Source organism: Sebastes umbrosus, chromosome 14, assembly GCF_015220745.1.
Source record: "Sebastes umbrosus isolate fSebUmb1 chromosome 14, fSebUmb1.pri, whole genome shotgun sequence".
Lineage (NCBI taxonomy): Eukaryota > Metazoa > Chordata > Actinopteri > Perciformes > Sebastidae > Sebastes > Sebastes umbrosus.
Window position 1 is genome coordinate 3,954,280 of NC_051282.1, and position 500,536 is coordinate 4,454,815.

Sequence of the window (500,536 nt, forward strand, 5' to 3'; positions counted from 1 at the left end):
AATGCTGATGCTATGGACATCACAGCAACCCTCCATTCCCCTCCCCTCCAATAGGCAAAACCAATGAGGGAGGTGTAAAAGAGAGCAAGAGAAAAGGAAAGGCAATGATGAACAAAGGAGAGAGGTTGGTTCCATGTAGAGATTAAGGAGGTCAGTGGATGTAGTAGTGGGTTTATGTACATCTGAGAGAGGAACACAGGGTAGAGACTGGGGGAACAAGAGAGCTGATCTAAGCAACTTCACTGTTTTTATGGCCCCAAGTGGCAGGAAGAGATAAGTTTGATTTTGGCAAGACTGAAGAAAATTACTCCAAACTTTTCTAAGGTGGTGTCAGTGAAATGGCTTCCATTTATGTCAAAGGAAAAAAAATCAACTACAGAACAGATTGCCAAGGACTTTGGTATGGATGGTCCTAATAGGATGCTTCTGATTACTCCTGACTTATGCTCTTGTGTTACCTTACCACTTGTACAGCAGAAATACACAAATCTGAAAACACTTTGGACTAACGCTTCGTCCACACTGGGAACGTCAGGAGCGTGTGATGGCTGAGTCGCGTAGAGGCAGCGTGATTCACGCGTCTTTTGTTCACACTAGCTGCGTTTCAGCTGCGTGTCTGCTGCGTTTCTGCTGCTGCTGCTGTCAGCCCTTTCTTTCTACATTGAGGTTGCCTTTCATCATGGCCATTTCATTTCATTATAAATATCATTAATATTTCTTCTAGACAGAGAAAGGTTAAGAAACATGTGGTCATTTGTAAATAATAGTAATAATCCATAATTAAAACCCCGTACTATATTCATTCATGGAGCTCTCCAAGTCACTGCATGTTCTACAACACTGTCCGGCACATATTTCAGAATAAAAGCCTTGTGTTGACAAATGAAGGAATTTTGTCCACAGAAAAAAAACTTGAGGGCTTTTATTTTTAAATGAAAGCAGGAAGTGTTGATTTAAACCCTGTACTTTATTCTTTCATGGAACCGTGCAAGTCACTGTATGTTCTACAGCACTGTCCTGCACATATTTCAGAATAAAAGCCTCATGTTAACAAATGAAAGAATTCTGTCCACAGAAAAAAAACTTGAGGGCTTTTATTTTGAAATGAAAGCAGGAAGTGTTTATTTAAAAATAAGTCTTTACTTTTTTTCATGTCCGTGACATATTCTACAGATATACGTCAAAACTGTAGTAATGTTGCTTGTATGATGTACATATACAGTCAATAGATCATTTTCACTGGCTGTTGCTGTGAACCGCGCGGCTCACTTCAAAAATAGGCGTGCGTGAGACATGCGCAGGCAGTGTGGCTGACACGCAGCTGAAACGCAGCTAGTGTGAACACCCGACAAGTGAATCACGCAGCCGTCACACGCCCCCGACGTTCCCAGTGTGGACGAAGCGTAAGTATCGCTCTTACTCCATGCACACCTCTTTGTTGTGTTGAGATATCCAAAGCTCGACAGACCAGAGCTGCATCTAATTTTTTGCCTCCTCGTCTCTTCGATCCTCCAGCTTGTGACCCGGAAATCGATCTCAGCGCTCCATCTTGGAGGACATTCCAATTACTAAAATGCATCTTGAGCATCGAGGAGCGAGGAGGCTTGTCAGAGGAGCCGTAAGCGAGGATACACCGATGTATCCTTTGCGGAAGTCTTTTACCGACCGACACGCCCCCTTATTGGATATCAGTATTGGATATCACTGATTGCAGCCGATTGGACTGATCTGATACATGTCAACATCACAGATTAAAAGTTTTATAGTTTAGTTGTCTTCTGATTCACCATCTGTGTTAATAGTAAGTCCGAATAACAAACGGACCATGTTGATGGTATAGTGTTCCAGAAGGACCTGCGGTATCTCTGCTTCACACACCGCGGCTGAAGGAGCTTTATAAGACATGACAACGAACAAATGTCAAACAACTTTCTTCGATTATTAGAAATATTTTTCTTTTCATGATCTGTTATTTCCCCCATTAACTTTTATTAAGGATACAATTAAAGTCAGAGAGAGAAGGAGGGTCTGTCTTTTACAGCTTTTTACATCATTTATGGTCATTTCCATTCAGTCACATGTGACGCTGATAATTCCTGAGTGTCGGGTTTGATAGGAGTTCCATCATTTCAATTTTCCCTGAAACATTCGGCTTAATAAATCCTTTCTAGTGTTAGAATACCAATAAATACAGACGCTAATAATGAATAAAACATACAAAGGCATTGTGCCCCATTGTGCATTATGCCTGAAATGGTTCCTGGTCCTCTAAGCAGGACACAGTCCACAGTATAAATACAGACAGTTTGTTAAACAGGTAACAGGTTACAGAGAGAAAACACTGCTGCTCTTCCAGTGAGGACTGTGTGTCTTTATTAGCATTAGATCAGTTCAGACATAAACAGCTGTTAAAGCCGATTGACAGCTGATCCAGCTGTGATCAGCTGCTGCTTTCATCAGAAAAGGATGTCTCATGTCTCTAAAAACATATTTCCTCGCCTCCTCTCTCCTCGCGTCTCTTCCTCGCTTCCTCCGCTCGCATCTCCCGCGGGCGGGACTAAGACGCAAGGAGAGGAGAGGAGTCAAGGAGAGGAATTGAGCCGGTACAAACTGGGAAAAGGGAAAGGCCTCCGCAGCGCCGAGTTGCGGTCGCTAAGACACGATCGGACAATCGATGTTCGGAGGAGGGGTTTAGCGAACAGCTGGCTAATGAAGCTATATTTTCCGGGATGCAAATGTTGTGTTAGCTGACTTACTTTATTTCCTCTCTCAGGCTTGTGAAACCGACACTTTCCATTAATGAACTGAATGTGTCTTAATCGTTAGATTAAAGTCTTTTTACAGATCAGTTTACCCTTAGCTTCCATCGCCTTGATCAGGAATGAGTTCGGATAATGTAATACGGTTGTGCTGGTCCGTGGCAGCGGCTGCTGAAGAAGGCTTTTAAGGATTGCGGGCACTTCAGAGTCAACAGCTAATTGTTTCTTCTCTTGTACATTTCAGGCCAACTAATGAGCTGTGAGCAAGAGCAGCTGAGGGTAAGTCCTGCCTGTATGAAGGTGTATTTGTAAGAAAAACACCTACGTATTTCCACATAGTCTTTCACACAGCTACACACTTGATTATACACAAACAAACACCCCTTCTGTGTGCAAGTGCTCATGTGTTTGATACAGAAATGCCTTCATATATATGAGCGAGATTTATTTGCTTGTACTGCGTGTGTTTGTGTGAATATGTATGTGAACAGACTTCAGGAAGCCAGGTATTGTGTTTCAATAAGAGGGAAATAATCAATAAAATCCATTGAAACATCAATCCCACATGGCAAAGATTGCCAGCTCATGCATAGCATATACATTTGACATCAGACCTGTTCAACACCCAAGGAATGAAAAAAACAAGTGCTCTATTTCAGTGTGTGTGTACCGTATTCGCAGCATTGAGAGAGAACGTTTAAAGAGTGACTCAACACCCCCTGAAAATCTTGTTTTTGCCGACCTCCAGCGATTTAACTTCTCACTTTGCCTTCACAATGTACAGCTGTGACATCACTGTTGAGTGTTGTTAAGGGTGCAAAAAAGCACTCTTCTGACTACAGCCAACACAACACATTCTCACTCCTGACTCCTCAAATACCGACGCTTGGTCAGTGGCCCTACGCTTCAAACTATGACTCTCTAGGTACCCCTCTATATATTCAGTTTTGGACATGTCAGGGACGGCGTGTCAGGTTCCGCTCGTTACATACATAGTGTCTTTTCAAAAATAAACTTCCAATGTAGGTTTGCTCTATGTTTACTTATGCAACAAAACTACCTGGTTAAGTTTAGGCAACAAATCTTCTTGATTAGGCATTAAAGGGGCTCTATGTAAGAATCAGAAATTGCTTGTTAACAGCGACACCGTTAAGTTAAGCCGTTAAGTCAACGACAGTCAGCGTCCTGTTGCTCGCGCTTGTGCTCGCTCTACATAGACATGAACGAGCATCGATCAAAACAGTGAGGCGACACACGTCAGCTAAAACCACAATATCACTCTATATTGTATATAGTATATAGTATATAGCCACCTAAAAGAAAAAATTATATGTGTTTAAGTCTAGGCTATATTTAGAATATTTTCCCACGGCGAATTTAACTGAAAGTGAAACCTATCTATATGCTACGGCTTTTGTCAACTGAGCCTGCTGGCTTTGGAGAGAGCATAGAACAGTTTCACTTTCAGTTCAGGTCCCCATCAGAAAGGAGAAGGAAAGGGCTGTCTGACGGCAAGATAAAGTGGTGAAAATATTTTAAATATAGCGTACACTTAAACGGATATGGATTATTTTTGGTTACCCTTTCTTTTTTTTTCTGCCGTCCTCGACCCAATGGGCCATATTTTATTTAGGCAAGTGCAACGACGAGTGCAACGACGAGTGCAACGACGAGTGCAACGACGAATGCAAGGGTTTGGTCTTGGGCGCACGGACAGTCAAGTCAAGTCAAGTCAATTTTATTTGTATAGCCCAAAATCACATCACAAATTTGCCTTTACAATCCGTACAGTATACAACACCCTCTGTCCTTTACAATACGACCCTCTCATCGGATAAGAAAAAACTTAACCAAAAAAAAAACAACTTTTAACAGGGAGAAAAATTGGAAGAAACCTCAGGAAGAGTAACAGAGGAGGGATCTCCCTTCCAGGATGGACAATAAGTACAATAAATGTTGTGTGTACAGAGTAACAATATCATGAAAATACAACATAGATAATCCATATGATGAAAAAATAATACATGTAATGTGAACATATGTGAGAAGGTGGATCCAGGAGGATGTCAAGCAGCTTCCAAGCGTCGCCAAACAGATAGAGCCAGAGCAACACGACCTCCTCTCCACGCCAAACCGATAGAGCCAGAGCAACACGACCTCCTCTCCACACCAGATAGATAGAGCCAGAGCAACACGACCTCCTCTCCACACTAGATAGATAGAGCCAGAGCAACATGACCTCCTCTCCACACCAGATAGATAGAGCCAGAGCAACATGACCTCCTCTCCACACCAGATAGATAGAGCCAGAGCAACACGACCTCCTCTCCACACCAGATAGATAGAGCCAGAGCAACATGACCTCCTCTCCACGCCAAAGCAGTAGAGCCCAAGCAACACGACCTCCTCTCCACGCCAACCAGATAGAGCCTTAGCAACACAACCTCCTCTCCACGTCAGATAGATAGAGCCAGAGCAACACTACCACCTCTCCACACCGCTCCACATTTTTAAAAGATAATGGCGAGACCACCAACATAATTGACATCTATTTAGTTACAAAGTCACAATTGTGAGTTTCCTGTGACTTTTTAAATAAATAACCTATTGATACACTAACATTAACATGCAGTATATTTGACAAGTCTATTAATCTCTGCCCTTCAGGAGTAGTTTATGTGCAGTATGTCATATCCCAGATTGTTCAGATTACAGGCCGTGTAGTCCTCTTTGTAGTTTATGTGTGCATATGTTTCCACGCACGCCTCAGACACTTATGAATGAATGCTTTGATTTAAGCGGTACGTACGAGGCATCTGTATGATGAGCATGTTTTGGTCTCATTACTGACTCGACAAGAGACTGGAGAATAGCAGCGAGCTGGGAGCCTCATTATAAAACTTGTAGATTGAGTAGTGCTAGCTCATATCCACACTTAATGAGTCAGAGCTCTCGCCCTCTTCGCTGTCTTCTTGCCTCATGGGATTTTGAGTCTAGTTCGGTATTTTATTGCTGGGTTAAGCAAAAAGTGTTTTCCAATAACCAACCATAAACCTAAAAAATAAATAAAATGCAGTTACAGCAACAGTGAGTACAGCCCCGTGTTGGCTTTTAATGCCATGCAGCATAACTCTCATTAAGTTGTGGGCACATTTTGAGTCTAAAAATAAACTTCCAGCCATAGTGTTATTATTCATGTCATGGCATCTTATTGCAATCCCCTCTACACACAGCTACCAGCCAATTTCATTTCTTTTTAATTGTCCATAGCCATAAAGAAATGAACAAGTATTTCCTTCAGGATAATGGGGAAATGAGAAGCAAATAGATTACACTCTCAGATTGGATCTGGAATCTGGACTTTTTTTTTTTCTGTTTGGTTATTTGGCCTTTGGGCTATTTTTTTTTTTTTAACACACACACACATGCACACGCACACACACACACACACACACACACACACACACACACACACACACACACAGTTTTGTATCACAGCAGATTCTTCTATCACTTTTCACACCCATACACGCACACGTGAACTATTTCAGTTCAGTATTTCTCATTTTCTTTTTAGGGTCAAGGGGCTGATATGTCATATAATTTCCATAACCCTACGTGACACATGAAACCCATTTAGAAACACGTGATGCCATTTTAGAAAATGTGCTAGACTAATGGATTTTGAAACTATGGCTGTTTTGCAACCCAAACCAGTGCTATTATTTTGGGGTGAAAATTCTTTTTATTCTTTTTTTCCAAACATAGCATAACAAACATAACAAAACATAACACCGGTGCCATAATACAACAAAAAAATGATATCTTACATTTAACATTTAATATGTACATACATATATACACACACAAAAACACATCACTTCCCACTCCCACACAGAGACAGGTCCAGCCTTCTTACGAACCCTAGAGGTAAAGTTACAGAAAAAATAACATGAAAATAATGTTTAAAATAATTTAATTAGTTAGTTAGAATTAAAAGTAATAAGTACTACAGTAATATAATTAATGGTAGTAAGATAGAAACCTTAAATAAATAAATTAATTAATTAATTAAATAAATGTAGAAAAAAAGAAAACAACACATAGAAAATAATAATTAATAATTAAGTAAATACCACAGAAAGGTTAGGTTAAGAAGATTCTATACAAGTGATCTATGGATCCTATATCCTATAGAAAAGCTGTGGGCTACCTCTTATAGCATAGGTTATTTTTTCCAAGGGAGCACATGAATTTACCTCCAAACCAGCGCTATTTTTTAATATAAATGTTTTCTGTGCCGACCTCTGCACAACATCGAACCTACAATATGTTGAACATGAACACACCATAAACCCTAGGATCAAAGCGATTACACTCAGATGTTCTGGAGCTCAAATAACTGTATAACTGCATTTGCCATTAAAGCCAGGCTGATAAAGGAAGTGCAGACTTTACCATTAACCAAAAGGTCGTCTATTGCCTAGGGCCCCCCTAACAAGAAACAAATTCTGCTAGTGTCAGGGAAGCTGAGGGTTGAAGGGAAAAAAGGCTTTCATGCATACAGTGGTGTGATATGGGTTGTTGGTAGGATCGGATGTAGCCGATGGTCATAGCGGTGTTTTCCTCTGCTGCCATGCTGCGTTGCCATGTGTAGGATTGGTAATCACTTTTGTTCTCTTATGCCGGGATCAGACTACACGATATTTTTGACGGTTACGATGGTCACTCTGTCAGATTAGACGATTGACAGTCAGAAATTCTTATCGTAACTTGGCCGCGACACATGACAGACTACACGTTGATTCCCTGTTCTGACAAAACACGCTCTCCTGGCACCGCCGTCTTAATATACAGGCTTACCAGGGCCCACGAGGCTCCAGGAGAAAACAGTAAAAATAGAATTCACAGGGAGAAGCGAAAGCGGGTGCGCAACGGGATGCTCCATGCGCAAAGACGCAACGGCGGTGGAGTTTTTTTACTCCGACACAACCTAGATTGAATATCCTACTGCGAGGTCCAGCAGCAGTTGCGCTGGGAAGGTCCGATGGTATCGTTCTGCATAATAAGTAGCCATGTGCTTCTGTTTACAAAAAAATCAAACATGCTAGACTTTCTGTCGGGACATCGTGAGGCGTCTCAGACGTGGCGTCGGTTGTCGTGTACTACGACATACTACATGAGATAAAACGATCGATTGTCGCACACGACACTCATTTATCGTTCCCGATCCGAGTCGACACCCTACGCCGGCCGCGTCGGGCTATGATCGGGCTGATATCGTGTAGTCTGAACCGGGCATTCAAGTTTGCAGAGTTCTTTTGTTTTCAGTATGTTTCTTTTGCTCACTACGTAGTGTGTTTACTTACAAATACATGCTATGAAATACAAACACTTTCTCACTCCCAACTCATCAAATACTGACGCATGGTCAGTGGTCCTACGCTTCAAACTATGACGCTCTAAGTGCCCCTTAGCATCAGTTTTGGACACGTCTTTTCAAAATAAACTTCAGTGTTCACAGGAAACATACAGTCCTCGTTCGTTACATGCATACAGTCTCTTTTCAAAATAGACTTACAATGTAGGTTTACATAGTTTTTAGGTTTACGTATGCAACAAAACTTAGTTAGGTTTAGGAAAAGATTGTGGTTTGGGTTCAAATAAGTATGTTTGTTCCAAAAAATAAGTATGCGTTTTATGTAACTGACATTCAGTAGGGTATGTAACATATGTAACAAAACTATGTTAAAGAAGTCAACGTTGAGCTGGTTTCACGGGGGTCACGTTGTGCCGTCTCCTGGGTTAAAGTCCTGTGTTTGTTTGACCTGTGCATCCTCACCTCTCACCCACCCTACTCTGACTTTCTCGCTCTTTATTCTACATCAGTTGCTCTGAGCGTCTGATACTGACGCGGATGGGTTTACATTGGAGTTAGATGAAAGCCCGGTGCATCTCATACAGACGCTAAAGGGTGGCCATCAGTACCAGACGCCGAGGGGCACTGACCGAGCGTCAGCATTTGGATGGACCATGACAAATGTGTGAGTTGACTGACAACAGTGATGCATGAACAAAGACATCCACCTCTTTCATTTCATATTATTAGAAACGATGCTGTGCATCTAATAAGCCTTTAAACTCATTGCTGTACTTAATCCACACTTCCTGGATATATCATTGTCTCACCAGTACTTGAAGCAACACAATCCCATTCATCCCCCTGCATTGTTTTAACACACGTCTGTTTTTTTTCTGGTAAAGCTTTACGAGAGTGTTTCCCCGACCTTTTTGGTTCGTGAAATAAAGTCTACTTGTGACCCTTCACCAAGGCACTAGTGTTGATGTGAGCTTTCAAGACTCAAGATTTCATGTTCAGAATTGTGAGCGTTTCAACAAAAAAAGAGTTTTTATTGCTATTTAGACTTTGATTTTAAGGATTTTTACATACCTGAAGAGGTACGATTATTCATTATTTCGCAAGAAAACAGCCAACATGAGAGTAAAGTCAGAAAATGTGTTCAAAAAGTGAAATAGCTCACAGTAGGGTTAGATATTAAGCAAGTGGGAAAACACCCAAAATCTTGAGGTAGAACAAAACACAACAATGTTTTTTTTTTTTTATATTTTCTTCGGTCTCCTAAATATGAAATGGATTCTTGTATAAAAATATTTTACTGCAAAAGTGGTTAAATTGACAGATATTGTGACACACCACATAAATAAAATAAGTGCAAAATAAAGCCAAGCCGAATGGGAGATGGTACACCAAAACTCATGTAATTTAATAAAGCTAGCTCTGATTGATCCCAAATGTGGTGTGCAAGTGGACAGGGGGTGCCTCTACATGTGTGAGGAAACATAATGTGAATATATTGATGCATTTAGAAAATACATTACTACGAACACATAAGTACAATAAGTGGAAAGATCAAATATGAAGGTCTATGATGAATGTATCCATTTACTTTTAGGTAGCTTTGTCAGCCAGTCAGGATTTGCTGGAATGGTATGGTTGTGCTAAATCCAGCAATACATGATATGTAACTGTAGCAGCTAAGGTCAATGCTCTATATTAAGAAATGTATCACATGTTCCAAGCATGAAATGGGGGTAAAGGGCATGTCTGCAGTCGATAGATACTTAAACATACACTTCAATCAGGGAGAAACTGTTACACACCAGTTATTGAAAGTTTTGTATCAACTTTAATTTAAGGAGTAAATAAATGTTCTTGATGCAAAAGTAACAATTTGAACTTAAACTATTAAAGTATGAATATGGAACACGTTCCCTGGTCTATTTTTTTCTTGCTTTTTCCATCTTAGTACTGTATTTCCTCAATGCATCAATATATTCACAATATCTGTCAATTTAACCACTTTTACAGGAAAATAATTTTATACAAGAATCCATTTCATATAAAAAAAACATTGTTAAAGCACTTTTGGGGGTCTTCCCTCTAGCCTATGTTTCTTTATAACCATCGTCCTAAATTTAATTGATTTGGGGTAGTATAGGACATTGCAGCCTCTAACGGTTTGCACACCCAACCCTGTCTATAAATTACATTTATGCAACTATTACGCTACAGGAAATACATTTTGATGGAAACGTGAAGCAGACCGGATTACATTCTATTAATATAATGAGGAAATATTATTTTATTAACATATCTGGCTTGTTTTCCATCAAAAACATCCAGTCTTGCAATACAATATACACAAAAAAGCCAATACAGGCACAAAAAAGCTATTTACAAGAACACTTCTGCTGGGTGTACACTTGCGTGTGTGTGTGTGTGTGTGTGTGTGTGTGCTTGGGGTATCCACCTCTCTCTTCTTCTGTCTCCATCTTTCGCTTTCATTGTGCAGTGGTATGCCGTAGCCTCCTGCTGCATAGAGTAGATTTAGTCATTAGGCTCTCCCTCTTTCTCCCTCACACACACACACACACACTTGCGCATACTGAAGTACACACACTCACTGAGAAGTGGTGGCTAAGCAGGATTTTACACAAAAGGAGCGGGGAGAGGAAGAAAGAGAAGTCAAAGGGAAAATAAAAAAAAAAAAAGGCTCAGAAGCGTCTTCCCCAATCCAAGAAGAGTTGGTCTGATGGTGAGCCCGTGACCGAGGGATACGCAATAGGTTGCACAACTTGTGTTTTAAAGTAAAGGAGGATTCTGTTGCGGCGCTGCAGGGGGAAGGCACTCAGCTGTCTAGTCATCATGATGATGTATCTGTGGGTAAGTTGTATCTGTGTGGAATACTCTGTGTGTGTGTGCGTGCACATTGTTTGTAATGTGTTTTTTGAGTGCTTCCTTTTGTATAGTTCCTCTGTTGTAAATGTGCTTTTTGTTCAATCAGCTGTTTGTGATTATCAGAACTACTTTGCAAGGAGATTGTTGTTTGCTGCATTAAGCAAAAGGAGCAAGCTGAGAGTGTGAACACATTTTAGACAGCAGAGATGTCCACCAGCGGCAGATGCGAACCGAGGTGTTACGTACTATATTTCACTTTCTATGAATTAGGACCTTTTTAGAAAATTAATTAGGGAATCAGAAGTACAGCACGACTAAAATAAAAAATGAAGTAGCACGGTCAGTCAGTCAGACAATCAGAGGTGGTGAACAAATCGGGTTCAGGAGGTAGTAGGGCAGAGGTAGAGCACTAATCACAAGGTTGGTGGTTCAATTCACCTGCTCCTCCAGTCCACGAAGTGTCCATGCATGGGCAAGGCACTGAACTCCAAATTTGCTCCTGATGGTCCAGGAGACTGGATGTTTTCTGATTTCTGATTTCTGAGATGTATTAATGATTTGAAGGATAATTGGTTTTCTTGTTGGACTCATTATTTGAGTTTGTTTATTCTTGATTTAATAGGAAAATTGTGTGTAAAATGTGTTTTGAGTGTGACCCCGATTTTTCATTTGATTACATATTTTTGGGGTTAAATACAATCAGATTGAATTTGATACAAATTAATTGATGGGATGTGTTTTAATTATCTTGTGTCTTTTGTAGGTTTTCAAGGTAATGGGCTGGTAGTTTTCTTTAAAGTGACATGGTAGAAATTCTGATTATTCTCCTGTCTGGTGCCCAAATATTATTTTGGATATCTTGGGGTTATACCTACGTTACAAGGCCAGCATGGTAGCTGTTAGTGGGTGAGTGAGTGTGTGTATGAATGAGTGGCAAATTGTATATCGATTTGGATGAAAGTGCTATATAATTCCAGCTATTTACCAAAAATGAAGTCAAATTAAAGTTTCACCTCCTAACGATTGGTGTCAAGTCTCCCAGTGCAACTGCGCTACGTTACTTTTTAATTAATTTTCCTCACATTACCTATATTAATTTATTAACAGTTATAGCCTAATGTAAATGGTAAGATCAGCCTCTTCTGTTAAGAGACTAATTTGCGGGTTTGTTTATATCCACTCTGATCATCTGTGCATCTTGCCTTGTTATTAGATTAGATTGTTGTAGGGATGACGCTGCATCTGCAATCATGACATGGTCTTTATTTTTACTTGTTTTACTGTAAACCCACAAGCTATGACTTCCTTCTTACTATTGTTTGTGATGGTGTTAAAAAACAATCTGGGAGAGCAATGGGGCTTCTACCCAATCAGATGATGTTTTACCGTGAACTATCAAACTCTACTCTTTAGTAGAATAGTGCTGCCCCGCACATGCAGGCCCATAGCAGAGAGCACTGCAGGATATCAAAACTCTGTCGACAATCACTTAAAGGTCCCATATCATGCTCATTTTCAGGTTCATACTTGTATTTTGTGTTTCTAATAGAACACGTTTACATGCTTTAATGTTAAAAAAAAACACTTTATATTTCTCATTCTGTCTGCTTGAATATACCTGTATTTAACCTCTGTATGAAATGCTCCGTTTTAGTGCATTTCAACAGAATTGCGACAGCATTGCGACAGAATTGCGTTGCGTGGCAACAGTTTGGGTCTATGTTTAAAATGAACTGGGACAGATTTAGAATGTTTACGTTTAAAGTCGTGTAATGGTCTAAATATTGTATATTTGTGACATCACAAATGGACAGAAATCCTAACGGCTTGTTTCAAACGCACAATTTCTGAATACGGGCTGTGTGTATTTCTCTGTATATTGAGCCGTTGATACTTTCACAGTATTTTTAAAGCACTTAACCTGCTTTATAATATAAAAGACATGAAATTTGTACTTTTTACAATATGGGACCTTTAACTTCAGCTGCAGTTTTTCCGAGTAACGGATGATTCAAATATTTTAAGAAACTAACTGGCAGGGTTGTCACTGCCATTATGTGGCTTTTTTTTACGCTGCGCCCAAGCTGTATGAATGTAAAAACAATGTGGAGAGAGCATCTGGACAAGCCGATGCACGAGACGGGGACACGCTAACTGAGTGCCAAATAGCTAGCAAATAAGTACAAGAAGACTGTCGCTTCACTACGATGTCTGTGTTCATTTTTTATGTTAATTTTCCACACGCTGAATCAATAACGTGAGTGTAGGCTACACACTGCTGTCATCGTCATCAGTTCATTGGCACTGAGCAGTGGGAAATGAATCAATAACGCAACAACAACAATAGTTCTTAACATACTACATTATGTTTTGACCACACCTGATGCAACACAGCAGCCCTTACTGTTGGAGCAGGTCTGAGCATTGAGCTTGTTCAGGTGTGCTGGAGCAGAGGACACAGGGTCTCTACGCTATAGGCTTAGTTATTATTACCTCCGCCAAGGCCAAATGCCTTGGAAGGAGCTTTTGTTTTCACCGGCGTTGGTTTGTTAGTTTGTTTGTTTGTTTGTTTGTCTGTTAGCAGGATTACTCCAAATGTTTGTGATGGATTTGAATGAAATTTGTTGGAAGGGTGCAGTGTGGCACAACGAACAATCCATTAGATTTTGGTGGCGATCCGGATCATGATCCGGATTCAGGAATTTTTTTTAAGAATTCCGATCAACCAGAGCATTAAGACCACAGCGTATAACACATGCGCACTGTAACACGGTACCGCCAGCTGTGATCTGTTTTTAAAGTTAGGCACCTTGGCGGAGGTCTGCGCTCTCCGAGTGCCATTCTAGTTATTATTATTATTAGAATTATTATTATTACTGTTGTTATAATTATTATTATTATTATTATCAAAAATCATTAACAAGCAACTTTTTGTAAAATAATTAGTGAACTGTTTGTCAAACTTTAAAAAAAAAAATGAATAAATAAAATGAATGAAACATTAATTAAAAGACCTCTGAATCTGCTCTTTTGATTTACAGAATAAGAATTTACAAACATGTTCAGAAGAATTAAAGGTTAAGACGGAGGCTGTGATATGTGTACATTATAAAATAAAATATTTAACTATAGCAAGGTTTGTCTTTAAGCTTTATGGGCGTTATCTATAGTAATAATAACGGTCCAAAATGATGTGAAATTGTTGCGTTCCTCCCTTTGAAAGATAAATCTGACCTCCCCAGTCTGGATGTGGAAGTCTGTGTGGAGTATGATTAAACCCAGCAGCAATTACTTCCTAGCTAACTTAATTTCTTGCAGTCATAATCGGAAGAAATGCATCATTTAATAATGATACTGTAAATATTGAATTTTGGCCAGGAAACAACAGAGAGCACCAAGCTAATAGAGCTCAGCATGGTGGAAGCTCACCATTGTGTAGGTAGACTACTTGGTCTTTAGTGCTCCCTTCTCTGTCCTAGTCGGCATGTTGATCAAAACATGACGATTAAATGGAGATTTATGAAAATGATGATTTAATGATATCGACAGTCCGGTAGGGAGGGGAAGCGGATGGGTCAGACAACACCCAGACTTTGACCCAGGAGACTACTGTTCATATCCCGTGTGAAACTAGTCAACGTTGACTAATTTTGTCACATCAGTCATTAGTCACATGACTTGTTGTCAGTGACGTCACATGACTCGCTAGTGACTTGTTAGTCATATGAGTCATTAGTCAAGATAACGTCATCCACAATCTTTTCCTAACCCTACCAAAGTGGTTTCTTCCTGTGAAGACGGAAGTTTATTTTGAAAAGACACTATGCATGTAACAAGTGTATATTGACATGCCGTCCCTGACCCGTCCAGAACTGAGGCTACAGAGGTACCTAGAGCATCATTAGTTTGAAGCATAGGGCCAGTGTTGTACATTGAATGAACGCGCTAAAAGAGCATCGCTCATTGAACGTGCTCATGTTTTTGGTGAATGGAATGTATCTGTTTGCAACTAATGAGCATGAACTGTTAACTGTTAACTGTTAACTGTCCCGAGAGTTAACGATGCTCATGCACTGTGTGGCCAGCATGCCAGCATGGCAATGCAATCAAAGAAGCGGAGACAGACGTCAGCCACTGTCTATTCCGTCCTCCAAAGTCTCTACAGTCAACTTGACAAGCGAAAGAGTGTTAAGCTTCGTCCACACAGGGAACGTCAGGAGCGCGTGGCGGCTGCGTGATTTACGCGTCCGGTGTTCACACCTGCTGCGTTTCTGCTGCGTTTCTGCTGCTGCTGCTGTCAGCGCTTTCTTTTTACATAGAGTTTGCCTTTCATAATGTCCATTTCATTATAAATGTCATTTATATTTATTTTAGAAAGACAAAGATTAAGAAATGTGTGCTCATTTGCAAATAATAGTAAAAATCCACCATTAAAGCCCTGTACGTTATTCATTCATGGAGCCCTGATGTTCTACATCACTGTCCTGCAAATATTTCAGAATAAAGCTTTCCGACATCATCGACCCTACCTTTAATTTTGTCGACGAGTTAGTTTTGTAGATCATAGCCTTTATTTTAATGACATTTGATGATTATATTTTCTGCAAAAGCTCTTAAAAAGTCAAATTATGTAAATACATGTCAGTGTTATATGTGGGTTTAAAGGTGAGGTGCCACGACAGTAATGACGGTTTGTCTACAACACAGATTTACTGACTTGAAGCAGGCTGTACATGTTATTACACTTACCCTAACCTGACCTCACACTGGTCTCCAGTGTCAAATTCCTAAGCTTTGTATATCCAACCAACCATCCCCAAGAGCATCACACTTTCTGGATTGGAAAAAAACAAAACATACCATGTTAACATCTATCTATTATAAATAATTCAAATGTATTCAATGAGGCAAATTTGTGTGGTGTATGGTTTAGTCGGGGTCAAAGGTTCACGCTGTTGTCTCTTGGTTGGTTCTGATTGTTTCACATCGCCTTAAATAACATCTTATATATATACTATATCATACCGAAGTCTACCCATCATAAAACCACCCCATAATAATTACATTTTAGAAAGAAAATAATTAATGAAAGTCTCCCCTTCAGATGTCTTATAATTTCTGTGTGCCTGCTGACTCCAGGGCTTTGGCAGAGGGAACATGTTAATTGAGAAATATTAGGCCACCTTTAATGAAAGAAGGCGTGATACTTTTTTTTTTTTTTAGTAAGTCCTATCCTCTATGCAGCAGTACACTTCATTTGAAGAGTTCATATTTAATTGAGATTACAGCCCCGCCATAAAGTAGACTGCTGCCCCAGAGACATCGAAACAAATTTGCAAAAAAAGATTCCCCCACGCTTTAAAAAAGTTCATTGGAATCTGTTTCATGAATGAGGAAGCCAACAAATCTATCACATTACCATTGGATTTCCCAAGGGCTCCGTGTAAAGTTTTCTCGAAATTGAGAATGCGCCACATTTCTCTACGCTTTATTAGGATTCAAAACTCTCGCAGCCCCAAAAGAAGAGATCATTAAAATCAATATTCAATTTGAAGGCTGCTGCTTGTGATGTGGAGCTGCGCTTCATAAAAATGTCAGAAAGATTTAGCTGTGACATACACTGGAGGGACGACTCGCATTTGTTGATATTGATTTGAGGATATTATAGAGAAAATATCCAGAAGAACAGTTTTAGCAGCCGCATAATGACAGAAGAATGAAATGGAGTAGCATTGGAATATAATAAATGGCGTTAAGCAACTCGGTGTAATAAATCAGCTAGTGAAATGTAACAAAAGATTATGCCTAAATGAGAGGTTCCATCCACATCTGCACACGTCTGCAATTTTTTACCTCATAAAGGATAAACAAGTAACAAATAATGTAATAATAATGATATTATGTAAGACAAGGGTCAGCAATTAGGTTCAACTGTTGGATTTTTTTCAGCATTGTTCAATGGAGTTTATTTTATTTTATTAGTATGATATCATCAGTATTATTATTATTATTTAAGAATAAAACAGATTATACAACTTTTTTGTTTTAGGGTTGTACTTTTTTGCGAAAATTGTTTTTATTCCTTTTTTTCCAAACATAGCATAACAAACATAACAAAACATAACACCGGTGCCATAATACAAAAAAAAAATATATCTTACATTTAACATTTAATATGTACATACATATGTGACCTGCTCCATCATTATGAGTCACATTGCCCCCGAAACACATTTTGAGTTATCTATCTGACTGTAAAGAGGAAAGTCTCAGCTTTATGGCAATACCAAGGTTATCTTTCTACGCCAAATATTCAATGAGATATGCTCTTTCAAAGTTCGACTGTCATGAAACATTACTTTTGAGAAAAAGGGCATTAAAGATAAGAATTCATATTCAGACATTTTTTGCATTGATTAAAACACATTTATTAAGACTCAAGTCTAAATGAACACAATATGTTTTGGTCAAAAGTGACACCCAACATTTCATAATGTAGCCTACACATACCTTCATGCATACATGTGCACATAGTCACGAGCACGTGATGTGCACGTGGCCACGTGCACGCGTATGACCACAAGCAGTACAGTAGATAGGGCTAGAAGTCCATGTAGAAAAGAATCCAAAATGTATGGAATAAAATTTATAAAATATAAAAAAATATACTGTACATATGATATAATATATAGTATATATGTTTATTTCAATATAATAATAATTATATGAAGAATACATAATTAAAAATATTAAATATGGAGCCATGTGCACACAGGTACATGCACAAATTTACAAGTCCATATCCAAACAATAAAAAAACATACTAGAAAATGGATAGCATATGAACAAATATTATGTACATATTATGTATGTACAATATTATATAAAATAATACATAATAGAAATATAGATATAATAGAAAGACTATGAAATGTGGCTCCTGTGCTCATTCTGCTGGCTTCTCCTGGAGATCACTGTATCCTTTGACAGGGTCATATGGGAGCTGATCTTCTCAAGGAGATCCAGATGTTTCTCATCTACAAAATGACATAAAGTGAAAAGCATAAAGTGAAAAATCAAGTCATCTCAAAGATTTTAGGCTGGCTAAATCATGTTGAATCATTGTTGAATGAGGCCTGATCATTATCATATTAATACAGCCCTATATTCATTAACATAGCCTATTCACCATGTGATATCAGATTAATATACAATATATCATTTTACTATACGTTAAACTATTTCTTTTGCTATTTAAAATGATATCCTCACCTTTTGTGTCTCTCACAGCAACCCTGTCTGTCCCTGTCCCTGTCTCCTAGAAATGACATTTGTATATTGTTTTCATAAAACCTAGTGTGGTGAGGAGGTAACAGCTGCCTGGATTATGTTCAGATACAACGCTTCTTTCAATGAATTAAACACTTCACAACATTTCCCTTTTAATAATAATAGTTTCTAGGAGACAGGCACCTGAGAGACATACCTGAGACAGACAGACACCTCAGAGACACACCTGAGACACACAGACACCTGAGAGACACACATGAGACAGACAGACACCTGAGAGACACACATGAGACACACAGACACCTCAGAGACACACATGAGACAGACAGACACCTCAGAGACACACATGAGACACACAGACACCTCAGAGACACACATGAGACACACAGATACCTGAGAGACACACATGAGACAGACAGACACCTGAGAGACACACATGAGACACACAGACACCTGAGAGACACACATGAGACACAGAGACACCTTAGAGACACACATGAGAGAGACAGACACCTTAGAGACACACATGAGACAGACAGACACCTCAGAGACACTCATGAGACACACAGACACCTGAGAGACACACATGAGACAGACAGACACCTCAGAGACACACAGACACCTGAGAGACACACATGAGACAGACAGACAGACAGACAGACAGACAAACACCTGAGAGACACACATGAGACACAGAGGCACCTGAGAGACACACCTGAGACAGACAGACACCTCAGAGACACACATGAGACAGACAGACACCTCAGAGACACACATGAGACAGACAGACACCTCAGAGACACACATGAGACAGACAGACACCTATAGACTACACACACTGACACACACATTATTAGCTGCTATTAATGCTTCTTAGCCTGCTCTATAGTGATTTTAAAAGTCTTTAAAACAAACAGATAAAATAAGGATAGTGTAGTTTAACTATAAGAACTTACCATTAGTCATTTCTTTCATCTGGTCGCGTCTTCTCTCCATCTCCTCCGGAGTAGAGAGCGGCGCTGTTTTACAGTTTGCAGCTACACTGGTACTCCCGGCCGGGCGATCTCAGTCTCTTTAACACTGTCCTGATTTAATAACTTTAATCAGAGACATTTCGTGCCATCATCGGCTCAGCCATGAGTGGAATATCTTCCTCCTCGCCTTCCTCCAACTCTCTTTCTCCGTCCTGATCAGCGGATTGAGAGCTAGCCTAGCCTCTAGCGTTTGCCGGGCGTCCGAACCGACCCGGCGCACCCGCTGTCCTCATCACCCGGTGCGGTGAAATAATCTGAATTTAAGTCGGTCCAGTTGTCGTCAGATGTAGCACCTCTAACAGGAATTTAATTTAAAAGTCGAGCGATGTTTTACTCACGTGAATTCATCTTGTCAAGCCCGTTATCTCCTCTGTCAACCACAATCTGTCAATCCACTCTATTGAGCCGCGTCAATACAGCGGACTTCCGGTAAAAACTTTATGACAACGTTATGTTTAAGAGCTTCAAAACTAGACTTATCATTTGAATTTTACATTGATTCTTACTATGTATTAAAGCTGAGACTTTATTTATTCAGAAACGCATAAAAAAACAAAACAACCCAAAACACACTTTTTCATAAAAAAACGTGTTTTTACAAGAATGCGCTGCCGCGACTTACGACTCATTTTGATAGAGCGGGTCACATATATACACACATACACATCGCTTCCCACTCCCACACAGAGACAGGTCCAGAAAATATAACATAAAATATTTTTTTAAATAATTTAATTAGTTAGTTAGAATTAAAAGTAATAAGTACTACAATAATATAATTCATGATAGTAAGATAGAAACCTTAAATAAATACATTAATTCATCAATTCATTAACTAAATAAATGTAGAAAAAAAGAGAAAAAAAGAAAACAGCAAATAGATATTAATAATTAAGTACATACCATAGAAAGGTTAGATTAAGAAGATTCTATATAAGTAGTAGCCAGCAGCACCAGCTCCAGCAGTCCCTAAATCTAGAGAGAAAGTTGCCAAGTCAGCAACACCGACAGTCCGTCCCTTCAGGGCTCCCTCCAAAGACACTCCCCCTAAATTATCATTATGAACATAAACAACGGACATGACTATTGTTAATACTCACAACTGTCAAGCTAGCAGCTGGTGGAAGACTTCAGTGCAGGAAAGTAGTCCGTCCAATCCTTTCATTCAGGCCGAATGAAATAACATACGGGTTTATTACAGTCCTGCAACAGCCACAGGTACCGGACCTTTTTTTTATTTTTTGTCAGAGCATTTGATTTATTGGTTGCTGTCGGGATGTGATGAGAATTTCAACAAATATAACAAAACTTCAAAATGTTTTTGAAGACGAATACATCCGTAGCTTTAAAACACCATTGATCATCCACACTCAATAAACAGTGACTTGCTCCATTGGTTGAATGAAATTACTTTTATTTTTGTCTATTAGACTGCTACCTATTGATGTTTGAGACGCAAATCACTGATTATATGTGTTGTCATGTTTCATGGGATTTACACAAGCCTGTCGTGTACATTGTTATCTACAGTAGATTTATTAAAAAATATATATATACAAATGTTTTGATGCAAACTGTGAAAGGGAAAGCTTCATCAGGGGGCAAAATCTTTTTGTCGCAGGGCTGGATTTGGCCCACGGGCCGCTATTACGCCCGGGACACACAGGGAATGTCAGGAGTGCGTGGCGGCTGCGTGGTGGCTGCGTGGCGTAGTGGCTGCGTGATTCACGTGTCGGATGGTCTTTCACTGTGAAATATATCACAGTACAGAAGCTAAAGACATTATCTTCTGTTTCAGTGTGACTTTAAGGTTAAGGAAACATTGCGGTTTGGGTCAAAATGACTCCTTTTAGAAGGAACGCCTTGTGCGAATTTCTTCAAATTTGGCACAAATGTCCACTTGGACTCAAGGATGAAGTGATCATATTTTGCTGGTCAATGGTCAAGGTCTCTGTGACCTGACATAACACGTTTTTGGCAAGGCGTTGTTCTCGTTTATGATCTGATTTGGCAATAATTCTTAGGACTCTCCTTGTAGTTTGTAAAACTGGATTTGTATGGGTTTCATGGGCTCTGAAGGAAATGTACAATGAACATTCTGATACTTAACTTTGTACAATAATGCACTTGATTTTGGTCCTTTTGATTTTACATAATGAATATGCATTTTCTAAATATAATGAAGTACTCCAACATGTTGTTTCAGATGCTCTTTCCATTTTGATAATGTTTATTTGTATTTTAAAATCCGTAACAAACTGAAATAATATACTTAAAACCATTTAGACACGTTGCAGAGGTCATTCATATACAAAATAATCCATTTTGCACTGAACCCTGAGGAACACCGTGCCTTACTCTCAATCATTCTCTTTGCAGACCATCCTAGATGCATTATTCTACATGTTGAGCCATGTTGCTTTAATGAAACAATAAGGTCGCACAGAACTTCCACCGACACATCAACACATTCATATCAAACATCACTCTGCTATGACTTTGTACGGGCAGTAAAACGTATAGTGAGAGTAAATTGGGGCTTCGTGGTTGTGCTCAGAGAGCTACCGGTGCAGAACACAAATGACGTTTCCTGTTTTGTAGTAAATTATGCAGGGCTTCCTGAGTGCTGGCTGAAGAGGCACTCCATATATTCCAGTAGAAATATGATGTGGGAGCGAGCCTGGCTGACGGGTATTAATGGCAGGCACTGCAGCAAGGTGAACAGAGTGCTGTGCCGATACTGGCGGGGGAAAGAAAGAAAGACAGTTTGGATACACTGGGAGTTTTTCAGAGGAGGAGAAATCAGTGCAGAGCATTTTTACAATAAATGGAGCCAGAGCGTTTGATTCAGGGTTTTTTTTTCTTTTTGAAGAGGCCTAGTCAATGACCTGCAACTTCCACTTCTACAAGGAGCTTACATTGTGTGTGTGCACTGTGCATGAGTGTGTGGATCACTGCATGTATCGAAAGGAAAGAAACATCTGTTTTGTGTTTACATTCAAAATAATAAACTGGAGAGTTTACATAGACTTGGTACGAACACCTCTTGGTAGGACCAGATTTTTTCTTTACAACCTAAGTCTTATTTTTTTGTAGTGTTGGCCATAATATGTATCATTCATTTAAGACAATAAATATTGCTTCAGTTTAAGTTGAAAAATATTATTAAACATTTTAATAATGGCAAAAGAGTGACATACGCCTTTTTGGCACAAACTTTTCCCCCAATAGATTAATGCAGAATATTGGCATATGTAAGTAACGTATTGTATTGTGCCAAAAGGGCATATCCCATTTTTAATGTTTAATACATATTTTTCAACTTCTGATATAAGGCCCCTTTGGCTCCAAACCCTGAAATGTATCTAAGATAACAGTTTGTCTATTAACGTACACTAGTATCTGCTTACCTATAGTGTGTTATATGCCATGTGTTAAATGTATATATATATATACATATATATATGCAAGTTACTGGTTACTGTATGAAAGATACATCCGACCCTCATGGCCACTTAAAGTGGCAGTGGGAGGTGTATTTTTGGCATCATTAGGCAACAAATTCCACAATAACCTTTCAGCATATTGTAATTCAAGTGTTCTGAGAGATAACTAGACTTCTAACTTCTGCTCCTCCTCATGGCTCTGTTTTCAGGCCTCAGAAAATCTAGCCTGTGACGGGAGACTTTGACCAATCACAGGTCATTTCTTTGAGAGAGCGTTCCTATTGGCTGTGCTCCGGTCATGTGAACGGAAGTCGGCGTTCCTTCACCAGATTTCACAATGGCGGCGGCGTCACAAACTTTCTCATTTTACAGCTAAACCGTGCACTACAAGATGATTCTGAAAACATTTGAGGAGATGAATAGACATTACAGTAACATAATATTGATTCATATTTGATCAGCGTTGCCTAGTTTGACCGTTTGGTCGGAGTTCGTGAGTGATTGACAGCCGGCTCTCATAGACAGCAGATCGACAGCAGACCTCAGATCAGCTCTTACTGCTTGTTTTCCATCGGTCTGTGAAATCTTGCAGATGCCGTTAGGAGCACCGGAGGACACAGAGGAACATGATTTTTTTCAGGTTACCTGTTTCATGTACTACTGTCAGGATATAGCAACCGTTTTATAAAAATAACTTTTTTTAATGATATTTACTCCAATCTGGCCTACTTCAGCTTTAACCGAATGATATGCCAGGTGTGTGGAGGTGTAAACGTGGGGAGGGTTTGAACTTCGCACAACTACTTTGATCACTTTTCATACCAACAACTGAGTGCAACACTATGAATGCCTTCAAGGAGAGACGGTGGTCTCTTGCCTTGAGATAGATTTGGACAACATGTTGTACAAACTACATTTCAAGAAGCTCCTAGGTCCCCTCCTCCCCCTCAACAAAGACATGCAAAAGCTGGAGTTATTGGAGGGAGATCAGGGAGGCAGTGGGATGCAGCCAGGGTGGAGGCTGTGACAGCAGGCGTTACATCCCCTCCTTCAGGTGAGGCCTTTTAGAACAGGTTTGTCTTTAGAAGTGGTTGGACAAGAGGATGTACGATCTAGTTCATAGACATCTGACTTCAACCTGTTTCTTGTGAAAAGACAAAACACACTTTATCATGTGCAGGAATCTGCCACAAGCAAAGTGTTTTTCTTTCATTTGCCGATACACCTGCGTGTCCGACTTGTGCCAGTTTGGCTCGTGCCTTCTTGCCCAGCAGCTGTCTTGATTTTTGACCAAAAGGGCTATTTGTCTCACACAAGTAACCATCACTATTTACCAAATCGTATTTCCGTGCTCACTGGGCTCCGGCGGGGCTCATTCAGCCACATCAGGCCTGTTATCGGCCCTATCATCAAACTCCAAGCGTTTCCACGCTGCGCTTCAGTCAATGGAGCCTGTGAAAAGACAGGCTTCTCTGCCTAACAGCTTGCACCAGGCAATCTGTACTATCACACACACACACACACACACACACACACACATCAAGGCAATCTGTGCTATCTATTAGCTGAGAGCTCAGGGTAGTCTATTCCCCATGCCCCGAACAGTACTCTCCTCCTCAGACATCTCCTCAGATTCAATCAATAGCATCTAGTTCACCAAAGAGAGGGGGCTGTCCGTGCGTGCGCAAGTGGGTGTGTGTGTTCATGTCTGTGTTGTTCACAGGAGAAAAAAACAAAACAACAACAACAAAAAAAACAAAAAAACAGAGGCAGTGGGGATACAGGTAGAGAGATGGAGCGGAGGCTGGATTGAGATGGAGTGATGGTAGAGGCAGAGGATGGGGAATGCTGATGCTGCTGTCTTATCACAGAGGATCTCTAAACCAGAGCACCACTGACTACATCTCTCCCTCTCTCTCTCTCTATCTGACCTGCTCTCTTCCATACCCCTCCTTCTTCCCCCCCACCACCCTTCTGCACTAATACTTTGAATGCTTTTCATTTCAGTGCACAGCTAACCCAGGTCAAAGCTCTCTACACTCTGTGTTTTGTAGAATAAGCACTGCGGTCGCCTTACATACTGGCCTCTCGTTTCAAGACGGTGTGGTGTGGCGGTATGGAGTGGCAGAAAGAGCAGAGCAGGTGGAAATGTCCCGGTATACATATATATATATACATATTAGGGTTTTTTTTCAATACGATTATCGTGGCAAAAAAATTCACGATAACGATATTATCGCGATATCATAACATTATTTGGTCCAAAGTTTGTTTGTTTTCTTTCTAAAACAACGGATAACAGTGTATCTCCTTTTCATTCGTCGTCATTTTGACAGAATCACGAAGACAAGTGGCTGGATTATTTACAAAATATTACTATTATCATGTTTTTAATACCGCGATTACCGCAAAACCGGTATACCGCGACACCCCTAATATATATATATATGGATGTATATTATGATTGGAGGAGAGTATTGCCCATAGAGTCCAGAAGAGGGCAGAGCCTGTGTGAGTTAGAACTTACGTATTTAACTCCACAAGCGTAAGTTAAGTAACAAACGTACTTATTTTAACCCAAACCACAATCTTTACCTAAACCTAACCAAGTATTTTTTTTACCTAAACAGGTTCTGCAATGCAGGTGCTTGCACAGGCACCCTGATAGCTTGTGTTGCTGCACATTCATACGGGAACAAATGGAAAACGAGAAATAATTTAAGATATGATATGAACTGAGTGAATTTCAATATATTTATATCAGGCCAGATGGGATATGTAATCTTCCCAACATCTGGGTCTACTGTGCAGTTCCCTCACAGTTGGATGTGTCTGGAGCACCTCCAAAAGGAGGCATCCGGATCAAATATCCAAACCACCTCATCTTTTGAATGCTACAGTATCTGTACTCTGAGCTCCTTCCAGATGTCTGAGCTCCACACCTTGTGCCTAAACCCCAGTGCACACATATTGATTCAAACAGTGGAGGCGTGACAAAATGCTTTTCATTTCGAATTGAACATCAAAATGATATTGTTGTGCAGCCCACAATGACTCAAGACTCAACTGTTGTGTGCGGGTATAGTGGCGACAAGAGCAGAAAACTGCACAACTGGAGCTTAGTATGTACAACTACTGGCTCAACGTTAAGCACGCCCGCGAGCTTCTGACTATGACTGCTGCCGCGCGACAACTCGCAGCTGAATGTTATCAGTGTTATGAATAGCACCTTTAAAATAACTAAGTAAAATATGTATTTAAACAATGTAACATGAGTACGGAAAACACGTCACTTAACATAACTTCAAAATTAGTCGACAAGACATTTAGTTTCACACGGGACATGAACACCGGTCTCTTGGGTGAAAGTCCTGTATTTGTTTGACCCATCCACCATGAGAAGTCTCTCTCGCTTTTTATATTGCGTTACTTGGTCCTCTTCACTTGCTCTTGCGTTGCTTGTTATTCTATGTCAACGTAGCATATACACGCGGATGGGTTTACATTGCAGTCATTTCGGACAAAATGCATTCTTCAAGGCACTGGTAGGGATGCACCGATACCATTTTTTTTCAGACCGAGTCCAAGTACAAGTACTTACATTTGGGTACTCGCCGATACCGAGTACCGAAACGAGTACTTCTCTGTGCCAAAAGACCCTTGTTAACAGTCAGCTTGAGGGTGTGAGCGACACACGGCAGGCTGAGGACCTCGCCCGGACCTCGCTGCACCGTGGACAAAGGGCTCTCTGCGCCCTCTCTCCCCGCCGGGGACGGCCCCCTGCCGCGTAGTGCTGCCAGATCGGGGCTCGGCCCAAGTAAAAAGGCGCCAGGGTTCTGCAGCGATGTCTGCAACCCACCCGACCCGTCTTGAAACAAGGACCAAAGAGTCTGACAGCAAAACCCCGTGGCACATTGAAGGTGAGGGCCGGGCACACCGCCGTAAAGTGGTATCGGTGCCGTTGTATCTTAGCCGTTGTGCGAGTACGAGTACATGAGCACAGTATCGGACCCGATACCCGATACCTGATGCTGGTATAGGTATCGGAGTATCCCTAGGCACTGGCCACAAAAGTCTTATAGAAAACAGATGAGCTTTTGAATGACCTCTAAGGACTTTAATTTCCTGGAACGAGTTAATGAGATCCTTTTAATATGATTCTTTTGAAATTGCAATAGTAAGCTAAGAAAGTTGCAATGTAGTTTTTGATGGCCACATTGAAGCCGAAGTCAGCTGAATACAGCAGGCAAGCGGCCGCCTCTGCCTCCATATTGAGTCAGTGGCGGACATTTCCCCAGCCGAACACACGCACTGCTTTTACATTATTTTCATAGCTTCAGGTCTCAGCCTTTTGCTGCTGACATTTGAGTTCCACAAGCAGACTGAATGACCGTTGCCGCCGGTGTTCAATTGCCTTACTCCGCCATGCGTGGCAGGTAAAAAAGACCACACAGCCCACAAATGGATGTACACTCACACTGTCAATACACTACAAAACACAGTTACACATATACACGGCCACTCTGAAAGTGCACTGCAGAGGAAAGTCGGTGTCTGTGGCACAAACACGAATAATAAAAAAATACTATGTCAGCATTTCAGCAAAGTAATAAGGACCTCAGAAATAAACCAAGTACTATAAATCCTCCAGTAAAAGCCGGTATTCAAATAATGGTTGGTCTGAATAAATAAAGGCTGAGGAAAAAAAACTAGTTTTATTCACTAACTAACTCCAGTGGTATTGTAGTTTTTAGAATTTCAAAAGCAGACAATGACCTGTGCAGTGCAGTCAGTGATGGAAGTATAAGGACCTTTTACTTAAGTAAAAGTAGCAATCCTACAGTGTAAAAATACCTTGCTACAAGTAAAAGTCCTGCATTCAAAGTCTTATTTAAGGAAAAGTACAAAAATAATAGCATAAAAATCTACTTAAAGGTCCCATATCGTGCTCATTTTCAGGATCATACATGTACTTTGTGTTTCTACTAGAACAAGTTTTCATGCTGTAATGTTCAAAAAAAACTTTATTTTCCTCATACTGTCGGCCTGAATATGCCTGTATTTACCCTCTGTCTTAAACGCTCCGTTTTAGTACATTTCGATGGAATGGCAACAGAATTGTGTTGCTAGGCAACAGCTTGGGTCCATGTGTACTTCCTGTTAGCTGATGACATTAAAATACACTGCAACCAGGAATAAACTGGGACACATTTAGAATGTTTATGTTTAAATCTGTGTAAAGGCTCTAAATATTGTGTATTTGTGACATCACAAATGGACAGAAATCTTAACGGCTTGTTTCAAATGCAAAGTTTCTGAATACGGGCTGTGTGTATTTCCCTGTGGATTGAGCGTTTCGATACTTTCACAGTATTTATATAGGACTTAAGCCTGCTTTGAAATAAAAAAAAAAATGAAAATCTCACTTTTTGATAATATGGAACCTTTAAAGTATCAAAAGTAAAAGTACTCATTATGCAGCATAATATATATTATATTATTACATTATAATTAGTGATGCATGAGTTCATCACTCATTTTAAGTACTTTATATTCTGGTTAACTTAACCTGCGATAATACATCATAATGTATACGTTTTTTTTATTTTTTATTTTCTATTAATAATTTGAATATGAAAAGTAACAAGTAACTAAAGCTGTCGAATAAATGAAGTGAAGTAGAAATTACAATATTTGCTTTCAAAATGGAATGGAGTAAAAGTAAAAAAGTAACTACTTTAGTAAAGTACAAGTACATCATAATTGCACTTAAGTACAGTACTTGAGTAAATGTACTTAGTTACATTCCACAGCTGAGTGCAGTAGATTGTTGGAACTTTCAAAGGGCTTAAACCAAGTAACAAATTGTAAAGCAGTGAAGCAAATAAAAAGACAATCTGCAGGAATCCAGTCCAGTATAGCTGGAGATTCATCAAATAGCCTCCTCAAGTCGCCCCTAGGGGCTGCAGTGTCCATTACACCTCACAATTACATTATTACACACCGTTATATCACTAGATTTTCTTTCTTTTTTTAAAGCCCTAAGAGTGTTCAAGGGTCTTAAAGGGCACATGTTTTTCAGAATGTACACACATTATTTTCCTGAACACAGTTAGACTTTCTGTTCTAGATTAATTTTATACATTTTGCTACCATGGTTATGATTTTGTAACCCTAGGTCAGGGGTCAGCAATCTGCGGCTCCGGAGCCACATGCGGCTCTTTAGCCCCTCTCTTTATCATTGTTGTAGGTCTATGGTACGACGGTAGGACGGAGTATTAGGGCCACATTGAGGAAAAAAATAAATCTGATATTTCGAGAATAAATTCGTAATATTACGAGAATAAAGTCACAAGTTTAAGAGAAAAAAATCGTAGTATTATGAGAATAAAGTCATAATATTATAAAGTATTAATTTTACGTGTTATTTTCTTTTTTTTCTCATAAAGTTATGACTTTATTCTTATAATATTACAACTTTTTTTCTTGCCAAGTTATGACTTTATTCTCGTTATGTTACGACTCTTTTTCTCGTAATATTACAACTTTTTTCTCGTAAAGTTATGACTTTATTCTCGTAATAATACAACTTTTTTTCTCGTTAAGTTATGACTTTATTCTCGTAATGTTATTACTTTTTCTCGTAATATTATGACTTTATTCTGGAAATCTCAGATGTTTTTTCCTTCAATGTGGCCCTAATACTCCGTCGTACATTTACACTTTGGCCCTCACTGCATTAGACTTACTGTATATGCTATATACTTAGACAATAAGATGTGTAACCTTCATCACAATGCTCAAATGTTTTGCGGCTCCAGAGAGATTTTGTTTTGCCTAAAATGACTCTTTTGATAGTAAAGGTTGCTGACCCCTGCCCTAGGTCTGTTAAACACATGTGGAGCCCTCTACCAAGGAGGCCCTTACGCTCCTGCACCACTCGCTGAACAGGGCGTGGGATGATAGACAGCTTATATATTGTGGGGTTCTACAAGTATTTGGGCAAGTACGTCCTGATTGGCATGCTACCCTTATGCAAATTTTCAGTGGGTGCTTGTGATTGGAGGAGAGCATTACCCATAGAATCGAGTAGAGGGCTCCGCCTGTGTTTATAGAACTAGGGTTACAATATTGTAACCTTCGTTTCCTCTGCGTCTTTTAGTCTCCACCCAGCTCTCACAAATTACATCATCAATTGCTTTAACCAGCTTAAATAACAACCAATATTTACCCAATACACACACACACGCACGCACACACACGCCGCTTAGCTCATTACGCGGTGCCGTATTTATTTTGCTGGGAGAGTGCTGCTCCTTTAGTCCGCTTTACAAAGAGAGGGCAGTCCTTATCCCTGCTGCACTGTTGTTTAATTGAAGGAACAGACTCTTTCCCTCCTCTAATTACAGGGAAGGAAGGAGGAAAACCCTGAGATATGGCCACTTTCTCTCTGCACAGACAGCCAATTATGGGAGTAAATTGGAATAGCTGGGTTGAAATGTTTGCTGGCTCGGCACAGTGGGGAGACATTTTTCAGGAAGCTCAGTGTCCCGATGCTTTTCTACTATTTATTTTTGGCTTTCAAAACTCTGATGGGAACATGCGCTACTAGGTGATGCATGAGTTACATTATCTATAAGTTTATTTCCTTCGTAAAGCGTGAAGAGCTGTGTGTATTCTACATGTTAAGCATGTTGAATTATGTTGTTCAGGGATTGATCAGTGAATAAAAAAATACATACAGGCAGTGTTATTTATAAAACCAACAAACATATAGTAATAATAATAGTAATAATAATAATAATAATAAAATACAACACCTCGCATACAACAAATGATAAAAAAAACATTCCAAATAACATTGATATTTAAACTAATACAAGGACAACAAAGAACAACAGATAAGAGAGAGTTTACTAGACCTAGAGCCCTGCAATGCATTATGTCAAAACCATTTTAATGGCCATGTGACAGTGTGTGAGTGAACACATGTTCACAAAATCTTTTAAAGGTCCCATATCATGCTCATTTTCAGGTTCATTCTTGTATTTTGTGTTTCTACTACAACATGTTTACCTGCTTTAATGTTTAAAAAAAACTTTATTTTCCTCATCCTTTCTGCCTGTATATGCCTGTATTTACCCTCTGTCTGAAAAATTCCGTTTTAGTGCATTTCAACAGAATTGCAACGGAATTGCGTTGCTATGCAACAGTTTGGGTCCATGTTTACTTCCTGTCAGCTGATGTTATTTACATACACTGCAACAGGAAATAAACTGGGACACATTGAGAATGTTTACGTTTAAAACCGCTCATGAGTACAGCTGCCAATGACGTGTCATCAGAGCAGTGCTGTCCCATGTCAGAAAAAAAGTGGGAATGGTTTGACATGATTAAGACAATAAAGCAAAAACATACAGTCAAAGGGAAGTGAAAGTCACACAGCTGGACTTTAGAACGTTATACAGCAGGTGATGTAACACTGTCGGGTCAACTGTCACGGCACAGGTAGTGCTGGTAAAATGATTTGTTGTTAGATCTAGGGGATTTGCAACAACATTTTTTTTTTTTTTCAGACATGGTAGAATTTAGCATTTCTGCCAGAAATCTCCCTATGTTTAGGCAACAAAATTACGTAGTTAGGTTTCTGAAAAGATAGACCCTTTCCGACAAAAAGCCCGAGGGCAAAAAATATCGCCACCAGGAAGGTCAGATGAAATCATTCTGCATAATAATTAGCCATGTGCTTCTGTTTGTTGCAGGGAGGGTTTGTATCTTTGGGACAATAGGACTTCAGAACAATGGGTGTTTGTTTTTGGGGTAACGGACTTTTGGACAAATAGGCTTTTGGTCCAATGGTCCAATTTTTGGACTATTGAGGTTCCGTAATAATGGGCTGTCGGAACAATGGTATGCACTCCTGCGACATCCACAGATACCAGATTTTTTTCTTTTTTTAAATCAGAGCATTTGATTTCTTGATTGCTGTCGAAAAGTACAAATTTCAACCAATGTAACTAAAAGGTTTCTAAAATGCATTATCCACCCTAGCTTTAAGAAAAAGAGGAAGGAAGAGGCTACATATACAATATTTAAATAAATCCTTGTTTCCTTCTTTAACTGGTCAGTCAAGTGTAATGAGATTAAGCTGCAGACTTGCTACATTACACAGTATGAATAAAAAGCACGAGACATTATCTGGACCAAAACACTATTGAGGTGTGTTCTCCAAGTAGTTGGTTTGTATGGGCTGATACATTTATTCATTACAGTGAGAGAGTGCTGCAGTCAAAAGAAAGCTGAAAGCTGGCCAATGCATGCAGAGCATTAGTCATCAGGTTAACACTAAACGCACGAGTCAGCTAAACACATGCAGCTCTGCTTAGTGCAAATCATTCGATTTCTGTGAGTGTATGACCAAAGCTTTATGTCCATTACGCCCTAAAAACGTGATGCTTTAGAGATGACATAATACATTCTTGGAGATATGTTTTTAGCCATGCAGCATGGCTCTAGGAATGGCAATGTCGGTCATCCCACCACATTCGTCGGCAGACTTAAATATATAACATGGCATTCATGGTCCCCAGAGGATGATTCTTAATGACTTTAGTCATTGTCTGAATTTTCCTATTAGGGATGTCACGATACCAGAAATCTAGTAGCCGATACCAATGCAAGTGAATATCCACGATACCACAGTAAAAAAGAAAACAAAGGACAATTATGATACTTTATTCCTCAGGTATAGCTCAATGACAGCAAAACAGCAGAGGCTTTACACGCACACACGCACTCTCTCTATATATATATCCTCAGATTGCAAGCAGTAGTTTAAATTCACTGACATGGTGACAGACCATTAAATATTTATTTAAAATGCTAATGTTATATTTTGATCACAATAAAAAAAAAAAAACCTTTTCAGAGATTTAACAATAAACAACAAAAGATAGAAATTCAGTTCAGTTTTTTCCCCCAAACAAATTAATAAAGGATTTCTGAAAAAGTAAACAAACTCAACATCTCGACGCTGTAGCACGGCGCTGTTGTGTGTGCGTCAAACTCCGACACACAGAGAGCAGAGGACAGAAGCCTTCAGAGAGTTACTCGCCAAACGGAAAATCTACCCGCATTTGGTTCTTGTTAATTTCGGACCCTTATTACAGGCATCGTACGGTACCTTCGGTACTGTAGAAAACGAGTAGGCTACTGTCACGTTTTTAGAATTTTGGCACCGACTTTGTACCGAAGTATCGGTTCTCGTGACATCCCTATTTCCTATAGTGCTTGACAAGTTTCAATAAATTTGGGATGGATCGCAATGATGTTCGGTACAGACTTTCATGTTCTACCCAGTATGAACTGTAATAACTTCTGTTAACTTTTCATCTAATAATCTGATCAGAATTTGTATTCATCAAATACTTTGGTTTATGACCAAATACCTGCAAAACTAATGACATCCCCATCAGTCGAATGTTATAAACACAGAGCCGCTAGCATGGCTGTAGACTGTTTGTCTTTTTATCGACTCAGTGAATAAAAACAGTATTTCTGTTCAAATGAGTGAGTGGGGGGCAGCAGAGGGGTGAATATAACATGACTCTGTCGTTGGAATTACTTCTGGTCAGATGTACATAATACTGAATTTATCAAGACAACAGATAAACATGCAGTGTGTTCCAATCCGCGTACTTCTGTACTTACACTTACTACTTTGAGTGCATAAGTGCGTTCACATTGGGAAGTACGGCAAAATGCAGTGCACTCAAAGTACCCGGATGTTGTACTCAAAACGGTCAAATCGTTGAGTGTGGAATGCTGGACACTTTTCGCACTCAACTGTCGCCATCTTGGCTACGTAGCGAAAGGGGCGGGACCACGACCACTATTCAAACATACGTAGATAACAGAATAAAAAAAAACAGTACGTAAACATAGCGGTGCATTTTCAGCCAACAGGAGGAAACATCGTAGGCGTAGGCGACGACGTTGGAAGAGTAATTTCCACTCTGCTTTCATTTGTTTTCAGAAGATATTTTGGCGGGTAGCGAGCCGCGGTCAAATGTTGCGATCGTCATTTCCGGTCAGTGCGCCGCAGAGTATTCGATTTGAGACAACCCTACCCCGCTGAAATTTACGCACTACTGAAGTGTACTTCTGGAAGTACGTGGATTGGAACACACTGATGGAGGAAGAACTGAGTGTGCATTATTAGCAAACAACTGGCCCTCTTTCTGGGGCCGCCCCGACCTTCATCCTACTGGGATATTTTATCCAGGAAGATGGAAGAATCAACCAGCCAAGAATCTTGATGTTACATTTAATCCTACTCTCACTTTTTATCAGCAAGACTGACTTTTCCACCTACAACAACAGCTAAAATCAGGTCTTTTCTGGTCTAATCCTGATCCTGATGCAGAGATCATCATTCACCCCTTTGTTTCATCCAAACTTGATTATTGTAATGTTTTGTTGTCAGGTCTGCCGCGTGCTACTACTAAAAGTCTTCAAATGGTTCAGAACGCTGCAGCTTGAATCTGAAATAAAACTAGAACATTTGACAATATTACACCAGTTTTAGCTTTTAGCTTCCTATCAGAGTCTGACTCGGTTGAGGCCTTCAAATCCAAACTTCATCTTTTCACCGTAACTTTCAGTCGGTTGCTTGTTCTTTGACTACTTCAGGCTTGTACCTGTTACCATTGTCGGCCCAGGTGCGTCAGTCTCAATGAATCTATTAAGCCTGGTTCTTTAGACCATGTTTGTCCTGCAGATGAGGACACTGCAAACTGTCTGAAAACCACTGCATCTCTTTTAACCCTCTGTTTGTTTGTGTCCCACAAGCACATGAGCATCCAAGCTGTGTGTCCCTCTCTCTTTCTCCTCTCTCTAGTTTCTCCTCCTTGTCCTCTCGTTTCACTCAGGCTTCCCTGTGCTGGACGGACCATCGGCCGTCCTGGGACCTTTCTCTCTCTCTCTATCTCTCTCTCTCTCTCTCTCTCTCTCTCTCTCTCTCTCCCATTACTGCCGCTGCCTTATTCCAGATGTTTTCGATCTGGATCTCCGTCCTCTGGGGGAGATTGAGTCTCTCCTCTTATCTTTCTCTCTCCCTTGTGTCCATGTTGTCCTTGTCTCTCTCTCTCGCTCTCTCTCTCTCTCTCTCTCTCTCTCTCTCATTCTCCATGTGTTCATTCTTTTTCTCCTATCTGTGTGAACGGTGGGCTTGAGCTTTGCCTCTTGTGAGTCTGTGTAGTCGGTCCTCTTTCCAGGTCTACATGGTGGAGCGGTCAGTTCAGGAAGTTAGGAAGTTGCTCGATGTTATTCCGGATCCATATTCTTCAAAAATATTCATAATTTTGTCATCCTCCTATGTACGTCTAGTCTGTACTTACAACATGCATGTCCGTCCCTCCTCTGCTGCTCTTCCTTAGGGTTTTTCCTGATCCAAATGGGGGGTCTAAGCCTGAGGACAGAGGGTGGCGTTTGCTGTACAGTATACATTTACTTGACTTGACAAGACATACTTAGAAAAAAAGACCTGTCTCTAGTGTACAGTAAGCTTGTTTCAAATAAAGGCCTAATTGTCTCTGTTGTAATGGAAAACAAAGGCTGGCCTTTATTTGAGAATTTACAATAACTTTAAAGTGGCAGTAGGCAGTATATTTTTTGGCATCATTGCGCAAGAATTCCACAATAACCTTTCAGCATATTGTAATTCAAGTGTTCTGAGAGAAAACTTGACATCTACACCGCCTCATGGCTCTTTTTTCAGGCTTTTAAAAATTCTGTGACGGAGACTTTTACCAATCACAGGTCATTTCAGAGAGAGAGCATTCCTATTGGCTGTGCTCCGGTCATGTCACCAGTACTTGGCGTTCCTACGAGCCATCTCAACCTGATCTCAACATGGCTAACACACAAACTTTCTCATTTTACAGCTAAAACATACACAACAAGATGATTCTGAAACATTTGAGGAGAGAAATTAACGCATTAACGTAACACAATATTGATTCATATTTGATCAGCGCTGCCTAGTTTGACCGCTTAGTCGGAGTTCGCCAGTGATTGACAGCCGGCTCTCATAGATGGCAGCTGGACAGCAGACCTCAGATCAGCTCTTACTGCTTGTTTTCCTCCGGTCTGTGAAATCTTGCAGATGCCGTTAGGAGCACCGAAGGACACCGGAGGACAAAAAAATACAACCAATACCTGTATTCATCATCAGCTACATTTATTAGGGCTATGAGACCATGCATTGACGTAGGAAGCCAAAAACTGCATCCTCTTTCCCGGTAGAAATTCCCCCCTTTACAAGACAGGGCCACAATATTAGGAAACAATGCAGGACCTGGCATTAGTTTTGCAAATTGTAAAACCAATTGGCATGCAGTGAACATGGGACTTGTTGTACAGACTGACTGACAAACAGCCCATCCTTGTAATGTAATATAAGAGAAGTTTATGGATGTTTGGCTGCAGGTCAAGTTTTTTTTCTGTATTAATGTGTGTGAGTTTGCTTTGTGTGTGAACTTTCAGAGTGGACTAACTGAAACTTTTGTAATTGCACAATAAAGGCTTGTTAAAACTCCACTCCAAACTTTATCTAGCTCTATCTGTCTCCCTTTGTTTCCTTCACCTAGGGACTTATTAGCTGACTATTTGCCCCCAAGACATCATACAGGGATAACCCTTTACTGGGCTGCAGCCTTCCAAACACACTCACACTCATACACACACACTTAAACACTCATGTGTAATCACACGCTAGTTACACAGAGAAACACACAATACAATTTCCATCCATCACTGTCAGCTCCAACAGGGAAATGAGCTGTCACAAAACATGGTGCCTCAGAAGTGATGGCGCGATTATACTTGAACTTCAGATGCAGATACTGCAGGAGGAGGAGGAAGACAGATGCACTGTATCACCAGAGATACCGTTTACACTTTCAGTCTTTTGTCTTTGCATTTATATCACACACTACAGTCACACTAGTCTCGCATAGCCAGACCTATCTCCACAGCACTGTGTCAGCGCTAAAGAAAGGTCTGGCTCTTATCATTCAGCTTTAGGGGAAAAAAACTCTCTGGCTTGTTCGTATTTCTTTAAACCAACCACAATCTTCTTGGGTGGGGCTAAGCACAGAATGCAGCGACGGTGCCCTCGCAAAATAGAATGCTGCGTGAAAAACACAGGCAATGGTAGGCTTATACCCACAGTCTACATCCGGTGAGTGACACTATAGTCACACATGCTAAATTACAAATTAAGGCAGTGTTTTCGGTGCTGTGATCTCTCTTTGTAGCACAACATTTCCAATGTTGTACGAAAAAAAAATGGATTGGTCCAATGGTCAAATATGAGCGTTTCCTAAATTGCAAATGAAAAGCTTGGACTCTGGCTGGCTCAGGAGTCTCCACGTAACCAAAATACGAACTTTCGGTCATATGATGAGAAATTGTCAAATATGGGGCGGGTGGCATGTCTTTGGTCTCTGGTGTTGGATTATGAATGTCCTTCATTTTGGACTCTTTTCGGCTGTCCACTGAATGCTGGACGATGAACTTTGACGTCTTCCCAGTGGATGCTATGAGAGATTTTGCTCTGATTAATGCAACAAAGTAGTTGTTTTTTTTTGCGTATGTGTACTTTTTGGAGAATCAAAACCAGTAATTGTGCTTATACTTAATGAGGTACTGCCTCCTGCAGAAGAAGGATATGGGGTTTGACTGAGAGAGCCTTTGTTGGCAGCATTCATGGATGTCTCCGGTGTGATCATCAAATGTTATTGTCTGGGATGATGCCGAGGTACTTAAAGCTCTCCACCATCTCCACTGCTTGGCTGTTGATGGAAGTGTGGCAATGAAGGGTGGTGAGTTTATTGCTGGTGTCAAAGATGATCTCCTTCGTCTTGGTGCTATTGAAGAGGAGGCGACTGTCTATGTACCACCAGCGTAACATAATTGTGATTGTCCGCGATGCAACTTTTTTTCTTGGGTCTCACCCCAAACACAAGCGCAAACGTGCATGGACACACATGCATGGACCCACACATCCACTCGAGACAATTGCAAAGCGGACAATTGCAATGCCACCATGGAGAGGATCACCATGCAACTCCAAGCCTGGGACACACAGGGAACATCAGCAGCGCGTGGCAGTTGCCTCACTGAACTGCTGCTGCGTATCCCATGCATGGGTTGTCCAAACTGGCAGCGTTTCTGCTGCTGCCAGCCCTTTCTCTCTACTTAGAGTTTGCCTTTCATAATGGCCATTTCACTTTCACTGTCTGTGACATATTCTACAGATGCAAACATCAAAACTGTAGTAATGTTGCCGGTATGATGTCAATATACTGTCAAACGTTCTGTTGTTGCTGTGAACTGTGCGGCTTGCGGTAAAAATAGGCGAGACATTGAATCTCTAGAAGAGACACGTAAGTTGTGACTGGTTGAGTCCCTGTCTGTCAGGAGGGCCAGTAGTATTTTGTAATGGAAGAGAGGCTAAGACAGTCATTGGTATAGATTGGTATAGAAAGGGGACTCAGATCACAGCCTTGGGGGGCTCCAGTGTTGACAATAACAATGCAACAACACATCTACTTTAATTAATCACTGATTTAATGCACCACTTGGCAAGCACGCTAGACCCAGCGTGCACCAACAGGTGTGAGTTCACAGCTTATATTTTGCATTGAGAATGAACGAGCAAAGTTGAACTTAGAGGAGATAGTGGAGGACTTTGCTGTGCACAAGGCTCACAGAATGCTTTTCAGACAGGTGAGTATAATAACAAACTCACTGATGGATGTAACTCCAAAGGAGAACATCAACAACCACTGTGTTGGCTAGCAACAGTGTGCAAGAACTGTGCAGGTTCTCTTTTTGTTTTAATGTATGTGTATGTGGGCTGTAGCTGCTGTCAAACTCATACGGTTTATACTTCTCGGTGCCTTGGCGATGCTTTATTCTGCTATTAAAATGGCAGCTTATTTGATTCATGTAGCTTAATAATGCATGTTGCACCCGCCGCATTATCCACGGCTGTTTTTTTTTTAATTGTTAGTTTAATTTGCAGATTTGTTGTCCTCCTTTCTGGTTAAATCTAGTAAAGCTATGAAGAGGAAAACACGTTATCTCATAATCATTTGTATGCACAGGCAGCAAAGTGCCGTCTATAGAAAAGGAGTTATTGTTAGTTTGGATATAAGGGTTTCGATAGTGCGTTGTGATATTGTTCCGCTTGTGTAGACATTGTAGGCATATTAATGCAGTTTATACCTTTTAAATAAAAAGAACCATTTGACTTTTTGAGCATTATTTTGAAAGTGACTTTTTTGAGAGTACTTTTACTTGTTTAGTACTCTTTCAGTTCCTGGTTTCTGGTGTTCATTCAGTCTCATAATGACGTCATACACCGGCGACCACCAGTGTTGACTCCTTGTGACTTGAAAACTCTGGTTAGATGTGTAAGCATTCCAATGGGATGGTTATGGTCCTAGCTGAAGTAGCAATACCTATCCTGGTCTTAAGATGGTCAGGGGTTTTTAACCATGCACTCTTTGTACCTGTCCGGAATGCCCCAGAGAAACATGTCGTCCTTCTGTGCTCTGTGTAGGAGGGCCCACAGCCCTGATCGTTGATATTGTACTGTCAGTGGCACTTAGAACTGAAATGGAGGTACTGATCTGAATGGGTGTAGAGTGCACAATGGTCTTAATACTCTTGACACACATCACATGAACACACCGTGCGAGTAGCAGCAGTTTACCACCATGCTCCTGCTTAAAAGTAAACCTGATGTGTGTGTTAATACAGTTGGTGTCTTTAGTGACATTTACAGCTTGGAGACATTGGTTAAACTCATTTTGATGTGTGTGAAGCTATAGCTACGTAAGTAAAATTAATGCACATTTTTTGATTTGTAGTATTTGATTGGATTTGATATGATTGTCAGTAGTTCCATTAAGACAGGCAGACACTGTTCAGATTAAAGGTCCCATATTGTAAAAAGCGAGATTTTTATGTATTGTATATTATAAAGCAGGTTTAAGTGCTATATAAATACTGTTAAACTATCAAAACGCTCAATATATGGAGAAATACACACAGTTCGTATTCAGAAATTGTGCGTTTGAAACAAACCGTTAGGATTTCTGTCCATTTGTGATGTCACAAATATACAATATTTAGACCATTACACGGTTTTAAACATAAACATTCTAAATGTCTCCCAGTTTATTTCCTGTTGCAGTGTATGTAAATAACATCAGCTGACAGGAAGTAAACACGGACCCAAGCTGTTGCCTAGCAACGCAATTCCATTGAAATGCACTAAAATGGAGTGTTCAGATAGAGGGTGAATACAGGCATATTCAGGCAAACAGTGTGCGGTAGATAAAGTTTTTTTTTAACATTACAGCATGTAAACATGTTCTAGTAGAAACACAAAATACAAGTATGAACCTGAAAATGAGCACGATATGGGACCTTTAAGACATTTTTACCCTGAGCTGGTCGCCCTCGACTCATTTTTAGAATCTCTTCCAGATTGGTTGATTTTCTGAATGATTCATTTCAATTAAATTTATGTTTATACAGCGTCAAATCATAACAGAAGTTATTCTCGAGACGGTTATCTTCCAGCCATCTGCGGCTCCATTTCTTTTTCATCTTACTTTACGTTCATAGTAGAATCGTACCAAATCACACCAGCTTCCCCTCTTTTCATCAACATTGACGAGGACGCCGTTGTCTTGCTTAGTAAAAGTAAACTTTGTTGTAATCGTCAATGAACAAAACCGTGTTTACGTTCAGTGTGAGCAGAGCTGTATTGTAGGTTCTGGCTGCGTGATACGGATGAAAAACGTGAGTTAACACAGCATTCATAACATTGTATTTTGCATATATTTTGCATGTTTTTATCCTTGTCACTACAACGGAAATGTTATCTACATTACTGCTGAGCACTTGCTAAAAGAGACCATTGCCAGCAGTTAATGTTTGGACAGTATGATCCTTTTTTTGATCTTGTTTATTTTTTAAATAATATTTTGGATGAGAGATGGCAGGAAATGAGGGGGGGGACGATGTGAACCAGAAACCTTGCAGCTCATAGTTGGAACCTTAACCCAGTATCATCCTTTAATACATCATGATTGATAATTATATGTAAATTATGATTTAGATGAATAGTGTGACAGACACATGCCTAAGGGGTTGCGGGGGGTTATGAAATCCACACTAAAAAATGTCAATCGTGTGAAATGTTCACTGGCAATTTTACAAAATACATTGTAATTGCATAACAGAATGAGTCACTGACCCCAGGCCGGAAGTTGTTATAGTGTTTTCTTGTAGCTGCAGCACTTTGTTGTTGTTGTTGTTGGTGTGGAAGTTACATGACAATACATCAACTTCTGGTTTCACACGGGATACAAACACTGGTCTCCTGGGCGAAAGTCTGGTGTTTTTTGACCCACCCATCCACCCCAAACTCCTCCCTGTGCAGCGTTCGTCACTACTTATACTTCCCGGTTCACAATTACGTGGATTACATAAGAATTGATTTTGTACTGACCATCCTGAAAAAAAATTGAAATTCGTGTCTATATACACAAATCAATACATTAATTTCCGTGACTATTTTACAAACTTCTGTGTGACTGGGCTGCATATCAGTACATAACAATGCACAGATCCATTCACACTGTGACAGCTGCGGCGGCGGCGGCGGCGGCGGCGGCGGCGGCGGCGGCGGCGGCGGCGGCGGCGGCGGTGGCGGCTGTGGCGGCTGTGTGATTCACGCGTCTGGTGCTTAGACCAGCTGCGTGTCATCTGCATTTCTGCTGCTGCTGTAAGCCCTTTCTTTCTACATAGAATTTGCCTTTCATAATAGCCATTTCATTACATCATAAATATAATTTATATTTATTGTAGACAGAGAAAGGTTAAGAAACGTGTGGTAATTTGTAAATAATAGTAATAATCCACAATTAAAACCCAGTACTATATTCATTCATAGAGCTCTCCAAGTCACTGCATGTTCTACAACACTGTACGGCACATATTTCAGAATAAAAGCCTCATGTTAACAAATGAAGGAATTCTGTCCACAGACAAAACGCTTGACGGCTTTTATTTTTTAAATGAAAGCAGGAAGTGTTGATTTAAAAATAAATCTTTACTTTTTTTCATCTCCGTAACATATTCTACAGATAGAAACATTAAAACTGTAGTAATGTTGCTGATATGATGTCTATATACAGTCAATAGATCACCTTCACTGTCTGTTGTTACAGAGAACCGCGCGGCTCACGTCAAAAATAGACGAGACCTCGAATCTCTAGAAGAGACGCAGCTGAGACGCGCGTGAGACAGCAGTGTGGCTGCTCTAACCTGTTAACACGGACGCCGAAATAAAAAATAACAGGTAACACAGCTGCCACGCGCTCATGACGTTCCCAGTGTGGATGAGGCTTAAAGATTACAATTGGGAATTTTAAAACTAAACTAAATGCCCGTCCCACAGTTTCATTTATATTATTTGTGCACACTAAGGTAATATTATGATCAAATACTGAGCTAAAAGGCATGCAGACATTACATAACTAAAATGGCAATACCATCTGACACACAAATGCTTAAACCATAGACTGTCAATTTAACATAATTGTGTTTGTGTTTGTGTGTGTGTGTGTGTGTGTGTGTGTGTGTGTGTGTGTGTGTGTGTGCATGCATCCTCATGCCATCAGGTTGTATCCATTTCCTCATTTGCTACTAAACAAAGACAAAATACCAGCTGTGCCCTGTGGAGCAATCTAGTCATTTATCAGAGACATTGTTTTTCTTGTTCATTTCTCTTTTTAACATGCAATCATTTTTTTTCTGTTAGCAAACCATTACAGTTTTGAATATGAGTTTTGTAATCATCTACCATAGCGAGCCATTAGTGCAACATTTCAAAGAGCAATAAATGCATAATTTAATGTTACCACAAGGAGTTTTTACTGGTTATGAAACAGCCTCAGTTTAATCTTGATGCCTCTATATGACCTACATAAGCAAAATGAGACCATCAGCGAGAAGATCGGCTATTTCTAAACAGATATTATTAATGCTGCAGCGACCAGCCCACCGCGGACAGACCCTAAAATCCAGCTTCGCTGCCGCCTTCGACCTGCAGTTGGAGCTCTGGCGGGAAGTGGAGTTGGAGCTCCATGCCTGGCAGCAGCAGCGTCTCCTCCTCCGCCGGCCAGGAGCAGAGCTTCGACTCACTGCTCCCGCTGGGAGCACCAACACCAACACCAACACCACGCTGCTGGAGCCCTGTGCATTGCTGGGCCCACTGGAGGATATACGGAGGCACGGGAGAACCAGAACCAAGACTGAGCAGGGCAGCCTGTCAGACCTTGCTGAAGTAAAATGAGAAGTGTTCTAAAGGGACTCTGGTGAAGATTTTTTTTGTCACTTTTGGTTTAATTTTAGGAGATATTAGAAGATTACCATTATCGAGATCAGACGAGATCAGGCGAAGCTGTTTTTTTTTTTTAAAGGGATCATGCCCACAATGGGCCAGCCCTCTCCTATAAGGGTCTGGGGGCGGCCCAATGCTGCGTCATTCAGTCAAAAAATAAAGAAAGAAAGAAAAATTAAATAAAATAGAATAGATTCACAAATACAACTTCAAATCAATAAGTACAATATGAAACAATAACCTAACTGTAAACAATTGCTGTTAATTTACAGCAGGATTTCAACAGTATTAACCTGTTATTGCTAAAAAACAGTGCTTTACTGTTAATACAAAAGAAAACCTGTTAAATTACGCTCATAGGCCGTTTTTTAACTGAACTATAATGCATTCTTAATAAACAGCACTTTACTGCTAATCAACTGTCTAAAGTATCATCAGTAACAGTTTCATGCAGTATTTTTTTTAATTCTGGGACCTGATCTGCACATGTGAGGCTTGTACATTGTACATGTTTTTAAAAATCAGTGAATTAGCTTTACTGTTCTTCACTCACATGTTGTTCTGGTTTGCATTCTGTGCTTGTAGCCAGCTATAGACAGACATTTTGGGAAAAGTGTCAACAAGTCTATTATAGCCTTTTTCCTAACAAGCCTTTAAAAGTATTTAATGTGACTATTCCTATGTCTGTAACCTGCTAAGTCTATTCATCTAGGCAAAAAATAATGTTAATTAAAATGTATGTAAAAAATAAATAGTGCATTAAAACAAATCAGTAAGATAATGTAAAATAAAGGTGAAAAACAGCTATATAATATATCTTTAAACAGTAATTTAACTGTAAAATACTGTGAAGTATTTTTCATTAACAGTACAAAGCTGTAAATTTCAGCGACAGTATAATAATGTTAATTTTACAGTAACATAAAGGCAACCCTGCTGCCAGTTCTTTACTGTTATTTTACTGGGAAATTCTTAACAGTGCTGGTTGACCCTGCCGAACTGATCCTGCTGACCTGCTCTGGAGGTCCCTGACGGTGCCCCTGTTGTGCCTCGCTGCCGGTGCCCCCCCCCGCCCTCCCCCCACTCTATCGTTGTTATAACTGTTAGTTTAATATAATAATTAGTCTAATTATTATTAGAATAATTTATGTTCCTTGCTTATTTATTTAGTTATTTCCTTCCCTATGCTTCCCCTTAGTTAGCCTAAGTTAACTAATTACTATTGTTTTTGTTAATTTGTTTATTTATTTATGTATGTACTGTATGTGTATGTATATATATAAATATATATACATATAATATAATATGCAAAATACATATTTATATATACAGTATATAAAAAAAATGTTAAACTCTCCTCTCTCCATATATCCACCCTGTAGACCCCATCCCAAAGCACATGCTCGTACGCACGCTCACACACGCACACACACACACACACACACACACACACGCTCACATGCACACACCACTTGGTTCTCTCATCCTACGGCAAAAATGTGTTAACTGGCCTGTACTCACTGTTCTTGTCGTCCTCTTGTTGTTGTGTTAATGTATTGTCTTTTGTCTTGCAATAAAATAAAAAATAAAGAAGATTACCATTTTACAGGTAGAATTAAATCTCTCTAAATTCTCAAATAGTGGCCTTTACAACAGAGAGAACCAGGCCTTTGTTTGAAACAGGCTTACATAACTGACACACTTATATTTATAATATTGTCACAATGCTTCCAGTCATATACAATTTTTGCAATTTTTTGACAGCTGTTTCACTGTTAAAGTCGTTCCCATTTTTGTTAGGCTTTTAATTTGAAACATCTGTAGGACGTGTTGACCTTCATTGACAGTAACTTAACAGCAATAAAAAAGAAACCCAACAAAGTAGAAGTGATTACATTAGTGAATGAAAACCTATATCTGTTGAAAGGAGAGACTCCGGAGCAGCAGAGTGCTGAATGTGACTGCATATGTCTGTGTGGATAAGAGCTCTGCCAATTGCTTGGCTAAGAAGTAGAGAAAAGGGAGCGTGTCTTTAGTCGAACGAATGGATAAAAGGCAGCTCCTAGCCTGCAGCCATGCAGTTGCTGTGTTCTGCTTCATCCCATAATATACTCGTTATTGCCTTTATGTTCCCCCCTCTCTCTGTCTCTCTCTGTCTCTCTCTGTCTCTCTCTCGCTCTCACCCAAATGACAATGCCTATTTTTCTCACGATATAGAGGGTATGGCGACGCAAATCCAGCGATGCACACTCCGCCGCCCGCTTGCTCAGAGCAGGTCAAACAGCTCAGCTCACCTGTGTTCCATCATATTGTGGTCACTTTATTTGGTGGAGACACCCACATGAGGTGGTGCAGCGGTTAGCCTCACAGCGAGAAGTTTCTGGTGTTGGGGACGCAGATAGGAGCTTAAAATATGAAAGAGAATTATTTATATCGATTCAAATTAATATCAATAAATTATCCATATATATTAATAATAATGGGGCACCAAATTATGTTGGTGATAGGCTCAAAAGACATTAAAATTGCTAATGGCAAAAGTAATTAATAATGATCCAAAATAATTATTAATTATATATAATATTATGATTTAATTTACATTAAATCAGCCTCGGGGCACCATTCTTTGAAACAAAGAGAAAATGATAGCTATTTAATGTAGTCTCATAAAGAATACCAAACTATCAATTTGGAACTCTGATTAATAATTAAATTAATAACTATAACCATAAATCACCATATCAATAGCTAGTGACGGTTGAAGGATTTTGTAGTTCTTGACATCGAAGAGGTTGGCATTATTCACTTTTATGCAACAAATAAAGAGAACAGCATGTATATTCCACAGACATTTATTTACAAGATAATAATGCTTTCTTGTCTCAAGCTGGTGACTGAGTCTGCATGACCCACAAACAATATATAGCCACAAACAATATATAGCCACTGCAGCTCTAGCTAACGGATGAATGGACGGACACTGACATAAACCTCTCTATAATCACACGGACATCTTTAGTTATGTTTTGCACATCTTTCCCATGGTGGACGTACAGTAGGGTGCAGCAGGCACTGACGATATGCGCTGATATGCTCGGCGAGTGCAGCTCAAACTGCGAGCAGCTCGCTTCCCCTCAAAAAAAAGACATTTGGCGTAGCTGTATTGTCGTCCGGGAGGAGGAAGTAGAGCTTATACACGCCGTACAGTGCCAGAAATAGGTTGAGATCATGAAAAGTAAAAAAAAAAAAAAAGTGTGAACATTTGTCATAAATCGGGAGAAATGAGGGAGAATTGTGACCCTGAAAGGAAACTGGGAGTTGGCAAGTATGGTCAGAACACAGGGATAGAACAGGCTGGAGCAGTTTAACTACAGATGTAGCCACCTTGAATTTCCCCTCCCTCTATACTGGGGACCAGGTTGATCCATGACGGGTCCGTGCTGGGACCTTGGTTGAAAGAAAATGTAGCGAACGCGGGGCAGACTCGTAACGCCACTACGTGGAAACCAGGTGCAACGATGTATCTGTCCACCAGGTGGAGCGGTGATTATCAAACCTGAAGCGGTTGTAGCCTACTGCACCTGAAATCAGCTGTACATCTGAGGAATTGTACTGTATTTCCCACACACAGAGCATACTTTTAATGATCATTATCATATCATGACGATCAGGTCGTGAAGATATTATGCTGAAGCTTTTTGTAAAACATCGATACAGAGACGGCTGATGGAGACACGTCTCTAGTTACTGATTATACCGTCTATTCTGTCCATGAAAGCTCTAAGAGATGCGTTATTTAAACGAATTAACCTACATGAAAATGAAAGCAATAGCCTACGGGAGGGAAATGAATAATACAGAAATACATAAATGCGTGTGCGGCACTCATCTGAGCAGCTGATTTATCTGCAGTGGTACCGTCACAGGCCAAAGAAAGAAATAACTTAATGTCGGCCAGAAAAACACGGCCTACATTTGCTCAATTTACAACAAGGCATGAATAATCACAAATTTATTTAGACAGCGTTACACAAAGTATATGAAGTTTCTCCTAACTTGATTTTTAAGGAAATCTATGGATTTCCTTCCCGGGTGACAAAGGATCAAATTGGTTGCGGTTTAAACGGCAACAAATATGGATTCAAACCGAATATTTCGTTAAATAAAAACATGCTGTGAAGTTTGGAAATGATCAATCTTTTTTCAATACATTTAGACTTTTCGACGCTCTTGAGTTATTGGATTGGTTCATTTCCCGTCAAAGCGGGGAAAAGCAACACCTCTGCTTGTGTTCGGATGATCACTAAGCTTAACGGTGTTCCGTACAGGTGACCAACGGTGTTCCGTACAGGTGACCAACGGTGTTCCATACAGGTGACCAACGGTGTTCCGTACAAAGCGATTTCAATGGCGATTATTGAAAATTTTAGATGTTGTAAAAAATTACTCGATTGATATAATAAACGTTAACTTTTTTGACCTTTTCTTAAAAAACACTGCTGTCACATCAATATTGGGCGCAGGATTACGTGCAAACAGCGTTGACAGAGTTGCTGCTGCAGCGCCAAGCAGTCAGAGCGCACCATTGATGTTAAAAATGCCCATTTGACAGCATTTATTCAACAACGGGTAATATATTGAACAACTTGTGATAACATAATAATCATTTCATACAACATAAATTAAAGGGACTGTTTGTAACTTCTTACACTCTTATAAATCATTGCGTGTCGGTGTCCCACGCGCGCTCGCGTGTGGCTACGCTGTTCCAACACAAACTACACGGAAGCACCAAAACCGCAAAGATATATCTAGTGAAGCCCATCTCTTAAACAGTGTCAACTCTTCCTGCTCCAGCTCCCCCGACCACGGCCAGGAGACACAGGGGAGACCGTAGCTTTGGTCTCCAGGGCCGGAGTCTCTGCTGTACCCTGCTCCTCTGCCTGCCTTCACTCACACAACGCACTCTTTCTCACTTCCTATCTCGCTCCACCTCTCACGTGCATGCGCGCACACTACACACTGCAGAAGAGTTAGTTTAGCTCTGAGAATATCTAGTGAACGTACAGTGGACGTTTGTGCAGAAATAACTGCTGCAGCTCCTCCAGACCAACAGAGGTTTCCCGTGTCTTGTGAAGTGACGGGGCTCCGCAGCGAGAAACTTTATCATCTCCGACAAAAACTCCGGTGTCTCCCCTGTTCCCTCCGGCCGCGGTCAGGAGGCTGAAGCAGGAAAACACAGTATCAGCATCAATTCATGGAGAGACCTTCGTCTGGTCAGCTAACATTACTGCCAAGCAGCTGAAATATAGAGTGATATTGTGGTTTTAGCTGACGTGTGTCGCCTCACTGTTTTGAGCGATGCTCGTTCATGTCTTTGTAGAGCGAGCACAAGCGAGAGCAAAAGGACGCTGACTTTCGCCACAGGTGTCGCAGTTAACAAGCAATTTCTGATTCTTGCATAGAGTCTCTTTAAGTTGAAATGTACATTTTCGCTGCTCCAGTCGTCTCCCCTCTCAAGCTGCAGTCGGTACTGGAGCTTCCCCTCCGGGCGCTGTGGGCACACCGCACAAACTGGCTGAAATCTCACAGGAACAAAGGGTGGAGGTCTCTTGCTTGGTCGGGAATGAAAGAGGCGTGACTGGAGATGACACACATAATTTTATGCATGACCTGGAAGTATTTATTCATTGATTGGCGGATAAAAAGTCTGTATGGCACATCGGTGGTGTACAGAATAGTTAGTGTACGTGCAGGGTTTTGGGTGGTCTCTTGAAGTTTAGGTTTCTCAGCCACATTTTTCTGGATTCCTCGTCTGTAGGTCGGCGATGAAAACTGTACAGTTGGTCACAAAACAATCCCTTTTTGTTTTGGGTGAATCACACTGTTGTTGAAGCCACACATTTAGCTTTGTCTGGTTGTTAGTACATTTTAGAAATCACAAATTTAACGTTAGTTAAGTATCTGTTCAAAAATAAAGCAGGATTTACTAAATTAAAGGCGAATTACTCTTCAAAAGAAGCGCTGTTGGCGGTTAGCCACTATGGTTAGCCTATGGGACTAACTAGCTTATCCGCTACCTCACCGGAGGATACGCCCATAATCATTTCTACAGTATCGCCCCCCCCAGAGAATAAGGTGGACAGAAATAGCCTCTCGCCAGCTTCTAGCTGATGGTCGCTTTACTTCTGTAGGTCACATAGGGGCATCAGTGTTATATATTGAGACTGTTTCATAACCAGTTAAAAACTCCTTGTAGTAACTTTAAGCAGGTGGTGCAGTACTAAATCACTGGAGAGTACCTTTAAGTACATCATATCATCACTTTAATAGCTCTGAATAAGGGGCTCCGGGGTATACCGGAGCTGAGGAGCAACTCATCCTGTTTGCTTTAAAGCAGATATCAAAACCATGTTTTCACTGTTAGGCATATTATCATTAATGTGTGCATTTCTTTTTTTTTCCATTTCTATTGAAAAATAAAGCTGCTAATGCTAAGTTAATGAATAAAAATGGCATGTTTGAATGCCATGAATGTTTAAAAAAAAAAAAAAAGTAATACTGCACCATTTCTACTAAATGTGGGCTAACACAACCCTCTGGAGTCTCTTCATTTTTTTTTCAATTCCTATTTTTTTTTATAGTAACACAAAGTGTGTGTGTGTGTTTTTTCTTTTACAGTCAGGTATTTTGCATGACTCAAAAGTTTTGCCAGCAAATGATGGCACTTCAGAGAGAGAGAGAGAGAGAGAGAGAGGGAGAGAGAGAGAGAGAGAGAGAGAGGCTTCTATTGTGGCTGCAGTCAGCATCCTCGATCGCCTCCAGTAACACATGTCAGAGAACTTCAATTCATCAAGAGGAGAGAGAGAGAGGGAGAGAGAGAGAGAAAGAGAGAGGGAGAGAGAGATCAGCATTTTGTGCAAGAAACAAAGCACATGCACCTACACACAGCTGGACTCTTTCTCTTTCTGTCACACACACACACGCATACACGCACGCACTCGCACGTGCGCGCACGCCACATTAAAACACACACAGACAATTTTCTGCCTCCCTCACGCTCCAGCGATCGCAGTCACACTGACTGCCGGCTTGCCTCCCTCCACACATACACACACACACATACACACACACACACACACACACAAACACACACACGCAGTCAGACTCACACACACTCTGAGTCACACACACTGCAGCAGAGCGCTCTCTCACTCTCCCTCTCTTTCTCTCTCTTTCTCTCTCTCTCTCTCTCTGCGCGCGCTCATCCCGCCTTCTTGCGAGCAGAAAGCACTCGGGTCTCCATCGTACGGGACCGGCTGCTGCTTCCTTTTGAAGCTCCATCTCTCTGCTCACTCTCTACCAATCATATTTTTTTTCTATTTTTTTTTTTTTTTGCTTTTCTCTCTCTCTCTCTCTCTCTCTCTCTCTCTCTCTCTCTCTCTCTCTGCTCATCCTGCCGCTCTCTCCACCTTCGCCACTCAGAATCAGAACCAGGGTTGTGTATTGTCGGGTGGTTTTGTGTGTGTTGTGTCAGCTCTAGAGGAGGGAACATGCAGCATCCTGGAGGAACATGCGTGGCGTTACCCAACGTGGACGCCTGTCCTCAGTTGTCCTGCGCAGCCCTCACCTTCATGTATTTACAGCAGGTGAGTGAGTGAGTGTAGTTTTGTCTCCATGGATCTTCATCTTGTGTGTATACATACATGCCATGTCTGCTGCTGATGCTGATGCTGCTGCTGCTGCTGGACATGGGAAGTGGAGTGGAACAGGATGACTGCGTGCTCGTATACTTGCAGGGCAAAATATATAAGAGAAACACAAAGAGTGTTTTGGATATGTATAGCCTATTGTAAATGCTGTCAGTTTTTGAGAGGCATCATCAGTCCCTTCCTTGTCCTGCCATGGTGCTGAACTGTGTATACAGCTGGTATATACTGAGGCAGGCAGAGGGGGAAGTCCATGAAAGGTTCAGTGATGTTGACGTCTGTGGGAGAGACCATGGATGAATGGATCAGGACCTCCTTCCTCCTGCTCTAGATTCTTAGTTTGTTTCTATTCTATAAAATACTTAATGTTTACTAGCACGTTAAACAGTGTGTGCCAGGGGAAAAAGACTTCAAATATTCCTTTTTTTTGGATAATTTGTCTTCAATTTACTACATTAATTAGATGGTTGCTGGGTTCAGAACTCCCAGTTCATTGTGTTTTTGTTTCAGTTGTGGCTGTAATAATGTGACTCTAATCACAAGCAGAATATATTTTTAGTTAACAGTGAAATAAGTTTTTTTGTTGGGCTGAAGTCTAGGGCAACTTTTAATAACATTAAGGATTTTTATCTTTAAGACTTTTGTGAAGTTTTTTTTTTCTAAAGACTTTAGTAATTTTTTTTTGGTAAAATAATTTATAATTTATATTATATATATTATTATTATAATATATATATATAGTAATTTATTATCATTGTTTTTATTATGACAATAATAACTATTATTTTTGTTGTTGTGTATATTATTGACCATATACTTTTATTTGAGGTCTATGTCAGTTTAATATTGTTATTTAGTTTTTCTCACCCGATCATAATTGTAAATATCAGTCAGTTTTACTGCAGTGTTTATGATGTAGACAAACCTTTAATAGCATGAGGGAACAGAACTGTTGTCCAATCAGATTGGGGAGTGTAGTGTCCAGTCAGTGGTTGGAGGTTTGGCACTGGGTGGTCTTTGAACTGGACATATTTTTTAGCTACTTTATGATGAAAATTAAATAAAGATGTACATTTTTTGTTATCATTTTCAAGAAGGTTAATTTCATAATCACTGGACTGTGGCATATGTCTCAGAATAGATCTGAAATAATAATAATAATAATAATAATAATAATAATCCTAAAATATGTAAATTGGTTTTTACTATTTTTATTTTGTCATACAGCATATGCACACAAATGGTAAAATACGTTTAAAATATACATTATTTGCCTTTATTCATGTATAGTTTTTTTTTTACAAATTATTTTACTTATATATAGTAATGCACACATTATGTAATAATATTGTTGTAGTGTATTTTTTTTATCAATGCATTTATTTGTTAATTTATTGCTATTGCATTGTATCTTACTTTACTCCAGTATATCACTATGTATTGTATTATATGCTATTATAATACATCACTATCCCACTATCCTCAGGAGTATGACACAACTGCACTATTGGTTGAAATATTAATTTTTTTCACAAATATTACACAAATGCACATACTAACATTTATGTGAACAGTAACTAAGGGCATTGCAGCTTTTATAAAGAAATATACATTTCAATAAATACATTTCAATGCATTGTATAGTTTTTCGTTTTTTACAGTCGTAACAGTTGTGCTTACGTTTTTGGTCTATAAGAAATGTCAAATTGTACTGTCGTCCACCTTAACGCTCTTTATCCTTTTCACATTTTATTTTGACACTTTGGTGATTCCACAATTGTCACAGGGAAAGTTAGATGTATAAAACTATATATAAAAACACCAATTTCCACTCATAGTGTTTTACAAAGGCATGATTTTAATCTTTAGTTAGTTTAATTATATAATTAAACGTGTGTTCAAACATTATGCAAAATACCCACTTATACCTAAAATAAAGTTTAATAAAATTTATTTTTTTCCGACACGAGAGGGCGGAGTTAAGCACAGCCGAATGCTGAATAATATACGTAACACTTTTAGGCGACCAAACTGTTACAGTTAACTGTAACATCATGCTGTATTGAAGAAGACTTGAAACCAGCGATTGAGACCATAAACTCATGTTTACAATGTTCACTGAGGTAATAAATCAAGTGAGAAGTAGACTCATTTTCTCATAGACTTCTATACAATCAGACTTCTTTTTGCAACTAGAGGAGTCGCCCCCTGCTGGCTGTTAGAAAGAATGCAAGTTTAAGGCACTTCCGCATTGGCTTCGCTTTTCAGAACCGTGAGTTTTTCCGCCTGGTCATACCCCATATATCTCCCACGGGGTCAGAGACCGTGTCTCAGCCTTCATTTAATGGCCTTGTAGGGGGGGAAGGAAGTGGGAAATGAGCCATTGCCCCCCCCCCCCCCCCCCCCCCCCCCTCCCGAACCCCCCTACTTTACACCCCTGGCCCGATTTGGTGTCGCAGCTGGTGTGATCGCCATCGCAAGATGGTCTGTAGTTGATCTCGTTGATGATGTAGGGGGTCTCAGAAACTCATGTGTCAAATATGATGGTGCTGTATGGTGAATGATTTCATTTTAATATTGGCAATCATGAACTTCCATACGGTCCATGCTGTTCTGCGTTTTCATATATGTGTTGATCAAAACATTGCACTGTTTTAATGTAAGCATGCATTTTCCTGTCAGATCAGGCTTGTTCTAACCCTATTATTTTCCAAGAGCATCTTAATTATCACATAAGTGGAAAATGGTTCAAATACTGTTGCAGAGAGACTATTTTTACATGTTGTGAACTAGTGCCAAGCTGTTAAAGACAGGATTCACTCCACTGCTACACAGGACTGGCCTACTGTATTTATTAACATGTGATGAGTTATTAAGGCTCGAACATAACAGAGTAGGCTGTAGAACTTGCTCTGTACTGAGTGGATTTTTTAAAAATAATGCTGTTGTTTGCTCAGAGAATGACGATCAGAACTCTATATTTTTTATTTATTGTCTCTCCGACTATACAAGGTTTATGTGTGTGTATGTGTGTGTGTGTAATAAGGAATGCAGCATTTCTCTGAATAAAGAAGCTGTGGAACGGAAACACGATCATGTTTGTGGGAGCAGTGTTTACACCCTGCAGGCTGCTGCTGCTGCCGTACACTGTCCTCATGTTCCTCGATCATTACACAACCCACAGATCAATCATCAGCTGTGATGAGTCCCAGTAGATGGCGCTACACTGTTACACATCCATCACTGTGTGTTCCATTTGGTATCAGACTGTTAGCGGGGGGGACTCTGTCCTATAGTACTGAACATAAAAAAAAAAAAAAAAAAAACCTGCGCAAAATGAGCTCGTTTGCAATCTGCAGAGCTCGGGCAGGGAGGGAGGACAGCCAGAACAATAACACAATATATTTAATAGAAATTTGACAATCATTTGGTCATTTTATTTGTCCTGAAAGGAGTTATTGGATGCACTGCAGTGAAACAAAAACCAAAGCACTTGTTTGTTCATTTATGTAGTGTAAATACAAAAAATCTAAATGCGCCAAATACAAGCCAAATTCTGAGTAAAAATATAAAGAAACATTTAATACATATATCTTGGGCTTATGTTACCTTTCCCTCACAGAGTTTATATATATATATATAAAAAAAATAATATAAAATTTAATAAAAATGATACATTTTAAATGTAGTCAAAAATACTTTACAAAATGAATAGAGAGCAGAAAAACATATAATTTTAGTGTGCTGGGAGGATCGGGGTCTTGAATGTGGGAATGTGGGATGGTAGAGTTCCAGAGAGAGGGAGCAGCAGCCGGGAAAGCCCAGGTTTGACACTAGGTCCTGGGGATCTGTAAGAGCCTGGTGTTCCCTGAACTGAGAGAGCCTTGTCGGTGGTGAGGAGGATTGTGTAGTTGATATGGCAGTTGTTGTTGTTGCAGAAACGGAGCCTAGACGTGATACAATGTGGAATGAAGGACGAGGCTGTTTTAGTGATCAGATTTAATTACAGCTCACCATAAAGACTTGCAATCGTAATATATAATTTAGTCATTGTAGATGAAATAATTCAAGTTTTTAAAAGCTGATAATAAAACATGTAACATATATTTAGCAGTTAACATAACATTTTTTACAAAAGCAGTTATGGTGGTCTTAAAGCATAATATTTTTTAAATGTTTATGTTCCTCTTTTATTATTATATTACTTCCTATTTCTTTATTTACTTGTTTCATTATTTCCTTTCTTTAGGGCCTTAACGTGTACACCAACACGTGCACATGAAGCAGGTGGTATGTGTGTTTATTACACAGCTTTGTTGAATACTCAATTCTGATTGGTCGATCACTGCCCACTACGGTCTGTTATTACCTCCGCCAAGGCTGAAGGGTTGTGTTTTCAGCAGCGTTGGTTTGTTGGTTTGTCCGTTAGCAGAATAACTTCAAGAGTCTGTGATGGATTTGAATGGAATTTTTTTGAAGGGGTGGGGTGTGGCACAATGAACACTCCATTAGATTTTGGTGGCGATCTGGATCATGATCTGGCTTTGGGAATTTGAACTCCGCTCAGCCTGTGCATTAACACCCCAGGCTTTAAGACATGCGCAGTGTAACTGATGACGCGTTCATGACACGTCACCCTGCCTCTTTCCTTCTGCCAGCAGAGAGAGGGACAGAGAGAGAGCGGGGGGTGGAGGGAGGGGCAACTGTAGATTTGGCTTTTTTTCACATTAAATTCGATGAAATTACAGTAGAGTGGGACTAAAGCACACTTGGTGATTGTTGGAAAGAGTAACGACGACGGTTTAGGTGAGTTTTATTTTGTTTCTGTCCAGTTTGAATGAAGTGTTTTACGATGCTCCGCTGCGTAAAGCAGGAAAGAAAGTGGTGGTGTCGGGCCCTCTTATATCAATTTAATGATATTTAAGATGGATATTCAATTTAATTTTTTTTTTTCATGCTAATCTGTTGTTGGCCAAAACAAGGATGTCCTCCCTTGGATCATTACCAAACAACAACCAGAATACAATGTTGACATCGTGTTGTTCCAATGATGGTTTCCAAATTTCATCTTCAACTCTCTACCGCTGCATGTATGTGAGTGTGAGGAACTGGCAGTAAAGCGATAGATGAATGCAATAGCATAGAAATGATAAAGTTTTAAACTAAATTACATTCTATTTAGGCATTTCCTACAGAGTCCAAATTTCCTTTTTCCGATTTATGTCTCCCTTTTTTTAATCAAGCAGTAGCTAGCTAATAAAACATAAGCTGTAATGTTAAAAAAAACTTTATTTTCCTCATACTGTCTGCCTGAATATACCTGTATTTAACTTTCTGCCTGAAACACTCCGTTTTAGTGCATTTCAACAGAATTGCGTTGCTAGGCAACAGTTTACCATGTTTACTTCCTGTCAGCTGATGTTATTTACATACACTGCAACAGGAAATAAACTGGGACACATTTAGAATCGTGTAATGGTCTAAATATTGTATATTTGTGACATCACAAATGGACAGAAATCCTAACAGCTTGTTTCAGACACGCAATTTCTGAATATGGGCTGTGTGTTGCTCCGTATATTGAGCGTTTTGATAGTTTATCAGTATATTTATAACACTTAAACCTGCTTTATCATGTAGAAAACCTGGCAATCTCACTTTTTACAGTTAGTGACCTTTAAGGGATGATAAAGAATGAAGAAACCTGAACAACATCATCATTATTATGATGGGGAGAGCATATATATTTAAAGCTACAAAAAGACAGCATTTAAACCCTGAATGTTTCGAAAATGTTTTTGAAACATCAGCGGGTTCTTGCGAAAGATGTTAATAGGAATAAAGAACGGAATATAATTTTTGAACGTGGGTGGGGCACTTTGAGTCAGGGTGAAGATTGGAATTAAACAAAAATTAATAAACAAATAATGTCGATAAAGGTCAACTAAATGGATGTAAATATGTTCTTCTTTTGGCTGTATAATAGAGTAGATAATTGTGTCAGAGAATGTGCCTAAGTGGATATGTATAGGAATGCGTGTGTAGATATGGATATACAGTGTGTATATGTATCTATATATGAGGTTGGTTGTATGTATATGAATATATGACCTTACCTCTTGACACTGCACTATTACAACAGGTAGCAGCTTTTTTTTTTACATGTTGTTGCTGTTGTCTTTATGTCCCTTAACAAGTATGTGTATGTATTCATTTACAACCTTAAATTAAAAACAAGTGAAGGTACCTTACAGTAACACTTTATAATAACCATCATTTATAAATGGTAAATTGATAGTAAATTAAACTTTGTCAATCAATATTTGACTAATAACGAACAATTAAATGATAATTAATAATGTTTACTAATTATTAGTAATGCTTTAGTTTGTTATTTCAACAGTTTATTGTTGCACACATTCATACTGTATATATATATATATTTTTATATATATATATATATATATATATATTATAAAATTGCAACTGATGATTATGATACCTTGTTAATAAATACTTTGTAAAGCATCTATAAACATTATTTAAATAGATAGTTGATAATTGTCAATTCATTAATAATTGGTTTCTGATCCATCTTTCTATGTAATGTTTATAGATGTTTTACAAATGATTTCTTAAAGGTTTACAAATCATTTGGTCATTATTAACAAATACTTCATATAGTATATATAATCTTGTAATGTGTACAACAATAAATAAATACTTTACTAGTGTAATCAGAATGTAATCGTTATTGTCTCTTATCAGCTATGATACATATATATAATTTCTAAACAAATGTTTTCATATTACACAAAATAAAATAACAGAAACTATAGGACTACTAATAATTAGCAAACATGATTAATCATCATTTCATTGTTTGTTAACAGTAAAATAACTATGAACTAAGTTTAATTAATTATTAATTTCCCATATATAAATCATGGTTATTATTATAAAGTGTTACCTTTTATTGGCTTGTGTTAACATCACAATTGCTTCCAGCTTGCAGTGAATCTATATTTCTATTATACAGTGTTTGCAGTCAGAATGTATGGAGTCGGTGTTTTTTTATGACCCATTTTTTGAGCACATCGGCATTGTGGGCCTTCTGCTGCCGCGTCTGGAAGCAGAGAGAGAGAGAGAGAGAGAGAAAAGAAAATGCAAGGGAGCGAGTAAGAAGAAAATGAAAGTGTGACCGAGCAAAAGCCTCGAAGCAGAGGAATATTTTAACGCCGCTCCGGGATGAAAGAGCTAAATGACGAGCAGAGAAAATGGCTTCTGCAATCTGACAATTTGTCATTAAGCAACTTTCCTCCATTAGTCTCATTCCTTTATCCAGCTCTTTCATCCCTCGCTACATGCTGTGAGAGCGTGCGCGTGTGCGAGAGAGAGAGAGAGAGAGAGAGAGAGAGAGCTTTTGTTTTCAGATTGCAATGTTCGAGTATTCCAGATTGTGCTAATTTGTTGGCGTGTGATGCCAGAGCATTGTGTGTGTGTGTGTGTGTGTGTGTGTGTGCGCGCCTTGCCTACATAGGGAATCTGGGTCTTTGAAGCTATATATAGTCGAGCCATGTAAGACATTTTGAATACATCTGAAGGCCTTCGGGGATTCTGTGTGTTGCGGATATATATGTTCAGACGGCACCGCGCGTTAATTATTTTTTCATGTACATTTTGAGTCACCCCTTCGATGATTTCTCAATTTATTTCAACACATTACATTTCATGTTTTTCCATCTTTCAAACGAGCTCAATAGTCTATATCACAGAAACCGAGTGGATTCATTATACACACAGTCGATGCAGTCAATCTTTAATCATGTACACATCATGGTCCCGTGCTCATGTGTGTGTGAGTATGGAAATCAATTGTGCTCTCAGCCAAGAGCTGCACAAAATTCCATGAGCAAAACAACTGTGACTTTTCTGAAATATTAGTGACGGTGCCATACGAGTAACTGTGCTGTATTGTAGCTGTTACCGTCCGTCCATCATTATGTTTGTAAGACTTGTGAAAAGGACGCTCTCTTTTGAACATAAATGATGCTTTCCTTCACTAAGTATTTGCAGTCATTCCATATTAAGCTATTGTCCATGATCCCTGACATTTCCTGCTGAGGTTTCACATTAAGAGCCTACATGGGAAGGTGGTGGAGTATTTGCCCTGAGCTGCTGGAAGGCTTTTAATGTGGATATTTCACAATATATTTTTTGGTGGGGGGGGATCTAGAATCTTTTTTCCAACTACAAAAACAGCTTATTATTAACCACATGATTTTATTCATCTGCCAGTCTGCCGCCACCACCACCTATTTGTTAGCTATTTGATAGCTTAATGCTGAAGTAGGCGAGATCGGAGCAAATATGATTAAAATTTTGTTTTATAAAAACGGTCGCTATATCCTGACAGTAGTACATGAAACAGGTAACCTGAAAAAAAATCATGTTCCTCTGTGCTCCTAACGGCATCTGCAAGATTTCACAGACCAGAGGAAAACAAGCAGTAAGAGCTGATCTGAGGTCTGCTGTCCATCTGCCGTCTATGAGAGCCGGCTGTCAATCACTCGCGAACTCCGATCAAACGGTCAAACTAGGCAGCGCTGATCAAATATGAATCAATATTATGTTACGTTAATGCGTTAATTTCTCTCCTCAAATGTTTCAGAAACATCTTGTAGTGTACGGTTTAGCTGTCACATGACCGGAGCACAGCCAATAGGAACGCTCTCTCAATGAAATGACCTGTGATTGGTCAAAGTCTTCCGTCACTAGATTTTCTAAAGCGTGAAAACAGAGCCATGAGGAGGAGTAGAAGTCTATTTATCTCTCAGAACACTTGAATTACAATATGCTGAAAGGTTATTATGGAATTATTGCCCAATGATGCCAAAAAATATAGTGCCTACTGCCACTCTAAGTCTGGCCCACACTAAAAAGATCTTAACAGATTTTTAAAAATGTGAGAGAGCCCACACATAAAAACATGTTATGTTAAATTTAACAATTTTGTTCCTATAGTGTGTGGTGAGCAACGATTTGGCTGAAACAGCACACCACACACTAACATTCATTCATGAACAACAAGAAAAAAAACAAAAAACGGAAATCTCGCGACATCTTTCGTGATCAAATGGGACTTTATGTAAACAAATGTGGCGGAAGATGGGCGGAAAGAATTAGCAATGTTGCACTACTTTGTTCTGAAAACTCATGAAGGATAGATGGATAAAATCATGGAGACACGTTGAATAAACACACGCATTGTTGCCACAAATTAACAGGTTGGTCCTCCATTTCTGAGGTCCATCTCACTACTACTTTATGCTTCACGTTTAGCATTAGCTCATGCATTATCCTCGGCCACCGTGACGGCAGTTGTTAACCACGATAACACAAAATCATAGTTTTCCCATTTTGTAGGCTGATGACATAATAAAATATGACAAAGCTTTATTCGAAAACCTCAACAGAAGCTTTGAATGTAAAAAAACAAACAGACATTGGGTGTACAGGCCTCGTGTGTCACTCATCGCTGACTGACAGAGAGATCTGAATTCATTTTGACAGGCTGTTGTGTTAACAAGGACTATCTCACATTCAAACACATTACGGGTTTTGTCGTCGAGCTTCACATTGGCTTACCTTTAAAATTATATTCGGGACAACGCTCAAAACATTCAGGATTAAGCCTCGACAAAACGACTATGGTGACACCGATGCCCTGTAACCATAGCAACTCACACATGAGGGGGGAGAGAGGAGAGGAGAGACGCCGCTGACTGAGTTTACTCTGAGCAGCGAGTTACTAAAAGGGTCTGACAAGTCGCTAAGTCCAGTGAAAAAGTCTCCAAGTTGGCAACACTGTGTGTGTGTGTGTACCACAATAAAACATGATATGACGCAGCGTGACGACTGCAACCCCGTGACGGATTCATGTGACCGAACGGACGCTACTGCGAATGTTCCACGTGCCCAAGATCCGCCAAGATCCGGGTACTTTTCCAGACGGAAGTCGAGCCATTTTGGCTTTATGCGCCACTGAGCAACTCTCATAGGAATGAACGGGGCCCCACCTCCAACGCTGTATCCAGTTCTCTTAAAGGTCCCATATAATAAAAAAGTAAGATTTTCATGTCTTTTATATCATAAAGCAGGTTTAAGTGCTATATAAATACTGGGAAAGTATCGAAACGCTCAATATACGGAGAAATACACACAACTCGTTTTCAGAAATTATGCGTTTGAAACAAGCCGTCAGGATTTTCTGTCTATTTGTGATGTCACAAATATACAATATTTAGACTATTACACAGTTTTAAACGTAAACTTTCTAAATGTGTCCCAGTTTATTTCCTGACCCAAGCTGTTGCTTAACAATGCAATTCCCTTGAAATGCACTAAACGGAGTGTTTCAGACGGAGGATAAACACATGTATATTCAGACAGACAGAATGAGGAAAATAATTTTTTTTTTTTAACATTACAGCATGTAAACATGTTCTAGTAGAAACACAAAATACAAGTATGAACCTGAAAATGAGCACGATATGGGACCTTTAATACATCAGGTTCGGGTATGGCCAGGGACCTTTGTGTCGTTTCTCTCTCTCCCTTGTTTCCTTTCATCGCTCCACTAGTTTGCTCTCTAACCCAGGTAGTTTAATTTATAGGCTGCTGTTTTCATAATATTGTGATATGTAGCATTCTCTAACTGAAGGGCTTTTCCATTGTGTTTCTTTTTTTTTTTTTTTCCTCCTTCAGCTATTCTAACACAGCCAGCCGGTTCAGGAACAAGTGGCTTTTCAACCACTCTCTTCACTGCAAGTGGGCTGTGTATGCTTTTCACAGAGCCCGCGTGTTGTTGTAGGAGAAAGTGAGCCCTTGTTGAGAGGCAGCTCTTGTTCAAAGAGCAGATTAAAAGTACTATCGTCAGACCTGTAGAGAGACGGAGCGGGAGTGCGGGGGTAAGAGACGGGAAGATAGTGTCTGTTGCAATTTGCAGCAAAACTACAAAAGAGGCTCCGTACACCTCTCTCGCTTTCTTTTTTTTTTTTTAGGATTTCTTCTCTTCGGCTGAATTTCCAACCATTTGTCCATTTGTCAGTCATACTGTTAGTTCAATTCTTTAGTGGAGAGGAGAGACAACACAGAGTAGGGGCTGAGAAATACGAGCATGTTCTCTCTTCTTTTTGTGTGTGTGTGTAACCGATAGCGTTAATCGGTTAAAATGCTTAATGTTGGTTAACGGTTAAACGGTTAATTATTAACATCCCTAAAAGATACACTTAAAGGGAAGATTTGCCACTTTTTATGTGAATTTCCAATCAGTGGGAAAGCTGATGGGAAATGTAGTCCACTGAAGAAATAAATCCCCCCAGTGCTGCTATATTGACCGAGAAAGCTGGTTTCTCCTTCCGCAGGAACCGTACCGGTTCAAGGATGCATTGCGCGCGAGCAGCAAGTTCGCTACGTCTGGTAAATAAACAAAATACACTCACGAAATGTCAACGAAGGAATATTCTTACCTAAACAGAAAAAAATACAACCATACCTTCGGATTTAAAGTTTCTCTATTACACTGAACGGAGACTTAAGGCTTAATTGCCTTGTTAACTCATTGTAAAACACACGTCATTCAAACTGGACAGAAACAAAATAAAAGTCACCAAACACGTCTTAGTTAGTCTTTCCACTGTTCCAACAGCCACAGCTCTGGCTGTATCTCTCCGGCGTGCCAGATGAGCAGCGGCTCGTTGGCGGCTCTCACTCCTTCAGAGGCAGACCATTAAATTAGCAAAATCCGATGACAAAAAACGCCCCAAAATCACCCTTTTCCAGTTTATCTTCAGGAACTTGGAAGAAGGCCTCCAGCACACCTGTGTCGTCAGCTGATTTGACATCCAAATAAAAAAGTGGCAAATTCCTCTTTTAATGGATATACACCTCTCAAATTCAATACCTTCCATATATACAAAGTGCAAAAAAGTCGAATGCGTCATATAAGGTTATAGTATAATATAAGTACAGATGACCAGATTCTCTAACCTGATCTCATGGGAAAATATTATGGTGTCCACCAGCGCTCCATGTGCTCCTATAGGGTTGCAGCCTGTGCCAGGTAAAAACGGTTTATTTAGCACATTCTGGAATATTCACAATTTTGTTACCTCGGCCATATTTCTGGCAATTGGTAATTTAAATTCCATTAACATTTAAATTATGGTTTCACCATCTTGTCAGGAAAACTAATATTGAGAATATGGGCAGGTTTAGATCGGTATTTTCTTTTAAGAATAGTTTTTTGTTTTTTTTGTACATGAAATTAAATAATTTTTCTAAAATTTAATTAGGGATAAATTCCTCCGAATGAAATCGTGGAGCAATTACCGCATGTGTGTCACTGATGTGGCTGAATGAGGGTGTATTTCCAGTTCTGAGGTGCCGTGTCATTAGCTGAATATTGCACATGCCCATTTCATCTCTCCCTCTCTCTCTCTCTCTCTCTCTCTCTCTCTCTCACACACACACACACACATGCACACGCACGCACACACACACACACACCCACACAGTCCATGGTCGTGTTCATGTAACAACATGCCAGCGCTGCACGGATGAATAGAGTGGAAGATGGAAAGAGAGAGAGAGAGAGAGAGATGAAAGGAAAGGATGAAGAAAGGGGATTAGAAAAAGAGAGAGGATAGAGAAGTAGGCCAAAGGCAACCAACTTCAGTCTTCTCTGTTCAGAAATACATTTCGACACAGTGTTTAAAAAGGCAGGTAGAGGAGCTGTGGAGAGGAACATGCAGGAGGTTTGCTTCCTGTTGGATGCTGCTGTCAACAAAGACACTCTATGTTACAAATTCACATTTTACAATTAGTTGCACACATTTCTGTATTTTTTTTATCACCATTTCAAAACTCTTCACACGGTTTCTCTTTATCAACACGCAGCTCAGCACAAGAGAAAACACTTGATACGCATCAGAACCTCCGAAATGATCAGTGAATCGAAGAAGAATTGGCTCTCTGATCGTTTCATTTTATTGTTCTCCCTGTACCTTGGATTTTTTTTTTTTAGCCCCTGATCAAGGCTTTCCTCAAGGATATGGAGTAGCCAGCCGGTGGGAAACAGTAGCCAGTTTTAGGGCGTTTTCACATTAGGTACGAGTACGATTCCCCCCCCCCCTCTCCGTTCAGCTTTCACATTAGTAAAGTTGTTCCGTACCCGAGTACACTTCATCCACGTGTATTTGTTTATGTTGAGATCAGCTGTTTTTAGTGGCGGAGCATCGTAAAACACAAACTCGACAGAAAGAAAATTAAAATTAAACCGTCGTCGTTAGTCTCTCCAACAATCACCAACTCTGGTTTGGTCAAAATAAACTCTTATTTCACTGAGTTTGATGTGAAAATATGTCGACTCTACATGTTGTCTCCCTCCGCTGTCTCTCACTCTCTCTCTCTCTCTCTCTCTCTCTCTCTCTCTCTCTCTCTCTCTGCCCGCTGAGCAGCTGAACGTCTCTCGTTCTTCAGCGGTAGACCATTAAACTAGCTAAATAAAATAACAAACATCGCTCGACCCAATCACCTACTATTGTCTATATTTTTAAGGAACCTCTCTCCGGCCTTCCTGCTTTATCACCCACGGCCGTGCAGTTCAGAGGATGTGCGCATATATACAGATTTCGGAGGAGACCGGCGGCGTTGAAAAAAGCCTGTCCTTTCCAAACTACTCGCTGACTGCTAACGTTACTCGCGTTTAATAGCGGTCCACTTCCGTGTTTCGGTACGGTTGGCTTTCACACATGATGCAAACCGTACCCGAGTAGACACGATCCGTACTCCAGACCACCTTTTCAAGTGGACTCGGGCAAGGACCGACGAACCACGGCCGAGTTTGGTACGGAGCGTTCACACTAATCAATCGAACTGGCCTTTGGGTGTGTCAAGTGTACTCGGATTCGGGTCCGGGTCCCTAATATAAAAGCACCCTTAGAAAAAAATAAAATCTAGAAGCCCAAATTTGGTTCCTCTGGCACATTCTAATGCTACTGTTCCATCATATACACTGATCTTAATTATTTTTATGAGTTTGCCTGCCTGATTGTAAACATTTAGTGTATCGGGCTCCTAGCGTGTTTTATTCCACACAGTCTGGAAATAGCTATTAATATTTAAAACCACATCTATTCCTGACTGACCAGAATGTTTTTAATTAAAAATCATTAGACCTTATTTATTCATTGACACCTTCATTGTAAGTTTTATCAAGACATGACGGTTAATCTATAAATGCTCTCTTAGTCAATGGGAATAAACACGGTTACTTTAAGGGTCCCAGGTCTTATCTAGCATATGTATTGATATATTCAATTATTTATTAAATAAAACTGAAATAACAAAACATGTGGATGTGAATCTAGTTAATCAACTAATTTGTTGTCATCTTCACTTTCATCATACTTTATCATATACAGTAGAAAGTTCCATTACATCGTAATTATATTTACGATTTGGGACATCTAAATCCCTGTATAAGTCCTCCGACCTGCTAGAGGTAACGTTGTTTCTCATCGATCAGCTCGAGGGCCGCGGATCAGGCTCCAGTGTTTCCTGTTAATTACGCCCGCCACTGTTTCATAATGAACTGACAATATTTTTACACTTCTCAACGGGTGGGGTCGGAGATTCAACTCGGCCGCTTGGACCTCTCCAAGCTCATTTCCTCCGTGCGGTGCTCACCCTTCGCGTGGACATTGCCGCGTCCCAGGTTGGGTTTCGACCGCACCATTTTCACAAGATCAGCGGGGTTGGGACTATCAGATGATAAGTTAAAAGGTGTTTTAACGATAATAATTAAATGTATTTATCATGTAAATACATTTAACTTGTACTGTCAGTGATATAGGTCAGTAAATAAATTGTTGTACTTGATCCCATTTAAGGGTCAACCATAGACCTTTGCATGGGTCCCCCTGGGCCTTTGACCACAAACAAAAATGATTCACTGTTTCAGTGTTGTTTTTTAAAATCTCTCTCCATGGTCGGGAAGCAGGGGGAGACTTTGTTTTTGTCTCCGGTCTCTGAATTGGCCGCCTCAGACTGACATTTTGGACTGGAGTTCCGGCCAAATGAATAACCTGATTCAAGGCGTAGCAACAGCCGTAGGCCGTGTGATGTCTCTAGCCGCGGGACTCCGCATTTGCACACATGCCGTGGCCAAAAAAAAGCTGCTTTCCGCCGCTCCGTCCTATCCCTCCCTTATTGGGAAGAGCGAGGAGGGAGCAGTTGTCGGTCATACTGGTAGCCCCAGGTCACTGCTCAGCGCCGTGGTATGCACAACTGACTCAGATGATGGCGGCCCAGAACCAGGACCATCCCCCAGGCTCTGTCTCCTGACGCGGTGGACGATAGGTGCACTGTCCACTCTAGGCTTGGCTCCTGAGAGGGACAGGCTGAAGAGGACTGGACTATCTGTAGAGATTGTGCAGACCAATCCAGGCGGCAAGAACGGGATCCACCACTGCCTGTTGGAGGGCAAAGTGGTTCGGGTTCCAATGTGCGAGGAAAAGAGACTAGACCCCCCTGTCCTGTGCAGTCGGGCCTTCTCGCTCGTTTTTACAGTGTCTGATGGATAGACGGCTGTCTCATGCCACTGTTAAAGTGTATGCAGCAGCCATTTCTTCCTGCCTTGAGGGGTTTGGCGACAGACCGGTCTTTGGACATCCTCTCATGAAGCGGTTTCTGCAACGACCAGTGATGCGTGGCTCTTCCCCCGCGGTGGGAACTGCCATTGGTGCTCGAGGCTTTGGTGAAGGACCTTTTTTAGCCTCGAGAGCGTTCCTCTTTGAAGCCATTCAAAGCATCTTTGCCGCTTGCATTGACCTCAGCTAAGAGAGTATGTGAACTGACCGTCATACAACTGGATGCTTTTTATCCTCTACCCCACGCGGGAGACAGGGAGGCAAGATCACATCTGCTATGCCGTGTTATGTTGAATGCACGCCCTCCCCCCCCCCGCCCCCCCAACCCCTCGGGAGCACTGTACAGATGTTTGTGTGCTTCGGTGATGGTGTGGCTGGTAAAGCCCTATCCAAGAAAACACCCGGCGGCATGGCTTTGTGAGTACATCTCCCAAGCCGATAGGCAGGAGGGAAGAAACCCTCCCACTGCGGTTCACACGCAGCGCTGCGGTGTCAGCGGCCTTGTTCGGTGGGGTGAGTGTCGAGCACACATGTACGGCGGTGTCATCGTCGATGCGTCGTCCATTCACACTGTTCTTTGACATGTCGGGATCCTTTTCAGGGTCCCCCCTCTGGGCGTGATACACCTACATGATCCTGTGCTCCTTGATGACACGGGGAATGTGGTGTGCAGGGTGTCTACTGTTTGTCTCTTGACCCCCTGCACAGTTAGGTCATGGCTTTAATCAGATCAGTTGTGTATTATCTGAGGTGTCTATATAGGAGCCCCTTACTTCTCCGCTGTGGCGGCCTAGGTTATAAAGAAGTAGGCGGGCTGAGGTGTCTAATCCTTAGCCAGTCTGGATCAGTGTGGTTAGGTCGATGTGGTGTCGCGGCAGAACGTACTGTACATCCACCGGGCTCCACCCACTGTTCCCATAGAGTCCGGTAGAGGGCGGAGCCTGGGTGAGTTAGAACGAAGGTTACAATATTGTAACCCTAGTTCTACTGTATAAGCACAGGCGGAGCCTGCTACCTCTACCTGACGCTCCTGTGCCGCTTCCTGAAGAGGGCGTGGGATACCAGGTGGCGAGGGACACTGCTTTATACCGTGGGGTCCGCACGTATTCGGGTAGGCACGTCCTGATTGGCCGGCTACGTTTATGCAAAATTCAGTGGGCAAAGGCATGCGCCTGATTGGAGGAGAGTATTACCCATATAATGCAGCTCCGCCTTTGCTTATAGAGCTAGGGTTACAATATTGTAACCTTTTTTTCTCTCTCTCTCTCTCTATCTTTCTCTGTGTGTGTGTGTGTGTGTGTCTGTGTGTTTGTGTGTGTCTGTGTGTTCGACTGTATTATTTTTGGTTGAATGCATAAAATCCAGCTACCTGCATTTTTAAAATATGATGCCTGCACATCCCCCAGCCTCCTCTGTGGTCTGCTAATATGTGGGTCAGAGTTAAAAAGCATATACAGACACACACACACACACACACACACACACACACACACACACACACACACACACACACACGAGGAGGTTTGGATCTGGCAAAACTGTTAAAAGAAAAGTGTGTGTGCGCGCGCGTCTGTGCGTTTACATGCAAGGGGCTTTTCCTCCAGATGTGTCAGAACATCTCACGTTGACTGCAGTGTGTGTGTGTGTGTGTGTGTTTGCGTGTGTATGTGTCTGTGTGTACACCCTGTTACATTGCTGCGTTTCCTCTCACAACCGACGGCTAAACAGATTAGACGTGAATTGAAACAGACATTGAGAAAATGAAATGCTGTTTTGTAACACGTCCATTACTGTTTTTTTAATTTTGTACTTTACTTTCTGTATTATGCATTATAAAGTATGGAATTAAAATGTATTACTGTATGTTCTTATGGAGTTAGATCAGTCTCAATATTAATGAATGCACACAGAAGGATTCACAAATGTATTTTGTGATCTATATATAAATATAAATGACTCAAAACAAAACAAAAATAATTTTTCAATGCACACAAAAATAGTTATGGTTGTATATAAATGTAAAAAAATCAACATATAAAAAATAAGGTTCACAAATTAATTTCTGATTCTTGTTTTAGAAATCCACAAATATATGAATTTAAAAGTATTATATTGTATTATTATTTGGATGTTGTTACAGTTATATACAAACTGTTGTTTGTCATGTGTCAACTTTTTTTTGATTTCCCTGATGTCGCCCGATCCACACATACATTTTTTCTCAACAGGGAATTATCTGTAGCCAATCAGATGCCTTTTCAGCCAATCATATGAGCGAAGACCCGCCCCTAATCTGCCTCTGATTGGCTACTAGCTTCTAAAGGCTAACGGGAGGACTTGCGGAGCTTCTAAACTCTGAAACTCTTTCGATTCGCCATCAATTTTCATAAAACTGCCATCAAAATCTACACAGTTGATTTATCGCCTCAGACATTCCTAGAAGTGAATTTAATGATGAAAAAACAAACCGTTGTTTGGACCGCGTAAACTACCTGCGGACTGCAGGAACAAAAGAACTCCTTCCGGGCTCGTTGGAAGATCCGGTTAGCATCATAGCTACCTACCTTAGCCTTTAGAAGCCAGTAGCCAATCAGAGGCAGAGTAGGTACGGGTCCTCCCGCAAGTCATACATACCCTCGTGGGGGCACGCCCATGTGATTGGCTGAAAAGGAGGGAGACATCTGATTGGCTACAGTTAATTCTCCGTTGAAAAAAATGCAGTGAAGTTCACACACGACACGCAGTTTGTAAATGCAGGTTCAATAGTTTGTATATAAATGTAACAACATCCAAATATGTTTTTTGATGAAAATTGCAAATAAACATGTATTTATGAATTTATATTACATGTATTTAAAACAGGAAATATTTGTGTGTGCATCAGAAATATATTTGTGAACCTTATTCTTTTTATATGTGGATTTTTTTTTACATTTATATACAACGATAACTATTATTGTGTGCGTTGAACATATTTTTGCGGAGAGAGTCATTTATCTATAAATCACAAAATATATTTATGAATCCTTTTGTGTAAATCCATTAATATTGAGACTGATTTGACTCCACAATTACTACAATGATGCAATAATTTAATAAAGTGTACATTTTAGGCAAGTCCTGTGCAACATGTACAGTCAGTGATGTGAAGTTATCTCTGCTGGCGGATCATATATTTCACAAAAATTGGTTTTATAATTTGTTTCCTGATTCATATTCACAGCATCATTTGAGGTTTTTTTTTTAGCAGCAAGCTTTAAAGGCTGAGATGGGTAATTCGCTCTAAAAGCACACATTTTTAAACTTCTCTTTGTACAGATTATACATGTTAATGAGTGATCTTAAAGGGGAACTATGTCCATTTTCAAAATTCATCATACGTTATTCCTATGGTCTAAGACAGTCCAAAAATATATTAGTAAACATGAACAACTCTCTCCCAAATCCCAAAACTAGAGCGCTAAAACTCAAACTTGTGATGTCATCAAGTATCAAGTGTGGAACTGAGATATTCTAGATGAAACAAGCCGGTTCTCATTCCCAGGGCGTCAAATACCACCAGTAGTGGAGCGGATAACATCGATTTTTCAATAAATTTTTAACTGCAATATGGGGGCCAGTTTTAAAGATGGCTTTCAAATTTACTCGCAGAGAATGTTTTTCTTAAGGAAATGCATGTACTTGGTCAATTTGAATGTGTGATGTATAGAGTTATATGTTTTCTGGTATGCTTGATCTAATTTTTACAGCGTTAACATCCTCCAATAATCGTTTCTTACCTTCTGGCTGTCCGCTGAGTCTTTGCTTTGTGGGTTTTTGCGGCTTGAGAGTCCACAGTTCCAGTTCTAGCACCTAGTGTTGGATATGGAGCTTTGTCATATTCTTGCTCATCTGGTCTTTCAGGGAAGGAAACTTTGGACTACCGATCCCCTACTCGACCAAGTAGATGAATTTCTATGAGATAAATCATTATCGGCATGTCAATTTGGCCGCCATCTTGGATTATCAAGTGGCCAATCGTTCATATTTGCTAAGCGTCCCCTCGGGAATCATCATGCCAAATTTGGTGCTTGTATCACAAGATATCACATGATTCTTCCACTATCCGCTCCACTAGTGTTAGTGCTTAGCAGCACCTGGAATTGGCTTGATGTAGTGTAATTGTACGATTGCTATTTATGTCTACTCTTTATATATGACATCAACCATATTGTATGTCTAATCTTTTCTTTGTTGGTCTCTCCCTTTTTTCCCCGTTAAAGGTTTTTTTTTGCTATCCAAATCGAGGCTCCAAGGATTTAGATTTTGGGCTATGTAGATGAAATTGCCCTGCTTAACTACAACCATGCATTCTTCCAGCAGGAAGAAAAATATATAGCCTTATGTCGTTAGCAAAACTAAAATAAAGGCCTACTTAATGAGTATTTGATTCTCTGCTTCAGTCGTATCACGCTGTGAGCCACTAATGGTTTGCTAGAACACATAATTAAGCAGGAGGCATATGGGAAACAGAAAAGCAAAAGCATGTGACAAACAACAGTTACTGTATATTGCTGCTCTATGGTCTTGTGTTGGTGTGCTGAACGGACAGCTCCTGTAAACTGACCTGATACAGAATGCATCTTTTCTTCTGCTGCAGCGCTCATTACTACTGGCACTGTTGAGTGTTTTCCTCATCTCAATTATTACTGTAATACTGACCAAAAGCTGTTTAATATTTAATTGCTGTTTAATCTATCTATCTATCTATCTATCTATCTATCTGTCTATCTATCTGTCTGTCTTTCACCCCGCCATAGTCTCCCTCTGTGTATATCTGATATAACAGTGCTGTATCCTTATTATTCCAAGATTTCAGACAGGGTTGTGACAGTGTGCAGTCTGCAGTGATAAATCAGCTGTAATGGGTACATTTCCACTCCTTCTTGCCATGTTTTGGGCTCAAATAAAAACACTTTAAAATAAATCCCGCAAAAACAGAGCTTAAAGGACTTTTTTGGTATTTTTCAGCCTGTACTCTTATTTTCCATGTTTTGGTGTATAAGTGACTAATGGGGACAACACTTTTTAAAATTGGTCCAGTATTGAGGGAGAACGCTGCAGCCGCCAGCCGCTAAATCAGCTGTAATGTAATCCTTTGGGGCAACCTGGTACCGTCAGTTTACGTCCATTAAAAGTGTTTGTTTTTGCTGTTTTTGAGCGGCGGCTCCTCCTCCAGCCAGGACGAACACCGACAACACGCTGCTGGAGGCCCAGGCTGTATTGCTGGTTCCGCTGGAGGCAGGGGGGAGGCGGGACCAGAACCAGGACTGAGCGGGGCAGAATGTCAAAGCCCGATGCAGTAAAATGAGACGTTTTCTAGAGGGACCCTAGTGCTCAGAAACACTACTGCTGTTGTCCACAGGGACCACCAAAAGCAACACAAAATGAAAGTTCCTCGTAGTAGCTTTAATAACAGAGATCCTGCGTTAAACACTGGAGACATGGAGGAAGATGTGGATATTTCCCATGCAGAGCATTGATGTATAAAGAGAACTGGATACAGCATTGTAGGCGGGCCGCTGTTCATTCCTATGAAAGTTGCTCAGTGGCGAATGAAGCCAAAATGGCTCGAATGAGGAGTGATCTTTCACATCCATTGGGCCCATAGAGCAGGCGCAGTAGCGTTTCCTTTAACCCCGTCTCCCAAACCCCCGCTGGGTCTCATTCACATGAACGAAGGAAGGGAATTAACTCTGGATTCAGCTATTAGTGCATTTTACAACTTTAAGGACCTAATGATTTAAATAAGGACTATTGTGTTCGTACTGGGGGGTTGATTTACCTAAAAAAAAATCCCCCCTGTATCTTTCCAATTTAAGTCTACGGGAGAAAGTCTTTTTGGGCTCAATGGTGTCACGTGACACACAGAAGTTGCAGACCAAGTACAGACCAACAGAAATATGTTCCTGGTTGCATTATGGGAAATGTAGGATAAACCAGTTTTGGAGCTTGACTCATACTGGGGACTAAAAGTCCGGATATCTTTGTCTATGCTGCTTCGATTTTGACCAATCTGTTTTTCATCCGTCTCCCCCAACTCTTTATACAAGTGCAATACTGAATCACCGGAGCACTCCTCTCCTGTAATAGACGATAAACAATGGAGCTCTGCGGCACAGAGGAATAAGATATATCAGGCTTTGGATACACACTTATTTTTTTTTAGTAGGAGACATTCGTTGTTAGTTTGGGTCTGCACATCATGGGATTTGTTTAAAATAAGAAAAATATATCACAAAACGTAGACTTTGACACCACCTGCTATACAGAAAGAGGAAACGCATGAAGAAGAAGAGAGTTGGGAAAGAGAGAGCGGGGGAGTGGAGTGGGGTAGAGATGAAAAAAAGGGGGTGTGGGGGGCGGTAGACTCCACAACCTCATTACGTCTGTTGGCATTTTAACTCCTTTTGATGATTTAGTAAGAAGAGGGGATGGAGGAGAGGGAGGGTGGAGGGGAGAGCGGAGGAGGAGGAGGAGGAGATGTGTTCTCTCCTCTGTCCATGACACCATTTTCAATCCCTCCCTGCCCTCCCCATGACGGAGAAGAGAGAGAAGAAAGAGAAGTGAGTGTCTTTAATTTAGAGGGATCCCGAATGCGTGAAATCCTTTATGCTATCTGGGTCACAGTGTGCCTTACAGGCTGAAGAAACACACACACACACACACACACACACACACACACACACACACACACACACAGACTCTGCCAGCCTGCTGGTTTCTTCGTTCATTCATTTTGTGAGCATCTCTCTGTGTTACGTGCGGTGCTGAGGGAGGTTATGGTATGCATTGTGTAGGCAGTATAGTACCCGTCCAGCACTACAGCTACAGTTAGAGTTAAAGCGAGCTCTCGGTGTCAACCCCCTTAAACATTCCGTTTTCCCCTTTAAGCAGCTTTACATCATCTTACTGTCTGTCGGTATCACATACAGTACGTGGCCCAAAAGCGTGCGAAACACCAGAAGAGAAAGTACGTGGACACCCGAATGCTATACGCCCACGCTCGTTGAACATGTCATTCCAGAACCAGGAGCATTACTCTGCTGCTGGAACAGCCTCCACTCAGCTGGGAGGGCTTTCCACGAGATGTGGGCTTTGATTTCTGGCTGCAGGGATTTTTTTTCTTTCCCAAACCAAATTCAGACAGAAATGTTTGATTTTATGTACATGGCAACCACGGTATGGTCAAGGTTTAGGGGAAAGATTGCCATCGTGGCTAATGAAAAGGGCAATTGTTAATTGCGTCTATGGTTCCACACATGCACTAGACAACAAGATGGCTCCCTCACAGCAGCAAGAAGGAGAGCTCCTTTGTTTTGTTCTATTTGGCTAAACGACAAGAAAAACAGTCAGAAAAAGAAAATGTTGTGTGTATCCACTTAATGAGATTAGGCTCAACTGGGAATACGTACAGTACACAAAACGAGCGTCCATTTTGCTTTTGGCGCACACGTGATGTCGGGGTGCTTGTAGCACGTACAGTCCGCATGGTCATAGACTTTGGGATGCGCACAGACATCCGCATCGGGGGCTGCGTGGACCTGTGCAGACCGGTGGTGACTGGTTACTCAAAACATTTGTGAGGACAGGAGGGAAACCAACACACGGCATCATGTTATTTGACTGTGTTTTTCCATGGAAAAATAAAAATCTGGTTATTTTTTGTCCTCAAAGCAACATCACAGGAACTCTAAACTGGGCAATGCCCCCCCCCCATCAAGACATGTCTTACATAAGCTACCCCCCAACGCTGGAAAAGAGGGAAAGAGAAAGTAAAAGAAACAAGATACTTCTTAGACCTCTGCTAATGGAAAGAAAATTGAATTAGTCAGGCTCTCTCTCTCTTTCTGACTTTTTCTGTTTCACTCTCTTACACACACTCAGAAGGGTAGAAAGTCATCTCCAGTCTCATTGATCACATTAGTTTCGCAGTGGTCACATCATGTAAAACTGCTTTATATTATGATAAACTTGTACAGTTTACATCACTGTGACTCAAACAACTACTGAAGCTTTTTAATCTGTAAAAGCTCCAAAATGTCAGTTTCATATATACAGTATAATGGGCAGACTGGTGCTCCGGTCTACTGGCAGCCGCAAAGTTTAGTCAAGTAGCGCCCTGATTAGGGATGCACCGATACCACTTTTTTTCAGACCGAGTACAAGTACAAGTACTTACATTTGGATACTTGCCGATACCGAGTACCGATACGAGTACTTCTCTGTGTCAAAAGATCCTCGTTAACAGCCAGCTGGAGGGTGTGAGCGACACATGGCAGGCTGAAGAGTTCCGCATACGAGGTGGTGCTCCGCGACCGCGTCTAGGTTGGCTTGGAAAGGCTTGGGGCGAAGGTGGCTCGCGGCTGCAGCTTTACAGCGCTCCCCGCCCAGACCTCGCCGCACCGTGGACAAACTGCTCGCTGCACCCTCTCACCCAGCCGGGGAGGGACTGGGTCCCCTGCTCCCAGTGCGACTGTCGACCGGGGCGGACTGTCCTCAGTGCGCCCCAACCGCGTTGTGCCCCCAGGGCGGGGTTCGGCCCATGTAAAAGGCACTAGGGGTCTGCGGTGATGTAGGCAACCCACCCGACCCGTCTTTAAACACGGACCAAGGAGTCTAACGCACGCGCGAGTCAGAGGGTGCAAGCAAAACCCCGTGGCGCAATGAAAGTGAGGGCTGGTGTGTGCCGGCTCATGTGGGATCCCGACCCAGCGGGGTCGGGCGCACCACCGGCCCGTCTCGCCCACACCGTCGGGGAGGTGGAGCGTGAGGACCCGAAAGATGGTGACGAGAGATAAACGTCACGCTGCCGTAAAGTGGTATACGTGCCGTTGTATTGGAGCCGTTTTGCGAGTACGAGTACATGAGCACGATGATGTTGGCATTTTCCTGATTTTTCGAGAGGTACTTCATGTGTTTTTGTATTTCCATGCTCATCGCATAAAAAGTGAAAAGTGAAAATAAATGATATCTGTCAAATATTTAGAAAGCAAACCAAACAACAATCTGGCCATTTTACATGCACTTTTGAGAACTTCAACTCCTCAGGTCACATACGATTAGACCATGAGGTTAAAAATAGTGCAACATCAGTCAAGTTTTATCCTGCACTGTATGACAAATCTCATTAAATTGGATGAAGAGTTATTGATGAGTAACCTTGCGACTGCCTGAATGTTGAACTTTAAAGTATCTACACCTCTGGGATTTCTTTAGCCTAACAGCACAAGCCATGGCCAGCACAAACAACAGCTTTTTCATGGTAAATTCAGCAAAATGTACATTTCCACAGCACTAATTCCATCAATATAACAGTCATGTCATACTTGCCACGCTTTCACTTTAAGTGTACACTACATTTAGAATATTTTCACCACTTTAACTTGTCGCCAGACGGCCTTTCTGACATGGAAATGAAGCCGTTATATGTCATCTATTCTCTCTTCAAATTTACCAGACTCCATTTTGGTGAATCCCAACTAAAACACCAAAGTCATGCAATAAAACAAATAAACAAGCCGCCGATGTAGCTGTAGAGCAGCAACTCCTGTGTTCTGAAAGGTAAAATTACTATTTTTGTCAAAAGGAGTCTGGTGGCTTTGAAGAGAGAATAGAAAACGGCTTCAGTTCCCCCGTAAGAAAGGGCTGTCTGTCGGCAAAGTAAAGCATACCTCATACAACCCTACTTCAAAACACCCGAACTATCCCTTTAAGAGCGTACTCACAAAGGAGTGTTGAGTTTCACTGACAGAAGCTTAACATAGGACGGGAAAAACAAATGGACTGGAATTCATTGGTGATTCGAGAAAGTGAAAGCAGCAGAGTGGCATGACTGTTGTTGTGCTGATGGGATTAGTGCTGTGGACAGCTACATCAGTAAGATGTCAGTTTAAAGGTCCCATATCATGCTCATTTTCAGGTTCATCCTTGTATTTTGTGTTTCTACTAGAACATGTTTACATGCTGTAATGTTAAAAAAAACTTTATTTTCCTTACACTGTCTGTCTCCATATACCTGTATCTACCCTCTGTCTGAAACGCTCCGTTTTAGTGCATTTCAACGGAATTGTGTTGCTAGGCAACAGTTCGGGTCCATGTTTACTTCCTGTCAGCTGATGTTATTTACATACACTGCAACAGGAAATAAACTGGGACACATTTAGAATGTTTATGTTTAAAACCATGTAATGGTCTATATATTTTGTATTTGTGACATCACAAATGGACAGAAATCCTAACGGCTTGTTTCAAAGGCACAATTACTGAATACAGGCTGTGTGTATTTCTCCATATGTTGAGCATTTTGATAATTTAACAGTATTTATATAACACTTAAGCCTGCTTTATGATATAAAAGACATGAGAATCTCACTTTTTACAATATGGGACCTTTGAAGAAAGCAAAAAAAAAAAAAAAAACTAGAATGGCACACTTCCGCCAAGATGCGTGACTTTAAAAACAGATCACAGCTCACAGCTGGTGGTACCGTGAGGTGGTCGGCTTATTATTAACACGGTGTGTTTCCGTGTAACGTATCGGCGGAAGCCTCTCTCATTCAGCAGCCTTGTTATAGCTGTATAACGTTACACTACGTCGTCTCTCATCCCGTCATCTACCGCTTTTTTCTCTCTCACCGCGGACGGCCAGTCGCAAACTTTTGGAGTAATCCTGCTAACTGACGGACAGACAGACAAACCAACGCCGGTGAAAACATAACCTCCTTCCAAGGCCTTTGGACTGGACAAATTAATGGTTGGAGCACATTAGCTAATCAAACAGTATCACAGTATTGGGTTGAAACGCATCTTTAGCGAAGGTCCTCTGTTGTGTTGGCTAAGGGTGCTGTTTGGAAAGCTCAGTTTGACCTTTGACCTCCCTGTGAAGAGAGAAAAAAAAAAATCAATGCAGCATCACATCATTTCTTGATATAATTTAAAGGAATTCAGAGCTCTGGAGCATGCTTTCAATTGAATTCCTGTGTTCCACAATCGATCAACGCACAGATAGAGTTCCACTCATCCCTCTTTACACACACACACACACACACACATACTCTCTCTCTACAGCAGGGTGCACACAGATTGTGTGCGTGTGTGTGTCGGGTGACACTCGATACTTGACATTCAGTGATGGAAGAGCACTTAAAGCAATAATTGGAAATGTTCTTAGAGACGGAGCAGAGTATTTTAATGTGATTTGAGGGTATGGTGTGTGTGTGTGTGTGTGCGTGTGCGTGTGTGTGTGTGCGCAGCTCCATACAAGAGAGAGAGAGACAGTGATATCTATAGAGTGAGAATTCTGAGTGAGCTGATACACACACACACACTAGAGGAAATCACAGAGACGGATGACCCTCATGGGTGTATTGACATCTCTCACGGCTGAACAAATGGCGCAGTTGAGTTGCGTTCACCGACATCGATCTGAAAACTGTTTAACATTCCATCTGCGGCCTCACCTGGGTTAGCCGTAGAGCACGGGGATATTATCTCTCTCTCTCTCTCTCGCACACACACGCACACACACACTTTGTGGTTTATTACATTACAGCAGTTAAACTCTACTGCCGCAACTACTGATGATGTTTTTGTTGACAATCTTTTTTCGTGATGTTGATGACAGCGGCAGCGATGAGACCGAGTTGTTAATGTTTCGTTGATGATGTTTACGTTAAGATGATAATGATAATGCTGATCTCTCTCTAGGTGTTTTCTGAAGACGGCGACGGTGCCGGTGATTAGGCAGTCTGTCAGACAGGGGCGGTGTTACACCGATCCTCCTACAAGGGGTGGGAAGTTGAGATTGTGGCTTGTCAAGTATTGTGTGCATTTCCAAAACCCTGATATATCTTCTCCCTCTGTGCCATAGGGCTCCCCCTTGTTGTCCAGATACTATTAAAAACACATCAATGAGCCTCGCTGTGTCACCGGGTGACATGTTCCTAAATCACCCACTCACTGCCACTCAATCCGCTGGCGAAAATAGTCCCCAAAAAAAGCACTATTTCCTCCTGTTTGAGTAACGTTTGATAAAAAACTACAAAAAAATCCAGAATGACACTTTTGAATACTGTAGGCCAGTGGTTCTCAAACTATGGTACACGTACCAATGGTGGTACGCGTGCTCTCTCTAGTGGTACGCGGAGGAATCTCTGACTATCGATTCCTCTTATTGATGCTTTCCCACAGTTACGCATGCACAATGGATGCATACGCACGCTGTATCATGTTTCAGTTTGTTTGGGACCGGAGACACGGTGAAGAGAAAAAAAAGCGCTTAACAGCGTGGCACGACTCAACCTGAGGGATGCACCCTATTTTTCCTGATAAAGCGACACTGTGAACAATAAATCTGTGTTGAACTCAGCAGGAGGAGAGTTAGTAACGTTAGCTGTTAGCTGTTAGCAGCCGGTGGACAGCGCAGTATTGACTGGCTAAATACCGGAGATACGAACGTTAACGGAGGTGCCATTGAGTCATTGTTATGAGGCGTTCAAAGTCGGATCAGGAAAAATGACTATTGGGCGAAGGTAAATTACAACGTTATCATGATGTGTTCAAATGTAATCTCGTAAAATGTAGTTTTGGCAAGAAACTTGAATAAATCCAGTAGTTTGAAGGAGATGTTTTCACATCAATATAAGAGCCATTACTACCCAAAACAGTCAGTCCTGTACAATTCAAAAACTCCTGCATATAATGTAATAATAATAATATGCTGTTTTGAGTGATTTTCAGTATAATAAATGCTGAAAAACAAGTGCGCAGGATGTTTTCTATAAATTAATGTAGTGATAAAATAGAGGTTACGTCTGACAGAATTTGTTTGGCCCCCGGCAACAATCTGGGTTTCTCATGTGGCCCCACAGGAAAAATAATAGCCCACCCCTCGTCATAATAGTGGTACTTGGAGAGTCACATATTTTCTGAGGTGGTACGTGGTGTAAAATGGTTGAACCACTGCTGTAGGCTATATTTGTCCAATGCTTTAGTTTATGACTAAATACCTGCAAAACTAATGACATTCCCAGCAGCCCCAGCTTTACTATGTGTTCAGCAAATGTTAGCATGCTAACAAGCTAAAATAAGATGGTGAACATGGTAAACATTATACCTGCCAAGCATCAGCATGCTAGCATTATAACTGTGAGCATGTTAGCATGCTGACATTAGCATTCAGCTCAGGGCACCTACTGTAAGTGCAACCTACAGAGCTACTTTTTAGATATACCTCTGATGTATTCTGGTATTTACTTATAAGCTATTGGTTTGAATTTATATCCCATAATTTTATCCAGCTTTATTTCAGTTAACATTTTTCATATAGTAACATAGTTGTAAGTAATAGTAATGGTTATTACCTCCGCCAAGGCCTAGGGCCTTGGAAGGAGTTATTGTTATCACCGGCGTTGGTTTGTTTGTTTGTCCATCCGTTTGTCTGTTAGCAGGATTACTCCAAAACTTCGTGATGGATTTAAATGAAATTTTTTGGAGGGGTGGGGTGTAGCACAATGAACAATCCATTAGATTCAGGAATTTTTTTAAGGATTCCGATCAGCCAGAGCATTAAGACCACAGGGTATAACACATACGTAGTGTAACTGATGATGCGTTGATGACGCATGACCAAGCCTCCTTCCTACACTCTGAGAGCAGAAAGATACGTGTGTGGATGTTGGCCAACCTGTGACACCCTCCTTTCAAGCAGCTCACAACAAGAGCATGCTCAGACTTGCCAACAGTATCTGTTCGACGATTTAGAGTCCCTCCATTTAATCACATCAGGCTGAAGAACGCTTTTGTTCATCAGTCCATCTTGTTGCTAAATAATAATTAATGTGCTGCTAAGGAGATGTAAATCCAGAGGACAGATGGTAATTTTTTTAATGGGTTATGTCTGGTTAATTGTGATGTATTTTGGTTTTTGTCTGATGGGTCTTACTTGTCTGTTTGTTTATGGTAACAGTATGCCTATTATATGTGTAGTTCCTCTCAAATTGAGTTATCGATGCAATATAAATTTCAGTGCAAACTGACAATAAAGTTGTTGAATCCGAGGTGCGGGAGCTGCTGGCCATGAGAAAGAACAAAGCGGTAGATGACGGGACTGCTGAATGAGAGAGGCATCCGCCGATACGTTACGCGGAAAACACACCGTGTTAATAATAAGCCAACCACCTTGCGGTACCGCCAGCTGTGAGCTGTGATCTGTTTTTAAAGTCACGCACCTTGGCGGAGGTCTGCGCTCTCCGAGTGCCATTTTAGTTTTATCTGATATTAGTATACCATATAGGGTCTATACGTCCGTGTGTGTGCGTCCAGTATCTCCAGATAACAGGAACAAGAAGGTAGAATATTTACAACCCACACTGTTACCGGCAGTTTCCACTAGTTTACTGCCGGGAAGCTCGAGGCCGGTGTTTTTGTGTTTGTAATCAAACTGAACGGTAGGACCTGGAAGCAACATTTGATAAGAACAAGATTCAATAAACAGAATTGTAGTCGGAATCACTGGAATCTAAAAGAAGTATATTCAGCTCACCATCAGTTGTTAGCAGCATTTTCTCACATGCACACACACTTCAGCTGTAATTTTAAGTCAAAATACCGCATGAGGAAGGTGGAGGCTTATAGCTCCAAGGTCAACAAATATCTTTTACCCCCATTCATGTGCCTTTGTCTTTTCCCTCTCTTTGTCTCTCACACACACACAAACACACCAAACACCAGCAGGCAATTACCAATATCTGCCAAATCTGCTGACATGACAAAATGCAAATTTATGTTATGGTCTTTTAATAATGATTCCGAGGCTTCCGTACGTCCTCTGCTGCTTTCCTACAGCTTTCTTTGATTTTACTTCAGTTCCATCTTTACCTGACCCTTTCTGTTCTTTCCTGTTTTTATTTTCATCTTGGCATTTCCTCTTTCGTTGTATTTTGTTTCTTTTCCTTTCCGTTATTTTCCCTTCTTTTTGTTTTATTTTTTTCTTCTCCCCTCATTGTCTTTATTTTTCTTTCCATACCTTACCTTTGCTTTCTTTTCCCTGCCCAGATAGTCCTTAAAGGTCCCATATTATAAAAAAGTGAGATTTTCATGTTTCTTTTATTATAAAGCAGTCCTATATAATACTGTGAAAGTATCAAAACGCTCAATCCACGGGGAAATACACACAGCCCATATTCAGAAACTCTACATTTGAAACAAGCTGTCAGGATTTCTGTCCATTTGTGATGTCACAAATATACAATATTTAGACCATTTACACAGACTTAAACGTAAACATTCTAAATGTGTCCCAGTTTATTCCTGGTTGCAGTGTATGTGAATGTTATCAGCTGACAGGAAGTACACATGGACCCAAGCTGTTGCCTAGCAACGCTCTGTCGCAATTCCGCCGAAATGCGCTAAAACGGAGCGTTTCAGACAGAGGGTAAATACAGGCATATTCAAGCCGACAGTATGAGGCAAATACATTTTTTTTGCAACATTGCAGAATGTAAACATGTTGTAGTAGAAACACAAAATACAATATGAACCTGAAAATGAGCATGATATGGGACCTTTAACAAAGATGTAAAGAAAAGACTATTTGAACAGATAACATTTAAATGTTTAAAATCCAAGACGTCTCTCTCTCTCTCTCTCTCTCTCTCTCTCTTTGTTTCTCTTTTTTTTCTTGATGGAGGGATCAGGATGTCTCTGTCTACTTTCTGACACTGTGTCAAAGCCCATCGATCTTGACATACTCCTTAACCTAATCATGTGGTGGATTAACACAAACACACACACACACACACACACATGCTACAGATGACAGATCTATGTGCCCTAGCAGGTACTGAATTAGGTAAATGGGAATTTGTATTTCATGTTATGCTAATGTGCATCATACTTAATACCAAAGTTAATAGGTTTTAGTGTAACAGGAGAGTCGGAGCACAGCAGGTCGACTGAACATGTAAAACTAGGCTCGTTCGAGATGAGCCAGGCCTGCGCAGAATCAGTCACCTGCGTTTGCCGCCCACTTGATGCCGACTTGCTCTGATGTCATGCACAAATGGTAACGTAATAATAATAATTATAATAATCAAGCTTATTTATTTAGCACTTGTCATGTAACGAGTGCTCATTACAAAGTGCTTTACAAGACATCAAAATAATAAAGGATAGAATCCAATGCCAGATGCACGACGCACAGTTCCACATAGATTTACAAAAAAATATAAATAAATCCCAACGTGGTGTGCAAACTACAAGTAGCCGACAGATCGGATCGAACAGGATGTCACTATTCCTGTGACTTCCTGTGAATTCTTCGAAGGCTGTTGGAAACGGTAGGAAACTGTCTGACTTGACTGGCAGCTTTTTGTCACCGCCCCCTGCTGCTGCCGCCGCCCGATCTTGTCTACTTTCCAGGCGAGGCGCGGTTCATCTCGACCGAGCCTACTGTGACATGTGTATATACTGTAGGCAACCATACAGTTCAATTAATTTACAGCTTTAAATGGATCTCTGTTAGATATTCCAGTCAAGAAGATTTTAGCATTCCTCTGAAGGGAATTCCAACAAGTTTATTAAATTACAGAATCTGTAAAATAGTGTTTTTGAACACACACATGGTTACTATTGACCCTTGCTAAGTCCCGCCCCTTTTCGCCATGTGCTCCAATAACAGTTGAGCAAGCTTGTAACCTGGCAGAACCTTCGGTCAACTCTCCCCATTCCTGTTGGGTTATACGTCTGTTTCAAAGGTAACATTAATACGTGAGTCACATTACATTGGTGTCACAGTCTTCAAGGACACATTACATTTTATATAGTCACGGTTACCACGAGGAACATTCATTTTGTGTTGTTTCTGGTGGTTCCATGTGGACAAAAGCGTGAGTGTTTCCGAGTCCGTTTAGAAAACCTCTCATTTTCCTGCGGCAGCACGGTCCTGGTTTTGGTTCCTTTCGTGCCTCCCTTCCCATTGTGAACCCATTTAAAGTTGAACTTTTCCACCATAAATGAAGGACAAGATTTGGAAAGGGGCATCGCTTCGGATTTAGTCCAATTAATACATATATACAGTATATGATTATTATTTACTGAAGTGAACCACTGATTGTGACCTACTTTATTTAAACATGTAATGATGTATAAGGCAGGAATTTCAGCAGCTTGTGATTTTTTTTTTTTATTTTTTTTTTACGTTAAAGACACTTGAGAATTTTTACCTCCATACATGAACAGCTCAGTAACGTATTACTCAGATACATTAAAGGGGACATATTATAAAAAAAAGTGAGATTTTCATGTTTTTTTTTTATTATAAAGCAGGCTTAAGTCCTATATAAATACTGTGAAAGAATCGAAACACTCAATCCACAGGGAAATACACATAGCCACATAGCGTAATCAGAAACTCTGCATTTGAAACAAGCTGTCAGGAGTTCTGTCCATTTGTGATGTCACAAATATACAATATTTAGACCCTTTACACTGTTTTAAACATAAACATCTTAAATGTGTCCCAGTTTCTTCCTGGTTGCAGTGTATGTGGATGTCATCAACTGACAGGAAGTACACATGGACCCAAGCTGTTGCCTAGCAACGCAATCCTGTTGCAATTCCGTCGCAAAATGCGCTAAAACGGAGCGTTTAAGACAGAGGTAAATACAGGCCTATTCAGGCCGACAGTATGAGGAAAATAAAGGTTTTTATGAACATTACAGCATGTAAACATGTTCTAGTAGAAACACAAAATACAAGTATGAACCTGAGCGTGATATGGGACCTTTAAGCTGGACCTGAGTGTGGGAATGTGATGTATTGTCCCACAGTGGTTTAGATCTGTCTAGATCTGTAAATTGCTCTTACTAGATATTACAGCAGCTCTGAAATGTCTTTGAATGAATTGGAAGTCTGACTTACCCTCTGCACAGTGGCAACAGTGGAATTAAACCGTATTATTGCACTTCAGTGAAAATCATGTGAGGCTTAAGGAGGAAGATGGACATTTTCTGGAAAATGTAAGGCTCTGTGATACAAGATATCCCCACAAAAATGTAAATTAGTGGTGAAATTAGAGATTAAAATGATGGCTAGTCTAAACTAAGAATAAGTTGTGCCAGGGTGTAGCTGGATACATGATGGGGCTGGCAGAACACACATTTTCAGTCTTTCTATTGTAAACGTTTAATTTAGAAAAAAAACAACATGCTTGAAAACTTTCCCAGTGAAAGTAAATACGATAGTAATCCCAGCTCTTTAAATTCAATTGGTTGGCTGAGGACATCCAGTATGGCCGCCAGAAGATGGGACGGAAGACGGAGAAAGAGAGACCTTCAGTGGACTCTGTTGCTGAGGAATTAAATAACAATTGATTCAGAGCAATGTTCGGCTTATTACTGTGCAGACAGTGAAGCTGCTCTGACGACAGCTCTCTCTCTCTCTCTCTCTCTCCCTCCCTCACACACTTAGGTTGTAGTTGTAGCAGGCTCAGTTTTAAAGCTAGATTGAAGATTCTGGTATCATATGGTATGTGTTTGTCGTGAAGGAGGCTAAATAACGCTCCAAAACTTGCGCTAAATTTTGATGAGGAAAAACTGTCTGGGACATTTTCAAAGGGCTCCCTTGACCTCTGACCTCAAGATATGTGAATGAAAATGGGTTCTATGTGTACCCACGAGTCTCCCCTTTGCAGACATGCCCACTTTATGATAGTCACATGCAGTTTTGGTGCAAGTCATAGTCAAGTCAGCACACTGACACACTGACAGCTGTTGTTGCCTGTTGGGCTGCAGTTTGCCATGTTGTGATTCGAGCATATTTTTAATGCTAAATGCAGTACCTGTGAGGGTTTCTGGACACTATTTGTCATTGTTTCGGGTTGTTTATTGATTTCCAATAATAAATATATACATCGATTTGCATAAAGCAGCATATTTGCCCACTGCTATATTGATAAGAGTATTAAATACTTGACAAATAGAGATAAAAATACAGATAGAAAAATTGTGTTATTAGTTAAAATCGATTGACAGCTCTAGTTTATATAAATATAAACTGGAAAAACAAAGTTCGGAAACTTGTGTTTGGTCGATTATTTCTCTGTTGTTACAATGCTAATTGGCATTGTATTTTACATCGTTGGAAAGCCTTTTTATTTACCTTCGCAATGATGTCCGACTTGTAAGGATCATGCATTTGTTTGAGATATGGGATCGCCACTGGCTGCAGAATCTCATCCCGATATCTCCCTGCATTGAGATGGCCTTCAATGATGACAAGCCTTGTTTTGCCAGTGAGGGAGATGCCGCCCCACACCATGACACTGCCCCCACCAAAAGCTGTTACTCCATCGGTGCAACAATCAGCACAGCGTTCTCCACGTCGTCTCCATACTTTGACCCTGCCATCCAACTTTCGCAGACAGAACCTGGACTCATCACTGAACATGACATTCCCCCACATGTTCAGGTTCCATTGTCTGTGTTGTCGACACCAGCGCAAACGGGCCTGACGGTGAAGGGCAGTCATTGCAGGCTTCCTGGTAGCCTTATGAGAATACACTGTTTACCATTGGCAGAGCATTTTGGCAAATTTTTCTTGGGCGCTCCCCACATAATCAGCTGTGCTGCTCATCCCACAAATGCATGATCCTTACAAGTTGGATATCATTGCGAAAGTAAATAAACAGGCTTTCCAACGATGTAAAATACAATGCCAATTAGCATTGTAACAACAGAGAAATAATCGACCAAACACAAGTTTCCGAACTTTGTCTTTCCAGTATATATATATATATATATATGTATAAAATACAAAAACACACTGCCACAATTACAATGCAGTAACCATACAATAATTACAACCGTGCAACCAGATGGCTCATGCCCTGTACTTGTTTATACAATTAGTGAAGAATTTAGGATGTGGATTGCTTCGGGATAAGTGCACAGAACTTTACATTGTCATTAACATTTGTCCCTCGTCCATCTGCGAGTACGTTTCGTCTGTAGAGCGCGCGTCTCTCTGTGTGTGTGTTGGGCAGCTGGGACAGACAACGGTGTTGCCAACGACCTCCATGTGGCTCCTCCAGTAGCTGCCCATATGGCTTTAGATGTGCTAAAATTCAACTTACCCCCATTTGTCTGGCTGAAATATGGAATATTCACCTCTCACTGGACACAGACGCCCTCTCTAGGGCTGTGTGTGTGTGTGTGTGTGTGTGTGTGTGTGTGTGTGTGTGTGCATGCGGGTGTGTGTGTGTGTCTCTGTGTGTTCAAAGGCGACTGAGGTGAAGACAGATGGGGAGCAGAACCGAGCCACTCCAGCTCTTTCATCCCTCATCAAACTATTAATTCATCCTCACTCAGCCACACACACACACACACACACAGAGAGAGAAAGAGAGAGAGAGTTCCAGATGAATATTAATTGGGATTGTGCTGGATCTACACATTCTCCTTACCCACTAACTTGCTACATGGCTGAGCCTGATTAAAGCCAATCATTTACATAATTAACATATGGTTCTGGCCCTTCCTTTAATGTGCTGATCATCCTGCCTACACACACACACACACACACACACACACGAGGGGAAAGAGAGAGAAGTCGTGTAGTATCCAGCCGACAGCAGTGTTCTCACTCTGTCTTATTACTTACTGTAATATTACCAGTTATAACCAATTATCACTGAACTATCGGCACTATATCATGTCTAACATTCTGCTGCTATTGTGCACATTTGTAAAACAATATTCCCGTCTAAAAGATTCAGTGTGTGTGAGCTAGAGACGTCAAATAAAAAGTGAGACAGACTGCTGATGGTGGGCGGGCGGGGAGGGGGAGGTGGATGGGTCCAACAAACACAGGACTTTAACCAGAAGACCCATGTTCCTATCCCAAGATGTTGTTTTGCGTTATTTTGGAGTACGTTTGTGATGTTTGCGCCGTCTTTTCTGCTCTTATTTTACATTGTTTATGTACGTGTTGTAAACCCCAAAATGATATTTTTCCGAAACTTTACTAAGTAGTTTTGTTGCCTAAACACAACCGTGAGCATTTCATAGTAACAACGTGGCGTATAAATGACACGTGGGAAAGCCATTTAACAACGTTAAGTCATCGGCATATAAACGACACGCGGCAAAATGTGTTATCATGACACACGGAAATGTATCACGTGCTGACAGCTGTGACAAAGACTCTGTATTTGACGCCCTGGGAATGACAACGGGCTGAATTTACATAATCAAATCTCATCGGTTTGTGACATCACAAATGGACAGAAATCCTAACGGCTTGTTTCAAACACGCAATTTCTGAATACGGGCTGTGTGTATTTCTCTGTATATTGAACGTTCCAATACTTTCACAATATTTATATGGCACTTAAACCTGCTTTATACTATAACAGATATGACAATCTCACTTTTTACAATATGGGACCTTTAAATGTTTATTTTGAGTAGCACCTTTAACAAATGCAGTGAATTACAGAGATCACAGAGACATTTCTCAGATTATCTGCAGTGACATTGCAATCATCCTCACATTACAAGATCAGGAAGTAACAATGATGATCTGTTATCATTTATTAGCTCTGCTAGCTTTCCCTCTCCCACACACGTATCTCTCTCTCTCTCTGTCTCTATTTCTATGTTATGAAACGTCAGAGAAACCATCACATTTACCAGAGATTCTATGTCGAACATCATTACTAACCGAGGCCCAGCAGATTTCCCTCTCGTTTGATGGAAGGAGAGAATTGTGGGTAAATATCCCTGGTCTTCCTGCAGTCTGATCCCGGCCTCAGAGCAAAAATCAGGCTGGGATACACACAAAGGTTTCTGGTGGCTTTTTTTTGCAAGAGCCAGATATTCTGATGTTTCTGAGCCTGAAAAAAATGCACTGAAATTAAATAACAATGACTTGTGAAAGGTGGTAATTGTATTGAATAAGCAGAATTTAAAGGTCCCATATTATAAAAAAGTGAGATTTTCATGTTTTTTTTTATTGTAAAGCAGGCTTAAGTCCAATATAAATACTGTGAAAGTATCGAAACGCTCAATCCACAGGAAAATACACACAAGCTGTCAGGATTTCTGTCCATTTGTGATGTCACACAATGTCACACAAATATAAAATATTTAGACCCTTCACACAGATTTAAATGTAAACATTATAAATGTGTTGCAGTTTATTTCCTGTTGCAGTGTATGTGAATGTCATCAGCTGACAGGAATTACACACAGACCCGAGCTGTTGCCTAGCAACGCAATTCTGTTGCAATTTCGTCGCAATTCTGTCGAAATGCGCCAAAATGGAGCGTTTAAGACAGGGTAAATACAGGCATATTCAGGCCGACAGTATGAGTAAAATAAATGTTTTTTTGAACATTACAGCATGTAAACATGTTTTAGTAGAAACACAAAATACAAGTATTATCCTGAAAATGAGCATGATATGGGACCTTTAAGAAACACCCTGACACACCACAGCCTCTGCACCCTGTATATCCTTGTCACAGCGGGTGGCGTGAGGTCTCACAGAGGCTGTCGTGTGTTACAGCCACCGAACATCTTCATAAAAAACTAAATGGCCATTCGTAAAAACACAATTCTAATAAATCTGACACAGATGCTTGATCTATTGCCCCGCCACAGTACACATCTGAGACCCAGTGGAATGGTCCATGGACTAAAATGCATTATAGAGTCAGTGAGATGAGTGCACGATCATCCTCCTAGCAACACAGGTCTCCGTATAGTATCCTTTTTATTTCCATACAGAACATATAGTAACAGTCCATCATAGTGATTCAAAATGTCCTATATTTGAATTCAGTTCAAACAATAACTAACCTGTTTGTAGTCATGTACTTCTGTATTTTAATTTCAAGGCTCAAGTATCACAAAAAACAGCATTTTATCATCTGAAGAATATCTCCAAAGTGAGGCCATTTCTCTCTCTGAGCAACACAGAGAGACTTGATGCACGCTTTTATAACTAGCAGGCTGGACAATTGTAACGCTCTCCTTTCTGGTCTACCAAAGAATACAATGAATCAGCTACAATCTATTCAAAATTTTGCTGCACAAGTGCTGACTTAAACCAAAAGGAGAGCACACATTACGCCTATTTTAAAGGACCCATATTGTAAAAAAAAAAATATATACACTATATAGATCATAACAAGGTTTTAAACATAAACATTCTAAATCTGTCCCAGTTTATTTCCTGTTGCAGTGTTTGTAAATAACATCAGCTGACAGGAAGTAAACATGGATCCAAACTGTTGCCTGGCAACGCAATTCCGTTGAAATGCACTTAAACGGAGCGTTTCAGACAGAGGGTGAATACAGGTGTATTCAGGCAGACAGTATGAGGAAAATAAAGGTTTTTTTTAACATTACAGTATGTAAACTTGTTCTAGTAGAAACACAAAATACAAGTATGGACCTGAAAATGAGCACAATATGGGACCTTTAAAGTCTTTACACTGGTTACCTGTTAGTATTCGTATTGATTTTAAAAATGATTTTATTAGTTAATAAGGCACTTTGTGGCCTTGCACCAGACTACCTTGCATAAATGTTTTTGGTTTATGAACCAGGGAGGCCCCTCAGATCCTCCAGTTCTTCTCTTTTAGTTTGGTGATGCTGCTTTCAGCCGCTGGAACAACCTTCCAGAGGAACGGAGAGGAGCTGAAAATATTGATATTTTTAAATGTAAACTAAAAAAAACATTTATTTAGTCTGGCTTTTATATATTTTTTTATATTTTTTTTATAATTTTATGGTTTTATTGTTTATACTTATTTTATTTATCATCATCATTTTAGTGTTTATTTTACTCTATTTTGTTTAATCAACATTTTATTGCTGATCATTATTATCTCTTTTATTCGATTTTATTTTATTAAAATATCATTATTTGAATACCATCTGCTTATTTTGTGTAGTTTCTTAATTTTTATTTAATAATTTTTATTGTTATTTTTATTTCCTTGTATTTAATTTATCTTTTATTATCTTAAATACCCATCTCTTATTGCTTTATTTATCATTGAACTTTTTATCTTGGTTGTTTTGGTGTGCATTAGTCTCTAAATCCATTTTTAACATTCTAGATTTTTATCAATCGTCTGTACAGCACTTTGAATTGCATTCGACTTGTTTGAAAGGTGCTATATAAATACAGTTTAATTGATTGATTGACTTGAACTATTTGTTTTGAGCTCTGTGAGAGGAGACTGGGAGCCTCTGTCCATGGTGCTGACCTGGGTTACTGTTTTTTTATAGTGTAAGAGGCAGTTCAGTGGACCTCGATGTGTTATCTGATCAGTCGTACGGTGTAGTGCACACGTGCGCCGCTGTGTTCTGTACTGTCTCTGTACGCTCCAGTTGTATAACTGTACTCAAAAATGTTGCTTCACATTGCATAATACAACTGAAGTGCATTTGCTGTGGAGTGAACTCAGCAGAGGGGTTTTCTCTCGGTGTGAGCAGAGAGTGAGCGAGGAACATAAAAAGAAGAAAAAAAAAACAGCACAGCGATAACTGCATTTCTGACTTTATCATTTCACAAAAACACATTGATGCACCAGTAGTTTTAGTTTGTCTTTGAAGATAAGAAGCTGTGATGACACTATAGGGGTATTCTCTGTAGACCATCTAATTTGGGAAGGACACAAAGAGCTTTCAGTCCTCAAAAAGGCTGCACCTTCTGACGTGAGCCACAGATTGTGGTTCCATTTACACTGCCAGCAAATATTGACACAATTCAAACAATTATTGGTATATTTCATGATTTATTTTTTGCAATCACTGAGGAATTTATTGCTTCAATAGACTGCATTTACCATCAGCATTAATTGGACAATCCACATAAAATGTGGTGAATTCTCCAACTAAAGTGTGTGCAGGACTTTTTTTTTTTTTTAAACTTTATTTTTTCCCATTTTTCGAGGTTGTTTTCATATATGCAATTTAGAGTTCATAATTACAATAGTTTAAAAACATTTTTTTTAAGTAGTTCAGCTTAGAGACAAACACAATAAGTACACTAGGGAAAACAACTTCAGCATTCGAAATTGAAATAAAATTAAGAAAAAAATAAAAATAAATAATAATAATAATAATAATAATAATAATAATAAAAGAATATAATAATATATTAAAAAAATATTAATACAAAGAAAAGGAAGTAATAATAATAAATTAAATAAACAAATAAGTTAATAGAAAAAAGGAGGGTTACTGACATTTATATCAGTTGTGTTGCAGCAGTTGCGGCCATCATAGTGTGTGGGTGTTTGCACACGGTGATCATTTTTCTGCAGTTGAATATTGACTGTCTCATAAGGATCTCTGTGTGTGTGTGTGTGTGTGTGTGTGTGTGATGCTGTTGCAAAAGTGCTTGCATCGGCAGGTTCATCCTGAGAGCCTCTCAAATCAAATGACCAAGAATAATGTGGAGAAAAATGCTGAGCTCAGCAAGACTACCTACACACACACACACACACACACACGCACACACACACACACACACACACACACAGTCATGCAGTTTCACAACTAGGCCTGTTTGTATATCTATATGAATGTATTTCAGTCATTTTGTCGTCTCTCCTTTGTTCCTACTCTTTTCATCCTTTCTTTATTTCTTTCCCTTTCCATTTCGCCTCCCTCTTTCTCCGCAGCCTTACTCTCTCCGTCCCTGCAGTGTCTGCAGTACATAATCCCCCATCTCTCTCTGTAAGATCTACTTATCGACTCATTCATTTAACCATGAAATCTATCCGTGCACCTCAGCGTGTACTCCGGTATCACTCGCTGGTGTTTATGAAAATGAAATGTATAGATTTGGAAACACAATTTCATATATATTAAAAAAAAAAGCAATTTTCTGCATTTTACTCTCCACGTTTACATCCAGTCAGAAAGAGTTTATGATATTTCAGCAAAATTGATGGGCAATATGCAAACATGTTTTTCTTTTATATAATACTTTTATTTTGACACACATGGCACGTAACATAATTTTTTTATTTACAATAATTCATATTTTATTTTCTCCTTTGTGCAAAATAACATGAAATAAGATTAGAGATATCAGGGTTTGAAATTGGTTATCATATTGTCCCATATTGTGAATCTCTTCATGACCTTAATTCAGTCCCTATCACATTTTCTTTTAGAATAAATAAATATATCTGAATCCCATAAACTGAGAATAACAAAAAACAACCAATGACATCTAATCAGAGGTCCAACCAACCAATCAGCCCAAATTCCAGCCTAGATGTTCAGGATTTTGGCTTGATTAAAACGGACAAACATAAAAAATTAAACCAATATGAAAAAGGAACGTTTGTAGCTCAATGTGTCAGTTTATCATGATATAGATTTGAGATCATAGATATCATGCAGCTATAGTCATTGATTTTTGGCGGTTTCAAGTTCTGCTATTTCCAGCACTTGAAGTGGAAATAAATAACTTCCGATACTCCCCCTTATTCCCATGTTGGCGTGTGTATCGGACGGTACCAGCAGTCTCTTGCGACTTATTCCTATTTATTCATTATTTCTTTAAAGGTCCCATATTATAAAAAAGTGAGATTTTCATGTTTTTTTATTATAAAGCAGGTTTAAGTGCTATATAAATACTGTGAAAGTATCAAAACGCTCAATATACGGAGAATTACACACAGCCCGTATTCAGGATTTCTGTCCATTTGTGATGTCACAAATATACAATATTTAGACCATTTACACAGATTTAAGCGTAAACATTCTAAATGTGTCCAAGTTTATTCCTGTTGCAGTGGATGTGAATGTCATCAGCTGACAGGAAGTACACATGGACCCAAGCTGTTGCCTTGCAACACAATTCTGTTGCAATTTCGTCGCAATTCCGTCAAAATGCGTTAAAACGTAGCGTTTAAGACAGAGGGTAAATACAGGCATATTCAGGCAGACAGTATGAGGAAAATAAAGTTTTTTTTTAACATTACAGCATGTAAACATACAAGTATGAACCTGGAAATGAGCATATTATGGGACCTTTAAGCATGTTACACTGTGTCATAATCAGCTGTGATTTTATTGCTATTATTATACTTGGCCTATATGCATCTTCTATAGTTGGCTTATAATACTCAAATCATATTCCAACTGGAGCGTTATAGGGTTAAGGTGGTGTGTTTGTATATAGTGTTAATACTTAAAGTGCTTTCCTGTCTTGTTTGTAGTATCGCTCTATTTATTATAGGACGTCCATAGGCTGGAATCAACAGCAGCCAGTCAGACAAACAGGCAGGTATGCATGCAGAGCTGAGGGATGTGAACTCGTCATTCAGGGTTTTGGAGCAGTGTCCCAGTCAGGATGCTCCTACATTATTATACAGAGACACTACCTGAATTTTGACAGTGAATAAAATATACTAAGAGATATTGGGTTTTTGGGGGTTGTCCCTCAAGAAAATTTGAAGGTTTTTGACTTAAAACTACTAATCCATACTAGGGATGCACCGATACCGATGCCAGTATCGGGTATCGGGTCCGATACTGTGCTCATGTACTCGTACTCGCAAAACGGCTCTGATACAACGGCACCGATACCACTTTACGGCAGCGTGACGTTAACCTCCCGTCACAATCTTTCGGGTCGCTCCCGCTCACCTTCGCCCCGAGCCTTTCCCAGCCAACCTAGAGCCGGTTGCAGCGCACCGCCTCGTATGCGTGACTCCCCAGCCTGCCGTGTGTCGCTCACACCCTCCAGCTGGCTGCTAACGAGGGTCTTTTGACACAGAGAAGTACTCATGTCGGTACTTGGTATCGGAGAGTACCCAAATGTAAGTACTTGTACTCGGTCTAAAAAAAAAGTGGTATCGGTGCATCCCTAATCCATATTTGAATCTTTGTGCAAAAACATCCTCTTTTAAACAAGTTTTAATGCAATTATACTGTGTGTTTACACCTCTAGGGGTTTGTTGCACGTGTGTGCGTGTGTGTGTGTGCGTATGTTGCTCGTGGGAGTGTGTGTGTGTATTTTCCTTTGCCAGTGAATACCACAGTCCAGCATTGTGGAAGCAGTATGACAAATAGGACCTGTCAGCTCATAGGGGAGAGAGAGAGAGAGAGAGAGAGAGCACTGATGATTGATTACTACAGTGAAGAGAGAGAGAGAGAGAGAGAGAGAGAGAGAGAGAGAGAGAGACCCTCACAGCGAGCAGAGGAGCTGATGTTAACGCTCTGTCCCACCAGACCGAAGTGTTTTTGGATGCAGGATGCTGGATGTCCTCGGCGTGCGGAGGAAGAATAATTAGAGGCAGCTAACGGCAACACATTAGCCCGCAGACACACACAAACAGGTGCGATAAAGAATGGGAGAAACAAAGAAAGAGAGAGAGAGAGAAATCAAGGAGACATAGTGAAAGGGAAGGAAACAAGGGCAGAGAGCCGAGCAGAGGTTGTTCCAACACGTGTTTTTTTTCTCAAAACGTCTACTTCAAACAAGTCAAACTATTTTGTTTGAGCTGTTCAAGCTTCATGTATCTATTGAAAATTAGCAAAAAACAATTCTTGGCCAAGATACACGAGACTACCGCGGGTGCGGCGCTGTCTATAGTATTGAAACGGAGCAGAGGAGATCGATAGACTTTGTTGTATGTACTGCAGATAACTGGCCAAACACAATCCAGCACAGCTACAGTGAAGCACTTTCCATACATCAACAGAAAAACACCAGGTGTTAAGGTCAGCCCTTTAGTACCAAAGAGATACCATTTCACACCACCACCAGAGAGAGAGAGAGAGAGAGAGAGAGAGAGAGAGATACAGTGTCGAAGAGGCACTTTGGTACAGTTTATTTTACCTTACAACAGCTCGCAAAGGTTTTTTGCCACAACTACTATCATGGCCTCCGGAGCAAGAAACCTCTCCACCTACAGGCCAGACTGCCATGAAATAGCTATTGATTGTATTCATAGCAGGCTGCTGTCAGGCTAATACTTGTTCACACTGGGTCTGCAGCTAATTACAAGCACATAACTGCTGGACCGAAGAGTCGTACCGCAACGAATATACTTATATCTGCTAAAAAATCCATGCAGAAATGTTATTTGAGTAGGATAACATTTGCTGACAATATCTACCGCAGGGTTAGAGTGGGATTCTGTAATGGCTCACATGGTTAATTCATCGTAATGATTTCCACAGCCCTGATTTCATCAGTTTAATAACAACTGAGTCAGAAACTATGAGCACCGCTTTGCTGCTTTGAGTTTCTCTTTTTCTCAAATTGACTTAACCCAGGGGTCAGCAACCTTTACTATCAAAAGAGACATTTTAGGCAAAAAAATCTCTCTGGAGCCTCAAAACATTTGAGCATTGTGATGAAGGTAACACAGTTTATAGTCTAAGTATATAATATATATATATATATATATATATAAGTCTAATGCAGTGAGGACCAAAGTGCAAATGTACTACGGAGTATTAGGGCCACATTGAGGGAAAAAACATCCGAGATTTAGAGAATAAAGTCGTAATATTATGAGAAAAAAGTCATAATATAATAAGAAGAAAGTCATAACTTTACAAGAAAAAAAGTCATAATATTACGAGAATAAAGTCAGAACTTTACGAGAAAAAAATTAAATAACACATAAAATTACTACTTTATAATATTATGACTTTAGTATCATAATACTACTACTTTATTCTCGAAATCTCAGATTTTTTCCTCAATGTGGCCCTAATACTCCGTTGTACCGTCGTACCATAGACCTACAACAATGATATATAAAAATAAAATGTAAACCAAAAAAAAGTTATTAATTTCCACTCATTTTTTTTATAAATCCACAGGGAGCCACTGGAGAGGAGCTAAAGAGCCGCATGTGGCTCTGAAGCTGCAGGTTGCAGACCCCTGACTCAACCCTATAGAGCCTAATCACACCTGAGAGTCCGAACCAAGCATTTGCGCATTTGTTACATCGTGCATATTTGATACGGTTAGTTTTGGTTTGGATCAAACTGAAAAGTCCAAAAGTCCGGACCAGACGAAGTAGGTGCGAAAGGTGATGCATTCTGGCATCTGTATGCACATCTGTAAACGCATCCGTCTCTCAAAGAAATACATAAACCTACACCTCTCAAGTTTAACTACATCAGTAAGCAGCTGTAGCAGAAGTAACCATCTCCCCCCCTACACTGAAATTAGTCATCACTGCATACCAAAAACCATCAAGGGGTAAAATTTACCCGCTAATAGAAAGCATTGGTTTTCAAGGAAAAGGGTGCATTTATTTATCATTCTATAATCATAGTCATCAGTTACACTGCGCATGTGTTATACCCTGTGGTCGTATTGCACAGGCTGATCGGAATCCTTAAAAAAATTCCTGAATCCGGATCATGATCCGGATCGCCATCAAAATTGTTCATTATGCTACACTCCACCCTTTCAAAAAATTTCATTCAAATCCATTGTGGACTTTTGGAGTTATCCTGCTAACAAACAAACCAACACCAGTGAAAACATAACCTCCTTCCTAGGCCCTTGGCTTTGGCAGAGGTAATTATATATCTATATATATATAGATATATGTATATCTATATATATATACAGTACATATGTTGGTGAAACACAACACAAAGAATCAGTAAATAAGCAGGAGTATGAAATAAATGTGTGAAAATATATGAAATGAAGATAAATGTTGACAATGCAGCGGTCCAAATAGGAGATGGAGCATCTGCAGCAGGGAATGCCACGCCCAGCTGATTAGCTGATTAGTTCTGACTCTGTATGCAAATTATTATGTACTAATTTACACGGGTGCATGGCAGATGGGGGGGAAAAAAGTAAATATTACCAGAGCAAATAGTTGGAATCTGTATCTGCATTGTATCTCCTTTCATTTTTTTTACATTTATTTTACACCACAGCTTGTGTCAAGAAACAGTGTTTTTTTTGCTGCCTTGTGTGGGTGTGTAAGTGTGTGTTCTCCTGTGTGTTTTAGTAATGTATTGGACAAGGAAGGGTTGGCTTTGAACAAGCCACTCAATCAAACTGAAGAAAGTAAATGCACACACACACACACACACACACACACACGCACACACACACGCACACACACACACGCACACTTGATGAGAGAAATCAATCAGTGAAGGAGATAGTCCGAGTCTGTCACTCTCTCTCTCTCTTTATGTGTGTATCTCTGTCTCTCGCTCTCTGCTCACTGTGATAAGTGGGTTAAGCTCCTCTGGGTTAATTAGACTGTTTCAGATGTGACTAATTTGCTGGCTGCAGGCACCACAATATGCTAAATACCCTGCGTGTGTGTATGTATGTGTATGTGTGTGTGTGTGGGGAGGGGGGGGGGGGTCACTTGACATGTGTATATAAGATAACACTTTATTAAGCTGTAAGCTCTACATTGTTAAATGTTCAGTATGTCTGTGTCCTCATCCATCTTATTTGTGTTTATTATTGTGTCTTATCGTTTTGAGTTGCAAAGGAACAATTTTACAATTTCTTTAATTCGTTTTCAACCTGTGGAGTTCACTCCATCAATCCATCAATTGTCCCACTGTGTGGATAAAATAAATGATGGAATGTAAGGATTCAACCTCAACCATTTTACTATGAAGTAAACAACGCAAACCTTAAAGGTCCCATATTGTAAAAACCTAGATTTTCATGTCTTTTATATTATAAACCAGGTTTAAGTGCTATATATATAAATACTGTTAATCTATCAAAATGCTCAATATACAGAGAAACACACGCAGCCCCTATTCAGAAATTTAGTGTTTGAAACAAGCCGCTGGGATTTCTGTCCATTTGTGATGTCACAAATATACAATATTTAGACCATTATGCGGTTTTAAACATAAACATTCTAAATGTGTCCCAGTTTATTTCCTGTTGCAGTGTATGTAAATAACATCAGCTGACAGGAAGTAAACATGGACCCAAGCTGTTGCCTAGCAACGCAATTCCGTTGCAATTCCATTGAAATGCAGTAAAACGGAGCATTTCAGACAGAGGGTAAATACAGGCATATTCAGGCAGACAGTACGAGGAAAATAAAGTGATTTTTGAACATTGCGGCATGTAAATATGTTCTAATAGAAACACAAAATACAAGTATGAACCTGAAAATGAGCACAATATGGGTCCTTTAAAGGTGCTAAATGTAAGATTTGGAGCATTTCTATTGCCTCCGCACGGCTCTCAACATGGGATTGGCTGGGTAGGCGGCAGCCGTAAGCTAGCTAGTGTGGCACGCTCAACATGCACTAAAAGCATGTGCTAGGCTATCTCAACAAAGCACAGAGAAGCTCTGGTTACAACACACACAGAGGGAGAGTGACTTCATTCTCTGCTCAGGTAGACATTACTCCTCTATATCTTTACATAGACAATAGTTGTTTGCTGCCTTTTTTCTCTCTCTCTCTGGTTGAGTGCCAGTCAAGGCGGCTGAGGTTAACAGTCTTTTGAGCAATGCATGCAATCGATCATGTGTCATTCTGAAGGCTCACACACACACACACAGACACACGTGCATGCAGAGGTGGGGTTTTGAGTCAGGGCGTGATCACACAGCAGTAGATTTAGTATGACAGGGTCACTGCATCACTCAGGACATTACTATACACTGACAGAGAAAGAGAGGGACTGAGAGCCCTTACATACAGTAACGTTAGACTGATCCACTTCATCCTATCAAATAAAGATAAAAAACAAATAAATATCTACTGTATAACTCGATGGTCCTTTTCTAAATTCAATAAACACATGTTTCAGCCAGGTTAGAGGATAAATCTGGTGAAATTGTTCTTCTAGTCTTAACCAAAAGCCATTACCATGGACACACAGATTGTAGTGTTCATTCTGACTCAGTCCGACATACACCGTCCTCCTGCCACAAATACTCGCAAGAGCACCAAATGTGGATTATAAAAAATAGTCTAATAGTGTTATTGTTTATGTTTGTTTAAGTTACGTTATATTGTTGCTTCATATTGTGTTACCGTGCATTCACACCAAGAGCGAAACAAATTTTCGCCTCGCTTTCCTCCATTTCTTCCATCAGCCATGGAAGAAATAACCACTGTTGCTGCTTTGTATATGTTGTGGAAGTTCCGGATATGAAAGAAAACCAAACGCCGTCGTGTCTGCGTTCATAACGTTACCCGGCGGCGAGCTGTATTCACACACAGCGCCATTGTACTGACTGTATCTAGCAAGCCACGTGTCGCTACTGCGGTATGAACCCCAAAAAATAATAATAATAAAACGATAAATGGATCAAAATGATGCCGAAATAACGACATTATGATGTTGATTTGTAAAAAGACCGATATCATGCTTTCTCAAGTCTGTCCGCAAGACGCCAAGCAAACAACTTTTAAAATGCTTGTTTTCTGAACAGAGTTCGGATCGATCAGTGCCAGGCTATGCTAACATTGTAGCTGCTCCATCAACACTCAACATAACGTCGTCTAGGCATGAATACGGCAGCGACATTGTTGTAAACGGAACAAAAGTGTGCCGAAATAACTATATAAGGATGCTGATTAGTAAAAAGTCTGAATTCGTGCTTTGTCAGGTCTCTCCGCAAGACGACAAGCAAACAACTTTTAAAATGCTTGTTTTCTGAATGAAGTTCGGATCGATCAGTGCCAGGCTATGCTAACATTGTAGCTGCTCCATTAACACTCCATATAGGAATAAATACGGCAGCGGGAATATCTCAACGCTGATATACTTTCGCAAAGTATGTATATACTGAACACCACTTATATGATGAATGCTTTTGATACACATGCTTTAATAAAAACCTGAAATACTTTTAACCTTGCATACTGTATGTCATGCTAATACCTTTTCACCTTGTATAAAATGTATGACTAGTAAATGATACCATTTACTATTATTGAATGTCATTTGATTCATTATAAGTTGTCTTTCAATCAAACATTAAGATATAAGTGGACAAAAACTTTTCACAAAACATTATAGACATGACCACTGACTATTTGTGTAACAATTTAGCCACAAATTCACATAGTGACCATATACGGTCCAGCCGTATACTCGGTTTTGACCAAGTCTTGTTTTCATTGGAGATTTCCATGTTTAGTAGGTAGCTGAGAGCCACAGGGTAAGGAGGGTAGACAGTATTGACACACAGAACACATTGTTGGATGGATCTTTTCATGGGATTTGATGAGCCTTGTCCTTTAAGTGAATTACTAAAAACAATTTAAAAAAAATTCTGCCTGGTCCCTTAATGCCCTGACTGTCCACAGCAACCTCAAAGAAGTAGCAGACTGGAAATAGTGTAGTTTAGCTCAAACACTGAAAGGAAATTGCTAACCAACAATACATCTTTGAAAAAAGGTTTTGTTCCGGTGAAGCTAACATTATCCACTCGTTGTGCAGCTCTTTCCTGTTTTTAAAACCCCATCTCATGTGTGTTTTTGTGCTTTGACATTCACATCATCGACATGCAAAAAAAAGTGGAAAAGAGAATGACTATGAAAGCTTAAAGACTAATGCTTTGTCTATTTGTTTTCTCCCTGCTGGACGCATTTTACTTGATAAAGGTAAGACCAAAAACATTATACTTGCCATTTCCCGCTGTCTGTCTGTCTGGCATCATGTCACCACTGGGCTTTTATTTTGTCTGACAACTGACTTATTGATTGGCTGACTGGTTAATGATGCTATTATAGTGGTAGCAGGCTGCTTCGATGGCAGATGGTGAACTGATATACTATCAGACTGATTGATTTGTTGCAGAGATGTAGCTGGGCTTGAAGTTAGAAAATGCCCGATGCGAACGATAAACTCTGACGCCCCCCTTCTCTTCATTTGTTATTGTGTGTGTGTGTTTTAAATATAGTAAATATGTGAAACAAAATGTGGGATAGCAGAGAATTACCATACAGAGGTGACCTTCTGACAGAAAAGTTGCAGGTTTGAGGACCAGCGGGATCAATCCCCACTGTTGAAGTACCCTTGAGCAAGAACCTTTACCCCTAAAGTCTCCAGCCTCCAGATGTGATATGTAGGAAACGCAACACACTTGAATTACATTTTCTATCGACATAATGAGGGACAACAACATATTTAATTTGTTTTCCTTCAATATCCACTCAACTACACCAACATTAATCTGTTTCATGGTTATGTTTAGGCACTCACAGCAACAGTTTAGGAATTGATCATGGTCTTGGTTTAAAGGTCCCATATTGTAATAAGTGAGATTCTCAGGTCTTTTACATTATAAAGCAGGTTTAAGTGCTATATAAATACTGTTAAACTATGAAAACGCTCAATATACGGAGAAATACACACAGCCCGTATTCAGAAATTGTGCGTTTGAAACAAGCCTTTAGGATTTCTGTACATTTTTGATGTCACAAATATACAATATTTAGACCATTACACGGTTTTAAACGTAAACATTCTAAATGTGTCCCAGTTTATTTCCTGTTGCAGTGGATGTAAAGAGTATCAGCTGACAGGAAGTAAACATGGACCAAAACCTGTTGCCTGGCAACAAAACTCCATTGCAATTCCGTTGAAATGCACTAAAACGGAGCGTTTCAGACAGAGGGTGAATACAGATATATTCAGGCAGACAGTATGAGGAAAATAAAGTTTTTTTTTTAACATTACAGCATGTAAACATGTTCTAGTAGAAACACAAAATACAAGTATGAACCTGAAAATGAGCATGATATGGGACCTTTAATACAGAAAAAGTCTGCAGTCATGTTTTCTGTATAACCATTAAATCAAAACAGCAATCTTTCCCTGTGCTTTGTAAATCCTCCATCCATGCCAACCACTCCTCTCTCCTCCTGTATCATACAAACATGTGAAAAACATTGTCTGTGAAAATAATCCAGGCATGACTAGGGTAGGGAAGTAGGGAAAACAAGTTAGGAGGTCAGTTTAACTTGTTTTTTTCCAGTCATTTATTATCTCCTTATGTTTTCACCGGTGTTGGTTTGTTTGTTCATTTGTCTGTCTGTTAGTAGGATTACTCCAAAAGTTTGTGATGGATTTGAAAGACATTTTTTGAGGGGTGGAGTGTGGTAAAATTAACAATCCATTAGATTTTGGTGGCGATCCGGATCGTGATCCGGATCTGGGAATATTTTTAAGGATTCCGATCAGCCTGAGCATTAAGACCACAGGGTATAACACTAGCGCAGTGTACCTGATGACGCGTTGATGATGCATGACAAAAATGTATTTTCAAACACTCTTTCAATTTCTACATCATTAATCAGTTACTTCAGAATTAATTTTATGATTTCTATAAACAATGAATATTGTTATATTTAAGAGTTATTTTATTATTATTTACTTATTTTTTCGCGATTAATCCGCAGGTCAATATATTTTTTTGAACTGTTGTTTTTGTCATGAGTACTTTCGCACAGAATATCACACGACGAAAAAGTGGCAGCGTTATTTTCGGAACAAAGTCATTTTTCATTCATCCAAGAGGCCGCTGTTCGTGTCCCGCACGTTAAGTTTCACTTACGTTACAATCAGCTGTTCATTCGTGTCCACAACGTTCAGTTTCATTTTCACTTTACAAACGTAGTAATTTTAAGCCTAACCATGTTGTTTTCCTAAACATAACTAAGTGTTTTTGTTTTTTTTGCCTAAACCTAAGCAAGTGTTTTGGTTTAATTCACAACATTAAGCAAGTGTTTACTGCAACCTAAAAGTGACGCCGAGGGGTCTGACAGAGCATCAGTATGTGATAAACTGGGATGACATTGTGTTGGAATAAAGGCATCAACCTATCACGTTGTTGAGTTGCGCCTATATTTATTAGGATTATAAAACAACACGGAGGCTCCATAGTCCGAACCAAGACGGCATGACAAAGGTAGCCTATTGGAACCTATGGTGAAAGAGTGAGCATAAGACAACTGTGTCTGTCTAGAATGAACCAAAAAAAGCAAAGATTTTGGTAAAAAATTGAATTATTATAGCTCCAAGAGAACAAATCATGCTTTCAATCATGAAGATAATCTCATAATTGAGCATTTAGGCCCGGGTTTGAGCCTGAAGTACACCACGAGTGCCGGAATCGGCCCAGATTTGGCTCATTACCAGTTCCAGCGTTGGGCCAGAATCATTTATTTTGTTAATCCCCTCCCTGCCAACCCTTCCCTGATACAAAGAACAGGATATAATAATATATATGTACACATGACTGCTCTTGTATTAAATCACACAAACTTACACAACAACATGCAACAACATTAATAGAGCAACACACATTTCCTATAAATAATCTATCTAATAATAACTGCTTTTCATACAAGCAACATTTCTCTTTAAACACTTAATTCCAATGTATGACGAGTAAATAGTCGAATCATGAATGTTTGTTAGTAACTGGGAATTGGCAGGTAAATTACTAATAAATTCAAATCACAAAACATTCACAAGTATACAGTACATTCATTTGAAAGCGATTTTGATTAAATAAAAGTCTTAAAGGGAAATGTCACATGCGTTCTTCCAGTGCCCAAGGACAGTGAAGTCAGCATCTGTAATCGTTTGCATTATACTCTTTAATTGAACCTCTGCATTAAGAGCTACTGAGTGCAAATGATGAATACAGCTTAAAAACATACCCTGGAAGTATAGACTTGTTTGTCTTGCTTTCATCGCTCTTACTTTCAGCCAATGGAGGGAAATAAATGTTTTTATGGCCTCACAACATCAGAGCCCCATTGTTATAGAGCAAACACACATTTTAATGTTCTCCATTTGGTTTCTAACTTTGGGGGAGAGTGCTGCTGCCGCTGAATGTTCACAAACACTGACCAAACTAGGGCACAGGAATTACACATTCATGAAAAGGATTGGATTCTCCTTTAAAGCTGAAGTAGATGAGATTGGAGCAAATATGATTAAAAAAAGTTATTTTTATGAAACAGTCGCTATATCGTGACAGTAGTACATGAAACAGGTAACCTGAAAAAAAATCATGTTCCTCAGTGTTTTCCGGTGCTCCTAACGGCATCTGCAAGATTTCACAGACCGGGGGAAAACAAGCAGTAAGAACTGATCTGAGGTCTGCTGTCCATCTGCTGTCTATGAGAGCAGACTGTCAATCACTCACGAACTCCGACCAAATGGTCAAACTAGGTAGCGCTGATCAAATATGAATCAATATAATGTTACGTTAATGCCTATTTCTCTCCCTCAAAGGTTTTCAGAATCATCTTGTAGGGCACAGTTTAGCTGTAAAATAAAGTAAAGTGCTAGCGGGCTCCAGTCTCTGTGCTATATGGACCTGGTTCCAGGTTTTCTGTGTAGTATTTTGATTAAACGCAAATTAATTTAGGAATGTCCCTCTTCAAGACAGGACCCCAAGATCAGCTAATAAAGCCACCTTAAGGCCCTTATCATGTCAGGTGATCTATGCATTAGTGCAGAGGGTTTTCAATTAAAATTGATGTTACTAACTTGAATGGAATTCCATTCTCATGCACACGTGTAGGTGCTCATTGGTTTTAATAATGTTCATAGCGGAGAAAGCTGACTCACAGCTGTCAAGCTTCCAGGGCCAGACTGCCTGCGTAAGCAGTGTGTGGTGGCTGCCTCGCTGAACCGCTGTGTATCTCACGCGTGTGGCGTCCAAACTGACAGCGTTTCTGCTGCTGCTGCCAGCCCCTTTCTTTCTACATAGAGTTTGACTTTCATAATGTCCATTTCATTTCATTATAAATGTCAATTATATTTATTTTAGACAGAAAAAGGTTAAGAAGCGTGTGCAAGTCGCTGCATTTCCTACAACACTGTCCTGCTAATATTTCAGAATAAAAGCCTTGTGTTAACAAATGAAGGAATTCTGTCAACAGAAAAAAACACTTGAGGGCTTTTATTTTTAAATGAAAGCAGGAAGTGTTGATTCAAAAACATATTCTACAGATGTGTAGTCATTGAAACTGTAGTGATGTTGCTGGTATGATGTTAATATACAATCAAACGATTATTTTCCCTGTCTGTTTTTGCTGTGAACCGCGTGCCGCTCGCTCTAAAAATAGGCGAGACCTCGATCTCTAGAAGAGACGCAGCTGACACGCAGCCGAGCGGCGTTTCTAACGCGGGCTGTTTGGCTGCTCTAACCTGTTAAGATGGACGCCGAAATAAAAACAACAGGTAACGCAGCCGACACGCACCGCTACTATTCCCTGTGTTGCCCAAGCTTTAGTCGATCCAGACATGGTCGAGGTGTGTAGTGCTACTTTGGTTGGACCAGGGAGAACAATTCTGAGACGGTCTGTAGCAAGAAAGTAGCAGGTCAGTTGCTTCATACTCCATGCTGTCATCTCTCACATCACTCTCCACACTGGGAACGTCAGGAGCGTGTGGCGGCTGCGTTACCTGTTTTTTTTTTTATTTTGGCATCCGTGCTAACAGGTTAGAGCAGCCACACTGCCCGCATGACATCATACCAGCAAGATTACTACAGTTTCAATGTCTATCTGTAGAATATGTTACGGAGATGGAAAAAAGTAAAGACTTATTTTTAAATCAACACTTCCTACTTTAATTTCAAAATAAAAGACCTCAGGTGTTTTTTTCTGTGGACAGAATTCCTTAATTTGTTAACATGAGGCTTTTATTCTGAAATATGTGCAGGACAGTGTTGTAAAACATGCAGTGACTTTGAGAGCTCAATGAATGAATAAAGTACAGGGTTTAAATCAACACTTCCTGCTTTCATTTCAAAATAAAAGCCCTCAAGCATTTTTTTTCTGTGGACAGAATTCTTTCATTTGTTAACATGAGGCTTTTATTCTGACATATGTGCCGGACAGTGTTGTAGAACATGCAGTGACTTGCAGAGCTCCATGAATGAATACAGTACGGGGTTTTAATTGTGGATTATTAATATTATTTACAAATTACCACACGTTTCTCAACCCTTCTCTGTCTAAAATAAATATAAATAAACATTTATAATGAAATGAAATGGCCATTATGAAAGGCAAACTCTACGTAGAAAGAAAAGGCTGACAGCAGCAGTTGCAGCAGCAGAAACACAGCAGACACGCAGCTGAAATGCAACTGGTGTGAACACCCGACGCATGAATTACGCAGCCGCCATGTGACGCAGCCGCCATGTGACGCTGCCACCATGCGCTCCTGACATTCCCAGTGTGGATGAGGCGTCACACTGTTATTCTCTCTTTACTGTCTATGCACGGTAAACAATTGATTTGATTGGCTTAATTCAGTGAAGAAACATGCATTGCTGTATTAACTGGATTAGCTGTGACCGCGGTCTATGGCCACGACGTCTGCTTTGAAAATGTGACAGTTTGCTGCTTCTCCCCTTTACGTTTGTGTGTGTGTGTGTGTGTGTGTGTGTGTGTGTGTGTGTGCGTGTGTGCGTGTGTGTGTGTGTGTGTGTGTGTGTGCGTGCGTGTGCATGTGTGTTTGTGAGGCTGATTGCATGGGGACGCTGGACTTAATGACAGCTAATTGGAGCAGCCGGAGAGTTCTTGTTGTTGCTGATTTTGGCCGCTTGCTTGCATTGATGACTGGCTCTAATGATGATAATGACATTTGCATTGTAAATGTGCCTCTTCAGCAAACAACAACAGCACGGAAATCATGGGCCTAATTGGTATAGTTTTACTAATATGATGGTGTTATTTAGCCTGCTGGAGTAAATAGACTGCACGTCACACATTGGTTATTGGTTGACTTCATTCTGTGATACATTACATAGGTTTTAAAGACGTTAAAGCACAGTACAGTGGAAACCACTTATAAAGATCACGGTTGCAGTGATCAACCTTTTATATGGATCAAAAAGCTCGAGACAGAATCATTCCTATACAAATGTTGTTTTAAATAATTTGCTCATAGTAATTAAGTAGTCCGCTTACAGTGATCATTTTGGGTGTTTTCATATATGACGACATATGGAAATTATGTTAAAACTTCGGTAATTCTATTTATTTATATTCTATTATATATTCCAGTATATATTTTGTACTTTATTCACTTGATACTTCACCCAAAACGTCTTATTCATGCTTCTAAACCCAGTTATTGTGTAAAGGTAAACTGGCCAACCCCACCAAAATGAAAAGTTGTTTTGTCATCATGTAAGCCGGACTGGTCAACCCTGGTTTCTAATATGCAAATCTCTGTTTTGTTGACACTTACTACTTACTATAATATACCAGAATGTAAGTTTTGTCCAGCTGAATGCTGTTGTGTATTGCACAGAGCTTTTTAGATTCCGATTTCAACAGTAGGTCAGCGTTTACTGGGAAAAATCAAGATATGAACATGTGTTTTTATACTGTAAATGTATTTGTGTAGCAATGTCTTACATGTATTATTGTATAAATAGAAAATTATCCTTTGAGCTTTCTTGTAAAGTCAGACACAGTGAAAAATGTTACTGAGATTTGGTAATGGTTAGTTACCTCATATGCCTCTATGGACCAGCCTCCTCTGGTTTAGATACTATGAACTGGAAAAACACACTGCTGATCGAACCATGTTTATGCTGCATGCTCTTCTGTTTTCTCCTGCTTTGTTTGAAAAGGTCCACTGCAGGCAGCTTTGTGTGGTGTAGCTGATGAACAGCTGCATTTTAAAAAGAAGATATAGTGCCAAAGTCTGAGCCTTTTAGCTTGTGGATGTTATGTTCGGCGGCTGAAACTGGAATTTTAGATTTCCAGATATTCATACCAGTACATGAACGCACCGCAAACACCCAGCGCCCCCCTTTTTGAGTAAGACTGCATTCCCTGCTCTGGAGCTTCCAGACGCAGAACTGAACCCAAGTATGACTTACTTTGCTCAGGGCTGCTAACCTGCTGCATATTTGTAGAATATTAAAACTTTCATACGGACTCTTATACTTGTCTTCTTAGTTTTTAGCTGTAAATTTTGTTTTGCATGTTTGTGCATCCAGTTTATTTCCTGTAGAGAGAATGTGTGCTGACTGGCATGAGTTTCGCAAGACTTTATATTATATTATATTATTTTATTATAATATTATATATTAAAGCTGAAGTAGGCGAGATTGGAGCAAGTATGATTAAAAAAAAATATTTTTATAAAACGGTCACCATATCACGACATAAGTACAAACCCCAGCGCCGAGGTTCACAGTGGGCTGGTCTAACCTTTGTAACCGCAGTAACATAAAGTTTGCTGATCCGGTAGGGAGTCCGGGCGGTTCAGGATCAGAACCCTGGCGCTGGGGTTTGCGCTGGCTGAATTAAAGTTAACAAAGCCGCTAACTGAAGGTCCGTCTCCAGAGCTGCCATCCGTCCTCCTCCTGGTGAAGTAGTCCCCTAGCGATGGGGTGCGTAATGGTCTAAATATTGTATATTTGTGACATCACAAATGGACATTTCTCCGTATATTGAGCGTTTTGATAGATTATCAGTATTTATACAGCACTTAAACCTGCTTTATAATATAAAAGACCTGAAAATCTCACTTTTTACAATATGGGACTTTAATTCTTGTCTACTTTGTGGTGTGATAAACAGTAAATTCACCAAATTCAGTGTCGCTATTTTCCAAACTACTAGAACATTTTGCTAGAGAATGCAAAGGTTTTGGGAGAACGCAAAAGTCTTTATCTTCTTTTTTTTGGTTCACCCATCAATTTGTTTTATTCTTCCCCATGTCCCCTTATGGGCCCCCTAACATTTGAATGGTGGAGATTTGACGAGTAGAAAATAACGTTTGCCTGGGGTCTGCCTGCAAGAGAGGCTGCCAGAACATTCTACACACATTCTCCAAATCTGTTTGAAGAACCGTATCCTAAATTATATGGTTTTGTTTCCAAGACGACTCATTTTTTAAAAAAGCAGGGCGGCTGTGTGTTTGTGTGTGTGTGTGTGTGTGCGTGCGTGTGTGTGTGTGTGCATTCTTTCCCTGACATGCATTATTTACAGCCTGCCTGCGCTGCTTGGGAACCCTGCTATTTTCCGTGGGTGTTAAGCGTACAGCGCAGCTCGAGCTCGGCTCTGTTCATCACAGCCGTTGCATAACGTTTCCCAGTCCTGTGTGACTTCAGGGCTGTGGCTGTGTGTGGAGCTAACACTGCTGGCTCTCTGCTGCAACACAAATCCTCCTGATGTCTGACTCCGCTGATGCGTCGTGGCTGTGTATGCAGTGTGTGTGTGTTGTTATTTAAAGCGGCATTTTGCAAGATTTAATTGTAAGACCACGGTGGCGGAGTGGTGAAGTCTTAAGTAGTGCTTTGTCAAATGGCCACTAGATGCTGGGATACAAAGTTTTTTGGTTTTTTTGCAAAGCAAGCTGTGTTCATAATAGTTTATGTCTTTGGTGGAGATTTAATCATGACTGTAGAGTGTGTTTCCTTGTACTGCCACAGCTCCACCTGTCAGCCAGGCTTCACCACATTTACCCAGATTTAGATATTCTGGCTCCAAAATGGCAGAGCAGAAATCTGGTGGTGGCGTCACAGACAATACGTCTTGTTATTCTACAGTGCACATTTCAGGGGTTTTGCATAGCAAAAGATTAGATTTAGCAGTAAATCATGTAATCATTTAGGTTCAGCAATTATTTCTTGTCAAAAGGACCGCAAAGAAAATCCAACCTACAAAACGTCCGAAGTGTTCATTTTTAATGGATAAAAATGTTGCCTTGGCTGTACAGATCTTGTTAATTTTGTCCTTCTTCTAGTGCAGGGGTCAGCAACCTGCAGCTCTTTAGCCCCTCTCCATTGGCTCCCTGGGGATTTTTAAAAATGGAAATGAATAACTGTTTTTTGTTTACATTTTAATTTTTCTTTATCATTGTTGTAGGTCTATGGTACAACGGAATATTAGGGCCACATTGAGGGAAAAAAAATAAATCTGAGATTTCAAGAATAAAGTCATAGTATTACGAGAATAAAGTCATAGTATTATAAAGTAGTAATTTTATGTGTTATTTTCTTTTCTTCTTGTAAAGTTATGACTTTATTCTCATAATATTACGACTTTTCTTTTCCTCGTTAAGTTATGACTTTATTCTCGTAATATTATGACTTTTTTCTGTAAATCTCCGATTTTTTTCCCTCAATGTGGCCCTTATACTCCGTTGTACATTTGCACTTTGGCCCTCACTGCATTAGACTTATATACTATATACTTAGACTATAAACTGTGTTACCTTCATTACAATGCTCAAATGTTTTGCGGCTCCAGACATAGTTTTTTTTTGTTGCCTAAAATGGCTCTTTTGATATTAAAGGTTGCTGACCCCTCGTCTAGTGTAATAAACCAATTTAAACCTATAAGCCCTGTTCAGACCTGGCATTAACACAGAGTCCTGGGTGATCCGATCACAAGTGGACAGCTCTAAGTACAGGTGTGAACGCACTCGAGATGCATTGAGGACGCATTTAGATCTGGCCGCTCAGACCACATTCAGGGGTGGTCGGGGCCTCATATGGCCACACGCAACACGTCTGGGCCTCATATGGCCACACGCAACACGTTCTCATCCCAACTTGTCACTTTATTTTTTGGCATTAAAACCACAAAAATGACCCTTGGCGTCACTTTAGGATTAGGCAAAAAAAACAAACACTATAGTTAGGTTTAGGAAAGAACTACACGGTTGGGTTTAAAATTTCTACATTTGCAAAGTTAAAATGAAACTAAACGTTGTGACGCACGGTACAAGAACAGTGGTCTCCGGGATGAAAGCTTCAGTTTTGTTGGACCCATTCACCTCCCCTCCCACCCGCTTGGTGTGTCTCTTTCACATGACATTATACTTCCATCCCTGGAAATGAGATTGGCGCTGTTGTACGCAAATGTGTCCTGGGCAACATTAATTGACCAATCTTCTATTGGATCAGACAACACAGGCCAGTCTTCGCTCCCCATGTGCATCAATGAACCTCGGGTCTGACCCTGTCGCCGGTTCACCGGTTTGCCTTCCTTGGACCACTTTTGGTAGGTCCTGACCACTGCAGACCGGGAACATCCCACAAGAGCTGCAGTTCTGGAGATGCTCTGACCCAGTCGTCTAGCCAGCACTATTTGACCCTTGTCAAAGTCGCTCACATCCTTACGCTTGCACATTTTTCCACACACACACACACACATATATATATATATATATATCTGGAAGAGCATTATTATCATACTGCCTGTGTTTTTGTTCCAGTGCTCTGCACTGACGCCTGCCCGCTCTGATCCCCGGCTCTCTGACGCTGCTGTTTCCTGGCAAAGGCGGCGGTGTCGGGGGACCGCCGGTAGACGATAACCTTATATTTTTACGTTCATAAAATGTACCCGAATTCACAAATATGTAGGATATTACTGACATTCCTTCAATGTTTTGTCGCAACGTCTGCTGTAGCCATGTTTACTACGTTTGCATATAGAGCGGGGAAGTGAGATCCAGTCACAAGCGGTCACTGGAGACGCATGTGGAGACGCATTTTAATTCCAGGTGTGAACTGCTGTACTTAGAGCTGTTCAATTGTGATTGGATCACCCAAGGCGCATGTTGATAAGTGAAATGCCTTGCATGAAGTCCCGCCTTTTCTTCCGTAAGGTAGTGATGTCACTAAGTAACACATTTGGATAACAGCTAGTTTGGCACGCCCTCAAAACAAAGCTAGCTAGTTAGAGAGGAGCTAAGTAGGGTCCAAAGAGTTTGGTTCACTTGACCAATCACAGCAGTGGGCCAGCTGACCAATCAGAGCAGACTGGGCTTTTCGGAAGGGGGGGGTGGAAGCATTTCAGACAGAGTGTGAAAAGAGGTGCTGCAGTACAGCCGCTATGAGACAAGTAAAGCGTCTTTTGAACATTAAAGCTTGTAAACATCTTCTAGAGGAAGCCCAATATACAAGTATGCACATGAAAATAAGCATGAGACGTCCTCTTTAACACGGCCTTAGTTTAGGTTCAGCTATAATTCGTTGTCATAATGTACACATTACCATATGCCTTGTTTGCTTTGGACGTTTTTTTTAAGATTATGCTTAATTCAATGGTGATAATTCCAATCCCAGTTTGACTAAAACTAGACTAAAAATCCTTGTGTACTCGAAACACACATGTCTACTGTACATAAAAAAAAGACATAGAATTATAATAATATGAATTGTTTCTGTCTGCTGATTTTTGTAAAGAGCATATTTTTCTCTTAATTGTAAAAAAATTCGGTCGCCTAAAAATGTCTTGGTTCAGTGCACTTAGCTCCACCCTCTCGTGTCACTACTGGTTCCAAATAAACCAAGATGGCGACGGCCAATATGTCGAATTTGAGGCTTCAAAACGGCAGTCCACAAACCAATGGCTGACATCACAGTGACTATGTCCACTTCTTAAATACAGTCTATTCATGGGACACACTTGCCTACTACCTCACATGAGCAAACACTTAAGTGCTCAACACCGCAAGTGTGGGTACAAACCGAGAGAATACCTGACGAACACACGCGCACACACACACACACAGACTTGGGGTTTACATACACACTGTTCAAGTGAGGGAATATCCCTCGTTTGCACGGGGGAGCTGCTGCGGTGGAGAGAAAAGACTGTTTGTAGATTATGGAAATGATTTCATGGAGATGAAGTCTGTGTGTGTGTGTGAGAGAGTGTGCGTGTGTGCGTGTGCGTGTGTGTGCTATTGCTGCAGACAAGCTGTGGTGTGTTGACAAAGCAGTTCCCAATGAACCAAGTCCCTGGTTACACAGTGGCTAGCTGACTGTGTGCCAGAATGTCATCTTTCTTTGTGTATTTATTTTAGCACAAAAAGCCTGAGTGTGTGTCTGTGCATGTAGTGCACTAATGCATATGTTCCTCGTTGCTTGCATATGTATCTTCGCCTTGTTTGTATCTACTGTATGTGAACATTGTGTGTGTGTGTGGTGTTAAGACAATAAAAACAGCAGATCAAGGAAGGTGGAATGGCAAGATAAAGCAATACAGACTGTGTGTGTGCGTGTGCGTGTGTGTATGTGTGTGAAGGAGAAAAATGCAAATCATGCAATTACAAGCCCCAAAGCCAAGTATTAGAATTAATGCCTGCAGCAGATGTGATGGAAATGAAGTAAATTTCTGATGTGGAATTAGCATACTGTGCTGTAGGACAACCCCTAACACAAACACACAAACACACAAACACACACACACACACATTAAGAGGGCGTATTGTCCCTTTATCACATTTATTATTTTACAGTTATGTGTTGATAAATTATAGGCCTTTGCTTTTTGATGTGTGCGTGTTTGCGTGTGTGTGTAAGTCAGAGGAAGTAGCACCAACGAGTACTGTGTATGTATTAACAATGTGTTAAAAATGATCTCGATATTTGATGGTTTGAATCCCTGCCAGCAGCCCCCTAAAAGATTACAGTGTTTACTACACAACACACTGCTGAAATGTCAGAGGAACCAGGCTGTATAGTGGGACTTAAAAAATATTGGAATTTATCCTGAAGGTGGCAGTAAAGGGAAAGCAAAGTGGTCATTACAATGAAAAAGGTTAACTTATAATAAGTCATCTTTGGTGCTTGAGGACAGAGTACAGGTCACCAAAATGATTGGGATTCATCCTCTGGGGTTCAAGACTACACACAGAAAAATTGGTATATCAACCTTGGGGGACTAGCATGAAACAAACAAACAAATACATACATAAATACATTTAATATTATTATTATTATTATTATTATTATTATTATTGTTAATAATAATAATAACAATAATAAAAACACTAATAATAATAGCATCCTTTATACAAAGTAGCTCAAAGTGCTATTCATCCTTTTAAACATTTAAACAAACCAAAGAAAGATGCCAAACATAACATTAAAATACAATACATCAGGGTAGAAAAAATTACAACAAAGATTTTAATGAAATTAAAGGTACTGTTTGTAACCTCTTACACTTACACTCTTATAACTCATTGCGGGTCGGTGTCCCATGGGCGCTCGCGTGTGGCTACGCTGTTCCTACACAAACTACACGGAAGCACCAAAACCGCAAAGTTATATCTAGTGAAGCTCGTCCTGCAAAACAGTGTTAACTCTTCCTACTCATTCATGTCTATGTAGAGCGAGCACAAGCGCGAGCAACAGGACGCTGACTTTCGCTGACTTAACGGCCACAGGTGTCGCTGCTAACAAGCAATTTCTGATTCTTACACAGAGTCCCTTTAAATGAAAAATCTAATTATTTGACTAGATATAACTTTGCATCCTCAAGCATCCTGCAAGTAGTGTATGACGTCAGCTGGTGACATTCAGCAGCTTTTGGAGCTAGTGCTAGCTACTTTCATTGGAAAAGAGTTTGCAACACTGTTGGTCTGAGAGCTTGGAGACACAGGATATTATTTTTAGGGATGGAAAAGTCGATCAGGCCGACATATCGGTCCAGACCGAAATATCTCTCCAAATATTTGATGCACATGCGACCGAAAATCTCTCAAGTGTGACTAACCATTTTCATTGGTGGCACTGGTGCGCCTATCATTTAGTAGGTCCTTCTCAAGCGACATCACAACCAAAAAACATACCAGTAATTCAAAACAAAGAGAACTAGAACCTATTGATTGTTTTTACATCAAGAAAAATGTCGCGTTGCCCGTCAACACCTTTCCCCGGCCCTGAACGGCCATCCGCAAACTCCCCCGTGTCACCTGTCCCCGGTAAGATGCCTTATCCTGACTAGAGGCATCAAATTCCATTTCAGACATGGGGAGGAGGGTTTGTGGTTGTGAGATTCCTCTGGTGGCCTTGTGTGACATGTTTTGTGTGTTGTCATAGCAACTTACACCACATGGCTTTTGTTGTTTATGCAATCTTCTTGATTTAATTTGCATTTAATTGAAACGTCCATACAATCCATGGTGTTTGGACTTCTGCAAAAAAAGTCGGAAGAATCTGGTTATTAGCTGTTAGTTGAGTTCTTTTTTTTTTCTGTAACACATACATGTATACCTATTTGAAAACAAAAGAAATACAATAAACGGATCAAGTTTGCCGTTTACCTCCCAGTATTTCAGTAGCAAAGAAGTGATGCTTTTTGTTCCGCTCCATGTAAAGACATAGATCTAGATCTGTCAGATACTAATTAGCAGCTTTAACAAACTTGACACAGGTTTGTTTGCTCATTATACTAAGTCATTTCTGTTTTATGTTTTATTGATATAGTTTTGTTTAAGTAATTGAATTGTCTAGTTTAGGGCCCTCATGCCACTATTACCTTTTTTTTTTTTTTTTCTACTTATAGCTCATCTTAAACATTGAACACTTCCCAATTAATTTTTTCCGAGGTTTAAGTAGCGGTCAGTCATTATAATAACACTTTTTAATTAGCAATTAGCAATTTTAAACGTAAAGATTAATCACAATAAAAGTAGGTCATACCTGAACAACATGAAAGCGTTAATACGGAGGAATGATCTTTTTTTTCAGAATCCAAACTAGCTATTAGTAGGATATTTAGTGGGTTTACATTAAGGAGAATGTACTGCCATATAAAGTAGCAATGGCTTAATTTTCAGTGTTTCTTTGTGCTGTGAGTTATGTGGGATGGATAAAGAATTGTCTGTTCTGTTTTCCCTCTGAAAAGGATCTAATGCGATGGACATGTGAAGCAAATATATATAAATACAGTCAGCTGTGTTCCTGTAAACGGGCCCATCTGTAGAATTCTCTCAAATTCCCTGATTTCCCCCCATTGTTTAATAGATTTGATGATCTTCCAGGAATTCATTAAAGTACATGCAGCAATTCCTTCTGCTCAACTCCTTCTCTCATAGTGATTTGATTTGTCTATTTTTATTCCTGCTCGCTCTCTCTCTCTCTCTCTCTCTCTCTCTCTCACACACACAAGTATTGGGTTTTGGATCAGTTTAAAGCGTTGGCCATGATGCTTTTTAAGCAAAGCGGGTGGAAGCTTATCTTCATGTTGCCTTGGAAACGTTGTAGGAAGAAAATGTTTGATATGTCCTTGGAGGATCTGTAATGCATGTGTGTGTGTTTGTGTGTAGAGGAGTGAGGTGAGGCATATTTGTAGTTGTATACAGTAGATTTACTGTTACGTATTTCTGCTCATCCATAATACACCACGGCTATTAGTCTATAGTTTATGATAAATCACAGACTAACCCCAGTGAGGTCCTGCATCTCTGAACAGTCGAACCTTGAAGTCCAACATCTGCTTCAATTGCATGTTTGTTTGTTTGTTTGTTTTCACTACAGTTTACGGATCCGCTTTTCAGTTAGATATCCTGACGAGAGAAATGTATATTCTTTTTTTTTTCTTTTTAAGATTCTTTTTTGGGCTAGAGAGAGTGTGGGTGTGGGGGAGGAGCGAGAGGAGGCGAGAGGCGGACCACGCAAGCGATTAAAAAAGTTATTTTTATAAAACGGTCGCTATATTGTGGCAGTAGTACATGAAACAGGTAACCTGAAAAAAATCATGTGCCTCTGTGTCCTCTGGTGCTCCTAACGGCATCTGCAAGATTTCAAAGACCAGAGGAAAACAAGCAGTAAGAGCTGATCTGAGGTCTGCTGTCCAGCTGCCGTCTATGAGAGCCAGCTGTCAATCACTCACGAACTCCGACCAAACGGTCAAACTAGGCAGCACTGATCAAATATGAATCAATATTCTGTTACTGTGATGCCTATTTCTCTCCTCAAATGTTTTCAGAATCATCTTGTAGTGCACGGTTTAGCTGTAAAATGAGAAAGTTTGTGACGCCGCCGCCATTGTGAAATCTGGTGAAGAAACGCCAAGTTCTGGTCACATGACCGGAGCACAGCCAATAGGAATGCTGTCTCTCTGAAATGACCTGTGATTGGTCAATGTCTCAAGTCAAAGATTTTCTAAAGCCTGAAAACAGAGTCATGAGGAGGAGCAGAAGTCTAGTTTTCTCTCAGAACACTTGAATTACAATACGCTGAAAGGTTATTATGGAATTTTTGCCCAATGATGCCAAAAATATACTGCCTACTGCCACTTTAAGGTGTGTTCCAGTATGTTGATTGGTTTGATTGGATTCTCCATATGGCAGCGGAGGGAAAGCAGCCAGAGTCGACTGGGTTGAAAGAAAAATAACTCCTTGAAGAACGGGGTCCGTTTATTCCTTCTAGAGGTAGTTAAGATCATTGACTGCACAGAGATCTTTCACAGAGGGATCCAAAATGTTCGTAACACAAAACAGTTGCTTAACTCGTCCAGCAAGATTGGGAACTGTACTTATACGGTAATTAAAGTTGCAACTTTTGGGTACCTCCTATGGCAAACTGGGTTGCAGTGGAAAGGGGAGGTCCGAAGCCGTGCGCTCTCGCTTATATACTCTGTGACATTATGGGCCTTTAACAGGAAACTTCTCCAAAGTTCCCTGTGGACCTCGTCCAATGGGAGACCAGGATCGGAATTCAAATTAATTCACACACTCGGGTGAGATATCAGAGATTTGGCAGTTTAGTCTTTGTTCCCTTTGTCTAGGCCAGGGGTCAGCAACCTTTACTATCAAAAGAGCCATTTTAGGCAAAGAGAGAAAAAAAATCTGTCTGGAGCCGCAAAACATTTGAGCATTGTGATGAAGGTAACACAGTTTATAGTCTAAGTATATAGTATATAAGTCTAATGCAGTGAGGGCCCAAGTGCAAATATACTACAGAGTATTAGGGCCACAGTGAGGGAAAAAACATCTGAGATTTACAGAGTAAAGTCATAATATTACGAGAAAAAAAGTCGTAACATTACGAGAATAAAGTCATAACTTTACGAGAAAAGAAGTCGTAATATTACGAGAATAAAGTCATAACTTTACGAAAAAAAAAGTCGTAATATTACGAGAATAAAGTCAGAACTTTACGAGAAAAAAAGAAAATAACACGTAAAATTAGTACTTTATGATATTATGACTTTATTCTCATAATACTACGACTTTTTTTCTCGTAAACCTGTGACTTTACTCTCGTAATATTATGACTTTATATGATTTTTTCCTCAAAGTGGCCCTAATACTCCGTCTTCATTCTACATTAGACCTACAACAATGATAAATAAAATTGAAAATGTAAACGAAAAACAGTTATTCATTTCCACTGATGTTTTAAAAATTCCACAGGGAGCCACTGGAGAGGGGTTATGTGGCTCCGGAGCCGCAGGTTGTAGACCCCTGGTCTAGGCTTTTCCTTTCCCATGTAGGCCTCTGTTAAAGCTTCCGACCTTACAGGCCGCTCTTTGTTCATTTCACACGGTGAGGTCTCAACATAAGTTGCAATTAGCCGTGCAAGTTTGTTTACATGCCCCTGCCGGCTGAGTTGTCAATCAAACACACACACACACACACACATACAGAAATACCCACTCAGAGGCTTGGGGATTAAAGGAGCATTTCTGGGTAAAAAAAAAAAAATGACAATGAATTAAAAAAGTCTCTATGACATCAGTTTGACTGCAATTAAGAATGACAAACTGCGATTTGCGGTCGGACTTTAATGACATGCAGTACACACTCGCTCACTCTCACACAGAGTGACAGTATGATGTCCCCAGTAGGGTCTGTCTGTGTGACTGGAGAATGAATGAGTGAATAGATGAAGAATACTTGGTGGGTGACATACCTCAAATAACCCCAGCAAAATACACCACAGGCATTCAGTCTCAAACACACGTACAACACAGCCCGGAGAGCCTATTGTGCAAAGTGTGTGCGTGGGCGTGTTCAGGGCTCATCTGCATGGCGGTTGTTGCAGTCAGCCAAGGTCACGTCACAGTTTATGGCAGGGCTGCTCTGTCAGAAATCAAATTCTAAACGGGTGAAATGAACCTTGAAAACACAGCCCACACATTCTGAACGGACTGAGATCAACTTGAGCCACGTCCTGAGGTATGAGAGGAAAACATGTCAGCCACCGAGTGGACAAAACTGACTGACTTGTTATGCAGTATTATTAATATTGTACTACGGGAATGGCTCTATATACAAACATATCTATCATATATTGCATTTCCATTCGGCTAGCCTTGCAAAACTTGTGTAACATTTCCGGTAACAGGGCAGCACGACCGAACGTTACATCACTATATTGTATTTTCTCTTGCAGGAGAAAAAAAAAAACGAGTCGGTTCTCTACCACATTCTTCACCGTCACCCCTCCGTCGGCTGATTCAGGAGAGAAAGGCTGGTTTGATGAAATGGAGCAGAAAGAGAGCCACTGCATCCTGCCAACATGATCTCATGGGAAGGTGTATAAATAGCACATCATTTTAAGACATTCCGCGTGTCATGATAACGCACTTTTAGGCTTTTCGCTTGTCATTTAGTGCCACGTCGCTACCGTGAAACGATAGCGGCTATGTTAAAGGTCCCATATTGTAAAAAGTGACATTTTCATGTCTTTTATATTATAAAGCAGGTTTAAGTTCAATATAAATACTGTAAAAGTATCAAAACGCTTAATCCACAGAGAAATACACATAGCCCGTATTTGGAAAATGAGCTTTTGAAACAAGCCGTTAGGATTTCTGTCCATTTGTGATGTCACAAATCTACAATGTTTAGACCATTTCAAAGTTTTAAATGTAAACATTCTAAATGTGTCCCAGTTTATTTCCTGTCGCAGTGGATGTGAATGACGTCAGCTGACAGGATGTAAACATGGACCTAAGCTGTTTCCTAGCAACGCAATTCTGTTACAATTCCATTGAAATGTACTAAAACGGAGCGTTTCAGACAGAGGGTAAATACAGGTATATTCAAACAGACAGCATGAGGAAAATAAAGGTTTTTTTAAACATTAGAGTAGGTAAACATGTTCTAGTAGAAACCCAAAATACAAGTAAGAACCTGAAAATGAGCATGATATGGGACCTTTAAGGCAACAAAATCACTTAGTTAGGTTTAGGAAAACATCATGTTTGGAAAATAAGTACGTAAACTAGGTAAAATATGTACGTAAACAATGTAACGTATGTACGGAAAAGACATCACAAATGTAACTTCATCCACCTCCACTCCACTCCCGCCCACCTTCAGCAGTCTCTCTCACTTTTTATTCTACATCACTAGCTCTGAGCATAGAGTATTCACGTTGATGTGGTTACATTGCAGTCAGTGCAAATTACATGGCATACACATGACACGCCAAAAAGCAAGAACGCCGTTGTTATTACACGCAAAATGACTGACAAATTGCTGTGTCATTCATACGCCATTTGGTGAGACCAGGCTTATCCTGTGGGGCGGGAACTTGTCCCTGAGGGATGCAGCCGGCTTTGGAGAGCTGGTCAGCGGTGTGTGGGAGCTGGTCTGGTGCCTTTTTGTTCCATTCTGTCAACCTCCTGCTACTGGTGGGACTCCTCTGTTTATTTAGTTCTACTGATGTTTAAAAGTCATCACATGTAAATGTAAAATAACTCTATATTAGTGCCCCTTGTTCCTTTTCCACTGCACTACCAAAGAGCAAATACAAATGACGTATGTATATATATTTAAAAAGGCTATTAACCATTTTGTCTAAAGGTTGTTATATGAACCTTTGAAACAAAATTGGATTTTCTCCAGTTTGTTGAAACAAATCTCTATCTTGAATCCACTTAGAGGAAGTGAAAGGCGGAGGAGATTTCCAATAAAGTACAATTCTATGACATACTATAATTAATATAATTGTATAAACTGAAATGTGATTTTGTGGAACACAAAAAAAATAGCAATTATTGGACGCAGTTTCAGGAAAATCCTGCGAATCTTAGAGTACGTTTTAATGAATATTTCTCGTGAGGTGGTTGGCTTGTTATTAACACGGTGTGTTTCCGTGTAGCGTATCGGCGGATGCCTCTCTCATTAAGCAGCCTTGTTATGTCTGTACGACATTACACTACGTTGTCTCTCATCCCGTCATCTACCGCTTTTAAGTGTCGCCACACATCCACACACGTATCTTTCTGCTCTCAGAAGGAAGAAGTCGGGGTCACGCGTCATCAACGCATCATCAACGCGTCATCACTGCGTATGTGTTGTACCCTGTGGTTTTAATGCTCAGGCTGATCGGAATCCTTAAAAACATTCCTGAATCCGAATCATGATCCGCATCGCCACCAAAATCTAATGCATTGTTCATTGTGCTACACCCCACCCCTCCAAAAACTTTCATTCAAATCCATCGCAAACTTTTGGAGTAATCCTGCTAACAGACGGACGGACAGACAGACAAACCAACGCCGGTGAAAACATAATCTCTTGGCCTTGACGGTGGTAAAAAGATAAAACTGAAGTTGCAAGGCAAGTTGTGTCATTGACATATGATTTTGATTCAGTGAGATGTACCCAGCTAAATACTCATATCTTTTGATTTGGAAGGCAATGACAAGCATTGTCATTTAGACACGAGTCTATAAACCTCTGAATGATGTAGTGTTTTTAAAATCATGATTCACTGAATCTTAAAAGAGTTGTGAAATGTTATATCCTTTGGCCATAACATATACATACATAAAAGACTATTACATGACATGATTTATCAGGACTGTTCACAGTTTTGTGTGTGAGATAAAACACCTCTCTCCCAATGACAACAGCCTAACAGATGGGTCTATATTACCGAGCCATCATCTGTGTTTTCACTACCACTCGCTCTCTCTCAGCTCGCTGTATGTGCCAGTGTAATGGCTTCCAGTTACTACAAAGTGCAAACATTGATCCTGACAACAAAACAACATCTGTACGCTTGTTAGGCAAATGAACAAGCGTTAACACACCAGAATCGAGAAGCTGCTGTTAACGGTGACATATGCCAGTCCTCAAAAGTTACAAAGACACACACACATACAAGTACAAAGCAATATATGTGCAAGTTAAGAATCACACACGTTCTTCTTCTGACACACCTCACACAAACACTCTCATTACGCCTTAATTATAGCCTGCAGTTCTTGTAGAAAACTTAACTGGATTAATAAAGAGTGACAGTGTGGCAGATGGGGATTTGTCATCGATGGAAACTTAATTCCAAATGTCATTTCATTTATAACCTGGAACAAGGAAAACTTAAACACACCTACCATTACCACCAGTAACCACGGGTTACAAATCAACAGGACTGAAATCTGATGGATATATTTAAAGGTCCCCTATTGTGCTAATTTTCAGTTTCATTCTTGTATTTTACATTTAAACTAAAACATGTTTACATGCTGTAATGTTAAAAAAAAAACTTTATTTTCCTCATACTGTCTGCCTGAATATGCCTGTATTTACCCTCTGTCTGAAACGCTCCATTTTAGGACATTTCAACGGAATGCAAAGGAATTGCGTTGCTAGGCAACAGCTCGGGTCCATGTTTACTTCCTGTCAGCTGATGTCTTTCACATACACTGCAACCGGAAATAAACTGGGATACATTTAGAATGTTTACATTTAGAACTGTGAAATGGTCGAAATATTGTATATTTGTGACATCACAAATGGACAGAAATCCTGACAGCTTGTTTCAAACTCACAGTTTCTGAATACAGGCTGTGTGTATTTCTCCATGGTTTGAGTATTTTGATACTTTCACAGTAATTATGTAGCACTTCAACCGGCTTTATAATATAAAAGACGTGAAAATCTCACTTTTTACAATATGGGACCTTTTAATGGTGTTTAATTATGAAAATTGTAGTATCATATGTATCATATTTTGGGCAAATAAACATGTAGGTGTCACTTCAGAATATTGGTTAACATTTCCATCCACTACTGGATGTCTGGGGCATGAGCAGACAGCTGGTGGCGGTGTCCAGTCCAGTGCCATTAAACCATTGCTACGAGATGTCGTAACTAAAAGTAAAAGCTCAAACGATAGAAAACCATGTGGAATTTCTGTTTGTTTCATGAATTAATTTGAGGAAGGTTACAGTCTCATCTCTCCACACAGATCTGATGTTTTTGTCTTCCGCCATTTTTCATCCATCCAGTGGAGCAGAAGCTTCTGCTGACGTTTAAGTCACATGCTTCATGTATGTTATGATTTATTCGTTTCTGTTTTACCGATACACCAACTTTTCCACCCCATCCAAGTGTCCAAACTTTTTTTTACAATATTGTTTTTCATATACTTTTTTTTTCTAATTTCTGGCGTTCCCACTCAGGTTTGTTATGTGCAATATGAAAATGCATATATGAACTGGTGGATGTGGTGTTAATGCACAGGCTGAGTGGAGATATTAAAAAAAGAAATTGAAGCTGGATCATGATCCGGTTCGCCACCAAAATGTAATGGGTGGTGCATTGTGCCACACCCCACCCCTCCAAAACATTTCATTCAAATCCATTGCGGACTTTTGGAGAATTCCTGCTAACAGACAAACAAACAAACAAACACACCAACAAACCAACGCCAGTGAAAACATAACCTCCTTCCTAGGTGTTTGGCCCTGGCGGAGGTAACAATGGCGAAATTTCCACCCAGTAAAAACATCTGTGAGACATTGTGAGAGACTCGTGTCATTTTTTCACATTAGGTGTTCCGTTACTCCCCGAGCCTGCCAAAGACAGTGTACCCCTGGTTATGATTCATGAATTGACTTTACAGTGGCGCCTGCTCTCTGTAAATATATGCCAACCAAAAATATACAATGGAACTTGAAATGCAAATATCTGATGGGTAGACCTTAAAAATAGTTTTCACTGTGGGATTCAGTACACAACAATCTATATAAATACATGTTGTGACTGGTGGTGGGAGCCTGGCCGACTCACGACTGAGATGAAATTCTGTCTCAATAAATGAATGAACGAACAGCCGAATGAGTGTCTGGCATCGAGTCCTGACTGACGACTGGACCAGCCAGCCCAGCGGTGTTGTGGTTGTGTGTGTGCATTTTTCAGTGTGTGTATGTGTGTGTGTGCTCATCCTGCCTGGTGTTGCTATGGTCACACCCTGCCTCACATCCCAAACCATCTGTCAACTACATGACCAGGACACACACACACACACACACTCACACACACCTGGCCGGAACTCGTCCGTCCACATCTCGCCAGCTTGTCCTTCCTCGCGCTCCCTGTCTCTCTCTGTGTGCCTGGGCGATCAAACAGTTGGAAGGCCGTGTGTGTGTGTGTGTGTGTGTGTGTGTGTGTGTGTGCGTGCGTGTGTGTGTGTGTGTGTGTCTCATTTCTTTCTTTCTTTCTCTGTTCTGTGATTCATAGTTGACTGATAGGCCTTTCTATGAAAGCCACAGAACCACAGAAAGGCTTAGACTGATGTATTATCTCAGAAAGAGAGGGGCATTACATAAGAGGGCTGGAGGCCATGGACCAGCCACTAAAATGATTATCATTGTCAATAGGGCACAGAAAATAAAGCATGAGTTTATTTGATGAGAAAAGTAAAGTGGGGTTCTCTTTGCTGCTTGATTTTGGCAAGAATAGATGTTTTATAATCTGAATATGTGGCAAGTTATTTGTGTTGGGAAATAAGAAAAAGAACAAAAAAATAAACCGGTATAGTTTTGTGAATAACATTCTTTTCTTTTCTTTTTCTTAAAACTGGAATAGACAGTGGCTGATGTCTCTCTCTCTCTCACTCTATTTTTTTTTGTTTGTTTTCTGAGGTGCCTGTTATTGAAAGACCATTTACTCAATATAAACTGGGAAAAAAAAGTTTGGAAACTTGTGTTTGGTTGATTATTTCTCTGTTGTTACAATACTAATGGTCATTGTTTGGCAAATTTTTCTTGGGCGCTACCCACATAATCAGCTGTGCTGCTCATCCCACAAATGCGTGATCCTTACAAGTTGGACATCATTGTGAAGGTAAATAAACAGGCTTTCCAACGATGTAAAATACAATGCCAATTAGCATTGCAACAACAGAGAAATAATCCACCAAACACAAGTTTCCAAACTCTTTTTTCCCAGTTTATTATTTACAAATCACCACACGTTTCTTAACCTTTCTCTGTCTAAAATAAATATAAATGACATTTATAATGAAATGAAATTGCCATTATGAAAGGCAAACTCTATGTAGAAAGAAAGAGCTGACAGCAGCAGCTGGTGTGAACACCACGACGCGTGAATCAAGCAGCCGCCACGTGACGCACGCGCTCCTGACGTTCCCAGTGTGGATGAGGCCTAAGAGCTTAACCATGCTTTTATACTTCACTTGTGTGAGGCATGTGGCAAAGTTTAGGAAGGCGCTGTTAACTTTTCTAACTTCAAATATTTAGCTGGCTAAGAGTATTGTAGTGCATACAGAAAACAAGATCAATACCGTCAAACTATATCATAATGCAATCTCTCAAAGATGTTAACTTAGTGTAAGACTTAGGCCTACTTGCTCCGACATGACGGCCCTTGTGAAAGTGGTTGTTATCTCAGGCAACTGCCCGTCTTGGACTCTGTCAGTGATCAAACCAAACAGACGATCAAACGTCATGGTCAGTGTTCAAAGAAACCAATCAAAGGAGCGGAGACATCAGCCATCGTCTATTCCATCCCCGCCTTCAAAGTCTCAAAAGTCAACTTGACGAGTGAGCGAGCGTTGAGCAGTTGCGAGTGCGTTGGTAGGGTCAAGCTAGTCGCTGTTTTGTGCGCTCAGAGAGCAGAAATGCTCCCTCGCAAGAATTGATTTATGTGTGCTCGTAGCATGTGCACGTGCCAGGTTTTTTTGTGCGCAGGTTTTGAGACTAATTGAACTTATCGATGCACTGATGTTGGGTGGTAAGGCCTGACTCAACCATCGGCCTCATGCAAGAAGCGATATACGAACAAATTTACTCTTATTTTTGTTCGTATCCACGATTTGCTATCTATCTATCTATCTATCTATCTATCTGGTCGATGGTTATGGTTAAGTTTGGTCAAGGCCTATGGAAAGGAGGCTGGGTCACGGGCGGACATGGGTCTTTGGGTATGGGGTATAACGCGGTCGGGCGTTGCTATTGGCTCAATTTCGGCGAGTGCAGGCCAGATTTTACTGCGCATGTGTTGTACCCCCAAAGATATGACGCGTTGATGACGCGTGTCCCAGCCTCCTTTCCATAGGCCTTGGGTTTGGTGCATCCGGAGTTGACTTCTCTTATTTTTGTCTCTTAAAAGTAATTTACTGTTTATCTCGATCACTTTGGCTCATTTTTCGAAACAGTCTTAACATTTTCGAAACTGTAAGTGCAACTGTCACAACTGTTCCATGTGGACATCACAACTCTATTGCATGTCTAAAAAAAGGTAGTTACTCACCCAAAAGATCTCATTCATGCTTCTAAACCGAGTTATTGTGTCAGTTAACTGGCCAGCGCCACCAAAATGAAAAGTTGTTTTGTCATGGTGTGAGCCGTACTAGTCAAAATGTTTAGATGTTTTTTCACCATGACAGTCAACCCTGGACATGTTTCTTATATGCAAATCTCTGTTTTATTGACACTGACTGCTTACTGTACTATACAAGAATGTTAGTTTTGTCCAGCTGAATGCTGAATGTGTATTGCACAGAGCTTTGTACATTCCCATTTAAACAGTGGGTCCAAGTTTACTGGGAAAAGTCAATTCTTTACAATACTGTAGTACACAAAAACGGGACATGTACAGTATATGTGTGTTTATACAATAAGTATATTTGTGTAGCAATGTTTTACATGTTTTATAAATAGAAAATTCACTTTTGAGCTTTCATGTGAAGTCATATACAGTGAACAGAGAATTTCCACAAAATGATGCCAAAAAACAAACCCTGCTGTAGCCCAGGGAAAGAACAACTGATTGTACCTCCTCACGGTACGCAATACCATGTCATAGATATTTATGGAATACACATGTATGCATGACATATTTTTATAATTGAATGGATCATTTTTGCATGTGGCGGATCAAACGATGAAAGGATGTTTAGAAGTTGTGAAGAGTATGACAGTTTAAATTTTATTTTCAAAAAATAATTCTCATTTGAGTCAGAGAAAATATAAGAGAAATTGAAGAGAATGTTGCTGCATGAGGCCCAATTACGTTCCCATACAACTAAACTGAATTGAATTACTTTTTCGAGGGAAATTATTTTTCTCTCAGACTACAATCGGAGTTTTAAATCTAATATTAACGTTGTGAACTGGAACAAGACAAAACAAAAATGCAACACAACTACTTGGTTTAATAAAACATCGTGGTTAGGTTGAAAATAAGTTAACTACATACGTAACATTAAAGCTGAAGTAAGCGAGATTGGAGCAAATATGATTAAAAATGGATTAAAACAGAAAATATAACAGGTAAACTGAAAAAAATCATGTTCCTCTGTGTCCTCTGGTGCTCCTAACAGCATCTGTAAGATTTCACAGACCGGAGGAAAACAAGCAGTAAGAGCTGATCTGAGGTCTGCTGTCCAGCTGCCGTCTATGAGAGCCGGCTGTCAATCACTCGCGAACTCCGACCAAACGGTCAAACTAGGCAGCGCTGATCAAATATGAATCAATATTCTGTTACGTTAATGCCTATTTCTCTCCTCAGATGTTTTCAGAATCATCTTGTAGTGTACTGTTTAGCTGTAAAATGAGAAAGTTTGTGACGCCGCCGCCATTGTGAAATCTGGTGAAGGAACGCCAAGTTCCAATCACATGACCGGAGCACAGCCAATAGGAACGCTCTCTCTCTGAAATGACCTGTGATTGGTCAAAGTCTCCTGTCAGATTTAGACTTTTTAAAGCCTGAAAACAGAGCCATGAGGAGGAGCAGAAGTCTAGTTATCTCTCAGAACACTTGAATTACAATATGCTGAAAGGTTATTATGGAATTTTTTGCCCAATGATGCCAAAAATATACTGCCTACTGTCACTTTAAACGTTTAATGTAACGTTAAAATAAGTCAACATTGACTTGTGGTTTTGACATGGGATATGAACTGCGGTCTCCTTGGTGAAAGTCCTGTGTTGACCCACACAGTCCACCCCTAGAGAGAACAGGGGGGACAAACGGTACAAACTGAGCAGAGGGGAAGGATTGTGAGAGAGAAGAGCGTGGTGAAAAGATTTTTGGGGAATGCTACTTTCATTCACAGTGGCACCTCCTCCTCCTCCTCCTCCTCCTCCTTCTGCTCATTCCCCCACTACACACACACACACACACACACACACACACACACACACACAAAGCCATCCATAATTGATGCTAGCTGTAGGCAGTCACTGGCGGGCTGGACTTTACAGCGCAGCTGGATGTGCACGGAGGAAGGCAAAGGCAAGATGGTAGAGCAGGTACTTCTGAGAATACACTCTGTTTTTCCTCCATCTCTCTCTGTCTCTCTCCTCATTGTCGCTCTCTGCACTGGCTCTCTCGCTCCACACTTGTGCTGTGACTGCAGAAGGCAGCATGCTGCATGCTCCTTTTGTGTACTGTCTGTGTGCTTATGACTGTGTGTGTGTGTGCGTGTATACAGTATGCGGTACATGTGGGTTGTCAGGGCTACGTGCTCTGCTTATGTGCGTGTCTCCTTCTTTCTACCTCATTTTTCTTTCATCCTCATCTATGGTAGATGATGGAAACAGTCGATGAATTTACGCATTAGAGAGAGTGAGAGAGAGAGAGAGAGATAGAGAGAGAGAGAGGGAGAGAGAGAGAGAGAGAGGAGCTGCAGCTTTGTTTTGGAAAAGAAACCAAGAAACCCTGCGAGCTGAAAAAAGGTTTGTTGTTTGTTCAGCAGCGAAAGGAAAAGGGAGAAATCCAATATGAAGGAAGGAGGAAGACAAATATTACTATTTTTTTTTTATTTAATTTGTAAGGGAGCATGTACAAAATTAAACATACATGTTGTCATTTGGTATATTGTATTGTATTGTGTGAGTTAGCTTAAGAAATAGGTTCAGATTTTTGAAAGTGTCTCATTACAATACTCAAATGTATGTACGTGGAGAGAGTTATATTGCTGAAATCGTTACACCTGTCCATATCGGCCACGAGGGGATCCATTCCTTCCTAGCTAGACTCCATTGTAAAAGACGGGAGACAGCCGATGTGAAACTGGAACGTCCAGGTTCTGTTCCAGAAGTAAGAAAAAAATGAATTTAAAATCCCATTGGCATACGCTAAGAACAAAAATACAGCCTTGGAACAGAGCGTGTGACTTGATTCATATACTTAACAATCTTTTTTTTTGTGGCCTTTTAAAGGAGCAGTGTGTAGGATTTAGGCAGCCCTGTCCCCTAAAAATTACATTCCCCGTACAACCAAACGTCATTGTGAATTCGGTTATGAGGGTATTTTGTTGCAGATTATGTTTGTTTTTGACATATCACAAATAGGCTATATAAGTTACGTATGTATGTTTGTAATGATAGTCCCGTGTAGGGAGGAAGTCAGGATAGTGGATGTGTCAAACAAACTCCAGACTTTGCCCAGTAGAACGCTGTTCATGTCCCGTGTGAAACTAAAAGTCAATGTTCACTTATTTTAATCATTGTTTTTTTTTTTTTACTACAGCTAACCAAATAGTTTTGTTGTGTTTTGTTTCAATTTCATAGTTATTTTAAGCCCATGTAATGGATTTTTTACTTAAGTTGTATGGGAACATAATTTTGTAGGAGACAGGATTGTATTTAGGGGGAATCTATGTACAGAAATGGAATAGTATAGTGTTCACACCTATGTTTTCATCAGTGTATAATAACCTGGGGAGGTAGAGCTGGTCGCCCACTGATCGGAAGGTCGGTGGTTCGATCCCCAGTCCGCATGTCGAAGTGTCCTTGAGCGAGATGCTGAACCCCAAATTGCTCCCGAAGGCTGTGCCATCGGTGTGTGAATGAGTACCCTGAATGAGTACCGTGTGTGAATCACGCCTTGAATCGGCAGCCTATGCCATCAGTGCCTGAATGAAAGTGTAAATGGGTGAATGCTGACGTGTAGCGTAAAGCGCTTTGAGTGGTTGGACGACTATGAAGGTGCTATATAAATGCAAGTTTATTTTACCATTAACCCTAAACTAAGAATTGTTGTGTTTCTGTTAGCTTAGAATGAGCCCTTCATATCTACATAGAGGGCGGGTCCTCTTCATGGAGTCAGCCATGTTGCACCTCCATGTTACGACAGTAGCCCAGAACGGACAAACCAAACACTTGCTCTAGAGTGAGCAAAAAGCTGAATGAGAGATTGTATTGAGTTACAGAAGCTAGTGGAACAGAGGCTGGACAGGAAGCAACCTCTTGACTGGACAGCTCTCTATATGAGGCTTCAGAAGTTAGACAAATCAAGTGGGTATCGTCCAATGTTACAGTTGTTATCGTAAGAAATTCCCTCTCTGTATTTCCCTCAGACAGAGCCCTCGCTGACCTGCGGTATGGTTTGTTACCTCCGCCAAGGCCGAAGGCCTAGGAAGGAGGTTATGTTTTCACCGGCGTTGGTTTGTTTGTTGGTTTGTTGGTTTGTCTGTTAGCAGGATTACTCCAAAAGACCACTATGGATTTTAATGAAATTTTTTGGAGGGGTAGGGTATGGCACAATGAACAATCCATTAGATTTTGATGGCGATCCGGACCGTGATCCGGAGAGAGAGCGGGAGGTGTGGGGTGGACTGTAGATCCGGCGTTTTTTCACATTAACCTCTGTGAAATTACAGTTGAGTTCGACCAAAGCACACTCGGCGATTGTCGGAAAGAGTAAAACGACGGTTTAGGTGAGTTTTATTTTGTTTCTGTCCAGTTTGAATGGAGTGTTTTACGATGCTCCACTACGTACAGCTGATCTCAACATAAACAAAAATACACGTGGATGATGGTCTGCGCTCTCCGAGTGCCATTCTAGTTACTGTTGTTATGATAAAGTCTGTTTCTTCATTGATTTGTTTTTCCCCCTTACCTTAACCTGAACCCAATAAGCTCCAATACCAACCATTTATTTCTGAAACTTCTAACCACAACCTAACCTCAACCCTAACCCAGAGTTCTACAGGAAACACTATTAGTTGGGAAAACAGACTTTGACACCCAGAAAAGACTTACAAAAGTCTGCCAGGATGACTTGATTTGGCTCATATTATCTTGAGACTGCCCTCCCAAGAAAAACAACAGCATCAGCATCCATTTACCTGAGAATGACCTCTAAAGCCCTATGAATTATGATGCTTGTTGGACAGGAAAACAGGTAGAAGTGGTGTCAGAGCCACAAAACCATGTAGAGAGGAGGTCAAATGGGAGTGCCGTTGCTCTTTAATCTACGGTATTACCCCGCTATTCGATTCCTAACCTTCAGCAGGTAGTTCTTCTTTTAACCATGACAACAAACGTTCTCTGACCTTTAAAAGTGCTCATTTTAACCTGAACCCAGTAGAGATGTTTACTGAACTCTAACCAAGCCAGAAAGCTCTGAGAAACAATGTTGTCGAACAGATTGAAGAAAAAACCTTTCTATTGTTTATGAAGGGAATTCCAACATCTATTTTGTTGTTTAGTTTGAAGGACCTTTTGACCAGCTTCTGCTGATCTTTAAATGTTGACATTTGATGTATTGCACCAGAGTTAGGTATGAGTGCAACTTAGGTGCAATTAAAGAAGTGAATATATTCAAATAAAGTGAAACATTTCGGTTTTGTTCTACTGTATGTACAGGCTGTTTTTTCCCCCCTGCTTCTAGTCATTATGCTAACCTATGTTTATGTCTATGTATTTCCCCCCCAAAATTCTATTATTTTTTTTAAAACAAATGTTTATCTGCAATCCCTTCATTTCACAATTTAAACATACACAATGACGAACAACACTAAACAAACAGAACAAGACATATACAATACAAAATTATGGATTGTAGTACATCACATTATATAAACAAGAACAGCAGTGGCTATAGCTTTTAGCCAGTTTTTTAAACTTTGCCCGAGAGGAAAGCTACAGTTCGTAACAAGTCAGGTTTTACATTGTAGGCCTACTCAACAAAGTGATCGCTGAGATCTGGGAGGACGACAACATCGCTTAAAATAGGTCAGGCAGAGGAAGAAACACGAGCAATCAGACTGGTCGGAGACAAACAGCCAGACATTCAAAGAAAGACAATGGCAAAATCATTATCATTGCAGTCTGTCTGAGGTGAATTACTGTATCGCTGTAAACTACTGTAAGCTATTTTATTGAGTTTTCTTTTAGCAAAATGCTGCGAGTGACTTTGCCTCTGGTTAACAGTTACGCAGTGTATACTGTAGGTCTTAGGCTTTTATTGTGAAAGGTAAGAACGGAAGGGAGTGGATCTGGTCTGTGCTGCCTTTGTTAAGGTTGAAAGAAGTAATAAAGTTCACCGTCTTGGTTCGGACTACGGAACCTCCATGTTGTTGTACACTAAAGTGTACGTATTGAATATGTCTGTTCCCCACAATGTGATTGGTTGATGCCTTTAATAACGCTGCGAAAGCTCAGAAAAATCCACCTTGTTCTGAAAAACAATTACATTGCCTTTTCGCCACGTAATATTTGTGTTCTGTATGAAAGTACGCATGACAAAAACAACAGTTTGAAAAAAATAGACGTGCAAATTAATCGCAGCACGTAACCCCCCCGGTGTGTAAAGGCCTTTACTGTGCAAAGAGGGATTATTAACAACATTTCAGGTCAGATAAACGGTTTGTTTATGAACTGTCGGATCATCTAACTGCTTGTGTTTCTTGGCCATTTGGACCTATTTTTTTGTGATGTTGTAGATCTCAACAATCACATCGATAACTGCAATATTATCCTAACTGATGGAGCTGATTGCCCCGGCGATGAAAATAAAGCCCAAATTATGCTAAACTGCAGCTCTTTGTGTCATCTTTTAGTCGGCGTGCCGCTGAATTTCACAAGAGAATGCTGACTGAACAAAAGCAGTGCGACAAAAGGCTACAGTACAATATGTTACGGGAGTCAAATCACCATTGGATTTTATCAGAAGTACGATACACTGTAGAGCAGGGGGCCAAGGCATTTGAAATTTAAAACACAAGACACAAATATTTGAGTAGAATAGACAATTGTTTTTTTCGAGAAATAATGACATAATTCCAGAGTGACACACAGGGAAGCATACCGAGTGACGATTTTTACTCTGAAGTAGAGAAATTCCTTTCCTCTATGTGTGCTTATTCTGAATTTTAATTGTATTCCTTCAGCTGCCTGTGTGTGTGTGTGTGTGTGTGTGTGTGTGTGTGTGCAGTGCTCTGCCACGTAAAGCATATTTCAGCCTTCTAAATGTGGTTCTCATTACATAGCAGAGCATTTAGCCAAGACTCACTGTCTGCATCCCTTTCTCTCCTTCTCTCTGTCTCTCGCTCACTCTCTTTCTTTTTCCTACATATGGCTGCACCTCTCTCTCTCTCTCTTTCTCTCTCTTTCTCTCTCTCTCTCTCTCTCTCACTATAATGGCTGAGATATAAATATCCCACAGGAGTAACCTCGCTCACACACACTCTCGCACATACACCACACTCTAAGTGTTTTTTTAGGGCAAGTTGACTTTCTTTCCTTCCATGTCTTCTCTATTTTTTTGTGAATCACAGCTACAGCCGGCTGAAACCACGTTTGTAAAGCTCATAATTTGCACTAAGACTTTTTTTTTTTTGTCAGATTTGAGTCACAGTCATTGCTGAGGTATTTTATAGTTTGTGTCTGGTCGTAACAACTCGCCATCGTTGGTGTTGATTGTTAAAAAGCTGCAGTAGGTCACTTTGAGCTAATATGATAAAAAAGTTATGGACACTATGTCCTAACAGTAGTGCATGAGACAGATAATCTGTGAAAAACATCATGTTCCAACATTACATTACACAGATATTCAGCATGTCATGACTACGCATTTTAGCCTTTTCCTCGTGTCATTTGTACGCCATGCAACTAAACTACGGTAACGTCCGCAGTTAGGTTCAGGCAACAAAACCACTTAGTTAGGTTAAGGAAAAAACATCATGGTTGGGCTTAACATAAGTACGTAAATGTGAAAGACGCATGGAGACAACATAACACAACTACAGAAAACAACTCACAAACGTCACTAAATCACGTGACAAACATCAGTAATGTAACTTACAAAACAAATCACCACTCAACAACGGTCTCGAACATCGGTCTCCTGGTTAAGAGTCCGGTGTTTGTTGGGCCCATCCACCTTCCCACGTACCCTTTATAGTCACTAACTCATACCGTAGCATTTATACGCAGATGCGTTTACATTGGAGTCAGTACAGGATGCATGGCGTACAAATGACACGCGGAAATCAAGAAAGGCGTACTTAATGCACGCTAATGCCTCGTGCATTATCTTGGCATTCACATGCCTTTTCGTGCCAACGGGCTGCTAGTTTGACAGTTTGATCAGAGTTCACGAGCTTCAAGAGCAGTGATTGACAGCTGCTACAGAGACTCCTTGGCTTTGATTGTTTTCCTTCAGCACTGTGAAATCTTGCAAATGCCATTAGGAGCACTAGGAGGACACGGGGGAACATGAATTTCTTTCAGATTACCTGTCTCATGCACTACTGACAGGATATGGGGACCGTTGAATGAAAATACATTTTTATCATATTTGCTCAAAGTTACTAACTTCAGATTTAAGGTTGAGGACCGGGTACATCCGCTTACTACAAATACTGTAAGAGGTTACTGGAATACTGGATATTATACTGGCTTAATTTCCCCTACTATATGTTGGTGAATTCCTTCCTTTCAACGCATTCGCACGCCCAACTTGTCAAATAACGCGCTTGGTCGGCGGCCCTACGCTTCTAACTTTGACGCTTTTGGGACTCCTCCAGTTTTGGACACGTCAGGGACGGTGACAGTTTCTGCTCATTACGTGCATAGTGTCTTTTCAAAATAAACTTCCAACTTAGGTTTACTTAGTTTTTTGGTTTACTTCCTTAGTTTACTTATAAAACTACTTGGTTAGGCTTAGGAAAATATCATGGTTTAGGCTCAATAAGTATGTAAAGTATCGAAATCGCATAACAAAACAACAGTAAAATAAGTCAACATTGACATGGCTTCACAGTGGAAGAGGAGTGAGAACAGGTTGTTGCTTTAGTTCAGGGAGTTTGTATCTAAGAAGAGCAACTACACACTACATCTGGCGCAGAGGAAAGTCACCAGTGTTAACTTGCAATGTATGTCTGGTTAATGACATCTAATCACAGGTCTGTGCATTTACACACATGACCCAGGTGAAAGAAAGTGATGCTGCTGTGTGGGCTCTACTCATATTTAAAGGAAGGGCTTATTTGTAGCGTTTTCATTGGCAGCGGGAGGACTTTTCTACTTGTTTTTAGGGATTGTTTTCCGAAGACTGTAACTGTACAGAGTCATTTAACACCTGGTGGAGATCAGACCACAATCCAATCCAGACCACTTTCAGGAAACCATTTCCACCTAATATCTATATTGAATTTGTATTTGGATAATGACATCTGATCATTGGGCTTTGGCATTTAACATGTATGCCAACCAACATGGGACTGCTATAACATGAAAGGCAGGGGTCACATGTCTGACAAAGATAGCTGAAGCATCCATAGACTACTTTTAAAGGTCCCATATTATGCTAATTTTAAGGTTCATACTTGTATTTTGTGTTTCTACTAGAACATGTTTACATGCTGTAATGTTCAAAAAAAAATTTGTTTTCCTCATACTGTCTGCCTGAATATACCTGTATTCACCCTCCTTTCTGAAACGCTCCGTTTTAGTGCATTTCAACGGAATTGCAACGGAATTGCGTTGCTAGGCAACAGTTTGGGTCTATGCATTTCTGTCAGTGGATATTATTTACATACACTGCAACAGGAAATAAACTGGGAAACATTTAGAATGTTTACGTTTAAAACCGTGTAATGATCTATGTATTTTATATTTGTGACATCACAAATGGACAGAAATCCTAACGGCTTGTTTCAAACGCACAATTACTGAATACGAGCTGTGTTTATTTTCCCGTATATTGAGCGTTTTGATAGTTTAACAGTATTTATAGAGCACTTAAACCTGCTTTATAATATAAAAAGATATGAAAATCTCACTTTTTACAATATGGGACCTTTAACTTACTTACTAGGCTAGCTTTGTCTCAGGTCCCTCGTGAGTCTCCTGATGCCACTTTTCCTTTGCAGAGGGAGAGTTAGATGATCTTTCAACTTGCTGGGTGGATATTTTTCTTAAGAAGGTGGTCAAACTGTACAGATTCAAACCTGGCTGAGAGCAGGTTAAAATGTGAGCCAGACCACTTCCAGATGTGGTCCATCTTCCATATCCAGAAAAGTCATCCCAACAAATCTACAGACTATATCACAATATAATTACTAATTAGTTTCTAAATCAACCCATATGACTCATGTGGCGTGGAACCACTTTTTTTTTGTTTTTTGTTGCTATTTTACTTTCAAATGCATATGTACAAATCTATCATAAATTAATCATAGTTTGGCCTGGACATAGTTCAACAAAAAGTATTTATTGTACATTAGCAGCTAGCCATGCTAATGTTCTTGGACAGCTTGAGGGTTCTCCTCTGTGTGCACAGTAAACACAGTGTTCACCTGTGCGTCGTTCTGTCGGTGTGTCTGCGATGTAGAGTGCCCTCTATAATTGGGTGGATAACCTTGCTCTCTCAACGACGGATAAATTGGCTCTTATTAGACAGCACAGCTCTCCAAGTATGTTTCCTCTACATGGAAGAGTAGACTAAGTGTCTATGTGCATGTGTGTGCTGGCAGTGAGGCATTGGAGTGGAGTTGTAACTGAGACCAATCCAACTGAGTGTCATTACTCAGAAGTAGAGGGCTTTGATTTGAAGAATGGACAATCTCTGTCAACTACACAAAAATCAAATCTGGACTTTAAATGTGCGACACAGAATACAACAAAACTATTTTCAGTTACAATAAACGTAGTAAATATACAGTCTGGTTGATGTTACCATCTATAGCGGTGTGATTAAAACAACATCTGGTTGCCCATCATCTTTGTTGTAGTTTGAAAAAGTCAAGGATTGAGAAGTAAAATGATTCATCTTGGGACCATTTATGAAAATGAAAATTTTGGCCTGGTGGTGGCACTAAAAGACTATCATCTGGAGATCAATAATATTCCTACCAAATTCCATTGCAATCTAACCAATAGGATATCTATTTTGATCCTAGACAAAGTTCTGGATAGACAGACCAACCAACATCAACCTGTGTAGGCCTGCAGCTTGTGAGGCAAAGACATTAAGAGAAAAGCCAACAGCTCTGTGAAGCTGTACAGTATGTTAACATGCTGATGTTCAGTAGATAATGTTTGCCCTGTTCACCATCTTAGTTTGGCATGTTAGCATGCTAGCACAAAACAAAAGCTGTCATTAGATTTGCAGGTATTTGCTCATAAACCAAAGTAGTGAAAAAATTTAAATTATGACCTTAACTTTACGAGGAAAAAAGTTGTAATATAACAAGAATAGAGTCGTAATATTACGAGAAAAAAGTCGGAATGTTATGAGAATAAAGTCATAAGTTTACGGGAAAAAAAGAAAATGACACGTAAAATTACTACTTTATAATATTATGACTTTATTCTCGAAATCTCCGATTTTTTTTTTTCCTCAATGTGGCCCTAATACTCCGTCGTACCGTCGTACCATAGAACTACAACAATGATAAATCAAAATGAAAACAGTTATTCATTTCCACTAATTTTTTTTAAAAATCCTCAGGGGGCCACTGGAGAGGAGCTAAAGAGCCACATGTGGCTCCGGAGCCGCAGGTTGCAGACCCCTGATCTAGGACTAATGAATGTCTATCGTACCAAATTTCATTGCAGTCCATCCCACAGTTGTCGAGACGTTTCAATCAGAATGAAAAAAAAATGCCAACTAGCTATGAAAAGTCAGAGGATCACCAAGATCACTATGTTTCATCCTCTGGGAATGACAAATGTCTGGTAATGTGGTATCCGTCCAAACATTGTGGTGATATTTCAGTCTGGACCAAAGTGGCCGACTGACCGACATTGCCGTGCTTATAATAGAGTTTTTGAAACATTTTTTTAAAAAAATCTCCAAAGATGAAATGTTGAAATGGTCCTCTAAATTAAAAAGTGAATCTTTTTGTCTGCAGGGTAACCAGGACACACCGGCACCCCCGGACCCATCCATGGCCCAGGCTTACCCGTCGGCCCAGTTTGCCCCCCCTCCCCAGAACGGCATTCCAGCTGAGTTCACAGCTTCACACCCCCATCCACATCCACACTCCCACCCACATCCGCACCAGCACCCGGCAGCACCGCAGGACTACACCGGCGTCCAGGCCTCCGTCAGCGAGCATCCACTCAACATGTACCAGTCCTCGCAGAGCCACAACGAGCAGAGCGGGTCAGACTCCGGCAGTCAGACGGTCACCGGCACAGCCACAGTAAGGCATCATGGGAGAAGCTAGTGTTTAAGTTGGCGGTAGCGAGGTTTCAGAGTGCTGCACTATGTTTTTAGTTATTTTTTATTTTAAAGAATTAAATCCTGTCCTATACACATGTTGTAATTTGTTTATTTAACACATCAAAAAGGGAAATGCAAAACTGAGACATTGTGGTTTTAGAACATTTTGTACTATTTCTTTTTTGTTTTTCTTTTATTGTAGTTTTGCATACCAAGGTAGGTTCAAAATTAAACAGGATAATTGACCTGTACACCATCTTTCAAATAAAATAGATATCAAAAGGCCGCCCACTGAACAACAGAGGTTACAAAAACAAAGTCCAAACTTGTGCTTCGTCCACACTGGGAACGTCAGGAGCGCGTGGCGGCTGCGTGATTCACGCATCAGGTGTTCACGCCAGCTGCGTTTCTGCTTCTGCTGCTGTCAGCCCTTTCTTTCTACATAGAGTTGTCCTTTCATAATGTCCATTTCATTTCATTATAAATATAATTTATATTTATTATAGACAGAGAAAGGTTAAGAAACATGTGGTAATTTGTAAATAATAGTAATAATCCACAATTAAAACCCAGACCTATATTCATTCATGGAGCTCTCCAAGTCACTACATGTTCTACAACAATGTCCGTCACATATTTCAGAATAAAAGCCTTGTGTTGACAAATGAAGGAATTCTGTCCAAAGAAAAAACGCTTGAGGGCTTTTATTTCTAAATGAAAGCAGGAAGTGTTGATTTAAACCCTGTCCTTTATTCATTCATGGAGCTCTGCAAGTCACTGCATGTTCCACAGGACTGTCTGCACATATTTCAGAATAAAAGCCCCGTGTTAACAAATGAAGGAATTCTGTCCACAGAAAAAAACGCTTGAGGGCTTTTATTTTGAAATGAAAGCAGGAAGTGTTGATTTAAAAACAAGTCTTTACTTCTTTTTATCTCCGCAACATATTCTACAGATAGACACTGAAACTGTAGTAATGTTGCTGGTATGATGTTAATACACAGTCAATAGATCACTCTCACTGTCTGTTGTTGCTGTGAACCGTGTGGCTCAAAAATAGGCGAGACCTCGGATCTCTAGAAGAGACGCAGCCGAGATATACAAGACTTTTCCCAGCATGCCTCTGATTCAATGCAGTAGCAACTTGCTATAGCTGAAGGATGCAGAGGTGCAGTTTGGCGAGATTTTATAAATCTTTATAAAATAAATTAAATTTTCAAATTTCAATGATGGTAAAAGTTTTAACGCAGCGACAAGTTATGGCACTATCATAATTTTATTATTGTTGACTAAAAATGTTATTCAATTGAAGATGTCAAACCTTATGACATTGTGTATTATAGTTGACACTATTAACACTAGGACGCCAGGCCAAAGAGCATCTGTATCCTTTTGTTGGCGCTGATGGGCCATTAGAGCCCCATCAATCTCCATCTCTATAGCACATTGTGACAACTCAGCCCCTCACAGACATCAGTCAATACGCAGCCCCCCTACATTCAGTTAGAACCTACATAAAACTGATTTATTCTTAGAAAGTGTAAAATGTGTTGTTTTCATGAGATATCTTTTTTTAGAAAAATATTTTCACGCTGCCAACCGGTGCGATGCAGTAATAGTCCATGGCGAAGCAAAAGTACCTTAGAATATGGACCAAAAACTTAGATAAGTGCTATTTTGGTAAATTAGTTGGACAAAAAGTGATTATTTTTGCTTTCATTTCTGATATTTTACACAGGGTGAATACTGTGGGTACGTCCCTTAGTGTGATTATAAGTAAACATGAGTGAATATTGACATGCAAATTAGTTTATATGTCCAATTCATTGTCTCAATGCGGCCATTAGGCAAATGCAAATTATTTTTGTGTGTTTGAGACAGAGAGATATGATGAATACTGTGGGCATGCATACCTTGTGTGTTATTACAAGTGATGTTAAGTGCATGGGAATGAATATTGGTGTGCAAATTTGTTTCTATGTCCCGTTCATTGTCTCAATGCACTATGGACATTATGCAAATGTGCATCAATTTGGCTGCCGGAGGAGAGTCGGAGGAAAGTACCAATGTTAATCGGTGCTACTCCTGGCGACTAAAGTGGGCTTTTGTCATAAAAAAATACCAACCAAAAAAACATTTATTTCGTTTTCTAAATGTTATTCGATCAATATGACAATGCAGGCATGTGCAGAATAGGTATTTAGGAAAAGTCGGAGGGAAACACATTATACACAATGACGGAATAATTCAAATTTTGGAAACACAACGTTAAATGGCTTGGGCTATGCCGGTCCTGGCGTTAAAGTTTGGTCACAATGAGGTGCTGTTTCGTTATCTGAGGAGTGGCTTCAAGCCACATCAGTCTCCTTTAACCTTTGACCTACCAGGCCTCCTCAGTGAATGGTTTGGAGTCTCATGAGCTTGGAGTGTGGTTGGAGCAGAATTTATTTGAAATAGTGGAGAGGATATGGCAGCATTTAGCGAGCTACTTTTCATTTCAATAATAATATTAAAGCTGCAAGCAGCGATGAACGGGCCCTCCCAATTCGGGGTGCAGGCGGGGATGCCGGTTGTGCGGCCGTGCAGTTCCGTAACCATTGAACACTGCGCGCAAGAGTTAGACATTATTCCCTGCATGGAGTGCGTGGTGCAATTTTTGCACCATTTTCTCCGTCCATTATGTGGCCCCAAAAGGGGGGTTTAAGTATGAGTCAATATTGTCATTTAGATGTCCTGGAGTCTGGAGTGCTATGAGGAAGGTAATGTTTGGGGCACATTGGACCAAGTACAGTCGAGTTACAACAGCTTGTTGTTTAATAGCGAATCATGTAAATTCCTGTCACGCCAATGCCGTTTTATGAAAGCTCAAACTTTTAATAACTTTTCATCGCAAAGGTCTTCAGATTGTACTGACCAAATTTGAAGTTGATTGTGTTAAATCTGTCGGAGGAGTTCGTTAAAGTACAGAGTTTGGAAATGACCAAAAATACACAAAAAATTCATACAAAAATTAAAAATGGCCGACTTCCTGTTGGGTTTAGAGCATGGCCCCAAGAGATTTTTAATGCTTGTGCCAAGTTTCATTCATTTGCAAGCATCTCTAGCCCTTCAAAAATAACTTCCTGTTTCATGGCGAATTATGCGTCACCACGGCATTCAATGAAACCTCAAAAGCTTTGCCATCTTAACATCACGCTGACCAAATTTGAGGTGGATCTGCTAAACCTACTAAGAGTAGTATGCCAAAATATAGCGACTGCAACTTCCTGTTGCCAGTAGGTGGCGCTATGAGTATTATTTCAAATTGGCCTGTAGATGTCTTCAGGCCTGGACTCCCATCAAATGTGTGTAATGTGGAAAAGATCTGACAATCTGGTTACAACACTTTATTTTTTCATGGTGAGTCATTGAAATTGCCGTTCAACGACGACTCACAATCTTCGCAAGGAAGCATCAACAAGTTCTTAAGGCTTTTCTGACCAATTTTGAGATGGATCTGATTAATCTGGGGGGGGGGTTCATAAAAGTAGACTACCTGTAACTTCCTGTTGCCAGTAGTTGGCGCTGACCATGAAACAAAATTTGCATACGTAAATCCTCATGCCAAGACTCTTATCACGCATGAGAAATTTGGAGCAGATTGGTTAATGTATGCTGAAGTTACAACAACTTCCCTGGTTTTTGGAGAAAGGTACCACAGCGACATATTTCCATAACTTTTCATTCTTTTAATAACATTTCATCGCAAAGGTCTTAAGATTGTACTGACCAAATTTGAAGTAAATCGGGTTAAATCTCTAGGAGTAGTTCATTAAAGTACAGAGCCTGGAAATGGCAATCACCATCAAATTACACAGTTAATTCAAAATGGCTGTCTTCTTGTTGGGTTTAGGATATACCTCCAAGAAGCTTTTTGTACGCCTGGACATGATAAATATGCCTACCAAATTTCATACATTCACATGAAATTTAAAGGAGGGGGCTTTGACTTTGAAAACTGTTAGGGGGGCGTTATCGAACGAATATTGCCACCCCCGAGCACGAGACCCATATCAGATATCTATGGAAAATCACTTCTCCAGCTCTCCTTTTCATCTTTCAAAAGGTTCATAAGCTGCTTTATCAGATATGCAGGTTTTGTGTAAGTGCTGGGTGCTGAGAGTGCTGTGTGATGATTTTTTTTTGCCACAACCCCCCCAAGCTATTCTACCAGAGGAAAGAGTGAGAGAAAGGAAGCATGTTGGCAGCAACAAGACGGCATAGCCTACTGTACATCTGGAAGTCTCATCGCTTCTCCCACTTCGTCGGTCTGTCTGCTGCATTCCTCCCTCTGACTGCTTGATTCCTCTCTTCTGTTCCTCATCTTTTCAGCCACATCTACTCTGTGTGTCTCTCTGTGTCTGGGACTTTCTCGTATCTCAGTCCTGCATGTTTCAGCTGTTTATCCCAACAGTGAATCCCCAAATTACCATGAAAGCAAAAATAACATGAGATATTGAGATCTTATGTACAACATATATATTTGGCATCTACATGGCACACTTTTCAATTTATTATATGCTTACACCACATTAAAGGACAGTCATCACAATAAGGAGAAAGGGCTAAAGAGCAAGGGTAAGCATAAGGCCGAACAACAAGACGAACATATCTATTTGCAATTTTTCCTATGAAATAAACTCCGGACCTGTACGGTATTAAATTTAATTAGTGGTATATACTTTAAATGACTTAATAGTTTTCAAATATTATCATGGCATTAAAAATTGGCCTTATATCAATGTCTTAATATCTGACTGACAACTCCTTTTACTATACATGTAGATGACAGCTCTTCACTTGCTGCTGGAGTTAGCGTTAGCTCCACAGACTGCATTAGCTTGACAGACTGAAACCCCAAATACCCAATCCAAAAAAAAGGTCCTGAGTCTGAGCTTGTTAAGGTGATGATCTTAAAATGATGATATGATGTGCTTAAAGGTAACTGGAAGACTCTGACAAATTAGATTTTCTAACTAAAATCTCTCTAGACGTACTGTCGAGTTCTTACAGTGCGCCCACAGCAATGAGCTTGACGAGTGGGAGTTAGTGGTGCACCCCAAACATTTTTGCCCTGGGTTTTGCGTCACGTTTTAGTGTCCCCCTGGAAACTGTCCGTTATCACGTATATAGCGCTACTTGCAGAGCATTTCTGTATTTGGTTGTGTTGTCTGTATGTGCGGCGATGTGTTGTCAAATTGGTGAAGATGTTTTCTCAATTTGCTTGTGTTTTGTATGTAATTTATTATACCAGGATAAACCCCTTGGGATGCATCTCGTTTTCAAGGGGGACCCAACAAACGCTCACTCACTCAAAAACAAATGGAGAACAGAACAGTACAAGACACAATGTTATATAACACAAAAGCGACCAAGCGATATTTATAGTCATATGTTAGTCATACGATAATCATAGACATATGACTAAATATCTAAGGGAAAAATAAGTAAATAAATAATAATACTTAAATAATAATAATAAAATTGAAAGGCAAAAAGGAATGAAAAGAGTTCAACCTTATGCTAAGTAGACACAGTCAAACGAACAATGATCAATCTTTAAATAGAGAGGGGGACAGTGATGGCATTACTGAAAGCATTGGCTGTCTGTTTTAAGATGAAAAAACAAAACATTTTCAAATAAGTAAAATGATGACAGAGAAGAAATATTTAAAGGTAACTTGCCTGAAACATAAATCCAACTTCTTTGGATACAAAGGGGACCATAAAGAGGATCTGATCAGAGCATCTTAGTGAATAATTTGATGTGTAAAGAACAACAAATTGCTTTAGGCAATAGGGATAGCTAAAGTTAATACATTTAAAAATAAATTGATACCAGTGAAATTGACGTCTTATATCTAGAGGGAGTCACCCAAGTCTGTCTAACATTGTGCAATGGTGTGTAAAAAAAGAACAACCTAGTGTAAAGTCAAACAGGCTTTCTGGGAAACAGAGTCAGCGTAGTCCATTATTGGTAGTACAAGTTGTGAAACAAGTCTCTTTTCTAACATTAAATGTAAAACAATGTCTGGAACGATACAGAACACCAAAACTTACTTTTTTCATGACATGATCAATATGTGGTTTCTGAAGCGATCTGCCGTCATTACAAGTTAGAACCAACGAGTTGGATTTGGAGTTGAGGATCTGTCTCACACCAACAAGTTCTGAATTGTTTTGTTTTGTTTTATTGAGCAGTAATTTGTTAGCTGACAACCAAGTTTGTGGACTATTAAAATCAGATTGCAGGGCCTCTTGAATGTGTGCTATTGAAGCTTTTGATGAATATATAATAGTATCATCTGCATATAGTTGTGCGCAACAATCAAGAAAATAAGTGGTCCTTAGGTAGAGTCTTGCGGCACACTAGCATAAAGATACAGACATGCTAAAAGTGTAATTTTACAGTTTGGCCAACTCACAGAATCATCAAGTACAGCAGAGTAAATTTCTCATTTGAGTCAGCTCTTTCAGCTTGTTAAGACACTGATAATAACTTGAATTACGACGATGTAAAATCATAGATCTTGTAATTTAAATATCGCACTCTTACAATGATTCTTTCAGCCATAACTTAACAACATGCTAATGTACATCCACTTTATTTTACTTTACTTCATTTCATGATTTAATTTACTTCATCACTGAAAAGTACACAAAGCAAAATAATACTGGATACAAAAATTCCAACAATTGTGAGAGTGTAATTAGCTGGCAGGGCGATGATTTAATATTTTCTTTTTAGTGGAATCATATTGTAATAATATGATCATATTATGCTATCATTTTACAAATTTCTGTTGGCAGCTTTTTCTTTACAATCCATTTACATATTTAACTTATTCTATTATTTATGCTAGAATTATACTGATTCATCTGCAACAAATTGAGATTTGTTGCATCTGGGACTCCATAACTGTAACAGTTTCTAAAAAGCATTTCGAAATCTCCATAGTGGATCAGGGAGTGGCAGGGGGCGGCTGTGGCTCAGAGGTATAGAGCGAGTAGATCCAATTGATCCCCGGCTCCTCGGTCCACACGTCCAATTGTCCTTGAGCAAGATACTTAACCCCAGATTGCTCCTGCTGGGCCATCGGTGTGTGAATGAGTATTTAGATTAGATCCTGATGGGCAGGTTGGCACCTCGTAAGGGTGAATGCTGACATGTAGTGTAAAGCGCTTTGAGCGGTCGAAGTCTAGAAAGGCTATATGAATGCAAGTTCACTTACCATTTACCATAGGGTGCTGTAGGTATGTATGGATGTGGTGGTTGATTTTGAACGAGACTCACTGGCTTCAAAAATGTTGCACACCAAGCTCATTTTGTCGTCAAAGTAATGAAAGAAATAGAATACCACCATGCATGCCGCCTTACAAATGTCTAGAAAAAGTGAACCTAATATCGGAAGAAGCTTATGACAAATTGTAAAAAACCTGTAAATGGATGGACTTATTTGCATAATGTTTTGTGGCTATAGGTGGAAATGGGCATCTCTCTGCCTCTCTCTCTCTCTCTCTCTTGCTCTCTCTCTCAGTAGTGTGAGTGTGTAAGCATCCAGGAAGAATGACCTCATCAGGTCGGAGTGTTTATAGAGCAACGTTAACATCCTCTCCCTTCACGGCGAGCCCCACATGTGTGCAGTGAAAGAGAGAGGGGGGGGTAGGAGAGAAAGAAACTGCATTTTTATAAAATCGCAATCAATTATTTATATTTATATTTTTTTATTTATATATTTCCATCAAGACATTCTGTTTTGCCAATTTTTGGAAACAGAAGTGAAGTGAGTGTGTGTGTGTGTGTGTGTGGGGGGGGGGGGTTATGAGAAACTTGTCTTATTCTTTGTTGACGACTGAAATTCTCCATAGCAAAATGCACGTCTGCCCTTCCTGCTGTTAGGATACATCTGCATAATTCCACTTATAAGAGAATCCAATGGCTGATTGTCATTGGATGCGATTGCTAATCTGCTGAACACGTTCATGCTCCCCAAACGATGAGCCCTTTCCATTTTGGAGTCAAAAATGTTCACTTCTCACACAAGATCCATCATGATTTAATGATTAACATGATCTCACGGATCGACGTGCACAAATTGCTCCCCAGGTTGTCTGCGAGAGGACCTCGAGAAGGAATAATGTTCAGCTCAGTTTGATCCGGGGGGCAGATAGTACTCCCATGTCTGTTTTTCCCTCATCTAGGGAGCTATAGCATGATACCGCTGTGTATTTTGTGGCTGCATGCACGGCCAAGTCAGAGATGACGCGTTCACGGACCTCATCCCGGGCTCGGTCATTTCAGTTTTCTTCCTTCCCGGTCTCCACAAGAGAGATGGGAGGAATGGAACACAGTGACGTGACATCCATCATCACGAGCGAACCGGTGGTGCGTTTAAAGGCCCCAGTGCCGTCTCAGCCCTTTCCGTGTCGGCCCCTCTTGGGCCAGTCCTCCGTTTATTGGAAGCCTTGCAGCAAAGCGGCCATTTAGCCTTTCAAAAACAACATTTTGTTCCATATGCTGTGGTACTTTTGGATCGCCGTGGACTATTACTGCATCGCGTGGCAGCATGAAAATAGTTTTTCTAAAAATATATATCATGTGAAAATAGCACGTTACACTGTTAAGAGTATACCAGTTTTACGTAGGTTGTAACTGTTAGATAATCTATCCGGCTGTGTATGGTGTGTGGGGGCTGTGTATTGACTGATGTCATTGCTGCGCTATGGAAACACAGCCTGAGTCGTCACAATGTGCTAAAGAGATGGAGACTAATGAGGCCTTAATGGCCCATCAGCACAAACAAACTCATACAGACGCTCTTTGGCCTGGGATTTGGAGAAAAAAGTACCCCTAAAGAGCCTGGGGTCCTGGTGTTAAGGTGTGAATAAACATCTTTAGTGCCACTAGTGGTGAGGCTGTAGTGATGGGATTGTCCTTTGGTCAGTCACCACTTTTGTCCAGACTGAAATGTTAAATGATTTGCCATGTTTTGTACAGACATTCATGGTCATCAGAAGATAAATCCTTATGATTTTGGCGGTGTTCTGACTTTTTTTCTAGCACCTCTAACGGTTCAAAATTTCAATTTGTTCAATACTTATGACCAAATACTTTGACCAAATAACTGTTTAATTAATGACATTTCCACCAGCCACAGCTGTGCCTTTTGTTCAGTATGAATTAGCAAAATTTTAGCAGGGAAATGCGAAAGTAAATTGGTGACCATTGTAAACATGGCCTGGTGAACATCACGCTTAGTTCGGCCTCACAGCTGCCAGCGCTGTTGCAGGCTCCTCTCACAATTTAATGGTCAGATTGCCATGAAATGTGTTGAAAACATTCATGTTCCTAATGGGATGAACCGTTTTGATTTTCATGATTTTATGAACCTCAGGGCTGTAGCTGTTTTGGGAGGTATTACTTGTAGCAAATGTATTAATTAATAATTAATAATATCAAAATATGTAATGATACATAATATCTAAAAAAAGATCTAAAAAATATAAATATCAAACCCATGAATTGTTGTAAAGGGTTGAGGAAAGTGATGGCTCTCAGCTTCAGCTATCATACACAATTAGTTCAAGTAGCAGAATTTAACATTACATTCAGTTTAGCACGCCACCCAATTTTGGAAAAAAAGGGGAAACTTCCAAAATGTATATTAATCACTTTAGTCTCACAATCTCAGAGTCTATCTCTGAGTTATTGTCATAGTGTACAGTGATTTAATTTGTTTCATACACACAAATACAAATCATTAAGTTCTTTATAAATTAAATGTTTATTTAACTAACTACATAACTAAACTACTAAACAGAAAATATATGATAGAACAAAATTAACAAAATGAATAGAAATGAGTAAAGGACAAATCAGTGAATAAAGGCTGAATAGATGAATACAGTGAATACAACAATGAACCGTTTATGAATGGAAACGGTTTATGTTTATCAATTAAATTTAGTTCAAAATATGAATGCACCGTTCAGCAGTTGAGAGTTTCAGAAACACCAGGGAAGATTGTGAAGCAATTTCATATTATGTCTAAATTAAAGGGAGATTTAGGTCTAAAGCTTAGAGGTTAACACATTTCAACAATTTCAACATTTCAACACAACAACATTTCTTAATTAGTCTAGCATCTAGCCTCTAACATCAACTTCTTGAACTAATATTACTTTATTTACTAACATTACCTATTAACTGACATCAAATTTATTTAGGCCCAGTAACATCAAATTCATTCACATCGAAAATGTAGGATTTTCACCTGATGGCACCATAAAGGATCTTTCCAAATTATGAAATTATGAAATTATTATAAAAAAAATATAAAAGAATACTTCGATCAAACGGCTTCGATCTACAGCCTTTGGTCAGTGTAAATTTGTTTTGGTTTAATTGGTTATTGTTTCACCAACAACTTATGATTATGTATTTATTAGCTTAAGTATTTGAACTATATGAATTGAAAATGACTGAAATAGATAAACTGAACTAAAGTAGACCAGTATCACAGATGTGGATTTTTATCCCTTCAAAAGAATGCAGGAAAAGATCAGCAGGAAGAAAGGACTGTTCTGTTTCTTTAACAACAGGTTCTACAGATAAAAAACACATTTTGTTTTTAACAGGCTTTCTTTTCACTTCATTTTTATTCCAGGTTGTAATTCATCGTCTCTTCTCTGAGAACCTGATGTTAAGAAATCATCTCTTGTTTGATTTCTCCCATATGTCTGAAACCACGCTATATTCAGCCTGGCCTCCGCCTCACATATCAAATTCTGATGCCAAAAGGGATGAGATGAGATGCTTTGTCTCGGCGTTGTGTTTGTATTGTTTCACCGCGAGTGTAGGCGGACGTTCGCCACCGCCGACGAGGAGCTCTGCTCACAGATGGCAATCGCTGCTGTGTGTGTGTACACTCCTTTCCATATGTGCCGGTATATACCTAGGCGTTGCATGGAAGACTTGCAGTCTGCTGGCCTTATGCTGCTTCTTTTTAAGCTCACACACCCACACAATTACACACACACACACACAAACATACATACGCAGTCTGTATTTCTAGCTGGCTTGAAGCCTAGGACTGTTTGTGAGCAAAAGAAAGAGAGAGGAGGACTGTGAACCGTTGACTTTTATGTAGGATCAGGGTTTTAGTATGTTACACGTGGGTATGGCAGCAGTCTCCATGTTCAGTACATTTATTATTCAACCTAAGAACCATGGAAACATGATCACTAGAACCACCCCCACCCCCTCAACCTCCAAATAATGCCACATTTACGTCATACACTTTGTATAATCAACACCTTTTTGCCAGCGAGGTGTCGCTTCATTGAAATTGTTTTTTTATTTTTTAGGCCAGTTTTGGATGCTTTTTATTGGATTGCATTATCTAATATATTATCCTCCCCTGTCTCTATATGGATGTATTAATTTATGAACAATACTTGTTCATAAATAGATTAGCTCTGAAGCCAGCAAAGAGACACACCAACAGCTTTTGTAACGCACTCAGTGTAACAGAGACTGTGAAGTCCTCTCCTGTGTTTAACAGCCATTGATCTCACTCACACTGAGAGCTAAAGGACAAACACAGACTGCTGCTGCTACTCTGTGTATGTGTGCACGAGCATCTATTGTGTCTCTGTGTTTGCATATTTAACTCTTTCCACTTTTCGTCTCGTGCACCATTTATAACTTTCATTAGCTCTAAGGATCCGTGACCTGAGGTCTGAAACTGTGTCCTCACAATAATACGAGTTATTAATGTAAGAACTAATCTGACATTAAAGAGCAACTCAACAGCTAATTTTTTTGCTTGAATATGCTCTCTTCACATATTGACATAATGCATTCAAATCCAGAGTGTGCATTCAAATCTCCCCTTCTTTTCAAATTACAACTCAGAATGAGAGTTAACGTATGTGAGTACGCTCCATTAATGAGATAGTATGTAATACTTGGATTTTTGTTGTCTGTGGCAGTCAGGAAGAATTAAATAGAACTCTGTCTGTGCACCACATTTGCCCACATCGGACTAAACGTAACAATGTATTGTTCTTCAGTGGGGGTGTACAAGGCAATGTCACAGATTTTCCACAGATTATTTGGGATCTAGCTTTCAAAGATGGTTCCGTAACACTTCATGTTGGGTTCTGGAACCCTCTGAAAGTTTTTATGAAGTTGTACCTTCATAAAAGGTTCTACCAGGAACCAAAAAGGGTTCTCCTATGGGGACAAGCCAAAGAACCCTATATGATTCTAGTTAGCAACTTTTATTCCTAGGCCTACATGAACAATTAAAAGGCGGGAAACCACTGAGAAACCTGTCAGAGGGTTCTAGAACCCAATATAGAGGGTTATGGAACCATCTTTGAAAGGTTCCACCCATAATCCCGTATGAGAGGTTCTACGGAGGACCCTTCTATGGTGTGTTTCTACCCAGAAACCCTCTCTGGAGGTTCTTTCCAGAACCTTTCCACCTTCTAAGTGTGCTAACAAGAACCTGCCCAGGGGGCTCTACTGAGAATCATTTATATTCCAAGGCTTCCATCTAGAACCCACTCAGGGTTCTTCATCAGGCTCCTAAAGGGCCAGGGCTGATCACAATAACAGTTTTTAGGTAGTGTGGCTGGGAGGATCTTTTAACACCCATGTTTTCAACAATCCTTGAAGAACTGTTTCTTCCAAAAAAGTTTCCTTTGGCTACAAAGGGTTCTTAATGTAACCCTTAGTCTTACAAAGAACAATTGAAAAACCTTAAAAAAAAGGGTTCTTCAGAAGCAAATGGTTCTGGATAGAACCTCAGTCCTTCAGGAAGAACCCTTTTGCAACCCTTATTTCTTTGAGACACTTGCATGGTTACAACACCACACTTGTGGTGTAAGTGTCTTTTTAAAATGAATTTTCAAAAAACGTATTGACCTCATGCGGCCTGCCCATTCTTTCATTTGTTTTAATTCCAGTTTTGTCTCCTAACTTCCGGATGCTATTTGCTGGCTAAAGTAACTACAGGTAAAAAAGTTGCGGTCCTGATCAGTTCGCACACCCTACAAAACATCTAGGCTAGGCTGGATCGGATCCCAGCTGACATTGGGTGAAGGCGGGGTACACCCTGGACAGGTTGCCAGACTATCACAGGGCTGACACACATAGAGAAAGACAACCAATCACACTCAACAAGTCAACAATGAACCTAACCCACATGTCTTCGGACTGTGGGAGGAAACCTGAGAACCCAGAGAAAACCCACGCTAACATGGGGAGGACATGCAAACTCCTGAAGTTCCATATGTATTTTAAATAATGACAGATTTACATAAATTATACATATTATTTTGTTGTCAAACAGACTTCATAGTTTTATGTTACAGAATATCAATGATCTTGTAAAATTGCATTAATAGATGCTGGAAATGCCATTATACATCTTTCATTTGTTTCAGTGATCTGTTATTCTGTGTTTTCCAGCAGACAGATGATGCCGCCCAGACGGACAGTCAGCCACCATCACAGAGTGTACCTGAAAGCACAGACAGCAAGGCCCAACCCAAGAGACTTCATGTCTCCAACATCCCTTTCAGGTTTAGAGACCCAGACCTCAGGCAAATGTTCGGCGTAAGTACAACAATATCTGACGTACATTAGATTTCTGAAATTTGAGACACCCCAGGTCGCTGTTTTACAAGATATTCTGATTAACAAAAAGTAGAAGTAAAAATCCTTACATTTTCTGTTGAGTTGATTGAGTTGAGTTGAGAAAGAAAAAATTAATCACTGAGCGTTTCCTCTTTTGTTTGTCTTTACAGCAATTTGGCAAAATCTTAGACGTGGAAATCATCTTCAACGAGCGCGGCTCTAAGGTATATGGTGTTTTTTTTCTAAGCGTGTCTTTAAATTTGTTTTATTTTTTTTATTTTTGTAGTAACTGTTTCAGACTTGTCTATTCCAGAAGAATTGATCAGCACACATGTTTTAAATTAAGGGAACACAGTTGGTTCTGCTTCTTTGTGTTTGATGGAACGTTGCCCTATAGCCTATAGAGCATTCTTGCTCATATCACCAGCTCAGTTAGGCTCAGGTCAATACATTTCAACATAACTGTACAGCTGTTATAATCACTGTAGTGTATGGTGTCAGTAAAACCAAAGTTAATAACGTACACCACACTTCATCTAGAAGGCCAGCTACTGCAACAACCTACCGGCCTTGCCCTGCTTCAACCCTGTCTCCTACAAAATTACGTTCCCATAAACTGCATTCTCAATTACATATCAAGGGAAATGTATTTCCTCCCAGATTACAGTCACAGTTTTAAACAGTTTTAAACACGGGTTATTAACGTTGTAAATTGAAACAAAACAAAACAAGAAAACGCAACAACAATACCTAGGTTTAGGCAACAAAACTACTGGGTTCGGCGTAGTAAAAAAACATCATGGACTATGTAAGAAAGTCCTGTGTTTGTTTGACACCACTCCCGCCCTCCCGTAATTGGACTTTCTCACTTGTTATACTCGTTATTATACTAGGTAACTTTCAGTGACATTATTAATCCACGTAACGTAATGTAATGGAGAATGCAGTTTAGTTGTATGGGCATTTACTTCTCTGAAAACAACGGAGCAAGGGTTTGAGGCATTCTCGTAGGCATACTTTTGATAAATAGACTAATCTAAATGGTTAATTTAATCACCTAAAATATCTAAATTGAATTTAGGGACATAATAACATTTGCAAAAAATTACAACATTTGTGTATTTTGATAATCTCCACCATGTACGGTAACCAGGATACTTATCCACCCAAAGTTTACACAAGTTATGTCTCAAAGCTTGATCGAAAAACAAGAACATTTTACGGCATCTGGACCATAAATGGCTAAATGCAGATTTTGAACACTGTCCAAACCAGAGTCATGGCTGATCAGTACTGGTATATTAAAACGCCCTCCTTAGAACAATATCTTTCTTGTATACTGAGCCAGACTATTGTCTATCAAAGATGAAGTTCCTTTTGAAGTCCTTAAGCTCCTTTGAGGTTTTTAGAAAAAAAAAGATACTTTGCTGTTTTTGTGTTGTTCATTTTGGCTGATGTGCATAAAAGGATATAGTCTTTTTTTTCTTATTGCTAATGTAATGCCATAAAGAAGTTAATTTTCTCTTCATTCTTTTGGTAGATTTAATTTACTCTTTTATGACTTCATCAGAGGAATGCATTCACCATACCGCCTTGCAATATCTGAATATGGCAGTAAACGATTTACGTCTAACTGCATTCTATGTAATTGTCATAAACCCCTGCTATAAAAGCAGGCATTTATTATTGAGGTACGTTATTAACCCTCGAGACCTGACTTTACTGGGACAGTGTAGGTAACGAATGGGATAAAAGTGTGAGGAGCTTCAATTCCAATAATGAACAGCGAATACAATGTCTTACAGTATTACATTATTGCAGTTGTTTCATTGTTCACATTAAAAACCTTACTGACTTTAGTTAATTGATGTTCTGTATGAATTCAGATGACCGTTCACTAAACCCTTCCCCCAAAACAGTGATTTTCCAATCATTGCTTAGCAACCGTAACAAGGGGCAACGGACCTGTCAAGCTTTTCTGAATATGACAAAGCGTATGTGTACATGGGGCTCTAGTGAGGGCGATACTAAGCATCCAAAGAGTTTGGAGGGTTGTATCTTTTATTCACCTTTCAAAACTAGAAAACTAAAGAGTAAAACAGAAGGAATGGAATAAATAGGGTCTTTGTCTGTCCCATTATAAACCACTAACATTATCATGTCTGGCTAATTAGCTTACTGTCTGCAGTATGCAATGCAACGTTAGTCTTACTTACCAAGGAGCACATAATTAGCTACCTATATTGCTTAGTGTGGTTTCAGGTCATGTGAATAAAACCCCCGTTCAGGACTGGAACATCCATTGCATGGTAACATGGTCCTGGAGTCTGCCATATCAGAGTACAGACTAATTTTAGGAGCTCTGTCCTGCTGCTGAAAATGAAACTGCCTGGAAAATGCAGCTTTAGCCTCGGTCTTAGCATCCTTAACTTAGCATCCAATCATGTATGTGGCCCTTAAAGAACAATTAGCAGGGTTCCAATTTCAAAAGGAGTCTGTCAAAGACTCAAAGAGTTTTCAACCAACTCTCAAAGTAAATTTTTTTGGCCAACAAAATCAGTGTTCACAGAATAAGAATGAAAAACATGATTTTGTTTACCTCTGCCTGAAATCAGCCTAAGCAGACACCCGGTGCAGTATAAACAGAACTGTGCATGCAACCATGTAGTCCATTTTGGAGGGTATATTGCCCTTAAAGGTCCCATATCATGCTAATTTTCAGGTTCATAGTTGTATTTTGTGTTTCTAATAGAACATGTTTACATGCTGTAATGTTAAAAAAAACATATACTTTTCCTCACACTGTCTGCCTGAATATACCTGTATTCACCCTCTGTCTGAAACGCTAAGTTTTAGTGCATTTCAATGGAATTGCAATGGAATTGCGTTGCTAGGCAACAGTCTGGGTCCATGTTTACTTCCTGTCAGCTGATGTTATTTACATACACCGCAACAGGAAATAAACTGGGACACATTTAGAATGTTTACGTTTAAAACTGTGTAATGGTATAAATATTGTATGTTTGTGACATCACAAATGGACAGAAATCCTAGCGGCTTGTTTCAAACAAGCGTATATTGAGTGTTTTGATAGTTTAACAGTAATTTTAAAGCACTTAAACCTGCTTTATAATATAAAAGACCTGGAAATCTCACTTTTTACAATATGGGACCTTTAAATTGCAACTGAATATGTGCCATGCTAGAAAGGAAAGCTTGACAGGCATAGTAACAGTACCTAAGAGGGCAAGGCTTTGCGAAGGGTCAGTTTCCTCTCATCAAATAATTAGCTTCTTTTTTTTGTGTTATATCATTGGATATTGGTTAATATGGGATACTGAAGTAGAAAATTGTGTTATTTACTGTGCTCCTATTGACACAAGCAGTTTTTCCACTGTATTGTTGAGTATAAATTTGTAAAAAATAATGTGCATGTTGTTCTTGCCTCTTTCCGTCCTGCATGCAGGGTTTTGGGTTCGTAACGTTCGAGCATAGCGTGGACGCCGACAGGGCCAGAGAGAAATTACACGGCACCGTGGTAGAAGGCCGTAAAATAGAGGTGCATGTTCTCAAATACTTCTTCCTTCTCCCTGTCCTCCTTTTTCCTCTTTGTGTGTGTTGGTGTGCGTTTGTGTGTGTGTGTGTGTGTTTGACAATCTTCCGCCACATCCCACTTTGCCATCTTTCTCATGACATCAAACTGTCAAGTAATCCAAGCCTCATCATTTCCCTTTCCTTGTGCAGTTCCATTAACCCAAACTCAAATAAATGTTGACATGTTTACTAGTACACATTATTGTATGTGAAAGACTTTGCTTATTTTATTTTTTGTTTGTTTACTTTTGGTTTTGTTCCTTTTTCCTGTTTTCTTGATTTTGTACTGTCAAGGCAATTGGCCTTACCCAAGGTTTAGAAATGACACACTTCCCAGCATTATAAATAGGCATATTTGTGTTTAAGAAGGTGCAAAGATTGCTTTGGAGCTTGGCCATAAATGTTCCAAAGCAAATATGTTCTTATATACAGTATGTTAAATGAAGGAAGAAGCTTTCCCCCCTGAAAAGTACTCAAATCTTGCTTATCCATAGACAGAGGAAGTACTTGGGAATTTGAGAGACACCTGGAGAGCGAAATGCAGGGTTCACAACTAACCTGATTCAGTAGCATGACAATACTTAAATGCTATTTCAATGTCTTGTGTCCACTCAAGAGAAACAAGAGCTAGACACCGCTAGCCTTGAAGCATAACTCTGTCCATTTATCACATCACAGTTGCAGTCTTCCATTGCCAATCATTCATACCAGGCAATGTGTACACCTGTTGTACCTAGAGATATAAAATCATTCATCTCTATGGTTTTACCAAAGGCTATACTACCCTGGCACCACAGCAAGTCTCCTCCAGCCATCAGTCCACTTTCAGTCGCTTATCTGGTGGCCCAGATGCCACATCCTCCAGCTTCCTTTTGGGGGATGCAGATGGGATTTGTATCCCTCCGGTGTGTTCTGGGTCTTCCTTAGGGTCTCCTCCCTGTAGCCCTCCCTACACAGGAAGGAAGGAAGGCCAGGAGGAATCCTAATCAGAACCCCGGAACCACCTCAACTAGCTCCTTTTGATGCAACGGTGAAACCGTTCTACTCTGAAATCCCTGTCGTAAAATAGAGGTACATGTTCTCAGGTGAGCAAAGGGTGAGCCCATGCCACCCTGCAAAGGAAACCCATTCGTTTGTAGATTGAGTGGTAAATGGAGAGCTTTTCCTTCACGCTAAGCTTCCTTTTCACCGCGATGGTCTGGTACAGCGTCTGCATTTTGCAGATGCAGCATCAATCCTAAAAGTTTATTTTTTTATATCGTTCCATTTGACATTCACTTGTTAACAAGAGCGTGCGATATTTGAAATCCCTCACTTGAGGTAGTGACTCAATCCAATTTATTGCCATCCAACCTCAGATCAAAAAATCACAATAGTCTAACATGCTGCAAGAGCCTGGATGGTAGCTCATCTGGAATCCTTTAATACCTCTTTCACACCAATGACCAGGGTCAGATCAGGGTTATTTGACCCATGTTCAACCCTTCCTTTTGTCAATTCAAACCAAGTCAGTCAACACGGGTTAATCCCTGGTCATGACAATTCAGATACGACCTCTGACACAACCCGGGAACAATGCATACCAATTAGCGTCTGGAAGATGATACAGAGGGGATGTTAGTGGCATCATTAATGTGTGCAAAAACACAAAATATCACAGAATGATGCATGTTTTGGGGATAATATGGTGTAAATATAGTACATACATCATTTTTATCTTTGTAAAATGTTAAACTATGTTATATGTTATGTGCAGCTGTGATGTATGCAAAAACATATAGACAACATACAGATTTACAGTATCTATCAATCAACACTCATGAACCTACAGAGATAGACAGAGTTCCTTCTGTCTATCTACAGTACCCATTTATCATATATCAGACTACATTGTAGTATCTAATATGATAATAAAGGCAACATTTACAAAAGGATTAGACACTGCTGAAGACTGAAATGTATATATTTCACTCACTCTTACCATCCCAGCAAAGATTTGCTACATATAGTAGCCTACTAAAGTTTTTCAGCTGGGCATGTGGCAACTGTTGGATAATGTAAGAGCTTGTCCAAATGATCATCTACCGATTCATTTCTCCCTCACCACGGATGGCCAGGAGCTCCCGCACTTCAAAGTCTCGCCACATATCCACGTTGTTCAAATTGTCCGTCGTTCACCTCCAACGTAATTGAAAACATTCCTGCTGCCGTCGCACCGTTTGTTTGAGCTACACGCCGACCAGTGACAATTGGCCCGTCCTGGTTGTTAGCGACCTGGGTCCAACCCACCTCTCGACCTGGGTCGCGTAGCCGAGTCAGTCAGTCGACGTGGGTTAACCCTTTCAGACACACAATCAACACCGGTTCAACCCTGGTTGAGCCCTCGGTGTGAAAGGGGTGTTAAGACATTAAAGTCAGATTCATCAAATTTCACACAGCTTCCAAATCTTTGATTCTCACATTTCCAGGTTAACCCAAATATCATATTATAATGTCTCAAGGCGCTTTACAGGTACCACAGTAGTACTGGTTCCAGACTTCTAGACTCTCTAAGAACACTGCGTCATCATCAGCCTTTTCAAGGCCACAAACAGCCACGTGGGCGCATACAGGGACAATTATTGCATCTTTCACCACATCACAACGTAGACTGTACAAATACTGCGTTCTCATTACAGAGTAATCTACCAGGAATCTGCACTTGCATGTATTTAATTGGCTACTGCAGCACCTTGCCGGATGATATTGCATTGAGGTCCTGCAAAACTTGAGTTAGGTTCAACTGTTTTGCCGGACATCCCTACGTTTAGTGAATCTTCATGAATGTCTGAATTGATAAAATGATCCGACAGCAACAGTACTCTACATTAATGTATGTAGCAGTGAAGTATAGTAGTGTGTCCGTGACAAAGAAGTGCTAAAGCAATGGCCCAGGTAACATCAAAACGTCATAAGATGTACAGGATTTTTAGATGACATTCATTTCCATAAGCCAATATGTATATATCTCTGTAGTGGAAGCATATTAGACGTTTTTTGGTCAAATCAATCAGTTTGACGGATGAAGACAAAATGGATCGGAGTTATGCTTTAAGAAACCAGCTGACTGCTTGTATAGAGATAGCTGAAAAGAGAGCGTTTGTGCAGTGGAATGATTGCAAAGTTTTCTTGGCCACCTGAGTAAGATGCTGCTTATTCCTTTCTCATCCCCCTCCTCCCCCACCATCCTTCCAACGGTAGCTTGTTTAGGGCCCCATCCAACACAGTTACAACGGTAACAGTACACAAACAAGTATGCGGGGCCAAGAGGTTTGGGAATGGTAAGTGTGGGCGAACGTGCCATTCTGCCAGCATTTCCTCTCTCTCTTCCTCTCTCTTTGGAACGTTTGCAACGCTAAAACTCACGTGACATTTCTTTTTGAATTGTGGTTGAGTTGATGCTGTATATGGACATACATATATGCGTGTCGGCGTGCGTGCCCATTCACTAAGTGTTCTCCTGGAGCTGCGTGTGCGAACGATACTGACTGAGATTTGAATTCGTTTTGCACATCTATCTGAGATTGTTGGAAACCCATTTATTAATTTTATTTTTATTTTACTTTGGAAGACAATGCACCCTTATTTTGATTTCCCCCGTTAGCTGTTGTTTGAATTTGGAATGATTTGATTGGTTGATTGATTGACTTGGTTGGTTTATTTGAGTACATCTATTTTCTTTGGTTGTTTTTCGATCTCAATAATTATTCTTGCGATGAATTTAGAGAGACTGTTGTCTGAGTGTGAATGCTTTGTGTTGCTTTTGTCACAACAGTTCCTCTCACGTTTTTAAGGTTGACTGGATGTTGCATAATGCTCCCAACATATTGTCTTCTCCCCATCCCCCTAATGACATTTTCTTTGTCTGATTTTTTCTCCTTCTCCTCCTTCTCCCCCACCTCCCCACCCCCTCGCCACCGCATGCATCTATACATTTACAAAACGTCATTTGCCAAGTGCATCTGTTGTTTCTTTACTTTTGTCTGTATGTAATTGAAATGTCATTATAATTGGGGAGAGCATGCCGGGAAAAAAAAACGTCAGAAGATAGAAAATATGCAAATGAGAAAGAAAACAGATTTGTCTTGTATGTTTTTTTAAGTGTTTCTGAATGCAATTCCGAAAACACACAAATGACATGGGTGTTTGCTGTGTTACAGTGTACTGCTCTCTTTGTTTACAACATCAGGAAACTATGCATGCAGATTTTTACTCTAACAAGTATAGCACTTACTATACTAACGTGTAAGTATCATAACTCATGGACCTCTCTTTATTTGCTGTAGGTCAACAATGCAACAGCACGAGTAATGACAAATAAGAAGACTGTCAACCCATATGCAAATGGTAAGGCCAAGTCAATGTTTACTACGCTATAAAAAGTATTCACCCTATTGTTAATTTTTCATGTTTCATTGTTTTGCAAAAGTGAATCAACATAGGACATAAACTTGAACCTGTTGCATCTCATTTGTTTGGATACCTGTATCTCTGACATTCAAAACAGTTCACCCCCCCCCCGCGGAAAATACAGCCTGTGTTGTCCCAGATTTCTTCAGTAATTCAAAAAGCTCTAGTGTTGTGCTCATTGACGGCTACATCATCTTTCTGTGCCAGAATCAGATAAATAGTGACGGAAAGAAATGGCCACAAGGCAACAAGAATTGGTCAGGTGGACAACTATGTCAGACTGGATGATAAAGCGGAGAACAAATCAAGGCAGGCAGTCCAGGCTGATTGTCACACACCAACGTTTTTGGGCAAATAGGAAGAAGAAGAGGAAGGAGTTGAGGAAATAGGCAGCTAGCATGTTTTATTGGAGCCTAACGTTTAGGCTATAGTCCTGCCTGCTTGTCATTTTTATCACTAGTCACTGCTGGCTCGGCATTGACTGAGTAGTTACCTGTCAGATAAATGAGCAACACATGCTTAAACAAGTTGGTACCCTTGTATTTCATTTGTAACTCCAACTGAAATATTAAAACACAAGAGGAAATGTAATGATGCCCACATTATGTCCTCTTAGAAAGTTTTATTCCAGTGCAGGTAGTGTGACATTCTTATACGTCTTTGACACCAGATCCAGCAGTTTAAATAGGCTACTGTCTGATGCTTCAAGTTAGTAATGCCTTTGTCTGATGATGTTATCAGAATTTTCTCAGTTCTCACAGACAAATTTATGACAGAAAGCTTGATTTGCAGACTGGGGGACATGGAGTTTGAAAGCCTATTTAACCAGTCAAGCGAGGCCCTGACAAAAGATTTAATTGAGTTGCATTGTGGGAAGTGAAGGGGTCTTAGCTATGCTGGTGGTGTGGCTCCATGGATGACAATGTCAATCTTTTGCTTAGTCCACTACTTTTGTCTAGACTAGGGATGCTAATTTTGAAAAAAAAAAAATTAACCGATAACTGACTCTCGTTAACCGACAAGATTAGTGCGTCTCGTGCAGCGGTGCGCCAGCTGCAGTGTATGAGCACAACAGACAACTGAGTCCCCAGTTCACCCGTCCGGGAGCGTTAATAGCTGCGGTGCTGTGTGTATTATCAGACACATTCAGCCACTTTTACACAGTAAAAGTCCGCCACCACCATCACCACCTTTTGGTTTAGGTTAGCAGGTTGTCAGCTGTGTGTCTGCCCAGCGTAACGTTACTTTATCAGCGCAGCAAAACTTACGCAAGTTTCCGACAGACCCAGGTGTGTGTGACGTTCTAGCTGTGAACGTAGCTGTAGCAGACAGTGAGTGTACAGTTTATTTGTCGGTGAATAAATGCTAGGAGGCTACAACTCCTCGGCTCTGTGCTCCGCTCAAGACCTGGGTCGACTTCCTGTATCTGTCACTCCGGCTCAGACTCTCTTAAGGTGGGCTGTTAAAGTGGCAGTAGGCAGTATATTTTTGGCATCATTGGGCAAAAATTCCATAATAACCTTTCAGCATATTGTAATTCAAGTGTTCTGAGAGATAACTAGACTTCTGCACCTCCTCATGGATCTGTTTTCAGGCTTTACAAAATCGAGCCCGTGACGGGAGACTTTGACCAATCACAGGTCATTTCATTGAGAGAGCATTCCTATTGGCTGTGTTCTGGTCATGTGACCAGAACTTGGCGTTTTTTACAGCTAAACAGTACACTACAAGATGTTTCTGAAAAGAGCAATAGGCATTAACGTAACAGAATATTGATTCATATTTGATCAGCGCTGCCTAGTTTGACCGTTTGGTCGGAGTTCGCTAGTGATTGACAGTCGGCTCTCATAGACGGCAGCTGGACAGCAGACCTCAGATCAGCTCTTACTGCTTGTTTTCCTCCGGTATGTGAAATCTTACAGATGCTGTTAAGAGCACCGGAGGACACAGAGGAACATGATGTTTTTTCAGGTTACCTGTTTCATGTACTACTGTCACGATATAGTGACCGTTTTATAAAAATAACATTTTTTAATCATATTTGCTCCAATCTCGCCTACTTCAGCTTTAAGGTGGACCAGATTTTCTCCTTAAACTGACGAGTCGCTCCTCTGAGTTTTGCTCAGCTTCTTAATTAATTCTTAATATATATATTTTTAACCATTTAACTGACAGCGTTTATCGGTTAAAATTCTTAATGTCGGTTAACAGTTAAACGGTTAATTACTAACATCCCTAGTCTAGACTGAAATATCTCAACAACTATTGGACGGATTGCCATGAAATTGGGTCCCCTCAAAATGAATTGTAATCAACCCTTTAACGTTTGATCCAACACCATCATGGGCGTCACAATTTGAATGTGTTCACTACTTTGTTTGTGACCTTGTCCAGTCAAAACCAAGCACCGCCCACCGGCCGGAGCAAAACTTTCTCATTTTACAGCTAAACAGTACTCTACAAGATGTTTCTGAAAACATTTGAGGTTTGATTCAACACACTGTTCCCTGTTCTGCCTCTTTCTCTTCCTGTTTCTTTGTCTTGCTGTCTGTCTTATTTCAGGCTGGAAGTTAAATCCAGTGGTCAGCGCTGTCTACAGCCCCGAATTCTATGCAGGTAAGAGGACATGCCCTTCTCCATCTGTCACCATCTCCTTTGTCGTTATCTTCCCCCCTCCTCTTTCCTTTTGTTCTACAGTTTCTTCGACATCTTCATTTTGTCCTCCCATGCCATCCCCAAACCCTCTTCATTTTAACCTTCATCACCTTCCAAGCAACCAGTAAAAAGTCTGTTTATAGCCTGAGAACTACGCTGACTCGCACAAACGCAACAACAGGCTGTCATCTCCGCTGCAAAAACAAACGCACATTCTGCAACCCGCAAGCCATCTTCAATCTTGACCATCCCAGCCTTCACCTCCCCCAACCCTTTACCCACCACCCAACCCCCCACCACCATCACCATGTCATTAACCAGGGCCATTAAGGTGAAAAATACCTGGATTTTGTGATAAGAGGAAGAGAGACAGATAAACGAGTGTGGCAGAGGAGAGGAGGAGGAGTGAAGGAAGGCAAAGGACAAGAGAGAAGGAAATCTAATTGTCCATTTTGTGCAAGGGCATTAAAAGGTGTGAAATATATTTTGTAAATTAAAATCAATACTTTCAATTTCTCCAGACAGTCGTTTGCCTAATTCACCCCCACGTTCTTTTAATTACAAAATGGCTTTGTATTGATTTACCTTTGTTTCACCTTTCGAGTACCCAAAATGCCATTGGGGCATGTGTATGTGTGTGTGTGTGTGATGTGCATGGATGTGCACATCTGTGAGGTGTGTATGAGCTTTTTTCAGGCTCCTTATGTATTAGTAATTTGTGCTATTATGTTATTAATTGGTTATTATTTCAGCCGTCCAAGATAGAGGCCAGGACCTGTTCTCGTGGTTAATTGGTTCAGATGTTTTGATAGCAGAACAGCTTACGATTCACAAGGCAGTGTTGAAGACTCGCCGAATTACCACAGCCAAATCTCTTTGTCAACTGTCTCAGAATGAAAATAAATAAAACAAAATGTTAGTTTTGATTTGCTTTTATAAACCCTATCCTGGGAGCTGTGATCTGTTTTTTAAAAGTCACGCACCTTAGCGGAGGTCTGCGCTCTCCGAGTGCCTTTCTAGTTATTGGTATTATTTTCTAGAAACAGTTGAAAGAAACTTGGGCTGAGATGGGATGTGAACAGTGGTCTCTAGTGTCAAAGTTAGACAATCATTAAACCTCACAATTCTCCTGAGAAAGGATTTTTTTGCTCAATGACAAGAGATCGCTTGGCAGGAAAACATAAACGGATCATTTTAAAGGTCTCAGCATGCTTCAGATGTGAAGTGAAGTCCGAACGTGTCTAAAGCTGTTCTGAACAGCCACACTCGAATCCGTCACAGAAAGGGCAAGAGGCGATGAACTATAGAAATGCGGATGACGGCGCACACATTCAGTCTCTCCTCAACTTCATGGTGTAGCACTCCACGTGATAAGAGACAAAAGCAGTTGTGTGAAGAATGATAGAAGAGGGCTTAAGGAAGAAGTTCAAACCCTAACTACCTTGACTTGCAATTTGCTTATGAAGCCTTGTGACTTCCTCCCTGTCAACCTGTCATCCCCTATAGCAGAGAGACTGCAAGGGCAGAGAGGTAGTCTAGTCCAGCTATTCTCAACCACTGGGCCGGGGCCCACTGGTGGGCCTCAGAGCACCACCTAGTGGGCCGCGGAGGTACTGACAAATGGTTGAATTAACCTCTTCAAAATCCAATGGCATCTATTCTGTTTTTCAGAGGTTGTAGCGGGCGGGTTTTAAAGCTAGAGGAAGGATACTGGAATGATATGAAACTAAAAACCCTAAGAAATCCATTGGTCCCAACCATGCCATGCTAGCTTTTCGGGAAGGAGGCTAAATAACACTAGTCAAAGTTACACTAAATTTTGGCGAGGAAAAACTGGCATGGCCATTTTCAAAGGGGTCCCTTGACTTCTGACCTCAAGATATGTGAATGTAAATGGGTTCTATGGGTACCCACGAGTCTCCCCTTTACAGACGTATATGTCTCGGATGCATTGACACAAATTGGAGGGTTTTTTGAAAAGCAAAGTGATGTTGGAGACAACCCTGCACCAGTAAAAGCTCTAAAGCGTGTGGTGAGGAAATATGACCCTGAATAGTTTGGATTCATAATGGCAGGCAGTGATGTGTGAGGGTAGGCTGAATATTTATGTGGGTCATTACACCTGATGGTGGCATAACACATATTTATAGCCCAGTTTGTCATTTATTTGGGAAGGTAGTCCTCGGAATTATTTTACCAATCAGAAGTGGGCGTCAAGTCACAAAAGGTTGAGAACCTCTGGTCTAGTTCGCCTGACTCATTGACTCTTTATCTGACTGAGATTACTGCAAGTTAGAATCTATGGCCCTGACCACGGCTCTGAAATATCAATACCTTACAGTAACTGTGTTGTGTATTGATAAATCCACGGCACTGTCCGTGGTACTGAAGTAGCAGACAGTAATTTGTAAACGTTGTCAATGAGTTTGCAGTATTTCCTCAGTATTCTTAGTTTTCTTTCTATCTGCATATTATGCCAAGCACTCCTCCTCCTTTTCATTCAGGCCGTATCACCAGCAGTAGCATTGGGGAAGTGTCATCAGCGTTGACTTTAAGGGCTAGCCAGGCCACTCGGTCCCTAAAATCAAGGTGACAAAAGATGAATAGGAACAATTACCAGCCTCACACCCTCTCCTTGTCTCTCTTTGAGAAACTCTTATCCTTTGGCTCAAACCCTTCCATTTTTCATCAAGTCAATGAATGATTCACCGTTTCTATTAGCATTTTATTAGATCTCCTTTTTTGAAGAGATGTATAATTAGGGTTGGATACGGCACCTCGATCTCCTTCTCAACCTTCACTCACCCCCAGCTCTCAAATTAAGCTTTGTGTCAGTCGTCCCCAATTAAGATTAATGATAAGTTAATAACAATACCACTGCAGTAGCTCCACTCCACTGCCGCTATCTCTTTATTTCTTTCTTCCGCTTACCTTTTTATTTCCACAACTGGAAAATGGGAGAACACTTTCACACATTTTCTCCATAATTCAAAAGCTAATGTACAGGTGTAAAGATCTTTGTGCTATAATAATGCCTTACGCAGACAGCAGGGAAGGTGTGCATCATGTTCTGTTCTCTGTCTCCAGTACCAGGTTTTCCCTACCCAACAGCCAGTGCAGCAGCAGCATACAGAGGAGCCCACCTAAGAGGTCGAGGACGGACCGTGTACAACACATTCAGGGCGGCCGCTCCGCCTCCCCACATTCCAGCTTACGGAGGGTGAGCATTCTTCCTCGCTCTTCATGTCCTGTTGTCATTTCTTCCCTTTTTTTTTTAAGTCTCTCCTTCTCTCTTTCCTTTATCCAATGGCAAGTCCTGAATCTCAGTGTGCTCAGAGTCAGCGAAGCGGTGCATGCCAGCCTCGCCTCACAGCGATAACACACTTCCACAGCATGCTGAATTCAACCAACAGGCATGCTCCCGAGACATGTGCCTTTGCACGGACTCACACTGTGGTGTCATTGAGAGAGGCTGTGAGAGAGGCTATGTTCATGGTGGGAGGTCCTCCACTTTTGTGACCACTTTTTGGAGTTTACCCAGTTGCTGCAAAAAAAAAAATAAAGTAGAAAGAAAAGAAGAAAAAAAAAGCATCTTCCCAGCCCCCAGCAGCAGCAGCTCTGGCTGACCCTCCATGGCTAAAATGCTCTGGAGATGAGCCAAGCGGAGCTGTGTATTGTGGGCAGTCAGATCTGATTTGCCATTATTCTGTTGGTTCTTTTTTATTTATCTTGCTCTTTATGGCTGCAAGCAAACACTAAGGAGGCTGGCTGGGAGTCTTTTAAAAGGATGGGAGCAGATTTTTTTGTTTTTTCTCTCCTGCTAACATTAGTCAGATTTCCATCCAAATGTAGTTCTAATTTCCCCAAAAATGAAAAATAAAATCTGATTTAATGAGAGTTTTCATCAACTATTGTGAATATTAGGGGTTGGTTCCTGGAGATAAACAGTTGGTGGAGATAATTCTCCAGTCAGTGCCCTTAAATCATTGCAGAAGGAGAGGGCACAACGAGATAACATACTTAAAAATAGGGATGCACCGATACCACTTCTTTTTCAGACTGAGTACAAGTACAAGTACTTACATTTGGGTACTCGCCGATACCGAGTACCGATACGAGTACTTCTCTGTGCCAAAAGACCCTCGTTAACAGCCAGCTGGAGGGTGTGAGCGACACACGGCAGGCTGGGGAGTCCCGCATACGAGGCGGTGCACCGCGACCGGCTCTAGGTCGGCTTGGAAAGGTTCGGGGCGAAGGTGCTTCAGAGGGCCGTGGACAAAGTGCTCGCTGCACCCTCTCTCCCTGCCGGGGAAGGACGGGGTCCCTGCCGATGCAAATGTCGACCGGGGCGGAATGTCCCTAACCACGTCGTGCGTTGAGTGACGTTTAAAGGTCCAGTGACAGCATCTGGCGACATCCAGCGTGAGGTTGCAAGCGTGTAGAACGACTATGGTGGCCGATGTGAAAACACCCTATCTAGAGCCAGTGAGGAGCGTGAAGGTCATTTGGAGAAGAGCAGAGCCAGTGTGTGTACATGGGAAGTGAGTGGTGAAGCAAGAGAGAGCGAGAGCGGCGGCAAATGTGTGTGAGCGAACAAGTGAGCTGACGGAGCAGAAGACAGAGTTAGTTTAGCTCTGAGAATATCGGTGAATGTACAGTAGATGTTTCAGTTTGCGCAGAAATAAATGCTGCAGCTCCTCAAGACCAGCAGAGGTTTCCCGTGTCTTGTTTCCCCGAGTAACGTTATCGACTCCTGCACAAGCAGAAAAAGCTCATAGAAATAGGTCGCTGGAAACACATGTACTGTTAGTGACTGAGGACAATAGCTCAAAGTGACCAATAAGCATCACATTTCTCATCGGTAAACAACACAAAGTTTGGCAGCAAATGGAAATTAATACTATTGTTTCAGTTCGTTTAACTGAAGTTACTATTTTATTTTGATATTTAATTAATTTAAAAATGTTACTTTTCCCTCAACACCTACATGTGCTTTTTGTTTTGTTGTTCTAAGAAAAACAACATATTCAAACTGAAAGGAAAGTATATTATTGTTTTAGTTTAATTATTTTACTCATAAAGTAAGAACTATAAATTAATCTTATATTTCACAATCACTGGTTCACAAATATGAACTTTTCTTATAAAACAGCAGGGAAATTGGAAATAAAGGCCCGTCTCTAATGTAAGCCTGTTTCAAATAAAGGCTTCTCCAGTCGGTAGAGGCTGCTATTTGAGAATATATGGTATTTTATTTATTAGTTTATGAAATGGAAATAATATACAATACAAAATCCACCAACACAGATGTGCGGGTTATCCAAAGGCTTTCTGTTGGAGGAATGAACTGCACCTTCGCCCACAACAACACTGTGTCACTGTGAGCCGTAGAGGAGCCATCACATAGGATGAGGCAGACGGGTGTTTGGGTGAAGAATCGGGCACGGTCTCGATAAAGAGATATGTGCTACAGATTGTACTTTCATTAACGCTGCTGCACCACTTAATTGCCCCGGTGGCAGTCGGGTGGTGAATTATTAATGTGGACCGTGATGTATTTTTATTAAAACTGTCTTGAGTGGCGACGAGCCGACTCCAAATAAATCAGCTAGGAAACCGAGTTTGCTTTGCTGTGTGTGTGTGTGTGTGTGTGTGTGTGTGTGTGTGTGTGTGTGTGTGTTCGTGTCTTTAAGGGGGGCCTGATATAACAGTCTATAGTAACAATAAGCCAATATGAGCATGTAACTGTGCTGCAATCCAACCAGAATACATTTTTAATGAGTGAAGCTGCTCTCCGGGCCACCTTGACATTTGAGAAGTTATTGATTATCAGAGATAGCACTAACGGTGTGAGAGCAGTCTATTGGCTGGTGAAATTACAAGTTTGGTCCTCTGAGAAGATCTTCTTGTTCAGTGGAACGCTATCATAATGCGGTGCTGACGGTGGTGTCGTGCTCGTCTTATTGGAGGCTATATGAGGAATGCTTTCTTTCTTTCTCACACATACACGCACACATAAAGTTGCGTACACTGCACATAGAGGGAGGTTTTTAATCTCAGCACTAATGGTCATCCAGTGATTTAATATCATTAGACGAGGGATTCTACTGCAGATCAGGACACAAAAATGGAAAATGTCAAGAGAATTTTAAAGGGACTGTTTGTAACTTCTTACACGTATAAATCATTGCGGGTCGGTGTCCCATGCGCGCTCACGTGTCGCTACGCTGTTCTATCTAGTGAAGCCCGTCTTGCAGAACAGTGTCGGCCGCGGTCGGAGGACGCGGGGGAGACCGTAGCTTTGGTCTCCAGGACCGGAGTCTCTGCTCCTCTGCCTGCTTGCCTTCACTCACACACCGCGCTCGGTCTCGCTGTTTCGCTCCACCTCTACATGTGCATGCGCGCACACTCCGCACTGCAGAAGAGTTAGTTTAGCTCTGAGAATATCTAGTGAATGTACAGTGGACGTTTGTGCAGAAATAACTGCTGCAGCTCCTCCAGACCAACAGAGGTTTCCCGTGTCTTGTGAAGTGACGGGGCTCCGCAGCGAGTAACGTTATCGTATCTCCGACCAAAACTCCGGTGTCTCCCCTGTTCCCTCCGGCCGCGGTCGGGAGGCTGAGGCAGGAAAAGCCAACACTACTATCAGCATTGATTCATGGAGAGACCTTCGTCTAGTCAGCTAACATTACTGCCAAGCAGGTGAAGTATAGAGTGATATTGTGCTTTTAGCTGACGTGTGTCGCCTCACTGTGTTGAGCGATGCTCGTTCATGTCTATGTAGAGCGAGCACAAGCGCGAGCAACAGGGCGCTGACTTTCGTTGACTTAACAGCCACAGGTGTCGCTGTTAACAAGCAATTTCTGATTCTTACAAACAGTCCCTTTAAGCAAAAATGTTGCAAAAAAAAGGAAATGAGTATTAGGCGCGTTTCCATCAACTGGTTTTATTAAATATATATCTGGGAAGACGCAGACAGCAGAAAATAGCTGATCAGTCATATGAGTTAAATGTTCGCTGTGTCAAAAATGTATTTGGCATAGGTTTTTCCAGAACACATTTAGCTCACCAACTCTTTTTCGACGAAGGCAAAAAAACACCGCAAGTGTAAAAAAGCCTGCAATTTGTTCGCAATTGAGGAAGATTTATCGAATTTTGCCGTTTCCACACAGCTTTCTAATGCATAAAAGTATGTGAATGGAAACACAGCTACTGTACAGTACAGTTCAATTCAGTTCATTACACTTTAGAATGGCTATTTTTGCATTTCCATTAGCAAAAGTTGTGGATAGCACCTGGTAACTGGTACTTTTTTTTTAGTACCACCTCGGTCAAAGTTCTAAGCGAGCTAAGCCGATAATCGAAGGTGGAATTCATAGAACAATACAATATATAAGAATCAATAACGCATAGTAAAAACATAAGTGGCAAGAAGATTAGTCAGACTGGCCTCAATGTAGTCCTTTAGACTGGCCTCAGTGCAGTCCTTTAAACTGGCCTCAATGCAGTCCCTCAGACTGGCAATGCTTGGCACTTTCAATAGAATTTCAAACTTGTTCAGAGATCTTTTTGTGCCATTTTTGCAACAAATATATATTTGAGATTCTTTAGCTGATAATTTGCAGCCTGAGAAAGACCATGTCCTCTTGACCAAACAGACAAAGTCCTGCTTTAAATTAACTCCTCCGCTTGTGTCATGTAAAATTAGAAGGTTCCTCTGCTTTAAGAAGACAAGGAGAGTACTCTTTTTTTAAATGTATTACATTATGCGCTGAGTTTATTACATTATTCAATATTTGTTTGCTAAGTTTATGATGTAATAATATTCTCATAATGTAATAACTGATTACGTTATGCGCTCCCGGTTTTATTACATTATGAGCTTTTAATACATCTAAATTATTATATTATGCGCAGTTATTACGTTATGTGCAGGTATTACGTTATGAGTTGCTTCAAGGACACACAATTTACTTTTATGTCAGATTCCTGTGTCTTATGTAGAGAACTGTGAATTGCAAATTGCGTGCAAAGCCGAAAATTTGTTTAAGAGTTTTGGAGACTGAGGTTTATGCTCTCTGAGTGACAGTTTCAATAATTGTTCAATATTATATATCATATTAGTGTGTTAGCAGGTGGAAAAACTGTAATGACCTGTTAACACAGTTGAAAAAAGAATTCAGTAAACAGTCACGACAACTGCGTCCTACATCGACTTGAATACTGCATGTATTATAATTGAACTTTTCCACACATAAATACAAATGAATAAACACATATGAATGAAAACAATCAGAGGCAGTGTGGTGTTAGATATTACATTTTATTGTAAATATACATTACATTGAGGATAACTACTGTGTTATAACCACCTGAGCCCTGAGGCCTGTATCATGAACTAAGAGTGGGTCTTTGGGTTACCTGCTTCACTTAGCCTAACATTGGTGATCCTCAATGGTATCACGCAGCTGGTTATAAACTGGCTCTGCTTACTCTGCGTTCTCCAATCCAGCCATGAGCACAATCACATGACAGAGGCACGTGTGAACGACAATCAGCATCATCCTCCGAACCATGACATGTGATGAAATGGTGATACCTGCGGGGATATTTGGTTATAGCAACAGCAAAAAAAACTAAAACAAGGTAGAAACACGAGAACGAAATTCCAAATATACAAAGTAAGGCTATAACTATGTGTTGGAATTATATGTCTGTAGTATAGAGCGAGTATGTTTTGCTTTTTTTTTGTCTAATGATGAACAAACTATTATTAATATGTGACGCACATAAGAAACATGAAAATAATTAATTACTAATTTTATTTTCAAATGACTCGTGAGATTGTTTCTGCTGCCAAAGCAGAGAAGGAAAGTGGTTCATGTTTTGATGAGGTCTGTCTGACTGAAATGTTCATGTGGGTGGATTATTTTTTTTCTAATAAAAGACAACAGATAGTTTTTATTTCCAATTATCTTCACAAAGTCGCCTCCTTTGTTAGAAGCTCTGTGTTAAAACCGGAGTGGGAATGGAAAGCCTTGAACGGCAAATTGATTCTACTGACTCATGCACATATCTATTGCTCTCTATTACTTATCACTTTACTTTAAAATCAGTGCTGAAGTCCCCATCGGGATCCTGTTGGAACGATGACTGATGAGTCATGCAGGTTAGCCTACGGCACAGGTTACCATGGCGATCTACCATGGGTAAAAGTGAGCCAGCTTTGTGATACCGGAAAACCTGAGTTAAGCCCAAAGAAAGCCGGCTAACTCACTAATCTGGATTCATGGTCTAGGTCAACGTATCCTCATACAACGGTTGTACAAAAAGTAAATTTGTTATTTTTTGTACATTTTCCTACAAATGTCCGGCAACATGAGCGATCGGTGCGCCTGTTCAAGCCCCTGCAGTGTTTAGGCAACAAAACTACTTGATTAGGTTTAGGAAAAGATGGTGGGTCGTGTTAAAATAACTAAGTGGTGTTACTTAAAGGTAGGGTCGACGATGCTGGATAGCTAGCATAATTTGAAATTAGCATTGCCTCTGGGGCTCCGTCTAAACCACCCTCCACCCCCCACCCCCCCCCCCCACTCCCCCTCCTCGCACTCACACACATGCACGAGCACCGCCGCATCGTACCTACGTCACAGACACAGAGCGGAGAGAGGACCTCAACTCAACAACGCTACCTCATGACAAGTAACTGCATTAGTGCTACTGCAGGGCTGAGCTTTCTCTTCCATTCTCCAGGAAACGTACGGCGGAGACATGCTTTGAGTTCAGGCTGGTTCACGCTAAGGGTAGAGTACGAGCAGGGAGACATCTGATTGGTTCTTTCCAAGCAGACCGCGAGGCAGTAATCGGTAGACGTTTTTTACAGGATTACAGCAGCTACAGATGACGGCTCTTTTCCGGTCCTTTTTCAGAGCTATTGAGTAATGGATCTCTGTCTGGGTGTAAAGACCATTTCTACCAATATAACAAATATACTGGATAACATCGTCAACCCCGCCTTTAAGTACAGAAGTTACTCATATAAGTACCTTCTCCCTACGTGGAATTTCTTTACGTCACCTGTCCTGGCTCACTATTACGTATTACTTTACGTAGGTATAGCTACCAACAGTGTATGACTGTTCTCCCAATTGCAAAATTTGTGTGCTGAATCCTCTTGACCTTGAACGTTTGGATTCCATAATTAAACTAACCCAGTTCAAACTCCCAATAACACAATAAGTTCAGACTTTGCGTATTCTGCGTTAAGAAAGGCCAATGCTCCTTTACATACTTTATAATCCTCAAAATATGTTACGTTAACTAGAACTGTACTCGGAGTTACTCTTTCCAACAAGTGTGCTTTTGTCGAACTCAACTGTCATTTCACAGAGTTTAATGTGAAAAAAACGCCAAATCTACAGGTGTTCCTCCCTCCCTCCACCCCCCGCTCTCTCTCTGTCCCTTTCTCTGCCGGCAGAAGGAAAGAGGCAGGGTGACGCGTCATGAACGCGTCATCAGTTACACTGCGCATGTCTTAAAGCCTGTGGCATTGATGCACAGGCTGAGCGGAGTTATTAAAAAAAAATCCTGAAGCCTGATCATGATCTGGATCACCACCAAAATCGAATGGATCGTTCATTGTGCCACACCCCACCCCTCCAAAAAATGTAATTAAAATCCATCGCGGGCTTTTGGAGTAATCCTCCAAACGGAAAAACTAACAAACCAACGCCGGTGAAAACATAACCTCGTTCCTTGGCCTTCCAAAGCCATACGTTTTTGCAGATGAGTTATTAAAACAAAATATGATATATACATTTCTATACGGCAAGGACATTTTTTTTTTTTACTATTTCTCACCAGTGGCTTGCATTACGTCATCATACTAGAAAAATCATGATATACTGTACATTTTTTTTTAGATATACACCTCTTAGTTTAAATGTGATGCTACTGATTGGACTCCTTGTTGTTAAATATGACCTAGTGAGAGTGTTTTTGGATCTTCCCAGCCTCCTTACCCAGCCATTAGAGAAGGGTGCCTGCTGTATTCCCCCCCCCTTTTGCCTCTGCTCCTCTTATGTCTTTATTTGTTTGAGTTGTTTTTTGGATTGTGGAGATGGGGGGTTGGTTGGTAGCTAGCCCTCTGCCTGCATGTCAACATGCACTAATATGGATGTTTTTGTTTTATTGTGTGTTTGTTTGTCTGTTTGTTTGTGTTTTTTTGCATCCTCTGCAGTGTTGTTTACCAGGATGGATTTTATGGTGCAGATATTTATGTAAGTATTATTTATTGGTATGACATTGCATGCTACACCGCCATCTCCGTGGTTTTCTGCCCTCTGTTGCTACGCACATGCAAGCCTCCAACCCCTCCATGCTCGTAGATGGCTTCACCTTCGACCGGGGGGAGCAGATAGCTGGTCGTGTCACAGTGCCTGCAGTTCAGATTATGGCCCCAGCAAAGAGATACAAACATACAAACAGGCACTGGGAGCAAGGCGCAACCTGCGCTCTGACCACAAATAAAGCCATCTGTTACAGGTCGCAAGAACGCTGCAGCTACAAACACAGGGGGGAGAAAATGAAGAGACTTTAAAAGTGGAAAAAATGACTTCTTTAGGAGTCTCACAATTTGATTTGATTTAGATTCTTGGTGTCATGATTTGATTATGAATCAATTCTTGATTCAATAAATAGAAAGAAGCACTTTATTTTCAGTGCTCTGTGTGCCAAACCATTCACTCATGTTGTTAGTCCACTGAATTGTAATATTGAATGTAACTGGCACTGAAGCTAACTGGTCTTGATGTCTGACCGAACACATAAAGAAAGTATGTCAATAAATGCATTCATTTTATTTGAAAAAGTTGAACCATGTGTTGCAGTATCCTCCCTGCATAACGTTGATGAAATGATATGAATGTTTAATCGCATCAATGTAGCTTTTAGACTACAATGCATCCTTTGTAACATCTCCTCATAAAGAAATACAAAAGTAAGTCACACAAAAGTAGAAAAACTGGGAGCAGCCTTTTCTATATCCAAGCAACAAAATAAATATAACTAAAATATAGCTGCATAGATGAAAATGGATAATGTCCCATTTAGGATCGTTATTGCATAAATACATAAATACATCCATTTAATAGCTTTACTAGCTAGTGAATGCCAGATGCATAGTCTGGAACCCGGATTTACCAACCTTTACAGTTTGTTAATCAGTGTATATATAATTTAATAATCTGTGAACGTATAGTTCATTAATCTGTGTGCTTGGATTTACAAACTGTGTTATAATAAACCACATACTAAACTGAGGTTTGGTATATGGTACATGGTTTTGCTGGACATGGCTTATCACACTAGTATTTTTTTCCCCTAGTATTTGACTCCCTATTGGTATTTTAGTCCAAAATTGACAAGGTTTATTAATTCAAAAATCTAGTCATATGCTGGTCCTGACAATGTTTCAAGGCTATATATAATAATAATACTACTACTAATAATAATAATAATAACCTGCTCCTGACCAGGTCTGACTAAGTTACCACAGTCAATTAGGTGTCATAAAACAGGAATAAGCCAAATTTACCAAAATGAATTTTCGCTGAGGTTACATTGAGTTGACGTTGTGAAACACTCATCATGTTCTGTGCAATGGATCGCCTCCTTAATGTTCATTTTTCAAACCAATGCTGCCTGGAAGGTTAAAGTAGTGAGAAATCACAGTATGATTTAAAAATTCTAAAAACAGCATTATGGGGCATTCACACCAAACGCGTGAACTTTTCCCGTGGCATGATTACATACAAAGTCAACGCTAAGAGGCGTATAGACGCCAATGGACGCAAGCTTGTGCCGGGTGACACGAACAGTGCAATGGACGCAAATTTGCATCGTCCGTGTATTGAAATATTTCAACTCGAGCAAGAACTTTGTGTGGCGTTTTGTCACAAAAGCCTATTGGCGTTGAAATCTACGTGAAGTAGTTACGATGTTACTTCCTGCCGTCACTGACGTCCTGACGTTGTTGAATCAGAAATGAAGGAAAGATTATTTTAACTATCTGTGGTCACCCAGAGCTATGACAGTACATCATATTTGTACAGAGACCGGACCAAACTTGGTGTATAAATTAAATAAATATGCCTGGATGATGTTATGTTGAGTGTTGATGGAGCAGCTACAATGTTAGCATAGCCTGGCACTGATCGATCAGAACTCCGTTCAGTAAACAAGTGTTTTTTAAAGTTTTTTGCTTGTCGTCTTATTTCGGGATTCTTTTGATCCATCTATTGCAATTAAATCATGGCACAATCTGTTTATTTTGATTCATACCGCTGTAGCGACATGTGGCTTGCTAGATACGGTAAATACAGTTCGGTGAAATTCGCAGAGTGTCGCCGGATGATGTTACGAACCCAGACATGACGGTTTCCAAGGTTTTCAAGCACTAATACTTAGAACAATAGAACCATGAGCACAGACATGGTGGTGACAGGGAGGTAACGGACTAATGGTGCATTGTGTTTTTGTGTGTGTCTCTACTTGTGAGGACCGATGTGAGTTTTTAGACCGTCAGAGCGAGGACATTTTTGGAAAGTGAAGACATTGCGGTCGGTCTTTACCACTTCAAAGGCCTGTTTGAGAGTTCAGACCTGGTTTTAAGGTTCAGGTTTGAAAAAAAGGTTAGAGTTATGGTTAGGGTTGGGGTCAGGCATTTAATTGTTATGGTTAAGGTTGGTAAGGAGCTAGGGAATGCATTATGTCAATGAGTGTCTTCACAAAGATAGAAGGACAGGGATGTGTGTGTATGCGTGTGTGCGTGTGTGTGTGTGTGTGTGTGTGTGTGTGTGTGTGTGTGTGTGAGTGTGAGAGTGAGGAGGAAGTTCTTAGATAGCTCCCATAACATTCAACCTCCTTGCCTACCCATTAGCCTCCCATGACCCTGCCACAAGGACTGATTGCCATGCTGCAATCAGAACATTTAATATCCATTAGCGAAGGGATCCCTGATTCTGTGTTTGTGTTTATTGAAAAAGTGGTACTTTAGAAGTGCGTTCAGTCAATTTAAATAGCAGTTTAGATAAGATAGAAAAAGAACTCAGCCATACTAGAGAGGTTCACACCACTGTAAAATGTGGATTAAAAAAGGAAATACTGTAATAGTGGCCAAGGCTGGTATCTGAAAAAGGCTTACATTGGAGACAGACTTTTATTTCTAACTTGTAAACAGTGAAAGGTCTGCAGGAAATGTGAAGTTTTGTTGATGTTAGCTTAAAAAAAAAAAGAAGCTGTAGGAAATAAAATGCATTTGTAAATGAATTAACAAATAGAGTTAGTGGTGCAGATCTTCAATAAAAATCAGTCTACACAACATGGTCGAGACACATTGAGCGCAACTGGCCAATCAATCAGTTTTAAAACGTTACAGAGAGGAATAGTGCAAGAAATGAGCTGTTAGTTTTAAGCTGCAAACCAACACACCTTGACATAACTTTAAAAGGTAACGATTGCTCAACGCTCAGCTCAGCACAGGTACCCCCTGTAAAAAGTCATATGACATGACTCTGTTGTCTTACTGATGGAATTAGTGCTACTTTACAATTAGAAGGCCTTTATCATCTATTGACATGGTTGATTAATTAATTAATTTACCGTATTAGTTATTATAGGACAGGTAATACAGCCGCTTTGGATGTTATCAGCTTTTATCGGCCTCATAGAAAAGGGTTAGAAGGGGCCTGCTACACCTATTAGTAGGTTCAGAAGGCCTTTATCATCTATTGACATGGTTGATCACCAATACAAATACAAGAAGACGATGCCGACCTCTAGTTGCCGTAGTAATTATGACGGGAGCAAAGGAGGAAGTCAGCTGACATAGTATGTTGTATGGATGTTATCAGCCTTTATCGGCCTCATAGAAAAGGGTTAGAAGGGGCCTGCTACACCTATTCGTAGGTTCGGAAGGCCTTTATCATCTATTCACATGGTTGATCACCAATACAAATACAAGAAGACAATGCCGACTTCTAGTGGCTGTAGTAATTATGACGGGAGCAAAGGAGGAAGTCAGCTGACATAGTATAAAGAGTGATAAAGTCTGTTTGGGGTGGCGGTCAGGAGCAATGGAAACAGGACTTTCACTTGGGAGACCACTGTTTGCGTCCGGCGGTGTGAAACCAAAAAATCAATGACTTATTTTTACTGCAGTTTTGTTACGTAACTTATGTAGGACTTATTTCAACTCAAACCACAATCTTTTCCTAAACCTAACCAAGTAGTTTTGTTGCCTAAAACTAAAGTTGTATTGTTTCAATCCACAACGTTAATTTTCCCTTTCTCAATGTGGTATAGGTACAGTTTGACCCATGAAGTATTAGAATGGTTTAGCGATAACAGCCGACAATGTTCATTCAATCGGCTGATAACATTTGAAACGGGTGGGTTATGTCACTCAGTATTTCCCAATGCTTTTACCTAGCTTTTGTAGGAACAGAACTTACTTTGTCCCTGGCGGCCACACGACTCAGCCATTATTTCAATAGCGGCTTTTATTTGAGATTTGACTATTATCAAGACAAATGTGAACAGAGTAGGTTAATGTTGGGAATGTTATTTTGTAGCCATTGAGGATGTTCATTTTGTGCAATTAGTTGCATGAAGTCAGTGCCCCAGAATCATTGCCAGAAATACTGAAAGTCAGTGAAAATGGATGGACATACAGGAGGAGTCCTGCCTGGCCCTACACTCTAAGAAAAGTTTGTAAAAATAATTTTTAAATACGCATTGCATTGTGGGAACAAGAACCTCCACTAGCACAAAAGTCGGAAGAGGCAGAGACCATCACGCAAAGTTTAGTTCAAATTTGGAATTTGGAAAAACCTCTTACATTTCTGTGGTAAGAAAATCAACAATTAATGTGTAACCAGAGGGATTTATGTTTAGGACTTAACATTAGCTCAGTGTCCTGGTAATTTTCTACCAGGACATAATCTGTTTTTCTATAGATTTTTTTCTTAGAGAGTACCTCCTTTCAGAACCAGCAAATGAGATGATAACCTTGACCATATGTACAGACACACACACACCAACTATTAGTCTCCTTTCCAAACACAATCTAGACACACACACACACACATGCCTGCACACAGAGCTGTAGGGTAGCCATCAGTCACTCAGTCAGGAGTGACAGTCCACGGTGGCTGGTGACTAACACAGGCCAACCTGTTCATCTTCCTGCCACGGCCCATCATCACGTGCACTAAGTGTCGTTTACTCGCCTCCACAGTTTGTCGTGGTAATAATGCATTGCCCATGTCAGGACGGACACACCGTCTCAGTCGTAGAGCACGGAAGGGTGGAAGGTGAAATGATGTGAGAAGTGCTGGAGTTGTCACTGAGACTGGAAGAGAGAAAAATGGCTTTTGTTTTATGATAAATTAAGGCAGCGGTCCTCAGCCGTGTGTCATTTTACAGCCAACAGTCTGCTGCTGGCTTCCAGTGGAAACAGAAAGACTAGCAAGCTGTGATATAACTGCTTACAAGAGTAAAACAAGACCAAAACTACACAAAATAAACAGATGTAGCTCTTCTTTAAAAGTCCCATATTGTAAAAATTTTGATTTTTATGTCTTTTATATTATAAAACAGGTTTAAGTGCTATATATATATATACTGTTAAACTATCAAAACGCTCAATATATGAAGAAATACACACAGCCCGTATTCAGAAATTGTGCATTTGAAACAAGTCGTCCATTTGTGATGTCACAAATATACAATATTTAGACCATTACACGGTTTTAAACATAAACATTCTAAATGTGTCCCGGTTTATATCCTGTAGTAGCGTATGTAAATAACATCAGCTGACAGTAAGTAAACATGGACCCAATTCCGTTGCAATTCCATTGAAATGCACTAAAACGGAGCGTTTCAGACAGAGGGTGAATACAGGTATATTCAGGCAGACAGTATAAGGAAAATAATGTGTTTTTTTTACATTACAGCATGTAAACATGTTCTAGTAGAAACACAAAATACAAGTAGGAACCTGAAAATGAGCACGATATGGGACCTTTAAGTCTTACCCGTGGTTGCAGAGATCTACTTAGTGTACTGCAAAGTCTGAACATGTAAGCAAGGAGCCAAAATACATTCATCAATTAGAGAACATATATACAGCATAAAGATACACAAAAAGAAACACACCGCAGATAGGAACCGCCCATTCTAACTCCCAACTCCTCAAATTCAGCAGCTTGGTCAGTGGCTCTATGCGTCAAGCTATGACACTCTACGTTGCCGTAGCTATGGTGATAGTAAAGGAGGAAGTCAGGTTACGTAGTATAAAGCACAACAAATTCCACTTGGGGTGGCAGTCGGGGGGGCGATGGAGGGGTCAAACAAACACAGGACTTTCACCCAGTCAACCAGTCAACCAAAAGTCAACGTTGACTTATTTTAAGTTGCGTAACATTATAGTTTGGCGCGTGGGGCCACTAACCAAGCTGCCTATTTGACGAGTTGGGAGTGAGAACATGTCGATAGGAATATATGAAGTACGGAAACGCTGCAGTTGTACAAAGCAAAACCAACCTTTTTTATAGGACACTAAAATCCAGAAGTGGGACAAAGTCATTGTTTTGCTATTAACAATTAAGCCCCAAGTCAAGACAAACAAGCGCCAAGTCAAATTCAAGTCCGAAACATGTCATTATAGAGTTAGATAACATTTAGTATATTACATTTACCATCAATTGTATCTCAAATTAACTTTACATTTAAAAGCAAAATGATCCAGTTTGTCTCAAGTTTCATGTTCAAGTCAAAATCTTGTAGTACACACTTCTTTTAAAAACTGATTATTAGTAGAAGGCTAACACCAGGTGTACAACCAATATTCCCATTAGTAATCGATTCTTGGATTTGGAATCTTAGAATAAAAATGACTAGAGCGCCATGATGACCAAGGGGTTTATGGCTCTGACTATGTAAGGACAATGAGATGGGACCTTTGTCGCACGGCTTGGCTTTCCCCCAACGTTCTCTCTCTCATTTCCTGTCTGCCTCTACTTTCTCTACTCAATAAATGCTAAAATGCCCCAAAAGCACATCTTGTGTGATGTGTGTGTCTGACTTGCAGCATTTCTGCATTTGCTTGTTTCCTTTATTTGCACTGCGTTTCTGTATGTCACATACAGTATTGAATGTATTTGTATTGCTTTATTTATTTGCTCGCTTTTGCCCAGCAGCACATTGAGAGCTGTCACACTCACCAGCAATATGGCAAAAACAGAAAAATGTATTGTCTTGAATTGAAACATGTGTGATGGCTAGAGGCTCCTGTTACACTTCTATTATCCCTGATATTAAAGCTGCATAGGCCGCCGCTAGGGGTGCAGTGTGAAGAGGTCACAGTGCTGACGCCTATGTATCGTGTCGCAGAAATAGCTAGTGAAATGAGCATGCTGACCAGCTAGCCTCGGCCCGTCCTGTCTGGTAATACCACTTGTACCTCGCGAGGCGATAGCGTGTCACTGTAGCGTCCAGTCCGCCCTCAGTCCAGGGAAGGAAGAAGGAGAGCTGCACCGAGGGCTTGTCAATAATACAGCCGTGGTCTGTGTGTGTGTTTTATAGTTTGTGTATTGGATTAAATTCAAAGTGGCAGAAACGAGAAAACGTTCTCCCCGCTGCCAGGAGGCTGCTTGGTTGCGAGTATGGCATGTAGCGGCTCCGGAAGACGCCTGGAGCGTCCGTTAGCAGTTAGCTCGAACTGAGCCACGTTTATTTATTTATTTATTTATTTATTTTTATTTTTTTATTTTTTTATTTATGCTGAAAATTTGCTTTAACATGGAACTACTGTGTGTGATCACCAGAGGCATGTAGCTACTACAATGCAGAATTTGGCGTTAGCGAGGTAACTTCAGGGTTAACCCTTCATGGTTTTCCGTTCTGCGAAGGTGGTTCACTTCTTACCGAGGTAGATCGCCATGGTAACTGATGCTGAACAGCTAACCTGCTCCGCAGTAGGTTATGTGTTCCAGATAAGAGATCAGCTCGTATGAAAGCGCTCTGTGTGCTTATCGTATGATAATATTACTCAAATACAGAGAAGTTACGGTCATAATCCAGGCTAAAAGCAACACAGTTTAAACTGACAAATGCAGGAAGGACAGCTGGATTTATGATGTGGGTGTTTACCACTTTGAATTATGTTTTTATATTTATTTTTTGACTTGCTCTTGAGTCCGTTTCACACCGCCGGAGACGAGGACGCAGCTGAAAGAAGGTTGAAATAGTCATACAAGCCACAAGTTAGCCACAAGTTAGCCACAGGATATAAAGAAGTGTAATCCATTCATCCATTACACTCCTAAAAGCTATTTATATCTAGACAACTATATCTGACTTTTGAGTGTTCCGTTAAATGAACAAGTCTGTTAATTTACACATTCACACATCGGGAGTTTTTTTTCTTTTGCCAGCTGTTCTTCCTGCAATTGGCAGCTTCAACTGTGTTACTATTAGTCTGGATTATGTGTTTAATTTCTTCGTATGTGTCTATTATAGTTTACTCTTCCTTTGTAAAATATGCCCCTCTGACTGTCTGTCTGCAAGTCTTTGGACTTGTCCATGTCCGTTATTGGTCATATGCTGCAGACACCGCCCCGTTCATGTGAACGCGCTCACAGCCAGACGGAGAAACCCTGGGTTGATTTACCGAGTTGATAACCACCGTCGTAGGACCGTTTAGTGTGATCTCGTTTGTTAGGGTTAGTGAAGCCAGATAACAAGAACATACTCTGGGTATGTTGAACTCGCTTCGTAATACAGGCCTCAGTGCTGGCATGTCACATGTGTGTGTACGTGTCTACGCAAATTGGTGTGTATTCATTTGTACTTGTGATGTGTAGAGGAGGGAACTGATCCGGCAGGTCTGGAGACAGTGCAGGATTCACTGAGTATATTAGATGACACTGTGATGCTGACACTAAACAATACCGTCGTGCACTATTCAGCACTATGTCAGCACTGCAGTGTGACATAGTGCTGACAAACACTACTACAGATAGCTTCCCAGTTACACCACGTACACTAAAAGAAAACTGGCATCAATAAGACTTACACAGAACGCTTCATGAATTGATAATAAGCAAGGAATAATTACATTTCAGTTAGCTCTCGAAAGCATGTGCAGTTTAACATACTATAAGGTAAATATGGCGGTGGAGCGGGGGTGGAGGGGCAAAGCCCACTTAACTTTTAGAGTCTGATATAATAGCATTAATTGTGTTTTTTTCTCAAAACATCTACTTTGAGCGAGCCAACCAATGTTGTTTAAGCTGTTACGCCTTTATGTATCTATAGAAAAATAGCAAAAACAACAGAACAAAAACAAAAATGATTGACTGAGGCACGTTTTGCTGTTGTTTCGGAACCATGGACAGGGTTGTTTGTTGCGTAAGGGCCGGGGGATGCAGCGCTGTCCGTACTGCTGAAACAGAGCGGAGGAGATAGATTGACAGACAGAACACATCACTTAGACCCTGTTCAGACCTGGTATTAACATGCGACCTGAGTGATCCAAACACAAGTGGACAGCTTTAAGTACGTCTGTTCACACCTGGCATTAGGATGCGTCTCCGGTGACCACTTGTGATCCGATCTCACTTCCCCGCTCTCTATATACAAATAAACACGTAGTAAACACACGGCTAACACAGCTGCCTTTGCGAGACACCAGCGGGGTACAGAGCTTCAAAGAGCCGGGGAGGAGAGCGAGCGGGCGGGCAGGCGTCAACTCTGTTCAAAGCAAAAATAGCAACACATGTCGACAGTATGCAGACAGTATGATAATAATGCACTTCCTGTGCCTAATCTGATAGTCTGTAGACATGTAGCCTATAGATAGGATATATGTTAATAAAATACAGATGTACCGACAGGATACAGTAGAGCACAGAGGCCGTTTCCATGCTGCGAGGCAGACAAGTGCTCGCTCCCTGTCTATTCAATAATCAATCAATCAACATGTATTTGTATAGCCCTTTACAATAACCAAAAGGTACCCAAAGTGCTTCACATTAACATCAAGAAATAACAGGAATAAAAAACATAACATATCATAAAATCATAAAAAGGTACATAAAAAGCATAAGGAAAATGTCACAGTGCTACTAGGTATTAAAAGCCAATCTAAATAAAAAGGTCTTGAGCTTAGATTTAAAAAGTACTAGGTCAGTGATAGTTCATATATCAGGGGGTAACTTGTTCCATAGTTTAGGAGTAGCGACAGCAAAAGCACGATCACTCCACAGCTTATACCTTGACTCAGGATTTTAAAAAAAAGTTGACCAGATGACGACAAAGCCCTGTTCTCGCACAAATAAGGCGGGGCGAGGCCGTTAATGGCTCTAAAAACAAACATCAAGAGCTTAAAATCAATTCTAAAGCGAACTAGAAGCCAATGGAGTGAGTAAAGTACGGGGGATAATGTGTTCTCGTCTGAAAGTGTTCGTTAAATAGCGAGCAGCAGCATTTTGCATAAGTTGGAGGCGCGCGAGGGAAGACTGGTTGAGACCCTCATACAGTGCATTACAATAATCAAGTCTCGAGCTAATAAAGGCGTGAATTGCCTTCTCAAGAACGTGCCGATTGAAGAAGGGCTTTACTTTAGTCAGAAGAGGAAGCTGGAAAAAGCTAATTTGAACAACAGAGTTAATCTGTTTATCAAATTTCAAACAGCTGTCAAATGTCACCCCCAGGACATGAGGAGCGCAGTGAGACCCCTCAGATCCCAGCGGGACGTCAGTTGAGTAGGCAATCCTTAATGTGGCCCAGGACACATTCACTACACACTGCTAAAAGAATGTGGTCATATGTGGCCCAGACCACCTCTGAATGTGGTCTAAAAGACCCGATCTCAATGCGTCCTCAATGCGTCTTGAGTGCGTTCACACCTGCACTTAGAGCTGTCCACTTGTGATCCGATCACTCAGGACGCATCTTAATACCAGGTCTGAACATGGCCTTAGTTTTTTTTTTTTGCTTGCTTCCTGCTTTGTGGTTGTAAAGAGAGAAAGAGAGAAAGAGCAGCAAGCCACAAACAGCTGTTTCTGTGCGACTCCCTCCGCTCCGCTGTTCATAAATTCAAAACATATTTAGCGCTCTGATAGTGCTGCGTTCTTATGTGGATGCTCCGATTAATAAATGGACTATTTGATGTTGAAACAGTAGCCTTATGATGTTGTTGTTGTTGTTGTTGTTATTTAGCCTTTCTGAGGCTATGGTGTGGTTAAATCAGCTAATTTTTTTCTAGGAAAAAAATTGACCTCACAATTTTTATCAGCTCCTTCAGTCACTTCACCCTGGCACCTGGCCTTGAAATTAATTATGAGTTCCCCCATCATATTTGCTCAAACTGAAATTGAAATTGTCATAATTAGCATATTAAGTCTTGAGTCATTACGTGTTTTGTGAGGTCACAGTGACCTTTCACCTTTGACAACCAAATTATAAATCAGTTCATTCTCAAGTCCAAGTGGACATTTGTGCCAAATTTGAAGAAATTCCCTCCAGGCGTTCATGAGCTATCACGTCCGTACAGACAACCCGAAAACATAATGCCTCCAGTCACAACTGTTGCCAGTGCAGAGGCATAAAAATCAGGTGCCTCTATGTCTTCCTGGTGCTCCTAACGGCATTTGCAAAGATTCCAAGGAAAACAACCAATCAGAGCCGATGAGTCTCTAACGCAGCTGTCAATCACTGCGGGTGAACGCCGATCAAACTGTCAAACTAGGCAGCGCCGATGAAATATGAATCAACATTCTGTTACTGTAATGCCTATTTCTCTCCTCAGATGTTTTCAGAAACATCTTGTAGTGTACTGTTTAGCTGTAAAATGAGAAAGTTCGCCCCGGGCCGGTGGGCGGTGCTTGGTTTCGGCTCGACTGTTTTCAACATGGCGGCCGGGTCACAAACTTTGTCCTTTTGCAGCTTAACGATACTCTAGAATATGTTTCTGAAAACATTTGAGAAGAAAAATAGGCGTTGCAGTGACACATTGATTCTTATTTCATCAGCGCTGCCTAGTTTGACCGTTAGAGACTGCTCTTCTCTGATTGGTTATTTTCCTTTGGATGTGGTGGAATCTTGCAAATGTCAATAGGAGCACTAGGGAAAACTAATTTTTCACAGATCATCTGTCTCATATACTACTGTTAGGATATAGTGATTGAGCAAATATGATAAAAGGGTTTTTTTTTGTGCTGATATATCTGTCTCATTGTGTCAGTGTCGGTGGCATTAAGTAGAATAGAAAACTGTTTGACAGAAGAATATTCAGAACTGAATTCACAATCTTTCTCTTTTTGTCTGTATTCTGCGTGTGTGTGTGTGTGTGTGTGTGTGTGTGTGTGTGTGTGTGTGTGTTTCCAGGGTGGTTACGCTGCCTACAGATATGCCCAGCCTACTGCTGCCACAGCTGCTGCATACAGTGACAGGTAAGATATTAACTCACTGATACATGAGGATATATTCATTATTATTATGCTTTAAAGGTCCCATATTGTAAAAAGTGAGATTTTCACGTCATTTATATGATAAAGCAGGTTTTAGTGCTTTATAAATACTGTTAAACTATCAAAACACTCAATATACGGAGAAATACACACAGCCCGTATTCAGAAATTGTGCGTTTGAAACAAGCCGTTGGATGGATTTCTGTCCATATGTGATGTCACAAATATATAATATTTAGACCATTACACGGTTTCAAACATAAACATTCTAAATGTGTCCCAGTTTATATCCGGTTGCAGTGGATGTTAATGACATCAGCTGACAGGAAGTAAACATGGACCCAAACTGTTGCTTAGCAACGCAATTCCGTTGAAATGCACTAAGACGGAGCATTTCAGACAGAGTGTAAATATAGGCATATTCAGGCAGACAGCACGAGGAAAATAAAGTTTTTGGTTTTTTTAACATTACAGCATGTAAACATGTTCTAGTAGAAACAAAAAATACAAGTATGAACCTGAAAATGAGCACAATATGGGACCTTTAACTTCAATATGCTGGCTTTATTTACACGGCAGTAACTTTTGGACCGTATTCACAGGACAATCGGGCAAAGTGTGTTTAAACTGAAGGCCCTTTCTGATTCATGCATGCCTTTTTATAGAGATGTATAGAACTTATGTTACTTCATTTAAAAGTCAAGAAATAAGACAGCTTGACATTCCGTACTCCAGCTTTAAAATCCAAACAAGTTGTGAAATAGACTGAAATTTTACTTAATCTCTATAAAATCAATCTCTAAAAAGACATTAGCGCTGTGTTCTGCTACACAATAGCTCTTTAAATATAATAAAGCTCTTTAGCTAAGCGTCACAATTAACCAAACATCTGTATCGTAGGTGTCCAGTTCATCCATATATTCCCCAAACCTTAACCAAGCATTGTAATTGCCTAATCATACATTTATAATCTCAACTATACTGCAGTTGCCATGTGCAGAAGTTGCAGAGAGAAGTAGTTGAAACCAGCTGAAACCAATATCAATGTGTTTTTTTCCTGGTGATGGGGGTTGGCTCCAACACTGGTTATTCAGATCCCTACTCATACTAGACCCCACACCCCCTCCCCATATAACAGTAGTGTACATTGCAACAGCACCATAATGTGCACGTTCAAAAGTTATGGAGACCTTGGGGTTGAATTGTTGAATCAATAGAGTGCTCCAGGGATGACCTATTTTTGTAGGCCAACCAGGAAGTTAGCATCGCCATTGGTTCCCTCGACAAAAAGCCATTGGGATTGTTCCATTGGGTTTTGGATTATTGCAGAAAATAAGCTCTGTGGCAAACAAACGTTTATGATACTTATACAGGTTTTGTTCAGCAAGATAATCTCCACAAATGAACACCACTTTTATGATTCTTGAAGTGTGATAGCAATCGCCAGAAGTGAAAAGCTAACGTGAGGCTATAAACGAACTACACCACGGTCGCATGAGCACAAGTATACACAAGGAGGCTGAAACGAGTCAGCGTGATGACGTCTAGTAGTCTCATTTAGCCTTTTTTAAGCCACATAAAGGCTTCAAAATTCACCAGTGGGATATTTACCAACGTATTTTATATCGTAGAACAAAATGTTAAAATCTCTTCAGCTTGCGTTAACCACAGACCTTATTTCAGCCATATAACTAAAAACCCATTCAACAAACCCAATTGACCCATTGACTTCCAGACAAAAGAACTAAAATGCTAACTCATTTCCAGGTTTTAGGACTCCTTCCTGTAGCACTCTATACCTCCCTGAAAAACTCTCAACAAAAACAGAACATTGGAAGCTTCACCAAGTTTTTTATAGGGCCATTTAATTGGATTGCACTGCAGGATTTCCTTTCTCTAAAACTTCACAGTGTAGACGATAGAAATACAACGTAGAGTCATAGCTGTGGTTAGTGAAAATATGCTCCATTTGGAAAGGGCTTGGAGTTGAAATAGTTGTTTCTGGGGCTGAAATGCTATTTGAGGGTGTTTATCTCCCATATGTCCCTCCCCACTTTACTAATAATAGATATATTCATAACACAATGAATAATTTGTGTTAAATTACTAAGCACTGCTGTGAAATTTCAGTTTATAATTGCATGAAACATTCATTATTCATCTTCCGCCTCACTTTTCCCCAACTTCATTTTTTATTATGAGCTTGGTTTGAATGAACAATCTTGGATGGCAGAAATACGAGTCCATCTAATTCACGGGCATGATGTAAAATTATTATAGAGAGAGGGCTTTGGCTCTAGACAATAGAGCAGCTAATATTTTAGCAGATGAAGTAGGTACACAGTAGTTTCACTTGAAAAGAAGCTATTATGCTTATAAGTGATGACACTGGCTATAGCCAAGGGAGACATAAGAGAGAGCCAAGATTTGAAGTGGAGAAGATTTATTCCACTGCCTCGGAACTTTTGGAAAACTGATACATGGGCAAAAGAAAAGGAGGTTATACCGGTGGTCCATCTCTTCTTAAAACCTTTTATGTCGCACACTCATGGACACACAACTGGAGAAGCATTTTTTGGAGAAAATGTGTAAGCCTTTATGCTGATTGATTCATGTATTTATGATTCAATGAAAATTCAAAACGCACTGCGTCGACTGTACTGACCGTGTGTCCGTGCACCTTGACATTACAGTTAGGTTGTGGCTACAACTGCAACAGGGCTCACCTCTGACCACATCCATCGGTGCTACTTCAGCAATGTATCAAACGACTATGTGTAATGTCTTGTGTAAGAAGTTGCTTGTAGTCACAAACACAGTTGGCAGTTCCTCTCGGCTCTACGGAGCTGTAAATAGCTCATTCTTTTACTAACTCTGCTGGTTTTAGAGAAGAAGCTCTGATAAACCCACTGTACAATACATGCCCTGCATCAAACAGCAGATAGATAAAGTTAGAGACTAACTAGTGAGCAAAGTGGAGCATTTTTAGCTTAAAAAACAGACATTTCTCTCAGGAGATGGTGGAGACCAAAACAGAGCTAAAACTAGAAGAGCGCAGACCTCACCTTGTCCCCCTCTGCTCTCCCTCTGTCTCTCTCTCTGAAGGAAAGAGGCGGGGTCATGCGTCATCAACGCGTCATCAGTTACACCGCACATATGTTATACCCAGAGGTCTTGATGTTCTGGCTGATCGTAATGCTTAAAAATATTCATGAAACTGGATCATGATCCGGATCGCCACCAAAATCGTATGGATTGTTCATTGTGCCACACCCCACCCCTCCAAAAAATTTCATTCAAATCCATCGCGGAATTTTTGGAGTTATCCTCCAAATGGACAAACCAACAAACAAACCAACGCCGGTGAAAACATAACCTCCTTCCTAGGCTTTCGGCCTTGGCGGAAGTAATGAATGGCACTGTTGCTCCGTGTCTGCTGGTTGTGTATATAAGCAATGGGTTACTAACACATTATAAGTTGATAATATATCAGATTTGTTGTTTTTTCCAGTTTGTTCTGCTGCTCCCAAGTGGCCAAACAATCAATTAACGGAGCTTTAAACAAGCCCCGGGCACTGTTTTGATGTTCCACCTAGGTCTGGTGTGGCATTGAGGGGCTTGCTCTTGTACCTCTGTGGCTTTGATGTACCCATCTGTGTGGGGACACAACTGGCACCATGTTGGTCATGTTCATGCCACAAGGGTCACAGATGGGAAGCACCAACAGCTGTATGAGGCCCTGGCCAGACACAGTCTGGTTCATGTGGCACACAAACCAATGCAAATGCAATGCAGTCACTCATGCAGATATGCTCATGCAAGCACATTGTGAGCATTCAGAATTACCACACACATGCACATGGGCTAGAACAAACTTGTTAGCCCTTTACCAGAGCAGGGATTTTTCCAGAATCCTGGAATTAAGTACTACATGCATGTCAACATTTTTTTTTTTGTAATAAGGTCATTTGTTTGGTCACCTCAATTAAAGTTGCTTTTAAAAGGAATGCCCTCGCAAGTATCTTAGTGTTCTTTCTCAAGGCATAGTTCTTAAACAGCAGAGAAACAACTGACCTTAGAAGCAATGAACAATCAAGTGGCAAAAAAAGCAAGAACTACTGGCGATGTCTTACAATCCATGAGTTTTAGTCTCACATGCCATCATTGACGGAGAATCTTTTCATTCCAAAATAGGCCTCATTAGTCACCAACAAACTCACAGTTAAGCAAACTAAATGGCTTGATTGTGGTCTTCAAGCACATTTTTAGCCATGGTAGGCTCTCGGGATGACAATATCCAACGGAAATATCTCAGCTATTGGACGGATAGCCAATAAATTCAGTACATTCATTCACGGTGCTCAGAGGATGCATCCTAATGACTTAGATGATCCCCTGACTTTTCCCTCTAGCACCACCATCACAAGGCTGATTTTTCTGGTTCAGAGTGAAATGTCTCAACAACTATTGGTGACACATTCATGTTCCGTGAATTTGTTTCAACATTGGTGATGCCTTAACTTTCCATCTAGCCCCATCATCAGGTCAAAACTTCAATTGTCCCAATTGTTTGGCAAATTTCCCGTCAGCCTCAGCTGTACTTTGTATTTTTCGTCATGCTGATTTAGCATTTAGCTCAAAGCACCGCTGTGCCAACGTACAAGCTTCATCCACAATGGGAACGCCAGGAGCGCGTGGCGGCTGCGTTACCTGTTGTTTTTTATATCAGCGTCCGTGCTAACAGGTTTGAGCAGCCACACTGCCCGTGCATCTCAAGCACGTCTCTGGGCTGCGTCTGTTCTAGAGATTCGAGGTCTCGCCTATTTTTTACGCGAGCCGCGCGGTTCACAGCAACAACAGACAGTGAAAGTGATCTATCGACTGTATATTAACATCATATCAGCAACATTGCTACAGTTTCAATGTCTAAATCAGTAGAAAATGTTACAGAGATGAAAAAAAGTAAGGATTTATTTTCAAATCAACACTTCCTGCTTTCATTTCGAAATAAAAGCCGTTTTTTCTGTGGACAGAATTCCTTCATTTATTAAAACAAGGCTTTTATTCTGAAATTTGTGCCTGACAGGGTTGTAGAACATGCAGTGACTTGGAGAGCTCCATGAATGAATATAGTACGGGGTTTTAATTGTGGATTATTATTATTATTTACAAACTACCACACGTTTCTTAACCTTTCTCCATATAAAATAAATATAAATGACATTTATAATTAAATGAAATGGCCATTATGAAAGGCAAACTATGTAGAAAGAAAGGGCTGACAGCAGCAGCTGACACGCAGCTGAAACACAGCTGATGTGAACACCTGACCCGTCAATCACGCAGCCGCCACGCCACGCCACGCCACGCCACGCCACGCCACGCAGCCGCTACGCCACGCGCTCCTGACGTTCCCCGTATGGACGAAGCGTAAGTCTCACAGAGCTGCTAATGCTTCTTACGCAACCCACAGACACGAGTGATCTTCCCATTTTTCTCTCAGACAGAAAGCGCTTGCTGCTTATTTAAAATGGAAATCCCCTTCAAAATAAGAACAAAATAGGTCATTATTCTGCAAAATGACCAGGAAAACTACACTTTTAGGTCATCTAGTCCGCAGTACTGTAGCTGGTTAATAGACCATATTATGGTTGCATAACTGTGCACATTTTTGGAAAGATTTCTTTTTTCGCTCTATCCAAAAAACCTTGTGCATTTGACCAGGCTCCCAACCGTTTTGTAGAGCTGTTGAAAATGTTGTTTCCATGTTTATCTTTTCACCTCAGGGTCATTTTAAAAAATGCATTTGACTCAAATTGCATTTGAATTTGTGTTGTACTTGCAGCTTACCACACACTCTCTCACATACACACTGTCACACACACACACTGATGATGGGTTAGGGCTCTGCGCTGTGAGATAAGATAGGTCAAATGCAGTGCTGGGCTGAGTGTGGGTGTTGGGGGGGCTGCATAGTGAATAGCAATGTCCAAAACTAATCGGGATTAACTTCTAATCGCTTCAACCACTGGGCCGCTATGCAAATCAGCTCAATTATGGGCACAGGCCCTGGCCCCTGATTGGCCCTTATCATGACTGGGCTAGGACACAGAGGGGAGGAAGGGGAGAAGGGGGTGGACTGGTTGGCCACAGCACGGCTGCTCACTTGGAATAAACACTGCTGCTGTCTATTTCTTTCTAAAAATAGAAAACTCACTGATTCTCTATTCTTTGATTGTTTATATATTTAATCTATTTTCATGAGGCTTTGTGGCTTTGATTTCTTTCTCTGTATCATGTGAACTCCGTCTCTTTCTTGGCTAATTTCCTCTGACTGTTTCCCAGACTTAATCACAGCCATTGGGATTATTACATTTAATGTGTATGTATAAAGGAGGTACACAAAATCACAAGTAAAATGTTGCTCCAGTCAAAACACTTGTCCACACTATGTCCACAACCACTGGCCAGACTGCCATAGAGTTTCCTTTGGATAATGGACTTGGACTTGCATTTATATAGCGTCTTTCTAGTCTTCCATCCACTCAAAGCGCTTTACACTACATGTACATGTCATGTACATATCTAATCTAAATACTCCTTCACACACCGATGGCTCAGCCTTCAGGAGCAGTTTGGGGTTCAGTATCTTGCTCAAGGACACTTCGACATGTGGACTGGAGGAGCTGGGGATCGAACCACCGACCTTCCGATTGGTGGTCGATCAGCTACTCTGAGCCACAGCGGCTCCATAATGTTTCTGAGAGGATTATTTTAATGATGGTTGAAATAAACCATTACAAATTCTCAGTATCATTTATAAAATATTTTTCTTTCTACTTTGGAAAATATCCATGATTCAAATCCGGATTAAAATGCATCAACAGCGACGCCTGTAGGGCAGAGGGGACAGGGTAGCCTGTGTGTGTGAAGGCACCGTGGGGGGTAGAGGAGGTCAAGCACCCTCCGTCCTCCCTCTCCTATCAATTCAATGCATTTCATTTTTTTCATGCTTATCTGTGATTGGCCAAAACACGTCTAACAGCTAACGTTAACTGGCTCTCCTCCTGCCGATTTCAACACATATTTGTTGTTCACAACGTAGCATTATCAGGGATTAGCATCTAGAACGCATTAACGCAATCTCCCGATTGCATATTTTAACTTAATATCGGATATCAGGATACCACTAGTTGGCAGGGACAGATATAGAACTTAATTTCTAAATTTTTGAATTTAGGAAAAAATAGAGACGGCCCTCCCGAGTAATAAAAACAAGAGATTCAGTCGTTTCAGCAAATGCCCCAGCAAAATAGAAATCTATACCCAAATTACAATTTTTCCCGAACCCTACCCAAGGATTTTTTGTGCTTAAACCTAACCAGACCATCGTTTTTTTTTTTTTTTGTTTGTTTTTTAAAGTGATTGGATTTTGGATGCTTATATGTGCTGTTCCGGAGGGCAATGACAAAATATGTTGGCATTTAATATGGAGGACTTGTTGAAGAAGTCTGAATTTTCACTTTGTAATTCACAATTATTAGGGATGAGTTACTATCTCATCATTTGAGGTAGTCAGAATTCTCACTTATTGATACAATTAATATTAATTTCTGCTAGTGAGGCTTCATCATGAGCCTCATATGTTATATGTTGAACAATGATGTAATGAACAATGATGTAAAATAGCCTATAAAGCTTCATATAGCTGCACACTTGGTTGATAATTCTCAGTGACTTTGGAAACTATCATTATGCATTTCATATTCATAAATCCTAGTGACTTTTTGTTGACATGATAGTTAAATATTAACATTACTCTGTGCAAATAAAGTGTAACTCACCTTTATATTTATATTTAATCCCACTGTATATCACAAATAATTGGTAAGCAAATCAAGGAAGAACTAATGAGTTAGTTATTTGGAGTCTCAGCTCAACTGCCAGGATTTGATTTAACCATCCCTCTGTTATCTCATGTATTTCTACAGTTACGGACGAGTATATGCTGCCGACCCCTACAACCACACACTCACTCCAGCAGCCACATACAGCGTTGGTGCCATGGTAAGACTATTATGCCTGCCACACATTTCTGTTTTACATGGTCCTCTTCTCATCATGCATCATCCCACATCTAACTTTTTTTTACTTTTCCATCTCCAAAAATGTGTTTCCAAAATCATAAAATGCACATTAAAATTGAGCTTGCGTGTCGTGCATGTCACCTATACTTGTATTGACATTGTTTAGAGCTGCATTTGGTGTACAGGCTTGAGTGGAGTGAGACTAACTGACCAAACATTGCATTTGGTGTTGTTGAGTAGGGCAATGTCAACATAAGCCTAATAATTTACTATTGGTGGCCATATATGTATAATAAAACATCAAAAAGCTTACAAAGATATATGATCAAAGTACGTAAAGGTAGCCCTATCATATGCCAAGGTAACCAGCATATTTTTAGAACTAAATTAATGTTTTACCTTAATACAGTACTATTAGATGCTTCACCTTGGTACTGTAGGCATTGTAGGCCTTAAACGTACAGTGTGTAGGATTTGATGGCATTTAGGGGTGCGGTTGCAGATTGCAACCGACTGAGTACCCCTCTGCTCACTCCTCCCTTTCCAAGACTGTGGTAACGTGAGCCGCCAAGTGCAAAACTGTGGTAACGTTGTTCGCCTTGCTCAGAGGCCATCCATACCATAATAACACTACTTTAGCAGCAACGGAAGTCAGACGGCGGCTGGCGGTCACTATTGTTTTGGTCACTACTCAAAGAAGATAGGTGAGATTTGGATTGGCAGTAATTGTGTTCCATTTTACCCTCATTCGTGGTAAAGAATCCGAGATAGTAAGTCCTTCACTAGGCTCTCCGCCAGAGTTTGTGGACTGATGAAGTCATCAGAACTATATTATCTGGAAAGAGCGGAGATCCAATCCTGAGGTTAATCATTTCGGACACTCTCTGTCCATGAAAATCTCAAACAGAATCGGTACAACCCTGACAGAGCCCAATGGCCATGGGGAACGTGCTTGATTTTCTTTTGAGAATATGGGCACAGCGTTATACAAGGCACTTAGCATTGACCCTGGCAACCCATACTCCTACATCTCAGCTTCAGCCTTCTTGAAGGATACAAAGCACAGGTGGACTGGACAAGGTGAATTTCCCTCCGGTATCCTTACAAGTAAAGAGCTGGTCCACTGTTCCATGACCAGGATGGGATTAACATCACTTTTTCTGATCCAAATATGGGACAGTGTTTTCCAGTAATCTTTGTGATATCCTCATAATTGGAGCACAATCTCTAAGCACATTGTACTACTTTCAACTGAGCTCTTTGACTTTCCAAAAAGGAAATGACCCCTTGGCCCATTGGCCTGTGCCCGGAAGGCATGTTTTATTAATCCATCCTTTAGGGTCCAATTGCAGTATTGAACCTGCTTATCAAAACCAGAATCCCTCTAACATTTGCAAGTTATAGATAACTAAAAGATGTGCAATCACTTGGTGTTGAGCTGAGAAGGCAAAAATGGTATTGAGTAGCAGCCAAACTGATATTCACAACCTGCAGCAGGTGCACAGCACAAGATATGAAATGTTTATTAAAGATACATTTACTCTTTATAGAGACAAATGTAAACTTAAGAAGAGAAATGTTAACTAAACAACTGTGCTGCATCCAAAGAAACCTGAACCTCTTACCTAAAGTTACCAGCTGCAGAGGGATTTGGTTTATGAATAACACCTTTCAGGGTTTCTGGGAAATTCATCCTTTCAAAAATTAAAACAGCCATCTCTTGATTTCACAGGTGATTCTTGCCACTACCTGTGTGGTTTGCATTAATTAAAATGTAGGTTTACATATGTATGGCAGTAAAACATCGTTGCACTTTCTCTCGTAGATTTGAGAGACACTGCATTACCACTTTTTTGTTAATGTGGACCAAAGACACATTGCATGTTGACACTTTTATGCTAATACTTCCAATTGTTACTTCCCCCCTTTGCTGGTTTAAGAGACCAGATCTTTATTTATCTTTGTTGCATTAACAGTTGACACATAGTGTACACTAACACAATGATAGCTTGTTCTCTGTTTTGGTTCATAGTCATGACTCATGCTTGGAGTCAAGTTAGGATTCTTACATGACATACTGTATGTACATTGAAAGACTTTTTGGTTGCTGTAATTATTCCTGCATTCTTGCTGTGAGGTAATCCCTTCCCAGAGCAACACTGATGTAAGTTAGTGTAATGTAATGTAAATGCATTCAGCCTAAACTGATATGACACTTTAACAGTCTAGATAGCCAAGTCAAGTAGTTATCTCATTCATGTCATCGTCGTCTTTATTTTTCTAGATCTGGGCACAAAAAGGATCGATTGCAAGTGTCGTTTGACTGGATAAGTTTTGATCCTACTTGGTACTGGATTATTTTGGTCCGATACCCAGCCCTTTTGGTCTTTTTTAGCAATATTTGGTATATTCTGTTGGTTTAAAACGGCACCTGGACATCACGAGATGACGAGAAGCCTCTCTAAGTCATTCACACCGACAATCAAGACCACAACAAGACACATTTTAAAAGCAATTTTAAAATGCTTCACTACCTTTAAGACTGACTGTAGTACCGTGTACCTGTATTATGTAGCAGGGCTCAACAAACAGGTTTGCCAGGTTTCCAGGTTGCCATTGGCAACCATTTTGAGAAATTGGTAACCAATTCTTGGCCTTTGGTTGCATCCAATGTCAACCACTTTTTAAAAGTAGGGACAGCAAACAACAAAATGTACAGCCCAGAATAAATGCATTTTGAATATGTGTTGCAATATGTTGTTCCTTGGCCTAGTGCTCTGATCTTTGACCCTCTTTTTAAGAGAACATTGACTGTGGATAGAAGTATTACGAGAGACAAAGTTGTCAGCACATTTTCAGCTCTGAGTAGTGTCTGCAGGTGCTCCTTTCAGGTTGCATACAGCCCAGACAAAACCTTTACCAATAAGATAGGGCAGCCTTTATGTCGCCATCACTATGATCATTAGAACTATCACTAATTGTGATTGTGAAAACACTTTCCAAAGGTAGCTCACTAAGCATGACATCAATCAGCATTATAGATGAAAGAATTAGAAGCAATTCATATTTTGCTGCCATTTGGATGTCTTTGACAAAGGTGGAGCGGACTTGAGCACTTGACGATTGAGGACTTGACAATGTATACAAGTATATCCAATCAATAGGCCTTCGCTGATGTCATTTAAAAAAAAAAAAAAAAAAAAAAGTAAAAAAGAAGTAGTCTTTGGGTTCATATACACAAGGAGCAATTGCAATGTTAGCTATATATATAATTCCACCAACTGCACTCCACAATCTCCACCCACGCTTCATCGCCTCCATACTGTTCCCCCCTCCCCCCTCCCTCCACACCATTCTCCTCTTCAGTTGCCGTGCATAAGCTTTTTCTGCAACGCTGACATCTCCTCACTTAAACTTAATTGAATTTGTCTGTGCTGCTAACGGCAGTCCAAATGACACATTAATCCCGCCTGTAAAAGGTGATGAATGTCTCCATGCTTTGGCAGCCCAGTCCATGTTAGTTATTATATTTTTAATTTGGTGGATACCACCTCACCCCGTACTCCCTGGTAATGAAATAATTAGTCATTTTGATAATTAAATCCCTTGTGACGCTGCAGGCAGGAGGCAAGGGAGGAAAGAAGTGAACAAGGAAGCTGGGGGGGGGGGGCGGACTGGAGGGAAAGATTGTCGAAAAATGAGTGGTCAGTGCAAACAGCACCCTCAAAAACTGAACAGCTCAGCGTGTTGGCAAACAAAAGAAAATGGCTTCAAACAACGTTTAGTGTCAGTCAAGTGTTAATACAATACAGCAGTAAGTCTTGTTAAAGGCTTCTTATCGCTGCCATTTGCTGCTGCTACAAGCTAAAAGTTTTATTTCAACTTAGATTTGGCCAGTATTACTATGGTTATGATATTATATATGGCTACATTGCTATAACATATCAATGCGTAACATACCACAAATTTGGTGAGCCTTTCTATGGAAGCCCATTACTAATGTTTAAAGGTCCCATATTGTAAAACGTGTGATTTTCATTTATTTTATATTATAAAGCAGGTGATTATATAAATACTGTGAAAGTATCAAAACGCTCAATATACGGAGAAATGCACACAGCCCGTATTCAGAAATTGTGCATTTGAAACAAGCCGTTAGGATTTTTTGTCCATTTGTGATGTCACAAATATACAATATATAGATCATTACACAGTTTTAAATATAAACATTCTAAATGTATTCCACTTTATTTCATGTTGCAGTGTATGTAAATGACATCAGCTGACAGGAGGTAAACATGGACCCAAACTGTTGCCCAGCAACGCAATTCCGTTGCAATTCTGTAGAAATGCAAAAAAAACGGAGCGTTTCAGACACAGGGTAAATATGGGTATATTCAAGCAGACAGTATGAGGAAATAAAGTTTTTTTTTAACATTACATCATGTAAACATGTTCTAGTAGAAACCCAAAATACAAGAATTAACCTGAAAACGAGCACGATATTGGACCTTTAAATTATGTTTAAGCTGTCATTAGGCCCAGCTGTAGTAAGCTTTCCCAATTCCTTCATTTGATTGCTCCCCGCTCCTTGTTTGACCTGAAAATAGTTCCAGTTCAACATAATAAATGAAGGATGTTCCAATTCTCTGATCTCTGAGGAGACATGAACAAGGATACATGGGATCCCTCTTTGTGGAAGTCTTTTAGCAGACCAACACGCCCCTTTATTAGATATCTGTTAGTGAGTGGACATTGCAGCCGATCAGGATGCTGCACAACATCACTTCAGTTTTCTACCAACGTGAACAGACAAACAAAAGAATCAACTAGATTTTATTTACTTTCTGCTTTAAGCTGAAGTAGGCGAGATTGGAGCAAATATGATTAAAAAAACGTTATTTTTATAAAACGATCGCTATATCCTGTACATATCCAGTACATGAAACAGGTAACCTGAAAAAAAAATCATGTGCCCCTGTGTCCTCTGGTGTCCTCCGGTGTCCTCCAGTGTCCTCCGGTGCTTGGCAGATGCCGTATATGCCGCAATATTTCACATACCGGAGGAAAACAAGCAGTAAGAGCTGATCTGAGGTCCGCTGTCCAGCTAGAGCCGGCTGTCAATCACATCGCGAACTCCGATCAAACAGTCAAACTAGGCAGCGCTGATCAAATATGAATCAATATTATGTTTCATTAATGCCTATTTCTCTCCTCAAATGTTTTCAGAATCATCTTGTAGTGCACGGTTTAGCTGTAAAATGAGAAAGTTTGTGACGCCGCCGCCATTGTGAAATCTAGTGAAGGAACGCCAACTTCCGGTCACATGACCGGAGCACAGCCAATAGGAACGCTCTCTCATTGAAATGACCTGTGATTGGTCAAAGTCTCCAGTCACAGGCTAGATTTTTTACAGCCTGAAAACAGAGCCATGAGGAGGAGCAGAAGTCTAGTTATCTCTCAGAACACTTGAATTACAATATACTGAAAGGTTATTATGGAATTTTTGCCCAATGAAGCCAAAAATATACTGCCTACTGCCACTTTAACCATGTAGTTAAAAAATTAGACGGCAAAATGTGTTTCCTTGTTTCTTCTCTCATCTTTTCCTTCATGTCTTCAGGGGGAGGGAAGATGCAGAGACAAGACGAAGGGAAACCTGAACGCCATTAAGGGAATTGGGATGTACCCTATGTTTTACAAATAGACACTATTTAGCCTACCCTTCTGGTATGAGAATCTTTTCCACACCATTCTTTGACCTTATGCACTTTTTTACCTGCCCTTGAATCCAACCCAAAGAGCAGATATCAACCAGACTGTACTGTATATCTACATTGCAACTACTAGCCCAACTGGCTAGATGAGAAGTTTCTGAATGCCACGGCCCACTCAGTAGTCTATAGCCACCATCACTTTTAATCTAGTTATACTAAAATAAACTAATTAGCAACCCCTGTGGTATCAGACACTTTTTCCCATGAATCATGTCCCCTGACCTGTGTTAACAAAGAAAAAAGCATGGTTTCAATAAGAATTTGTGCGTGAGTGTAAAGGCCTTTGCACACCAAGTCTGTATTTTCCATTTGAAAGTGCCGCACAGTTGAAAATAAATTCAACCTCACATTGATTTCGTCCGTCATTATTGTTTTCAGAGTGGTTTGACCACTCAGAGCCATCCAAAATGGCATCTGATAAGCAGATTGTTCATTTGTCTCCCAGCACAAAGCAGTTTACGAAAAAACAGAGCAAAGAATACAGAGATGCGGAATTTAAAGATAGATCGTGGCGGGTGATTGCAGAACAGCTTGGAATCGGGGACGGTCTCAGAACAAGATATACAAAAGATTAGACAGTTGTGAGTTGTGTTCTAGGCTGCTAAACAATAGCTTCTTGCTATAATGTCATTCATTCATTAGCCATTTGGGACAAGCGCTAGCCATCGCACCCACGTAATTAATTCAGTTTTGTCTCGTATTGTGAATCTTTGCAACAGACAGAATAATAAAAACGCATCAGACTCGGTGTGTAAGGTTTCCGTACTTCATGATTTTTATCCAAAAAAACGCATGCGAAAAATATGCGTGCATGCATACGTGAAATACGTACTTGGTGTGCAAAGGCCTTAAAGTGCAGGAAAGCCTACAGTGTCATCAAGTGGGCACTAACTGATGGTTCGTTGAGTTGGGTTCTCGACACAGAGATGCCTCGACAGTGTGTTCAAGCGGGAAAGAGGCAGAAAAAAAGCAGCAGAGAAAACAAATAAAAGTCTTTAAATTTAGTCATTAATTGATTGATAAAATGTGACATAAATTGATATTTCTGTTTTTATTTGCTTTGTTATTTTTTTTTTTTATTAATTCTTTGATTTAATTGTCCCTTGTATTTATTGATGTATTTACTTTTATTCAATTTTAAATGTATTTATTTATTTTTGCATTAATTGTTTTTATTTATTTTTCGCACGGGATTAAGATCGCAAATGACCTCCGCAATTATTACAAATGACTAAAGGTCCCCAGGTAATACTAGTCCCGTGTGAATAGGGCTTAAGTCTAATCACAGAAGCAAACACATATCACTGAGAATGTTTGGCCAGTTAGAATGTCACTCCTACTCTGAAAAAGCTTGATGAATAGCTGGGTAAAACGATTCATAAATGCAGTTTCATCTGCACACACGCAGAGGAAACTGTTATCAGCATTCTCTTTCAACTGTGAATTTCACAGAAACAAAGCGCATTTCATAATATCTCTAAAAATGACTGTTGCTTAAAGCTGCAAACTGCCTCAGAATCTCCATCGGCTCCATCCGGTGAAAACCAGCATGATCAATCCACAAGATTTAGCCCATCCTGGCTCACATTCTGCTTAAAAAAAAAAAATCACCTTTTGACTTGATTTCTTTGATTCATCTTTTATACTCCACTTGTTCATGGTTGTATTGACTGGATTTCTTTCACGTATAGCAGTTGGCATGTACCCCTGGCATGAAGCGTCTCGCTGTGCTTGCTGCATGACGGTTGCTCCGGTCATTGGTCTTTTCATCACCCCATGGGTTTGCACTGGAATGACGGTAAAGTAATGTTAAAAATCTAGTTGTAGTTTGTGCAGGACAAAGGGGGGCTAATGAGGGTTTATGTGTGTGTGTGTGTGTGTGTGTGTGTGTGTGTTTCTATGAATTTGTGCATTCTCTCGTGGGTGTGTGTGTGTTGGTTCGCGTGTGTTTGTGCGTGTATGTGTGTTTCAGAACGCGTTCACCCCATTGACAGATGCGAAAACTCGGAGCCACGCCGACGACGTGGGGCTAGTGCTGTCCTCTCTCCAGGCTAGTATATACCGGGGAGGCTACAGCCGCTTCGCACCCTATTAGCGACACCTCCAAAACCTATTCTCAACCTTCCAACAGGACAGAAAGAAAGTGTGTGTGTGCGTGAGTGTGTGAGCAAATGAAAACAACAAGAGAGAACGAGTTATCAGAGGAGAGACGTTACTGAGGCCTGGGTATTGCAATACATGCAGTTTGTGCATCATTTCAGCATCTCCTAAGAGAGAAGTATACAAAAAAAAAAAAAAATGAATAAAATGACAGCTGATATTTTTCATCTTATACCTCAGATATTTTGTGCTGTGTATTTTGATATTGTGGGGTTTTTAATTTCTAAAGATTTAAACCTAGATTATCAGCTGTAGAGGTTTTTTTCCATGGTACTGATAGAGAGCTGCTGGAGTAACGATTAGGACACAAATTAGATATTTATCAGATTCAAATTGTTAGGGTTTGTATAGAACTCCAACCCTGTAAGATATAGGTCGTAGTCACACTTTGGGGTTTTTATGTTTTGTAAGAGTGTTAAAGTGACTATGCTAGTCAAGTGTTGTTTTTTTCTTGTCTCAGCTTCCTTTGGCACTTCCTCTAACAGTTTAGCAATGCTAGCTTTTTTTTCATCCTTCTCTGAATCTTTGAGGGCAGGTTTGGGTATGTAAGAGAAGCTGAGAACAGCCATTGTTGCTATTTTCAGTCCATCACCTTTTTATCTCTACTTTTTTCTTGTTACCTTGAACAAGCTGTTTGTTTGCGACTGCAACTTTTACAATCATATGCTCATAGTTATTTTGCCAATCCGCGATAATAATCCTTTCCCGAGACAAAATCCTATGCAGTAGTCTGCATAGTCACGAAAACTGCATGTATTGTAGCCCGATTCCATTGAGTGCAACATGAGGTGTTTGTTTTGTAACATACAGAATTGCATTGCATTCAAAAAGAAAGTTTGACTTTGTATCTAAATAATTACAAAATCCCATCTGTTATTTCAAACATAAGCATTATCCACCAAACATCCAATGTCCACAGACATCTTTTTTTGGGCCATATCAGATTTGCCTGTCGTGCATGTTGTTTAAGCCTGAAAGTAGATGTTGAGAAAATTTGGCTATGATTAGTCTGTCTGATTCGGTCTGATTTGAGGAGCAACAGATGGCAGCATGTAAGTGTAGCATCTCATCTTATGACTTGTGTAAAAAAAATTGCGGTGATAGACCGATATATTTCTTTAAAGTGGCAGCTTTTCAACTCCCCAACTCAACACATTTTACAGTAGGCTTTGTTGCATGTCGTTTACAACACGTCATTACAGTGAAACGGTCGCGGTTATGTTTAAGCAACACAACTACTTAGTTAGGTTTAGGAAAAACATCATGGTTGGGCTTAAAATTAAGTACGTAAACTAAGTAAAATACGTATGTAAACAACGTGGCATAAGTACGGAAAACACGTCACACTAACATCACCAACGTAACTTCAACATAACTCGACAACACTTTGGGACACGAACACCGGTGTCCTGGTCGAAAGTCCTGTGTTTGTTGGACCCATCCACCTCCACTCCCGCCCACCATCAACAGTCTTTTTCACTATTTATTCTGCGTAACTAGCTCTGAGCGTAGCATATTCACGCAGATGCGTTTACATCACAGTCAATACAGACTACACGACTTGCACATGATATTGTGGCTGCTAAATCAATTACTTTAAGCTACTGAGGGGATTAACCCCGGACTGACGCGCTTTCGCTGTTGATGTTACCTTTTGCTGCGTGTCGCGCTGAACAAAACCGATCTTCAGGCCCGCTCCTTGGTTTCGGAATAGCAGTCCATTTATTGACAGTGCAATAAAGAAGAAAATCCGGTTTCCACAAAAACAAGCAAAACAACACAACACGGCAAACAATTGTCATCATCACTGCGGTCAAAAAAAACCTTTGCCCTTCCGGGGCTAAAATCCAGACGCCAACTAAACACTTCCTGGCTGGGTCAGGCAATTAACACAGCGACACCCAGTGTTCATATGAGTGAATTACGCCACAACCTCAGTATGTGTCAGCATCATTTTTGGCTCCTACACATGACATGACAAAAGTAATAAAGGCGTTGTTATTGCACGCAAAATGACTTGCAGATTACTGTCATTTATATGCCATTTGGTGAAACCGGGCTGATACTATAGTCATTAGCCTACATTGTGCCATTTACATTTATTTTATAATGATAAGTTAAAGCAAAAAAAAATGTATTGTCTATTGCCACTTTAACATCTCACTGTCAAAATATAACGCTCAATACCAGAACATTTACCGTACAACCGTTTATGCAAAAACTCAATGAATGAATCAATGACCAGATTACCACAACAACTCACATCATCAGTTCCTATGTCTACATTGATTAGACAATTAACAATAAGTACTCAAAATTACAAGGTAATCATCTCGTAATTATAAGATACCAAGTCATAACTACAAGATGAGGTCTCCAGTTCTTTATTTTTTTTTTCCTTCGGTGAATGCAGTGCATTTCCTTTCTGTGATGTTTCTATGGTTATAATGAGAAAAATGCAACAAATTTCAAGTTTCTCTAAGAGGGCATTTCTGCTTTTTCACAAGTTCTTTTGAGATAACGGGATAATTAAAAAAAAAAAGTACAACAAGTATTAGCAGTCACAGCTGCTCTCAGCCTCCAGAGATAGTCAAAAGTGTAGTTTAGTTTACTTCATCGGGAGAGAATGGTGTGAGTCAGCATGCTATTCAGCCTGTAGATTTACTGACTGAATACTGTGGTTATTTCTTACATCACTTCAAAGCCAAAGGTTTCTGATGGACATATCTAGCGTGTTTATGTGTATAGTGAAGATTTTACATAGATATGAATTATGAGATGAGGAAAAAAAATCAAAATAATTGCCATGGCAACTAAACTGTTCAACCATTTGATTGCTTAGTCCACATGCTGTGATATGAAAACGAATTAGGTCCACATGAAAAAAAAAGATTTGATAAAAGAAATTAGATTATATGCAGCATTCTAAGGAAAAAGTCAGGATCCTGGGGATCAAACTTTAATCACAGAATTCTGACTTTGAATTTGAAGATTTTGTGGCACTAATCCTCTTCCGTACTGAGTAGTGTTTGCCATCCAGACGTAAATGTTTTTGTATAAACTTCCAATATATTCATTGGTATAATTGATGATTTTTATATTATAAGAGAGATTTAAAAAATATATATATATAGCAGTGGCCAAAGCCACTATGTCTATTTTATCTCTTTGTTAATTTTCTTTTGTCTTGTTTTTTTTTCTTCTTTCATTATTAAAATTTAAGGGGGGGGTAAAGTACAGTATAATAATCCAACAATGTATTATATTTGAACTGTGCAGTGAAGATGTTCTCTTATATGAAATACACAATGGTATAATGTTTTAGATTTAGAAGAGTAGATCAATTGTTAGGGCGAGCTATCTCATTTTCTATCAAATCATATTCTGATTTTTATTAACTCTTTACAACTAATGTAATCACAATGTAGATACTCTCATTCAATTTTTTTTTTTTTTTGGTCGACCGTACCTTTTTTGCACATGCAACTTGTCATTTTCAGATAAACCTGAGACATATCAGTGCTGTAGTTGTAATTTTCTTTTCTGTTTTTATCAGTTCTGTAATTTTCTGATTCTGTCTCTTTCCTCTCATGTCCTTCTTAATGTGGCATCCTTTCTGTTATTTTCTAGAACTCAAACTTTACTCTTTGAAAAATTAACTGTTTGAATATTATAATACTCAATAAATATGAGAAATAAATGATTTGTGAACAGGCTAATCTACAGTATGATGTAAATAGAAGTTAATGGAATAAAAATCGATAGTGTATTTGAAAAGCACTACATGGGCAACGGGAGCTCTGCTACGGCTGCATTGCAAGCCAGCCTACGGGCCGCTTCCTGTGCCACATTCTGTTTACAACTATCCCCAATTAGTGGTGTTGTTACATATCTCCCCTTTTTTTATATGTATAACAAATTAGATAGGACAAACTCTCAGAAGCATCACATTATAAAAAAAGGCAGCAGTAAGGGGCCGCGTGGCTCCGCTGGTTCAAACCTTCGTCTGTGTCGATCAGAAACTGGACAACTTGTAGTCCTCACTATGCTGAATGTCTGACTCCGCAACAACTTTATACAAGCTCTGCTTCCAGTAGGTGTTGTGGTTCAAAAACAAGGCTTCCTACCCAGTCATTGTATGTGCATGTACTATGGTTCTTCCACTAATCAATAACCATCAATAAAGTTTTGTTTTCTCAACATGTTCTCATCTGTTTCCTCTATTCAAGTCAAGTCAAGTCAATTTCTATTCGTACAGACCAAAATCACAAATCACAAATTTGTCTCGGGGGGCTTTATAATTTGTACAGGATATGACACCTTCTGTCCTTTACAGTACCTCTCATCGGATAAGGAAAAACGTAACCACAAAAAACCCTTTTAACAGGGAGAAAAATGGAAGAAACCTCAGGAAAAGCAACAGAAGAGGGATCCCCCTTCCAGGATGGACAGACATACAATAGATGTCACGCCAGATAGGTAGAGCCAGAGCAGCAAGACCTCCTCTCCACGACAGATAGATAGAGCCAGAGCAACACAACCTCCTCTCCATACCAACCGGATAGAGCCCGAGCAACACGACCTCCTCTCCATGTCAGATAGGTAGAGTCAGAGCAACATAACCTCCTCTCCACGCCAGATAGGTAGAGCTAGAGCAACACGAACCTCCTCTCCACGCCAGATAGATACAGCCCGAGCAACACGACCTCCTCTCCATGCCAGATAGGTAGAGCCAAAGCAACACAACCTCCTCTCCATGCCAGATAGATACAGCCCGAGCAACACAACCTCCTCTCCACGCCAGATAGGTAGAGCATGAGCAACACTACCTCCTCTCCATGCCAGATAGGAAGAGCCAGAGCAACACGACCTCCTCTCCCCGCCAGATAGATAGAGCCTGAGCAACACAACCTCCTCTCCACGCCAGATAGGTAGAGCCAGAGCAACATGACCTCCTCTCCACGCCAGCTAGATAGAGCCCGAGCAACACAACCTCCTCTCCATGCCAGAAAGGTAGAGCCAGAGCAACACTACCTCCTCTCCACGCCAGATAGGTAGAGACAGAGCAACACGACCTCCTCCTATTTAAAGCTTTTGAGTGAAGAGAAGCACAAACAAAGATTAGCATGCTAGCAACATTGCATTTATTCTGATAGGAGACAGGAAGTACGGGTATACACCATTACACAAATTGCACCACTAACCCATGTCCTAAATTGGACTAAAAGCATTCATGTTTTCTTCCGAGATTTTAATTACTTAGCTATCTAACACACAACATGTACATTGTGTTTAGAGTGCATGGAGAAATTAAAAGTCACCTGGAAGAAAACAGAAATGCGTTTAGTCCTATGGCCAATATGAGTACTACAACAACAAACATTTTTTTTGTTTTTATGTCACCTGCCACATTTTTCACCTGTGACCCTGGCATTTTTTTTTCATCTGGCAAAACATTTTTTGTTTGCACCTGTTACATAGATGACAAATAAACATTTCAGGAACTTCTTTTTCGCCTGTTCCTAACTCATAAAACACAGGAGAGAAAACAATTTAGTTCAGACTACGAAAATGCCTCCAAGGGCTTCCCTATATATGCTTTAATGTAACTGCTAATTCAAAGACAAAAACATGTTTGTTTAATGTCAGCATTCGGTGCCTTTTGAGGAAATAGTCTGACTTTCATAAGTATGAAAGTACAGGTGGTGGATGGTTAAGAAAATTCTTCACCAGCATATTTAACCTTAACCAAATAATCTTTGTATCCTAGCTGAGCCACACCTTACATACAGAGCCGTATAGCTACCGGTGAGGACTGGACGTCAGTCATGTCCTCAGTATTTTTGCCAGGAATGTTTCTTTTTTTAAGACATTTGTTGGAGTCTAACCTGGGGTGTGCTTTTCTTCTATAGAGGATGTAGAAAATTGCATGAACTATAAATTAATTTTCTTTTTTTCTAAGTCACATGCTGAGTTTTTTTTTTTTTTTTTTAAATTGCTAAAACACAATTTCTGAAACTAAGACCTTCTTTGTCAAAACTCTACACACAAAAAAACAAACAAAAAAAAACATTCACAAAATATCTTACATCTCTTGCAAAAGCAAACACTTCATTCAAAACTATATAAACCTTTCTAAAAATAGTATTTTTGCATCCCAACTTTACACACAAGCACCAAAATATAGACTATGACCACAAATGCAAAGTGTTTATTCTCAGTACTCATAACAGTATCAGACACAACGGCTTTAACTGAAGATGACATGAACACACTTACTCTATTGTGCTGTAAACAAGTATATTGCAATTAGAGTTACCTCCATCTCTCTCTCTCTCTCTCTCTCTCTCTCTCTCTCTCTCCAAAATTGTCCTCCATTGTTGTGCCCACCAAGGATCACATCTGCATCCTATTTATAGTGTTCAAGCTTTGATTTCAAATTCATCTAATTGGTTTACGGGTGTTTTCACAGGTGCATTCTGGGTGCAGGTGATAGATAATTGAGTGTGGTGTTTTGATGGTGGTGTTTAGCAATCAACACACACAGGCTTTTAGTTTTGAATGATGTGTCTATTGTAGATAACCGTGTGTAGTTATTTGTAAAAAAAAAAAAAAGTGTGATTTTGAATTTCAAACTTAGTATTTTAGATGTGTTTCATAAATAAATGTATATCCATGTAGCTGTGCTTGTTAATACATTTAAATTGAGCAAACGCACTCCCAACCCGCAGTACACTGTCAGACAAAAACGAAGGAGGAACACAAGCCATTATTCATCATTTCACCTCGTTAGAAGCGAAGTACTTTGGGATCAAGTGAAATATGCATGTCATCCCTGCTTTCTAATTGAAGCAAAGAGAAGAATTACTCTCCGACGGAATTTGATTAGTGTCATTAGAAAAAATTTTGCCAGGGGGTTAGGCAGAAAGATAAGCAATATAAATGTTTAAATTTGATGAAGGGTTGACATTACAGATGGTAATTATGTCTCGCTAGCGTAGAAACAGGTGATCAATAATTAATGCATAGCAGGTCATGTGATGGAGATATAATTTAAACTGCTCATTAATTCTGCAATTCGGGATAAAATGTTGAGAGAGAAAGAGAATTTTATTCAGTTCCTCCTCTCTGATAAGAGACGCAGACACTGAACTTCTCTGGGATTTAACTTTATTATAGTTTCTCATATGTACACACTACATCGACTTTATTGTGTGTGTGTGTGTGTGTGTGTGTGTGTGTGTGTGTGTAAATTATATATATATGTATATATATATATATATAGCCTCTACCCTAACCCTAACCCTACATAACAAACAGTTATTTTACATAACAAACATATTTTTTAACCCAAACCACAATCTTTTCCTAAACCTAACCAAGTAGTTTTGTTGCATAAACGCTGCAGGGGCCTACGCAGTCGCACTAGTCGCTGGTTTTGCTCAGAAGTTTGCCTTGACTTTCCCTATAATTAGTAGTAAATTGTATATTATTTCCAGGAAACTTCAAAGGAATTTACTAGAAAGTTAAATCCTATAAAAATAACTGCTTCACCAAATACATTTTCATTGTAGGCTACACGCTTGTGACACAGATTTGTCATCAAGATCATTTAGAAAAATGTTATAGCTTACAATTGTTATTACCTTTGTTCCATCTTCATGCCATTATGCTATGATGTTTATGCCTTCATGCTGTAGGCATGCAGAGGCTGGTTCAGCATTCAGGGCCAGTGTTCAGATAGAGAGCCTCATGGTTGAAACTGTCTGTACAAGCAGGTTGTGGTATTCTGTGTTGTAGCTCCATCCAGTGGTTAATCAGGCTCATTACAAATGCTGACCCTTAAACTACAACATTTCGGTCAAGTGAAGTATTATGTAACACCTTGACGTTGGATTAAATCCTCTAAAATTGTTCTGTTGCACCAGATTCGACTGTTATCAGGCCATTAAATAGGCGTTATCAGTCGATATAAGCACCATAATTGTGGGTCATTAGGGGCCTACTACGCCTACTACGTTGTAAAAGTGAAAGTGAAAGCTAAAAGCAACACGTTCTAACATGTTGTAAAACTGAACAAACAACAACAAACAACAAGGCTTCTTTAGGTTTAGGCAACAACACTACAACTTCAGGTTAAGGCAAAAAAAACCCAGTTAGGTTTAGGGAATAAAACTACAACTTCTTTAGGTTAAGGCAACAACACTACAACTTCTTCAGGTTTAGGCAAAAAAAAAAAAAAACCTACAACTTCCCTTCTTGAGGTTTAGGCAACAAAACTACAACTTCTTTAGGTTTAGGCAAAAAAAAAAATTACAACTTCCCTTCTTTAGGTTTAGGCAACAACACTACAACTTCTTCAGGTTTAGGCAAAAAAAAAAAACCTACAACTTACCTTCTTGAGGTTTAGGCAACAAAACTACAACTTCTTTAGGTTTAGGCAAAAAAAACAACTGTTAAGTTTAGGGAAAAACATTGTGTTTTGTGTTAAAATAACTACGAACACAAAGATAACTACACATGGTTTGTTTCACTTGTGACGCAAACTCCGGTCTCCTGGGTGATAGTCCTGTGTTTTGTGTCCCATCCATAGACACCAACCTCCACCCGTGATGGAGTTTCACACTGTCTATAGTACAGCGCCTGACTTCCACATCTGCTCCTGTCATAATCACTACGGTCACTAGAGGCCGCTGTCGTGTTCTTTCGGTGATCTGCCATGTGAATAGATGATAAAACCTTCAAGTGGGCGTTGTAGGCCCCTATTGACCCACTTCTATGGGGCTTTTAGCGACTGACAACGCCTATTTGATAGCCTGACAACAGTCTGTTTTCACTAGTCTGTCTCTACTGGTCTGTCTTGTTTAGAGGTAAAGTGTAGATTCAGGCTATCATATTTATAACATATCATTCTTGGGCCTGAGATTGCTTTTCAAAGCAATACATGCATCCAGTGTTCCTGTGCAGAGGACTGTCTTTAGTTGGTTCTTGTGCACCATCTTGTGGATGCAGAACTACATCACATGAGAAGTGATTTGTCTCTCATGGACCTCCAATCTGGCAAGAGATTAGACATGCCTAGTGTCACACTGAAGCCTCCAAATTTTTGAAGTTCAATGTATCAGATGAATACACACAGACAGCCAGGACCGCAGAAGGGAAAATAGCTTCTCTGTATATTTTCTCTGCAGATGAAGGTCGACATTTTCTTTAAATTAATCTGGATGTGAAGTAATCAAGCGTAGACCCTACCAGGGATCACTGTAAAACCACAAAATGAAAGTTCAAACTCACTGAAGCGTTACTCCAGAGTGAGGCTAAATCATATTTTGTTGTGTAGAGTTGGCATTTTGATTTGAGTGTGCTACTACAGGAAAGATCATGGGAGTGTCCAAAATGAAGAGTTAGTCCGTAGGGAGCATGGGTGTACTACTTGTAAACACCATAGCAAATGTTATGCCCGTTAGATTTAGCTGTTTCAAGAGTTTATTCATTCAAAATAATCATCAGAAATCATCACCTGGGAAAACAAAAACAAATATCCAAAGCAAATTTCATGGAAATCTTGAAGAAATTTGGAGATACTTTGTCATCAGCAAAGTGTTAACCAAACTGTGACACTAATAGTCAATAGGAATCATCCTGTGGTGACCATGCATATCTCCAGAAAATGTTATAATACAGTAATATACTCAGGTTTCCATATATCACTCTTGAGAATTGGACAGGCCGAGTAACAGATATCTTTATGTCTGTCTGTTATCACTTTCTGCATGGACTGTGCTTTGTTGGTCAGTAGGCGATTCTCACTGTAAGTCTAAACCAGACAAGGAAACTCCAGCACACACTACATATGGCTGGAAATTTAGTTTTTGTTTGTTTCCAATCTTTTTTGCTAACCAAACCTGGTGTTTTAGTTGCCTAACCTTAGCCATTCATTTCCATTACAATGACATTCCTTAACCTTAATTGTCCTGTTGTCATTTGCAGATAATGCAGAAAGAAAGGATTTTTAAAACATTGTCATTGAACATAATCTGTGGTTTCAGAATCCTCCAACACTGCACATTCCTTCTGGTGACAGGGTTTCTGATCCACAGTCAATGCAAAGTCTGCACAAAACTGACAAGAAACCTCGTAAATCTGCATTTTACACCTAGTGACCATTAAATGGGCGTCCCATTGGACACTTCATTGCATGCATTTGAACAACCCCCATACATACATACATACATACATACATACTGTCACGGGTTAGCCCGTGCCCTATAAAGTAAGATGCAACGCACACACACTGTAACGACACCTCCATCATATATTAAATCAAGCCAGCTTGGAGGTGTCGATGTTAAGTGTTACCGTAGCATCAGTACTTCTCAAATGTCGGGAGGCCCGCCGACAAAGTAATACATTTCTTAAATGGGGGTCATAGCGTTACAAAGCATAAATGTATTAATGAATTACACACAGGCATAGGTATTGATATTGAACAATTCCATTTATTGTAAAATGTATATTCATTAAATTGTTTGTCACCCTTTCTTCTCTGCTGTAGATGCGCTCCTTGGTTTAGACCTGGACTGCCGAAACCGAACAGGAGCGTACCAATAGCTTATGTAGGGGGGGGTTCCCAGAGAAGGTACCAAGTACGGTAGAGTTGGAGGGGTATTTTGGGGGGTTGACAATAGGTAATGTAATTTTAATTAGTTTGAATAATTACGTGCCTCAAAATGTTATATTAAATGTTTTATAATTTAACTATAAATTATGTCCTATTTTTTGGACTAGATATTATTATGCTGTTGTTTGATTGATTATTACTTATTATCAAGATTACTTAGTAGGATCCAGCTTCATAAAAGAGGAGGCTGGAATACCTGGAGGTTTTTGAGTGGAGAGCAAACCTTTGATGAGAGACAAGCCAAATTGGAGAGCTGCAAGGGCCCAAAATTTAAAGGGGCATAGCCTATGCTGTGTCTTTATATATTTTTGTCATTTTGCTTATTATTTTTCATTATTTTTGAAAAACCTGTTTCTTGGATGCCAGGCCTGCACTGTACATATTTTTGCACTGGATTGTTGGTTTCCACTATTGTTAATAAATACACCTGGACTGCTTAACTGGAATTTTTCTCAGTTTTTACGCCTTAGCCACTCGGCCAACCTTACACATACATACAAACAGACACCCAAAATAAGCATGAGACCATATGCTAATAGCCTAGACCTATCTATATCTATTTCCTCAGTTTGAAAATGGCAGACAGTAAATTGTGAACTCGTGATATTTTGTATGGTCAGTCTGCATTAGCGTAAAATACATTAAACATACAAAAAAACAGGAAACTTAGGCAGATTGATTCATCATTTCATTTATTTGAAATAAAAACAAACAAACTTTGAAACACGATTGTTTTTAGTAAAAATGCATATTAAGATTTAAAACACCCCTCAGACATATTCTACACAGTTTCCTATAATTTCCCCTCATTCATATCTGTTCTGCTTGATTGTTCAGTTGGCTAATGGCTGATTCAAGTGGCATATTTAGAATGAACATTTCCAAAGAGTGACTGTGGTCAGGCTACTAATCTCGCTTGCTCTGCCATTTAGCAGTTGCTGCTTGATTTGCAACAACCTGTACCCCCACAGCATTTCACACATAGCGCTGTGGTATATTAAAGTCCGTACCACGCGTCACCACACCCAATTGGGATGATGTGTGTGTGGTCAGAGATGCAACAGACTTGAACTGTTTATCCTCCAGATGTCACCAGGAGAACACAGGCCGAGTCAAGCAGTAGACACAGGCCGAGTCAAGCAACAGTGCTTCAGTTTGTCATGTGCTGGCATGAACACATCTGCTGCAGTACAATATTTGAATATCACCTGCCATTGGCAATTTGAGTTAGCATCTTTACTGTGACACGGAAGACAGCTAGCAGTCCACAAGCTTTAAACTGACCACCAGTCCATTGCAGGACCGTGATATGCAGTAATGGTAATGGCTCGGGACGACAGTAACTAGCCATGTGCTTCCTAAATGTCTGAATGCACAGATTTGAGGACTTCACAAATAGAAAAAACACATAACATCAGAAAAAACAAAGCCTAGAAGTTCTCCACTTACAACGTCAGTTCTGTTTTCAGGTAGTTTTTTTTGCAATTCTTCATTTTATTTGTATTTTAATCAAAATATGAAGCTTGCCTGTTCCACAAAGTTTCGACTTTAAATCGGTCATAGCATTCATCTTTCCACATTATCCAACTTCACATGTTAATTCTTCTAAATTGAGTTTACTGCGTCATCCCATTCTTGCAAATTTGATCTCCCAAGAACATAAATTTGAACTTGGCATACTCTGAGACAGACCTCTGCTCAGATACTTGACAAGTTCTCAGCCCACACCCAAGGCATCCTTTAGGGCTGCCCCCCTGAGTCCTCGTTGGTGACCCTGAGCCGTCGTTGTTGTTTATTTTCAGAGGCTAGATCTATGAAGAACTGAAGAGACACCTTTACCCCCGGCCTTTCCGAGCTGTCCCAGAGCCAGTCATGGCTCACCGCCACGGATATGTGCCAGGCGAGGGTCAGCCAGCGCCGGGGAGAGGTCCCACAAGAGGATCCTCTCACACACCGAGCGGCCGACTCTGACCTGCTGAGTTGAATCCCCCCCGGGCAGACGCGGACCCCACCGGTTGAGAAGTGTAAAAATGTTTTCGGTTCATTATGAAACTGTGGCGGATCACATTTGACTAGATTAATGTGGTCGAAATCATCACTGAAAGTCACACCAATGGGTTTTCTGATTGCCAGATACTGTATGTCTGTATGAAAAACAGGAACAAATAATCAGATATTTGTATTAAACAGCCAAATTCAATTCAGATATTAAGAAGATTCAGATTAAGAAACCTGGATCTCAAAAAGCCTCCCAATCAACAGAAGTTGCTGAGCTGTGCTTTTTCGTCTCACATGCCGAGCCCTCGTCCCCTGAGCTATCTTTGTTACAGTTTGTTCACTTCCTGCTAAACAAGTCAACAAGCAGGCACAAAATGATTATCATCACAAGAGAAATCTCTTTGGCATTCATCTCTCCCTCTGTTTCTTGTTCATTACTTTACATATCATACCATCATTGCATCCATTTTTTTTTAAAAATCTGTCTGGAGCCGCAAAACATTTGAGCATTGTGAGGAAGGTAACACAGTTTATAGTCTAAGTATATAGTATATTAGTCTAATGCAGTGAGGGACAAAGTGCAAATGTACTACAGAGTATTAGGACCACATTGAGGGAAAAAAATCTGAGATTTCCAGAAAAAAGTCATAATATTACGAGAATAAAGTCATAACTTTACGAGAAAAAAAGAAAATAGCACGTAAAATTAGTACTTTATAATATTATGATTTGATTCTCATAATACTACGACTTTTTTCTCGTAAACCTTTGACTTTATTCTCATAATATTACGACTTTTTTTCTCGTAATATTATGACTTTATTCTCGAAATCTCAGATTTATTTATTTTTCCTCAATGTGGCCCTAATACTCCGTCATACCATCATACCATAGACCTACAACAATGATGAATAAAAATGAAAATGTAAACAAAAAACAAACGTTATTCATTTCCATTTTTAAAAAAGCCACATGTGGCTCCGGAGCTGCAGGTTGCAGACCCCTGGTGTAGGTGATTTAATATAAAATGTAATCATCACATTGTATAGTTTACAGTGCTATATATTATACAGAAGTTTCATTTCCATATGAAACCAATATTCTTTATTAATCGTAGGCTATGTAGTGCATGGTGATGATATTGCAAATTGAGTTGAGTTGTCATTATCTTCAAATATCATTATCTGGTTCAATTCATGATCATATTTTTTTTTCTTGAATTATTGTTTTACCAGCAGAAAAACTTGCTTCTTAATAAACAGAATGAACATGGGGGGAGGTGGGGGGCACTATTGGTCACATTTCCTCCCCTGAAACGTCTTTTTCCCTCCATTTAACTTCACCTTCTCCTCCCAGCAGTGCCCCTGCTGTTCAAATACCACACAAACACACAGTCATATGTAGTGTACGATTAAAAAAAAAGAACATTCATTATGATGATGTAGTGGTGGTGAAGACACGGTACAAATAGGGCTGTGCCAATTTTTTGCTTGCTTTTCAGATGCCAATAACGACTCCAATTCCTTGTCATTCAGGTAGAAATAGTGAGGTACATATTCATAAGAGCTGTTTACCCTGCATTTCTGAGTACTGGATCAACCTAAACCCCAGAAGACCAAGGGCCTTTTGACACTGCAGGAATTCAATTAAATGTAACATTTATGTTTATCCATTGTCACAGGTTCTACTTGTGTTTCTACCGTCCTCTGCCCATTTCGGGGACGAAGTTTGGGAAACTAAATTTGGGCTCTGCTCAGGAAGTGATACTTAATCCAAGTTCAGGTATTTTCAGTGGTTGGCTGCAGTGCTGTTGACCGCTATTAATCAAGCAAATGTACAGTATATCCAGGCCCATATTACTTATTTGGGAGAGGAGTCCATTCAGAGGGAGCTGTTAGAAAACAAGAGGTGGAGCAGAAGATTTATAAGCAATCTGGCAAAGACACAACAAAACGAAACGGCGAGGGGGTGGTTAAAACGAGAAGATATGTAGGAAAATGAATGATCACAATGCATGCAGTGGAGCCAAACAAACAACTTTGAAGTGGTTTAACGTACCGGACGCCTACAGACCTGTTGCATTTTTAATAACATGCAGTACTTCTGAAATATTCTGGTCTGTAAGTGAAAATGCGAGCAAGAAGCTAGAACCAAAAGCTCCTGCAGTGAAAGCTTGCAGCTCGTAAGTCTCAGTTTAAGGTTACACTCCTGTCCAGGTTTACCATCACAGCTCATCCCATTTCAACCTAGTATTTTTGTAGATAGGGTGGGTTTAATTAGCTCTTCGCTAAATCAAACATTCTCACTAACCGACTGAAAGTGCCAGACGTACAGGGTTAATAACAGTACTGTGAAAGCTCATGAATTTACTCACTTCTCTCCAACACATACTGTACTACACAGCTCTATGATATCAGTGAAAGGTGGCACTCTGTGCTTACAGAGAACCTGCTGTTTTTTTTTCCAACTTGGGTTTTTTATTCTAGTAGCTCTGTCCATCAGTTCTATTGCTGAGATCTGGGAACGCGGGAACATCACTAAAAACGAGTGCAATGGGGGATACAAAGGTGAGCAATCAGACGATACTAACGGTTTAATACAATGAAGCAACCGTTTTGCCAGATTATTTGTGTTTCTTGCGCCATCGAACCTGCAGTATTTTTTAAGTGATGTTGCCATGTTCCCGGAGCTCAGAAATTACTTTCAGTTATGCTATCATAAACAAAAGAACCAATGTCCTGAGCTAAGAAAATAAAACGTCCAATTTACCATTAGTGTGGAAGATTTAAAGGGGACATATCATGAAAAACTAATTTTTTATCAGTGCTTGTGCACATACATTTGGGCATCTGGAGAGCCTATCAACCCAAAAAACTGTAAAAAAGTATGAAAAAAATAATGTGTTTTTTGAACATTAAAGCATGTAAACATCTTCTAGTAGAAACCTAAATTACAACCTGAAAATGAGCATATGTCCCCTTTAAGATGCCGAAATTAAAAAAAAAATCCAACAAAGAAGTAAAGTAAAACACAATTTACATTGTTATATGTATTTCATTTTTATGTGTCCATTTAACGTCTGTGAAAAGCATAATTATTTGCCCTTTTCTCTTTGATAAATTGTAATGAATTGTGACATGATTTGTCCATGCTACGTTTAAATAATGATTGTCCTTCAATGTTTTAATTTAATTATGGCAAAGTTAATGCGTATGACGCTGTATTTATATTTGTTTTATTTATTTTTTTAATTTAGGCATTTTAAATCTTCCGTAGGTTTGGATAGTCTGTGCAAGCAGGAATAAATGTATACCAAAACAGTTGAAAATAACAAAATTTAATGATGTTTAGAGTCAGGAACAGTATAGCTGTGGTAGATTCCCCTCAGCAATTGATAAGTCATCGTAGTTGTGCTTTCTTAACATTGCAGGCAACGGCTGCTGTTGTTCGTATTGCAACCAAAAAACAGCAGCCTTGTACAAGCACAGCTTCCCCCTGGTGCACAAAGCATTTTTTGCCCCAACTGTCCACAATGTCCACATTCCAACTAGGTAGAAAAGGTACTGCACGCCAATCAGAGACTGAATATTAATGCTGTGTTCCATTTGAACTGGGAAGTCAGAATTTCCGTACACACAGTACTGTCCGACTTCTATCTGTGGACACCCTGCTACGGTGTTGTATGCACAAAATACCGGAGTAATGCATTGTTAACAACTGGGATTTGCTAACATTAGCTAACAAAGGCTGACCATGCTGGAGCAAACGCCATGAAGTTTTTCGACTTGTTGTACTGAAATGCGATCGACTCTGACGTGACATCATTCCCAGCTATGACTTCCGATTTCCAAGGTAAATGGAACTCAGCATTAATTCACGATGCTGTGAGCAAGCAGCAAGTATTACTGTGTCATATTAGAGCTTGCAGCCCCAACCCCTCTACTGACAGTGACAGATACAATTATCGGCAAATTTCTATGATCTGCCCACCCTAGTACAAAAGTCATTACTGTACGTGTAAGCACAGTGCAAGTACCATTGTGAATTTACTCTGCAGTGTCCACGGCACCCACAAAGTTGTGTACGAGCTGATCAGAGAGATCAAAGTGGTCCATTCCCGCTGGAGATGTGAGGGTCTAACTGGGCATGACTGGAAAATGACGGGATTCGTAGTCTGATGCCGAAGATGCCAAAAGGATTCCATTTCCTGTGGACATTTGAACAGAATATCCACTTGGTGAAAATGAGGCTGGGACATGGTGGGGTTTTTAGTCCAGTTCCTCGCTGAGGTTTTTCCAAACGGCCGGTGTAATTCAAATTGTCTCGTAAAAACCCGGATGTCTTTTTTTTTTTTTCTCAGTATGTAAAGGTGAAGAATATTTCAATGAGTACACAATACTACCATGCAACAACCACACATGGACACCCTGGGACATGTGCACTGTTCAAATACACAGAGGAGACATCTAAAAGACAGCAGCTAAAGGCTGGGATACACGGGTAGCATTTGGTAGCAATGGGGACGAAACCTGTTCCCGTTAAATGCCGCTTGTTTTGCAAAGCAAAGACCTCGGAGTTGTTCCTTGTTTTCATAGTGAAGGTTTTTGTGATGTCAGTAAAACATTTGGTTAAACTGGGAGTTATAGTTAAAGGTCCCATATCGTGCTCATTTTCAGGTTCATACTTGTATTTTGTGTTATACTAGAACATGTTCACATGCTGTAATGTTCAAAAAACACTTTATTTTCCTCATACTGTCTGCCTGAATATACCTATATTTACCCTCTGTCTGAAACGCTCCGTTTTAGTGCATTTAAACGGAATTGCAACGGAATTGCGTTGCTAGGCAACAGCTTGGGTCCAAGTTTACTTCCTGTCAGCTGATTTTATTTACATACACTGCAACAGGAAATAAACTGGGACACATTTAGAATGTTTACGTTTAAAACCGTGTAATAGTCTAAATATTGTATATTTGTGACATCACAAATGGACAGAAATTCTAACGGCTTGTTTCAAACGCACAATTTCTTAATACGGGCTGTGTGTGTGTTTCTCCATATATTGAGCGTTTTGATAGTTTAACAGTATTTTTAGAGCACTTAAACCTGCTTTATAATATAAAAGACCTGAAAATCATTTTTCATATTTTTACAATATGGGACCTTTAACTATAGCGCAATGGAACTTCTTACTGACTAATATGGGTGTTTCACATGAGGTATCCACATGTGGGGAGAAATAGAAAAAAATCTAAAAGTACAACAGGCATGACGTCACACTTTTAATGTCTTAACGTTTCAGCAAATTCAAACAGATGATTAAACATTTGGTAAGGATTATCAGCTGAGTTTGGTTAAGCTCTTCCTGCTTGCCCCGCATGTCCCAAACTGTAATGCGTTCTTGTTCTAATTTGATTGCTTCAAAAAGGTACCCGTGTAACAATGCCTCCAAACTTCATACGTCCCCCTCCCCACACTTCCACCCCACAGTAAAACATTATAACAAAGTTACATATTTCATTTACAGCAACAATAAACCTCTTTTTAATAAGCAACCTCTTTCGATAGTTCTTGATTGCCAAATGGGATTTTTTTTTTTCCTCCACCCTTTTGGAAAGGGCTGATTCCCTTTGTGATTAAAAACTCCAATCTCTTTCTTCTTCCTCCATCCATTCCTCTCCAGTCTTTCTTCCTGTGATTTGATCATTCTCTCGTTTCCTTTCAGCATTTCTGTTTCATTCTCCTGCAACAAAAAAAAACAGCAAACATTCTCAAGCACGATCATCAACTAAACTGGATTAAAAAAGATTAGAAGAAATATAAAATATCTGCGTTAGCTGGGTTTCCACCAAAAGTTCCTGAGACTTTTAGTCCTTGGAACTAATTTCCAAGGAACTAAAAGGTTCCATCAGCCCACTGTTGTCTGCATTTCCACCAGGGTCTAAAGACCTGCAAAGATTAGGCAAATTAGTCTGCTGACGTATGAAAAAAATTACATCGAAAAAATAAACGTCACTGCGACAGCGATATAATAATATATCATCTGTTGAGTGTTTGATGGTTATTTATATGTGCTATCTCTTTTTTCTCTTTGTCTTTTTTAAAATGAGTTGGAAACAGCAGAGCCTAACTTTATGTTAAATTTATCAAACAAAGAGAAATGCTCTGTCCTCGTCCTAAAATGGTCCTAAATGGATACTAGAGTAGTTCCTTGTTTATGAATTGAATTGAATTGAAGTGGTACATGAGTTGAGGCTAATGAAGTTGCGGTGCTGTGTGTGTGTTTTACCAATCAGCGACGATCATCCCTTCAAATTCCACCTCAACAGTTCCGGTACTTTCAGAAAGTACTACCTAATATATGTCTTTCCCAGTCATCCAGATCATAGGATGTCTTGTGGTGAGTGCTGGGTCAAAGGCACCTTGGTTTTGCTTTAGATTTCTTGAGGACAATTTCTTCACCTTTCATCGAAAAAGCAGTTCTGACTGACTTGTGAGTCCCAGACATTTATCCTCTGTAGGGTGGCTCACACATTGGGAGTGGTTGAGGTCACATATGGGTCATCAGGCCACATGTCTGTTATAAGTGTTGTTAGTGTCACATGAGAGTCATACAGAGGTTAAGTCCTTTGGACTCCCCATCAGTCAGTCAGTCAGTCAGAGCTGAAAGGGCTTTTCTGATGAGAGGATATACGTGAATATACAGCTTGCCTTTGACTCGGCACTTTGAGATAAGCCTGAACGTTGACACAAGAGGAAATGAACTATAGTGTTGCCAATTTCCAGAAGATGGTTAAGATAGGTATCTCTCACAGCAGCATAACATTACTGCAATGTTTTGACAAGGACAACCATTTAAAATCATGGAAACATGATGATTACTCTAATCTTACTCAGCCAGAGGCCAGATATTTTAAAGATAAAAAACACATAAGGACACTCCAGCAATACAGCGGGTGTCCACATGCTCCACTGCAACTGTAAAAACATCTCTATACGCACTGTGGAAAATACATGGAAGCCCCAAACACGGTTGCTCACACCTTATATGAAGATGGCAATTCTCACAATCCTGGATTATGGCGACTTAATTTATATATTCGCCAACAAAAATCTCCTCAATAAACTGGACGTCATCTACCATACTGCCGTTGGTTTTGTGACCCGGTGTCCCTCTCAACGCTCATCACTGTAAGCTGTATTCTCTAATCGACTGGCCATCACTCCATATCAGGCGTCAGATCCATTGGTATCATCCATCCATTATCCGTAACCGTTTATCCCATTCGGGGTCACAGGGGCGGGGGTGCTGGAGCCAATTGTGGCTGACATTGGGTGAAGGCGGGGTACACCCTGGACAGGTCTCCAGACTATCACAGGGCTGACAGATAGAGACAGACAACCATTCACGCTCACATTCACACCTACGGGGCAATTTAGAGTCAACAATGAACCTAACCTGCATGTCTTTGGACTGTGAGAGGAAGCCAGAGAACCCGGAGCAAACCCACGCTAACACGGGGAGAACATTCAAACTCCACACAGAAGGGCCCGAAGCCGGATTCGTACCTGGGACCCTCTAGCTGTGAGGCGACAGTGCTAACCATCCACTGCACCACCGTGCAGCCCTATCCATGGATATCAGTTCATTTATAAAACTATCATTGGCAAAAACCCTCCATATCTCCACTCACTACTATATATCTCCAACAGTAACCGCAATTTACGTTCTAGCAAATTCATGGTCGTTCCTAAAGTCCGCACCTCCTTTGGTCGTCACTCATTCCAGTTTGCTGCTCCTAGTGACTGGAACGAGTTACAAAAGACGCTAAAACTCCACACCCTCATCCCGTTACCCTCCTTTAATAACTCATGACAAGAGATCACTGCACTTGCTACTGAATTTTTCCTCTCTGGAACACAAAACATATACTGTATATGTCTATTGTTGTATATATTGTATATATATTTTGATGTTTTGATGATAATTTTGTTTGTAATGTTTTATTGCACTAATCGTTGCACTTATGTTCTATGTTCTAATATCTTGTATGGCCTTGCCTTCTGTCGCTGCCTCTTGAACCAGGTCGTCATTGTAAATGAGAATTGGTTCTCAATTGACTTATCTGGTTAATTAAAGGTAAAATATAAATAAAGAAATAAAGAAACAAAGAATACCAGACGTCATGCCCAAGCTTGCCTCCAGAAGCTATCCCTCAACCCGCAGAGCCTCCTGATGAAGCTAACAAGGCTCATACACCTTCCGCTGAGAAAAGCTTAACTACAAACGAACAACTTACCCACCTCTCAAACTTTCCAGCGCTGCAAAGGAAGGACAAGTAAAGGGAGAAACTGCCAGTATTGGATATGGAAGCTATGAGAAGAGAAATAGAACAACTTAAAGGTCTCATCTTGAATCTGGGGGAAATTGTGCAGGCTCTTGGGGAGTAAGGTCGAGATGATTGCTCCCCGGGACCTTGTGGACATCACAATCCTCTCCCTATAGTCAAAGAACTGCATGACAAGTTATGGGAGCATAACTATCCTATGAGTCATCGTGACTTTAATCTTTCTTCGCCACCTGCACCTTCCAGGTGCTGTGTACGATCACTGCTGCTGGTCGGCGTGCTAGAACTGAACTGCAATGAACGCTCGGTGTTGCCGATTGATTGTTTGATAGATCTTTTGCAGTCATTGGAGAGTTGTGTTCGTGTTAAAGTATTGTGTGTAATCAACTCCAGCTGGCATAACGGTTAGCGCTGCTCCCAATGCGATTAGCACTGCTCCTGCTAACATCGTTATTAGCATTGCTTCCGCTAGCCTTATGATACAAAACTCCCATAGAGAAACGTCCCAAGTATTTTGGTTTTTGTCTTTCTTTTGTAAATTACTAACGGCGTTATTTTCAGTTGTATAAGCTTAAATTAAAGTTAAATTAAATTACAGTCTTTGATTGTGTATGTGTGTGCGTGTGTGTGTGTGTGTGTGTGTTTACCTGTTAGAGTGGTTCAGGGTAGGCCTGTCTTGGGTCGTAGGTCATGTCAGGGATGTAGGGCTCGTGGAGGTCAGCGTCTAGCTGCATGCTGTCCAGAGGCATATCAGAGTAGCCATAGGGAGGGTAAGAGGCGTCTAACTCTGAGACACAGACAGAGGGGAACAGAGAATAAAAAGTAGAGCAGGCTGTTGCACCAGGTATATTATGTAAGGTCAAATGTGTAGCATACAACTTAAGGCGCAATGTTAAAATAAAACCTCAAAGTTACATCTCCAAGCAGGTGGAGGTCATTCCTCATCAACTGTTGCCAAGGCAGAATTATTGGAAGATGGGATGGACTAAGAGGAACATTTCCCTTGATATTTGTGACAAACACATCCCTTTACATTTATGATGACACTGACAAATACACACACTATTGTTATGTGGTTACTGTTACTTGGATTAGACGAGGGCACAGTGTGTGTTTGTGATTTTATGCTGCGTTCAATAGAGATGTGAATTATTGCTGTCACCACGTTTCTTGTGACAGAAACTTGCTTGTAACTGTTATAGTGTTGATTTAAGCACATACAGACATCCTTACCTTTGCAAAAAAACAAAAGTACAACTTAAGTGATCAATAAATATAGCTGAGATATTAGTAATGTACTGGACAAACATGCATTAGGTTATATGATACCTAGTTTGCACTTGATAGCCTACATTACTTTCTCTTTTTAGATAAAATAGCCACCATTGGCAGGGCTCCAGACTGCGACCAAAAGGGCCACATATGCAATCATTCCAAGGGTGCATCTCAATTCTCTTATTTGTCGTTTCCTCGCTCCTCGCTCCTCGCTTGAACCAGAAGTTGTTCTGGTGCGCCATCTTGAAGAACATCCCAAAGCTCTTATTTCTGCACGGAGGAGTGAAGATCGAGGAGAGATCTCTGAGGAGCGATGAGCGAGGATACATGAGAGCAGCCTTCACGGAAGTCTTTTACCGACCAACACGCCCCCTTATTGGATATCAGTTACTGATTGGACGCTGCTGCCGACCGGAATGATCTGATAACTTTACCTCCCAACATCACTGGAGTTTCATACCGGAGTGAAGACAGATCACAGATTAAAAGTTTCATGGTTTCGTTGTCTTCTGATTCACCATCTAGTTATAATCTGTGTTAACTGTAGGTATGAACAGCAGCAGAAGAACCTGCAGTATCTCTCCTTCACACACCGCGAGTGAAGCAGCCTGACACTGAAAGGGCTTTATAAAACCCGACAAACAGATCTAGAACATCTTTCTGCATTTATTAGAAATATTTATCCTTTCATGATCTTTTATTTCCCCGTTAACTTTTATCAAGGACACAGTTAAAGTCAATGAGAGCAGTAGAGTCTGTCTGTCAGCAATAAACACCTTTTACATCATTTATCCTCATTTCCTTTCAGTCACACGTGAGGCTGATAATTCCTGAGCGTTGGGTTTGATATGAGTTACATCATTTACATTTTCCCTGAAACATTCAGCCTAATAAATAATGTCCAGTGTTCAAAAGACACAACGATACTATTCTGGGTTATTAAATAATGAATTCTCAATCAGAATATCAATAAATACAGTCTCAAATAATGAATAAGTAATAAAAGATATTGTGCCAGTAGAGATGGTTCCTGGCCCCCCAGGCTGTTATTCATGTGCAGGTGTTTGTTAAACAGGTAAAAGGCTACAGAGAGAAAACACTGCTGCTCTGCCACTGATAATAACTGTGTATCTTTATTAGTATTAGTACAGTTCAGACATAAACTCCTCTCATAAAGTCTCTACAGCTGGTAAAGCCGACTGACAGCTGATGCAGCTGTGATCAGCTGCTGCTGTCAGAAACGGACGTTCAGAAGAAAAGACGTCTCATGTCTCTAAAAAACATATTTCCTTGTTTCCTCTGTCCTCGCATGGTTTCCTGGTGGGAGGGACTAAGTTGCAAGAAAGAGACGCAAGTGAGGGAAACGTGGATGCAAATTAAGAGAGTTGGGATGTACCCCAAGTCTTAAAAGTCGACTTTATGAGCGAGCTAGTGTTGAGGATTTGCGGGAGCGTAAGGCGGGCCGAGCTCGCGCTCGTCATAACCCTGTGCTTGTGGGACCGCATCTGTGCATGTGGTGCAGAAATGCACCCTCATGGATGGTTTTCCACTTGTAAGGATGCTGTTCTGTGCACTTGCCTGATTTTCATGTGTGCAAGTTTTAGAGATTAAAGTGCCCTATCATTTACTATCACTACTATCATTGCTAGTTTCAGACCGATGCTGTTGTCATTTTCACGCCCAGCGCCCACGTTGTGAAAGTAACAAATGTATTTGCGCCCATCTGGGCGATCCCGACCGACATTACTGTTTTTAAGGCCATAGCTGGCTCAGAGTGAAGATCATATGAAACTATAAAAAACCTAAGGAATCCATTCGTATGCTATAGCTTGTCGGGAAGGAGGCTAAATTATGCTCCATAGTTAGGCTAAATTTTGGTGAGGGGAAAACTGGCATGGGTTCTATGGGTACCCACGAGTCTTCCCTGTACCGACATAACCACTTTATGATAATCACATGCAGTTTGGGGCAAAAACCAAGCAGTTTTACATGCAGTACAAAAATGTGTCTATTTTCGCCTATTCTAAAATGGTGTGTTTGAATATTTCTGCATACTGGGATCCCTAAACAGACTCGGATTTAAATACATTTGGGTATCACTGTAAAGCTGAGACTCCTGTGGATCCAATGATCCCAATTGTATTCATGTGTGATGATGTTAGTCCCCATAGTAGCCATTTCATTTTAATAAGATGAAACTTGACCTCACTGTATAAAGTGACCTGTGGTGACCTCTAGGATAATCACAGCCTCATGAAACTTTACAGCCACAAACTTTAGACCTAGAGCATTTAGAGGATGGATGGCTTTCCTTGCTAGATTGACAATAAGAGGGTTTCTGAGCATTTTATACAACAGAAGTGCTCGCCATTCAATCGCCAAAAAATGTAATTCTTGCAAAAATCTCCAAAATGTCAGAAATGTTTCATGCCAAATCACAGCATGGCTGTTTCTAAGGTGTTCCTCAAGGTCCTGGTGTCTTAATGTGGTATGTTGGAGGGATTATTGATTATTATGACACAGCTGTGTTGAATACTCGATTCTGATTGGTCAATCACGGCATTATGCGGTCTGTAATTTCTCTATAACAGACCGTTGCTATGTATAACAAACCGTTGCTACGGGCGCAGCTCTGATGTCGGACTCTGGCGGACCGTTTTTGTGTCAAAATATTGATTTCTTCAGTAAGTAGCCATGTAATAAGCGGGATAATGTACAGCTAGTGGGTCATTGTTGTGAAAGAATCCCCTTCAGGGTGATGAGAGGGGTGCAACATCGCCCTGTCAGGGATTCTTTCACAACAATGGCCGGCATGCTGTACATTATCCCTTACTTAAAGGTCCCATATTATGCTCATTTTCAGGTTCATACTTGTATTTTGTGTTTCTACTAGAACATGTTTACATGCTGTAATGTTAAAGAAAAAACTTTATTTTCCACATACTGTCGGCCTGAATATACCTATATTTACCCTCTGTCTTAAACGCTCTGTTTTAGCGCATTTCGACGGAATGGCAACAGAATTGTGTTGCTAGGCAACAGCTTGGGTCCATGTGTACTTCCTGTCAGCTGATGTCATTCACATACACTGCAACCAGGAATAACCTGGGACACATTTAGAATGTTTATCTTTAAATCTATGTAAAGGGTCTCAATATTGTAAATTTGTGACATCACAGACAGAAATCCAGACAGCTTGTTTCAAATGCAGAGTTTCTGAATACGGGCTGTGTGTATTTCCTTGTGGATTGAGCATTACGATACTTTCAGAGTATTTATTTTATTATAAAGCAGGACTTAAGCCTGCTATATAATAAAGAAACATAAAAATCTCACTTTTTTATAATATGGGACCTTTTAATTCTCAAGTGGTAATAATGTTTAAATTTAGCACAAATGGTATTAAACCCCAAAATTGCTGCAAGAACTCATGAGACATTATAGAGCATGGGAATAATTTAATTGGTGGAGCATTATGCTCCTGCCATACCTCCCAGGAGAGTAAAGAGTGGAGTTCCTGTGGACGCTGGTGACAACAATGTCAATGTTGTCATTATGACATGACAGCTTCAATGGGAGAAATGGATATATGAAATAAACATGTTTTCTGATATTGATTTCTCTCTTTGTCAGTTAGACAGCTAACCATCCATCCCTTCCGCTTCCATTCCATAACACCCTTCATCCTTCTGTCTTTGCTCCAGATGATATCACACACACATGCACGTACACGCATGCACGAGCACACGCACACACAGACACACACACACATTATGGTGCATAAGCTTTATGGCCCAAGTATATTCTGTCCACAGCAGGGAGCCTACCTGCATGATTGACTCATGAAGTGTCGTGTGTGTGTGTGTGTGCATGCGTGTGTGCGTGTGTGAACAGTCCTGGCCCTGCTGTTGAGGAGGTATATGACAGGAATACTAATATGATCTCTCTGTATGTGTGCAGGCTGGGTGTTGTGCACGTCGATGTCCAGCTTTATTTCAACAGAGTGTTATTTTGTTTGTTGTGTCTTTCGTGTTCGCTGCCGTGTTGACAACTCAGCGTCCCCCCCTGGGACTCCGGTCTAATGAGCCAGCGTGGTTTGTCTGAGGCTTTCTCCACCTACTGTGAAGTTTTGAGAGGTGTGAGGAAAGGAAGATGCGGGGGGGCCAGGGGGGAACTTGTATTTGATGGAAAACACAAATGACTAATTTTCGCTGCGTCGTTGCACTCGACTCGGCTCACTTTTGGTACCTATGGCAAGTCGCTTTAAAGGTCCCATATCGTGCTCATTTTCAGGTTCATACTTGTATTTTATGTTTCTACTAGAACATGTTTACATACTTAAATGATAAAAAAAAAAAAAATATTTTCCTCATACTGTCTGTCTGAATATACCTGTATTCACTCTCTGAATTTCAACGGAATTGTGTTGCCAGGCAACAGTTTGGGTTCATGTTTACTTCCTGTCAGCTGATGTCATTCACATACACTGCAACAGGAAATAAACTGGGACACATTTAGAACGCTTACGTTTAAAACTTAGTAAAGGTCTGAACATTGTAGATTTGTGACATCACAAATGGACATAAATCCCGACAGCTTGTTTCAAAGGCACAGTTTCTGAATGCGGGCTGTGTGTATTTCTCCAATTGTTAAGCGTTTTGATAGTTTAACAGAATTTATATAGCACTTAAACCTGCTTTATAACATAAAAGACATGAAAATCTCACTTCTTACAATATGGGACCCTTTAACATTTAATAGCTAAGCTTGACTATACAGAATTAACATTGGAGATATCTACAACGGCACTTTTGACTAGTCGTAATTACGTTGTGACTAGTCAGAATTCTTATTCCAGATATCTATAACGTCATTCTGACTAGTCACAGTTAGAGATGTCTGTAATTCAGTTCTGACTATCCTAAATAACAGTTACAGATATCTCAATCCTCATTATGACTAGTCAGAGTTGTTGTGCATGACGTTGCTCATGCAAGGCTTCCCATTGGATATCGGCCAAACAAAGTAAAGTTGGAAAGATATTGACAGATTCAAACTTCCCGGATCAATAACTCATAAGGGAAACATAGTTAAAACACCAACGAGGGCTCTTTCTAACCGTAGTGAGGTAGACAACGAGCTACAACCTAATTTTAATCAAAACGAGCCGTCCTCACAGCAGCACACATAACATCAGTCTCTATGTGAAGCCGTCTGTGAGACGAGCGGTCAGGGACCGCTGTGGAACAGATAGTTAGAAAATGACATGAAATAGAAAGAGCAGGGGTCTCATTTATAAAACAGTGCGTAGGATCCATACTAAAAATGTACATGCGCACAAAAGCCGAAAATGGCGGGCGCCAAAAAAAAAAATCTGACTTATAAAACTGTGTAAATCACAGTGCACCTGAAACGTGGATCAGCCTCATATCCCGCCCTCGACACGCACACATTCAGCCATAAATGATCAATGCAAAGCACCTCATGAATGTTTCTATATATAAATGAGCCTGTTGATCAGTGTATCTTTACGGTGAATCACGGCGACTACCGAGAGGAAGACCAAGAAAAATACATTTCTGACACAGAGATGGAGGTGCTTATGGGTGGGGTGCTCACTGAACCTTTGTTCCCCCCTAATTCTTTCATTCACGTAATCCTCGCGGTGCCAGTGCATCCATCATGCAGCATGTTACGAGTGTTATACATGTAGGTTTACAGCAATCAGACTGATCGATTCACTCGTCAAAATGATCGCGACAATCAGTCAAAAGTCTAATTCTAGATATCCGTAATTACATTTTGACTATCCGTAACTCCAGTTGGAGATATTTACAACGTCATTCTGACTAGTCAAAATTTAATTTTAGATATCTAAAAAGGACAATGTAGATATCTCATCTAAGATGCTTAAACAACCCAAAAAATGTTAAATATGTGTATTTGTAGTTGCATTTAAACAGTGTTTTGGAAGTATTCCCTTGTAAATCACAGTACGTACCATCAGCTAGGTATGTGTGCTCCAGAGGAACGGCAGTATGGGCCTGCATGGAGAGAAACAGAGACAGAGATGAAGAAAATAATCAATGATTTTGTATCACAACTATGGCAACACTGTTTCTGTCTGAAGCAGACAGGTCAATAAAGTATTTATCACAGGGGAGACGGTGAAGGCAGACACACACACAGGGAAACCTCGCCAACCATACTGACCAAATAGAACAATTCTTACAAAGAGCAAACATCAGTCCACTGAACTGTAATTGCTCACATAGGAAAACACAGGTGGATGAAAAAGTGAACTTGGGGACAGTTTATAACTTTGAAAATGCTAAATCACAGCTAAATAAATAAACTGTTTCTTATTAGACCAAACTTAAAAGAAAGAAACTGATAAAAACTCAACAGCTAGAGAGAGAAATGGGACTGTTTTGTGATGGGTGAGGCAGTATGTAGAGTGTGTGTGTGTGTGTGTGTGTGTGTGTGTGTGTGTGTGTGCGTGTGCGTGTGTGTGTGTGTGTGTGTGTGTGTGTGTGTGTGTGTGTGTGTGTGTGTGTGTGTGCGTGCGTGCGTGTGTGCATGCGTGTGCGTGTGTGTGTGTGTGTGTGTGTGTGCTACGTATGTGAAGAGAACAAGAGAGAAAGAACCTATACGGAGTAGGACAAAGATACAGGGAGAGACATGAAAGTGTGTGTGATGTGCTTTGAGAGGCAGAGAATAGTGTGTTCTTTACATAAAGGGCCAGTGTGTGTGAGGACATCGGGAGTATCTAGCGGTGTCATTGCAGATTGCAACCAACTGAAACTTCTCCCGTGTGCCGAGCTTGTAGGCGAACTATGGTGACTGGTTTGTCCGTTCTGGGCTATTATATACACTAATCAGCCATAACATTATGACCACTGACAGGGCCGGGTCACGCAAGCAGCGGGCTAAGCAGGGAATTCCAGACGTCCCTCTCCACAGCAACGTTCTTCAGCTCTTCTCGGGGGACCCAGAGGTTTTTCCCAGGCCAGACTAGATATATAACCTCTCCAGCGTGTTCTGGGTCTACCCCGGGGCCTCTAACCAGATGGATGTGACCAGAAAACCTCCAAAGGGAGGCGTCCAGGAGGCATCCTGATCAGATGCCCAAACCAACTCAGTTGGCCGCTTTCGACGCGAAGGAGCAGCGGCTCTACTCCGAGCTCCCTCCACATGTCTGAGCTCCTCACCCCATCTATAAGGCCGACCCCAGATACCCTACCCATATGTCTTTATTTCAAAGAAAGCTGTTTTTCGATTCATGTGATTCTGAGATTATACAGCTTTCACCAGAGCAGTTTCAGTGTAACGCATGGCTCTGGAACCAGACTGGAACTTCTGAAATAAAGCATCTTGTTTAAGTAGTTTGTCAACTGCACATGGACTAGGTTTTCTGGGATATAAGGAATAGCAGGTTGTAAATTGGTGTGTAGCCAAGAACAAGTTACACTTTTTTAAAGAGTGAGTGCACTCGTGCATTATGGTGTCAATCACTTTCTTCTTAGTGTGGTGTTAATGTTAAACTTTTGTGTCACGACAACATCCCTACATCCACACACACAGGGTTCTTACCATTTCCCAGGCAGCAGGGTCGTGTTTGAAGAGCGAGTGTGTGAGCTCCACGGACACCCTCTTCCTGTAGTCTGAACTCTTGTCCTCCGAAATTCGGAACAGCACTGCGGCGGCGTAGGTGGCTGCAGGGAGATGGCAACAATGGTCATCTATAAACAGGTTAAAGGGGAAAAAAGCCAGGAACTCATTTGTCCTATCTGATGCACTAAAACACTCTGAAGCACTCATTTCACCAAAAACATGAACATTTATTTCCTCCAAGAATTTGCAACCGTGTGATCATAAGAATTAACACACATTTAACTAATCATCATAATATGCTTTTTTCAAATTTCAAATTCACACACGCACACACCCATACACACATTCCACATTTGGAATAAAGATTGATTGATGGAGTTAACGCCAGGTCCATGTGCATTCTTACTGATGCTCCACAGTGATCAATCAACATTTTTGCAACATCTTTGCGTAGAACAAGCCACACTGGGCAATAAAGTATCTAGTTGTTGGTTGAGATGTGCCTCTGAAGTAGGAAAGGAGAGAGAGAGAGACGTACCGATTCCCTCGTTGTTGGAGTGCAGCAGCTCCATGAGCGGTGCTGACGCTCCCTCTGCGTCGATGAGCTCTGCAGACTGTTTGTCCAGGGCCAGCTCGCACAGGACGCCCGCCGATACTCGCTTGACATTCTCCACATATGAGTACAGCAGCTGGAAACGCGCACACACACACGCGCGCACACACACACACACACACACACACACACACACACACACAGGTTACTTGCGAACTGATTGCTTTTCTGTCACAAAAATTTGGTACCAATAGTCTTCCTCTTCATTTTTAGATTTGTCTGTCTGTTGTGTTCTGAATATTGTTTACAGATCAGCAACCTGGAGACTTTAAATAGTCTGTCTGTCCACACGAAGGCACAAGGTGTAAAGCCTGCTGTGATAAGCTGGCTGTAAATCTCATTAATTCTTAATTTTTACCTGCAAGGTCAGCTGCTTTATTACTTGCAGTCTGTAGTAAAACCCGTAGGTGTATTTGGGTATGGACAGTACTGACATGCACCTACCAATATCAAAGTGCTGCTGATTTGTTCCTACCAATATTCTTACTGATATCAAACGATCTTGTCATTTAAACTCCACCGATAAGACCTGCATGCCAGGTGCAAAAAGTGGACTATTTTTATGAAGAGCAAAAAGCAAGATATGGGGAATAAATGACGATCTGGCAACCCGTCGGCTAGCTGCAGCTCTGGCAACAGTAGTAGTGTCTGAACCAGCGCCACTAAACAAAGTCTCCGTTGCTGCTTTGGCGTTCTTTGTCAGTTTGGTAAAGAGAGACTGTTGTCTTTTCAGCCCCTTTACCTTCTCTGTCTGTAGATTGCTACCAGCCAGAAAGTCCTGTGAAAACTTGCTGTGGAGTTTTGGTGAGGTGGCACGCAACATCACTTTTACCGACTGACACGATCTCCCCGGAAAAGAGACACACACATTTGTCATTAATTTTAGTGAAAAAAAAACAACCTCTTTGTTACCCATTCCTCATGAAAATATATATTTTTTTATGTTTTGCCTTTTATTAGCCTGGCTATGTTCTGTGGTCCAATCTGGTGTGCACTTGCTAGCATCGCTCTAATGTTACGCCGTCACTGATGTAACCAAATAGCAGCATTTAATTGACAGCTAAATGGAAAATAATGATTGTGTGTCCAAAGGGGGCGACATGTCTGTGAATTTGATGGGATATAAATTTAGGTGGCATAAGGTGTTTGCTAAATTGTGATCATTGCTTAGACATGTCGATTCAAACATTTATCTTTTTTATCAACTCTGCAAATTGGTCATCTAGCAACTGTTCCTACCAAAGTTAAAACCAAACCTACGCCCTCGGTAAAAATAACGCATGTGGACGTAGATTTCCACCAACAAGAGACAAATGTCTATCTCTCCTCCATCCCTCAAACAACATCCACTGCAAACTGTTGAGGACACACATGAAAGAAGGTATAGAAACAACCTTCGGGTCCTCGGGTTCATGATGCCGATATCATGTTGACTGCTTCTGTAGTTTGTGCAGCCTGATATCTTCATGTCATGTGCATGTTGTAGCGTGCGTGTGAGTGTATACCTGTACAAACAGTGGTATGGTCTGCATGCTGGCAATCTCTCCTCTGTTTATGGGGTCTCTGGCCAGAATGTGAAGCGCTCCTGTGCAGCCCTCGACTATTTCCTCCATACGAACACCATCCTGATAACAGAGACAGACAGAAAGACGGAGGCTGAGAGACGTCAAAAGATACTGTATAAGGAAGGAAACTTGCCCCCCACCCCCAAACGGAGCGGAACAGGTAGCCTTATATAGCAATTTGGGGGCATGGATTATGCTAATGATGAACAGGTGGCATACATCAAGATCAAATGAGCAATTTAAGACAACTTTGAGTAGTTAAGACGGTTAGCTGAATCTAACTCGGAATACTAACAATATGAAATCACAAATTGTTATCTCAGATCGCAGCTGCATATGAAAAGGCCTTATTACAATAAATACGGATCCTTTCTTCATTGTGTTAAAGCTCAAAGATATGTTCATAGCTCAATCTGTTGTCATTTTAAAGCGTATAGTTCTATACAGTTTAAGTGTTATACAACATAATGTGTCAATTTGCCATTAGATTTTTATTGTTTTTGGTTCTAATTTATCTTCGCCAGGAGATTATGTATTGTGTGTATGTGTATGTGTGAATGCATCTCTGTGTCTGTCTGTCTGTCCACGGCTAATCTTGCATACCGCTTAACCCATCGGCCTAATATTTTTTGTGCTCATTTATGAATGTATGCTCAAGGACGTCTTGTTGTTGCAGTGATTCAAACTTTTCGAAAACATATTTTATAGACAACATTTTATTGATTATTCACTACTCTTAACTGACCGGAAGGGGCCGGAACTGATCAACGACTGCTTCAGTTTGGACTCAGGGAAAACTGTTTTTTTGTATTCATTCAACCAAACATTACAGCAGAGGTCGTTGCAGACACACCTGGTGGAGATCTGCACTCCACCGAGTGCACTTTTCTAGTTCAGTTCGTTGCTGGTTTAAGCTATGGCCTATACAAGCACTGTGTATAAGGTTAATAGCACATAGTAATGCTCTCCAGACCATTACTGAGCTACTGATTAAGACTGAAGTTGTGTTTAAGATCTGTTTGTGCGCATACTGAGTACTTGTAACTAGTACAGTTCAGGCACACAGCAAATCTGTGTGTGTGTTTGTGTGTGTGCGTGTGCGTGTGCGTGTGCGTGTGCGTGTGTGTGTGTGTGCGTGTGTGGTCCAGACCTGGTATGTCTGCTGTGCGGAGGAGGCATGTCTCTGTGTGTCCTGGTGAGACTTCAGCAGCAGGTTGACCAATCGTGGAATAGCACCTGCCTCCCTCAGCGGCGCCTGATTGGCCGGGCACAGCGCCAGGTTCCGGATCAGACCAACCGTAGCCTGCGGAGAGGACAGAGATCAAAAGACCTGTCTCAACAGGACGTTCCAGGCTCTATTTGGGTCAGCTTTAAAGGCAACTTTTACACGTGGTGCCTCCAAATGGCAGAGCCAGTTACCGTTCGGAAACGTCAGCGAACTGCACTGCACTCATGTCAACCAGTGTGTGATGCATCAAGAGCTCAGTGCTGTCTCACTGCTACCCCAGAGAAGCTCTGATTTTTACTTTTAAAGCACTACATAAACAGCCTGTAACCCTGTGAAGAAGTTCCCCATAAATGTAAACACATTACTAATGCAGGGATGTTTAGAAAGCACAGGGAGGAGATATTTATGCGAAGGTTTTCGAGAATGTTTCTGGTCCACAACCCTGTTTTTCAACCCTGTAAACATTCCCATCATCTGCATATCAAATGACCCCACATACAGATCCCAACAAGTACTGGTACTAACAGATATGTGTGTGTAACACCAAGTATCATGTATCACTGTTTAGTACTGAAAGATGGCATCAAATGTCAGGACAGATTCCTAATCTTTTTTACTTCTGTTTAGTCTTAATTAGTTTTACATACACTTAGATCAGATAGTTTATGATTCAAATTACAACTTTTCTTCCATTTTAAAACATTTTTTTTAGATAAAATCCTTGTCCATTCTTAGATAACACTGAACATGTGATAGCTCTTGGCTTTATTTGTTAAATTAAAAAAAAAGTTATTGTCACTGTGTTATGTTTAATCATGCAAACATCCAACACCCTATAGGTGCAACAACAACGTTGGTGTACGTTGCAAATGCAACACATAAAGTGAAGTTCCACATTGTGACAGACAGGTTTCCCCTCAACTCGTGTCTCGCATTTTCATAGGCTGTAGGTCCCCGATAGACTCCCCGACAGGTCCAGATATTTAGCATGCTTGATATCTTCTTTTCCCCCACCTCTCTCTCTCTCTCTCTCTCTCTCTTTCTCTCTCTCTCTCTCTCTCTCTGCCTCTCACCAACTCCGGCTCTGTAAAGCTTCCTCATAAGTTGCATTGTTCCATTTCTCCATTCCACATCATTAAACTCCAACGCCTCAGTTCATTAATATAATCCGCCTGAGTTGGCAGGGCTGTCCGACTGAGAGAGAGAAGAGCAAGTGAGAGAGGGACAAATGGAAGAGCCCATTTCACTCAATAGTCAATAGAGAGCAGACGTAAAAACAAGGGTGCTAGTACAATTTTGATACAGTGTTTATGCATAGATCTTTTTTTAAATAATGCATTCTGAACCCCACCAACCATAGACATATATATACATAGACACCGCATTGACTCCTGGATCGTACGTCAACGTGGGCGCCATATTGGACAGGGCGAGACTGGACCGTAAACACATACAAGTGAACTTTTTCTGGATAAAAAGCACTATAACGTCTACATTTCTCAACCGATTTCAACGAGTTGTTTTATATTCAATTGTTTATGATCTACGAGGAGTAACCTTAAGTTAATGTTACGATCTTTTTTTTCTTTTCCCAAAGATTTTGGTGAAAAACTGTTAACTGTCTGTCCTTCGACATGGTGGGATTCAATCAATTAGTAGGTCATTATTAAAAACTAGTACTATCATATCACATTTTCCTTTAAGTATTTTTCACATTATTAACTGTTCAAGTTAACATTATGTCTTCAGAAGACGGTTGCTTCTGTAACATCAGATAAGAGCTAGCTAACGTTCGTAATTGTAAGCTAATCGATATAAGCTGATGTTAGCTTATTGATGTTCATATCAAACATAATATCGTATTTTAAACATGAAATGTGCGATATGTATGGAAAATGATACGTGTCTAATATTGCAAACAATGAAACTGATGGCATGTCTTCGGTTTTGGGACAGTAACGTAGACTCTCAGCAATATTTGGCTAACTCCTTTTATATGACGCTATCTTCAGTTACTTTAGATGCGCCGACGTAATACAGAGATTAACTAGCAGCTGACGTTACACAAGTTAGAGTTAGAGTTGCAAGGTAACATGAATGTCTTTAAAAAATGACAATTCATCTCATAGTTGTTGAGACATTTCCCGCTGCAACAAAAATGTCAACCTCATGGTGGCACTTGAGGAAAAGTCAGAGGATTACCAAAGTCCACTCTCGTCTGGGAACCATAAATGTCTGTATGACCTTGAGTAGATATCAAGCTATTTCACTTGACAAGTGAAAACTTTGATCTGCTGGTGGTGCTAGATGAAAAGTAGGATGATCACCGAAGTCATTAGACTTTATATGCTCGGCACCATTAAATATGTCACAAATTTCACTGCACTTATCAAGATATTTCACTCTTGACAAATAGCATTTGTCTGTACAAAATGTATTAGCAATCCACTCAAGAGTTGTTGAGATATGTAAGTCTGGACCAAAGTGGTGGACAGACCAACCGACCAACACTGCCATCCCTAAAGCCACGCCGCTGGAAATTGCTAAAAACAGGGCTCTTGCACTGACAGTGCAAACTGACTTACATTATACCAGATCCCTTTATTCTCAGAGCTGAATCTGGAGGCTGATATTTTTTGCCCACCAAATGTTTTTAGTTTGTTCTCAACATGATGATGATTTGTTACAGTAAAGTCACAAACAGAATCCATCTTCAATGGCAGCACAAGCAGTATCCTTCAACCATTGACTGTGCTCAGAAAAGTACTAGTCAAAGTTTCACAAGTTCAAAGCACACCTCATACATCAACGCAGGATGGCTGCAACACACCACATCCACAATAATGAACATGTGCATGTGCATGTGCAAGCAAATATGGTCAAAACGACTGTTGGCTTTGGTCTTTTCATGGCACTTTGTTTCAAACAAAATACCTGTAAGATCCTCAAACTGCATCTGAGCCCAGCAGGGGGCAGCAATGCACAGAGCAGACGAAGTGTGAAAGTTGACATTTTAACTAAAACATGAAGTTTAATTTGCACATTTGAATGCCAAAATCTGAGTCATGCTAGACTGAGAGTGGAGAGGCTTTTAGTGTCTTCTGGATCAGCAGATCTGAAACTGACACACACACACACGCACACACATATGCTTACAAAGTGAAGTGTTCTAATGCAACTGGAATATTTTTAGGCAATAAGAGAAAATCAGGTCGCATGTGTGTGTGTGTGTGTGTGTGTGTGTGTGTGTGTGTGTGTGTGTGTCCAGAGACTGGGTGGAGGAGTCATCCAAGAGAAAATGTCTAGTGCCTGATTTAGCTGCAAGAACAGTTTCACTCTGCACTCAGCTGACACTTTGGAAAAGATACACATCAGGGGGTATGGGGCATGTGTTTGTACCCAGGCCAGGACTTGCTATTGGTGAAAACATAGGACATAGGAAGAGCGCCAGTCGTTGATGGCAATTTTCGTAGTGTCCAAACGGTGCTAATACAACTTCTGTGTCCGTCACGTGATGCCATCGGGCCCAAACAGACTTTTTCATGTAGACTTACATTGGGAAAGAGACGTCAACTTCCCAGTACGAACTAAAAGCTGTAAAATGCGCTAATAGCTGAATCAAAGAGTTATTTCCCTTCCTCCGTTCATGTGAATGAGACCCAGACCGAGTGTGGAGCGAGGGCCGGGGGGCGGAGTTAGCAAGCCGTGACGACAGCGTGACGGCTGTGATCCCGTTGACAGAGCCATGTGACCGAGTGGACGCTACTGCGCCAACTCCATGGGCCCGATGGATGCGGAAGATCGCCGGAAGATCCGGGGTACTTTTCCACTCGGAAGTCGAGCCATTTTGGCATCGTGCGCCACTGAGCAGCTTTCATAGGAATAAACCTCCGCCTCCAACGCTGTATCCAGTTCTCTTAATACATCCATGGTGTGCACGCCCCTAATGTAGGCCGATAGCTACATGTTGCAAAATGACTTTTGCTCTACCACGAAAGATTCATCACTTGACATGACCACTCGACTATAAAATATGCAGGTTGTGTAACAAACTGCCAACCATTTGTTTTGAGGGGAATGCAATGGAACGGAGGAGGGAGAATGTGGCATCTAATGGCTGAATGTTATCAATATTATCATTTAATATTGAAGCGTATCTGTTGTGTCAGATGTGTGTGGAATGGACAGCTGAAAAATGCGACAGAAACATGCATTCAATTATTATAATACAAATGTAATTATAGCAGTTTTGTCAAGGGAGGGAAGGGAGAGAGGGAGCAGCGATGGTCGAGCGAGCTATAGAGTGACTGGACAGAGAGAGAGGCGTCAGTGAGAACAAAGCAGCAAATCAGAGAAATAAAACGTTATTTTCTGATTGATTTGACCACCTGAACGGGGCTGCGCACCCTGAGTGCTGTCATTGGCTGGAGGTTACACCCCCACGTGGAGCCTAAAGGCTGTTGGCTGAAGGCCAGCAGCGTCGTGAGTAAAGCAACATCAGAAGAAAAGAGAAAATAAAAGGCAGAGGGCTGCAGGTTCTCTGCAGAAACAGACACCGCCACACACTTGGAGATTGGAGCAAATATGATTTAAAAAAGTATTTTTTTTAAACCTATATCGTGGCAGTAGTGCATGAAACAGGTAACCTGAAAAAAATCATGTGTCTCTGTGTCATAAGGTGCTCCTAACGGCATCTGCAAGATTTCACAGACCGCAGGTAAACAAGCAGTCAGAGCTGATCTGAGGTCTGCTGTCCAGCTGCCGTCTATGAGAGCCGGCTGTCAATCACTCGCGAACTCTGATCAAACGGTCAAACTAGGCAGCGCTGAACAAATATGAATCAATATTCTGTTATGTTAATGCTTATTTCTCACCTCAAATGTTTTCAGAATCATCTTGTAGTGCAAGGTTTAGCTGTAAAATGAGAACGTTTGTGCCACTGTGAAATCTGTTTGAAGGTACGGCAAGTTCCGATCACATGACCGGAGCACATCCAATAGGAACGCTCTCTCTCGCTCTGAACTGACCTGTGTTTGGTGGGCCACCCGCTCTACTTCTGAGCCACAGCCGTAATTGGAATGTCCATTCTACTCCTATTCTATTTCTATGGTTGGCACACTCCAGGCTCTAGAAATAGCTATATTGTCAGTGTGTTGGTCATTACCTCCAACACTTGTTTTGTACATTAATGAACCTCTAGGGGCTGCTTGCAGGGCTATAGACCGTATGTTTTGTTTATCATACTTAGGTTGAAACCCAGCTACTGTCAGTGCTCTCTCTCTCTCTCTCTCTCTCTCTCTCTCTGTCTCTCTCTCTCTCTTGCTTTCTGTGTTGCTCGGTCTCAGTATCTCTTCCACACTGTGAAACAAAACAACCAGCTTTGTCTCTGGAGCTCCCAGTGTCTCTCTCTCTCTCTCTCTCTCTCTCTCTCTCGCTCTCTCTATCTGTCTGTCTGTCTCTCTAGGGACACAGCGCCAGCGGGTGTTGTCACAGCTGAAGTGTTTTGGAAGTGAAGCATGATGGGAGATGTGTGTCATAGTGTGTGCCTTTGCTCGTCTATGAGTGCTGTTCTGGGTGTTCTTTCTATAGTTGTGTGTATTACTGTCTCAGTGCAGCAGCGTTGAAGCACTGTCTCCTGTATTATCGCCTCCCGTCAGACAAGATGACACTTAAAACACCATCAATGCTATTAACTATCATCCTTTCCCCTTCCCTTTAATTTAATTTCCTTTCCATACATTATATATCTCGCTGAGGCTGATTCAGTTACCCTTTCCATTGCACGGCAATAGTTTATTATAACCCACTGCCTCCCATCACCTTTACTACAGGCCAGTAGTGCGGCTGCCCCAGCAACTTGACGACAGCCGGGACACCGTAGTGCAGCCGCACGGCATTCTGGGCCAGCTCGGCGTCCTGGTGGCGAGAGGTGAGGTGACGCAGGGCACAGACTGCCGGTTCAGCAACGTCCTCCTTTTCCCCAGCACGAAGCACCGCGTGGATCAACGCCTCCACACCGCCATACTGCGTCACCAGAGTCTGAGGGGATAACAGGTGGAAGAAAAGAGAATAGAATTGCTCATCTGCAATGCAGGTGTGCCGAGAAGCGTCATTTATGGCATGAAAGCCACTGAGTACAACATGGAGTAGAGAGAAAACGATAAATAAATGGCATTTGTATATATATATAACAAATATATGTGTGTGTGTGTGTGTGTGTGTGAGAGTGTGCATCCATGCCTGAAAGCAATGTAAATATGAATAAGATAAGTTGCTCTTGTAAATTGATTTTCCTCAGGTGTCCATCAGAGTGCAGATTGTTGAGCGTATGCAGAAACTGAATTCTTTCATTAACTTTCTTTTCATTAACTGTTTGTGCTACTGTAGCATAAACAGTAAAGTGCCGCATTATTGACCTGCTGTCAGAATTTGTCAATAAATGGGTCACCTGTCCATTCATAGGACTTAATGTATTAAAAAAAGGTAGTATAAACACGAAGAGCTATATCAATCGGCTACATTTATTATTAACTCCGCCAAGGCCAAGGGCCTTGAAGGCGGCATTGGTTTGTCTGTCTGTCTGTCTGTTTGCCTGTTAGCGGGTTTACTCCAAAGGTTTGTGATGGATTTGAATGGAAATTCTTTGTAGCGGTGGGGTGTGACACGATCATGATCCGGATTCCGATCAGCCTGAGCATTAAAGGTCCCATATCGTGCTCATTTTCAGGTTCATACTTGTATTTTATGTTTCTACTAGAACATGTTTACATGCTGCAACGTTCAAAAAACCCTTTATTTTCCTCACACTGTCTGCCTGAATATGTCTGTATTTACCCTCTGTCTGAAACGCTCCGTTTTAGTGCATTTCGACGGAATTGCAACGGAATTGCGTTGCTAGGCAACAGCTTGGGTCCATGTGTACTTCCTGTCAGCTGATGACATTCACATACACTGCAACCAGGAATAAACTGAGACACATTTAGAATGTTTACGTTTAAATCTGTGTAAAAGGTCTAAATATTGTATATTTGTGACATCACAAATGGACAGAAATTCTGACAGCTTGTTTCAAATGCAGAGTTTCTGAATACGGGCTGTGTGTATTACCCTGTGGATTGAGTATTTCGATACTTTCACAGTATTTATATAGGACTTAAGCCTGCTTTATAATAAAAAAACATTGATAGACCTTTACGACCACAGGGTATAACACATGCGCAGAGTAACTGATGCAGGGAGATACGTGTGTGGATGTGTGGCGAGACATCGAGGTGTGGCGAGAGCTGCTGTCCGTCCACGGTGAGAACGAAAAAAAAGCGGTAGATGACGGGATGAGAGACAATGTAGTGTAACGTTATACAGACATAACAAGGCTGCTGAATGAGAGAGGCATCCGCCGATACGTTACACGGAAACACACCATGTTAATAACAAGCCGACCACCTCACGGTACCGCCAGCTGTGAGCTGTGATCTGTTTTTAAAGTCAGACACCTTGGCGGAGGTCTGCGCTCTCCGAGTGCCATTCTAGTTAGTATTAATATAATTATTATTAGTTAGTTTTCCTTGGTCCAGACCAAATGAATGACCTGCAGTTGTGAAAGAGATCTAAAACATACTGGAGGTCACGAAAGTAGTGGTGGGTAGAGTGTGTTGGATGTTGTTTTTTTTTCCTTCACCTTAATCAAATTGGGGTGTGGACTGAAAATACAATAAAAAGAATTAGGAACTCTAAAAATAATAAATCATGAATGTATCATAAGTCGGACTCAGTGGGCAAGCATATGGTTCATTAGCCTATAAAAAATATGTTCACATAATCATGGCTTAGACAGTAAAAATCTTTACATAGTATCTCATACTGATGACTGTACTTTAGGTAATACATTATGATTCAAACTGACACAGAATAGTTGGGGCTGTTATGGCAGCAGATTAATACCCTTGGTTTTTGAATCACATGGTCAACTATCACATACAACAGAAATGTTCCATTTCATAATGGTTACCTTGTTGCGTGAGTTATTACAGGTGAGGTTGGACAGGATGCCGGTTGCGCACGTCAACATGTTGACATCATCTGAGCCTAGCTGGGTGACCAATATCTGCAGCAGACCGTCTAGTCCATCCTACGGAAAGAGACCAGTGGAGACAGACAGACAGAGAGAGAACAAATAAACAAATCATAGCAGTGATGGCTTGGCTTTAAAGCACAGCCACAGCAGGGTTAAGCTTCAAGTTATACTTTCCGCAAGGACGGTCACACGGACATGAGCTGACGTGGAGTTGTGACGAGGAAAACGTTTGAACCTTGTATAGGCCGTGAGGGTTTGTCCTCGAGGCAAATCAACATTCTCAAAGTTCTCCATTTTCGCTACCCATCTGCCTCTGCGTAGTTGGGTATATTTGGATGTGCAAATTGTGTTAAGTCATATCCACAAAAATACATTGCGATTTACAAATACACATGTAAAGACGCATTTTAATTCCACTTATAAATGTTATAGGTTTTTACATGTAAAGAGATGTAAACGCATTTGTGCATCCATTTGTACAAGTGGAATGATATTTGCACATTTGTGGATGGCTTCCTGTGAGTTTGTGGGCCATGTGATATTTGTGGATCATGGTACATATTTGTGGATCATGGTATATATTTTTGGATTGTCTTCTGTGGACTACAACTATTGAAGTCCAATAAAAACTTCCATACAGGGCGACCTGTACATCAACTTCAGCGGGAAGTTCCACTGCATGTGCTAGCGGTCAGAGAGAAGCTTCAGCGGGGCACAGCACTGTCTCCTAGAAAAATTACATTCCCATACAACTAAACTGCATCCTCAATTACGTTTGGAAGGAAATGTATTTTTGGCGCGGATTACGTTCGTCTTTGCAGACTAACAAATGTGGTATGTCAGACGGCCACAGCTAGTAACGTAGTACGACGAGCAGAGCAGGTGAGGTAGTATATCGAGCAACAGTTAATGAAAGTTACATGGAATAATGAAGTTATTAAAAGTTACTTGGTATAATAATGAGTATAAGAAGCAAGAAAGTCAACTACAGGAGGGCGAGAGGGGTGTTGGATGGGTCAAACAAACACAGGACTTTTCCCCAGAAGACGCTGTTTGTGTCCTATGTGAAATGTAGTCATTTTAAGCCAAACCATGATGTTTTTTTACTAAACCTAACCCAGTAGTTTTGTTGCCTAAACCTAATTAAGTAGTGTTGTTGCATTTTTTATTTTTTTTGTTTCAAATGACAACGTTAACCACGTGTTTAAATTTGTCCAAAACTGCGAGCGTAATCCGGGAGAAAATATGTTTCCCTCAAAACGTAATTGAGAATGCGGTTTAGTTGTATGGAAACATAATTTTGTGGGGTTGCGTGCCAGCAGGGTCCGCCTGCGGCTGCAGGATCTGGAGCTCACCACCCGCCTACTGGGAGCCAATACCGACAACACGCTGCTGGAGGTCCAGGCCGTACTACCCGGCCCGCTGGAGGGAAAGAAGGCACGGGAAAACCAGAACCAGAACTGAGCGGGGCAGACGCTCAGACCCTGCTGCAGTAAAATGAGACGTTTTCTAAAGTCAGTCTGGCAGCTGCAGATCTTTACGACACAAGGCGGTGGTGTTCATGGATAAACTACCGCTTTTGTCCACACGGGCCACCAAAATCGACACAAAATGAAGTTCCTTGTAGTACAAGTGAAAAAAAACAGCTTTACATAATGTGAACTTTTAAGAAAGGAGGCATTTGTTCGGAAACCACAATGTTTTGGATCTCCATTAATGGTGTGACCGGGCTAAATGTCGTCATATGTTTTTGGTAGGCATCCAACAATGCAATAAATGTGGCTCTTCATTTTCTCTCACGTTTTGAAGGGCCCCCATAACACAGTAAGAGGATGACAGAATGAAGCAGATTGAATGAGACGGGCACCAGACCAGCTCCTTCCCTGCTGACCAGCTCACCAGAGCTGGCTGCCTGTCCTGCGCTCTCTCTCTCTCTGCTCTGTACTGTCAAACCAGCCAGCTGCTCGATTCTCTCCTGAATCAGAAGGCAGGTGAAAAATCTGGACAGACTGCAAGAGTGCAGTGCAATTACTTCTAAACTTTTTTTTTTCCCTTCATGACAGAAATACTGCAATATCATAGATGCATGACTGGCATTTGGTTGAACGGCCTCACTACTTAAAGTAGTCGAAAAAGCTTTAAGTCCTACTTAAAACATCGCCTCCGTCTAAACCCCCCCTCCTCCTCCTCTCGGGGCTCCTTCCAAGGCAACGCCCCCCCCTCCACACACACACACACACACATGCACGAGCACCGCCGCATCGTAACTACTTCACAGACACAGAGCAGAGAGAGGACCTCAACTCAACAACGCTACCTCATGACAAGTAACCGCGGCAGTGCTACTGCAGGGCTGAGATTTCTCTTCCATTCTCCAGTAATCTTGCGGCGGTGACACGCTTTGAGTTCAGGCTGGTGCACGCCAAGGGCAGAGTACGAGCAGGGAGGCATCTGATTGGTTCTTTCCGAGCGGACCTCGAGGCAGTGATTGGTAGACGTTTTTTACAGGATTACAGCAGCTACAGATGACGGCTCTTTTCCGGTCCTTTTTCAGAAAGTAATGGATCGCTGTCAAGGTGTAAAGACCATTTCAACTAATATAGCAAATAGCGTATACTGGATAACATCGTCAACCCTGCCTTTAATGGAAAAATTAGTTCCCTTCTAGAAAAGTTACATGTTTTTGAATATACCTATGTAATAAAAACTAGTACTGCATTACCCATCAATGTGCACACAAGTCCTGCATTAATATTTGCCATGTTTGCCGTGTTGCAAATTCCATTCTATCCCCCCAGAGTACCAGGAGCCGGTTGCACAAAACACTTTAAGTTAAGATTATCCTTAACGTCCAAGTTAAGGTTTCCGTAAAATTAAATTAGGTACACAAAACACCCTTAAGTCTTCTCCTTAAGGTTTCCTTAAAATGTTCACTTAAGTATTTAAGATTTTCTCCTTTTCTTGGTCTTATACTTATGAATCACTTGAAGTTAGTTAAACCATTTCACAAAAGACCTTAGCAACCTAAGTAAAGAAAAGGTAACTTTGACTCTTATCTTAAGCGCAACATGGCCGAGTTTATGGCAATAAATGAAGAAAATGAAAGCATCCCGAGAAGAGTGTTCTGCGACCGGGAGAACCCAATGGACACCCTCGATGAGCAATTGATTTATAGATTTGACCGCCAGTCAATTCATGATTTGTCCGACCATCTACAGTTGGATCACTCTACTTTCCACAGCTGTGCTCTTCCAGCCCCTTTGCTTTAATTCATGATTGCTCTACGGTTTTATGCTAAAGGATCTGTCCAGACAGTAATTGGCAAAATATACCTTGAATTACTTTTCGTTGCAATTTCCTCCCACCTTCGTTATTTTCTGTTAGCTGTTATTTGAGGATCAAATTTACTTGATTTACTTAATTTGTTTTTCTTGTCTTCTGTTATTCTGCCATTGTTTTACTTTGTTATAGGCCAATGTTGTGCGGCAATAACAGGTATATGTGACCTGCTCCATCATTATGAGTCACGTTGACCCCGAAACACATTTTGAGTTATCTATCTGACTGTAAAGAGGAAAGTCTCAGCTTTATGGCAATACCAAGATTATCTTTCTACGCCAAATATTCAATGAGATATGCTCTTTCAAAGTTCGACTGTCATGAAACATTACTTTTGAGAAAAAGGGCATTAAAGATAAGAATTCATATTCAGCCATTTTTTGCATTGATTAAAACACATTTATTGAGACTCAAGTCTAAATGAACACAATATGTTTTGGTCAAAAGTGACACCCAACATTTCATAATTTAGCCTACACATACCTTCATGTATACATGTGCACATAGTCACGAGCATGTGACGTGCACGTGGCCACGTGCACGCGTATGACCACAAGTAGTACAGTAGATAGGGCTAGAAGTCCATGTAGAAAATAATCCAAAATGTATGGAATAAAATTGATAAAATCTAAAAAAAAATATACTGTACATATGATATAATATATAGTATATATGTTTATTTCAATATAATAATAATTATATGAAGAATACATAATTAAAAATATTAAATATGGAGCCATGTGCACACAGGTACATGCACAAACTTACAAGTCCATATCCAAACAATAAAAAAAAACATACTAGAAAATGGATAGCATATGAACAAATATTATGTACATATTATGTATGTACAATATTATATAATATAATATATAATAGAAATATAGATATAATAGAAAGACTATGAAATGTGGCTCCTGCGCTCATTCTGCTGGCTTCTCCTGGAGCTCACTGTATCCTTTCACAGGGTCATGTGGGAGCTGATCTTCTCAAGGAGATCCAGATGTTTCTCATCTACAAAATGACATAAAGTGAAAAGCATAAAGTGAAAAATCAAGTCATCTCAAAGATTTTAGGCTGGCTAAATCATGTTGAATCATTGTTGAATGAGGCCTGATCATTATCATATTAATACAGCCCTATATTCATTAACATAGCCTATTCACCATGTGATATCAGATTAATATACAACATATCATTTTACTATATGTTAAGCTATTTCTTTTGCTATTTAAAATGATATCCTCACCTTTTGTGTCTCTCACAGCAACCCTGTCTGTCCCTGTCCCTGTCTCCTAGAAATGACGTTTGTATATTGTTTTCATAAAACCTGGTGTGGTGAGGAGGTAACAGCTGCCTGGATTATGTTCAGATACAGTACTTCTTTGAATGAATTAAACACTTCACAACATTTCCTCATTAATAATAATAATTTATAGGAGACAGGCACCTGAGAGACACACATGAGACAGACAGACACCTATAGACTACACACACTGACACACACATTAGTAGCTGCTATTAATGCTTCTTAGCCTGCTCTATAGTGATTTTAGTGATTTAAAAGTCTTTAAAACAAACAGATAAAATAAGGATAGTGTAGTTTAACTATAAAAACTTACCATTAGTCATTTCTTTCATCTGGTCGCGTCTTCTCTCCATCTCCTCCGGTGTAGAGAGCGGCGCTGTTGTACAGTTTGCAGCTACACTGGTACTCCCGGCCAGGCGATCTCAGTCTCTTTAACACTGTCCTGATTTAATAACTTTAATCAGAGACATTGTGTGTCATCATCGGCTCAGCCATGAGTGGAATATCTTCTTCCTCCAACTCTCTTTCTCCGTCCTGATCAGCGGATTGAGAGCTAGCCTAGCCTCTAGCGTTTGCCGGGCGTCCGAACCGACCCGGCGCACCCGCTGTCCTCATCACCCGGTGCGGTGAAATAATCTGAATTTAAGTCGGTCCAGTTGTCGTCAGATGTAGCACCTCTAACAGGAATTTAATTTAAAAGTCGAGCGATGTTTTCCTCACGTGATTTCATCTTGTCAAGCCCGTTATCTCCTCTGTCAACCACAATCTGTCAATCCACTCTATTGAGCCGAGTCAATACAGCGGACTTCCGGTAAAAACTTTACGACAACGTTATGTTAAAGAGCTTCAAAACTAGACTTATCATTTGAATTTTACATTGATTCTTACTTTTTATGAAAGCTGAGACTTTATTTATTCATAAACGCATAAAAAAAAACAAAAAAAAAAACACACTTTTTCATAAAAAAACGTGTTTTTACAAGAATGCGCTGCCGCGACTTACGACTCATTTTGATAGAGCGGGTCACATATACCATGAGTGCAGGCAAACAAACGGTCTCCATGGAAACTGTAGAATTTTACCACTGTAAAAATCTCTTTCAATGCAGTAAATGCTTTGAAATATTTTGTTCAACACCCTTAAGTAAGTCCCTACTACTTGTGGTAGTACTAGTATTAGTGGTAGTAGCATTATTAGTATCCAGTAGTAGTAGTAGTAGTAGTGGGTGAATCTGTACGTACCTGTTTGGTTGCAGCATCTGACAGATTGCGGAGCGTCCACAGACAGTTCTGGATCAGACGCTGACTGGAACCTGTAAGATGTTGGCCCAAAGCCTGCATACCACCTGGACACAAACGTATACAGACATCTACACTGAATGCTCTACAGTCATGTTCAGTGATGCCAACACATTCTCACTCCCAACTCAACAAATACCGACGCTTGGTCAGTGGCCCTATACGTTTAAAACTATGACTCTCTAGGTACCCATCTAGCGTCAGTTTGGGACGTGTCAGGGATGGCGTGTCAGGGACGGCGTGTCAGGGACGGCGTGTCAGTTCCCGCTCGTTACACGCATACAGTCTCTTTTCAAAATAAGCTTCCAACGTAGGTTTACTTAGTTTTTTGGTTTACTTGCGCAACAAGTATGTGTGTTACATAAAATAATTATGTCTATTTACGTAACTGGTGTTAATAACAGCGGTCTCCTCGGTGAAACACTGTGTTGGTTTAACTCAGGGGTCAGCAACCTTTACTATCAAATGAGCCATTTTAAGCAAAAAAAGAAAAATCTGTCTGGAGCCGCAAAACATTTGAGCATTGTGATGAAGATAACTCATCTAATAGTCTAAGTATATAGAATATAGGTCTAATGCAGTGAGGGCCAAAGTGCAAATGTACGACAGAGTATTGGGAGATTTCCAGAATAAAGTCATAACTTTACGAGAAAAAAAGCCATAACATTACGAGAATAAAGTCATAACTTTACGAGAGAAAAAGTCGTAATATTACAAGAATAAAGTCATAACTTTACGAGAGAAAAATAAAATAGCACGTAAAATTACTACTTTATAATTTTATTTTGATAATACTACAACTTTTTTCTCCTAAATTTATGACTTTATTCTCATAATATTCTGATTATCATAATATTACGACTTTTTTTCCTGTAAACCTATGACTTTATTCTCGTAATATTATGACTTTATTCTCGAAATCTCAGATTTATTTTATTTTTCCTCAATGTGGCCCTAATACTCCGCCGTATCGTCGTACCATAGACCTACAACAATGATAAATAAAAATGAAGATGTAAACAAAAAAACTGTTATTCATTTCCATTTTTAAAAATCCACAGGGAGCCACTGGAGAGGAGCTAAAGAGCCACAGGTCTCTGACCCCTGGTTTAACCCAACCATCCTCTCCGACTCCCACCATCCATAAATGATGTGGATGGGTTTACATTGGAGTTAGGTGAACGCCTGGTGCGTCTCATACAGACGATAAAGAGTGGCCCCCGTGCGTCGGTATCAGACACCGAGGGGATTAAAGGAGTTGGGAGTGATACGGGCCGTGATGTAGACATACCAGCCTCTACTATCGCTGGCTTGTTGCTGGGACAGACGGACAGCACTTTGAGTACACGACTGGTGGTCCACAGCAGCTTCTCATAGTTGTAGTTCCTGGTGATGAACACCAGACCGTCTGGGCCCCCATTGGCTAGGATGATCAGCTGACGAGAAACAGGAAGTAGAAGGTGTAATTCTGTAACAAATAAGTGGACACAACAAAAGATCTCCTTCCCAATGTCAAGGTCCTCCCCTCACCTTGCTCTCCTGGTTGCCGTAGGACAGGAGCTGCAGGCAGTCCGTGGTGATGGCCAGGAACTTGGGGTTACTCTTTTTCAGTAAGGGAACCATCCTCTGCAGGCCATCGGCAAGACGCACCGCCATCTTGGCCCCCTCTTGGTGCAGCAGCAGGTTGTGGAGGGTGGTGATGGCATAAAATAAGACTGATTCTACTGGTGAACTGCATGAGGAAACACAGGAAGAAAGAGTGGAAATCATATGGAGAGATTTCATAAAATTAACTAATTTCAAGGGGCATAAAGTAATCTATGACCTTTACTGACCTCTATCAGCCACCAATATCTCATTCTACACAAGGTCATGGGGTGAAAAAGCTTTTGAGCAGTTGAAAAAGCAACTGTGTGTGTGTGTGTGTGTGTTCTCTATTGAAAAACTTCACCTTGTGAAGCAGTAGTAGGTGGGTCTTCAGTTAAGATTATTTTGTCAGACTGCTATTCACAAGACCACAAATGAACTTTCAAGGTGAACAAAGTATAGTTTTTATTGTCTAGAGTGCAACACACATCAGCAGCATCACAGGTAGGTGTTCTGGAAGTAAAGAAGTAATGACAAAATAATCTTGATTTAACCCATTTAATCCCAATTTTTTTGCCAGACATGAAAATATCCAAATCATGTGTCAATAAGTAATTTGAAATAATATTTTTTGACATTTTCATGGAAAAGTAGGTAAAAAAAAAAGTGTGTTTTTATGGTCGGTCACAGTAATAATTTGTAGACATTTATCGACTGAATTGACATATTTCTCCTATGCAGTCATCCACATTCATATTTATCCCAACCCAGTTAACAGGAGGAGGTTACAGAGGGTGACTGGCAAAGAACAAAACCAAACCTCCTGGAAAAAATAACAGCAAGAGTGGGAGAGTGTGTATTAACAGGAAGAGGTGAAGAGGAACAGAGAAGGAAAAGGGCTATTTGTGAAGCTCTTTCAGTTTGGATTTTTCTTTTTTTAAATTCAATTTTCTTTCATTTTTTTGTATGAATTAAGCTCCCGAATCAATTATGAGTGTGAATTATCCTCCCCTGTTAAGCCTCAGTGTAAGGGATTAACTCTGCAGTCCTGCTTGTGAGCTGGAAAGGTCCGAATTTGGTGCTAAAATTGAAGGCTAGCCTATCAGCCTCATTTATCAGCGGATCTCTGGTTGCCAAATTGGAGGTGGAAAGCTTCAAATAACTCACCTCCTGGCAATCTGAACAACATTAAATGTCACCCCACTTTGAGCCTCTGCTAAACTTTGGTCACATTGAGTTCCACAGTGTAGTTTGCAGAGAGGGTTTCATTCATCTGTCTTTTTACAGCATGACGATAAAATGTTGATTATTTGCAAAGTGTCTTTTTTCTTTTCTTCCTTTGTTACGGTGGCTTTAATAAATACTTCGACAACAATGCATCAAATGAAAATGTGAAAACGATGTGTCACTCGTAGTGATGAACCTACAAAATGATCACCTGAATCTGCAGCTCCTCTCGGCTTTATGGAGCTTTATTTCATTTATTTATTTATTCGTTTATTTTTACAGGGATAATACATAGGCATTGTTACACTTAATTAAAGTGCAACCGATGCAATTTATAGGACTTCTAGCCATAGCTAATTTGCAGACTTTGTCCTTGGTTAGGCTTTTAAGAAGAATAAAATAAATAAAAAAATACAGAATAGCACATCATACATAAAATCACATAATACAACATCGTATTTTCGGCCACAACAGGCAGCTGTTTTTAGCGAAAAAGCCCTAAAAACTCACTGTACACTACCTACTCAGAACTAGTGGAGCAGCTAAAGAGCCACATATTTCTTTTAGGAGTCGGTAGAGACCAAAAACAGAGCTAAAAGAGCGTGAAAGGACTTCCACCACTCTCATCAGGTGGCCAAAAAATGACGGTTTGAAAACAAGTTTGCCATATCAACTTAAAAGGTGATGATATGTCAATCTGTTCATATTGTGTTTTTGCTGCCCCTATGTGGTCAAAAATCCGCTGTTAAAGGTTTAAAAGGACCCGTCTCAACGGGCTTCCACTCATTGTTCACCATGAACACCACTGAGATTGATCTATGTCACAGTCTGGGTCTGTGTCCAGACGCCCTCAGACTCTTTCTGTGAAGACTGGACTGAGTTGTTTTCTGGGTTTTGGGTTTTTCCCTCCTGCTGTGCTGCCTTCTCCTCCTCCGCCCATCTACACACCTGCTGTGAGCCTCGTCAGTCCTTCCCTGCTCCCAGAGTTTTTCCCCAGCCAATCAGCTCCCTCCCTGCTGGCTCACCTGCATCATCACCTCATTCCCCCTCACCTGAGCTTCTCCTCCATCCATCTCTCCACCTACTGCACTTCATCCCCTCGTCAGATTAGTTTGTATTAAGTTCTGGGCTGTGGTCTAACAGTAAAAAAATGTCTTTTCTTAACCACTTCTCCTTGACCTTAAAGGGAAACGTCACAAGGTCAAAGGTAACCCATGACTCGTGAACTCGTGTTTACAACATGGGAAGTCGTGCACACGATATGCATGGCGTTCAAATGGTTAAGTCGTGAGAACACCGCTGCTAAGCAATATTAACATATACTGTCGGCATCTAGAAGCCACAGAGGCTAACAATTTAGCAAGCTAGCAAGCGGGTAACATAATGCAGTAAATGTAAAGGCATAATGACAGAGGAAGAAAGCGTCTTTGAGATCACTAAGAAGCGCTATATAAATCTAATATAATAATATATTAAGAAGATGAGGTCTTCGGGAATATCGACATTTTCATCAGACATATTATAAAATTACCAAGAAAAACAATATACAACTTAAATAACAATATATTTATATATTTTTAACAATATTTTCCATTCCTCACAACATCAACAAACACGTCACAACTCGTGAACTCGGGAGTTTTCAGAAACTTTAAACTCATGAGGTTGTGAATACCACAAGAGGGGGGCGTTCATACGGGCCCAACTCGTAAACGCGGTAAACACGACCCCATTTGAAGGCACCAGTAGTTACAACATATCGCTATTTTATAGATATGAATGGTTTGAAAACCTGAGGTCTTCGGCTTTCATAATCCGTAAACCAACTGTATGTAGTCCAAACTATGTCTTATTACGAATTAGTTAACAATAAAGTCGTATATAAACTTCATAAATATAAGAACAAGTTGCGATCAAAAGATCCATGATGATTTTCTCATCAGTCTACAATAACATGCTTGGTATCACTGGAAACGATAAATTCCAAGCTTTCTAATGCACCTGAACGTACCTTGACTCGAAATGCACAGTCTATACGCGATAAACGGGGAAACAAAACAGTAAAACTTCTCATTTTACAGTCACACTGACATAAATCTATATGTTCTTGTCAAAGTTTTGAACCAAAAGCACGTGTTACTTTCACCCAAAACAGCAGATTTTAGTTACTGACATGTCTGCGGTGATTATGAATCACCAGAGAGCCACAGAGATAGGGGGGGATAAGAGCCAGGTGCTATTTTGGCTCGAACTTCACTTCCACTTTCAGCCCGCTGTTAGCGCTTCGATACAGCCACCAGATGGACGGACAGACTCCAACGAGCCTGATATCATTCTGTTTGTCTTATTTAGACGAATAAAGCACTGAGGGCCCTTCCATTCTCCATTTATCTGCTATATGGAGCTCTTCAGTCATATATGAATATTATATATGAATATGGTGTTTATTACTCTGTCAACGTTTTAGGGAGCTTTGTGTTATTTGTAAAATGTCGATATGGAAATTAATAGTTTTTTGTGGTAACATTCTCAGTAAACAGTCAATATGTGATCAATAAACACATGGCGAGCGCCTGAGTGTATCTTAATAAATCATAAATGTTGCATTTTAGTGTATTTTTTTATATCAAATTCATAGTTACAGTTACAGTCAAAGTGTAAGAGAAGAGTTGCATCTATGAGATCTTGGTTGTAATGGTAATATTGCCTTTTGAAAGTTAGATTTTATACTAGGCAAGCATGAAAATCGTATTTCTTTTCCTTCATTGCATGTCATTTTCTCTGGAATGGTAATATAGTGTACTTTACTTACAATGGAAATTCATGAGCTTATTACCTCTAAAGAGACTAGATATATGCATATCTGCCTTATGGTTGAGGAGCTATTCCTGATTCATTTTGGGTATGTTATTTTAGGCGTTTTTTACCAAGAGATAGGGCTTCTAGAGTGCAACAGCGGATGTTATTGGCCTAATGGTGCATCAATTCAAATGGAGCAGCACAAGGTATTGGCGGCATTATCTCCTTTCCTTTGGTAAAGGATGGTCCAGTGTTCACTATACTAAAGGAGATAAGAAAAGAATTATTGAAGCACCTTTCCTTAGCATTCAGAGAATTCGACCAGCTCTTATCATGGCTGCCACTTAGATACCTCCGGGTTATTTCACTCAGTTAGGAATCTCCCTAAGCAAGAAAGAAGATTCGACCACAGCTCTGGTTTTCAGTTCAGTCTTTGTTGGATTATAGTTCCTGTTGCCTGCAGTCTCCTGTGTTTGGATCCACCTGCTCCACTCTTCACGGCAGATTGCTATTAAGTTTACTAAGATATATATTTATACTCCCAAGAGCATGAACAACTGTTTTTAATTTAATAACATCATGTTTAGACTCTGGTAAGACAAAATCATCATTATTTTTATACCTTAGCATGCGGACCAGTGCTGGTATCCCTCCAGACTTGAATATGGCCAGCAGTCCCTCCCTCTGATGCGACAGGCTGTGCAGCACGCTGGCCGCGCAACGGGCCGTCTCCATGTCGGCCGCCGTCGTCATGGCGCGCACCACGGCGCCCACCATCGCCGGAGACTGCACCAGCACCCGACGACTGGCTTCCTTACGGGTCAGCTGGTTGACTATCATGGCCGCCTTGTTCACCACAACCTAAAAAAAGAGCAGAGGAAATAACGGTGTAAAAATGGAACGCTCAGCAAATTCTTAGTAATTCAGTTTGAAAATACGACATACCGGATCTTCGTCCCCCAGCAGCTTGGTGAGCTCCGGTACCGCCCTGGTAGCCAGCTCGGCGTCGTCCTGGTAGTTTATGAGGTGGACTATGGCCGTCTTTAGCAGCTGGGAGGGTTCAGCCAGACGTTGCACGTTGCTCTGCTGTGAAGGATCTGATTGGACGGGCATGGCCGCCTCCCCCTCCACCAGGGTCTCTGGGAACATGGCGGCCCTGACGCGCTGAGCCCGGGTTAGTGAGAACTGAGCGTCTAAATCTGTCACAGGGAGATAGAGAACATGAGATTGCTAGTGTGTGAGTGAGTTTACACAAACAAAAACCTCCGAACTGTTGAAAATAAAAACAAAAAAGAGCAGTAGAACCCGAGTCATGCGGCATGTGTGTGCGCCAATGTGCGTGTGTGAGTGTGAAAGCAAGAGAGATGAAGCAAAGAAGACACCACAACTAGATTGAATGAAATGGTCAAATAATGCTTATTAAATGTGTAATTAAAGTCGGGAGATGAAGTTTGATTCAACATTTAGCTAGCATGATAATGAGTGTTATCTCAAATGTATTGTTGTGTCCAATTTAAATTAAGTCTTTTGCATTAGTTCCTCAAAGGACAAATATTGAGTTGGATTGGGCCACATTAAATGTGATCTAATTTCACTAAATATGGCTCAATCTGATTTAATCCAAAAACATTCTCATCCCAACTCTTCACATAAGGCGTCACTTTATTTTTGGCATCAAAACCAAAATAGTTGGGTTTAGAACAGAAAGAACAACATGGTTTGGCTTAAAACTACTACTTTTGTAAATCGAAAATGACGCTGAACGTTGCGAACATGGGGCACGAACGAACAGCTGCCCTACCGCCCGCTCGTCGTGTGTCTTTTCACTCTTTAAACTACGTCACTTTCTTGGAGCGTTTACTGTTGGATGGGTTTACATTGCAGTTAATGGAACGCCCGGTGCGTTTCATACCGCTGCTCAAGGCTGCCTTGTGCCATACTGAACACCGACAGGCCGTGACATAGCCTTGGCATTTGATGCCCTGGGAATGACCCAGGAATGAGTGGGCTGATTAAAATTTGGCTCAGGACCAGCAACATATACACAGTGACACACTGGTTTACAATTCAAATATTAGTTTAACCTGACACGCCAGATGGTTTGTTACATCGAACCATCTGAGAAGCCGTCATTAGAAACTGTTTGGAAAAGGGCGGACACTTTCAAAAAAATACGTGGCAGGTGATTGGATGAACCATCTGACAATCAAACTCTTGCCGAAGCCAGTCGGGAGAAGAGCGAAAAAAATATCTTTTCCATCTAGAAAAGCCTTCAGTGTCGTTCTTTGCTCTTCTTCTAAAGAAGAAATACTCTCCAGTTCTGATAGAACTGATGCTATTGTAGCATCTACATTAACCGCTTCAAGAGCAGCCATTGTTGTTGAGAATGAACAGTCGCCTCTCCGTGTCGTCTCACATTCCTAAACCACGCCTGTAGCTGCCAGTAGCTGCTCACAGGACGCTCATTGGTCTGTGATCTGGCTTGCCGGCCACGAACACATTACTCGAAGCCTGAGAAGATGGATTTTTGTGTGATATGTGATCCCGCAATTCTCGCATGATCTTGTGAGATTGCGAGTACCCAGCTGCCCTGCAAGGTAAATACTAGTAATAACTACAATGGCACTCGGAGAGCGCAGACCTCCGCCCCCCTCTGAATGAAATGTTTTGGAGGGCTGGAGTGTGGCACAATGAACCATCCATTCGATTTTGGTGGCAATCCGGATCATGATCCGGCTTCGGGATTTTTTTTAAGGATTCCGATCAGCCAGAACATTAAGACCTCTGGGTATAACACGTGCAGTGTAACTGATGACGCGTTAATGACACATGACCCTGCCTCTTTCCTTCAGACAGAGAGAGATCGGGGCGTGTGGGGGGGCAACTGTACATTTGGCGTTTTTTCACATTAAACTCGGTGAAATTACAGTTGAGTTGGACCAAACGTACTTTGATGATTGTTGGAAAAGAGTAACGACGACGGTTTAGGTGAGTTTTATTTTGTTTCTGTCCAGTTTGAATGAAGTGTTTTACGATGCTCCGCTACGTACAGCTGATCTCAACATAAACAAAAATACACGTGGATGATGGAGCAAGCTGCACGGAGAGGGGGGCGGAGGGGGCAATCGTACTCGGGCAGCTTGGCGGAGGTCTGCGCATTCTAGTTACCAATGGATTCCCAAGGCTTTGTAGTTTCATGATATCCATGTGATACCTTCAGTCTAGTTATAAAATTGAACCTGCTACAGCCTCTGAACTTCCACAGTGGCTTTGAGCTAAATGCTAATGTCAGGATGCTCCATAATATGCTCAGCATAAAATATTAATATGCTTAGTTCATTGTCTTAGCATGGTAACATTTGCTAATTGGCAATAAACATAAAGTACAGCTGAGGCTGATGGGGATGGTAATCCATCCAATGATAGATATACTTTACTTAGAACCTCAGGGTAGCACGACATTCAGAGGATCATTGATGGCAATCTATTTCATCTTTGTGTAGACATTTCAGCTGACAGACATTGCCACGCTGCACTTTTTCCAGTGCCATTTCAAGATAAATATTTGAGGAGTGTTCTTCTGAAACCCCACTCCTCACTCACATGATGATACTATTTGGTCCCAAACAGTATTTGAACCTTTTCAAATGCAGAACTTGATGTAGCTAATTAGGGTGATAAGTATGCATTTATGTATTTAAGATTTACAACATGAAGCAGTGGAATAATTGCCAAGATTAACTGAGCAGAATATAACCATCTGCTGTTGAACCTGAAGGATGATTTTTTTTATATACACTAACTGGGTGGTAAAACCATATTTCTTGTTGAGCCTCAGGTGCTATCATCATTAAAGACATTTTGTAATCATGCCTAAGGAGGAATAATTGCTGGGTAGATAATTTAATAATCTCAGAGCTGATCACTTGTGAATTCAACTTTATTAGTCTCAGCCTTTAGAGGGTGATTATACTTTTACAATGATATTCACTCATAAAATAAGATATCTGACAGTATGCTCAAAAAAGGTGTTTGGCTTCAAACATACAATGTCACCACGGGACCTGAAGCATCCGTTGCAGACAGCACTGGAGAAACTGATGTCTTGGAATAATCCTTTCCTCAGGGGGGAAACTATGATTACAAAGTGTCTGGAAGCAAAAGAAAATAGTCTCCTCGGTCTGGACCGGGAACACGACAAGCTCAACTGTGACCTTACAGTTTATAATAACCTGTTTTTTTATGTTGCCTCACCCACAAGTGTTTTGGAGGCACGGCAGAGCCTTGTTATCATGGATAATCCCACCAGGAATTTGGTTTATCTCCAAACTTGTATGGGAATTTATTCAGTTCCCAGTGGAAGGAAATATTCCTTGTCTTTACAACACTATTTCTAATGGTGTTACACATTCAAATATTGCATAGAAAATCATGTGGTTGGCCAGATAAAACATCCAAACGTCTGTTAGGACAGAACCTGCTTCTTCACTTCAATACCCCCTTTCACACCAGGGTTCAACGTGTGTCTAAAAGGGTTAACCCATGTTGACTGTCTCGGCTTCGCGACCCAGGTTAGGAGGCGAGTCGGACCAGGGTCGATTTCAGTGTGAACGGCACGCACGAGGGTCGCTGATTGTACGTGTCCACCGGGATGTTTTTTTATTGCGAGGGCACGCGCTGCTTCCCAGCATTTGACGCCTGGTAGGATGCCACTAGACACAACACACTCGGCACCTGATTGGACGAACACTTTCCCTCCGTGGGCTGCTGCTGCTCCCAGCTTTCAAACCGGAAACAATATGGAGGCTCGTTTGGAAACTTTCTTCTCTTATATCACGAAATAGTTCACCGAAATGTGTTTCTGAAAACATTTGAGGCGAGAAATAAGCCGTGCAGTTGCTAAATTTGTCTTCATTTTGGATCGACAACATTTATTTTAAAAGATTTTCAGGAGTTTCAAGGGGCGGCGAGTCGCGTCGGACAGCCGTGATTTGCATAAAGTAGACCAGACCTCAACTTAATGCAAATGAGGAACGGCCATCGTGATGCTTGTTTTCTCAACTCGCGCTGCAACGCTACCAGAATGCATTGCACGGCTGCTTACATAGACAATGAATGGAAAGCGTGGAAAGGACGGATACTGTGGACACGTACCATGACAACTGGGACGGGACAAATGTATTTGGTTGCAAACGGGGACACACGGCCGTGACGCAATTGTCACAGGTTCACCACAGCTCAAACAAACGGTGCAGGAATGTTTTCAGATACAACGGTGCACATTGAACACATTGAACCACACGGACATGTGGCAAGACTTTGAGGTGTGTATAATACATCATTTGGTTATGGTGGAAAGTAAAATGGCTTGGCATGGCTGCCACGATGCGTTTTTTGTGATGGCTCCATATCTGAAAATGTTCAGTTTGTTGCCCCAAACTGTTCAAGTGTACCAAGTTTCATTAGGGTGTGAAAAAGTGATCATCATTTTCACATTTCACCTGGACTATAACCCATTGCTACTGAATCGGGGCCTCATCAGTTGTAACATGTTTGTATTGACAATGAAGTAAGAGTGGGAAAATATAAAATAATGGATAGAGAATACATTTCTCAGGAAAGTTTTTTGAAATTTTGTATTATTTTGTGTTTCCGCTGCTTAGAAAGCCATTTACAAACTGCCCCAATAACAGAATCCAATGCAAAGCTCTGAACATTCTATCAGATACAAACTGCACAAAGTTACGTTTATTCTGATAAGAAATGTTGTTATTGTTGTTATTCATGTAATACATAATTTTATGCTCGAACTATCTATGTGCACAGCAGATCAATATGAAGGTAGATATAAGGGCATTTGGAGTGGCATTCAGAATTTGTCTCATTGCAGCATTACAGGTCAAAGGTTAAATTCTCTTGACATCAGTGTCATGACAATGCAACCGATGGATAGATTATAGTCTAAGCTTTACAACGATATATGACTTCATGATATTGTGTCTTGGTTACCCTCTTTTATATTGGATCTATGTGTAAAATGGTAAAAAAAAAAAAGATGGAAAAATTTGAATGATGGATGGTGATAGTACATAGAAAGCTACCATCGCTGCAATGCTATCATGGATTTTCCAACACTAGGGACATAGACCTTTAAAAAAATCCCTATGAGACTTGGTCCCTCCAAAGTGGCACGACGGCTACATTTTGGGGGTCAGGCTCATGGATTAGTGGGAGCTCCTGGCCGTCCACGGTGAGGAATAAATTAAGTGGTAGATGACCGGGAAGGTGAAGGACAATGTGTGTATACAAACATAACAAGGCTGCTTAACGAGAGAGGCATCCGCCGCCTTAGACAGAAACAGAAACACACCATGTAAGCCGACCACCTCTCGGTACAGCCAGCTGTGAGTGCATCTGTTTTTAAAGCACGTTTTCTATCTGTAATGTTACCTTCTTTTCTGTCGCCTGTTTCATGTCTTACATAAAGTACCAAACCCAGTTCTAGTCTATATTTTTAAAGTGTCAAACAGCTTGGAATTACTGTCCTACTGGCTGACAAAGACGTTTCAAACACAAGGGAGGAAAAAGGGTGACAATCAAGCCCAACACAGCATGTCTTGTTGTGGGATTATCATCGGTTATTTTCTTTGGGTGTTGGGTAACTGACATGGAAATGCTCATTTCATTGCAAGGAGAAGAGGATTAAAAGACTGTTTCTTCATGTTTACTGTACACTGGCAGTATGTAGACATGATCAGGGGGAATGGAGAGAGGGGAGGAATATAGTGAGGCAGCTAAGAACAAACTTTGGTACAAGCTTCAAATTTCGCACAGGGACTCATCAAGTTCGTTGAAATAATGTTAGCCACTTGAAAATCAATCTGTAATGGTAATTATATGAATGAATGTCATGGCACTGGTTTCCCAAATGATGATCTAATTAGCCCGCTGTCAGATATCCGCACCTGAATTGATAGGATCTGGAAGTGAGGGATGCACTTTACAATACCGATACCTGGGCTCTGGGTTATCAGCCGAAACCGGGTACTGATCTGATACCAGCGTTTCATTAATCAGCTACATGCACCACTGTGTGGAAGTGACTGGGATCATTCTTTTATGTGTAAGGCGACACCAGGCTTGAATAAAAAAATCGCTTTCCTGACTTTGTAAAACAAAATGTAACAAATACATAGATATAAAATTTAAAGGGACTGTTTGTAACTTCTTACACGTTTAAATCAATCCGGGTCGGTGTCCCATGCGCGCTCTCGTGTGACTACGTTGTTCAGACTCAGACTCCAACACAAACTACACGGAAGCACCAAAACCGCAAAGTTCTATCTAGTAAAGTCCGTCTTGCAAAACAGTGTTGGCCGCGGTCGGAGGACGTGGGAAAGACCGTAGCTTTGGTCTCCAGGGCCGGAGTCTCTGCTGTACTCTGCTCCTCTGCTCGCCTTCACTCAGCTCGCTCCACCTCACATGCATGCGCGCACACTCCACACTGCAGAAGAGTTAGTTTAGCTCTGAGAATATCTAGTGAATGTTCAGTGGAAGTTTGTGCAGGAATAAATGCTGCAGCTCCTCCAGACCAACAGAGGTTTCTCGTGTCTTGTGAAGTGACGGGGCTCCGCAACGAGAAATGTTATCGTCTCCGACCGAAACTCCGGTGTCTCCCCTGTTCCCTCCGGCCGCGGTCGGGAGGCTGAAGCAGGAAGAGCCAACACTAGGATCAGCAGTGATTCATGGAGAGACCTTCGTCTGGTCAGCTAACATTACTGCCAAGCAGCTGAAATATAGAGTGATATTGTAGTTTTAGCTGACGTGTGTCGCCTCACTGTTTTGATGGATATCGCTCACATTCAGGTAGCACGTGCACATGGGTGAGCGCGAGCAACAGGACGCTGACTTTCGTTGACTTAACGGCCACAGGTGTCGCTGTTACAACCAATTTCTGATTCTTACAAACAGTCCCTTTAATGATTGTTATTTATTATTAAGATAATAAATCGTACACCAGCAACTTGGTAGGAATTACAACTCAAGTGTAAACATACTTTAATGCAGCAACATATAGGTACAAATATGGAGTTAATATTCCAGTCTATAATGTATATAGTTTATAAACACAGAATTGAATGGATCGGCCTCGTTGCCACCGATACACGATCCAGCTATTTGAGTCAGTATCGGTCCGATACTCGATATCGGTATAACCCTAGATGTGCCAGCGTGGGAGAGCTGAGCCAAGAATGATGGAGCTTTAGTTATACAGACGATGTACACAGGACTTGAAAAACATGATGGCCTTCCAGGAAGGATGTGTATGTAGTCAGGCATCTGTATGTAGGTCACAGTACCTGAATCCTAGTGACTGGAGGTGGACAAAGCATGGCGAGGGATTTGCTGGATGACTCTGCAAAGTGTTGCCAATAGCTGACGAAATGCAGATGTATTGTAAGACCGAATGGCATGGAAGATGCAAATGCTATCTGAGTATCCCAGTTCGAAGGTTTGATAAATACATGATGCATCCAGAGGCCTATATTTACCACGAAAACTGAATCATCAAGTCAAATATTAGGCAACTGAGACATAAAATGTCTTAAACTGTGAATAAATCCATCCTACAAAACCCAGATGTTGTGAAAATAGAATATCCATGTTTCAAAACATAGGAATCGATAATTCAAATATTAATTTTGTTTTGGACAATTTTTGTTAATTGATATTTTGTTGAGTGATATGAAGATAATTGCATCCAGCATCTACCTTCTCTTCCACTAGCTTTGGTAACTCAGTGCAATCAGCATTTCTTTCATCAGTCTTTCTGAAAAAAAAAATGAATGTGTTCCCAGAGTGTACTATTCATAAATCAGTACTTACTACAGCACTTTATAATAGAATTGAACCCTACGTCATTTGAAAAATGATACATGAATAATGTATTAACATATAAAAAACTGCATCTCCCATGAAGTTTTACTAATGCGGCATTGAGCACAACACATTATTTCAACTGTTGGGTTTCTCTCTTAAAGGGTTGATGTAAAACTGATGCGAACACGGACGACAGATATGCATGTGGTTCTGTCTGTACTACATCGGTGTCTGCGTACACAGATGTGCTCGCACGTTTGTTGACAGGTATGGTCCACACGTACAGATCTGGGCTCTCCCATGTCCCAGAGGGGCTGTAGCTGTAATCTCTTATGTTTAATACGGGTAAATCGCCAGCGATCCCGACCTACAGTACATTACTGCCTTTAATGGTCCAGACACAAAAAAACGACATCAGAGAACTAACGTAGGCCCGTTGTGTCGCCTCACGTCGACTCTGTTGTGGCTAAAAAGTTGCATTCAAACACACCGCAAAGACTACAGCCAATTGCCAGCTCCACACCAGCAGGTGGCGGTAGTCGGTATGTATCTTCTTGTGCACTGATTTGCTTACGGGTGCTTTCACATTAGAGTGTAGAGTCGGCCTATTTTCACATCAAACTTGGTGAAATAAGAGTTTATTTCGGCCAAACCAGAGTTGGTGATTGTTAGAAAGACCAACGATGACGGTTTTGGTGAGTTATATTTAGTTTCTATCCAGTTTGAATGAAGTGTTTTACGATGCTCCGCCACTTGAACAACTGATCTCAACATAAACAAATACACGTGGATGATGACGCAAGTGTACTCGGGTACGGAACAACTTCACCAATGTGAAGGCTGAGCGGAGAGGGGGGGCAATCATACTCGGGCACAGTACGGATCAATCGTACCTAATGTGAAAAAGCCCTAAGATGAACAGCAAATCAGAGTGATTTCTCTCACCAAAGGGCTCCGCCGCCGATTCAACATGCTTAATCGGCGGCGGAGCCCTTTGGTAACAGATGGGCCCTTTGGTAACACCACCTAGGGCAACAGATGGTCACCGACGGCCCTAAACTGGCAGCCTATCGGCTTGATGTGTCAGGACCTTAAGAGACATTGGCATGTTAGCTTGTTGGAAAAGGGTGCTAAATAACGCTCCAAAGTTAGGCTTCATTCAACTGGCACCTTCATTTTCAAAGGAGTCCCTTGACCTCTGACCTCAAGATAAGTGAATGAAAATGGGTTCTATGGGTACCATCGACCATTTTTTATCAATTCTTGAGTGGTAAAAAGTTGAGGACTATTTTCAGTGGCGTATTAATCCACCTTTGGTCTTCTAGCAAGTACTTGGAGCAACAAGACGGTGTATGTGGGATTGAGTCTAAATAAATGACGGTGTGTAACTGAATTATGTACAGCGTTGATATTTGGCGTCTAGGCTCTGACCTTGTCAATGCTCAGCACATACAGCAGTGGGGAGTGACAATACTGACTCCTCGGTGTTGTAGGCTCAAAACCTCCAGGTGGATGCTGGGGTGAAACAGGCTTATGAACAGCAGCAGCAAGAGCCGGCAGCATTGGTATCGTAATAGTTTGTATGTTGCACTAAATTATGAATGGGGCATTATAAATTCATCTAGTATAGATATTTCATTTGAAAGGTACACATTAACACTTCTGGTGTGACATTTTCCTACTTTTCCTAACTGATGTGTTGTTAATATATTTACATGGGAGTAGACATGTTGTAATTTTGTAAATTTGTACACTTTCCTGTAAAAGGTAATGTTTACCTTGTTTTTAACAAGTAGTTTAGAACTTGTTTTATTTTAAGAACCAAACTATAAAGTATGTGTTGAACTTCCACAAGCTTTTCCTCCTCTTTTCCTTCTTTACTCAACTAAGGCACACACGTTATTTCCTGTTTATTTTCCATGCTTTGCTACATGTGACGCTAAGTTACTTTAAAGCTGAAGTAGGCGAGATTGGAGCAAATATGATTTTAAAAAGTTATTTTTTTAAAACGGCATAAAATATATCCTAATGGCATCTGCAAGATTTCACATACTGGAGGAAAACAAGCATTAAGAGCTGATCTGAGGTCTGCTGTCCAGCTGCCGTCTCTGAGAGCCGGCTGTCAATCACTCGCAAACTCCGACCAAACGGTCAAACTAGACAGTGCTGATCAAATATGAATCAATATTATGTTACATTAATGCCTATTTCTCTCCTCAGATGTTTTCAGAATCATCCTGTAGTGCACGGTTTAGCTGTAAAATGACAAAGTTTGTGACGCCGCCACCATTGTGAAATCTGGTGAAGAAACGCCAAGTACCGGTCACGTGACCGTAATGCTCTCTCAGTGAAAGAATAGATTTTCTAAAGCCTGAAAACAGAGCCATGAGGAGGTGCAGAAGTCTAGTTTTCTCTCAGAACACTTGAATTTCAATATGCAATATTTATTTCCATGCATAAATCAGAGGAAAAGCTTGTGGTTATTTATTTCTTTAGCAATCATTTGATTTATCTTTTTGTAATATTGGTGTTCATTATGCTTTCTCTTTTTATTCTGGACTTTTCCTTGTGAAGGCACAGAGAGCATTTTTGCAAGACAGACCCTGTGAATTTGTATTTTTTTTCTCTCTCTCTCTCTAAAGTTGCAGGGATGCTGTTGCCATGTTTGGTACCTTGCAATCAAGTGCTGAAAGAAAGTACTAGGATGTGTGGTCCTTTTCCACTATACAGCAAGAACTGTCAGGTGTGTGTGTGTGTGAGTGAGTGAGTGAGTGAGTGAGTGAGTGAGTGAGTGAGTGAGTGAGTGAGTGAGTGAATGAGTGACTGAGTGAGTGACTGAGTGAGTGACTGAGTGAGTGAGCAGAGCACTGACGGGAAAAATACCAATTTAGCATTGCACTTCTCTATTGTCAGACTCATGGTGGACAGATTAAAAGAAGCTATTAAAATTGATGCAACAGAACCAGAGATGTTGTATTTTTTCATTCCACTCACTCTTCTTCCTCGTCAAAACCTGGCACCTATATTACTCATGATGCGAGTGGACTGCCGATAGTTTGGTCAGAGATTCGGTATACTAGTAACGACTAATGTAGCCTCAAGCAGAGATGAGCAGTGGGCTACAGAGGTCTGGGAAACTCATTTCTTTCTTACTCCAAACCTCCAGATTTGTAGTTTTCAGACTCACCCGACGCTGACTCAAGTGACAACACATTTATCAGACTTCACATAGCTCCCTCTGGAGTTACAAAAGGCTTTATACAACTTTTTTTTCGACGTATGCAGTAGTTAATCCCCGACACCTGGAAACTGATTTTATGGGTAAAATATTTGGAGTTCCCCTTTAAGTACAAAGTACAAGCATATTCTCACTATCATGAACAGAGTTATTAACCTGTGTGTCAAGGAATGGTAGCCAAGGAAGAGGAATTATTCTGTTTGAATATTTGGATTGATGAATAATACCATCATTACACATGTGTTCAAACCTTTAATTTCATCTAATTTAAAGTGGCAGTAGGCAGTATATTTTTGGCATCATTGGGCAAAAATTCCATAATAACCTTTCAGTATATTGTAATTCAAGTGTTCTGAGAGATAACTAGACTTCTGCTCCTCCTCATGGCTCTGTTTTCAGGCCTCAGAAAATCTAGCCCGTGACGGGAGGCTTTGACCAATCACAGATCATTTCATTGAGAGAGCGTTCCTATTGGCTGTGCTCTGGTCATGTGACCGAAACTTGGCGTTCCTTCACTGGATTTCACAATGGTGGCGGCGTCACAAACTTTCTCATTTTACAGCTAAACCGTGCACTACAAGATGATTCTGAAAACATCTGAGGAGAGAAATAGACATTAACGTAACAGAATATTGATTCATATTTGATCAGCGCTGTCTAGTTTGACTTTTTGGTCGGAGTTCGCGAGTGATTGACAGTCGGCTCTCATAGACGGCAGATGGACAGCAGACCTCAGATCAGCTCTTACTGCTTGTTTTCCTCCGATATTTGAAATCTTGCAGATGCCGTTAGGAGCACCGGAGGACACAAAGGCGCTTTATTTTTTTTCAGGTTATCTGTCACATGTTCTACTGTCACGATATAGCGACCGTTTTATAAAAATAACTTTTTTTTAATCATATTTGCTCCAACCTCACCTACTGCAGCTTTAACTTCACTTGTTTATTTGTGTGCAATGCACATCGATGTGGAATTCAAGAGAATCACAATAGTCAATCTTGAGTCCAACCTTCATTGCAAAGCGTGACTAATAGACTTGAAACTAATGGAGGAGCTAGCTGCAGGTATAGCGATTAAAAGCATTCATTACATGTTTCTTCAGGTGTGAAGTTCCCACCATATCATTCCAAAGGAAGGATATTAAGAACATTTCAGCTTAGTATTGACTTAAGCTATAACCAACTATTGCTTTTTTTCTCAACTGTGGCATATCACCCATTCAGATCAGTTTCATTGACCTGTTTTGACTTTACAGGAGTCAAATCTCCAGCCCTTCAGAGAAACTTATTGATGTGTAGAAGCCGATTAAGGAAAGTTAAAGTGTTTATTAATTTAAGTACTGAATGTACGTGTGAGTAATAAGAGACTTACATTGTGGGATAATCCCTTCTGAGAATAAGAGGAGCCCAACCAGCACCCAACACGTTCCCATACTTTGGCTGCTTATCTGCTATTGTGCATTCACTTATACCCATTCATTTTGAAATGCACATGTGCAGGCAGCAAAGAAATGTTCTTCAAAAATATAGGCTTTGATTCCGTAATGCTTAAGGCTTTGATGTCAGTGTGCAGTGTTACAATAAAACTACAAGTATTTTAGGCTCAGCTGCATCATGTGTCCCCTATGGGTACATATCAATGCCCTTTTAACTCTCATCAGCTCATTTTAGCATCAGATTTTGAGACTAGCCAGTCAGACATTAACAAACATGGGAAACATGCACAAGGTTGTATACTAAATTGGATGTGTACATATTATGTGGACATGTCCACATGTGCAGATAAAGCGTACAGTCTGCAGGCTCAACAGAGAGTCTGTGAACCTTTACATATTTACCAGACCCACAGGGCAGCATGGATGCAATATCGTTTGAGCTTAAAGTATAAGGCTAGAAATATTCTATATTTGTTGTATTGTCAACAAATCTCATGTAAACCAAAAGATGTGGAGAGCAGTAGTGAAAGAAGTAGACAGATTGTTTACTAAAGTACAAGTAAGATATCACGGTGTAAAAACACTCCGTTACAATTAAAAGCCCTGCATTCAAAATATCTCCAAATATTCTCCAAATGCTAAGGAAAGGAGCTTCAATGCTTCCTTTATTATCTCCTTTAGCAGAGGATACACTGAACCATCCTTTACCAAAGGAAAAGAGAGAATAACATCCCACAATTCCTTGCGGCCGCAACTTTTAAAGCAACGCACCATTCGGCCGTTCATAATAACAAGCGATATGCTTATCTTTATTATTATTTTCATACGCTCATACACTAATTGGGATTCATTTTTAATATGAGTGGACAGTGACAACCATTTCGTTTCACTTTATTTTTAATTAATTAGTTATTTTGAACATGTAACAAATACCTCAGTAAAAAACAAAACAAGAATAACAAATAAAATGAACAGTAAATAATCAATTAACAAATAAGCAACATAAATAAATAGTACATGTCTGAAAAGAAGTTGGAAGAAGTATATGGTCCTACACCTTCTCCATAACTCGAACAATGAACTCAATATTTATCATATATTCCTTTGTTTATTTCAATTCTAACCTTAATTAAAGCTGCAAGCAGCGATGAACGGGCCCTCGCCCCTTGCGCGTCGAGGATGCTGGCGGGACGCCGACCGACGCGGCCGGGCACCGTGAAGCCGAAACTCTGACGAGCGCCACGACGCCTGCCGCAAGGCTCTACGACAGGCACTCTCTGCTGAGCGATATAACACCTCCCACAAGACTCTACGACAAACGGATCACGAGTTATGAAAGGGGGCGTGGCTAATGTGTAGGGGGCGGGCATAACTTTCACCAATGAAACAGGCACTCTCTGCTGAGTGATATGACACCCCCCACAAGACTCTACTACAAACGGATCATGAGTTATGAAAGGGGGCGGGGCTAATGTGTAGGGGGCGGGGCTAACCATCCCCAATGAAACAGGCACTCTCTGCTGAGTGATATGACACCTCCCGCAAGACTCTACTATAAACGGTTCATGAGATATGAAAGGGGGCGGGGCTAACGTCTTGGGGCGGGGCTATGAGTATAATTTTTCATATACATGTCATCAGTACTGGACCACCATCATACCTGAGAGATTTGGGGCAGATCGGACTATGTACAGTTGAGTTACAATAACTGCCTGTTTCATGGCGAATGGCTCAAAATGGACGCCACGCCACGTTCCGCTCGTTAAGTGAAAACTCACGATTTTAATAACTTTTCATCTTCAAGGTCTTAAGATGGTCCTGACCAAATTTCAAATCGATCTGATTAAATCTGTAGGAGGAGTTCGTTAAAGTACGCGGCCTATAAAATGCTAAAAGTGACATGAAATCCAATATGGCCGACTTCCGGGTGGGCGGAGCTAATGAAACCCAATGAGGAATATGTTTCAAATGATGAGTGGGATATGCATACCAAATTTCATGATTATCGGATCAACTTTGACAAAGTTAAAATTTCAACGCGTTAGGGGGCGCTATAGAGCCGGCTAAACACACTGAGCCTAATGGCTATATATTTAAATAAAGTTCACAGGTGTCTATCATCTTGCCAAATTTCATGAGTTTTCGAGTACCTAAAGGTATGTTCAAAATCTGAAAGACATAAGGGGGCGCTAGAGAGCCAACATGCCACGCCCAAGCAAAATTTCACCACTAAAATGAAGTAATTACTAGTTTGGATGTGTGTGTAAAGTTTCATAAATTTTTGTGCATCCTAAAGTCTTCAAATATGCGTTCGTAAATTCTAAAATCACGCAGGAAGTCCAACATGGCTGACTTCCTGTTTGCCGAAGAAATCTCAAAATCATTTAATCCAGGTATGAGGGCGTGAGCAATGACATACTTGAATTTCGTGAAGATCGAAGAAACTTTCTCTGAAAAACTGCGTACGTTAGGGGGCGCTATGGAGCCCTCTGGAGACACCCGAGCCCAGTCACTCCAGAACATTGAATTTCCCACCAGTTCTGACGCATACTCCACTTTTCGTGAGTTTTGGGGATGGCTAAGGTCGTCAAAAACGCGATCTTGCAGCGGAAAAAGAATAATAATTAAAGCTGCAAGCAGCGATGAACGGGCCCTCGCCCCTTGCGCGTCGAGGATGCTGGCGGGACGCCGACCGACGCGGCCGGGCACCGTGAAGCCGAAACTCTGACGAGCGCCACGACGCCTGCCGCAAGGCTCTACGACAGGCACTCTCTGCTGAGCGATATAACACCTCCCACAAGACTCTACGACAAACGGATCACGAGTTATGAAAGGGGGCGTGGCTAATGTGTAGGGGGCGGGCATAACTGTCACCAATGAAACAGGCACTCTCTGCTGAGTGATATGACACCCCCCACAAGACTCTACTACAAACGGATCATGAGTTATGAAAGGGGGCGGGGCTAATGTGTAGGGGGCGGGGCTAACCATCCCCAATGAAACAGGCACTCTCTGCTGAGTGATATGACACCTCCCGCACGACTCTACTATAAACGGTTCATGAGATAGGAACGGGGGCGGGGCTAACGTCTTGGGGCGGGGCTATGAGTATAATTTTTCATATACATGTCATCAGTACTGGACCACCATCATACCTGAGAGATTTGGGGCAGATCGGACTATGTACAGTTGAGTTACAATAACTGCCTGTTTCATGGCGAATGGCTCAAAATGTACGCCACGCCACGTTCCGCTCGTTAAGTGAAAACTCACGATTTTAATAACTTTTCATCTTCAAGGTCTTAAGATGGTCCTGACCAAATTTCAAATCGATCTGATTAAATCTGTAGGAGGAGTTCGTTAAAGTACGCGGCCTATAAAATGCTAAAAGTGACATGAAATCCAATATGGCCGACTTCCGGGTGGGCGGAGCTAATGAAACCCAATGAGGAATATGTTTCAAATGATGAGTGGGATATGCATACCAAATTTCATGATTATCGGATCAACTTTGACAAAGTTAAAATTTCAACGCGTTAGGGGGCGCTATAGAGCCGGCTAAACACACTGAGCCTAATGGCTATATATTTAAATAAAGTTCACAGGTGTCTATCATCTTGCCAAATTTCATGAGTTTTCGAGTACCTAAAGGTATGTTCAAAATCTGAAAGACATAAGGGGGCGCTAGAGAGCCAACATGCCACGCCCAAGCAAAATTTCACCACTAAAATGAAGTAATTACTAGTTTGGATGTGTGTGTAAAGTTTCATAAATTTTTGTGCATCCTAAAGTCTTCAAATATGCGTTCGTAAATTCTAAAATCACGCAGGAAGTCCAACATGGCTGACTTCCTGTTTGCCGAAGAAATCTCAAAATCATTTAATCCAGGTATGAGGGCGTGAGCAATGACATACTTGAATTTCGTGAAGATCGAAGAAACTTTCTCTGAAAAACTGCGTACGTTAGGGGGCGCTATGGAGCCCTCTGGAGACACCCGAGCCCAGTCACTCCAGAACATTGAATTTCCCACCAGTTCTGACGCATACTCCACTTTTCGTGAGTTTTGGGGATGGCTAAGGTCGTCAAAAACGCGATCTCGCAGCGGAAAAAGAATAATAATAATAATCCCCAGAAAAACAATAGGTTCCTTGCACTTCGTGCCAGGACACCGTTGGGTCCTGGCACTTTCGTGCTCGGGCCCTAATTAAAGCTGCAAGCAGCGATGAACGGGCCCTCGCCCCTTGCGCGTCGAGGATGCTGGCGGGACGCCGACCGACGCGGCCGGGCACCGTGAAGCCGAAACTCTGACGAGCGCCACGACGCCTGCCGCAAGGCTCTACGACAGGCACTCTCTGCTGAGCGATATAACACCTCCCACAAGACTCTACGACAAACGGATCACGAGTTATGAAAGGGGGCGTGGCTAATGTGTAGGGGGCGGGCATAACTTTCACCAATGAAACAGGCACTCTCTGCTGAGTGATATGACACCCCCCACAAGACTCTACTACAAACGGATCATGAGTTATGAAAGGGGGCGGGGCTAATGTGTAGGGGGCGGGGCTAACCATCCCCAATGAAACAGGCACTCTCTGCTGAGTGATATGACACCTCCCGCAAGACTCTACTATAAACGGTTCATGAGATATGAAAGGGGGCGGGGCTAACGTCTTGGGGCGGGGCTATGAGTATAATTTTTCATATACATGTCATCAGTACTGGACCACCATCATACCTGAGAGATTTGGGGCAGATCGGACTATGTACAGTTGAGTTACAATAACTGCCTGTTTCATGGCGAATGGCTCAAAATGGACGCCACGCCACGTTCCGCTCGTTAAGTGAAAACTCACGATTTTAATAACTTTTCATCTTCAAGGTCTTAAGATGGTCCTGACCAAATTTCAAATCGATCTGATTAAATCTGTAGGAGGAGTTCGTTAAAGTACGCGGCCTATAAAATGCTAAAAGTGACATGAAATCCAATATGGCCGACTTCCGGGTGGGCGGAGCTAATGAAACCCAATGAGGAATATGTTTCAAATGATGAGTGGGATATGCATACCAAATTTCATGATTATCGGATCAACTTTGACAAAGTTAAAATTTCAACGCGTTAGGGGGCGCTATAGAGCCGGCTAAACACACTGAGCCTAATGGCTATATATTTAAATAAAGTTCACAGGTGTCTATCATCTTGCCAAATTTCATGAGTTTTCGAGTACCTAAAGGTATGTTCAAAATCTGAAAGACATAAGGGGGCGCTAGAGAGCCAACATGCCACGCCCAAGCAAAATTTCACCACTAAAATGAAATAATTACTAGTTTGGATGTGTGTGTAAAGTTTCATACATTTTTGTGCATCCTAAAGTCTTCAAATATGCGTTCGTAAATTCTAAAATCACGCAGGAAGTCCAACATGGCTGACTTCCTGTTTGCCGAAGAAATCTCAAAATCATTTAATCCAGGTATGAGGGCGTGAGCAATGACATACTTGAATTTCGTGAAGATCGAAGAAACTTTCTCTGAAAAACTGCGTACGTTAGGGGGCGCTATGGAGCCCTCTGGAGACACCCGAGCCCAGTCACTCCAGAACATTGAATTTCCCACCAGTTCTGACGCATACTCCACTTTTCGTGAGTTTTGGGGATGGCTAAGGTCGTCAAAAACGCGATCTTGCAGCGGAAAAAGAATAATAATAATAATCCCCAGAAAAACAATAGGTTCCTTGCACTTCGTGCCAGGACACCGTTGGGTCCTGGCACTTTCGTGCTCGGGCCCTAATTAAAGCTGCAAGCAGCGATGAACGGGCCCTCGCCCCTTGCGCGTCGGGGATGCTGGCGGGACGCCGACCGACGCGGCCGGGCACCGTGAAGCCGAAACTCTGACGAGTGCCACGACGCCTGCCGCAAGGCTCTACGACAAGCGGTTCACAAGTTATGAAGGGGGGCGTGGCTAATGTGTAGGGGGCGGGCATAACCTTCACCAATGAAACAGGCACTCTCTGCTGAGCGATATAACACCTCCCACAAGACTCTACGACAAACGGATCATGAGTAATGAAAGGGGGCGTGGCTAATGTGTAGGGGGCGGGCATAACCTTCACCAATGAAACAGGCACTCTCTGCTGAGTGATATGACACCTCCCACAAGACTCTACGACAAACGGATCATGAGTTATGAAAGGGGGCGGGGCTAATGTGTAGGGGGCGGGGATAACCTTCACCAATGAAACAGGCACTCTCTGCTGAGTGATATGACACCTCCCACAAGACTCTACGACAAACGGATCATGAGTTATGAAAGGGGGCGGGGCTAATGTGTAGGGGGCGGGGCTAACCATCCCCAATGAAACAGGCACTCTCTGCTGAGTGATATGACACCTCCCGCAAGACTCTACTATAAACGGTTCATGAGATATGAAAGGGGGCGGGGCTAACGTCTTGGGGCGGGGCTATGAGTATAATTTTTCATATACATGTCATCAGTACTGGACCACCATCATACCTGAGAGATTTGGGGCAGATCGGACTATGTACAGTTGAGTTACAATAACTGCCTGTTTCATGGCGAATGGCTCAAAATGGACGCCACGCCACGTTCCGCTCGTTAATTGAAAACTCACGATTTTAATAACTTTTCATCTTCAAGGTCTTAAGATGGTCCTGACCAAATTTCAAATCGATCTGATTAAATCTGTAGGAGGAGTTCGTTAAAGTACGCGGCCTATAAAATGCTAAAAGTGACATGAAATCCAATATGGCCGACTTCCGGGTGGGCGGAGCTAATGAAACCCAATGAGGAATATGTTTCAAATGATGAGTGGGATATGCATACCAAATTTCATGAATATCGGATCAACTTTGACAAAGTTAAAATTTCAACGCGTTAGGGGGCGCTATAGAGCCGGCTAAACACACTGAGCCTAATGGCTATACAGTTACATAAAGTTCACAGGTGTCTATCATCTTGCCAAATTTCATGAGTTTTCGAGTACCTAAAGGTATGTTCAAAATCTGAAAGACATAAGGGGGCGCTAGAGAGCCAACATGCCACGCCCAAGCAAAATTTCACCACTAAAATGAAGTAATTACTAGTTTGGATGTGTGTGTAAAGTTTCATAAATTTTTGTGCATCCTAAAGTCTTCAAATATGCGTTCGTAAATTCTAAAATCACGCAGGAAGTCCAACATGGCTGACTTCCTGTTTGCCGAAGAAATCTCAAAATCATTTAATCCAGGTATGAGGGCGTGAGCAATGACATACTTGAATTTCGTGAAGATCGAAGAAACTTTCTCTGAAAAACTGCGTACGTTAGGGGGCGCTATGGAGCCCTCTGGAGACACCCGAGCCCAGTCACTCCAGAACATTGAATTTCCCACCAGTTCTGACGCATACTCCACTTTTCGTGAGTTTTGGGGATGGCTAAGGTCGTCAAAAACGCGATCTTGCAGCGGAAAAAGAATAATAATTAAAGCTGCAAGCAGCGATGAACGGGCCCTCGCCCCTTGCGCGTCGAGGATGCTGGCGGGACGCCGACCGACGCGGCCGGGCACCGTGAAGCCGAAACTCTGACGAGCGCCACGACGCCTGCCGCAAGGCTCTACGACAAGCGGTTAACAAGTTATGAAGGGGGGCGTGGCTAATGTGTAGGGGGCGGGCATAACCTTCACCAATGAAACAGGCACTCTCTGCTGAGCGATATAACACCTCCCACAAGACTCTACGACAAACGGATCATGAGTAATGAAAGGGGGCGTGGCTAATGTGTAGGGGGCGGGCATAACCTTCACCAATGAAACAGGCACTCTCTGCTGAGTGATATGACACCTCCCACAAGACTCTACGACAAACGGATCATGAGTTATGAAAGGGGGCGGGGCTAATGTGTAGGGGGCGGGGATAACCTTCACCAATGAAACAGGCACTCTCTGCTGAGTGATATGACACCTCCCACAAGACTCTACGACAAACGGATCATGAGTTATGAAAGGGGGCGGGGCTAATGTGTAGGGGCCGTGGCTATGACTATATTTTTGCATTTACATATAATCAGGACTGGACCCTTATCATACCTGAGAAATTTGGGGCAGATCGGACTATGTACAGTTGAGTTAGGGTTAACCCACTCTCTGCTGAGTGATATGACACATCCCCCAAGACTCTACTATAAACGGTTCATGAGTTATGAAAGGGGGCGGGGCTAACGTCTTAGGGCGGGGCTATGAGTATAATTTTTCATATACATGTCATCAGTACTGGAGCACCATCATACCTGAGAGATTTGGGGCAGATCGGACTATGTACAGTTGAGTTACAATAACTGGCGAATGGCTCAAAATGGCCGCCACGCTACGGTCCGATCGTTAAGTGGACACTCATCATTTTAATAACTTTTCATCTTCAAGGTCTTAAGATGGTCCTGACCAAATTTCAACTCCATCTGATCAAATCTGTAGGAGGAGTTCGTTAAAGTACGCGGCCAATAAAACTCAAAAATTGGGAAAATCGTACATAAAATCCAATATGGCCGACTTCTGGGTGGGCGGGGCTTATGAAACCCAATGAGGAATATGTTTCAAATGATGAGTGGGATATGCATACCAAATTTCATGAATATCGGATCAACTTTGACAAAGTTAAAATTTCAACGCGTTAGGGGGCGCTATAGAGCCGGCTAAACACACTGAGCCTAATGGCTATACAGTTACATAAAGTTCACAGGTGTCTATCATTTTGCCAAATTTTATGAGATTCCGAGTACCTAAAGGTATGTTCAAAATCTGAAAGACATAAGGGGGCGCTAGAGAGCCAACATGCCACGCCCAAGCAAAATTTCACCACTAAAATGAAGTAATTACTAGTTTGGATGTGTGTGTAAAGTTTCATAAATTTTTGTGCATCCTAAAGTCTTCAAATATGCGTTCGTAAATTCTAAAATCACGCAGGAAGTCCAACATGGCTGACTTCCTGTTTGCCGAAGAAATCTCAAAATCATTTAATCCAGGTATGAGGGCGTGAGCAATGACATACTTGAATTTCGTGAAGATCGAAGAAACTTTCTCTGAAAAACTGCGTACGTTAGGGGGCGCTATGGAGCCCTCTGGAGACACCCGAGCCCAGTCACTCCAGAACATTGAATTTCCCACCAGTTCTGACGCATACTCCACTTTTCGTGAGTTTTGGGGATGGCTAAGGTCGTCAAAAACGCGATCTTGCAGCGGAAAAAGAATAATAATAATAATAATAATAATAATCCCCAGAAAAACAATAGGTTCCTTGCACTTCGTGCCAGGACACCGTTGGGTCCTGGCACTTTCGTGCTCGGGCCCTAATAATAATCCCCAGAAAAACAATAGGTTCCTTGCACTTCGTGCCAGGACACCGTTGGGTCCTGGCACTTTCGTGCTCGGGCCCTAATTAAAGCTGCAAGCAGCGATGAACGGGCCCTCGCCCCTTGCGCGTCGAGGATGCTGGCGGGACGCCGACCGACGCGGCCGGGCACCGTGAAGCCGAAACTCTGACGAGCGCCACGACGCCTGCCGCAAGGCTCTACGACAGGCACTCTCTGCTGAGCGATATAACACCTCCCACAAGACTCTACGACAAACGGATCACGAGTTATGAAAGGGGGCGTGGCTAATGTGTAGGGGGCGGGCATAACTTTCACCAATGAAACAGGCACTCTCTGCTGAGTGATATGACACCCCCCACAAGACTCTACTACAAACGGATCATGAGTTATGAAAGGGGGCGGGGCTAATGTGTAGGGGGCGGGGCTAACCATCCCCAATGAAACAGGCACTCTCTGCTGAGTGATATGACACCTCCCGCAAGACTCTACTATAAACGGTTCATGAGATATGAAAGGGGGCGGGGCTAACGTCTTGGGGCGGGGCTATGAGTATAATTTTTCATATACATGTCATCAGTACTGGACCACCATCATACCTGAGAGATTTGGGGCAGATCGGACTATGTACAGTTGAGTTACAATAACTGCCTGTTTCATGGCGAATGGCTCAAAATGGACGCCACGCCACGTTCCGCTCGTTAAGTGAAAACTCACGATTTTAATAACTTTTCATCTTCAAGGTCTTAAGATGGTCCTGACCAAATTTCAAATCGATCTGATTAAATCTGTAGGAGGAGTTCGTTAAAGTACGCGGCCTATAAAATGCTAAAAGTGACATGAAATCCAATATGGCCGACTTCCGGGTGGGCGGAGCTAATGAAACCCAATGAGGAATATGTTTCAAATGATGAGTGGGATATGCATACCAAATTTCATGATTATCGGATCAACTTTGACAAAGTTAAAATTTCAACGCTTTAGGGGGCGCTATAGAGCCGGCTAAACACACTGAGCCTAATGGCTATATATTTAAATAAAGTTCACAGGTGTGTATCATCTTGCCAAATTTCATGAGTTTTCGAGTACCTAAAGGTATGTTCAAAATCTGAAAGACATAAGGGGGCGCTAGAGAGCCAACATGCCACGCCCAAGCAAAATTTCACCACTAAAATGAAGTAATTACTAGTTTGGATGTGTGTGTAAAGTTTCATAAATTTTTGTGCATCCTAAAGTCTTCAAATATGCGTTCGTAAATTCTAAAATCACGCAGGAAGTCCAACATGGCTGACTTCCTGTTTGCCGAAGAAATCTCAAAATCATTTAATCCAGGTATGAGGGCGTGAGCAATGACATACTTGAATTTCGTGAAGATCGAAGAAACTTTCTCTGAAAAACTGCGTACGTTAGGGGGCGCTATGGAGCCCTCTGGAGACACCCGAGCCCAGTCACTCCAGAACATTGAATTTCCCACCAGTTCTGACGCATACTCCACTTTTCGTGAGTTTTGGGGATGGCTAAGGTCGTCAAAAACGCGATCTACCAGCGGAAAAAGAATAATAATTAAAGCTGCAAGCAGCGATGAACGGGCCCTCGCCCCTTGCGCGTCAAGGATGCTGGCGGGACGCCGACCGACGCGGCCGGGCACCGTGAAGCCGAAACTCTGACGAGCGCCACGACGCCTGCCGCAAGGCTCTACGACAGGCACTCTCTGCTGAGCGATATAACACCTCCCACAAGACTCTACGACAAACGGATCACGAGTTATGAAAGGGGGCGTGGCTAATGTGTAGGGGGCGGGCATAACTTTCACCAATGAAACAGGCACTCTCTGCTGAGTGATATGACACCCCCCACAAGACTCTACTACAAACGGATCATGAGTTATGAAAGGGGGCGGGGCTAATGTGTAGGGGGCGGGGCTAACCATCCCCAATGAAACAGGCACTCTCTGCTGAGTGATATGACACCTCCCGCAAGACTCTACTATAAACGGTTCATGAGATATGAAAGGGGGCGGGGCTAACGTCTTGGGGCGGGGCTATGAGTATAATTTTTCATATACATGTCATCAGTACTGGACCACCATCATACCTGAGAGATTTGGGGCAGATCGGACTATGTACAGTTGAGTTACAATAACTGCCTGTTTCATGGCGAATGGCTCAAAATGGACGCCACGCCACGTTCCGCTCGTTAAGTGAAAACTCACGATTTTAATAACTTTTCATCTTCAAGGTCTTAAGATGGTCCTGACCAAATTTCAAATCGATCTGATTAAATCTGTAGGAGGAGTTCGTTAAAGTACGCGGCCTATAAAATGCTAAAAGTGACATGAAATCCAATATGGCCGACTTCCGGGTGGGCGGAGCTAATGAAACCCAATGAGGAATATGTTTCAAATGATGAGTGGGATATGCATACCAAATTTCATGATTATCGGATCAACTTTGACAAAGTTAAAATTTCAACGCGTTAGGGGGCGCTATAGAGCCGGCTAAACACACTGAGCCTAATGGCTATATATTTAAATAAAGTTCACAGGTGTCTATCATCTTGCCAAATTTCATGAGTTTTCGAGTACCTAAAGGTATGTTCAAAATCTGAAAGACATAAGGGGGCGCTAGAGAGCCAACATGCCACGCCCAAGCAAAATTTCACCACTAAAATGAAGTAATTACTAGTTTGGATGTGTGTGTAAAGTTTCATAAATTTTTGTGCATCCTAAAGTCTTCAAATATGCGTTCGTAAATTCTAAAATCACGCAGGAAGTCCAACATGGCTGACTTCCTGTTTGCCGAAGAAATCTCAAAATCATTTAATCCAGGTATGAGGGCGTGAGCAATGACATACTTGAATTTCGTGAAGATCGAAGAAACTTTCTCTGAAAAACTGCGTACGTTAGGGGGCGCTATGGAGCCCTCTGGAGACACCCGAGCCCAGTCACTCCAGAACATTGAATTTCCCACCAGTTCTGACGCATACTCCACTTTTCGTGAGTTTTGGGGATGGCTAAGGTCGTCAAAAACGCGATCTTGCAGCGGAAAAAGAATAATAATAATAATCCCCAGAAAAACAATAGGTTCCTTGCACTTCGTGCCAGGACACCGTTGGGTCCTGGCACTTTCGTGCTCGGGCCCTAATTAAAGCTGCAAGCAGCGATGAACGGGCCCTCGCCCCTTGCGCGTCGAGGATGCTGGCGGGACGCCGACCGACGCGGCCGGGCACCGTGAAGCCGAAACTCTGACGAGCGCCACGACGCCTGCCGCAAGGCTCTACGACAGGCACTCTCTGCTGAGCGATATAACACCTCCCACAAGACTCTACGACAAACGGATCACGAGTTATGAAAGGGGGCGTGGCTAATGTGTAGGGGGCGGGCATAACTTTCACCAATGAAACAGGCACTCTCTGCTGAGTGATATGACACCCCCCACAAGACTCTACTACAAACGGATCATGTGTTATGAAAGGGGGCGGGGCTAATGTGTAGGGGGCGGGGCTAACCATCCCCAATGAAACAGGCACTCTCTGCTGAGTGATATGACACCTCCCGCAAGACTCTACTATAAACGGTTCATGAGATATGAAAGGGGGCGGGGCTAACGTCGTGGGAGGGGCTATGAGTATAATTTTTCATATACATGTCATCAGTACTGGACCACCATCATACCTGAGAGATTTGGGGCAGATCGGACTATGTACAGTTGAGTTACAATAACTGCCTGTTTCATGGCGAATGGCTCAAAATGGACGCCACGCCACGTTCCGCTCGTTAAGTGAAAACTCACGATTTTAATAACTTTTCATCTTCAAGGTCTTAAGATGGTCCTGACCAAATTTCAAATCGATCTGATTAAATCTGTAGGAGGAGTTCGTTAAAGTACGCGGCCTATAAAATGCTAAAAGTGACATGAAATCCAATATGGCCGACTTCCGGGTGGGCGGAGCTAATGAAACCCAATGAGGAATATGTTTCAAATGATGAGTGGGATATGCATACCAAATTTCATGATTATCGGATCAACTTTGACAAAGTTAAAATTTCAACGCGTTAGGGGGCGCTATAGAGCCGGCTAAACACACTGAGCCTAATGGCTATATATTTAAATAAAGTTCACAGGTGTCTATCATCTTGCCAAATTTCATGAGTTTTCGAGTACCTAAAGGTATGTTCAAAATCTGAAAGACATAAGGGGGCGCTAGAGAGCCAACATGCCACGCCCAAGCAAAATTTCACCACTAAAATGAAGTAATTACTAGTTTGGATGTGTGTGTAAAGTTTCATAAATTTTTGTGCATCCTAAAGTCTTCAAATATGCGTTCGTAAATTCTAAAATCACGCAGGAAGTCCAACATGGCTGACTTCCTGTTTGCCGAAGAAATCTCAAAATCATTTAATCCAGGTATGAGGGCGTGAGCAATGACATACTTGAATTTCGTGAAGATCGAAGAAACTTTCTCTGAAGAACTGCGTACGTTAGGGGGCGCTATGGAGCCCTCTGGAGACACCCGAGCCCAGTCACTCCAGAACATTGAATTTCCCACCAGTTCTGACGCATACTCCACTTTTCGTGAGTTTTGGGGATGGCTAAGGTCGTCAAAAACGCGATCTACCAGCGGAAAAAGAATAATAATAATAATAATCCCCAGAAAAACAATAGGTTCCTTGCACTTCGTGCCAGGACACCGTTGGGTCCTGGCACTTTCGTGCTCGGGCCCTAATTAAAGCTGCAAGCAGCGATGAACGGGCCCTCGCCCCTTGCGCGTCGAGGATGCTGGCGGGACGCCGACCGACGCGGCCGGGCACCGTGAAGCCGAAACTCTGACGAGCGCCACGACGCCTGCCGCAAGGCTCTACGACAGGCACTCTCTGCTGAGCGATATAACACCTCCCACAAGACTCTACGACAAACGGATCACGAGTTATGAAAGGGGGCGTGGCTAATGTGTAGGGGGCGGGCATAACTTTCACCAATGAAACAGGCACTCTCTGCTGAGTGATATGACACCCCCCACAAGACTCTACTACAAACGGATCATGAGTTATGAAAGGGGGCGGGGCTAATGTGTAGGGGGCGGGGCTAACCATCCCCAATGAAACTGGCACTCTCTGCTGAGTGATATGACACCTCCCGCAAGACTCTACTATAACCGGTTCATGAGATATGAAAGGGGGCGGGGCTAACTTCTTGGGGCGGGGCTATGAGTATAATTTTTCATATACATGTCATCAGTACTGGACCACCATCATACCTGAGAGATTTGGGGCAGATCGGACTATGTACAGTTGAGTTACAATAACTGCCTGTTTCATGGTGAATGGCTCAAAATGGACGCCACGCCACGTTCCGCTCGTTAAGTGAAAACTCACGATTTTAATAACTTTTCATCTTCAAGGTCTTAAGATGGTCCTGACCAAATTTCAAATCGATCTGATTAAATCTGTAGGAGGAGTTCGTTAAAGTACGCGGCCTATAAAATGCTAAAAGTGACATGAAATCCAATATGGCCGACTTCCGGGTGGGCGGAGCTAATGAAACCCAATGAGGAATATGTTTCAAATGATGAGTGGGATATGCATACCAAATTTCATGATTATCGGATCAACTTTGACAAAGTTAAAATTTCAACGCGTTAGGGGGCGCTATAGAGCCGGCTAAACACACTGAGCCTAATGGCTATATATTTAAATAAAGTTCACAGGTGTCTATCATCTTGCCAAATTTCATGAGTTTTCGAGTACCTAAAGGTATGTTCAAAATCTGAAAGACATAAGGGGGCGCTAGAGAGCCAACATGCCACGCCCAAGCAAAATTTCACCACTAAAATGAAGTAATTACTAGTTTGGATGTGTGTGTAAAGTTTCATAAATTTTTGTGCATCCTAAAGTCTTCAAATATGCGTTCGTAAATTCTAAAATCACGCAGGAAGTCCAACATGGCTGACTTCCTGTTTGCCGAAGAAATCTCAAAATCATTTAATCCAGGTATGAGGGCGTGAGCAATGACATACTTGAATTTCGTGAAGATCGAAGAAACTTTCTCTGAAAAACTGCGTACGTTAGGGGGCGCTATGGAGCCCTCTGGAGACACCCGAGCCCAGTCACTCCAGAACATTGAATTTCCCACCAGTTCTGACGCATACTCCACTTTTCGTGAGTTTTGGGGATGGCTAAGGTCGTCAAAAACGCGATCTTGCAGCGGAAAAAGAATAATAATTAAAGCTGCAAGCAGCGATGAACGGGCCCTCGCCCCTTGCGCGTCGAGGATGCTGGCGGGACGCTGACCGACGCGGCCGGGCACCGTGAAGCCGAAACTCTGACGAGCGCCACGACGCCTGCCGCAAGGCTCTACGACAGGCACTCTCTGCTGAGCGATATAACACCTCCCACAAGACTCTACGACAAACGGATCACGAGTTATGAAAGGGGGCGTGGCTAATGTGTAGGGGGCGGGCATAACTTTCACCAATGAAACAGGCACTCTCTGCTGAGTGATATGACACCCCCCACAAGACTCTACTACAAACGGATCATGAGTTATGAAAGGGGGCGGGGCTAATGTGTAGGGGGCGGGGCTAACCATCCCCAATGAAACAGGCACTCTCTGCTGAGTGATATGACATCTCCCGCAAGACTCTACTATAAACGGTTCATGAGATATGAAAGGGGGCGGGGCTAACGTCTTGGGGCGGGGCTATGAGTATAATTTTTCATATACATGTCATCAGTACTGGACCACCATCATACCTGAGAGATTTGGGGCAGATCGGACTATGTACAGTTGAGTTACAATAACTGCCTGTTTCATGGCGAATGGCTCAAAATGGACGCCACGCCACGTTCCGCTCGTTAAGTGAAAACTCACGATTTTAATAACTTTTCATCTTCAAGGTCTTAAGATGGTCCTGACCAAATTTCAAATCGATCTGATTAAATCTGTAGGAGGAGTTCGTTAAAGTACGCGGCCTATAAAATGCTAAAAGTGACATGAAATCCAATATGGCCGACTTCCGGGTGGGCGGAGCTAATGAAACCCAATGAGGAATATGTTTCAAATGATGAGTGGGATATGCATACCAAATTTCATGATTATCGGATCAACTTTGACAAAGTTAAAATTTCAACGCGTTAGGGGGCGCTATAGAGCCGGCTAAACACACTGAGCCTAATGGCTATATATTTAAATAAAGTTCACAGGTGTCTATCATCTTGCCAAATTTCATGAGTTTTCGAGTACCTAAAGGTATGTTCAAAATCTGAAAGACATAAGGGGGCGCTAGAGAGCCAACATGCCACGCCCAAGCAAAATTTCACCACTAAAATGAAGTAATTACTAGTTTGGATGTGTGTGTAAAGTTTCATAAATTTTTGTGCATCCTAAAGTCTTCAAATATGCGTTCGTAAATTCTAAAATCACGCAGGAAGTCCAACATGGCTGACTTCCTGTTTGCCGAAGAAATCTCAAAATCATTTAATCCAGGTATGAGGGCGTGAGCAATGACATACTTGAATTTCGTGAAGATCGAAGAAACTTTCTCTGAAAAACTGCGTACGTTAGGGGGCGCTATGGAGCCCTCTGGAGACACCCGAGCCCAGTCACTCCAGAACATTGAATTTCCCACCAGTTCTGACGCATACTCCACTTTTCGTGAGTTTTGGGGATGGCTAAGGTCGTCAAAAACGCGATCTTGCAGCGGAAAAAGAATAATAATTAAAGCTGCAAGCAGCGATGAACGGGCCCTCGCCCCTACTTGCGCGTCGGGGATGCTGGCGGGACGCCGACCGACGCGGCCGGGCACCGTGAAGCCGAAACTCTGACGAGCACCACGACACCTGCCGCAAGGCTCTACGACAAGCGGTTCACGAGTTATGAAGGGGGGCGTGGCTAATGTGTAGGAGGCGGGGATAACAACACCAACTTAACAGGCACTCTCTGCTGAGTGATATAACACCTCCCACAAGACTTTACGACAAACAGATCATGAGTTATGAAAGGGGGCGTGGCTAATGTGTAGGGGGCGGGCATAACTTTCACCAATGAAACAGGCACTCTCTGCTGAGTGATATGACACCTCCCACAAGACTCTACTATAAACGGTTCATGAGATATGAAAGGGGGCGGGGCTAATGTATAGGGAGCGGGGATAACAATACCAACTTAACAGGCACTCTCTGCTGAGTGATATGACACCTCCCACAAGACTCTACGACAAACGGTTCATGAGTTATGAAAGGGGGCGGTGCTATGTGTAGGGGGCGGGGCTAACCTTAACCAATAAAACAGGAACTCTCTGCTGAGTGATATGACACCTCCCATAAGCCTGTACGACAAACGGTTCATGAGTTATGAAAGGGGGCGGGGCTATGACTATATTTTTGCATTTACATATAATCAGGACTGGACCCTTATCATACCTGAGAAATTTGGGGCAGATCGAACTATGTACAGTTGAGTTAGGGTTAACCCACTCTCTGCTGAGTGATATGAGACATCCCACAAGACTCTACGACAAACGGATCATGAGTTATGAAAGGGGGCGTGGCTAATGTGTAGGGGGCGGGGATAACCTTCACCAATGAAACAGGCACTCTCTGCTGAGTGATATGACACCTCCCGCAAGACTCTACGACAAACGGTTCATGAGATATGAAAGGGGGCGGGGCTAACGTCTTGGGGCGGGGCTATGAGTATAATTTTTCATATACATGTCATCAGTACTGGAGCACCATCATACCTGAGAGATTTGGGGCAGATCGGACTATGTACAGTTGAGTTACAATAACTGCCTGTTTCATGGCGAATGGCTCAAAATGGCCGCCACGCCACGGTCCGCTCGTTAAGTGAAAACTCACGATTTTAATAACTTTTCATCCTCAAGGTCTTAAGATGGTCCTGACCAAATTTCAACTCGATCTGATTAAATCTGTAGGAGGAGTTCGTTAAAGTACGCGGCCTATAAAACGCTAAAAGTGACATGAAATCCAATATGGCCGACTTCCGGGTGGGCGGAGCTAATGAAATCCAATGAGGAATATGTTTCAAATGATGAGTGGGATATGCATACCAAATTTCATGAATATCGGATCAACTTTGACAAAGTTAAAATTTCAACGCGTTAGGGGGCGCTATAGAGCCGGCTAAACACACTGAGCCTAATGGCTATACATTTAAATAAAGTTCACAGGTGTCTATCATTTTGCCAAATTTCATGAGTTTTCGAGTACCTAAAGGTATGTTCAAAATCTGAAAGACATAAGGGGGCGCTAGAGAGCCAACATGCGACGCCCAAGCAAAATTTCACCACTAAAATAAACTAATTACGAGTTTGGATGTGCGTGTAAAGTTTCATTATTTTTTGTGCATCCTAAAGTCTTCAAATATGCGTTCGTAAATTCTAAAATCACGCAGGAAGTCCAACATGGCTGACTTCCTGTTGGCCGAAGAAATCTCAAAATCATTTAATCCAGGTATGAGGGCGTGAGCAATGACATACTTGAATTTCGTGAAGATCGAAGAAACTTTCTCGGAAAAACTGCGTACGTTAGGGGGCGCTATGGAGCCCCCTGGAGAAACCCGAGCCCAGTCACTCCAGAACATTGAATTTCCCACCAGTTCTGACGCATACTCCACTTTTCGTGAGTTTTGGGGATGGCTAAGGTCGTCAAAAACGCGATCTACCAGCGGAAAAAGAATAATAATAATAATCCCCAGAAAAACAATAGGTTCCTTGCACTTCGTGCCAGGACACCGTTGGGTCCTGGCACTTTCGTGCTCGGGCCCTAATTAAAGCTGCAAGCAGCGATGAACGGGCCCTCGCCCCTTGCGCGTCGAGGATGCTGGCGGGACGCCGACCGACGCGGCCGGGCACCGTGAAGCCGAAACTCTGACGAGCGCCACGACGCCTGCCGCAAGGCTCTACGACAGGCACTCTCTGCTGAGCGATATAACACCTCCCACAAGACTCTACGACAAACGGATCACGAGTTATGAAAGGGGGCGTGGCTAATGTGTAGGGGGCGGGCATAACTTTCACCAATGAAACAGGCACTCTCTGCTGAGTGATATGACACCCCCCACAAGACTCTACTACAAACGGATCATGAGTTATGAAAGGGGGCGGGGCTAATGTGTAGGGGGCGGGGCTAACCATCCCCAATGAAACAGGCACTCTCTGCTGAGTGATATGACACCTCCCGCAAGACTCTACTATAAACGGTTCATGAGATATGAAAGGGGGCGGGGCTAACGTCTTGGGGCGGGGCTATGAGTATAATTTTTCATATACATGTCATCAGTACTGGACCACCATCATACCTGAGAGATTTGGGGCAGATCGGACTATGTACAGTTGAGTTACAATAACTGCCTGTTTCATGGCGAATGGCTCAAAATGGACGCCACGCCACGTTCCGCTCGTTAAGTGAAAACTCACGATTTTAATAACTTTTCATCTTCAAGGTCTTAAGATGGTCCTGACCAAATTTCAAATCGATCTGATTAAATCTGTAGGAGGAGTTCGTTAAAGTACGCGGCCTATAAAATGCTAAAAGTGACATGAAATCCAATATGGCCGACTTCCGGGTGGGCGGAGCTAATGAAACCCAATGAGGAATATGTTTCAAATGATGAGTGGGATATGCATACCAAATTTCATGATTATCGGATCAACTTTGACAAAGTTAAAATTTCAACGCGTTAGGGGGCGCTATAGAGCCGGCTAAACACACTGAGCCTAATGGCTATATATTTAAATAAAGTTCACAGGTGTGTATCATCTTGCCAAATTTCATGAGTTTTCGAGTACCTAAAGGTATGTTCAAAATCTGAAAGACATAAGGGGGCGCTAGAGAGCCAACATGCCACGCCCAAGCAAAATTTCACCACTAAAATGAAGTAATTACTAGTTTGGATGTGTGTGTAAAGTTTCATAAATTTTTGTGCATCCTAAAGTCTTCAAATATGCGTTCGTAAATTCTAAAATCACGCAGGAAGTCCAACATGGCTGACTTCCTGTTTGCCGAAGAAATCTCAAAATCATTTAATCCAGGTATGAGGGCGTGAGCAATGACATACTTGAATTTCGTGAAGATCGAAGAAACTTTCTCTGAAAAACTGCGTACGTTAGGGGGCGCTATGGAGCCCTCTGGAGACACCCGAGCCCAGTCACTCCAGAACATTGAATTTCCCACCAGTTCTGACGCATACTCCACTTTTCGTGAGTTTTGGGGATGGCTAAGGTCGTCAAAAACGCGATCTACCAGCGGAAAAAGAATAATAATAATAATCCCAGAAAAACAATAGGTTCCTTGCACTTCGTGCCAGGACACCGTTGGGTCCTGGCACTTTCGTGCTCGGGCCCTAATTAAAGCTGCAAGCAGCGATGAACGGGCCCTCGCCCCGTGCGCGTCGGGGATGCTGGCGGGACGCCGACCGACGCGGCCGGGCACCGTGAAGCCGAAACTCTGACGAGCGCCACGACGCCTGCCGCAAGGCTCTACGACAGGCACTCTCTGCTGAGCGATATAACACCTCCCACAAGACTCTACGACAAACGGATCACGAGTTATGAAAGGGGGCGTGGCTAATGTGTAGGGGGCGGGCATAACTTTCACCAATGAAACAGGCACTCTCTGCTGAGTGATATGACACCCCCCACAAGACTCTACTACAAACGGATCATGAGTTATGAAAGGGGGCGGGGCTAATGTGTAGGGGGCGGGGCTAACCATCCCCAATGAAACAGGCACTCTCTGCTGAGTGATATGACACCTCCCGCAAGACTCTACTATAAACGGTTCATGAGATATGAATGGGGGCGGGGCTAACGTCTTGGGGCGGGGCTATGAGTATAATTTTTCATATACATGTCATCAGTACTGGACCACCATCATACCTGAGAGATTTGGGGCAGATCGGACTATGTACAGTTGAGTTACAATAACTGCCTGTTTCATGGCGAATGGCTCAAAATGGACGCCACGCCACGTTCCGCTCGTTAAGTGAAAACTCACGATTTTAATAACTTTTCATCTTCAAGGTCTTAAGATGGTCCTGACCAAATTTCAAATCGATCTGATTAAATCTGTAGGAGGAGTTCGTTAAAGTACGCGGCCTATAAAATGCTAAAAGTGACATGAAATCCAATATGGCCGACTTCCGGGTGGGCGGAGCTAATGAAACCCAATGAGGAATATGTTTCAAATGATGAGTGGGATATGCATACCAAATTTCATGATTATCGGATCAACTTTGACAAAGTTAAAATTTCAACGCGTTAGGGGGCGCTATAGAGCCGGCTAAACACACTGAGCCTAATGGCTATATATTTAAATAAAGTTCACAGGTGTCTATCATCTTGCCAAATTTCATGAGTTTTCGAGTACCTAAAGGTATGTTCAAAATCTGAAAGACATAAGGGGGCGCTAGAGAGCCAACATGCCACGCCCAAGCAAAATTTCACCACTAAAATGAAGTAATTACTAGTTTGGATGTGTGTGTAAAGTTTCATAAATTTTTGTGCATCCTAAAGTCTTCAAATATGCGTTCGTAAATTCTAAAATCACGCAGGAAGTCCAACATGGCTGACTTCCTGTTTGCCGAAGAAATCTCAAAATCATTTAATCCAGGTATGAGGGCGTGAGCAATGACATACTTGAATTTCGTGAAGATCGAAGAAACTTTCTCTGAAAAACTGCGTACGTTAGGGGGCGCTATGGAGCCCTCTGGAGACACCCGAGCCCAGTCACTCCAGAACATTGAATTTCCCACCAGTTCTGACGCATACTCCACTTTTCGTGAGTTTTGGGGATGGCTAAGGTCGTCAAAAACGCGATCTCGCAGCGGAAAAATAATAATAATAATAATCCCCAGAAAAACAATAGGTTCCTTGCACTTCGTGCCAGGACACCGTTGGGTCCTGGCACTTTCGTGCTCGGGCCCTAATAATAATAATAATCCCCAGAAAAACAATAGGTTCCTTGCACTTCGTGCCAGGACACCGTTGGGTCCTGGCACTTTCGTGCTCGGGCCCTAATTAAAGCTGCAAGCAGCGATGAACGGGCCCTCGCCCCTTGCGCGTCGGGGATGCTGGCGGGACGCCGACCGACGCGGCCGGGCACCGTGAAGCCGAAACTCTGACGAGCGCCACGACGCCTGCCGCAAGGCTCTACGACAAGCGGTTCACAAGTTATGAAGGGGGGCGTGGCTAATGTGTAGGGGGCGGGCATAACCTTCACCAATGAAACAGGCACTCTCTGCTGAGCGATATAACACCTCCCACAAGACTCTACGACAAACGGATCATGAGTAATGAAAGGGGGCGTGGCTAATGTGTAGGGGGCGGGCATAACCTTCACCAATGAAACAGGCACTCTCTGCTGAGTGATATGACACCTCCCACAAGACTCTACGACAAACGGATCATGAGTTATGAAAGGGGGCGGGGCTAATGTGTAGGGGGCGGGGATAACCTTCACCAATGAAACAGGCACTCTCTGCTGAGTGATATGACACCTCCCACAAGACTCTACGACAAACGGATCATGAGTTATGAAAGGGGGCGGGGCTAATGTGTAGGGGCCGTGGCTATGACTATATTTTTGCATTTACATATAATCAGGACTGGACCCTTATCATACCTGAGAAATGTGGGGCAGATCGGACTATGTACAGTTGAGTTAGGGTTAACCCACTCTCTGCTGAGTGATATGACACATCCCACAAGACTCTACTATAAACGGTTCATGAGTTATGAAAGGGGGCGGGGCTAACGTCTTAGGGCGGGGCTATGAGTATAATTTTTCATATACATGTCATCAGTACTGGAGCACCATCATACCTGAGAGATTTGGGGCAGATCGGACTATGTACAGTTGAGTTACAATAACTGGCGAATGGCTCAAAATGGCCGCCACGCTACGGTCCGATCGTTAAGTGGACACTCATCATTTTAATAACTTTTCATCTTCAAGGTCTTAAGATGGTCCTGACCAAATTTCAACTCCATCTGATCAAATCTGTAGGAGGAGTTCGTTAAAGTACGCGGCCAATAAAACTCAAAAATTGGGAAAATCGTACATAAAATCCAATATGGCCGACTTCTGGGTGGGCGGGGCTTATGAAACCCAATGAGGAATATGTTTCAAATGATGAGTGGGATATGCATACCAAATTTCATGATTATCGGATCAACTTTGACAAAGTTAAAATTTCAACGCGTTAGGGGGCGCTATAGAGCCGGCTAAACACACTGAGCCTAATGGCTATATATTTAAATAAAGTTCACAGGTGTCTATCATCTTGCCAAATTTCATGAGTTTTCGAGTACCTAAAGGTATGTTCAAAATCTGAAAGACATAAGGGGGCGCTAGAGAGCCAACATGCCACGCCCAAGCAAAATTTCACCACTAAAATTAAGTAATTACTAGTTTGGATGTGCGTGTAAAGTTTCATAAATTTTTGTGCATCCTAAAGTCTTCAAATATGCGTTCGTAAATTCTAAAATCACGCAGGAAGTCCAACATGGCTGACTTCCTGTTTGCCGAAGAAATCTCAAAATCATTTAATCCAGGTATGAGGGCGTGAGCAATGACATACTTGAATTTCGTGAAGATCGAAGAAACTTTCTCTGAAAAACTGCGTACGTTAGGGGGCGCTATGGAGCCCTCTGGAGACACCCGAGCCCAGTCACTCCAGAACATTGAATTTCCCACCAGTTCTGACGCATACTCCACTTTTCGTGAGTTTTGGGGATGGCTAAGGTCGTCAAAAACGCGATCTTGCAGCGGAAAAAGAATAATTAAAGCTGCAAGCAGCGATGAACGGGCCCTCGCCCCTTGCGCGTCGAGGATGCTGGCGGGACGCCGACCGACACGGCCGGGCACCGTGAAGCCGAAACTCTGACGAGCGCCACGACGCCTGCCGCAAGGCTCTACGACAGGCACTCTCTGCTGAGCGATATAACACCTCCCACAAGACTCTACGACAAACGGATCACGAGTTATGAAAGGGGGCGTGGCTAATGTGTAGGGGGCGGGCATAACTTTCACCAATGAAACAGGCACTCTCTGCTGAGTGATATGACACCCCCCACAAGACTCTACTACAAACGGATCATGAGTTATGAAAGGGGGCGGGGCTAATGTGTAGGGGGCGGGGCTAACCATCCCCAATGAAACAGGCACTCTCTGCTGAGTGATATGACACCTCCCGCAAGACTCTACTATAAACGGTTCATGAGATATGAAAGGGGGCGGGGCTAACGTCTTGGGGCGGGGCTATGAGTATAATTTTTCATATACATGTCATCAGTACTGGACCACCATCATACCTGAGAGATTTGGGGCAGATCGGACTATGTACAGTTGAGTTACAATAACTGCCTGTTTCATGGCGAATGGCTCAAAATGGACGCCACGCCACGTTCCGCTCGTTAAGTGAAAACTCACGATTTTAATAACTTTTCATCTTCAAGGTCTTAAGATGGTCCTGACCAAATTTCAAATCGATCTGATTAAATCTGTAGGAGGAGTTCGTTAAAGTACGCGGCCTATAAAATGCTAAAAGTGACATGAAATCCAATATGGCCGACTTCCGGGTGGGCGGAGCTAATGAAACCCAATGAGGAATATGTTTCAAATGATGAGTGGGATATGCATACCAAATTTCATGATTATCGGATCAACTTTGACAAAGTTAAAATTTCAACGCGTTAGGGGGCGCTATAGAGCCGGCTAAACACACTGAGCCTAATGGCTATATATTTAAATAAAGTTCACAGGTGTCTATCATCTTGCCAAATTTCATGAGTTTTCGAGTACCTAAAGGTATGTTCAAAATCTGAAAGACATAAGGGGGCGCTAGAGAGCCAACATGCCACGCCCAAGCAAAATTTCACCACTAAAATGAAGTAATTACTAGTTTGGATGTGTGTGTAAAGTTTCATAAATTTTTGTGCATCCTAAAGTCTTCAAATATGCGTTCGTAAATTCTAAAATCACGCAGGAAGTCCAACATGGCTGACTTCCTGTTTGCCGAAGAAATCTCAAAATCATTTAATCCAGGTATGAGGGCGTGAGCAATGACATACTTGAATTTCGTGAAGATCGAAGAAACTTTCTCTGAAAAACTGCGTACGTTAGGGGGCGCTATGGAGCCCTCTGGAGACACCCGAGCCCAGTCACTCCAGAACATTGAATTTCCCACCAGTTCTGACGCATACTCCACTTTTCGTGAGTTTTGGGGATGGCTAAGGTCGTCAAAAACGCGATCTTGCAGCGGAAAAAGAATAATAATTAAAGCTGCAAGCAGCGATGAACGGGCCCTCGCCCCTTGCGCGTCAAGGATGCTGGCGGGACGCCGACCGACGCGGCCGGGCACCGTGAAGCCGAAACTCTGACGAGCGCCACGACGCCTGCCGCAAGGCTCTACGACAGGCACTCTCTGCTGAGCGATATAACACCTCCCACAAGACTCTACGACAAACGGATCACGAGTTATGAAAGGGGGCGTGGCTAATGTGTAGGGGGCGGGCATAACTTTCACCAATGAAACAGGCACTCTCTGCTGAGTGATATGACACCCCCCACAAGACTCTACTACAAACGGATCATGAGTTATGAAAGGGGGCGGGGCTAATGTGTAGGGGGCGGGGCTAACCATCCCCAATGAAACAGGCACTCTCTGCTGAGTGATATGACACCTCCCGCAAGACTCTACTATAAACGGTTCATGAGATATGAAAGGGGGCGGGGCTAACGTCTTGGGGCGGGGCTATGAGTATAATTTTTCATATACATGTCATCAGTACTGGACCACCATCATACCTGAGAGATTTGGGGCAGATCGGACTATGTACAGTTGAGTTACAATAACTGCCTGTTTCATGGCGAATGGCTCAAAATGGACGCCACGCCACGTTCCGCTCGTTAAGTGAAAACTCACGATTTTAATAACTTTTCATCTTCAAGGTCTTAAGATGGTCCTGACCAAATTTCAAATCGATCTGATTAAATCTGTAGGAGGAGTTCGTTAAAGTACGCGGCCTATAAAATGCTAAAAGTGACATGAAATCCAATATGGCCGACTTCCGGGTGGGCGGAGCTAATGAAACCCAATGAGGAATATGTTTCAAATGATGAGTGGGATATGCATACCAAATTTCATGATTATCGGATCAACTTTGACAAAGTTAAAATTTCAACGCGTTAGGGGGCGCTATAGAGCCGGCTAAACACACTGAGCCTAATGGCTATATATTTAAATAAAGTTCACAGGTGTCTATCATCTTGCCAAATTTCATGAGTTTTCGAGTACCTAAAGGTATGTTCAAAATCTGAAAGACATAAGGGGGCGCTAGAGAGCCAACATGCCACGCCCAAGCAAAATTTCACCACTAAAATGAAGTAATTACTAGTTTGGATGTGTGTGTAAAGTTTCATAAATTTTTGTGCATCCTAAAGTCTTCAAATATGCGTTCGTAAATTCTAAAATCACGCAGGAAGTCCAACATGGCTGACTTCCTGTTTGCCGAAGAAATCTCAAAATCATTTAATCCAGGTATGAGGGCGTGAGCAATGACATACTTGAATTTCGTGAAGATCGAAGAAACTTTCTCTGAAAAACTGCGTACGTTAGGGGGCGCTATGGAGCCCTCTGGAGACACCCGAGCCCAGTCACTCCAGAACATTGAATTTCCCACCAGTTCTGACGCATACTCCACTTTTCGTGAGTTTTGGGGATGGCTAAGGTCGTCAAAAACGCGATCTCGCAGCGGAAAAAGAATAATAATTAAAGCTGCAAGCAGCGATGAACGGGCCCTCGCCCCTTGCGCGTCGAAGATGCTGGCGGGACGCCGACCGACGCGGCCGGGCACCGTGAAGCCGAAACTCTGACGAGCGCCACGACGCCTGCCGCAAGGCTCTACGACAGGCACTCTCTGCTGAGCGATATAACACCTCCCACAAGACTCTACGACAAACGGATCACGAGTTATGAAAGGGGGCGTGGCTAATGTGTAGGGGGCGGGCATAACTTTCACCAATGAAACAGGCACTCTCTGCTGAGTGATATGACACCCCCCACAAGACTCTACTACAAACGGATCATGAGTTATGAAAGGGGGCGGGGCTAATGTGTAGGGGGCGGGGCTAACCATCCCCAATGAAACAGGCACTCTCTGCTGAGTGATATGACACCTCCCGCAAGACTCTACTATAAACGGTTCATGAGATATGAAAGGGGGCGGGGCTAACGTCTTGGGGCGGGGCTATGAGTATAATTTTTCATATACATGTCATCAGTACTGGACCACCATCATACCTGAGAGATTTGGGGCAGATCGGACTATGTACAGTTGAGTTACAATAACTGCCTGTTTCATGGCGAATGGCTCAAAATGGACGCCACGCCACGTTCCGCTCGTTAAGTGAAAACTCACGATTTTAATAACTTTTCATCTTCAAGGTCTTAAGATGGTCCTGACCAAATTTCAAATCGATCTGATTAAATCTGTAGGAGGAGTTCGTTAAAGTACGCGGCCTATAAAATGCTAAAAGTGACATGAAATCCAATATGGCCGACTTCCGGGTGGGCGGAGCTAATGAAACCCAATGAGGAATATGTTTCAAATGATGAGTGGGATATGCATACCAAATTTCATGATTATCGGATCAACTTTGACAAAGTTAAAATTTCAACGCGTTAGGGGGCGCTATAGAGCCGGCTAAACACACTGAGCCTAATGGCTATATATTTAAATAAAGTTCACAGGTGTCTATCATCTTGCCAAATTTCATGAGTTTTCGAGTACCTAAAGGTATGTTCAAAATCTGAAAGACATAAGGGGGCGCTAGAGAGCCAACATGCCACGCCCAAGCAAAATTTCACCACTAAAATGAAGTAATTACTAGTTTGGATGTGTGTGTAAAGTTTCATAAATTTTTGTGCATCCTAAAGTCTTCAAATATGCGTTCGTAAATTCTAAAATCACGCAGGAAGTCCAACATGGCTGACTTCCTGTTTGCCGAAGAAATCTCAAAATCATTTAATCCAGGTATGAGGGCGTGAGCAATGACATACTTGAATTTCGTGAAGATCGAAGAAACTTTCTCTGAAAAACTGCGTACGTTAGGGGGCGCTATGGAGCCCTCTGGAGACACCCGAGCCCAGTCACTCCAGAACATTGAATTTCCCACCAGTTCTGACGCATACTCCACTTTTCGTGAGTTTTGGGGATGGCTAAGGTCGTCAAAAACGCGATCTTGCAGCGGAAAAAGAATAATAATAATCCCCAGAAAAACAATAGGTTCCTTGCACTTCGTGCCAGGACACCGTTGGGTCCTGGCACTTTCGTGCTCGGGCCCTAATAATAATCCCCAGAAAAACAATAGGTTCCTTGCACTTCGTGCCAGGACACCGTTGGGTCCTGGCACTTTCGTGCTCGGGCCCTAATAATAATCCCCAGAAAAACAATAGGTTCCTTGCACTTCGTGCCAGGACACCGTTGGGTCCTGGCACTTTCGTGCTCGGGCCCTAATAATTAAAGCTGCAAGCAGCGATGAACGGGCCCTCGCCCCTTGCGCGTCGAGGATGCTGGCGGGACGCCGACCGACGCGGCCGGGCACCGTGAAGCCGAAACTCTGACGAGCGCCACGACGCCTGCCGCAAGGCTCTACGACAGGCACTCTCTGCTGAGCGATATAACACCTCCCACAAGACTCTACGACAAACGGATCACGAGTTATGAAAGGGGGCGTGGCTAATGTGTAGGGGGCGGGCATAACTTTCACCAATGAAACAGGCACTCTCTGCTGAGTGATATGACACCCCCCACAAGACTCTACTACAACCGGATCATGAGTTATGAACGGGGGCGGGGCTAATGTGTAGGGGGCGGGGCTAACCATCCCCAATGAAACAGGCACTCTCTGCTGAGTGATATGACACCTCCCGCAAGACTCTACTATAAACGGTTCATGAGATATGAAAGGGGGCGGGGCTAACGTCTTGGGGCGGGGCTATGAGTATAATTTTTCATATACATGTCATCAGTACTGGACCACCATCATACCTGAGAGATTTGGGGCAGATCGGACTATGTACAGTTGAGTTACAATAACTGCCTGTTTCATGGCGAATGGCTCAAAATGGACGCCACGCCACGTTCCGCTCGTTAAGTGAAAACTCACGATTTTAATAACTTTTCATCTTCAAGGTCTTAAGATGGTCCTGACCAAATTTCAAATCGATCTGATTAAATCTGTAGGAGGAGTTCGTTAAAGTACGCGGCCTATAAAATGCTAAAAGTGACATGAAATCCAATATGGCCGACTTCCGGGTGGGCGGAGCTAATGAAACCCAATGAGGAATATGTTTCAAATGATGAGTGGGATATGCATACCAAATTTCATGATTATCGGATCAACTTTGACAAAGTTAAAATTTCAACGCGTTAGGGGGCGCTATAGAGCCGGCTAAACACACTGAGCCTAATGGCTATATATTTAAATAAAGTTCACAGGTGTCTATCATCTTGCCAAATTTCATGAGTTTTCGAGTACCTAAAGGTATGTTCAAAATCTGAAAGACATAAGGGGGCGCTAGAGAGCCAACATGCCACGCCCAAGCAAAATTTCACCACTAAAATGAAGTAATTACTAGTTTGGATGTGTGTGTAAAGTTTCATAAATTTTTGTGCATCCTAAAGTCTTCAAATATGCGTTCGTAAATTCTAAAATCACGCAGGAAGTCCAACATGGCTGACTTCCTGTTTGCCGAAGAAATCTCAAAATCATTTAATCCAGGTATGAGGGCGTGAGCAATGACATACTTGAATTTCGTGAAGATCGAAGAAACTTTCTCGGAAAAACTGCGTACGTTAGGGGGCGCTATGGAGCCCTCTGGAGACACCCGAGCCCAGTCACTCCAGAACATTGAATTTCCCACCAGTTCTGACGCATACTCCACTTTTCGTGAGTTTTGGGGATGGCTAAGGTCGTCAAAAACGCGATCTTGCAGCGGAAAAAGAATAATAATTAAAGCTGCGAGCAGCGATGAACGGGCCCTCGCCCCTTGCGCGTCGGGGATGCTGGCGGGACGCCGACCGACGCGGCCGGGCACCGTGAAACCGAAACTCTGACGAGCGCCACGACGCCTGCCGCAAGGCTCTACGACAAGCGGTTCACAAGTTATGAAGGGGGGCGTGGCTAATGTGTAGGGGGCGGGCATAACCTTCACCAATGAAACAGGCACTCTCTGCTGAGCGATATAACACCTCCCACAAGACTCTACGACAAACGGATCATGAGTAATGAAAGGGGGCGTGGCTAATGTGTAGGGGGCGGGCATAACCTTCACCAATGAAACAGGCACTCTCTGCTGAGTGATATGACACCTCCCACAAGACTCTACGACAAACGGATCATGAGTTATGAAAGGGGGCGGGGCTAATGTGTAGGGGGCGGGGATAACCTTCACCAATGAAACAGGCACTCTCTGCTGAGTGATATGACACCTCCCACAAGACTCTACGACAAACGGATCATGAGTTATGAAAGGGGGCGGGGCTAATGTGTAGGGGCCGTGGCTATGACTATATTTTTGCATTTACATATAATCAGGACTGGACCCTTATCATACCTGAGAAATTTGGGGCAGATCGGACTATGTACAGTTGAGTTAGGGTTAACCCACTCTCTGCTGAGTGATATGACACATCCCACAAGACTCTACTATAAACGGTTCATGAGTTATGAAAGGGGGCGGGGCTAACGTCTTAGGGCGGGGCTATGAGTATAATTTTTCATATACATGTCATCAGTACTGGAGCACCATCATACCTGAGAGATTTGGGGCAGATCGGACTATGTACAGTTGAGTTACAATAACTGGCGAATGGCTCAAAATGGCCGCCACGCTACGGTCCGATCGTTAAGTGGACACTCATCATTTTAATAACTTTTCATCTTCAAGGTCTTAAGATGGTCCTGACCAAATTTCAACTCCATCTGATCAAATCTGTAGGAGGAGTTCGTTAAAGTACGCGGCCAATAAAACTCAAAAATTGGGAAAATCGTACATAAAATCCAATATGGCCGACTTCTGGGTGGGCGGGGCTTATGAAACCCAATGAGGAATATGTTTCAAATGATGAGTGGGATATGCATACCAAATTTCATGAATATCGGATCAACTTTGACAAAGTTAAAATTTCAACGCGTTAGGGGGCGCTATAGAGCCGGCTAAACACACTGAGCCTAATGGCTATACAGTTACATAAAGTTCACAGGTGTCTATCATTTTGCCAAATTTTATGAGATTCCGAGTACCTAAAGGTATGTTCAAAATCTGAAAGACATAAGGGGGCGCTAGAGAGCCAACATGCCACGCCCAAGCAAAATTTCACCACTAAAATGAAGTAATTACTAGTTTGGATGTGTGTGTAAAGTTTCATAAATTTTTGTGCATCCTAAAGTCTTCAAATATGCGTTCGTAAATTCTAAAATCACGCAGGAAGTCCAACATGGCTGACTTCCTGTTTGCCGAAGAAATCTCAAAATCATTTAATCCAGGTATGAGGGCGTGAGCAATGACATACTTGAATTTCGTGAAGATCGAAGAAACTTTCTCTGAAAAACTGCGTACGTTAGGGGGCGCTATGGAGCCCTCTGGAGACACCCGAGCCCAGTCACTCCAGAACATTGAATTTCCCACCAGTTCTGACGCATACTCCACTTTTCGTGAGTTTTGGGGATGGCTAAGGTCGTCAAAAACGCGATCTTGCAGCGGAAAAAGAATAATAATTAAAGCTGCAAGCAGCGATGAACGGGCCCTCGCCCCTTGCGCGTCGAGGATGCTGGCGGGACGCCGACCGACGCGGCCGGGCACCGTGAAGCCGAAACTCTGACGAGCGCCACGACGCCTGCCGCAAGGCTCTACGACAGGCACTCTCTGCTGAGCGATATAACACCTCCCACAAGACTCTACGACAAACGGATCACGAGTTATGAAAGGGGGCGTGGCTAATATGTAGGGGGCGGGCATAACTTTCACCAATGAAACAGGCACTCTCTGCTGAGTGATATGACACCCCCCACAAGACTCTACTACAAACGGATCATGAGTTATGAAAGGGGGCGGGGCTAATGTGTAGGGGGCGGGGCTAACCATCCCCAATGAAACAGGCACTCTCGGCTGAGTGATATGACACCCCCCGCAAGACTCTACTATAAACGGTTCATGAGATATGAAAGGGGGCGGGGCTAACGTCTTGGGGCGGGGCTATGAGTATAATTTTTCATATACATGTCATCAGTACTGGACCACCATCATACCTGAGAGATTTGGGGCAGATCGGACTATGTACAGTTGAGTTACAATAACTGCCTGTTTCATGGCGAATGGCTCAAAATGGACGCCACGCCACGTTCCGCTCGTTAAGTGAAAACTCACGATTTTAATAACTTTTCATCTTCAAGGTCTTAAGATGGTCCTGACCAAATTTCAAATCGATCTGATTAAATCTGTAGGAGGAGTTCGTTAAAGTACGCGGCCTATAAAATGCTAAAAGTGACATGAAATCCAATATGGCCGACTTCCGGGTGGGCGGAGCTAATGAAACCCAATGAGGAATATGTTTCAAATGATGAGTGGGATATGCATACCAAATTTCATGATTATCGGATCAACTTTGACAAAGTTAAAATTTCAACGCGTTAGGGGGCGCTATAGAGCCGGCTAAACACACTGAGCCTAATGGCTATATATTTAAATAAAGTTCACAGGTGTCTATCATCTTGCCAAATTTCATGAGTTTTCGAGTACCTAAAGGTATGTTCAAAATCTGAAAGACATAAGGGGGGCGCTAGAGAGCCAACATGCCACGCCCAAGCAAAATTTCACCACTAAAATGAAGTAATTACTAGTTTGGATGTGTGTGTAAAGTTTCATAAATTTTTGTGCATCCTAAAGTCTTCAAATATGCGTTCGTAAATTCTAAAATCACGCAGGAAGTCCAACATGGCTGACTTCCTGTTTGCCGAAGAAATCTCAAAATCATTTAATCCAGGTATGAGGGCGTGAGCAATGACATACTTGAATTTCGTGAAGATCGAAGAAACTTTCTCTGAAAAACTGCGTACGTTAGGGGGCGCTATGGAGCCCTCTGGAGACACCCGAGCCCAGTCACTCCAGAACATTGAATTTCCCACCAGTTCTGACGCATACTCCACTTTTCGTGAGTTTTGGGGATGGCTAAGGTCGTCAAAAACGCGATCTCGCAGCGGAAAAAGAATAATAATAATAATCCCCAGAAAAACAATAGGTTCCTTGCACTTCGTGCCAGGACACCGTTGGGTCCTGGCACTTTCGTGCTCGGGCCCTAATTAAAGCTGCAAGCAGCGATGAACGGGCCCTCGCCCCTTGCGCGTCGAGGATGCTGGCGGGACGCCGACCGACGCGGCCGGGCACCGTGAAGCCGAAACTCTGACGAGCGCCACGACGCCTGCCGCAAGGCTCTACGACAGGCACTCTCTGCTGAGCGATATAACACCTCCCACAAGACTCTACGACAAACGGATCACGAGTTATGAAAGGGGGCGTGGCTAATGTGTAGGGGGCGGGCATAACTTTCACCAATGAAACAGGCACTCTCTGCTGAGTGATATGACACCCCCCACAAGACTCTACTACAAACGGATCATGAGTTATGAAAGGGGGCGGGGCTAATGTGTAGGGGGCGGGGCTAACCATCCCCAATGAAACAGGCACTCTCTGCTGAGTGATATGACACCTCCCGCAAGACTCTACTATAAACGGTTCATGAGATATGAAAGGGGGCGGGGCTAACGTCTTGGGGCGGGGCTATGAGTATAATTTTTCATATACATGTCATCAGTACTGGACCACCATCATACCTGAGAGATTTGGGGCAGATCGGACTATGTACAGTTGAGTTACAATAACTGCCTGTTTCATGGCGAATGGCTCAAAATGGACGCCACGCCACGTTCCGCTCGTTAAGTGAAAACTCACGATTTTAATAACTTTTCATCTTCAAGGTCTTAAGATGGTCCTGACCAAATTTCAAATCGATCTGATTAAATCTGTAGGAGGAGTTCGTTAAAGTACGCGGCCTATAAAATGCTAAAAGTGACATGAAATCCAATATGGCCGACTTCCGGGTGGGCGGAGCTAATGAAACCCAATGAGGAATATGTTTCAAATGATGAGTGGGATATGCATACCAAATTTCATGATTATCGGATCAACTTTGACAAAGTTAAAATTTCAACGCGTTAGGGGGCGCTATAGAGCCGGCTAAACACACTGAGCCTAATGGCTATATATTTAAATAAAGTTCACAGGTGTCTATCATCTTGCCAAATTTCATGAGTTTTCGAGTACCTAAAGGTATGTTCAAAATCTGAAAGACATAAGGGGGCGCTAGAGAGCCAACATGCCACGCCCAAGCAAAATTTCACCACTAAAATTAAGTAATTACTAGTTTGGATGTGTGTGTAAAGTTTCATAAATTTTTGTGCATCCTAAAGTCTTCAAATATGCGTTCGTAAATTCTAAAATCACGCAGGAAGTCCAACATGGCTGACTTCCTGTTTGCCGAAGAAATCTCAAAATCATTTAATCCAGGTATGAGGGCGTGAGCAATGACATACTTGAATTTCGTGAAGATCGAAGAAACTTTCTCTGAAAAACTGCGTACGTTAGGGGGCGCTATGGAGCCCTCTGGAGACACCCGAGCCCAGTCACTCCAGAACATTGAATTTCCCACCAGTTCTGACGCATACTCCACTTTTCGTGAGTTTTGGGGATGGCTAAGGTCGTCAAAAACGCGATCTACCAGCGGAAAAAGAATAATAATAATAATAATAATTAAAGCTGCGAGCAGCGATGAACGGGCCCTCGCCCCTTGCGCGTCGGGGATGCTGGCGGGACGCCGACCGACGCGGCCGGGCACCGTGAAACCGAAACTCTGACGAGCGCCACGACGCCTGCCGCAAGGCTCTACGACAAGCGGTTCACAAGTTATGAAGGGGGGCGTGGCTAATGTGTAGGGAGCGGGCATAACCTTCACCAATGAAACAGGCACTCTCTGCTGAGCGATATAACACCTCCCACAAGACTCTACGACAAACGGATCATGAGTAATGAAAGGGGGCGTGGCTAATGTGTAGGGGGCGGGCATAACCTTCACCAATGAAACAGGCACTCTCTGCTGAGTGATATGACACCTCCCACAAGACTCTACGACAAACGGATCATGAGTTATGAAAGGGGGCGGGGCTAATGTGTAGGGGGCGGGGATAACCTTCACCAATGAAACAGGCACTCTCTGCTGAGTGATATGACACCTCCCACAAGACTCTACGACAAACGGATCATGAGTTATGAAAGGGGGCGTGGCTAATGTGTAGGGGGCGGGCATAACTTTCACCAATGAAACAGGCACTCTCTGCTGAGTGATATGACACCCCCCACAAGACTCTACTACAAACGGATCATGAGTTATGAAAGGGGGCGGGGCTAATGTGTAGGGGGCGGGGCTAACCATCCCCAATGAAACAGGCACTCTCTGCTGAGTGATATGACACCTCCCGCAAGACTCTACTATAAACGGTTCATGAGATATGAAAGGGGGCGGGGCTAACGTCTTGGGGCGGGGCTATGAGTATAATTTTTCATATACATGTCATCAGTACTGGACCACCATCATACCTGAGAGATTTGGGGCAGATCGGGCTATGTACAGTTGAGTTACAATAACTGCCTGTTTCATGGCGAATGGCTCAAAATGGACGCCACGCCACGTTCCGCTCGTTAAGTGAAAACTCACGATTTTAATAACTTTTCATCTTCAAGGTCTTAAGATGGTCCTGACCAAATTTCAAATCGATCTGATTAAATCTGTAGGAGGAGTTCGTTAAAGTACGCGGCCTATAAAATGCTAAAAGTGACATGAAATCCAATATGGCCGACTTCCGGGTGGGCGGAGCTAATGAAACCCAATGAGGAATATGTTTCAAATGATGAGTGGGATATGCATACCAAATTTCATGATTATCGGATCAACTTTGACAAAGTTAAAATTTCAACGCGTTAGGGGGCGCTATAGAGCCGGCTAAACACACTGAGCCTAATGGCTATATATTTAAATAAAGTTCACAGGTGTCTATCATCTTGCCAAATTTCATGAGTTTTCGAGTACCTAAAGGTATGTTCAAAATCTGAAAGACATAAGGGGGCGCTAGAGAGCCAACATGCCACGCCCAAGCAAAATTTCACCACTAAAATGAAGTAATTACTAGTTTGGATGTGTGTGTAAAGTTTCATAAATTTTTGTGCATCCTAAAGTCTTCAAATATGCGTTCGTAAATTCTAAAATCACGCAGGAAGTCCAACATGGCTGACTTCCTGTTTGCCGAAGAAATCTCAAAATCATTTAATCCAGGTATGAGGGCGTGAGCAATGACATACTTGAATTTCGTGAAGATCGAAGAAACTTTCTCTGAAAAACTGCGTACGTTAGGGGGCGCTATGGAGCCCTCTGGAGACACCCGAGCCCAGTCACTCCAGAACATTGAATTTCCCACCAGTTCTGACGCATACTCCACTTTTCGTGAGTTTTGGGGATGGCTAAGGTCGTCAAAAACGCGATCTTGCAGCGGAAAAAGAATAATAATAATAATCCCCAGAAAAACAATAGGTTCCTTGCACTTCGTGCCAGGACACCGTTGGGTCCTGGCACTTTCGTGCTCGGGCCCTAATAATCCCCAGAAAAACAATAGGTTCCTTGCACTTCGTGCCAGGACACCGTTGGGTCCTGGCACTTTCGTGCTCGGGCCCTAATAATAATCCCCAGAAAAACAATAGGTTCCTTGCACTTCGTGCCAGGACACCGTTGGGTCCTGGCACTTTCGTGCTCGGGCCCTAATAATAATCCCCAGAAAAACAATAGGTTCCTTGCACTTCGTGCCAGGACACCGTTGGGTCCTGGCACTTTCGTGCTCGGGCCCTAATAATAATTAAAGCTGCAAGCAGCGATGAACGGGCCCTCGCCCCTTGCGCGTCGAGGATGCTGGCGGGACGCCGACCGACGCGGCCGGGCACCGTGAAGCCGAAACTCTGACGAGCGCCACGACGCCTGCCGCAAGGCTCTACGACAGGCACTCTCTGCTGAGCGATATAACACCTCCCACAAGACTCTACGACAAACGGATCACGAGTTATGAAAGGGGGCGTGGCTAATGTGTAGGGGGCGGGCATAACTTTCACCAATGAAACAGGCACTCTCTGCTGAGTGATATGACACCCCCCACAAGACTCTACTACAAACGGATCATGAGTTATGAAAGGGGGCGGGGCTAATGTGTAGGGGGCGGGGCTAACCATCCCCAATGAAACAGGCACTCTCTGCTGAGTGATATGACACCTCCCGCAAGACTCTACTATAAACGGTTCATGAGATATGAAAGGGGGCGGGGCTAACGTCTTGGGGCGGGGCTATGAGTATAATTTTTCATATACATGTCATCAGTACTGGACCACCATCATACCTGAGAGATTTGGGGCAGATCGGACTATGTACAGTTGAGTTACAATAACTGCCTGTTTCATGGCGAATGGCTCAAAATGGACGCCACGCCACGTTCCGCTCGTTAAGTGAAAACTCACGATTTTAATAACTTTTCATCTTCAAGGTCTTAAGATGGTCCTGACCAAATTTCAAATCGATCTGATTAAATCTGTAGGAGGAGTTCGTTAAAGTACGCGGCCTATAAAATGCTAAAAGTGACATGAAATCCAATATGGCCGACTTCCGGGTGGGCGGAGCTAATGAAACCCAATGAGGAATATGTTTCAAATGATGAGTGGGATATGCATACCAAATTTCATGATTATCGGATCAACTTTGACAAAGTTAAAATTTCAACGCGTTAGGGGGCGCTATAGAGCCGGCTAAACACACTGAGCCTAATGGCTATATATTTAAATAAAGTTCACAGGTGTCTATCATCTTGCCAAATTTCATGAGTTTTCGAGTACCTAAAGGTATGTTCAAAATCTGAAAGACATAAGGGGGCGCTAGAGAGCCAACATGCCACGCCCAAGCAAAATTTCACCACTAAAATTAAGTAATTACTAGTTTGGATGTGTGTGTAAAGTTTCATAAATTTTTGTGCATCCTAAAGTCTTCAAATATGCGTTCGTAAATTCTAAAATCACGCAGGAAGTCCAACATGGCTGACTTCCTGTTTGCCGAAGAAATCTCAAAATCATTTAATCCAGGTACGAGGGCGTGAGCAATGACATACTTGAATTTCGTGAAGATCGAAGAAACTTTCTCTGAAAAACTGCGTACGTTAGGGGGCGCTATGGAGCCCTCTGGAGACACCCGAGCCCAGTCACTCCAGAACATTGAATTTCCCACCAGTTCTGACGCATACTCCACTTTTCGTGAGTTTTGGGGATGGCTAAGGTCGTCAAAAACGCGATCTTGCAGCGGAAAAAGAATAATAATTAAAGCTGCAAGCAGCGATGAACGGGCCCTCGCCCCTTGCGCGTCGAGGATGCTGGCGGGACGCCGACCGACGCGGCCGGGCACCGTGAAGCCGAAACTCTGACGAGCGCCACGACGCCTGCCGCAAGGCTCTACGACAGGCACTCTCTGCTGAGCGATATAACACCTCCCACAAGACTCTACGACAAACGGATCACGAGTTATGAAAGGGGGCGTGGCTAATGTGTAGGGGGCGGGCATAACTTTCACCAATGAAACAGGCACTCTCTGCTGAGTGATATGACACCCCCCACAAGACTCTACTACAAACGGATCATGAGTTATGAAAGGGGGCGGGGCTAATGTGTAGGGGGCGGGGCTAACCATCCCCAATGAAACAGGCACTCTCTGCTGAGTGATATGACACCTCCCGCAAGACTCTACTATAAACGGTTCATGAGATATGAAAGGGGGCGGGGCTAACGTCTTGGGGCGGGGCTATGAGTATAATTTTTCATATACATGTCATCAGTACTGGACCACCATCATACCTGAGAGATTTGGGGCAGATCGGACTATGTACAGTTGAGTTACAATAACTGCCTGTTTCATGGCGAATGGCTCAAAATGGACGCCACGCCACGTTCCGCTCGTTAAGTGAAAACTCACGATTTTAATAACTTTTCATCTTCAAGGTCTTAAGATGGTCCTGACCAAATTTCAAATCGATCTGATTAAATCTGTAGGAGGAGTTCGTTAAAGTACGCGGCCTATAAAATGCTAAAAGTGACATGAAATCCAATATGGCCGACTTCCGGGTGGGCGGAGCTAATGAAACCCAATGAGGAATATGTTTCAAATGATGAGTGGGATATGCATACCAAATTTCATGATTATCGGATCAACTTTGACAAAGTTAAAATTTCAACGCGTTAGGGGGCGCTATAGAGCCGGCTAAACACACTGAGCCTAATGGCTATATATTTAAATAAAGTTCACAGGTGTCTATCATCTTGCCAAATTTCATGAGTTTTCGAGTACCTAAAGGTATGTTCAAAATCTGAAAGACATAAGGGGGCGCTAGAGAGCCAACATGCCACGCCCAAGCAAAATTTCACCACTAAAATGAAGTAATTACTAGTTTGGATGTGTGTGTAAAGTTTCATAAATTTTTGTGCATCCTAAAGTCTTCAAATATGCGTTCGTAAATTCTAAAATCACGCAGGAAGTCCAACATGGCTGACTTCCTGTTTGCCGAAGAAATCTCAAAATCATTTAATCCAGGTATGAGGGCGTGAGCAATGACATACTTGAATTTCGTGAAGATCGAAGAAACTTTCTCTGAAAAAACTGCGTACGTTAGGGGGCGCTATGGAGCCCTCTGGAGACACCCGAGCCCAGTCACTCCAGAACATTGAATTTCCCACCAGTTCTGACGCATACTCCACTTTTCGTGAGTTTTGGGGATGGCTAAGGTCGTCAAAAACGCGATCTCGCAGCGGAAAAAGAATAATAATAATAATCCCCAGAAAAAACAATAGGTTCCTTGCACTTCGTGCCAGGACACCGTTGGGTCCTGGCACTTTCGTGCTCGGGCCCTAATAATAATCCCCAGAAAAACAATAGGTTCCTTGCACTTCGTGCCAGGACACCGTTGGGTCCTGGCACTTTCGTGCTCGGGCCCTAATTAAAGCTGCAAGCAGCGATGAACGGGCCCTCGCCCCTTGCGCGTCGAGGATGCTGGCGGGACGCCGACCGACGCGGCCGGGCACCGTGAAGCCGAAACTCTGACGAGCGCCACGACGCCTGCCGCAAGGCTCTACGACAGGCACTCTCTGCTGAGCGATATAACACCTCCCACAAGACTCTACTACAAACGGATCACGAGTTATGAAAGGGGGCGTGGCTAATGTGTAGGGGGCGGGCATAACTTTCACCAATGAAACAGGCACTCTCTGCTGAGTGATATGACACCCCCCACAAGACTCTACTACAAACGGATCATGAGTTATGAAAGGGGGCGGGGCTAATGTGTAGGGGGCGGGGCTAACCATCCCCAATGAAACAGGCACTCTCTGCTGAGTGATATGACACCTCCCGCAAGACTCTACTATAAACGGTTCATGAGATATGAAAGGGGGCGGGGCTAACGTCTTGGGGCGGGGCTATGAGTATAATTTTTCATATACATGTCATCAGTACTGGACCACCATCATACCTGAGAGATTTGGGGCAGATCGGACTATGTACAGTTGAGTTACAATAACTGCCTGTTTCATGGCGAATGGCTCAAAATGGACGCCACGCCACGTTCCGCTCGTTAAGTGAAAACTCACGATTTTAATAACTTTTCATCTTCAAGGTCTTAAGATGGTCCTGACCAAATTTCAAATCGATCTGATTAAATCTGTAGGAGGAGTTCGTTAAAGTACGCGGCCTATAAAATGCTAAAAGTGACATGAAATCCAATATGGCCGACTTCCGGGTGGGCGGAGCTAATGAAACCCAATGAGGAATATGTTTCAAATGATGAGTGGGATATGCATACCAAATTTCATGATTATCGGATCAACTTTGACAAAGTTAAAATTTCAACGCGTTAGGGGGCGCTATAGAGCCGGCTAAACACACTGAGCCTAATGGCTATATATTTAAATAAAGTTCACAGGTGTCTATCATCTTGCCAAATTTCATGAGTTTTCGAGTACCTAAAGGTATGTTCAAAATCTGAAAGACATAAGGGGGCGCTAGAGAGCCAACATGCCACGCCCAAGCAAAATTTCACCACTAAAATTAAGTAATTACTAGTTTGGATGTGCGTGTAAAGTTTCATAAATTTTTGTGCATCCTAAAGTCTTCAAATATGCGTTCGTAAATTCTAAAATCACGCAGGAAGTCCAACATGGCTGACTTCCTGTTTGCCGAAGAAATCTCAAAATCATTTAATCCAGGTATGAGGGCGTGAGCAATGACATACTTGAATTTCGTGAAGATCGAAGAAACTTTCTCTGAAAAACTGCGTACGTTAGGGGGCGCTATGGAGCCCTCTGGAGACACCCGAGCCCAGTCACTCCAGAACATTGAATTTCCCACCAGTTCTGACGCATACTCCACTTTTCGTGAGTTTTGGGGATGGCTAAGGTCGTCAAAAACGCGATCTTGCAGCGGAAAAAGAATAATAATTAAAGCTGCAAGCAGCGATGAACGGGCCCTCGCCCCTTGCGCGTCGAGGATGCTGGCGGGACGCCGACCGACGCGGCCGGGCACCGTGAAGCCGAAACTCTGACGAGCGCCACGACGCCTGCCGCAAGGCTCTACGACAGGCACTCTCTGCTGAGCGATATAACACCTCCCACAAGACTCTACGACAAACGGATCACGAGTTATGAAAGGGGGCGTGGCTAATGTGTAGGGGGCGGGCATAACTTTCACCAATGAAACAGGCACTCTCTGCTGAGTGATATGACACCCCCCACAAGACTCTACTACAAACGGATCATGAGTTATGAAAGGGGGCGGGGCTAATGTGTAGGGGGCGGGGCTAACCATCCCCAATGAAACAGGCACTCTCTGCTGAGTGATATGACCCCCCCCGCAAGACTCTACTATAAACGGTTCATGAGATATGAAAGGGGGCGGGGCTAACGTCTTGGGGCGGGGCTATGAGTATAATTTTTCATATACATGTCATCAGTACTGGACCACCATCATACCTGAGAGATTTGGGGCAGATCGGACTATGTACAGTTGAGTTACAATAACTGCCTGTTTCATGGCGAATGGCTCAAAATGGACGCCACGCCACGTTCCGCTCGTTAAGTGAAAACTCACGATTTTAATAACTTTTCATCTTCAAGGTCTTAAGATGGTCCTGACCAAATTTCAAATCGATCTGATTAAATCTGTAGGAGGAGTTCGTTAAAGTACGCGGCCTATAAAATGCTAAAAGTGACATGAAATCCAATATGGCCGACTTCCGGGTGGGCGGAGCTAATGAAACCCAATGAGGAATATGTTTCAAATGATGAGTGGGATATGCATACCAAATTTCATGATTATCGGATCAACTTTGACAAAGTTAAAATTTCAACGCGTTAGGGGGCGCTATAGAGCCGGCTAAACACACTGAGCCTAATGGCTATATATTTAAATAAAGTTCACAGGTGTCTATCATCTTGCCAAATTTCATGAGTTTTCGAGTACCTAAAGGTATGTTCAAAATCTGAAAGACATAAGGGGGCGCTAGAGAGCCAACATGCCACGCCCAAGCAAAATTTCACCACTAAAATTAAGTAATTACTAGTTTGGATGTGTGTGTAAAGTTTCATAAATTTTTGTGCATCCTAAAGTCTTCAAATATGCGTTCGTAAATTCTAAAATCACGCAGGAAGTCCAACATGGCTGACTTCCTGTTTGCCGAAGAAATCTCAAAATCATTTAATCCAGGTATGAGGGCGTGAGCAATGACATACTTGAATTTCGTGAAGATCGAAGAAACTTTCTCTGAAAAACTGCGTACGTTAGGGGGCGCTATGGAGCCCTCTGGAGACACCCGAGCCCAGTCACTCCAGAACATTGAATTTCCCACCAGTTCTGACGCATACTCCACTTTTCGTGAGTTTTGGGGATGGCTAAGGTCGTCAAAAAACGCGATCTCGCAGCGGAAAAAGAATAATAATAATAATCCCCAGAAAAACAATAGGTTCCTTGCACTTCGTGCCAGGACACCGTTGGGTCCTGGCACTTTCGTGCTCGGGCCCTAATTAAAGCTGCAAGCAGCGATGAACGGGCCCTCGCCCCTTGCGCGTCGAGGATGCTGGCGGGACGCCGACCGACGCGGCCGGGCACCGTGAAGCCGAAACTCTGACGAGCGCCACGACGCCTGCCGCAAGGCTCTACGACAGGCACTCTCTGCTGAGCGATATAACACCTCCCACAAGACTCTACGACAAACGGATCACGAGTTATGAAAGGGGGCGTGGCTAATGTGTAGGGGGCGGGCATAACTTTCACCAATGAAACAGGCACTCTCTGCTGAGTGATATGACACCCCCCACAAGACTCTACTACAAACTGATCATGATTTATGAAAGGGGGCGGGGCTAATGTGTAGGGGGCGGGGCTAACCATCCCCAATGAAACAGGCACTCTCTGCTGAGTGATATGACACCTCCCGCAAGACTCTACTATAAACGGTTCATGAGATATGAAAGGGGGCGGGGCTAACGTCTTGGGGCGGGGCTATGAGTATAATTTTTCATATACATGTCATCAGTACTGGACCACCATCATACCTGAGAGATTTGGGGCAGATCGGACTATGTACAGTTGAGTTACAATAACTGCCTGTTTCATGGCGAATGGCTCAAAATGGACGCCACGCCACGTTCCGCTCGTTAAGTGAAAACTCACGATTTTAATAACTTTTCATCTTCAAGGTCTTAAGATGGTCCTGACCAAATTTCAAATCGATCTGATTAAATCTGTAGGAGGAGTTCGTTAAAGTACGCGGCCTATAAAATGCTAAAAGTGACATGAAATCCAATATGGCCGACTTCCGGGTGGGCGGAGCTAATGAAACCCAATGAGGAATATGTTTCAAATGATGAGTGGGATATGCATACCAAATTTCATGATTATCGGATCAACTTTGACAAAGTTAAAATTTCAACGCGTTAGGGGGCGCTATAGAGCCGGCTAAACACACTGAGCCTAATGGCTATATATTTAAATAAAGTTCACAGGTGTCTATCATCTTGCCAAATTTCATGAGTTTTCGAGTACCTAAAGGTATGTTCAAAATCTGAAAGACATAAGGGGGCGCTAGAGAGCCAACATGCCACGCCCAAGCAAAATTTCACCACTAAAATGAAGTAATTACTAGTTTGGATGTGTGTGTAAAGTTTCATAAATTTTTGTGCATCCTAAAGTCTTCAAATATGCGTTCGTAAATTCTAAAATCACGCAGGAAGTCCAACATGGCTGACTTCCTGTTTGCCGAAGAAATCTCAAAATCATTTAATCCAGGTATGAGGGCGTGAGCAATGACATACTTGAATTTCGTGAAGATCGAAGAAACTTTCTCTGAAAAACTGCGTACGTTAGGGGGCGCTATGGAGCCCTCTGGAGACACCCGAGCCCAGTCACTCCAGAACATTGAATTTCCCACCAGTTCTGACGCATACTCCACTTTTCGTGAGTTTTGGGGATGGCTAAGGTCGTCAAAAACGCGATCTTGCAGCGGAAAAAGAATAATAATAATAATCCCCAGAAAAACAATAGGTTCCTTGCACTTCGTGCCAGGACACCGTTGGGTCCTGGCACTTTCGTGCTCGGGCCCTAATTAAAGCTGCAAGCAGCGATGAACGGGCCCTCGCCCCTGCGCGTCGAGGATGCTGGCGGGACGCCGACCGACGCGGCCGGGCACCGTGAAGCCGAAACTCTGACGAGCGCCACGACGCCTGCCGCAAGGCTCTACGACAGGCACTCTCTGCTGAGCGATATAACACCTCCCACAAGACTCTACGACAAACGGATCACGAGTTATGAAAGGGGGCGTGGCTAATGTGTAGGGGGCGGGCATAACTTTCACCAATGAAACAGGCACTCTCTGCTGAGTGATATGACACCCCCCACAAGACTCTACTACAAACGGATCATGAGTTATGAATGGGGGCGGGGCTAATGTGTAGGGGGCGGGGCTAACCATCCCCAATGAAACAGGCACTCTCTGCTGAGTGATATGACACCTCCCGCAAGACTCTACTATAAACGGTTCATGAGATATGAAAGGGGGCGGGGCTAACGTCTTGGGGCGGGGCTATGAGTATAATTTTCATATACATGTCATCAGTACTGGACCACCATCATACCTGAGAGATTTGGGGCAGATCGGACTATGTACAGTTGAGTTACAATAACTGCCTGTTTCATGGCGAATGGCTCAAAATGGACGCCACGCCACGTTCCGCTCGTTAAGTGAAAACTCACGATTTTAATAACTTTTCATCTTCAAGGTCTTAAGATGGTCCTGACCAAATTTCAAATCGATCTGATTAAATCTGTAGGAGGAGTTCGTTAAAGTACGCGGCCTATAAAATGCTAAAAGTGACATGAAATCCAATATGGCCGACTTCCGGGTGGGCGGAGCTAATGAAACCCAATGAGGAATATGTTTCAAATGATGAGTGGGATATGCATACCAAATTTCATGATTATCGGATCAACTTTGACAAAGTTAAAATTTCAACGCGTTAGGGGGCGCTATAGAGCCGGCTAAACACACTGAGCCTAATGGCTATATATTTAAATAAAGTTCACAGGTGTCTATCATCTTGCCAAATTTCATGAGTTTTCGAGTACCTAAAGGTATGTTCAAAATCTGAAAGACATAAGGGGGCGCTAGAGAGCCAACATGCCACGCCCAAGCAAAATTTCACCACTAAAATGAAGTAATTACTAGTTTGGATGTGTGTGTAAAGTTTCATAAATTTTTGTGCATCCTAAAGTCTTCAAATATGCGTTCGTAAATTCTAAAATCACGCAGGAAGTCCAACATGGCTGACTTCCTGTTTGCCGAAGAAATCTCAAAATCATTTAATCCAGGTATGAGGGCGTGAGCAATGACATACTTGAATTTCGTGAAGATCGAAGAAACTTTCTCTGAAAAACTGCGTACGTTAGGGGGCGCTATGGAGCCCTCTGGAGACACCCGAGCCCAGTCACTCCAGAACATTGAATTTCCCACCAGTTCTGACGCATACTCCACTTTTCGTGAGTTTTGGGGATGGCTAAGGTCGTCAAAAACGCGATCTCGCAGCGGAAAAAGAATAATAATAATAATCCCCAGAAAAACAATAGGTTCCTTGCACTTCGTGCCAGGACACCGTTGGGTCCTGGCACTTTCGTGCTCGGGCCCTAATAATCCCCAGAAAAACAATAGGTTCCTTGCACTTCGTGCCAGGACACCGTTGGGTCCTGGCACTTTCGTGCTCGGGCCCTAATTAAAGCTGCAAGCAGCGATGAACGGGCCCTCGCCCCTTGCGCGTCGAGGATGCTGGCGGGACGCCGACCGACGCGGCCGGGCACCGTGAAGCCGAAACTCTGACGAGCGCCACGACGCCTGCCGCAAGGCTCTACGACAGGCACTCTCTGCTGAGCGATATAACACCTCCCACAAGACTCTACGACAAACGGATCACGAGTTATGAAAGGGGGCGTGGCTAATGTGTAGGGGGCGGGCATAACTTTCACCAATGAAACAGGCACTCTCTGCTGAGTGATATGACACCCCCCACAAGACTCTACTACAAACGGATCATGAGTTATGAAAGGGGGCGGGGCTAATGTGTAGGGGGCGGGGCTAACCATCCCCAATGAAACAGGCACTCTCTGCTGAGTGATATGACACCTCCCGCAAGACTCTACTATAAACGGTTCATGAGATATGAAAGGGGGCGGGGCTAACGTCTTGGGGCGGGGCTATGAGTATAATTTTTCATATACATGTCATCAGTACTGGACCACCATCATACCTGAGAGATTTGGGGCAGATCGGACTATGTACAGTTGAGTTACAATAACTGCCTGTTTCATGGCGAATGGCTCAAAATGGACGCCACGCCACGTTCCGCTCGTTAAGTGAAAACTCACGATTTTAATAACTTTTCATCTTCAAGGTCTTAAGATGGTCCTGACCAAATTTCAAATCGATCTGATTAAATCTGTAGGAGGAGTTCGTTAAAGTACGCGGCCTATAAAATGCTAAAAGTGACATGAAATCCAATATGGCCGACTTCCGGGTGGGCGGAGCTAATGAAACCCAATGAGGAATATGTTTCAAATGATGAGTGGGATATGCATACCAAATTTCATGATTATCGGATCAACTTTGACAAAGTTAAAATTTCAACGCGTTAGGGGGCGCTATAGAGCCGGCTAAACACACTGAGCCTAATGGCTATATATTTAAATAAAGTTCACAGGTGTCTATCATCTTGCCAAATTTCATGAGTTTTCGAGTACCTAAAGGTATGTTCAAAATCTGAAAGACATAAGGGGGCGCTAGAGAGCCAACATGCCACGCCCAAGCAAAATTTCACCACTAAAATTAAGTAATTACTAGTTTGGATGTGTGTGTAAAGTTTCATAAATTTTTGTGCATCCTAAAGTCTTCAAATATGCGTTCGTAAATTCTAAAATCACGCAGGAAGTCCAACATGGCTGACTTCCTGTTTGCCGAAGAAATCTCAAAATCATTTAATCCAGGTATGAGGGCGTGAGCAATGACATACTTGAATTTCGTGAAGATCGAAGAAACTTTCTCTGAAAAACTGCGTACGTTAGGGGGCGCTATGGAGCCCTCTGGAGACACCCGAGCCCAGTCACTCCAGAACATTGAATTTCCCACCAGTTCTGACGCATACTCCACTTTTCGTGAGTTTTGGGGATGGCTAAGGTCGTCAAAAACGCGATCTTGCAGCGGAAAAAGAATAATAATAATCCCCAGAAAAACAATAGGTTCCTTGCACTTCGTGCCAGGACACCGTTGGGTCCTGGCACTTTCGTGCTCGGGCCCTAATTAAAGCTGCAAGCAGCGATGAACGGGCCCTCGCCCCTTGCGCGTCGAGGATGCTGGCGGGACGCCGACCGACGCGGCCGGGCACCGTGAAGCCGAAACTCTGACGAGCGCCACGACGCCTGCCGCAAGGCTCTACGACAGGCACTCTCTGCTGAGCGATATAACACCTCCCACAAGGACTCTACGACAAACGGATCACGAGTTATGAAAGGGGGCGTGGCTAATGTGTAGGGGGCGGGCATAACTTTCACCAATGAAACAGGCACTCTCTGCTGAGTGATATGACACCCCCCACAAGACTCTACTACAAACGGATCATGAGTTATGAAAGGGGGCGGGGCTAATGTGTAGGGGGCGGGGCTAACCATCCCCAATGAAACAGGCACTCTCTGCTGAGTGATATGACACCTCCCGCAAGACTCTACTATAAACGGTTCATGAGATATGAAAGGGGGCGGGGCTAACGTCTTGGGGCGGGGCTATGAGTATAATTTTTCATATACATGTCATCAGTACTGGACCACCATCATACCTGAGAGATTTGGGGCAGATCGGACTATGTACAGTTGAGTTACAATAACTGCCTGTTTCATGGCGAATGGCTCAAAATGGACGCCACGCCACGTTCCGCTCGTTAAGTGAAAACTCACGATTTTAATAACTTTTTATCTTCAAGGTCTTAAGATGGTCCTGACCAAATTTCAAATCGATCTGATTAAATCTGTAGGAGGAGTTCGTTAAAGTACGCGGCCTATAAAATGCTAAAAGTGACATGAAATCCAATATGGCCGACTTCCGGGTGGGCGGAGCTAATGAAACCCAATGAGGAATATGTTTCAAATGATGAGTGGGATATGCATACCAAATTTCATGATTATCGGATCAACTTTGACAAAGTTAAAATTTCAACGCGTTAGGGGGCGCTATAGAGCCGGCTAAACACACTGAGCCTAATGGCTATATATTTAAATAAAGTTCACAGGTGTCTATCATCTTGCCAAATTTCATGAGTTTTCGAGTACCTAAAGGTATGTTCAAAATCTGAAAGACATAAGGGGGCGCTAGAGAGCCAACATGCCACGCCCAAGCAAAATTTCACCACTAAAATGAAGTAATTACTAGTTTGGATGTGTGTGTAAAGTTTCATAAATTTTTGTGCATCCTAAAGTCTTCAAATATGCGTTCGTAAATTCTAAAATCACGCAGGAAGTCCAACATGGCTGACTTCCTGTTTGCCGAAGAAATCTCAAAATCATTTAATCCAGGTATGAGGGCGTGAGCAATGACATACTTGAATTTCGTGAAGATCGAAGAAACTTTCTCTGAAAAACTGCGTACGTTAGGGGGCGCTATGGAGCCCTCTGGAGACACCCGAGCCCAGTCACTCCAGAACATTGAATTTCCCACCAGTTCTGACGCATACTCCACTTTTCGTGAGTTTTGGGGATGGCTAAGGTCGTCAAAAACGCGATCTACCAGCGGAAAAAGAATAATAATTAAAGCTGCAAGCAGCGATGAACGGGCCCTCGCCCCTTGCGCGTCGGGGATGCTGGCGGGACGCCGACCGACGCGGCCGGGCACCGTGAAGCCGAAACTCTGACGAGCGCCACGACACCTGCCGCAAGGCTCTACGACAGGCACTCTCTGCTGAGCGATATAACACCTCCCACAAGACTCTACGACAAACGGATCACGAGTTATGAAAGGGGGCGTGGCTAATGTGTAGGGGGCGGGCATAACTTTCACCAATGAAACAGGCACTCTCTGCTGAGTGATATGACACCACCCACAAGACTCTACTACAAACGGATCATGAGTTATGAAAGGGGGCGGGGCTAATGTGTAGGGGGCGGGGCTAACCATCCCCAATGAAACAGGCACTCTCTGCTGAGTGATATGACACCTCCCGCAAGACTCTACTATAACCGGTTCATGAGATATGAAAGGGGGCGGGGCTAACGTCTTGGGGCGGGGCTATGAGTATAATTTTTCATATACATGTCATCAGTACTGGACCACCATCATACCTGAGAGATTTGGGGCAGATCGGACTATGTACAGTTGAGTTACAATAACTGCCTGTTTCATGGCGAATGGCTCAAAATGGACGCCACGCCACGTTCCGCTCGTTAAGTGAAAACTCACGATTTTAATAACTTTTCATCTTCAAGGTCTTAAGATGGTCCTGACCAAATTTCAAATCGATCTGATTAAATCTGTAGGAGGAGTTCGTTAAAGTACGCGGCCTATAAAATGCTAAAAGTGACATGAAATCCAATATGGCCGACTTCCGGGTGGGCGGAGCTAATGAAACCCAATGAGGAATATGTTTCAAATGATGAGTGGGATATGCATACCAAATTTCATGATTATCGGATCAACTTTGACAAAGTTAAAATTTCAACGCGTTAGGGGGCGCTATAGAGCCGGCTAAACACACTGAGCCTAATGGCTATATATTTAAATAAAGTTCACAGGTGTCTATCATCTTGCCAAATTTCATGAGTTTTCGAGTACCTAAAGGTATGTTCAAAATCTGAAAGACATAAGGGGGCGCTAGAGAGCCAACATGCCACGCCCAAGCAAAATTTCACCACTAAAATGAAGTAATTACTAGTTTGGATGTGCGTGTAAAGTTTCATAAATTTTTGTGCATCCTAAAGTCTTCAAATATGCGTTCGTAAATTCTAAAATCACGCAGGAAGTCCAACATGGCTGACTTCCTGTTTGCCGAAGAAATCTCAAAATCATTTAATCCAGGTATGAGGGCGTGAGCAATGACATACTTGAATTTCGTGAAGATCGAAGAAACTTTCTCTGAAAAACTGCGTACGTTAGGGGGCGCTATGGAGCCCTCTGGAGACACCCGAGCCCAGTCACTCCAGAACATTGAATTTCCCACCAGTTCTGACGCATACTCCACTTTTCGTGAGTTTTGGGGATGGCTAAGGTCGTCAAAAACGCGATCTCGCAGCGGAAAAAGAATAATAATTAAAGCTGCAAGCAGCGATGAACGGGCCCTCGCCTCTTGCGCGTCGAGGATGCTGGCGGGACGCCAACCGACGCGGCCGGGCACCGTGAAGCCGAAACTCTGACGAGCGCCACGACGCCTGCCGCAAGGCTCTACGACAGGCACTCTCTGCTGAGCGATATAACACCTCCCACAAGACTCTACGACAAACGGATCACGAGTTATGAAAGGGGGCGTGGCTAATGTGTAGGGGGCGGGCATAACTTTCACCAATGAAACAGGCACTCTCTGCTGAGTGATATGACACCCCCCACAAGACTCTACTACAAACGGATCATGAGTTATGAAAGGGGGCGGGGCTAATGTGTCGGGGGCGGGGCTAACCATCCCCAATGAAACAGGCACTCTCTGCTGAGTGATATGACACCTCCCGCAAGACTCTACTATAAACGGTTCATGAGATATGAAAGGGGGCGGGGCTAACGTCTTGGGGCGGGGCTATGAGTATAATTTTTCATATACATGTCATCAGTACTGGACCACCATCATACCTGAGAGATTTGGGGCAGATCGGACTATGTACAGTTGAGTTACAATAACTGCCTGTTTCATGGCGAATGGCTCAAAATGGACGCCACGCCACGTTCCGCTCGTTAAGTGAAAACTCACGATTTTAATAACTTTTCATCTTCAAGGTCTTAAGATGGTCCTGACCAAATTTCAAATCGATCTGATTAAATCTGTAGGAGGAGTTCGTTAAAGTACGCGGCCTATAAAATGCTAAAAGTGACATGAAATCCAATATGGCCGACTTCCGGGTGGGCGGAGCTAATGAAACCCAATGAGGAATATGTTTCAAATGATGAGTGGGATATGCATACCAAATTTCATGATTATCGGATCAACTTTGACAAAGTTAAAATTTCAACGCGTTAGGGGGCGCTATAGAGCCGGCTAAACACACTGAGCCTAATGGCTATATATTTAAATAAAGTTCACAGGTGTCTATCATCTTGCCAAATTTCATGAGTTTTCGAGTACCTAAAGGTATGTTCAAAATCTGAAAGACATAAGGGGGCGCTAGAGAGCCAACATGCCACGCCCAAGCAAAATTTCACCACTAAAATGAAGTAATTACTAGTTTGGATGTGTGTGTAAAGTTTCATAAATTTTTGTGCATCCTAAAGTCTTCAAATATGCGTTCGTAAATTCTAAAATCACGCAGGAAGTCCAACATGGCTGACTTCCTGTTTGCCGAAGAAATCTCAAAATCATTTAATCCAGGTATGAGGGCGTGAGCAATGACATACTTGAATTTCGTGAAGATCGAAGAAACTTTCTCTGAAAAACTGCGTACGTTAGGGGGCGCTATGGAGCCCTCTGGAGACACCCGAGCCCAGTCACTCCAGAACATTGAATTTCCCACCAGTTCTGACGCATACTCCACTTTTCGTGAGTTTTGGGGATGGCTAAGGTCGTCAAAAACGCGATCTTGCAGCGGAAAAAGAATAATAATAATAATCCCCAGAAAAACAATAGGTTCCTTGCACTTCGTGCCAGGACACCGTTGGGTCCTGGCACTTTCGTGCTCGGGCCCTAATAATAATCCCCAGAAAAACAATAGGTTCCTTGCACTTCGTGCCAGGACACCGTTGGGTCCTGGCACTTTCGTGCTCGGGCCCTAATTAAAGCTGCAAGCAGCGATGAACGGGCCCTCGCCCCTTGCGCGTCGAGGATGCTGGCGGGACGCCGACCGACGCGGCCGGGCACCGTGAAGCCGAAACTCTGACGAGCGCCACGACGCCTGCCGCAAGGCTCTACGACAGGCACTCTCTGCTGAGCGATATAACACCTCCCACAAGACTCTACGACAAACGGATCACGAGTTATGAAAGGGGGCGTGGCTAATGTGTAGGGGGCGGGCATAACTTTCACCAATGAAACAGGCACTCTCTGCTGAGTGATATGACACCCCCCACAAGACTCTACTACAAACGGATCATGAGTTATGAAAGGGGGCGGGGCTAATGTGTAGGGGGCGGGGCTAACCATCCCCAATGAAACAGGCACTCTCTGCTGAGTGATATGACACCTCCCGCAAGACTCTACTATAAACGGTTCATGAGATATGAAAGGGGGCGGGGCTAACGTCTTGGGGCGGGGCTATGAGTATAATTTTTCATATACATGTCATCAGTACTGGACCACCATCATACCTGAGAGATTTGGGGCAGATCGGACTATGTACAGTTGAGTTACAATAACTGCCTGTTTCATGGCGAATGGCTCAAAATGGACGCCACGCCACGTTCCGCTCGTTAAGTGAAAACTCACGATTTTAATAACTTTTCATCTTCAAGGTCTTAAGATGGTCCTGACCAAATTTCAAATCGATCTGATTAAATCTGTAGGAGGAGTTCGTTAAAGTACGCGGCCTATAAAATGCTAAAAGTGACATGAAATCCAATATGGCCGACTTCCGGGTGGGCGGAGCTAATGAAACCCAATGAGGAATATGTTTCAAATGATGAGTGGGATATGCATACCAAATTTCATGATTATCGGATCAACTTTGACAAAGTTAAAATTTCAACGCGTTAGGGGGCGCTATAGAGCCGGCTAAACACACTGAGCCTAATGGCTATATATTTAAATAAAGTTCACAGGTGTCTATCATCTTGCCAAATTTCATGAGTTTTCGAGTACCTAAAGGTATGTTCAAAATCTGAAAGACATAAGGGGGCGCTAGAGAGCCAACATGCCACGCCCAAGCAAAATTTCACCACTAAAATTAAGTAATTACTAGTTTGGATGTGTGTGTAAAGTTTCATAAATTTTTGTGCATCCTAAAGTCTTCAAATATGCGTTCGTAAATTCTAAAATCACGCAGGAAGTCCAACATGGCTGACTTCCTGTTTGCCGAAGAAATCTCAAAATCATTTAATCCAGGTATGAGGGCGTGAGCAATGACATACTTGAATTTCGTGAAGATCGAAGAAACTTTCTCTGAAAAACTGCGTACGTTAGGGGGCGCTATGGAGCCCTCTGGAGACACCCGAGCCCAGTCACTCCAGAACATTGAATTTCCCACCAGTTCTGACGCATACTCCACTTTTCGTGAGTTTTGGGGATGGCTAAGGTCGTCAAAAACGCGATCTCGCAGCGGAAAAAGAATAATAATTAAAGCTGCAAGCAGCGATGAACGGGCCCTCGCCCCTTGCGCGTCGGGGATGCTGGCGGGACGCCGACCGACGCGGCCGGGCACGGTGAAGCCGAAACTCTGACGAGCGCGACGACGCCTGCCGCAAGGCTCTACGACAAACGGATCACGAGTTATGAAAGGGGGCGTGGCTAATGTGTAGGGGGCGGGGCTAACCATCCCCAATGAAACAGGCACTCTCTGCTGAGTGATATGACACCTCCCGCAAGACTCTACGACAAACGGATCATGAGTTATGAAAGGGGGCGGGGCTAATGTGTAGGGGGCGGGGCTAACCATCCCCAATGAAACAGGCACTCTCTGCTGAGTGATATGACACCTCCCGCAAGACTCTACGACAAACGGATCATGAGTTATGAAAGGGGGCGGGGCTAATGTTTAGGGGGCGGGGATAACCTTCACCAATGAAACAGGCACTCTCTGCTGAGTGATATGACACCTCCCACAAGACTCTACGACAAACGGATCATGAGTTATGAAAGGGGGCGGGGCTAATGTGTAGGGGCCGTGGCTATGACTATATTTTTGCATTTACATATAATCAGGACTGGACCCTTATCATACCTGAGAAATTTGGGGCAGATCGGACTATGTACAGTTGAGTTAGGGTTAACCCACTCTCTGCTGAGTGATATGACACATCCCACAAGACTCTACTATAAACGGTTCATGAGTTATGAAAGGGGGCGGGGCTAACGTCTTAGGGCGGGGCTATGAGTATAATTTTTCATATACATGTCATCAGTACTGGAGCACCATCATACCTGAGAGATTTGGGGCAGATCGGACTATGTACAGTTGAGTTACAATAACTGGCGAATGGCTCAAAATGGCCGCCACGCTACGGTCCGATCGTTAAGTGGACACTCATCATTTTAATAACTTTTCATCTTCAAGGTCTTAAGATGGTCCTGACCAAATTTCAACTCCATCTGATCAAATCTGTAGGAGGAGTTCGTTAAAGTACGCGGCCAATAAAACTCAAAAATTGGGAAAATCGTACATAAAATCCAATATGGCCGACTTCTGGGTGGGCGGGGCTTATGAAACCCAATGAGGAATATGTTTCAAATGATGAGTGGGATATGCATACCAAATTTCATGAATATCGGATCAACTTTGACAAAGTTAAAATTTCAACGCGTTAGGGGGCGCTATAGAGCCGGCTAAACACACTGAGCCTAATGGCTATACAGTTACATAAAGTTCACAGGTGTCTATCATTTTGCCAAATTTTATGAGATTCCGAGTACCTAAAGGTATGTTCAAAATCTGAAAGACATAAGGGGGCGCTAGAGAGCCAACATGCCACGCCCAAGCAAAATTTCACCACTAAAATGACGTAATTACTAGTTTGGATGTGTGTGTAAAGTTTCATAAATTTTTGTGCATCCTAAAGTCTTCAAATATGCGTTCGTAAATTCTAAAATCACGCAGGAAGTCCAACATGGCTGACTTCCTGTTTGCCGAAGAAATCTCAAAATCATTTAATCCAGGTATGAGGGCGTGAGCAATGACATACTTGAATTTCGTGAAGATCGAAGAAACTTTCTCTGAAAAACTGCGTACGTTAGGGGGCGCTATGGAGCCCTCTGGAGACACCCGAGCCCAGTCACTCCAGAACATTGAATTTCCCACCAGTTCTGACGCATACTCCACTTTTCGTGAGTTTTGGGGATGGCTAAGGTCGTCAAAAACGCGATCTTGCAGCGGAAAAAGAATAATAATAATAATAATAATAATAATCCCCAGAAAAACAATAGGTTCCTTGCACTTCGTGCCAGGACACCGTTGGGTCCTGGCACTTTCGTGCTCGGGCCCTAATTAAAGCTGCAAGCAGCGATGAACGGGCCCTCGCCCCTTGCGCGTCGAGGATGCTGGCGGGACGCCGACCGACGCGGCCGGGCACCGTGAAGCCGAAACTCTGACGAGCGCCACGACGCCTGCCGCAAGGCTCTACGACAGGCACTCTCTGCTGAGCGATATAACACCTCCCACAAGACTCTACGACAAACGGATCACGAGTTATGAAAGGGGGCGTGGCTAATGTGTAGGGGGCGGGCATAACTTTCACCAATGAAACAGGCACTCTCTGCTGAGTGATATGACACCCCCCACAAGACTCTACTACAAACGGATCATGAGTTATGAAAGGGGGCGGGGCTAATGTGTAGGGGGCGGGGCTAACCATCCCCAATGAAACAGGCACTCTCTGCTGAGTGATATGACACCTCCCGCAAGACTCTACTATAAACGGTTCATGAGATATGAAAGGGGGCGGGGCTAACGTCTTGGGGCGGGGCTATGAGTATAATTTTTCATATACATGTCATCAGTACTGGACCACCATCATACCTGAGAGATTTGGGGCAGATCGGACTATGTACAGTTGAGTTACAATAACTGCCTGTTTCATGGCGAATGGCTCAAAATGGACGCCACGCCACGTTCCGCTCGTTAAGTGAAAACTCACGATTTTAATAACTTTTCATCTTCAAGGTCTTAAGATGGTCCTGACCAAATTTCAAATCGATCTGATTAAATCTGTAGGAGGAGTTCGTTAAAGTACGCGGCCTATAAAATGCTAAAAGTGACATGAAATCCAATATGGCCGACTTCCGGGTGGGCGGAGCTAATGAAACCCAATGAGGAATATGTTTCAAATGATGAGTGGGATATGCATACCAAATTTCATGATTATCGGATCAACTTTGACAAAGTTAAAATTTCAACGCGTTAGGGGGCGCTATAGAGCCGGCTAAACACACTGAGCCTAATGGCTATATATTTAAATAAAGTTCACAGGTGTCTATCATCTTGCCAAATTTCATGAGTTTTCGAGTACCTAAAGGTATGTTCAAAATCTGAAAGACATAAGGGGGCGCTAGAGAGCCAACATGCCACGCCCAAGCAAAATTTCACCACTAAAATGAAGTAATTACTAGTTTGGATGTGTGTGTAAAGTTTCATAAATTTTTGTGCATCCTAAAGTCTTCAAATATGCGTTCGTAAATTCTAAAATCACGCAGGAAGTCCAACATGGCTGACTTCCTGTTTGCCGAAGAAATCTCAAAATCATTTAATCCAGGTATGAGGGCGTGAGCAATGACATACTTGAATTTCGTGAAGATCGAAGAAACTTTCTCTGAAAAACTGCGTACGTTAGGGGGCGCTATGGAGCCCTCTGGAGACACCCGAGCCCAGTCACTCCAGAACATTGAATTTCCCACCAGTTCTGACGCATACTCCACTTTTCGTGAGTTTTGGGGATGGCTAAGGTCGTCAAAAACGCGATCTCGCAGCGGAAAAAAGAATAATAATAATAATCCCCAGAAAAACAATAGGTTCCTTGCACTTCGTGCCAGGACACCGTTGGGTCCTGGCACTTTCGTGCTCGGGCCCTAATTAAAGCTGCAAGCAGCGATGAACGGGCCCTCGCCCCTTGCGCGTCGAGGATGCTGGCGGGACGCCGACCGACGCGGCCGGGCACCGTGAAGCCGAAACTCTGACGAGCGCCACGACGCCTGCCGCAAGGCTCTACGACAGGCACTCTCTGCTGAGCGATATAACACCTCCCACAAGACTCTACGACAAACGGATCACGAGTTATGAAAGGGGGCGTGGCTAATGTGTAGGGGGCGGGCATAACTTTCACCAATGAAACAGGCACTCTCTGCTGAGTGATATGACACCCCCCACAAGACTCTACTACAAACGGATCATGAGTTATGAAAGGGGGCGGGGCTAATGTGTAGGGGGCGGGGCTAACCATCCCCAATGAAACAGGCACTCTCTGCTGAGTGATATGACACCTCCCGCAAGACTCTACTATAAACGGTTCATGAGATATGAAAGGGGGCGGGGCTAACGTCTTGGGGCGGGGCTATGAGTATAATTTTTCATATACATGTCATCAGTACTGGACCACCATCATACCTGAGAGATTTGGGGCAGATCGGACTATGTACAGTTGAGTTACAATAACTGCCTGTTTCATGGCGAATGGCTCAAAATGGACGCCACGCCACGTTCCGCTCGTTAAGTGAAAACTCACGATTTTAATAACTTTTCATCTTCAAGGTCTTAAGATGGTCCTGACCAAATTTCAAATCGATCTGATTAAATCTGTAGGAGGAGTTCGTTAAAGTACGCGGCCTATAAAATGCTAAAAGTGACATGAAATCCAATATGGCCGACTTCCGGGTGGGCGGAGCTAATGAAACCCAATGAGGAATATGTTTCAAATGATGAGTGGGATATGCATACCAAATTTCATGATTATCGGATCAACTTTGACAAAGTTAAAATTTCAACGCGTTAGGGGGCGCTATAGAGCCGGCTAAACACACTGAGCCTAATGGCTATATATTTAAATAAAGTTCACAGGTGTCTATCATCTTGCCAAATTTCATGAGTTTTCGAGTACCTAAAGGTATGTTCAAAATCTGAAAGACATAAGGGGGCGCTAGAGAGCCAACATGCCACGCCCAAGCAAAATTTCACCACTAAAATGAAGTAATTACTAGTTTGGATGTGTGTGTAAAGTTTCATAAATTTTTGTGCATCCTAAAGTCTTCAAATATGCGTTCGTAAATTCTAAAATCACGCAGGAAGTCCAACATGGCTGACTTCCTGTTTGCCGAAGAAATCTCAAAATCATTTAATCCAGGTATGAGGGCGTGAGCAATGACATACTTGAATTTCGTGAAGATCGAAGAAACTTTCTCTGAAAAACTGCGTACGTTAGGGGGCGCTATGGAGCCCTCTGGAGACACCCGAGCCCAGTCACTCCAGAACATTGAATTTCCCACCAGTTCTGACGCATACTCCACTTTTCGTGAGTTTTGGGGATGGCTAAGGTCGTCAAAAACGCGATCTCGCAGCGGAAAAAGAATAATAATAATAATCCCCAGAAAAACAATAGGTTCCTTGCACTTCGTGCCAGGACACCGTTGGGTCCTGGCACTTTCGTGCTCGGGCCCTAATTAAAGCTGCAAGCAGCGATGAACGGGCCCTCGCCCCTTGCGCGTCGAGGATGCTGGCGGGACGCCGACCGACGCGGCCGGGCACCGTGAAGCCGAAACTCTGACGAGCGCCACGACGCCTGCCGCAAGGCTCTACGACAGGCACTCTCTGCTGAGCGATATAACACCTCCCACAAGACTCTACGACAAACGGATCACGAGTTATGAAAGGGGGCGTGGCTAATGTGTAGGGGGCGGGCATAACTTTCACCAATGAAACAGGCACTCTCTGCTGAGTGATATGACACCCCCCACAAGACTCTACTACAAACGGATCATGAGTTATGAAAGGGGGCGGGGCTAATGTGTAGGGGGCGGGGCTAACCATCCCCAATGAAACAGGCACTCTCTGCTGAGTGATATGACACCTCCCGCAAGACTCTACTATAAACGGTTCATGAGATATGAAAGGGGGCGGGGCTAACGTCTTGGGGCGGGGCTATGAGTATAATTTTTCATATACATGTCATCAGTACTGGACCACCATCATACCTGAGAGATTTGGGGCAGATCGGACTATGTACAGTTGAGTTACAATAACTGCCTGTTTCATGGCGAATGGCTCAAAATGGACGCCACGCCACGTTCCGCTCGTTAAGTGAAAACTCACGATTTTAATAACTTTTCATCTTCAAGGTCTTAAGATGGTCCTGACCAAATTTCAAATCGATCTGATTAAATCTGTAGGAGGAGTTCGTTAAAGTACGCGGCCTATAAAATGCTAAAAGTGACATGAAATCCAATATGGCCGACTTCCGGGTGGGCGGAGCTAATGAAACCCAATGAGGAATATGTTTCAAATGATGAGTGGGATATGCATACCAAATTTCATGATTATCGGATCAACTTTGACAAAGTTAAAATTTCAACGCGTTAGGGGGCGCTATAGAGCCGGCTAAACACACTGAGCCTAATGGCTATATATTTAAATAAAGTTCACAGGTGTCTATCATCTTGCCAAATTTCATGAGTTTTCGAGTACCTAAAGGTATGTTCAAAATCTGAAAGACATAAGGGGGCGCTAGAGAGCCAACATGCCACGCCCAAGCAAAATTTCACCACTAAAATGAAGTAATTACTAGTTTGGATGTGTGTGTAAAGTTTCATAAATTTTTGTGCATCCTAAAGTCTTCAAATATGCGTTCGTAAATTCTAAAATCACGCAGGAAGTCCAACATGGCTGACTTCCTGTTTGCCGAAGAAATCTCAAAATCATTTAATCCAGGTATGAGGGCGTGAGCAATGACATACTTGAATTTCGTGAAGATCGAAGAAACTTTCTCTGAAAAACTGCGTACGTTAGGGGGCGCTATGGAGCCCTCTGGAGACACCCGAGCCCAGTCACTCCAGAACATTGAATTTCCCACCAGTTCTGACGCATACTCCACTTTTCGTGAGTTTTGGGGATGGCTAAGGTCGTCAAAAACGCGATCTCGCAGCGGAAAAAGAATAATTAAAGCTGCAAGCAGCGATGAACGGGCCCTCGCCCCTTGCGCGTCGAGGATGCTGGCGGGACGCCGACCGACGCGGCCGGGCACCGTGAAGCCGAAACTCTGACGAGCGCCACGACGCCTGCCGCAAGGCTCTACGACAGGCACTCTCTGCTGAGCGATATAACACCTCCCACAAGACTCTACGACAAACGGATCACGAGTTATGAAAGGGGGCGTGGCTAATGTGTAGGGGGCGGGCATAACTTTCACCAATGAAACAGGCACTCTCTGCTGAGTGATATGACACCCCCCACAAGACTCTACTACAAACGGATCATGAGTTATGAAAGGGGGCGGGGCTAATGTGTTGGGGGCGGGGCTAACCATCCCCAATGAAACAGGCACTCTCTGCTGAGTGATATGACACCTCCCGCAAGACTCTACTATAAACGGTTCATGAGATATGAAAGGGGGCGGGGCTAACGTCTTGGGGCGGGGCTATGAGTATAATTTTTCATATACATGTCATCAGTACTGGACCACCATCATACCTGAGAGATTTGGGGCAGATCGGACTATGTACAGTTGAGTTACAATAACTGCCTGTTTCATGGCGAATGGCTCAAAATGGACGCCACGCCACGTTCCGCTCGTTAAGTGAAAACTCACGATTTTAATAACTTTTCATCTTCAAGGTCTTAAGATGGTCCTGACCAAATTTCAAATCGATCTGATTAAATCTGTAGGAGGAGTTCGTTAAAGTACGTGGCCTATAAAATGCTAAAAGTGACATGAAATCCAATATGGCCGACTTCCGGGTGGGCGGAGCTAATGAAACCCAATGAGGAATATGTTTCAAATGATGAGTGGGATATGCATACCAAATTTCATGATTATCGGATCAACTTTGACAAAGTTAAAATTTCAACGCGTTAGGGGGCGCTATAGAGCCGGCTAAACACACTGAGCCTAATGGCTATATATTTAAATAAAGTTCACAGGTGTCTATCATCTTGCCAAATTTCATGAGTTTTCGAGTACCTAAAGGTATGTTCAAAATCTGAAAGACATAAGGGGGCGCTAGAGAGCCAACATGCCACGCCCAAGCAAAATTTCACCACTAAAATGAAGTAATTACTAGTTTGGATGTGTGTGTAAAGTTTCATAAATTTTTGTGCATCCTAAAGTCTTCAAATATGCGTTCGTAAATTCTAAAATCACGCAGGAAGTCCAACATGGCTGACTTCCTGTTTGCCGAAGAAATCTCAAAATCATTTAATCCAGGTATGAGGGCGTGAGCAATGACATACTTGAATTTCGTGAAGATCGAAGAAACTTTCTCTGAAAAACTGCGTACGTTAGGGGGCGCTATGGAGCCCTCTGGAGACACCCGAGCCCAGTCACTCCAGAACATTGAATTTCCCACCAGTTCTGACGCATACTCCACTTTTCGTGAGTTTTGGGGATGGCTAAGGTCGTCAAAAACGCGATCTCGCAGCGGAAAAAGAATAATAATTAAAGCTGCAAGCAGCGATGAACGGGCCCTCGCCCCTTGCGCGTCGGGGATGCTGGCGGGACGCCGACCGACGCGGCCGGGCACGGTGAAGCCGAACCTCTGACGAGCGCGACGACGCCTGCCGCAAGGCTCTACGACAAACGGATCACGAGTTATGAAAGGGGGCGGGGCTAATGTGTAGGGGGCGGGCATAACTTTCACCAATGAAACAGGCACTCTCTGCTGAGTGATATGACACCTCCCACAAGACTCTACGACAAACGGATCATGAGTTATGAAAGGGGGCGGGGCTAATGTGTAGGGGGCGGGGCTAACCATCCCCAATGAAACAGGCACTCTCTGCTGAGTGATATGACACCTCCCGCAAGACTCTACTATAAACGGTTCATGAGATATGAAAGGGGGCGGGGCTAACGTCTTGGGGCGGGGCTATGAGTATAATTTTTCATATACATGTCATCAGTACTGGAGCACCATCATACCTGAGAAATCTGGGGCAGATCGGACTATGTACAGTTGAGTTACAATAACTGCCTGTTTCATGGCGAATGGCTGAAAATGGCCGCCACGCCACGGTCCGCTCGTTAAGTGAAAACTCACGATTTTAATAACTTTTCATCCTCAAGGTCTTAAGATGGTCCTGACCAAATTTCAAATCGATCTGATTAAAGCTGTAGGAGGAGTTCGTTAAAGTACGCGGCCTATAAAACGCTAAAAGTGACATGAAATCCAATATGGCCGACTTCCGGGTGGGCGGAGCTAATGAAACCCAATGAGGAATATGTTTCAAATGATGAGTGGGATATGCATACCAAATTTCATGAATATCGGATCAACTTTGACAAAGTTAAAATTTCAACGCGTTAGGGGGCGCTATAGAGCCGGCTAAACACACTGAGCCTAATGGCTATACAGTTACATAAAGTTCACAGGTGTCTATCATCTTGCCAAATTTCATGAGTTTTCGAGTACCTAAAGGTATGTTCAAAATCTGAAAGACATAAGGGGGCGCTAGAGAGCCAACATGCCACGCCCAAGCAAAATTTCACCACTAAAATGAAGTAATTACTAGTTTGGATGTGTGTGTAAAGTTTCATAAATTTTTGTGCATCCTAAAGTCTTCAAATATGCGTTCGTAAATTCTAAAATCACGCAGGAAGTCCAACATGGCTGACTTCCTGTTTGCCGAAGAAATCTCAAAATCATTTAATCCAGGTATGAGGGCGTGAGCAATGACATACTTGAATTTCGTGAAGATCGAAGAAACTTTCTCTGAAAAACTGCGTACGTTAGGGGGCGCTATGGAGCCCTCTGGAGACACCCGAGCCCAGTCACTCCAGAACATTGAATTTCCCACCAGTTTCTGACGCATACTCCACTTTTCGTGAGTTTTGGGGATGGCTAAGGTCGTCAAAAACGCGATCTACCAGCGGAAAAAGAATAATAATTAAAGCTGCAAGCAGCGATGAACGGGCCCTCGCCCCTTGCGCGTCGGGGATGCTGGCGGGACGCCGACCGACGCGGCCGGGCACGGTGAAGCCGAAACTCTGACGAGCGCGACGACGCCTGCCGCAAGGCTTTACGACAAACGGATCACGAGTTTTGAAAGGGGGCGTGGCTAATGTGTAGGGGGCGGGCATAACTTTCACCAATGAAACAGGCACTCTCTGCTGAGTGATATGACACCTCCCACAAGACTCTACGACAAACGGATCATGAGTTATGAAAGGGGGCGGGGCTAATGTGTAGGGGGCGGGGATAACCTTCACCAATGAAACAGGCACTCTCTGCTGAGCGATATAACACCTCCCACAAGACTCTACGACAAACGGATCATGAGTAATGAAAGGGGGCGTGGCTAATGTGTAGGGGGCGGGCATAACCTTCACCAATGAAACAGGCACTCTCTGCTGAGTGATATGACACCTCCCACAAGACTCTACGACAAACGGATCATGAGTTATGAAAGGGGGCGGGGCTAATGTGTAGGGGGCGGGGATAACCTTCACCAATGAAACAGGCACTCTCTGCTGAGTGATATGACACCTCCCACAAGACTGTACGACAAACGGATCATGAGTTATGAAAGGGGGCGGGGCTAATGTGTAGGGGCCGTGGCTATGACTATATTTTTGCATTTACATATAATCAGGACTGGACCCTTATCATACCTGAGAAATTTGGGGCAGATCGGACTATGTACAGTTGAGTTAGGGTTAACCCACTCTCTGCTGAGTGATATGACACATCCCACAAGACTCTACTATAAACGGTTCATGAGTTATGAAAGGGGGCGGGGCTAACGTCTTAGGGCGGGGCTATGAGTATAATTTTTCATATACATGTCATCAGTACTGGAGCACCATCATACCTGAGAGATTTGGGGCAGATCGGACTATGTACAGTTGAGTTACAATAACTGGCGAATGGCTCAAAATGGCCGCCACGCTACGGTCCGATCGTTAAGTGGACACTCATCATTTTAATAACTTTTCATCTTCAAGGTCTTAAGATGGTCCTGACCAAATTTCAACTCCATCTGATCAAATCTGTAGGAGGAGTTCGTTAAAGTACGCGGCCAATAAAACTCAAAAATTGGGAAAATCGTACATAAAATCCAATATGGCCGACTTCCGGGTGGGCGGAGCTAATGAAACCCAATGAGGAATATGTTTCAAATGATGAGTGGGATATGCATACCAAATTTCATGATTATCGGATCAACTTTGACAAAGTTAAAATTTCAACGCGTTAGGGGGCGCTATAGAGCCGGCTAAACACACTGAGCCTAATGGCTATATATTTAAATAAAGTTCACAGGTGTCTATCATCTTGCCAAATTTCATGAGTTTTCGAGTACCTAAAGGTATGTTCAAAATCTGAAAGACATAAGGGGGCGCTAGAGAGCCAACATGCGACGCCCAAGCAAAATTTCACCACTAAAATAAACTAATTACGAGTTTGGATGTGCGTGTAAAGTTTCATTATTTTTTGTGCATCCTAAAGTCTTCAAATATGCGTTCGTAAATTCTAAAATCACGCAGGAAGTCCAACATGGCTGACTTCCTGTTGGCCGAAGAAATCTCAAAATCATTTAATCCAGGTATGAGGGCGTGAGCAATGACATACTTGAATTTCGTGAAGATCGAAGAAACTTTCTCGGAAAAACTGCGTACGTTAGGGGGCGCTATGGAGCCCTCTGGAGACACCCGAGCCCAGTCACTCCAGAACATTGAATTTCCCACCAGTTCTGACGCATACTCCACTTTTCGTGAGTTTTGGGGATGGCTAAGGTCGTCAAAAACGCGATCTACCAGCGGAAAAAGAATAATAATAATAATCCCCAGAAAAACAATAGGTTCCTTGCACTTCGTGCCAGGACACCGTTGGGTCCTGGCACTTTCGTGCTCGGGCCCTAATTAAAGCTGCAAGCAGCGATGAACGGGCCCTCGCCCCTTGCGCGTCGAGGATGCTGGCGGGACGCCGACCGACGCGGCCGGGCACCGTGAAGCCGAAACTCTGACGAGCGCCACGACGCCTGCCGCAAGGCTCTACGACAGGCACTCTCTGCTGAGCGATATAACACCTCCCACAAGACTCTACGACAAACGGATCACGAGTTATGAAAGGGGGCGTGGCTAATGTGTAGGGGGCGGGCATAACTTTCACCAATGAAACAGGCACTCTCTGCTGAGTGATATGACACCCCCCACAAGACTCTACTACAAACGGATCATGAGTTATGAACGGGGGCGGGGCTAATGTGTAGGGGGCGGGGCTAACCATCCCCAATGAAACAGGCACTCTCTGCTGAGTGATATGACACCTCCCGCAAGACTCTACTATAAACGGTTCATGAGATATGAAAGGGGGCGGGGCTAACGTCTTGGGGCGGGGCTATGAGTATAATTTTTCATATACATGTCATCAGTACTGGACCACCATCATACCTGAGAGATTTGGGGCAGATCGGACTATGTACAGTTGAGTTACAATAACTGCCTGTTTCATGGCGAATGGCTCAAAATGGACGCCACGCCACGTTCCGCTCGTTAAGTGAAAACTCACGATTTTAATAACTTTTCATCTTCAAGGTCTTAAGATGGTCCTGACCAAATTTCAAATCGATCTGATTAAATCTGTAGGAGGAGTTCGTTAAAGTACGCGGCCTATAAAATGCTAAAAGTGACATGAAATCCAATATGGCCGACTTCCGGGTGGGCGGAGCTAATGAAACCCAATGAGGAATATGTTTCAAATGATGAGTGGGATATGCATACCAAATTTCATGATTATCGGATCAACTTTGACAAAGTTAAAATTTCAACGCGTTAGGGGGCGCTATAGAGCCGGCTAAACACACTGAGCCTAATGGCTATATATTTAAATAAAGTTCACAGGTGTCTATCATCTTGCCAAATTTCATGAGTTTTCGAGTACCTAAAGGTATGTTCAAAATCTGAAAGACATAAGGGGGCGCTAGAGAGCCAACATGCCACGCCCAAGCAAAATTTCACCACTAAAATTAAGTAATTACTAGTTTGGATGTGTGTGTAAAGTTTCATAAATTTTTGTGCATCCTAAAGTCTTCAAATATGCGTTCGTAAATTCTAAAATCACGCAGGAAGTCCAACATGGCTGACTTCCTGTTTGCCGAAGAAATCTCAAAATCATTTAATCCAGGTATGAGGGCGTGAGCAATGACATACTTGAATTTCGTGAAGATCGAAGAAACTTTCTCTGAAAAACTGCGTACGTTAGGGGGCGCTATGGAGCCCTCTGGAGACACCCGAGCCCAGTCACTCCAGAACATTGAATTTCCCACCAGTTCTGACGCATACTCCACTTTTCGTGAGTTTTGGGGATGGCTAAGGTCGTCAAAAACGCGATCTCGCAGCGGAAAAAAGAATAATAATTAAAGCTGCAAGCAGCGATGAACGGGCCCTCGCCCCTTGCGCGTCGAGGATGCTGGCGGGACGCCGACCGACGCGGCCGGGCACCGTGAAGCCGAAACTCTGACGAGCGCCACGACGCCTGCCGCAAGGCTCTACGACAGGCACTCTCTGCTGAGCGATATAACACCTCCCACAAGACTCTACGACAAACGGATCACGAGTTATGAAAGGGGGCGTGGCTAATGTGTAGGGGGCGGGCATAACTTTCACCAATGAAACAGGCACTCTCTGCTGAGTGATATGACACCCCCCACAAGACTCTACTACAAACGGATCATGAGTTATGAAAGGGGGCGGGGCTAATGTGTAGGGGGCGGGGCTAACCATCCCCAATGAAACAGGCACTCTCTGCTGAGTGATATGACACCTCCCGCAAGACTCTACTATAAACGGTTCATGAGATATGAAAGGGGGCGGGGCTAACGTCTTGGGGCGGGGCTATGAGTATAATTTTTCATATACATGTCATCAGTACTGGACCACCATCATACCTGAGAGATTTGGGGCAGATCGGACTATGTACAGTTGAGTTACAATAACTGCCTGTTTCATGGCGAATGGCTCAAAATGGACGCCACGCCACGTTCCGCTCGTTAAGTGAAAACTCACGATTTTAATAACTTTTCATCTTCAAGGTCTTAAGATGGTCCTGACCAAATTTCAAATCGATCTGATTAAATCTGTAGGAGGAGTTCGTTAAAGTACGCGGCCTATAAAATGCTAAAAGTGACATGAAATCCAATATGGCCGACTTCCGGGTGGGCGGAGCTAATGAAACCCAATGAGGAATATGTTTCAAATGATGAGTGGGATATGCATACCAAATTTCATGATTATCGGATCAACTTTGACAAAGTTAAAATTTCAACGCGTTAGGGGGCGCTATAGAGCCGGCTAAACACACTGAGCCTAATGGCTATATATTTAAATAAAGTTCACAGGTGTCTATCATCTTGCCAAATTTCATGAGTTTTCGAGTACCTAAAGGTATGTTCAAAATCTGAAAGACATAAGGGGGCGCTAGAGAGCCAACATGCCACGCCCAAGCAAAATTTCACCACTAAAATTAAGTAATTACTAGTTTGGATGTGCGTGTAAAGTTTCATAAATTTTTGTGCATCCTAAAGTCTTCAAATATGCGTTCGTAAATTCTAAAATCACGCAGGAAGTCCAACATGGCTGACTTCCTGTTTGCCGAAGAAATCTCAAAATCATTTAATCCAGGTACGAGGGCGTGAGCAATGACATACTTGAATTTCGTGAAGATCGAAGAAACTTTCTCTGAAAAACTGCGTACGTTAGGGGGCGCTATGGAGCCCTCTGGAGACACCCGAGCCCAGTCACTCCAGAACATTGAATTTCCCACCAGTTCTGACGCATACTCCACTTTTCGTGAGTTTTGGGGATGGCTAAGGTCGTCAAAAACGCGATCTTGCAGCGGAAAAAGAATAATAATAATAATCCCCAGAAAAACAATAGGTTCCTTGCACTTCGTGCCAGGACACCGTTGGGTCCTGGCACTTTCGTGCTCGGGCCCTAATTAAAGCTGCAAGCAGCGATGAACGGGCCCTCGCCCCTTGCGCGTCGAGGATGCTGGCGGGACGCCGACCGACGCGGCCGGGCACCGTGAAGCCGAAACTCTGACGAGCGCCACGACGCCTGCCGCAAGGCTCTACGACAGGCACTCTCTGCTGAGCGATATAACACCTCCCACAAGACTCTACGACAAACGGATCACGAGTTATGAAAGGGGGCGTGGCTAATGTGTAGGGGGCGGGCATAACTTTCACCAATGAAACAGGCACTCTCTGCTGAGTGATATGACACCCCCCACAAGACTCTACTACAAACGGATCATGAGTTATGAAAGGGGGCGGGGCTAATGTGTAGGGGGCGGGGCTAACCATCCCCAATGAAACAGGCACTCTCTGCTGAGTGATATGACACCTCCCGCAAGACTCTACTATAAACGGTTCATGAGATATGAAAGGGGGCGGGGCTAACGTCTTGGGGCGGGGCTATGAGTATAATTTTTCATATACATGTCATCAGTACTGGACCACCATCATACCTGAGAGATTTGGGGCAGATCGGACTATGTACAGTTGAGTTACAATAACTGCCTGTTTCATGGCGAATGGCTCAAAATGGACGCCACGCCACGTTCCGCTCGTTAAGTGAAAACTCACGATTTTAATAACTTTTCATCTTCAAGGTCTTAAGATGGTCCTGACCAAATTTCAAATCGATCTGATTAAATCTGTAGGAGGAGTTCGTTAAAGTACGCGGCCTATAAAATGCTAAAAGTGACATGAAATCCAATATGGCCGACTTCCGGGTGGGCGGAGCTAATGAAACCCAATGAGGAATATGTTTCAAATGATGAGTGGGATATGCATACCAAATTTCATGATTATCGGATCAACTTTGACAAAGTTAAAATTTCAACGCGTTAGGGGGCGCTATAGAGCCGGCTAAACACACTGAGCCTAATGGCTATATATTTAAATAAAGTTCACAGGTGTCTATCATCTTGCCAAATTTCATGAGTTTTCGAGTACCTAAAGGTATGTTCAAAATCTGAAAGACATAAGGGGGCGCTAGAGAGCCAACATGCCACGCCCAAGCAAAATTTCACCACTAAAATGAAGTAATTACTAGTTTGGATGTGTGTGTAAAGTTTCATAAATTTTTGTGCATCCTAAAGTCTTCAAATATGCGTTCGTAAATTCTAAAATCACGCAGGAAGTCCAACATGGCTGACTTCCTGTTTGCCGAAGAAATCTCAAAATCATTTAATCCAGGTATGAGGGCGTGAGCAATGACATACTTGAATTTCGTGAAGATCGAAGAAACTTTCTCTGAAAAACTGCGTACGTTAGGGGGCGCTATGGAGCCCTCTGGAGACACCCGAGCCCAGTCACTCCAGAACATTGAATTTCCCACCAGTTCTGACGCATACTCCACTTTTCGTGAGTTTTGGGGATGGCTAAGGTCGTCAAAAACGCGATCTTGCAGCGGAAAAAGAATAATAATAATCCCCAGAAAAACAATAGGTTCCTTGCACTTCGTGCCAGGACACCGTTGGGTCCTGGCACTTTCGTGCTCGGGCCCTAATAATAATAATAATAATCCCCAGAAAAACAATAGGTTCCTTGCACTTCGTGCCAGGACACCGTTGGGTCCTGGCACTTTCGTGCTCGGGCCCTAATAATAATCCCCAGAAAAACAATAGGTTCCTTGCACTTCGTGCCAGGACACCGTTGGGTCCTGGCACTTTCGTGCTCGGGCCCTAATTAAAGCTGCAAGCAGCGATGAACGGGCCCTCGCCCCTACTTGCGCGTCGGGGATGCTGGCGGGACGCCGACCGACGCGGCCAGGCACTGTGAAGCCGAAACTCTGACGAGCGCCACGACACCTGCCGCAAGGCTCTACGACAAGCGGTTCACGAGTTATGAAGGGGGGCGTGGCTAATGTGTAGGAGGCGGGGATAACAACACCAACTTAACAGGCACTCTCTGCTGAGCGATATGACACCTCCCACAAGACTTTACGACAAACGGATCATGAGTTATGAAAGGGGGCGTGGCTAATGTGTAGGGGGCGGGCATAACTTTCACCAATGAAACAGGCACTCTCTGCTGAGTGATATGACACCTCCCACAAGACTCTACTATAAACGGTTCATGAGATATGAAAGGGGGCGGGGCTAATGTATAGGGAGCGGGGATAACAATACCAACTTAACAGGCACTCTCTGCTGAGTGATATGACACCTCCCACAAGACTCTACGACAAACGGTTCATGAGTTGTGTAGGGGGCGTGGCTATGACTATATTTTTGCATTTACATATAATCAGGACTGGACCCTTATCATACCTGAGAAATTTGGGGCAGATCGAACTATGTACAGTTGAGTTAGGGTTAACCCACTCTCTGCTGAGTGATATGACACATCCCACAAGACTCTACGACAAACGGATCATGAGTTATGAAAGGGGGCGTGGCTAATGTGTAGGGGGCGGGCATAACCTTCACCAATGAAACAGGCACTCTCTGCTGAGTGATATGACACCTCCCACAAGACTCTACGACAAACGGTTCATGAGTTATGAAAGGGGGCGGGGCTAACGTCTTGGGGCGGGGCTATGAGTATAATTTTTCATATACATGTCATCAGTACTGGAGCACCATCATACCTGAGAGATTTGGGGCAGATCGGACTATGTACAGTTGAGTTACAATAACTGCCTGTTTCATGGCGAATGGCTCAAAATGGCCGCCACGCCACGGTCCGCTCGTTAAGTGAAAACTCACGATTTTAATAACTTTTCATCCTCAAGGTCTTAAGATGGTCCTGACCAAATTTCAACTCGATCTGATTAAATCTGTAGGAGGAGTTCGTTAAAGTACGCGGCCTATAAAACGCTAAAAGTGACATGAAATCCAATATGGCCGACTTCCGGGTGGGCGGAGCTAATGAAATCCATTGAGGAATATGTTTCAAATGATGAGTGGGATATGCATACCAAATTTCATGAATATCGGATCAACTTTGACAAAGTTAAAATTTCAACGCGTTAGGGGGCGCTAGAGAGCCCGCTAAACACACTGAGCCTAATGGCTATACATTTAAATAAAGTTCACAGGTGTCTATCATTTTGCCAAATTTCATGAGTTTTCGAGTACCTAAAGGTATGTTCAAAATCTGAAAGACATAAGGGGGCGCTAGAGAGCCAACATGCGACGCCCAAGCAAAATTTCACCACTAAAATAAACTAATTACGAGTTTGGATGTGCGTGTAAAGTTTCATTATTTTTTGTGCATCCTAAAGTCTTCAAATATGCGTTCGTAAATTCTAAAATCACGCAGGAAGTCCAACATGGCTGACTTCCTGTTGGCCGAAGAAATCTCAAAATCATTTAATCCAGGTATGAGGGCGTGAGCAATGACATACTTGAATTTCGTGAAGATCGAAGAAACTTTCTCGGAAAAACTGCGTACGTTAGGGGGCGCTATGGAGCTCTCTGGAGACACCCGAGCCCAGTCACTCCAGAACATTGAATTTCCCACCAGTTCTGACGCATACTCCACTTTTCGTGAGTTTTGGGGATGGCTAAGGTCGTCAAAAACGCGATCTTGCAGCGGAAAAAGAATAATAATAATAATCCCCAGAAAAACAATAGGTTCCTTGCACTTCGTGCCAGGACACCGTTGGGTCCTGGCACTTTCGTGCTCGGGCCCTAATAATAATCCCCAGAAAAAACAATAGGTTCCTTGCACTTCGTGCCAGGACACCGTTGGGTCCTGGCACTTTCGTGCTCGGGCCCTAATAATAATAATCCCCAGAAAAACAATAGGTTCCTTGCACTTCGTGCCAGGACACCGTTGGGTCCTGGCACTTTCGTGCTCGGGCCCTAATTAAAGCTGCAAGCAGCGATGAACGGGCCCTCGCCCCTTGCGCGTCAAGGATGCTGGCGGGACGCCGACCGACGCGGCCGGGCACCGTGAAGCCGAAACTCTGACGAGCGCCACGACGCCTGCCGCAAGGCTCTACGACAGGCACTCTCTGCTGAGCGATATAACACCTCCCACAAGACTCTACGACAAACGGATCACGAGTTATGAAAGGGGGCGTGGCTAATGTGTAGGGGGCGGGCATAACTTTCACCAATGAAACAGGCACTCTCTGCTGAGTGATATGACACCCCCCACAAGACTCTACTACAAACGGATCATGAGTTATGAAAGGGGGCGGGGCTAATGTGTAGGGGGCGGGGCTAACCATCCCCAATGAAACAGGCACTCTCTGCTGAGTGATATGACACCTCCCGCAAGACTCTACTATAAACGGTTCATGAGATATGAAAGGGGGCGGGGCTAACGTCTTGGGGCGGGGCTATGAGTATAATTTTTCATATACATGTCATCAGTACTGGACCACCATCATACCTGAGAGATTTGGGGCAGATCGGACTATGTACAGTTGAGTTACAATAACTGCCTGTTTCATGGCGAATGGCTCAAAATGGACGCCACGCCACGTTCCGCTCGTTAAGTGAAAACTCACGATTTTAATAACTTTTCATCTTCAAGGTCTTAAGATGGTCCTGACCAAATTTCAAATCGATCTGATTAAATCTGTAGGAGGAGTTCGTTAAAGTACGCGGCCTATAAAATGCTAAAAGTGACATGAAATCCAATATGGCCGACTTCCGGGTGGGCGGAGCTAATGAAACCCAATGAGGAATATGTTTCAAATGATGAGTGGGATATGCATACCAAATTTCATGATTATCGGATCAACTTTGACAAAGTTAAAATTTCAACGCGTTAGGGGGCGCTATAGAGCCGGCTAAACACACTGAGCCTAATGGCTATATATTTAAATAAAGTTCACAGGTGTCTATCATCTTGCCAAATTTCATGAGTTTTCGAGTACCTAAAGGTATGTTCAAAATCTGAAAGACATAAGGGGGCGCTAGAGAGCCAACATGCCACGCCCAAGCAAAATTTCACCACTAAAATAAACTAATTACGAGTTTGGATGTGCGTGTAAAGTTTCATTATTTTTTGTGCATCCTAAAGTCTTCAAATATGCGTTCGTAAATTCTAAAATCACGCAGGAAGTCCAACATGGCTGACTTCCTGTTGGCCGAAGAAATCTCAAAATCATTTAATCCAGGTATGAGGGCGTGAGCAATGACATACTTGAATTTCGTGAAGATCGAAGAAACTTTCTCGGAAAAACTGCGTACGTTAGGGGGCGCTATGGAGCCCTCTGGAGACACCCGAGCCCAGTCACTCCAGAACATTGAATTTCCCACCAGTTCTGACGCATACTCCACTTTTCGTGAGTTTTGGGGATGGCTAAGGTCGTCAAAAACGCGATCTACCAGCGGAAAAAGAATAATTAAAGCTGCAAGCAGCGATGAACGGGCCCTCGCCCTTGCGCGTCGAGGATGCTGGCGGGACGCCGACCGACGCGGCCGGGCACCGTGAAGCCGAAACTCTGACGAGCGCCACGACGCCTGCCGCAAGGCTCTACGACAGGCACTCTCTGCTGAGCGATATAACACCTCCCACAAGACTCTACGACAAACGGATCACGAGTTATGAAAGGGGGCGTGGCTAATGTGTAGGGGGCGGGCATAACTTTCACCAATGAAACAGGCACTCTCTGCTGAGTGATATGACACCCCCCACAAGACTCTACTACAAACGGATCATGAGTTATGAAAGGGGGCGGGGCTAATGTGTAGGGGGCGGGGCTAACCATCCCCAATGAAACAGGCACTCTCTGCTGAGTGATATGACACCTCCCGCAAGACTCTACTATAAACGGTTCATGAGATATGAAAGGGGGCGGGGCTAACGTCTTGGGGCGGGGCTATGAGTATAATTTTTCATATACATGTCATCAGTACTGGACCACCATCATACCTGAGAGATTTGGGGCAGATCGGACTATGTACAGTTGAGTTACAATAACTGCCTGTTTCATGGCGAATGGCTCAAAATGGACGCCACGCCACGTTCCGCTCGTTAAGTGAAAACTCACGATTTTAATAACTTTTCATCTTCAAGGTCTTAAGATGGTCCTGACCAAATTTCAAATCGATCTGATTAAATCTGTAGGAGGAGTTCGTTAAAGTACGCGGCCTATAAAATGCTAAAAGTGACATGAAATCCAATATGGCCGACTTCCGGGTGGGCGGAGCTAATGAAACCCAATGAGGAATATGTTTCAAATGATGAGTGGGATATGCATACCAAATTTCATGATTATCGGATCAACTTTGACAAAGTTAAAATTTCAACGCGTTAGGGGGCGCTATAGAGCCGGCTAAACACACTGAGCCTAATGGCTATATATTTAAATAAAGTTCACAGGTGTCTATCATCTTGCCAAATTTCATGAGTTTTCGAGTACCTAAAGGTATGTTCAAAATCTGAAAGACATAAGGGGGCGCTAGAGAGCCAACATGCGACGCCCAAGCAAAATTTCACCACTAAAATAAACTAATTACGAGTTTGGATGTGCGTGTAAAGTTTCATTATTTTTTGTGCATCCTAAAGTCTTCAAATATGCGTTCGTAAATTCTAAAATCACGCAGGAAGTCCAACATGGCTGACTTCCTGTTGGCCGAAGAAATCTCAAAATCATTTAATCCAGGTATGAGGGCGTGAGCAATGACATACTTGAATTTCGTGAAGATCGAAGAAACTTTCTCGGAAAAACTGCGTACGTTAGGGGGCGCTATGGAGCCCTCTGGAGACACCCGAGCCCAGTCACTCCAGAACATTGAATTTCCCACCAGTTCTGACGCATACTCCACTTTTCGTGAGTTTTGGGGATGGCTAAGGTCGTCAAAAACGCGATCTACCAGCGGAAAAAGAATAATTAAAGCTGCAAGCAGCGATGAACGGGCCCTCGCCCCTTGCGCGTCGAGGATGCTGGCGGGACGCCGACCGACGCGGCCGGGCACCGTGAAGCCGAAACTCTGACGAGCGCCACGACGCCTGCCGCAAGGCTCTACGACAGGCACTCTCTGCTGAGCGATATAACACCTCCCACAAGACTCTACGACAAACGGATCACGAGTTATGAAAGGGGGCGTGGCTAATGTGTAGGGGGCGGGCATAACTTTCACCAATGAAACAGGCACTCTCTGCTGAGTGATATGACACCCCCACATGACTCTACTACAAACGGATCATGAGTTATGAAAGGGGCGGGGCTAATGTGTAGGGGGCGGGGCTAACCATCCCCAATGAAACAGGCACTCTCTGCTGAGTGATATGACACCTCCCGCAAGACTCTACTATAAACGGTTCATGAGATATGAAAGGGGGCGGGGCTAACGTCTTGGGGCGGGGCTATGAGTATAATTTTTCATATACATGTCATCAGTACTGGACCACCATCATACCTGAGAGATTTGGGGCAGATCGGACTATGTACAGTTGAGTTACAATAACTGCCTGTTTCATGGCGAATGGCTCAAAATGGACGCCACGCCACGTTCCGCTCGTTAAGTGAAAACTCACGATTTTAATAACTTTTCATCTTCAAGGTCTTAAGATGGTCCTGACCAAATTTCAAATCGATCTGATTAAATCTGTAGGAGGAGTTCGTTAAAGTACGCGGCCTATAAAATGCTAAAAGTGACATGAAATCCAATATGGCCGACTTCCGGGTGGGCGGAGCTAATGAAACCCAATGAGGAATATGTTTCAAATGATGAGTGGGATATGCATACCAAATTTCATGATTATCGGATCAACTTTGACAAAGTTAAAATTTCAACGCGTTAGGGGGCGCTATAGAGCCGGCTAAACACACTGAGCCTAATGGCTATATATTTAAATAAAGTTCACAGGTGTCTATCATCTTGCCAAATTTCATGAGTTTTCGAGTACCTAAAGGTATGTTCAAAATCTGAAAGACATAAGGGGGCGCTAGAGAGCCAACATGCCACGCCCAAGCAAAATTTCACCACTAAAATGAAGTAATTACTAGTTTGGATGTGTGTGTAAAGTTTCATAAATTTTTGTGCATCCTAAAGTCTTCAAATATGCGTTCGTAAATTCTAAAATCACGCAGGAAGTCCAACATGGCTGACTTCCTGTTTGCCGAAGAAATCTCAAAATCATTTAATCCAGGTATGAGGGCGTGAGCAATGACATACTTGAATTTCGTGAAGATCGAAGAAAACTTTCTCTGAAAAACTGCGTACGTTAGGGGGCGCTATGGAGCCCTCTGGAGACACCCGAGCCCAGTCACTCCAGAACATTGAATTTCCCACCAGTTCTGACGCATACTCCACTTTTCGTGAGTTTTGGGGATGGCTAAGGTCGTCAAAAAACGCGATCTTGCAGCGGAAAAAAGAATAATAATTAAAGCTGCAAGCAGCGATGAACGGGCCCTCGCCCCTTGCGCGTCGGGGATGCTGGCGGGACGCCGACCGACGCGGCCGGGCACGGTGAAACCGAAACTCTGACGAGCGCCACGACGCCTGCCGCAAGGCTCTACGACAAGCGGTTCACAAGTTATGAAGGGGGGCGTGGCTAATGTGTAGGGGGCGGGCATAACCTTCACCAATGAAACAGGCACTCTCTGCTGAGCGATATAACACCTCCCACAAGACTCTACGACAAACGGATCATGAGTAATGAAAGGGGGCGTGGCTAATGTGTAGGGGGCGGGCATAACCTTCACCAATGAAACAGGCACTCTCTGCTGAGTGATATGACACCTCCCACAAGACTCTACGACAAACGGATCATGAGTTATGAAAGGGGGCGGGGCTAATGTGTAGGGGGCGGGGATAACCTTCACCAATGAAACAGGCACTCTCTGCTGAGTGATATGACACCTCCCACAAGACTCTACGACAAACGGATCATGAGTTATGAAAGGGGGCGGGGCTAATGTGTAGGGGCCGTGGCTATGACTATATTTTTGCATTTACATATAATCAGGACTGGACCCTTATCATACCTGAGAAATTTGGGGCAGATCGGACTATGTACAGTTGAGTTAGGGTTAACCCACTCTCTGCTGAGTGATATGACACATCCCACAAGACTCTACTATAAACGGTTCATGAGTTATGAAAGGGGGCGGGGCTAACGTCTTAGGGCGGGGCTATGAGTATAATTTTTCATATACATGTCATCATTACTGGAGCACCATCATACCTGAGAGATTTGGGGCAGATCGGACTATGTACAGTTGAGTTACAATAACTGGCGAATGGCTCAAAATGGCCGCCACGCTACGGTCCGATCGTTAAGTGGACACTCATCATTTTAATAACTTTTCATCTTCAAGGTCTTAAGATGGTCCTGACCAAATTTCAACTCCATCTGATCAAATCTGTAGGAGGAGTTCGTTAAAGTACGCGGCCAATAAAACTCAAAAATTGGGAAAATCGTACATAAAATCCAATATGGCCGACTTCTGGGTGGGCGGGGCTTATGAAACCCAATGAGGAATATGTTTCAAATGATGAGTGGGATATGCATACCAAATTTCATGAATATCGGATCAACTTTGACAAAGTTAAAATTTCAACGCGTTAGGGGGCGCTATAGAGCCGGCTAAACACACTGAGCCTAATGGCTATACAGTTACATAAAGTTCACAGGTGTCTATCATTTTGCCAAATTTTATGAGATTCCGAGTACCTAAAGGTATGTTCAAAATCTGAAAGACATAAGGGGGCGCTAGAGAGCCAACATGCCACGCCCAAGCAAAATTTCACCACTAAAATGAAGTAATTACTAGTTTGGATGTGTGTGTAAAGTTTCATAAATTTTTGTGCATCCTAAAGTCTTCAAATATGCGTTCGTAAATTCTAAAATCACGCAGGAAGTCCAACATGGCTGACTTCCTGTTTGCCGAAGAAATCTCAAAATCATTTAATCCAGGTATGAGGGCGGTGAGCAATGACATACTTGAATTTCGTGAAGATCGAAGAAACTTTCTCTGAAAAACTGCGTACGTTAGGGGGCGCTATGGAGCCCTCTGGAGACACCCGAGCCCAGTCACTCCAGAACATTGAATTTCCCACCAGTTCTGACGCATACTCCACTTTTCGTGAGTTTTGGGGATGGCTAAGGTCGTCAAAAACGCGATCTCGCAGCGGAAAAAGAATAATAATAATAATTAAAGCTGCAAGCAGCGATGAACGGGCCCTCGCCCCTTGCGCGTCGAGGATGCTGGCGGGACGCCGACCGACGCGGCCGGGCACCGTGAAGCCGAAACTCTGACGAGCGCCACGACGCCTGCTGCAAGGCTCTACGACAGGCACTCTCTGCTGAGCGATATAACACCTCCCACAAGACTCTACGACAAACGGATCACGAGTTATGAAAGGGGGGCGTGGCTAATGTGTAGGGGGCGGGCATAACTTTCACCAATGAAACAGGCACTCTCTGCTGAGTGATATGACACCCCCCACAAGACTCTACTACAAACGGATCATGAGTTATGAAAGGGGGCGGGGCTAATGTGTAGGGGGCGGGGCTAACCATCCCCAATGAAACAGGCACTCTCTGCTGAGTGATATGACACCTCCCGCAAGACTCTACTATAACCGGTTCATGAGATATGAAAGGGGGCGGGGCTAACGTCTTGGGGCGGGGCTATGAGTATAATTTTTCATATACATGTCATCAGTACTGGACCACCATCATACCTGAGAGATTTGGGGCAGATCGGACTATGTACAGTTGAGTTACAATAACTGCCTGTTTCATGGCGAATGGCTCAAAATGGACGCCACGCCACGTTCCGCTCGTTAAGTGAAAACTCACGATTTTAATAACTTTTCATCTTCAAGGTCTTAAGATGGTCCTGACCAAATTTCAAATCGATCTGATTAAATCTGTAGGAGGAGTTCGTTAAAGTACGCGGCCTATAAAATGCTAAAAGTGACATGAAATCCAATATGGCCGACTTCCGGGTGGGCGGAGCTAATGAAACCCAATGAGGAATATGTTTCAAATGATGAGTGGGATATGCATACCAAATTTCATGATTATCGGATCAACTTTGACAAAGTTAAAATTTCAACGCGTTAGGGGGCGCTATAGAGCCGGCTAAACACACTGAGCCTAATGGCTATATATTTAAATAAAGTTCACAGGTGTGTATCATCTTGCCAAATTTCATGAGTTTTCGAGTACCTAAAGGTATGTTCAAAATCTGAAAGACATAAGGGGGCGCTAGAGAGCCAACATGCCACGCCCAAGCAAAATTTCACCACTAAAATGAAGTAATTACTAGTTTGGATGTGTGTGTAAAGTTTCATAAATTTTTGTGCATCCTAAAGTCTTCAAATATGCGTTCGTAAATTCTAAAATCACGCAGGAAGTCCAACATGGCTGACTTCCTGTTTGCCGAAGAAATCTCAAAATCATTTAATCCAGGTATGAGGGCGTGAGCAATGACATACTTGAATTTCGTGAAGATCGAAGAAACTTTCTCTGAAAAACTGCGTACGTTAGGGGGCGCTATGGAGCCCTCTGGAGACACCCGAGCCCAGTCACTCCAGAACATTGAATTTCCCACCAGTTCTGACGCATACTCCACTTTTCGTGAGTTTTGGGGATGGCTAAGGTCGTCAAAAACGCGATCTACCAGCGGAAAAAGAATAATAATAATAATCCCCAGAAAAACAATAGGTTCCTTGCACTTCGTGCCAGGACACCGTTGGGTCCTGGCACTTTCGTGCTCGGGCCCTAATAATAATAATAATCCCCAGAAAAACAATAGGTTCCTTGCACTTCGTGCCAGGACACCGTTGGGTCCTGGCACTTTCGTGCTCGGGCCCTAATAATAATCCCCAGAAAAACAATAGGTTCCTTGCACTTCGTGCCAGGACACCGTTGGGTCCTGGCACTTTCGTGCTCGGGCCCTAATAATTAAAGCTGCAAGCAGCGATGAACGGGCCCTCGCCCCTTGCGCGTCGGGGATGCTGGCGGGACGCCGACCGACGCGGCCGGGCACGGTGAAGCCGAAACTCTGACGAGCGCGACGACGCCTGCCGCAAGGCTCTACGACAAACGGATCACGAGTTATGAAAGGGGGCGTGGCTAATGTGTAGGGGGCGGGCATAACTTTCACCAATGAAACAGGCACTCTCTGCTGAGTGATATGACACCTCCCACAAGACTCTACGACAAACGGATCATGAGTTATGAAAGGGGGCGGGGCTAATGTGTAGGGGGCGGGGCTAACCATCCCCAATGAAACAGGCACTCTCTGCTGAGTGATATGACACCTCCCGCAAGACTCTACTATAAACGGTTCATGAGATATGAAAGGGGGCGGGGCTAACGTCTTGGGGCGGGGCTATGAGTATAATTTTTCATATACATGTCATCAGTACTGGAGCACCATCATACCTGAGAAATCTGGGGCAGATCGGACTATGTACAGTTGAGTTACAATAACTGCCTGTTTCATGGCGAATGGCTGAAAATGGCCGCCACGCCACGGTCCGCTCGTTAAGTGAAAACTCACGATTTTAATAACTTTTCATCCTCAAGGTCTTAAGATGGTCCTGACCAAATTTCAAATCGATCTGATTAAATCTGTAGGAGGAGTTCGTTAAAGTACGCGGCCAATAAAACGCTAAAAGTGACATGAAATCCAATATGGCCGACTTCCGGGTGGGCGGAGCTAATGAAACCCAATGAGGAATATGTTTCAAATGATGAGTGGGATATGCATACCAAATTTCATGAATATCGGATCAACTTTGACAAAGTTAAAATTTCAACGCGTTAGGGGGCGCTATAGAGCCGGCTAAACACACTGAGCCTAATGGCTACACATTTACATAAAGTTCACAGGTGTCTATCATTTTGCCAAATTTCATGAGTTTTCGAGTACCTAAAGGTATGTTCAAAATCTAAAAGACATAAGGGGGCGCTAGAGAGCAAATATGCCACGCCCAAGCAAAATTTCACTACTAAAATAAAGTAATTACTAGTTTGGATATGCGTGTAAAGTTTCATAAATTTTTGTGCATCCTAAAGTCTTCAAATATGCGTTCGTAAATTCTAAAATCACGCAGGAAATCCAACATGGCTGACTTCCTGTTTGCCGAAAAAATCTCAAAATCATTTAATCCAGGTATGAGGGCGTGAGCAATGACATACTTGAATTTCGTGAAGATCGAAGAAACTTTCTCTGAAAAACTGCGTACGTTAGGGGGCGCTATGGAGCCCCCTGGAGAAACCCGAGCCCAGTCACTCCAGAACATTGAATTTCCCACCAGTTCTGACGCATACTCCACTTTTCGTGAGTTTTGGGGATGGCTAAGGTCGTCAAAAACGCGATATTCCAGCAGAAAAAGAATAATAATACCCAGAAAAACAATAGGTTCCTTGCACTTCGTGCCAGGACACCGTTGGGTCCTGGCACTTTCGTGCTCGGGCCCTAATTAAAGCTGCAAGCAGCGATGAACGGGCCCTCGCCCCTTGCGCGTCGAGGATGCTGGCGGGACGCCGACCGACGCGGCCGGGCACCGTGAAGCCGAAACTCTGACGAGCGCCACGACGCCTGCCGCAAGGCTCTACAACAGGCACTCTCTGCTGAGCGATATAACACCTCCCACAAGACTCTACGACAAATGGATCACGAGTTATGAAAGGGGGCGTGGCTAATGTGTAGGGGGCGGGCATAACTTTCACCAATGAAACAGGCACTCTCTGCTGAGTGATATGACACCCCCCACAAGACTCTACTACAAACGGATCATGAGTTATGAAAGGGGGCGGGGCTAATGTGTAGGGGGCGGGGCTAACCATCCCCAATGAAACAGGCACTCTCTGCTGAGTGATATGACACCTCCCGCAAGACTCTACTATAAACGGTTCATGAGATATGAAAGGGGGCGGGGCTAACGTCTTGGGGCGGGGCTATGAGTATAATTTTTCATATACATGTCATCAGTACTGGACCACCATCATACCTGAGAGATTTGGGGCAGATCGGACTATGTACAGTTGAGTTACAATAACTGCCTGTTTCATGGCGAATGGCTCAAAATGGACGCCACGCCACGTTCCGCTCGTTAAGTGAAAACTCACGATTTTAATAACTTTTCATCTTCAAGGTCTTAAGATGGTCCTGACCAAATTTCAAATCGATCTGATTAAATCTGTAGGAGGAGTTCGTTAAAGTACGCGGCCTATAAAATGCTAAAAGTGACATGAAATCCAATATGGCCGACTTCCGGGTGGGCGGAGCTAATGAAACCCAATGAGGAATATGTTTCAAATGATGAGTGGGATATGCATACCAAATTTCATGATTATCGGATCAACTTTGACAAAGTTAAAATTTCAACGCGTTAGGGGGCGCTATAGAGCCGGCTAAACACACTGAGCCTAATGGCTATATATTTAAATAAAGTTCACAGGTGTCTATCATCTTGCCAAATTTCATGAGTTTTCGAGTACCTAAAGGTATGTTCAAAATCTGAAAGACATAAGGGGGCGCTAGAGAGCCAACATGCCACGCCCAAGCAAAATTTCACCACTAAAATGAAGTAATTACTAGTTTGGATGTGTGTGTAAAGTTTCATAAATTTTTGTGCATCCTAAAGTCTTCAAATATGCGTTCGTAAATTCTAAAATCACGCAGGAAGTCCAACATGGCTGACTTCCTGTTTGCCGAAGAAATCTCAAAATCATTTAATCCAGGTATGAGGGCGTGAGCAATGACATACTTGAATTTCGTGAAGATCGAAGAAACTTTCTCTGAAAAACTGCGTACGTTAGGGGGCGCTATGGAGCCCTCTGGAGACACCCGAGCCCAGTCACTCCAGAACATTGAATTTCCCACCAGTTCTGACGCATACTCCACTTTTCGTGAGTTTTGGGGATGGCTAAGGTCGTAAAAAACGCGATCTTGCAGCGGAAAAAAGAATAATAATAATAATCCCCAGAAAAACAATAGGTTCCTTGCACTTCGTGCCAGGACACCGTTGGGTCCTGGCACTTTCGTGCTCGGGCCCTAATAATAATCCCCAGAAAAACAATAGGTTCCTTGCACTTCGTGCCAGGACACCGTTGGGTCCTGGCACTTTCGTGCTCGGGCCCTAATAATAATAATCCCCAGAAAAACAATAGGGTCCTTGCACTTCGTGCCAGGACACCGTTGGGTCCTGGCACTTTCGTGCTCGGGCCCTAATAATAATCCCCAGAAAAACAATAGGTTCCTTGCACTTCGTGCCAGGACACCGTTGGGTCCTGGCACTTTCGTGCTCGGGCCCTAATTAAAGCTGCAAGCAGCGATGAACGGGCCCTCGCCCCTTGCGCGTCGAGGATGCTGGCGGGACGCCGACCGACGCGGCCGGGCACCGTGAAGCCGAAACTCTGACGAGCGCCACGACGCCTGCCGCAAGGCTCTACGACAGGCACTCTCTGCTGAGCGATATAACACCTCCCACAAGACTCTACGACAAACGGATCACGAGTTATGAAAGGGGGCGTGGCTAATGTGTAGGGGGCGGGCATAACTTTCACCAATGAAACAGGCACTCTCTGCTGAGTGATATGACACCCCCCACAAGACTCTACTACAAACGGATCATGAGTTATGAAAGGGGGCGGGGCTAATGTGTAGGGGGCGGGGCTAACCATCCCCAATGAAACAGGCACTCTCTGCTGAGTGATATGACACCTCCCGCAAGACTCTACTATAAACGGTTCATGAGATATGAAAGGGGGCGGGGCTAACGTCTTGGGGCGGGGCTATGAGTATAATTTTTCATATACATGTCATCAGTACTGGACCACCATCATACCTGAGAGATTTGGGGCAGATCGGACTATGTACAGTTGAGTTACAATAACTGCCTGTTTCATGGCGAATGGCTCAAAATGGACGCCACGCCACGTTCCGCTTGTTAAGTGAAAACTCACGATTTTAATAACTTTTCATCTTCAAGGTCTTAAGATGGTCCTGACCAAATTTCAAATCGATCTGATTAAATCTGTAGGAGGAGTTCGTTAAAGTACGCGGCCTATAAAATGCTAAAAGTGACATGAAATCCAATATGGCCGACTTCCGGGTGGGCGGAGCTAATGAAACCCAATGAGGAATATGTTTCAAATGATGAGTGGGATATGCATACCAAATTTCATGATTATCGGATCAACTTTGACAAAGTTAAAATTTCAACGCGTTAGGGGGCGCTATAGAGCCGGCTAAACACACTGAGCCTAATGGCTATATATTTAAATAAAGTTCACAGGTGTCTATCATCTTGCCAAATTTCATGAGTTTTCGAGTACCTAAAGGTATGTTCAAAATCTGAAAGACATAAGGGGGCGCTAGAGAGCCAACATGCCACGCCCAAGCAAAATTTCACCACTAAAATGAAGTAACTACTAGTTTGGATGTGTGTGTAAAGTTTCATAAATTTTTGTGCATCCTAAAGTCTTCAAATATGCGTTCGTAAATTCTAAAATCACGCAGGAAGTCCAACATGGCTGACTTCCTGTTTGCCGAAGAAATCTCAAAATCATTTAATCCAGGTATGAGGGCGTGAGCAATGACATACTTGAATTTCGTGAAGATCGAAGAAACTTTCTCTGAAAAACTGCGTACGTTAGGGGGCGCTATGGAGCCCTCTGGAGACACCCGAGCCCAGTCACTCCAGAACATTGAATTTCCCACCAGTTCTGACGCATACTCCACTTTTCGTGAGTTTTGGGGATGGCTAAGGTCGTCAAAAACGCGATCTACCAGCGGAAAAAGAATAATAATAATTAAAGCTGCAAGCAGCGATGAACGGGCCCTCGCCCCTTGCGCGTCGAGGATGCTGGCGGGACGCCGACCGACGCGGCCGGGGCACCGTGAAGCCGAAACTCTGACGAGCGCCACGACGCCTGCCGCAAGGCTCTACGACAGGCACTCTCTGCTGAGCGATATAACACCTCCCACAAGACTCTACGACAAACGGATCACGAGTTATGAAAGGGGGCGTGGCTAATGTGTAGGGGGCGGGCATAACTTTCACCAATGAAACAGGCACTCTCTGCTGAGTGATATGACACCCCCCACAAGACTCTACTACAAACGGATCATGAGTTATGAAAGGGGGCGGGGCTAATGTGTAGGGGGCGGGGCTAACCATCCCCAATGAAACAGGCACTCTCTGCTGAGTGATATGACACCTCCCGCAAGACTCTACTATAAACGGTTCATGAGATATGAAAGGGGGCGGGGCTAACGTCTTGGGGCGGGGCTATGAGTATAATTTTTCATATACATGTCATCAGTACTGGACCACCATCATACCTGAGAGATTTGGGGCAGATCGGACTATGTACAGTTGAGTTACAATAACTGCCTGTTTCATGGCGAATGGCTCAAAATGGACGCCACGCCACGTTCCGCTCGTTAAGTGAAAACTCACGATTTTAATAACTTTTCATCTTCAAGGTCTTAAGATGGTCCTGACCAAATTTCAAATCGATCTGATTAAATCTGTAGGAGGAGTTCGTTAAAGTACGCGGCCTATAAAATGCTAAAAGTGACATGAAATCCAATATGGCCGACTTCCGGGTGGGCGGAGCTAATGAAACCCAATGAGGAATATGTTTCAAATGATGAGTGGGATATGCATACCAAATTTCATGATTATCGGATCAACTTTGACAAAGTTAAAATTTCAACGCGTTAGGGGGCGCTATAGAGCCGGCTAAACACACTGAGCCTAATGGCTATATATTTAAATAAAGTTCACAGGTGTCTATCATCTTGCCAAATTTCATGAGTTTTCGAGTACCTAAAGGTATGTTCAAAATCTGAAAGACATAAGGGGGCGCTAGAGAGCCAACATGCCACGCCCAAGCAAAATTTCACCACTAAAATGAAGTAATTACTAGTTTGGATGTGTGTGTAAAGTTTCATAAATTTTTGTGCATCCTAAAGTCTTCAAATATGCGTTCGTAAATTCTAAAATCACGCAGGAAGTCCAACATGGCTGACTTCCTGTTTGCCGAAGAAATCTCAAAATCATTTAATCCAGGTATGAGGGCGTGAGCAATGACATACTTGAATTTCGTGAAGATCGAAGAAACTTTCTCTGAAAAACTGCGTACGTTAGGGGGCGCTATGGAGCCCTCTGGAGACACCCGAGCCCAGTCACTCCAGAACATTGAATTTCCCACCAGTTCTGACGCATACTCCACTTTTCGTGAGTTTTGGGGATGGCTAAGGTCGTCAAAAAACGCGATCTACCAGCGGAAAAAGAATAATAATAATAATAATCCCCAGAAAAACAATAGGTTCCTTGCACTTCGTGCCAGGACACCGTTGGGTCCTGGCACTTTCGTGCTCGGGCCCTAATAATAATAATCCCCAGAAAAACAATAGGTTCCTTGCACTTCGTGCCAGGACACCGTTGGGTCCTGGCACTTTCGTGCTCGGGCCCTAATAATAATCCCCAGAAAAACAATAGGTTCCTTGCACTTCGTGCCAGGACACCGTTGGGTCCTGGCACTTTCGTGCTCGGGCCCTAATAATAATAATCCCCAGAAAAACAATAGGTTCCTTGCACTTCGTGCCAGGACACCGTTGGGTCCTGGCACTTTCGTGCTCGGGCCCTAATTAAAGCTGCAAGCAGCGATGAACGGGCCCTCGCCCCTTGCGCGTCGAGGATGCTGGCGGGACGCCGACCGACGCGGCCAGGCACCGTGAAGCCGAAACTCTGACGAGCGCCACGACGCCTGCCGCAAGGCTCTACGACAAGCGGTTCACGAGTTATGAAGGGGGGCGTGGCTAATGTGTAGGAGGCGGGGATAACAACACCAACTTAACAGGCACTCTCTGCTGAGCGATATGACACCTCCCACAAGACTTTACGACAAACGGATCATGAGTTATGAAAGGGGGCGTGGCTAATGTGTAGGGGGCGGGCATAACTTTCACCAATGAAACAGGCACTCTCTGCTGAGTGATATGACACCTCCCACAAGACTCTACTATAAACGGTTCATGAGATATGAAAGGGGGCGGGGCTAATGTATAGGGAGCGGGGATAACAATACCAACTTAACAGGCACTCTCTGCTGAGTGATATGACACCTCCCACAAGACTCTACGACAAACGGTTCATGAGTTGTGTAGGGGGCGTGGCTATGACTATATTTTTGCATTTACATATAATCAGGACTGGACCCTTATCATACCTGAGAAATTTGGGGCAGATCGAACTATGTACAGTTGAGTTAGGGTTAACCCACTCTCTGCTGAGTGATATGACACATCCCACAAGACTCTACGACAAACGGATCACGAGTTATGAAAGGGGGCGTGGCTAATGTGTAGGGGGCGGGCATAACCTTCACCAATGAACCAGGCACTCTCTGCTGAGTGATATGACACCTCCCACAAGACTCTACGACAAACGGTTCATGAGTTATGAAAGGGGGCGGGGCTAACGTCTTGGGGCGGGGCTATGAGTATAATTTTTCATATACATGTCATCAGTACTGGACCACCATCATACCTGAGAGATTTGGGGCAGATCGGACTATGTACAGTTGAGTTACAATAACTGCCTGTTTCATGGCGAATGGCTCAAAATGGCCGCCACGCCACGGTCCGCTCGTTAAGTGAAAACTCACGATTTTAATAACTTTTCATCCTCAAGGTCTTAAGATGGTCCTGACCAAATTTCAACTCGATCTGATTAAATCTGTAGGAGGAGTTCGTTAAAGTACGCGGCCTATAAAACGCTAAAAGTGACATGAAATCCAATATGGCCGACTTCCGGGTGGGCGGAGCTAATGAAATCCAATGAGGAATATGTTTCAAATGATGAGTGGGATATGCATACCAAATTTCATGAATATCGGATCAACTTTGACAAAGTTAAAATTTCAACGCGTTAGGGGGCGCTAGAGAGCCCGCTAAACACACTGAGCCTAATGGCTATACATTTAAATAAAGTTCACAGGTGTCTATCATTTTGTCAAATTTCATGAGTTTTCGAGTACCTAAAGGTATGTTCAAAATCTGAAAGACATAAGGGGGCGCTAGAGAGCCAACATGCGACGCCCAAGCAAAATTTCACCACTAAAATAAACTAATTACGAGTTTGGATGTGCGTGTAAAGTTTCATTATTTTTTGTGCATCCTAAAGTCTTCAAATATGCGTTCGTAAATTCTAAAATCACGCAGGAAGTCCAACATGGCTGACTTCCTGTTGGCCGAAGAAATCTCAAAATCATTTAATCCAGGTATGAGGGCGTGAGCAATGACATACTTGAATTTCGTGAAGATCGAAGAAACTTTCTCTGAAAAACTGCGTACGTTAGGGGGCGCTATGGAGCCCTCTGGAGACACCCGAGCCCAGTCACTCCAGAACATTGAATTTCCCACCAGTTCTGACGCATTCTCCACTTTTCGTGAGTTTTGGGGATGGCTAAGGTCGTCAAAAACGCGATCTTGCAGCGGAAAAAGAATAATAATAATCCCCAGAAAAACAATAGGTTCCTTGCACTTCGTGCCAGGACACCGTTGGGTCCTGGCACTTTCGTGCTCGGGCCCTAATTAAAGCTGCAAGCAGCGATGAACGGGCCCTCGCCCCTTGCGCGTCGAGGATGCTGGCGGGACGCCGACCGACGCGGCCGGGCACCGTGAAGCCGAAACTCTGACGAGCGCCACGACGCCTGCCGCAAGGCTCTACGACAGGCACTCTCTGCTGAGCGATATAACACCTCCCACAAGACTCTACGACAAACGGATCACGAGTTATGAAAGGGGGTGTGGCTAATGTGTAGGGGGCGGGCATAACTTTCACCAATGAAACAGGCACTCTCTGCTGAGTGATATGACACCCCCCACAAGACTCTACTACAAACGGATCATGAGTTATGAAAGGGGGCGGGGCTAATGTGTAGGGGGCGGGGCTAACCATCCCCAATGAAACAGGCACTCTCTGCTGAGTGATATGACACCTCCCGCAAGACTCTACTATAAACGGTTCATGAGATATGAAAGGGGGCGGGGCTAACGTCTTGGGGCGGGGCTATGAGTATAATTTTTCATATACATGTCATCAGTACTGGACCACCATCATACCTGAGAGATTTGGGGCAGATCGGACTATGTACAGTTGAGTTACAATAACTGCCTGTTTCATGGCGAATGGCTCAAAATGGACGCCACGCCACGTTCCGCTCGTTAAGTGAAAACTCACGATTTTAATAACTTTTCATCTTCAAGGTCTTAAGATGGTCCTGACCAAATTTCAAATCGATCTGATTAAATCTGTAGGAGGAGTTCGTTAAAGTACGCGGCCTATAAAATGCTAAAAGTGACATGAAATCCAATATGGCCGACTTCCGGGTGGGCGGAGCTAATGAAACCCAATGAGGAATATGTTTCAAATGATGAGTGGGATATGCATACCAAATTTCATGATTATCGGATCAACTTTGACAAAGTTAAAATTTCAACGCGTTAGGGGGCGCTATAGAGCCGGCTAAACACACTGAGCCTAATGGCTATATATTTAAATAAAGTTCACAGGTGTCTATCATCTTGCCAAATTTCATGAGTTTTCGAGTACCTAAAGGTATGTTCAAAATCTGAAAGACATAAGGGGGCGCTAGAGAGCCAACATGCCACGCCCAAGCAAAATTTCACCACTAAAATTAAGTAATTACTAGTTTGGATGTGTGTGTAAAGTTTCATAAATTTTTGTGCATCCTAAAGTCTTCAAATATGCGTTCGTAAATTCTAAAATCACGCAGGAAGTCCAACATGGCTGACTTCCTGTTTGCCGAAGAAATCTCAAAATCATTTAATCCAGGTATGAGGGCGTGAGCAATGACATACTTGAATTTCGTGAAGATCGAAGAAACTTTCTCTGAAAAACTGCGTACGTTAGGGGGCGCTATGGAGCCCTCTGGAGACACCCGAGCCCAGTCACTCCAGAACATTGAATTTCCCACCAGTTCTGACGCATACTCCACTTTTCGTGAGTTTTGGGGATGGCTAAGGTCGTCAAAAACGCGATCTTGCAGCGGAAAAAGAATAATAATAATAATCCCCAGAAAAACAATAGGTTCCTTGCACTTCGTGCCAGGACACCGTTGGGTCCTGGCACTTTCGTGCTCGGGCCCTAATAATTAAAGCTGCAAGCAGCGATGAACGGGCCCTCGCCCCTTGCGCGTCGAGGATGCTGGCGGGACGCCGACCGACGCGGCCGGGCACCGTGAAGCCGAAACTCTGACGAGCGCCACGACGCCTGCCGCAAGGCTCTACGACAGGCACTCTCTGCTGAGCGATATAACACCTCCCACAAGACTCTACGACAAACGGATCACGAGTTATGAAAGGGGGCGTGGCTAATGTGTAGGGGGCGGGCATAACTTTCACCAATGAAACAGGCACTCTCTGCTGAGTGATATGACACCCCCCACAAGACTCTACTACAAACGGATCATGAGTTATGAAAGGGGGCGGGGCTAATGTGTAGGGGGCGGGGCTAACCATCCCCAATGAAACAGGCACTCTCTGCTGAGTGATATGACACCTCCCGCAAGACTCTACTATAAACGGTTCATGAGATATGAAAGGGGGCGGGGCTAACGTCTTGGGGCGGGGCTATGAGTATAATTTTTCATATACATGTCATCAGTACTGGACCACCATCATACCTGAGAGATTTGGGGCAGATCGGACTATGTACAGTTGAGTTACAATAACTGCCTGTTTCATGGCGAATGGCTCAAAATGGACGCCACGCCACGTTCCGCTCGTTAAGTGAAAACTCACGATTTTAATAACTTTTCATCTTCAAGGTCTTAAGATGGTCCTGACCAAATTTCAAATCGATCTGATTAAATCTGTAGGAGGAGTTCGTTAAAGTACGCGGCCTATAAAATGCTAAAAGTGACATGAAATCCAATATGGCCGACTTCCGGGTGGGCGGAGCTAATGAAACCCAATGAGGAATATGTTTCAAATGATGAGTGGGATATGCATACCAAATTTCATGATTATCGGATCAACTTTGACAAAGTTAAAATTTCAACGCGTTAGGGGGCGCTATAGAGCCGGCTAAACACACTGAGCCTAATGGCTATATATTTAAATAAAGTTCACAGGTGTCTATCATCTTGCCAAATTTCATGAGTTTTCGAGTACCTAAAGGTATGTTCAAAATCTGAAAGACATAAGGGGGCGCTAGAGAGCCAACATGCCACGCCCAAGCAAAATTTCACCACTAAAATGAAGTAATTACTAGTTTGGATGTGTGTGTAAAGTTTCATAAATTTTTGTGCATCCTAAAGTCTTCAAATATGCGTTCGTAAATTCTAAAATCACGCAGGAAGTCCAACATGGCTGACTTCCTGTTTGCCGAAGAAATCTCAAAATCATTTAATCCAGGTATGAGGGCGTGAGCAATGACATACTTGAATTTCGTGAAGATCGAAGAAACTTTCTCTGAAAAACTGCGTACGTTAGGGGGCGCTATGGAGCCCTCTGGAGACACCCGAGCCCAGTCACTCCAGAACATTGAATTTCCCACCAGTTCTGACGCATACTCCACTTTTCGTGAGTTTTGGGGATGGCTAAGGTCGTCAAAAACGCGATCTTGCAGCGGAAAAAGAATAATAATTAAAGCTGCAAGCAGCGATGAACGGGCCCTCGCCCCTTGCGCGTCGAGGATGCTGGTGGGACGCCGACCGACGCGGCCGGGCACCGTGAAGCCGAAACTCTGACGAGCGCCACGACGCCTGCCGCAAGGCTCTACGACAAGCGGTTCACAAGTTATGAAGGGGGGCGTGGCTAATGTGTAGGGGGCGGGCATAACCTTCACCAATGAAACAGGCACTCTCTGCTGAGCGATATAACACCTCCCACAAGACTCTACGACAAACGGATCATGAGTAATGAAAGGGGGCGTGGCTAATGTGTAGGGGGCGGGCATAACCTTCACCAATGAAACAGGCACTCTCTGCTGAGTGATATGACACCTCCCACAAGACTCTACGACAAACGGATCATGAGTTATGAAAGGGGGCGGGGCTAATGTGTAGGGGGCGGGGATAACCTTCACCAATGAAACAGGCACTCTCTGCTGAGTGATATGACACCTCCCACAAGACTCTACGACAAACGGATCATGAGTTATGAAAGGGGGCGGGGCTAATGTGTAGGGGCCGTGGCTATGACTATATTTTTGTATTTACATATAATCAGGACTGGACCCTTATCATACCTGAGAAATTTGGGGCAGATCGGACTATGTACAGTTGAGTTAGGGTTAACCCACTCTCTGCTGAGTGATATGACACATCCCACAAGACTCTACTATAAACGGTTCATGAGTTATGAAAGGGGGCGGGGCTAACGTCTTAGGGCGGGGCTATGAGTATAATTTTTCATATACATGTCATCAGTACTGGAGCACCATCATACCTGAGAGATTTGGGGCAGATCGGACTATGTACAGTTGAGTTACAATAACTGGCGAATGGCTCAAAATGGCCGCCACGCTACGGTCCGATCGTTAAGTGGACACTCACGATTTTAATAACTTTTCATCTTCAAGGTCTTAAGATGGTCCTGACCAAATTTCAAATCGATCTGATTAAATCTGTAGGAGGAGTTCGTTAAAGTACGCGGCCTATAAAATGCTAAAAGTGACATGAAATCCAATATGGCCGACTTCCGGGTGGGCGGAGCTAATGAAACCCAATGAGGAATATGTTTCAAATGATGAGTGGGATATGCATACCAAATTTCATGAATATCGGATCAACTTTGACAAAGTTAAAATTTCAACGCGTTAGGGGGCGCTATAGAGCCGGCTAAACACACTGAGCCTAATGGCTATATATTTAAATAAAGTTCACAGGTGTCTATCATCTTGCCAAATTTCATGAGTTTTCGAGTACCTAAAGGTATGTTCAAAATCTGAAAGACATAAGGGGGCGCTAGAGAGCCAACATGCCACGCCCAAGCAAAATTTCACCACTAAAATGAAGTAATTACTAGTTTGGATGTGTGTGTAAAGTTTCATAAATTTTTGTGCATCCTAAAGTCTTCAAATATGCGTTCGTAAATTCTAAAATCACGCAGGAAGTCCAACATGGCTGACTTCCTGTTTGCCGAAGAAATCTCAAAATCATTTAATCCAGGTATGAGGGCGTGAGCAATGACATACTTGAATTTCGTGAAGATCGAAGAAACTTTCTCTGAAAAACTGCGTACGTTAGGGGGCGCTATGGAGCCCTCTGGAGACACCCGAGCCCAGTCACTCCAGAACATTGAATTTCCCACCAGTTCTGACGCATACTCCACTTTTCGTGAGTTTTGGGGATGGCTAAGGTCGTCAAAAACGCGATCTACCAGCGGAAAAAGAATAATAATTAAAGCTGCAAGCAGCGATGAACGGGCCCTCGCCCCTTGCGCGTCGGGGATGCTGGCGGGACGCCGACCGACGCGGCCGGGCACGGTGAAGCCGAAACTCTGACGAGCGCGACGACGCCTGCCGCAAGGCTCTACGACAAACGGATCACGAGTTATGAAAGGGGGCGTGGCTAATGTGTAGGGGGCGGGCATAACTTTCACCAATGAAACAGGCACTCTCTGCTGAGTGATATGACACCTCCCACAAGACTCTACGACAAACGGATCATGAGATATAAAAGGGGGCGGGGCTAATGTGTAGGGGGCGGGGCTAACCATCCCCAATGAAACAGGCACTCTCTGCTGAGTGATATGACACCTCCCGCAAGACTCTACTATAAACGGTTCATGAGATATGAAAGGGGGCGGGGCTAACGTCTTGGGGCGGGGCTATGAGTATAATTTTTCATATACATGTCATCAGTACTGGAGCACCATCATACCTGAGAAATCTGGGGCAGATCGGACTATGTACAGTTGAGTTACAATAACTGCCTGTTTCATGGCGAATGGCTCAAAATGGCCGCCACGCTACGGTCCGATCGTTAAGTGGACACTCATCATTTTAATAACTTTTCATCTTCAAGGTCTTAAGATGGTCCTGACCAAATTTCAACTCCATCTGATCAAATCTGTAGGAGGAGTTCGTTAAAGTACGCGGCCTATAAAACCCTAAAAGTGACATGAAATCCAATATGGCCGACTTCCGGGTGGGCGGAGCTAATGAAACCCAATGAGGAATATGTTTCAAATGATGAGTGGGATATGCATACCAAATTTCATGATTATCGGATCAACTTTGACAAAGTTAAAATTTCAACGCGTTAGGGGGCGCTATAGAGCCGGCTAAACACACTGAGCCTAATGGCTATACAGTTACATAAAGTTCACAGGTGTCTATCATTTTGCCAAATTTTATGAGATTCCGAGTACCTAAAGGTATGTTCAAAATCTGAAAGACATAAGGGGGCGCTAGAGAGCCAACATGCCACGCCCAAGCAAAATTTCACCACTAAAATGAAGTAATTACTAGTTTGGATGTGTGTGTAAAGTTTCATAAATTTTTGTGCATCCTAAAGTCTTCAAATATGCGTTCGTAAATTCTAAAATCACGCAGGAAGTCCAACATGGCTGACTTCCTGTTTGCCGAAGAAATCTCAAAATCATTTAATCCAGGTATGAGGGCGTGAGCAATGACATACTTGAATTTCGTGAAGATCGAAGAAACTTTCTCTGAAAAACTGCGTACGTTAGGGGGCGCTATGGAGCCCTCTGGAGACACCCGAGCCCAGTCACTCCAGAACATTGAATTTCCCACCAGTTCTGACGCATACTCCACTTTTCGTGAGTTTTGGGGATGGCTAAGGTCGTCAAAAACGCGATCTACCAGCGGAAAAAGAATAATAATAATAATCCCCAGAAAAACAATAGGTTCCTTGCACTTCGTGCCAGGACACCGTTGGGTCCTGGCACTTTCGTGCTCGGGCCCTAATAATAATCCCCAGAAAAACAATAGGTTCCTTGCACTTCGTGCCAGGACACCGTTGGGTCCTGGCACTTTCGTGCTCGGGCCCTAATAATAATCCCCAGAAAAACAATAGGTTCCTTGCACTTCGTGCCAGGACACCGTTGGGTCCTGGCACTTTCGTGCTCGGGCCCTAATAATAATCCCCAGAAAAACAATAGGTTCCTTGCACTTCGTGCCAGGACACCGTTGGGTCCTGGCACTTTCGTGCTCGGGCCCTAATTAAAGCTGCAAGCAGCGATGAACGGGCCCTCGCCCCTACTTGCGCGTCGGGGATGCTGGCGGGACGCCGACCGACGCGGCCGGGCACTGTGAAGCCGAAACTCTGACGAGCGCCACGACACCTGCTGACTATATTTTTGCATTTACATATAATCAGGACTGGACCCTTATCATACCTGAGAAATTTGGGGCAGATCGAACTATGTACAGTTGAGTTAGGGTTAACCCACTCTCTGCTGAGTGATATGACACATCCCACAAGACTCTACGACAAACGGATCATGAGTTATGATAGGGGGCGTGGCTAATGTGTAGGGGGTGGGCATAACCTTCACCAATGAAACAGGCACTCTCTGCTGAGTGATATGACACCTCCCACAAGACTCTACGACAAACGGTTCATGAGTTATGAAAGGGGGCGGGGCTAACGTCTTGGGGCGGGGCTATGAGTATAATTTTTCATATACATGTCATCAGTACTGGACCACCATCATACCTGAGAGATTTGGGGCAGATCGGACTATGTACAGTTGAGTTACAATAACTGCCTGTTTCATGGCGAATGGCTCAAAATGGCCGCCACACCACGGTCCGCTCGTTAAGTGAAAACTCACGATTTTAATAACTTTTCATCCTCAAGGTCTTAAGATGGTCCTGACCAAATTTCAACTCGATCTGATTAAATCTGTAGGAGGAGTTCGTTAAAGTACGCGGCCTATAAAACGCTAAAAGTGACATGAAATCCAATATGGCCGACTTCTGGGTGGGCGGAGCTAATGAAACCCAATGAGGAATATGTTTCAAATGATGAGTGGGATATGCATACCAAATTTCATGAATATCGGATCAACTTTGACAAAGTTAAAATTTCAACGCGTTAGGGGGCGCTAGAGAGCCGGCTAAACACACTGAGCCTAATGGCTATACATTTAAATAAAGTTCACAGGTGTCAATCATTTTGCCAAATTTCATGAGTTTTCGAGTACCTAAAGGTATGTTCAAAATCTGAAAGACATAAGGGGGCGCTAGAGAGCCAACATGCGACGCCCAAGCAAAATTTCACCACTAAAATAAACTAATTACGAGTTTGGATGTGCGTGTAAAGTTTCATTATTTTTTGTGCATCCTAAAGTCTTCAAATATGCGTTCGTAAATTCTAAAATCACGCAGGAAGTCCAACATGGCTGACTTCCTGTTGGCCGAAGAAATCTCAAAATCATTTAATCCAGGTATGAGGGCGTGAGCAATGACATACTTGAATTTCGTGAAGATCGAAGAAACTTTCTCTGAAAAACTGCGTACGTTAGGGGGCGCTATGGAGCCCTCTGGAGACACCCGAGCCCAGTCACTCCAGAACATTGAATTTCCCACCAGTTCTGACGCATACTCCACTTTTCGTGAGTTTTGGGGATGGCTAAGGTCGTCAAAAACGCGATCTCGCAGCGGAAAAAGAATAATAATTAAAGCTGCGAGCAGCGATGAACGGGCCCTCGCCCCTACTTGCGCGTCGGGGATGCTGGCGGGACGCCGACCGACGCGGCCAGGCACTGTGAAGCCGAAACTCTGACGAGCGCCACGACACCTGCCGCAAGGCTCTACGACAAGCGGTTCACGAGTTATGAAGGGGGGCGTGGCTAATGTGTAGGGGGCGGGGATAACAACACCAACTTAACAGGCACTCTCTGCTGAGCGATATAACACCTCCCACAAGACTTTACGACAAACGGATCATGAGTTATGAAAGGGGGCGTGGCTAATGTGTAGGGGGCGGGCATAACTTTCACCAATGAAACAGGCACTCTCTGCTGAGTGATATGACACCTCCCACAAGACTCTACTATAAACGGTTCATGAGATATGAAAGGGGGCGTGGCTAATGTATAGGGAGCGGGGATAACAATACCAACTTAACAGGCACTCTCTGCTGAGTGATATGACACCTCCCACAAGACTCTACGACAAACGGTTCATGAGTTATGAAAGGGGGCGTGGCTAATGTGTAGGGGGCGGGGATAACCTTAACCAATAAAACAGGAACTCTCTGCTGAGTGATATGACACCTCCCATAAGCCTGTACGACAAACGGTTCATGAGTTATGAAAGGGGGCGTGGCTATGACTATATTTTTGCATTTACATATAATCAGGACTGGACCCTTATCATACCTGAGAAATTTGGGGCAGATCGAACTATGTACAGTTGAGTTAGGGTTAACCCACTCTCTGCTGAGTGATATGACACCTCCCACAAGACTCTACGACAAACGGATCATGAGTTATGAAAGGGGGCGGGGCTAATGTGTAGGGGGCGGGGCTAACCATCCCCAATGAAACAGGCACTCTCTGCTGAGTGATATGACACCTCCCGCAAGACTCTACTATAAACGGTTCATGAGATATGAAAGGGGGCGGGGCTAACGTCTTGGGGCGGGGCTATGAGTATAATTTTTCATATACATGTCATCAGTACTGGAGCACCATCATACCTGAGAAATCTGGGGCAGATCGGACTATGTACAGTTGAGTTACAATAACTGCCTGTTTCATGGCGAATGGCTCAAAATGGCCGCCACGCTACGGTCCGATCGTTAAGTGGACACTCATCATTTTAATAACTTTTCATCTTCAAGGTCTTAAGATGGTCCTGACCAAATTTCAACTCCATCTGATCAAATCTGTAGGAGGAGTTCGTTAAAGTACGCGGCCTATAAAACGCTAAAAGTGACATGAAATCCAATATGGCCGACTTCCGGGTGGGCGGAGCTAATGAAACCCAATGAGGAATATGTTTCAAATGATGAGTGGGATATGCATACCAAATTTCATGATTATCGGATCAACTTTGACAAAGTTAAAATTTCAACGCGTTAGGGGGCGCTATAGAGCCGGCTAAACACACTGAGCCTAATGGCTATATATTTAAATAAAGTTCACAGGTGTCTATCATCTTGCCAAATTTCATGAGTTTTCGAGTACCTAAAGGTATGTTCAAAATCTGAAAGACATAAGGGGGCGCTAGAGAGCCAACATGCCACGCCCAAGCAAAATTTCACCACTAAAATGAAGTAATTACTAGTTTGGATGTGTGTGTAAAGTTTCATAAATTTTTGTGCATCCTAAAGTCTTCAAATATGCGTTCGTAAATTCTAAAATCACGCAGGAAGTCCAACATGGCTGACTTCCTGTTTGCCGAAGAAATCTCAAAATCATTTAATCCAGGTATGAGGGCGTGAGCAATGACATACTTGAATTTCGTGAAGATCGAAGAAACTTTCTCTGAAAAACTGCGTACGTTAGGGGGCGCTATGGAGCCCTCTGGAGACACCCGAGCCCAGTCACTCCAGAACATTGAATTTCCCACCAGTTCTGACGCATACTCCACTTTTCGTGAGTTTTGGGGATGGCTAAGGTCGTCAAAAACGCGATCTCGCAGCGGAAAAAGAATAATAATTAAAGCTGCAAGCAGCGATGAACGGGCCCTCGCCCCTTGCGCGTCGAGGATGCTGGCGGGACGCCGACCGACGCGGCCGGGCACCGTGAAGCCGAAACTCTGACGAGCGCCACGACGCCTGCCGCAAGGCTCTACGACAGGCACTCTCTGCTGAGCGATATAACACCTCCCACAAGACTCTACGACAAACGGATCACGAGTTATGAAAGGGGGCGTGGCTAATGTGTAGGGGGCGGGCATAACTTTCACCAATGAAACAGGCACTCTCTGCTGAGTGATATGACACCCCCCACAAGACTCTACTACAAACGGATCATGAGTTATGAAAGGGGGCGGGGCTAATGTGTAGGGGGCGGGGCTAACCATCCCCAATGAAACAGGCACTCTCTGCTGAGTGATATGACACCTCCCGCAAGACTCTACTATAAACGGTTCATGAGATATGAAAGGGGGCGGGGCTAACGTCTTGGGGCGGGGCTATGAGTATAATTTTTCATATACATGTCATCAGTACTGGACCACCATCATACCTGAGAGATTTGGGGCAGATCGGACTATGTACAGTTGAGTTACAATAACTGCCTGTTTCATGGCGAATGGCTCAAAATGGACGCCACGCCACGTTCCGCTCGTTAAGTGAAAACTCACGATTTTAATAACTTTTCATCTTCAAGGTCTTAAGATGGTCCTGACCAAATTTCAAATCGATCTGATTAAATCTGTAGGAGGAGTTCGTTAAAGTACGCGGCCTATAAAATGCTAAAAGTGACATGAAATCCAATATGGCCGACTTCCGGGTGGGCGGAGCTAATGAAACCCAATGAGGAATATGTTTCAAATGATGAGTGGGATATGCATACCAAATTTCATGATTATCGGATCAACTTTGACAAAGTTAAAATTTCAACGCGTTAGGGGGCGCTATAGAGCCGGCTAAACACACTGAGCCTAATGGCTATATATTTAAATAAAGTTCACAGGTGTGTATCATCTTGCCAAATTTCATGAGTTTTCGAGTACCTAAAGGTATGTTCAAAATCTGAAAGACATAAGGGGGCGCTAGAGAGCCAACATGCCACGCCCAAGCAAAATTTCACCACTAAAATGAAGTAATTACTAGTTTGGATGTGTGTGTAAAGTTTCATAAATTTTTGTGCATCCTAAAGTCTTCAAATATGCGTTCGTAAATTCTAAAATCACGCAGGAAGTCCAACATGGCTGACTTCCTGTTTGCCGAAGAAATCTCAAAATCATTTAATCCAGGTATGAGGGCGTGAGCAATGACATACTTGAATTTCGTGAAGATCGAAGAAACTTTCTCTGAAAAACTGCGTACGTTAGGGGGCGCTATGGAGCCCTCTGGAGACACCCGAGCCCAGTCACTCCAGAACATTGAATTTCCCACCAGTTCTGACGCATACTCCACTTTTCGTGAGTTTTGGGGATGGCTAAGGTCGTCAAAAACGCGATCTACCAGCGGAAAAAGAATAATAATAATAATCCCCAGAAAAACAATAGGTTCCTTGCACTTCGTGCCAGGACACCGTTGGGTCCTGGCACTTTCGTGCTCGGGCCCTAATAATAATCCCCAGAAAAACAATAGGTTCCTTGCACTTCGTGCCAGGACACCGTTGGGTCCTGGCACTTTCGTGCTCGGGCCCTAATTAAAGCTGCAAGCAGCGATGAACGGGCCCTCGCCCCTTGCGCGTCGAGGATGCTGGCGGGACGCCGACCGACGCGGCCGGGCACCGTGAAGCCGAAACTCTGACGAGCGCCACGACGCCTGCCGCAAGGCTCTACGACAGGCACTCTCTGCTGAGCGATATAACACCTCCCACAAGACTCTACGACAAACGGATCACGAGTTATGAAAGGGGGCGTGGCTAATGTGTAGGGGGCGGGCATAACTTTCACCAATGAAACAGGCACTCTCTGCTGAGTGATATGACACCCCCCACAAGACTCTACTACAAACGGATCATGAGTTATGAAAGGGGGCGGGGCTAATGTGTAGGGGGCGGGGCTAACCATCCCCAATGAAACAGGCACTCTCTGCTGAGTGATATGACACCTCCCGCAAGACTCTACTATAAACGGTTCATGAGATATGAAAGGGGGCGGGGCTAACGTCTTGGGGCGGGGCTATGAGTATAATTTTTCATATACATGTCATCAGTACTGGACCACCATCATACCTGAGAGATTTGGGGCAGATCGGACTATGTACAGTTGAGTTACAATAACTGCCTGTTTCATGGCGAATGGCTCAAAATGGACGCCACGCCACGTTCCGCTCGTTAAGTGAAAACTCACGATTTTAATAACTTTTCATCTTCAAGGTCTTAAGATGGTCCTGACCAAATTTCAAATCGATCTGATTAAATCTGTAGGAGGAGTTCGTTAAAGTACGCGGCCTATAAAATGCTAAAAGTGACATGAAATCCAATATGGCCGACTTCCGGGTGGGCGGAGCTAATGAAACCCAATGAGGAATATGTTTCAAATGATGAGTGGGATATGCATACCAAATTTCATGATTATCGGATCAACTTTGACAAAGTTAAAATTTCAACGCGTTAGGGGGCGCTATAGAGCCGGCTAAACACACTGAGCCTAATGGCTATATATTTAAATAAAGTTCACAGGTGTCTATCATCTTGCCAAATTTCATGAGTTTTCGAGTACCTAAAGGTATGTTCAAAATCTGAAAGACATAAGGGGGCGCTAGAGAGCCAACATGCCACGCCCAAGCAAAATTTCACCACTAAAATGAAGTAATTACTAGTTTGGATGTGTGTGTAAAGTTTCATAAATTTTTGTGCATCCTAAAGTCTTCAAATATGCGTTCGTAAATTCTAAAATCACGCAGGAAGTCCAACATGGCTGACTTCCTGTTTGCCGAAGAAATCTCAAAATCATTTAATCCAGGTATGAGGGCGTGAGCAATGACATACTTGAATTTCGTGAAGATCGAAGAAACTTTCTCTGAAAAACTGCGTACGTTAGGGGGCGCTATGGAGCCCTCTGGAGACACCCGAGCCCAGTCACTCCAGAACATTGAATTTCCCACCAGTTCTGACGCATACTCCACTTTTCGTGAGTTTTGGGGATGGCTAAGGTCGTCAAAAACGCGATCTTGCAGCGGAAAAAGAATAATAATTAAAGCTGCAAGCAGCGATGAACGGGCCCTCGCCCCTTGCGCGTCGAGGATGCTGGCGGGACGCCGACCGACGCGGCCGGGCACCGTGAAGCCGAAACTCTGACGAGCGCCACGACGCCTGCCGCAAGGCTCTACGACAGGCACTCTCTGCTGAGCGATATAACACCTCCCACAAGACTCTACGACAAACGGATCACGAGTTATGAAAGGGGGCGTGGCTAATGTGTAGGGGGCGGGCATAACTTTCACCAATGAAACAGGCACTCTCTGCTGAGTGATATGACACCCCCCACAAGACTCTACTACAAACGGATCATGAGTTATGAAAGGGGGCGGGGCTAATGTGTAGGGGGCGGGGCTAACCATCCCCAATGAAACAGGCACTCTCTGCTGAGTGATATGACACCTCCCGCAAGACTCTACTATAACCGGTTCATGAGATATGAAAGGGGGCGGGGCTAACGTCTTGGGGCGGGGCTATGAGTATAATTTTTCATATACATGTCATCAGTACTGGACCACCATCATACCTGAGAGATTTGGGGCAGATCGGACTATGTACAGTTGAGTTACAATAACTGCCTGTTTCATGGCGAATGGCTCAAAATGGACGCCACGCCACGTTCCGCTCGTTAAGTGAAAACTCACGATTTTAATAACTTTTCATCTTCAAGGTCTTAAGATGGTCCTGACCAAATTTCAAATCGATCTGATTAAATCTGTAGGAGGAGTTCGTTAAAGTACGCGGCCTATAAAATGCTAAAAGTGACATGAAATCCAATATGGCCGACTTCCGGGTGGGCGGAGCTAATGAAACCCAATGAGGAATATGTTTCAAATGATGAGTGGGATATGCATACCAAATTTCATGATTATCGGATCAACTTTGACAAAGTTAAAATTTCAACGCGTTAGGGGGCGCTATAGAGCCGGCTAAACACACTGAGCCTAATGGCTATATATTTAAATAAAGTTCACAGGTGTCTATCATCTTGCCAAATTTCATGAGTTTTCGAGTACCTAAAGGTATGTTCAAAATCTGAAAGACATAAGGGGGCGCTAGAGAGCCAACATGCCACGCCCAAGCAAAATTTCACCACTAAAATGAAGTAATTACTAGTTTGGATGTGTGTGTAAAGTTTCATAAATTTTTGTGCATCCTAAAGTCTTCAAATATGCGTTCGTAAATTCTAAAATCACGCAGGAAGTCCAACATGGCTGACTTCCTGTTTGCCGAAGAAATCTCAAAATCATTTAATCCAGGTATGAGGGCGTGAGCAATGACATACTTGAATTTCGTGAAGATCGAAGAAACTTTCTCTGAAAAACTGCGTACGTTAGGGGGCGCTATGGAGCCCTCTGGAGACACCCGAGCCCAGTCACTCCAGAACATTGAATTTCCCACCAGTTCTGACGCATACTCCACTTTTCGTGAGTTTTGGGGATGGCTAAGGTCGTCAAAAACGCGATCTTGCAGCGGAAAAAGAATAATAATTAAAGCTGCAAGCAGCGATGAACGGGCCCTCGCCCCTTGCGCGTCGAGGATGCTGGCGGGACGCCGACCGACGCGGCCGGGCACCGTGAAGCCGAAACTCTGACGAGCGCCACGACGCCTGCCGCAAGGCTCTACGACAGGCACTCTCTGCTGAGCGATATAACACCTCCCACAAGACTCTACGACAAACGGATCACGAGTTATGAAAGGGGGCGTGGCTAATGTGTAGGGGGCGGGCATAACTTTCACCAATGAAACAGGCACTCTCTGCTGAGTGATATGACACCCCCCACAAGACTCTACTACAAACGGATCATGAGTTATGAAAGGGGGCGGGGCTAATGTGTAGGGGGCGGGGCTAACCATCCCCAATGAAACAGGCACTCTCTGCTGAGTGATATGACACCTCCCGCAAGACTCTACTATAAACGGTTCATGAGATATGAAAGGGGGCGGGGCTAACGTCTTGGGGCGGGGCTATGAGTATAATTTTTCATATACATGTCATCAGTACTGGACCACCATCATACCTGAGAGATTTGGGGCAGATCGGACTATGTACAGTTGAGTTACAATAACTGCCTGTTTCATGGCGAATGGCTCAAAATGGACGCCACGCCACGTTCCGCTCGTTAAGTGAAAACTCACGATTTTAATAACTTTTCATCTTCAAGGTCTTAAGATGGTCCTGACCAAATTTCAAATCGATCTGATTAAATCTGTAGGAGGAGTTCGTTAAAGTACGCGGCCTATAAAATGCTAAAAGTGACATGAAATCCAATATGGCCGACTTCCGGGTGGGCGGAGCTAATGAAACCCAATGAGGAATATGTTTCAAATGATGAGTGGGATATGCATACCAAATTTCATGATTATCGGATCAACTTTGACAAAGTTAAAATTTCAACGCGTTAGGGGGCGCTATAGAGCCGGCTAAACACACTGAGCCTAATGGCTATATATTTAAATAAAGTTCACAGGTGTCTATCATCTTGCCAAATTTCATGAGTTTTCGAGTACCTAAAGGTATGTTCAAAATCTGAAAGACATAAGGGGGCGCTAGAGAGCCAACATGCCACGCCCAAGCAAAATTTCACCACTAAAATTAAGTAATTACTAGTTTGGATGTGTGTGTAAAGTTTCATAAATTTTTGTGCATCCTAAAGTCTTCAAATATGCGTTCGTAAATTCTAAAATCACGCAGGAAGTCCAACATGGCTGACTTCCTGTTTGCCGAAGAAATCTCAAAATCATTTAATCCAGGTATGAGGGCGTGAGCAATGACATACTTGAATTTCGTGAAGATCGAAGAAACTTTCTCTGAAAAACTGCGTACGTTAGGGGGCGCTATGGAGCCCTCTGGAGACACCCGAGCCCAGTCACTCCAGAACATTGAATTTCCCACCAGTTCTGACGCATACTCCACTTTTCGTGAGTTTTGGGGATGGCTAAGGTCGTCAAAAACGCGATCTACCAGCGGAAAAAGAATAATAATAATAATTAAAGCTGCAAGCAGCGATGAACGGGCCCTCGCCCCTTGCGCGTCGAGGATGCTGGCGGGACGCCGACCGACGCGGCCGGGCACCGTGAAGCCGAAACTCTGACGAGCGCCACGACGCCTGCCGCAAGGCTCTACGACAGGCACTCTCTGCTGAGCGATATAACACCTCCCACAAGACTCTACGACAAACGGATCACGAGTTATGAAAGGGGGCGTGGCTAATGTGTAGGGGGCGGGCATAACTTTCACCAATGAAACAGGCACTCTCTGCTGAGTGATATGACACCCCCCACAAGACTCTACTACAAATGGATCATGAGTTATGAAAGGGGGCGGGGCTAATGTGTAGGGGGCGGGGCTAACCATCCCCAATGAAACAGGCACTCTCTGCTGAGTGATATGACACCTCCCGCAAGACTCTACTATAAACGGTTCATGAGATATGAAAGGGGGCGGGGCTAACGTCTTGGGGCGGGGCTATGAGTATAATTTTTCATATACATGTCATCAGTACTGGACCACCATCATACCTGAGAGATTTGGGGCAGATCGGACTATGTACAGTTGAGTTACAATAACTGCCTGTTTCATGGCGAATGGCTCAAAATGGACGCCACGCCACGTTCCGCTCGTTAAGTGAAAACTCACGATTTTAATAACTTTTCATCTTCAAGGTCTTAAGATGGTCCTGACCAAATTTCAAATCGATCTGATTAAATCTGTAGGAGGAGTTCGTTAAAGTACGCGGCCTATAAAATGCTAAAAGTGACATGAAATCCAATATGGCCGACTTCCGGGTGGGCGGAGCTAATGAAACCCAATGAGGAATATGTTTCAAATGATGAGTGGGATATGCATACCAAATTTCATGATTATCGGATCAACTTTGACAAAGTTTAAAATTTCAACGCGTTAGGGGGCGCTATAGAGCCGGCTAAACACACTGAGCCTAATGGCTATATATTTAAATAAAGTTCACAGGTGTCTATCATCTTGCCAAATTTCATGAGTTTTCGAGTACCTAAAGGTATGTTCAAAATCTGAAAGACATAAGGGGGCGCTAGAGAGCCAACATGCCACGCCCAAGCAAAATTTCACCACTAAAATTAAGTAATTACTAGTTTGGATGTGTGTGTAAAGTTTCATAAATTTTTGTGCATCCTAAAGTCTTCAAATATGCGTTCGTAAATTCTAAAATCACGCAGGAAGTCCAACATGGCTGACTTCCTGTTTGCCGAAGAAATCTCAAAATCATTTAATCCAGGTATGAGGGCGTGAGCAATGACATACTTGAATTTCGTGAAGATCGAAGAAACTTTCTCTGAAAAACTGCGTACGTTAGGGGGCGCTATGGAGCCCTCTGGAGACACCCGAGCCCAGTCACTCCAGAACATTGAATTTCCCACCAGTTCTGACGCATACTCCACTTTTCGTGAGTTTTGGGGATGGCTAAGGTCGTCAAAAACGCGATCTCGCAGCGGAAAAAGAATAATAATAATAATCCCCAGAAAAACAATAGGTTCCTTGCACTTCGTGCCAGGACACCGTTGGGTCCTGGCACTTTCGTGCTCGGGCCCTAATAATAATAATCCCCAGAAAAACAATAGGTTCCTTGCACTTCGTGCCAGGACACCGTTGGGTCCTGGCACTTTCGTGCTCGGGCCCTAATAATAATCCCCAGAAAAACAATAGGTTCCTTGCACTTCGTGCCAGGACACCGTTGGGTCCTGGCACTTTCGTGCTCGGGCCCTAATAATAATCCCCAGAAAAACAATAGGTTCCTTGCACTTCGTGCCAGGACACCGTTGGGTCCTGGCACTTTCGTGCTCGGGCCCTAATAATTAAAGCTGCAAGCAGCGATGAACGGGCCCTCGCCCCTTGCGCGTCGAGGATGCTGGCGGGACGCCGACCGACGCGGCCGGGCACCGTGAAGCCGAAACTCTGACGAGCGCCACGACGCCTGCCGCAAGGCTCTACGACAGGCACTCTCTGCTGAGCGATATAACACCTCCCACAAGACTCTACGACAAACGGATCACGAGTTATGAAAGGGGGCGTGGCTAATGTGTAGGGGGCGGGCATAACTTTCACCAATGAAACAGGCACTCTCTGCTGAGTGATATGACACCCCCCACAAGACTCTACTACAAACGGATCATGAGTTATGAAAGGGGGCGGGGCTAATGTGTAGGGGGCGGGGCTAACCATCCCCAATGAAACAGGCACTCTCTGCTGAGTGATATGACACCTCCCGCAAGACTCTACTATAAACGGTTCATGAGATATGAAAGGGGGCGGGCTAACGTCTTGGGGCGGGGCTATGAGTATAATTTTTCATATACATGTCATCAGTACTGGACCACCATCATACCTGAGAGATTTGGGGCAGATCGGACTATGTACAGTTGAGTTACAATAACTGCCTGTTTCATGGCGAATGGCTCAAAATGGACGCCACGCCACGTTCCGCTCGTTAAGTGAAAACTCACGATTTTAATAACTTTTCATCTTCAAGGTCTTAAGATGGTCCTGACCAAATTTCAAATCGATCTGATTAAATCTGTAGGAGGAGTTCGTTAAAGTACGCGGCCTATAAAATGCTAAAAGTGACATGAAATCCAATATGGCCGACTTCCGGGTGGGCGGAGCTAATGAAACCCAATGAGGAATATGTTTCAAATGATGAGTGGGATATGCATACCAAATTTCATGATTATCGGATCAACTTTGACAAAGTTAAAATTTCAACGCGTTAGGGGGCGCTATAGAGCCGGCTAAACACACTGAGCCTAATGGCTATATATTTAAATAAAGTTCACAGGTGTCTATCATCTTGCCAAATTTCATGAGTTTTCGAGTACCTAAAGGTATGTTCAAAATCTGAAAGACATAAGGGGGCGCTAGAGAGCCAACATGCCACGCCCAAGCAAAATTTCACCACTAAAATTAAGTAATTACTAGTTTGGATGTGCGTGTAAAGTTTCATAAATTTTTGTGCATCCTAAAGTCTTCAAATATGCGTTCGTAAATTCTAAAATCACGCAGGAAGTCCAACATAGCTGACTTCCTGTTTGCCGAAAAAATCTCAAAATCATTTAATCCAGGTACGAGGGCGTGAGCAATGACATACTTGAATTTCGTGAAGATCGAAGAAACTTTCTCTGAAAAACTGCGTACGTTAGGTGGCGCTATGGAGCCCCCTGGAGACACCCGAGCCCAGTCACTCCAGAACATTGAATTTCCCACCAGTTCTGACGCATACTCCACTTTTCGTGAGTTTTGGGGATGGCTAAGGTCGTCAAAAACGCGATCTTGCAGCGGAAAAAGAATAATAATTAAAGCTGCAAGCAGCGATGAACGGGCCCTCGCCCCTTGCGCGTCGGGGATGCTGGCGGGACGCCGACCGACGCGGCCGGGCACGGTGAAGCCGAAACTCTGACGAGCGCGACGACGCCTGCCGCAAGGCTCTACGACAAACGGATCACGAGTTATGAAAGGGGGCGTGGCTAATGTGTAGGGGGCGGGCATAACTTTCACCAATGAAACAGGCACTCTCTGCTGAGTGATATGACACCTCCCACAAGACTCTACGACAAACGGATCATGAGTTATAAAAGGGGGCGGGGCTAATGTGTAGGGGGCGGGGCTAACCATCCCCAATGAAACAGGCACTCTCTGCTGAGTGATATGACACCTCCCGCAAGACTCTACTATAAACGGTTCATGAGATATGAAAGGGGGCGGGGCTAACGTCTTGGGGCGGGGCTATGAGTATAATTTTTCATATACATGTCATCAGTACTGGAGCACCATCATACCTGAGAAATCTGGGGCAGATCGGACTATGTACAGTTGAGTTACAATAACTGCCTGTTTCATAGCGAATGGCTCAAAATGGCCGCCACGCTACGGTCCGATCGTTAAGTGGACACTCATCATTTTAATAACTTTTCATCTTCAAGGTCTTAAGATGGTCCTGACCAAATTTCAACTCCATCTGATCAAATCTGTAGGAGGAGTTCGTTAAAGTACGCGGCCTATAAAACCCTAAAAGTGACATGAAATCCAATATGGCCGACTTCCGGGTGGGCGGAGCTAATGAAACCCAATGAGGAATATGTTTCAAATGATGAGTGGGATATGCATACCAAATTTCATGAATATCGGATCAACTTTGACAAAGTTAAAATTTCAACGCGTTAGGGGGCGCTATAGAGCCGGCTAAACACACTGAGCCTAATGGCTATACAGTTACATAAAGTTCACAGGTGTCTATCATTTTGCCAAATTTTATGAGATTCTGAGTACCTAAAGGTATGTTCAAAATCTGAAAGACATAAGGGGGCGCTAGAGAGCCAACATGCCACGCCCAAGCAAAATTTCACCACTAAAATGAAGTAATTACTAGTTTGGATGTGTGTGTAAAGTTTCATAAATTTTTGTGCATCCTAAAGTCTTCAAATATGCGTTCGTAAATTCTAAAATCACGCAGGAAGTCCAACATGGCTGACTTCCTGTTTGCCGAAGAAATCTCAAAATCATTTAATCCAGGTATGAGGGCGTGAGCAATGACATACTTGAATTTCGTGAAGATCGAAGAAACTTTCTCTGAAAAACTGCGTACGTTAGGGGGCGCTATGGAGCCCTCTGGAGACACCCGAGCCCAGTCACTCCAGAACATTGAATTTCCCACCAGTTCTGACGCATACTCCACTTTTCGTGAGTTTTGGGGATGGCTAAGGTCGTCAAAAACGCGATCTACCAGCGGAAAAAGAATAATAATTAAAGCTGCAAGCAGCGATGAACGGGCCCTCGCCCCTTGCGCGTCGAGGATGCTGGCGGGACGCCGACCGACGCGGCCGGGCACCGTGAAGCCGAAACTCTGACGAGCGCCACGACGCCTGCCGCAAGGCTCTACGACAGGCACTCTCTGCTGAGCGATATAACACCTCCCACAAGACTCTACGACAAACGGATCACGAGTTATGAAAGGGGGCGTGGCTAATGTGTAGGGGGCGGGCATAACTTTCACCAATGAAACAGGCACTCTCTGCTGAGTGATATGACACCCCCCACAAGACTCTACTACAAACGGATCATGAGTTATGAAAGGGGGCGGGGCTAATGTGTAGGGGGCGGGGCTAACCATCCCCAATGAAACAGGCACTCTCTGCTGAGTGATATGACACCTCCCGCAAGACTCTACTATAAACGGTTCATGAGATATGAAAGGGGGCGGGGCTAACGTCTTGGGGCGGGGCTATGAGTATAATTTTTCATATACATGTCATCAGTACTGGACCACCATCATACCTGAGAGATTTGGGGCAGATCGGACTATGTACAGTTGAGTTACAATAACTGCCTGTTTCATGGCGAATGGCTCAAAATGGACGCCACGCCACGTTCCGCTCGTTAAGTGAAAACTCACGATTTTAATAACTTTTCATCTTCAAGGTCTTAAGATGGTCCTGACCAAATTTCAAATCGATCTGATTAAATCTGTAGGAGGAGTTCGTTAAAGTACGCGGCCTATAAAATGCTAAAAGTGACATGAAATCCAATATGGCCGACTTCCGGGTGGGCGGAGCTAATGAAACCCAATGAGGAATATGTTTCAAATGATGAGTGGGATATGCATACCAAATTTCATGATTATCGGATCAACTTTGACAAAGTTAAAATTTCAACGCGTTAGGGGGCGCTATAGAGCCGGCTAAACACACTGAGCCTAATGGCTATATATTTAAATAAAGTTCACAGGTGTCTATCATCTTGCCAAATTTCATGAGTTTTCGAGTACCTAAAGGTATGTTCAAAATCTGAAAGACATAAGGGGGCGCTAGAGAGCCAACATGCCACGCCCAAGCAAAATTTCACCACTAAAATTAAGTAATTACTAGTTTGGATGTGTGTGTAAAGTTTCATAAATTTTTGTGCATCCTAAAGTCTTCAAATATGCGTTCGTAAATTCTAAAATCACGCAGGAAGTCCAACATGGCTGACTTCCTGTTTGCCGAAGAAATCTCAAAATCATTTAATCCAGGTATGAGGGCGTGAGCAATGACATACTTGAATTTCGTGAAGATCGAAGAAACTTTCTCTGAAAAACTGCGTACGTTAGGGGGCGCTATGGAGCCCTCTGGAGACACCCGAGCCCAGTCACTCCAGAACATTGAATTTCCCACCAGTTCTGACGCATACTCCACTTTTCGTGAGTTTTGGGGATGGCTAAGGTCGTCAAAAACGCGATCTCGCAGCGGAAAAAGAATAATAATAATAATCCCCAGAAAAACAATAGGTTCCTTGCACTTCGTGCCAGGACACCGTTGGGTCCTGGCACTTTCGTGCTCGGGCCCTAATAATAATAATCCCCAGAAAAACAATAGGTTCCTTGCACTTCGTGCCAGGACACCGTTGGGTCCTGGCACTTTCGTGCTCGGGCCCTAATAATCCCCAGAAAAACAATAGGTTCCTTGCACTTCGTGCCAGGACACCGTTGGGTCCTGGCACTTTCGTGCTCGGGCCCTAATAATCCCCAGAAAAACAATAGGTTCCTTGCACTTCGTGCCAGGACACCGTTGGGTCCTGGCACTTTCGTGCTCGGGCCCTAATAATGAAGTGATATTTTTCACCGGTTGTCCACGTTTAAGGTCAGATGATCCTTTAATATATGTTGATAAAGTGTTCCAGCAGCAGAAGGACCTTCTGTATCTCTCTTTTGTCACACCGCGGTAGAAGCAGCCTGTCATTGAAAGACCTATTTAAGAATGCACAGGGGGAAGCAGCGCCTTTTGTAGTCCATTCAGAACATTGTAGTTTCACCACGGCAGACTAACATCCGCCGTCGTCGCATCATAATTACGGAGCCTAGAGTGAAAGAGCAGTTGGATTCACTGAACACCGCGGTTGTCTTTTCTTAAGTCCTTCTGAATTCTCCTTCTCATCTTTCCTTGACCTCATGATGTTTTCCATCGAGGTCAAGGAAAAGTGGTTAGGAAAAGATGTTAGGACGTCATTTTTTTACTTTTCGACCGCACCCTGGGTCCAATGTGTCAGTTCTTACTGAACGTTTTTTTGGACAACATTTCTCAAATATGGGTCATGCTGCTTTGAAGGCATGTGGGTGGATATGTTTGAATGGGGCTAATGGGACACCTTAGGTGGGGTATTTGTGGCTTGATGTGGAAAGTGCAGAGGGGTGTTATATCCCGGTGTGACCTGTTGGTTGTGAAAGACTCCCCAGATGATGTAACACGGGAAAAAAAGGAAAATGGTGCCGGGCAAAATTGGGATGATTGTAATGAAGAAGTGCAAAGAATGTTCATCGTGTCCATCGGGTCTTTCTTGCAATCTAACTTCCTACCTATCTACGGAAGGTTTTGCTAAGCCTCTTCACCTGTCGTAGTACCTGCTGGGTCTTTGTAGCTTGTTTCAGCCTCAGGGTTTCAGAGTAACAACTCCACAGGTCAGGCAGTAGTAGTAGAGGCTTTAGGAGTGGAGGAAGGGTTGCTACCTTGCTACCTATTGGTGTCCACATCTTATGTGTGGATGCAAGCGAGAAGAGCTAATTGTCCCTGATGTTAACGTTGGCCATACAGATGTGTGCATAATTCCACGAACCAGAGGCCAGCGGCCTAAGACAGCCGAGGGCTGCGGCGCTCCGAGAGAAATATGGAAAACTATAGTGCCATGAAGTTGGAGTTGGAGCTGCTGGCCTTGAAGTGGGCAGCTATGGATAAGTTCTGCAACTACCATCTACTGAGAAGGAAATTCCCAGTGGTCACGGACAATAATCTCCTCAGCTGGCAACAGCAAAGTTGGGAGCAGTTGAGCAAAGATGGGTGTCGGAGCTAGCTCAGTTTGATTTTGAGTTGCAGTACCAACCTGGCAGGTAGAATGACAATGCTGATGGATTGTTAAGGAAGTATGTGCAGGCTGAGCCCTGGGGTTTGGCAAATTGTTGAGCAAGTAAAAAACACTGTCAGTTGGGGAAGGGGGCAACCACACTCCTTCAGTGAATACCAAGGGGGTCTCGTCAAGCTTCCCTCTATATTCCAGTGACTTCCTGGTTTCGTAGCAGCAGGCTGATTCTGTGTCTATGGTATTCCATAAATATTGAAGGAGGTGGCAGAAACCCACCTGTACGGAACATGCACAGGAGGACAGGGAAATGGTGGAACTCCTGTGGCAGAGGGATAAAATCACTGAGGAGGCAGAGGTGCTGTATCGGGAGCTCCTGTATTCAAGACAAGGGCAACTGAAGCAGCTGCTGCCACCTTCATGATGGTCATCATGCGGGTCACCACGCTGGTCCGAGCAAGGCATGTACTCAGAGATTGAGATCGAGTATTGCCGGAGGTGCGAGCGTTGCATGGCCAAAGCCCCTCTGACAAAGGTGGTTACAGTAAGGGGGAGTCTGTTGGCGTCAAGACCATTGGTGGTGCTGACCGTGGTTTGTAGAGTATTGAAACCTTCAAGCGATGGCCGCGAAAATGTACTGCTGTTCACAGACGTATTCTTTAAGTTACGGTGGCAGTTCCAACCCAGGATCAGAAGGCTGTGACAGTGGCAAGGGCCTTGGTAAAGGAATGAATTCCTAAAAATAGGGTTCCTCAAAGAATTCACTTGGAACAAGGAAGATGTTTTGAAGCGAAGATATTGTGAAATCTGTGCAAGGTTTACGGAATGAACCCAAGCCACACCACCCCTTATCATCCACAGGGAAATGGGCACTGTGATTGTTTTGATCGCACTGTCTATGACGAACTGAGAACACTGCCCCAGAGAAGGAGAGGAGGTGGGTAGAGCCTTTGCCAGAGTTAGTTTTTGCATATAATACAACAGAACATTCTAGCACTGGCTATACACCATTTTTTTTTGTTTGGCAGGTCCCACAGTCTGCCAGTGGACATTGTGTTGGAAGTAGGGTACGCAGAGTTTGATGGGATTGCCGACAATTGGATACATGCACAAAAGCAGCAGTTAAAGGCAGCTCACATGCACAGAGGAAAATGGCACTGCCTGCAGAGGGCCCGAGGGCAAAGCCAAGGACCCTCTTACTGGCAAAGTGCTCTGCATGAGGGTCAGTTGGTCTACAGATGGATTCACACCTCCGAGGGTCGGCACAGGATTCAGGACTTGTGGCTGCCAGTGCCATACCAGGTGTATCGAATCCCAAAGCGTTGCTCCAGTGGATGGTTCTAGGCTCCCAGTAATGTATTCAGACTTGAGCTGAGGCTCTGTGGTACTGCTTGACCCGCGGACGGATTCGGGGTGAGTGGAGAATCTGGCTTGAGGCAGAGTGAGGTTTCCGCTGACGATGGTTCAGAAGGGGCGTCAGAAATGAGGAACTCTGATCAAGTGCTTGGGCAAGCCAGTGATTTAGAGCAGGCACAGGCAGACATACAGGCGGTGCCTGTGGAACATGAGCAGAGTGATGTAGAGGATGCAGCAGCTGATTCGCAGCATGCAGGGGTCTGAAAAAGGGCCGTCTGAAGACTAGCAGTACTCTTCTCCAGTGGTGCAGCGGCAGTTTACTAGAAGCACGGCAGGAGTGCACTCTAATCCTTTTCATCTGCCACGATCTGTGATCCCAAGGCGAGGAGGAAGTGCTGGAGCTCAGGTAGTGACTCACCATAACAGCCTGAGGTTAGGCACCCTAGAAGATATTCTATACACCCTCATTGTAAAACGGAATGAGTTCAATGCTCAAAGGTTATATGCACCTGTCAGGTACTTAGCTCTGCGCCTTCATCAGCAATGAGTGTTGCAGGGGATGAATGTAAGGCGCTGCACTGTATGGTCATATGGTTTAAGCTGGGATACGAATAAACTGCCTGTTGAGAAACCAATTCTGGGCAAATGCATTTGTTGGGGGGACTGTGTGTGTGTCTGAATCTGCAAAGTAACAAGTATCTAAAGCTATCGAATAAGTGCAGTTAAAAATATTTTGGCTACCAAAATGTAGTGGAGTAGAAGTATAAAGTAGCATAAAATACTCAAGTAAAGTCCCTCAAAATTGTACATAAGTACAGTACTTGAGTAAATGTACTTGCATTCCACCACTGGTGGAGAGGACTGTGGCAGTTTACCAGCGAAGGAAAGTACCACCTAAAATGGGAGAATTAGGGCACATAGTTAAGTTTTATAACCCACACATTACAGTCCACATTTAGTTGACATTTTTCTATGTGTACACCATATGTAATCAGAATTCTTAACATGTATTTGCTTTGAAAGTCATCAAACATCACTGTGTCAAACTGAGCTTGAGACGGCCAGCTGTCTCAACTATCAGCACAAGTGGGACAGTAAAGTTTGTAAGGGTGCTTTTAAAAGCCATAATGCATTTGCCTCGTCCGAATCAGAGTAAAATTGATACTTTTGGTTTGTAAGTCTGGTTCAGTTTCACAAAGAACAAATTAAAGTGGACCAAATAAAAAAATATATAATAATATTATGCTGATGGGTGGGTATGAAGGAGCAAATTTATATTTTTTGTCTCGAGAGCTGCCACTTCTATGCAGGGAATTGCGGACTTTGATATATTATATAAATTATATATGAAAGTCAGTGTTGGCAAAAGAAACAAAGATAAAAGGGGTGAAGAGAGAAGGTATGACAGAAATAAACCAAAGCCACTGAAACTGAATGAATTTTGACCTCTCTCAGTTAAAGTACTGTAGAAAGTCTCACCAGTGGGGCTCTCTAGTCCACCAGCTGCTATGTCTCCTCCTGCCCCAGCGGTGGCCGTAGCGGGAGCAGTGGTAGTACTGGCTGTAGTACCGATGTACTTCTTACGGCCGCTGTAATCGGTGCTGCACTCATCGTCCAGGACTGTGGTGGCTCCTGATTGGATTCCGGAGTCTGATGCGTAGTAGGTCTGCTGCCATTCCGCCACCTTCACCACACTGTCCGCCTCACTCACTGCAGGGAACAACACATAGCTGAGATCAGATACTGTATTAGTAATACTGCTACTACTGCAACTAATGCTGCTACTACCACTACCCCTACTAGTTTAGTGTAGTTTATTTACAAAATGCCAGAATTAGCCAAAAGGCTATTTTTCATTTGTTTTCCCTAAAGCCAAGGTGTTACAGAAGGCATCCTAAATAAATCAGAACAAAAAGATAAAACAGTACACTAGACAGAAATGACATGACAATAAAATGTTTACTGTTCTTGAATACAGTCATGATCCAGGTCTCATTGAAAAGTAACTCTATCAAACGGTTTACTATCAAAGAGTCAGAATAAGTCTGAATGACACTGAATCAAATTTACAGAGGCATAAACACACTACAGTGTGTTTCACCAAATTGTTTTTTTGTTGTTTTTTTACTTTTTAGTAGAAATATAATGCTTGTAGCTACCTGGTCAGCTTTTAAATACAATGGAGCCATAGCCTCAAGGCTGAACACATACTAAGTATAGTGATGACAACACTAAAGTTGAGCATTCTACTACAGTGTTTATATTTGTTCTAATGTCCGTCTCTAGGCAGACGCCCAAAAAGCCCATTTGGGAACTCGGAGAGGACATTCAGTAATGATGTTATGGGACATCACAGCAGTAAAATACCAGATATGTCTGTAAACTAGCTATATCTGCATTAACTACACGACAAATGACAAAAACTCAGAAAATTGCCAAGCAAATGTGTGTAAAAGACACCAAATGGTTTGTGCTTGTTTCATGAGGATTTCTACTTTCACATTTTTCATTGTTTGTCAAAGTTGTGTGAGGATCAGCCAGGTTCTGTAGCACCAACACCCTCAGTCGGCCAAAAGATGGGCCACTGCATGGTGACAATTTCAAACGATCATTATCACCTCCACTTAAAGGCTGTGTAAAGGAAATTCAGAGATTTTTTTCTAAACACATTATGAATGTTGGAAAATTATTACTGACAACATGTGCAAAGACTGTGAACATTGTAATACTGAATTGTGGAGTTAGACCGTTAAACTGTTTTTTGCCAGTTTTGTGTTCAGGATTTTTTAGGCGGGGCTGAAATCATGGCTCGATGACGCACTGGAGTCATCCTTAACATAACCCCACCCATTTTTAGAAACCTGGTTTTTGAAAGGCAAAACAGAAACCCAGAAAATGATCAAGGGTTATCTCGGCTAGCTCAGTCGGTAGAGCATGAGATTCAAACTCTCATGGTTGTGGGTAAAAGCCCCACTTGGCACTTTCAGAACTGTTTTTGTATTGTATTTTTATGATTGTAATCCATCCCATGTCCTATGTATATTTATTCTCTTTCTGTAAACTTGTAAAAGAGGTCCGGGCTGGGGGCGCTGTAAAGCTCGCAAGCCACCTGAGCCTCGAGCCTTTCCAAGCCGACCGGCTGCCTCGGATGAAATGCGCCCCCGACGGGAGAGGTCCCGCGAGGGGATCCTCCCACACCGAGCGGCCGTCCCTAACCCGCCGAGTTGAATCCCCCTGAGCAGACTGCGCGATGGGGGCCGTTAACCGGTCCTCACACCGTCCACAGGCTGAGCCTCAATCAGAAGGACTCAGGCCCCCGAGCGACACCGGGCAAGCGATCTTCCGTACGCCACATTTTCCCCAATCCGTCCGTCGGACGGCGATTCGGCGCTGGGCTCTTCCCTCTTCGCTCGTCGCTACTGAGGGAATCCTGACAGGCTGCACCTTCCCCGCTTGTGGGTGTGGTTTCAGCCATGGATGTATTAAGAGAGGTTTCAGGTTTCAGCGGACACGCCCCCCAGCATCTCAGAGCAGAGCATACTGCTGATTTTTCCATGATTTTGAAAGCTAATTTTATATACTTGGCGACTGCTTTAATCATTCAAATTTGGCTGGGTGGTTAGTAACACATTTTTCTTTTTCCCAGATTGTATATTTATTTTTGCTTTACAAAGACTTTAACCACAGTAAGCAGTTTGGGAGTGAACGAACACCAGACTTTAGTGACTGTATTTATGTGCTTTAGATGCATACAGCAGATATCTAGAACAGACAGAAAAAGAGCTGGCTGCTGCTGTGGTGACAGAGCACTTACTTTGCATGGACATCATCTTCACCCGCTGGTACCACTGCCTTCACTGACCTCTGACCTGCAGAGATAGAGAGGAAACATTAAGTCTGCAAATAGGATTGCCTACAATATTCCAACTAATCCTTTACTGGAGGATTAAGGCTTTAATCACTATATTAGGAATTAGTTCCTTTTTCACAATCCTCCAAGAAATACATCCATATACTGAACATTTCATATCAGGGTCAGTTAGTGCACTTGCTTTTGCATGGATCAAACTTGTGAGCTTCCAGTCAAATGTCCACCACTCCATCAATAAGTCTAAATTCATGTTTATTTCAAAGTGTACACTTTTGTCACTAAATACCATTCTGGGCACTAAATCTTACACAGTAGCAGAGTATAGCATCCATAATAGACTTGAGGGTGTTCTTTACTGTGTGTAAGTTGTAAAGAACACCCTCGCTGCATTACTTGCTGTTGTGATAAGAAATTATTTCTTGCCAGAGAGCTAAAAACTGCCCGAGGAGCTGCTGCGAGGTACACAAATGTCAATGTTGTAAAGCATACAAAACTCCAGAGAGCACCTTTATCAAAACTCCCAGAAGCCACAGCTGGTGAAAGGTCACAGCGTCTCATCTTCCCTTCCAAGAGCCCCTTCACAGATCCCACCGCCTGGTGGGAATTCACACTAACGCTCGGAGGAAGATGGAAAGCGTGCGTTTATGAGAGTGCACACAAGATATTGCTGCGCTCGAGTACAGCACATCGACCGGTCGAGCTGGATGTAATGACACCTCATTATGACCCAGGAAAGATCAACGCTGAGGTTGATAAGTCAAAAACGTACGTCCTAAACTCCTTTTCCTTGACCTCGATGGAAAACGTCATGAGGTCAAGGAAAGATGAGAAGGAGAATTCAGAAGGTCTTAGGAAAAGACAACCGTGGTGTTCAGAGAATCCAACTACACTTTCACTATAGGCTCCGTGATTATGATGCGACGGCGGCGGGTGTACTATGTACTATGACAAATAAAGGTTTCTTCTTCTTCTTTCTTCGCTTTAAATGCTGCGGCCACAAGGAATTGTGGGATGGTATTCTCTCTTTTCCTTTGGTAAAGGATGGTCCGGTGTATCCTATGCTAAAGGAGATAATAAAGGAAGCATTGAAGCTCCTTTCCTTAACGCTTACTCAACGCTTTCAGCACAGATCTTTCAGATTAAAAGAAAGAAAAATAGACTGACATTTTAGCAGGCAAAGCCAGGGACATGGTCTCCCTGAAGAAGCCAGCTTGTCTGCTGTGGACATATGCCATGACTCTGTTGTTGCACTGACGGAAGTAGTGCTGTGCTCCATTTTATGTATTGTTTAGATTGTGTGTTTTTATTTTATTTATGTTGTATTTATTAAGGATATTTGAATATATTTTTGTCTGAATGTTCTTAAAGAAACAGTACGAAACATTTCGTGGGGATCAGAATGTTTTCATTAGTTTATAATCACCTGAAACTAGGAATCGTGTTTTTCATTACCTCAGAATGAGCCCTTTGTATCTACATGGGGAGCGGGTCCTCTTCACAGAGTCTGCCATGTTGCTCAAACCAATCACTGGCTCTAAAGAGCGCCTTTCGCATTTTTTATGTTACCTGATGGCAACCGTAGTTCTCCGACATGCTTGTGAAACTGCGGCAACGTGAGCCGCAGAGAGCAAAACCGTGGTACCGCCAGCAGCCATTCTTCCGTTGCTCCTAAAGTAGTGTAGTGTAAAGTAGTTATTATGGTAAGGATGGCCTCCGAGCGAGGCCGACGGCGTTACCGCGGTTTTGCACTCGGAGGCTCAAGTTACCACAGTCTTAGAAAGAGAGGAGTGAGCGGAGGGGTACTCGGTTGGTTGCAATCTGCAACCACACCACCACATGCCGCCACATCCTACACACTGTATCCTTAAGAATTAAAAAGTTATTACTCTTTGAAAGGGCATACTTGCATTATTATTCTTTTCTATTATTCTTATTATTATATCATTGGCATAAAATGTCTTAAAATCACAATAATATCATTTAAAGCAATTATTTCTGGGACAATAAATCATCGTATATGGGGTTAGTTGACACATGACTTTTTTAGAGACATTAAACCAGTTTGAATTATTTGACAGTATTATATTTAACAGTGTGTTTCAATACCTTATCATCTATAGATTTAATGTTATGTCTGTTTCATTCAGATGTTAATGCAGAGGTAAAGTCTACCATTTCAAATACAAACTGCAGCTTATTTAGAAAAAAAAAAATATTCAACAAAAGAAGTATCAAAACACTGACTAGTACTACTGGAGCTAAATCTCAAGACAAATGCCATTATGGTTGGTCTGGCTACAACTTGACCTAGAAAAATAAAACTAGCTATCGTCTTCTCTTTCAAACACTATTATCACCATATCTACTATCTACTTCATTTAAAAAAAAAAAATCCAACAAAGAGTAACAGCAGGAGTTGGTGGAGACCAAACCAGGAGTTGGTGGACACCAAACCAGAGCTATAAAAGAGAGAATATTGGACTTCCATTCATCAGGTGGACACAAACACGTCTCCAAATAAATGCTGATGTTGCTTTGTGTCTACTGAATATTAACTGAATATTGAGCACCTGTTTGCTAACATGTTCTCCAAATCAACTTTAGGCCTATATTGTTATAATATGTCAGTGATGTGTTTTCAGCGTGTTTCGCTGTCCCCTGTGTGGCCAAAAATATAATGTGTATATTATGTGTTTGCAATGAAGTGAGATACATATGCAATACGTTCTCCCTCCCAACTCTTCAGATACCGCAGCATAGTCAGTAGCCCTATACGCTTCAAACTGTGACGCTCTCCGTTACCCCTCTATAGCGTCAATTTTGGACGTGTGGGCTGCACACACACACTTGATGGGAGGTCGGAGGATTCATCCTACTTGCATTCACAAAACCTTTAATGTATCTTCCAAGCACCTTCCTCATGCTGTCATCTCATTTTAAACAGCCAACCTTTAGCAGCGTACTGCATGACTCCCTGAGCAGCCTGCCTCCGTGTGTTAGTTGGAGTCCCTGCCTAATTAAAACTGAGCAGACTCCGTAGGATACATGTAGAGTTAAAATGTCATGGAAAGTTTTGTCGCTGGATGTTGTTGGAGTGTTTCCCCCATTGGTTTTTAAGCCCTGCAAAGCAAAGTACATGGAGGGAAGAGGAAATGAGAGCCAGAGAAAAGGAGAATATAAGAAGGGAAAGAAAGAGATGGCAGAAGAAAAGAGAGACAACAGGTGAGCTGATGATGAGGTGAAGGAAGATGAAGAAAGGGATTTAGGGGAAGAGCCAGAGAGGAAGGCAGGGGAGGTGGGAGAGAATACAAACAGCTGTACCTGGGGTTGGTTTTGTGTGTGTGTGTGTGTGTGTGTGTGTGTTTTGTGACATATGAGTCACCTTCTGCAGCCTGTTGTAAAAGCTACCTCATTCCCCCAGCAGCAGTAAAAGCCTAATTCATGACGAGACACACGGACGGGTTCACTTGTCTTTGTGTTAGTTGCTATCACTGTCACCAAATGACTGAATTTCAGATTTTAAAAACGGTAAAAGTCACAGTCACATTTCTCAACTGTAATATACATTAGCATGCAAATGTTTGTTTTATTTCAATTTAATTCAACCAGATAAAATCCATTGCGAAAAACAAAAATATTCTGCGATGGTGATCTGGCCAAGAAGGCAGCAATGTTAAAACGTGAAATGCACGTCAATCTCTACATCAATATCTTTATTATCTCCACACTGTTCATTTTCCGGCTCTAATGTCGGAATCTGCAGCTTACTGGACATATAACGGCCGGGGAGGGGTGTTCTGGTATTTAAATAGCAGCATAGATGATCTTTAATTTTGAATAATGAGATCTGTTCCTTTTATATACTTATAGAAGGCTGTTTCAAACTTGACAGCAGTACTGTTGAAAATATAAACCAATACTTGAATGGCACTCGGAGAGCGCAGACCTCCGCCAAGATGTTTCTGTTTCAGAATATTGATTCATATTTGATCAGCGTTGCCTAGTTCGACCTTTTGGTCGGTGTTCACGAGTGATTGACAGCCGACTCTCATAGACGGCAGATGGACGGCAGACCTCAGATCAGCTCTTACTGCTTGTTTTCCTCCGGTCTGTGAAATCTTGCAGATGCCGTTAGGAGCACCGGTTATCAGAGCACCGAGTGAAAAGGGGCGGGACATAGGAACGGTCAATTAAGGCCGTTAAGTGTGGAGCATCGGTCGCTCATGTGAGGACTGAAAGAACACTGTAGGCTACAGGAAAACCCACTCACACAGTCTCACACAGTATCTCAATTTAAACTCTAACCACCACTGACAACATCAAAGATCAGTGGTGAAGAACCCTCCTACACAGAGCACAACATCTTGTCAGTGAGGAGGAGGAGGATAGACAGGGAGGTGCAGCACCAAAAGGAATGGATGATGAGTGCAATATGCTAAATATGTATTTGAAATTCTAATAACACATTGTAACATTTTGGTTTGAATAAAGTTGTTTTCTAAATATATATAAATTGTTCATTTTCACATGAATGACTATTAAAGTTGGCTGCAGGATCATATCTGCGGGCGTATGAAGAGGTCATTCACATTGTACATTGTACAAGTGTCCTTGAGCAAGATACTGAACCCCAGAGCACCTTGCATGGCAGCCAATTTACCATATACAGGAACTGTCCCAGACAAGAGCATGAGTAGATCTGACTATAGTTACTTTGTGTATTCTGTTAAATGAATATGTTTCTTATAGAATCGAATAGAATAGAATAGAATAGAATAGAATAGAAAACTTCATTATTCCCTTTGGGGAAATTACAGTGTGTAAAACAATTAAAGCTTCTTTCAGTGTCCCTCAAACGGACTTGGGAGAAAATAAAATATAAATATGAGAACATAATTCAAAGCGGTAAGCAGCCTTACTTTCATATTTTGTAATCACGCACAGCATACATAAAAGTGCCGGTAGCAAAGTAACGCAAGGCAATCCATATAGTCCAACCGTAAATGCACGCCCCTTTCGTATTTATTAGTTTATTTTTTTATTTGCTCACAAGTTTCACACACTCAGGGTTGCAGCTGAAAGAATAAGGCCAATTTTTGCGTAATATTATCAAACGATCTGATGCGCACTGAGCTGTGATTCATCAGTAGGCATGCTTTTATACGAGTTGATCTCTTATCTCGAACATAACCTGTTGCGGAGCAGGTTAGGTGTTCAGCATCAGTTACCATGGCGATCTTTCCTGGTAAGAAATTTTGTGCAATAACAGTTTCAGAAGGGTGTACAAGAAAAACGCCAGATGATACAGCGTCTACGCACTGAAATCTGAAAAAAAAAAAAAACATACGGATACATCTCTGAGTTGCAAGCAAGGATTTTGAGGACCTGCAACAGCCACATCAGAATTGGTGCGGACACAAGTAAGGAGAAGTCGAGGTAAGTGACACACGTTTGTTTGGCTTCATCGTAGTATATTAACTTACCCTGTAACGGACTCATAAAACTGTATAAAAATATAAACTAGTATATATTAACTTCATGTGTCTTCAGCAGGAGCAGATCTCCATGCAGCTGCTGATTTGGAATGATCCAGAAAGGACTTCACCATGCTTCTTCCAAACAATAAACGGAAGGTGCTTCTCAGGCAGGACCATGGAATTAGCACACAGGAAGAGCTGGAGCACACAGATAAACTCCCAGCTTTGAGTGTTCAAACAGACCAATGTTTCCACAGCTTATTCCGTCTTTATCCTAGTCAACTCTGACGAAGACGAATACGCTGTCAAAACGTTTGTCTGTTTGCACACTAAAAGCTGCAAGTTTACGATTGTGCACAAGGATTTTTTTCTTTCATTCTCAAGCTTGAAAAAGGATGGCCAACAATGTTTGTGTACATTACTAGATATTTATATCATATGTGTCATTATTGTCAGTGTTTTTACATCATTTTTTGTTTCAAACTTGTAAAGTACAGCTGTCCCCTGTAATGAAAATACACATCAATTTAACCTGATGTGGTAATGAAAATGTACTGACAATGCAAGGTAGTACTGTTATACTTATTGTATGAGTACATGCTTATATGTATATCTTAAAGGTCCCATATAATAAAAAAGTGAGATCTTCATGTTTTTTTTATTATAAAGCATGCTTAAGTGCTATATAAATACTGTGAAAGTATCAAAATGCTCAATCCACAGGGAAATACACACAGCCCGTATTCAGAAACTCTGCATTTGAAACAAGCTGTCTGTATTTCTGTCCATTTGTGATGTCACAAATATACAATATTTAGACCGTTTACACAGATTTGAACGTAAACATTCTAAATGTGTCTCAGTTTATTCCTGTTGCAGTGGATGTAAATAACATCAGCTGAAAGGAAGTACACATGGACTCAAGCTGTTGCCTAGCAACGCAATTCTGTTGCAATTTCGTCGCAATTGTCAATTGTCAATTCACATCGAAATGCGCTAAAACGGAGCGTTTAAGATAGAGGGTAAATATAGGCATATTCCGGCTGACAGTATGAGGAAAATATAGTTTTTTTTTAAAATTACAGCTTGTAAACATGTTCTAGTAGAAACACAAAATACAAGTATGAACCTGAAAATTTGCTTGATATGGGACCTTTAAAAAAATAAAGAAATATACACATATTTTTCAAAAATATTAAGTTAAAAAGGTGCACAATACACCCTTTAAGTTTAAGACTTGTTTACAGTTGCTCTCATATCTGTTCACCATCAGATCTGCATTATTCATTTACTTCTATCTATCTTGTGTTTTCAAACTGGTTTCTTTCGCAATAAATAAAACATGGAATCTGTAAAAATCACAGACCTTTCTTGTTTCCTTTTTTATCTCCTTGATTTGGCCATTTCCATGGCAGAATATGTGATTAAGGATTTCCATGTGATGTTAGATGTTGTGATATGTTAACTGTGTAATTCAGTAAATAAATTTCTCTTCAGTTATATTAAAAATCCATGAGTTAAATGCGTAGTGTAAGGATGGAAAAGCGGGGGATGTTTACACAGTGACTGACATCTTGACAGTTTAAATGTCACCTTGTTCTGCTTCAGTTACGCTCATGTACTGTGCGTGTGCGTGTGTGTCTACTAAAAGAAATGTTTTCTGTCAGAACAAGATGTGGGTTCTTTTCAACACATGCTGAGCTTTCAGAGAGAAAGTAGGAAAAAAAAGAAATGTTTTCCTCACACACAAACACCCACCCTGGCCTTCTCCCTGTCTCAGTGTGTCTTCAGGCTGGGTACCTGTGCCGTGCTATATTGAGAACAACTGTGATCAGAACCCTGATGTGAGCGTGGCCACCAAGTGTTTTTTCCAAGTGACATTAATAGCACAGTAAAAGGTGTTGATTAAAGCTGAAGTAGGCCAGATTGGAGCAAATATTATTTAAAAAAAGTTATTTTTATAAATCGGTCGCTATATCGTGACAGTAGTACATGAAACAGGTAACCTGAAAAAGGAGATTTTCTAAAGCCTGAAAACAGAGCCATGAGGAGGTGCAGAAGTCTAGTTTTCTCTCAGAACACTTGAATTACAATATGCTGAAAGGTTATTATGGAATTTTTGCGAAATGATGCCAAAAATATACTGCCTACTGCCACTTTAACAAGGTTACATGTTGGAGATGTATGACGCTTCACTAATAACAAAACACATTAACTTGCAAATCAGGATTTGAGAGCAATGTCCTAAATACGCTCAGTTTTAAAGGTTTGACGAAAAACAATCGCTAGTTTTCTTCATTTACCGGCATGTGTTATTGTTGTGATGTTTCTCAAAGAGGAGTAAGTTAGAGGGCGCTGTCTAACACACACACACACACACCCACACACACACACACACACACACAAACACACAGAGACAGACCTGTCAGGTGCACTGGTACGCACCAGTGCGCACTCCACAGATCTTTGGTCGCAAATGCAGCCAAAACGGTCGCACTCTGGAGCCCTGATATACCCGTTTGAATAGAGAGGCAAGCTGGACACATGTTAAATTCCACAGTAGTTTGCCCAGAGTAAACCAAAAAAGAACCTTTACTGTATCTGTGAGTGCCAGTGATTTGTTTCTTAAATTCCACAGCAATAACATAATACAGTAGCTCGCCACCCACCGCCGTTTCTTTTTTTTCTTTTGAAGGGTTTACTTTGCAAGTGTAAAATACTGTCTGTTTCACACTGTCTGTTTCCACCCGATTCGATTGTTATCAGGCCATTAAATAGGCGTTATCAGTCACTATCAGCTCCATAGATGTGGTTCATCAGGGGCTTACTATGCCTACTATGTTGTAAAAGTTGTAAGTGCAACTTAAAAGAACCATGTTCTAACATAAAACTGAATGAAAGATCACGTTTTGAACACAAACAAAAAGGCTTCTTTAGGTTTAGGCAACAAAACTACAACTTCTTTAGGATTAGGCAAAAAAAAACCACATAGATTTAGGCAATAAAACTACAACTACTTTAGGTTTAGGCAAAAAAAAACAGTTAGGTTTAGGCAATAAAACTACAACTTCTTTAGGTTTAGGAAAAAAAAAACAATTAGGTTTAGGCAATAAAACTACAACTTCTTTAGGTTTAGGAAAAAAAAACATGTTTAAGTAAAAACACTACAACTTCTTTAGGTTTAGGCAAAAAACTACAACTTCTTTATGTTTAGGAAAAAAACATGTTTAAGCAAAAACATTACAACTTCTTTAGGTTTAGGGAAAAAAAACATGTTTAAGCAAAAACACTACAACTTCTTTAAAATTCGTTAAGTTTAGGGAAAAACATAGTGTTTTGGGTTAAAATAACTAAGTACACAAAGATAACTACGCTCGCTAGAGGTCGCTGACGTGTTCTTTTATACCTTCTTTTGGTGATCTACCATGTGAATAGAGGATAAGACCTACTAATGGGTGTAATAGGCCCCTAATGACCCACATCTATGGGGCTTATAGCGACTGATAACACCTGTTTCATAGACTGACAAGTCTAATCGGCTGCTCTTTCAACTAGGACTGTAGGCTGAATAGTTTGAAGCTTCATTCATAATGTTGACATTAAAATTATTATTAGGCCTATTGATAACTTATTGTGTGCAACAGCCACCCTCTCTCTCTCTCTCTCTGTGCCACTCTCTCTCAAACACACACAGCGAGAGATGCACTGCTCAGTTTTCAGTCCAAAAGTCTAAATGTATTAAAAAAAAGATTGATGTAATCATTTCCAAAATTCACAACATGTTTTTAATTAACGAAATATTCGGCCTCAATCCATATTTGTTGCCGTTTAAAAGGCAACCAATTTGATCCTTTTTTCACCCGGGGACTTAATCCATGCCGCTGACAATCATGTCGTTTGTGAGTTGTTAAGAGAAAATGTATAAACTTTATAAACTTTGCCTAATAAATTTGTGATTATTCGTGCCTTGTTGTAAATTGAGCAAACGTAGGCCGTGTTTTTCCGGCCGACATTAAGTTATTTCTTTCTTTGGCCTGTGACGGTACCACTGCAGATAAATCAGCTGCTCAGATGAGTGCCACACACGCAGTTCTTTCTTTCTGTATTATTCATTTCCCTCCCGTAGGCTATTGCGTTCATTTTCATGTAGGTTAATTTGTTTGAATAGCGCATCTCTCTTCTCTTCAGCTTTCATGGACAGAAACGACGGTATAATCAGTAACTAGAGACGGGCCTCCTTCAGCCGTCTCTGTATCGATGTTTTACAAAAAAGCTTCAGCATAATATTTTCATAACCTGATCATTAAAAGTATGCGCTGTGTGAGAAGCACACTCACTCATACACCAATCGCAACTGGATTCAACATATGGCGCCGTAGGGGCGTTGCGATCAAGGACCCGGCATGGTCTCGGCACGGACCCGTCACGGATCGAATGGGGCCCCAGCACAGAGGGAGGGGGAAATTCAAGGTGGCTGCTTCTGTATTTATGCTAAGCTAGGCTAATCAATTCCTGACTCCAGCTCTGTACTGAACACAGACATGAGACCGATATCTGTCTTCTCATCTCACTCTCGGAGAGAAAGCGATTCAGCATATTTGCAACATTTGTTGAACTGCTCATTTAACAGAAGGGACACACAATAAGAATTTACCCCAATTCTGTCAGCCTCCCTTCTCCTCTGTCACCTCTCTCTCTCTCTTTCTCTCCTTGTGTCTCTGAGGGAAATTGCTTTTATAATTGCAGCGTTTATGATGCCAAGTATCCAGACGATGTTCGCATTTTATTCATGACACATAAAAATTCACTCACACACACGCATAGCCAGCCGACAGTGTCCAGACTACTGGATCTATCAGTTCATTAGAGAAAGCTCCTTTCAGAATATAAACAGCACGGGGTGAGAAAGTGAGTGAGAGTGAGATATCTCTACGTAATTGTTTCTCTTGACAATTTGTCTTCTTTGACTGTGTCCGGTTCATTTTCAGAATAACCAGTTAGAGATTACAACTCATTATTGGAATCACAATACATTCTGTGTATGAAACCTGTATAGAATCGTGAACGTTAGGAACGACTTTGCCAAAAATATTCCCCCAAAACTGATCCATCATTCAGTTAAAAGTTAATTTCAGGTGCAGTTATTTTTTTTACTGTGATGCAGAATCAACTCATCTCATTGCTTATTCCAGATCAGGGTCACCCCCGAAAATCGAATCAATTGTTTCTTTGCTCACGGTCAATCTGTCTAATGTAATGTCAGTAGTTCCATAAGAGATCCATGTTAGCAGAGCGAAAGCCTTAAAAGTAGAAGTAGGAAATAGGGATGGCCCAACCTTTTACCACAGTGGCAGCCGACTAACGAGAGTAGTAGTACAGAGTAAGTCCTTCCATGCCATGTCCTCTATAGCTTCACCTGGGATTCCAAGATTTACCCAGGCCAAATGGGATGTATAATCCCCCTAGCATGTTCTCGCTCTGCCCCAGCATCTCCTATCAGCTGGACGTGCCCAGAAAAAGGAGGAAGGTATCCTGATAGGAACCCAAAACCACCTCAACTTTGCAATAGACGTTTCACTTCTCATCCAAGAAGCTTCTTCAGTTCGGGAGCTGATGAAGCTTCTTGGATGAGAAATAAAACGTCTTCAAGAATCTAAACCAAGTCCGGTTGCTGCTGATTTAACCCTTACTCGGAAACCATGACCTGGATGAGTGAGAACCATTACAAACTTTACACAAAGTACTTCACACAATACTACAAACTAAAACGGTAAAACACAATAAATAATTAGACTGGTAAATAAATAAAGCTCAATTAAAATCCAGACTAAAAAGGTAGGTCTTGAGTTTGCATTTGAAAATATCAACAATATCTGCTGCCCTCAGGAAGACTGTTCCAGAGGCGTGTAACATATTAATAAAAGGAGGCCTCATTGTGGGTTCTTGTTCTGACTTTAGGAATAATTAAAAGGCCACTACTAGAAGACCTGAGGGTCTGTCTCTCTGTCTCTCCTCTCCAGCAGCATTCCCTGTTCCCCAGGGCCCCTCATTGCCATTTTCCATCCATCCACGAGATGAATATATGCATGCCAGATGCATACATACCAGCCCATTTCCATCCATTCCCTGACAGACCATCAAACTTGTTGTGTTGCCTTGTTGTTTCTTGCCATTTACTTTTGAGCTGTAACCCTGTTATCTTGTAATCCTGGAACCTGGAACCTGGATCTGCTTGCCAGACCCTCCGCCTGATTTTGGACTTTGGATATGCCTGCCTGCCTCATGATTCCTGAACCTGCCCCGTCTGCCTACTTGTACCTATAGACCAGTGGTTCCCAAACATTTTTCTGCAGTTTACCCAGTTACTAATATCCAGTTTGTTGAAAATTCAAGATGTTTTTTCTCATGTAATCAAACCACATTCACACTTTCCACTATTTCTCTCTTCTCCCACACACAGCATCTAATCACTAATCTGTGTGTTCTATATTTAGCCCAATCAGGTAGCTCCTGTCATCCAACTCCTGATATGAAGAATCTAGTCCACCACCTCCAGCATCAGACTTCTTTCAAACAATACTGCAGTGATTTGCAAATGTGGGGGAAATAAATCCTCTTCTAAGAGTTCTTGTCATGATCGTCGCTGCATAGACTTGCTGAACTTACAGTAGTTATTAGGGGTGTAACGATACGTTCTTACAACAATACGATTTCCATGGTTCCGATACGATTCAAGGACGATATCTGGCTCATCTAGAGCGATACGATATGATACGATCCAATAGTTTGAAATCGATACAGTAACTTTTTTTTGCCAAAATTTCAGTCAGTGTGACTGTGAAATAAATAGCTGATACTGGACAGAGCAGGTCAGGATTCCTCAAATCTTTTATTGTTAGGGAATCTGGGATAAATGAATTATGAAAATAAACAAGTAAACAACAATTAATGGCAAATACATACAGCTTTTATTAGAAAATAGTAAAAAGTGCAACTGCAGGACCCGCTGCTTCAGTTCTCAAGATACAAGGCAGTGCAATATTTAACAAAAAAATATAATAAACCAACTTCTATTCAAGTTAAATGAACAGTGGTTTAACCTGCTGCTTCTGTCCTCATTTTCAATATAAACAATAGAGCAATAATACAGAGATCAACCGCTGATAGTGATCAAACAGCTTGGGACAGAATCATTCCTCTACAAACGCTGTTCAAATAATCTGCTGATAGTAATCAAGTAGTGCACCTACAGTGTTCATTTGGGCTCTTTTCATACATGAAAACATACGGAAAAACATTTTAAAACTACGTTAGACTGACGTTAGTTGAATTTCTGTTCTTATTTTACTTTACTCCCGTCATGATAATTTGCCTCACGGACCGTCTGCTCTCCGGCTGGATACGTGAGGCTGATGCTGCGTTCACATAGATATCATGACAGGGAAAGGAAAGTCATTTTCACGGAATGAAAAAACGACAGCGCACGGGGAAAGCTCCTGTGGGCGAAGCCGCCCTTGTCAAGTGGATTGATACCGCCTGAAACTCTGCCGACCGGCTCCTCGGCACCGCAGCGCCAGCAGCTCATGCAGACCGTTGCCCGTTTCCCTCCACGCTGCTACCGGGTGAGAGAGCGAGGAATCCAGCACGCCGTTCGTCTGCATGCACGCCATGGATGCGTGCTCACCAGACATAACTTGCAAGCTGGCGCATGTCTGGAGAGTGAACCGGAGTAACGTTTAACATTTCTTTACTAATAAAAGTGCTAAAAACACTTTCATATAACGTTTGTCGTCCTTAAATACAAAGTGCAAATCCTTAGTATCGATACAATCGATTTTCGCGTTTCAAATAGATTTTATATCGTCTCCCGTGAAGGACAACTTGCCGAGTACCTATCCATGTAGTTGGATCATAGGAATATAAATCGATACATCAATGTAGTAGATGAATCGTTACACCACTTGTAGTTATATAAAGTAGAATCACCGCCTCACGGTTGTACGCCTCTGCCAGCCAGTCAAGTTGCAGTTTACATCCATGTCTGTCCAAAATTTCATCATTTCATCAATTTATCCTGTTAGACATATGTGTGTGAAATTGTCATAATTAGCGCATGAATTCTTGAGTTATGGCTCCAAAACATTACAGTGACCTTGGCCTTTAGACGACAAAAATCTAAACATTCATCCTCGAGTCCAAATGGATGCCAAATTTAAAGAAATTCCCTCAAGGCCTTCCTGAGATATTGCGTCCCCCTTCCTCAGAACAACTATGACTCATGTGCCTGCCTGCATGAGATCTGAATAACCAGCACTTGGGTAGATTGATGTTTTCAGTCAGACAGGAATAATTTAATTCAGCCGATTGTGATTGACAAAGCTTATTTCCTCTCTTGGTTTTTTCTTCAAGGTCAAAATATATCTCTGTTCTTTTCTGCCTCCCATAAGACCCACACTCACACACACACTCACACACACAAACACACTCAGCAGTGTCCAATGTTATCAGACAGGAGGGAATCCAACAGAGAGGAGGAGGAGGAGGAGGAAGCAGACAGTGAGATATTTGACTTGTCACTTGTCATTGACCCTGTCAGTTCCATCGTGACGACCCGCTACACCTATTGTTTGTTTGTGTCTCTGTTTGGTGAGTCATCTGTGCAGGCTTCAAAGTCAAATGACAGTATGTCTTTGAAATGCACACACACACATACACACTCACACTCAGCCCTATTGCAGTATTTCAGTTGGCCGTGTGCATTTCCTCAGTGTGTCCTGAAAACTGTGTGTATGTGTGTTTTGTTTGGTAATGTGCATCACTTGTACACTTGTGAAGTCGTGTTTCCATGCTTGTTCAGGCATGTGTGTGTGTGTGTGTGTGTGTGTGTGTGTGTGTGTGTGTTTGTAGGGGGGTGAGAGAGTTGTCAACTGCTGCAGTGAATGGAATGACATTGTAACTCCCACTGACAGCTAACCATTTACACACCTGCTAGGGAAAACACACATACACAGAAACACTTGGCGTGGCAGACAGTCACCTTTTTTTAGCACTGTGTTTCTTGCATTTTTGATTTACTGACAGAAATATGAGGAAACGAGGCAGCGTATGAATGTGTGTAATTGTGTATGCACTGTATGTAAATGTCAAATCAAATATTTTTATATGTTTTTGTGTTCTTGCCTGGATTTTGATCCAACCACAGCATGGAAACTGCTCATTTCAAGGGGTAAAGGTCCCATATCATGCTCATTTTCAGTTTCACACTTGTATTTTGGGTTTCTACTAGAACATGTTTACATGCTGTAATGTTCAAAAAACACATTATTTTCCTCATACTGTCTGCCTGAATATTCCTGCATTTACCCTCTGTCTGAAACGCTCCGTTTTAGCACATTTCAACGGAATTGCAACGGAATTGCGTTGCTATGCAACAGTTTGGGTCCATGTTTACTTCCTGTCAGCTGATGTTATTTACATACACTGCAACAGGAAATAAACTGGGACACATTTAGAATGTTAACGTTTAAAACCGTGTAATGGTCTAAATATTGTATATTTGTGACATCACAAACGGCTGGTTTCAAACGCGTAATTTCTGAATACGGGCTGTGTGTATTTCTCCGTATATTGAGCGTTTTGATAGTTGAAGAGTATTTATATAGCACTTAAACCTGCTTTATAATGTAAAAGACCTGAAAATCTCACTTTTTACAGTATGGGACCTTTAAATAACTGACATTCAGTCGTAAATGCGACACATTCGGTGTGACATTCAACACCGTTGACAACAGAACTACATATTGCTAAACACACTGGAAAACTGAGTTGGATTTCTGAAAAAGGCTTATTACGAGCATATTTATATAATTATAAGTATCTTGTTATGTGCTTGATAAAGAAGCCTCAGCATGTTTTCTGATCTGCTCCTTTTTGAATTTGTTGTTAATGCTAACTCAGCACTTCCTCACCTGGTAGCGAAGTACATTCCCTACTTTGCTATTTTTTATGATCACTGTTAAGCTATCATGAATGAAACTCAACACTTCCTGCACTAAACCTCTACAACAAAAGCTTTTCAGTCTGTTCAATCGACTAATTCCCAGTGATTTCCGAATAGTATTTTTGCTTGGAGTGCACATCCCTATTAAAAACTTGACAAATCTCTCTTTAAGGTAGATTTTGAAGACGTAAAAAATGTACAATTAATTTGTAATTAATCATGATTAACTATGGACAATCATGCGATTAATTGCCATTAAATATTTTAATCGATTGACAGCCCTAGTCCTTGACAGTCAAATATAGGCCTAACAGTCAGTTCAGTATCTGTTGACTATTGATGGAACTTAAATGAACAAATCAGAGTGACTTCATACTATAAGCAGGTTGTTAGTCTACAATAACTATATTTTTCATTTACATTTCTCTAGCTAATGCTCAGGAATGATTTACAATCAAGGAGGGGGTATTGCAGTTACTCGAAGTTGCGTTTGGTTGACCCCACATGGAGTCACTGACTATGCAGACAGAGTCGCAGGAGATTTCTTAGAGCAATGTTTGATGTTTGATGAGCAGTTGCCTTAAATAACTCAGGAGAGTTATTATAGATTGAACAGTTGACAATTTTAATGCACCATACAATTCAACAACATTCAAAATGCTTCACATAGATGTCAAAGTATGAAATTAAATGTAAAAATAAATAAAAGAGAGCTCTTTCAAAGTACAAATAAAATAGAAAATTCCCCCAAAATCAGTGTCCTTTAAGATGAAATCCTCTTCCTCTAATTAAGATGATCCAAAGAGTGCAATTTCTGTCTTGGTGTGGGTATAATGTGAATACACCACCACACTATTTCAAGTTCCAGTATTTTAGTTCCTACTACCCAACTACCCGGGTAGTAAAAGTGTGTTTGTGTTCTTATCTGGTATTCAAATGAATTGAGCAGTCAGATGTCCTCTGTGGCAGGTCCTACGGTTGGCCACACCGTTTCCACGACCGTCCACAGTCTCACTGGGCCAAAAAGAAAACCAAAAGAAAAACCAATCTACACAAATAATGCAGGATAATAAGTAATCTTGCTCATTCAGTTCTTATGTACTTTCACAGTATCTCATCATGTATAACCAATAACTAAGGATATACTTCAAAACAATCCAATGGATTACCATACAGTATCTTGTAATACAGTTGGTATATAACTTACAATGAATTATTCATCCATCTTCTCAAACACTTTTTATACAGTTTTTAATATATTTAACCTTTAATTATGAACTAACTTATATTAAGCACACACATGAAATGAACTGGTGTTATCGAATGAATTACTGCTATTTAAATTAACATTTGCATTTTAATAACCAAAATCTGTTGCATCACGGTGCAGTTGTACTAGACCAACAGTAAAACAGTATCTGAACCTAAACAACAAGTTGTATGCATCTTTTTCTCCTTCCATAGTGGTTAAAACAGACTAGCCAAAACAGCACGAGAGTGTTTCAACTCAGCGGGGTTCCAGCAGTTTACATCTTAACAGAAAGTAGTTTCTCCCGTTCACAGTTGGGACTCCAACTAAAGACGTAGCTCAAAGGCTTAGACTTTTAAAGAAAATAATACTTTCCGGACTACTTTATGGCGTTGTGTGCAGTGTTAGCTTAACAGTCTGTTCAGAGCACGATTTCGTGACGTATCCAGGTAGCGATCTCAAGGGAAGTGAGAAATACACAGGCTGACGTCACATTCTCTACACTTGACTTCCACAGAATGCATGTTGCGCCCCCTCTGGGAAGAATATGCAACTACACTTCTAAATGACATAATGGGTTTAGTAGCCCTATATTTCATATGGGTTAAATAGCCATACTGGTGGTGTAGCTGGAAATCTGAAATGTCTCAACAATTATTGACCGTATTGCCTACCCGAACTTGAAACTTTTAAACGATGAATTTGTCTATGACCAAATACCTGCAAAACTAATAACATTCCCATTAGCCTCAGTTGTACTTTAGTGCAGATTAACAAATGGTAGCATGCTGTGGACCTTAACTTTTAATCAAATTTCTTTGTTTTGTGACGTCTTTTGTTCCTGCAGCAGTTAGGCTTTTTAATGAACATTGTTGATACAGTTTTCCTCTCACTATTCATTCACTGTATGCGCTCTGCACTTTCTGCTTTTTATTACTATATACTTAGCTTTTACTAACCCCTTATTGTTATTGGAACTATGTACTTCCCTTCAATGAACTGCGTGGTGTTATCTATGACGTATTGTGTCTATGTCTTTGTCGGGTTTTTTTGTGCATGGTGACAAACCAGTTTCCTATCCTTTTGTTCACGATGAACATTGAATTTTCCATTAAAAATTAATTAAAGAGGTTGAAAACACATAATTTTTTAAGTACCACTATTTAATTAATAGTGTTTGTAGAGCCTGATCTTCTAAAATGTAGGTTTTGAGGGGAATAATATTTGCTTCTACATACCGTTTGATTTTGACGAATCATAAATACTTTTTTAATCAAAGTCTGCGCAAGTCCGCGTAGGGAGGAGGTCGGAGTGGATGGGTGGGTCAAACAAACACCGGACTTTCACCCAGGATACCGCTGATAGTGTCCTGTGTGAAACCAGAAGTCAACGTTGTCTTGTTATGTATCAAACTAACCTGATATTATGGGAAGGCTTATAAATAGCATGCAGCTGTCGTTGTTAGGTTTAGGCAACAAAACTACTTAGTTAGGTTTAGGAAAAACATCATGGTGGTGCAAAAAATATGTACATAAACAACCTAATATAAGTACGAAAAACATGTCACAAACGTCACTAACGTAACTTCAAAATCTGTCAAAAAGTCAACAAGGCTTTTGGTTTCAGATCGGACACGATGCACCAGCCTCCTGAGGCCTGTACTACTAAGCAGGATTTGGCGTTGGCGAGGTAACTTCAGGGTTAACCCTTCTGGGTTTTCCGTCCTACTAAGGTGGATCACTTCATGCTCTGGGTGTTTACCGCTTTGAATTATGTTTTTATATATATATTTTTTTACTTGGTCTTGAGTCCGTTTCGCAGCTGAAAGAAGGTTCAAATAGTCATGCACGCCCCATCATGACCACAGGGTATAAAGAAGTGTAATTCATTCATCCATTCCACTCCTGGAAGCTATTTATATCTAGACGACTATATCTGACTTTTGAGTATTCTGTTAAATTAATAAATCTGTTAATTTACACTTTCACACATCGGGAGTTTTTTCTTTTGCCAGCTGTCCTTTCTGCATTTGGCAGCTTCAACTGTGTTAATTTTAGTCTGATTATCTGTTTAATTTCTTTGTATTTGTCTAATATAGTTTACTCTTCCTTTGTAAAATGTGCCGCTCTACCTGTCTGTCTGTAGACTTGTCCATGTCTGTGGTTGGTCATAAACTGCAGACACCGCCCCGTTCATGTGAACGCGCTCACAGCCAGATTGAGAAACCCTGGGTTGATTTACAGAGTTGATAACCACCGTCGTAGGACCGCTTAGCGTGATCACATTTGTTAAGGGAAGAAGATACCCTGGGTATGTTGAACTCGCTTCGTAGTACAGGCCTCAGGGAGAAAGTCCTGTATTTTTATGACTCGCCCACTATGAGTAGTCTCTCTTTCTTTTCATATTACGTCACTCGCTCCTCCTCACTTGCTCTGAGCGTCGCTCGTTATTCTACGGGACTAGCTCTCAGCGTAGCGTATACACGCAGATGGGTTTACATTGTTGTCAGTACAGACTACATGGCGTGAAATGACACGCCAAATGGAAGAAAGCAGTTGTGAGAGCACACAAAATCCATCCATCCATCCATTATCTGTGACCACTTATCCTATTCAGGGTTGCTGTAGTCGATCCCAGCTCACAATGGACAAAGGCGGGTTACACCCTGGACAGGTCGCAAGACTATCAATCACAGGGATGACACGTAGAGACAGACAACCATTCACGCTCACATTCACACCTACGGGACATTTAGAGTCAACAATGAAACTAACCTGCATGTCTTTGGACTGTGGGAGGAAACCTGTGATCCCGGAGCAAACCCACACTAACACTGGGAGAACATTCGGCCCGTTCTGAACAGGCATGTTTTGAATGGGCTGCACTAGTTTTATTCTCAATGTCAATAAGTTGTTAATAAATTCATATTGGTCCAGATGCACTGCAGCCCTTTTCCAGAAGGAGGTCAAACAGTCCGTTGGGTGGGTCTTGTCGATTAACTAGAGTGCTACAAAAGGCCGCTTCGGAGCGTCATTTCAATTTATAAACCCCTTCTATTTTTATTTTTTTTTAGCCTAATGAAATACAGAACCAATAAGAACTCAACAGCATGCTATATTCAAACTGTCATGGCAACTTGCATGAAGTTTGGGAAGATAAGAATGTGATGAGGAGCCAGAAATGCCTATTCTGTATTTTTTTTGCTCAAGAACACTCTGGCAAGGGTGAACTGTCTTACGAGGATCAAACCTGTGACAGTTTCAGGTCACGGCGCGGCGTGGCGTCTCTCAGCACACGGCCAGTACTCTTCAATTTTTCCCATCAGGAGAGAGAAAATATTCCAGCTGAGAGATTTTCACCATTTGACTGACAGATGAAAACAGCCTGTGATCACGTCTTCATCGTAAGCATGGCTGAAATATTAGAGGCAGCAAAAACATCAGCCCGATTCAATGGCAGCGAGACGTGAAGGTACTAAGGCAGACTGGCACAGAAAGGCACAAACATTGGAGAAAATATAATAGAGATGCAAGAAATAAATAAGACGGTACGTGGGAGAAGGAAAAATCAAGAATTTGACAAAAGAAGTCATGACAGAAGGCACTCTGAAAGACAGAGAAAAGGAAAGGAAAGGAAAGGAAAACATGGACAGAAGAAAATACATGTGAAAGACACAAAAAAGGATGATGGAAGAATACTTTACACTTATTGTAAATTGCTTCGGATAAGCTGCCGAATGAATACATTGTAAAGGATTAAAGAGATGAATTACTAAAGTATAGCTAACGTATAGGTAGAAGGGAAGTCAAAGGTACGGTGAAGAAAAAGAAGAGTGAAGATTAACTTGATGGAAGGCCAGACAGACGGAGAGACAGACAGCCCACGGCTGAAACTATCCCACATAATCCCTCCTCCTACCCTAACCATGTTTTATTCCATCTTTCTCTCCCTGCAGCTCATTCTTTCCTCCCTCCATCTTCAGCCTTTCTTTCTCTTGGTAGCCCTTTCTCCCATTTCCTCTCCTCAAACAGGAGGGAAGAATTAATATGTGCATCACCACTCTATCATCACACCACCACATTTAGCACAGACATTTTCATTTTACCAGACAAATAATACAGCAGCTGCCGGCGATCATCAGGGTGGTTGAAAGTAAGGCTTCATTTTGCTTTTTTTTTTCATAATACAATCTTTAAAACAGGTTTCTCAGGGACCCAGGAGTAAAATATCATGAAGGCTTCAATTCACAGAAGAAGAAGAAGAAGAAGAAGAAGAAGAAGAAGACACAGCAACATTGCAGTTGAAAGGATTTTCTTTTACAGCAGCAATACTCCCCCCGAAAACCCCCTACACCCTGCAGAGCAGATTTCCTGAAAATGTATGCTGAATTTATAAACAAACTAGTAACAAAAACTCTCATAGGAGCTCTTGAGGTTTTTCTTTCATGTCATATTGTTGCATTGGTAACACTGAATGAAATAAAGCAAGCATCAGCCTCACACGTCATAGAAGTTCCTACCTAAAATTAGCTACATGTTACAATCTTCCATATGTTAACTGCTAAAAATAGACCCCCAGACGATGACTCTGACATAACGTTAGTTAAAAATGCTACCGCAGCAACTGCAGCGCCACGGGGTATTACAAGTGTTCTTGATGAGTAGCCAGACCACTGTTGCCTCAACCAGTACTGAATTTTCATTCTGTCTTAACAGACTGTCTTCCCAAGACGAATGAAAGCATCAGTCCTTTCAGCAAGTGCTATGAAAAAAAGTCATAGTATAGTATGTCGAAAAACTTCATTAAAAAAATGTCATAGTGTAGTATCTCAAAAAAATTCATAAAAAAGACGTCATAGTATAGTATGTCAAAAAAATTCATAAAAAAAACATCATAGTATAGTATGTCGAAAGATTTCATAAAAAAAGTCATAGTATAGTATGTTGAACAATTCAATGAAAAATACGTCATAGTATAGTATGTCTAAAAATGTCATTAAAAAAGTCATGGTATAGTATGTCGAAACATTTTATGAAAAAAAACGTCATAGTATAGTATGTCAGAAAACGACGTTAAAAAAACGTCATAGTATAGTATGTCGAAAAACTTTATGAGCCCCCAAACGACATCTGTTTATGCCGAAGTGTAAAAAGCCCTCTAGCGGCTGTAGTAATTATAAAGGAGCAAAGAAGAAGGTCTATGGACGGGTTAATAAAACATTGGACTTTAATACAAAAGAGCGCTGTTTCCTGTTTCAAAATGACAGTCAACGTTGTTTTGTTGTTATTTTAAGCATTACAATCGATCCATAACCTTAAAAGAGTATTCCACTGATTTAGCATTGCACTCCTATAACATTGATGGACTCATGATGGACAATTTAAAAAAAAAATAGAATCAAAATTGATGCAGTAGAACCAGAGATGTTGTCTTTTGTATTCCACGCATTCCTGCTTTGTCAAAACCTGGTGTCTACATTACCCATAATGCAACTCTAATGCCAACAGTTCGGTTTGGAGCACAAGGAACAATCTCCGGGTCTGAAAAGTGAAGCCAATGCGGAAGTCCTTAAACCTGCATTCTTTCAAATGGCCAGCAGGGGGCGACTCCTCTGGCTGCTAAAAGACAGTAAACATTGTCAACATGAGTTTATGGTATCATTCGCTAGTTATTCAGCGTGCGGTTGTACAAAAAGACACCCTAAGGAGTCGGCTGCTAATTTTTTCTAATGTAACTTAGCATTTGTTTTGTACCTGGCCCCAGTTGTGTTATGTTGCAAAGTAATAATCCTAAATAAAATGTGTACTTTTATTTCATATTTCCCCTTAAGCATCCTCGTAACTAGCTGCTGTTGCAAGCAGGCAGGTTTGGCGAATCAGTGGTCCAAGCTTGCAAGTTATCAGTCACATGATGGGCACGTGCAAACAAAGTGCTCTCAAAGCCGTAGTTAGTTCCCTCTGGGCCCATAATTATAAAGTGTCTCATCACAAATTCCTACGAGTTTACTTTGAGTGCTCACAATCGTGACCAACAGTAGATGACTGTCAACATGATAACTTTCCAGAGCTCTAAATTTCTGTCTACTGGAACGGCTACTTAAACTGAATATTTTATCTTGTCATCAGTAGTAAAATGCTTGCCCTTGCACTTTTTTTCATCACAGTGCTATTTTTGGTCTGCTCAGCCTTTGAAACTCAGGTTATTTGTAAGACAAACAGAGATCTTGAAAGTAAAGCCATAGCCAAGAATAAACTACAAAAACATGCCTTGAGGGATGTTCAGGACATTTGCCTCCACTGGGATTCCTTACTCACTAGAGAGAATTAAAGATGATTTATGATGAAAATGTTAAGTAGGTTGGAAGAATAGATGGGAAGAATGAGAGTGAAGGACATAATGGGCTCCAGACTGTGACCTTAATGGTGGCTAGGGATGTCACGATACCAGAAATCTAGTAGTCGATACCAATACCAGTGAAATTCCATGATTCTCGATACCAAATTCGATATCACAGTAAAAGAAAAAAAATAATAATAAATCCCATGTAACATGTACATGTGTCTATATATATCCTCAGATTGCAAGCAGTAGTTTAAATTCACTGACATGGTGACATTTCACTGGGTATAGGCTACCAGAGGTGGGACCAAGTCATTGTTTTGCAAGTCACGAGGAAGTCTCAAGTCTGTGACTCAAGTCCCAAGTCAAGTCCCAACTCTGGTCTCGAGTCCTAAACAAGCCGTAGGCGCTCTTCACCAAATGTAACGTCATTTTAACAGCGTAAGTAACTGGATCCAACTGGCGCTCAGTAACGTAACGTTAGTTCTTCATGGTGCTGTTGGATTGGTTCAAACAAAGTGGATCTGGGGAGCTAAGTGTAAGATAATCAAATGCAAGTCCCAATAACATTCACTGGAAATAAAGAGTCCAGCGTTTAATAAAAAAAACTAAAAACACCACTTTTCAGAGATTTAGTAATAAGTAACAAAAGATACAAATGTAGTTTGTTCAGTTCAGTTCAGTTTTTTCCCCATCAGTGAATTCTCTTCTCGAACATAGAGGATCTCTGCATCTCTGGATCTCGCTGCTGCATGGCGCTGCTGTGTGTGCGTGTGTGTGTGTGTGTGTCAAACTCCGCCACAGAGAGCAGAGGACAGAAGCAGCGGCATATGGCGCTTGGCGGGTGTTAATTTCGGACCCTGCAGGCATCGTTCGGTACCTTCGGTACTGTAGAAAACGAGTACCAGTACGAGTCACGTTTTTAGAATTTTGGCATCGACTTGGTACCGAAGTATCGGTTCTCGCGACATCCCTAATGGTGGCATACTGTATGCGAGTTCAAATTTCACGTGATCGCATTAATGCAAGTGCATGAATTATACGTGCTCAAACATGAATTTCAGATACTTCACTCAATCACACAGAGGAATGAGGAGGCGCTGAGCGCAGACAGGGCGGCGGCGGTAATCTCCAGTGGTCCCGGCAGTGACCGGGGGTGGAGGGGAGCGCTATACAGGCTGAGCACCCTCACACCCGCCCAAAGCTTTGAATATTCGCTGTAGATTACTACCGAAGCTCTGGAGTCCAAAAAAAAGGTATTCGTGACAGCACTACAGACACACACAAACAGCAGCAGTTGCGGCACACAGTAGCTTAAAGCCGCACACATGTCAGCGGCGTGGAAGTTCTTCAGCGTGAGTGAAATAAAGAAATATAACGAGGGAAGAAAGATAGACGCACACACACACACACACGCACACAATCAGTAGGAGTCTGGTATTCCGCGAGCTAATTAGGAGTCTATTAAAACTCTCCATAAACACTGAGAAACTACCCTGCTTTTACGGATGGTTAAATTGAACTTACCACAGAGTGCATCCTGTTTACTGTGTGTATGTGTGTGAGAGAGAGAGAGTAGCGAGAGAGAGAGAGGGAGAGACTTTATTTACAAAGATAAAACAGTCTTCTTAATCCTGTATAGATAAATGCGTCTCGAGATGCCCGCTGGTTTCTACTGTATATGCAGCAGCAACTGCATACATATGTAAACAGCATTTTCTTCAGGTGTGTGTGTGTGTGTGTGTGTGTGTGTGTGTGTGTGCGCGCGTGATGATATTATGTGCGTAGTGCAGAGAATTGACAACCAATCTCTCCCAGCAGACTTCAGAGCCTCTGCAGTAGGAGCTATCATCACTCACATCAATAGGAATGTCAACATGAAGCTGAAACCTCGGGGCAACGTGTCTCACCAATTAATACACCGCTCGGCTGTTTTCAGGGGGGAGAACTGCACTTCTAAATACTGCAATGAAGATAGATTATGGATAAACTCATTAGCATCCAGGCACAGCAAAGAGGCTGATCTGTGACTGCAGCCCCGCAGGTTTGAATTGCTTAAATGGCTGTGGATATTTTGCCGTGTAGCCTTAATGAGTAGTGGGGCCCCAAAGTAGGAAGTTTTATCCTGAGGTTGGAGCCTCAGGAGCATGAAGGACAAGTCCTTCAAACTCAAGCCTCATCCACACTGGGAACGCCAGGAGCGCGTGGCAGCTGTGTTACGTGTTGTTTTTTATTTCCGTGTTAACAGGTTAGAGCAGCCACACTGCCAGTGGCAGCGTCTCAGCTGCGTCTCTTCTAGAGATTCGAGGTCTCGCCTATTTTTGACATGAGCCGCGCGGTTCACAGCAACAACAGACAGTGAAGGTGATCTACTGACCATATATTGACATCATACCAGCAACATTACTACAGTTTTGATGTCTGTATCAGTAGAAAATGTTACGGAGATGAAAAAAAGTACAGACTTTTTTTTTTTTTAAATCAACACCTCCTGCTTTCAGTTCAAAATAAAAGCCCTCAAGCATTTTTTTTCTGTGGACAGAATTCCTTCATATGTTAACACAAGGCTTTTATTCTGAAATATGTGCAGGACAGTGTTGTAGAACATGCAGTGACTTGGAAGCTCCATGAATGAATATAGTACGTGGTTTTAATTGTGGATTATAACTGTTATCTACAAATTACCACACGTTTCTTAACCTTTCTCTGTCTAAAATAAATATAAATGATATTTATAATGAAATGAAATGGCCATTATGAAAGGTAAACTTTATGTAGAATAAAAGGCTGACAGCAGCAGCTGCAGCAGCAGAAATGCAGCTGAAACACAGCTAGTGTGAACACCTGACGCGTGCCGACACACGACGCACGCGCTCCTGACGTTCCCAGTGTGGACGAAGCGTAAGAGATAAAATAGGCCCCTGTCATCTGTAGCTGGCTATGTTCAAAGAACAAAGGAATTGTGTTTGGAAATGTATATTACACTGAATTTATCAAGACAGGTAAACATGGATGAAGATCTTTCTCTAATATAAGCCTGTAGTGATGCACGGGTCAGGGTTTTTTATTACCAGCACCCACAGGACCCGTTTTGAGAGCCCGTCAACGGCTCTGTTGTATCATCGGTGTTGTCAACGTCTAAGATGTGTGACCAGAGAAAACGTTAGAGACGACAGGAGGTTGTCCTCTTAACTTTGCTGACAGCTGCAGTTACTCCTCTCCTCCGTTCAGTATCCTGCTATCTGAGGTCACCTATAACGTGTTTTTATAAAGCCAAATTCACCATATACTTATTTACAAATCTTTTTCTGTTTCTGTTGAAATGAGTGTGATAAGTATGAGATTTATACACTCAGGAAGCTGTTTTGGAAAAGCTTTGTTAAGGGGCACGAAAAATGTAATTTTAGTCTGGACAGAGGGCTGAAACGGATGGAAAAATATCTGCTTACAAATTTCACCGGCTTAATGTGGACATGCTCTAAGAGCTGATGGCAAGATCACAAAGAAAGTTTCCCCTTCTTTAATAAAAACTCACAATTTTGACTTTTCTTTTGCCAGCTTCCGCACAGCCCTTCATGCCACAGTCCAACATTATTTCAGACACATAACACCACTGGTAAGGGCTCATTTAAAAGAAAGTTGAGCTTAGTTTGCAGAGCAAAAGAGAGACACAGGGCGGGCAGGACGACTGGTGTATGGGTCCAACAAACACAAGACCTTCATCCAGGAGACCGCTGTTCGTGTCCCGTGCGTTAAGTTTCACTTTCACTTTACAATCAGCTGTTCGTCAGTGTCTTGTGCTCACAACGTTAAGTTTCCCTTTACAAATGTAGTCATTTTAATCTACGTTTACTGTGACCAAAAAGCAACACTGAGGGGTCTGACAAAGCGTCGAACGTGTAACTATGTAGCTATTGACAACTCTAAGAACTTGTAAGCTGACAAACTCTGTCTAGCATCCACAAATCATTTAAGTTTCACCAGCTGCTATATATCAATGAACTACCTCTGACTTAGTTCATGAGCTCCCAAGACAATTGCAGATATATGAATGTCATGCTAGGTGAGACTGAAAGACAGTGTCTATTTGCAACTTGAACAAATGTAACTTTTTGACACAAATTCGAAAAGGTTTCCGAGGACACAAAGACTTCTAAAACTAAAATACCAAGTTTGAGGTTGTATAAAAGTCAGATCTGTGTGTTCTTATTCTATGATGGCAGTGATTTTCTACAGACCACCTTTCCTAAATAAAGTTCCTGCCTAAGCACTTTGTCGTAATGTGCAAAAAAAAAACTGACCAACTTCGACAGCAGCCTTTCTGTAAAGCAGACTGTTACTTGTAATCGTCGGCTTTGGAAATAAAGCAGGAGAGGGTATAATGATTCCTAATGAGCTCCTCCGGTAAGCAAGATTCCACTAATGCTCGTCAAGGATTCTACAAGTGTAAAACATGTCTTTATCACTGCTGGAACCAGATGGGGTGGTGTATAACTCTATGGATGTGAAGAAGTGAAGAAGTGAAGAAAAGCAGAAGAAGGGCAAACTTGCTTCATCATCTGACCAAGCTGACTGTGAGAACATGTTCCCTTGTTCACTGAGACATTGACAGGTAGCTGCACCGGTTGATCAATAGAGGCAGCCAGTGTGGGGAAGCTCATCATTAGTAATGCTGATGTTTGAAAGAGCTGTTATGATAATTATTAATGAGATATGTCAAACTTTCCTTTATATTGAAGTCTATTGAATTCACCGAAGGGAGAAAAGATGGAGAGCTTATTATTATTATTGTTATTATAATTGTAATTGCAACTTAGTATTTTGTAATTATGAGATACAGTTCTTGTTATTAGGCTAACTAATCAAGCTATAGGAACTGATGTTGTAGGTCGCTATAGTAACAGGAAACAAACAGCGGTCTCACGTGTTAAAGGGGACGTATCATGCTCATCTTCAGGTTCATGTTTGTATTTTGGGTTTCCACTAGAACGTGTTTACATGCTTTAATGTTAAAACAACACATTATTTTTCTCATACTGTCTGTCTGAATATACCTGTATTCACTCTCTATCAGAAACGCTCCGTTTTAGTGCATTTCAACAGAATGGCAACGGAATTGCGTTGTGTGGGTCCATGTTTACTTCCTGTCAGCTGATGTCATTAACATACACTAGAACAGGAAATAAATTGGGACACATTTAGAATGTTTACATTTAAAAATGTGAAATTGTCTAAATATTGTAGATTAATGACATCACAAATGTACAGAAATCCTGACGGCTTGTTTCAAACGTACAGTGTCTGAATACGGGCTGTGTGTATTTCATCATGGATTGAGAGTTTTGATACTTTTACAGTTTTGATACATCACTTAAACCTGCTTTATAAAAGACATGAAAATCTCACTTTTTACAATATGGGACCTTTAAAGTTGGATGTTTTTATCCACCTCAACCTCCTCTCCATGCAGACTTTATCGCTCTCTAAGAACTAAAATCTAAAATCACTTTTGGGGCATTTGCTGAAATGACTGATGCTGCAGTTCTTCTTGGGAAAACTGTCTTGTTTCTATGGCTACAGATGTCATTATTGTACTAGATCCATAGCTCATAACGATGAGATAAAGATCTGTCAAGATACGATTCTGTTATCATGAAATCTTGCAATTATGAGATTCTTTCTCTCAAGTATACATATACATATATATATATATACATATATACACACTGTATATCAAACTTATAAATAAAGACTGCAATCCTACAACCGACAGATCCAATAATTGCAATATTCATACCACATAATTATGTGTTTCTTATATCTTGAGAAAAGTAATTATGAGATTGAGATCTCCTTTATTATGAGACCTTTTCTTGTAACTACAAGATACAAAGTCATCATCAAGAAGAAGATTATTTTTCCTTTGGTGAATGTGCTGCACTTTTTTTTATACCTTTAGTAGCACCACCACCAGGCCAAAATCTCCACGTCATCATCACTTCAGTCCATGACAAGGCAGTTTTTGCTGCTGATATCGATGGTACCCAGACGATGAATACTAATGTCTTTGTACTGCCGTGCCAAACTGGAATTGTATTTACAGCTTGTCAGAAAATAATAGAGCTCATTCTCCCAAACCCCTTCATGTGGCATTTTTACTAGATAAAAAAAAAATGGTACCATTATTTCGTAACTTAATTACTTGATGACAAACTCCAGACAGTATTTATGTTGCCACATTGTCACATTGTCTTTTCACATTTCACAAAAAAACACACTCATCAAACACACATGAAACAACTGGAAATGTCTCTAGCCATTTTAAAATGCCAACCATTACTGTTAACTGTTATTGGAAATATCCCTTTAATTAAAAGCTAATGGTCGTGCAGGTTAATCAATGAAAACAGCCCGAGGAGAGGAAGCTAATCGTTAGTCGATGATGAGGAGCTGACTGGAGACTGTTATGATGACTGATGAAGCCATTAGGAGGATGGACAGGAATGAGGCGGGGGGGGGGTATCATTGTAAAACTGAAGAAGATAAAGCTTTATTTTGGAACCATGACATTACAACTATTCACTGCAACTAAGAGGCTCCGAATGTAAATTGCAAATACAGAACAACTTTACACTTACTTTATACTTCTAAATCCAGAACAACGCAGCAACAATCTTTTTTTTTCATCCTTTCATGGTGCAAATCTTTTTTTGAAATGCTGGAATTGCCCTAAATCTGCAATTCAATAGACTGCAATAAATACTTTTGTTGCAGCTCGTTACAACCCAGAGGTGGTGTAGAGGTAAGAGAAGTAACCGGTGTTATCAGGCAATCACTTGTTTTTATTGCCGTGGATGAAATTAAAGGGAAATAAAGGTGTACAATATTTAAGATTATCACAACAAGAAGCGAGGGTTCTGGTTGGCGCAAAAAGAGGTAAAACAAAAGCACACACCATAGTCCTGAATATTCCCTAACAGACAGACAACTAACAACTAAACTCTACTCAAAAGATCAAATAAACCACAAAACGAGTACCTCATACAAGTTAACATCCAACAATATGAAAATCAACTGACTCCAGTTAGATCCGTACACAGTAATACCAGTTAACAGATTCACGATCGTTTCGAGAGGCACAAAGGGGGACAAATCACGGTAGTCACTGCCCGCCGTGGTCTAGTCACAGCTGGCTGTTAAATCCTGTCGCGTGGCTCGGCAAATTTGTTTCCAGAGCCAAACTCTGAAACTATTTAACTTAGAAACTTTAAATTTGGTATGATGGTTGACAGTGTGGTCTAGTTATGCTGGTCTACCTTAACAGCCCACATTAAGAGGCGGAACCGAAGTTGCAGGACACAGGAAGTCGGCTCCGATCTCTCCGGCTCGCTTGAGTGGAGCGGAGGAGCAGTAGTTTCGTAGCATTTATTCAGCAACAAATAAACTGTACACACACTGCTACACCGACGTTCACAGCTAGAACGCCACCAACAACCTCACATCCACACTTGTGAAACTGCGGTAATGTGAAACTGCGGTAATGTGAAACTGCGGTAATGTGAATGTGAATGAGCCATGCTCACTTTTGCCTTGTTTGTTTTCACATCTCAGCAATTGTATGTAGTACAAAGCCACACAGGGTAATATCATTCCAGTTCACACTCTCTCATTTCATCAGTTTGCTTCCTACACAGGGTCATTTCATTTGCAGCCAACTACACCTGAACAATTAACATCACATAGTTGTTTTGATTTGTTTATTTATGTTTAACCTTACATGGCTTAGATGTGCACACATTAACACTGTAATGATACACATACTATTATGTGTTAAATTAATCATTTGTTTCTTTGTTTGGAGTTGGCTGTTGGGGGAGGTGTCTTCCTGGTGGAGATAAGGGCGTGGCTGAAGGCTGAGGACTCTTAAATCCTGGAGCCAGCTTGTTGGGCCAAACCATGTGCTGCCATGTCATGGGGGGATTTGGGTTTAGTTAGTTCTGCTTTGTATTTAGTAATAGTTAGTGTCCATCTTGGTTACCCCTTGTGTGCTATTTGTTTTGGCCAAGCCCCTATATGTTTGCCATCATGTGTCACTGTGGAAGTCAGTTTTTGTTCAGTCAACACCTTGTCTAGTTGTTGTAATAAGTAGTGATGGTGAGCTGCAGCTTCATGAAGCATTGAAGCTTTCAAGCAAATTGGTTCGGAAAAGGGTCCCTTTCTCGAGGCTTCATGTGCACACGAAACCAGGCCAAAGAGTGTAAAACAGGCAGATATGATGTTAACCATGTGATTTGTGATATACTGTATTTTGCGCCAGTAAAGGCTGTTGGGAATGACTATAAACAATGAATACAATTTATATTACCATGTAATCCATTTATATCTATATGATATATATAATATATATTTTCTAGTAAGTATATTATGAGTATATAACATACATGTATAATAAACTGTAATTGTTTTATGAGTAACGCATCCTATGTGTGTAAACCAATCCTTTGGTCAGTAATTGTATTGTATTGTAGTGTAATATAGTATAATATAATAATTGCAGGAGGGGTAATATTAGTGTTCTGTGTCACTTCTGGAAAGTTTCATTGGTTTAACCAGTGAAGATCTGAACCACTTCCTGAACCAGGCCGGGCAGCGAGGCTTCGGACGTCATCAATGACGTAATTGGTCTAAAACGAAACAAGCCTCGATACGCGCATCGCGGAAAACTTCCTGGATTACTCGACACACACTCCGGAGCCTCGGCACAGCACGTAACATCACTAGTAATAAGTATAGTTATGTTGCTTTAACCTCTTTTATAGACCTAGGTATTCAATTCTTGGTTCATAATGTTTTGTTATTTTTTGGGTAAAAAAACAGCCCAGTTATTTCAGCAACTCCTGTTTCCTCGTTGCCTCACTGCTTGGTTCCTAACAAGTACAAACTCAATTCATAGTTCAAAATCAACTGTACATGAGCTCACTATGGTGACAGCTTATGTACAGGTACAGCTTATGACTTAATTATTAGTTCTATGCATGAGATCTTAGAAGAATGTTTTGTGTATCAGAGCCACTACATCCAAAAACCGTACATTACAGGCGATGAGTTTTTACATGATTGATGAAAAATATTTACAAACACTGGCGATAGAATCATCACAATTTGTAAGCATCGATGCTTATAAAGATCACGCGCAGCTGTGTGTGTATGTGAGAAGGAGAGAGACAGAGATAGAGACAAAGAGACAGAAAATGAGGCAACGAGCATGTCTAGTTGCTGAGTATATTAATATCTGTATGCACATTTAAATTCACCATATCAACCTACACACACACACACACACACATCGTGTTGTTGGTTTAAGCTGACTTGGTAAGAGCAGACACATTCTCTGTGTTTATGGAGCGATTTAATGGACTTCTAATTGGTAGTTACAAACTGGCCGTGTGTGTGTTGTTACTGGAGTCAGTGCTGATTTGTTTCCAAGTTGCATCGGCTGCTCTGACCCTGGTATACCCGTCCTGCAGGACTAATTATTAGGAGCCTGAGAGCAAATGGTGTTGTATACAAATTGTATGTGTGAAATGTGAGAAAATTAGCCTATTTCTGGCTTGATTTATTACCTCAGTAAACATTGTAAACATGAGTTTATTGTCTCAATCGCTAGTTTCAAGTCTTCTTCAATACAGCATGATGTTCATTTAGTAAATTATGGTCCCATTTAGAGTCAAATAGACCATAAAGCAGGGGATGCTTTAGGGCGTGGCTACCTTGTGATTGTCAAGGTCTGCAAATTAGCTATGGCTAGAAGTCCTATATACGTTGTCCTATATACTGTATGTTGCACTTTAATTAAGTGTAACAATGCCTATGTATTGTTCCTATCAAATAAACAGGTCGCTACCACAGTGTCGCTGCCACGGCGTTGTTCAGCATTCGGTTGTACTAAAGGACACTAAGGAGTCGGCTGTTTATTTTTTCCAGTAAGTACATTAGCCTGTTTTTCGCTAGCCAAACAGCATCCCAATTAATATCACAGTTAACGTGAATTACGGATGCATTTTGCTAACCAAACAAGCTAACTAGCATTAACTGCTCACGGTATCTGGCCCCGCCGGGCCTTGCTCTTCCCCAGCTCCTCCCTCCAAATACGGTCACTTCTGTCTCCAGAATGGAGGACCTCTTCTTTGCTGATGACATCACACTACTCTCACATACCCACCAACAAATGCAAAACAAGTCCCAGCTGCTAGAAACAACTGCAGCTAAGCTTGGACTCAAAATAAATGGACCAAAAAGCACAAATCCCATAACAGTCAGGGACCAGCCACTGGAAGAGGTCGACAAATTCACATATCTAGGAAGTGTTATTATAGCTGTGGGTGGTGGAACAGCGGAGGATATAAAATTAAGAATCGGAAAAGCAAGAACAGCATTCAGCATACCGAACAAAATCTGGAAATCCAAAAACATTTCACTAAAGACCAAGCTCAAAACGTTCAACTCCAACGTTAGAACAGCACTGCTGTATGGACCAGAAACCTGGAAGACCACCACTAACATCATCAACAAGCTGCAGACATTCGCTAATCACTGTCTGAGACGCATCCTTGGGATCTACTGGCAAAACACCATCAGCAACATCAACCTGTGGGAACGCACCAGACAAGAGACAGTAGAAGTACAGCTAAAAAGGAGAAAGTGGACCCACTCTAAGAAGAAAAACGTCAATAACCGAGCAGGCACTGACATGGAACCCACAATGCAAACGGGGGAGAGGGAAGACCCAGAAACACCTGGAGAAGGAGATCAGAACAAGAGTTCAAAAAGAAGGGACTGACGTGGAAACATCTGGAGAAGATGGCCCAAGAAGACAGACAAGGGTGGAAACTATTCATCATGGCCTATGTTCCGCAAGGATTACAAAGGCTAAACGTATGAAAATGTCTCCAAAATGGCGACAGCCGAAATGCCGAACTCGAGGCTGTGTTTTCCTGTGAGGTCTGCTGATCACTGAGGAGAATGAGGAATCCCATTAACACCTATCTGCAAAAAACACATGGCAGGTCAAGCACAGCCGCCTCAGCCTGTCTAAATATAGACAGAAGCTCCAGAGGTAGAGACAGACGGCGAGAGAGAGAGAGAGAGAGAGAGAGAGAGAGAGTTTACATTTATTATTATTATCCGATGTCTTTATTCTTTCTTGTTTCCTTCTTGTTGTCTTCCCTATGCTTTGGAAACACAGATACAGTATTTATAAGTCATGCCAATAAAGCCAATTGAAATTGAAAATTTGAGAGAGAGAGAGAGAGAGAGAGAGAAAGAGAGAGAGAGAGAGAGGTGGAAAGAGAAATTGGAAGGAGAGAGACAGATCTAGACCGAGTGAAAAAAAGTGAGAAAATAAGAGAGAGATAAGAGAGAGGCAGAAAAACAAAAGATAAAGAAAGTAAGTCTGCACTAAAGGCCCCTGCGTGCTGACAATGACAGTTATCGATGCATGCTACACTGTGTGAGATGGTCTGATTAAATACTGGTTGCAATCTGCAAACTCCAAAACAGATTGAACAAAAAAAACCTTCACGAAGGGAGGATTTATTGCAGGACTGTTGAATTAGACTGCATTTCACTGAATTCACGCCAGAGCGGCGGTGAAGTGCGGCCCCTTTGGTCGAGCTGCCATGCGATATCTATGAGAAGCTTCGGCGGAGTGGATCCACAGCCAATCAGTAAACAGATCCTGTGATTCCTGTGACATGTTGACCTGTGTTACACAGAATTTATTCCCACCTGAAACACATGAACACGCCTTCCGGCCGCTGAGAAACGTAATTATTGAGGCGAGCCGCACTTCGCTGATGCCTGGTGTGAATTTGGCATTAGCGTTAGCTAGATGTACCTAATAACGTGGGATCTGAGTATATAGGCCTTGTGTCATGCCAGTGTGTATGGATTATTAATGCCCTGCTTAAAGGTCCCATATTGTAAAAAGTGAGATTTTCATGTCTTTTATATTATAAAGCAGGTTTGCTATATAAATACTGTGAAAGTATCAAAACACTCAATATACAGAGAAATACACACAGCCCGTATTCATAAACTGTGCGTTTGAAACAAGCTGTTAAGATTTCTGTCCATTTGTGATGTCACAAATACACAATATTTAGACCATTTCACAGTTTTAAACGTAAACGTACTAAATGTGTCCCAGTTTATTTCCTGTTGCAGTGTATGTAAATAACATCAGCTGATAGGATGTAAACATGGACCCAAGCTGTTTCCTAGCAAAGCAATTCCGTTGCCATTCCGTTGAAATGCACTAAAACATAGTGTTTCAGACAGAGCGTGAATACAGGTATATCAGACAGACAGTATGAGAAAAAATAATGTGTTTTTAGAACATTAAAGCATGTAAACATGTTCTAGTAGAAACCCAAAATACAAACATGAACCTCAAAATGAGCACGATATGTCCCCTTTAATACTGTATATCCACAGGTGAACTGAATGAGTAGGTACTGAACAGTGAAAAAATAAAACTATGGAGTGCCAAAAATCCTGAAAGATTATCTTTTTTTTTTTTTCTTTGGATATATTTCTTTATTTTATCAAAAGAGAGAAGAGATCTCCAGCATTTTGTTACACAAATAATAATAGAAAGAAATTTACCTAGTGTTGGGACCTGCCACTCAAAATAGCAAAGGGCCAGTGAACTACGTTTCAAAGGGTCCATTGAGTCTTTACTTCACCCATGGACTCACAGTAACCATGGCTACTTTAAGTCCCGTGACCCATTCACATCTACCTGTGAAATGTGCCCATGACAAAACCAGAGAGCTTTCTGTTGTTCTGTCTCTTTTCTCCACCATGGTTGCCAAGTCCGCTTATTATGAGTGACTTTGGGCTCATTTTCCTGAAAAGTCGCTTACAAATATTGGTAGTTAGTATAGTTAATGGGATTTATTTTTTGAGACTATGTTAATTGGCTATCATTTTCTCTTTATTAAAAGACTGGTGCTTCTAGGTGATTTAAAGGTCCCATATCATGCTCATTTTCCAGTTCATACTTGTATTTTGTGTTTCTACTAGAACATGTTTACATGCTGTAATGTTCAAAAAAGCCTTTATTTTCCTCATACTGTCTGCCTGAATATACCTGTATTTACCCTCTGTCTGGAACGCTCCGTTTAAGTGCATTTCAACGGAATTGCGTTGCTAGGCAACAGCTTGGGTCCATGTTTACTTCCTGTCAGCTGATGTTATTCACATACACTGCAACAGGAAATAAACTGGGACACATTTAGAGTGTTTATGTTTAAAACTGTGTAATGATCTATATATTGTATATTGTATATTTGTGACATCACGAATGGACAGAAATCTTAACGACTTTTTTCAAACGCACAATTTCTGAATACCGTGGCTGTACTAGGCTGTGTGTATTTCTCCGTATATTGAGTGCTTTGATAGTTTCACAGTATTTATATAGCACTTAAATCTGCTTTATAATATAAACGACATTCACTCCCTTTTTACAATATGGGACCTTTAATGTAAATTAATTCATATTATTCAATATAATTAATACTTATTTTTGATAATTAACTAGTTTTAATAGCCATTTTAATGTCTTTTTGAGCTTACACATAATTTGGTGCTCCATTATTATTAATATATACTGATAATGTATTAATATACATTTTATTGATATAAATAATTACCTTTAATATTTTCTAATAACTAAACCAGCTCCTACTTGCATCCCCAACGCTAAAAGGAATACAAATATTACCCAGAAAGAGCTACAGCTTTGTGTATGAGACCATGTTTGTCTCTAAGTAAGCAGTATAACTACTATAACTACTTATGTTGGGAATGCTGTATCGGGCATAAATAACACTTATCCTTGCTGTATCTGTCCTATTTCTGACCAGAGATCGGCTACGGTGCACAGTTTTGCAGTTTGCCTCTCGAAAGAGGACAGAGATGTATAGCTGCTGTTGTAAAGGTGTGGATGGACATCTTCCTGAAAATGACCCGAAAAAAGCAAACGTGTACGCATGTCATCTTGATACGTAAACAGAATTTTCAAAATTAGAAGGCTTAGTGCGAGAGCATGTGTAGGAAAAAAAAGAGAAGGAAGATGAGACAGGAAGACAAAGAGAGAAAAATATAGAAAAACGGGAGAGAGAGATGAGAGGGAAATAGGAAGATGAAGAGAGATAGAGACTAGACAGACAGCAAGACAGAGAGAGACAGAGTGAGAGCAGATAATTACTCACTTTGTCTGGCTGCTATTTTCATCTACGACAATGTACCACAGTAACCCTTCCCAACACACACACACACATAGAGGAAGTTCAGAAGGGAAATGAAACCCTTTTCATCTTCGCTATGGATAATCCTGCACTATTAGCACTACTGGGGAAGATAGAGAAGAAAAGAGAGGGAGAGGGATGACTGATCCACCAGAAAAAAGAAAAAAAAATACTAATTTTCTCATCAACTTCTGTCCCAGTTTTCGTCAAACTTCCCTGCTGCCATGATGTCATCACAAACTGCTTTCATGAAACAGCTGTCAGAATGCAACCGCACCCACGATGATGTCTCTGTGACAACAAAAGAAATCAAATGAATGCAACGATTGTTCGATGATTTTCATAAATATACAGGAGTGTGTCTTAGTGGCATTCACACAGAGATATGCTGATAAATGACACAACGGGGGGGGGGGGACAAGCATACAGTACATAACACTCCACAGACAGCAGACATAAGCATGTCTTCTGTCAGACAAAATGCAAATAAGCTGCTCTCCAGCCAAGGATGGATTAAGATTCCAGAGCAACGTACAGTGGTGAACCTCGTCATCTTCAATACTGGCAGTCTAAATGAAATTCACTTTACAATGTCACATGTCTATGCTAAACATATGTAGATGTGTAAATACAGGATTTAAAGGCTAAGGCTGCCATTAGTGTATTTACTTCTTATTGTCAACAAAATCGCATAAACAGAACAAAACCAACAATGTATCAATCTGTCGCTCAATATTTTCCTTCCAGTTGATTTCCCCTCTCTTTAAAGGTCCCATATTGTAAAAAGTGAGATTTTCATGTCTTTTATATTATAAAGCAGGTTTAAGTGATATATAAATACTGTTAAAGTATCAAAACGCTCAATCCACAGATAAATTCACACAGCCCGTATTCAGAAACTGTGCGTTTGAAACAAACCGTCAGGATTTCTGTCCATTTGTGATGTCACAAATCTACAATATTTAGACAATTTCACTGCTTTAAACGTAAACATACTAAATGTGTCCCAGTTTATTTCCTGGTTGCAGTGTATGTAAATAACATCAGCTGACAGGAAGTAAACATAGACCCAAACTGTTGCCTTGCAATGCAATTCCGTTGCAATTCCTGTTGAAATGCACTAATGTGGAGCGTTTCAGGCAGAGGGTAAATACAGGTATATTCAGACAGACAGTATGAGAAAAATAATGTGTTGCTTGAACATTAAAGCATGTAAACATGTTCTAGCAGAAACCCAAAATACAAGTATGAACCTGAAAATGAGCACGATATGTCCCCTTTAATGATGGCACTGCCGTATGAAGGTAAACCAGGTGTGTCTGTCTGTTAGCAGGGTTACTCCAAAAGTTTGCGATGGATTTGAATGAGGGGTTGGGTGTAGCACAATGAACAATCCATTTGATTTTGGTGGAGATCCGGATCATGATCCGGATTCAGGAATATTTTTAAGAATTCCGATCAGCCTGAGCATTAAAGTTCCAATATCATTCTCATTTTCAGGTTCTTACTTGTATTTTGTGTTTCTAATAGAACATGTTTATATGCTGTAATGTTAAAAAAAACATTATTTTCCTCATACTGTTGGCCTGAATATGCCTGTATTCACCCTCTGTCTGAAAGGCTCCGTTTTAGTGCATTACAACGGAATTGCAACGGAATTGCAACAGAATTGCGTTGCTAGGCAACAGTTTGGGTCCATGTTTACTTCCTTTCAGCTGATGTTATTTACATACACTGCAACAGGAAATAAACTGGGAAACATTTAGAATGTTTATGTTTAAAACCGTGTAATGGTTTAAATATTGTATATTTGTGACTTCACAAATGGACAGAAATCCTAACGGCTTGTTTCAAACGCACAGTTTCTGAATATGGGCTGTGTGTATTTCTACGTATATTGAGCGTTTTAATAGTTTCACAGTATTTATATAGCACTTAAACCTGCTTTATGATATAAAAGACCTGAAAATCTCACTTTTTACAATATGGGACCTTTAAGACCACAGGTTATAACACATGTGCAGTGTAGCTGATGAGACGTTGATGACGCGTGACCCCGTCTACTTCCTCCTTCTGAGAGCAGAGAGATACGTGTGTGGATGTGTGGCGAGACATCGAGGTGCGGGAGCTGCTGGCCATCCGCGGTGAGAAAGAAAAAAACGGTAGATGACGGGATGAGAGACAACGTAGTGTAACGTTATACAGACATAACAAGGCTGCTGAATGAGAGAGGCATCCGCCGATACGTTACACGGAAACACACCGTGTTAATAATAATAAGCCGACCACCTCACGGTACCGCCAGCTGTGAGCTGGGATCTGTTTTTTAAAGTCACGCACCTTGGCGGAGGTCTGCGCTCTCCAAGTGCCATTCTAGTTTGGCAGGTTACAGGTTACTTGCAAGTATGCAGCAAAATTGCCGGCGCGACCTTGAATGACCTCCCTTATCTGTAAAAGGTTAGGACTTTAAAGAAGGACTTGTCAGTCAGTCCTGGCTGATTGATCCTATAGCCAAGGAGATCAAGTTACTGCTGTTTGGCTGCAGATCAAATCTACTAAAATGCAGGATCAACAGACTTGAGACCTTATGTGTCCCTGCTGCCATTGGCCTTTTCAATAACTTAACGTGGTCTTTACATTGTATTTATTGTTTATTGTTTGTCTGATGGTTATGTGGGTTCCTGCTGGCTGTACAACAAAATTCCACCTCGGGGCATAATAAAGATATCACCTTGATCTTCCTCCAGCATGACTGAAATAGGGCAGCCTTCTTACAGCCATATTACTGCACATAGTAAAATACACATATATTCATAAAAGGTAATATAAGCTGTAGAAATAGCAATTGGTTGTGGGTGTGTGTGTGGGTGTAAGCATTAAGCTTCAAACAGCAGGTTCACTGTAGGGCCAGCACACAATCACCGCCTGCCCTTCTACCTCTCTGCTGTCTCTTCTTCTCTTGTCTGTCTGCCTCTCTTTCTGTCATGTCTCATCCCTACTCATCCCTCCATCTCCACCTCACCCCGTTCCCTCAGCTTCCTCCTCCACATCGGTCTCTGTCTCACTGGTCATCATTACCTTGCCCTTTTTTGCATCTCTCTGACTTTTTTGCCTCATTCCCCACTCGTGGTCTTTATCGTTCCTTGCCATCTTTCTTTCTCTCCTTGTTCTTTCTCTAGAAATAATTATACACCACGTGTGGTCTCTGTTCTGTCTGCCAACACCCACGCAGGGCAAATGCAAGCACGCACGCACACACAAACACACGCCACATACAGCGAGTTGGATGACTTTGAGATCACCTACAGTACAGTAGGGAAAACCTGGCACTGCTGACGTCCACCGGCAACACCAGCCAACAGTGTTGAATTTGTTATTGCACCACCGTAAAACGAAAAAACAAGAAGAAGACACAGTGTAACCCAAACAGTCTGGAGCACTGATAGAAGCTGTGTTAAGTGTCAGTGCACGGCTAAACGTCCAGTGTTTGACTCTGCCATAGCAGGGAGGCAGAAAGTCAAGCTGAAGGCGTTATCAATCAGAACAGGTCACCAATTTGCAAAGCTGATAACTAAGTATAAGTTTATATTCACTGTTTGTCTTCCAGATTTGAATGAATGGATGCATCCCCTGTTTACAGAAGCTTCTTAGCAGACGCTTTAGAAATGCAGAACCCTTCTGCCAACAAATCAACTCAGCATAAATGGCTGAAAAATAGAAAGGGTCTACTGGCAGAAATCCCAGAATAAAATCAACAACAAAATCTAACCAACTAAATCTAGAAACCAAAAGAGAAGCTGCTGCCCAAATACTTGTAAAGTTCAACAATCTCAACATCTTGTCCATTTAATGTAGTGTTTGCAGGAGTTTGTTGTTGACGTCTGAAATCAATGCACGTGTCCGTGAGACACTTCAGCATCGTTCAGCAGGCTCACAATAACTGTGTCATCAGCAAACTTAACAATGTGCTGGTTATCAAACTCACTGCGACAGTCATCGGTGTACATAATGTACAGGAGAGGAGAAAGGACGCAGCCTTGGGGGGGAGCCAGTTGATGTTCTGGACAGTCTGGATAGATGTTCATTCACTCTCTGAGTCTGGTTAGTGAGAAAGTGCAAAATCAAACACACAATGTTTGAGTCCAACCCAAAGTGCTCTGTCAGTTTGTGCACCAGCAGGTGGGGGCTGTATGCTGTGGAAGGCAGATGAGAAGTCTGCAAACAACGATCTAGCATGTTTTTTTACTACCCTCCAAGTGCTTGTAAATGAAATTAAGTAGAGTAGTAGTAGTAGTAGCGCCCTGCACCCCCCCTGTTGGTCCGATATGCAAACTGTAGAGGGTCAAGGAGATGTTCGTTCCTGCCCAGTAGATCTAGTCGTCCGATGGGGATGGTGAGACGAGGTCCGTACTCGAGATGAGGGAAGTGGACAGACGATGTTGCTCGTATGTGGTTAAGTTTAAATAGCTCACTTTCCTGTGTGCTCCGGGCGATGTTGCGTGCTCTCGGTTCGGGCGCAGAGCGAAACAGGAGGAGTGGGTTAGGCAGGTATTTACAGGAAATACAGGAAGTGGCACGGTTGAGGCGTGGTCCTGCTCCCGAAATTCTGCTATTAGTGTCAAATCTATACAACCTATGTGTTTATCATTAAATTGTTTACTAGAGCACAAGAGTAAAAAGTTCTTCATAGATAGTTTTTTTGTTTACATTTTCATTTTTCATTGTTGTAGGTCTATGGTACGACGGTACGACGGAGTATTAGAACCACATTGAGGAAAAAAAAAAGAATCTGAGATTTCGAGAATAAAGTCATAATATTACGAGAATAAAGTCATAGGTGTACCAGAAAAAAAATCTTAGTATTATGAGGATAAGTCATAATATTATAAAGTAGTAATTTTACGTGTTATTTTCTTTTTTTTCTCGCAAAGTTATGACTTTAAATTCATAATATTCCGACTTTTTTTCTTGTAAAGTTATGACTTTATTCTCGAAATATTTCAACTTATGTCTCGCAAAGTTATGACTTTATTTTCGTAACTTTACGATTTTTTTTCGTAAAGTTATGACTTTATTCTCGAAATCTCCGATTTTTTTCCCTCAATGTGACCCCCATTTGCACTTGGGCCCTCACTGCATTAGACTTATATACTATATACTTAGACTTTGACCTCTGTTACCTTCATCTCAATGCTCAAATGTTTTGCGGCTCCAGACAGATTTTTTTCTTTTTTATTTGCCTATAATGTCTCTTTTGATAGTAAAGGTTGCTGACCCCTAATCTAGCCTCTGAATTCTGCTCTCAAAGTGCAGCAGACTGAGCACAGCATTTTCTTCTTGGGGGAGCATGCCAATGTCAATGCCATGCCTAGAGTCGACGACCTGCCGACGTCCACCCATGGCAGTGTCACAAAATCCTGCAGGAAACATTTCATTACGTCATCCAAAGCTGGATGCCTGCCCACTTCAAAACTCATCCCGGCGCCGCTGTACTGGTCTATAAATCACATACAGTATTGGGCTAGGACCAACATGCTTTCTCCATAATGAACTTTCTAGAACACACTGAGTTTTCTGACTCATCTTTTCCTCCATTCATTATCTATCTCTCTCTCTCTCTCTCTCTCTCTCTCGGAGCAGGTTTAATGCTTGGTTTGCTTTACTGAACACAATGACTCTAATCCTCTCTCCATTCGTCTCGGCTCCTCTCTTCCTCTTTTTGATCTCTTCATCTATCTTCCTCCCAGTTAATCTGCTCTTGTCTTTTTTTTCCTTCTTCCACACTGACACCAGACTTTTTGAGTTATGTTAGAAGCTTTTTTTGTATATGGGTCAGTTTTTTTCTCTCTCACTGTATATGGAATATAAAATGTATGCTGTACTGTTTATAGATTTTTCCTTTCCCATGGTTTCTCCCAATGTCTTCCTTTTTCAATCGGTCTTTCAACCAGGAAGATTAAAAAGTGAACAGTGCAGAAAGAGAGCCGTGTGGTGATGTAGCAGATTAACGCAAGTGAGAAAGGAGAAAACAAGGGAGTCGAGGGATGGAGGAAGGGAGGGGAGAGGAGGATGCTCTTCTCTCCTTTTCATCCTCCTCTCCCTCCCTCCCTTCCTTCATCCCCTGACTGGAGGAAGGAGCGTTGGAGACAGCAGAGTTAAAGTAAAAAAAAAAAGGAGGGTTGGAGGAAGGAAGAAGGGATGGAAGAGAACAAGAAGAGGAGGAGGAGGATAAGGAGGAGGGGGATAACAAAAAAACAACCCAACACATCAAGCGTTCTGGAGGAATGGCGAAATAGATGCACAAGCCTCCGGCGCACTGAACCGTGTGTGTGTGTGTGTGTGTGTGTGTGTTTGTTTCAGGTCTTATCTGTGTTTATTTAGCTTAGAGAAACAGCAGAGTGGAACGATTATGTACATGAGCATTCACGCACACACATGCACGCAGACACACTGTGAAACAGGACAAGCTAGTTGCAGAGGAAACGTCTGGAGAGGGAGAGAAAGTTTGCCGTTGAATAATTAACTCTGGTTTTTGTTGAAGTTTAGTAATTAAAAGGGGTGTGGCGAAATATCGTGCCACGAAATATCGCGTGAGGATATGCATCGTCGAGACGAAAAACTGAATCATGATATCAGGGCATAATAGATACTACGTACATAATGGCCTCTGGGGCTAAAGCTGCAGCCTCGTCCTGCTGCTCTGCGAGGCCTATGGAAGGAGGCTGAGTATGAGTCATATCTTTGAGGGTACAACACATGCGCAGTAAAATCTGGTCTGCGCTCGCCGAAATTGAACCAATCACAACGCACGGCCACAGCTTCAGTTACACTGCGCATGTGTCATACCCCCAGAGCCATGTCCGCCTGTGACCCAGCCTCCTTTAACAGGCCTTGTCGGAGCTCCACACACTGACGCTCAGTCAGTGAACAGCTGATCAGAGACGAGTTGACACTACGTTCGTCGCTGTAAGTTAGTTAGTTAGTAAGTCGCTGTAAACTTTGCAAGTGTAAATCCAAGATACGTTATTACACCTGTTCAACAAGCATAAACACGATGAAACGGTTAAACATGGAGGAAAGCAACGTTTCAATCTGCTCTGTCCGCAGTCTCTCATCCAGCCCGGCCATGTTTACACAAGCAGAGCGCGTTAGCTCGGCTGTAAACAGTAAGTTAAGTTAAGTAAGTCATAACTGTAAGTTATTTAGTTGAGTTGTGAATGACTTTAGTTCCCTCTAGTAAGTTATTAATTTATTATCTTCATAATGTGTAGGAGCAACGTAACCCTATACAGTAACTTTTTTTGCCAAAAATTCAATCAGTGTGACTGTGAAATAAATATCTGATACTGGACAGAGCAGGTTAGGATTCCTCAAAGTTTTTCTTGTAAGGGAATCAGGGATAAATTAATTATGGATATAAACAAGTAAACAACAATTAGTGGCAAATACATACAGCTTTTATTAGAAAATAATAAAAAGTGCAACTGCAGGACCTGCTGATTCAGTTCTCAAGATACAAGGCAGTGCAATATTTAACACAAAATATAATAAACCAACTTCTATTAAATGAACAGTGGTTTAACCTGCTGCTTCTGTCCTCATTTTCAATATAAACGGTAGAGCAATAATACAGAGATCAACCGCTGATAGTGATCAAACAGCTTGGGACAGAATCATTCCTCTACAAACGCTGTTTAAATAATCTGCTGATAGTAATCAAGTAGTCCACCTACAGTGTTCATTTGGGCTCTTTTCATACAAGACAACATACGGAAAAACATTTTAAAACTATGTTAGACTAACATTAGTTGAATTTCTGTTTTGTTTTTTAATTTATTCCCGTCGTGATAATTTGCCTTGCAGACCGTCTGCTCTCCGGCTGGATACGTGAGGCTGATGCTGCGTGCACGTTGATATCATGACGGGGAAAGGAAAGTCATTTTCTCTGAATGAAAAAACGACAGCACACGGGGAAAGCTCCTGTGGGTGAAGCCGCCCTCGGATTGATAACGCCTGCTCACATAATGCCTCCAAAATGAAACTCCGTCGACCGGCTCCTCTGCATTTGCAGCGCCAGCAGCTCACGCAGACCACTGCCCGTCTGCCTCCACACCGCTACCGGGTGAGAAAGCGAGGAGTCCAGCGCGCCGTTTGTCTGCATTCACGCCATGGATGTATGCTCGCGCTGCATAGGGCGGAGCTGGCAAGCTGGCGGAGCTGGCGGAGCTGGCAAGCTGGCGCATGTCTGGAGAGTGAACCGGAATAACGTTTAACATTTCTTTAACTAATAAAAGTGCTAAAAACACTTTCATATAACGTTTGTCGTCCGTAAATACAAGGTGCAAATCCTAGGTAGGTACCTATCGATGTAGTTGGATCGAGGGAATATAAATCGATACATCGATGTAAAAGACCTGTTACACCCGTTTTTTTTTTTCTCTTTATGGTCACTCCCGGGCTCCATACATACATGCATATTAAGCATTTTTCAGCGTTACACACCTGTGCTTGTCAGAAGTTTGGTTATGATCTGATTACTTGAGATTATTTTGAACACAGGGCTAGTTGGAAGGTAAAAAAGAGACACACCGAGGAGTGTTACCTTGGTAACGGGTCAACACCAGCCTGGTTGCTCTGGTCACCCTGACACACTGAGGACAGGACAAGAGAAGGAATCAGGGGGGAGAAAATGTCGGAATGTAGGAAATAAGAGGAGAATGAAAGATGACGGGTGTAATTAAAAAAAAAAAAGAGGAGGAGGAGAAATGGAAGGAGGGAGAGAGAGAGAGAGAAGGAGGGACAATAAGAGGGAGAGGTGAGGAAGAGCGTGAAAAAGAGAAGTAAGAGCTGAAGAGAAAGGAGATAACAAGAGGGAGAGGAGTGTGTGATGGTAAAAAGAGGAGACAGGCTTTTCAGTCTTCCTACATGCCCATCACACACACACACACACACACACACACACACACACACACACTGAATTAGTATTTTTCTGAGGCCCATTTAGTGTGATCTCCTCTCACATAACAGCACATCATTTTCTTTCCTTCCCTCCTCTCTCCGTCTACCAACATCTAATCATGTCTCTCGCTCTGTCAGTCCCCTCATCTCTCCCTTTCTCTATGAGAAAGATCATCATCCCCCCTCTCACTCTCTCCTCCTCAGGCTCTCTCTCTCTCTCTCTCTCTCTCTCTCTCTCTCTGTGCTACCTCATATACTCTGTTGTTCATTTCCACTGTGTAGCCTGGAGCCAGTTTGAACCACTCTGCGGTGGCTCGTTCCTTCACACATGGGTGGTAGTTTGACAATCCCAGACTCCGGATCAGTGCTCGAAATGGGCCGGTGCTTTGTACTGACTGGTGTGATTTCTTCCCACACCACAGAAGTACCTGCACTTCTTATTACACACTGCTTCCTCCTGGCGAGTGTAGATATGCTTATTGGATTGTCAAACAGCGCCCGAAACCCCCCAGCCCACACCTTTCCCATGTTGGAACAGACCTTTTTTTCACGGCAGACATTTTTGACATGACATAGTAGGAAAAGCACAGGTGTGTTCAATAGCATTAACGGTGGCTGAATTCCACTTAGGGGAGGTTCCCCGGGTATTGTGTATGCTGGCTCACTGGAATAGCTTACTGTGACACTTAAAGGGGACGTAGCGTGCTCATCTTCAGGTTGATACTTGTATTTTGTGTTTCTACTAGAACATGTTTACATGCTTTAATGTTCAAACAGCACATTATTTTTCTCATACCGTCTGCCTGAATATACCTGTATTCACCCTCCATCAGAAACGCTCCGTTTTAGCGCATTTCAATGGAATTGCGTTGCTAGGAAACAGCTTGGTTTCATGTTTACTTCCTGTCAGCTAATGTCATTCACATACACCGCAACAGGAAATAAACTGGGACACATTTAGAATGTTAACGTTTACAATATTTAATTTCACAGTTTTAGATTTGTGACATCACAAATGGACAGAAATCCTAACGGCTTGCTTCAAATGCACAGTTTCTGAATACGGGCTGTGTGTATTAATCTGTGGATTGACCGTTTTGATACTTTCACAGTTTTTATATATCACTTAAACCTGCATTATAATATAAAAGACATGAAAATCTCACTTTTTACAATATGGGACCTTTAAAGGAGCTGAATCATCATTAATGTGATCAATTTTACCTGTGCTTTTTTCTTGCAATGACAAGTCAAAATGTCTGCTGTGAAAAAGGTCTATTGTGTCAAAAGCTTTTGTAAATCCGCAAATCACGCCAACTTCACACAGTGATTAGTAGACTGGGTCTGAACTAGGGGTGGGCGATACATCGAATATTGTCGATGTATCGCGGCTTGTCCTACAAGCGTGGTGAATAAAATGACTATACTGCGCACATCGACTACAAATTGTCATGTAATGTTTTTAAGCCACACACAGCATGAAACTCGCTTTGGCATTTCCCTCTCTCCCTGCGGCTCCCTCTCACAGACACACACACATACTCCGTGCCCATCCAGACCACCACTCTCCTGGGCGAGTGTGTGACGTATGCAGCCAGTGTGTTTTTGTGCAGCGGAGAGAGAAAGCGAGAACACGACCAAAGCAACCAGAACCAGCCCAGAGGCAAATGACTCTGGCTACCTCGCTTTCCAAAGCAATCCCATATGACAAAAAGTGCAAAATGCAAAGAAATGACGGCCGCTGTAAACAACTGCCTGGATTCAAAAGACTCATTAAGACACTTGATCCAAAATATGAACTGCCTGGTAGAAATGTTTTGCGGAGAAAGCTCTACCGGAGTTCTACATTTCAGTGAGAGAAAAGTTGGCCAACCAGCTAACAGAGGTGACCCACTTCTCCACAACTACCGATCTGAACGTCCAGCTTTGGTATTTGGTTTAAGTGAATACTGTTGGATACTCTTTTGTTAAATTTAACTTGTGATTAAAATTGTTCCAACAGAAACCACTAATGAATATAAACAAGAAGGTTTTAAGGCAGACATATACTGCAGGGACTACAAGAATCATCATATTGGTGTGATTGGATGCATCAAAGGGTTAAAATCGAGCATTTATGAAGCGCTTAGAGGATATTTGAAAAAAATCGCGATATATATCGTGTATCGCGATATTGCCTAAAAATATTGCGATATTATTTTTAGGCCCAGCCCTAGTCTGAACCCTCTCAAACTCTCTTTCTTCATTCTTCACACAGCTACTTACAGGTATGTCACTTTTCATGCAATCTCAGAGCCCATTGGCCTCTGGTGGCAACGGAAAATCTTTCTGGGGTCCCGGTGTAGCCAGCGAATATCCGGGCCAAGACTTTTTTCGTGCGCTGGTTATTATTATTAATATTATTAACTTGAGATGCGAGACTGGAGTTCAAATTGAGAGGCGATGTCTATGACTAGATCGTTTCAAATTTTAAACCAATAAAAAGCTAAATCATCATCAGACGATAGACGGCGGGTTCTCAGATTGCATTACGGCCAACGCTTTCCACCTCTTTTGCTCTCCACACAAACTGTTTACCTGCATTCAACCAGAGCCCTCAAACTCAAACATGATTGGCCAATATTACTCAGACTACAAAACAGAAACCAGAACGCTTCTTTCCATATGAATGCAGAATATATTTTTTTACTTTTCATGTGAACAACTGAGTGTAAAACTATAAATGTATCTGAGGATACCGTCTGAAAGCCTTTGCTATCCCTATCGGTATGATTCAAACAGGCATAAACGGGGTTAGACAACACTTTGTATGGAACTACTTAGTTTCAAGCGTACCCCTGTACTGTTTCACAAAGATAACTTCAGACCTATGGCAAAGATAAGCTGCTGTGGCTTCTTAATGTGGTACTTTTGTTCTACTGTACTGTACTTTAGTCACTCCTCGCTGCTGTATATTTAGAACATGTTAAACTGCGCTCCATAAAAACTCTTTCCCTTATACCGGCTCCTACAACATTGTTAACAAACCATTAATTATGAGCCATGCTTTCCATGCCTATGCTTTTCTTTTTTGTCATTTGGTGCCACTGGTCACTGATTGTTACCATGGAAACACTGGTCAGCAGGTGTCACTGATTGTTACCATGGAAACGTAGCTGTTCAGAGTTTGCCTGAGGGTAATGTGGCGAACTTTTTAGGCTTAAAGTCCGTGTAAAGCAAAAATAAATATGCATTCTGGGTTTGTTGCACCACAGAAAAATGTGTTACTAACCACCCAACCAAATTTGTAATGATTAAAAAAAACTGCCAAGTAAAATTAGGTTTCAAAATCATGGAAAAATCATCAGTATTCTCTGCTATGAGACGCTGGGGGGCGTGTCGCTGAAGGCGCTGAAACCTGAAACCTCTCTTAATATATCAATGGCTGAAACCACGCCCACAAGCGGGGAAGGTGCAGGCCGAATCGCCGTCCGACGGGTGGAGTGGGGAAATGTGACGTATTGAAGACCCTCAGGTGGCTCGCGGCTTCGCGGCCACGAGCTTTACAGCACCCCCCGCCCGGACAAAGTGCTTGTTTTTGTGGTCCTGGTAGTCTCAAAGATATTCGTGACACTGGATCTCCATACTCTGAAACATTGTGATTTTCTTTTTTGTTAAAGACTATTCATTTTTTTTAGCGAAACAGAATAAATATACATAGGACATGGGATGGATTACAATCATAAAAATAAAATACAATACAAAAACAGTGATGTACATGCCTACGCACAATGTGGGGCTCAAACCCACGACCATGAGGGATTGAATCTCATGCTCCACCGATTGATCTAGCCGATATAACCTCAGAGAACTCTAGGTTTCTGTTTTGGCTTTCAAAAACCAGGTTTCTGACGACGGGTTGGGTCATGTTAAGGATGACTCCAGTGCGTCATCGAGCCATGATCTCAGCCCCGCCTAAAAAAACTATTTTCGGGTAGATCAAAAAGTCAACTGCTTGTTCAAATATATCGTTTTCCTTTGTAGGAGTTTTGGTGATTTAGGGAAGTCGACTTACAACAACCTGTACAATAGTTTTGGTCTCATCCAGGCTTGTTGGTAACTTTTTCGTAGATGTATCTTTTTATCTGGCCACTGGAACATGAGAGGATGGGGTTATAGATTAGCTCTCAGTGAGCACAACATTGGATCTATTTGCAAAAAAATATATGCTGCAAAAATCAGAGCTATGGGGAGCCTGTCAGAGGGCTGAAACCGAGCCAGTAAATATTGGACCTAGCAGAGAAAACACCACTCACTCATTACATCGTGGTTTATTACTCAAGACAACGACGGAATGTCAAACCAAGTAATACAGGAGTTGTGTTTTAAAATGATGAGCACACACACGTTAAGTCACTGAAATACAAATCTATATATCACCATTAGAGCTGCGTGTGTTGGCTCTGGCCACTACTGAGTTGCAGCATTTCCAGGCTTTGTCAAGATTATTTCTTTACACTTGGCTGCACTTGCTAACACTCCCACCACACACACACACACACACACACACACACACACACACACACACACAAAGACCCATCCTGCCCTGCTGGCTACCTCTCTCCTCCTCTCCTCCCTCCTTTCTTTCTGTCTCCATCTTTATCCCCCCCCCCACCCACCTCCCCCCTTCACTCCTCCTCCCCCCTTCACTCCTCTTCAACCTCATTCCCTTTCCTCCTCCTCTTCTCTCTTATCCTCTTTCTCTTCGCCATGACTGCTTTAACAAATCTTGACAAAAACACACACAGCGCCCCCCACCCCCCACCCCCCACCTCCAGTACAAAATAGAAAGAAAGAAAGACAGAAAATGTGAATTTACATTAGTAATGTAAAATAACGTGAAATGTGAATAAATGTAAAATCCCTATTTTCTTAAAGAAAATTGAGTCGTTCATAAAAAAAAGACTATCAAAATACATTTGCAAATTTATCATGATTTCACAAATATCATAAAGGTAACAATAATAATACAAATACATATTCTGTTATTCTATATAGATTTATCGTTAACTGACAGATGTTCGCAATTTTAATGAGGTTGAAAAATAAATGTAAAATGCCTGTTAAATTATAGGTTGATATGATTAAAAAATAGAATCACTTACAGATATAATATATAATATAATAATATAATAATAAAGGTATTCAAAGATAATAAAATGTAGTAAAAAAAAAAAAAGTAGTACTAAAAAACATTTTCTGTTATTTTGATTAACAAAGAATCTTAATACAATTTTTCTTTTTATTTTACAAAAAAATATATAATAAAACCCAACTAGTCACAGCACTCTTCTGCAGTTTGAAGCCTGATCATTTTTTATTATAGCTTTGCAGATCATTTAATTGTTTTTACAGGTGTCCTTCATGTCCTTCATTAAGCATTCAAAAGTCAAGAAATGCATAAGATATCATGTGAAATTAAAGCTACAAACTGTATGTCAATTATCGCAAAGTATTGTATTTTGATGTGTTATTGTTTCTGTTATTTTACAGTCATTTTTTCGTGCCCCAGCTGCCGGAAAATTAACGTTTTTTTTTAACTTTGTTTTTTACTTTGTAGAGGCAGAGATACTGAATGAAAGAAAAAGAGGTGGACTGTGCATGTGGGTTGGCAGATAAGCACACACACACACACACACACACAGTGAGCAGTGTGTGCATCCAAGAGGAAGTTTGTGAATACAAATGTATGCATGCGTATGTGTGTGTGTGTGTGTGTGTGTGTGTGTGTTTCCAGAGTATGATTTGTGTTTGTATGTGTGTGTGTGTTTCCAGAGTATGATTTGTGTTTGTATGTTTGTGTGTGTGTGTGTGTTTCCAGAGTATGATTTGTGTTTGTGTGTGTGCCACGCTTGACTGAAGAGAAGCTTGACTGAAGAGAAGAAAGGGCTAAGCTCCGAGACAGAAACGATAAGAGCAAATCTGAAAAAAACAACAAGAGGGAAAGAGAAAGAAGACATGGCAGGAAGGTGGTGGTGATGGTGTGTGTGTCTGTGTGTGTGTGTGTGTGTGTGTGTGTGGTGGGGGGGGGGGGCTGAAGAAGAAATGCATATGAGGGAGGAAAGGATATCGCAGCTTTGTCACTCTGTGCATGTGCAAGGTAAGGCCTGCCACCTAACAGCTCATTATCATGCAGACTAGCGACTGGTGTATAGCTCTGCTGCCCTCGGTGCTCCTCTCTCTCTCTCTCTCTCTCTCTGTCTCTCTCTCTCTCTCTCTCTCTCTCTCTCTCTCTTACACACACACACACACACACACACAGACCCTGTTCAGACCTGGTACTAACATGCGTCCTGAGTGATCGGATGACAAGTGGACAGCTGTAAGTGCAGGTCTGGACGCACTCAAGATGCATTAAGGACGCATTGAGATCGGATCTTTCAGACCACATTCAGAGGTGGTCTGGGCCACTTATGACCACATTCTTTAAGCAGTGTGTACGCGAACGTGTCCCGGGCCACGTTAAGGACCGTCTACTCAACTGACGGGGTCTCACTGCACTCCTCATGTGAATAGACATGCAGACACGAACTCTCATCTGCCTCGCAGCATGGAAACGACCTCTGTGCTCTACTGTACTCTGTCGGTACAATAGAATATATCTTATCTGTAGACTACATATCAACAGACTATCAGATCAGGCACGGGAAGTGTATTATTATCATACCGTCGGAGATGTGTCGGCGTTTTTTTGTTCCTGCGTTTTACACGGAGCTGACACCCGCTCGCTCTCATCACCGACTCTCTGGAGCTCTGTACCCCTGCAGGCTGTTGTCTGGCAAAGGCAGCGGTGTCGGCGGCACGGACGTCCCCATGGACCGCCGGTACAATAACCTTTTATTTTGATGTTAATAAAATGTACTTCAACCGGTCCAGAACTCTGCCGCTCGCATCATCACCAGAACCCCCTCCATTAATCATGTTCGTCAGCATCTTCATCGGCTCCCGGTTAAATACAGCGTTGATTTCAAGATTCTGCTCCTCACCTTTAAGGCCATCCATAGCCTCGCCCCGCCAGTACCTCTCTGAACTCCTGCATCTCAACAAACACCATCCGTACTCTCAGGTCTTCTTCTTCCATCCACCTCACTGCGCCACCCGCCCGCTTGACCACCATGGGGTATAGAGCCTGTATTATTATTACCCGAATTCACGAATATGTAGGATATTACTACAGACATTCATGTAATATTACATCATAACGTCCGCTGTAGCTGTGTGTTAACTGCGTGTTTATTAGCATATAGAGCGGGGAAGTGAGATCCAATCACAAGTTGGTCACCGGAGACGCATGTGGAGACACATTCTAATGCCAGGTGTGAACAGACGTACTTAAAGCTGTCCACTTGTGTTTGGGTCACTTAGGACGCATGTTAATGCCAGGTCTGAACAGGGCTATACACATGCACACAAAGCTTCAGGCACACACACACACACACACACACACAGGTTGAAGCTAGCAGAGGGCGCGTGAGCATCACGAGGAGAATATTCTGGCTGAAAATCTGACCAAATTGAATCTCTCTCTCTCACTTGCTCACACACACACACACACACACACACACACACACACACACACACACCTGGGGCTCAGACCTTCTGAAGTTCACCATGGCAACGAGCAACTCTCTGTGGTGCGATCATTTTATAGGAACATTTTTGGATCGTCGGTCGGCATAGTCACAGGTTTGATTCCACGTAAATCTTCCATGTTGAAGTGTCTTTGTGGAAGACAAAGTAGTACCCACTTTGTTTACAGTGTGTTTGTCATGGGTGGATTGTTCCTTTAATGCCCTGTGGGGAGGGGATTAATGTGTTGCCTGCTCTGATGATCCTGATGAGTTTTCAAGGTGAGACAGCAGAAACAGGATGTGATGCTGGAGGGGAGTTAAAGACTGGCTGAAGGGGTTTAAGTAGGTACAGACAGATCTCATCCACTCAAAGTCAACAGAATGTTCCGCTCAAATGCTCTGGGAGTGGGCAGATCAATACCTACGGTATCTATGCTACAAAATCAATAGGATAGATACAGAAAACAAATCAGAATCAGATTTATTTGCCGATTACATAGCCTACATACAAGGTATTTAAACTTATATGCATCTCTCTCAATGTGCTTATACAGAAATGGAAATAACAGCTCGGGGACAAGGACAACAAAGATGGATAAAAAAAAGGTAAGGAAAACAAAAATAGGTGTATATACACCGATCAGCCATAACATTATGACCACCTGCCTAATATTGAGTAGGTCCCCCTTTTGCCGCCAAAACAGCCCTGACCCGTCGAGGCATGGACTCCACTAGACCTCTGAAGGTCTGCTGTGGTATCTGGCACCAAGCCGTCAGTAGCAGATCCTTTAAGTCCTGTATAAGTTGCGAGGTGAGGCCTCCGTGGATCGAACTTGTTTGTCCGGCGCATCCCACAGATGCTCGATCGGATGGAGATCTGGAGAATTTGGAGGCCAAGTCAAAACCTTGAACGCGTTGCCATCCACATGATGTAAAAGAAAACGTGATTCATCAGACCAGGCCACCTTCTTCCATTGCTCCGTGGTCCAGTTCTGATGCTCAGGGGCCCATTACAGGCGCTTTTGGCGGTGGACACGGGTCAGCACGGGCACCCTGACCGGTCTGTGGCCACGCAGCCCCATACGCAACAAACTGCGACGCACTGTGTGTTCTGACACATTTCTATTGGAACCAGTATTAACTTTTTCAGCAATTTGAGCTACAGTAGCTCTTCTATTGGATCAGACAACACGGGCCAGCCTTTGCTCCATCCTAGGACAGCTCTGTCCTGGGACCCAGTGGAGGTGGTGGGAGAGAGGAGGATGATGGCTAAGCTGTCATCCGTGATGGGGAATGACTCCCACCCCATGCAGGACACCATCACAGCACTGGAGGGCTCCTTCAGCGACAGGCTGCTCCGCCCAAAGTGTGTGAAGGAGCGCTATCGCAGGTCCTTCCTTCCTGCAGCTGTCAGACTCCACAACCAGCACTGCTCCCAGTAGACCACATACATACACACCAAAAACTGTCAATAACTGCACTATACTGTACACTGACTGTGCAATATCAATACTACTCAGGTGTAATTCATACCGTGCAATGCTTTCAGGTGGAATTTCATTCTCACTGTGCAATATAAATGTTCCACTTGTGCAGTTTTGTTAATAGTCTGTTTATTGTCAATACTGTATATACTGCTCCTATTTTTATATTTATTTCTATTTAAATTGTTCATATTTTGTTTCACTTTGTTTAGCTCTTTTTTTTTACTGTGTTAGCTGATGCTTCTTGTTTTTTGCACTATCCCCTTTGCTGCTGTACACTGCAAATTTCCCCACTGTGGGACCAATAAAGAAGTATCTTATCTTATATCTTATATATAGAGGAGGAATGGTTGGATGGTGGAGTCCAGCAATGCAGCTGACTGGTCAACCGTGGTGTAATTATAATGAACAGGGAGAACTGGGCACATCCAGGAAAAAATGTACTTCACTGAAGTTTGTAGTGAAATTCAAATGGTGGAGAGAGAAGTGAGTGTGTGCGTCTTGCTGGTGTATGTTATTTGCATACCTCTGATGTCGCCCTGTTTCAACTGGCCTCAATACTCTGCTGGGTCCTAAGGCGCAATCACTCATACACACACAGCCACACACATTTGAAGTGGCTGAGACGTGCACATATTGGCATAGGACTACATATGCCTTTATACACACACACACACTGACACACTTAGCTCTGATGTGTCCTGTCAGCTCATTAGGAAACATGTGTGTGACTCATTCTCGCCCAATCGGAGCGCTCTGAGCCCCCGGAGAGGAGCTTCCCTGCTTTAACCCTTCAACAATCCAGCAGGCCCCGGCCGCTATTTTTTCTTTCAGACGTTGCACCGTGCTCAGTTTGCAATGATTGGGCAGGTGTGCGCATCACTTGTGTGTGTGCAATCAGGTGCAAGACTATTATCCCCACTTGTACGATTCAATGCGTTGTTTAGACTACAAAGACATGCAAAAGACACAAGGTTGGAGAGAGATCGGGGAGGCAGTGGGATGCCACCTTTTCATCCCACCTTTTAGTGAGGCTCAAGGTGGTGGTTCCGGATTCCTTCTGTACAACATCAGGAGGATTCTCCCATTACTCACTACTAAGGAGACGGCTCAAGTGCTTGTCATACTGCAACTCCCTCCTGCAACCAGACCCTGCAGCTGTTCCAGAATCTGCGTCCTGACTGTCTGGTGTTCCATCCGTCCATCCATTATCTGTAGTCGCTTAACCTGTTCAGGGTGCCCAGCTGACATTGGGCGAAAGCGGGGTACACCCTGGACAGGTCGCGAGACTATCACAGGGCTGACACATAGAGACAGACAACCATTCATGCTCACATTCACACCAATTTAGAGTCAACAAATAACCTAACCTTTGGACTGTGGGAGGGAGCCTAAAAACCACGCTAACACGGGGAGAACATGCAAACTCCACACAGGGTTTGAACCTGCGACCTTCTTGAACGTCTGGTGTTCAACCTCCCAAAGTTGTCCCACACCACTTCCCCTCATCCATTCACCACAGTGGCTCCCTTCTGCAGCTCACATCCAGTTCTAGACTCTGGAATTGTCCTAAAGGACAGTGAACTGCTTCTTTCTTAGTTGAAGCCATGATCAAACCCTCCTCTGCCTCTGGACGATGTGTTGCCCCGTCACTCCAGAGAGACTCTGTGGTCACTCGTCTCGGTCAAGGCTTTTCCTTTCTTTTCTGACCCGCAGAAGTGGAATGAACTTCCCACTGAAGCCAGGCCAGCATAGTCATTGCACATCTTTCGCTGCAGGAAGGATGAGCAGGAAAGGTTTCAGACTACACACCTCAGCACCCCAAGGTAGCACCTACTCAGGGATGGAAAGGGTGGAATATTTTACTGAAATAAAAGAACTGTTACTTGTGTCAAAATGTACTGCGATAAAAGTAAAAAGTAGGTCAGTTTAAATGTTCTCAGTAAATCACAGAGCTCTTGTTCAGACCGACGGTATATTCCTTTTTTCTATAGATGGCACTTTGCAGCCTGCGCATCAATTATACAACCGCCTCCCTCAGCGTAGCCTTAATAGATTTAACCAGAAAAAAAGCACAGACAATTAAACACAAATGACTTTGTACTTTGTTACGGTAACGAGAGTAAATGGAATGTGTTACTTCCACCCACAAACTTGCAATTTCCCTTTTTGATGACATCTAGCTCTCGTTCCTATAGAGTTTAAATTCCCCAATTGTAAGTCGCCTTGGACAAAAGCATCTGTTAATGAATGTCATGTATTTTAATTTATTGTTTGTTCCATCATATGTATCCAAGACTTCTTGGGAAGCAGTACTGAAACAGGGGGATGGAACAATAGACATATTACAGTTATTTTCTGGGACAAATAAAAACACTGTCCTGATGCCATTTAACGCAGCACACACACATTTTAAAATGTCTCTATTCCAGTCGATCAAGCTGTCATTTATCGCCCACACATGCATAAACACAAATGGCTGCATTCATACAGCACTTTTATCCAAAGAGTTTTACACTCTTAGAAATAAGGATTCCAAATGGGCTCTTCCTGAAGGGCTGAGGTTCTACTGAGAACCATTTGCTTCTGAAGAACCCTTTTTGAAGAAATGGCTTTTCAAGGGTTCTTTGTAAGACTAAGGGTTCCATTAAGAACCCTTTTCATCCAAAGACCCCATTTTGGAACAAAGAGTTCTTCAAGGATTGTTGAAAGGGTTAGGGTGTTAAAAGATCCTCCCAGCCACACTCCAAAAACTGTGATTGTGAACTGGGATTGTTGGAGGTTGCACTGCACCACGTCAGCCCCGGCCCTGGGTGGGTTCTAGATGACCTTGTAATATAAAAGGGTTATCTGTGGAACCCCTCTGGGTAGGTTCTTGTGTGCACCCTTAGAATGTGTAAAGGTTCTGGATAGAACCTCTGGAGAGGGTTCTGAATGGAACCATAACACCATAGAGGAATTCTCTGCATCTGTTCCTGGCAGAACCTTTCCCAGCTAGTTGTAGGTATAACCCTTTATGTTGGGTTCTAGGTAGAAGCCTCTGACAGGATTCAAAAAGCTTTCTCCCAAGAAAAAGAATCGTATATGGTTCTAGTTAGAAATGGTTTTTCAACGGTTCTTTTAAGACTAAGGGTTCCATTAAGAACCCTTTTCATCCAAAGACCCCGTTTTGGAACAAATAGTTCTTCAAGGATTGTTGAAAGCATGTGTGTTAAAAGATCCTCCCAGCCACACTCCCAAAAACTGTGATTGTGAACCGTGATTGTTGGAGGTTGCACTGCACCACATCAGCCCCGGCCCTTTAGGAGCCTCGTAACGAAACCTGGGGGGGTTCTAGATGAAAACTTGGAATATGAAAGGGTTATATGTGGAACCCCCTGTGTAGGTTCTTGTGTGCATTTCAGTCAGGATCACGATCCACGATCTTTTCACAATTTTTTTTGGGGGTCCAATGTATTGCCCAAGGTCATGTGGACAGGAGGAGCTGGGGACCGAACCAACCCTGTGATTAGTGGATGACCGACTCTACCTCCGAGCCAACACATACGCAGACTTAATATAGTCAGCCAGGCGGTGCCCATATGTCATTAAAAGTGTTTAGCCATGAGACACAAACTACCACAGAAACACATACACTCACATTCTCTCAAACAAACACACATTTAATCTACCGAAAAGCACTGCCTATATTTCATTCACAATAATAGTTTCACTTGAGACATATAAAACTTTACTACACGCACACACACACACACACACTATGCTGTCTGTTATCAGGTCTGAGGCAGCCTGTGAATCAGTGTGTGTCCTCGCAGGCTTGGCAGAGCTGCCCACAGTATCTGGCTCTGTGGTATTATGTTATCTTGCCAAGCTAGAAATTGGCAATAAACCTCACCTAAAATTCATTCTAATGTTTCTAATTGTTTTGTGTGATAACAGTTTCATTTTTCACTCTCTCTCCGCATGGAACTCAGTTCTGACTCACACAGGCTCCGCCCTCTACTGGACCTCTATGGGTAATACTCTCCTCCAATCACACCCAAGCATTTGCCCACTGAGATTTGCATAAACGGTGCTAGCTGGTATCCATTTACTTCGGCGATCGGCAATTGCCCACTGACCGCTACATCTCCAAGGATGGAGAGAGACCAGTAGAGGGCGGAGCCTGCATGAGTTAGAACAAAGTAACCCTAGTTCTATAAGCACAGGTGGAGTCCTCTATCAAGGGGACCCTGTTGCTCCTGCGCCACTCGCTGAAGAAGGCGGCATTGGACGCCGCCTTATATACTGTGGTAATGCACATATTCGGTAGGCATGTCCTGATTGGCCGGCTACGTTTATGCAAATCTCAGTGGATGAACGCTTGTGCTCCGCCTGTGCTTTAAACTCCTCTGTCAAAATCAAAGTCCGCCTGTGCTTATAGAACTAGGGTTACAATATCGTAACCTTCGTTTTCCCTAATGCAAGCTCACACATTATCAGATGCTAATAGTCACAACGACCTCTGTCTCGTTAAGCTCACAGGAATCTAAAGAACACCTTGTCAAAAAAAAAAAAAACTTGATGATGAGACCTTGTAGATCCTGAGGCAGATGATCCTCATGTTCATATGCTAATAATTTCTCCCTATAATGTATGTTGTTTGTTTGAGGTTAAATAAGGGTCTGCATAGTTCTTGCGCCGGTCATTGCACACTGGCACGCTCACCAACAAAACTCAAACGCCGATGGAGCCGATCCCAGCTGACATTAGGCGAAGGCTAAAAAGGAAATACTCAAGTTAATTACAAGCACTTTAAGAGTACACTAAATATATGTAATTACGTACTTCCCACCACTCATGTCTTTCTAAAACAAAATAAAGTAATTCCTTTTGTTTTAATGCAAAATACAAAGCCAGTTGCCAAATCAGGCTGAAGAGGGTCAGACTATTTAATGAAGTGTGATGTTGCTTCATATCTCGCTCACTTCACCTGACTTATGATGATCTAATACACTCCACTACAGACTTAATACACTTACTACCAACTAATGATTCATAGCTTTTAACTACATATCTGTCTTCATTCAGTGAATGATGCAGCCCTTTTAAAATGCATTGTAATTTCATGGACCGTGAGATGCAGTTAAAAGTTCCGACCTTTGAGCTTACATTCTCTTCAGAATATCTTCACATCTAAAAATGTTGGTCATAAAACCATGGTCAACACAAAACATTCACCTTTTTTTACATTTTTTGTTTTTAGAATATTACAAGAATGTCTTAGAGGCTATACGGTCACTCTCTATTATGACGTGTGCATGTGTGTGTGTGAAAGAAAATAGTAATCACTAAAGGAAATCAAATTGGAGGCTGACTGGCAGAGGGTTCTTTGAGGCTTGCCTTTGCACCAGCAGCAAGACCCACAAGCAACCAGCCCAAATGGTATTCGTCGAGGAGGTTCTTTGTCAAAGAAATTTTTTGGGTTGGTCCAAAAAGGAAGCAAATCTGGAAGCAAAAGACAAGTAGCAAGCAAACAGGTGTAGGCTCCAGACTGACTCTTTTCACCGGTTACGGTCCCCAGTCGTGTTTATGCTGTTAATAAGTTTGTGTGCAGTGAATATTGTGTGGCTGAATTAATGGAGAATGGAAGCTTTTTGAGGGTCTGTGTTAATAGGTGCTGGTGCTGACATTACTGCCAAGCAGGTGAAATATAGAGTGATATTGTGGTTTTAGCTGACATGCGTCGCCTCACTGTTTTGAGCGATCATGTCTATGTAGAGCGAGCACAAGCGTGAGCAAAGGGGGCTGACTTACTTTGACTTAACGGCTTAACGTTGTTAACAAGCATTTTCTGATTCTTACATAGAGTCCCTTTAAATGTGTATGTGTGTTTCCCTCTGTTTTGTGGCACATTCCTTCTCATCTTACATGTATGTAGGGAGAGAGAAACGATGAGAGTTTTAGACAAAAGAGACACACAGACAGTCTGACAGACACACACACACACAAATCCCTGGAGAGAGTAGATTTAGGAGTGGCATCTCTACAACCACTACATTGATTTTCATGTCAGCTGGTAAAATATCCTGCAGCATTACTCATTCTGCCTGTCCTGTCTGACAAATAGGCCGCTCTGTCACAGGCCGCTGGTGTCGTGCCAAGTTTACACATCTGATACCTAACACCTTTCAGATAGAAAAAAGGAAACAAAACAAAACAAAAAATAACATTGGGTCATGCTGGTTCAGACTGTATAACAGAGGTCACTTTCTTGGTGAGCTAATACTGCCAAGAGAGAAACTACTACTTCACGCTATGACTCAGTCAATCGCCAGGGCTGCATGTAAAGGCAGATTTCAAATTAGCGTCAAAAATTTAGTCATCAAGACACAGTTCTGAGAATTTGAGTACTTCATCTAGACAACATAGAAATGTCTGTAATGTACGTATTTTAACAAAGATTGATTGCTCCATAACTGATGTTTAAAGATGTATTGACTGGTGACAATGGACAAAGGTTCACATGAGGATAGAATTCAAAATGGTGTCAAAAATGCAGTTTTTTAGATAAAACTGAAATTTACCACACTAAAACTACCATGACCTAAAAATGTTGGCATTAAAGGTCCCATATCATGCTCATTTTCAGGTTTCTATTTGTATTTTGTATTTCTACTAGAACATGTTTACATGCTGTAATGTTAAAAAAAAACTTTATTTTCCTCATACTGTCACCCTCTGTCTGAAACGCTCCATTTTAGCTCATTTCAACAGAATTGCAATGGAATTGCGTTGCTAGGCAACAGCTTTGGTCCATGTTTACATCCTGTCAGCTGATGATATTTACATACACTGCAACAGGAGATAAACTGGGACACATTTAGAATGTTTATGTTTAAAACCGTGTAATGATCTATATATTGTATATTTGTGACATCACAAATGGGCAGAAATCCTAACGGCTTATTTCAAACACACAATATCTGAATATGGGCTGTGTTTATTTCTCTATATGTTAAGCGTTTTGACAGTTTAACAGTATTTATAAAGCACTTAAACCTGCTTTATAATATAAAAGACATTAAAATCTCACTTTTTACAATATGGGACCTTTAATGTTCATGAACATTGGAGCTTTATTTAGCAGGAATTTGCCGTAGCTGTTTACAGTACTGATTACAGTCAAACATTTTGATGCACTGTGGGCTCAATTTTTGATAATTCAAAAATCTGGCTGTATCGTTTGTGGAAGTTTGACAGTCTGAAGATGCAGCAAGTTGCTGTCAATTTAGCAAAACATGTGGGAGGACTGGACTTATGTGCAAAGTTTTGTTGATTTGCATGCATGGGAAGGCACATTTCCTAGGAAGGATAATAATATTGACAAAGACAAGAGGGACCGGCAGAAGAGCTTCTGGCTGGCCCCTAATTCTAAGGCAGTAAAGCCTAGAGCTCCTTGCGGTAAAGACGAGTGCAGAGGTTTACAGAGCGTTTAGATTTTGTTTTGTATTATATACACACACACACACAGTTACAGTTTAAAGTAAATTTGATTTTTATTGACCGACTTAAGTCCATAAAAAATTCGGCTACACAAAGTTAACACTGAGGGAAATATTCAAAAGAAATATGTTATGATCACGTCAACTAAACACCTTAATGTAGATGCGAGTATAACACCTATAGGGATCCGCTCCGGTCGGCCTAACACTAATATAGCAGAGGTGGCTAATGAGCTAGCCCTCCTAATCTTTATTTAAGTGCTTCCTCATTCAGCTGGCAATTGGAAGGTAATGTGTAATGTCAGCCTCGCTTATCAGCTGCATGAACTGTTGGTGGAATAAAGTTTAGAGGAAGCAGGTTTCAGAGTGTTAAACTGTGTTTTCCCCTGTAAAGCACTTCAAGAAGTTCTCTGTCAATTCAGGTTAATGCTACTATAAGCAGATAAGCAGGCCAAACAGATAGCATTTGCGTCTTCCATGCCATTCAGTCTTACAGTACAGCTATTGGCAACACTTTGCAATAGTTGGAGAGTCATCCAGTAAATCCCCCATCCATCCTTCGCCATGCTTTGTCCACCTCCAGCCACTAGGATTCAGGTACTGTGACCTACATACATGATGCCTGACTACATACACATCCTGCCTGGAGGGCAATCATGTTTTTCAAGTCCCGTGCGATCTGTATACCGTCCGTATGACTAAAGCTCCATCATCCTTGGCTCAGCTCTCCCACGTTGGCACATCTAGGGTTATACCGATATCGGGTATCGGACCGATACTGACTCAAATAGCTGGATCGGATATCGGTGACAATGAGGCCGATCCATTCAATTCTATGTTTATAAAATATATACATTATAGACTGGAATTTTAACTCCATATTTTTACCTATATGTTGCTGCATTACAAATATTTACACTTGAGTTGTAATTCCTACCAAGTTGCTGGTGTACGATTTATTATTATAATAATAAATAACAATCAGTAAATTTGATATCTATGTATTTGTTACATTTTGTTTTACAAAGTTAGGAAAAACAATGTTTAAGTCAGGCCTGGTGTCGCCTTACACATAAAAGAATGATCCCAGTCACTTCCACACAGTGAGGCATACAGCTGATTAATGAAACGCTGGTATCGGATCGGTACTCAGTAACGACCGATAACCCAGAGTCCAGGTATCGCTATTGTAAAGTGCATCCCTCACATCCACATCCTATCAATTCAGGTGCGCATATCTGACAGCGGGCTAATTAGATCATCATTTGTCACCAGTGTACCCCGGAAGTTCCGTGACATTCATTCATATAATTACCATTACAGATTGATTTTCAAGTGGCTAACGCTATTTTTATATACACCAATCAGCCATAACATTACGCCCACCTGCCTAATATTGAGTAGGTCCCCCTTTTGCCGCCAAAACAGCCCTGACCCGTCGAGGCATGGACTCCACTAGACCTCTGAAGGTCTGCTGTGGTATCTGGCACCAAGCCGTCAGTAGCAGATCCTTTAAGTCCTGTATAAGTTTTGAGGTGGGGCCTCCGTGGATCGGACTTGTGTGTCCAGCACATCCCACAGATGCTCGATCGGATTGAGATCTGGAGAATCTGGAGGCCGAGTCAACACCTCCAACTTGTTGCCATCTACATGATGTAAAAGAAAACGGGATTCGTCAGACCGGGCCATCTTCTTCCATCGCTCCGTGGTCCAGTTCTGATGCTCACTTGCCCGTTGTAGGCGCTTTTGGTTGGTGGACACGGGTCAGCATGGCCACCCTGACCGGTCTGCGGCTACGCAGCCCCATACGCAACAAACTGCGATGCACTGTGTGTTCTGACACCTTTCTATCAGAACCAGCATTAACTTTTTCAGCTGTTTGAGCTCCAGTAGCTCTTCTATTGGATCGGACAACACAGGCCAGCCTTCGCTCCCCACGTGCATCAATGAGCCTCGGGTCTGACCCTGTCGCCGGTTCACCGGTTGTCCTTCCTTGGACCACTTTTGGTAGGTCCTGACCCCTGCAGACCGGGAACATCCCACAAGAGCTGCAGTTCTGGAGATGCTCTGACCCAGTCGTCTAGCCAGCACTATTTGGCCCTCGTCAAAGTCGCTCACATCCTTACGCTGGCCCAACTACATGGACAAAATGTTCACTTGCTGTCTAATATATCCCCCCACTGCCAGGTGCCATGGTAACGAGATAATCCATGTTATTCGCTTCACCTGTCAGTGGTCATAATGTTATGGCTGATCGGTGTAAACTAACCCTTGATGAGTCCCCTGTGGGAAATGTGGTGCTTGTATCACAAAGTGAATGATTCCACCACAATTCTGCACTTCGCTGACTCACTCGTACTTGCCAACCCTCCCGATTTTCCCGGGACACTCCCAGAACTCAACAGTGTGTATAATCCCTACTGTTTCCACCCGGACGACACTAGAGCTATACCAACTGTTGTTTCCCTGGCGGAAGATAGCAGTCTATGCTCACGACACAGCGCAGTTTGAGCTCATGTTTAAGCTGCGCTCGCCACAGCGTGCAGTGCCCAAAGTCGGGCTTTGCTCGATGCAGCGGAAAGCCGTCGTGGAAATAACAGCTTTCAGAGCGCAGTGGTGTCCTTGTTGCGTTGTGTCTGAAAGGACCTTCAGTGACTGAGCGAGGGAGAGAGAAATGGAGAGTACTAAGAGAAAGAAATACTCAAGCAGGAGCAAAAAATGAATAAAACTGGATGAATATTGGTTTAAATGCCAGAGATTCACATCAGAGAGGCAAATATTCAGTTTTCTTTCCTGGGAGTTAAAGGTAAAATCCAAAGTTTAAAAATGCAGTTGCAGTGTATTTATTATTTTGTTATTTTCACTCTTTTAAAGTTACCAGAATGCAGGAAACAAAGTCTCTGAAACTCAGATTTTTATGGAGAATGGTCCCCAAGACCTCCCGCTTTGATTTTGAAATCCTCCCTATTAGGAGTGTGCGATACATCGAATATAGTCGATGATTATCAAACTAGTCATTGGTTGCAGCCCTGCAATCTGTAATGTATGCAACTAAATCCAAACCGGTTTTATAACGTCTGATGTTTCTGAAAGGTTTGCTGCAAACACCCCCATAGCTGCAGCACCACCAGTGCGGAAAATGCACTGTTCTTCACCTGTCAAATCATCCTGGGCGTGTGTGTGTGTGTGTGTGTGTGTGTGTGTGAGTGTGTGGAACCTCTCCCTGTCCCTCGACAGCCGTTCCCCGCGGCAGTTACTGCAAACAGGAAATACAAAAATAAAGTGTTTTTAGACAGCTTGTCCAGATGAATAATAGTTATGTTAGACAAGTTAATAGAAATATGTTCTTTGCCGAGTATCTGGTGTTGCTACAAAGACGCGTTCGGTTGACTTCCCTCATGAAAGGAGAGCTACAGCTAATGAACAACTATAATATCACTTATTTAGAATAATCCCTTGTATGCCGTGCCTTCAACGGGATCAACCAGTCACAGAAGTCCATTCAGTGTCAGTAGAGCTCACAGCGCCTGGGAAAGAGCAGGCATAGTTACTGAACTGTTCACGGTCAGCACATGTCAGAGGTCATTTTGATTCGTGATGACGTGCAAATACAGGAGAGAAAAGGATTCCAGTGCTCCAGAGCAAGAGTTACTACCAGGTATAACCTCAGCAATCTGTAAGTTTCATTATGATGAAACAAACAAGGAAAAGGACTAGGAGTTTATAACCTCACCAGTGTGTCTGTCTGAGGCTGTAATGCTCAGGCACTGGCAATGGCCTACACTCTCAATATGACACCATGAGATAAAGATAACACTGATGGAACATCAGTCAGGATTTATCCTGCAATGAAGTCAATGCCACAATTCTGAAAATGGAACAGTACTCGTTTTTCTTTTCTCTACATCAGGTACCAGGGATGCAATTCTTCTGGACCTGACGGGAGTGCGAAGCATCTCAAAGGCAGATTTCTTAAAGGGCCGTGTAAAGGAAATTCAGAGATTTGTCTCTAAACGCGCGGAGTTGAATCCCCCAGAAAGACTGCGCGACGGGGGCCATTACCGGCCTCACACTGTCCACGGGCTGAGCGTCGATCAGAAGGACTCAGGCCCCATTTCCCCACTTCGCCCGTCAGACGGCGATTCGACGCTGGGCTCTTCCCTCTTCGCTCGCCGCTACTGAGGAATCCTGACAGGCCGCACCTTCCCCTACTTGTGGGTGTGGTTTCAGCCATGGATGTGAGGTTTCAGATTTCAGGGCCTTCAGCGACACGCCCCCAGCGTCTCAGAGCAGAGAATACTGATGATTTTTCTATGATTTTGAAAGCTAATTTTATATACTTAGCGTTTTTATTAATCATTCAAATGTAATGTGCGATAGTGTTCGTAATAGGGCTGCCAAAGTTCATGCAATAATAACACCGTGAGACTGGGCTGCCCCTTTACAGACTTTATGATAATCACATGCAGTTTGGGGCAAGTCATAGTCAAGTCAGCACACTGACACACTGACAGCTGTTGTTGCCTGTTGGACTGCAGTTTGCCATGTTATGATTTGAGCATAATTTTTATGCTAAATGCAGTACCTGTGAGGGTTTCTGGACAATATTTGTCATTGTTTCATGTTGTTTATTGATTTCTAATAATAAATATATACATACATTTGCATAAAGCAGCATATTTGCCCACTGCCATATTGATAAGAGTATTAAATACTTGACAAATCTCCCTTTAAGGTACATTTTGAATAGATGAAAAAAATTATTTGTGATTAATCCTCATGAACTATGAATAATTATGCAATTAATCGCAATGAAATATTATAATCCATTGATTAGCCCTAGTTCGTAACATCAGAGACTGTTAAAGTAAGTGCAGGTCTCTAAACCAACATCGGCGTAGGAAAAAGCAATCGTCAGTCGTCCCTTCAATCGTTGACATCCAATCTGATCCCCAATTAGAATCACTAGAAGACATAACTCCAGTCCTCTGTATGTTTTAGACAAACACAGAACCACGGTGACTTTATTGAAAAGGAATTTTCACTAAGTGTCTTGTGCAATGTGACGTTAAACAGAGACCACTTCTGTGATCAGATGGAAGCGATTATAACACATTCATGACTGTGGAACTCATTTTCTAGAAAACACTTTCAGGCTTGTTGTGATGAACTGAAATGACATTTTGGTTTTGTCAGCGATCTGTCCTCCTATCATAGCGTGCCGAACGGTCGAGCCTATACCCGACTCAGTGCCCTGCACAATCTCTTCAGCTTCTTCTTAAAGTTGAGGCAGAATGGACACATGGACGGTGTCCCTGTCAACCTCGATACTAACTGGAGGAGAGGAAAGGCAGATTCGCTGGACTGTAGCCTCTATGTTTTAATTGGGGGGATAACCTCCCAAATGGTACAAAAAAGTAGTTCAAATTATCACAAGCCGGCGAAAACCATTTTAACCCCGCCCAATCTGGCAATGCTGAACGCGGTACTGTACCGCATTTTATTAGTACTGGTACTACTAAGAATGACATTGTTTTACAGTGGGGCAGTGTGTGCGTGTGTGTTTCCACCACCTGCAGGCATAGTGAGCATGCCAACTGTTATTTTTGGATGGACCGCAAAGGGCCAGCCCTACAAACACAAAAGTCTCCCACTGACTGACTGAGTGAGTGATGAAGTCACAGGATTGGTCGGCCGACTGTTGGAGTTTCCTCATTGGCCGTTGCTCTTTCAAAATGAAAAGGCAGAAAACAGTTCCGTGTTTACGTTTTCTGGGGAGCGTGTCAGCGGTTCAATGTATCATTACATAGTGCTGTTGTTGTGCATGTGCTATTGTTTATGTTCGTTTAAGTTACGTTATGTTGTTGCTTCGTATTGTGTTACCGTGCATTCACAACCAAGCACGAAGCAAATTGTTTTGCCTCGCTTTCCACCATTTCCTCCATCAGCCATGGAAGAAATAACCACTGTTGCAGTTTTATACATGTTGTGGAAGTTCCAGATATGTCAGAAAACCAAACGCCGTCGTGTCTGGGTTCATAACGTCACCCGGCGGCGAGCTGTATTCACACACAGCGCCATTGCACTGACTGTATCTAGCAAGCCGCACGTCGCTACTGCGGTATGAACCCAAAAGAAACAGACTGTGCTGTGATTTGATTGCAATAAACGGATCAAAATTATGCCGAAATAACGACATAATGATGCTGATTAGTAAAAAGTCTGAATTCATGCTTTGTCAGGTCTGTCCGCAAGACGACAAGCAAACAACTTTTAAAATGCTTGTTTTCTGAATGGAGTTCGGATTGATCAGTGCCAGGCTATGCTGACATTGTAGCTGTTCCATTAACACTCAATATAGGAATAAATACGGCAACAACAACGTCAGTGATGACAGCTGATGCTGATAAACCTTTGCGAAGTATGTATATATTGTTACACACCATTTATATGATGAATGTTTTGATACACATGCTTTAATAAAAAACTGAAATATTTTAACCTTGCTTGCTAATACCTTTTCACCTTGTATAAAATATATAATATACTGACTAGTAAATGTTGCCATTTACTATTACTGAATGTAATTTGCTTCATTATAAGTTGTCTTTCAATCAAACATTAAGATATAAGTGGAAAAAAACTGTTCACAAAACATTATAGACATGACCACTGACTATTTGTGTAACAATCTAGCCACAAATTCACATACTGACCATATACGGTCCAGTCATATACTCGGTTTTGAGTGAGTTCTTTTCTCTAATATGCATGCTACAAGTGCTCTCGCCGACCATCCATGACTTGTCGACAAAGCAGACAAAGCACAAAGTGAAATACGGCACTGTAGTACTGTAGCCGAAGGTCATGAGATGCGCCTATAAGCCTACTTATGAAGGTCATGAAATAATAATATAGAGGCTGCGTAGTCTGAACCAAGACGGCAAACTCTTTATTGCTCCCTCCTTGCCAACGGCGGCAGCGGCGGCACATTACTGCTTCGCTTTTTTTTCTTTCTTACCTTTCACATAAAGGCCCTATACATACACTGCATCACTGCTTACCAGAGGGAACTTAAATTCACTCGGAGCATTTCGCTAAGATGCGACTCAACAGAACAGCTTACAAAAGGTTACAGTTTGTACTTATCTGTGCAAGGATCTAACCTATTTCCCTTTTCCTGATGTTTTAGTTTTTTTGGTATCGTTTCAGTATCATGCATCGAGATATTCAGGCAGGTATCAAAGTTATAAATGTGGTATTGTGACAACACTACTTCACATATAACAATAGGTAGAGAGTTGCCCCATTTAATGAGCTCACTAACAGAACAAAATAATTGCAAATATATTAGAATGTCTCCCATGTTATGCCGTCAGCCGTCCGTGGAATGAATGGGATCTCTGTGCCGCCGTTAAATTCATATCGGCAATGAATCTTTATCACATCAGCATTTTCAAACAGAGCCTGAAGGCTGGAGTTCCCTCAGAGGGGAAAACAGGCTTCACCTGATGAAATGGTTAGGAAGGTGATAAATCTACTTTCTCTCTCTCACACACGACACACACACACACACACACACACACACACACACACACACACAACCGGAAATCCGCAGGAGGAGGACCGGCGCGAGCGGAGGCCGCCGGACGAACAGGTGACTATTGAGACCGTTTCTGAATTATTTAATAGCAATAAAAATAGATGTGAGGTTTTACATATGAAGAATGGGGTCTGTTACAGGTGGAGGCGGTCAAGCTCCCTGTTGGTCACTGTCGGTTATACTCACACACGCAACTATACGACGAGCCAGGACACACATATGTTTAAATGCACATACGCACACACACAGTGTCACATATTGAGCAAGAAGAGCAAAGCGTGCACCCACCCAATCACATGCACCGATGCTCACACTCACACACACACTTGGCTAGGTCTCTGGCTGCTACACCCGCTTGTCACAGCCAAAGAATGTGGAGTCAACAGCAGAAACACGGACACAGTGTGAAAGTGTGTGTGTGTGTGTGTGCGTGTGTGTGTGTGTGTGAGAGAGAGAGAGAGAGAGAGAGAGAGAGGCAGAGTTAAGTATCTGGTGACAATTACATTGGTCCTACAGGGCTCTTTCTATCTCACTACAGATGCATTTCACAGCTTCACTCTCAACATCTGTTGGGAATGAGATGCTTCTGCTGCCCGCAGAAACAGACACACATGTGCGCACACACACACATGCAAAACAGAGAAAGAAAAAGACAAGAGGGGATTTTTTAGCAGACGTGGATATCCACTGAATGAATGACACAGCAATTTGTAAGTCATTTTGCGTGCAATAACAACGCTGTTCTTGCATTAGGCGTGTCATTTCACGCCATGTAGTCTGTACCGACCGCAACGCAAACGCATCCGTGTGAATACGCTGCGCTCAGAGCTAGAGACGTAGGATAAAAAGGTGAGAAAGGACCGCTGGGTCCAACAAACACAGGACTTTCAACCAGGAGGCATCAGAAAGTGTTGTTGACCTATTGAAAGGTTGCGTTAGTGACGTTTGTGATGTGTTTTCCGTACATATGTTACGTTGTTTACGTACGTATTTTACTTCGTTTACATACTTATTTTAAGCCCGTCCACGAATGACATGATGTTAAATAAGCAGTGGGTAGAAATGGAGCAAATATGATTAAAAAAAGTTATTTTTAGAAAAACGGTCGCTATATCCAAACAGTAGTGCATGAGACGGGTACTCTGGCATCTGCAAGATTTCACAGACCAGAGGAAAACAAACAGTCAGAGCTGATCTGAGGTCTGTTGTCCAGCTGCCGTCTACAAGAGCTGGCTGTCAATCACTCGCAAACTCCGACCAAACGGTCAAACTATGCAGCACTGATCAAATATGAATCAATATTCTGTTACTGTAATGCCTATTTCTCTCCTCAAATGTTTTCAGAATCATCTTGTAGTGTACGGTTTAACTGTAAAAATTAGAAAGCTTGTGACGCGGCAGCCATGTTGAGATCTGCTGAAGAAATACCAAGCACCGCCCACCAGCCGGAGCACAGCCAATAGGAACGCTCTCTCTCGGAAATGACCTGTGATTGGTCAAAGTCTCCAGGCTAGATTTTCTAAAGTCTGAAAACAGAGCCATGAGGAGGAGCAGAAGTCTAGTTTTCTCTCAGAACACTTGAATTACAATATGCTGAAAGGTTATTATAGAATTTCTGCCCAATGATGCCAAAAAACGTTCTACCTACTGCAGGTTTAAATGACACGCAAAAAGCCCAAGTGCATTATCATGACTCGCAGAATGTCCTTAAAATGTCGGGCTACTTATACGCCTCAGGTTGAGATATTTTACATGGATGATTTGTTTGTTTGTTTTAAATCAGTAATTGAAGTGTGTGTGCGTTTTAGAGAGAGAGAGAGAGAGAGAGAGAGAGAGAGAGAGAGAGGAATGTCATGCAGGGACAGAATGCACTGAGACATGAGGCGACATGGAAAGCCACACTGAAGGGACCCACAAACCGCACAGTGTGTTTCCAAGTGTCATTCCAAATACACACACACACACACACACATAAGAAGCTAGAGACACCAAAGCCCTAAGCTGAGCACTGCAAGATCTCATGATCCATATTTTATATTTCCAATACAGACATCATCATCATAGCTCTTATGGCAGCACCCATTTCCAGCACCCTAAAAAAAAAAAAAGCAGCCCCTTCAGATGATGCAGTTAATGGTATATAAAAAAAAAAAAACACATGAATTTAGCCCACTGCTGGCAGACCTGTGTGTCTCTGTGGAGCCCTCAGCCCTGGAGACAAGCATCATCAGACTGGAAGTTTCAGGAGAGACAGAGGAGGATGCAGTTCACCCACTGTATATCTAATGATGGCCGTGGATGCTGTATGATGATGATGATGATGACCACCCCACTGGAGGTCACACGCTCCTCTTTTTTATTGAACCAACACATCTCCTCCAGGGACCAAGAGCTCGTTACCTGGTTACCATGCGTAAAAGAAGAAGAAGGACAGGTTTGGTTACCTTGTCGACTGGACAGCAGTCTGGAGCAGCTCCCTGTCGCACTGGCAGCACTGACGGCTAAGACTCGTCCGTCTTTTTTCCCCTCTCCTTTAAATCCACAGTTCAGGTACTAGATCCGCTCCTGCGGTTATAGTTCGCACTATGCGCCCTCCCTCTCTCGCTTTCTCTCTCTGTCTCTGTCTCGCTATAGTCTCTCCCGGTTCTAGGCGGTGTGCAGCACGCAGGCAGGCAGCCGGGCGGAGTGAGGGGATCGAACCGGCAGCGAGTCTGCTGCTGCTGCTACCAGCGTCACAGCGTCACAGGAGAGGAGGAGAGAATGAAGAGGTCTCACTCTGAACGAGACGCGTCGTTTCCACCGCGCTCAGTGCTGCCGTGCAGTGCGTCGCGGTGCCTCGTCAGCTCCACGTTTACACTAAGAAAAGGGCAATTTTATTTTATACATCATCATCGGTCACCTGAAGTGACTCTCAAAAAATCACACAGAATAGCTGATTAAAAAATATACATATATTTTATTGTTATTATTTATATAAGATTTTTTGCAAATTAATTGACAATTTTGCATCTTAATTTCAGATATTTTTGAACTGATTAGGTCAGGGGTCTGCAACCTGCGGCTCCGGAGCGACATGCAGCTCTCCAGTGGCTCCCTGTGGATTTTTTTTTTTTTTAATTTGTGGAAATGAATAACTGTTTTTTTGTTTACATTTTCAATTTTATTTATCATTGTTGTAGGTCTATGGTACGACGAGTATTAGGGCCACATTGAGGAAAAAAAAAATTGGAGATTTTGAGAATAAAGTCATAATTTTACGAGAATAAAGTTATAGGTTTATGAGGAAAAAAAGCTGTAGAATTATGAGAATAAAGTCAATATTATAAAGTATTAATTTTACGTGTTATTTTATACTTTATTCTCGTTATATTACGACTTTTTTCTTGTAAAGTTATGGCAATGATGCCATGCACAGAGATGCCACTGAATTCATTCAGCAACTCCTCGACTACAACTGTGCCAAAGCAGATATAAATAACACAAAGCACATAGATTCTACAAAGGTTTTAATGAGCATAGGACCAGGCGGACTCTCCATTTGGCCACTTGGATACCCAAAGTGTGCCAAATGGGTTTTCTACCTCTCGAAAGGGAATCTGGCTATAAAATACTACTGATATCCACTACAGGAGGCTATGTGCACACAATGGAGCCTTTGGCCGTGACATTTACCCTGTGCATCATCACATTCTACCATTGTGCACACTATAAAATCAATAAAAAACAACTAAATTGTATAATAGAATGGAATAGAATAGAAAGCTTTATTGCCATCGTATTAAATACAACGATATTCACAGTTGCCGCTCCTGGTCAGTGCTTTAAAACAAATACTTGACGAGACTAAACAAGGCAGGTAAAACATAGAACAGGTGAAACACACATCGTTAAAAAGCAAATAAAACAGGAATAAAATAGGTAATTTTAATTCATTTTGACTGCAAATGGAGTAGTTTTATTAAAATAATGAAATATTATCACGTAAAACTTAGATGATAATAAATAAGATCAATAATTATAATGTAAATTATTTGTAATTAAAATATTGAAATCATTGCCAAACAAACATTGTTTGGATAAAATTCACCTGGAGTGTTGTTTTAGTCTCGTTAAGGCCTCGTCTTTTAGAAACGATAATGAAATAAAGACCACCACAGCATTTTATGAAGTTTTTAAAGAAAGTGTTTTAACACAAAGCTCAGCCGAACCAGGTACTGGGCTTCGGGTTTGAAGAATGCTGATGGAATGGTGTTAAGTTCAATTCAATTCAATTCAATTTATTTCTATTTTGCTTCAAATCATAGCAAAAGTTATCTCGAGATGCTTTATATATAGAGCAGGTCTTAGACCATACTCTATAGTTTAGAGACCCAACAAGAGATCCCACTAAGAGCATTGCAACGCGCTGTGGCCAGGAAAAACTCCCTGTTTAGCAGGTAGAAACCTAGAGCAGAACTGGGCTCTGGGTGGGCGGCCAACTGCCGTGACCGGTTGGGTTGAGAGAGAGAGAGAGAGAGAGAGAGAGAGAGAGAGAGAGAGAGAATAATAGCCCAGCAGCTGTAATATCTAATACAAGTAGGACTAATAACAAAAATCAATAGCAGTTGATGTAAAAGAGTGATAATACAACTATCGGAATTGATATCATTGGGTCGTCCTCAGACGGGCTTTCAAGCGGAGCTTCCAGCTGTCTCAGTCCACCATACATCCGGCTAGCTCGCCAGTACTGTCCAGCATCTCTCCTCAGTACGTCCATGTATGTTGGTGTAGGACGTCCCTGTGATCGATGCCAGTTCGTTGGTTCCCGCAGCACCAGCATGCTTGTTGGGAGTTCTTGATGTCTTTGGCAGTGACCGACAAGTCTCATTCTCCAGGCTGCCACTTTCTCGCTTAGCCTCGTTAGTCCCTCGTACAGACGGAATTAATTAATGATGGTAGCAGTTGGTGTCAAACAGGCAGCAGACGCGGCAGCAGATGCAACCCTAATCCAGGTGTAATCCCGCTCCAGGTGTAATTTGTGTTGTCCATCAAATTCCTCCAATATGTTGGTCCAGATGAAGACAGGTTAACGATTTGATTTCCATAAAATGTAGCCTTCAGTTTGCTTTAAATTATACTTTTTGTTGTTCCGTTTACTTGGGCAATGTATCTACCCATCATGTTCCATCTGATAATTCATTTACTTCCTGTTTAAACATTTACAGTTTAAATTGAACTGCACATGTCTTTAAATTGAAGAGATTCACAAATTAAAATTGGTAATATTAAAGCAGGAAACAAATGATGAGATAACCTGGAATGGGACAGGAATATGTTTTTTTTATAATTTTACAATTCAATTCTAAAATGTAATAATTGCTCATCATTTATTTAAAGTGTGTTTTTCTTTTGTGTATAAACACGTGAAAATAAGAATCCTTGTGCTTTCTTTACCTTAGAATGAGCCGTTTATATCTACATAGGGAGCAGTGCCCTTCCACGGAGTCCGCCATGTTGCACCGGCATGACTCTACAGTAGCCCAGAACAGACAAACCAAAAACTGTTAACTTTTCCTGCTTGGGCCAGAGACGATAACGTTACTCTGACGTCTCTCTCTCATTATATCACACACTTCCCAACTCTGCTCTAAATGACCTACGCTACTCTTACAACAACTTGCTCTAGAGAGGACCATTCGCGTTTTCACCTCTGCCACCGTAGTTCTTCTATATGTTTGACAAACGGGAGAGGCTTCAGTTGACTGCAATGTGCAACCACACCACTAGATACCACCAGATCCTACACACTGTTCCTTTAACTTTGAGTTTTTAATGCATTGATTTAATTGATTATAGATCAGTGGAGGTTGGTCCCTAGAGGCACAGGAGGTTGCTCCTCCTCTATTTTTTTGAGAGGCAAGAGGGAGATCAAAATTTAAAAAAAAGAGTAATTGGTTGAAATGAACCATTATCAAATCTCAGTTTCATTTATAAAATATTTTTTCTATCTTCTTTGGAAAAAATCCATTATTCAAATCCTGATTAAAATGCCTCAACAGCGACGCCTGTAGGGCAGAGGGGAAAGGGCAGCCTGTGTGTGTGAAGTGGTAGTGGGCATCGTGGGGGATAAAGGAGGACGAGCACCCTCCATCCTCCCTTGGGACGGGACATCTCCTATCAACTCAATGCGTTTCATTTTTTTCATGCTTATCTGTGATTGGCCAAAACACGTCAAATGATGCTCCAATCAACAACCAGCAGAATACAAGATTGGCAGCTGGTTGGTCCAATGATGACGTCTAATTGTCATCTTCAGTCTCTACTGCTGTATTGTACGTGATGAACTGGCAGTAAAGTATCAGACAGCAGCATATTAGGAAATTAATTATGACGTGTAAATTGTGAACTACTTTTAAACACATAACAAAACAAATTATTTTTATTTAGGCCGGGGCAGCGGCAGGAGTCAGAACCCGCCAGTGGATGAAGAGAGCTCCACTCGGGGCTCGCTGCGAGGGCCTCTTCGTCAGCTGTCCGGGCTGGACCCACAGCATAGCTATGGAGACCCGACGTGCTGCTCTGGATCTCGGTGTGGGCAACGGACTGCTGTACGGGGCAGCAGTTTACAGACAGGCTTCTAGTGAACACATTACACACAAGGTTTATTCCCACCCTGAGGCTGCAGTGATTGTTTTTAAGAAATCTTATAAGCCATTGTTTCACTGCTTAGTTTTCGTTTTACATAAGAAAGTAGAGATAAGTAACCTAGGCAACTAGTGTAGTAATATTAATTATAATTTATATAACACTTGTCAAACTTAAGCACAAAGTGAGTGTGGAAACTGGTGGAAACAGGCTGTCGCTGGTAAGTCATGTAGTTTGAAAACCACAACGACTTAAAGACTCCCGATTACAAGACAACAAGTTGTGTAGTGTGAGCAGTACTGCGATTTATAATCACCCATTAATACCTTTACAATATCCCTGTATTCCCACGAGACGTCGAGATGTGTATTACAAGCGTACGCTGTCTGCTGCCAAAGCAATCTCGTTCTCTTGTTTAATCAGTGACAATAAAGACAATCATAGATTTCTTTTTAACTCTGTAGCCAAACTTACTCAAAAACAGCCGTCTGTTGGCAGCTCATCCTTGGGATTTTTTAGGTTTGTTTCTGCAGAAAAAAATAGATGAGATTAGACACCAAAAATGAGTTCTTCATTTCAAGCTACTTCTGTAAAATCAGCAATGCGACATTCATATGTTGAATCCCAGATCCCAGACTCTATTCTCACAAATGTAGACTTTCTTGACACGTTGTCTAAGCTGGTTTTGATTTCTAAACCAACTAACTGCCTCCTGGACACCCAACCAGCTAAACTTTATAAATATCTCTGTTCATTTCTGGGACCTATAAATGCTGAATATTGTTAATTCATCACTTGGGAGTGGCTTTGTCCCCGCTAGTTTTAAGATGGTTAAACCTCTTCTTAAGAAACCACACCTTGTTGCACTCAAGACGCATTGAGATCGGATCTTTCAGACCACATTCAGAGGTGGTCTGGGCCACATGTGACCACATTCTTTTAGCAATGTGTACACAAATGCGTCCTGGGCCACATTAAGGACCTCCTACTCATCTGATGTCCCGCTGGGATCCGCGGGATCACCGCGCCCCTCAGGTGAATTAACAGGCAGACGCGGGCGCTTGTCAGCATGGAAACGGTCTCTGTGCTCTACTGTATGTAGACTAGGCACTCAAAGTGCGTTATTATCATACTGTCGGAGATATGTCAGTGTTTTTGTTCCGCTGCTTTGCGCGGAGCTGACACCCGACCGCCCGCCTGTTCTCCGTACTCCCCGGCTCTCTGGAGCGCTGTGCCCAGCTGTTTTCTGGCAAAAGCGGAGGTCCCCAGGGACCGCCAGTACAATATCCTTTTATTTTGATATTGATACAACGTACCAGAATTCACAAATATGTAGGATATTACTACTGACATTCATGTAATATTACATCACAACATCTGCTGTATCAGCTGTGTGTTTACTACGTGTTTATTTGCATATAGAGCGGGGAAGTGAGATCAGATCACAAGTGGCCACTGAAGACGCATGTGGAGACGCATTCTAATGCCAGGTGTGAACAGACGTACTTAAAGCTGTTCACTTGTGATCGGATCAGTGAGGACGCATCTTAATACTAGGTGTGAACAGGGCCTTAGTAAACCTTTTCAGTCTGCTCTCAGGGCCACAATTTACACCTTTGTTTCATCCAGACTTGATTATTGTACTGTTTTGATGTCAGGCCTGCTACTAGAGGGCTCCTGTCTGTCCCCAGAGTTAAAAGAAGTCAGCAGCAAAAGCCAGGCTGCAGGGTCTTTTTCCTATCGTGTCCCCTTCCTATCAGAGTCGGACTCTGTCGAGGCCTTTAAATCCAAACTTAAAAATTCATCTTTTCACCTTAAAGCTGCAGTGAGTAGAAATGCGGCAAATATGATTGACTATATCCTGACAGTAGTGCATGAGACAGGTATTCTGACAAAAATCATGTTCCTCCAGTGTCCTCCGTACTAGCCTTCATACTTGAGTCCAAGTGGCCGTTTGGTTTTGAAATTAAACTCAGCAAACAAGTTGCCCAGTTTCCATCATTTTAAATCAAGTTTAAATACATCATGATGACATTTAACCTTTACAAAACAAAGTCAGTCAGAAAGAAAGCATTCACATCATCAGTTCAGTGTTCACTGAATCCATTCAGATAAACCACCTATGGGTACACAGCCTCCCCCTGGCTCACTGAGTGAGCCTTCTTCTCGAGCATAGAGCATCTCTGGCGGCAGCAGTACGCAGTGTCCGCCCGCGGTGCGGTTAGAGAGCGTAGAGGGGATCGGAGCAGAAACACTTCCGCAATTACTGCCAAGTGATTGAAAAGGATGTGGGAAGTCTCCGTGACTATCTGCTATTAATTTAATGTTCTCACAGCTTGCAGTTGTGCAAGCAGAAGGGAAAAAAAAATGTGGAGCCATAAGAACGCTGTGCAAGCAGGGCTGACTTCAGATAGTGTGTTCAGTATTATTCACATGCAGCAGAGTAGAAAGGCATGAGACAAAAATAATATACAAAGAACAGATTCAAATAAAAAGTAAAATATCAGTAGTCTATTATTGTGCAGACCATGATGAGATTAAGTCCAGTACTACGTAGCAACATGACAGAGCACCCAGACTGATCGGACCCACAGCTGAGGTGGCGCTATACAGGCAGTGCACCTGACCTCTGGAACAGTTCACTGATTTAATCCAGCACAGCAGCAACTCATTTACAGTTTGTTGTTTTTACAATAAATCAATTACACTTTAGATAATAAAAAGGGCAGAAGGAAAACAAAACTCCCCAGAGCCGACTTTCAAAGTGCTTATATCCAGTCTAATGAAGAATCAGTTAAACATGATACAAAACAGATACATGTTTGGCAGTATTCCTTGATAAATTACTTCAGTTATTAATCAAAGTTATTATCAACATTTTTGGTGAATCAACTTATCAACGAATTGTTTCATTAGTACAGTCCAGCAGCATGCAGGGTGAAGCTTTAATGGATTCAAAAAGAAACCAGAAATCGCAAAGAACCAGAGTCTGGTGTTTGGTTTTGGTCGATAGCCTGGCTGCAGTAGTCTGCATGTTCTGTCGGCAAGTAGTTTTTACGTTTTTTAAGTTTTTACATACATATACCAAGAGATAGTGGAACAATTAACACAGGGACACAGGATCATGAAAAAAATTTACATTTTTACTGTCACATTTCATATCCTTCTAAACAATAATACAGCATGTAAATAAATATATAATATTCTACAATTCTACATTCTTTCATTTAGCAGCCGCTTTTATCCAAAGCAATGTACATCGGAGAGTTCGTAAAAAACACAAGCAAGGATCTAGATATGAGGGGACAACATCAACAACATCCTCAATATCATCATCATCATCAATATCATTGTCATTTCGTTAACATCATCAATAGCATCAGAGTCATTAGGTGCGGAGGTGTTCATGAAAGAGCTGGGTCTGTAGCTTTTTCTTAAAGGTGGAAAGGGACTCTGCAGATCGAACAGAGTTCAGTAACTCATTCCACCACCGGGGGACTACAGAGGAGAAGAGTCCAGCTAGCAACTTAGGGCCCTGTTGTGATGGGAATACCAGGCAGCTTTCATTGGCAGAGCGAGAGGGAGTTCCGGTAGGAGGGAGGGAGTGTAGACCTGGATGAGGGAGTTCAGGTAGGAGGGAGGGAGTGTAGACCTGGATGAGGGAGTTCAGGTAGGAGGGAGGGAGTGTAGACCTGGATGAGGGAGTTCAGATAGGAGGGAGGGAGTGTAGACCTGGATGAGGGAGTTCAGGTAGGAGGGAGGGAGTGTAGACCTGGATGAGGGAGTTCAGATAGGAGGGAGGGAGTGTAGACCTGGATGAGGGAGTTCAGATAGGAGGGAGGGAGTGTAGACCTGGATGAGGGAGTTCAGGTAGGAGGGAGCTGTTTTTGTTGCTGTTCTGTGAGCGAGCAACAGGGTTGGGAGCCAGCAGAGGGATATGAACAGCGGAGTGACGTGTGTTGTTTTGGGTTGGTTGAAGACCAGTTCTGCTGCGTTCTGGATCATCTGCAGTGGTTTGAGTGTGCATGCAGGGACGCCTGCCAGTAGGGAGTTGCAGTAGTCAATGCGTGACGTTACAAGAGCATGCATGTACCAGGAGTTGTGTTGCAATATAGTTTTGCTGAGGTGAAAGGGGGCTGGTGCATTTCCATTTCAGGCATTATACAAATCAGCGGTGAGGAATTAATTTTCATCGAAATCAAAGACCAAAAGGGGACCGATCATCCTGCCAGGCTATAGCATCAATACTGTTTTATTGTTCATACATGCTGTTGTCCTAAAATGTAGTAGGGATTTGGCAGAGTTTAAATGATTGAATTTATGTCAACAGGTCCCGAGAGTGAGAGAGACTCAAAGTTGAGCGCACACGTGGGCGATTGAGAGAGAAGCTTGCATACGAACGTGAGCAAATGAAGTCGGTGACAATCAGATATTAGCCTGTGACAACTGTCTAATATGAGTGCGTCCAAGACAAGTTGCACGTGCATCTGTAGATCTGCGTCTGTTCTCCTAATGGCTGTATTCTCATTGCACTGCATTTTTTTTAGAAACTATAATGACCTGCTCATGGGCCCATCTCGCTCCTTTTTCTTCTCCTTGTAATTTTCGCACATGGATTCATTGCTCTTTCCTGTGTAGCCGCTGTGGCTGCTTTCATAAAAAGTACATTGGTGTTCAGGTTTGCTTTCTGCTCTGTAAATCATTCTAAAATGGGTGTATATTATTGTTAACAACGTCATTATCCAGGTCATTTGAATTGATGCAAATAAAATGAAAGGGATGCAGCCTTTAGTATGATATTATTATATGGAGTGAGCTCCAAAATGTCATGTTCTTATTTCTGGTTCTTATTTTTAATGGACCCGCTGATATTGTTATACATAATATTCAGGCCAAAATGTCCACTATAGGGTGACAGCCTTCTCAGTTCACACTCTTGTTTGTTATACAGTAATTATACCAAAGACTCAATGAATCATTCATGTTCCTCGGGGCCGGCGGTAGCCTCAGTGGTCGGATGAAGACACGGTTTTAGTAGCTGGATTAGAGGTTTGATTTCCACTGTGGTTACTCAGATGCCTGCACTCACTGTGCTGCACGGGGCTTTAGATAAAAGCATCCACAAAACAGCTATTATGTTAAAAGGTTGTTAAGTGACTGCTTTAGAAAGCACCAGCCTACTTTACTGCAATCTAACCTACATTTACATTAGCAATGCAGGCATTTACATGCTTTTATCCAGAGAGTCACTCTGGATTAATAAATGCAGCCATTCCTAGTTTGTTAGAATATTAGTTGAAGTTCAGAGGTCCTTAAAAGAAAAAAAAAAAAAAAAAACTCATTAAAAATCATACATTTTGTTAACAGTTTCATTATTTATCTGGTATAGAAGCTTTATTTCGTCAGCTCGTCCCGATGCCGAGCGAGTCTGCCGGCTAGAGCAGTCGGCCTAAAGCCTGAGCCTGTACTTGCGCATGTGCAATAAGCGCGCTCATTTATTTTACATTAATATGAAGAACTACTCCCATAACAATGTCATTGTAGCCTTTTGTTGGACTTAAACAACCTAACCTATATAGTTCCATATTTAAAAAAAATTATATGAAACATTAAATGCGTTGAAATTACGTCTTTGTGTAGACCACATTTTGCCGGCCAGTCAAGTCAATTTTATTTGTATAGCCCAAAATCACAAATCACAAATTTGCCTCAGGGGGCTTTTTTACAATCTGTACAGGATACGACACCTTCTGTCCTTTACAGTACGACCCTCTCATTGGATAAGGAAAAACGTAACCAAAAAAAAACTTTTTAACAGGGAGAAAAAATGTAAGAAACCTCAGGAAGAGCAATACGACCTCGTCTCCACACCAAACAGATAGAGCCAGAGCAACACGTCCTCCTTTCCACGCCAGATAGATTGAGCCAGAGCAACACGACCTCTTCTCCAAGCCAGATAGATAGAGCCAGGGCAACACAACCTCCTCTCCAAGCCAGATAGATAGAGCCAGGGCAACACAACCTCCTCTCCAAGCCAGATAGATAGAGCCAGGGCAACACGACCTCCTCTCCACGCCAGATAGATTGAGCCAGAGCAACACGACCTCCTCTCCATGCCAGATAGATAGAGCCAGGGCAACACAACCTCCTCTACACGCCAGATAGATAGAGCCAGGGCAACACAACCTCCTCTCCACGCCAGATAGATAGAGCCAGAGCAACACAACCTCCTCTCCACGCCAGATAGATAGAGCCAGAGCAACACAACCTCCTCTCCACGCCAGATAGATAGAGCCAGAGCAACACGACCTCTTCTCCAAGCCAGATAGATATAGCCAGGGCAACACAACCTCCTCTCCACGCCAGATAGATAGAGCCAGAGCAACACGAGCAGTGCAATATGACTTTAGACATGCGACACTAAACAATATTGTCTCTTTTTCAACCTTATTACCGACCAAACAACTTTATACTGCTCTAATTTTACTCTGTAATTTTCCAATACTTTAGAGTGATTTCAGGTAATTACACTACTAAAAGTTGTCATTATATTGGTTTTACTGATTTTAAATAACTGTAGTTTCCTGGCAATTTCTTCACATTGCTACGTCATTAACGGCCTCTAAATTAAAGGCTTCTAATCCAATGTAATATTTGAGCGTTTTATTTAACTCCATCTTGCACGATTAAGTGTAGCTCCTCACTGGGCGAGGGTTACTATTTTAACCGATTGTCTGAATTCATATTGAGCGAAATGTTGCACATCATGACCTCATGCTTTAACAGCTACAGCTTATAAAATGACTTCAGTCAGATGATGTCAGAGTTAGACAGACATAAACTATCCTGTCCTTCTGTTCAACTGGAATCAACACAGGAACATGATGTCTATGTCATTTGTCTGTCTGTGTGTTTGTGAGAAAGTAAAAGAATATGTTGGGTTTTTTTAAGTGTGAGAAAAGGTTTGGGGCGGACAAAGCACTTCTCCCTCTTGTATAACAGTAATAGACCACACAAGAACCTATGTAATCATGAGCTGCTGCTCTCAGCCTGATTGGCTGCGATTATACAGGCCGAGCAAGTACTGTTAGTTATTTTGTGTGTGTGTCTTTTGAACATGGTTTCCATGGAGAGAAAATACCCGTCACTGCTCACCTCACACCACTTGTCTCTTTTGCTTTATTTCTTTCTTTCTTTTCTCTTTCTTTCATTTTATTTTAATTTTTTTCCTTTCCAGTTCTTATCCAGTATTCTTTCGTACTATAATAGCATATAATAATAGAGCTCAACAGTCACCGCCCACTTTATGATTCGCTCCAGTTCTGGAAGTGAATTTCTCATTTCAGAGAATCCTTATATAAAAAAGTTTTAAGCCTGGAACCACGCCAGCCAGCTACGAGAGGAATTGTGACCATAAAACATTTGATTCAGAGCAAAAACAAAATTGGAAAACCAAAAAAAAAAGGCAACGGTACATCATTATTTTAAGAGTAAAGGAACTACTCATCCCATTAACCATTATGAATGATTGTTCTCTAACTCTCCATAAGTCTGGTGTTATCAGCATTAACTTGGTAGTTACATGTAATTTGTAATGTTATATAATTGTTTGTATTTTTTCATATATATTCACTGTGGCATGAGTATAACACAGATATAGGACTACATTTTGTCCACAACTTATAAGTTTTCATCAGCGGGAAAGTGTCAACTGTAGGGAACGTTTGGACAGAACACCAGCTTTTACGTCTGCGGTCCGCTCATCGTCTCCTTCCCAAGTCACAAGGATGTTGCGCTCTAGTAGATGCAACACAGGCAGAGGCGAGGACACTGTTACATAAAATCTTTATCTCCCGATAAAATGTCAGTGAAGTCTGCCACTGGCTTTAACCCAGCATCCAGGCTTTCGAGCACGGCTTCATCCTGCCAAGGGAGAGTAACGAGTGGCCTTCGTTCTTTACTTGCTTGATGGATTGCGACCATCTTCTGTTTAGACCCCATCGGGTGGGACAGTCCTTTGTGGGAAAAAAAAAGAAGTTTTTTTTTATTGAATACATTGGTTTCATAAATGTATTGCCCTCTTAGATTTCTTAGTGACAGAATACAATGCCCCATTTTAAGCCACCTGTTTATTATTCTGAAATAAATAACCTAATTCATGAAATTTATTTGCATTTAATAAATCGAAAGCGTAACTATGGTTTTATGAATCCTGGATCAAACTGAATATCTTCATCTCGCGCATGCACAGGTCGAGTATTAATATCAACAAAGTCACATGTGACCCCGAATGACCCTGGCTAGGCGTAAGATCCGGTGTCATCCACGAGATCAGTCCTACAGAATCTTCGTGCGGGAACTTTGGTGGTCATCCAGGACTCAGAGAACCGTTGTTACTTCCGTAACTTTCGTTCTATTTCATCTTTACTGACCGTCAGAGAAAATGAGAACGCACGAAGCTAACCCCACGAGGCCACAATGCCTCATCGTCACCACAAACGTGGTAAGACAATACCCACAATCGTTTGATGATACCGTAGACCAGGGGTGTCCAAACTACGGTCCGCGGGCCAACTGCGGCCCGTGGTCCACTTTTAATTGGCCCGCAGCAAATTCTAAAACTATAATGGAATGTGGCCCACACATGAAACTTGCACTTGAGTGTATTGTAGTTTTTAGTTTTACCACTAGAGGGAGCTACTGTCTTCAACAAGGCAGATTCTCTGTTAAACACAATTAATCAAAGAAAAAGTTTGCCACGGATGACCAAAAATGGCAAAACCAAAGAAATACAAGATAGCAAGTGAGTGCAGAAAATTTCAGACACGGTGGGAAAATGAATATTTTTTCATAGAAGTCAAGGGGAAGTGTGTCTGTTTGATTTGCAATGAAACTGTTGCAGTGACGAAAGAGTATAATGTACGAAGACACTACGAAACCAAACATCAGACCTACACATCCTACACTGGTGTTGAGCGAGAAGAGAAAGTTAAGCTAATGGCAGCTAGCCTGCTAGCTCAACAACAGTATTTTTTCCGCGCTAATAAAACACAAGAAAATGCTACAATAGCTAGCTACGAGGTAGCTCAACTCATAGCGTGACACAGGAAACCTTTCTCAGATGGGGACATAAAACAGTGCCTCACTAAAGTCGCAGGAATAATGTGCCCAGAAAAGATGCAGGAATTCAACAGCGTGAGCGCGTCCAGAAACACAGTTGTGCGGCGAATCGGAGACTTGTCAGCTAACTTAAAACATCAAGTGTCACATAAAGCTTGTGCTTTTGATTTTTACTCGATAATTTTTTTGCGGGGAGTTGACGATAACTTTTGCATTACGGAGGAGCTGCTTGATCTCAAGGGTCTCAAGGGCACAACAACGGGTAAGGACATGTTTGAAGCTGTGTCAGATGCAATTGACAAGATGGGACTTAAATGGGACAAGCTGTGTGGAGTTACAACCGATGGGGCTCCAGCTATGACGGGCAAGCACAAAGGAATGGCCTCTATGGTGTGCGCCAAGGTGCGAGAGAGTGGAGGTGAGGCTGTTAAAATGCACCGTATCATCCACCAAGAAGCCCTCTGTGCCAAGACAGTCCAGCTTGGCGATGTGATGAACACAGTTGTGAAAACTGTCAACATAATTCGAGCACGAGGGCTCCACCACAGAGAATTTCAAGCTTTCCTATCTGATGTTGATGCTGAATACGGGGACCTACTCTATCATTCTGAAGTGCGCTGGCTCAGTCGCGGCTCCGTGCTGCAGCGGCATTTCTAGTTGATCTTACTGGTCATCTCAACACACTGAACAAGAGCCTGCAAGGCAAAGACCAGCTTGTGCCACAAGTTTACGCACACATGGAAGCATTCTGTGTGAAGCTTCGTCTCTTTGAGACACAGATACGCAACTTCAATGTTGCGCACTTCCCCACGCTGTCCGAAGTCAAAGTTGCTTTTCCAGAGGTCAACCTTTCTGCTAAAAAGGGGAAATATGTGTCTGTCATCACATCTCTCATGACAGAATTCAGTCAGCGCTTCCAAGATTTTTCTGCCATTGAGAAAGAAATCAAGCTGTTCTCCACTCCCTTCCTGATGGATGCAGAAGAAGTGGAAGAGAGTCTGCAATTAGAACTTATCGAAATGCAGTGTGATGATTCTCTGAAGAATCAGCATCAGCTTCTCCCCCTACCCGATTTCTACCGGAGCTTGGAAGAGGCCAAGTTTCCTCTGATGCGACGCCACGCAAAACGAATGATGAGTCTGTTCGGCTCAACATACATATGTGAGCAAACATTTTCTCTGTTAACTCTGAACAAAAGCAGACTGAGAACCAAAATGACCGACAGCCATCTCTGTGATGTCCTCCGCATCTCAACCACCAAACTTACTCCCGACCTGCCAGCCATCCTTCAGTCCAAAGCGCAGCATCACTGCTCCCACTAAGTGCAGCGCTGTTCCCATTATAGGTGAGTTCAAATATAGTACACAGTATTCATGTGTTCACAAGCCCAATTACTTAATAAATTCAGTCAATTAAAGTTGATAACATTTTATAACAAACGTTAGTTGATTTGTTAACAACCCCAATAACCTATTATTAATATACCCATCCCCTTGTCCCCTTATTGTCCCCCTGTATACAGGGCTGTGAAGGGGGATCACCATCCTGACTAAGAAGCAATCTCAGGCTGCTGTTTTGAGAATGAGCTGCAAACCCTTTTTGTAACAAAATAAATGAAAACACATTAATGGAAAGTTGTGATGTAGGATGTTTTTTTTTCTTTAAGCAGATTCAAATATCAAGCATAATTTACCTCATTTGATTAATTGTGTTAACTTGAATACACTAGAGGTGAGGCGATATACCTCACCTCTAGTGAGTGGCCCAGCCTTTCGTATATTTTTCTGTATGTGGCCCTCAGTGAAAAAAGTTTGGACATCCCTGCCGTAGACGATGGCACAACAACGATTCATGGAGGCTATGAATCACTTCTGAGCCAGGTTAAAGTACTTGTAGAGCACTTGAACAGGAACAACACCCTTGCTCGATTTAGAGCCTCAAAGGGATGCCACAGGGGGCTATTCCAGCCCGAGGACCGGCAGACAGCTTTGGGTGCACAAGATGGCAGCCAGAGCTACCACCAGAGGAAACCGAAGATAGCCTTGAAGGTCTGCAACAAAAGACGACAAATATCTTCTGACATGAAGGTTTGGCGGGTGCAGAAAGGGGGGGAAATACACAATTTGATGGAGAAAAATTATTATCTACAACGCAAATCAATCAATGCCACACCAGCCGCCCCTCAAGAGGACGTTAAAAGTCGGTGGCCCTACTTGTTTCTGCGGAGGAGCACGTGTGCACACTTTGAACTGCTCACAGACATTCAGATCCTGAGAATAATGGAGGCATATCCTGAAGACCAGGGCAGAATCATCTCAGAATACTTCAAGGCAAATCCCAGCAACGATGAGGTGAAGGTCCTCTCCCAAGAAAACGGTATCACGTTCCCCTACGTTCTGGATCTACTGATGGCACACTTCAAAGAGAGGAGAAATGCTTTCATCTTGCAGGCAGGTGTGAGTATAACTGATGTTGTTTATTTCAGATTAAGACATTGAAATGATTGAAATGCAATGAGGGGAGCTCAGTGTGATTTTTAAACTGATTTCTTTAAAAGTGAAATTGATGCCAACCACAGTTAAAACACTGTCTAAAGGGACTGTTGGTAACTTCTTACACGTATAAATCAATCCGGGTCGGTGTCCCATGCGCGCTGGCGTGTGGCTACGTTGTTCAGACAAGACTCCAAAACAAACTACACGGAAGCACCAAAACCGCTAGTGAAGCCCGTCTGTTAAACAGTGTTGGCCGCGGTCGGAGGACGCGGTCGGAGGACGCGGAGGAGACCGTAGCTTTGGTCTCCAGGGCCAGAGTCTCTGCTGCACCTCTGCCTGCTTGCCTTCACTCACACACCACGCTCGTTCTCACTCCCTCCGCCTCTCACGTGCATGCGTGCACACTGCAGAAGAGTTAGTTTAGCTCTGAGAATATCTAGTGAATGTACAGTGGACGTTTGTGCAGAAATAACTGCTGCAGCTCCTCCAGACCAACAGAGGTTTCCCGTGTCTTGTGAAGTGACGGGGCTCCGGAGCGAGAAACGTTATCGTCTCCGACCAAAACTCCGGTGTCTCCCCTGTTCCCTCCGGCCGCGGTCGGGAGGCTGAGGCAGGAAAAGCCAACACTAGGATCAGCAGTGATTCATGGAGAGACCTTCGTCTGGTCAGCTAACATTACTGCCAAGCAGGTGAAATATAGAGTGATATTGTGGTTTTAGCTGACGTGTGTCGACTCACTAGTTTTCAGTGATGCTCGTTATTGTCTATGTAGAGCGAGCACAAGCCCGAGCAACATGACGCTGACTTTCGTTGACCTAACGGCCACAGGTGTCGCTGTTAACAAGCAATTTCTGATTCTTACAAACAGTCCCTTTAATTGCACTCAGACAGATACACACACACATCGTGTCTCTCACTCACAACTCATCACACTAGTTTCATTTGTAAGGGCTTGAGTATTTGAATGTTCTATTTGGATGTTATTTTCTGTCAAACTCAGGGGTTATTATAATAAACAAGAATAATACAAATGTGTCATGTTGTCGTGTTTATTGTTCTAAATTGTTATTTTTCTTTTGCTTGTTAGTTTTTATAGATGCTTAAAATACTGTAATTTGTGGAATTACTACAGGAAATTGCTTCATGCTTTGATTACAGTAAGCTGCTGTATTCCTTTGATACAGTAGAGAAACTGTAAATTGTACAGTAGCTTACTGGTGAAACTGCTGCCAGTATTTTACTGTAATTTCACAGTAAAAAGTAAAGAGTGACACTCATTACATACATTTGATGAGTGTGTCAATATACACTACATTTATGTAATGAGTGTATATTGACACGCCGTCCCAACTGGAGGGAATTAAAAGAAAGAATGTAACTTCAGTTCAGTTCAATGTGTAAAAAACACAGAAGTCCTAGCGCATCAATATGTTTCAATCCATGAACTTTGCAAAGCCCCTCTAACACTGAAAACAACATTAATATAAAATGTTCACCAATGGCACAAATGAGAGCCAACGAAACTAGAAAAAGAGAAAAGATTTTAAAAAAGGATTAAAGATACTATTGGACACAGTTCTGTGTGTCTGCTCAAATAGGAGAGCAATGAGCATGCTGTTGAGTAAAATAATTATAATAAAGCAGCATTTTTAAGACATCCTTTTCTCATTCTATAATATCATAAGTGTGTCCTTACAAATGGCCAGACGTTTTCCTTCCTTCTTATAAAATCCAAATATCTTCCAAACATTCGATTTTAGACTCGATGATGCACCGTTAATCTTGTTGGCGAAGACATCACTGGACCTTGCAACACTACGCTAAGGACGTTACAACGCGAGAGTCGTTGACCTTTTTGCCTTTAACAAGAGTGGAGATGGTCTGTGTTGTGTGGATGGAAACGCTGTGCAGAAATAACAAGAATAGCTTCAGTCAACCAATTCTTAACTTTAGAATCGTGCCTTTGACCGGTTCATGGTACACTTAGATCGATCCGGGGTCTGCGTATGGATACACTCACATCTTAAATGTTAAAAACAGTTTACGATTTGTATTGATGAATAGTCATATCACTAATACAAGTACTATATTCCTTTTAAAGGTCCTGGAAAATGACCCCCCTAACCAGAAATTGAATAATCTTAAACTACAGTGGACTTACTTGATACTTTTAGATATTTGTGCTACAGTTTTGTGGCCTGTGTTACAAAACGTTCAACCTCTGTAGCATCAGTGTTATGTGCAAAAAAAAGTTAGCGTACAGCCCTGGCTCTGACCTTTGACAAAGCAAATATCTTTTTTCTAGTCTTCAAATCTTGGTTCATAAATATTATATTTGCGGTACTATAGTGTCCTTTGCTTCTCAGAGACAGAAATCATACTTCACATGAGCACAAGCTTGTCAGGAAAACCTAAGCACATGTTTGTTGTCATCTTCTGGTGAGGACAGTCATGAGAAATGTGTTCTTAATTCAGAGAAACACTAGCACTAATACTATAGCGAGCATCACCTCCATGCTCTTATTCGTTGACAGTGATTTTATGGAGGTATTGCAATGTATTTGACAATAGTATTATGTTATTTAAATATAGAAAATGTAGCCTTTTTGAAAGCACCTTCATGTTCTCATTATCTACAGAGGAGAGGGATGCTGTGTTCCACACAGAGCTGAGAGCTCAGTGATTACAGTTAAAAATAATTCTGCTGGAGCACAAAGAGTCACACTTCAAAATGGGTTTTGCTTGACTACATCGCAGCAGCAGAGAGAACACACTGACCTGAGAGAGAGACAGACACAGGTACACAGCAAACATAAGCCACGACACACACACACACACCCATGCAGGCAACTAGCTGACACTTACCCACACATGTGAAATGAGAATGTTAAGGGGAGTGATTACAGAAAACTTCCATAAATAAAAATCTATTAAATTGCTAAAATGACATCCAAGTAATAGGAAAGCTGTTCTACAAGCTTCTGCAGGAGGTACTGTCGTAACAGGACATCTAACTATAAAGCAAAGAATCGCTGTCTGTGGGTATGTCATTCGCATATCTCAAGAACCACCACTTTCATCCAGTCCTCTTCACACTAGGCGGGTGTATTGACGCGGACCCAAGGGAGTGCTGTCTTGAATTGAATTTAGACAAACTTGAAATGAACATTGCTCATTGACTGCGGTTCACTTTTGGTGCTGGATGCTGGATATACTAACGTTTCAACCAAACTCTACTTCTCCTCCCTGGAGTCAACGAGTGATTAGTGGTTCTCGACAACGCTGGGGGCCAAGCAACAAAACCCCAAGAAAAACCTAAATCAAATGTGCTAAATAGTAACAGAATGTACCGAGGCTGGAGGCAGATAGCCTGTGCATCTGTTATATGTCAGACTGTCTGTGTGTCTCTTTTGTCTAAAACTCTCATCGTTTCTCTCTCCCTATATACATGTAAGATGAGAAGGAATGTGCCAGAGGGAAACACACATACACATTTAAAGGGACTCTATGTAAGAATCAGAAATTGCTTGTTAACAGCGACACTTGTGGCCGTTAACGAAAGTCAGCGTCCTGTTGCTCGCGCTTGTGCTCGCTCTAAATAGACATGAACGAGCATCTCTCTAAACAGTGAGGCGACACACGTCAGCTAAAACCACAATATCACTCTGTATTTCAGCTGCTTGGCGACAGTGCTGGACTGGCCATTTGGCATACCGGGCGTTTTCCCGGTGGGCTGACGTATGTCTGTTTTGTTTTTTTTTACCCATAAAACAGGTAAATCGGCCCATTTCTTTTCCTTAATTGACACTGGGCTGGCCCAATCGCTCTGTGGCGGGCGGCCACAGTGAGGAGGAGAGGGAGAGAGATGAGGGAGGGAGTGTAGAGTTAAGCAGTTCTGGGCTGCCTGGCTCAACATGTCATGAGAGATGAGCAGTGCTCTAGTGGGCCGGTACGAAGCGGTACGCAGTATTTTACTCATTTTACTCCTTATAGCGTACCGTGACTTATTCATGCGTACCGGAGCTTCTCACAAGCTGCCGGATCTCCTCTGCCCTGTCCATATCAGGTTCTCTGGGAGATTCATAATGATGATACATAACAGCGCAGAGCCAGAGGATTTGCACCGCGTGGGTTCCCATAGTGAACGGAAGCGCCGCGCTATTAACCTCCGCACGAGCTGAAGCCTGGCTGTTCACATCAGAAGCGCATTTCTCTGCTTCTTCTGATCCTCTGCTGTTTACTATCCATCTCTCTCCCTGTGTCTGTCTGTCTGTCTGTCTGCTTATGTGTCTGCCAAGGGTGGGGCCAACGTGTGTGCCGGGGCTGGCACTAGACACCCCCATCACAGCCTGAATGTGATAGGTCCGATAAGACTCAACAAACATTAATGATGATCTAATGTATTACTGACATACTGTATGAGACCCATCTGAAGTTCACAACATTTGGAGACCAAAGCTATACTTTCTCCTAGTGATGGGAATTACAGCTCTTTTTAGTGAGCCAGATCATTTGGCTCAGCTCACCAAGAAGACTCTTTCGGCTCCCAAACGACTCTTCATTTTACCACTTCTGCCTTTTATAATTCAGCGCTGTTTTGACCTATGATTAGTATGTGTGCACGTATATCACTTAAATTATTCAATATAATTATACTAAACCTTATAATTTCCAGAATACCATAATTTAACATGCTGCTTCGTTTCTGACTGTCACTCATCTTGTCTGCTATTCGCGCACCGCACTCCTCTCTCTTTCTCTCCTCCTCTCCTTCCTGCTCTTTACACATTTTCTCAGAATTTGGTTGAACTTTGCGCTACATTCAGATGGAAACCTGTTGGCCCATGTCGAGTCAAAATGTCAGTAATTGTCTGTACTGTCATTGGCAGTTGATGGCAGCTTGACATTACATGGACTGCTGTGCTGACACTGGGAGAATGGCACAGTTTTCACATCAGTGTTGGCAGTTGGATGGTAAAACACACAGTCGAACCGGCCTCATTAGAATAGATTAGAACAGATTCTGTTGCCTCTCATCATTAAATTCATTATCCACAGGTATCCTCCCCACCCTGAAGTGCTTTCATAGCAAACAGAGGAGATGTACATTTTGAACTTGTGTTTGTCCTCAGCAGCTCTGAATAATACCTTAGCCCTCGGCCACACTGGGGATGTCAGGAGCGCGTGGCGGCTGCGTTATCTGTTGTTTTTTATTTCGGCGTCCGCGATAACAGGTCAGAACAGCCACACTGCCCGCGGCACGGCTGCGTGTCAGCTGCGTCTCTTCTTGAGATTCGAGGTCTCGCCTATTTTTGACGCAAGCCACGCTGTTCACAGTAACAACAGACAGTGAAAGTGATCTATTGACTGTATATTGACATCGTACCAGCAAGATTACTACAGTTTCAATGTCGGAATCTGCAGAAAATGTTACGGAAATTAAAAAAAAGCAAAGACATTCCTGACAGTCCACGCATTGCTGCTGTACGGAGCCCCCCTAGATGATGTACTTCGGTAAAGTTGGAAAGATATTGACAGATTCAAACTTCCTGGATCAATAACTCATAACCAAAACATTGTTAAAACACAAACAACGGCTCTTTCTAACCGTAGTAAGGTAGACAACGAGCTACAAGCTAATTTTAATCGACACATAACACATAACGTTGGTCTCTATACGCAGCCGGCGGTGAGACAGGGACCGTCTACAAAATGCAACGCCGAAAAGAGAAAACATTGATGTGTGAAGTGATTTTGGTGGTACTACACTGTATAATACTGAAGTTATTGAATATTTTTCTCTTTTCGGCGTTGCATTTTGGAAACAAAAATAATAATCTAGTCTGTGACACACCAGACTAACACTACATCAATGTAATCAGAGTTTCCTCAATATGAAGAAAGGGACGGGTGCAAGGGAAGGACGAGGCAGAGGGAAGTACATATAAGAGTAACACACAGTATTATAGTACAAAGCAGTGAGCATAGACGTTAAGAAAACATGACGGTTACACACACACATGTGAGAGGCATCAGTACCATTAACCCTGGAACCCCCACTGACACTGTATCACATCTTTCCTGTTGTGTGTTTTCCAGGCTGGGGTCTCTGGAATGATGAGTCCTGTGAAAGACGGAGGTCCTTCGTGTGTGCAGTGAATGTCTAGAAGTTCACAGTGAACACGAAGAGCTGCAGTTTGACCAGTCTGCTTCAACTGTAACCACTGCAAGCTTTTACATTTACTGAAATAAATCCTCAGCATCAGCAAACATGATGGTTCTTTCATTTTCTGTTTGTATTCAGCAGTATGAAAGTTGTAGCCATTGATCCATTTGTCCCAATGTCATGACGTCAATAGAAAACACAAAGCTTCATAATATCACTGTCAAGACGGACTGAAGACTGATAAATCAGAGAAAAAACAAAATACACTGATGAACCAGGACAAAATAAAGCAGGAATAATAACGAAAAAATATACAGATGTAGTTTCTAATGAGATTTTGTGATGTATACAGTAGCCCTGTTTCCATTTATGAGTGATAAACTTGGAGAACAACAAAATGTTGAGATTGAAACAATTCTCATTTGCAGGACTGTATTCACTGCAGCTATACTTAACATTTCTAACATAAAGTTAATAAAGTGATGTCATTGACTTACAAAAACCCTGATAAAAGGTTCAGTCAATGTTGGCGAACATGAGCTACGGTCTCTCAAAGCCAGAAACCGGAGAAGTAAGTCTCAAACTTGCGATGTCATAGGGTATGAAGTGTGGAGCTGCTCCATAGACAATGAATGGGAGACTGATTTTGTCTGACTGTTGTTTTTTTTTAGTTAAAGCAGCAGTGGGTAGAATTGGAACAATTGATATGATCTGCTTCATCATTTTGAGTCACTCTGACTCAGAAACACATTTTGAGTTGTCAGTATGTCTGACAATACCAAGATTATCTTTCTACGCCAAATATTCTATGAGATGTACTCTTCCAAAGTTTGACTGTCATCAAACGTTATTTTTTAGGAAAAAGGGCATTAAAGATAATAATTCATATTAAGCTATTTTTCACATGGATTACAACACATTCATCAAGACTCAAGTCAAAATGAACACAATCATTTTTGGTCAAAAGTGACACCCAACATTTCATAATGTAGCCTTCACATACCTTCATGCATACATGTGCACGTAGTCTGCACCTGTCTCCTGTACTACTGTCAGGATATAGTGACCGTTTTATAAAATAACTTTTTCAATCATATTTGCTGCAATTCTACCCACTGCAGCTACAGTTATTGCAACAATACCACTAATGTCAAGTTTTTCACCCATACACACACTGGTAATAAGTTTCCTAACATTGCATGAATTGCAACACAACATCAGTAATCTGCCGTATGTGCTTTCATGCAAGCATATGTTGGACAAACAAAGAGAGCACTCAAACAATGGATCTTAGAACATAAAAGAATCGTTTGACCAATGCTGGCAATTTAGTTTTTTAGTTTTTTTATGCGGTATGTTCATTTGTCCGTATAATGCACACAGAAATATGCAGTCAAATTCAAAGAGATGAGCAGTGTGCAACTAAAACGAAAAGTGTGTGAGTTTGTGTATGTGCTTATTACATACAAGGTGCATATGTATGTGGGATATTAGTTGTCTGTGGTGAGTCAGTATGGTAGTATGGCTTTTGTGTGTGTGTGTGTGTGTGTGTGTGTGTGTGTGTGTGTGTGTGTGTGTGTGTGATAAAGAGATAGAAAGGCAGGGGAGGAACGAGGGCAGAGAGAGAGTGCGAGAGAGATGAAAGAGACGACGGGCGAGCAAAGAGCGCAGAGATAATGGACGCATGAAAAGGAAAATAAGTAGGACAGAGAGGGAGGCGGGTGGTGGGGAGTGAGGGGCGGGGGGTGATTTGAATTACAGATACTGACGATCACTGACACACAGAAATACTTTGAGAAAGCAGGAGAGAGAGAGAGGGGGCGGGAAGCTTATTTCTCAGGTATACACACAGCAGTCTGGATAAAATTCAAATCAAGTCAGTTTCATTTATGTAGCCCGGTATCACAAATTTGTATCAGGTGACTTTACAATCTACACAGCATAAGACACCCTCTGTCCTTATATTGGGGGTCAGCAACCTGCGTCTCTTTAGCTCCTCTCCAGTGGCTCCCTGTGGATTTTTAAAAATGGAAATGAATAACTGATTTCTTTTTGCATTTTTATTTTTATTTATCATTGTTGTAGGTCTATGGTACGACGGTACGACAGAGTATTAGGAAAAAATTGAGGAAAAATAAATAAATCTGAGATTTCAGGAATAAAGTCATAATATTACGAGAATAAAGTCATATGTTTAAGAGAAAAAAGTCGTAGTATTATGAGAATGAAGTCATAATAATATAAATTAGTAATTTTACGTGTTATTTTCTTTTTATTTCGTAAAATTATGACTTTATTCTCGTAATATTACATCTTTTTTTCTCGTAAAGCAAGCAAAAAAAAATAATAATAATCTTGATGAGCTTCCATCCAGTTTTTCTCACGTGACGCTTCATGATCCACATACAGTACGAATGCTGGAAACATGGTGTCTCTCTCTCTAACTCATATCCATCCTTGCTCAACCAATCACCCACCATTTGCTTTCCTCCATATGAAGAGACATCTGTCAAGCCGTAAGGCATTCACATCAAACATTTCTCTATCTATAGACACACACATTCACACAGAATTAAACAGGATTAAACGGAGCCTGGCTATAAATTGCACTGCCGTTCTATACTCACCATACAGCCGGCCTGTCAATGCTGCCTCTGAGACATTCAAAATAAATTAAAAAAGTTGGGGGGTTTTTTCATATTTTTTTTATTTTCTCATCCCTCCATCCAACCATACATCCATTCTTTCACGTCTTCTTTTTATCCATAGAGGTATATTTTAAATAATTTAGTCTGTAAAGCCTCCTGCTATAATGGTAATAATTACAACAGCAAGCTGCTCTTTTCAGTAAAACGCGGGACCCGCTGGGAACGTGAGCGTCGCGTGGCGGCTACCTCGCTGAACGTCTCCTACGCATGTGGTGTCCACAACGGCAGCGTGTCTGCTGCTGCGCTGCTACTACCAGATGTTTCTTTCTACATAGAGTTTGCCTTTCATAATGGCAATTTCATGTCATTTACATTTATTTTAGACAGAAAAATGTTAGGAAAGATACTCATTTGTAATAATGCAAAATTAAAAGCCGGTACTCTGTTAATTTATAGAATTTAATTTGAGAGCCGTGCAACTCACAGCATTTTCCACAACACTGTCCGGCAAATATTTCAGAATAAAAGCCTTTTGTTAACAAATGAAGGAATTCTGTCCTAAGAAAAATAAATGCTAGAGGCTTTTATTTTGAAACGGAAAACAGGAAGTGCTGAGTAAAAAATAAACTTGTTTTCATGTCTGTGACATATTCTACAGACACAGACATTGAAACTTTAGTAATGTTGCTGGTATGATGTCAATATACTGTCAAAAAATCATTTTCACTGTCTGTATTTGCTATGACCCGCACGCAGCACGCAACAGGTTCCACAACGCACCGCGAACATTCCCAATGTGTCCAGGCCGTTAGCGACTAGCTGGTGAACATAGTGGAGCATTTAAAGCAGCTAAATAGCCAGATATTTGTCTCAGGAGTTGGTGGAGACCAAACCAGAGCTAAAAAGAGAGAGAGAATGTTGGAAATACATCCATCAGGTGGACACAACTCTAAATGATTAATAATATTGCTCTGTGTCTGTTTGATGTGTAAATGGGCAACTGTTCAATTCAGTTCAATTCAATTTATTTGTATATAGCGTCAAATCATAACAGAAATGTATCTCAAGACGCTTTTCATATGGAGCTGAGGCCTGTACTACGAAGCAGGATTTGGCGTTAACGAGGTAACTTCAGGGTTAACTCTGGGTTTTCTGTACTATGAAGCTGGATCACTTCTTACCGGGGTAGATCACCATGGTAACTGATGCTGAACAGCTAACCTGCTCCGGAGCAGGTTATGTTCCAGATAAGAGATCAACTCCTATGAAAACTGCGCCTACCGACCAATCAGAGCTCAGTGCGGTGATTGTATGATAATATTACACACATACGAAGAAATTTAAGTCATAATCCAGACTAAAAACAACACAGTTTAAACTGACAAATACAGGAAGGACAGTTGGATTTATGCTGTGGGTGTTTGACGCTTTGAGTTATGTTTTTATAATTATTTTTTTTACTTGCTCTTGAGTCTGTTTCACACCGTCAGAGAGGGGGGACGCAGGTGAAAGGAGGTTTAAATACTCATAGACGCCTAACAATTCTTGCAGGGTAAAAATAAGTGTCATCTTACACACTATTTATATTTAGACGAGTAAATTTGACTTTGAGTGTTCTGTTAAATTTATAAATCTGTTAATTTACGCATTGACACATCAGGAGTTTTTTCTTTTTCCAGCAGTTCTTCCTACATTTAGCAGCTTCAGCTGTGTTACTTTTAGTCTGGATTAAGTGTTTAATTTCTTCATATTTGTCTAATATAGTTTCTTCCTTTGTTAAATGTGCCGTTCTGTCTGTCTGTCTGTCTGCAGTCTGTAGTCTTGTCCGTGTCTGTGATTGGTCAGATACTGCAAACACCTCCCCATTCAAGTGAACAAGCTCATAACGCGATCTGAAAACCCTGGGTTGACTTACCGAGTTGATAACCAGCTTCGTAGTACCGTTTAGCATGATCTGTGTGTTAGGGTTAGTGAAGCCAGATAACGAGAACATACCCTGGGTATGTTGAACTCGCTTTGTAGTACAGGCCTCTGGTCAAGACCGTTCTCTATAATTTAGAGACCCAACAAGAGATTTCCCGTGAGCATGCATTGTTACGCAACAGTGGCAAGAAAAATATCCCCTTTATATACATACCAACTGCTACTTGAAAGATCGACGATGTTGGAAAGCTAACATAATTTGAAAATAGCATCGCCTCAGGAGCTCCGTCCGGCGGCGACACGCTTTGAGTTCAGGCTGGTGCACGCCAAGGGTAGAGTACGAGCAGGGAGGCATCTGATTGGTTCTTTACAAGCAGACCGCGAGGCAGTGATCGGTAGACGTTTTTTACAGGATTACAGCAGCTACAGATGACGGCTCTTTTCCGGTCCTTTTTCAGAGCTCATCAGTAGACCATTTCAACCAATATCAACAAATAGTGTATACTGGAGAACATCGTCAACCCTGCCTTTAAACTAGATAAAAGAAATAAAAAAATACAGTAGTAATAATGATAGTAGTAGTGGGCATCAAGCTGGGAGCAGACGTGGGAGCAGACGCGTTCCAGGTGTAACCCCGCTCCATGGTTACCTGCGAGACGAGAAAGCACAGAGACACCGGGGAAGAAATCAAGTTAGTAACATGCATGAATGAATGAATGAATGAATGAATGCATCCAGATGGAGAAGGAGAGAGGAGCTCATTGTGTCATAGGAAGTCCCCGCGGCAGTCTAGGCCTATAGCAGCAGAAGTTCTTGCTAACATGTTAACCAAAACATTTTCATAAGATGATAACATGCCAGATGTTGTGTTCACAGGTTATTTGTTTTTTTTCCCTTTGACAACTCGGCGGATAATGTTTTTTGAGGTAAGCCTCAGACAGGGGCTGGACCGAGGGCTGGGAGCGGGCTTCAAGAAAATGCTCCTGCACTTGCTCCATGGGCCCAATGGTTGCAGAAGATCGCCGGAAGATCCGGGTACTTTTATCGAATTTTATACTCGGAGGTCGAGCTTTCTTTTTGCTTTATGCTCCACTGAGCAACTCCAACGCTGTATCCAGTTCTCTTCATATATCCGTAGCTGCGGCAGCCACTAACTGAAGGTCTGTCTTCGGAGCTGATGCCCACTCTCCTCCCGACGAAGTAGTTTGGCGGCAGGGAGTGAGGCGGAGGGACAGGGGGGTGCACTAGCTAGCTCATTTCATTTCATTTCATACAATTCTGAGGAAGCACTGGCAATAATTTTGTAGCAGGGAAAATGGAGTGTTTTACTCTGCCATTATCATAGCACTGAGATTGGAGTTTCTAGTTCAAAATTGGGATTCTCGCAGTTGTTTCTTGTTTTGGAGAGCAGCCAGTCTGCGAGCGGTAGTCATTTTGCTCTAGCGTTATGCTAGATAACACTAGCATACGGTGACCAGACGTCCCGGTTTCAAGCTGACGTGTCCCGAGTCCCGACACATATCTGTAAAACACTCAAATGTCCCAGTTTTCAACAGTCACTAACAAATAGTTCCAGTTTTCACCACAATCAAAATAATAATATACTTACACTGTACATAATCATTTATCATGTCCAACTCATTAATTAATTTGTGCGCATGAGATAATATACAGAGAGCCAGCACAGCGCACCGCTGCAGTCTCTATAGAGAGTGATGTTGCGCGCTGTCAAGCCACAATTACGCACAGATGTGAAGATCTGCTGGTTACGTTTTGATTACTTATTCTACACAGTTCCTTCTGCGCATCAACAGGTATTTCACTCCGCTTATAACTCCCTCAGGGACCGTCCGTTCTGTATTTCACCCAGCGTCTCCATCCTGAACAAAATTTCGTCTGAGCTCCACAATTTGAATTATAATAGCCTAAAGATCTGGGGGCAAAGAAGAGGACCCATCCTGCAAACAGTGTGGAGCAACCCTCTGTACCCTGAATCACATCTTGACTGGATGTCCTAAAGCTCTGGGTGAAGGCCGTTACAGGTGGAGGCACGATAAGGTCCTTACAGAAATTGCAAAATGGACAGACCTACAGAGGGTTAAAGCCAACACACACCAGGCACCACCACCACCCGGAGTCATCGGTTTCCAAAGAGAAGGAGATAAGGTTACCAAGACAAGAACAACTGCCAAGAACCCGCCATCCATTTTGCATCGAGCTTCTGACTGGGAGATACAAGTGGAACTCAAGAAGAGGCTCGTCTTTCCAGAAGAGGTGGCGGTAACCTCACTCCGACCGGACATGATTCTTTTATCAAGGAGCACAAAAAACATCTTGGTAGCCGAACTCACAGTACCCTGGGAGGAAAGGCTACCCATTTCTCACCAACTGAAAAAGGCAAAGTACCAGGATTTGATTGATGAGGCCCTAGTCAAAGGTTGGTATGCAGCCTTATTCCCCATCGAAGTTGGCTGCCGCGGTTTCCCAGCAACATCAGTGCGCTACTTCTTACAGAAGATTGGTTTAGAACCAAAACAACTGAAGAAAGCCACTGGGGAAATAGCCACGGTAGCCGAGAGTAGCTCAAGGTGGCTGTGGTTGACAAGAGCCCGCAGTTGGAACCCTTCTGCAGGTGAAGGCTAATGTAGTCTCCACTGTCCCACTGAGGTGAAGCGTACAGGCTAAGGGGCGAAACGCTTATGACCCTGAGATACCTGCTGAAGATGCAGAAGGGTTCCCATCAATGTGAATGCTCTGACCATCTTGCCACCAATGAATGTTATTTAGAGGAGGACGTGCAACACCATGTCCTAAGTTGCTCCTGCAGTTTCTGCTTGTAGCAAAGCATCTCTGATGTTTATTTCACCTTAGGCTGAGACGAAACAAGTTGAAAAATAATGTACGTAGGCCCAGACAACAATGCGTTTCCTCCGAGGGAAACTCTCTACGGGACACCCAAACTGTCAGTGTGTCATGGCGGGGATAGCCCTGTGATTAAAGGGGGTGAAAGTAGAGAATGTGATTCAGAGCCACACCCCTATAATAATACCTTCTTTCTGATTCCACTCCGTGCTCAAATGCGCCACAGGTGCACCAAGTTAGCCATCCTGATGAAAACGCCAATGGTGCGTGCATATTAGTGCATGCATATTAGTGCGTGCCCGTGCGCGTGAACGCTCATGTGCATGAACGTGTGCATGCATGAACATGCGGTACACTGAAGGGTCCCGGTTTGAGGGTTTGAAAATATGGTCACCCTTCATTTCAATCACTTGCAAATACAAGCTGATGCATGAAATTTAGCAATTGTACACAAATATATGTGTATATAACAATTACTATCATTACACACAGTTCAGAGTAAGATTTATAGTAGAACTACAAACATAAATATTCATGATCAAAATGCTGCATTGTTATTAATCAAAAGACAAATGACTCGAGCAACTGACTGAAAAGAGGAGGAAAAGTATTGATTTAAAAGCATAACACATAAGACATAAAAATAAGACAAAACATGTAAAACAGATGAGGAGCTGGATGACAAGGACCTAGTCCGGTTTTGAGAGGCTGTATAAATAACCGACAAACACCGACATGTTTGCTTCCTCTTCATCATGGCTAGCATCACCAACATGTTAAATTGTTGCTATTTGTTTTACAGATTATATAAAGCATTTACAGTGGGAGGGAGAGGAAGGAGGTTGGGACCCTCGGAGTATAGAACTGAATTCTGTTTTTAGGAATATCAGAGTTCTGACTGTCGGAATGGCAGAGTATTAATTGGATTGAAGTGGGCGTGTGAAATGAAATCTGGGTGTATCCAGAACATGCGGTACACTTAAGGGTCCCGGTTTGGGGGTTTGAAAATATGGTCACATTACACTAGCAGCCAGTAAACAAACCAAGAAGCCAGGACTAACCTCTCTCCTCCCTTCTCTTTCTCCACAGTGTGAATGTATTTCTGCTCCTTACCCCGGCTAAGCTGCAGGGAGCCACAAAAATGGCTTTGGCTGATGATATTTGGCCATGTTTGTTTGATGTTTGTGAGTGTTTATGTGTGTGTGTGTGTGTGTGTGTGTGTGGCCTGCAGTGAGAGAAAAAACAAGTAGAAGCAGAAGAAATAGGAAAGGAGGCAAAATATGTTCTATGTTATGTGTTATATCCAAATGCATTGCTGTGACTCATTCGCTCCTTGAGACAACTGATTGGCTTCTTCTGATTGGCCTATCTTAATTGAGTATACTGCAAGGTAGATTATCTATTGGTTAATTATACTGTGTTATATGAAGACGTGTTACATAGAAAGCAGCCATCCAATATACAGAACTCAAATGTTTACAACCGTCTACGCCTCTCTATTAGCCCCACATCTGGTGCTGTATGGCACTCTCTACTGTCTACTGTCTAATCGAACTAAGTTCACACAACTAAACTATTACATTTATAAAAGAAATACCAAAGGAAATCTGTCTTTCAAGCGCCCCCGAAATACTTTCTGCTGATACGCAGCAAAAACGAAATAATCCCAAACTCGTGTCTGTGGGGAAATAAATGAACCTGGAAGGATTAGTTTCTGTCTCAGTGAGGAAGGGAGAGAAGAAAAACACACACCCTTCAGTCATCTGCCATGTTGCTATGGTTTCATCTGGAGACTCAATATGTCAGATGACAGCTGAGGGCTTGTTTCCACAATTATTTATTTCATTTTTTCCCCCCTTTTGTCATCTTGTTTATTTTGCGTGTCTTGAACGGTCATCGCGAGAATGTTTAAAAAACCATTCCGGGGGAATCAGTCGAGCCAAAATTGTGGGTTTCTGTCTGAAAATGGCTGCAGGTCCAACCTCCGGGAAGGATTCGTGAAAAGATGGAAGTATGGAGAGATGTGAGAGAAAGGAAAAAGAAAGTGACTCTGCGGGAAGAAAGGGAGGAAGGAAGGATTAAAGGGGAAAATGGTGGCAGGAGATATGTATGAGGGAGGTAAAGAAGGTATAATAGATGGAGGAATGAAGCAGGGAAGGAGGGGTTAGGATATAAGAGAATGGGGGGTGAGGGGGGGGATGAAGGAAGGAAGGGATCCAATGAGGGAGGGAAGGCCATCCTCTGAGATAATTACAAAACGAGAACAAAGATTGAAAGGAGGAGAAAATTTAAGGCAACCTTGAATGGAGAGAGAAAAAAAAGAGAGCGATGGAAGAGTGGAGTGAAGCGAGGCGAGAGAGAGAAAACAAAGCTGCTGATAGATGCCTCTGTGGGGAGTGAGAGAGCAAACAAACACAGGAGGGAAGGAGTGTTTCATGGAGCCCCCTGGTTGTTTTCTGCCCGGGTGGAAGGCAACGATAAGGGAGGAAGCCAGACGGAGGTGTGTGTGTGTGTGTATGTGTGTGTGTGTGTGTAGGAACGAAGAAGGAGGAGAAATGAGAGGGAAGTATAGGAATAATGTCAGTGAGGAGGCTAGAGGCTTGATAAAGAAACTCATATTCAGTCATATGTACACAAAGCACTGCCCTGGCACGCCATGCTATAGGAATACACACACATAAACACACACACACACACACACACAAATACACACTGTTCTCTGCCCATAATGTAACTGGATTTTTTTAACCATTTCCTGTATCCAATTTATCAATCGGCTTATGGGGGCGGTAAAGGACCAGCATAATAGATAGGGGGGGGGCTTCTAAAATAATTTATATAAATTATTATCCCATACCACCTTTAAAGGTCCCATATTGTAAAAAGTGAGATTTCCATGTCTTTTATATCATAAAGTAGGTTTAAGTGCTGTATAAATACTGTGAAAGTATCAGAACGCTCAATCCGCAGAGAAATACACACAGCATTCACAAACTATGCTTTTGAAACAAGCTGTCACGATTTTTGTCCATTTGTGATGTCACTAATCTACAATATTTAGACCATTCCACAGTTTTAAACGTAAACATTCTAAATGTATCCCAGTTTATTTCCTGCTGAAGTGTATGTGAACGACATCAGCTGACAGGAAGTAAACATGGACTCAAGCTGTTGCCTAGCAACACAATTCCGTTGAAATGTACTAAAACGGAGCGTTTCAGACAGAGAGTAAATACAGGTATATTCAGGCAGACTATCTGAGAAACTTTTAACATTACAGCATGTAAACATGTTCTAGTAGAAACGTAAAATACAAGTATGAACCTGAAAATGAGCACGATATGGGACCTTTAACTATTGCACAACCATTCAGTTACAGTGGGAGAAAGATCTAGAGGTATATTTTACCACAGAGGAATGGGAAAAGATTTTGCGACTAACTAATTATTTATCAAATTGTGTGAGATACGAACTTATTCAGTTGAAAATATAATTTAGGTCATATTTAACTCCACAAAGGTTAAAGAAAATGAATAGAAATGTTTCAGGTTTATATTGGCATGGCTGCGGTGGGACAGGTACACTAATACATCAATTGTGGCACTGCATAAATGCATATATTGGCGATTTCTACACTATCAGCGTAGAACTTACCGCAAAACCCAAATATAAAAAAAAAGAATAACGCAGTGAAAACACAGCGAAAGCAACTACTGTTTGCCTACACTCTGAACTGCAATATAATACTTTTATATCTGCACTCTTTGTTTTTACACTCTTCTCACTTTGTATTGCAACTGCTCACAGCAATTTCCCCCCCTTTTCCTCCAGTATTATTTTATCTTATCATCCTAACCTGCGAGAGGCAGCATTGTGCTGCAAAGCAAACAGTCTGCCAAAATCCAAAAGAAGAAGTACTTCCGTTTGTCGCAGACTGACAGGCAGTGCATCCAATCAGAGACAAGGAATCATCGTCTAATCCAGGGGTCTGCAACCTGCGGCTCTTTAGCCCCTCTCCAGTGGCTCCCTGTGGATTTTTAAAAATGGAAATGAATAACTGTTTTTTGTTTACATTTTCATTTTTATCTATCATTGTTGTAGGTCTAATGTATTAGGGCCACATTGAGGAAAAATATATAAATCTGAGATTTCGGGAATAAAGTCATAGGTTTACGAGAAACAAAGTCGTAATATTATGATAATAAAGTCAAAGGTTTAGGAGAAAAAGTTGTAGTAAAATGAGAATAAGTCATATTATAAAGTAGTAATTTTATGTGTTATTTTCTTTTTATCTCGTAAAGTTATGACTTTATTCTTGTAATATTACGACTTTTTTTTCTTGTAAAGTTATGACTTTATTCTCGTAATATTATGACTTTTTTCCCGTAAAGTTATGACTTTATTCTCGTAATATTATGACTTTTTTCCCGTAAAGTTATGACTTTATTCTCGTAATATTACGACTTTTTTCCCGTAAAGTTATGACTTTATTCTCGTAATATTACGACTTTTTTCCCGTAAAGTTATGACTTTATTCTCGTAATATTACGACTTTTTTCCCGTAAAGTTATGACTTTATTCTCGTAATATTATGACTTTTTTCCCGTAAAGTTATGACTTTATTCTCGTAATATTATGACTTTTTTCCCGTAAAGTTATGACTTTATTCTCGTAATATTACGACTTTTTTCTCGTAAAGTTATGACTTTATTCTCGTAATATTACGACTTTTTTCCCGTAAAGTTATGACTTTATTCTCGTAATATTACAACTTTTTTTCTCGTTAAGTTATGACTTTATTCTCGTAATATTATGACTTTATTCTTGAAATCTTTTTTCCCTCAATGTTGCCCTAATACTCCGTAGTACATTTTCACTTTGGCCCTCACTGCATTAGACTTATATACTATATACTTAGACTATAAACTGTGTTACCTTCATCACAATGATCAAATGTTTTGTGGCGCCAGTCAGATTTTTTTTTTTTTTTTGGCCTAAAATGGCTCTTTTGATAGTAAAGGTTACTGACCCCTGGTCTAATACATACCTACCTTTTCCTGTTTGAGTCTCACCTTAATGTTGTTTTGCTGTCGTGTTTTCTGAAATGTCATTGTGTTGTCTCAGGGCCACAGTAGATTCCTCTTGGTTTCCTCTCCGCTGGTCACTTCTTGTCATCGTTAAGTATCAGTTTCATTAATATTGTATTGTGCAATTTTTACATTTGCACTTGCATAAGTATGAAATTGTACTTTTAAAAAAATGAATTATTCAGTTTTATAAATGTATATTTTAAATTCTCCACGGGACCCTAGAAAAGCTGGCTCGCTGTCTCTCTCGTCTCTTGCTTTCTCATCTATCAGAAACCATTTTCTCTCTCCTGCCATGCTTTCAGAATGATGTGCAACAGTTATCAATCTGTCTGTCTGAATGTGCCCCATATAATGTGAGAAGTAGTTATCAATCTGTCCGTCTCCGAGCAAGGCTCTGAATAATATGGACGCTCTCATTTTAATAGCTGCTATTACCTTCGCACTTCAGCGGGCTCAGACCGTAGTCATCACCATAAATACTTTCAGAAACAAAGCCTGATGGTGTCCGATGAATTAAAAAATCCTCAGTGAGCTTCTCGGCCTCAGAAAGACAATTTAAAAAGACCTCCTTATTTCATCTTTCCCTGTGTTTCTAAAAAATCCCCTCTTCAGAGAGGTATATTGCAAGACGTTCCCTGGTGAGCATAATTTTTGAAAAATGTCACATATCCATTTGAGACAGCAACAATTCATCATTCAGTGTCTCTAAAATGTGCAAATGCTTGTGAGAAAGTGTGATCGTTGTCTCAGACTCTGACTTAAATCACTTGCAGTCCTAGAAAATTGACCATGAGTTTCAATTTTGCTATCAATCATTTTGTAAGTGTAGATGTCAGCAGTGTAGATGTCTGTTTTTTAAAGAGAAAAAAGTGATGTTCTTTGAAAACGTTCATCTATGTTGGTTGTGCAGCTCTCTGAGGCCTGTACGATGGGGCAGGATTTGGGGTTAGCAAGGTAACTCCTGCCCATCGATTCAGCTAACACGCAGATGTGTCGTCACTCCTCATAAAACTGTGTTAGAGGACAAGCGGCCAGCTGTGGGCGGCAGCTAAACAGCTGTAATATCCTGTCTCATCCCTCACAGCCACCAGACCTTCCAAAAGTGGAAGGCTGGCCCCATGGGAGACTGATATAGAAAGGTCTGAGCCGTAGATGAGGTCCTTGAACCCATCACTTCTTGGCCGGCTTGAACTACGTTCACAACACTGTAACCCTTGTTCAATCCCCTCGTCTCCCTTATGGAGATTGATGAGGGAGAAACCAACCTGGTCTCACTCCCAACTCGTCAAATACCGCCAATTGGGCAGCGTCCCTCAGCATCGGAAACCGACACACGAAGGCACCTTTCAGCGACAGTTTGTGATGAACCGGGCTTTCAACTAACTCCAATGTAAACCCACCCGCGGCGTTATTCGACGGTCGGAGTAAGTGACGTAGTATTAATAGAGTCCGCTCAGAGGGTGGGCGGAAAGGGGTGGTGAATGGGTCAAACAAACACAGGACTTTCAACCAGGAGACGGCTGTTTGTGTCTCGTGTGAAACTAAAAGTAACGTTGACTTACTTTGTCATGTCAGTCTTTAGTCATGTGACTCGTCGGTATCGTCAGTTATGTGAGTCATGTAAGTCATTAGTCACATGACTCATTTCCGAATAGTCCTGTGAGTCACTAGTCATGTAAGTCGAGTCAGTGAAGTTAACGTCAACCCTGACCGTTTCCTAACCCTAACGAAGTGGTTGTGTTGCCTAAACCTAACTTCATGCAAGAACGCAAGTTTATTTTGAAAGGACAATATATGCATTTAATGAGCGTATGTTGAAACGCCGTCCCCGGTCTGTCCAAAAGTAACGCAAGAGGGGCAGCCCGTGCGTCGGTCTCCGATGCCAAGGGGCACCTCAAGGTAAAACAATCAGACATCCCTCCGTTAACCCGGGGAACAATTTGCGCGTGTCGATCCGTAATAACACAGTAACAACGGCCAACGCATGGAAGTGATTAAGGGAACATCAGCTTATTAACAACATCAACAGGAGAGAAGAGGTGGGGATGCTCTCTCTCTCATAGACCGGCATCTCTGCTCTTTCCGCTCCGAGTAGGAGCCCTCTATCGAGGCAGCCTGGAAAGGGGGGACTGCCCGGCTCATCTCCTGTGCTGCCAACACTCTCTTTTTCCTCACTGTTGTTGTGTTGATATGCCTCACCGCAGCTCCATTCTGATGATGAGTGAGCAGCCGGTGGCAACAGTAAGCTGTGATTTCTCCTCATCCAGATGTTAAAAGCACTGAGTGACAGATGAAATCGCTCCGAAGAGAACTTCCATGGCGATAGGGGTTCCTAGGAGATCATATCGGTCCATTGGTCAATTTAGATGGAAAGAAAGAGGAAGTTTCCAACATCCCAGCCTATCACATGACATCAGTGGAAAGCCCAGGATGTCCTCTTTACAATACACCAGGGGGTGATAGAGTATAGCTCAAAAGAGTAAAAGGAGATGCATGTGGACAAAATGTCCACTAGGACACATGTCAATGGACTGGGTCTCAGGAGTTATATACTGTAGGGTCCTGACGCCTATGCAAAGTTCTGTGGGCGATGCATGCTCGTGATTGGAGGAGAGTATTACCCATAGAGTCCAGTAGAGGGCAGAGTCAGTGTGAGCTGGAACACACACATTGCCATGATCAGGAAGTCAGAAAAAGACCTGTTCTATGATATGACATGGTGAAGTCCTGTAGGACGGAGGAGGATGTAGAAAACCTCTTGTGAGTACCTGCCCCCCCCGCATACCATGTCAAGTTGCCAAAACAAACGTTAAAGCCAAACAGCTCATATTCTTCCCTGCAGGTACGGCGTGCATGTGTACGTGTGTGTGGGAGGGGAGTGTGGGTTACTCATGTCGTGGAGACATAAATCTTATTGTGGGGACTTGCCTTCCTTTTGGGGACAAAACGCACGTCCACATTTAGGTTATGGTAAGGGTTAGAATTAGGCAAGTAGCAGTTATGGTTAGGGTAAGTCTCCAGGAAATGAATGTAAGTCAACGTAATGTCCTCTAAAGTGATGGAAACATGCGTGTGTGTGTGTGTGTGTGTGTGTGTGACAGAGAGAGAGCGAGGGCGGGGCAAAAAAGGTTGCTTTACAGTGAAAACGAATAATGTCTCAGTGTTGTGCAGAGAGCGAAAACCAGATGGAAATTTTGATTTCAGTGGGATTTCCTTCAGTGTGATGATGATGATGATGCTCTGGTCATGTTACATCTTGCATGTGAGGATCCTCACGTAGGCCTGTATGACATTGGGTAGTAAAGCCTCAGCTCTGTCTCACAGGCACCAAGCACTTATTGGATAAACACATAAGCAGAGCCCGGTTAGTTAAAGCAGAAGTGGGTAGAAATGGAGCAAATATGATTTAAACATTTTATTTTTATAAAACGGTCACTATATCCTGACAGTAGTGCATGAGACAGGTAATCTGAAAGAAAAATCATGTGCTTCTGTGTCCTCCGGTGTCCTCCGGTGCTCCTAACGCCATCTGTAAGATTTCACAGACCGGAGGAAAACAAGCAGTAAGAGCTGATCTGGAGTCTGCTGTCCAGTTGACGTCTATGAGCCGGCTTTCAATCACTCGCAAACTCCGACCAAACGGTCAAACTAGGCAGCGTTGATCAAATATGAATCAATATTATGTTACGCTAATGCCTATATCTCTCCTCACATGTTTTCAGAATCATCTTGTAGTGCACGGTTTAGCTGTAAAATGAGAAAGTTTGTGACCCGGCAGCCATGTTGAGAACAGTTGAGAAAATACCAAGCACCGCCCACCAGCCGGAGCACAGCCAATAGGAACTTTCTCTCTCTGAAATGACCTGTGATTGGCCAAAGTCTCCCGTCACGGATAGATTTTTTAAAGCCTGAAAACAGAGCCATGAGGAGGAGCAGAAGTCTAGTTTTCTCTGAGAACACTTGAATTACAATATGCTGAAATGTTATTATGGGATTTTTGCCCAATTATGCCAAAAATATACTCCCTACTGCAGTATAAGCCTGAGATTAATCAATCAATCAATCAATCAATACTTTTATTGCCCAACCCACAGTTGATTGGAATTTGTCTCGGTGCAGTGCTCATTAAAAACAGACAGAAGCACACACATATAAAAAAAAAACATAGAGTACATAGAAGACAACCACATATATTTATACAATCATTCAAACCAATAATGCTAAAATACTGTGAAGAGCCTTGTGCTATTGCAACTTCCCCTAGAGTCATAAGCATTCCTAAAGTGTGTGTTGGCTGGAGCTTAGTTTCCTCCTGCAAAGTGCCTATGCATTAGAGTTTAGGTGCCTAATAGCATCAGGATGTCCTACTCCTAAGACCCTGAAATCTCCTCCCAGAAGGAAGGATTTGGAAGAGAGAACTAGAGGAGTGGGAGGGGTCGGCAATCACCTTCTGCGCCCTGCGGCTGATCCCTGTGGCATAT

General features: G+C 42.1%; 2 protein-coding genes and 2 long non-coding RNA genes across 23 annotated transcripts; 2 read left to right on the top strand and 2 right to left on the bottom strand.

The window, feature by feature from the left end:
• The first annotated feature begins 10,614 nt into the window (after nt 1-10,614).
• rbfox1 (RNA binding fox-1 homolog 1) lies at nt 10,615-214,240 on the top strand. Of its 19 annotated transcripts, XR_005209787.1 has the most exons (13): nt 50,509-50,926; nt 138,860-139,153; nt 152,693-152,839; nt 153,031-153,084; nt 156,327-156,419; nt 160,780-160,840; nt 163,466-163,519; nt 166,646-166,778; nt 174,798-174,837; nt 187,013-187,077; nt 195,087-195,162; nt 202,651-202,757; nt 202,932-203,053. XR_005209787.1 is itself a non-coding variant. In XM_037791461.1 (12 exons), the coding sequence occupies exons 1-12, from the start codon at nt 10,987-10,989 to the stop codon at nt 203,052-203,054; spliced, it is 1,158 nt and encodes a 385-aa protein (XP_037647389.1). In that variant the 5' UTR covers nt 10,615-10,986; the 3' UTR covers nt 203,055-207,319. The 19 variants fall into 19 exon arrangements, 17 of the variants coding, with proteins under 17 accessions (XP_037647389.1, XP_037647380.1, XP_037647387.1 ...); XM_037791461.1 differs by lacking the exons at nt 50,509-50,926; nt 202,651-202,757 and adding an exon at nt 10,615-11,004 and having other exon boundaries at nt 202,932-207,319; XR_005209788.1 differs by lacking the exon at nt 174,798-174,837 and having other exon boundaries at nt 50,507-50,926.
• On the top strand, nt 74,777-99,241 carry LOC119501228. The gene is made up of 3 exons (XR_005209789.1): nt 74,777-75,420; nt 90,112-90,118; nt 99,231-99,241. It is a non-coding gene; the product is annotated as an uncharacterized LOC119501228 (long non-coding RNA).
• Nucleotides 214,241-221,069: 6,829 nt separating the features above from the next.
• Nucleotides 221,070-461,925, bottom strand: jupb (junction plakoglobin b). 2 transcript variants are annotated; one of them, XM_037792463.1, is made up of 17 exons: nt 461,572-461,925; nt 388,552-388,606; nt 386,217-386,447; nt 257,023-257,276; nt 256,700-256,938; nt 251,995-252,196; nt 251,756-251,900; nt 250,408-250,511; nt 244,452-244,571; nt 242,264-242,482; nt 236,366-236,518; nt 235,156-235,275; nt 233,576-233,726; nt 233,017-233,165; nt 231,425-231,467; nt 224,796-224,935; nt 221,070-221,543 (listed from the first exon to the last, which is right to left on the bottom strand). In XM_037792463.1, the coding sequence occupies exons 2-16, from the start codon at nt 388,565-388,567 to the stop codon at nt 224,799-224,801; spliced, it is 2,283 nt and encodes a 760-aa protein (XP_037648391.1). In that variant the 5' UTR covers nt 388,568-388,606; nt 461,572-461,925; the 3' UTR covers nt 221,070-221,543; nt 224,796-224,798. The 2 variants fall into 2 exon arrangements, with proteins under 2 accessions (XP_037648391.1, XP_037648392.1); XM_037792464.1 differs by having other exon boundaries at nt 233,017-233,138; nt 461,572-461,923.
• Nucleotides 248,519-249,927, bottom strand: LOC119501824. The gene is made up of 2 exons (XR_005209929.1): nt 249,479-249,927; nt 248,519-248,870 (listed from the first exon to the last, which is right to left on the bottom strand). It is a non-coding gene; the product is annotated as an uncharacterized LOC119501824 (long non-coding RNA).
• Nucleotides 461,926-500,536: the final 38,611 nt, after the last annotated feature.

Excerpts from the sequence above, each read along its gene's own strand:
- jupb (XM_037792463.1), bottom strand. Across the intron at positions 252,197-256,699 it reads GCACTGGTCCGCATGCTAAG|TTCACCAGTAGAATCAGTCT; the intron begins GTATAAAAATAA and ends TTCCTCATGCAG. Across the intron at positions 244,572-250,407 it reads CAGATGCTGCAACCAAACAG|GATGGACTAGACGGTCTGCT; the intron begins GTACGTACAGAT and ends CTCTTTCCGTAG.
- rbfox1 (XM_037791444.1), top strand. The coding sequence starts at position 50,831 with ATGCAGCATCCTGGAGGAACATGCGTGGCGTTACCCAACGTGGACGCC. Across the intron at positions 152,840-153,030 it reads ACCTCAGGCAAATGTTCGGC|CAATTTGGCAAAATCTTAGA; the intron begins GTAAGTACAACA and ends TTGTCTTTACAG. Across the intron at positions 187,078-195,086 it reads GCTGCTGCATACAGTGACAG|TTACGGACGAGTATATGCTG; the intron begins GTAAGATATTAA and ends GTATTTCTACAG.